General features: G+C 44.6%; 1 protein-coding gene and 1 non-coding gene across 5 annotated transcripts; one reads left to right on the forward strand and one right to left on the reverse strand.

Moving 5' to 3' along the window:
* Positions 1 to 39,758: 39,758 nt before the first annotated feature.
* Positions 39,759 to 479,103, reverse strand: TLN2 (talin 2). Of its 4 annotated transcripts, XM_030318032.1 has the most exons (60): positions 479,030 to 479,103; positions 406,334 to 406,423; positions 299,900 to 299,977; positions 258,867 to 259,167; positions 241,060 to 241,231; positions 238,847 to 238,944; positions 237,262 to 237,391; positions 236,043 to 236,195; positions 234,180 to 234,322; positions 232,331 to 232,458; positions 213,485 to 213,548; positions 212,345 to 212,449; positions 204,862 to 205,017; positions 200,607 to 200,708; positions 199,596 to 199,672; positions 196,610 to 196,790; positions 195,383 to 195,496; positions 192,972 to 193,080; positions 192,061 to 192,269; positions 191,407 to 191,505; positions 187,543 to 187,710; positions 186,030 to 186,324; positions 183,305 to 183,471; positions 179,334 to 179,462; positions 177,543 to 177,656; positions 175,301 to 175,414; positions 171,933 to 172,067; positions 169,866 to 169,994; positions 167,345 to 167,447; positions 157,280 to 157,488; positions 156,083 to 156,202; positions 154,869 to 155,066; positions 153,673 to 153,812; positions 146,420 to 146,513; positions 144,437 to 144,526; positions 142,781 to 142,903; positions 141,160 to 141,303; positions 139,159 to 139,320; positions 132,958 to 133,098; positions 132,318 to 132,499; positions 130,806 to 130,938; positions 123,218 to 123,319; positions 116,760 to 116,930; positions 106,270 to 106,416; positions 102,110 to 102,211; positions 99,409 to 99,528; positions 92,342 to 92,488; positions 85,511 to 85,677; positions 84,474 to 84,657; positions 81,089 to 81,214; positions 80,765 to 80,881; positions 78,289 to 78,474; positions 74,545 to 74,652; positions 63,660 to 63,765; positions 62,650 to 62,774; positions 50,955 to 51,080; positions 48,827 to 48,889; positions 48,508 to 48,735; positions 45,343 to 45,468; positions 39,759 to 43,832 (listed from the first exon to the last, which is right to left on the reverse strand). In XM_030318032.1, the coding sequence occupies exons 5-60, from the start codon at positions 241,193 to 241,195 to the stop codon at positions 43,704 to 43,706; spliced, it is 7,674 nt and encodes a 2,557-aa protein (XP_030173892.1). In that variant the 5' UTR covers positions 241,196 to 241,231; positions 258,867 to 259,167; positions 299,900 to 299,977; positions 406,334 to 406,423; positions 479,030 to 479,103; the 3' UTR covers positions 39,759 to 43,703. The 4 variants fall into 4 exon arrangements, with proteins under 4 accessions (XP_030173892.1, XP_030173894.1, XP_030173891.1 ...); XM_030318034.1 differs by lacking the exon at positions 258,867 to 259,167 and having other exon boundaries at positions 48,553 to 48,735; XM_030318031.1 differs by lacking the exon at positions 258,867 to 259,167.
* Positions 342,575 to 342,678, forward strand: LOC115517537. The gene has a single exon (XR_003969977.1). It is a non-coding gene; the product is annotated as a small nucleolar RNA U13 (small nucleolar RNA).
* Positions 479,104 to 576,716: the final 97,613 nt, after the last annotated feature.

Raw genomic sequence — 576,716 nt, forward strand, 5'->3', positions numbered from 1 at the left:
TGGATGTTACGCCCTTGTCCCTACATCGAATCAGTTCACCTTGTTTTTTGTGATGATCCAGAGACTTTGGGTAGTTTTGTTGCTACCACCATTGTTGTTAGAAATAGTTACAGCTTCTAATTATTGAGTGATTACTGGCTGCCAGATGCTATGCGTAGGTACCATTGCCTCACTCAACGCACACGACAGCAAATGAGGTAAATAGAGTTATCCCATTTTTCAGATGAAGAAAGTGGAGCTTAAAGCAGGTGAGTGACTCGTCCAGGGTCACAGAACTAATAAATGGAAATTTAAATTTCAGCCTGTCCTATTCCCAAGTTCATGGTCTTAACCCTATGCTAATTAAAGGCTTTTTTTTCCATACCCATAAAGAAGAGAGGGGTGTAAAAGAATGGCTAAGTTTCCCTAGGTCTAAAGTTGCGTTGTTGTTGTTGTTGTTATTGTGTGCGTGCATCCTAAACAGAGACTACCGTCATGTGGACACCCTGGCGGGCTAGGCTGTCGTCTTTTATAAACGGGCCCAACCGTGTGTGCGAGAGCGTGTGCGTCCAGATACGGAGAGGAGGCAGTTCAGAGGTAGCGGGCTGTCCGGTGAGAGACCTCGACTCTGGCCTTCAGCACACGTGGGTTCACCCCAGCTCTGACACTCATCTATTCCCTTGAGCAACCCACCTACCCCCTCTGGGCTGCAGGGTCTTCATCTTCAAGACTGGGCGACAACAAAGCACAGGTCGCCAGCACATTGAGATCCCGAGTGGAAAGTGCCCAGCCCTGTGCCTCACCAAAGCAGTTACTGGAAAACAAAAGTGCTCTCCCCATTATTCCCAGCGGCTGATGGGAGTTCCCAGCAGGACCAGGAAGGAGGGAACCTGTTGCTGGGGGACAGGGGAACAGCGGCCAGCTGGCATTGGGCCTGCACACACCCCTGAAGCTCAGCTTCTCTTGCAGAAAATGGCGGTCCTAGCTCCCCTGTGGCTCCGGGGCCTCCCCAGCCCCTTGTTGGTCCACTCAGCCCTCACCCGCCTCCCTTTGCCTTCTCCACCCCCACCCCCAGTTCAGCCACGCAGAAGTTCCAGGCTAGTCCTCCCTGCTTTCCCTGCCCACAGCCACTGGCTGGGCTGCAGGTGGTCCGCACATCCCGAGGTGGCTTCCCGGCTGAGAAGTTGGGCCACCTGTCCTGTGAACCACGTTGCTTAGAAAACTAACACTTGATTTGATGTGTCCCTGACCCCTTCTCTGTGCCACGGACACACACGCAGACACACACGCATGGACACCACGAAGATATGCTGACACAGACACAGACATACAGAGATACAGACGTACAGACACAGAGACATGCAGACACACATACGGCCTGCCTGGGAGTCATCAGCCTTAGAGACGCACAGACACAGGCACACAGACACACGGACGATGGCACTGGCTGCCTCCCAACCCTTGGGCCCAGCCTTCTGCCCAGGGGCCCCCACTCCTGAGTTCTGCTTCTTTGGTCTAATAAGGGTAGGTGAGAAAGGGTCGTGAAATTCCAGAGATACTTCCCGGTGCCTCCTCCTAAGACTCTTCCAGTAGAATGTTCTCTGGGCAAGTATCCAGGGCTGGCAGCCCCTGGCTGAGTCATACAGATGAGGGTTTTGGGGGCCCCAAGTCGCACTTCTGGCCACGTCCAGATCCCAACTTTTCAAAAACTCACAGGCAGCCTTCAGAATCAGTGAAGGTTCCCACAAAACTCCATTTGGTGTGGATTTAATCACAGGGTGTTTTTAAAGCTTCATCTGGAGGTAATTTGGAATTTAAATTACTAGGATAGAGGATATTTTTACCAGAAGAAGGGCTTGGAATAGTTATATCCTGTCAATTATCGATCAACCATTTCCAAAGGATTAAAAAAAGTAAGACCTGTTCTACCAAATACGTTAGAAAAATTTCCTTCAGGATTTGGTCATTATTAGCGTAACTGATAAAAATTGTTCCACGACACTTGCGAATGCGTTCCATGACACATTTCACGAATTTTCTAAATTAAATGAAGTCATGTTAAGACCCCACCTATGAGGATCTCAGAAAATTCAATCCCAGACACTTTTCAGGGCCTTCACTCTCCTGTTATGTGGAACCCTGAGAACTTCAGGATTCCAGAAGCTTGAGGAAGGGCATCAGGTTCATTCTGGTCAATGCTGACTTTCCCAATGTCCAAGTCCTGGGGGACCAGCTAAACCCTGATGCTGCTCCCAGCATCCCCCCAAATCAAAGGCCATAGGGGTTGTTCAGTCCCTAACCATCTTCCTCCCCCATCTTAGTCACTAACCAAAAACCCTGCCACCTCCAGGGTGCCCCATGGAGGCCCAGCACTCAAATGTCCTGCCAGCCCTCAATGACTTCTGAGGGCTGGCCCTTCCCCAACCTTCTGCATCTCTATGAATTAGTGTTAAGTCTCCAGACCCTTAGAAAATCTAAGAAAGGCCTCTAACTTGCTCCTGGGGCAAGAGAAGCCCAGCCCTACAAAACACCAGGGCCTCTGGAGAGGAAGAGGGGAAAATACCTCACATTCTTTTCCAGTGAGCCTGCAGAAGAAAAACAGACATGGTTAATTTCTCAATCACAGTAGCCCCTGCCTTAGTCAATAATTACCTGATTTACTTAGAAATCCATACTCTTTGGAGAGTAGATAGAGTTGTGGGCCAAAACAAACAAAAATAAAAACAAAAACAAAAGTCCTTCTTGGAATAAAGGTTAACAAATCTCTTGGCTTCTGTAATTTTCAGTCTCTCCAGAATATTCCCATTTGGACAGAGATGGGTTCAAACCCACACAGAGACCATTTAGTAGCCTGGTTGTGTCATTGTTCCTCTTTGTGGAAAAGTTGTACCCCATGTGAGGACTGATGAGATTGCAGCAAATGGCACTGAAACTCAAGTAGATGTGAGCTAGCCTCGGGGCACACCCAGGGCCACATCAGGGGACAGAGCTTATGGTTAAGAGAAATGGCTATGGAATCAAACAGACTAGAGTCTGCGCTCTGGCTCCATGCCTTTTTAGCTGTATGACTTCAGGCAAGTTATTTCACCTTTCGGAGTCTCAATTTCCCCATTTCTGAAACAGAGATAGTAAAGTGCCTCACAGGATGGTGTGAAAGTCAAATGACAGACAGCCAAGATGGTGGCTCTCCTGTGAGGAATACCCTCTGCCCCAAACACACACCAATGATCCATGATACAGAGAGAGAAAGTGAAAATGACACAGCCGCATTCAAAAAACATTATTAACACCTCTGTGGGCAAGCCTTGAGATGTATTCTGAATACCTCGTCCCACGGTCCCAAGTGGGATGGGGTCCCATTTGCCTGTGGTGGTGATTAGCTTTCTCTTCATTTTTGTTTTTTCCTTCCCAGACACCTCCTCTGTTCTTATTCCTTGAATCATTTCCTAAAATAAACAAGCTGCAGAGAGGCCCTTATCTCAGACTCTGCTTTGGGGCGGGGGGGACGTCTAGGTTAAGACAACTGGAAGGAGACAAAAAAAAAAAATGAAGCAAAAAAAGGGGTGGTAAATAGAAAACACGATATGGCAGAAATGAGTTAAAATATATTAGTTGTTGTAATAAATGTAAACAGATTACCCATCAAAAGACTATTAGGTTATACAAATGAACAAATTTATGTGGTATACCTAAAGCAAAACCACAGAGAAGATTGAAAATAAATGTTGGAAAAAGATATACCCATCCAGTGGAAGCCAGAAATATTGTTATGGGTTGAGTTGTGTGCCCCCAGATAATATGTTTAAGTCCTAACCGTCACTACCTCAGAATGTGACCTTATTTGGAGAGAGTCATTGCAGATGTAATTAGCGAAGATGAGGTCAGACTGGAGTAGGGTGGACCCTTAATCCAATGTGACTGGTGTCCTTATAACAAGGGAAGAGACACACAGACACATGGGAAGATAGCCACATGGCAGTGGAGGCAGAGACTGGAGTTACAGCGCCGGCCAAAGAATGCTGAGAACTACCAGAAGCTGGAAGAGACAAGGAAGGATTCTTGCTTACAGGATTTGGAGGGACCACAGACCTCTCAACACCTTGATTTCCGACATTTTGTCCCCAGACCTGTGAGAGAGTTAATTTCTGCTGGTTTAAGCCACCTAGTTTGTGGAATTTGTTATGGCGGCTCCAGGAAACCAATATACGTGTCTAGCAATATTTATATGAGACCAAATAAAATGTAAGAGCAAAGCATTATTAGGAATATACAAAGATAATACATAATTATAAAAGCTACATCCCATTAGGAATATATAACAAGTGTGAATTTGTATGCACTTAACATGAGTAAATTACAAAGAGAAGTTGATTAATTCATATTTATAGTAAAGTATTTTTGATATACTTTTATCAGGACTTGATAGATCAAGCAACCAAAAAAGATGTAAGATATGAAGAGCTAATTTAGTAAACTTGACCCAGTATAAATGTATGGAAGCCTTCATTTGAATAGAGAACACATACCCTTTTCAAGCAAGTTGACTATTTTAGCAAAGGAAGACTCAACAAATTTTAAATAATTTATAGTGTACAAATTATAATTTCTATCCACAATGCTAGTAAGTTAGAAACAACATACCCCTAAATGTATTTTGGATTAAAGAGAAAGTCTTAATAAAAGTTATGAAATACTTAGACATGGAAGGACTAAATAACAAGACTTGTGAGGTACAGATAAAACAGCACCTAGAGGTAAATGTATAGCCTTAAAACACCTTACTGGAAAAACAAGAATGAAAATAAATAAATTAACATTTCAATGTAAGATGCTAGAAAAAGAAAATAAACAAGATACTGCATTTAAGATTCTTTGCATAATGTATGCCACACAAATAAGTACTCAATAGAAGAAGGTACTTGATAAAGAGAAATTGTACTTGTTATTATTGTACCCATAACCTTCTAATTAAGAGAGCGTTTCTTTCCAGGATTATGTAAAAATTCTGTAAGTAATATGTGCTATTGTGATTTATAATAAGAAACATATATTTGGTCTTCATGCCTGTTCCTGGCACAGAGCTCCTAAAACCCTTGGGATTTCCTGTGATGAGAGCCAGAAAGGTGTCTTTTGTTATGCTAATGAGAGACTTTTGGAAAGTCTCTAAATATTCTAAGGATGGGGGCTGGTTGCCTGGGTAACCAAGCCTGTGATTGGAGAGTTAGAACTTTCAGTCCCACCCCTGACCTTGGGAGGAAAGAGAGGCTGGAGATTGAGTTCAATCGCCCCAATTGCCAATGATTTAATGAACCATGCCTATGTACTGACGTTTCCATAAAAACCCAAAAGGATGGAGTTCTGAGAGCTTCAGGGTTGATGAACACATGGAGATTTAGAACAGTGGCATGCTCAGACAGCCCAGAAGCTGATCTTCCTACCCTGTACCTTGTCCTGTGTATTTCTTCCATCTGGCTGTTTCTGAATTATATTCTTAAAAAAAATTTTTTTTAATGTTTTGTTTATTTTTGAGAGAAAGTGTGAGCGGGGAAGGGACAGAGAGAGAAGGGAACAGAAGATCTGAAGCAGGCTATGCACTGAGCAGCAAGCCTGATATGGGGCTCGAACTCACAAACTGCAAGATCATGACTTGAGCCAAAGTCGGGACACTCAGCCTACTGAGCCACAGAGGTGCCCCCTGAATTGTATTCTTTCATAATAAACTGGGAAACTAGTAAGTGAAATGTTCCTCTGAGTTCTGTGAGCCACTCTAGCAAATTAAATGAACCCAAAGAGGGGGTCATGGGAACCTCTGAGCTATAGCCAATCAGAGGCACAGGTGATAATCTGGATTTGCAATTGGTGTCTGAAGTCGAGGAGGGGCCGGTCTTGTAGGACTGAACCCCTACCTCACTTGTGGCGTCTGATGCTATTTCCCAGTAGATGGAGTCAGCATTGAGTTGAATTGTAGGACACCTGGCTGGTGTCACAGAATTGGTTGGTGGGGTGGGGGGGGGGGGGAAGCCCACATCCGAGTTGTTGTCAGAATCTTAAAACTATGGCATGCCAAGCAGAGATATTTCTGTGCCTGGAACTTCAGAAACTGATTCTTATACAGTTTTGCATCGTCCAATAATATTGCAGAAAGATAAATTCTCCAGCTCAGGTGGGTCTCGTTTGCCTCTGTTAAATAGAAACACATTCTTTAGCCATTGAATGGGCTAGAGACTGAACTGAGGATCTCAGCAGTGACAGAATATGTATCAGTCAAGAAGTTAGGTACCCTGGGAAGCTGCCCTCTGAAAGACCTTAATGGCATCCAGGGAATTCTAGCATCAATCCTCCTGGAAGGAAATAGTAATTAGACAGTATCACTTTTTCCAAAGGTACTGTTGATATACCACTTCCCTAAAATTATCCTTCAGAAAAGAGTGAGTGGCCTTAGATAAGCTCTCAGTTACAGGGTTTTCTCTTGATGACTGTATTTTTGAATAACAAAATACTATCTGGAGAATATATACAAAGTCCTCAAAGGAACTTAGTCAATGTTATTTTTAGATTGGTAAGGATTCACAGACAGAATTTGGTTAAAGAGGAAGCAAAGAAATGAATAGAAAAGTACTAATTCCCCCTGGGGCAAGGACTTCACAGATTGGAGCCCTGGGTATCCGTGCAAACTTTTTAAAGATCATTGATCACAATGGGACTGTGAGTGGTTTTGTTATAGAGATCGTATATATACTCGTACTGGAAGCTTAGAAAGTTTGTTTTACACTGGGTTGTGTAAGTGGGTACTCATGACTCAGAGTAAATTTCCAGTGACAAGAAACATGAATTCACAAAGTGCTTTCTCTCTTTTTTTTTTTTAAGGTTTATTTACTTTTGAGAGAGAGAGAGAGTGGGAGAAAGGGGGCTCTGTGCTGACAGCAGAGAGCCCGATGTGCGGCTCGAACTCATGACCCGTGAGAACCAAGAGTTGGACACCCAACCGACTAAGCCACTCAGGTGCCCCCAAAGTGCCTGATTTCAAACAATGTAGCGAGTAAAGGTGATGGGCTCTTGGAAACCGTGGTAAGGACTCAGAAAGTAGCTCTAGCGTTGAAGACATGATGCTGAAGATGAGCCTGCGGAGTTAAAACAAAACTGTTTCATGAAATCCAAGAGAGGAAAAAAGCAATTTGTTATTTTATGTGACCTGTGGTTTTAAAATTTGTTGTACCTAAGTTAAACATCATCAGTAGTACTTGACTTATCCATCTGTAGTCTTAAGTCTGTATATTCAAGTTGGCCCCCAAGTTTTTCTTGTTCAGTCTTTCATTTAGAAAAAGAAAAAACAATGAAGCCTAGTATTCAGAGTTGACTTCCCTTTTACTCAGGCATATGGATTAATCTGGAAAAGGTAAGAGGGTGAAGAAGGTCCTTGACCTTCCTGGACAGACAAGCCAGCTCACCCGTGCAGAAACTAACAGACTACACTTAGCGTCTTTGGATGGGCCTGCTCTTAGGTCCCAGGAGCCTGAGTACATTAGGGCCATGAGGCAGTTTAGGACCCATTGCCTTCACTGACCAGTGAGCAGTTAATTACCTCCTTCTTTTCAAGAAGGGTTTCTAAGGTCTACAGACTGAATGTGTCCCCTCCCCCATCTCCATTCAGTCGGTGAAGCCCTACCCCCCAGTGTGATGGTAGGAGGTGGGGGTCTTCAGGAGGTAATTTGGTTCAGGTGATGTCATGAGGGTGAGCTTTGCCATGATGAGGTCAGTGCCCTTAGAAGAAGAGGAAGAGGGACGCCTGGGTGGCTCAGTCGGTTGAGTGTCCGACATCAGCTCAGGTCACGATCTCATGGTTCATGAGTTCGAACCTCACATTGGGCTCTGTGCTAATAGCTCAGAGCCCGGAGCCTGCTTCGGCTTCTGTGTCTCCCTCTCTGTCTGCCTCTCCCCCACTTCCACTCTCTCTCAAAAATAAACATTAAGAAAAATTAAAGAAAAAAACAAACAAAAACATTATAAAAAAGAAGAGGAAGAGACCAGAGCCCTTTCTCTTTCTGCCATGTGAGGCTACGATGAAAATGTGGCAATCCGCAGGAAGAGAGCTGTCACAAGGAAGCAGACCTGGCAGCACCTTGATCTTGGATTTCTGAGCCTTCGGAACTGGGAGAAATAAATGACTATTGTTGAAGCCACCTAGGTTATGGCAGTTTGTTATAGCAGCCCAGCCCACGCACAGGATGCCAGGCAGCTCTCAGGCACTGGTTCTTGGGAGGGGCTGGCCTGTCATCAGAGTGAAGTCAGCCCGTGTGACATCTTGTCTTTGCCATTTATCTCCCCGCGCCTTTTGGGGTAGGCAGTGTATGTTCTGCTGCCCCCTTTAGATGAGCAGGGAAACGATACAGCCCCAAGTTATGGCAGGAAACGAGATCTTGCTCACTGATGAGGGAGGGAAACTAATGGGAGGGGATGCATGGTTCTCCGGGCCTCACTGCCCCCTCTCTCCGTAAACCTGCTTCTCTGTCGGGTAAAGGAACGAAATTCGGCACAATCCACCCTCCTGCCTGATACGCAATGGCAACTGCACCCTTTTGGCAGCCAGGTCACCAACCTCATTGCACAGAGCATCCATCCACACCACACATATTCCTTGAGCGCCCTCTACGAACTAGGTGCTATGCTCGCTGCCAGGGATGCCCTGAAGAACGAGACAGATGCAAGTCGTTGCTGAAAGTCAGGATTGAGCCTGCCCTTGTCACTGGACCCACTTTGCTGTGGAGAATGGGCCGGGTATGCAGTGAAGAATGAAATGAACTTTCCTGTCTGGCTTCCCCTGCAGAGCAGGAACAGCACTGATTTCCTCTGTCAGCGGCTTCGGAAGACGAAGCCTAGCAGGGCAGAGAACCATCCCTAAAACCATGGGTTGGAAAGGTGCACAGTGCCACCGGCAGCATGTGATTTCCCTCCCTCCTCCCTCTCCATTCAGGCACCAAGGAGGCAAGGAGTGGGGGACCCCAAATGTCACTCTCCTTTACGGCCTGTGAGGAAGTCGGTCATCTGCAAAGGGCCCCTTGAGGGCCCCCAGGACCAGTCTTCCCACTCCCTACCCGCTTCTGGCAGCCAGCTCTGAACTGTATCCGAAGCAGCCACGTGTAACTAAACCGAGGTAGTATAAAATATCCAAGTTGTTTCCAATTAGTTGTTTTTTTTAAGCCTTCCTACAGTGGAGGCCAGTTTTTTAAAGGGCAGCTTTGCGCATTAGGTAATCATCACTTTCAGCCTCGGAGCTGAATGCCCAGAGCGTGTTCTCTTTGGCCCCGGCAGGGGAAGTCAGAAGCCTCTATGCCAGGGTGACCCAGAACCATTATCCTCTCCTGTTAATTTCGCTGATAACAGTTGTGCAGCAGCATCAGGGGCTAACTCCACGTGAGAGCCGACTCTTCTTTTATGATGTGTCCTAAAAAAGAGACTTTATAAACCCCGGCGAATGCAAAGCAAGCGCTTCCGGTGAAATGCCTGTCCTGTTGGCAGCTCCGTCTCCAAGAGCAGTACCCCACATGCACGTGCGTGCAGAGGCTCGACGAGGGTGATGACCTCGGTCGGTTGGTCGGTTTCCGGGCGGGGGAAGGCTGCCTCGGCTGAGTTCTTCAGCGATCATTAGGGTATCAGTGAGGCCCGTTAAAAAAAATGCCCTGATGAGCAGGAGTGAACCATCATGGTTAAAACTTTAGCCTACACGTTTGCATAGCATAATGTAGAAAATGTCACATCACTAGGTTGGGCTGCTGAAACTCATGTGACATTGTGTGGGTCCACTACACTAAATAAACAGTGTTGTAAAGGAAAGACAAAAAATAAACCCCCACCCCCCCCCCCCCAAACCTGTTTGTATTAATAAGGAAATCACATAACAAAACCCCCTTCTCTCAATGTGGAACTCAGGTACACCCAGGTGGAAGTCTTCTGAGTTGCCACAAACCCTGGGTGTGTTTCTGGAAGCTGTAGATGAACAGCTGTAGATGAAGGTCAGAAAAGCCAAGCAGGATGAAGTTTTCGATACTAGAACAATGCCTTCGTGCTCCAGATCACCTCCACGCCTCCGCTCAAGCTGTTCCCGTCTTCTGGGACACTGCACTTGTCCTCTTCCCACTTGGCTAACACCCAGTTGTTCTCAAGGGCTACTCGTGCCCCACAACGTAATCTTGGGATCCGTGTTGGAAAGGATTCATGTCACCGGGTTCTAGGGTTTACTCCCTTCTAAAACTTCAAGCCAGAGTTTGAACACCATTGGTGATGGGAGACTCACTGCCTCCCTGGGATAACCCACTTTAGCTCCATATAGCTTTATTTTTATTAATAATTATGCGATTTATCTAGGGCCCGCTTATTCCTGACAACTGTCATATCGTGCAATTCTCACAACAACCCTAGGAGGGGAATGTTTTTATTATCTTCTTACCCCATTTTACAAAAGAGGAGATCAAGTATGAGGGAGACTTTCTGTTTCCCTTTAGGAATTCGGTATAGGCAGCCCTGAGCCCATGCCAATGGCTGGGCACACCCTCCGATGGACTGATTGGCGGTGGAGAGAATAACAGACCAATAGTCAGGAGGCCCGGGTGCTGGTTCCAGCTCTGCCACTTACCAGACCAGTCCTGTCCCCACTCTCTGGCCTGTCTCCCCGTGTGAACTAAATGGTGTGTGCGATGACCACCCTGTGATTCTGGCCAGCTAAGTGCCAGAGCTCTACCAGGTCACAGGAGTGATGGGGAAGGCCGGGAAGAGGAAGTCCATTACTCAGCCCCGAGGCACCCACCCAGCAAGCAGCGAAGGTCCCCCAGAATGCTGTAGGACAGGAGCTAGAAATGACCCGTGGGGCATAACTTCTGTAGGCATCCCTGGTCTCTTCATCCCTGATGTTCCCGAGTCTGGCAGTAAGCAGAAATTCTGCACCATTCCTAGTCTTCCAGCCTCTAACCTTTCAGGACCTCTCTCAATGTTTATAGCAAAGGGTTTCACCCAACACTGCTGAGAATCTCCAGAGATTTCCCTGGGAAACTGGCCAGCTCACCAAGGAAGTTAGGAACCTGGTCTGGGTTCAGCCTTCACCACTGTCTTGGGCAATTTTTTATTCATTTATCTCACACGCATTTTGTGTGTGTGTGTGTGTGTGTGTGTGTGTGTGTGGCACTGGGGGGCGGTGGGGCCATGTCCTGGGCACTGTGCTGGACATCATTTCCAATGATGAACAAACTGGACACAGTTTCTGTCCATAGGGGCCTACCATCTTGCTGAAGAGGGGATGATTAAGCAGATAATCACACAAAACTCTGATTAAAAATTGTGATAAGTGCCATAAAGAAAAAGTGCACACAGAGTGCTAACAGGGAAAACTAACTTTAATGTGAGGGTGACTTTCAATCAGGGAGGGCTTCCCGGAGGAAGTGGCATTTAAACTAAGACCTGAGGGGAGCCTGGGTGGCTCAGTCGGTTAAACGTCCGACTTCAGCTCAGGTCACAATCTCGCGGTCCGTGGGTTCGAGCCCCGCGTCGGGCTCTGGGCTGGTGGCTCAGAGCCTGGAGCCTGTTTCCGATTCTGTGTCTCCCTCTCTCTCTGCCCCTCCGCCGTTCATGCTCTGTCTCTGTCTCAAAAATAAATAAAACGTTAAAAAAAAAATTAAACTAAGACCTGAGACATTCAGGAAAGGGGACTAGGAGACCCTGCTCCAAGCAGGGGTAACGTTCGGCCTGATTTTTATATGCTGCGTTTGGTAGGGTAGGGATCAGCTTCTCGGCCCCAGCTCTGGCTCCCTCTGAAACTTGGTATGTGTCACCTACCTTCTCTGGGTCTCAGGGTTTTGTTCTTTGTTTTGTTTTTCCTCCATCTGAAAATGGAGATCTGCTACTTCGTGCAAACGTCATGATGCTCAAATGAAAGCAATGGCTAAGGTATCACCCTGAAAAGTCTAATTCCACACAAGTAAATGTAAGGGATCTTACTATGGGCCCTTCCCCTTGGATTCATTGCATCTGTGAAAGTGGGATTGTCTGCGGGAGAACTTCACTTGACATTTAGAAAAATGACAGTCAACTGGGTTTTCCTTTTGTGGATCCCCCACTTTATGCACAATATACCCAGATTATGTACTGGCGTATGAAGGGGGGTGCACAGGGGTTGAAGACCTGGTCCCAGGCGACCTTGACAGGGAAAAGCCAACAGACGTGTGATGGAGGAAAGGGGCTTATTCAACAACCCGCACCGACAGCCCTTCTCCCTTCTTTTCCAGATGCGCCTCAAAACGCTTTGCCAAGAATTCTAATGAGAAACAGACTGTCTCGCTCCGTCCTTCACCTGCAGATTTCTGAGCAGAGATATTGCGGCCGCTTCGGCTAAGAGTCCAAGCGTGCTTTGTTTTCAATCCTCCCCTTGTAGGAATCGGGCCTTTGAGAATCGGAGAAAGCATTTCAGATTTTTCCTTCCTTTCTTCTTCAGCCAAAAAGCACAGGGTCAAAATATGAAAGAGAGAAAACCCAGGACATTTGGTGGAAACGCTGGGGCTAATCACCTACCGGAAACCCTGGTAGTTAATTAGCAAAACGCTTACGTTGAAAGAAAACAGAGGGATCCCAGTTTGCCTAGATTGCGGTTTATTCTGTCCTGTGAATGCCCATGTTTGCAGTCCCCCCTCCCCCCACACACTCACAGACACAGAGTGGGTCAGTGAATCTATTGTGAAGTAAAGAAAAAGGCAAGACCTTAGCCAGAAAAATGCAAAGGTGGGGTTTGTCCTTTTAACCTGGAACAGAGGTTATAAAAGAGATTTGCTAACTCCTACCATCTTGGATCGGGAATCTTCATAACTGCTTAGGATTCTAAAGCAAACATGGTCTTCGCTCCTGCCTTTTTGGCCTGAAATCCAAGCCTGCCTCTTCTCCACAGCCGGCCCTGCTCTCCCTGGGGCCTGTTTCTCCCTGTCTTGTTTGTTTGCTCTGCTTCCCACAGCCTTGGCCTGCTGCAGCCTGCAGAGCAAGCAAGGGGGCTCTCCAAGGCACTTCCTCCAAGAAGCCAGCACAGACCTTGGCTCCCTCCTTCTGGGTCTGCCTGTTAACTCTGGAACCATCATTCTTTTTTTATTTCCCATGTCATCCTGTCTCTTAAAAAAATAAAATCCTTACTTTGTAAAAGCTTCCATTCTCATGGGCAATCAGGATAGTGGTTTGCTAAAAAAAAAAATGATTTGAGCTGCAATCAGTCTAAGTGATGGGAAAACCCAGTTCTTTACTTCCTGTTGGCTCTGGCCTCCCAAAATTCACTCCCAAGCACCCCACTCCTGTCTATGACAGCGATGTGCTCTTTGAACTGAGTTTCATCCACAGCCAGGTTTGCCAAGACAAATCGTCACCTGGGAGGAACTTCCTTCAGAGCCTGTACTAATAGTGTGCCATCCATCAAATGAATGCTCTAAGGATAAAAACTATCGGGAAAACCATTTCTATGCTAAAGGTACACACACACACACACACACACACACACACACAAAGCCACAAGCAAAACTGAGTTTTTCATGTGTTTTCAAAAGTACGGACCCAAACATCACATCAAAGATAAAAATGCTTGCTTAAAAAAAAGGAAGATGGGGGGGGGGGGACATTCCAGAATGTGTATGGTTTTGAGGGTGAGAAGGAGCTTTCTGGCAAGGCGACCTGCCTCCCTGTGGGAGCCTGAGCAACCCACTGAGTATCCAAGAGCCTCAGTGGTCTTATCTGAAGATCGCAACAAGGCTCGTCCCCGCCAAGGGTTCTTATGAGGACTCAATGGGACGATGCTTGTGGAAGTTCCAGTGCAGTACTGGTTTTGTAAGTGTTCCTCAGCCTCTTGTTGGTTACTGTTCTGCATTGTCTAAATTTTCCATGATGTGCATTTTACCCCGAGCATGGGAAAAAATAAGTTTAAAATAATAACAACAAAAATATGATCCATGTTATAGGAACATTTCAAACAAGGCAATGTTACCCAGATTAGATGCCATATCTGGGGTGGAAAAAACTTCCAAAGGCATCCTAAAGCTTTAGTAATAGCTGGCCTAAAAATTATTTTGTCCTGCCAATAACTCAGCCTCAGACTCAATCTGCCATGTTAGAGAGAAGGTTCCATTTCTTGACTGTGGCTACTCTAGGCAGCACACTTGAAGGATGCTGTTGCCTCCCACAGTGACAGGAGGAGTTTTACTGTTTGTTTTGAAAGATGCCCCAGCAGGCCTAATCTGTCTGAGAAAAGAGGGTGCCCCCCACATCCTCTGAACCAGAATGGCAAAGATCCTCTCATTAAACTGTTTCATTAGCATCCTTTTGTAACCCATTAAGTCCTTAACAACGGCTTTGGGGAGTCCCACCTGGTTTCCATCAAGATTTCAACTGTAAGCCAGCACAAACATGTGTGATAAGTTGATGCTAAAATACCATGACATACTCCTTGGATTTACTAGCATTTAATAAAGGAAGGAGAAAGCTTTGCCTTTTATAGCCCTGAGCCTCCCGGGCCCAAAGCAGACATAGAAGTTACCTCCTGCTAAGCATTCATTACCCACTGCTTCCGGATCCAGAGACTAAGCACCTCGGGCCACTGTGCTATTGAGGACAGGAGGACCTCTCTCTTTGGGAGTGGCAGGTCCAGTGTTCTCAGCCCTGACTGGAGCTCAGCATCAACTGGGGGTGTTTTGAAAAAGTGCCCAGGCCCAGGCCCTGGCCCCAGAGATTCAGATTTAGTTGGTCTGGGGGCACCCAGGGAGCCACAATATTTAACAGCTCCCCAAAGGCCTGTCATGTGTAGACAAGATTGAGATGTCCTCGAAATGATTCGGACCGTGAGCAGTGTATTGTAGTGGGAAGAACATGGACTTTGGAGGGAGGGAGCAATAGATTTGAATTCACCATTTGAAAAGGATTGTTATCTTAGTTTCTTAAATCCTTTGAGCATCAGTTTCTTCATTTCCAAAGTAGGGTTAATAATATCGATCTCATAAGGCTGATGTCAGGATCAAGTAAAATAATACACTTAAACTTCAGAGTACTGGGTCTTAGGGCAGGTGATCAAGAGGTGTTAAGTATTGTTATTAATGAGCTAAATGTGAACAGCTATTTCCTTACATTCCAGTTTCTTCAGGAGAATGTAGTAATTCAGCCGTCATCTTGTGGGGCTAACAAAGCCTTTTTCCTTCCATCAAAGTGCCTATCACAAGAGAGGCAAGCTTAACATTGTGTTAGAAATTCTAGCCAATGTAATAGTGCAAGCAGAAGAAATGAAATGTAGAGATTGCAAAAGAAAATATTTGCAGATGGCATAAATGTCTACGTAGAAAATCCCAAGCACTGGTAAAGAATACAGTTAGAACTAGTAAGTTTAGCAGGGTTGGAGGACACAAGGTCAATAGACAAAACGAGTTGTATTTCTATAGGCTAGCAAATGAACCACTGAAAACTTAAATTAAAAAAAAAAAAAAAAAGAAACAGTATCACTTGTAGCACCAAAGCAACGAAATCCATGAAATACTTAGGTGTAAATTTTACAAAATATAGGCAGGATTTGTATGCTGAAAACTACAAACCACTAATGAAAGAAACCAAAGAAAACCTAAATGAAGGAAGTCATATGCAGGCTGGAGGACTAACTATCTTTAAGATAGCAATTCTCCCTGGAGTGCCTGGGTGGTTCAGCGGGTTAAGCCTCTGACTTCAGCTAAGGCCATGATCTCACAGTTTGTGGATTCGAGCTCTGTGCTGAGAGTTCGGAGCCTGGAGCCAACTTCAAATTCTGTCTCCATCTCTCTCTGTCCCTCCCCTCCTCGTGCTCTCTCTCTCTCTCTCTCTCTCTCTCACAAAAAAAAAAAAAGAAAAAAAAATAAGATAGGAATTCTCCCCAAATTGACTGATAGATTTCATGTAATCCTAATTAAAATCCCAAAAGACTTTTTGTAGAAATCAACAAACTGATTCTAAAATGTGTATGGCAAGCCCCAGGATCTAGAGTGGTCAAAACAACTGAAAAAGAAAAATGAAGTTAGAGAATTCATACTATCTTCTTTCAGTACTTACTATGGAACTAGAATAATCAAGATCAAGTACTATCGGCAAAAAGAACAAAGAAAAGAATCTAGAAAGAGCCCCAAATGCATATGGTCAACTGATTTTTGATAAAATTACCAAAGCAATTCATGGAAAAAGAACGCTTTTTTTTTTTTTTATAAATACATTGTGCTGAAACAATTGGATATCCATTTAGAAAAAAGAAAAGAAACTCAATCCTTGATCCATATTCCATACCTTACACAAAAATTAACTCAAAATGCATCAAAGACTTAAATGTCAAACCTACTACTATAAAATTTGTAGCAGAAAATACAGAGAAAAGTCTTTGTAACATGGAGTTAGACAAAAATTTCTTAGATATGGCACCAAAAGCACAATCCATAAAAGAAAATGGATAAATCAGACCTCATCAAAATAAAAACTTCTGCTCTGCAAAACAAAACAAAACAAAACAAAACAAAACAAAACAAAACAAAACACCGCTAAGAAAATAAAAAGACAAGCCACAGTCTAGGAGAACATTATTGCAAAACACATCTGACAAAGGACTTGTTGTATTCAGAATACATAAAGGACTCTCAAAACTCAATAAGAAAACAAACAACCCATTTAAAAATATGCAAAAGATCTGAACAGGCAGCTCACCCAAGAGCATATAAGAAGACAAATAAGCATATGTAAACATGCTCAGCATTGTTAGTTTTTAGGGAAATTCACATTAAAACTGCATACCTGTAAGAACGACTAAAATTTTGGGGCGCCTGGGTGGCTCAGTCGGTTAAGCCTCTGACTTCAGCTCGGGTCATGATCTCGCAGTTCGTGAGTTTGAGCCCCACATTGGGCTCTGGGCTGACAGCTCGGAGCCTGGAGCCTGCTTCGGATTCTGTGTCTCCCTCTCTCTCTGCCCCTCCCCCACTTATGCTCTGTCTCTCTGTCTCTCAAACGTGAATAAATGTAAAAAAAAAAAAAAAAAGAAAACGACTAAAATTTTTTTGTAAATTGACCATAGCAGGTCCTAGTGAGGCCAAGAAGGAGCTACAATCCCATACATCACTGGTGGGGATGCAAAAATGGAGTAAACACTTTGGAAAACAATTTGGTGGCTTCTTATAAAGTTGCAGAAGCGCTTATCCTTTGCCCCAGCAATCCCACCTTTAGGTGTTTGTCCAAGAGAAATGGAAACTTACTTTCACATGAAAACCTGTACTGAGAAAAGTCTCAAGTTCTTTTGCTTTGGGCTGTGATTCTCTTTTTCTGCTGACCATACCCAATTCATAGAGCATTTTAAAAGTCAACATGTAGCTTAGTGGACAAAAGTCCTTCAAAAGAGGCCCATGGGGGACAAATTATAAAATGGGTTTTTGGTGGTGAAAAACTTGCGAATGTCCAGACTTAGCCACACATGTGAGGGAGATGAAAGAATGTGATCTTTTGGGAGGGTCTGAAAACGCAAATAAGCTTTTACTTGCCCAGGATAGCTTAGTGTCATTCCCTGAGTAAAGGCAGGGAACCCTTCCCACCCCCACCCCAGATGTCCTCAGATCTGTGGGAACTCCAGATCAGACCTGTGTGTAAGCTGGAGACTGGCAAAAACACAATCCCCTGGGTTCTGGTACCCCGGGGATATCAGCCCCCTGTCTAGAGCACCTTCTCTCTCTGCGTGGGAGATGCCTAAGGAAAAGAAGTACATTTCCAGGGCCAAACTTGAACTCCTTTGTTCACAACCAATCCATCCTAACAAGTAAGTTTAGGGTTTTGCACGGACCAACACTAGGACCAGTGACAGGGAGCCCTGGCCGAGGTGGGAAAATGTGGGAGATTCTAACAGCAACATTAGACCCACCGATACTCGGGCCAGCCAACGTGCCCTCCCCTGCTCAGTTTGCTCACAGCTCAGAGGAGCTTAACAGGATTAGGAGTAAATACCTTGTTGTTATTTTTAACATAGCTCAACTCTCTAGTAAGTCTCTCTATTGTCCCTGCCAGTAACCTTCATAAAGGGAGGCATCCACCCTTAGAGACGAAACAGGCAAGACTGGGCCAATGATTTGTCTGAGATCTCACCCAGTGGCCCAGGGAGTTCAGTACCTAAAAAAGAGACTCGTCATCTTCAACATTTGTGCCTTTTATGGCATGGTAGAAGGTTTATGGGCTTCGAAGCCAGAGAGGGCTGGATTTGAATAATGATTCTGCTACTTAGGAGCCTTGTCTTTGAATCTCAGTTTTCTTTTTTTTCCTATAATTAAAAAAAAAAAGTTTATTTTTCAGAGAGAGAGAGACAGAGCATGAGCAGGGGAGGAGCAGAGAGAGAGGGAGACACAGAACCCAAAACAGGCCCCAGCTTCTGAACTGTCAGCACAGAGTCCAACATGGGACTCAAACTCATGAACTGTGAGTGAGATCATGACCTGAGCCGAAGTCGGACACTTAACCAACTGAGCCACCCAGGCACCCCTGAATCTCAGTTTTCTTTAAAATGAGGATAATATTCCTTCCCTCACAAAACTACAATAGAGATTGATTAGAGATAATGGAGAGTCCTTGACATGGGATTTATCACTTACTAGATGCTCAATAAATTTTAGACACACACACACACACACACACACGCACACACCCATACATATATTTACAATTTAATTAATAAATAATTAGCAGAAAAACAAGATGTATACTTTCCCTTTTGAATGCTTCTGGGATTGGCTTGTATCTTTTAATTGCTCTCAGCCGAAATTTGCTAGTAGCAACCATAGGAATGAGTCGTGACATGCTTGTCATCGAGGGACTGTGCAAACTTAGCCAGTCTGAGTAGATCACGGAACCGAGCGCCATGAGAGGCTGCTGTGTCTAATTGGTGCCTTGTGGAAGATTGTCACTAGACGTTACGCACCCATCTGTCAAAAGTGTCTGGCTGACTTTCAAATTTCCAGTGATATGTAATTCAATTACAGAGAAAATGAATCCATGAGTTTAACCAAATAGGAAATGCACATAAAATGTGGCATATTAACTGTCTTTATTAAGTATACTCAGGATGTCCATTCGTGGGAAGAGACTTCATACATCCACACTTCTTTTACAGTGTTTGCCTCAACTGGGAGGAAACTAGATCCTGAATGCGAAGATTGATTCTAGATGGTGATATTAAAAAGGAAGATGGTGTGTGATTGTGTTGATAAATATGTACACTGTTATTAGTTTTTAAAAATGGTATGATTTGGTTTGACAGTTCTTTTTTTCTAAAAATCTATATGAAATTGATGATGCATCTTATAACTGATGGCATCTTATAACATTAAATATGATAATACTAAGCCACCTCTCCCAGTCCTAGCTGGTACCACACATGCTCTTATTTTCTGTGACAGAGGCTGATAAGGCTGATTCAAAATTAGCAGTGGAAGGCCAAATATATGGCCAATGAACACATCCAATGTCATTAACAATCAGGAAAACACAGAGATCACTATGAGATACCATTTTATAGCCACTAATTTGGGCAAAAAAAAGTCTTGGGTGGCTCAGTTGGTTAAGTGTCTGACATCAGCTCGGGTCATGATCTCAAGGTTTGTGAATTTAAGCCCCACGTCGGGCCATCTGCTGTCAGCACAGAGTCTGCTTGGGATCCTCTCTCTCCCTCTCTCTCTGCCCCTCTCCTGCTCAAGCTCTCTCTCTCAAAAATAAATAGACATTAAAAAAAATTAAAAAAATATAAATGTCAGACAATACTAAGTGTTGGAATGTGGATTCACAAGATTTCATATACATTCCTTATGCTTTAGAATACAGTTTGGTATTTTCTTATCAAGTTGAACATGCACATGTGCTATGACCCAGCAATTGCATTCCTGGTGCCAGAGTGTCTTGTGTACGGACATCAAGAATCACACACAAGAAAGCGGCTAGTTTAGCTTGCAACTCAAACAATCACACGGATGGCTTTTCTCTACATCATCGTATTTCACCATGCAGAAGGGCTTTACGTGTGCTTCTTATCTTGTGACACAGAATATTAGAGACCTACACTCAGGGATTAAGGTTTAACAGAATTCATCATTTCTACTGTTTCATCAAGATATAGTCTTTAGTGAAACTGCCAAATTTTTCTGAGAATGTATGATAAGGAGAAAGACAGTGACTACCTAGTCCAGTTGAGCGTCACTGCCTTGATGTGTGCTAAGTCTCCTGCAGTTTTACCCATATCTGCTCCTGCACCATCAGTGCAAATGTAAATAAAGTACAAATGTCAATAAAGGCAAATAACGTCTTAGGGTTATTATGAAAATAGTTTTGACCTTGCAGATTTCCTGAAAGGATCTTAGGCACCTACAGGGGCAGACCACCCCCTAAGAATGCTGCTGCATGGTGTTCCACTATATGAATATACCACAATTCATTTATTCTAATGTTGGTGAACATTGGGGTAGTTTCCAGTTTGAGGCTATTACAAATAGTGTGTAGCAAGCTTTTTAAATAAATTTTTCTCCCTGCTATATAAACAAATGTACTTAATCCAGAGCCTGACATACTAGACATTTAATATACTCTGATCATTGCAAGTATTTTACAGAGATGTCCTCATTATTTTCTGTTTAGGATTCCCCTCCCCTATTCCATATAAGTCACAGTGGGCTCTCTATGCCTACAGATGATCATGACATTTTTTCAAAAAGCCATAGAAAGAAATGAAGTAGTAACATTAGAAAAGATAGAAACTAGGAGTGCCTGGGTGGCTCCATCGGTTAAACGTCCAACTCTGTCTGCTCAGGTCATGGTTTGTGAGTTTGAGCCCCAAGAGCCGGGGATTCCGTCTATCTCTCTCTCTCTCTGCGCCTTCCCCACTCTCTCTCTGTCTCTCAAAACAAATAAAATCTTTAAAAAAACACAGATAGAAAACAGGAAATTAACCTCTTTCTTTCCTTCATCCTGATCCCCCAGGACATTGCTAAACTTTTCCCTAGCTTAGGAGCAGGGATAAAACACCTAGAAAAACTGCTACCCATTCCCCACAGGAAGCAGCTCTCAGCCAAGACTCTGGGAGAACGGCCGAGATCTGTCCCTTGAGGACTCTGAGTCTCCCTTCCCCAGACTGTGGGAGTGAGAGGGTCCTGCTCTTTGCCCCCTGGCAGTCAGAATGTGGAGATGGGATCCGAGTCTCTACCATTTGGGACCTAGACCTGGGAAGGAAAGATGCCAAGATACAGGGACAGTTGGGAGATCATTCCTGGCATGTTTCCATGACATGCCCTTCATCTGTTGGCTGCCGCCCTGCCTTTCTTGGTTCTTATCTATTTTCCAAGCCTGCTTTCTCCAGATTTCCGGCTAATTTTGTGAGCACCCCAGGGGTCTCCCTATAGAGCTCTTCTTTGCTCAAGTCAGCCTACGAGTTTCTGTTACTTGCACCTGATGACCCTGAGCCACTCCACACCTTCCGCGGAAGCCTATTCTCAATATCCTCTCTCGGGAGCAGGTAGGGGCCAGGCCTGCCACCCAGAGGCAGTCTTAGGGGCCACCAACATGTTGGGGTCAGCTCTTTCACTCCTCACTTCCAGCCCCATTAACTGCTCCAGGCCTTGCCTGGGCACATCATCTGCCTCTTACCTGGGCCGCACCCCGCTGCAGACTAACAGGCCATTATGTCCGCTGAGCCTCCTTTGCGCCCACAGGCATTAGTCATGACCACCTTCACTCTCTTGGCACTTGTGCTCGCCTCCAACAGTGGCTGAATCACATTCTCATGCACGTGTTTGTTTACCCATTTGCTGTCCCACTGCCTCTGCTCTCCTCGGGGCCGTGGGCTACTAGTGACTGATTCATGGGTGGTGACCCAGGAAACAGTTTACACCTTAGCTGACGCCAGCACAAAAACGCCCAGGACTGAAGGACAAATGTGGTCTTCTCGCACTCCCACGCTTCCCACGGGGCCGAAGAACATAATTCTACGAAGAGGGGTCACTTTAGAAGAGAAGGTTGGCTTTCCCGGAATAAAGCCGGGTTTGCTTGGGAGAAGGTATTTCCTTAGATTCTCAGAGATATTTCCTAGCAGCACAGCTGGGAGGCTGGAATCAGCCACCAACTCTATGTTCAGCATAAGAGAGTGGCTCCAGGAGACCCTCCCTGGAAACTCAGGACCCAGGAAGCATCTGGGTGGAGTGAAACATATTCTCCTAGAGGTAAAAAGCTCATGTGACTGCCCACCCACGTGAGTGCATTTCCATGCCTAAGTCTACCCCAGAGTCCTGTACCTGCTGGAGAAAGCCAGCAAGCTCAGTGAGGAGTGACAGTGATATTGTTTTGAGGCTTCTCTCTGCTCTCAGGTAAAGCTTGCTTTACCTGCCTGTGATCCGTCGGAGTGAAGCATTCGAGATGGCAATGTCAGCGTCACACCTGGGCCCCCTCCTCTGGAGGCATCCTTGGCCCCTGGGGCTGTCTGGCCTGCTGGGAGCCTTACTTGCCTTCGACCAGCTGAAGCGCCCATTCACTGTAAAGGTTCAGGATGGTCCCGGGCTGGCCTCCTCCCATCGCTGCACAATTAGAGAGGCCCCCAAAGGTCATCCAGGCCTACGCCTCACAGGACTCCCCAAAGTTCTCCCATCCCTGGTCTGGGCAGAGAGCTGTTTCCCAGAGGCGGCTTTACCAGGGAGAGCAGTCCCTTTGGGCTCCCAACATGCGGTTAGCTCCCTTTCTGGCTGTAACCAGATCCCAGGAAGACGCAGGGGTTATCACACCGTGGCCGAAAGGTCAGAAGGTCTCCTTCCCACAGGGCACGTTATTAAATAACCCACTGAGTGGCCATGATCACATCACAGGAAGAATATCAAAGTCTAGTCTTGCCCACCGAGGCTCTTCAGATTACCAAGGGCAGCCTCCTCACTCCCAGAAACCAGAGGGCAGAAGGCCCAGGAGAATCACTTAAATGGGGGGGGGGGTGCTCTTTAGGAGAGAGAATTCAAATCCAACAGACTGCTCAGCTGATTAAAACTTGGAACTGGTACCATTCTAACCTCAAAGAATGATTCTCCCAGGACTCCAGGCAGATGGGCCACCAGAGATCAAACGAAGGTGAGGAAGGGGCCCTCAGGTCCCCACGGCTGTGGGCTCCAGTGCCCTGTATCTCTCCCGCTCCCCCCCCCAAAAAAAACAGCACACCGTGCAGAAGAGAGAACCCTGGGCTGACATGGAGAGATCTGGAGCCGGGGTCACTCTCCCTGGGGTGACCTTGAACACTCTCACTCACCCACCAAGCCTCAGCTCCCTCTTCTCAGGAGGCTGGCAGCTGTGTGTGTGGTCAGGTGTGAAGTCTAAAGTGAAGCACAGCGTTAGTTACTGTGTTATTTTTGCTTGCTGAGTGTGGCCATCCCTGGGAGGCCACATGTGAGGCCTTGGGAAGTGGCATGTAGACGATGCCAGGCTGGCAGGGAATGTGGGCCACAGGGGACCTGGCAGGGCCTGTGATCCCAGACAGTGTGGCCAGGAGCTAAGTGCCCGAGTAGGGGAATGTGGGCAAGCCTGAAGGTGTGGACGTCCTCTCCTTTGAAGGCTCTGAGTGGATCGCTAAGGGCACCCCCAATTTCAGGACTGGATGTGCCCCGAGCCCACAAGCCCACGTAGGAGCTGGGAAGCAGGAGGGGGCGGGGCCCAGAGTCCGAGGTGGGGGTGGGGCTGCCAGGGCCACCGTGGTGCCTTGAGCACCGGCCGGGATGGTGCTGGCTACAGCCATACCCACTCGGTACTGCTGACTTGCTGGGTCACAATGAGCTCCTGTGCCTTTAAAACCTTTTGACATCTCTGCGATTGGAAACAGAGCTCTCCAGCGGAAGGCCGGCAGTAGCTCTGGAATGCTGTTCTAATATAAAACTCTCGCTCTCAGTGGGTTTCAGTGATACTCCCAATGTCAGGCTTTGGAACAAAATCACCTATTATGGTCCTGGAAGAGGCCCCAGATTCTCTGGGCTGATCCTTCACCCGTGTGGGTTAGCCAGAACAGAGCTATTTTCCTCTCAGGCTGTGCAGACCATCTTCCACCCTCGGCTGAGAGTGGCCCCGAGATTTCCACTGGGATCCAGGATAAGGGCATCAGGGCTGGGGAGGGAGTCGCAGCAATATTGCTCAAAGGCCTCATCCAGCCCCGCCCCTCCAGGCACACCTCGCCCAGCCCCCCCACCATCCGCTGGCAAAGCCTGGCCGGGCAGCCAGGTCTCCCTCCCCTCACCCATTCCTTCCACCACCTCCGGTCGCCTCCCTCCCCAGGCCAGACGGTCAGAGGTTTGTGCCCAGGTTGCATGCGCACGAAGTGGGGTTCAGCCTGGACACCCCAGCTCCTCGTGGCCAGTCAGCTCCGTGATGGGAAGGTCCATTCTTCCCACCTCATTACCACCTGAGGACTCTCCAGGTGCTCCCCTCCTCCGGCTCCAGAGTCTGAGAGAGCGGGGTTAAATCCTGGCCTGCTGTTTGAGGGCTGTGGTCACCTGGGGCAAGCTGTTAGGCTTTTCAAGTCCTCACTTTCCTCCTGTGGAAAATGGGAATAGTAATCCTATACATTTCAGAGATTTAAATGAACGAATTGAAATATAGCAGCCCAGCTCAGGAGCTCTCAACGCATGGTCCAGGGGCCTTAGAGAGTCCCCCCAAACCCTTGGACGGCTGTGAGGTCAAAACTATTTTCATGAAAATTCTGAGCTATCGGGGCACCCAGCTGGCTCAGTCGGAAGAACATGTGGCTCCTGATCGTGAGGTAGTGAATTTGAATTTTGATGGATGTAGAGTTTACTTTAAAAAAAAAAAAAAGAGTGGCACCTGGGTGGCTCCGTTGGTTAAGCATCCAACTCTTTTTTTTTTTTTTTTTAATTTTTTTTTTTAACATTTATTTATTTTTGAGACAGAGAGAGGCAGAGCATGAACAGGGGAGGGTCAGAGAGAGAGGGAGACACAGAATCTGAAACAGGCTCCAGGCTCTGAGCTGTCAGCCCAGAGCCCGATGCGGGGCTCGAACTCACGGACCGCGAGATCATGACCTGAGCCGAAGTCGGACGCCCAACCGACTGAGCCACCCAGGCACCCCAAGCATCCAACTCTTGATATGGGCTCAGGTCATGATCTCACAGTTCATGAGTTCAAGCCCTGTGTCGGGGTCCTCATTGACAGCGTGGAACCTGCTCGGGATTCTCTCTCTTCTTCTCTCTCTGCCCCTCCCCTGCTCGTGCTCACTCTCTCTCTCTCCCTCAAAATAAATAAACTAAAAAAAAAGTTTTTTAAAAAAGAAGAAAATTCTAAGATATTATTTGCTTTTTTTCACCCTCACAAGGGTACAGTAGAGTTTTCCAAAGGCTACTGGCTCTGGCAGCTAGGAGAATGTGTGCTGGGTTTTCTTGTTTTTGAATTGTTCTCAGTTTTGATTTATAAAGTGGTAAATGTCAATAGATGGGAACCCACCCATACAAAAGCTCTGGGGGCATCAATAATTTTTAAGAGTGTAAAGGGGTCCCGAGACCAAACGTTTGAGAACCTCTAGCCTGGCGTGGCACCAGGTGCACAGGAGATCTTCCATTTATTGCCCCTGGGTCATCGTCCTCACCTTGTGTCCCCATTTCTTGATTCATTCAGTGGGTTCCATCTCTGTACCATCAAGGATGCGTTCTCTTATTTATTTCTTCCCAGCCCCAACCTGAGCCTTCCCATGTTGAAATATTCTAACTACTCAGCCCGATGCCTTGGTAATGGTTCCTTTTCTGCAGGTCAGCCTATTTTTTCTGTCATTCGTAAGTGGATGGCCTGAGCCTCACATGCTCACCAAGGACAGAGGTATTAACATGGTTGTAAGTTACAAAGTCTATTTGTGCAGCTCTAAATGTTTTCTCTCTTTTTTAAACTAATTAACTTTTTGAGAGAAAGAGAGCATGTAAGCAGGGGAGGGGAAGAGAGAGATAGGGGGACAGAGGATCTGAGGTGGGTTCTACACCGACAGCAGAGAACCCCACGGGGGGCTCGAACTCATGAACTGTGAGATCGTGACCTGAGCCGAAGTTGGATGCTTAACTGACTGAGCCACCCAGGGATCCCTAAAATGTTTTCTTTCTTTATAAACTGACCTTCAGAGTTTTTGTTGTCTCTTCTGTTGTCTCTATTGATGTTCTGAGCTGATAACTTCCTGGAAGGCACCTAAAAGGACTTAAAACTTGGCTGACAGCATTCCAGTGATCGCACCATGACAGGCATTATCGTGTCCAGTCGACTGACACAGGCCCTGCAGGGCCCTGCTTCCTGGCCGGGCTCAGGGCTGCTGGTACCTCCCATGAGAGCACAGGGCAGGATCTTCATGTGGGCAACCAAGAGCCTCGACAGAGAGATCTTCCATCATCTTAGCTCCCAGATGATGCTGTCACCTTCACTTACCTTTCATCAGCTGAACAGGGAGGCATATTTGGAGACTGGAGTTAAGTGGCTCCGTCTTTCTGAATTAGTTCAGTGATATTTTGGTGCCTTTATTGGTTGGCAACCTGGACAGCTGGCCTGGTACTTAATTTGGTTCTGTTAAGAATAAAAGCTATGATGTCTGTTAGGTTTTTCTGAAATGCTGACAGTGGCTTGTGGACATCCCTTCTCTTCCATTATTCCCCAGTGGGGAACACCTCCGTACCAGCTTCTCCATAATATAGACCTTCTTTCAGGAAAGTTGAGGCTTCAGTAGGGATCAGAGGTGATACTCCATAGCACTGAGATACTCCATAGCAATTTCTGAAAGCCTTTCTGGTCCCATCATGCAGAGCAGAACATGGTAGAAATTAGAGATAATTTGGATCCATTAAAAAAATTCCAGGGCCCCCACAGCAAGTTGGGTCCAATGGAGTAGAATCCAGGTGTAGAGGAAGGAGGGAGGGGTTATAGATAAGGTGTAAAAAAGTCAGCAGAGATCAAAGAAGTACTTAGGGTGCTTGTGTTAGCTTTCTAGGGCTGCTGTGAAAAACTACCAGAGATTGGGTGACTTAACAAAGAAATGTATTTTCTCATGGTTCTGGAGGCCAGAAGTGCAAGATCAAAGTGTGGGTAGGGTTGGTTGCTTCTGAGGGGTGTGAGGGAAAGATCTGTGCCAGACCCCTCTCCTTGGCTTGGAGACGGCCATCTTCTTCCCGTGCTTCCTCATATAATCTTCCCTCTACCCGTGACTCTGTGTCCACATTTCCCCTGTGTAATCATAACACCAGTCATCCCGGATTAGGGCCCACCCAAATGACTTCATGTTAATTTGATTACCTCTGGAAGTACCCTATTTCCAAATAAAGTCATATTCTGAGGTACTGGGGGTTAGGACTTTAACATAGAAATGTCGGTGGCGGGGGGGAGGGGACACAATTCAACCCGTAATAGTGCTTATGATAAAGAAAAAATGCAGCTCTGTCATGATCTCATTATGTAAGTACTAGGCATCTGCATAAACACGGACCCAGCACATGTAGGAAAAGTTGGTCGGCCAGATGTTCATATCTGGGTGGTGGAATTTAAGTTGACTTTTATTAGTGTGCTTTCTTCTAGTTTAACATTTTTTACCTTGAATATAGATTAGCCATATAGTCTGGTAAATATCCTGATAAATAAAGAGTTATCAGAAAAAAAAGAGTAAAGGTTGCAGAGTCAGACTGCCCGGACTCAAATCCTGCCCCTGCCCCTTTGTATCTCTGTACCTTTGGGTAATGTACTGAACCTCCCTGTGCTTCAGTCTCCTCATTTGGAAAATGGGAATGGTAAGTTGTACCTCGCACGGTTGTATGAGGGTTGTGTACATGAATATATGCAAAGTGCTCACTGCAGACATGACAAAAACCTGAGCTGTTGTTCATTTATTGCAGCGATATTTCTGAGTACTACATCTACAACTGTAGACAGACATATGTGCACTATACCATAGTATAATAACGGTTAGCTCATAGCAAGCCCTTTCGACGGGCCAGGTAATAGTCTAGGCCTTTCATGTACACCTGTGCATTCAAATCTCACCAACACTCCCGGACATAGGTACTAGTTCTATTTCTCTTTTGCAAGTGGGGAAACCAAGCCACGAAGGCTATTAAGGGGTAGAGAAGGGTTGGAACATGTTGCTCCCGCCCCCAAATACATGCAGAAAGGGCCGTAGCAGGGCTAGGAGGATCAGAGTTTGCCAGGGGCATAAGCAGTCATGGCAACCCCATTAAGGAAGAAAAGATAACATAGCGCTTCAGATAGGGGCGCACCTGCAGCCAGGACTTTACCAGGTGGTGTCTCAGCTGAGCCCAGAAGTGCGGATCTGCAGTTTAGAGTTAGTTGGCTTCAAATGAATTCTTCCACCTTGATTTTCCTTTTATAATGACATTGGCATTCGTGTGTCCAGTCTCGTGTCCACCATCTGTTTCGTTCTCAAAAGGAGCCCATGACTCACGAGAATGAGGCTCACTGGGGCTTAGAAGCCCGGCCAAATCGCAGAGAGGAAGGGAGAGAGCCAAGACCGGACTGGAAGTCAGGACTCCTGACTCCTGGCCCACAGCTACTCTTTCACAGGGCCCTGGAGCCCTGAAGGCACGTGCCCTCTGTTTTAGGCAAGTGTGGGCCTGGAGGGTTTCCCCTGGAAGGAAGAGCACCCCCCCCCCCCCCCACACACACCGCCCCCACGGTCATGGAACCTCTCCGCTGGCCTGCCACTCTGCCTGCACATGCTTGGAGCTCAGGGTCCCCAGCTCTGTGCTGGCTCAGCAGCGAATACAGTGCCTGGCACACATCTCCCCAGGTGGACAGGGAGGCAGGGACCTGGAGACTGCCTGGTGTTTAAACCCTCCTGAAGCAGAATCCTTTTCCAAGTGGAATTAACACACGGAGTCCCTATACAAATAGCAGACACAAGCCGCTCTTCCGAAGCAGGTGTGGGGTCCTGACCTTCTGCTTCCCCTTCACGTACCGCTGCCCATGGGGCCTTCTGAAAACCTTGGCCTCCAAGAGAATTCAGGGTGAGAACTGCCAATCTGGTCCAAATCCCCCGTCTTACAGCTGGGAAGGCTGAGCCTCAGAGAAGACACCGCAAGGGTGTCAGAGCCAAGGTCAGGAACACAGGTCCTTGGACTCTGAGTCGCTGCTCTTGGCAATGCAGTATTTATTTGCTCTTTTCAGCAAGCATTTGTTAAATGACGACATAAACCTTCCTGGAAAGCCTTCCATGATTTTCCCCGTCCCGACCGAACTCCCTTCACCTTGAGAGGCTTCCTGATTGCTGGCGTGGTTGGTGCCAAGCACCTGGCACACACCTGGTCAAGAGCAGTCGCTGCTGTCTCTCATATCACCATGGCCTGTTTGTCGGGCCCACTGGTACCCCAACCATGAGCTGGACTCACTGGAAAGACTGCAGCGGAGCTATGACACGGTTACATCACAGGGCGTCAGGGCTATGGGCCACCTTAGAAGCCCCCTCCACTGGTCAATTTGGCCAACCTTCACAACCGCCTACCCCACTGAAGGAGTGCACAGACTCCGGGCAGACGGACGAAGTCAGTGTTAACAACCACAAACACTGAGAACTATCGGAGACTTACCACTCACAAGGCGAGGCGCTGCGGTAAGCACTGTGCTAGCTTCGCTCCTCAGGTCTCATTTGGTGGCAAAGCAACAGAGGCTCAACTCAGATCAACATGAGCGTTCGGGCCAGAGTCTTGATCTGAAGTTTCATTTAAAAACAAAACAAGGGGTGCCTGGGTGGCGCAGTCGGTTAAGCGTCCGACTTCAGCCAGGTCACGATCTCACGGTCCGTGAGTTCGAGCCCCGCGTCAGGCTCTGGGCTGATGGCTCAGAGCCTGGAGCCTGTTTCCGATTCTGTGTCTCCCTCTCTCTCTGCCCCTCCCCCGTTCATGCTCTGTCTCTCTCTGTCCCAAAAATAAATAAACGTTGAAAAAAAAATTTTTTTAAATAAAAAAAAAATAAAAACAAAACAAAACAAAACATCCTTCCAGATTCACAGGGTGTGGGTGAGGGGGTTTTGTGCCTTGGGAGAGCATCCGCTGATCAGGAGATCGTGAGAGGCAAGGACATCTATGTCCCTTCTGGTCACTGTGCAATGCAGGCAGTGAAGCATGAGACTCGGCCAGCAGAGGACAGTGCCAGGGATCAGTGGGAAGTCTGGACGCGTCTAAACCATACGCACTCCTTTTTGTAGCCTCCCTGGGTTTGGGTGAGCATCTGACTGACTCAGACCAGCGAGGGCTTCCTCTTACTTGGGGGAAGCCGGCCACACTGGTGTTCCTTGTGTGTGCGACCCAGCTCCTCTCAAAGTACAAAAGGAGTACAGGGTTAGTGGAAATGAAGAGTCCGTTTTCACACAGTACAAACTCCATCTGTGGGAATTTAGGAACTGTCACTAAAGAAACAGTAGCTCAAGTTACAGACATAATTAAGAAAACCAACTATGCCAAAATCCAAATTTGCAAACCACATTATTCTCTTTGCAGAAGAATTCTGCTGTTTACGAAAACCCCTAGGGGTGCCTGGGTGGCTCAGTGGGTTAAGCATCTGACTCTTGGTTTCAGCTCAAGTCATGATCTCACGGTTAGTGAGTTCAAGCCCCATGTCGGGCTCTGCAGTCAGCTGGAGATTCTATCTCTCCCTGTCTCTCTGCCCCACCCCCACTCGCTCTGTCTCTCTCAAAACAAAACAAAAACTTAAAAAAAAACCCAGAAAACCTCAACACATGCATACAGACATACATGTACACACACACACACACGCACACAAATTTCTTTTAAATGATGCTAAATCATGTAATGATTTTTTTTTTTATCCAATCTTTTCAGGAACAAATGGAGGATAAAGCAGAGAATTAGTGACAGCCTGGGTATTTCCAGCTCAGAAATGCCCCAGGTCTGAATCCCCAGGATGGATACAGGAATTTGTTCCTTAATAAGAGTTAATCATTAGCCTCTGAGATTAAAAACAAAAAATCCCCTTGGAAATACTTAGCATAAATGTTTCACTGTTCTGATCTTATGGCCATAAGAAAATGCCATAAAGGGGTGTTGGTAAGAGTACAGGACTGCAGTCACAGGAGAGACCAGCCTTATGGAGACTCACTGTACTTCTCTCTCTCTATCAATATTATTGATGAACGCTGTGGCCGAGCCAGCTGGGTGACCTCTCTGAGCCTCAGTCTTTATGTCTGTAAACAGGGCCAGGCCTAATGCACATGGCAGACAACAGGTCTTGGTGTCTTGGGCACAAGTTTCACCCTGAGTGGACTGGGGAAACGGCTTTGCCTTGAAGGACGCCAGGCTGAGCTGGGCACAGGGACGGGGGCCAGGAGGCCACCAGAAGCATCGTGCCGTCTGCATGGGCAACGGCTGTCAGACCACGAGGAGCGGGACACTCCTCTGGGGGCTTAGTGACCTTGGCTGCAGGTCAGATTCACAGAGTCGTTGGGGTGTGTCTAGTAGCCCTGCCTCATGGCAGGACATTGTTGTGGAACTTTTGTCGTCATGGAGCATGGACCGCTTTAGGGTCCTCTGCCCAGGGCAGACCCAGCTATTTCAGGGCTCAAGCAATAGCTGATGTGCCTCAGGCCACATCCCGTTCACATACCGGGACCTCTACATTTTATTTTAGCTTCATAAACCCTCTTTTGTGCTTGGCAAGGTAGTAGATAAGCAGCAGGTATTTCCTGAAAGAATTTCATCAGTGAGGACACCGAGGCTCAGAGGGATAGGAAGCTTGCCTGGGCGCACACAGCTGGAAAATGAAGAAAGCATGATTCAGGGCCAGTTCTCTGGACTCCAAAGCCATTCACATCTGGGCCCGGTAATCTCCGACCCGTGGGCCACATTCAGCTTGTACAGCCAGGAAATCGAGAATAGCTTTTACATTTTAAAGAGGTTGTAAAAGAAAAGAAAAAAGCTGTAAAACACAAAAACAAAAATAAAAACAAAACTCTGCAACAGACGCTGTATGTGGCCTGCCAGGCCTAAAATACCTACCATCTGGGGGAAGGGGTTTGCCAGACCGCAGTTAAGGCTGACATATGTCTAGTGCCGAGCTCACCCTGGGGTGGTCGGCGAAACGACTCAGGGTCATTGTGTCTCTCCAAAGCTGCATTGTCAAAAGGACCCTTCCAGCAGCTCTGAACCCTGAAAACGACCCTAGGTCTCTGGAGTCTTTCGCAATACTTGTTTTTCTGGCTCCGTGTGCAGGTGGCACATACTCGTTTGGGTGCACCTGTGTTTGCTGGAGCATCACAGGGAACTAGGGGCTTAGCAATTTATCCTGCCATGTTCAAAGTCCTCCAACAAGGACCTCCCGTGACGGCCAGGGGCTGGTTTCCCTTAAATCAGAAGCCAGAGCAAGAGCTGACCCAGTCCTGCTATATTCACTCTTACTTGATCGTCCCCCAAATTCTGTGAGGTCGAAGAGAAAGTATGGTTATCCTCATTAAAAAAAGAATCTTTTTAGATGACTAAACTACGGCTCAGAGTATAGAGGTTTGCTCATGCACACAAAACGGCAGGGCCTCGATTTGAACTTGGGCGTCTCCTGATTCTAAACACCATGCTTTACGACATCGTGCTACAGCTTTGGGTGGTCATCAGCTCACTGCCCTGTGTTTAGACTAAGGATCCAAAACTTGGAGTTAGGCAAAAGAACGACTGGATGGGGTGTGTTCTAACAGAGTCATTTAAATCTTATCTAGCTCTCTGGGGATCTATTCCTTTTTCACTCGCAAATGGGACACTGTATTATGTGAAATTGCATGAGACCAATAGTCACACGTGATTCCTGTCTTCTAGAGGCACCATGATTTTGGCTGGTAAAATAGGTTACAACCCAAAGGCTACATTTTTGTTGCCTTATAGGGTAATTAATCTTGTAAGCAATTTAGTAAACTTACCCCAGCATTCTTTCAGGGATGATTAATGGTTTTCTATATTTTTTGAATGAACCTTGCCATTCTACTGGTTCCTTCTTTCATAAGTTAAATAAATCTTTGACACATGTTCACTATTTGTAGGAGTCATGGATTTGACCTTATCGCACATCATATTTGGACATCCTTATCATGGTTACAAATGGGACTTCCGAGATCAGACCCAGCCAGCTGCTGGGGTTGCCCCGAGAGTCTGAAGTATCTTCTCTCTGTATAGGTCTGTTGAGAAGTGGTCCACAGTGGTAGAAAAACGTTGAACAACACATCCAGGTTTGGCTCTAAAGCCTGTGGACAAATTGTATGGCTTCTCTCACTCTGAGTTTCATTGTCCTTAGAGATTATACCATTTTATTTAACAAAAAATGAATCATGAATAACAACAGAGCACAGTGGTTGAAGATACAATTCCGAGCCAGGAAGCCTTGGGTTCACTGCTTGAATCTGCTCTTTTTTAAGCTGTATAAACTTGGAGAAAGTAATTATGCCTCAATTTCCTCATCTGTAAAATGGGGTTGGTATCTACTTTGTAGGTTTGTAATGAGGATGTAATGAAGCAATGGAAATAAAGTTCTGAGACCTGTGACTGGCACATTGCAAGCACATAGTGAGTGTTAGCTCCAGCAAAGAAAATGACGGTACTTACGAAGTACCTAGAGGAGCTCCTAGTATATGATTAATACTCAAAAATATTGGTAGCTGTCAAACATCAGGGGTGCCCTTCATCCAGGCTCAGCTGGAGTCACGGCAGAAGACAGACGGCCCGTTCACTGATGAAAAAGACGTTCCATGGAGTGAAGAAACGTGCCCAAGATCGCCCAGCCAAAACTAGAACCCGGGTCTCATGACTCCCGGCCGGATTTGGTCCCCTGTACAAAACTAAGGAGCTAGACACTGAAGGTGAAGTACACTGATCCGTGTCATTCAATGGTAGCTCAGCCTCCTCCCTGCCTTATTCTCCCCTGTGGCTTTCAGTTATTCTCCTCCCCGGGGAAATGCCTTCCCCTCCTGCCACAGCTACTTCTGTTTCACTTTGACTTCTCCTGGGGTGCCTGGGGTGCTGGCTGGGGGATGCCAAGTTGAGGATGGTACTGTGCAGTCCTGGGAGCAGGAGAAGAGGGAAAACTATCCTACCTACCCGTCCCTACTTCCTACTCCCTGGGTCCTCAGCTCCACGCTAATGCCTCCAGACAAAATAGTGAAGGATTTCCTTGCCAAGTGATGAACAGAAAAAACAAACCTACACCATATTGCATACCCTGCATACCAGACATTCCTCAGATGGTTTGCTTGGTAGGTGATTGGCCAGACTTCTGAGCTCACCAGTGGCAGATGTCTATCTGAAAGGGAGGGAGGGAGCCTGGGGGTGGAGGAAGTGGGGGGCGTGGGGGAGGGGAGAGCCGTGTTCCGGTTGATCATCCCAGAGTCCAAAAACAGGACTCAGACCTCTGCAACAAATTTGTCTGTTATCTTTTCCACCCCGATCACGCACGCCATGAGCTGAAATCCAGACATTACTGACATCATACTCCAGAGGAGTGTCATGGGTTAAGAGTCATTCAAATACTTAACTGAAGACCCACTATGAGTCTGGCACCACGTTAGGCCCGTGGGAGAACACTTGAGCTGCTTCTTGAAAGTGGAAGAAATGGGGTTTTCTTTGGCCACATTTCAAGATCACTTTTACGTAGGTGTGAGGGAAAGGGGAAGCAAAAGGTTGCCGAGCGCCTAATACGCGGCCAAATGCTTGTGGCTCTTTTCCACCATGACTGCTGGCCGGGGTCAGTCATAGTGTGCTGGGAGCAAGTCAGACCGAGCAGGCTTCGACGTGGTAGGGACGTACTGGTTAGGGATTGGGAATTCTGGAAGAATTAGAGTTAGACAAGTTGGCCGACCACGTCACCAAAGACACAGATTCTTTGTCTTCACTGTGCATCCTTGGGATGGGCTCTATCCCGAGGCTGGCTCAGCTGTGCTCAGAAGCAGCCTCTCTTTTCACTATTGATGTGGGGGAGAGAGAGGCTAACGCCTTCAGCAGACATTGCCTCCCAGCTGATTGGCCCGATCAGGTTTTTCCAGAACCAATCACCAACCTTGGAGTGGTGTCCTTGGACCAGTCATGCCCAACCCTGACTAGGGTCCACTGGCCCCAAATGTTGCTGTAGCCCCATTGGGGGAAAACAAATGCTGGGGAGAGAAAGGGCAAGGTCCATCCAATGTATATCCCCGTGGGCTTGGAAGCAACATGATGTGCTTAAAACTAGGTCAACCTATAGTCCAGAGCCCCCGTGTGTGTTCTTTTCACTTCACTGTGCTGCCTTCTGTGGCAAAAAAAAAAAAAAAAAAAAAGGATGGATTGGGGAATTGAATTTCAGGTGCCCTTTTGAGGCAATGGAGCTGCTGGAGAAAACTTAAGAAACCCCTTCCTCCCACCCCAGCTTTTCCCCTTTCTTCCAGATGGCCTCTGCATTGCACTGGGATTTGGGCCATGGGCACCATTTTGTAGGGATCAACTCACAGCATCCGAAGTCCTTTCAATGTTTCATTAACAACCCCCTCCGGCCTGAGACCATCCTCTGGATTTTGCCACATGTTGGGGGAGCATTACCAGGAGGTTTCAGGATATTTAGGGTCAAGATGTTTCCATGCAGCTGTGTTAGGAAGGGAACCCTAGGAGAGCAATTTTCAGAGAAACCGTTTTAACCATAATGCTGCCCTGTGGCACGGTGGGGCCCTGGGAGGCAGTGGGGAAAGGAAGGGGGTGGCTATCATGTGTAGGCACCGTTTGGGAACAAATTTTTTTTTCTTTGGCCTATTTGAGTTCAAATCAGCCAGAGTCCAAAACAGCTGATCCCCAGGTCGTAAACACTGGTGCAAACAACATGGTCTCAAGTTTATCACCCGGGTCATCAGTCTTTAGGAAATATCTCACATATCCACAGCTCGGTTTTAGGAGCCGGGGCAGCTACGTGCCAAGATGTGATCCCCGCCTAGGACCTACATGAGGTTGCTGCACAGACGAAATATTACCTAGTAATGTTAGACAGGGTGTGCCACATGTGACAAGTGAGGAGGGGGGGCAGTCATTCCCCACGGATCCTTGAGCAGAGCGTCCCTAGCTATGCTGCATGGGACATTTGTCCCTCCAAGTGCACTGGAATGAAAAGAAAAGTGCCTTAAGGCCAAATGTATCATACGCTCCTTTGGAGATACCCAGCGTCCCCGAGTATCTCGCAGGCCTGAAGACATCTCACAGAGGCTTCTTAAGGCACTCGCTTGTTTAATACTCTGTTTCTTAAAAGTATTTGCCGGAGGAAAGCCCCTTTTCCCTCAGGGAAAACAAGAATGCCTGGTTGGTGTCCCGTGGAACCACACTGCCCCCTGGGGTCAACACCAGCCAGGATGCACAATAAACTAGGGCCGTAAGGGTGCAGAGGGCCTTCCTCCCTGTAACCTGGGAACAGCCTGTGAGGGGCAGAAGCGTGCCACACCGAGGCCTCTGCCTCTACTTACCCTGCAGTGTTGGGCCTCTTCAGGGTCCACCCTCTCCTCCCGTCTCCCTCCCTCGTCTGCAGGCTTAGGCCCCCCAATGTTCTGCCTACTCCTCCCACTTGCCCAGCCTAATGGCTTCCTGGCCCCTCCAGAACCCAGTCCCTGCACCCTCCCAGCCTTCGGCCCAAGGGCTAGCAACGTGTGTCGTCCTCACCTCCCTGGAAGGAGACTGCCTTCTCCCGGCAGGTCTGACATCTGTGGAGGGAAGGACTGTGCCTTTATTCTCTTTCTACCTTTCCTCATGCCCAGAACCCATCTGCCTCTCCCTCCCTGATCCCTCTGAACGTCCTATTTCAGGGTGCCAAGAATACAGTCGGAACCCCTTCTCACTCTGGGGTGCCCCGAGACCTAGGCTGTTTGCCCTCTGGTGAGCACAGAAAGCATGTCTCAACATTCGGTTCTGGGCTTCACAGAATCAAACTTCTCTTTCTAAAAATAAGACATAGAGCGAAGAGAAGCCCAAGCAGACAGGAAGCTCTTCTTGTGGCCCCAAGTGCTGGGGCCCCATTACTGTCCCTCTCAGGTGCCAGCCCCACAGGGCATTTCTGTTCCCGTTTCCAGGCCAGCCAGTACGGAGGACCCGGGGCTGGGCTTCTCATTCGGGAGGTTCAGTTAGCGAAACTGCTGCAATCACACCCTGTGATTGCAGACAATGTTCAAATAAAAACCCACAGTTGCATTGCTCTCCACCATGAGACATTCTTGAGCACTGGAGATTTAAACTAATTTTATTTTTTTAATGTTTATTTTTGAGAGAGAGAGAGAGAGAGAGTGAGCACACGCAGGGGAGGGACAGAGAGAGAGAGGAGGACACAGAATTGGAAGCAGGTTCCAGGCTCCGAGCTGTCAGCACAGAGCCTGATGTGGGGCTTGAACTCATGAACTGTGAGATCATGACCTGAGCCAAAGGTGGGATGCTTAACCGACTGAACCACCCAGGTGCCCCTATTTAAACGATTTTTTAAAACTTGAGAGATAGCAAGCGGGGAAGGAGTCAAGAAAGGGAGAGAGAGAGAATCCCAAGCGGATTCTGTGCTGTCAGCGCAGAGCCTGACTCGGGGCTTGATCCCACGGACTGTGAGATCATGACCTGAGCCAGTATCAAGAACCGGATGCTTCACCGACTGAGCCACACAGGTGCCCCAGCATGGGGCTTTAGACTCAGAAAAGAGCTGTGGTCTGAGAGAGAGAGACCCCAGACCAGGATTTTGGAGATGCCAGGTGGGAGTAAAGCCAAGGCTGGCTCTCGGGAACCTGCACCTTAAAGAACAAGCTCCTTAGGCACTCAGTGACTCCTGGGATGCCCCCTGCCTCCACACACTTGAGGACTTGCCATCCTCTCCTGTCCTGAATTGCCCAGCAGCCCCTCCAGCATGTCTCTGGCTCTGCCACATGCATACGGGGTTCTCTCTGCCCTTGAGGTTCCTTCCCCCTGCCTCTGCCTAATTTCTACCCAGCCTGCCAGGTCCTCCATATACTGTTGGTCACAAGCATGAGCTTTGGAAACAAACGAGTGTGAGTGTCTGCTTTGCCACTCACAAGCTGCGTGATCTGAGCACAGCGGTTGGGAGATCCCAGTTCTGCCAGCTGTGTGGCCTCGGCTATGTGACCTAACCTCTCTGTGCCTCAGCCCTATCATCTCTAAAATAATAAAGGAGTGCCTCTGTGTCGTGCTCTGTGTGGATGTGGTAGGGATTCCAGAGGGTAATAAGTTTCATTCCCGGCATGTGCTAAGTGTACAATAAAGTAGCTATCTAGACATGAGCGTTCTATCCGCTTCCCTCTAAGTCAGTCCCTCCTGTTGTGGTATCTCCTGCCGGAGAGGCTCTCGGCTCACACCCTCTTTCCTTGCTCTCAAGTTTTCTGGCACAACAGCCTGGGCCCCGACGCACTCCTGAGCGGCTGACCTCTGTCAGTACATCTCCACGCTTCGATCACGAGTTCTCTGAGCTTCCTGCAGAGGGATTCATCTGATAACAATCCCAGTGCCCCAGCCAGATGCAGCGGCCCTTGTGCGGTGTTCCTGGCCGCCCTCCTCTCTGGGCCGTACGCCCCAAGCCCCGACTTCCTCCTTGTTCCCCTAAGCGATCCATCCTTCAGAAACCAGGCCTCTGCATGGGGTGGTCCCTAGTGCGTGGAATGCTAACCCCTGCCTCTTCTCTACCAGGAAAACTCCTATCCGTTAGGAGTCAGGCCGAATGCCCTCTTCGTGAGGCTTTTCTCAACTCCAGGGCTCTGCCCTCTTTGCTCAGGGCCCTGGCTCAAGTGTTGGTGACCTTCTCTACGGTCTCCAGTGTCCTTCCCAGAGCGGGCGATGGGGCACTCAGGTCTTTGTGGGCCAGCCTGATTTAGCTGCACAGAGGATGTGAATTCCTATAGCCGGCCTCCAACCCCTCGCCTCCCAATGCTGTGCCCCTCCGCCAAACGGCCACAGCACCTTCCCCACTGCTATGGAGGCAGGAAACGTAGGGGGCCACAGGAACACTGGCTCCCCTCGCTCCCTCCTGGACTGCACCTCAGGCCATCTGCAGTCTGAGCCCCATTTCCGTCAAGTCAAAGATAGAAACAACTCACCAGTTTGCCTAGAGATCCTCCATCACCATTTCAGGGAGGGAAATAATCCTCTTAGTTGTGAGACATAGCGGGCACACTCTCCGTTGCCGTGGTGATTCTCTGACATCGCCCTCTTGCAGAGTAGAAATGCCTCACAGTTTTCGGAGTGCGGCTTCCCCCCACAAGGATGCTGCCAAGCCATCTGCACTCCCCCCGCCCCCCAACACAGAGGAGAAGGTGCAATCCCTGTGGGTTGCATTTCAGCCTCAGCTGTCAGAGGGGAAGCTCATCTTCCTGGGTCAGGTGCCCCTCAGGGTCGGAGAGTAACGCAGGGTCAGCTGGGTACCACACCATGGTCACTGAGCTCCGAGCTGCTTGTCCACGGGGCCTGCTTCTTTCAGAGGAAAATAATCATCTTCCTACTTACGGTCTATTTCTCTGAATTTCCTCCAGAGCCAGCAAAGCTACATAGACAGTGGTCCCTGTGGCTTTGCCTCTGTCACACACACACACACACACACACACACACACACACACACACACGAACTTCGTTCCTGTCACACACACACGCCTGGTTAACTGCGGGGTTGTACTCAAGGTAGAATTTCTCGCCCATAAAAAAAGGACACATCCTCCTCCCTCTCCCCCACCTTCCTTCCGTTTCCCAGGACATTTTCACACAGGCTCATTCCTTTAAAAGTTTATTTCTGGTGAATTAAAAAAAAAATAATTTATGCGACCAGATCAATAAAGACATTATGACATAGGGCAGAGCTTAATTTTCCTGTTTGCTCCTAGATTTTGCAGCCAGGTGGGAAGGTGGTGGAGGGAGACCCACACTCATGCACTGTGGAACAAGGAGAGGCCGACGCTTACGGGAAGGCCGAGCGGGGCCCAGAGGAAGGCCAAATCCCAACCTCTTGTACAGAAATGTCCCTTCACTGTGTTTTTTTAGAGTCACCAGAAGCTCTATCACATGCCTGTTCCTAATGACCATAAACATACCAAGTAGACGCTCAGAAAGACGGAGTTGTCATCTCAGGGACTTTTAAAGGTGGCAGAACCTTGCTTGTGGACAAAGACACCTTTCTCCTGAGGCCCCCTACTGGGGAGGCCAGCACCTGGAAGAGACCTTGGGGAGTTGGAACCCGAACCCCTAGCACAGCTGTTAGGATCTTTGGGTTTCTGAATTCTATTTGCCTCTTAGCCTGAAGGGGACATATGCCCCCAACTCCTTGGGTTCCCCTAAGGGTCTCAGAGGTGGCTACTCCCTTGGTCAGCAGCGGGGACACTTCCTCCATGAGTCTGAAAACTGAACATGCTCATAGTCTGTCCTGGGGTCTCAAAGCCAGAATCCCTTGAGGCTCTGCCATGACCCAGAACCTCAGAGCTTGGGAAGATGTGAGGGTTCAATGCTGAGGAGGAGGAGGAGGTGGCCTATCAGTGGGAGGTCCTCAAGTCCCCGGGGAGTGGAGACCACAGCTTGCTTACCACCATCGTCCTGCAGCCTGGTTCCTGCATGAGGTTTCGGCCTTGGGATTACTTTGGTGGTGGGGTTCATTGTCTTGGGGGATGGTGAAATTTGGTACTAATACATTGATAAACTTAGAATAGGCTTTGGTTACTAGAAACTCACAGCCTGATGAAACACCCAGAAAACACACAGGGCAAGCCTCTGAGAAGCCCTAAGGGTATTTGTGATAAAGCATTTGCAGTGGTTCAGGTGGCTCATCCTTCAAGACCACGTGGCTCCTCAGTAGGTGGCCTGGGGTCCCCATGACACCTGACTGCACAACCGCCCAGGACTCAAGGTTCTGCTCACACTGACCTGCTGGGGCACCGCCAGTCTAAATAAGGGCTGGCTGCTTAACTGAATGTGGCTTTAAGCATCCTTACACTCCAAGACTTTTGAAAGGCAGAATCAAACAAAATCCGAACTCCCAAATCAACGAGCAGTTCTTAAGTCCAGTTCAGGTTCCTTTTTTGACCTTCTGAAATAGAAATTTTGGGGCACAAAGATCAGCTGAAAGCTTCGAAGCCCAGTGCCAGTTCCCCTCATGGGGCACACACCTGCTTTCCCTTCACAGGGACAGAAGCATTTCTATGCTCCAGGCCTGGGACCATTTTTACCCTGAAACCATCTTCTTGTTAGAGGCTCCTCAATGAAGGCTCACACCCCAAACACAAGTCATATCTGCCTTAGCTCCTTTTGAAGAAGAACCAGAAGCCCCCTCAATGCCATTTGGGGTCATGTGCTGTAGAGCCTACTAAATAACTCCTGAAGCACAGTCTTTCAACCATTTGATGAAATGGGAAGAGATGAAGGCAGCCACGAGGTCATGCACACACACACGTCTGCAGTGTGGACGAGGAAGGGACAGGTGAAAAACCAGCACCACGCCCGGTGATAATGATAACTGGGAACCAACTTCCCCAAAGCTCCTAGCAGCAGAACACTTGAGACAAGAGTGTATTTCTATAGGTCATACAAGAACAAGCTTGGTTTCATGCCTGTTCTCTCTAGTTGTAAAGGACAGGCCTCTTCGCTGCCTCTCTCTGAAGGGTTTTCTGTATCGAACGCAATAGAGGTTTTCAATGACTGAGGCAGGGACAGAGAACTCCCTGTCTGCCCTTGCCTCACTCCTGGGACGCCAGGATGTGACAGAGGACAGGTGGGAAGAGGAGAGGGAACCAAACAGCCTGGAAGAAAATATGGGGAGGGTGGGCCATGGAGGGGCTCCCTGGGTCCTGCTACATGAGGCCATTAACACACCTTGACTCTGAGCCTTTGGGTCTGATTAAGAGTCTCAGAAAGCACCCTGTGCCTGTCCAGGGAACATCTCTCGGGGAGAACCCTCACCCCTGCCAAGTCCAGGGGGCCCTCAGTTTTCATCCTGAGGTCTGAGAGGGTACAGCCCAGGGCAGGGAGGAAGAGCTGTACTAGCTACACTCAGGGAGAACCAAGAGTGTGTGAGCTTCTTCCTGAGAGGCCAGGGCTCTGTTGCTCCCTCCTCTTCAGAGCTGGTACCCACATCCCCCCAGTGCCCTACACTCTCTCCGCTTTTAATTTGTACTGTATTTCCTCTAACTTTCCACTTGTCTGGAAACAAATTTGATGTATAGCGCTTACAAGCCTCTAATAAATATGGGCAACGGTCAGAGGTTTAATTAAATTTTAAAATTATGCCACAGGCTAGAGTCTATTAAAGCAGGACCAGGGGGCAAGGTCTAAAAGTGATGCCTTTTGAGGACCCAAGCGTCCAGTTATCAGCTTTGAAACCCATGGACGTCCGTTACCATCGTCTTCCCCTCATGAATTCTCTCACGGACGCTTGCTACCTGGCGTTCGGATCTATTCCATGAGTCATTCGTCCTTCATGTACTGTTCTGATTAAAGACTCAGATTAAAGGTAAATTCAAGGCCTTAAAATGCCCTTTTAAAGAAAGGGATCTGAAAGGAGAGCAAAAAAAGAGAGAAGGGAAAATAATACGACATTTGGGAGGTGCAGCATCAGGAAGATGGACTCTGGATGTACCATATACCTTCCCTTGAAAGATGCGAGAGTGAGCAAGTCTACTTGTTAAAGGTTCACACTGATTTTAGTTTGCATCTAGATTGTAAGAATATTAAGACACAGAACAAATTTGCACCTTGGGATGGAGGGCAGGGGACAGAGTTTGAAACAGATGCCTTGCAGTTCTGAAATCTAACCATTTTGAGAGCAGAGGACCCCGGGTAGGACCTGGCAGTCACCAAGGGAGTGCTTTATTCTAGCTGAATCCCCACCTCGGACGCTCCGGAGGGGGTGTTGAGCGGACTGTCATCGGAGGACATGGGTTTGTCATCAGAGGCCATGGGACTTGTATGAACTGAAAAAGTCTCTGCAGAGTAAGGAGCCCACACATTTTATTCCAGCCTCTGCTCACCGAGCCCTGACAGTCCCCCATACTTCTGCCCTTTGGATTACGGAGGAAAAAAATAATCGTTCAGTTTTTTTGGGCCACAGAATACAAGACGGGTCTAGATTGTACAAGGAGCTTACACACTGAGGCAAGAAAGCGTGCAAATGGGAGCAGGAATTCTCCATCCTCTGGGTGAGCCAGTGCTTGAGATACAGAAGGACGGCAGTGGCCCTCCTGGAGTCCACACTGGTTTACGTTTCTAGCTTTTATTAGCCATGTCCAACTCCAACCTCCATCTTCTCCTGAGAGGGAGAATAATCTCTAGGATATCAATGCTTTCCCCCAAGCCATTATTTTTGTTTCCTCTTAAGATTTCACAGAAGGCCCAGGAGCAGGCCTAGAGAAGGACCAACAAAAGCAAAAGTGTCTGAGAACGACATAATACTGACTTCTCTTTTTTTTGGTAACAGTTCACGAAACGTGCGCCCCTCTCTCCTGAGATACGGTGAGGCATGAGGGGAGGTGGCGAAGGAGCTGTGGGTGGGACACTGTACCGTGTGACATCACGATCATGCAGCCGGTGCCCGACAGGACAGAGACGTGAGAATGAGCACTCAGGGCTCTGCGTTGGCCCCAGGGGAGGCAGGCAGTTTCCAGGTAAGTCCCAGCTTCTCAGGAACACTATTTGTTGCAAAGTCGTTCCCTGGGGCACGCCATCTTGGCTCTGGCCTTAGCCTTCATCCTCCCGCAGCTCAGTGGGTAGGAATTTATACTGCTGTTGGCGGATCTGGGCCAGTTTTTTCCTCGCTTCTTCCAGTTCTCGTTCTTTTTTCAACATCTCTTCCTGGGCGGCAATGATCTAGAAGGAAAAATGACAAGCTGGATGGATCTAGACCTCTCCAGGAAACTGCCCTCCCAACTCTACTGCTTGTCTCATAAGTTCCCATAGCTTCTGCTGCACACAGCCATACAATGGTACTAAGTATCTTAGTGCTGGAGACCAGCCTATGGGCCACAGTTCGGTTTTTGAGATCCAAATGACCCAAGAAAATTAAGTGGCTTCTGGCCAATGATTTAACAGCAAACATCTACTGCATCCCTACTATGCACCAGATGCTGTGTAAACACTTTGCATGGAGCATCCCATCATCCTCGTGACAACACGGTGAAGTCCTTATTGAATGTCCCATTTTTCCAATGAGTAACTAGAAACTGAGAGATGTGGGTCTACCTTCCTTAACACCCAGCTAGTGGAGCAGGACTTGGCCAAGTGATGCTGAAGCTAAAGCTGGAGTCCTTAACCAATTGACAGCTTTCATATATTTGTTTCATATTTCTAAGATATGATCTGAGGAGTATCACTTAATAGATAACAGGTGAAAAAGGTAAGTAAGTGTTCAAGAAAGCCAAACAGCGTACTTTCCTGTGGGCCCTTTCAGAGCCTCTACTAACCATCAATGTGCTAGTCCAAGGTGGAGGTATAGAGGGCAGTCTTTCCCACCTTATCTGATCAGTCACTTTTCCTCATGGAACTTCTCATGGAACTAGCGCATCAAGAAATCGATGCTGATAAAAATGCACCCAGTGTATGTCTACTGGGAGTGGTTTGGGAAGAGCTGAGGAAGGCATGGGGATGAGTAACTTCTGGGCATTGATAAGAAAACCGATCATGTATAATGGATTTGTATTAGCACATATCCTAAACGGCAGGCCTGATTTCCTGAAGTTTGCTCCTCACTACCATGCACAAGAATGCAATCCTGTGTGAGTCTGAAGCCTAGCTGCTCTTATAAAAGTTGTGGGAAGGGGTTATCGTTCATTCTCTCTGTAGGGCCAAATATGTGAAGTGGGTAGTATCTCCAAATTCGTCATTTTATTTAAATGATAATACTACTGCCTTTCACTCTCTCTTCTTCCCCCTTTCTGTAACAGAATCCCTGATTTTTACCTAGCCACAGGGGTACTCAGAAAAGAATACTACATTTTCCAGAATCCTTTGCACCGGGTTGGTTGGCCATGTGACTAAAGGCTGACCAATGGTATGTGAGCGGGAGCAAGGGACGCAACTTCAGGGTCCTGTGGTCCCTTCTTTCTCCCTTTCTGATGGCTGGGGGCGAGGGTGGTTACTGACCCATTTTGGAGCAAATGGCCAAGGCAACATCTCAGGGAAGGTGGGGGGAATAAGGTAGATGGATCCTGGGGATGACACACAAAGGAACCAGCACACCATCCACAGATTGCCTACACCCACAATTGTTTCCCAAAGGAGAAATACACTTCCATCCTGTTGAAGTCATTGTTACTTTGAGTCTCTGTAATAACAAAAGGCCCATCTCGGGAGTAAACACTGTCTAGATTTAATCACAAACCTGAGCAATGCCCCCTACAAACTTTGTTTTCACTACAACATCGTCATCGTCAGCTTTGCCAAATGCTGCCTTCTGGGCTGCACGAACAAGATTATCTGAGGCTCTTTTCACAGCATTTCCTGCTGCCTGGAGAGGGGGGAAAAGCACACATTATATCATTAGAAACAGCCAATTTGGATTCACCAAGAATAGACATGAGAGTACAATTCATGGGATTATGAATGGCTTATCATCCAATTATAACACAGAATTTCTCTTTAGCAAGTATCCATCTGTCTGTCCAGCTGTCCAACGATTCTACCAATGCTGGCACCTACCTAACCTTCGCTCATTCACAGATAAATGAGATATAGTTCCTGGCTCCCGAAGAACACATACTTTTTTTTATCTTTTACTATTAAAAAAAATTTTTTTTAATGTTTATTTATTTTTGAGAGAGACAGAGACAGAATGCAAGTGGGTTAGGGGCTGAGAGAGAGGGAGACACAGAACCTGAAGCAGGCTCCAGGCTCCGAGCCGTCAGCACAGAGCCCGACACGGGGCTCGAACTCATGAGCTGTGAGATCATGACCTGAGCCAAAGTTGGCCGCTCAACCGACTGAGCCACCCGGGTGCCCCAGAACACATACTTTTGAGGGAGAATTAAAATTATGTACACAAATGATGGTAGCAATGTGAAACGTGTTAATAGAAGCATGCCCAGTGGTCATCTCCTTGGTCTAGAAAACTATCTCCCGCTGCCCCATCCAATTTAAAAAACTCAAAGATGTGGTTCAGATAGCACTCTTCCCATCTGCCTTGGCCTTACCAACACCTACTCACAGTGCTCCCTGCGTGCTCTGCACTCGCTTCTTTGTGGCCATTTCCACACTTGGGGTTGCCTCTCCCTTCCTGGACAGTGAGTCACTTGGGGGCAGGGGCTGTGACAGTTCTCTCTGCATCCCTAGTACTTGGCACACTGGATGCCCAGGGGTGGCACTCGCTGAATGCTTCTTGAGGGAATGATGGGCTAGGAAAGCACAACCTATCCCTGCATGGGAAGGCTGGGAGCCCCACAGTAACTAGGGCCTCAACAGGTATATTTTCCGAGTCACAGCTGGGCTTTATGCCAAGTGCTCAAGGATGGGGCAATTGCTAGAGACAGGTAAAGAAAAGCTTTTTGATGTGAAGTCATACTGGCTTACTCTTAATGCTCATGAAGCATGGCCCTGGGGACTTGCCCTCTGCCCCCTGAGGTTTGGAATTTTCTTCGAAGGGTGGTCAAAGCTGCATTAAGACTCCCATATTCCTTGCCCAGGCCGCCTCTGAGTCAAGGGCTTGTGTGTGGGGATTAGCCATCAGAAAGTTGAGTTTTTCTCAAAGCGAATTAGCTCATCTGGCTGGTGATCTCAAGTCACCAACAGGGACTACGAGGGCTTTTGCACAAGAAGAGAAGGGGAAGCCAATTAATATATATGACAAACCTGGTCTCAAAATAGCTTTCTGAGTTTAGAGGTCATCAGTGCACTTTTCTGAGGCAGGAAATGGGGTCGAGTAACTTACCTCAGACCCTGCAGCTAGTATGTTACAGAGATGGGATTTGACTACAGATCAGTCTAGCCCCACGGGACCTCTGGGTCACTGCAAGGGACTCAGATAGGACACTGCAGCATCCAGTTAAATCAGCAATGATGACAAAGAGAGTGATGCTGTGCTCTGTCTGTGTAAGTCCTTGGGGGTTGGAAAAGCACATTCACATCTCTTGACCTTCCTAAGAGCCAGTGAGGTATCTCTATCCACATTTTATAGCTGAGGCAAACCAAGGCCTGAAAGGTTTTGAGTCATCTGTGTTAAGATCACATACTTCATACATGGCAGAGGCAGGACTTGAACCCAGGTCTCTCTTAACTCAGGATGTTTTCCCCAGAAGTGTCCCCCAAACCCACAAACCACATGTTCATCAACATGACGCTCCCCATTTCCCCCCCTGGGTTTAGCCCAGGGGTCAGATGAAGGTAAGGGGAGGTGGGTGAGAGAGAGACTCAGGAGAACCCAACAACAGAAATACATGTTAGGACTTGCAAAATAAAATTAAAGTTCTGGGTTTTGGTGAAATTGTTCTCATACTTCTGCCATTTATGAGTTTATTCACGACGTGTAAACATTTTTTTTCAGCAACAGAAATAGTCTATATTCTAAATACCTGGAAAATCTAGGAAACTGGAAACAAAACGTCCAAGGCATAAGGAAATTCTGGCATAATCAGTTGATGTAATATCATGCAATCATTAAAAATGAGACTCATGAAGAATGGACCAGTTAGCTTTGCATAGAGAAATTATGACGCCTTGTCTTCAAAAAGACACGTATGATAAAATGTTACGTGAAAAAAAGCAGAATGTCTCTTGCTATGATTACAAGTAGACACAACTATTTTGTATAGACATAAAACAGGAAGAGAAAAAAATGATAACATTTGACATGGGAAGATGTCGAGGCTATGTGATTTTTTTCATTCAACCATTTCCTTCGCTGTGTTTAAAACACTTCTGTAATTAAAACAATCAGGAAAACGTATATGCACTGGGAGAGACTGGATTATAACCTACATAATAACCATGTTCTTTGGGCTCTGGGAAACCTTAGCCACAGTCTCATATAAATGCCTCAGTCCTTTCTCTGCTTTCTTTTGCCAACGGTGGAGGAGGGCCCCCTCTTGAATAGGCACCATCTCGGGTGTGACAGATGCAATGATAAAGATGTGGTGCCTGTGCCTAAGGAGTTCACAGCCTCCCGAAAGACAGATATAAAAATAAATACGGTGGTATCAGGTGACAGGAACCCCAAGAGTGGTCTGGCCAGGGGCTCTGGCAGGATAGAGGAGGGAATGACTGCCTGACATGCAGGAGGTCAGGGAGGGCTTTCTAGAAGAGGGGACTCTAGTGAGGAGTCATGAAGAACAAGCAGGTTGGGCTGGTGGGGAGGGGCCGGGACATTCTGGGTGAGAGAGGGCCCCAACTCATGAGACCAGAAGGCACACATGGACAATGTCAGTCTGCTGGGGCAGCAGCTGTAGGATGCATGGCCGTACGTGGTAAAAATGACAAAAGTAGGACAGCGTTAGCTGATGGAAGGCCTGGTGGGTCATGCCAAGGAAGTGAGACTGTCCCCGTTGGCGACACTTACCCGCTCCAACAGGAGTATTTTCCCACCAGCATCAGTGACCATTACCTGTAGCCGCCTCATGGCCTCTGAATCCTGGTCGGCCTTCACCTTGCAGGCCACGAGCAGCTGAGCTGTGGAAGCAGCGACCTGCTTGGCGGATGAGATGAGCTTCTCTTCACTGGCATGTCCCTGAACAGAGGCATTGGCCGCCTCACAGAGACTGCTGGTTGCAGCTGCCACCATCCGGGCCTGGGGACAGTTGACAGAGAAGTGACCCAAGGCCCAAAACTCCCTCAGGGGACCCAAAAAGCAAATGGGAAGGAAGGAGAAGGTGACTCACGGCAGAAATCAGCCCCTGCGACCACTGTCCGTCATCCGCAGCATTGGCGGGGATAGAGCCCACCTAGAGAGCGTAGAAATCCGTAATGAGAGCCGGAAGGTGCAGGGTCATCTGCAGCCCCTCAGACTCTACCCTGCTCTGGAACTGGAGAGAAGGATATCTCCTCAGACACACAGCACCACCGGCGTGAGAAGGGAACACCCTTTCTCATGTGGGATTCTGCCATTCTGAGACTGCCTGCGGTCCACGGCGCCACAGTGACTTAATCTGAAATGCTCAGAAGGGTCTCCTTTTAGTTTCTGGGAAAACTGCTCAGGATTGATGGACTGGGGCTGTCCTTACATGCTTATTTCCTCTGCTGACCTTTCTCCATTTCAAACATGGGAGCCACTGAGCCCTCTTCTTTCAAGGGCCAAGGCAAACTTACATCTCTCCTGATCATTGACCCTCAGGCCATGCTGTGACTTTCTGGCAGATGATGGGGGGGAAAAATAGTGCCTTTCCTTTAGTATGGTGGAGTGCAGACCTTGGTCTTAAGGAAATACAGACTATTTTGTCAGGGGTGGGGAGAGAAGTAGGAAGCTAGATGTAAGATGATCTCTGCTTTGATTTAGAAATTATACGAAGAAGTGAAACATTTTCTGTCCAGATGTAGAGGGAATGGCTATGGGAGGAGACCTTTACATACCTTTACATGGCGGGAGGTGCCTGGAGAGGTCAGAGAGGAGTTCTCAAACCTCAATTTGAATACGAAATTAGGGATCTGCCAGCGATTATTAGGCACCATACCAGGGCTTGGTGAACATCAGATAAAACCCCAAGGTCCTGTCTGTAAGCCTATAGTTTACTCAAGTCCAGGGGTGCCTCCTTTACCAACTTTCTCAATGTGTCAACAAGTTAGGTTCTCTTAGTACCTAGCAATCTGGTGCACGGTCAGCCCTTTATCAAGAGACTGAAATTTGTAGGTAAGATATTCCTAAAATCTTAAAATTGATCCGTTTTTAGTCTTTACATATTGATGGGTCAACAAGTACTTGATTAAATAAGGTCAACACTCTGCTATATCTACAGAGCATAAGGGAAAAGCACAAAGGGACAGACCACATGCTGGCTGGAGAGAAATACATATGTCAATAATGAGCAATAGAACACACGATGGTTTAGAAAGAGGAGCCGAAGTCTGTGGTCTGGACTACGACAAGGCTTAGCTCACAAGACACTTCGTGGAGGAAGACAGATGGCCACTCGTTGGACCTAACTTCCTGTCTATATTACAAGTTTTCTCAGGTCAAGGTGCAATCGTATCCATCTACCTATACACTGATGGCAAAGGCCTTTTAATATCAGGCAGAAATAATTGAAAACGATGGTGACCAAATTTCCCAAACCCACAACCTGACAGGATTTCTGTAGTGCCTCTATATTTGAGAGGCTCTCTGCAAGGTGCGATTTGGATAGAGTCATTCCATGTTGTATGGGAACAACACCAGGAGTATTCTAAACTGTAAGACCCTCTTATATCCAGGAGTACTCTAATATACTAATAATCCTTTGGGTCACTGAAACAGAACTATGCTTTCATGTTAATGCGGATAGAATGGGTTACTAGGGATGAAGCAGATAAAAGGAATCTCAGATTTGAAACCAGACTGGCCTTTTTGATCAATGGGCTCAGGAAAATGCTAACTGCAGAGTTGGACGGCATTTAGCTCAGCAGTCCTCCAAGATGGATTGAGACGTTGGAGGTGGAAACTGTATTATAGAAAGTCCCCGACCACGGTGCTCCTCCAGCCATCCGCTAGGAAAATATGACAGTTCACATCTCTAAATAGCTTAATCTACAGTGGGAATATAAACGTCTTGTTCAGGCCCTGATCACTGTCTGGAATGGGACGCTTTCCTTAACGAGAAGCAGATGAGAGGCCCAGCAGCCAAACCCGTCCTTCTGGAGGTCAGGCTTAAGCGAACAGAGTTTTCAGTCAGATGGGGCAAAGACGAGCCGTTCGGTGAGGGAGGGCGCAGCACTGGTTTCCTCAGTGCGGGCCACGAGCGTTCACATCTTTCCCTCAGCCCTCAGAGGCTCTTGCTGTGGCAATGTTCCAGCACGTGGCCAGAGGGGTTTACCCACCTTTCCTTGGGCCACCAGCTCCCTCTGGGCTGCCGAGGCCGATTTGACCAGGGCACTCGTGGCAGCGGCAATGGATTTAGCAGCTTCCAAAATCTGTTCTTCAAAATCCAGGGTCTCATCTGCTTGCTATAACAAAAGAAAATGGCGTCACATGCCATTCACATCCACAAAGGGCGCTTTTTTGCCCAACTACTTACTGCTCCATCACCTGGCTCTTCATCCATTTATGTCTTTTGGCTGACAAACCACACCCAGGGCAGGTAGGCCTAAGCTGCCCCAAATCTCCATCTGCTGCCTCCCCCCTTCCCCGAATCTAAAAGGTACAAGCTGCTAGCATGGACATTCTACACAAATTTCAAATCAGGAAATTCTAAGACTATTTTTCCAGACCAGAATCTTTAACAGGATGTAAATTCACTGTGAGTAAACTACGCTCAAATTGCTCCATTAGCATCAACAACCGAAATTTAAATAACCGGTAATCAATTCTCAAGAGTGGGTGGTGGAATCCTCTTCCAGACCTTAGGGCTCAAAAACGGGTTGAAACAATGATGAGGTGGCTAGGAGTTGTGAAAAGCCTTATTTTTCTTGGGTAAAAACAAAAGCAAAACCGTATTTGCATCTCCTGCGGCTGAGCAGAAGGAGTTACTTACTAGCCACAGCTCACCAAAGGGGGGAAAGAAATCCAGGTGACATGACACCGAGGTGGAGCTTGTTCAGCTCCCCGGGAATGTGAGGCCCGGCTCCACCTGGGGAAGACCTCCGGCCATGACCGTGCAGGTGTTATGAAGCTAGGAGGGCCCTGCTCTAAGTTCACCAGCACCAGGCCAGCACAGCCCCGGTAGCCGAAGAGAAGCTCTGGTAAGTGGGGCAAGCATAAGGACCTTGATCCCAGGCTGGCTGGGATGCAGTCTCACAATTTGGGGTGGTCACGCTGGATGCCCTCCGTGGTCCGCTCACCACTAATGTTCTGTGCACCTGAGTACGGTTAAGCCCCCCTTTGGTTAAGGAAAGTTAAAGGTGTGGCTGGTACCTTTCAGGCACTGCAGTGAGGGTCAGGTATAGCAATAGTTTTCTTTGTGTGTTAAAATATACATGCCATTCACCCTCTGAACCAATTTTAAGTGTGCAATGCAGCATCATCAGGTGTATCTGCAATGCTGTGCAACAGCAAAACGTCTTTAAGAGTGCCTACCATGTGGCAAATGTTTTGTTAGGCATTTCCACTTCCAATGCTTGTTTAATTCTGAGAAAGAGGAAAACAAATCTTACACTGTAGTTATATTCATTCTCATATTCACAGTGAGAAAGCAGACTCAGGGAGCTAGAGTGTTGGGATGAGGTCATAGGGCTGCAATTAAGATTCTCCATCTCTCGGACTCCATGAGGATCTGTTCTTACTAGCCTGGTCACCCCTCTGGGCATCAGTGATGACTAACTTCGTGCCAGAGGCTCAAAGTTGGTCGCTAATGGTCCCATATGGAACATCAGACAGGATGGATACATAGGTATAATTTTTTTCCGTTCCCCATTCTTTATGACCACATCTTGAACTATGAGAGATTCCAAGCTCATTTTTATTTTTTACAAGTCATGTTATCAAAATAACATTTCAGTGCACGTCTGGTGAATCCAGAGAACGACGCCAGCATTTTAGAAGTTCTGAGAAGCCATACATTCTTTCTTATCTGACCAAGTCTTGCTCTAGGAGCATTCAGGACAGAAGTGGGTTCAGTTGCAGTGGATTCATTTTGGAGTAAGGGAGTAATGGTGGAGTATAACATTTATTTACTGAAACAGAAAAACAACTCATCGTAAGACACTGGCATAAAAGGTACTATCATACGTAGGCCCCAAAGAAATTGCATTAGGCTCTGATATCAGTAGTTATCTAGTCAGTGACCTCGAATTAAGAACTTTTTTGGAGATTCATTCTACAAAAGAAACTCAAGTATCTAACAGATTAAAGCACCAGGGAAATCACATAATTCTTGAGCCCCAAGGGAGCCCCCTCCACTGTGGCAGGGGAAACAGAAGCCCATGGTGGCTTCTGCATGGGTCCCAGATCCTGATCTTAGGCGGCCTCCAAGGTGAGTCCATGCACAGTGTGAAGTACCCCATCCGATTTCTGCTTTCTCAAATTTTGGGATCCACAAAAATGGAGTTTTCTTCCAATTAAGTGCTAACTCTAAGCCGTGGCTAGATCTTACAGAATCATCCTATTAAAACTAATTTTAAAGGCCTCTACCACGTCTCCTGCTGCCGTGAAGTTTTTTTGTAGAACACATGCTTGAAATAGATATTCAGCTTGGAAATATTTTTGACACCCACAGATTTTTCTTGCAGTGGCAACTGGTATAATGCCTGCTGATGAATTTTTGTTTTTCTTTCCGTAACATCTTGATGTTTTCAAACGAACATGGCAGAGAGCCTCCTGTCTGGGAGACACTTGCTCTGACTAAAAAGTACTAGTTTCCCAAGAAAGGCTTAATAAAGCCGAACGCAATGACAACAGGGACAGAGGGCTAACGTCTAGACATTGTAGGCCAGCTTTATCCCTAAGACTAAATGCCCATCTTTTCTCTCCTGCTGGACATAAACATCAACACCGGGCACTTCTTCATACCACACACAACTTCTAGCCTACAAGGTGGGATTCTCCCCAAGCCAAGGACACTCGGAAATGCCTAAGTGTCCCTGTCCATGCTGCCGTCTGCTTGGCTCTCACCAGCACCTGTGACGGCATCTGGGGGAAGGGCGGTGAGAGCTACAAGAGGAGGAGGGCGCATGCTCAAGCGTGTTTGCCGAAAAGGAAAGAAACAAAGTGGCTTGGTCTTCAGAGGATCTTCCTACATAAAAGGATCACAACGAAATTGCAGGATTTGTCAACAGAACAAATCCCGCTGTAGCTGGGGGATGGCGGGCAATGAGGACAGTCACGTGAAGCCGCTACAAGGAGAGCCTGAAGAACCCCGAGACCCAGGGCACAGGGAACTTAAGAAAAGGCTTTCATTAAACAGGCTAATAAACGGGCAGCCCTTGCTCAGAATCACCTGATGATCTGGTTCAAGATGCAGATTGTGTTTCAATAGGTCTCATTTCTAATGGAAGTGGGCTACTCCACGGGAAATGCTAGCCTGGGCTACGGGAAACAGACCCCAGTTAACTGAAGCCTACCCGCCTGACATTTCCTCCAGGACACGGACTGTGTTTTATTTCACTAATGTGGTCTCTCGAGTATACAATCAGGCAGCGTAGACTACATGATAAATGTTTGCTGAATGAATGTATCCATTCAAAACGAGTCTTCCAAGTTCTAGAGTTCAGCCAGAGGGCAATTTACATGGTTGGGGAAGGAGAAATGCATGGAGTAAGCGTCTACATCAGTAACTGTCCGGTCTGGGTTCCTCCGGGAGGAAGAAACACACATCTATACACTGGCTCCTGCCCCGTTCAAGGCCATGGGTTGTTATTTGTGTGCTCTGCCTTCACCCCTCAACCTGCATCCGTAGTTTGGTGTGACATCTACTCATGCACATACGGATGCAAATGGCATTTCCAGCATTTTGCAAAGAGGCTCTTAGCAACGCAGTGCTGGTGAAAAGAGCACCAGATGTGCCAACAGAGAATCTGCTCTGCTTAAATGATTGCTGAATCTGTCTTCTCATCCTCTGTACAGTGTGCCCTTTTCCCTGCTCCCCTTCACTGTAAAGAAAGCACTGGCCAGCTCACCGCCAGCCCTCAGGAGCTGTCCCTCCTGGACTGTCCACTAAGCCCTAGCAGAGGATAGACCTATCCTCCTCTTGACTTTCTGGTAGCTTTGGGAAAGGCCCAAGCACACTTTTGCTGGTATTTTTCCTGTTTGGTGATCTCCTGCAGAGCTTCTCTTTTAAACAGTTGGAGGTCTGGGGAAGTGCCTCTGGGGAAAGGCCACGTTTTGGGCTGGCTCTCTTGATGCCTGCTTCCTGTGCTCAGAAGAACATGTGAGGCTCTTGTCTTGTTCTGATTGATCTAATGTGTCTCAGGAGCTTGAGGTTCTACTGGGGTACGAAGGGGGAGAAGAGAAGGGAAGGGAAAGGGGAGGTTTTTACTCAGTTTGTATTTTGCCTTTTGGCCTTTCAGGCATTCTGAGGACATAACCTTTGGAGCAATTCGTTTTCTGAACCTGCCTTCCCTCCTACCTCATAGGGTTGTTATAAGTACATTATAAATACATGTAGAGCACAACTGACTCATAGCAAATGCTCAACAATTCCTAACAATTAATTTCATGGTGACTTCTCTTACTACCTTCGTGTTCTGTGGTTTTAAAAACTGTTCTTTTTAGACTTGGTGCTAAGCTAGTCTGTTTTCCCTCTCTGAACCATTTTCCACTCATCATTTGGAGAAAGGGTCTAACTGCCACTTCTGATGACAGCCTAAAATAACTATAAATAAAACCCATAATACACCAATGATGAATGAAGTTTCAAGTAACACATGATACCGACTGGCATTGCTTCCAGCTTCTGCCTCAACCCCCCCAAAGGAGATGGGCAATCTGGGGTTCTGGTCAGTGCCCTGCACTTTCTGACCACAGAGAATTTGCTGCCTTTCTCCAGGTATCAATCAGTTTTCTATTCGTTACTTACGGAGGAACCTCAGCTCTCTTGGTCCTGTAGCCTAGACGTGCTACAGTTCCAAATTAAACATTTCTTAAGAAGGTGCTGACTTTCTCTCTTCCTTATTCTCTTAGTCTCCTCCATGGAGAAACCCTGCCTCCCTCATGCCGCATCTTGGCCAACCTTCTCTCTGACGGGTTGTGGGGCACATGGTGCCCAGAGAAAAAATGTTTTGGTCTGTCGTCCTTTTACTTGCCATTTGTGAATTACATCCCTGCAGCCCTATGGCCCCTTCCCCCATGAGCTTGAAGGTGAGGTAGCTGAGGGTATCCATAGGAGATGGTCCAAAGGTCCCTGCCCTGGTGTCCGCCTCCCTCTGTGTAAACCTCCTTTAAGGGACTGCCTTGCTAAGAGCTGATAAACACAGGGGTCACCTTTCCCACAACTGGCTACAAAAACCAGATCACAACTCATGGTGCCATTTTTCCATTTAGAAATTGTGCTTTGTTCTGTGTTACCCAAAGTCCTGCCGAATGCTTGCTGTTAAAAACAAGGTCGTATCGCATCAGACACTTAAAAAAAAAAAAAAACAACTTTGGAAATATTTTTTAAAGGAGTGGACATTTTGCATATAATTTAAATATACTTGAGGGAAAAAAGGAGGCCAACACCAAGAACACACACAACACCAGGGAAGCATTTTCTTGCCAATTGGAAGCCTGAGTGGAATAGTTTGGCTGCTACCAGTTTGCTTCTGGTATTGAACTGAGAAGTGCCTTGGGGGAGACCTTAGCCTGTACCCAAACACTCAACTGTATAAGAGCCAAATCAGCTTTTCTTTTAGAGGCCACATGGCTGGGTTGTCTTTAGGACCACCACTGTTACTATAAATGAGAATTTATAAATGGGAAGATTCTTAGAATAACTAGACCTGCCAAGATCCCAAACCTGGACAGCTGGCCTCGTTCCCCTGAAAGCCCTAGGCAAACAGTAAACAGTCAAAATGGATGATGGAGAGAAAGGAGTGCCAAATGGTTTTGCCTCCAACTTGGGGAGGGACCACTCTTTGTACCCAGGTAATAACTGCATGTTCATGCAGCATCCATTAGAAAGGGCCCGAGCTTGCACGATTCGTATCTTAGGAGTGGTTTTCCCACGGTAGCTGTTGTTTTATTTGTTTTATTTTATCTTTTTCCTGATAAAAAGGACCACCACTGAAACGATCTTTTAATTGCTACTTCTGTTTGATGGAAAAATTATTAAAGATGATCGTGCTTTCAAAACAAGTCATGTGACTGTTTACTTAGGAAGCACAGACAAAAAAGATAATGGAATGCTTTCAAATACCTCGATCAGATACATTCACTGCTGTGATAGGAATCCTCTATGTAACTGACGAGAGTGTGACAAGACCTCCTGTTCTACACGGTCGGGAGTCACCTGGGAACACGGGCTGGTTGAGTTCCCCGCACACCTTTGCTTTTCACTCTTTACGTCTCCGGGACTGGCAGCCACTAGTGGCAAATGAGCTCAAAGCCCCCACTTCAGCCTTACAGAAAATGTCCTATCTGTTCCTACTGCTCCCTGAACACCTGGCTGCCCCTTCCCATCCACTCAGCTAATCAGTACAGCATGCTGGCCAACAGCAAGATTACAGAAAGAATTAAGAAAATCCCATCAGTGTTAACAAATGGGTTTCCCCGCAAGGCCCTTTTAAACTGGGTTTTTCTTTTTCGTTATTTATAATAACTTGTCATCTCTTTCCCATGACAGTTTGTCATTTTGGTCCAATAACTTTAACTGCAGTCAAAACCCAAACACTGTCCTCTAGCTGCGTGAAGGTGGCAGCATCTTGCACACCCTCCAAACTGATCTGTTCTCAGTGGACAAGGGTCCCAGGGACAGGTTCCACGTTATAACTCTGGAAGCTGGGACTCCAACACTGTGTTTCCCTCTCCTGTGTCATCACTTTGCTGCTGTCACTACACATTCACTGCAAGCAACTTGGAGATGGCTTCTAGACATAACAGGGGAAACTTTCCTGACCAACCTGTTCAAACCACTGGCTTGCCGCCTGTGTGGGGCATTGCTTACACACATACTCAAATGTGCTCTTAAAAGAGCACTTCTCTGCTCCAAAAGACTGAGCTGTTGGCACAATGGTTCTCTTTCCAGAAAGCAGTGCTCAGTCTTCTGTTGAGACAGATCAGAATGAACTCACAAACTTCACAGGCGTTTCCATGAGGAGGAGGTCAAAGCCAACCAAAGGCGGCTTGCTGCGTGCCAGAAAAAATGTTTCATAATCCCAAACTTCCTGTTGCACCCAATTAGGCCATGGAATTACTTTCTGATTGTCAGCTTATTCTAAATATTATCAACTTCGACTGACCAGTTAACCTATTACAGGAAATGTGACAGACAGGGTGCACACTATCTTTGTTAGATACATTTAGTCCTGAGGTTTTTATAAACCCAGTGACTCACCATCCCTACAGTTAGTATGGCTGATTTGGTTTATATGTTTTGATACTATGGGCAGAAGGGAAATTTACAGAGAGTTGATCTGTGTTTAAATATTTGCTAGAAATTAGATTATGAAAATTACTAATTTCTAAATTGAAGATCAGGATGAAATGTAAATCTACGTGTGTGGGGGTTATAATGCTTTTCGCCCAGGTCACAAACATGGCCTGGAACCTTCCATTTTTTTTCCACTGAGCATATCCCTCAAGGATTCATTACTGACAAAACTAAGCTATACATATCTCAAGCTCTTACAAAAACATCCACAATTATGATTTGTTTCTACAACAAACAAGAGAATCTAGCGACACTGATACAGGTCTTAAACGCTACAAGAAAAAACGGAAATATAACATTATGAAATGGAATGAGCACCCCGTCTTCTAAATCTGCTTGTGAGTTTAACATATGCTTTCCTGTTGCCTTATAAACTATATTAGGAACCCCCGGAGACAGGGCAAGACACTGTAGGAATATGTTTGATATATAGTTGGATTAAATAACAACCTAATATATCAAACATATCACACAGAGGCCTGCAGAAAAGGCATCCAGGTTTGACTGAGCTCGAGAAAAGGCAGAGTACTGCAGGCTACGGCTGCAGGGGGTGGTCACCACTGCCGCAAGTCCATTACCTCTCTGTGGAGCACAGTCTGTCTGTAAGTGTGGAAACGACACCATTAGCAACATTGTAGGTACACGCACCAGCCTTAATACCATCCGACCTTCTCTCCTTTTGCTTTGATACCATCTTCCCAAGAAAACAGTGGATCCAACAGTGCCAATTGGTTATTTGTGTTTGGCAGATCCCAGGCAAAAAGAGGTGCTGAGATTTTAAGGGCCTGAGGGGGGAAAAGGTGCCAGGAATCATCTTCATAAACCATGGAGCATTCTACTTTTAAAACAGGCGACCTGAGAATGCGGTGAGCAAAACAATTCAAACAGACAAAAAAAATAAAACATTGCCCATCCCCGATACTATTCCTCTAAGCAGTGTAAATGCTCTCCCGTTACGAAAGGAAAGCGTTATCTGCTCTCTACTAAGGGCTTGTGTGTTCGTGTGTAGTTACAAGATGGGAATGCGAGAGCAAATACTTATTCACAGTATCTTGGGGATTACTTATTTTTTTTCAGTTATGGAAGGGGATGGAGAGAACCAATGAACCACAAAAGACTGGCTGCTTTTGGTGTCAGACTGGGAATTAAAAAAAAAAAATGTTTATTTTGACAGAGTGTGTGTGAGTGCAGGGAGGGGCAGAGAGACAAGGAGAGAGAGAACCCCAAGCAGATTTCCCACTGACAGGGCAGAGCCCGATGCGGGGCTCAATCTCACCAACCACGAGATCATGATGACCTGGGCCGAAATCAGGAGTCGGATGCTTCACTGACTGATAAACTGGGGAAATGCATTCCTCTATAAAGGTAAGGAAGATATCTGATTTTATGCAGTTATTACCACATAGCAGATGGTTTTGTTCCTAGACAGGCACAAAAACCCTGGTTTGGGTTGAAGATTTCTTTAAAAGAATTTTATCGATAATATAATCCACGTGTCAGGAGCCTCTGGCCAATGGGTGGTGTAAGACTTCACATCATTGTAAGGGTGTAAGCTCAGAGGGTACTCAGAAAGCACTCAGAAAGTACTGAGCACCCTTCCTTATAGGAATTGGGGAGCGGCCTAAAGTAGGCGTCCCCAGGGAAGAGACGCAGATCAACAGTTATGTCCACTTTGACCTTGACCGAAGGATTCCTTGGCTCTCCATAAAGAGCCACACTGTAAATACAAAAGCTAGGTGACCCCAGGGCAGTGCAGGGAGCACCCACGCATCCACCTCTGCAGCCATCACTTATTTTTTAAGTGCTCTTATTTTTAAAACACTGTTTTACAAAATTTTAAAACCCAGGCACTCCCTGAATTCCACTGTGATTTTGTACATTCCCCGCCTGTCTCCTTTGTATGTAAGTGTTGTTTACAGAGTTATACCGAGCACATAATTCTGCATCCTGTTTTTTTGTTCTGTTTTGTTTTTTTTACTTTACGTTTATGCCATGAGCAGAATCCTTTGCACACTGAACAGTCCTACCAACATTATTCTCAACAGCTGTGTACTTTTTCTTCAAGGAGACACTCAGGTCACGTCTAACTTCTTCCTACTACAAACAAGGCTACAGGCAACAGCCCCGACCCCTTCCCCTCCCCCAGGTTTCTTTCTCTCTGGATTTCCTCCTTTGCACAGGAAGTGGCAGTAACAGCTCAGAGGGTACAGGCAAACCAAAAAGCTTCCCTGTGGAGCTGCCCCAGCTTCTGACATTGGCTAAACCCAGAAAACTGGTATGAACTGACTGTGTCATCCATAGCGCACATACAATGCTTCCAGATCAGTCGAGGCCACCTGACTCTGGCAAGGTATTTTGCCTCTGATTCTGCATGGACAGGCGTTGCTTTGTGGGCACGTTGCAAGGACCCGACGAGCCAACGCCTGTAAAGCACTGCTTAGCACATACTTGGTACTCAATCAGTGTGAGTCTTTTATTTTCTTTTTGCTAAGGCCATCAGCTCATGGGTGTATGGAAAAATTATTCTTTCAGGCATTCTCCTAGGAAGTAGTAGATAAAAGTCTCTGAAGCATCTTTTTGGTTACTGCTTATTCAGTTAGGCACTGTATTCTTAAATTATCTCATTTAACTGTTATAACAACAATGCTATGGGGTAGGACCTCTAATTGCTGGGGTTTTTTCAGATCAAGAATCACGAGGTATATCAATGGCTGGACAGAGGGCAATTAGGACTCAGAGACAGAGCACAGAGGGACCTTACAAAAGGACAAAAGGAGAGGGATTAAAACAGGAGCTCTCAGAATCTGGGGAAGTGCTAATGTTACATGAGCACCAGGCTAATTCTCCAGAACAGTGTCAATTGACATGACTTCAGCAATAGCAGACGCAAGCTCTCCAGGAGAGGCTACTTGTGCTAAATCAGATGAGGCAAAGGGAAGACAAATTACACACAAAGCCTCCAAATCTTAGTCAACAGTTGCTTGCTTCTTAGTTGAATGCACATTTTCCATTTGCAATTAACCTGATTTATCAAGCAGAAATAAAGACAAAGCCAGAAAGTGGGAGTTGCCCCTACATACACATCCAGTTCTTAAACTTGTTGAGAACACCTAGGACAATCTCAGACCTCTTAAGACCCTCAGGTTAGAGGCTAGTAGAGAGAACCCTGGTAACCCCCCAAATCAGAAAGCCATAACTCCTAAATTATATCTTGATGAGAGATTTACAGAAATGCCTTCACCAACTATCAGCAACTATCGGGAGACTGGTTCTAAGAATTTAATGGCTTTAAGAAGGTTCCCAAGCTCAATACGTTCACTTACATGCTCACGTCTGTTTTACATGCAGCATTAACCTGGGTGCTGCTTTTGAGTGGTTTGGTGTATTTCAGTGCTCAGACTCCATATTTTGGTTTTATAAAAATGGTAGAGTTTTAGGCATACCTAATCTGGGGGATCCAGCTTTTTCTGAGGGGAAAAACCATATTTTACCTCCTAATGTTTTTGGGTCCTTGGAAGAGAAGTGAGGTGATAGGTACCAGCAGGGACTTGCTTGAATACAAAGAAAAAGAGGCCTCCTCTGATTCCACCGTCTTCTGGGGAGAAGACAGCCGTGGGAGGTAGAGTGAAAGGTAACTGCTTCTGGACAGGACTAGGCTTTGCCCCTGGACAGCACTAGCTCACCATCCTTTTATGTATAATTGTCCTTCCTATGGCCCCATCTTAGAGTAAGTCCTTAAATGGCTGTTTCTCTTTAACATCTTAAGTTTTACATTTTTAAAAATTTATTTATTTTTTACAGAGAGACTGAGCATGAACGGGCAAGGGGCAGAGAGAGAGGGAAACACAGAATCCAGAGCAGGCTCCAGGCTCTGAGCTGTCAGCACAGGGCCCAATGCGGGACTCGAACCCACAAACCGTGAGATCATGACCTGAGGCGAAGTCAGATGCTTAACCAACCGAGCCACCCAGGCTCCCCTTAACGACTTAAGTTTTAAACATTTATCTAGAAGACCAACACAGATGGAGAAAACATACCAGCCCACCAGTCTCCAGCATATACTGAGGAAGTCTGTTACTAGGTCCACTTTGAGGTCCACATTACCCTTTACTGATTTGAAGAAAAGGAGAGACCCCGCATTGCTATTTGCACTGCATTATGGAAACCAGAAAATTTGAGGGTGACAACGTCCCCTTCAGTAACAGGGACTTTCCATAGTAAGCATGTAACACCTGCTTTCTATATAGTGGAACTAAATTCAGATCCTAAGTGCCCTGGATTCTTCCTTTGGATACCCAAAGGTATTTTTCTGGGTGGTTAACCTGAAGGATCAACCCATGGGTTTTTTTCCATGCCCTGTAAAAAGGTGCTGGGCAGGTAGAGCAGGTCTGCCACTTGCCAGTCTAACCACGGGGAAGGGGACAGGCTCCCTGTGGGCACACCTAGCTTCACTTCACAGCCATCCACAGGAAGACCTATTGACATCGGACAAGCAGCCACACATGGACACTCACTTTCGGTTTGGCTCTTGGCTTCAGTTGCTCTAACTTCTTAGCAGCAGCCTCAATGGATGCCGCAGCCCCCAGTAATTCTGTTTCCGCGATGACAGTTGGGTCTTCTGGATCCACCCACTCTGTTCCTAAAATCAGTCCAAAGAGGGTCATTCTTGGTAGCTATGACCGCAGGGCTCTGGCTTCATTACCAACCATATCTGGATTTACGTGCAAGGAGGCTCCGTCAGCCTACTAGTTGCACCGTCCTAAGGGATCTTCTCTCCAGCTCTCACCGAGACCAGCTGGGCGAAGGGGAGCTCCTATCTGATCCTGTCGCTTGTGTAAGTCAGTTGTGTATACAGCCCTACCGCAGGAGCACTCATCGATGCAGTGTCAAAAATCAAGATCTCATGGTTCAAGGCCAGCTCGAGCCTTACTCTGACCTCTTTCTTAAAGCTCATGACCGCAAGTAACCATTTTCAAGACACTTGAGACTATGCGGACCACACAGATTTGTCATCCTCTTCTCTTGGGGACTCATGGAGAACCACCATTCACCTCAACTCAGACAAAGGGAACCTGGTAAGAAAACCTTGCTCTGGTGAGGTGACTGCTTCTAATGTGACCACAAGGGGGTGTGCAAACAATGTACGCAGATGGTATCATTTCCTAGACATGGACTGTATGATTTGAATGAGGATATTCTGATGAAGGCAAATGCAGATAAAAATAAAGGGCGATACCCTTAAGACAAGTGAGCTGCTCTAGGTGGATTATACCATTTAAGTGGAAGTACTTAATCAAAGGACTGGAAACGAGCCTTGCTTGAGGAGGATATTACTTTGAAATTCTAACTCTATTCTCATTTGCTAAAAAAACAAACCAAAAAACCCAACAGAAAAAAAACCCCTACTGTATTCCTTCTGACTGCGTTCACCAAGAAAGGGCCTGTGTTGGCTGCGGGGTTTCTTTGCTCAGTTCATGGCCAGTGAGTGGTGTCCCACGAGATGACACGAGAGAATCCAGCCTACCTTTCATGGCTTCTGCTGCCTGGATGAGCTCAGTCACGGCACCAGCGACGCGCTTGGAGAAAGCAGCCAGCTGGTGCTTGAGTTCCGGGCTGGGTTTCTGAAGAATCTGAGGATGAAGAATAAGTCAAATGCATAAGAAAGATGGTAGCCGTTGTGACAGAAAGCACACTCTTACTGGTGAACCGAGTTGGACGACCTGGTTTGAAGTTGCAACTCTGCCACCCAAGTGACTTCAGAAACTTGGGGGAAAACACTTAAGGCTCACTGGCCTTCAGTTTCCTGTGAGAAATGAAAAGTTGGGAATTACGAGTTTTTCTAAGGTCCCTCTGGACACATTTCTGTAAGATCGTAAGTGAGATGAAGTCCTTATGTGTCCTTTATGTGCCCTTTCTTTTGCACATAAACCAAACATATGCACACGAAAATTACGCACAGTTTAGGAACATTCCGAGTGAACGCGAAAGCCTGAGGTTACAGGTCAGATGGTACTTGTGACAAAACAAATGTGGCACCAGAAGAAATATGTGACTCTTGTGGGGTCTCAGAGACAGAGTCCCAAGAAAGCACAACCTTCTGATCAGAGGGCAAGCTCTCCTGAGAGAGATTCTGAGGATTTTCCTTTTTTTTTTTTTTTGAACTAGCTCAAAGGTTTTTTTAAGTTTCCTTTTTTGCCTTTTGGTTTTTGATGGTGTTAAAAAAGATATTGGCTATCCAACACCCAATCCAATTTATAGGATATCCTGTGTGAGGATTTCTTCTCCAATTCACTCAAGAATGGGATGAGATCTTCCCCATAAATTTACATTCTGACTTAAATCACCTTGCTCCTGCCTAACTCTGAAATTCCTCTTCCAACATTCTTTTTCTGCATTTCTTTCTCATGCTTCCCAGTGCTACTCTTCAGATTGAGAAATGCTCAAACCTTCAGGAGCAAAGCACAACGGCTGCCTCTCTCTGGATAATTCTGAAGCCTCGAGCCAGGGATAAACATCGCTTTGGAACTGGACAAACTTGTGTTCACACACCTGGCTTCCTTTGCGCCTGGTTTTGGACGCTGGGCAGGTTAATGAACCCCTCAGAACCTGTTTTCTCCTCTGTAAAGCTGGGATAATGCCTATTCCTCAGGATTGGCATAAAGATCAAAAGGAGTAACACATAAGAAACACCCTGCACAATGCCTCCAACACGGCAGGTGTTCGTTAAATGTTAATTCCCTTCTTGGTGTCCCATACTCATTCTTAGGAGTCTGGAAAAGAAGTCTTTTGGACCCCAGAGATAAAAGAAAACTGTAAGTCTGGTTAAAAAAAAATCTGGGTTTGGGGGAGTTAGTGGGATTATACTTTGACCAGCACTGGCCGCACCAGTGTGTAGAAGACATTGTATTATATGCCTGAACTGATTAGTCAAAGGTCTTTGAGCATCACTTTACATGCATCCATCACCATCCTCCTTCCTTTGGCAATCTTTAAAATTTATTTTCTATTTGCTACTGTTCCATGAATTCAGTTATTCTGCTCTTATTTTCTCACCCTAGGACTTATACATATCACTATGCAGATACTAAGAACTCAGTACAGGGGCATCTGGCTGGCTCAGTTGGTAAAGCATGTGACTCTTGATTTGGGAGTTGTGGGTTCAAGCCCTATGTTGGGTGTAGAGATTACCTGAAGAAAATTTTTAGGAAAAGAAAAGAACTCAGTACAATTCTGAGAATGAGTGAACAAATGAATGGATGGGTGAAAACAGAGCAACATACCATTGGGACAAGTCCTAATATGATAGCTTCAGGGACCAGTTCTAAAACACTAGAACCATGGAGAGGTGGGGGGAGGAAGTTAAGTGTCTTTTATTTTCTAATACAGCCAGGGGTAGGCAGTTTAGTTAAGTATAGGTTCTAGAGTCAATTTACCTATGTAACCCTGGTCTAGTTACTTTTCTTCTAAGCCTCAGTGTAAGTAAATTGCCTAGTAAAGAGGCATAGCAACCGTCCTTTTATGACCGACTTGTGGTAAGACTGCGTAAATTAATATGTAATTTGATACAATATATATTCCCATCAGGGCTATTGATAGAATTGGACTGAAGTACAGCTTGGGCACCAGGGTTTTTAAAAGTCCCCCATGTGATTCTCATATATAACCAAAGTTGTGAACCACTGCCCTAGACTCAAATGGTACCATTTGGCACCACTTAATCAAAGGCCTGTACTATTTTTTTCCCCCCTGAAACAATACATGTTGTAAGTTCACCAGGTGAATAATGGTTATGGCTCAGGGTTTGAAAAGCTAAGTGGTCCATAGCCTTGTTCGTTGGTTAGTTGGTTTATCCATGGTGGTCAACACAACAAGAATAGGCAAAGAATTAAAAGTATGATGGGGAGATTCACAGTAAATGATGAAAGACCGAACATTCCTACCTAAGATCAAGAATATGGTAAGGATGTTTGATCTCACACCCTTATCAGTATTGTACTAACATTCCTGGACAGTGCAATAAGGCAAGAAAAATAAGTAAATGGTACAGAGATGGAAAAGAAGAAGTAAAAGAATCTTTCTTTATAAATAATGTGAATGTCTATATAGAAAATTCTGAGGCATATGTAAACAAAAGCTTCTAGAATAAGTGAGTATAGCAAGGTGACAGGCTATAAGGTCAATACACTAGTATCAATTATATTTTTAGGTTCAACAGCAATAAAAAAATAAGAATTTTAAAAAAGCAGTATCGTTTATAACACCATAAAAATTATGAAACACCTAGTGCTAAATGCGACAACACATGTGCAAGACCTGAATCCTAAAAATTATAAACACTGTTGAAATTATTAAAGGAGACCTAAACAAATGGAGATATATGCCATGTTTACGGATTAGAACACTCTTAAAATGTCAATTACCCTCAAATCTCCCCCACAATCCCAGTCAAAATCCCCAAAGCTTTTTTTTTTTTTAGATATTTACATGATGATATGAAATGCAAAGCACATAGGAGAGCTAAAACTATTTTGAAAAAGAACCAAGTTGAAAGTCTTCAACTACCAGATTTTAACATTCATATAAAGTAGTAGTAATCAAGACATCATGATATTGGTACTTGGACTTATAGATCAATGGAGCAGAAAAGAGTCCAGAACTAGATTTCACATATATAGTCAACTGATTGTCATTAAATGTGCTCAGATGCCTTTAATTCAATGGGGACAGAATCATTCTTTTCAACAAATGATGATGGAACAACTGGATAGCCATACGTAGGAGTATGAACCCTGGCCCTTTCCCCACATCTAAACCTAAATATAAGAATTAAAACTATACAGAAGCAAACCAAAGAAAATCATCTTAGTGATCTCAGATTTGGTAAGGATTCTCTGGGGACAAAATATAAACTAGGCTTGAAAACTTTAAAAATCATGAACTTGGAAGTTTATGTTTTATAACTTTAAAAACATTATGCTAATTTAAAGAAGCAGTCACATATACTGTGGGATTCCATTTATATGAGAAGTCCAGAATAGGCAAATATACAGAGGCAGAAAGAGATTAGTGTTTGTCTCGGTCTTAGAATTGGAGCGAGGGCAATGAACGACTGCTTAAGGGTATGAGGTTTCTTTTTTGGGGTGATGCAAATATTCTAATATTTTGTGATAGGTGCACAGCTCTGTAAAGACAGGAAAAAACAATTAATTTAATGCCTGAAATGGGAAAATTCTGTCATACGCCAATTATACCTCAATAAGGCTGCTCAAAAGAGAATCAATCGGGCATGCAAATAAAAGAACAGGAAGCTGGTGAGAGGTAGCAGAGCATGGCACCCCGAAATAACCTCTTTGGTATACGGATTGTTTTGGGCTAATTATTGTGAGAAATAGACATGGGAGAAGCTCTGAAAACAGAGTAGAAGTTACTCTTTTGAAAGAGAAATTTACAGTGACAAAGCAAATCTTCCTCTGTTTAGAGTGTCTCCCTCTCCCTGCCTGAAGAGAAGGTTGACTCTTTATCATGAGAGAATTTATCAGAGGAGAAGGCATGGATTTCAATCTGCATAATCTCCTGGCAACCTCCAGGAGGTTTTTCCTGGCAACCTCCCATCACCTGTCCCAAACCAATTACACACCTTTTTTTTCACTGAACTGAAGATGGTCTTTAAGCCAGTGGTTTAGGCCACCTATGTAGTTACTCATTTTTCCCCTGGATCTCTGCTATGCATCCATGAGGTACACAATGTATTTGTTTTTCTCTTGTTAATCTGCCTCACTACACAGGGTCTCAGGCAAGAACTCTGAAGTGTAGAGAGAAAATTATTTTTTCTTCCCTTATACCGGGATATAATCCTAAAAATAATTTGCAAACATAACTGATGCAAACAAACATTCAATTCATCTTATGTGTTTAATTATTTGAGATACAAGATCTATTTTGGCTTTACTTTTCTATTTTTTCAAGTTTTATCTGAGCTTTTTGTTTCCTTAACTCTCTGCAGCATTGTTATTTTCTTTTTTAATAACACACATTTCCATCTCTCTCCAGACGTTGTTATGAAAACGACAAGGCAAACCACACCCTAAGAGAAAGGATTAAAAAAAATTTCACAATTTGTATCTAGAAAATGTAAAAAATTCTCAAAATTCCATAATAAGACAAACCCAATGAAAAGCAGCCAAAAACATCTGAATAGGGACTTCACCAAAAAAGACATACAGAGGGCAAACAGGGGCATTAAAAAAGATACTCAACCACGTACATTAAAACCACAGGGAGACACCACTGCACACCCACTGGAAGGACTAAAATTGAAAAGACAGACCATTTCAAGTGTTGACAAGGGTGTGGAGCAACCGGAACTCTCCTACCCTGCTGGAGGAAATGTAAAATAGTATAACTACTATAAAAAAGCTTCCCAAGAAAGGAAAAAAAAAGTGCATACCCTATTTTATAAGTATTCCACATCCAGGCATTTATCTGAGAGAAATGAACAAATTCAGGCTCAGAGATTTATACAGAGAATGGTCTTGGCAGTTTTATTAGTAATCAGAAGCTGGAAACAACTTAAATATTTGTCTCTTCACCTAATGATGGACAAGTATGGCAGAACCATTTGATGGAATACTACTTAGCAATAAAAGGGGACAAATTATTGTCACACATAACAACATGGATAGAATTGAAAATATTGATGCTGAGTGAAAGAACCAAAACAAAGAAAAGTATGTGCTATGTATCCCGTTTACATAAAAGTCTAGAAAGTATAAACAGATCTATAATAACAAAAAGACCAGCAGTGGCCTAGACATTCTGAGGAGTAATGGATACATTCGTTATTTTGATTGTGGTGATGCTTTCAAGGATATATTCACATATGAGTACTCAAAATGCACACTTTAAATATCTGTTTATTGTATGTTAGTTATGGTTCAATAAAGCTGGAAAAAAAGTTAGGGGTGTGGTGGGCACATTCACTTACATCATCAAAGTGGAGTGATTAAAGACTTCTGTCTTTAAAAAGAAGAGCCTGGAGGGTGAGAGAGAGAGAGCCACTCCTTCATATACTCTGGCTCTGAGAAATTACAAGTCCTATGGTAAAGTATCCTATTCAGACAAGGCAGGAGGAAAGGAGTTCTATTTTTATTCTGCCATTAAGTCAACATGATTTCTAATAGCAGACAAGAGACGGAACCAAATTAAAGCTCTGCTAGTGGAAGCGAGGGTAATTTTAAGGCTGTCAAAGATCTCACATTGTGGTTTAGCAGCAATATTAAACTGTGGTTGCTACAGAGGCAATGTGGCTGCCTCTTGCAGTACAAACCTACTATGACAAACCAGCAGAGAGCAAATGCAGGAGGCCAACAGCGCTCACATGGGCATGTCTAAAGCTTCACAGAGCAGCTCCCTGGACAGCAGGGACAGGGCTCTGCCTAAACTGGATCCCATTATTTGTTAATTGCTAACTAGATTCTCCAAAGGAAAGGATTCCCCAAGCAGGGGTTCTTGATTTGGAGTTTCTAAATTCCCAAAGAATCCAGCTGGGCATTTGGGTCTGGGGACCCTCTTAACAGTTTAAGGAACAATTTTGTGCGTGTAATGTGCTGCGGTTTCTCTGATGCTGGTAGTGGGAGGCAGGAGATGGACTTTCAGCTCCGAGGGGTCTAAGAATGCTAAAATCATGATAGTTATTTGTGCCTAGAGAAAAACGGAGAATGGGATTGATAACGGAGAATGGGATTGATAACGGATAAAAAATTATTGATATATATTTTTTAAAGTAGGGATCTGAACCAAATAGGACAAAGCATTAACAAAGTTAGTTAATTATACAGGGTGGGCACATGGATGTTGATATGGTTTTCTGTATTTTTAAGCCCTTTCAAAAGTAAAAACCGAAATATACAAACCAGCCATTAAAGTTAAGAATCCTTGGCCCTAACGTATTTAAATCGAACAAGACTGAAGCAGCCTAACTTTCCCCACATTTTGATGTGCCTTAATTTAAGAAAAGCAGCAGCTCACTAAAGAAGCTCCCTGACCAGCTGAAAGTGACCTCAGTTTATTTCTGTAAATCGCTGGACACTGTCTCCAAACCTTAATTTCTACTTCTTTCTCTTTTTGTAAAAATTAGACAATTATCTGGCCTTTCTTCAGCTTTCAGGAATCTTACTAGTTCTCTTTCAACAATTAAAACAAGACGTCAACTTTACAAGACATCCAAGGGGATATCTCAAGATCTGTTACAGTTTTTAAAATTTATTTGTATTTTTTAAATTGTTTTTAAGTTTAATTATTTTGAGAGAGACAGAGCACAAGCAGGGGAGGAGCAGAGATGGACAGAGAAGAATCCGAAGCAGGCACCGTGCTGTCAGCACAGAGTCTGAGGTGGGGCTTGATCCCACAAACCATGAGATCGTGACCTGAGCCAAAATCGAGAGTTGGACGCTTAAGTGACTGAGCCATCCAGGCGCCCCATCTCCTGTTATAGTTTTAAGTTAACTTTCTTTTCAGAATGGAGATGCTGTAGCCATCCCATGAAGACCAGAAACGAAGAGGAGAACAGAATGCTGTGTGTTCATGTGAAAATCTCTAGTTTTTTAACTGTTTCTTTATTCATCACCCTCAAGGAGCCAGTTTAGTATCTGACATGAATGCTAACTTCCCTGTTTGTGTGTCTCCATTTTCCTTATTCCTTGCTGGGTTCTCCACCGGCACTGGCCTCAGTCTTGTGGCTCCTGGGCCTCTCACTGGTGTATAATCTTCCACACTTGGGCCTCGTGTTAATCCAGATTTCTTCTCAGTCTGCTTTGGAGGAAGAATTAGGGCTAACGATACGAGAGATGAACTTATTCTCAGCTGCAGGCCCAAGAAAACTACAAATGTCCACAGCAGACGTGAAAGAACGCTGTCATAGGACTTCCACAATTTTCAGTTATGAACTGCTATTTTTCCTATGTTTATGATAATCCCCAGGGAAGGCTTGCTCTCTTGCTATGTTTTTATTAGAAAATAACCTTCAAAGATGATGTCCAGCTTTCCAAAGAGACAAACATAAATATATGAACAAATAAAGGTATGATGCTAATTCATTCACATTTCCCTCAAGTCGGAACCATCAGTACCTGTCATGAGGAGGCAGAAACATCCTTGCAAAAGATGAGACAAGTTCTGCATGTTTTATACCATTTTTAACGCCATTCGGGCTTTCTTTCTATTAATGATTTCTTTTTAGCACTAGCTACCTTCACAAAATATACCTCAAAACAGCTCTGGGGAAACAAGACGTTTCTACTTCCACCATGATTCTCGGTCACAATGATGAAGACCCAGATGAAGTATAGAAAGTATGAAAGATGAAGAGAAACTCAGATGGCAGGCTTTTAACAGTCACCTCGACCATCCAACTTGACAACACATAAGGCTTAAGAGTCTCGTTTCTCTAATAAATACAAGGAAGAACTCACACCAGAAAACCCATCAACTAATATGGCAGCAACAAGAGAAGCACATCTACTGCAAAGTGCAATCGCTCTTGCCTGGGCCCAGAAAAAGAAGGGAGTGGATGCTCCCGTTCTTGCTAAGCTCTGTCCTCCATAGTTAATCTCCCAACTCACACATGATGTGGGGTTTCCATGCACCAAGTGCCCTTCTTCCTCTTCCAGAAAAACCTGATGATTATCATTAGGCCCGATGCCTGATACAGTAATTAAGCGGCCATAAAACTGGGGTCTCTGACTGTGTGGACTGGGAATGGCTACTACAGCTTCCCTACCTAATGTTCATGGAGGCATTGGACCTCTTGGCCTTTTCTCGGGCAAAGAGGCCAATCATCCACCCACCCCCTAGAGGCCTTGTCTTCTTTTGCTCACCCAAACAAGATGCACACGGAGAGAAGAGGTCAGAGACAGGGGGGTGGGTATCCCTTTGGTAGATGCGACATCTGGCTCCCAGATATTGGCAAAGGGTCTAAAGTTGGCTTGAGGTGGGAGGGGACCCTCTGAGGGTTCCATTTTTCTTCCCCCCTTGGGAAAATTTCTCAAGTGCTGGCCCCTGCCCCTCCTCATGAAGGCAAAACTCCTCTCCCAGGTATAAGCTGTCTTGTTGCTGCAGAGCACGACAGGAGACCTTCAGTCCATTAAACACCTTAAAGGCTGTTGCCTCCTTTTTATCCAGGGTGTGGCTTTGTCAGAGACACAGCTGGAGGTAGATGCCTCTGCAGTGACATTCCTGGTACGTGGCTCACCACGAGCAAAGCCGGAAAGCACCAGCCTGAGGGCAGTGTGCCTGAGGCCTGGACCTACAGGCGTGAGGTAAATGATCAGCCCTGCACAGATACAGGCACAGGTGCTACAAGACATAGGGTTTGCTCAATAAATGGAGCTAGAGAGGGGTGCCTGGGTGGCTCAGTCGGTTGGGCATCTGACTTTGGCTTGGGTCACAATTTCACGGTTCATGGATTTGAGCCCTGCGTCGGGCTCTGTGCTGACAACTCAGAGCCTAGAGCCTGCTTTGGATTCTGTGTCTCCCTGTCTCTCTGCCCTTCCCGTGCTCATGCTCTGTCTCTGCCTCAAAAATAACCAAACATTAAAAAAAAAAAAAAAAAAAAGAGAAAAAAAGAAATGGAGCGGGGGGAAAAGGGGCAAAATGAGGATCCCTCATTTAAATGAATACGAAAATCCCAGTATTTTCTTCCCTTCCAATAAATGATTAAGAGGAAAAAAAAAAAAGTCTGAGACAGAAAGCAATATGGGAAATGGGCACCCTGTGAGTGGAAAGCACACGTGAGCTGAGCCCCGAAGCCCGATCTTCCTGACATTCTCACGGATTCCTGACACTGTTTACCATCTGAGGAAACTCAAGTCGGGACAAAGCAGCAGTCATGCAGCTATTTATGTGGCACAGCTGGGAATCGAATGCAAAGATTCTAAACCTAAGCCTAACACTGCTTCTGCTGCAACTCCTAATTTTCTGATAGAACAAGGTTCTACGTGACTAAGACTATATGATTCCACCGAGAAAAAAATGCCTTTTGGAAGCCTTGCTGGCTTCATTCTGAATACCCTGAATTTCCTGCTAATACGCATGCTCCGGACTGAACACTTTAACTCTGTTCTAACGCAGAAAGTTAGTTTGGCGGCAGAGGCTCGTGCCTTGTGAACAAGGACTGGCCAACGCGTTTTCTTGGCCCACATGCGATGATACACTGTTTTCTAGTCACCGGAGTTCAGGGCTTTTGGAACACAATGTTACCCTGGGTGAAGAATCAAAGTAATGCTCCCTCCCTAAGAGACCTAACATGTTTAACATGGGGAGGTAATTTAATTTCAGGTGGCAGTGAAGTGCTGGAATGAGCACGGGCCTGGAAGTAGTAAGAATTGGGATTCGGTTCCAGGACTGTCCTAGTAGCTAGGCGACCTCAAGCAAGGGGCCGAACTTTTCGGGATCCTTCCTTTGCCTTAGCCTCATATATGTCCTTGCTCATATATTAGCGCAAGGACAAAACGAAAAATCTCAGGGCTCCACAAATGAAAGGTTTACGGTTGTCTGTGGCCTGGTGGTGATCTTTTTTTGTTTTTGTTTTGTTTGTTTTGTTTTTAAGGTTTGGGAAGGAGCAGTCAGGGAATGTGGGGCATAGTCAATTCTCTTCGGAGGCTGTGTCTGACTCCTGGACAAATTCTCTCAGGGCCTGCCCCAGACCTCCCCATGGCGGGTTTTGGCAGAGAGAGACACATAGCAAATACATTTCTCGGTTGCTCAGAGTTTGGCCCTAAGGATCTGTGGGGAACCTAAGTCGGTATAAGCCCGAGGCTCCCATGTGGACAGTCCCTATAAGCCATGACCACTGTCCCCACCTCCCCTTCTGGCATTTTCCCTACCAGCCTTCTGTCTCAGCTCCAGGTGGGCACTCTAGGCTGACAGGAAGGTCATCAGAGGAAGGGAGGCATCATTCCCAGTGTGGTCTGAGTACTCATTCAAGGATAAGAGGCTGGTAGGTCACCTGCAGCACGGGTGAAATTTCTCCTTAACTCGTCATGGAGGCCAGGGTGGCTCTTTCTGGAGCTTTCCCTGTCCTCGCAGGATGGACTGGGGTCTTCCTAACGGGACCTCCCAACGTTGTTTCAGTGGTGGCTTTGCCTGTCCCACCCTCTGGCATGCTATTCTTGCCTCTTTGGTGCCAAGAGCGAGCCTGGCTCTCCTGGATGCTAACTGCAGCTTCTTCTAGAGCCTTCATTCATCTCCATGTGCTGAAGTAGTGTGATGCTGGGCACTTTCTAGCTCCATCCACCCCCAGTCTCCCAAGTGGAGCCCGCACAGCGCTCTACGAGGTACTTTCCTGAGGAAAGGATGGCCTGCATCTGAACAAGCTCTTCCCCAGTCCTGGCCCGGCCCACGCCCCTCCTCACCACCAAGACGTGCTCGAGAAGGTCCAGGTAGCCGAGGGTGCACTCCGTCCCGTATCGCAATGCTCTCGTGCGCACCTCCTCGCTGACATCAGGGTGAAAGGATGCTTGCTGGGGAGAGAAAGGAATGTGGACATCTTAAACAGGAAGAGCCAGCTGGGGAGTGGACCAAGGAGTAAGGGGGGAGGGGAAGGCACCTGCCTAGCAGTGCTGACCAGCCCTGCACCCCAGAGGGAGGAGACCTTGATTCTGGAATTCTCTCTGCCTTGCCCTCAGCGACCTCCCTGAGAAGCCTTCCGTGACTCCCTGGATAGAGAAGGTGGCCTGCCTCCGTGTTCTCCTGTTAACCTCACACCTGTGTCCACGGCAGGTTCTCTCACCACATTTTGTGTCTTGCCTTTTTTAGTGCCCTGGAGCCAGACGGAAGCACCTGAGTCCTGTCCCTCCTCCCATCCTTTCTCCCTGTCCCCTTCTATTGCACTGTAAGAAATTCCACATGCACTAAGAAGCCCAGGAAAGGGTCATGATTAGGGCTTACAGCAGGACATGTGCTGGCTGTCCCAGGGTGTGCCTGCCTTTCTCCAGCAGCATGGCGGGGGGGCGGTTCCTGAAGCCCCTCTCTGTTCACAGGCTGATCACACTCAGGCCCTCACTCCGTGGCCTGACCATGCTGCACTCACAATGTCTCCTCTGGCTCTTGGGAAACTTCAGACGGTAAGCCCCCCGCTACCCTCAGAGGGGCCGTAAATAACTCATCTCACATTATGCGCGGTGAGATAAGCAAACAAGGACGTATGGTTAATACAGCACCCTGTGCTTTTTTTCTTGCACTTGTGACCTGTTGGCTTCATTCAATCCTGATATAACAGATGACACACCCATTCACAGGGTTACCAGGTTAATCACAGTTAACTGTATTTTTGAAGAAACAATAAAACAATTTTTAATGTTAATTTGAGAAACGCCATTTTTTATTTGCTAAATCTGGCAACCCTGCCCAGCCTTTCTTCCTTCCAAAGCCTTACCCTGGAAAGAACTTGGGGCTTATAAGAACACATTCAAAACTGCAAATACATCGCAAACCAGGACACGTTATGAATCACACATTAGGATAAAAAGTCAAAGTGGTGGGGGATAGTGACTAGCCTTCACGTTTGTTCCGCTCAAGCCTTTCCGTCTAGGATTGGGGGATGCTGGTGGGAACACCTGTGGGTGCTCCCCTCACCTGCTCCCCCAATACACCCCAGAAAGAGTGGGGATAATCTGAGTGGCCAGGATCTATCATTACTGAGCTCAGTTTTGCCCACCTGAGGACTAACGGGCCGTGCCTTTAACCACTGCCCTGTGTCTCCAAGTGTGAGAATGGAGCCCATGTCTCAGGGAGGACACAGGCTATGATGCTACCTCTGGTATGGAGTGTGTCAGACCCCAATTTAGAGTTGTACGGGGACTGAGGGTGGGTGCTCTTGTCCACTGCTGGTGGCTCTAACCAGGCAGAACTCTTTGGGAGAGCAATCTGGCACGAATTAAAATGCCAGACCATCTGACTAATTCCACTCCTGGGAGACGTGCCTAAGGAAATTATTCAAAGCATGGAAAAAACAGGTATGCCCAAAGATGTTCCTGGCGGTACGGTTTATGCATTATTTAAAAATGCAGACAACTGAAATTTCTGGTAACAGGGTAAAATTATATTCATTGACAGAGTATTTGTGGTCATTAAAGAGTCAGTTATAAGGACTCAGAGCACCAGAGACCAGAGCCATACGACATTAGCTGTAATAGTTGATTGTATTGTATATAATGCAGACATATGCACATGTAAGTAAGACGAGAAACAGACACAAGAATTAACTCAGGGCGTGGGGCAGCCCTTGTCGCCACCTGAGCATTTAGTGTAATCCTCCTTTTCTGATAAAATGAGCCAGGATGTAACTTCCTGCGCTTCCCTTTTTGCCCCAGCCACCCTGCTCGGCCCCAAAGGCAGTGCTCCAACATGCCAAGTTGGCCTTCTGGCTTGATCTTCTTGATCCACTGCTTGGTCTCCCTGATTTTCCATATACTCCTTATTGCACGTCCTTTCTGGCAAGGTGCCTCATTTCCTTGCTGCACTAAGTCTGCTAAATAAGTGCTCTCCTAACAGAAGTCTCAGAGCTCAGCACTGACACTTGTCATCCAAGTCTGGCTTTGAGGTATGAAGCTCCGGCTGTTATTTTGTCCTGCAAAGTCAGGGTGGCCTGATCCGGGGGCAGGAAGACAGAGAGGAGCAGAGGCTGTGCAAATGGCACCTGTCCTTATCCTCCTCCCCTGAGAACAGGGGTATGTGTGTCAGAAAGAGACTTGAAAATCGAGCCGCCTTCCCTTTCCCCCTTAATCTATTTCCCCTTTTCATTTCAGGTCTGTAACACGGAGACAAAGCACTTGTCACTCATCAACCTCAGCGTCGTTAAGAGAGGAAATAGCTGTGTGACCTTGGTCATTCCCCTTAAACTCCCCAAGCCTGTTTAATCATCCATCAACTTGGGGTGATCCCTGGTGCCCTTCCCCTCCAGGATCCAATGACAGAATATGCATGCCAGCCTTCCCTGCATGTCATGGTGGCATTCAGACCTTACCTTGCTAGAAAAGTACTATTTTCTGATTGAGGCCGTAACCCCTCTGGAAAGTTGTCACTTCTGACAGGGCAGATTCCATTAAGTACATCATAACTGCAAACACTTACGGCTTTAGGAGAGTCTAAATCCCTGGCACAGCACACATGGTCCCCCATGAAAGTGGCCCTTCCACCTTCTACTGTCTTCTCCTCCCCCAACCCCCCCACACCGTCTCCCGTGCCTGGTCCTCACACACCCATTCCTTCAGGCTGGCTGCCTCACGGTCCCTCTCCCCAGTCACCTCTCACCCATCCTACCTGCTCATTGGACCTGGCGCCAGCTTTCCCACAACTGACTTCCCCACAAAGAACGGCCCTGTCTCCTCAGACCCCAAGCTGCAACAGCTGCTTTTTCAACTTCTGTGACTCATCCCCAACCCGCTCACCATGGCGGGGGGTTATCAATCAATCTGAGCAGAAGCCAGAGTCTCTGGGACCCAGCTGTCCCCAGAAGGGTGAAGGTCTGGTGTGGGGTGCTCAAGGGGGGTGCTGGGAGGGCTCTTATGACTCACTTTCTTAATAGATTAAAAAAAAATAAAGTAAAGCTTGTAATGGTCAGGTCCCACCAGCGCCCTCACCAAGGATGGGCTCAGGGCAGCTACCCTGCTTGTCTAGCCAAGGATCACGAGAGTTTCTGCAAGATGTCTGGCACAGATAGCGAAAAGGGCTGTTCCCCAACATTCTGTCTTGTTCCTCTGACTCACTTCCTCCCCCAGTCATGGCAGAACCTCTCCTGGCCCAGAACGCTGACCTGCAGAGGCTGGAAAGGGGGGCAGGTACAAGTGGGATGTGTTTTTTGTTCAGAGGGCCAGAAGCCTCTTCACCTCTGTCAGAGCAGGCATCCTGCCTACTTGGCAAGAACGGAGAGGAAAAGTGGGAGGGTGAGCTAGCAGGCTGACTCCATCCCCTCTCAAACACAAAACTACCCTGGAGAGTCATTTCCCGTGGGCTCTTCGGCACGCATTTCGTCACCGAGTTTGAGGTACTGAGCTGCTCCCTTCTGCACACGGCGGGCCCCTCCCTGGCTCCAGACTAAACCAAATAGTCGTGACAGGGCATCATCCGGCCACCCAAAACAACGCCAAGGCCTTTACCTTACAAGCCGTCAGCATATCTGACACGGCTTTACGGCTCAGGTTGGCGGTGGCAATCACATCCTCCTGTCTGCATGAGTTCCCAGCGGCCACGGCTTTGGCTGTCGCCATGGTGATGCCTTTCGTCATCCTTATCGATTCTTCAGGTGATGATGTCTTTTCAGGCACCTCTTTTGACTGGAACACCTGGAAGTTGGAAATACAACAGGTGGAGAAAAAAATGAAAGAAAAAAGACAAAGACAAAAATAATTGGTTCTTCTCTGACCGGGATGCTGCTCACGGTCTGAAAACTGAGCCAGCAACAGGAAGAAACCGTCAAATGGCAGGAAATTAGAAATTTGAGTAATACTATTCTTGCTTTCAGGATGCTAGCACGGATAAGTCTTGCACACCTGTACTCGGCCTTCAAGGGAACCATATGGTGAGGGAGACAGGTCTACAGCATTAACCTGTTCGCCTGCGGAAACAGACCCTCGGTATTTGTAAACTCTCCGGGGGAAGGTGGTGGTGTGGCTTCCCAGTTCTTGCCCCCCTCCCTGCTGGGGCTTCGGCAGCTCCCGGAAATTCTGCAGTTCTGATGCTGGTTCCTGGGCAGGACGGACCTGGACGCATCCCTGTGAACTCCCCTTTCTTTCTTTAAGAGGGCGTGGGGTTGGGGGAAATGAAGCATTCAGTTTCTTCTATTCTTAGCTTGTCTTACAAATATAACTGCATAATTGTGTGGAGGCGTTCGTGTCGAGGGCGCCACAGTGACACTGTGAATTATTTAAAACCACACACGCATGCACACACACACACACACACACACACACACACACACACACACACCACTCTTTAGAGAAGCTGAAATAATTAACCGTGCTGAGTGAATATCCCACTTTAAAATTCCACCTGTCAGTCAAGCCAGCCATTTCTGCTTCAAGCCCATCTGTCTTGTCTCTCTAACATGAGTGATTGGTGCCAGGGGCTGTATGTTGCATGTGCATCTGTCCCTGCACATGAGTACTCCTAAACCAGTTGGGGTTGCTCTGTCCTCAGCCCCAGGCAACCACCTTTCAGCCAGGTAGTTTTCCCTGAGGCAAAGGGGAGAACCCAGCCAGCATCCTTGCAGCCTGTTAACCAGCACCAAACATCACCAGCCCCCTAAAAATGGGCAGGTGCAATTAAGCTACCCAGGACCATGCCTGAACGCTCAAGGGGAACGAATACCACATGTATGGAACCCTTTGCATTAATGTGGCCCTTTGGCACATGCTCCTTTGGAAACTTCCCACGTCCGCGGAGACACACAACCTCTGTCAATTCCAAACCACGTTGGCAGACTTCGGTTGACCGTGGGTAATGTCCCAGGAAAGCTCCCAGTTTCAAATCCCTTCCATTGCCACCATTAGCCCCACCCACACCTATCAGAATACAGACCCGGACTTTTGATAGGAAACATACAGCCCACAGAGGCAGGTGAGCGTCAGGAGGCAGTGGTTAACGACACCACCTGCAATTTTCAGTTTTTTCTTTGTGCAAGAACCGGGTTTAACACCAAGCAAGACCGGCTTAATTAAAAACAGGACAAGAGAACGCAAGGCTCAATCACCAGCAAAACCCAACAGAATTGCTGCTTTATACTGCTGATCCGCAGGGGCCTTTGGCCTTCCCAGGTGACTCTAAAGACGCAGAGTAGCTGGAAGCAAAAACAGGTCCCCTGCTCCCCGCAAAGAGAAACCGAATCTGTGATCAGACCTCCAGTTAGAAAGAAATCTGTTTGAAACCCTCATTTTCAGCACATTTCTATTTCTAGGGATTAGGGTGAGTCAATCCACAGCCATCACAGGATCAAAAGAACAGGAGAGAATAACCATATCACAGGAACACCGGGACACCCTCACTATACAATGCGGGAACACGGCAAGAAAGAACACGTGGTCAATTTCTTGGAGATCAGAGGGACCACGCACAGAAAGATGCTGAATTTTACAGGCCAGTATCTCAGGTAAAGGCATTTGTGTTTTTCTAACAGGGCACCTCACCCTCTAAAATCCGTATGTGGGCAGCCGTGTGAGCTGATGCTAACGGCACTGGGAATCAAGAGGCGCTGGGTGGGCCTACACGCCATACACATCATTTAAGCTCAAGGTGACAGCCAACACCCGTAATGAGTTTTCCCTTTGCCGGCAATCTTCTGTAATGCTTTAGTTTCAGTTCCAGTTTTAGTGGAACTAAACCTGAACAGTCCTAAGTGACACATTTTAATTGATTTCTTAATTACAAATTGATTGTAGACAAACGCTGACGAGGTCGGTTACACCCGGGGCCTCAATTATGCAAAGCTGCCTGCAGGCAGGTGAGTTGGCCTCCCGGGCTCAGGTGCCCCAGGTAAAACCTCTTTATGCTACAAATCACTGAGATGTCTGGGGGGGGGGGGGGGGGTGTCAGCTCTTGCACGTGGATGCCCGAGGGAGGTGACTGCTGGCTCCTTACCGTGAGCTCCTGTTTCATGTATTCGATTGTGGCCTCGAGCGCCCGTGTGCCCCGGGTGGCCTCGTCCTCCACTGCCTTTACAGTCTTGAGGAGGGAGGTGACATTGGTCACCATCACCTGCACAGGAAGGAGAGGCCGAGAGAAAATGAGGAGCACCCTGAGGTCTACTCCCCGCTCCTTTTAGTTCTGGCTCTGATGCCAGGAGGACAAAACGCTGCTGAGCAAGGAAGGCGCCCAGATGCATATGTTCCCATTATTCTTGGGTGTGCTTCTCTCATTCTGCACCGCCCGCCACGCCTGTCCCTGCTTGGCACCCCGCTCTACCTTGGCGGCCCCCTTGAGCTGGTACATGGAGGGGTCATCGGCAGGCTTGCTGGCGGCCCCCTTGGTAGCACCTATCAGATCTGAAAGGGCCTTGGCCACGTCTTTGATGGCATTGATCAACACCACCTGAAAGAAAGCAGACAGCCCAGGTGAGCAGCCCCAGCGGTCCCCTGTGGGCAAGACCAAGAGCACACGGCCCGAGGGCCGGGTGCGGGCATCCGGGAGGCTAGTCTCTATCTCGGCAGCTCCACAGCCTACAGCAAGGCAGACTCCCCAGGAGCCACCCCAGAAAATGCTGACGCAGGATCCCCGAGGGAGGCTGACGCTGAGCCGGAAGACAGACCCCACACACACCCAGCACGTTCGGACACCTCCCAGCCGGCGGTTGTGACGACAAGTTGCCTAGGAAAGGAGGCGACCAGCTAAGCAGACGCCTGAGAGGCAACGCTACTCACCCGGACCCTGAACTGGTAACCCCAAACGTGGAGAACAAAACGCAAGCCTCATACCCTGGCCTCCAAGGCGTCCGTGGCATCCTGCCTGCGTCCCCAGCTTTGGTTCGTAGGATTCTGTGACTCACTCAACATGCTACGGGCATACGGGTCTATCTTCCCCAGGACAGATCCCCCTCGTTCCTCCTTCAGGGCCTCTGCTCTTGCTCTCCTCATTACTCACGTCTCAGCTCACACGTCGGGCCCTTCGAGACCTTTCCTGACCACTCCCCATCCCCCACCCCCCACCTGAAATTCCATCAGCGCGTCCTTATTTACAGCATGTATCAGTACGTGGAATTGTTGTCTTCTCCCCCCACTTGTATGTGAGCTCCAGGCGGGCCAGCCTGGACTTGTGTGTGTTGTGTTTTGCGCTCGGAACGGGGCCTGGCCTGTAGCAGGCACTCAGTAAATACTCATGGAGTGACTGCATGGATAGGTGTGCACCCTAATTACACCGGACAGCATGTGGTATCTTCCCTCTCGTGACTCAACAGAGAACACAGGCCACCTTTACAGTGTGTGTGTTGGACCTGGGGTCTGAAGCACCAGCCATACTTAGGAAAGACATGACACTGAATGCATAACACGAGTCTTCTTAGCTCCTGCTGCTGTAATCGCACCAACTTCCCTTTACTTGAGGGCAGTGTTCCAAGCGCTGAGCCATGTGCGCTACCCATGCCCTCACTTAATCCTCACCCCTGCTGTTTCAAGTGGGAGCTACGGTGCTCCTGTCCACACTGTCTCAGGGCCTGGGAGCGGCAGGGCTGGGATTCAGACTCTAGTCAGCATGATCCCAAGGGTTATGGTCTTAACCTTCACACTTGGATTATGCTCTAGGGCTTTGGCTCCTCACGTACAAATGGCATTGGCAGTGCCACTGTATCTCACTGCACGGCTGTGAGGGTGGCTGCGTAACATACATGAGAACACATCAGAAACTCTAGTGTCCCAGATGGCTGGGGAGCACAGTGACACTGTGCCTCTTCCCCTCCCACCTTTCAGGCTCCATCCCGTGCCTTCTTACCCTCAGGGTACATGGAGCCTCTGGCAACCTCTGAAACCAAGGGGCAGAAGGGGATCAGCTCCCGAGGAAGGGCTGACGGGTGTGGACCTCACTCACACTGATTCTGGTCACCACAGCGGGGAGGGGCAGCCAGGGAAGAACAAGGGACAGCGAGCAAAGTTTGCTGTTAACACCCAGCATGCACCGTCCCATCCCTGGTCACTGGGCATCTGACTGGTGAGTAGGCACATTTTTCTGAAAGGATATTTTCCACTAGAGATCTCATTAGCAGTTGGGGCTCTAGGACATCTACTAGACCATTTGGGAGTGAAGGCTAAATAATTCGATACATTTCCGTGTGTTCAAAGACTTAAATGCTCCCCAGCCTGTTCACTCTTCCTAAGGCTGAGCCAGGCTCGGAGAGTGTGGATTCCAACCTCACTGAGCGTTTTCAAGCTTTTCCTTCCTCCACTGGGTAAGAACAATACCACAGGTAGGCATTTCTGTGAATGCTTCAAATTCCAAGGGGCAGCCAATCGGAGCTCAGATGTTATCAGAGAGAAATCCAGCAGGAGGAGCGAAATGGCCACACGTGGAACGTTTCCTCATGGAGCTCTGCTCCACTGGAGGATGTCGGGCAGGGAAGGGTCATGGTCACATGCGAGCAAAGCTGACGGCCTTGTGTTAACCACAACAGTAGCTGTCGTCAACAGGGGCACTGGATGGTAGGCGGCTTCCAATCCAGTTTTGTCCACGTGGACCAAATAGACGAGCTAACTGAGAGTGGTTTAAGCAGTGAACACGGAGGTGTTTGCCATCTGATGGTGCTGGGATGGAGCAGAGGGGTTTTCGGTTCTGCCCTTGGGAACGGGTAGAGTCCATTACTGGTGGCCCTGGTTGCCTACTGGTTCCGTAACAGCTAAGGAGACATTTGCTGAGTATCCACCTTGCGCTGGAGCGGTGGTGGGTACTTGGCTCTCCGAGGTTAGCGAACTGTGGGTGCTGTCCCTCACCTGGACCACCAGGCTGAGGACGAAGGGGCGCTAAATCAAAGCGTGGTTGCAGGAGCAGAGAGCCCTTCCCAGCCCAGAGCTCGTCCCTCCCCGTCCCTCCAGAGCCAGACTTCTCAAGGGGTGTCCATACATGCTGGCTTCCTTCCTTTCCCTCACCGGGCCACTCCACACAAATGGCCCTCCGTGGCACGAGGGCCAGGGGCCAGCTCTCAGACCCTCACCTTCTCGACAACTCAGCCGTGCCTCCGGTGGAATGAAACACGCCCGCTCTTAGCATCAGGACCCCTGGCTTTCCTCCTAGCAGCAGCTGCTGCTCCTCAATCTCTCTGGGCATCCCTTTCTCCTTACCACGGTCTTAAATGGTGGCTTCCTCAGCTCTGCCTTGAACCCCCCTTTTTCTCTCGCCCCATGCTCTTCCTCTCCTATGGCTGTAGTCATTGTCTGTATGGCAACACCCCTGAATCCACATGCCCTTAACTCTGCAGGCTTATGCCCCCTCTCTAGTTCCACCTGCACGTGTGTCTAGCACGGTCCCACGCCGAACCCGCCTTTGTCTCCCCGTCCATGCCGGCTGTCTCTCCAGGGAGCCACCATCCACTCACTCATCCCGCCCTTTCCCTCTCCCATATACCCAAGGGGTCACTGTGCTCAATCCCTCACCAGTCATCTCTACCCTCGTGGCTGCCATCACAGTCTGTGCCACCGTCCTGCCAGGATAAATGCCTCCTAGCAGACCCCAAAGCAACAGACATACTCGCGCACCTACTGGTTACTGCAGAAGTTCCTATTTCACCCTGGGCCTCTTCCGCGGTCTGCGGCGCAGTGTTTATGGGAACATGAGGGTGACTGACCCGCCCCCCGAGGCCCACCCATACCTGCGTCTCAGGGTCATTAGAGCCGAGGCTGGCGGCCCCCAGCTTGACCACTTCAGCGAGCTGGGTGATGGTGGCTGCCGACGACTGGGCTGCCTGGGCCAGCTTGTCCGGGGTGGACGCAGCCCCTGACACCAGCAGTTTCGTGTCCTCCACCAAGGCCTTGGCTGTCTTCAGAATGTTCTCCCTGAGAAAGGGGGGAGGGCAGAGGAGACGGGGACAGACAAAGGGCAAAGTTTGGCTACCAGCAATTAGGAAGCAAAGAAACCCTTCATACGGGGCTTTTTGTTACAGGGCTTTGGAAAAGAGAGGTGATGTGTTTCCCCTCCCTTATCAGGGGTACTCATTTTCTGTGTAGGAAAATTGGGAGAGGAGAGCAAAGTCAGCCTAGTATCCACCTAGTCGATTAATAGTAAACTTCCACGAAAGACTCAGGCCCGCCAGTTTGGCCCCCAACCCTGTAGCTCAGTGAGAGGTCAGCTGGGTCCTGGAATGGGTGACAGCATTGGCAATCTCCTCCCTAGCCCAGCCCTGGGACTGAAGAGAGAGGAAGAAAGGTGACAGACGTGTGGCAAGGCTACTGGGGAGGGGGGTGGTTCTCTAAGAGCAAGTGGAGACCCCCGCACCAGCCTCCAGGAGCAGGGCCTAAAGAGCCAGTCTGGGAGAGACAGGAGGCTCAGAGCCCCACTCCCCATTTATGTAAGAGCTAAATGTGGCTGTCCTGGCCACTCCCATGGGGGGTGGGAGCAAATGAGAGGCACATCTTTTCAGCTTGGCAAGTAGAAGATCAAAAAGCTGTCCTCTGCCAGAGCAGGCTGGGTTCAGGCTGTGAAAGGCACAAAGCTGGAACATGGCTACACGTTTACAGTTGGCAGGAAGGGCTTGTTTTGATTATGTGGTTCACTTTCTCCCCTTGAGCACCTTATTGAAATCAACATGGATAACCGCATTTCTGGCTTCTGAGCAGTCTCTAACATCCATCAGGCCAGCCTGAACCTCTCCAGATCCAGAAGCCCCCGGGACGACCTCCCCTCCCATACCTGTGGTCTGCAAAGGTCTCGTTGTTCTCTGCATTCAGGGTCCCTGCAGTCGCAAACATGATGGTGGTGTCCAGGTCGGCGATAATCCCAGACACGGCAGTGGCAGCGGTGATACATGCCTGGGTCCCCTTGTTCCCAGCCTGGAGAGCTGACAACACCAAGGACACCTGTAGGTACAGAGAGAATGCCAGGGGGAACAGGGAAATAAAAAAGATGTAACCCAAAGATTTTCAGACTCAAACATCACTGAAAAAAAAAAAAAAAAACAACTCAAAAAACAGAAAAGGAGGGAATTCTTCCAAACTCGTTTTATAAAGCCAAAATTACCCTGATACCAAAGCCAGACAAGGATGCCACAAGAAAAGAAAATTGCAGGCCAATATGCCTGATGAACATAGATGCAAAACTCCTCAACAAAATATAGTGAACTGAATTCAAAACGTTAAAAGGATCATACACCATGATCAAGTGGGATTTACTCCAGGGAGGCAAGGATGATTCAACATCCACAAATCGGTCCATGTGGTACCCCAACAAAGGATGAAAACCTTTTGATCATCTCAATAGATATAAAAAAAGCATCGGACAAAATTCAACACCCCTTGATAATAAAAACTCTCAACAAAGTAGGTATAGAGGGTATGTACCTGAACATAATAAAGCTCACATGATAATCCCACAGCTAACATCATTCTCAATAGTGAAAAGCTCAGAGCTTCTCTTCTAAGATTAGGAACAAGATAAAGATCCCCACACTTGCCATTTTTATTCAATGGAATATTGGAAGCCCTAGCCAAAGCAATCAGGCAATTAAGAGAAATAAAAGGAATCCAAACTGGAAAGGAAAAAGTCAAACCGTCACTATGTGCAGATGACATATTGTATAAAGAAAACCCTCAAGACTCCATCTAAAACTGTCAGAAGTCATCAATGAATTCAGTAAAGTTGCAGGATACAAAAACAATACAGAAAAATCTGTTATATTTCCCTAATACGGAACCATCAGAGAGAAATTAAGAAAACAATCCCATTTATACAACCGCATTGAAAAGAATACAAGACCTAGGAATACATTTAACCAAGGAGGTCAGACACCTGTATACAGAAAAACTACAAGACGTTAAAGAAAGAAGTTGAAGAAGACATTAAAGAAAGAAGTTGAAGAAGGCACAAATAAATGGAAAGATTCTCCATGTTCACAGATTGGAATAATCAATGTTAAAATGTCCATACTAGTCAAAGCTATCTACAGATTCAACACAATCCCTATTCAAATTCCAATGGCATTTTTCACAGAAATACAACAAACAATCCTAAAATTTCTACAGAGCCACAAATGACCCTGAATGGACAAAGCAATCTTGAGAAAGAAGAACAAAGTTGGAAGTATCATACTCCCTGATTTAAAACTATACTTCAAAGTTACAGTAGTCAAAACATTATGGTACTGGCATAAAAACAGACACATGGATCAAAGGAACAGGCAGTCAAAGAATAAACCCAAGCATACAGTCAATTAATTTACGACAAAGGAGCCAAGAACATACAATGGAGAACAAACAGTCTCTTGAATAAATGATGTTGGGAAAGTTGGACAGCTACATGCAAAAAATTTAAATTGGACCACTGTCATACAGCATACACAAAAATTAAAAAGGATTAAATACTTGAATGTAAGAAAGAAAACCATGAAACGCCTAAAGAAAACATAGGCAGTAAGCTTCTTGACATAAGTCCTGGTGATGAACTTTAGAATCTGACATCAAAAATGAAACAACAAAAGCAAAAATGAACAAGTGAGACTACAGAAAACTAAAAAGCTTCTGCACAGCAAAGAAACCATCAGCAAAATAAAAAGCAGCCTACTGAATAAAGCATTTGCAAATCACATATGTGATAAGGGTTTAATACCTAAGATATGTAAATAAAACATACAACTCAATAGCAGAAGAACAATCTAATAATAAAAATGAGCTAAAGATCTGAATGGACATTTTCCCAAAGAAGACAAACAGATGGGCCACAGGTACATGACAAGATGCTCAAAGTCATTACCTATCAGGAAAATCAAAACCACTCACTATGAGATACCATCTCGCACCTGCTGGCATGGCTATTATCAAAAAGACAAGAAAGAACAAGTGTTGGTGAGAATGTTGAGAAAAGGGGGCCCTCTTGCAGTACTGGTGGGAATGTAAATTGGTGTAGCCACTAGGGCAAACAGCAGGGAGTTTCCTCAAAATATTACAAATAGAACTATCACATAATCCAGCAATTTCACTTCTGGGTATGTATCTGAAGAAAACAAAAATTCTAACTCAAAAAGATATGTACCTCCAGGTTCACTGCAGCATTATTTACAGTAGCCAAGCATTGGAAACAACCTAAATATCCACTGACGGACAAATGGATAAAGAAAATATGGGACCTATCATCCAGTGGGATGTTATTCAGCCAGAAAAAGAATAAAATCTTGCCATTTGCGACAACATGGATAGAGCTCGAAGGTCTAAGTGAAATAAGTCTGAGAAAGAAATGCCATTTGATCTCTCATATGTGGAACCTAAAATAGAATTTAAAAAGCCAAGGGGTGCCTGGGTGGCTCATTTGGTTAAATGTCTGACTTTCGCTCAGGGCATGATCTCACGGTCCGGTCTGTTGGTTCAAGCCCCGTGTTGGACTCTCTGCTGACAGCTCAGAGCCTGGAGCCTGTTTCAGATTTTGTGTCTCCCTCTCTCTCACTTTGCCCCTCCCTCCCTCCCTCCCTCTCTCTCAAAAATAAAAAAAACATTAAAAAAAAAAAGGCAAGCTCGCAGAGACAGAGAACAGATTGGTAGTTGCCAGAGGCAGGGGATGGGAGTTAGGAGAAATGGGTGAAGTTTTTTGTTTGTTTGCACGCATTGAATAAAAATTAAAACAAAACAAAACCCAACCAACCAACCTCACAGAAAAAGGGATCAGATTCCTGGTGGGAATGAAGTTGTGTTTTGAACAAAGGTGGTTAAAAGGCATAAACTTCCAGTTACAAAATAAGTCCTAGGGATGTAGGGTTCATCCATCTTATACAGCAGGGTTAAGAGTAAATCTTAAGAGATCTTACCACCAGGAAATATATATATACATTTCTTATCTACATGAGATGGTGTACTGTAACTAAACTTCTTGTGGTAATCATTTTATAATACACAAGACAGATAAATCATCATCCGGTACAGCCTAAACTTAGTGCCTTTGTCAATTGCATCTCAAAACCAGGGGGAGAAAAGTACAATACAAAAACACTTAATTTCCTCTCTGGGACTCAATGCAGCTGATGGGTTAACAACACAGTTTTGGTGTCAACATCACAGGCTGAATACCAGTGAATATCATTCACTGGCTAAACAACTTTTTTTTTTTTTTAATGTTTATTTTTGAGACAGAGAGAGACAGAGCATGAACGGGGGAGGGTCAGAGAGAGAGGGAGACACAGAATCCGAAACAGGCTCCAGGCTCTGAGCTGTCAGCACAGAGCCCGACGCGGGGCTCGAACTCACGGACCGTGAGATCATGACCTGAGCTGAAGTCGGACGCTTAACCGACTGAGCCACCCAGGTGCCCCACAACTTTTTTTTTTTAAATGTTTCTTTATTTTTGACAGAGAGAGAGAGAGAGAGACAGAGACAGAGCATGAGTGGGGGAGGGGCAGAGAGAGAGAGGGAGACACAGAATCCGAAGCAGGCTCCAGGCTCTGAGCTGTCAGCACAGAGCCCAACGTGGGGCTTGAACTCACAGACCTTGAGATCATGACCTGATCCAAAGTTGGACGCTCAACTGACGGAGCCACCCAGGTACCCCGGCTGGCTAAACAACTTTGGGCAAGCTGTTTGACCTTGGTTTCCTCATCTGTAAAATGGGGATATTATTTCTTGCCTATAAGGCTTGTTGGGAGGAATAAGGAGGGAGGACGTATGTAAACTGTCTAGCATGACACATGATCACATACTAGGTGATCAGCAGGGAGATACTTTTAATAGGATTACGTTTGTGGAACCAGAAAGAAGTTTAGGCTCCTGTGAAAGGTGTGATCATTTGTGCCCTGCTCTGATAAGGTGTTCTGTAGAACAGCCTTCTGCTAACACTCAGTATTCCTTCCTCTGGCTGCCTATCGATGAGAAATTCTTCATGGTCGACTCCACTGAGGCTAGAGCCCAGAGCAGACCTGCGTGCGTCACCTCTCCACCCCAACACTCCCTTGAGCTATCACCTGTCACTAAATAATAATTCCAGTGACCTGAGAGTCCAGCAAGTTGGCTGTGTTCCCTCCAGTGCCTTTCAAGTCAGAAACCCTTCACTGCCACCTGCCACCCATCACCCCTTCTAGAAAACCCTCGCTATTCCTAGACACGCTTTCCTATAACACAAAGCTAACCCCACGCCCTTGCGTACAATTCTCCCCTGCTGTCAAGGGAAGCTGAGTTCCTCCCACGACCAGACCAGTTCCACTTCTGTGGCTTCCTGCCACATTCTTGCCACGTCGGCCAGCTCCTCACTTCCCCCGCCTCTCATGCAGTGGGTCTGCCCCCTGCCTCCTGTGCCTCCCCTCCCCATTCTCCAGCCACTAACTTGCTCATCCTGCAGAAGCCAGCTCAAAGTCTCAGCTGTCCTCGTCCAGAGACACGAGCATGCTGTCCCTGGCCTCGGGGCAGCTCATTCAGCACAGGTTAAAACAGCACGCGTCCAGTGACCGGAGGCTCTGAGTTGAGAGACAGTCTGGAGCTGTCGTATTAATCTCTCTGTGCCCACACATGCACCACCCTTGACTATGGTTGGCTCATAGAAGAGTCTGCAAAGTTTCGTGAATGCATTTTCTAAAAATACAATGGCCGGGACAGAGGAGTTATAGCAACACTGAGAGGCACAGAGCTCGTATGCTCTCTTCCTTCTGCACTGCTCACATCTTAGGAGAGGTGTTGGACACAACCCAGCATGCGGGGCAGAGGGCCCACTTCCTGAGCACCGGCCACATCCCAAGACTCGCCCACAAGGAAAAGCTTCTCTTCCTCTTTTGCCTGATTCTCCTTCCTGGAGTTAAATGCCACTATGACCCACCAGGAAGAGAGATGGCCTGAGAATCAAGCATCTAGTTTCCAGAAAGAACTCTCTGAGGACAGGTGACAAAGGCCAAGACGAGTGATCATGAGAACGAGAGGGACGTTCTCAGCCAGATTTAAAGAGTCTGGAAACAGTGTCCCACCTGCTACAAAAGCTGTGTGAGTTTATTGAGCAGCTACTAGTTCCTAGGGGACAAGGACATGAAGATGAGCAAGTGACGCCTCTTGCGGCTGGTGGGAAGTTACAGACACAACCAGGACATATGAGAAAGACACACCAGGTGGAGATGGGGGGCCAGAGTACATAGCAAGAAAGCACCAAAAAGGCTGGTTTAGTCTGAACAGCTGATCCTCTGACTCTGAGCCTCCTCCGGGCAGGAGGTGGCAGGGACCCTCTGCTGGGAGAAGCAGTAAGACAGAGAACAGCTCAGGAAGATCATGTTGCTTGGACCTCTGCCTCTCGGCCTTCATGTGCCAGTTCCAAGGTCTTCAACAAGGGAACCCGGCCAGAGTAACTTCGACAACAAGGCAGGGCTTTGAAAGGAGGGAGAATGCCTTCCTCCGGCTGAGAGATTTATTTCCTCATCCTGTGGAGTCCGAGGAGGCCTGGGTAGTCCTGTGGGCTGCAGGAGACGGCCAGGCGTTGCTTGGCTTCGGCTGGCAGCCCTGTACAGAAAAGCATCTGTACCGGCAGCTGCCAGGTGAGGGGTCCCCCACCCGGCCCTTGGGTCCTGTGGCCAGGCTGCTCAACAGTGCAGAGCTCTGTGTCCTGGGGACCCAAGAGAAGGAGAGGGAGAAGCCAGCAAAGTACAGATGCTTCGGCCTGCAAAACAGCTGTCCTGAAAAAGGACTCTTAAGAAATGAGCAAAGCAGAAGAGGAGTGTACTTTGGGGCCATCAAGGAGCCACGGGAACGAAGGGATGCAGAGAACCGGCTTTGTCGAGCAGGGTAAATTTCGTGGGAGGAGGGTGCCGGAAGGCAGCTTACAGAGGACAGCAAGTATCTGTGACACGTTGGGTTGTGTGTCTGGCGCGATGCCAAGCAAGCACCTTCACGCTCATCACCGCATTTCATTTTCACAACCCTATGGGCCAGGAAATGTATTTCTCTGTGCTCATTCTGCAGGTGAGGGTACAGAGGCTCAGAAAGGTGAGATAACTTAGCTGAGACCCTGGAGCCCCACTCGCTACACCATGGGGTTCTCTCCACAAACAGCCGCTGCTAGACTCTAAAAAGATCATGCAGGATCCTGCTCTTTCAACCAAGGTGCAGTGCGACTTTGGGTGCGGTGCTCAACCCTTGCACACCTCGGTCTCTTCTGGGAGGAAGGAGGTAACCCGAAGAGAGCTTCAGGCCCTTCTTACTGAGTCCCCAGCACCTGGGAGCCTCCCTGAGAAGGAAGCCCAGGGGACGAGTGTCAAGAGGAGGCTCCTGGTACTCACGTGACTGTGATGTGGTCTGTCCAGTCTACCTACAAGAAAACCCATCAAGGAGGTGCACTGCTGGGGCCCTGACTTTCATGGGACAGTACGTCCCATGTTCGGAATTTCTCAGGGCTATGGATTACCCTGGCCCCCTTATGTGCCCCATCCCTGGGGAATCCCTGCATGAGGGGGAAGACCAGACCTGACAGGATCCTTTTTGGCATAGCATCCCGCTTATGTCACTGGTCACAGTGGGCCATCGAGGGCGGGTGTGGGTGACCGTGGCCGTGTCTGACCTGAGGGCTGCTCCTTACCTTCTCTGTGACTGCACGGGCACACTCGATGAGCTCCCTCTTGGTGTAGCTGTCCGTGGGGCACACCTGGAGGGCCCCCGCCTTCTGCACCAGGAAGATGCAGCCGTGGCCCAGGTCCTGCACACGTGTGCGAATCTGGAAGCCGATCTGCGGAGGCAAGCCAGGGGTGGGGAAAGAGAAGCATGAGGGATTCTGCCATCGAGGTCTCCCCTACGTGGAAAATTTCTCCTACATCCTATGGGAGCCTGGCTAGGAAAATTCCATTGCCGTTAGGAGTCTGTGCTTGGTGGAGTATGGAATTTCATTGATTTTACTTCCCCTTTTAGAGACTGTAAAATGCCCACGGTCCCCAGGAAGCAGGCCTACACCTCATCCTGCTAGCTTAATGGCTTTCTGATATTTGTTACCTTTTCCAGTGAACTGCCAACTTATATCTGAGCCACCTGATATGGATGTTCATTAGATGAACTCTGTGGGGGTAATTATTAGCCATTCAAGCACTTATTGAGCCCCTACTGTGTGTCAGGGCCTCTTCTAAGCAGGTATTGCATTTGCTTTCATTTATTCCACACAACAGTCCTAAAAAATAATTAGAAGTTCAAAATATACAGCTTTAATAAGAAGCATAAAGCTTGCAGATTCTTGCAACATCGGGATGTTTCCAATCAGAACACCCCCTTCCTCAGCTATATCCACACTGGGCCCAGGCTGCCTATCAGGCAAGGTGGTTGAGGTTTCCTTAAAAAGGTATATTTTCAGAGCTAAAGGCTCAGCAGGCACGCATTCTTTTAGTGACCTCTGGGTCATGTGATTATAAAAGGTACTTGGCCTAAAAGAACCCAAACGAGCTCCACTATGGATAAGCTGCCAGCTGTCTCTTTATAGGGTAATAAATTCCACCACCCAAAGTGTGCATTCCTCTGGCGATTTCACATCAATTTTCATTTGGGTCTGATCAATACAGCTGCCATAAATAATCTGCCCTCCAGCCGAAGTAAGCAACTAAAAACAAAAAACCGTAAGCTCTCGTGAACAAGCATTATTTCCAAGACTCCACGATAGCAACAAGCCGTGGCTTCCCCTTCCAGCTATTCTACCAAGAATAGCTACTAAGACCTCTGGTGTCTCGAGTAAAAGCTGGGAGATCTGGACCACCTGGGTGCTATCTTCCAGCATCGTCCTATTAGGAAGGGGGGCTTTGGGCAGTCAAGGGGGGCTGCAAATGTTAACTCTGTTATTGAAACACATAATGCTTTTGGGAAGATAGGTAATTCCCTTAACCTTTTAAGGCTGAAAGCATGTTTAAATCCATTTAATAGAAAATTGTCCTGATCCAGAAAGTGGTACTTCGGCTCTTTTGGGGATGCTGCGAAAGCTTCACGATCAGGCAGGCCGGGTTTCTTTTGGACCATCTCCAGTCCGATTCAACCCACTCAGCAGAAATACCCCTGAAATGTAGCTGTTTGCTGTTGGTTTAAACATGAAGCCCAGCTGAAGTAGGAAGATGCCCCATGAAAGCTGAAAACTCAGCCTGGCTCTCGAGGCTTTTTCAGATCCGTGTACTTTAACCAGAAACACTTGAGGCTCAGCACTAATCCATAGGCAAGAGCTCTGTGTCAAGGATGCCTACAGAGCTCTAAATGACAGGTGCTGCTGGAAAGCACAAATGGAGGAAGAAACATATGATTTCAAAATAAAAACGACTTCACTAGTCAGACCTCAATGACAGATGAAGAGACTGTGCAGACTGTGAAGAGAAGTGATCAGAGCCACCCTCTGCCCCCTACCCCCCACCCAAACCTCTCATGGAAAGTCAACATGTAAAATTGATATCATCTGTTATTAACTATACCTTTCCTATAGGAGTCAAAACTTCTATCTCTGACTCAATAAAAAGTCAACAATAAGGCTAAATGAGCCAAAGTTTAAATGTCAGACTCTGAAGGCCAGATATAGATAGCCTTGGCCACCAACTCATTTCTGTATTTTGATTTGGCTGCAGTGTTGAGAAAATCCTGTTTTGTGCATAAGGCAAACAGGAGCGATTTTCCCCGTATTCCCCTAAACCATAGCAGGCAGAGACTTGCCTCAGCCTGACATCTGCACAAGCCACCCAGCAGCCCACGGTAAGGCGCTGGTGGCCCCCAATGGGTTACCATTTGGCCCAGAGTATGTTCAAAAATACACACGGATTTTCCCAATAGTTTTAAAAATAGCTGAGTTATGTTTAAAAAGTGAGCCTTGAGTCAAACATGCAGGACTTTCAAAGCGCCTCCCGGGGTCAGAGCTCTTAAGAGTGAGGTGGGTGACCTCGGTGCTAGGAAGGACCAGGCCCAGAGAGAACATTCTCCGTGCTCTGCTCCTACTCTCTCCTTGGAACCACGCCTGAGCTTCCGGTCTGCACAGTGGTGGGCACCAGGACCAGCAGAGGTCTCTTAAATCACTCTCAAATCACCCTCGGGGTATGAGGGAGAAGGGACCTGCTCCCGCACTGTGTCGAGCCTGAAACCTATGGGCGGGCAGGACACTCGCATGCTCCCTCTGCACCCCTGCAAGAGGCCATGCTATGAAAAGCATCCCAACGTCCCGACGCTCAGCCTCTTCCTTGGAGGGGACATCGTGCACGTAGCAAAGGATCCTGTAAAGACGACTGTGGAGCTGGAACACTGATCATTAGCGATGAGATTCCAGTTAGGAAGCCCCGATGAAGACCAGCACCAGAAAGCAAAAGGATGCACCTAAAATAAGGCCACAGGTGTACAAGCCCGTGGGGTTCCTGGCCAATCCAGCCCTCAGTCTGGGTATCACGTCTGTGCCAGGTCACATGACTGCCTTCTTGGTTGCCATGCAATCCTCCTATGTACTTGGCCGCACGGCCCTATGTGGACAGCATGCAGGAGGACGGAGGGTCACAAAGGACATGCTGAAATAGGGTTTGCGCACGTCCACAGGCCGAGGGCTGAACGCTACAAGAAAGGGAGGCGTCCCAGGATGCCAGCCCCACTCCTGGCCCTTGGCCCATGAGGGCAGCATGGGCAGCAGAAAGGCCCATGGACCCTGCTTCTGGCCGGCCCTCTCATGGACATCAACTCCCTGGGCAAGCCAGCTAACCTCCCAGGCCTCTGGTCCCTCACCTGTGAAATGGGACAGAAGCTGCCCTACTTCCCGGGGCTGACACGCCACCAAGTCAAAGATATGTGTGTGAAAACATCTCCAAGTAGAAAGTGCCACGTGAATGTTCACTGTTGTGATAAGAGGAAGCTCGGTGAGGGGCAAAGAGCAAAGGCTGTGATGTCCTGGGTTTGAATCCCGGCATTTCCATGCATTATGTACTTACTTGAAACTTCACTTATTCCAAAAAGTTATTTCAAGTGGCTTCCACACTAACTCCTGTAGCTATGTGGTCTTGGACAATGTGAGCTCCCTGAACGTCAGCTAACCTGTGAAATGGGGAAGAACAAAGGACTGTGCAGTTGTGACGGTAAATGAGGCCGCAGCTGTCATGGGTGTGACGTGTGGTATGGACCTGATGAACGCCTCTCATCGTATTCTTTTCCACGTGGGACGGTCAGAGCAGGCGTTTACGTAAAAGGGGATGACAGAAGCAACATACTCTACTGCAGTGTCCCAGAACATCCTCTACTGCTGGAGGAACATCCGAGAAAGGGAATGTGTTTTGAAGACTGTATTCAAAAAGATAAGGGATTTAAAAACGCTAACTTGTCAAGGCAACACTGCAATTCTCAGCAAACAGGACCAGTCCCCAGGGTGATCCGCCTTATCACCAGGGTGTGTTATCAAGGAATATTGCTCAGAGACATCCAACCTGGGGTTTTAAGTTGGCAACTTTAGTCAAAGCATTACTCGAACGGCAAGAAAAGCCTTCAATTCCCTTCTTGCCCAAATAAAATGGGCATCGTCTCCTGGTTTTATGCCTTGGGGGAAATTGGAAGTCTGGCCTTTATGAAATTTTGGATCAAATTTCAAGTGGAGGAGGGTCTCAGAAATACTGATCATCTTCTTTACTACATAAAACTAAACAAAACGTACAGATTTTTCTCAGGCTTCCAAAACCATCACATCTGAAATCAGGCCACATAACTGCCTGGGAGAGCTTGGGAACACTGAAGAGGCAACAAATGGCTATCATGACAGGCTTTACAAATTTCTCCTTAAAAGGAGAAATCAAAAGTGTACAACAGAAGCAAAGAATCACTTCCCACCTATAGAAACCGTGTCCTGGAGTGGAAAGTTTTAGAGAATTCTAGAGCAGACACTCGTCTCATTTTTTGGGAAAAGGCTGTGGTTCTTGCCACAGGCTCTTGACGAACGTTCCCGCCGGCTTTGGAGACAGGCAGTATTACAGATGGTCCCAGCAGAGTTTTCTCCAGAGACAAAGCTGTAGTCACTAGAGCCTTCCCCCGGCATTTATATTCAGGACTTGGGGCTCACAGGATCTACATTTCCTTTTTTAAGGAGAGCAGTGATCTCAGATCGTGAAGTTGCCTGAGGGTTTTAGTTTTTCTGAAGAAAGTAGTTTTCACGGCGGCAGCAGATAAAGCTCCTGCTGGATGTTCAGAGGGCAGAATTGGGACCTGTCCGCGAACGGTCACATTCCGGGAAAGCCCAAAGCGCTGACTCGGCACAGCCTACAGGACTGCGGCCGGGGGACTGGCTTCGCATTTGCCCTGGGTATAAATACTTTCACATGCTGTGATGTGGGGCCCTCTTGGATATAAAACTAATTCCACAGTCTTGGAAAAAAAAAAACAAAACTACATTGCTTTAGGGATCTCCCAACCTTCTCAGTTTTCCCCTAAATATCTGTCTGGCAAATGCACACAAAGAATTTTCCTGAGCAAGCCACTGGTAATTTTATATTCTCTCTGCCCCCTTTTGCTTCAGGTCACACTGCTCTTGTGTCTGGAATGTAAAATATAACTCAAGATGCAATGGTGAAAAGGGAGAACGTTAATGAAAACGTCAGCTGCTACAAACGCAGGGCCAGGAACTAAAGTCATTCTGTGTTGTGCTTTTAACGATACCTTTTCTTTCCCAGCTGCTCTGGCATTATTTTGTATTTTGCTTCATGCTCTGGGTTGCAGTAAGAAAACCTGCTTGTTTCACACATGGGCCGGGTAGCTGCGAAGAACTCAGATGTGGAAAGGTCTCCACAGATCATGGGCTCTTCACTCAGTAACTCAGGCAGGTCAACATCTGAACCAACCAGACAAATGTAGATTCCGTCTTTAAAGATTTCTGCAAACAGAGATCCGAACCTTCCCCACAGCCTGCTAGTGTTTCAGTCCTACAAAGCCTAACATTGCTTCCTTCTGTCCAAACTGTTCCTTTCTGTAACCCAAGTTCCCTTACATTTATTCAGGAAATTCAAAAGCACGAGTAAAATCAAACGAGTTATAGGAGTCCAGATGATCTTACTAACACAGGGAGCCTATTTAAAAAAAAAAAAAAAAAAAGATTGGGCAGGGGCCACCTGTGTGGCTCAGTCGGTTAAGCATCGACTTCAGGTCATGATCTCACTGTTCGTGGGCTTCAGCCCTGTGTCGGGCTCTGTGCTGACAGCTCAGAGCCTGGAGCTGGCTTCAGATTCTGGGTCTCCCCCTCTCTCTGATTCTCCCTTGCCTGTGCTGTCTCTCAAAAAATAAACATTAAAAAAGAATTAAAAAAAATAACAAGACTGTGTAAAGAATCAACAGAATCCTGACTGGGGTCAAGGTGGGGAGGTCTGATGATTTTTCTTTCTTGGTAGTAACTTAACAGACTCATTACAAACAGAATTATTCATGCTGCAGCCTTAATACTCAACCATACTAAAATCTCAAAATGCAGGCACTGTTAGAAACTTACATCATCCCATGCTAGATATATATGTATGCAAGTACATACATATGATATTCCTATTTACATGCGTTGTTACAACATATGTTAGCAAGTGATTTTGTTTTGGGTCATTCCTGTATTATCTCTGGGAGTCTTTGTAAAGACATACTTAGAAGGGACTCCTAGAAGAAATGACACCAAGTAACCTGGGGACACGGGCTGTCACCACAAAGAGAAAGGTAGATCAGTCACAGCCTTCCATCCTGACAGCACGCTTCATTTAGGAATATCATATACAGGATCTGTGCTTCATAAATGGCTATGCTAACTCCCACAGTATGTAGTTACCTTCATCTTCCCAGTGTCCCTATAATCGACTCCACTATTCTTTATTCCCGACTGAGCTTTCAGTCTCTAAGGAGCCGGGCGGTCGCTCGGGGAGGGGCACCCTCTGTGTGCTAACACTGGTATGGGTGCAGCATTCAGGCATGTGAAGCCCCCACCGGCTTGTTTGTTTCCCAGAGGACCACCCGATTACTTGGGGTATCAGAGATGAAAGCAGGTTCTTAAAAAGTGGCCCTTGGGACCAACCTCTCACCAAATTCAGAATCTTACAGGTGCAGGCATTCTAAGGCAAAGTCTGTGTTTGGCCACTAAGGAAAGTGCGTTTAGGGAAGGCAGGTAGGTAATACAGAGGGGTCCAAAGGAGATAATGGGGGGTAGATCTTAGAAAGCCACCAACCATATTTGGACAAGACTTTGTTACACAAAAGCAGGCTACCCAGCCCTTAATCAGAGGCAGTTAACTCCCATACTTGGTTCTTCCAACATCTCTGTGAGCCTTTAGAAACAGGAAAATAATTGCAGGGGATGTGCTAAGCACGGGGATGATGGCAGCATGTGTTCTGCCCTGGGAGCCAGGTGATGGGCTGGAAGGGAGGTGAGCTGGCCGAACACTCTCAGCAGAGGCCGTCTGTCTGAGAACCCGCATCCCCAGATGGACCCAGCTCTCAGCCTGTTGGCATCAGAAAGGACAGTGAGCTCTGAGCACAGCCCGGGGCTACTGGATCTGGACCTGGAGGGCCGGCAGGAGAGTAGTGCAAACTAAGCCTGGTTTCGGCTATCAGGCTGGAATCTTCTAGGGTGGAGCTACGCTATAGAGCATCCCCCGGGCGTGGGTACCAGTGTGCATGTGCTTCTTAAAACAGGGGCTTATGATGGCAGACCTCCTCTGGTTCCGCCGTGGCTGCTGCCATCTGGCCCTGGAGAGCCAGGTGCCCATAGTCACTGGTCATTTGTGAAGCCAGTCCTCCCAACTCCTCCGGGTTAGTAACCGACTTAGTCATCTGGAAAAAGAAAACAAGCAAGACACAAACACACATACACATACAGAGAAAAGCATGAGAACCACGTGTTAATATCACTGGAAGCCAAAGGGGTTCGTTCACTTTTAAGCTCTTAACTTGCGTGGGGGGCTGGGCACCGGAGAGGGCAATTCAAGCGAAGCCCATGCTGCGACGTGCACAACAGGCCAGGGCCCCTCTCAGGCCAGCAGGCCCTGGCCAGGCCAGTGGGCGACATGCTAGGCCCCGGCTGTGCAGCGTGGAGGCCAGGCCCTCACGGGCGTCCACTCCGGGAGGTGAGCGTGGCAGCCCCTGGCCCGGCCGGCCCTGCAGGTCGGCAGGAGAGTTCCCCAGGGAAACACGGGGGGCACGGGCCCCATGCAGTGCACATCCCTGGTCACGTGCTTCTGCAGAGAGCTGACCTGGTCTCTGGGAACCCAGAAGCAGGTCCCATACGGGCAAGAGGGCATGAGGACAGGGCTGTTAAGGAAATCATGACTGAGGAGGGATGGGCGAGCCGGATGTCTGGGAGGACGATATTCAAAGAGAATATAGCTTTGTAGTAAATTTGTGCCAAAGAATAAGGTTTCAGCCATAAATTTAGTTAAGAGTACACTCTAGAGCACCTGGGTGGCTCAGCCAGTTAAGCGTCTGACTCTTGGTTTCGGCTCAGGTCACGTCTCTTGGTTTTTGTGAGTTCAAGCCCCGCACTGGGCAGAGTCTGCTTGGGATTCTCTCGCTCTCTGCCCCTCCCCCACTTGTGCTGTCTCTCAAAAATAAATAAACTTAAAAAAGAGTATAGTGTAGCTTAAACGGTCGAGCTCTGCCTTTTCATTATCGGGATATTCAGTATTTTCCTCCTGCTTCATAGAAAAACTTACTTAAGTGTACCCTACAAGGCTAACACAGTGGTTTCTAGCTTTTCCTTTTCCTCCAACAAAATGCCTGTTGGTTGTCACAACAGCAGTTTTAACTGCCACCCGGGAAGATATCCTCATTCTCTTAAGAGGCTTTGCTCCTGCCCTACCCTCTCCTCTCTCTTGGTGGCATTAGAAGACCTTGGCTTCAAAGGGCTTTAAAAAATGTTTTAAATGGCTCCATGTTCACGGAGGCTGGATGGGAACATGTAGCCATCTAACGCAGGTGTACCAGGAAACATCACAGGCTTTCTGGCATAGGTGTGGGCTCCCAAGGAACACACACGCTAAACACCCTGCGAGAGGGAGGGTGCTTTGTGTGAGCCCTGGATCCCGGGCAACCTGGCATGACGAAGCGGACCCTTGCCAACTCAGGGTCCAGGCCAGCCAGCCTAGGAGCAGACATGCCATCCCAGGCGGGGCTCCTCAAGAGCATGCACATCAAGGATCAGGATGGGCCTGCTGAGAACCTAACCTGCGAGAGGTTCCAGAAAACACCACGAGGCCACTCAAAATACCTTCATCTCTTGCTGCGCTGTGCTCTCTGCTCAGAGAACTTGGCACAGGAGGGCCGCCCGATGCGACCTGTGCCCCGCCCTGGAGCGCCCTGAGCAGAACCAGCATGGGCCTGACTCCAGCTCTTTTAGTCGCCGAGACAGGCACTGCTCCTGTTCCCCCTCCCATCCCAAATCCTTTTAAGTACCAATGAGCTTGGCACAATCACAGTGTTTCTAAGAAGGAGTAGCAGCAGCCGGGGAAGCCTTTGTGGTCCAAGCTCAACCTCTAGTGGACGTAAGACTACATGACAAAACCATCCAGAGGTGCTGGGTCTGGTGGGGCAGGAGCCAGGCCCAGACTCAGTCCCTCGAGCTGGGAAGCCACCCCCTCTCTCAACTCAGGCTCATGTGGCAGCAGCAGAGAGGCGTCTTCCAAAATTTTATTCTGTGACCTCTGAGCCTTCAGAGGTTAAGAGGAGCTTTCTTACTACGTACTATGTATTTTTGAGGACACCATTTGTCATCTTTTGTATTATTTTTTAGCATACCAAGATAGCATTCACTGTCTCTCAATGCCATTTTTATCTAAAGATGCATCTAATACAATTCTGATGGCAATACATTCTAAGAAAAAAGAAAAATTGAAAATTACCTCCAAAGGTTACATGCCTTCTGTTGTCTGGGAAATTGATTTTACAGACCCATGCTGTTTCATTGTGCCTGACAGACTAGCATATCTTATTGTCCACATACTGTAGCTTGATTCCATTAGACAATCTGCACTACCCCCATGTGTCTTCTCTTATACTGTAACTTGATAAAACACGTCCAGTCCTTGGCGAGGAGGATAGGATTTCTTTCTTTCCCCTTACCTCCAACTTCCTTCTCATTTTCTCTCCTTCCTTTGCTCCCCTGTCCTCATGCCCAAGTCTCAATCATCTGTAATTCCCTCTTGCAGCTTTTCCATGAAATCAGAGCTCCCGCAGACTGGGGCGTCTAGACCATAGGCAGCCGGAGAGATCACAGATAAAGCACAGAGCTGGGGCCCATAAGGAACGAGAAACACGGAGTCATCTCTCTCCAACACAGACCCTGATTTGATGACTCAGTGGTGGTAGTGGAGGACAACAGGGCAACCAACGGTGGGTGGGGCAGCTCTTTTCCTCTTACCATTTCCTGAGCTGTTACCGCAATGGCTTTGGAGTATTTAACCACAGTCGTCTGATAGTCGACAAATGTTCCCTTTGGTTCTGGAGGAGTGCCTTCATCCAGCTACAGAGGAGAGAAATAAGCACCCACATGTCAGGAGAGGACAGTTGAAGGGTGGACTGTATTTTATTAGAATCAGAACTTTGAAAATGGAGACGCCCACAGAATTTCTTTGGCTTAGAGTCAACAGCATCCCTCAGCTTTGGCAATAAGGGCTTTAACAGAAGTGCCAAGATGGCACTTGGGGTACACAGGCAAGGAGGTCCCAAGCCTTGTCTGAGAGGAGAGGGAGGGCACTCCAGAGGAAGGACATTTCTGCCAACTGTTAACAGGGTAGGAGTCTGCCACACACAAAAGGTGGGGAAGATGTTCCAAGAAGCAGGGTTAGAGTTCAAGCATATGGCAGTGGGCATGAGACAGACACTTCTAGGGAAGCACAGAATGACAGAAGATGACTCAGGAGAGGAGGCAGAATCTACGTCCTGAATGGCTTCCCTAGGACTGGTGTAGCCCACAGAGTGTACACCCTCGAACTCTCACTTCTGATCTAGGTTGGGGAAGACCAGGAATTGGAACCATTAGGAACAACTTGCTGCTCATCTGACTGAAAGCAACAGGAATTGACAAATGGCAGACATCACTGTGGGGGGAAGAGGTGGAACAAGTGGGACAGTGACTCTGTCCCTTGAAGGGTTGGGGGCATACTGGTTCAGAAGCCCTGGTTCCAGGGCTTGTGAGGGGGCCTCAAGCTGGTCGCTTATACTCTGAGTCTCAGGTCCTTCAGTGGAGACTTCCTAGCGCCAGGCTGTTGTAGGGCACATCAAGTGAGATGAAGGAAGAGATGATGACCAGGATAATGAAGAAGATGATGATGATGTCAATGAGCACTATGACGATGAGAAAGGCAACCCATGTCTGCCACCATCATCATCGATACTGTCGCCACTGACTGCAGAATGGTATTCCAGGTAAGGACGTAGAGGAAAGAGAAACGAATACAGGTAGAGGGAGTATAGTGAACAGAAGAGGGGCTGTTGAGAGCATGGGGATGAAGCTGGTCTGTCTGATGAAGAACCTTGAAATCATGGGGAAAACGTGGGGTCTGGGGTAGGCAATGACAGACAGTCTGAAGTCTGGGCAGAGACTAGGGGGCGTATCACTACAGCCTATGTGTGATGTGGCCGCACAGTTCGGGAATATAATTGCCATCAAAGCCTCAGCACAAACCCCAGGGTGGATTTGTCTAGGCTTCCTTGCCAAGGATAGAGCTGCTGTCTAAGTCTCCAATGCACTATGGGGACCCTGTTGGTCAAATGAGGACTGAGTCGTGGATTCCTTCTCTCTGTAGAGACTGACTGGGCATCTTCTAAGTGTCCAGCAATGTGCTGGAAGACTTCATACGAAATGTGGCCTAACTACAAACACATCAGGATGCTGGAGCTGGAGGGCAGCTGGGAACACAGGGGCTTCAGGCTACCGTGGCAAACTTACCAATCTGAGGACAGTGACACAGTTAAGATCAAAGGGGCAGAATTTTTGGATTCCAGATTTCTTTAGTTTAAAGAACTTTCCTTTACTCTGAGATTTTAATTATAGCCTTCCTACTTTTTTTGAGGGGGATGTTAACATGACCTTTCTTGCAGGAAACAGTAGTGATGCAGAGAGCAGGTTTTTTTGTTTTCATCTCCATCCCTGATCAAAAAGAATAAACCACCACCACCACCACCATCTAATAACCCAAACAAAAACTCAAACAAAGAAAAGGCAGTGGGTGACAAGAGTCCCAAGGCCGAGGGCCACTAACCTCATTGAATGAGGAAATGGAGGTTCAGAGGGCTTGAGTTCTTTATCCGAGGTAGACCAGAAAGTTGATTACTTCATATTAACCCAAACCTTCTGGTGCTTAGACATGGAGAGATAATTCCAAAAAGAACCTCCACAGCAGAAGCACCAAAAGTGGTGTAAACTGTGTCCACGTTAGAATCAACTTTGGGCGCACATTGATTTTTTCCGCCAGTCACTCAAAGGCTTTAAGAAGTTCAGACAATGATGCTAACAGTGTATCAATAACGTAACCAAATAACCAGAACTAAGAACGTGTGCCAATCCTAATACTTCAATGCTTAGGGGTTCAAAGGCTCTGGAATATCACTTAGCCCAAACTGTGCAGCGATGGGCAGTTTGGGGTGAGCTGATCGAAAGGAGAATGGGGAAGAGGCACTAGGTGGTTCACTGGGCTTTGGCTGGCAGGTCTGGGTAGGTCCAAGTGTAGGGGTACCAATAAAACCCTACTTGTATACCCTGTGGAACTGAGGAAAAAAACCCCTTTGTTCCCGGCCTCTGTGGGTCGTGTCATTAGCAGTTTCTAATTATTGCTATCAGTTCACGCCGGACTTCTCTCCCCAGTCCTTCAGAGAGAATCAAGTGTGCCCTGGGCTGAGTGAGAGAGCAGCTGTCAAACGACTGACAGCAGCCAGTACAAGAGCTGCTTTCTTTGCTGAAAAGCCGTCACAATATGGTAAGGCTCAAAGGCTATCAAAAAAAAAGACTTCAAGAATCTGACTTCCATTTTCCAGGGATTGGTGGAATACTTCCCCATCATTGAGGTGATTCTGAAAAATGCCTTCTCCTAGGAAGAAAAAGGTTATCATTGAATTTCTAATTTGTATTGAGAAGACCTGAGCTCCATTATTTAATAACCTTGGTAGGCACATGGCTTACTTTCAAAGTTCTGGTGTTCTGACTCCTGGAAGCCAAACAAACCCATGGAGACTTACCCAAAGGCCTTTAGAAAGAGGGGAACTTCACTCATTTTATGCCAAACTGTCTATATTTGAGGCACGAGAAGCCCACAGCAGAAATTACTGGAGGGCTCTGACAAGGCACGCCTGAGGTCTCTGAAGGAGCCCCAGCATCTCAGCCTGGATTGTGATGTTTAAGGAGAATTATCCTAATTACAGCTTCGGGCTATCACCTCTTTATGGAGATATGAACCAACCAATCATCTCTAAATTAGCAATTAAAGACCACTTATTATCCTGAAAAACTGTAATAATGTACTCACAGTCTGACAATGGACATTTCAAAACACAGACAAAATCTCAAGTTCTTGGCTGTGCTATCCCAGAATGGCAAATAGATGTTGGCGAACAATTGTTAATTTTAATGACTATCAAACTGCTAAGACGAGTGAAGGATTCCTTGGGGAAAGAGCAGGAGACACTCTCCAGTCTTACTTCTCTACTGATCCAAGTCAATGGAGGGGTCACTGCAGGAGAAATAATTCTCACATTATCTCCTATGCCTGTTGCCCACAAGAGTTCACTACAGGCTTTCACACATACTACTTCAGTGGTTTCTGCATTTGTAGATACCAAAACCATGGGGAGATTTAAAAAATACAGAGATTCTGGGGCACCTGGGTGGCTCAGTCAGTTAAGCGCCAGACTTCAAATCAGGTCATGATCTCATGGTTTGTGGGTTTAAGCCCCACATCGGGATCCGTGCTGACAACTCAGAGCCTGGAGCCTATTTCAGATTCTGTGTCTCCCTCTCTCTCTGCCCCTCCCCTGCTCATGCTCTGTCTCTCTCTCAAAATTAAATAAACATTAAAAAATATATAGAGAGAGATTCCTAGGCTCAACCCCACAAAGATTCCAACTGATTATGGCTAGGGTAGGGTCTTGGAACGTGCTCCCTGTGATTCCTAAGTAGCCATTCCAAAGACTAGCGCTTGGGAATCACTTCACTATTTCACTTTGCTCTTTGTTCCCCACGACATCTCTGTGAGGTCAACAGGGGAGGTAAATAATTATTTCCATTTTATAAGTGAAGGAGCCAGTGATACCTTCTCCATCTCCATTTTCTTTCCCCTGCATAAAACTGAAAGACAGGGTGAGAGTGGCTTAAAAAAGTAATGAAGGAGTAATAAGGGATGAATACTATGGTGGACAGAGGATAGAAAATGTATACATTTATCAGAACCCTCAAGAGAAGACTCACTGATATCCACTTTGACCGACCACTCCTTAGAGAAAAGCACTTGGGGATCACGTCTGAGGGAAACTGAGGAGGAGATGGGGTCAAGGGGTGAAGGTGAACACGTGGATGCCCAGGCCTACCTTGCTCATGGCCTCTGCAATGGCATCGACCATGCCTCCCACCAGCCCCACTTCGCTAGCTGCTTCATTCAGTGTCACCATGATGTCATCAACAGCCTCCTTCATGAGCTGGGCGGCCTCTGTGATGGCGTCGTGGGTGTGCTGGGCCTGAGAAAGCAAAGGGGAAAGAGGATTGTAGGAAATTTCCATAAACAGAAGAAAATGGTGCTCAGTTTCCTCAGAATCACTTCACTGCTTTTAAGTATAACCTTCAAAAGACACAATACAAAACTGTATCTCCATTATGGAGCACAATAATGTATTCTGGGTTTTTCCTTTTATTATGTGGGTACGTTTGTGTGCGAAATCATTAAAAATCAGAAGGGAAAATAGAAAAAGATCTCTTTTTACAATTTAAAAGGAAAAATTGCAAGATATGAAACAGCATCTTACGACAGGACCAGTTTTAAGTTAGTGCGTTCAGGGTAGCAGAAAGAGAATGCCACAGATTCCCAAATATATAAGCTGATGGGCTTAATTAAAAAAAAAAAAAACAACTAACATGGGGTGCCTGTATGGCTCAGTCAGTTAAGTGTCCGACTCTGGCTCAGGTCATGATCTCATGGTTCATGGGTTTGAGCCCCGCGTCAGGCTCTGTTCTGACAGTTCATAGTCTGGAGTCTGCTTCGGATTCTGTGTCTCCCTGCCTCTCTGCCCCTCCCCTACTCAAACTCTGTCTCAGAGATCAATAAAATGTGAGTTCTTTATAAAGAACTCGCCAAACTCCACACCCGAAAAACAACCCAGTGAAGAAATGGGCAGAAAACATGAATAGACACTTCTCCAAAGAAGACATCCAGATGGCAAACAGAAACACGAAAAGATGATCAATGTCACTCATCATCAGAGAAATACAAATCAAAGCCACAATGAGATACGACCTCACGCTGCTCAGAGTGGGTAAAATGAACAAATCAGGAGACTACAGATGCTGACGAGGATGTGGAGAAACGGGAACCCTCTTAAACTGTTGGTGGGAATGCAAACTGGTGCAGCCGCTCTGGAAAACAGTGTGGAGGTTCCTCAAAAAATTAAAAATAGATCTACCTACGACCCAGAAATAGCATTGCTAGGAATTTACCCAAGGGGTACAGGAGTGCTGATGCATAGGGGCATTTGTACCCCAATGTTTATAGCAGCACTTTCATAGCCAAATTATGGAAAGAGCCTAAATGGCCATCAACTGACGAATGGATAAAGAAGATGTGATTTATATATTTAATGGAATACTACTTGGCAATGAGGAAGAATGAAATCTGACCATTTGCAGCAATGTGGATGGAATTGGAGGATATTATGCTAAGTGAAATAAGTCAGGCAGAGAAAGACAGAAACCGTATGTTTTCACTAATGTGGAGAAACTTAACAGAAGACCATGGGGGAGGGGAAGGGGGAAAAAAGTTACAGAGAGGGAGGGAGGCAAACCATAAGAAACTCTTAAATACTGAGAACAAATTGAAGATTGATGGAGGTGAGGGAGAGGGGAAAGTGGGTGATGAGCATTGAGGAGGGCACCTGTTGGGATGAGCACTGGCTGTGTATGGAAACCAATTTGACAATAAATTATATTTAAAAAGTAAACAAAATGTTAAGAAAATAATAAAAAAAACTAACATAAAGGAAAAAAGTGTTTACAACAAATGCACTTCTGTTCAAAGCTGCCCGATACCCTACCATTCCTTAAGACTGGATCACGTAAATTTAAGTATATGGCGAACAAACAAATCTGCAGAAAGGTGAACAGGTTTTGGAATTATGTCACAAATTACACTGTCATGAGGTTGGAGGGATGAGTGAGCCAAGTTCTCCAGGGACAGATGTTCATTCTGCAGGCAGACTCGCGAGCGCTCATGAGTTCCCCCCTGACCCACACTTGGAGAGGCTCTAATGACCACAGGCTTGCTACATGCAGGACAAGCACAGAGTAGGCGCTGGTTGAATACATGAATGAAAAGATGAACCAATGGTAATGGCAGGCTCCCTGAAAAACACCTCCAGTGGAAGCAAGATGCAGGACAAAGAACCAAGGTCCTGGCATCAGAAAAGCTGGGTTCTAGCTCCAGATCCACTTCTAACTAGCTAAGTGGTCCTGGCCTTTGCTTCCTCAGCACAATGGGAATAATGGTAACAATGCTCTGCCGAATTCTGGTGAGATAATATGGCTGCATCACCGTATATTTATAATAAGAGGAGTCTAGTAGGTGCCTGAGCCTAGGGAAGCTTGACCTAATGTCAGGTAGTCAGTGTGAGAATGGTGAGGTTCCAGGCGCTGGGGCCACCCATGCAATGGCCGTGGCTGCCCTGACGTATTTCAGGAGCGAAGACCTTTCCAAAGGCCCAAGAGATCGCACCTTCACTTGGGTGGATGAGAAGGCAAGGAAGCTACTGAGCGAGGGTCAACGGTAACTCTTGACCGATTAACTGAAGAGAAGAATTTTTAGAAGAGGCTGTGTAAGCCATGGGAACTGGCTCTGTGTGGAACTGAAAGCGTGCCAAACGAGAGGAGGCCTTCCACAATGACATCTGCTGGGAGGTGAAACACGCACCTCACGGATGGTTACCTTGAGGCGACTGTCAGGAGGCAAACGCGAATCATTGACCATTGTGGCTTGCCCAGACTAGTGGCCATCTTCTCTACTTCACAGGCCTTCCATGGGGGCAGCCAGGCAGCCTCCCTCTTGGGACTTCTTCCCCCTGACCTGCTTCCCTGGTATGGTCCTGGAGGCCATCTGGAAGCCTCCTCACAGCTGCACCCTCTCACCTGAGGCCTGTAGCAGCTGGTTCTATTGAGTTTGCCTCTTTTCTTCCCTCCATGCAAATCCCAGCCCTCTTTCAAGGCCCAGCCTAAATACCACCTAATCCAGCAGCCTTCTTGTCGTCCTCCCGTCAGCTTTCTCTGGGATTTCTGTAGCCCTGACAAGCAACTCTGGAGTCAAATAGTCATCAAGAGACAAAGAAAGGCCTCAGAGAAAAGAACATTGGGAAAAGAGGCTCAGTAATGAAAAACAATACAAGTACTGCCCTGCTCTCTCAGGAGATGTTCCTGTGAGGTCCTCGGCCACTGGGTAAGGCCAGCTATCTTGAGGCTGTATGCCGGCCACACAGAGCGAGAAAGGGCTGCCCACGGAGCCCCAGCCCCCTCAACATCTGATTTCAGCTCAAGCGCCGGGGAGTGATGGAGCGTCCAGTCATTTAAGCCCCAGCCACCATCTGACTTCAATGGCAGGAGGGACTGAATGAGAACTACCTTGCTGAGCTCAGTCCACCTGCAGATCCACCAGAGAGCATACTAAAATGGTGTGTCTGAAGTCACTAAGTTTTAGGATGGCTGGTTTGGAGCAGCAGTGAACTGCTACAGCCCCTAAGGAGCGCTCCTAATGCAACCTTGGGGCCAGACAAGACTTCTCATAGGTGGTGTTCATGTTGAAGCAGAGACCTGGATGAACAATCCAGAGTCTAGCAGAGTTGACGGGGTGAGGATGGGAGAAAAGGGAGAGGCTTCCAGGCAGAGGACACAGCCTGTACCAAGGTCCAGAGGCAGGAGGGAACGTGGACTGCGAAGATGAGCCCAAACACTGTGTGCGAAGGGTCTGACACGGTGCCTGATGCACAGCTCCTGCCCCTTCTCCAACTAGACCGTGTGCTCCTTGCCAACAGTGGGCTCTGCTTCCTTCTAGAAGCACGGTATTCAGAGGAAATGAAGGGTCCGACAAGTCACCAGGTGGGGCTGATGTAAAGGGTGACACATTAATTTTTTACTTTCACTCATAATTTTTTTAAAAGGATAACCTTCACAGGTTGTTGGTGCCAATTTCCCCTCTGGAGAGGCTTGTTTAGAAATTAATGGAACCATCTGTTTTCATGCCGCTGAACAGGCACGGATGGCAGAGCTGACGGTGGGGACGGGGCTTTGTGGGGAGTCAGAACGGGACCTGGCCCTTCCTTCCTACCTTGAACCATCAACTGGGCTCCCTCGGGCTGCAGTGACCTGCTCCAGCTCTTCTGACTGGGCCAAGAATACCCAACGATGTTCCTGGGGATGCGAGCAAGATGCCAAGGGCTGGTGTGTACTTTACACAATGTAGGAGCCAGCCTGTGGACCCGATGTGACTTTCCAACTAGTTTCATAACCCGTGTTCTTACATCTCGGGTCAGGTATTTTTGCATTTGACAGTCACTGCTTCGTTCTAGGTGACAGGCAGGGGACCAGGAGTAACAGTAAATGTCAAAGCACGTGACAGCAGGAACAGCAGGCAGCTGCTAACATTCCCTAGGGACTCCTCTGTGCCAGGCACTGTGCTCACCACTGTGATTCAGGTCCCGTTCATCCTCACGGCCCACTAGAAGGGGAGGGTTGGACCATGTCCCTGCCAGGGACCCCCTCTGACAGTCACAGTCTGAAAATGGGAGCTTAAGTACTAAAGCTTCCGGATCTGGTGGATGACAAATGCCACCCACCAGCGGGCCATCTGCTGAAACGATACCACTGGTCACGAGGAAAATGAGCAGATGGTCAGATCAGGTCAAATTTATCAGCGCTACTAGGAAAAAAACCACTAATGTAGGGAATTTGCCATCTACAAAGGGAAGTTTCCGCCTTTCCCCCCAAACGGGTGGCTTTTAAATTAAGGTAAAGCCTCACAAGTATCATGTGGCAAAGGCAAGGGGCCTCAGGACTTGCTACTGTTCCCCGAGTTGGCTGGGTCCCCATCATTCAGTGCCTTCTTCTGCATTTCAGCAACAGCCCGGCCTCTAGTCTCTCAGCTCTATCTGTCATCGTGGGCTCCACTCTTGCCCATGAATGTGCTGCCAGTCACAGTTCCCCAATCTGCCCCCTGGAGCTCCCCAGGGCCCAGCTTGTGTATACCTTCCAACACCTGGTAGCTTTTGCCACCAGCTGAGCCCGACCCTGGAACCTCACCCAGTGTGAAGCAGTAAAATATCTGGCTGATCGGGGCGCCTGGGTGGCTCAGTCGGTTAAGTGGCCGACTTCAGCTCAGGTCATGATCTCGCGGTCCGTGAGTTCGAGCCCCACGTCGGGCTCTGTGCTGACAGCTCAGAGCCTGGAGCCTGTTTCAGATTCTGTGTCTCCCTCTCTCTGACCCTCCCCCGTTCATGCTCTGTCTCAAAAATAAATAAACGTTAAAAAAAAAAAAATATCTGGCTGATCTGTGCTCTAGGTTCCTGGGAGGGAGACTTAGCCTTTCCAAGATCAAGGACTGCCTATTATTCCCGGTGGGCCCCCTGGACTACACATTAGTTTATGCTAAGGAGGTGACTCATGGCGGCCAGTGGGCAATTTCAGGATGGGGGGCTGGTGGTGCTGGAAAGACCAACCATGTGATTAGAGGGCTGTGGCTTTGAGCAACATAATGCCAGCCTGACCTCTACGGACATGAGGGGGCTGGAGACTGAATCACGGGTCATATGACTAAAACCAATCAATCAAGCCTACATACTGAAATCCAGCGAAGCTGGAGTGAGCCCTCTCTGGTTGGTGATGCATGTCAATAAGCTGGGAGGGTGACACCTCCTTGGGACATGTTCGGGCACCCCCCAGACCTCACCTCTGGGTCTCTTCTTTTCGCTGGTTTGTATTCCTTTATAACAAAACTGTAACAGTAAGTAGAGAAATCCCCTGAGTTCTCTGAGTCATTCTAGCAAATTATTGAACCTGAAGGGTACTGAGAATCCCTTGAATTTGTAACCATCAGGTCACAGTGAGGATGGCCCGGGAACCCTGGAACTTAGGTCGGGTGCCTGAATTGAGGACAATGCTCTTAAACTGAGAAATCGGAACTGATGCCAGCAAGTTATTTCTAGAATTGCACTGCTCCAGGCATTGAGGTCACCCAGGCAGTGGCCATGGCTGCCCTGACATACCTCAGGGGGAGACGACCCTTCCAAAGGTCCAAGAAATGACATTTTCACTTTGGTGGATGAGAAGGTAAATAGGCCAGTAAGAGAAGGTAAATGGTAACTTTTTTCTTATTTTAATATTTTTATTTATTTTTGAGAAAGAGAGAGAGAGAGGGAGGGAGGGAGAACGCATGCATGTCAGTGGGGAGGGGCAGAGAGAGAAGGGACAGAGGATAGGAAGCAGGCTTCATGCTTATAGCAGTGAACCTGACGCGGGGCTCAAAATCACGAACCCCGAAATCATGACCTGAGACGAAGTAGGATGCTCAACCAACTAAGCCACCCAGGTGCCCCTAAATCTAACTCTCTTGACTAACTGAAAGAGAAGAATTCTAAGAGGTGGCTGTGTGAGCCACAGGAACTGGCTAAGTCTGCAGAATTGAAAAGTCTCAAGAATCAAGAAGAGGTCTGAACGGTCAGATCACAGGTGGTTGTCTTGAGGCAAACGTGTCAGGATGCAAAACTCTATCAGGGATGTGATGGAGGAAACTGGTAATTTAGGTTGATCGCTGATTTCCTGGTTACAGAGAAGGTAAAACACAACATGTGCAGATTGCTTTATTTTGATGACAGAAGCCTGAAAGGTGACATTTCTTGCATGTTACCCTCTAGAGAGAGCCCCTATACAAAGACGTTCTCATTGATAAAAGAAGGCAAAATTGAACGGTGTGTATTCTCTAAATCTCACTTCAGATGAGACGATCACTGGTGGCACAAAAGTGTCAGTGATTCTGCACCCCCACATTAAAGTCGAGTGCGTGTTTCCAGGAAGTGAGCATTGCCCGCCAAGCGTGTGCCTTCCCATGTGGGCTGAGGAAGGTACGAGAAGCAAGTTTTGGGGGCGGCAGCAGTAAATCACAGAACTGCTCTCTAAACTCCGAAAACGTAAACAACGCTTTCTCCTCCACACTGGGGCATCCAAACCCACAAAAACACGCCCTTGCTCTTGGCTGCCTGAGAAACGATCACCTTCTCATCTGCTTGCACGAGAAGCTCGCCAGGCCCGCTCCCCTTCACTCTGCACGCGTTAAGTCCCAGACCCTTAAACGGTCAGCTGAGAGTCTGTGAAGCCTCCTCCAGTTACCCCAAGCCTCTCCCAGGGCTGCTTCCTGTGCCTCCAACGACAAACCTCATCCCTGCCACACGGCCACGTCCCTATCATCCCGCAGGCCACCTGTGCACACCAGTGTCAGGAATGCAAAGACACAGTAGGCGCTCAACGAGGGCATACTTAAGTCCAACAGCAATCTGGGAAGTGGAGTCAGAAGGCTCAACAAAGACCCTTCATTATTTTAGATTCCGGAGGGGCTCCTTGTTACTGTTCCTCACAGCACAACACGGGAGAAACATCAGACTCGGTTCTTTTTTGGAAACACGTCTGAAGTCTACTTCCAAGGGAGTCTGATTTCTGTATGACAGTGCTTCAACTACAAAGCCCAGTAAAGCGGGCACAGACATCACAGGAATTTGGAAAATGGGAGAAGGCTACAGGGGGTTGGGAGACAGATGTCAATGTTAGCAGAAGGGAAAAAACCCACTAATAATTAAAAATGCCCCACAGTGCGCAGGGCTGTGGATACGCTGGAGGGTCTCAGGCAGAAGAAGCAGGAGGGGCCCTTCAAGGAGGATGTAGGAGGGAACTGGGTGGGGTAGGGGTGAGTACAGAAGGGAGAACTTGGGGGTAGAGAATGACCGCAGGAGGGGACTCCGCGGGGCAAGGGGGAGGCTACCCAGCAAATTCCTTGTAATCATATGACTCATTAACAGCAGGGTCTGGGGAGGTCACTTTTTTTTTTCTTGGAATACCTACTGCGTCAGGCACATTATCTCAGTCAATCTCTACAACTCTCCCTGAGAGGTATTCATTATCAACCCCACTGTCTAGATGAGGAAGCAAAGAAATGAATTCAATTATGTTGGACCCAAAGCTTATCCTCTTTGTCACTGCATCAAAGCCACTGATCATCATTTAACCGTATTTCCTCGGCAAGCAACGACCCACAACATCTAACACACACATGCATCACTGAAGACTTAGCAAGTAACACCTAGGGAATATTCGCCCAAAGAATAGCGCCCAAAGTGATTAAGTCCACGCATCAGGCTTCTTAGGAAAGGACCTAAAAGCCAACTTGCAGTATCTTAGGCATCCTCTGTGACAAGCCTGTCAGGGTCTATAGACAGAGCATGGGCCGAAGGATGCCAGTCAGTGGAGACACACATGTAGCCACCTTGCTCCCGCCAACCATGTCTCAGCTTGTGGCCAATGCTTCAGGTCATTCGCTGAAAACTGTTCCACTCTCATGTCCAGCCACCATTTTCAAGCAGGTGATGTCATTATAAAGCTTACAGTGCTCACTACACACACTCCCAACCGTGAGTTTCTTGGTATAGAACAGAATTCCACATGGAGCTCTGAACTTGTAGTCCAAGCAGATGGGCTAATATCTTAAAAACCCAGAAAACGTGGAGCACCTGGGTGGCTCAGCTGGTTAAGCGTCCAACTCTTGGTTTTGGCTCGGGTCATGATCTCTGAGTTCATGAGATTGAGCCCCACGCCGGGCTCTGTGCTGATAGCCACCTGGTGGAGCCTGCTTGGGATTCTTTCTCCCCCTCTCTCTCTCTGCCTCTCTCTCAAAATAAAAAAAAAAAAAACGTTAAAAGAGCCCCCAGAAAATTCCTAATTCCAATCACTCTGCTGGGAATAAAAGCCTCTCAGGTCAGGGGGGAGACATGTAGCACTCAGCCCTGGAGAAAAGACAACCCAGAACTGGGTCTGGAAGGCAAATCCTGGCTTCTCCACTTTGGGGCAGGTGCAAAAGGGGCTGGCCCAACTCAGAGGCAACTATCATTCATCCATCAGTCAAAAGCGTGTTCTTGTTCTTGTGGTTCGATCTCGCCATTTCAGCAACGAGACTTATTTTTTGTCCAGAACACTGGGAACAACTTGAGGGCAATGGCTGGCTCTCAGTATTTTTAGCATCCCAAGAATTAGGCTCTTAATAGTTGCCAGATACATGACGGGTAAAAGCGCACACAGAAAACCCAAGTCTAAGATAGTATGCATGGTGCTACGGGAGCAGTGTTTCTGAACTCTGGTGGGGTTGTCATCCCCACGACTCACAACAAAGCCCAACCTCTGTACAGTGTGAGGAGACCAGTCACAACACGGCCCAGTCTATCCTCCCACCCTGATGGCCCCACTTTCAGCACATTCCATATACACCAGACCGCATGCTATTTTCTAAAGGTATCACAATCCTTTTATAACCCCACGTACACCTTTGCATATGCTCTTCCTTCTTCCTGGCACGCCCCTGACCGCCCTTATGTACCAGGTAATTTCTTTTTGTGAGACCAACTTGTCACATGTCGCCTCTCTCCTGCAACTTTCCTCGACCTCTCTCCAGCCTTTGCTTTGGGCAGTCGGCCTGTGCTTTCACAGGGTGCAGGCTCCGTCCTGACTCCACGTCCACCTCTTCTGTGACGTGGGACAACTCACCTAACCAGTCTCAGTTTCCACATCTGTCCAGAGGGAACCTTCTCACACCACGGGATTTTTATGATGATCAAATATCAAGAGGATATGAGGTGTAAGGGGTGACACAGAGTCAGCGCTCAGTAACTGTGAGCTCTGAGAGGACCCATTTGTGATTCTGCCTCTTAATCTAGAGTCGTCCCTGCTGTACCATGTTGTCCATGTAAAGACCTTAGAAATGCAACAAAGCACACTAAAAAGAATAGATACATAATATGGATTTCTATAGCCTATAGGCAAGTATCCCATACAAATCTCTCCAGTCAGTAATCCCACAACTTAGTCTGCTTAAGTGAGGACCCGTTAAGTTCAGATGGACCGTGTGGAGGCAGTTGCTAGAAGGTACCAAGAGCAGGAGGAGCCTCCGACCTTCTCACAATGTACGTGATGGTTTCACAAGTAAAATAATCACCCTGACACAAGTATCAACCCTGAAAGATGGCATGCTGTCACCATCTCTGGTCGCTTAGTAGCTGGGTGATACCTCTGGCTGTGGAAACATTCTACCTGCAAACTGGTAAGGGAGATTTCCATATTAAATGACTGTCCCCAAGGCAACAGAAGCACATGCCGTGGGTGACCTTGCATCACATTTTGCTTTGAACTTGAGAACCGGGAATGGAAATAACATTCACTGGAAAACAACAGAGCTTTGCTTTGCGCAAGGTGGTGTAACCACCGAGCAGGGGCCGGGCAGTATTAGTTTTTATTCCTGCAAACACCACACGATGTTTTTCTTTCCCAAGGACGCTTGCCTGCACCTTCTGTCATGGAAAATGCAACTTCTCAATAAGGCTTCATTATGTAGATCTCTTGGTTTTCCTCTTAAAGGTCCCTGGGAAGGCCAATCGAAGATTATTTCCCATCTTTGCGTGGGAAATCACATACAATCAACCGAGAACTGGAGGAGTTTTCCTTGGAGGAACACAACAAGGAGGAATGTGTCATGGCTTCTCAGTGGCCCTAGGTGAGTCCCTGGAATCCTGAACTGTACCTTGGGGTTTCCTCCACCTTCTTTGGCTGCATACAGCATCTGGAGGGCAGATTCTGCGAGCGTCTTGGTCTGGTCCAGCACAGTCATCTGCTGCTGATGGTCCAGAATCTTGGAGGCGACACCAACTGCGGCCAAGATCAGGGGCTCGAAGTAGCTTGCCAGCTGTGTCACCTTTTAAGACAAAAAAAAAACAAAAAACGCCACAGATACATCATGCAATCACATGTGTCTCCTTTAGGAGTCGCACTGGTGGGGAGGGGACTGGGATGATACACAGGGAGAGACAGACGTGCTGAAATTTGCTTTTTACACAGGCTGAGACTTACTTTTTGTTTTTTTCTATTATTTAATATAATTCACTATCATGAATTACAGTCATCATGTTACACATTAGACCCTCAGACCTTATTCATCACTCAATTTTACTTTTAGAAGCACTTGCTCATTAATGAACTCTTGCTTGGATGTTACTTCCTCTGGGGAGCTCTTCATCTCATCTCTCATCAAGGCCCAAGTGTTAAGGAATTTGTTTCGTGATCCTGAGTTGGGCGTGAGCATTTTACAAATCTCACAAACTGTCAAGCTTTCAAAAGAACCAAAGAGGAGCATCTTAGGAACTCAGAAGAAAGGGGGACAGGAGCGGAGCAAGGGACCAAGGACCGCTGAGAAAAGAAGCCTGAGAGCAAAGGCTTTCGAGGAAGCCAATCCAACTGCTTTCTACCTGGAGCATTGTTGGCCTAACCATAGATTTGGAATAAAAGCAAAAATGATTTCACATTGCCCTAGATGTTCTGTTTGTGATTAGTCCAGTCCAGGAGAAGAAAAAAGCCTAGCCAGATGGCTAACCACCATTCCTGCTTAGGCCTCTCCGGTAGGTAACGTCATGTTGCTTCTGTGCTCACGAGAACCCACCCACTGGGTGCCGCAGAGCCATATTTATTTATTTTTACTTACTTTTTTAATTAATTTATTTTATCTTTTATTAATCTTTAATGTTTTATTTTTTTGAGAGACAGGGAGTGAGAGTGTGTGAGTGGGGAGGCAAGGGAGGGGCAGAGAGAAAGGGAGTCACAGAATCCAAAGCAGGCTCCAGGCTCCGAGCTGTCAGCACAGAGTTTGATGCAGGGCTAAAACCTACACACAAGAGACCATGACCTGAGCCAAAGTCGGACGCTCAACTTACTGGGCCACCAGACGCCCCTCACAGGCATTTCTGGGAACATCCCACATGCGAGGCTTTCTACTAACAGCTCACCAAGCTTCATCTAATCCCCACAACAATCCTACCAGGTAGATACAAATGAAGAAACCAAGGCTTAGGTGGGTGGAGTAACTTGTTTGACCTCAAGCAGCTAAGACAAGGAGCTGTGAAAGGAATCCCATGTCCCAGACCACAGTCCAGATTCCCACCTTATGCTCTACTGTTGGCTACTTCTCTTTTTTAGTTCAGCTCTGCTATGGTTGTAATATTGGATTTTTGAAGTTTATTGTTGGGGCACCTGGGTGGCTCAGTCGGTTGAGCGACTGACTTCAACTCAGGTCATGATCTCACGGTTTGTGAGTTCGAGCCCCGCGTCGGGCTCTGTGCTGACAGCTCAGAGCCTGGAGCCTGCTTCTGATTCTGGGTCTCCCTCTCTCTGCCCCTCCCCCACTCATGCTCTGTCTCTCTCTGTCTCAGAAATAAACATTAAAAAAAAAAAGAACTTAAAATCTCAACACCCCCCAAACTGAATAATCCAATTAAAAAATGGGCAGAAGGTACAAATAGATATTAAAAAAAAAAAAAGTTTATTGTTTGTTTTTTAATGTTTATTTATTTTTGAGACAGACAGAGACAGAGCATGAGCGGGGAAGGGGCAGAGAGAGAGGGAGACACAGAATCCAAAGCAGGCTCTAGGCTCCGAGCTGTCAGCACAGAGCCCAAAGCGGGGCTTGAACTCGTCAACCGTGAGATCATGACTTGAGCCGAAGTCGGACGCTCGATGGACTAAGCCACCCAGGCGCCCCATATTGTTTGTTTTTTTAAAAAATAGTTTGAGAGAGGGAGAGAGAAAGCGAGCGCACACACATGTGAGTTTAAGAGGGGCAGAGAGAAAGGGAGAGAGAGAAGCCCAAGCAGGCTCCCTGATGTCAGCGTGGAGACAGACATGGGGCTTGATCTCACAAACCTGGGAGATCATGACCAAAGCCGAAATTAAGAGTCAGACGCTTTAACAACTGAACCACCCAGGCGCCCCAGAAGTTTCTTGTTTGGTATTTGCTGCTCTGTAAGGCATTTAAAATAAAGTTCCAGAATAATACAGTAATACCCACTTGCCTAGCATCCAGAATGCCAGAGTTGAACATTTCACCGTACTTGCTTCAGATACCACCATCTATTTCCACTCGGAAAAAACACAATGGCACTGACCACACTTTTCTCTTCCACTCCTCATTGTGCATGCCAATTACTAACTGATAAGTTAGCTCCATCAAGTGTATGTGAGCTCAGACATCTAGCCAGCAATTTCCCTTAATGCTTCTTCCCATTATGTGGAGGAATAATGAGTGTGAGGAGGACAGAGGAAAGAAGGCCACTCCTGAGCTGTGCAGTCACTGGGTCAGAAATGAAGCAGGGGGCAGGGGTTCATGCAGTTGGTGGTGGCTGGGCCAAGGTGGGAGTCCAAAATATTAAAGGTCATTAGAGCTCACAGTGAGACGGACCATCAGCCAGCAGTAAACGTACATTTGCTCTTTGTACTCTCGATTACAGTTCTCTTTAATCAGATGGTTTCAAAGCGCTTCCGCAGGGCTGCTGCTGGCCTTTGTGATGCTTTGGATGAATTTTAAAGGGGCTCCCTATCTGTGGGTCAGACATGATTGATTCCAAGGCACATGACTCGACTAGATTTTGGCCCCACTCTCTGCTTGGCCCGAACACCTTTGTGTAAGACCCAGCTTGCACAACTCCAGGTATCAGCCCTACACATTTGCATTGGATTTCACCCTCATCCCCTAGTAGGGTACTGGGGTCACCACCAAGGTGAACCACAGTGCACTAATGGGTCATCAGGGGGCAGGACTCAGGATGGGTCCTGTATGTACTAGAGGAATCAAGATGTTTAGTGCATTAGAATCTAACATGTTTTCTAGATTCTATTTATTTATTATTTATTTTCATTTGTTAATTTGATTCTTTTGTTTTTAATTTAAGTTTATTTATTTATTTGGAAAAGAGGGAGAGAGAGAATCCCAAGCAGGCTTCACCCTGTCAGCATAGAGCCCAATGTGGGGCGTGATCTCACGAACCACGAGATCACGGCCCGAGTCGAAATCAAGAATCAGATGCTTAACTGACTGAGCCACCCAGGAGCCTCTGTTTTTTTAATTTTAAAAGTACATTTCATCACTGTAACTGTAAAATGTCAAGGGCTGCTGTGTGTGGAGAGTAATTCAATACAACTGAGCTGGTGCCCTCACGCAGGCACTATGGCTGGGTGATGGAGAAGGCTCCAGTTTCAGAAGCCGCTGGATCTGAATCCTGTCAATTCCTTGAACGAGAAATCTTGGGCAATCTGCTTCCTATTACCAAACTTCTGTTTCCTCCTCTATAAAACGGGGATAATAATAGCACTAACCTCCAAATGATTGTTAGAGGGATTAAATTAGCATACATAACAGTACGCAGCACAATGCCTGCCATGGAGTAGGCACTTGATAAATGCCACATGTCCTTATTCTCCATGTATTGTGGACAAAGGTTTTTGAAAGGATGTGCTTTTCCCTGTATTTAGGGAGCTTAGCAAAGACTCTAACACCTTCTGTTCTCGAGACAGGGCAGAGGAAATATCCTTACCTGGGGTAGCACCGAAATTAAAATAACACAGAATTTTGAGTATTTGTTACATGACGTGGATTGCTTAGGCCTAGGGTGGCAGAGTGGGTTGAGCGGTGGCCCAAAATAGATATGACCATGTCCAAATCCCTGGAACCTGTGAGTGCGATCTTACTGGGGGAAAAAAAGGTCTCTGCAGATGTATCTAAGGATCTTAAGATGAGGTCATCCTAGCTTGCTTGGGTGGGTCCTAAATCTACTAAAAAATATTCTAATAAGAGCCAGAAGAAGGGAAGACAAAGAAAAGAGCAGGAGACAATGTGACCAGAGAGGCAGACACTGGCAGGATATGGTCAAAGAACACGAAGAGTCACCAACAGTCAGAAGAGCAACGAAGTGGGGCGCCTGGGTGGCTCAGTCAGTTAAGCGTCTGACTCTTGGTTTTGGCTCAGGCATGATCTCATGGTTTCCTGAGTTTGAGCCTTACATTGAGCTCTGTGCTGATGGTGCACAGCCTTCTTGGGGTTCTCTCTCCCTCTCTCTCTCTCTGTCCCTCCCCTACTGGTGTTGTGTCAGTCTCTCTCAAAATAAATAAACTTAAAAAGAAAAGGTAAAATAAATAAATAAATAACAAGAAGAGTAAAGAATGGATTCTCCCCTAGAGCCTCCAGAAAGAGTCTGGCCCTGCTGAGACCTTGAATTTAGACTTCTGCGAGAGATTCAACTTCTGTTGGTGTAAGTCACCCAGTTCTTAGGAATTTGTTATAGCAGCTCCAGGGAACTAATACGCGTGGGTTCTGAGAGCTTGCGTTTATCACTCCCAAGTGAAGCTGACCCGGGAACTCCACCAGGGTGTCTCAACGAAGAACTAGAACCATGTAGGTATCAACTCTCAGTCCAAGACTCTTGTGGAAGGAGGGCCGAGGCTTCCTTTGTCCAGAACTGTCTTTTGGCAAGTGAGACTGGGTTAGCCCAAGGAGCGAGAGTAAATTTGCCACTCAAGTGACACAATATATTACCTTTCTTTTGATATCACCCACAGACACAGGAATTAATCTTCCAGACTAACAACAATACCTGCAGGGACAAGATTTGTTGTCCTCCAAGTCTAGATAGATTCTCTTTTCTTTTTTAAAACATTTTTTTCATGTTTATTTTTGAGACAGAGAGAGAGAGAGCAAGCGCGTAAACAGGGGATGGGCAGAGAGAGAGGGAGACACAGAATCCGAGGCAGGCTCCAGGCTCTGAGCTGTCACCACAGAGCCCCATGCGGGGCTCAAAGTGGGGAATGGTGAGATCATGACCTAGGCTGAAGTTGGATGCTTAACTGACTGAGCCACCCAGGCACCCCTAGAAAAATTTTCTTACAAAGTTCTGACCGGAATCAGGGGCGCCTGGGTGGCTCAGTCGGTTAAGCGTCCGACTTCAGCTCAGGTCACGATCTCACGGTCCGTGAGTTCGAGCCCCGCGTCAGGCTCTGGGTTGATGATGGCCCAGAGCCTGGAGCCTGCTTCCGATTCTGTGTTTCCCTCTCTCTCTGACCCTCCCCCGTTCATGCTCTGCCTCTCTCTGTCTCAAAAATAAATAAACGTTAAAAAAAAATTAAAAAAAAAAACAAAGTTCTGACCGGAATCAAAAGTCACCGCTGAAGTGAAGTCTGGTTTCTGTGCCAAACTCAGTTCCCCGTGGCCGGCACCATTCAAGCAGTGGCTCCAGTCCCCCGGCTGGCAGAGCTCCGGCCTCCAGACCAGCCTCCCCTCCCGGCTCCTCCAGGCTCCTCTCCTGTGTGAAGAGGTTCACACAGGTGGACAAGCCCTCTTCTCATTATAAAGGAACTCAGCTGAGAAATGAAATTTGCCACATTTGAAAGCGTAGAGGGACCCTGGTCATTTTTAAATCTCAAAAACCTGCCCTTAGAACCAGCAGGAAGCTAAGTAGCCCTTCCCCTGTTTCATGATGTGAAAAAGCAACAATATTGATTTTCTAAAATCAATACCTGCTGACAAGATTTTGGCTACCGAGTTCTCTTGATAGGCACATCGATACTGACGGTCACACTGATAAACGCTCGGAAACCCTGGAGGCGGTTCCAAATCCAATTTTTGCCCTCTCTCTGCTGAGGAAGCCCTCTCTCTGTCCAGCAGGCTGCTGGACAAGGCACCTATCCTTCAAAGATTTGCAAAATGAGTCCCAAACAGGCAAAATATCATTCAGCCTTTAGACAACGCGGGAATGAGCTCTCAGTTGAAGGGCTCCTTTGGAGTGGCTGTCCAGCGAGGCCTGGCTGTTCAAGATGAAGTTTGCAAGGTTGCTTTGCTCCCTCATGTGTGAAAACAGGCACTCTATTAGAAGCCATGGGAGAACAATGTACCCCTATACACATGAGAATGAGGCCAGCCAGCCAGGGACAAATGGTGGCAGAGAGCAGACTAGGGACATCAACTTTAGTCTCTGGCTTATCCAGGGGAGGTCAAGCGCAACATGGGACTGTCATGTCTTGTTGGCTGGCAAGTCTGACCATAACCAGAAAGACTTCACTCTAGTTTCCGTCTGGATTCAAGCGGAAAACAGACCCCGGAACGGTCAGTGATCAATGACTGCCCCACACCCATCTCTCACGCACACCCCCAGCAGGGTCCATTACCTTGTGTCCTAGCTGCGCTGCTTCCCCCCGAGCTGCTGTGGCAATGGGATCGATGAGGTGCCCGATTTCCTGGACCACTGAAGTCAGCTGCTCTTGTAGGGCCTGATAAGGAGAGAGGGCTGTCAAATTCCCCCTATGGCAGTTTACCACGTAGCCACACGGATTTATAAAGGCCCGTATGAAAGACATGGGAGGCCACGAGAAACAGATATCAAAATATCCACTGTATCTGTTGTAGATAAAAGCTCACTTGGGTGAGCCACACAGCCACCAGTCCAACCTGCCCTGCCCAGGGACCCTCAGCTCCCCTGGGCCACAGCCGCCCACGCTTCTATCCAGGGATGACACGAGGCGGGCCCCAAGGATACTTTTTCTACCGGCTCTTCCTCACTCAAACCAACCACAGTGTTGAGTGTTGTTGCCAGTATCTTTACTTTGGGTTATTCAGCACAATTACTGGAAATAAAAAACACTTCCCTTCCAGGAAGGAAGACAATTTTATCCAAATGGGGAGAGCTACTGCCGGAGCCTCGGGGAAACCTCCAGGTGGCTGAGTCCTCAAAACTAGGAACTCCTTAAGGAAGGGGCGGGGGGCAAGAAGGGTGATGTGAAAATGAGATCAGCTCTCAGAAAGCAGGACCATTTCCTAGACAGGACACGGTGAAAATGCCAGATGAGTAAACTGCTGAGCTCAGCTCAGGCTCTCAGGGCATTGTTTTTGGTGATGTGGATGCCAATGTTAAAAATGGCTTTTGAGAGAAGAATTGGACTCATGCTGTCAAGAGATGGGGCAAAGTATCTGGATGATGAGGCCACATGACAGAGATGGGGAATTCCAAGCTGGTCACTGGAAGCTAGTGGCAGGAAAGGTCAGATTTGTAGGATTCTTCCTAGGAGCTTCACTTGGTAAGACTCAGCATTAATATATCAGGACACTGGACATCTTAGGTCAGCACATGCCGGCATGGAATAGGGTACTTCCCGGCAAAGTGACGATGTCCTGCTTGTTGGAAAAGAAAGTCTGGCCCAGGCAGCTTCCCCTCTGAACAATGCTGCATACTGCCTTGGGGCCTTTGAGCAGGGGTTACTCAATGAGAAGAGCAGTGTAGTATGCTAAAGTGAAAAGAGAATCCTGGAGGGAAAAATGGAAAAACAGGGGGAGACGTGCAAAGAAACCTTCAAACTTCCAAGGGTCTTATGTAGCTCGTTATCATCTTTCTGCTCATAATGTGATTATAGTCAAGAATGCAGGAACATTCCAGCAATGTTATCTTATTACAGATGGCTTCTTAAAATAAACATGATATAAGTATGGAGCACACATAGTTCAAAGGGAGGGATTTTCTTCCTAGGGAGGAAGTGAAGACAGAGGACAAGCTTTGGGATGGGTGGTGCAAGGCAGGGCCAGGGTGGGGGTTCCAAGGTGCTGGTCATCTTTGATACTTGATCTCGGTGCTAAGGGCTATACTCAGTTGGTGATAATTCATTAAGCCACACACTTATGTGCACACTTTTCTGTATGCATATCCCCCCTTTAAGTAACAGGTTGGCAGTAATTCTAACATTCTGCACAGGGTAAGAATATTTCTTCTTTCTTTTCTTGGCATTGAGGGAGGAGGGTAAAGCTGAAGTACAATCGACAGCTCTAGTAAAAAAAAAAATGAGCAAGACCAACTCTGGGCCCACTACTTAGAGACAGCAGGCAAAGTTCATTGTTGATGAATTTGGTGGCAGTGAGGGACACATCAGTAAACAGACCATCCATATTTTATTAAGCACCTCCTGAGTGTTGGCAGTTTTGACACAGAGAGAAGGAAGTATAAATCAAGGGTCTTTGAGCAGGTTAACAGAAAAAAAAAATCACAGAAGCCAAGTAGGAAAATACCATTCTCAACTTTGGAAAAATTGGCAAAAGCAGGCCAAATGGCTCTATGAACATCAGAGAAGGGAAGGAAAAATAAGATAAAAACCGAGACGGAGGAAAATCATAAGAAACTCTTAAATACAGAGACAAACAGGGTTGCTGTAGGGGAGGCAGGTGGGGGGTGGGTTAAATGGGTGACGGGCATTAAGAAGGACACTTGTTGGGATGAGCACTGGGTGCCCTAGGTAAGACATCAATCACTGGGTTCTGATTTTTTTTTTAATATGAAATTTACTGTCAAGTTGGTTTCCATACAACACCCAGTGCTCATCCCAACAGGTGTCCTCCTCAATGCTCATCACCCACTTTCCCCACCCTCCCACCCCCATCAACCCTCAGTTTATTCTCAGTTTTTAAGAGTCTCTTATGGTTTGGCTCCCTCCCTCTCTAACTTTTTTTTTTCCTTCCCCTCCCCCATGATCTTCTGTTAAGTTTCTCAGGATCCACATAAGAATGAAAACATACAGTATCTGTCTTTCTCTGTACGACCTATTTCACTTAGCCTAACACTCTCCATTTCCATCCACGTTGCTACAAAAGGCCATATTTCATCCCTTCTCACTGCCATTCCATTGTGTATATAAACCACAATTTCTTTATCCATTCATCAGTTAATATAGCATCAGCTGATGGACATTTAGGCTCTTTCCATAATTTGGCTATTGTTGAAAGCGCTACTATAAACTTTGGGGTACAAGTGCCCCTGTGCATCAGCACTCCTGTATCCCTTGGGTAAATTCCTAGCAGTGCTATTGCCGGGTCATAGGGTAGATCTATTTTTAATTTTTTGAGAAACCTCCACACTGTTTTCCAGAGCAGCTGCACCAGTTTGCACTCCCACCAACAGTGCAAGAGGGTTTCCGTTTCTCCAAATCCTCGTCAGCATCTATAGTCTCCTGATTTGTTCATCTTGGCCACTCTGACTGGAGTGAGGTGGCATCTCAGTGTGGTTTTGATTTGTATTTCCCTGATGAGGAGCGACGTTGAGCATCTTTTCATGTGCCTGTTGGCCATCTGGATGTCTTCTTTAGAGAAGTGTCTATTTATGTCTTTTGCCTATTTCTTCACTGGATTATTTGTTTTTCGAGTGTGGAGTTTGGTGAGTTCTTTATAGATTTTGGATAATAGCCCTTTGTCTGATATGTCATTTGCAAATATCTTTTCCCTATCCATTGGTTGACCTTTAGTTTTGGTGATTGTTTCTTTGCGGTGCAGAAGCTTTTTATCTTCATGAGGTCCCAATAGTTCGCTTGTGCTTTTAATTCCCTTGCCTTTGGAGATGTGTCAAGTAAGAAATTGCTGCGGTTGAGGTCAGAGAGGTTTTTTCCTGCTTTCTCCTCTAGGGTTTTGATGGTTTCCTGTCTCACATTCAGGTCCTTCATCCATTTTGAGTTTATTTTTGTGAACGGTATAAGTAAGTGGTCTAGTTTCATTCTTCTGCATGTTGATAATCCAGTTCTCCCAGCACCATTTGTTAAAGAGACTGTCTTCTTTCCATTGGATATCCTTTCCTGCTTTGTCAAAGATTAGTTGGCCATACTTTTGTGGGTCCAATTCTGGAGTCTCTATTCTATTCCATTAGTCTGTGTGTCTGTTTTTGTGCCAATACCATGCTGTCTTGATGATGACAGCTTTGTAGTAGAGGCTAAAGTCTGGGATTGTGATGCCTCCTGTTTTGGTCTTCTTCTTCAATATTACTTTGGCTATTCAGGGTCTTTTGTGGTTCCATACAAATTTTCGGATTGTTTGTTCTAGCTTCGAGAAGAATGCTGGTGCAATTTTGATTGGGATTGCATTGAATGTGTAGATAGCTTTGGGTAGTATTGAGATTTTAACAATATTTATTCTTCCAATCCATGAGCACGGAATGCTTTTCCATTTCTTTGTATCTTCTTCAATTTCCTTCATAAGCTTTCTATAGTTTTCAGCATACAGATCTTTTACATCTTTGGTTAGGTTTATTCCTAGGTATTTTATGATTCTTGGTCCAATTGTGAATGGGATCAGTTTCTTTGTCTTTCTGTTGCTTCATTATTAGTGTATAAGAATGCAACTGATTTCTGTACATTGATTTTGTATCTTGAAACTTTGCTGAATTCATGTATCAGGTCTAGCAGACTTTTGGTGGAGTCTATCGGATTTTCCATGTATAATATCATGTCATCTGCAAAAAGTGAAAGCTTGACTTCATCTTTGCCAATTTTGATGCTTTGATTTCCTTTTGTTGTCTGATTGCTGATGCCAGCACTTCCAACAGTATGCTAAACAACAGCGGTGAGAGTGGACATCCCTGTCATGTTCCTGATCTCAGGGGGAAAGCTCTCAGTTTTTACCTGTTGAGGATGATGTTAGTTGTGGGCTTTTCATAAATGGCTTTTATGATGTTTAAGTATGTTCCTTCTATCCCCACTTTTTTGAGGGTTTTTATTAAGAAAGGATGCTGAATTTTGTCAAATGCTTTTTCTGCATTGACAGGATCATATGGCTCTTATCTTTTCTTTTATTAATGTGATGTATCACACTAATTGATTTGCAAATGCTGAACCAGCCCTGCAGCCCAGGAATGAATCCCACTTGACCATGGTGAATAATTTTTTTTATATGCTGTCAAATTTGATTTGCTAGTATCTTGTTGAGAATTTTTGCATCCATATTCATCAGGGATATTGGCCTATAGTTCTCTTTTTTTGCCAGGTCTCTGTCTGGCTTAGGAATCAAAGTAATGTTGGCTTCATAGAATGAGTCTGGAAGTTTTCCTTCCCTTTCTACTTTTTGGAACACCTTGAGAAGGATAGGTATTATCTCTGCTTTCAACGTCTGGTAGAACTCCCCTGGGAAGCATTCTGGTCCTGGACTCTTATTTGCTGGGGATTTTTGATAACTGATTCAGTTTCTTTGCTTGTTATGAATCTGTTCAAGTTTTCTATTTCTTCCTGTTTGAGTTCGGGAGTGTGTGGGTGTTTAGGAATTGGTCCATTTCTTCCAGGTTGTCCAGTTTGTTGGCATATAATTTTTAATAGTATTCCCTGATAATTGCTTGTATTTCTGAGGGATTGGTTCTAATAATTCCATTTTCATTCATGATTTTATCTATTTGGGTCATCTCCCTTTTCTTTTTGAGAAGCCTGGCTAAAGGTTTATCAATTTTGTTTATTTTTTCAAAAAACCAACTCTTGGTTTCATTGATATGCTCTACTGTTTTTTTAGATTCTACAGTGTTTATTTCTGCTCTGATCTTTATTATTTCTCTTCTTCTGCTGGGTTTGGGGTGTCTTTGCCATTCTGCTTCTATTTCCTTTAGGTGTGCTGTTAGATTTTGTATTTGGGATTTTTCTTGTTTCTTGAGATAGGCCTGGATTGCAATGTATTTTCCTCTCAGGACTGCCTTTGCTGCATCCGAAGAGTTTGGACTGTTGTATTTTCATTTTCATTTGTTTCCATATATTTTTTGATTTCTTCTCTAATTGCCTGGTTGACCCATTCATTCTATAGTAGGGTGTTCTTTAACCTCCATGCTTTTGAAGATTTTCTAGACTTTTTCCTGTGGTTGATTTCAAGCTTTATAGCATTGTGGTCTGAAAGTAGGCATGGTATGATCTCAATTTTTGTATACTTATGAAGGGCTGTTTTGTGACCCAGTATGTGATCTATCTTGGAGAATGTTCCATGTGCACTCGAGAAGAAAGTACCTTCTGTTGCTTTGGGATGCAGAGCTCTAAATATATCTGTCAAGTCCATCTGAACCAATGTATCATTCAGGGCCCTTGTTTCTTTATCGATCCTGTGTCTAGATGATCTATCCATTGTTGTAAGTAGGGTATTAAAGTCCCCTGCAATTACCACATTCTTATCAATAAGCTTGTTTATGTTTGTGATTGTTTTATATATTTGGGGGCTCCTGTATTTGGCACATAGACATTTATAATTGTTAGCTCTTCCTGATGGAGAGACCCTATAATTATTATATAATGCCCTTCTTCATCTCTTGTAACAGCCTTTAATTTAAAGTCTAGTTTGTCTGATAGAAGTATGGCTACTCCAGCTTTCTTTTGACTTTCAGTAGCATGATAGATAGTTCTCCATTCCCTCACTTTCAATCTGAAGGTGTCCTCTGGTCTAAAATGAGTCTCTTGTAGACAGCAAATAGATGGGTCTTGTTTTTTTAATCCATTCTGATACCCTATGTCTTGTGGTTGGAGCATTTAGTCCATTTACATTCAGCGTTATTATAGAAAGATATGCGTTTAGAGTCACTGTGATGTGTGTAGGTTTCATGCTCATAGTGATGTCTCTGGTACTTGGTGGTCCTTGCAACATTTCACTCACAGAATTCCCCCTTAGGATCTCTTGTAGGGCTGGTTTAGTGTGATGAATTCCTTCAGTTTTTGTTTGTTTGGGAAAGCCTTCATCTCTCCCTCTATTCTGAATGACAGACTTGCTGGATAAAGGATTCTTGCCTGCATATTTTTTTTTTTTTTTTTTGTTCATCACATTGAAGATTTCCTGCCATTTCTTTCTGGCCTTCCAAGTTACAGGAGGCAGGTCTGCTACTATTCTTACGTGTCTACCTTTGTAAGTTAGAGCCTGTTTATCCCTAGCTGCATTCAGAATTTTCTCTTAATCCTTGTATTTTGCCAGTTTCACGATGATGTGTAGTGCAGAAGATCGATTCAAGTTATGTCTGAAGGGAGTTCTCTGTGCCTCTTGGATTTCAATGCCTTTTTCCTTCCCCAAATCAGGGAAGTTCTCAGCTATGATTTGTTCAAGTACACCTTCAGCCCCTTTCTCTCTCTCTTCTTCTTCTGGAATTCCTATGATACAGATATTGTTCCATTTGATTGCATCACTTAGTTCTCTAATTCTCCCCTCATACTCCTTTTTTATGTCTCTTTTTCTCAGCTTCCTCTTTTCCCATCATTTTATCTTCTAATTCACCTATTCTCTCCTCTGCCTCTTCAATCCGTGCTATGGCCACCTTCATTTTATTTTGCCCCTCATTTATAGCATTTTTTAGCTCCTCATGACTATTTCTTAGTCCCTTGATCTCTGTAGCAATAGATTCTCTGCTGTCCTCTATGCCTTTTTCAAGCCCAGCGATCAATCACCGGGTTCTATTCCCGAAGCCAAGACTACACTGTATGTTAACCAACTTGAATTTAAATTAAAAAAAAAAAATTGATTGCAGGCATAAAGGAAATAATAGAAACGAGCACAAAAGCTATACACACACAAAAAAGGCAGAAGGATCCCAACAATGGGATAATGGGTAACTGAGGGCAGAATCCTTGATCTCTAAAAGGACCACATGTGTAGAGTTTAATGCTAAATATGCCTGGTAGTCAAGAAGTACATTGATAACACAGGACAGGGAAACATCCAAATTTACCTACTTTGGCCTGCTCTACTGATGCGTTAAACCGAATATGGTCACCTCACCTTACTGATATACTCTTATCCGACATTAATCATTTTCCCCCAAGTTTCAGCCCTATTTGTAATTTCCACTCCAGCAGTACATGTGTTCCTTCACCAAACCATCCAAAAACTTCCTAGGTTCGTTCCAGGGGAAGGTGCTTCAGTGATGAAATGCCAGCATCAAAAATGCGTTTGGTCCCACTCCCCATCCCCAGAGGCCTCGGATCCAGCCACAGAGCCCCGGCCTACCTCCACGGAGATGTCATCCCTTGTGGCCAAGCTCTGGCTGACAGCTGCCAGAGAGGCCTGCTCAATGTCACGGATGCACCGGTTGATGCCATCGATGGAGTAGTCACACTCTCTCTGTCCAGGGGCCTTGTCCCTGGAAGAGACAGGGCAAGTCCAATAGTTCCTTGGGGTTCAAGTCCCACAAGTTGCAGCAACACTGCTGGGGCAGGAGCCCAGTCTACCTTCTACCACATTTGATTGCTTTATTTAAGGAGTGAATCCTTAGGGCACCTGGGTGGCTCAGTCAGTTAAGCGTTGACTTCGGCTCAGGTCATGATCTCTCGGTATGTGAGTTCAAGCCCCACGTTGGGCTCTGCGCTGACAGCTAGGAGCCTGGAGCCTGCCTCAGAGTCTCTGTCTTCCTCTCTCTACCCCTCCCCTACTCAAGCCCTGTCTGTCTCCTGTCTCTCAAAAATAAACATTAAAAAATTAAAAAAAAAAAAGGAGTGAATCCTTGACTCTTGCTTGGGAAGGCCTCTCTGCATAGCCCATGCATTTCTTAATTTAACACTTGTGCTAACTCTGTTTCTAGTGAGAAGGATAGGATGCTGTTCTTCATTTCAGGCTGGTGACAGACAACTGCTAATCCAACAATTTGGACTTCACTGGCTTACGTGAATATTTATAAATTAATACTATAAATAATATTATAAATAAAAACCTTTGTATTATAAAAAGGTCAGTGTGATTTCCACTGTAAACATACTATACTCTCTATGTTGTATACTATTTACAAAGTCCTGTGGTAGGAGTTCAAATATTTAGTGGATTGTACTTTGTGAGGCATTAAGAGAACCATGGTGCTGAATTTCAAAAGCAATCGAAAAACGAAGTATAACCAAAGGAAAAGGATGCATTCCATGCTATGGGGTATGTGGCCAACTTAGAGATGTTATATTGACTCTGGGGATTTTTCAGGTTCATTCTATTGCCAAGGAGTTCAGAGATGGCCAGAGTTACTGTGGGACCTGGAATATTCTTTTTGCCTCTTTAGCCAAATAAGGTAACCTCAAATCCTGCTAAATACATAGTGGTGTTCTCTGCCTAAGCTCCTAGGTATAGACAATGTAGTACAATGGCTAGCCCTGGGACTAGAACCATCAGGCCTGGGGGTGACTGTGAAAATACTCCCTAAGTCCTTTCTGCCTGAATTCTCTCATCAGTAAAATGTGGACAATGGCAGTGTTTAGCTTTCAAGGTTATGATGACGAAACACGGTAATACAGGTAAAATGTTCAGAACAAGGTTATGATGATGAAATACGGTAATACAGGTAAAATGTTCAGATCTGACATACAATAAGTGTTTAAGTTAGCTATTGTGCCCAGTGCTACCACTGGTCCCAAAGAGATACACGAAAAGATGATGATAATGATCAGGTACATTGCTATGAAACCCAAGTCCCATTGGATTTATCTACTTTCTGCCCTGTTCAGATGCAGGCCCCTAGCAATTTCTAGAGTAGAAACTAACCTGATAGATGTGATGAGACTCTTGATAGAGTCAGACACGGTGTGGGAATGTCCGGCTAGCACAGACCAGGTAGGCGGGTCTTTGGGGTTGATGGCCAGTGAGCGTGCAGTGCGAATGAGGTATGATGAGCTCTCCAGCATGGTCTTGGCTGAGACCAGGATCGGTTCCTGTGCCTGGGAGCCCTGAGAGCAAACAGCAGAAGGGTCAGAGGGCAGGGTGCACAGATTAAGTGAACAAGTTGGGTCCTGGAAGGTCCCTTCTTTCCCAAGTCACTACCTGGGTTCTTCAGAAAGTGACACAGAGGTTAGGAAACCATGAAGACTGGTTCACATAGAGCCTGAATGGTGTGGACTTGGGTCCATGTTTGCCCTTAAATATCACTTTTGAGGGTGGCACATACCAAGAAAGAATCAGCCCTAAACTTAGGCACAGAGATTTTTCTCAATACATAAAATTAAGGCATTACCACTTAAGATGTGCATACCTTGAGTTTCATGAACTCTGGGCATGTATCATCATTGACAACAACAACAATGTCCTACAAGACAGGGCTTTTGGAGCTCTTAACTGTTCATGCTCATTCAGTGCCACATAAACTAGCCACAGACTGAAATATTACCTTTGCTGCTAAGATCCCTACCTCGGAGCTGATCTGGGCGGGAATGCTGACAAACTCAGGGTTGGATGCGAAAGCTGTCAGGTTCTCCACAGCTTCGATCAAGGGTGCGGTGGCAATGCGACACTTATTGCGGTTGTCTTCAGAGAAATCCCCATCCAGGGCCTGATGGGAGAAAACACAGAGACATTAGCCCATTGAAATGCACAACCCGCTTGTGGCCACTGTAATCATCTCCTGTTGGAAGAATGTGGTCTAGTGGGAATACTGAAAATGTTAGGGGAATTCCTAAATAAGTAATTGGAGAGATCACGCCATCAAGCAGAGGGACTCAATTAGCAATTATAAGAAATAAAGTTTAGTATGTAGCTCAGAAGGCACCTGACCTCAAAGTCCATCAATTTCCCACGCATATGACCTTCAAGCTGAACCATTTTCTTCCCCACTTTTCAGACTATAACCCTTGGGCTCTTTCCCTCCATTTTCACTCTAAGTCTATTCCCTCCCAAGTTATAAAAACACTTTACGTTGTATAGCACTTTCAACTTTTTCTAACTTTTACCTGAATATCCCTGAGAGAATGATGGAGGTAGGGGTTCTATATCCGCCAGTTTGAAATGAGCAAAATGGAATCCAATGAGAAGGAATGGACCAGAACTACCTCCAACGACATCGGCAAATCTCACTAACGTATATTTACAGAGGCCAGTTGCAAAAATGTACTTACTGTATGATTCCATTTGTGCAAGCGCAAAAGAGGTTAAACTAATGTAAGGTGTTAGCAATCAAGTGACCCTTCACAGCAGGTGAGACTAAGGAGCACAAAGAGGGCTTCTGCGGGCTGGCCACGTTCTATGTCTTGATCTGGCTATAGCTCCCTATGTGTATTCAACTTAAGTTCACTGAACTCTGTACCTATGATATGTGTTTTCTTTCTATCCATCTTATGCTTCAAGAGCTTTTTTAAAAAAATAGTAGCAGGTAACACAGTGGCAGTGACTCATCAGTCACACGGCTGATTAATGGTCCAGATGAGAAGAATTCAGGAATGTAGTTTGTGATCCGTGACAGGCTGCCTGACAAAGGGTTAACACTTGGATTTGAGGTTCTCCAAACCCAGACCCTACCTCCTGAAGAACAAGACTGTTAGAAAGCCTGTGATCCAGTGAGAGTATCCCTTCTTCTAGGCAAAGGGTTACTTTTGAAAAGGCAGTTATACTTGTAGAAGAACGTAAATTTCTCCATTAGATGGCCAATTAAACTTTTAATTCAACTGTGATGAGCAATATATAAAAGCCAATTTGGACAATTAGTGCACAAAAAAACAGAGGCACCAGCATTATGAAACAAACCAGATCTGAGATGAGAGCGTTTCTATTTTTCAGGAAGGCAAGAGTAGACAGGCACATACGCAATAAAGGCTATTTCTGAATAACAGCTACATTCCAATCAAGCCCTGGCTGCTGGGGACAATAATTACACATCCACCATGCTAACATTTTCAGAGGAATTCCCGTGAGCCCTGCTAATTTGCCATCATTACTAATACCATGCATGCCTTGCCTCTGCTCATCCATAGGCAATGACCCCTATTCTAACCTCACCAATTCTGCCAATCTTCCAGACCCAAGAGCAACCCTATGTGCTTGCTCACATCTCTGGCTCACATATATGGCCTCTGTTCCAACTGCCACTCGTGTGCTCAGTCATTGTGGAGTTAGCACCGGTGACCTGCATGGTGTCTTGTTACTCTCGTCTTGTTACACTATCAACACCAATGACACCTTGAGTCAGGCCCTGCCAGCCTTCAGAGCAATCTGAGGATACGCTGGGAGGCAGGGCGGGTATTACGCAGCAGGAGCCGGGCAGGAGTGGCCCCAGCATAGGCAAGCCGGCGTAACAGGCAGACGGCAGAAGTGGTCTTCGGTGTCAAAGGAACTCAAATCCCAGCCACACCAGTGGCCAAGGCCACCGCCTCCAGCTGGGATGATGTGGCTTCTAGCTCAATGGAAGATGACAAGCCTCCCGTCAGTGATGCTCATGCGTCCTGTTCTTACCTCCCCACACTTTTCCCCACCCCTTTTCCACCTCCCACAATCTTCTCAGCCTATTAGGAAGGCAGACATCTGATCAAGCCAGCAACCTTTCTTTACTTGAACTTGTTATTCAAAATGCAAAGATGATTAGCCGAGGTAAATCCCAAGAAGCATTTTTCTAATTGTGCAGTTTCATAAACTGTACCAAGAGGTGAAGAAAGGACATATATTTTTTGAGCCTGGGCACTAAAATCACACATCACGCAGCCCACTGCTATTCATGGGACAGGACCTTGAATAATGTGGAACGGTGGGCCAAGCTACGTCAACCACTTTTTTTTTTTTCATTTTCGAAAAGGAAAAGCTAGGGGCATCTCAGTGGCTCAGTTGGTTGAGCGTCTGACTTCGGCTCAGGTCATGATCTAGTGGTTCATGAGTTGGAGCCCCACACTGGGCTCGCAGCTGTCAGCGCTGAGCAGGCTTCTTCAGATGCTCTGTCCTCCTTGCTCTCCCTCTGCCCCTCCCCCACTCGGACTCTCTCAAAATAAATAAAACATTAAAAAAAAAAAAAGGAAAAGCTATTTCCGCTGGAGGTAGCACTTAGCATCAGAGAGGATGGTTTACACAGATACTACATCATCTCTGAATGCCTCTTCCACTCTGGGGATGGCTGAGCCACGCAAGTAACCTGAATATGCAAATCTGCTCACTGGTGAAATTTTAAGCAGACGTGACAGTTTTCGTGTAGACATCCCATGTCACAGAATGTCTAGTACCCCAAAGACAACAATGAAAGGGGTGAAGTCACCGAGCCAAATGCCTAGGCCCCATCAGGACAAGGACATTCTTGACCCCTGGGCCAGCTCCTCTGAATGTTCCCTTAGCAAAATCTCACAGGAGTCTGGGAGACCTAATTTCTGCACGTGTACCAGAATCAAACATTCACGGACTTTAAGGGGTTGGGAGGGACCTTAAGACCTTAAAGATTTGGGACCTTAATCACAAATCCCTAACGTTCTAGATGATAAAACCAACACCCAGAGACTGGCACGCTATCCAGGCTCAGGCCTCAAATGACAGCCTGTGACCCCTGCCTCCCTTCTCTCCTGACCTTGGACAAAGGCAATAAGGAGGAAGAGAAACCCGCGAAGTTTTTCCCTTTTTCTTCCGAAAACAAAACGAAACGAAACACAACGTAACCTACTTTACCAATCCAAACATAAAGATGAGCAACAACATCAACATCGATTAATGAGAGCTTGATCGGGCATCTTTGGTACATTCTGGAAATGCTTCATTGCAAAACTTGATCTTCAACTCCGCTGTCAGACTCAAGGCCACGCTTTCACTTCTCAGAAGAGTAAAAGCTGTCGTACAACTTCTACCTGGCACTGAAACCTGAGCAACTGCACATTTAAAACAGCATTCCATTCCACGTCTGTGATTTAAGACTAGGTAATGAGCTGAATGAAGAAAGAAAAGCAGCTGACCTCTGTGGGGTGACCAGTGGAAAGACAGCGACCGTGGGGAGGGGGTCTGTGTGCTTCTAACGTGTCTGGCATTTAGAGCAACCTGCCAGGGAGGAGGGTGCGGATAATTTATTCTTGCTGAGCCAAGCTCTGGGATTTTAAAGAACGCCCTTGGTAGCAGTTTAAGGTTCCCGGAGGCACACATTCTTAGGGTGCTGACAACCCATCACAAAGGTCTGTTCCCTGGTCTTCAGTGTCTCTCTGGCTGGGTCCCCCTCCTTTCTTTGTGCCTATAGAGGTGCGGCAACTGGGATTTAGGGTTGGCCACATTGTCATGGTGAGAAGAAAAAAGAGAAGCACTAGGAGGCCTAAAACAGAGCAAAATGCAGCTACCAGGGCAGCTGTTTTAAACTTTTAGGGAATTAAATATTCATTTTTTTTGCCGCCTGACAGGATTCTTAACCCTTCCTTAAAATAGGAAATCCACATTCAGTATATAGTGTGGTGAGCTGCAGTGAAATGACCATGACCATTTTCCTCTGAGTAAATTAAAAACAAGGCTCATTGTCCCTGGCCAATCCTGCCCCGTCCCCCCAGGGGGAATTGCAAAACCAAGCACATTTCAGCCAGTTGAGGGGCATTAGGTTCATTTCTGTTCCTTGTGCACTGCTACTGGATCCCAGGGAGCTCACAGAGGCGAGGCCTTCGTCTTCCCCACCTAACGATCCCACCATACCCTCCTCTGATGTTCCTGCACAGGCCTGTCTTTCAGGCCATCACAAGAGCTCATTTGCCGCCGGGAATTGCAAAGAGGGTTGGACACCGTGAGGGGAATCTGAAAAGAACAGGAGGTCTTAGCAGAGATGCTTTATACAGAGATAGGTCAGGACTTAATACCAGGAGGAGACAGAAAAGAAAGGTTCCCGGGAATTTCTATAGGACAGTTTCCTTCCTTTTTTCCCCTCCCGTGGTCCGTCTAAATATAGTCTGTTTTCTAATGATCAGAAGATGGCCAAGCTTAACTGAAGTCAGTTAATCATACAGCAACCACCGATGATGTCACTCCCTTCAACTCTACTGCTGTCTTTCATCCTGCCACCCCCAATTTGCACATAAGGAGTGTAAACACACCAAGGTGTTTCTTCCCAGGTTAGGCTGGATTTGAACAGGATGCTGGGGTGAGAGCAGGATCGAGAGCGGAAAGAGCAGGGGCTCCGGGTCTGGACTGCAGTTCCCATCTGCCACTTACTGGCTGGGTCACCTTGGGTAAGTCACTGAACCTGCTAGCTCCTAGTGTCCTGACTGTAAAATGGGGGTGACAAGCACAGGGGATTTGTATGAATTGATGAGTAATACACACAAAACACTTGAAACAGGCTTTGTACAAAGCAAGCAGCTAAAAATGTAAGCTTTCTTAGTTTCTATGGACTATGATGGTAATTAAGGTAAGCTGCCGCCCGGATCCCAGGGGCACCTGGTCATGGCTTTAATTTGTTTCCAACCTATCTCATTATTGTCTTCAAATAGGCAGGCTTTCCTTTGACGCAGGCTCTTTGTTTAGACAGCTAAGAAACTGCTGACAGGGCTAAGTGCCCCCTGCTCTCCCCCGCCAGCTTGCTGTGTGTTCTCCCCTTTGCTTCTGGCTGGCTCAGCTTGTGGATGGACTTCTCCACGTTATTAAAGTGGCTCTGCGTAGTGCTAGGAAAATGAGGGGTGTGGTACCCTATCCTCTGGAGAGGACAGGGGAAAGTCCCATTACTCCCGGGCTTGCCCGACAACAAAGCAGGTGACCCTCCCTCAATGAATGTGACAATCTTTAAGTAAATATTAAGCCTCCAGTGGCTTCCCCAACCTCCTATGGGGGTTGCTTACCTTCCACAACAGCCATCTTTGGAGGTTTGGATCTAGGGGGCGAGGTGCTGGGCTCTTTGCCTGTGGTCTGCGGTTGAGCTGTGGTTCTTTTCCCCACAAGGTCAGCTGCTAGCTGCAGCTTGGTCCCCGCTCGGGGCAGACAGGATTTGTGACTTTATCACCCACCTATAAATACTATAGGCCAGCCGCTGCAATTCCTTCCTCACAAGGGCCCCTACCCCTGCTCCTCCCCCAACCAGTCCATGGCCTTTAACACAAAGATGAACTTGATAGAAACATGGGACGTTCTATTTTAAAAATCAAGTACTCCATTTCAAGCATTTAAACAACTTTAAACAGAATAGGGATCAAAGGATAGATTAAACTGAATTTTTAAAGTGACTTCCCACAATCTCCCATTCCCTTCTCCCCTCCACCTTCTCTCTAGGTCCCAATAGATGTACCAAAAATGGCAGACCCTGTACCAGAAATTCCCTGCAGCAAATGAGCTCAAAACCACCCTACATTAGCTTACTGTTTGAGTAAACCCAAGGTATTTGCTACCCAAGCATAGTGCCAACAAATGCCTCACGGCCAACCTCTTCCCGATTTCTGCCCCTAAGCTTCCCGTGTACAGAATTTGGAGACGCCCTCCACCATTATCCAAGAAGGTTAGTTGAGACCAAGGCTGTTGGTTTTTCATGATAAGTATCTCCATTAGTAAAGGACTCCTCCTTAGTGATTTGAATCAGGAGTGAAGCTTCACTAGACACAAGCCTTAGGGGACAAAGAGCTTAAATCCTGCAAAGATCTTTTCCGTCGGCAACAGGTGACACAGGGGTCACGACGGTCTCAGCTCCAAAACCTACCTTGATGGTCTTCACCAGGTTGGCAGTGCTGTTGGCGACTTCCTTGGCTGACTGGACAAAGTGCCTCTTGGCCACTGGGTTGGCTGTCTTGGATGAGGCGATACGACAGGCGTTGCACAGGGCCGAGGTGTGCTTGGCGACAATTGTGGCCGCGGACAGAACCTGCAAAGTGTGGAGCTGGGTTGGGGCATCCCATGCTCAGTGCCAAGGAGTCCACCCTGGTCTGGAGCCCTGGATTCCTCTTCAGCTCCCATATCTGTCTAGGGCCTGTGTAACTCCAACATGTGTATCTAGCTCCACTGCCCCAAAGTCACTCCAGGAAAGCAGGGGACAAGAATTACTAAGCAAGAGAGAACGAACAAAAAAGGAAAGGAAGTGATGCTTCCTTACTGGGAGAGGGCTGGACTCCAGAGAGTCTTAAAGGAGATGCAGGCAGCTATGATTCATGACCCTTGGCCAGCCAAGAGGCAAATGGTCCAGGATCTAGGCCAGTGCTGCCCAACACGAGTAGAGTGTGAACGACACGTGAAATTTTAAATTTTCTAGTAGCCTCATTAAAATAAGCAAAAGGGTGCCTGGGTGGCTCAGTTGGTTGAGTGCTGACTACGGCTCAGGTCATGATCTCAAAGTTCACGAGTTCGAGTCCCGATTCGGGCTCTGTGCTAATGGCTCAGAGCCTGGAGCCTGCTTCAGATTCTGTGTCTCCCTCTCTCTCTGCCCCTCCCCCACTCACACTCTGTCTCTCTCAAAAATAAACATAAAAAATTTAAAATAAGTAGAGAAAACCAAGAGAAATTTATTTCGGTCGCTTATTTAACTTGATAGAGGCACAATATTTCATTTCACCAGGTAATCGATTTAAGAATTTGAGATTTTACAATCTTGTCATACCAAGTTTCAAGCTCCAGTGTGTATTTTACACTTACAGCCCATCACAACTTGGACTGGCCACGTTGCGAGTGCTTAATGGCCACAAGCAGCGTGTGGCCACCACACTGGAGCCCAGGTCTAGAGGAGGAAAATAAACATCAAGGTGTAATAGCTCCTTCTTCATGCACAGGTGGACTGTGGGCACCTGATTAAGGGGTCTGGGCCGGGCATCTTCCAGGCTCCACCCCCAACCCCAATGGCTCTTGTGAGTCACCCGATCCACTTGGCTGAGTTTGGTAACACATCTTTGACCTTTATCGGACAGGTTGGGAGGTTAGGTGCCTTGATGCGTTCCACGCCAGCTCTCAGGCCTGCTATAGGTCAGAAGACCCCTCTATTGCCTCCTGAATGTAGGTCCTTCTCCAGCCTCAACTAGGCCTGTCTCAGGGTTCACAGTGGCTGTGGGACTCTCAGGCTGGCTCGGGGGGCCCTACAGGCCAGGCCTTGTTTCTTCAGCACACGCAGCTTGAGTAAGTGAACAGGACTCCATGACACTTGAGTAAGGAGTGTTGCACGTATGGTCTAGTCCTAAAATGCCTCTGTGGGTCCTTAGTGTACTTTGGATTTGGATTCTGGCTCAGTACCACCGTCTCTGTGAAGTGAACCTTGACAGCCCCTCCGAGTTCATCCCCTGTTCCCCCGTGCATCCCTGGTGCTGTCATCACACCCCAACCATCCCATCTTCCAAACTTTATCCAGAAGAGTGGGTGCCAGGGCAGAGGGGATCAGGTCCTCGTGTTGACCCCTAGTGCTGAGCACAGAACGAGCACTCCACCTACGTCCTCTGACCGGAATGAAATCATGAGACTCCTGATGACTCTCTCAGTGATTACTTCACTCCTCCTGCCTCCAGTACCTCATTTCAAAGCACTGACAGACTGGCACACTCACCACATTTTGCAATATCCCCCTACCCCCTCACGCTCCTGAGTTGTTATCGGCAGTGCTGAGTTTACCTGACTTTGCGAGCTCCGAGAGAACAGTATTCTTTACTCGTTTCTCACAGTCTCCTACCCACCACCTAGGACAGCTTAAGGACTCACAGACCTCACACCCACGCCCCATGGTTACCTGTGACGGGCTGCTGCCGGGGTCCACCAGGTTCTGGCATGCCATCTGGATGGCCTGGTTGGCCCTGGCAAACTGGATGGGGTCCACAAGGCCCTGGTGGCCCGCCTGGCTGTTTGGATCAGAGATGCCCACCAGGTATGCAGCCTGGAAACGGAGGAGGAAACCACAGCTCAGACTGTCTGTGCTCCTACATGAGCCTGTAGGGGACGACGGCCTGGCAATGCAAATGTAGCATTCTCAGGGGCTCCTTAGTGCACGGTGGTGAGGGTAATCTCATCAGTGAGGGTTTAAGGATACATGGGCCGATGGTGGCAGGAGTCTTCTGTAGGCTTCTAGGAACGAAACCTCTCTGCGCCTAAGAAAGCCTAAAGAAGCTTTTCTATGGGTCATGAACAAGGATGAAGGCAGCCCTGTGTGCTGCTGGTAGCCATCTTATGAGCCTAAGGGCACCCAGTCTGTGTTGTGTGAAGCTGACTCTTTGACTGGAAGATGGGAGAAGCACAAGAAAGTGGGTGTAGACCAAAGGCATGAAGCTGCTAGGTCACTCAACCCTGGAGCCTGTCCTGCACGGAAGTTTCTGGTCTCACAGCCTAATGCATCCTTAGTGTTTAGGCCCGTATTTCCAATAGTAAGTAAGGAGAATGCGCAGGATGGCTCAGGAGGGCAAAAAAAACCCAAAACCAAACAAACAAATAAAGGCAGTATTTGCTCTCTAAGAGGACAAGAGGCTCTAAGAGAAGGTCTTCTCTTTAAAACCCTTTGGATGGGTTAGTCAAATCACAGGCAGACAATGAATCTGTGAGCGGGAATTTTAACCTTAAGTCATTTCCTGTGAGATTTGAGGGGCAAGATAATTTCATCCCCCAAACTAGGGAATGTTTCCCTTTGGTTCAGTAAAATCTTTCAGGCTCAAGGTAATTGTCAAGTGACAAATCCTTCAAGGTAAGTGCTGACAATTTTTGAAGCTTCAGTCACATGAGCCCAATAATTATCAGAGATGCACAGGACAGTTGAACAAAAGCAAGGAACATGCCCGATCACATCTTGGCAGGATGGTATCTAATTTTTTTCTCCTTCTGATCCTAAAAAGAGCATGACTGAGATTTTTGCATTTTTAAAGCTTCAGAGAGAATGTGAATTATGTAATACCCATTTGTTTTCTCCTCATAACAACTCATCTGTAAAAATGGTCTTAAACACACACACACACACACACACACACACACACACACACACACACACATCTGGCCTCTGAACCCTTATGCTGGGTCTGCGGTGTTCAGGGTCTCACTGTCCTTGCCAGGCTGCTCTGCTCCTGGGGGGGGTAACTGGCTGATGTTTTGTCTAAATGCCCCAGGCATCACAGGAACCTCCGCCTTTACCATGGTTTCTATGATGGTGGTTGGAGAAGGAGCTGTGGCTGGAGCTCCCCCCATGCCCCACTCTCCACAGGGATCTGGTACTCCCCTGCAGCTGGAGCTCCCCCATTCCCACCCCCCCACCCCCCACCCCAGACATCTGATATTCCCGGTATCCACAATCTACCATGGGACACAAGCAAAGGACATAGGCCTTAAGGCTAGAAGGCCTGCATCATAGGGCCTGGGGGCCAGTCCCTTACCTGGGCTGCAGCCTCTGTCAACCCACAAAGGGCCTTGGATGCAATCCCCACACACTCCCCAAAGGCAGGGAGGTCCCCGGTCTTGGCGTTCTGTGAAATCCCTGCCATCGACTCGCCCAGAACCTACAAAACAACCAACCAGTGATACTCTCTGAGCTTAACATTCAAGGCCACTTCATTGACAGTATTTGCCATTATTTTTCTTTATTCACATTAAGAGGAGATTTAAGAGAATTCTATCATTTCTGTTCCATACAGAGAAGTGAATAATGAAAGTATGAACCTTTCATCTAAAAGTTACCTACATCTCAAAGAGACATAGTTAGTATACACGAATCAATCAAGTAAAATCTATATAGGGCATGCCACAAGTTAGTGGTCTAAACTGAGAACTGTTAGCTCCCAGAATATAAAAATCAGATACGTAAACTGTAGGTAGTCACACCCAGGAAGCAGAAGACATACTCTAGGTAATATTATTTACTTACTCATTGACAGCAAAATTTAAATATGTTTTTGTTAAAAAGTACACACATACACACACACACAGATGGGTGATCTGAACACTAAGACTATTTCCTAATTTTTTAAGTATTTCCCCTTATTCTGAAAATCATTGATGTATTTTTTTCCCAGAGGTCTTTAAAATAACAGATAAAAGGGAGTTTAATATTTAAAATCTAACCCAGAAAGGTCAAGGATCCTACAGAAAGTCACATAGAAGGCACATGGGCAGAGGCAGGACACCTGCCCCATATCTAGTCTCAGCCCAATGCACAGCAAGCCAGTCCTGACATCACAACACAGATGTGCCCCCATGTCCCCAGAGCTAACGTAAGAGTGATGTAGACAAACACACACTTGTGCTCCAAGCACGAACTTGGCATTGCCCGCTGCTCATTATCTGTTTCTCTCACTTGTATTTCACTGCAATGTGGATTTGAAGCATTCTTAACAACTCCGGTATTACCATCACAAGTTAGTGTTTCTCAACCTTTTAAGCCATCATTATTGGTCCACTGAGAAGTCTATTTAGCCTCCCCACCCGCAACTGCCACCCATATCCAAGTAAATACTAAGAAATAAGATTCTGTTGAGCAAGGTTAAGGTTTAGCAGGGGGTGGGGACACAAACGACTTATTATTTAGATTTTCCATTCCTCCTACCTCCCCCACAAAACTCCGAGTTTTTCAGTCCCCTCAAGAATGCATGCCATCAACGGAAGGCAAAAAGAACACACAAGAGGGTCTCATAAAAGCCAGGGTTAACTGACAGGCTTTCCCCTGCAAGTTGGTCCCAAATGAAAGAAATCTATGATTCGACTCACCGTAAGACTCATCCATGATATGGTCTAACCATTGTATCTCAAAGTGTTATTTCTGGACCGCATTGGCAGGGACCTGGGGACTCGTCAGAAATGCACAATCTCAGCCCCACCTCAGATCTCCTGAATCAGAAACTCAGGGGTAAGGTCCAGTAATCTGTGTTTAACAAGACCCCTAGGTGATTCCGAGGCGCAGCCAAGCTTAAGAAGCATTTGAGCAAAGGGCTTCATGATGATGTAGTCACACAGAGTGGCTGCAGGCAGATACATACAAAACCATCTAGATTTTTCCCCAGAATGAGGAGGAATGTTAACAGCACAGACAGCCTTACCTTGGAGTTTTCCATCACACTCTCAATGCAGTCAAAGTAAGAGAGGTCACTAACAGGTTCATTAGGATTGTCCAACATCCCCTTGACAGTCTACAGAAGGAAAACACAACTTCAAAAGCAAGCCAGTGTTACAGAATAAGAGAAATCCAACGTCATATGAACTAACAACTTCCCCTCCCTACAGAGAATTCTGGTCATGATCACTCATGTCTCCAGATTCTTGAAAGGAATTTAAAGGGTTTTATCTGTGACTTCAGATCTTCCGCTGGCAACAAAAACATAGACAGCAAGGAGGAGGATGTCTCAGGTTAGCTTCAACAGAGAGGAGAGTCTCCTGTTCACACATTTGGAGGAGAAGCATGGTATCCACAAAAGGGAGAGATTTTTTTCTTAAGAAAATCTAAAAGCTAATGCCCGACAATAGTCAATTAGCACAATTTCTCTGCTGAATAACTCCAAGGAGTTTATATTTCAAGGACACGTTAACTCATTTCTACTTCATGAGGAGAACCCTTAGTTTTCAGTTCTGGAAGCTTTTCATGAGTAGGCATGAAAGAAGGTAACCCTTCCAAACTGTCCACTGAGATGGTTCATTTATTTTTAATTCACAAAATATAGAAAATATTCACTCCCGTTGAGGTACCCATCAAGGAGCCGGGTATGGGGCTTGCTCCTTTGTCTCCAGTCCACTGAAAATCTTCACTAGCTCTCAGATTGTAATTATCCCCGACAGTCACATACGAGGGAATTTTCCAGGGGAGGCGAGTCCGGGGATGTAGCCATCCAGCCTCCTCTCCAGTGAGGGAGAATGTACATTAGAACCCAGCAGCCTTTGGGGGCACAGCCAACAAAGACACCGTCGTTGAGGTACCAAGGACTGGAGACGTCATGGTGGAAACTGAGTTACTAAGTTAAAGATCTCAGGAAAGAGGGCAGCATAAAGAAGTTCATTTCATTCAAGATCCTCCTCCCACTCTTCACACAATAAAAACTGTTTTAGTCACAGCAACCCTGAAAGAGTCCTAATTTTGGCAACCAAGGATACAGTGAAAGGACAGAGTATTTGCATCTGTGCCCACAGATCTTAGACCCAGCTCACATATCCTATTTGTGGATGTGAACAGACCAGGATAGGGCAGTAATCTACCCAATGTAGGGAACAGCTTCCACTGTTTTCAGAATGTTTTAGGCCAGTGGTAACAAGCCTCTTCTCACCTCCAGCTTTGCACCCTGGCCTATAGTCCCCAGCAGACTGGGCCTCAATCAAACCATGCAGAAGCATGGTGGGTGTTCCCATGCTAATCATCCAGAAAACTAAAGGTACATGGGGTACAACCAACCCCTATCTATTGAGTTATCTCTTTGGCTGTTTCAATATAACGTGTACTGCTTAGGACTGCTTTACATACAAGTAGGCACGTTGATTTTCCATTTACCCACATACATGCTAGAGGCAGACATGAATTCTCCATTATAAATAAACCCTGAGCCTGAATATAAATTGAAGAGCACCCACACTGTGTTTTGGGCCACTAGGGGTCCCACCATCGCCTTGATCCTGTAATAGGTGTTACTTCTGGGTTTCCACTCATGTGCCCCCTACAGTGACTAACATAAAATGAATGGGAAAGTCATTTTTACTCAAAAAGAACATCTATCCAAGTTTCTCCCACCTGCCCCAGCGTAACAACTCCAAAACTTTTTAGGTGGAAAGTGCCCATCTTCAGCCTGCACCCAGGCCTCTTCCTATTTGAAATAGAGAATCCTTGAACAAATTAACCCTCATCCTAGTGGAAAAAGGGGAAGCAGAAATGATACTCCTACCAAATCTAACTTTGATTCCTTCCCACTCGGACTGAAACTCTGGCCCCAATAGTCTTATAAGAAGGATATAAGGCAAGAACAGAGAAGAAACTGACCCTTTCCAGAAAGGACAGAGAGCCACACCCTCTTAAATCCCCAGCAGCCTTCACAGGGACTTACCTCGAGCTCCCGCAGGGCATTATCACATTCTTTCTGGCCAGGAGCTTGCTGGGTGCACAGAGTGATCAACTGATTGATGCTCTCTGTCACAGCTCTGGGACAGAAACAGATAAAGGGTTTTGTTTTGTTCTGTGAATACCAACATTTCCCCAACAGTGTTTTCTGGTTCACCAAAAATACAAGTAAATCACTGTCAAGGATGGGGTCCCAGGAGCCTCGGTGGCTCAGTCAGTTAAGCGTCTGACTTCGGCTCAGGTAGTGATCTCTCGTGGTTTATGGTTTCGAGCCCTGCGTCAGGCTCTGTGCTGACAGCTCAGAGCCTGGAGCCTGCTTTGGATTCCGTGTCTCTCTTTCTGCCCCTTAACTGCTCAGGCTCTCTCTCTCTCCCAAAAATCAGTCAACATTCAAAAAAATTAAAGGATGGGGTCCCCATGCGGGCTCTTCCACAAGGCTCTGAATGACCAAAATAAACCACAACCAGGGAAGATAGAATGAGTGCCCCCACTCTGCCTGTAATTATTCATTTGATTTCCCTTTAAAGGGTACTAATAGTTATTTTAAGAAAGCAGGACTATCTTTTAGCATATTCACAGGAAAGAATTTACAACCAAGTTGCAAATAGCAAAGAAATCATATTAACACTGTTTTAAAATATCCTTCATTAGCAGCCCATAAGGAATAAGACGATCTGAGCTAGGCTATTTGGGATAGTCTTTGTATCATTTGGAAGGTTTTATGTATCTTAAAACGTAGCGGGCATATAGTAAACTGTGCTTATAATTTTAAAATCTCTTCTTTCCATGAAATTCTACATGATTTGCCACTTCCTAGAAGCTGTCCCCAAATTATTGTTTAAAATAGCTCTTTTCTTTAACATTAACAGGAATTAAAGACTCGTGTGATTTTACACGTGTTTCTATTCTTCTTAGAACTTGAGAGGCAGCTCAGAGTTTTTTCTATATTGGAAAGGATTCCACCTCTCCCGGGCAGCCTATGCTTACCTCCTGCCTAGGTTAGGCCATGGATCATTTACAAAGTCACGGTCCATTTTAATTTTTTAATGAGGTGTGAAATATGGGTCCAGGTTCTTTTTCCGTGAGGGTGAGGGTGGCTTATGCAAGTCGAATTATTTCAGCACCCTTCACTGAAAACAGCTGTTCTTTCTGCATGGCCTTGCTTTTCTAATTTTGTGGACAATCCCTGGGCCTTATTTATGTGAGTCTACCTCTGGACCCTATTTCATTGACCTATGTGTCTAACCCTTTGCCAATAGCACACTGTTTTTCTCCTAAGTAAGTCTTAAAATTGAATAGCCTGTGTTTTAGACACGAAAAAAACAGAGATGGGAGAGACTTCACTAGGGGGATGCTACAAGTAAGGAGCAAAAACACTCAAACCCATGCCTATCTGCCTCCAAAGCCAGATCCACAACCATTTTTTCCATAGGATCATCACTGGTCTACACTCCGGCAGGCCCTCAATTCTCTTCATAGTTACTAACCGCTGCAGCTAACTGGCAACTTAAAACAAACAAAAACAAAACAGCACACTCGCTGTTCATCATTAACGCGGCCTAATATAAAAGATGCCTCATTTTATTAAATTGGCTTTGCAGCTTCCCACAGAATAACACATTTGATGGAAGATGATGTTGCCAATGCACAAAGGCAATCAGCTTAATTATTTGATGAGGAGATACTGCTTTGAATTTTAAATTTAGCTAGGGTGGATGGGAAGAGGAAAAAAACATTCCTGAACTCACGAAGGAATCCCAAAATAGTCTTTGTACGATGAACTCCAGCAATTCATTTATGTGGGGGGCAAGGTGTTTAATTAAGGTGTTGTAAGGAAGCAACTGTGTTCTCCATGGTGCAAAGCCAACACAGAAACAACTGGGAGCAGGACAATCTAATTCTGGGCATCTTGGAGGGTGTGGTCCATGATGCCTTCTCTAGATGGGTCTCTCAGGGATCCAACGCCATGTTCCATGTGGCAGGCTTCAAGACATACTTCTGAGTGGACAGGTCGGCATGCAGGAGCATAACAAAGGGTGCAGAATGCCCTTGACTGTGATGACATGATCATGTGGAGGATATTTCTATGTATCACACAAGCTTTCCATTTAGCTTATTTCTTTCCCTGTTTCCTGTTTATCTGGCTTTTTTTTTTTTTAACCTAGTCTTCACATAAAGATTTTTTCCATTAAAAACTGTTGACGATTGATGAACCCAAAGAATACAGAGCTGTTTATTGTCCTATTGTTTTGACTATTTTTCAGATGTGAAAAATTTTCAAGTAAAAACTTGGGGTCAAAAAACACCAAGAGACCAAAGGTTTGTGGTTGGATAATCCATACAAGTGCAGCACAGCATTGAGGTCTGAATGGTCGATGGCTAAGAGGCATGGTTTAGGTATTGTTTTTCCCAATTTTAGTCTGGATTAAAGAGCCCAATAATAAAATGAGTGGCCCGGAGGCAAACGGTTACACAGATCTGACAGTGATAAATAGTATTTGTAGGTTTCAAACCATAGCAGTGACTTATAAGATCAAAGAATTGGAGGCACCCCAAATGTGCAATGATAAAGGACTGACTCAATAAATGTCGAGTCTACAAGAGAATTCTGGGTTCCCATTAAAGGTCATAATGCACAGGCCTAAACTGTACTTTTTGTAATCTTTTTATACAATTGAAAAAATGATTAAAGCTACACAAGTTTTTTTTTTTTAAATACAAAAAAGTTAAATAGCCACAATTCCACCATCTAGAAGTAGTGAGTGTTTCCTTGTATTTTGTTCTTTATCTAGGCATATCTAGCCATTCTCAGTTTTAGAAAAAAACTGAAATCCATAACCTCAGATGTTAAAACATGACTCTCTAACCTACACGTTGTTTAGTGTTTAGAGATACTGAATTGATTCAACTAGTTTGGGAGCTCTGGAGGGAAATTTTATTATTACTTTTTTCATGTTTATTTTAGTTTTGATAGAGAAAGAGAGCAAGAGCGTGAGTGGGGGAGGGGCAGAGAGAGAGGGAGACACAGAATCCGAAGCAGGCTCCAGGCTCGGAGGTGTCAGCACAGAGCCCGATGCGGGGCTCGAACCCATGAACCATGAGATCATGACCTGAGCCGAAGTCGCAGGCTCAAACGACTGAGCCACCCAGGCAGCCCGGAAATTTTAAACAGATATGGAGATGTGCCAGCAGTAAGAAAGACAATCGACCAATTTGTGCTTTTGATGATCTGTTAAGCACAAATCATCTAATAAGGAGCTCGGCTGGGAAAACAGCAACATCAGACATTTCCCTTCCTTAAGCAACAGTGTCCTTAAGAAGGTGAGAAAGAGCCCCCAAATTCCACCTGTGCATATTCCCTGGTCCTGCTCTGCATAAGGCATGAGAATTAAAAAAAATAACAATATAGTTTGTCTCTCTAGGAAAGCAAGGTGATTGCAATCCGGTTGGAGAGGCAGGATAATGAACAGATAAGGCACAAAGAAGGCGAGCCAAAGGAAGCAGGGATGGGGGTAGCACGTCAGACAGGATCCTGAACCTCCCAGAGGCCAGATACACTCTGGGCTCGCAGGCAGCACTGACGGAGGACACAGGTTCTTCATGGAAGGGAGAGCTCCAGGGAGGCCACAGCAATCAGAGAAGTCAGGCCTGAGCGAGATCCAGATTTGGAAAAAGGAAACAGAATATTCTGGAGGAGACCAACACACGGCCTAGTTTATATTTTCCTATTTCATAGTGTGGAAGTGCTGCTTGCTGGGTGATCCTTTTTCACTGTGTCTGGAGACAGGAGGAAGCCTGCCTGGCAGGAACCTCAAAACAAAGGGCAGCCCAGGAAGAGGAATCACTCACAAAGTTCTAAGAAACCCTCACGGGACAGGAAAGCAGCTGAAAGACTGGCTGGGTCCCAAAGCTGGCAGTGGTGGGCATAAAGTCTTCTCAGCTGGGAGTTGTCCTAGCCAGGGTGACTGTGGTGTGAGCAGTGGTAGAGGGGAGGTGCTTAGAGGTACGATGTTCCCCCCACCTTTTGCAACTGCAACCTGGTTTTCCCTTTCTTTGGCTAAGTTCAGGGAGCATCAGACCAGCCCCTGGTCAGGGAAAAAGCTGATGAATGATTGACAAAGGGTTTCCAGCTCTATCCAATTCATCAGAGGAGAGTCTGAGCTCACCAACCATACAGGAAGATAAACAAACTGGGCACTGAACAGAAAAGGACTTCATCCCCACTAAGCATCAAAAACCAAAGGACTGGGCTCCTCAAATGCACCTGGGCTCTGATGCAGAATGGAGAACAAAGGAAAAGGTCATACTCAACTGCTCTTCCAGAGAAGAAAGAGTCTGGAGACCATAACGAATAAAGGATTCAAGGTTGCTGACCCGGGAGCAGGACAGGGCTGAGTTGGTCCAGGTCTGGGTCTTCACAATGGCATCCTTGGGGCTACTGTGTCATCCACATGACACACAGGCAGGGCTTGGTGTCTCAAGAGTAGGGAGGGCAGTGGCAATAAGATACCTGGTTCTTAACTCCAAGGGCACTTACATGCAGGGTTGTTGCCAAGTCCAGATGGAAGGGGGTGAGCATGCTGTGTGTGTGTGCCTTATGCCCTAACTCTACCAGGGCCATCCCGGTTGTATTCACGGTGTGAGCCCAGCATCCAAGGCTGGACCTAGCCCATAGCAGGCATCTGGGAAAAATCTGCTAGCTGAATGAATGAATGCAAGCATGCACCCCAGCTGTGCAGAGCTTTACCTCCAAAAGGGAGCTTGCCTAACTCGGGAGATCTGGCAGGAAGTTTCTACTGGGAAACCTCCTCAAGGAGCACAGCTTCCCAACATATGCCACAAAGCCAAGGACAATGTGCCAGCACAATGATTTCATGTGATGGTTTTAAAGCACGTACTTGGCTATGAAACCATCAGGCTGGGAACTTCCTGTCAACGCTGAAAGCCAGGACAGAGGCAAGGAAAGCTTTATCACCTGGTCTCTGGGGCCCTTCCTCAATGTCACCACCAGGGGGCCTTCAGACACCCACAGAGCCAGGACAGCAGCAATATTCCTTGAGGGCCTGGGTTTCCTTCCTTTTCTGGCTTTCAATTTACACTCTCCCCTTCTTCCCATAATTTAGGAAAGTGAACAGCGCGTTCTAAGTTGGAAACTATAATTTTGAAACGACGCAAAAAATCGAAGATAATGAAAAACGTCTGAGTTCGGATACCTGGAAACATCAGTTGCCTTATCCAAAGGGTCTTTGTAGGAAAAAGAGGAATCAAGAGAGGGTTTTATATGAGAAACAGCTGCTCAACAGAGGAGACATCACTCCTTCCTTTCTCATCCCCTGCCCCTTGGAGGGCACTCACTCACTGGCACAGTCACAAAGCCTAAGATGGAAGTGGGGAGAGGGGAGGGTTTTTTTCCACTTCTAGTGGCTCTGACTATTGTTTGAAGCTAAAGTATATACACCTAAGGATAACTGTTTTCAAGGGAAATTCTCTAAAATTATCTAATTGCCTCACCATCCGCCAAAAAAAAAAAAAAAAAAAAAAAAGCACTATATGTCAAGAGAGGACGAGACAGGTTTTAACCATTATCACCAAGATACCTTAATACTGAGAATGGACAAGAACCTAAGGATGATGTAGCACATACCCCCATTTTGCAGATGGGAAAGTTTAGGCAGGTTGAGCACTCCAGCCAATGTAACCAAGCGTGCCAAACATTCGAGCCTGGACTAGAATTCAGCTCTGACTCTGAACTTAGCTTGAAGAGACAGGCACTGAGCACCCAGGAGAAAGACATGAAAAAAAACCAATAAGCAAGCAAGCAAAGTCAAGTTTAAAAAGAAAAACTGAGAAGTAGAATTCAAGCTATGCATTTTTTTTTTTTAAACGTTTATTTATTTTTGAGACAGAGAGAGACAGAGCATGAACGGGGAAGGGGCAGAGAGAGAGGGAGACACAGAATCGGAAGCAGGCTCCAGGCTCTGAGCCATCAGCCCAGAGCCCGACGCGGGGCTCGAACTCACGGACCGCGAGATCGTGACCTGGCTGAAGTCGGACGCTTAACCGACTGCGCCACCCAGGCGCCCCCAAGCTATGCATTTTAAGAATCACTAATCTTCGGGGCGCCTGGGTGGCTCAGTCGGTTAAGCGTCTGACTTTGGCTCAGGTCATGATCTCGCGGTTCATGAGTTCAAGCCCCGCGTCCGGCTCTGTGCTGACAGCTCAGAGCCTGGAGCCTGTTTCAGATTCTGTGTCTCCCTCTCTCTCTCTGACCCTCCCCTGTTCATGCTCTGTCTCTGTCTCAAAAATAAACATTTAAAAAAAAAAAAAGAAAAGAATCACTAATCTTCACATTTTGAAAAGGCTTCCAATTATACTATATATTCTAGTTGCCCACATCTCATCTGTTAGTGCTGTTAGCTTTCCTATGTATCAAGTTATGTCAAGGAATGCTACGAAAACATGCATGCCTACAGGACCAGAGAAACATGCAACACCCTACTCTCTTGGTTCAGGAAAATGAGTGTGGGTTTGCTTACACAAAATCTGCCTGGGCTGTCTCTGCACTTTCTCCACGTACCAGCATTCAATCACCCGTTAGTGAGCCACAGTGGCCGTAGAACAGATGTTGTATTGTATTAACCGCTTCCTCGGGTGAAAACAACGGGAAAGCAGGACACGGACAACATCCAGAACTCAGGCTCACGTTTTAATATTTCTCCCCAAACAATTTACTCCCACCCCTACCCCATTCATCCTAAACTGGAGCCCTTCTGCAAGTGACAAACAGATTATGTTTAAATCCATCTAATTAACATCAATGCCAGGCACATAGTAAGCGCTCAAGAAAGGTTGAAGGCGTCGTTGGGTGTTGTGGGCTTTTTGTACTTTGCACTATTTTCTCATTTTTTTTTCCAGTGGGCATATATTACATTCATAATCCCAAAGATACGACACTACTTTAAAAAAGTCTATTTAAGCCATCATGTTTATAAATCAATGGGGGCCTTAAGCCTAAGCAAGCTGAAAGGCTGTAGAAGACAGAAGACCTCTTTAGTGGGGAAAGCACATGAAAATAAGCCAGTTTAATCAAATGCCAGAGTCACGACTCTACCTCTGACAACAGAGAAACAGCACCTCGTCTGTGTTCAGCGACAGAAGCGCAGCAGGATGTCAGGCACGGCTCTACAACAGTGACATTATTTAAGCACACACGAAAGCACATTCTGTTTCCCTTCTTACCTTGCGGCAGCAGCCAGGAGATTTTTTGCATTGGGGGCTCCTGGATCTACAGAGAGAGATTTGGCAGCTAACAACAGCTTGCTGGATGCCATAGAGATATTCTTGAGGTTTCCAATCACTTGGATCTGGTCTTCTTTTGTCTGGAAAGTCAAAAGGAGGCAGAGTAATTAGGGACTGTCCATTTCTTCTGGGAGGCATTCAGAGAGCCAGGAGTACCATGTTCGAATGGAAGCAAGTTATGGAGACCGCATGTAGCCCGGTGAGTCTGCAGAGGCCTGAATGGTCGAGACGGTGCCCAGTGTCTACTCTCCCCCAAACAGATACCCTGACCAAGATGCACGCAACAGGACAGAAATCCAGCCCCAACTGGGTCAGCAGAGAGCTGTGCTGTCTCACAAGGGCAGGCATTAGAAGCGGGGGAGGGAAGGAGAGAGAGGGAGAGAGAGCACATGCACACCAGTGCACAGACCAGGCCAGGATTCCAGCATCCCGCTCAACAATGCTGGAGTTGTCGAGCAGCTCGTACATCTCGGCCTGGCACAAACGACTGCCACTGTCTAGATATTCAGAGCTGACCGCAGCCTAGAAGTTCCTGATTTGAGAGAAGTCTCATTTCTCACCTGGCTTACTTACCACCTGAGAAATAACCATTTGTAGATAACACAGCAAGCAACACCCCTGGGTGTCTCCTCTAGGCAGTTCACAGGAGCTCAAGAAAAAACAGCTTTGCAAGCTGACACCAGACCAGTCATGTCCCCTTGTTCTGAACAAGGGTTTTATCTGTTCATCTCAAGGAGGTAATTTTTAATCATTCGACACTTAGCATCAGACACAATCTCCTCAAATGGGCCCAGCGAACCTCAAACACAAGATTTCTCACCATATTATACGACCTATGAAGCACAGGACACAGAGCTGCCCTCCCTGCAAAAAGCAGAAATAAACCATGAATGCTGCTGCATGATCGTGGGAAAAGTTATCCGTCATCTCTAAGAAGCATTTCACACATAAGCTAATAGCATCTTTAGGAATGCCAGGCCTGTGAGGTCACAGAGTTTCCTAAGCAGCAGAGAAAACGCATCGGTGTGGTCTGCCGACAGGTTCCCTATTCCTGTTTGTCCAGCGGGCCCTCAAGGGTGAACAGTCCATCAGAGGATAGGCGAGGGTCAACCCCAGTCAGCCACCGCCACACTCACCTGAGCCTGCCCTGCCATCTCAATGCCAGCATCCAGGAATTCATCGAAATCATCACTGAACTTCCCAGAGGCTGCGGCCAGCTCTCCGCTCTGGCCCCGGGTGGCATGGACCACTTCCCCAGCAGACTGGTTCAGATCAGCCGCAGCTTGGTTCAGTTCACTCTGGGCCTCCTGGAAAGGCTTCGTGCTTGGAGGTAACTGCAGGGGGAAGAAAGGCATGCTCCATAAGAAGTTTTACTTTGCGTGGTGGAAATAAGGAAGGCGCCATGGAGGGAAGGAGGGCTCTCCAGGGATGCATTTCTGAGTCACCTAAACGAAAAGTCTCTGGTCTGAACCCACCTATGTGAAGTATGACCTGTAACATACCAACGTTATTTCATTCACTGAAATTTACTTGAACACCTCGTCAATGCTAGACACAGTGGATTCGAATATGGTCTATCCTCAGGGGCTGTGGTCTCCTGAGTAGCAGAGCCAGGACTGACACGTGGGCAATCTGACTCCAGGATCCATGCTCTGAACCATCACTCTATTTCGGATGGAGCCTCTCAAAGCTTTAGCTTTCTAGAACACAAAAGCAGATGCTGTATTAAACCTCAAATCCTATTCTTCCAAACTAATAGCCACCAATCAGTAACCTTTGCTAACACAGCTTTTACGTGGACCAGAAGCATCACTGGCGGAACTGCCCTAAGTTCCAGAGAGGTTAGGGCTAGGCTCTATTAGTCACATTGCATACGCGGCTTGCATAGCTGGTATGTGCCAGGCACCCGGCAGAGAAGGGATGGATGAACCAAAGGCCCCCACTGAAAGGGGTGCCCAAAACAGCAAACAGGCTCCAAGATGCAGTTCCTTAGACAACTTGCTTTCTCAGTGAGTTCTGGACACACATGTCCCTCCACCACCTGCCTGTGACTGCCTGTGATGTCCTGATAACAAGTCAGATGATCACATACCCACCTTTCCTGTTTTCACCGGGAGGATACAAGAGCAAACAGCAACAAGGACTCAAAGCAAAAGTCAACTTGAAAAGCTCCGCCTGGGAACTTTGCTCATGGAAAAGCAAAACAAGGAAAGGCAAATTGAGAGGAAAAACAGGACTCCTAAAATGGAGGTTAGCTGCTCTGAGACCCCATGGAAAGGAGAAGACTCCTCTCACACCTACGGCGAGCCCAGTCCCCCAGGTGCCCCTTCTCAATGCAAAAACCTCTCACCGAGTCCACAAGCAGCTTCTTGCTGGACTCGCCAATGCTCTTCAAGGCCACGTCCACATCCTTCTGGCCAGGGAGACAATTCACGCAGTTATTCAAGGAGTGCGAGACGGCTTTGGCCACCTGAATACATGGAGGGAGAAAAGGTCTGTAAGAGAGTAGTTTCAGTGCAAACACTTGTGCAGATGTGCTGGGAACCAGCAGTGACAGTGCGCAGAGCTGAAAAGGATCGGGAAATTATCTGCCAGCATCCAGCTGACACTGTTTACCATTAAATCACCTCTTCTAGGCCTCTCACTGGGGTTAACATCCTGTCTTGGCAAAGGGTCTGACACGCTGATAAAGTACATCTCGTGCGCACCCCATCACCAAACACAATGACTCAAACACAGAACTCTCTAATATTACATCAGGTTCTACCACAAAGATATCCACTACCAAAAGAAACACAAAGAGCCCCCTTCCTGAGAGCCCTGTGGAGGCCACCAAAGTGGAAGGAGGCCTTGAATTCTTTGGGTCGCAGGCAGGCCTGTGGCTGATTTCTCTCTGTGACACACAGGTGCCATCACCCCCACACCTCACCCTGCTCAAGGGCAGGCGGGATGCTCTTAGCACTTCAGACTTGAACTTGGAGCTGTCCTCATGCTGCCTCTTTAGGATGTCCAAGGACTTGCTGTATGTACTGTTCTGTATCCTTAGGCAAAGGGTAAGGTTTTTGGAAGTGGGTTGTGTCGTGTCTTTTAACCTAAACCATCTTCCCAGTTTCCTGTCTAGAACTTTGCCTAGATGGTCTCTAGCCCACAGGTTTCATTAGGCAGGCAAAGACTCATCCGAAGAGGCAATAAAGGGAGTATAAAACTTTGAGCGGACCCACTAAGTGGACCTACCTAACCTCCCAGACTAGGAAGAAGAATGTATTTAAGCACACCTGGGCCCCAAGCAAACAAGCCGAGCGTCCTGGCTCCCGAAGTTCCAAGGACAGATTTCAATAAAGGCCCCCATGCTCTCTGTTAACTCAGTTGAGCAGATCTCATATGACGGGGGCTACCAGGCCAAAGTTAAAAAGTGGGTATCGCATAAGGCCAGCATGGTTATACTACTTGGGAAGGTCTTGAAAACACCCATCGTTGAGCAATGTTCACACCCGGAAAAGAGTGACCACCTTAGCGATGACCGCAATTGCCAATTCTGGGGCCTCACCTGGGCTAGTCTCTGCTGACTCTCAGCATCCCCAGGTGCAATCAGGGCCTGCTTGGCTTCCTGGATGAGCATGGCTGAGCCCTCCATCACGTCGCGGGCTGAATCTAACATGGCATGCGTAGCTGCGGGGTCGCTGGTGGATGCGGCCACTCCACGGGCAGCCTGGGCCAGCGTTTTCAGAGCTTGGGCTGTCTCTCTTGCAGCCACCCCTAGGGATAAAATGCCACCAGACTTTCTGTTAGACTCCATCTAAAAGCCATACTTTATTTGAAAGTCAGCCTCTAGACCACAGCTTCCTAGAAAGGAGAAGACCCTCTGACAGTGTGTGGTCCAGGTGGGCTCCAAATCACTTTTTATGAAATGTGAGTTGCTATGCTTCTCGAAGGAGCAGCCCATACCACCGGCTCTGGGCCAATGCAAGAGACATGTTGTAATAAGTGGCAGGCTAACAGCGATTTCTCTCTGGTTCCCGTCACACACTCTGCTGTGCGTGTCCACGGACCTGTAACGCCAAGTGCGTGGGATCAAGTACACAGATGGACCACTCAGACGCACTTTTCTTCCCAATTGTTTTTTATCAGGGCATGACTTAGATACAATCAAGCGAGCACTCCACATGTGCAGCTCAGTGAATTTTTACGTATGTTTACAGCTACGTAGCCACAATGCAGATGGAGACAGAGCATTTCCATCACCTGTCCCCTTCCTTGGTCAATAACCTCTCACACTAGAAATGATCACTCTTCTAGTTAGCCTAGTTTTATCTGTTCTTCAATCCCCTGTTGATGGAACCACCAGTATGCTGTGTCTGGTTTATTTCTCTGCCAGAATGCTAGGAGTTTCATCCATGCTGTTATATTCATTCCTCTGACTTGATATGTAGTATTTCATTGTACCAATTCACCATTTGTTTATCCTCTCTTCTGTGGGTGGACATTTGGACTGGTGTTTAGGGATAGTATGAATTAAGCTACCAAGAAAGTTCTTGTAACTTTCCTGCATTTGTTTCATGTATGTAAGTGGACATAGGGAATCATTTCTCTTGGATATAACCTTGGAGCGGAATTACTGTGTCTTAGAGGAAGTTTAGCTTTAGAGGATGCTACAAAACCTTTTCAGAATGGTTTTACTATGACGCGCTCCACCAGCAACGTATCAGAGTTCCAGTTGCCCTACATCCTAGCCAAAACTTGCTATTGTCAGATTTTTTTATTTTAGCCATTCTGGTGGGCATATGATCGTAGCTCACTGCGGTTTAACTTTTATATCCCTAAGGAGTAATGATGTTGAGTACCTTTTCATACACTCAGTGGCCATCTGTACATCTTCCTTTGGAAAGTGCCTGTTCGTCTTTATTTATTTTTTACTAATTTTTATTTTTCATTAATTTTTTATTTTTTAAATGTTTATTTAAATAACGAGAGAGAGAGAGAGAGAGAGAGAGAGAGAGAGACAGAGAGACAGAGAGACAGAGAGTGAGCAGGGAAGGGGAAAAGAGAGAAGGAGACACAGAATTCGAAGCAGGCTCGAGGCTCTGAGCTTTGAGCTATCAGCACAGAGCCTGATGCGGGTCTCGAGCTTATAAGCTGTGAGATCATAACCTGAGCCGAAGTTGGACGCTTAACTGACTGAACCAACCAGGCACCCCCTGCCTGTTAATCTTTAAACTCGCTTCTAAGGATGATGGGATGTGGAGATCAACTATGAATACAAACTAGTTGTTAAAAATTATAGTACCATCTGCCATAAAATGGACACGAACGTTCCTACGTGGCACTGAGGGCCTGGCATAGCCAAGCAGAAGATGAAGGCTAAAGTGCCAGAGCACATAACAAGAGAACCTGGACACCCTGAGAAATGCAGAAGAACCCACCTTAAAGCAGATCTCACCCAACTCCTTCATAGAGGAGGTCTAGCACTGAGGGGTATCTTGTCTGTGACACACTTTCAGAGGCAGTGCCGGGGCTAGATCTGAGGATTCTTAAGCTTCTGGGTCAGACTCTCTGCACAGTGCTCTTTGGGGTAGAGAACTAGGAGGGATTCCTGCTGGAACATACACCATCTGCGTGAAACTGACATACATCAGTTTCTCTTGCGCTCAGCTTCGAGGTGACGATTGTCTAAAGCTTCAGCGGGACGGTCTCTGGGCGCCTCTGAAGGGGGCCTTTACCAGCCGTGGCTTCTGCTGCATCAGCAGAAGCAGCAGGTGGTCGTCTCCTTATGGAGGATGAGGCGCCATAATACAGTAATGTGCGAGGCCCTGCATCCATAAAACAAGGCAACTTTGCAGCGCGGCAGACTTGCGAATCTGTAAATATTTAGTAAGTCACACAGCTGGGACATAACTCTACAATCTAATCAGGGCAAATTACAAAGCTGCCAATCCACCGTTCATCACCCGGCACTTCTGAATGCAACGTGCGGTATGAAAGAATTTTAAACAAAGCGTTTTTTTTTTTTTTTTTTTTTTTATGGCAAAGGGGTAGCCCAGAAGAGAAAACACAAAGATAAATAAAGCGAATGTGAAGGAGAGAAACAAGCGGAGTCGAACAGTCAATTCCTTTTTATGTTTAAGCTTCTGGCACAGGGTTGAAGGATGCCCTTGCTCAGAAAGGCACCAGATGTGGTTAAGGCCTCATCCACCTCTGGCTCTGTAGCTGATTAGCTGTGTGGCCTAGACTGCTGCCTTTTCCCTCAGGGCCTTGGTTTCCCACCAGTTTTAGGAGGCTGAGATCACTGCTCTGTTGAAAATTCCAGGCTGTGATTTCTCGACATCTCCCCTTGTCTTCCCATTTATTATATAGTCTCCTGAGTCCATGTCTATTTGAGCTCTATACGACTTTGAGAGAATGAAACATTTATCACGTACAATTAGAAAAGTCACATTTATGCAAAAATCATTTACTGAAAAACCTTTTACAGACCCAGACATTTTTTTTTAAAAAGGCAGAAACCAGAGGAGCTGAATGCCAAGAGCTTAGGCTAGTCTATCCCATGTGTTTTCTGCTGAGGAATCACTATGAAATCTCAAGGCACCTCAGGGATCCTCTTAGGAGGAATCAGGTTTCCAAGGAAGAGGAAGCTACACCATCAAAGGAATGGAACAAGAGGCCAGGAGCCTGATGAACATCTATGGCTACATACGGCTTAGTTCACAGCAACATTCTCGATGGTAATGATGACATTCATCAGGGTCAGGTCTGCAGGCAAATACCACCCTCCGAACAAAAATGTTCGTATAGTCCAGGGTACATTACACAGCCAGAATTGCCAGTGGGCAACACAAAAGCAGACTGCAGTCTCAACGACCACAATGCTTTGAAGACACCAATTGTTTTCACGGTATTCTTGCTATCTGGATCTTAAATTACGTTCAGGAACAAGCATTAAGAAGATTCCTCAGCGATCAGCGATGCAGTGAAATTCTCTGTAATGGCAGCCACCGCTGATTAGAATTCACGTAGGTTGTGTGTAGACAGCAGTAGATGACATAGCAAGCTCACAGGGTAAAAACCTGGTATGCCACAGGTTTTTAATCTGTCATACAGGATCTGAAAAGAGGTCTATATGCCACCATATTCAGCCAAGCAGAAATGTGGTTTGGATACATTTGGATAGCAGCCCAACAAAAACACATCTGTGTTAGAATCTAGCCCAGCAGTGGCTGAGACCCAGGGAGACGCGGTCCACACGTACGTTCTCTCTCCTTCCTTACCAGCCATTTTCGAACTTACGAGGACTTGCCTCCAACAAGAAGAGTGACCCTGTTTTTCCCAGAGCCAATGGATGCTTCCCCTAAGCCTCTCTCTCAGGCAACTTTCTGGGTAGCAACTACCTCTCTGGCTCTAGACACCTCCCTTTCTCCAGGTTTTCTTGCTCTTTCCAAGGCTGCACATTCTCACTTCTTTCAAACATCTCCTTTGCTGCTTAGCCTTCTTCTTGTTAAATATTTGCGTTATCCAGAGTTACTTGTGATAATTTTTCTTGCTCTACCACTCCCTCTCAGCAAACTTGTTCATACTTCTTCAGTTTCAATTGTTATCATTGTATTCAACAGTTAAGGAACATCGTCTCCAGTCGAAACTTCTCTACTGAGTTTCAAAGGCAAATATCTAGCTGCCTAATGGGCACCTTGACCTGGAGATGCTTCAAACTGAATACATCTATAGTTGAATGTGGAATCCCTGAACTCCAGCCCACCATGCCTGCCCATAACCCTGTGCTTCATTCAGCTCTCAGGCCAAACACTTGAGTGTCCATGTTGTTTTCCTTACTTCCATCCCTGCCAGTCCCTGACCAGTCAACCAACAGCTGTCAGGTCTCTTTTTCTTTAATTCATCTGTTCATTTCTTCTGCAGGCCACTCCCATCTCTCAGGTGGATGAATGCAGCAGCATTCACCCTCGTCTTCCTGCCTCCAACCTTGTTTCCCTCACTTTATCTGCATAGGAGAGGAAGGGCAACCTATTTAAAAGGCAATCTAAACTGTGTCCATGGATGAAAACTCTTCACTGTCTTCACATGCTCTTAAGTTTTAAATTATTTAAGGTGGCTTACGAGGCTCTTTAGGAGCTGACCCAGTCTCCCTTTCCATCCTTAAGTTTTTACTCCTCTCCTGCTTGCCTTTTGCCTGAACCCTCCTCAAGGTCACTTGGTCAGTCTTTTCTCTTCCCTTTGGGACTTGATACACACTGTTCCCATCCCCCCAACCACCCATTCAGCGCCTGCCAAAACTAAATGGTGCTACTTCCAGGCTATTTTCACACACAGACTAGACAGTCTGTCATCCTAGATGTTATCAGTATCAAATGATGGAACCTATAAAGGAGTCTTCCCTCCATTAAAGAGGCATTTCATCAGCTGTCCAAGCTTGGCAAGATTCCAGAAAGGTGTAGAATTTCTTGAAGCTTGCATCTCCCATGTACCCTATGCCTTGTAAGAATTTATAAATACTTTTCCTTCTCCTTGAACACTAAATGAATGCTAAGCAATCCTTAAAACCCTGATCAGGTGGCCAGTTCTCTTTGACAGCTTCTCTTACTCTCCCGTTAGGACAAAATTCTTATTATTGCAGGTACTGTATTATACTATGGAGAACTCTTTTTGCACTCCTATTGTGCTCTGTTTTTAAAGTAATAGATACACAGAGTGTTAAAAAAATCAAAGAAAACCTTGGTTATCATAATGGCAGAATAACTTATTGCAGATAAGTTCCCCCTCATTGGAAAAATCATACAAAACATCTATTTGATGGCAGTGGAGAGAGACCAAGGCACTAAGAGGAATAAGATTTTATTTTATTTTAATTTCATTTTTTAAAAGATTATTTTGAGAGAGAGAGAGAGAGAGAGAGAGAGAGAGAAAGAAAGAGAATGAGGAAGGGGCATAGAGAGAGAGGGAGAGAAAGAATCCCAAGCAGGCTTTGCACTGTCAGTGTGGAGCCTGATGTGGGGCTCAAACTCACGAACCTTCAGATCATGACCTGAGCTGAAATCAAGAGTCTAGTGCTTAACTGCCTGAGCCACCCAGGCATCCCAAGAGGGACAAGATTTTAAAGAGAACAAAAGCACAGAGAGGGAGGTACAGTGCCACTTTTCCCTTCAAGGCATTCCTTAATTTGTAAACTGTTGCCCAGGAGCTGAGCAAAACTTCCTGCAATCTCATGGGGCTGGGAGAATTAAAAAGGACAGTTGTGAGCCCATGAAAGGCAATGTCCTTGGTAAACATCACAGATGCTTTGATGGGATGCACAAAGGGCTATCCCATAAAAAACAAACTGGAAATAGACCACACAGTTTCCAATCAGCTCCGTCCCTACCCATATTACAGTCATCTGCTTAGATGTTCACTACATGCCAGAAACAAAGAATAATCCTCTGTAGTGAAAAAAACACAATTCAGAGCCTCAGACCATCTCTTCAATTTAAAGTACCCATGTCTAGCATTAGATTAAAAAATATCAGCAACAGCAGGAGGTAAGACCAACGGCTGAAAACGGAGAAAAATGACAATGAATACAGGCCCACAGGTGATCCAGATATTGGAATTACTGGACCAGGACTTTCAATAACTTGTGATAACTATGTTGAAGAAATTAGATGGCAAGATAGAAAATTTCAGCATCCAAAGTTTGGAAAGTGCAAGAAAACTATCAAGAGGGTTTTATCAAACTGAAAAATAGGACATTTCAAATTAAAAACTCAGAAGAGGCTAAAAGCAGAGTAGACACAGCTAAGGAGAGGAACAGTGAGCTGCAGACTCATCAAAGGAGAATGCTGAGAAAAACACATGGGGAAGAAAAATCACAGCAAACATGGGAAAGAAGAAGAGGTAGGCTAAAGAGTGGAAATGCCCCATAGAGACAGTAACTGGAATCTTCAGAGAAGACAGAAAAAATGGGGCAGAATCACTACGTGAAAATACAGTGCTTGAGAGATTTCCAAAACTGATGTAAGATAACAAATCCCATTCTCAAACAGTACTAAAACCCAAGGCAGGATAAACACACGATAAAACTTCTTTCATTCAAAAAGCTAGTAGAGGGGCAAAAGAAAACCATATTACCTTTACAAAAGGACACTGACAGCTGACTTCACAACAGAAATCAAGAAAGCCAGACAACAATGGGATAACATCTTCAAAGGGCTGGCATAAAATAACTGCCAACTTAAAATTTTATAAATGAAATTACCCACCAAAAATAAAGGCACGACAAAGGTGGATGCAGACAAAAATGGACAGAATTTGTTACCAGTTGACTCGTACTAAGGCAAATGAAGGGACTTCTTCAGGCAGAAAGGAAATAATCCCAAGTGGTGGCACATGGGAGAAGCAGGAAGGAACAAAGAGCAATGGGAGGGGTAAATATGGAGGTGACTCTAAATGGATACTGACCAAATGAAACAATATGGAGACTGTATTGAGAAGACTGATATATCTGTGTAATTAAAACACACAAAAATGGCAATAATGAATGAGAGGGAAGAAAGGTGAAGGGAGTTCAAGTGTTCCAAGATTCTTGTACTGTCCAGGAAGAGGTGAACATACTAACTCATGTTAGACTTTTAAAATCATAGGATAGCCAATGAATATACAACTAACAAGCTCGTCAAGGGCAGACAGAAAGTAACAGATACATATGAATGTGAAGAAAGGCAAGAAAGGAATCCAGAACAGGTAAGACATTCAGAAAACAAATAGTAAAAGGCTAGATTAAAATCCCAATATATCAGTCATTACGTTATAGGTAAATGGAACAAATAGTCCAGCTGAAAAAAAAGATTGTTGCATCAACAACCCCTCTCTCTGCAAAACAACAAATACATGATGCTTATAACATACCAGTTAAACAAAAGCATATAGCAAAGTTGACAATGGGACAAAATAGATCATGCACACGCTAATGAAAACAAACGCACAAAACTATTTACATAGGGCTATAAAACAGTATTAAAAAGAAAATCTAAGTGCAAGGACAAGACATATTCACAGATTAGAAACCTCACTAATATAAAAAGGTTCCTTATCCCCAAATTGATTCAATGTAACTCCAATTTAGAAAAAGGAAAAAATAAGCAGGTCTTTTTGGGGAGTGGAAACTGACAGGCTGATGGTAGAATTTGTTTGGAAAGGCAAAGGGTTAAGAATAGTCAGCACTTAAAGTCAGAGGACTTAAATAATCAGATATTAATACTTAGTATAAAACCGCACTAAGTAGCAAAGTGTGGTACTAAGGTAGGGAGAGGCAATTAAGTCATTGGAAAAGAATCTAAAGATCAGAAACTGATTCTCATAAAAGTTCCCTTAACTAATGACAGAGAAAACTGAAGACTTCTGGGGATATGATGGTTGCTTCAACAAGTGGTGTGGGATACACCACTTGTTGTGTTTGCTCACATACAAAACTCAATTTTAGATGGATCGTACTTCTAAGTATAGAAAGTAAAACAACAAAGCTTCTAGACAGCGACAGAAAAGAGTACTTAATGATTCTGGAGGTAAAATTTTTGCAAAGGACACAGTGACTAACCTTAAGGGAAAGAGCTGTAAATTGAACTACATTAAAATTGTAAAAAAATCTATTCACCAAGGAACAACTTTGAGAGCGAAAGGTAAGCTCCAAGATAAAAGATACATGGAAATGAAAAGGGCTTCCTACAACAAATACAAAGATAAACAAACGTTAAAAATGAAAGTTTGAGTTATTTTTGAGAGAGAGAGAGAGAGAGAGAGAGAGAGAGAGAGAGAGAGAGAAAGGGAGGGAGGGAGGGAGAGGGAGAGAAAATGAGCCAGGGAGGGGAGAGAGAGAGGGAGACACAGAATCTGAAGCAGGCTCCAGTCTCTGAACTGTCAGCACAGAGCCTGACGCAGGGCTGGAACTCAGGAACCATGAGATCGTGACCTGAGCCAATGTCGGATGCTTAACGGACTCAGCCACCAAGGTGCCCCTCAAAGTTTTTTTTTTTTTTTAAAGAGCAAAAGACATGAACAGGCACTTCACAAGATATCCAGATGGCCAACTAGTATATGAAAAAATCCTCAACTGCACTGCTTTTCAGGGAAATAAAAATCAGAACCATAATAGGATACTACACCCACTCAGCAGAATGACAATGGCTGACAACAGAAAGTGGAGACAAGGATGTGAACAGCTGGAACTTTCATACACCAGCGCCCGAAGGAAGGGAGCTAGAGCCAAGCACAGCCTGGCACCCAGCAATTCCATTTCTAGGTATCTATTAAGAAAATGCTTATTTATGCCCACTAAACAGCATGTCCTAGAACTGTCTACAGCTTTACCCATCAAAGGGATCAAGTCTCAAATAGATATGGTCATCCAATAAAATATTACAGGAAGCAACAGAAATGTAAGAACTGCTGCCTACATCACATGAATCTCACAACGTAATGCCTGAAAAGACAGCGAAGACACAAGGACACATCTGCATGATTTCCTTCATAGTTACAAATAAGCAAATCAACTAATGCTGTTACAAGTCATGGGTGTTTACCTCTGGGAGACAGGAGGGAATATAATGAGGGGCAGGGAGCAGAGGGCACATGTGGGTGTTGAAAATGTCCCATTACTTGATCATGGTGGTGATGTTTTGGGTGCGTTCCATTTGTGATAACTCATGAAGGTCTACATTTAGGACTTAACGCTCTCTTCTAGATGTATGTTATACCTCACTAACAGTGTGTGTGTGTGTGTGTGTGTGTGTGTGTGTGTGTGTGTGTGTGTTCCAAAGGCAAGCAGTACTACTGTGTAACAAAACCAACTATTTATAACTACTCCTCCCCATCCCAGAGTTCCCCATTCCTCTCCTAGAACCACTTCAGCTCTTTGAGCTTTCTTCTGACACATTTCCTCTTTCCAATAATGGGCTTATAATAAAACTTCTTGAAGTTTCCATTTGAGGTAGCTATAGACTTCCTATTAGGTCTTCTTCCTACTAGGGAGATGTTTCCTTATATCCTGGTGTTTTTCCTAGAGCTGATAATTACACAAGCTGTTTCTTGTACAGACTCCTGTTTAAGGGTGTCTCCTGCCTTTGGGGGTAACTGGTGTCTCCAATAATCAAACCTTCCCAGGGTTTTGCAGTACAAATCAGCTTGTTTGTTGTTGGCTGCCCTATCCTGGGAGGCCTTTAGTTCACTGGCTCTGTCTGCTACCACTCATCTGCCTCCTTCCATGTTTGAAAATTTCACTCAAATCTTATTGTCATCTTCTTTTCCTCTTTTTTTTTATTCCTTTACTTTACTGGGATTTCAAGAGTCCCACATAGATAGTTCCAGAAGTTTATAATTACTGTTTGCTTATAGGCTAGTAGGGGTGATCCACAAATAGTTTGGAGTGATCATATTGGATTCGTCTTATATGAAGCCTATTAACAGTATGAAGCCTAGTAACAAGCAAATAGGAAGTGCTTGAAAAATCTGTAAATCGCTGTTGAAAAACAAAGTCAGGTTCATGGTCAAGTCCATGAACATCAGCTGCCGAACCCCTCAGCCCACATCCAGGAGCCTGCACCTGGCCACAGGGAATCACAAAAAGAGTGAGTCTCACCTGTGTAGTGCTCATTGCCTTGCGCAGCACAGGTTAGGAGCTGAGCCATGGAGGAGCCCACTGCCTTGGATGTACTTCCCAGGTCTTGAGCACATTTTTCCAGCTATAAGAATATCCAAAGGGGAAGACAGCTTAGAAGAAAAGAAACATACACTGAAGTCTTAGCATAAAAACAATGCACATCAAACGTGGGCCTTAGCTTTTTCCCCCCTAATACCAGTAATGCTGAGTAGGGTCAAAGAGGGGAAAAAGCCCATGTTTCAGAACAAATTTGGGTTCATGCTCCTGCCCTCTACTTCCTTCCCGCACATGCTAACTGTGAGAGATTGGGCAGGTTACTGAACCTCGCCATGCCTTGGTTTCCTAAGGAGATCCTAATGCCTAAGCTCAGAAAGTTCTCAGAATCAATGTAGGTACTCAACAAATGGTAGCTATTAGCATTATGCCTTTTGAAGCTAATTTAGAAAGTCTGCAACAAATCCTTAGCGAGAATTAATTATGCCTTGGCAGGAAGTGGGCAGTCATCCAGTGGTACCACCTTCCTGGTGTGTGGGACCATTAACATTGTTAATTTCAATCTTTATACTTTGAGGACTTCTAACCAGAAGGAAATGCAATAGAAAGAGAGGTTTGCCGTGGTAAATGAGATTATGAAAATGGGCGAAGTGCTTGCTTCCCGTGAATAGCACATCATGTTGCTTTGTAAAATGAATAAATAATTCAGAGGACAAAGTTACTGAAGGTCCAGGGTATGGATAATTATTTGATTACTAGATGAGGACAGCATTTTGGAACAGAACCTCCAGGCACACCGCAAGAGTGCAGAAAGGCATCAGAGAGCATGTGCATTTTTTAATTCCACAACATGCTTCCCGAGAGGCAGTGCCTTCAAATAAAAAAGAGCCTGGTCCATTGCAGCCAACAATGTGTTATAATGCTGCACACACATTCCTTTGGGGCAAACAATTTTCTTAAAAATTACATCGTGTTTGTTGCATTCTAACTGACCAGTTGATTTACATAAAAGGCAGGATTCCTGTCATGTCAGCCTCTCTTGGGCTCCCTGGAGCAAGAGTTTGTAAAGGGTCATGTGGACCACATTACAAAGCTGCTGGCCCTACAGCCAGTCCTGATTCATCATTAGCTAAGCGACCTTAGGTGACTTAACTTCTCTGAGCCTGAGTTTCCTCGTCTTTACTACTTCACAGTAGCTTGATTTCACACTTATTTTCTGAGGGCTTCGTATGTACCAGGCATTGTTGCATGGTGAATTTGGTGCTTTTTAAGTCTCCTTCTAAGATTCCACAAGTTTTCAGTTCACCCAAAGAGCAGCAGTAGTCAAGAGTAGAAGCTCTCAACATGAGCGATCAAAAGCATGGGTTTTTGAGTCCTGTAAGTCTGCATTCAAACCCTGGCTCTACCACTAGCTGGTAGATAACCACACAGAACAGTGACAACCTACCTCCACACCTCTGGTTTCTTAGCTATAAGATGGGATTAACAGAACTCGCTCATTAAGGTTACAACTAGATTGATTTTGTGTGTATACAGTGCTTACGAGGTACTTAATAAATGGTGGTATTTATTAGCAATGTTCAGTAATGTGGAAAAGGAGGTACGTACAAACGAGAAGACCTGGTAAAATCTTAGCCAAGAAAGCCCTGACAGGCCTCAGGAGGTACCATAACATCATCAAATTAGATCTCTGTTGCCATCATTCCACTGACTGTTGTGACTGTACTGTATTAAAGTTCTTTGTCATTGTCCATCCTAGTGACTTGCACTAAGGAAATGTTTTTTCAAATGACTATTCAAAGTATTTTCTGTGTCAACCTTAATGACATCATTGCCATCCATTTCATAGATGAAATATCTGAGACACAGAGGAGATCCAAGATTTATCTAGAGCTAGTAGAGGATATAAGCTGGAGCTAGATTCTAGAACTCCTACTTTTTTTTAATTTATTTTATAAGTGTTTATTTATTTTGAGAGAGTGCAAATGAGTGTGAGCAGGTGAGGGACAGAGGAAAGAATCCCAAGCAGGCTCTAAGCTGTCAGCACAGAGCCTGATGTGGGGCACAACTCACAAAACCTGAGATCATAACCTGAGCTGAGCTAAGAGTCAGGACCCTTAACTGACTGACCCGCCCAGGCGCCCCTACAACTCCTAAATTTTAAAATCTAGCTCCTCTAGCTGCAATGGACATTCTTCTTAAAAAATGCTGTGGGTTCACAACATGGGACTAAAACACTAGGATGTGTCTTGTTTATGAAAAGAGTAATGATCATTAACAGACACTTGTTCATCCTCAGCCAAACCCCAAGCCACACAACCATTACCAGAGGCCCCTTCAGGGCCATCTTTTACTCAACCCAGTGCTTAAATATGGGGCTATTTTAAGGCTTTGCCTTCACAATGTCAGAAATTCAAGCACACCAACTCCAGCTTCTAAAAATGCCTCACCATGATCGTACCATAAGGCAGAGTCCCACCCCCAGTGGGCTCCAGAATTTCCTTACCGTTTCCCCTGGAAGTGGTTTCAGTTGACTTTCCACAGCAGCCATCTTGGCATCCTGCAGTTCATTCTTAAGTGTCTGCACGGTGCTCAGAGCTGAGTCAATTTCCATCGGACCACAGGCTTCATGGGCCTGTCAACAGAGTTGGGAATATGTGTACCAAGGCTGCCTAGGAAAAGCGTCCCTAGTACTTTGCAAAGTACAAAATGCCTTTCTGGATGTACCCAGAGACTCTCCAACACTGGCAACAGGAAGCAAGTGGAGTAAGCGTTTCCTGATAGCACTTCCAGCCTCACTCAGGATCACAGTCCTAACGTCCCGAAATAATCAATTATGTATGCTTCAAAAGTGGATATACTTAAAGTCTCCTGGAAGCTATTTTGATCTGAAATGCATTTGCTGCTCAAACTAAGAGGATCCTTCTTCACTGTGTCCGGGTTCTGGAGACACAGCACCACGCACAGTATGTGTCCACAAAGAGACTTGAGAAGCATGTGGCAAGTGAATGAAGAAGGAATGAGTGAATGAACCCAGGACTATCGAGACAAGGCTTTTTCCACCTTATTGAATCTCTACAAATTTCTAGACTATAAACCATTACTTTTCCACAGTGAAGATTACTAAAGATTTTTTTTCCTTAGTAATTGTTTTAAGAAAACTATTTCATTCTCTTGATCATTTAAAATATTGGTCTTCAAATACTTTGATCAAGCCCCCCCCCCACGTTAATAAATTATATGTGTATAATTATTGCTCAGTATGTCAAATACTTAAGAGAATACTTAAGAGAAATCTTAATTTCTTTTTCTTTTTAGATAATAGTGACAACAACAGCAGTAAATAGTCACTGATTGATTGCTATGTGCCAGTATTACAAGGTGGGGAAACTGAGGCACAGAGAGGTTAACTTGCTGAGGTCACCAAAAATTAGTTGATGGCAAGGCCAGAATTTGAATGCAGGTAGTTGGATTCCAGAGCCTATACTCCTAACCCTTACACTATATAAAACAACGTATTTAAAAGCTCTCAGTATCTTCCTCCCCAGTGGACAGTCTCGCTTGAGCCCCACTTTGAGGCTCATTGCTCCAGAGCAGTTGAGGTATGGATGACTCTAAGGCTCACTGAAGAAACTTGTAAAATGTACAAATTCAGGCTCTCTGTCCAGGCACTCTTATTCAGTTGCTCAGAGGTGAGGCCCAGGAACCTGCATTCTGAATGCTCCCAGGTGACTTTAGCACAGATGGTCCTCGGACCTCTCTGGCTGAGAAACACAGCTCAAGATTTTTTTTTTTTTTTTTTTTTAACTGAGTATTATCCTAAAGCTCTGGAAATTTTTCTTTGGTGATAAGGCACACTGTTCATATCAAGAATTCAAATCAGCTTCTAACCTTCTTCCCTTTCTCATGTATGACGCCTCTTGTTTCTATAAAGGGATTGCTACAGTGAGGAAAAATGAATTCATGCCAGAATTTCATGCTAATAACACATCAAACAGTACAGTACTGAGGTCTATCGGTAAGTAAGTCCTAGAGACAGAAACTTATTAATCCCTAACTCTGTTCTGTTGAGGACCTTGTTAAGGTGAATGCTCCCATGTAAGATGTAAAAAGATTTCAGGGCAAAAAAGATACTATAAATGACCCCCCTGCCCTGCTCCCTGGAATAATTTTGCTGCCTGAATAGTTGAAGTTCACAAAATAATACCTGCAAGATGAAATCACTTATTGTGGCCTAGAATTTACCTGGCACCAAGAAACTGATGACTCCCTGTCGCCCTTAAGGTTGTGAAACAGGGACCATTGCTTGTCCCAGGGCATGGGAGCAGGGAGCATGTAACCTACAATAGTTTGACGCAAGTCATGTGTAACTGGAAAGTGATAAACTAAGTCTAGGCGACAGTAGCTAAAAACCGTAAAAGCGAATCCCCATCAAGCAAATGGAACGGACGCCTCTGCCAGGAAACATGCCCAGCCGTGTTCAGGTCCTGGGTCATCCACAGGTCACACCCAGAAGTAAGGCATCTAAAGCTCCATTCCGAATGAGCTAACTGCTGGGACAGGGTCCACTTGCCTTCTGCGCGGCGGTACGTAGCTCTGCCAAGCTGGTGGCAAGGTTCTTGGCACATTGGCTCAGCTGCATGGCTGCAGCCTGGTCGCTCACAGTGGGCACCGCGGCTTTGGCGGAGGCCACCATCTTGCTTCCAGGCTGTAAAGGGAGGAGCAGAAAGTAAGACGACACCTGAGCAGCAAGAGTCTGAGAGCACAGACCAAACAACAAAGCCAGAACTTACTTTCCTCTATGACAAGGAAGAGTAAAATCATGTAGACTATCCCTGAAAATTGCCACCCCAATTCTAGGGTCAGGACATTCTAAGAATGTTAAAGAAAAAAAAAAAGAAAAGGAAGAAAAAGACAGAGAAGGAAAGAGAAAGAGAAAGAAAAGAGAAGGAAAGAAAACAAGGAAAAGAAAGAAAAAGACAAAGACAAAGAAAGAAAAAGAAAAAAGAAAGAAAACAAAGAAAGAAAAAGAAAGAAAAGAAAAAAGAAAGAAAAGAAAGAAGGAAAGAAAAGGAAAGAAAGGAAAGAGAAGAAAAGAAAAGAGAAAAGAAAAATGAAAAGAAAAGAAAAGAAAAGAAAAGAAAAGAAAAGAAAGAAAGAAGAAAGAAAGAAAGAAAGAAGAAAGAAAGAAAAGAAAGAAAGAAGAAGAAAAAGAAAAAAGTATGTGTCATTGAGAGGGGGAAAAATTAGGATACTGGCTTGAAGTTTCCATTAAAACAGATTTCAGACAGAGTTTATTAAATACATTTCTTTGTGTTTCTTAGAATAGCTCTTTAATCTGTGTCTGAAATATACCTAACAGACTACTTTAACAGATACGGGCAGACAAAATAAAACAAAATGACCTGTCACATCACATCTCACTACCTAGGATATAATTTCACTATGCATGGATGTCTGTGTGCATGCATATATATCTTCAAAAATAAGATCATCCTCTTTATTCTATTTTTCAAATTTTTGTTTCACATGTTCTATATTTTTAATAGCTGTATAGTATTTCAATGTATGCATCTATTAATATTTCTCAATCCTGTGTTGTTGGGCATGTGTCCATTTTTTCCAGGGTATGATAAACGGCTTTGTAGCTAAAATTTTTCACACGTTCATAATTTTCTTTGTATAGAACTTTAAAAGTACAATCTCTGGACCGAAGAATATACACACTTTTAGGGGTTTTAATATAGATGTTATAAGAATTTCTCTTAATAAAGCTGAAACAATTTAAGTGTCAGAAAATAAACATTAATGGCAGAAGTTAATACTTTTAATATTTAATTAACTCATGACAATTCATTAAAAAAAAACAGCCTGTGGGGTGTCTGGGGGGCTCAGTCAGTTAAGTGTCCAACTTCAGCTCAGTCATGATCTCACAGTTTGTGGGTTCAAGCCCTGCGACAGGCTCTGGGCTGACAGCTCAGAGCCTGGAGCCTGCTTCAGATCCTGTGTCACCCTCTCTCCCTGTCCCTTCCCTGCTTGCGCTGTCTCTCAAAAATAAATAAATGTTAAAAAAAAAAAAAAAAACAACTTAAAAAAAACCCCCAGCCTGAGATGTGAGTAGATAACTTCACATAGTAACAACAACTGGAACATGAAATATTTAGCATTGTGACTATCAAGGAAATGCAAAAATCAGACGGTAAGAACTTCACTGAGAAATTGTCAACGAAGTATTTTTTAAATGCTTGAATTCCCAACTTGGAAAAGATGTATTGGAAAATGTGCTCCACGTACTGCTACATGGAAATTTAGATGCATTCAGCCTTCCAGAAGGACAATTTTACAACACGTGTGAATGAACTTGAAAAAGTAGCAACTTTCTGGTCAATTCCATTTCTACTTCTTTCTTTCTTTTTTTTTTTAATTTTTAATGTTTACTTATTTCTGAGAGAGAGAGAAACAGACAGACAGAGTGCGAGCAGGGTAGGGGCACAGAGAGAGGGAGACACAGAATCTGAAGCAGGCTCCGGGTTCTGAGCTGTCAGCACAGAGCCTGACACAGGGCTCGAACTCACAGACGGCAAGATCATGACCTGAGCAGAAGTCAGACACTTAACCAACAGAGCCACCTAGGTGCCCCCATTTCTACTTATTTCTAACTCTGCCTTATTTTTGTAACTATGTGATGTGTCTATGATAGCAAAATTCAAAGAACGAAAGAAAAAGGAAATCTAAGAGCGGCGATAGAGTGGACCCTGGAACATGTCTACATGGCTCTATCATACTACCCTAGAAGCCTTCCCGCAGCGGGGACAATACAACTGGCTCCAGGCCCTCCAACCATCTGAATGAAAAGGTAAGCACCTGTCCAAGTCACAATTCTCAATGTCCCAAAGATAAAAATAAGCCATTGGCAATCCTACTTCTAGGAATTTATCCTTAGGAAATAATTCAACAGGGGTACAAAGGTAGAGCGCAGATAAAGACCTTTATCCCATCATTGGTTGTTTATGATGGCAAATAATTGAAAACAACCTGTATGCCTAGGGGTGATAAAATAGCTAAACAAAGGACAGCCATAGCTGTATGCTAAATGCTCATAATATAAATGTTAACATAAAAATCAAAGAGTCTATACACAATAAATCCCAATTAAAAAATGTATACATAAAATACGTATGTCTGCATGTAGGTATAACGTGAGGAAATAACATTAAAACTTTCGCGTTCTGTCTCTGCATGTTGGAGTCATGACACTTGAAAAATTAACCCAACAGATGTATCACTGGGTCCTGTAGTGACAGGTTCAACTAGAAAGGGACAGGGAAGAACATCGCCTGATCACTGGAACTGTTCAAGAGATACAAGCAGACAGAAGTGCTGAGGGATTTGAAGACAAGAAGTAGGTAAAGAGGGAGTTTTCCCACCACTTTTCTCATTTTGTTTTCTTTAAAATGAATCTACCCCTTGGCCCACAAAGACTGCCGACACTTAACTAATTGTACAATCGGCATACGAAAAGATCACAACTTCAGAGAAGATGCACTCAACACTTCTTTTTTCCTTGTACATGGATAATAGCATTAGACTCTCTGGAAACCGGCAAACTTCGAGCTATATCTAGTACCAGGCTGTTCAACAACACTTGCAACTTATTACATGTTTTCCCTCACAGAGGAGAAATAAAGATGAGCCTCCCAAGAAAAATGGATTATGGGCTATCTCCCAGGGCAATTTCCCTGCATATTAGCATTTTGCTTTGCCAAGCTAAATCCACCTCTCCTGAAAATGGAAATTCAAAGGAAAGGCCTTCCAAGGTCTGCTTACTGCAAAAACTTCTCTGTGGCTGTGACACTGGGTAATTCTTCTCCTTAAGGATTAAGGGCACCTCCTACCTCCATAGGGGACTCTGAGTGTGACCAAGGCGAATGCTCCTGTTACCTGGAGGAAGTTCTGGCTGGAGATGATGAGAGCCAGCTGGGCACTAAGGTCTTCAGCTTGGGCTTGGCTTCCTCTCACCCCCTGGACCAGCTGAGGGATGTGATCAGCCACTGCCTATAGGAAGCAAGGAAAATTAAAACAGAGCACACTCGGCACAGTGAATTACCAAAAAAGGGTGGAAAATGACACCAGTGATGGATGTTTTGGGGATGCGCTATTCCATGTGAGCAATGCTTATCACAAGCCTTGGATTTACCTAGCACTTTTAAGCTAGCTGGGTCCTTACCAACAATGAATCCTAACCCAGTGCCTCTGGGTAGCTGTTTCCCACACACGCTCGACTCTCAGCTCCTCATACCTTTAGGCACGGTACGAATCTCTATAAGGTGGTCTTAAAAGCATTTGCCCACTTGCAACTAATACCAATGTGGCTAATGACCACTTATAAAGCTTAACAGCCAAGGATCAAAAAGTCTCTACAATTCACAGGCAGAGAAACCCAAGTCACAATGCCCAACGAGAAGAAACTAAGAGAACTACTCAAGTGCCAGCATAGGTCAGTGCTTTGATTCCTCACTTAGCAGGGATACATTCTGTCCATCACCTTTCATTGCCACCATGGGTCTTCTTTGATTAAGTAGCCCTCTCAATTCTCAAACTGGAAACCCCATAGCCCAGGGTGGAGGAAGAAGCAGCAGTTTCTGAGGTGAGACCACTTCAAGAAACAATTTCCCACAATGCCCTAGGAGACCAGCCTACTACCTTTTCTGGGTTTTCTCCTCAGTGAGCACTCCTCATCTGACCGACCAGGTCCTCAAAGGCCATAGCACACAGTGGCCACTACTGCTGAAGAAGGTCCCAAGTGTACCCCAGTCTGGCGACCTGTTTTTTTTTTTTTTTTGAACCCATTCCAGCAAAGGTTAAAACAAATATTTCCCAGAGATTTTCCTCAGATCCTCTTGAGGATCGCTGGCTCCCGTAGTCTGGTCCACTCTCCCCTCTGCACTGCAAGCTGATCAACAGTGATTTCCTTCCTGACAGTGATAGACAGACACTGAGTATCTTCAGTCTCTGCAAAAAGGGGCGGGGGGTGTTTCATCCTGTAGTATTTTCCTGGACATGAGGAGCAAGCGCTCGTGAAGAAGGGTTTTCTCACCCACGCTGGCGGCTGAATTGAGGCTCTAACAGAAAACACCCTCTCCTCCTCTGTGGGGGCCTGGCTCACAGAAAAACCCCATCTTTCTGCATACAGTCCCGAGGACAGGGCCTTACTCCAGTGCTGAGACTTCTCTGCCAGAGTACATTCGCTTCTTGGTGAGGGGCTGGCCTCAGAGAACCTAGACTCAGGACGTGGAGGCCTCTGGGTGGTTCTCAGAAGCAAAGGCATTTCTGAGGTGGAAATGGCGACACCACTCACAGGTGAACCATTTCACAGAGGAGATGTGAAAAAGCAGACAGAGCTCAGTCAACTCCCAGAACCTTAACACAAGTACACCTGCCCACCCAGCCCCCACTGCTCACCGCAAAGACCTTTGGGAGACTCTGGTCAGACATACTGCCAACACAAGGGCAGTAGCTACGCAATTCCAAGTCGTGTCTGGCACCTTTCAGGGGTCTCCTGGGAGAGCAGACCCCCTGGGCCCTCAGAAGTGGCAACAAAGGTATATCACTGTACCCTTTGCAGTACGTTGGAGTCAACATGCCATCAAGGCCCGGGTCTCAGAAAAAAACATGCAACAACAGAAAGCCCCGAAGCACATCATCACTGAGGCCAGACAGGGTAACATCAATCCTTAGGGTGCCATCGGTGCAAAGCAGGCAATCAACTCTCCTCCCAGCAAGCACTGAAGCTGAAGGCCCACCTCTCACGGGGAAAGAGGCACTCTGGAAATTCAATGCTTCATTACTATTGCAGAGCCCTAAAATGGCCTGCTCATTGATCCTCCTTGATTCGGTCTCTTGAAAAGAAAGAAAATCTAGGCAAAGGAAAGACAATGCTGGAAAAAGCATCATACTCTCCTTCCAAACAGAGGGCATCCACTTATGAGACAAAAACCAGATGTGTGTGTGTGTGTGTGTGTGTGTGTGTGTGCATGTGCGTGTACCTGGAACACAGGGGCTGGAGCAAACTGCATTAGGGGCCCAGATGATTAGTCTTAACTGAATTATCTGGGCGCGTGGCCTTGTAATGCTATCAGGGGGGTCTCCAGCAGATCTGGTGCTCGGGCGGCTGCAACCTCACCTTGCAGCTCTGAACCAGCTGTTGCTGGGCGGCGGGGTTCTTGTTGGACACGGCCGCGTTCTGGGAGGCGGCGATGGTCTGTGTGGCGGCGGCTGCGGCCTGCTTAGCTGCCACCTGGAGGACAGAGCGACGGTAGGTGAGCGGGGCCATCGCACACACACGCACATTTATATCTGCCCTACCATTAAGAGGCTGGCACAGAACAGCTGCACGCGTAGAAGAAAGAGGACTCCAGGCCCAGACTCTGCCTCCTGAATGCCACTGACGAGCCTCGTCTAACAACTGCCCTGTTATCTCCATTGGTTTACATTCCCTGGGACCAGAGAGAAAGACAGTCACACTTGATAGCTCAAGTTCCGGTGTTCATTTGTCTTTCTCAAAAAGAGAAGGGACCATTAATTCCATGACCACGATGGCACTGATAAGCGGCATCCAGTCTAAATGTTTTGGGGAAACATTTTCTTCCCCGCAAGCAGCAGAAACGCTGGTGTGCTCATGGCTTTCCTCTTGCCACCCGTGTGAAGCCTTCCTTCAGAAAGGCCTGGGCTTCCCCACCAGAGTACTTAAGTGGGTTTGCTCGCTCCCATCCCCCTGGAAGGAGGCTGGTTTTGTTTCTGGATCCACCAGACCATACGGAGGAATTCCTCAGACAGGCAGGTTCTTGGCCTCCAACCTCCCAAATTTTGGTGTAAGAGTCTCCTGTATGCCTTTGTGAGAGAAACTTGTTTTCTTACAGAGTTTGCACCTAGTGCTATTTCCTACCCCCCTCACCTCCCCCACCAAACAGATGTTCTGAAAATGACAAAATATTTCTTATTGCTCCATCCACACCTCTCCACCGAAGCCGGATCCCCATTCTTCACTCTTTCCAAGGTTCTATTTTCTACTGGAAGTCCTGAAAGAGTCACTGTCTCTGACAAAATATGTATGGAATTTTTAGCTAAAGGTCCTTTCTGAATATGGGCAACCCTTAACGCCAGGGGAAAAAAGTTCCTATTTCCTGCTGCAAAAAAAAAAAAAAAAAATTGAAATCTATTCAAGAATGCTAAATGCAGGGGCCCCTGGTTGGCTCAGTTGGTTAAGCATCCAGCTTCGGCTCAGGTCTTGATCTCACCGTTTTTGAGTTTGAGCCCCACGTTGGGCTCTGTGACGACAGCTCAGAGCCTGGAGCCTGCTTTGGATTCTGTGTCTCCTTCTCTCCTTCTGCCCCTCCCTGGCTCATGCTCTGTCTCTCTCTCAAAAAATAAATAAACATTAAAAAAAAAAAAAGAAGGCTCAACTCAGAAAAGGCTTTGCTTACTGAGAACATGAGCTGAAGTTGTTTTTCGAATATACCGTTAGTGTGCCATTGAACCTAAATGTACCAGGTGCCTAAACCAACATTTCACATTGTTTCTAAGTCCCTTAACCAATAAACTAGATCGTCAATCTTGATTTAGCCTCCTTTATATGGGCAATGCCTTATTAATTTGGTTATTCTTTCTTTAAAAATTTTTTTAAATGTTCATTTTTGAGAGAGAGAGAGAGAGAGAGAGAGAGTGCGCGAGAGAGCGTGAGCAAGCTGGGGAGGGGCAGAGAGAGAGGGAGACACAGAACCCGAAGCAGGCTCCAGGCTCCGAGCTGTCAGCACAGAGCCCTACGCAGGGCTCAAACTCACAAACTGTGAGATGATGACCCACTATGGAGTCAGATACTCAACCGACTGAGCCACCCAGGCGCCCCATGTTATTCTTTCAGATAACTCTTGGCAATCTAAAATAGACATTCTAAGAAACCAGCCTCTTTACCCACCTCCAATCTGTTGACAATTTTTTTCTTGATAGCATTCTGGGCAGCGGCGTTGGTTGCCACACGGAGACCTTCCGCAGCTTCTCTCAGTCTCTGCTGCTGGTCTTCATTCTCAGGATTGGCCGCAGCCCCCTGAGAAGGAGAAAACAGAGATTCTGAGAGGTCCAGAGGACAGCACGCCACAGATGCTGAACTCATGCCTTGAATTTTACTTTTTCCCAGTAACACAAAAGATCTGGAAGAGAAAGCAAATGCTTCGAGCAGTATCTTTACAATAAAGATGTTCATCTCCTAACGACAAAAAAATCTACTGGGGATGTTTCAAAGCTGTACCAGTAAACAGTAGAAATCCAATGGTAAAAATTAAACACTTGAGATCATAGCCTTGGCCATCCACGTAAATTGACTTGTGGTCAGCTATCCATGGTTTAAAAGGTGTTAACATAAATCTCCCCCATGCCCCAATCTCTCGGGGAGAATTTTATATTAACTGGCAGGACAGACGCTTGTCACTATGGAAAGATTTTCCTGTCTTGTGGCACTGGGTTTATGTGAACAGGCTGAGAATATACACACAGGGGAAGGGGGAGAGGGACCAGGGGGACTGGGAATGCCATCCCCAATACTATAAGGAAATGTTGTTCAGGAAAGACCATGCCTAGAAAGACTGAGTTGGAAAGTATAGCAAAGGAGAAATGGTACTCAACTATACTTAAGTAATGATCATGGCAGGGCAAGAGAAAGGCACCATGCACAGCCCATGGCCACCCTGTGTTGCTGTAGGTTCAAGTGTCTGAGGAATGCAAATGGATTTTATTTATTTTTAAAGTTTATTTATTTTGAAGGAAGGAGGGGCAGAGAGACAGAGGGAGAGAGACTCCCAAGCAGGCCCAGTGCTCAGCATTGCACCCAACGTGGGGCTTGATCCCATGAACAGTGAGATCGTGACCTGAGATCGGGAGTCAGACACTTAACTGACTGAGCCACTCAGGCCCCTCAAAATGGATTTTATTTAGATGGGTGGGATTCTGAAGTAGGGAAAAGACTAAAGGTAACGTAGGAAGAGGATATAACTTCACTGCATACTAATTCAACCAAGACTTAAGCACATCCAACCTTCCTCTCCCACCTGCAAGAGAAGCAGCAATCAAGATTTTTCTCAGAGTCTGGATGTTCTGTGGCCGGTTCTAAATGTATAGGGATGAATGAGTTTCTTTTCATCAACACTTTAGGGTGATAATATTTGCTCATAAGGCAGAGACAAAAACAGAAAGAAACTCACCAATCATTGAAAATCAATTTTCAAATGTCTCCATTTTTCAAATGGCCAACTTGCCAAACTGACCATTTACAAGAACCCGTTTGTTTGTTTGTTTGTTTTTAACTATTTATAAAAGGGGTAGGGATTCATCCTGGCTGCAAAAGTTTTAACATCTGTGACAGAAGTGTTCTGGCAATCCTTCAAAGGGAATCTTCCACTCTTTCAAACTGTAACCACTTTAAGTAGCCTTGATTTTGTGTTTCAGTAACTAAAAAAACCTCTACTTTTGCATCTCACATGTGAAAGATTGTTTCAGCTACTTTTGTCTTCTTTTGCGAGTTTAGGAAAATCATTTTATTCTTTTGGTCATCAGGTGTTTAGACCACTCCTATGCGAGCCTTCCTTTGGTATTTTGAGCAGCAGGAGACCATTTCTGCACTTGACTCTCAAGTGGGCATCTGGATCCTTCCTTAGCAACGTCTCTTTCATGAGGAATGTACATTAGATATGCGGTACTAATCTTGGTCTGGAATCTTAGTTACTGATTATGAAATGTATTTTTTTTCTACACATTAAATATATTTCTTGGAGCTCTAACTATAACAGGTTCTTCAGCTTTGAACAAAATCCAGCAAATGAAAATAGTGTCGTGAAGACAAAGTCACCACACTTAACTACAAGAATTTATGAAACCACTTAACATTGTCCCATCTGATATAAATCATTAAAAATAAATACCTAAAAGAAACAAATTTCTGGTAACTTGGTGCATTAAGGTCTGGTGAGCGTTGTGCATCTAGAAACTAATGTGCACACTGACCCTGGCTCAATCTTGACTATGTGATGGTAGGCAAAATCTCTTTGAGTTTTAATTTTCTCCTTTGTAAAACAAGGGTTGATTAGATTTTACACTAAGGTTCTTTTCAGTCTATCATTTTTTGTGAACGTGAAGGTTTGCTTAAAATAGCTATGTTTAAGGGCACCTGGATGGCTCAGTTAAGGGTCCGACTCTTGATTTCAGCCTAGATCATGATCCTGATCTTGAGATCAAGCTCTGCATCCACGATGAGCAAGGAGCCTACTTGGGATTTTCTCTTTCTCCCTCTGCTCCACTCCCCTAGTTGCTTGCGTGCTTGCATTCTTGCTTTCTCTCTCTCTCTCTCTCTCTCTCTCTCTCTCTCTCTCTCAAAATAAACAAATAAATAAACTTTAAAACAGCTATGTGTAGGGGTTCCTGGGTGGCTCAGATGGTTAAGTGTCTGACTTTGGCTCAGGTCATGATGTCGTGGTTCACAAGTTCAAGCCTGGTGTCGGACTCTGTATTGACAGCTTGGAGTCTGGAGCCTGCTTCAAATTCTGTGTCTCCCCCTCTCTCTGCCCCTCCCCCGATTATACTCTGCCTCTCTCTCAAAAATAAACAAACATTAACAAAATTAAAAAAAAAAAAAGAAGAGCTATGTTTAGACTTAGAAATACAAGGGGCAGAACTTGAAAAACCATAAAGAAATTAACCACTGTACAAAACCGTCATATATATTTTTGGCTAAAAGGGATGGTTAATGGCCTAACTTCTCAGCTGAAACAGGGCTCAGGGGACAGAGGAAGCAAGTTCAGACGCTGCCTCTCCTTGGGTTACTCTTCATCCTATTTGTGTTACCTCCAAGAAATCACAGTCCCTCAGGAACTACAAGGGTGAGTCAGTCGAGGAAGGTCTACGTAATTCACTGTGTGTCATAACATATTAAGAATTCACATACAAGGTATTCTATTGGAGGCTGGGGAGATAGGATAAGATGTGGAGACTTTCAATGAATCTTACATGCATAGAAACACATTAAACGTGTTATCTGAGAGTATGAAACTGAAGATGCTTTTTATTTTATTTATATTTATATGCATTTTCTATCATTTCCACCAAAAACGTATGCTGGCTGCCTAATAACCAAAAGAGGAACATAGAAAAATACAGCCTTATCCATTTAATACAGTTCTCACCTAGAGGGAGGCATCAGAATCCCTTGTGGAACATACTTGCACAGTCCCACCAGTGACCTTGTGAATCAGGAGGGGTGGAATGGAGACACGTTCCATTGTAATGTTTCATGGGCAGGGCGGAGCGGGGAAGGGGGGAGGGGGCTCTGAAACAGAGCCCTGGGATAAGAATCACTGGCTTTTAGAAGCATCATGCTAATGCATTACCGTCAAAAAGCAGAAAAGCTGACTCTTAACTCTTCATTCAAGCTGTTATATAACATTCAAGACTGCTACTGGCATTTGAAGAACAGTGAGGCAGGAAGCACTCTACTATGTAAAATCTTGACAGTTTAGTTGAGAAGTCAAATGGAGGGCAAAGTAATACTAAGGTTGCGGGCAAAAAACAGGCCTAAGTGAATCTGTTGTTCAAGATCTCAAGTTTAAATTCACCACCATTTGCAATAAGCCGATGGCGATAACCCAATGGCGAGAGAGTGCGCATTAAGCAGGAACTGTGTTGGCTACAGCTGAGTCAGCCCTGCTCCCCTTAAAGACTGTTATTCTCATGTCCCATGCCCTTCTCCTTTCCCACTGGAAGAAGGTTAAATGTTACAAAACCATATAGGTTTTAAACAACAAAAATGCACACTCAGCTGACCATTCTTTATCTTCAGGGCACCTTCCAAATCCTAACTCTTAATAATGTTCACTTTTCAATAGAACAGATCCAACATGATACCTTTGCAGCTTCCACCATGCGAGCAGTGGAATCAGCCAAGAGTTTTGCTGCTGCCAGGAGCTTCTTTGAATTCTCCATGTCGATTTCAGCTTCCGCATCTGACCTCATGGCGTTGACAAGGTCTGAGGTGGCTTGGGCCAGGACCCGGGCCTGGCGCACCATTTCACCTACGGGATGGGATTGAGGAGGCCATCTGTTTTGTCTGCTTTCTAAAGCTCAAAAGCAGCACACAGTCCAGTCTCCACTCCTCTAGCAAGAGGGACAGAAAGAAGGGAGACCACGAGTTCCTGTCCTAAGCAAGGCTTATGTCCTTAGACCCAGGACTGAAAATACTCCCTATGGCTACTAGGATCTTATACCCCAAACCCATCCAAGTTCCATCTTGAACAGAGAGGGGTAAATAGGATGCAACTAAGCAAAGGGGAACTCTTTACAAACAGAAGGCAGGGAACAAAATTACGTGGATTTGCTACGTGATTTAATAAATATTTATCTAGTGAATATCATTTAGCTCAAGAATCACTGACCCAAAACTCCTTAAATTCTGCATAATGGCAAAAAATTATCTTTAAACTTTGAAAGAATTTGTATGTTACCTAACTCCAGATGAATAGTATCACAAGATCCCCTGTATCTGTGTCATTTGGCTCTCACTAATAAGAAGCACAGACCCCAGATTCATGCTCAATTGCTAAGATTTGTCTTGGCTGAGTTTTCCCTATCAATTTTCTGTTTGCTCACTCTTTTCTTCCAGGCACCAGTTTTGATCTTGTTATTAGTAGTTGTTTGGTTTTACTGTACCGTGATTTTACTGAAATCTACTTTAGAAGTAGGAAGGAGGTAAGAGTAAACGTTTAAAATAAAACTACTCAAATGTAAGGGAATTTTTCCTCTCGCAAAGGTCATTTGAGAAGGATGCCGCACCACTGTAACATTAAGGGGGAAACAAAGCTTTCATAAAAAATCAAAATGTGCTACATTCAAGGTATCGTGGATTGGATCCTGGGACAATAAAAGGGCATGAGTGGAAAAACTGGTGAAATCTGAATAATGTCCGTAGTGAACAGTTATGCACCAAAGCTAATCTAATTCGGACAATATGCCATGGGTGCCATGGGAAGATGCTAAAAATGAGGGCAATTGGGAAGGGTATATAAGAACTTTCTGTATTACCTCTACTTTTTTCCTGTAGATGTGAAAATATTCCAAAATAAAACATCTATTAAAAAAGAAAGACAACAACAACAAAAAAATCCAAATCGTGTAGAGTACTCCTATTTTCTTAAATCACATAAGGAAGATACAGAAAAGTTCAAGTTTTTGTTTGTTTCTCATACTTGCTATAAAATATGGCTCTGTGCTGACAAGGAAGTAGGGAAACAAACATCTTACAAACTACCGGTAGGGTCACAAAGTGTAGAACCTTTCTGGAAAGCAAGTCCATATGTAGGAAAAAAATCGTACGTATATATTGGCCCAGAAGTTCCACTAATTACATAGATCCCCAAAAGTAAACCAAGATACTTTTATAAAAATAGTTATTGTAATAATATTTTTGTTAAAGCAAAACTAAGAAGCAAACCAAAAAACTTGGAAACCACCTAGATGTGCTTCAAGATCATGAGTTAAGTAAATTATCCTAGAATTCCATTCAGTAGAATATTATGCTGCCATTAAAAAGATGAGTGTATAGCTCAACATGAAAAAGATCTGTAAGACACATTAAAAGAAAAAGTTTAAGAGTATAAATAATGCAATTTCATTTATGTGAAAACAAAGCGCTACGTGCACATGCGTGCAAACACACACAAACATGTGACTGTAGGAAGATTGAAAATTTCTGGAAACGTAAAACAGAAATCAGTGAGTTGCCAAATCTGGAGATTTAGATGGGATAGGGACGGGCTGGATCTCAGGAGACTTACCTTTCAACTAATAGACTGAAAGCTACATATTTTTAAATTTTTTGTACATCCTGACATTTGACATCTTAAAGAAACCTTGCTGGCTAGAGACACTGCCCTTCTGAAGGCTAGCCAGTTCTTAGAGATAGCAAAAGTCCAGCCAGGAGCACGCCTTTGATATGCAAACTGACCTCGGCTTAGAACCACATCGCCTCTATCTGGCCAGTACCCTCCTGGAGGCAATATCCCTGGCCTCAATCATCCTATGGTCCGATGCCAGGCAACTGAGGATCGCCTGTATAGCACAGAGCCTGCTGAAGATTTTCAAACTAAGCAGCCCCAAGCGGTTTCCCCTGCCCTGCCTTCCCAATGAAAATCCCAAAAAAGAATAGAGCTTAAGCCCCTCCCCTCACTCCTGTCTTCTGCAACCTAACCAAACCCTTGTGACCAAACCCCTGTGACCCTGCAGGCATGTGGTAGCTTTCTCTTTGGGACTTGTGAGCAGAATACATTTTTCCTTCCAAGCTTCAGGCTTATCTCCTCCTGTGGCTACCTTGACTTTACCAGGCCAAATCCAACATGGAGGTTTTTGAACAAAAGGAATTTGCTAAGAATTTGCTAAAAAGCCTAATTAACTCTCTAAGGGCTGCTATGGATGGGCAAACCGGGAGACTTCCATCTTTCTCCCAGGCTCAGGGACGAAGTCTCCGACAGAAGCTCATGACACCTTGCCCTTGCCAGGTGACCGTCACCTTTCTTGTTACAATGATGACCATCGGGGAACCCCAAGCTGACCCGTCCACCCAAGCATCGCCCCTCACCAGCATCTCCCATGGAGCTGAAGATGCTCTCGGTGACACACATGATGGTGTCGGTGGCCTGGTCGTAGCGGCCGATGGGCTCGCCTCGGCTGGCAAACTGTCGCACGTGCTGCAGGAGATCGTGCAGGGCCTGGCTGACCACGCTGGCCGCTGCGCTGACCTGCTTCAGGAGCTCGCTGTCGTCGGTGGCCGCCTGGCAGGCACGGACACAGTTCTCCACCGAGCGGTCCACAAGCTTCCCTGCTTCGATCAGCTGCTCCTGGCACACGGGGGAGCTGATGGTGGGGCTCACCACCTAGAGGGAGATAGGAGCAGGTCCTGGGCACCGAGGGTCAGCTCTCAGTCCCCACCCCGCACTAGCATTTCCACCGAGGCCCTTCCTGCTCGGGGCCTTGGGTCCTCACTCAGAGCACCAGGGTTTAAAGTGTACCATCACTGAGATTTCTTCTACCTCACAATTTCACCCTATGTTGGTGGTTTTTGATGCCCGACAATTGTTATCTTCACTGGTGATATGTAACTATAGTACGAACTACTTCCACAGAGAGAAATTTCTGGTGTTTATGTCAGAGCTTCTCCATTTAGGAACCCCTAGGTTGAGTCCTCTGACTTAGGATAACAAGACTAACAGGATTGTATTTCTTTTCCAGAGGTACTTGGAACTCTGTACCTCGCGGTACTTTAAAGAACAGGGGGTTCTGTCCGTTTTTCTGTGGGTACTTTAACAGTGTACAAGGGAGGTAGGAGCGATACCATCAACACATCTGCCTGACACTGCAAATCCCACCAGAGGATAGGAAATGGCGGGCTAAGCCAGTCACGGATCTATAGAATACGATAGATCATCAAGTTGAGAAATGGACACATCCCGTCTTCTGACGCATCAACACGCAACGGTGCCGAAAGGATACGTGAAACCAGACAGGCCTGAGATAACCCCAGTTCTGCCACTTAATGATTTCTGTGGCTGCAAGCTACTTACAAAGCCTTAGAGGCCTCAGTTTCCCTTCTGTAAACTGGGGATGATATGCTGAACAAGGTGAAGTTTAACACCCGGAGTGTGCACATCGTGAGTGACAACAATGAACTCAATCCTGATTACCGTCACTCTTGCACTGTGCAGTGCAAAAGGGCTCCCCCAGATGTGCACGTTATTTACAAACCCATTCTGACAGTGTACTGCCTTCTTGTACAAAGCAAGAACCCTTGGTGTGCAGGTGTAAACAGGACACACTGAGAATTTCAAGGGGGACACATGACAGTTTTCAAGTAGAAATGGCAATGAGACACTGAGACGTCCCAGTGCCTGAGGACTTGGGGAAAGAACTTGGGATGAAAGCACAAGTGGGCAGTTATTGCCAAAATCCTGTCGTGTCACCTTGGAGACAACACCTAAGCGAGCTCTAAGCCTCAGACAGTTTAAACAAATTCTGCCTGTTTTCCCCCAGTGACTGGGGGCAAACAAGAGCACATGACACTTTGAAGAAAAGGCCAGGGGTGCCAGTTGGCTTACCTTGGCGCACGCCACCAGCTGAGAGGTAGAAAGGGCACACTGGGTGGCAGCGGCAATCACCCTGTTCTGTAGGACCGTGTCTTCAGCTACTTGGGCGACATTCTTCGCCTTTAATACCAACATGGCGGCAGCATTGGCTACAGCTTTGGCCAAACTCATTAAAACGTCCTATTTAGAAAGAGAATTAAAAAAACAAAAAAACAGGCATTTACTATTTTTTTTTATCACCCTTCACAGCCTAGAAATAAAATGCGGTGTCTGATGAAACATTTTATTGACATTCCATTTGAACTTTTTTTTTTCCAGTACTTCATGAGAATATTCTTTCCATTTATTTTTCTGAAATGTCAACTTACCTTAGATGTAATTCAAGAAAGAGACTTGCATCCTAGCTACATAGTCTCCTATGCATTAAGGAACAAAGATTTAAATCTAGAATAGGTTGATTTGAGGGGAGAGTTTGTATTTTAACCACTGATTCACATTCATGTACTTCAACACCGAAAGTCTTAAGTCTCTTGAATATGTGATTGATGCAGTAGGTCAGGAAAAGCTGGAAATCTATCCAGACGCCATAAATACAACATACTGTAGGAAGGATAGAATTCATGGCCTCCAAGTCATCATGCCCTGCTGTCATGCAAAAATTTATCATTTGGATTTCCATTTTGCACAAAGATCCAAGCTACTATCAAAAATTCAGCCACATCTCTGCCTCCAGAGGGCAATGTTGGACATGCACAGACATTACCTACAGCTCAAGAGCCAAGGAGTGCTCTGAACGTAAATTATTCTCAGGGTTCCGTAGTCTTCTGGACAGGGATTAAATTATTATGAAAAGTGGAAAGGGAGCCTACATAAATAAACTAGCTATAAGCTACGACCTCACTGAAGATGCAAGGAGCTTTGAGCCTTTCTGTATCAGATCATGCTTCAACTCAACAAAAAGGCACTCTGTCTGCAGGGTGGAGAATCCTTTGATTCAGCCCACCAGATTTGTCACCCATCTGTGTGGCCTGAAGAATAATCACTGTTACATTTAATTTGCTTCCTTTCTTTGAATAGTGAAGGTAGTTTATTTGGTTTGGAAATGCCTTCCCAAACATATCCCAAATATATGAGCCATTTTTATTTTGAACGAACATGTCCAGGCTTTCTCCCAGAGGAAATGTGGTCAGTAGTCTTTATTAATTCATCAGATAATGAAAAGCACTTTTGATTCTGAATGCAAAGGGCACCCAAAGAGTCTTTACAAGAAGACATTTTATAGGAAGATATACTGAAAGGGGTGTTCACCCTGTACAATTTTACACAGAGCAAAAACTACATGCTATCCAGGCAAATCAGAAACCCATAAAATGACCACATACGCAGATTTTTAAATGGACAAAAACAAACAGTCTTAAAGGAACAGTTTAGTTCAGTCTTTATCTTTCTTTTTTTAAAAGGTTTATTGAATGTCCAAGGAAAAAGCAAGGCCTGAGGTGCCAAAAAGTGAAGATGCTTTTGGGATCTGACTGGCACTTGTTGGCCACATAACTTTTGGAAATTGCTCCCAACATGGCCTAAGTTACAGTTCTTGAACACCTATTTCAATGTTCAGTGCACACTCAACTTGAATGTCACAAATTATTCACAAGATTAAAAAAAAAAAAAATCTTTCCAAAGTAGGTCACAGTATTCTTTCGCTTGATATGAATTCGTCTTTTCACACAGGGACCAAGATTTGGTCGTGTAGGCTCACGATTGTTCTAAAGGGCTTTGTTAGACTCATTTAAAGAAATCCTTTTCTTCCTATTAATTTTGTCCAAAAAAAATACAGTTAGAAAAAGAACGTGATACTACAGCTACAGTTGCTGACAAGGCCTTTGTCAAACCTTTCAACAAGACCCCTATTATGTAGCCCGTGTAAAATAAATCTTTGTTAACTCTGGGAACATGCAGTACATTGAGAACCCAAGAAAAGCTCTGAGATAAGATCTCAAGAATCAGAAAAATAGTGCATAAGAAATCCAATGTCAGAAAGCCAGGGGCTACTCATAACTCCAAGAGGTTACAGGATCACCTTACTACACTGATGTTTGCCTAGAGACCTTACAGAAACGGAAAGCAGTCAAGTAAGGCCTTTCACTGCTAAGAAAGTCTGCAGGACCTTACTGTGAACGTGAACCTGCTTTCCTAGCACCTCTAAATAGAAACAAACGACAGGGAGCAGAGTTGGCATTTATACGTGACAGTGTAACAGTCTGTCAAAGAGAGAAAGAAAAGAGAGAAAGCCTTCAACAATACAAGGATGCATGAAAGATCTCAGGAAGAACTGTGACTTGCTTCTCCACCTTGCCAAACACTCTGGGGAAAGCAGTAATATTTTTGAGGAAAGAAAGTTGACCACCTCAAGATAATTAAGCCTAGTACACCAACAGCTGAATCTCCTACTTACCCAATTCCTAAGTAGGTCCCTGCCTACCAAGAATTACCTGCGCTAATAAAACAATCAATGCCCAAGACAAGCGCAGTTGGGGGGTTTAGCCAAGGCCAAGGCAGAATAGGGTGTTTGCTTGAATTTAGTGGGATATATTTATGTGGTCTGGAGTAAATTCTCTTTCAAGTTAAGTCGTTACTGGCCATCCCAGCCTAGAAATGGCTTCCAAGAATACTGCTACCACCCATTATGGGTCTCACCCTCCAGCATGACTTCAGTGTTTAAGCATTGGCTGTCTTATTGCACTGTAGATAGAACATGAATGAGTCCTATGGTCCCAGCATTGCAACTATGTGCAAAGTAGGAGACAGCTACATCTACGGATGCAGGTACACGTTCCATGTATCCCAACATGTACAACCCTGTCTTAGTGTAACTGATGCATCTTGTGTAGATGCAGTGTGGTAGTTCCGGATGAAATGGCAAGCTGAATCGGCACTCGTGAATTAAGAAACTTGAACGCTACTGTAAAGCTGAATGATCTTTTTCCTCTGAATGCTGTGTAATTCCCTGACAGTAAACCTGACATGGGATTTGGAATAGGGCCTCTTCCAGAGAACCTGGGCTCGAACCATTAGGTTTCAACAGAATGGAGTTATGTACTACTCAAAATGAGGACGTCAGAGAAGGAGAAAGGCATGGAGGGCATGTGCCCACGAGTATGTGAGAAGCCCAGCTCATCGTAGCCCGAAGCTCCCCTCATCTGTGGTGGCTGGAAACAGAGGCAGACAAGCTGAGCTCCAGTCTGAGCTGGCAGCACATCAAGCCAGCTGCCAACAGCGGCTACAGCTGTGCACCAGAGGACAAACAGCACATATCCTTGGTATTGAACAAGAGTGACAAAAAAAAAAAAAAAAAAAAAAAGGCTTTCCCGTCATGCTGGTTTGGGCTATGACACAGACAACACATCCACCTCTGGATACAAAGGGGGGGGGGGCACCAAAGCTACCTGTGAATGCAGTGTATGGGAGTCCACACTCTCTCTCCCATGGGGACTCTGGGCTCATTTACTTAAAAACCGCTCCCAGAAGATGAAACAAGCCTGGCCATGAGTCGATGATTACAGAGGTTGGATGGTAGACACAAGGGAGTTCAGGACATTATTCCCTCCACTTTTGTGTTTAATGAACGCCCGGCATCCAGACTAGCAAGAATAGCTAAGTAAACGCTTTACAGTGATGATGCGGGATACGTAAGTGAAAGGAGTTTATTAGTTAAAAATTTCTTTAAAAAAAGTAACAGTGACCTCATCCCCAACGTAAGCCATCTCAATCTTATTCTTGACAGCCCACTGAAGATCTGGTTTTTCACACATTCTCCCCATTTGGGTCTAGACCATCGCTTAGACTCCTTTCCAAAATTATGGGTTGCAGATATCTTACTTGGAATCGCTCATCAGTCTCATTCTCTCCAATCTGTCTCAGAAGATCCCCACTGGCTTGTCCGATGCTTCCAGCAGCAGTCAAAACTGTCTGTCGAGGCTACAACAAAGAGCACACACTGGTTGGAACGAAAATGCAGTTCCTCCAAAGTGCCATCAGACAGCTAACCCCTCAGGATTGGCTCACCTACAAGAGAGTCTCAGACCGTCCGCCAGATGGGAGACCTAAATACCCTGGTACAATCTGTGCAAGGAAGGGCCTGATGTCTTATAAACCAGCAACAGGTAGATAGACTTGCAATGTTCAATCAATGAGTTTTGCTCGGCGGGTAGGGAGGTGATAGGCACTTTATGGAAATTAGGGCACAAACTTGTATCCCCTTTAAATGTGTATTGACCATATGTGTTAGCTTCTGAAGTTGTATCTGATCAAGTACCCCGGGGTGAGGGGAAAGGGAAATTTCCTACTAAGAGCTCAACCGATCCCAAAAGTTGAACTACAGATTCCGTACCCAGTTCACCAACTCTATGCCCCACAGTTTGGTAACATGCCCCATCAAGATGGAAGGAACAGCTCAGGGAGCAACAGCCCTGTGGCACTCAAGGTGGCACCTGCCACCCAGAACCTGGGTGACCGTGTGCCCCAGGAGCTCACCTCTCCAGAAGTAGGCTGCACAGCTTTCAGCAAGTCCGACACTGCCCCCGCGAGGGTCCTCGCGGCTCTGAGCAAGTCCTCCCCACTGCCCACTTCGTCGTCCATCAAGGCTGCCAAAAGCTTCACGCCCTTGGACATCTCCGTCAGGTTGGAAGAAATGGTGGTGATTGCACATCCCACTGCTGTGTAGTCGGTGTCTGCAGGGTCACCTGGGACAGAGAAGGGAGGGTGGTGAAGGGTGAGGAGAGCCCAGATGGGCGATGGCATCAGCCCTCACTGTGCAGGAGTCGGACACAAAGCTGGATGCAAACAGGAAGACACATGTCTCCGAGGTGCTGCCCCTCCCAAATCTTTTGCCCCAAGGCCTCCTAAGCTGAAATACTGAGCACGAGCACTGGCATAGTCCCCAGGTCTTGGCGTCCCATGGCCCTTTCCGTTAGGTCCGTGTCAGCAGCTTAGGCCGGTCAGTTCTGTTCCTGAAGCACTGAAATGCTGCATCATGAGGCCAAGACATTTCTGGGCTCTCACCTGACAGCGCAAGGTGGAGTCACGCTGTGCCACAAGACAGAAGGAGGCACACGTGATGGGTCTATTCATCCAAAGCCAGTTTTAGACTGTAAGCCCCAGAAGGGAGACACGAGTCTCCATACACTTTGAGGCACGTCCATCATGCTGATGAACAAGGAGGAGAGCTACGTAAGTGCTTTTCGAAGGATGCATGATATCTATGGAAAGGAATGAGATGTTCCCCACCTTTCTCCTGGGTCAGTGCGAAAAACTGCCTGAAGTACTCAGTGTGCCTAAAAATAGACCAGCCTCTCATTATATGAAAATCTGTTGTTTCAATCAAAGAAGAGTCCTTTTTTTTAAGAAGCAAACCACAACACATCACAAAGCCCTCAGAGACTTACCGGCAGTGAGGTTAACTACTGAAGCTGTTCCAGCTGTGATCGCATCGACCTGGGAGTGGATTTCGTGTTTGGATTCATCGACTTTATTCTGAACCCATACCCGGGACGCCTGCAAAAGCAGACAAGTACATGACACAGTCACTACAGGCATGGGATTGCCCAGGACACCAGAGAGGTCACGCTATAAAACAATACCAAGATTTTGTCTATACTCTGGTCACTGGGCCGGCACCAAAGAGGCCCTGAAGTCAGCCATGCCCTTCACAGGCCTCTTGCTCATTCATTGATGCTGGATGGCATGGGAGTTCTCCAGGTTTCTTCCACTGCTTTCTCTTTAGCTTTTAGGATCTTAGAAAAATTCTACATGGTTTTATTTAGGTAAATTCAGTAAAAAATAAGAATAATTAATGTCTCGTGATAATATTGCATATCAGCACGAACAATTGTTGATAATTTCCACCTACACTTTTAGCGAGCAGGGTGAGAATTAGGGTATTTCAGCTCATGGGTGTTCTCTGTCATCAGAAAATTTGTCTTTTATTAACAACATGAACGGGGTGTAGATGCAACACCTGTCCTGGAAGGACCTGGGGGTGGGTGGGTTAAGACCTCTCTTCTAGACCCAGTTCTAACACTAACAAGAGACATGACCTTGGGCAAATAGCATCTATGTCCTGTGCCTCCTGTTTCTTCTACTGTAGGAATTCAATGGTCTTTAAAAACCTTTCCAGATCTTCGACTTTATGTTCACTGGAAGCTATAAATAGCAAATTCTCTATTTCCTGGCATTTCTGGGGTTAGCCAATAAATGATCGTTTACATTCATAAGGATGACCCTGTGGTAACATCAGATGCTGACTTGCTTCCCAAAACATCCCCAAAATATTCATCGAGATTTAGGATATGTCTAGCACTAATATTTTTTTGTATACTAGTTCTTTAAAAATTGGTAAAGCAACGATGTTAAGTCCAAATATTTTATATTTAAAAAAAAATTGTGTTGTTTTGAGAGAGTGTCAGCATGGGAGGGGCAGAGAGCGAGGGAGACAGGATCCAAAGCACGAACCGTGAGATCATGACCCGCACCAAAGTCAGAGGCTTAAGAGACAGAACCACCCAGGTGCCCCAAGTCCAAATATTTTAAAACTATCTCACAATAGTGCTGGATATGGCAGGGTGTCTGCCTTATGTATTTTTACTCTGGAGTTTCCCCTTGCAAAATGTTTAATGATTTCAGGTACTTGGGAGACAAAACACTGAGTACAATTGCACCTGCAGGTATACAAGTATGCAAGTGAGAAAACACAGTGCGCAGGAAGGACTTAGAGGGCAGTTATGCTTGGTGGCCAACGTGAGGCTACATACTGCACTTGGCTCTGGGCTATGAAGGCCCTGTCAGTCCTAACTCGGTGGTTTTCAGTCATGACTGCCCATTAGAACCACCTGGGGAGATGAAAAAAGCAGGCCCTGCCCTCAATGACATGGATTGATGTGGGCCTCAGCCTTTAGCCTCAAAGCTAAAGTTTGAACCAACTTTAAGCTCCTACAGATAACTGGAATATGCAAAGCAGGGCAGAGAATGGCAGTGCCAGTCCTTCAGCAACTTTCATGTGCACATCAAACAGCTGGGACCTCCACTAACATGAGTTTCCTGATTCAGAGGGTTGGGATAAGGCCCCAGATTCCACACCTCTCAAGAGATCTTACGTACTGCCAAAGCCACTGGTCCACAGGCCACCATTTGAGTAGGGACAGGCCAGAGAATTTCGTGCAGCAGCACCTACAGAAAGGCAGCTATTTACCCCGCCCTACTGAAAAGCTGAACACTAAGGCAGTGGTTCTGGAAGCACAGTACTCAGATAACAGCAGAGCACCTGAGGACTTGTTGCAAATGCAAAGCCTCAGGCCCTTCCCCAGACCTACTGAGTGAGAAAAGAAAGACATGGAGCTCAGCAATGTGTTTTAACAAGCCTTTCCAGGTGACTGATGCAGGCTAACGTCTGAGAAGCACTGACCTAACAGCTAATACTTGTTGAGCTCGGTGTGTTAGGTAGTGTGCTAAGAATGCCACACACGACGGGATTACCACGTCTTCACAAGGACCCCGTGCATGTATGACAAAACGGAGGCTTAGAGAGACTTAGTTGCCTGGATTCACATAGACACTAGCAGTGGAGCTGGGATTTGAGCCCAGATCACTTGATTCCAGAGTTCAAGTTCTTGGCCCCACGATTCTCTTCCTGTGGGTACCACCCCACTACAAAGCCTCAATATAGTGAAAACAAAAAAGCAAAAAAAACAAACCCTAGGTTTCCACTTCCCCTTATTGGAGGTGAATGCAGACAGAATGCAACACCCAGCTTTTTTGCCAGGGCAGAGACACGGAACTGACAACCATGAATAATACTTACCATATCCTGGCCTAGGGGTGGCAGTGAATCCAGCTCGCTGAGGTCATCCTGGGCCTGCTGGACAGCGTGCATGCTTGTGTTGATGGTCCCCATGAGAGCCTGCTGGGCCGAGGTCTGCAAAGGCAGATGACCATAGGGCAGTCATACCTTGGCTGCTGGAACTGACACTACCCTTTATACAAAACAAGGCCAAAGTGAACTCTGGGCTCAAGAGAGAGTGGCTCACGGTGGGTCTCCACAACCCCAACCACGTCCCATTTCAAGCAAGGGGCTGATTGTATCAACAGAATGCTTGATATGGGTGTTTGCAATAGAGAGGTTATGATCAGGAGCGTGTGGAGCTTAATTAGGTGACAAAAAGCCCAGAAAGAATTCTTGCAGGGAAGCTACCCTACTCTGAGTACTGAGGACAAAAGATCTCAAACATAGGAAACACACGTTAAACACAGAACTATTCTTAGTAAATAAGGACAGATTCCACCCAAAACCCATAGTCAATGTGCTTCTTCAGAGTCAAATTTCTTCTGAGCTTATAGGCTTTTCAGCTCTTAAAAAGTTCTTCCCCAGAAGCACATGATTCCTTGAGAAGGCAGACCAGACCAGCAGCAGGAGAAGAAGCAACAATTCACTCAGGGCAAAGTGTGGATCACTACAGACCTGGTCTATTTCTAAGACCTTCTACGGGGTACCTGGGCTAGTTAGCAGCTTGATGCTGTGAAGGCAGGGAACCAGGGTTCTATAGCTCTGAATCACCAGTCATGTGGAGAGGTCATGGCTGTTCTCCAGCCCCAGAGGACACCTGTGATCGGGGAGTTACTAACCCACCTCCTTCCCTCCTTCCCTCCTATTTATTTGAGAGAGAGAGAGAGAGAGAGAGAGAGAGAGAGAGAGAGAGAGATGGAGAGAGAGAGAATCCCAAGCAGGCTCCAGGCCATCAGTGCACAGCCCCATGCCAGTCCATCTCACGAACCATGACATCATGACCTGAGCTGAAATCAAGAGTTGGATGCTTCACCGGCTGAGCCCCCCCAGGTGCCCCGAAGCATCTGGTTTAACAGGAGCACCGGGGAGTCAGGCGTCAGGATGGCACAGCTGAAGAGCCATGGCTCAGATGGGAGTTAGTGAGAACACCATGACACACACAAGCTATCGCCAGGGCTGGTGTCCCTCCACCGCACATCAGAGGTGGCGCACTGACGCGCAGGGCAAGCGTGGGGGAAGTCTCACCAGTGGGGGCATGTGGCCTCGGTGCATCTGCCCAACCATGACCTGCTGTTGCGGGGAGGGCATGGTGCCGACGTTGAAGGTCTCGGGCCCACTGGAGCCTGAGCGCATCACGGCGGGCAGTGCCACGGAGCTGTGTTCCACCTTTCCAGTCCGATTGAACTGCTGCTGCAAGATTGTAGACCTGCAGGGGACAAGGGTCTGGTCACTGGGAGGTGGCCGCTTGCAGGGAGTGTAATGACAAGATAGCATAAGTGCCACAGCAGTTTGCTGCGTTACGCTTTGGAGGTCAATTCAAAAGAGACATGCACAGACAGGACTGTGAATGAAGTGATACTCAAATACCCTGAAGAACCCGGAATCTTTTTTTTTTTTTTTTAAGTTTATTTATTTATTTTGAGAGTGGGCAGGAGGGAGGGGGGGGAGAGGGGGAGAGAGAGAGAGAGAGAGAGAGAGAGAGATTGATTGATTGAGAGAGAATGATATTCCCAGGCAGGCTCTATACCATCAGCATGGAGCCTGATGTGGAGCTCGAAGTCACAAACCGTGACATCATCAACTGAGCTGAAACCAAGAGACAGACGCTTAACCCACTGAGCCACCCAGGCTCCCCAAACCCTGCATCTTTTTATAATTATTACTATAAATAACCATTCCCAACGGATTCATGATATAATGCAACTAGTCCTTCTTAAAGAATTCCATGCCCCTCCCCGCCCCCCTCCCCGGCCGCCCAAACCAACACATAGATATTCCTCTAACAACGATATTCCAGGTCTAAGAAAAAGTTTAGGATACAGCGATCTATTAGTTGGTAAATCCTACCTGAAAGAGCATTCATTCAACAAATATCTACCATGGGCCAGGTTCTATTCTAAGTACTGGAGACACAGGTCATTTAGTCTTCTTGGTTGAAGGGGGAAGTGTAGAAAGGAACTAAAAGAAAATCTCCCACAGCTTACTCTCCTTCCCCAGGTCCAAGGCCACTGACCACAGAAGGTGTTTAAACACCTTTGGAGCCTTGATGATATGACAGACTTTGGCACCTCCTCCAGAGGACTTCAACTAAAGTCTGGGAAGGTTCCTAGGATATCTAGTTTAAAAAAAAATTAACTTTTTACTTGTTGCTATTTACTTAGAACGAGAAGTAAAGGACTTTGAGCATATGAAGGTGGTGGATCTGCCACAGCACCCCAGAGGGCACACCTGCAAAGGAGAGTCTGGGGGAGTGTGTGTGTGTGGGGGGGGGGGTTGTAGGGGGCAGATTGGGTGAGCAGCTGCACTAAGAAGTCAGGCCTCTGTTCTAGGGTTTTCCCACCATCACAGATCATTCCTTATTGCTCAGGGCAAAATTCATGAGCCATGCTAGGATATCAGACAGCAGGCATCCATGGAGGGACAGTGGAAGGGTTGGCACCAAGGGGGGTAGATATAGGGGTTCCACTAGGAAGTCATCTGCAGTCTGTGATCTCAGCTGAAGTCTGATGCAGGGAAAAGTGGCAGTTCTTTTGATGGGGACCACTCTGGACCATTCCTCCTCTTTGCTGTGACCAAATCTCACCGTGATGCCCTAGGCAGTGGGAAGGGGCTACAGGAATCCCAGGCAGAAGAGGCCCCAGTCCTCTAGGCTCATACAGTTACTCAGCTGCTCTTAGAAGTCCAAGTCCAACACAGCCCTCTGAGGGAACAACTCACCCTGGCAAAAAGCACTAGCTTACTGATTTCCATCTACAGTCATTAGTAATTCCAAGGACTTAAGATGTTCTTCAAGAGGGGAGCAAGTATGTGAAATGCATCACATCACGTTTGGTTCCAAACTGTGTACTAAAATAGGGGACACAAGGAAAATCACCTTCAAGGTAATTATGAAGCAAATTGGGATAAAGTGACGGAGTGTGGAAATGTTAGAGATGCAATTATTATGACTTAGCAAGTTCGATATGCTTGAATATGCTAGAACTTTCTGGCAGTGTCCTAGAAGAAACATCACAAGATCCGAACTGACTCCTGACTCTGCCACATGTATGCATCTCAAGTAACTTCTGCGAGCTTTGGTTTCTTTAGTCACGAACTGGCAATGATATCTGGTCTACCTCTTACATCGGGGGGTTGTTATTGGGATCAAAGGAGACAGCATGCTAGATACACAGAGTGTAGACAAGATGACTTATTATCATAATGCTCTACGTAATGTAACAGGAGCAAGTGCTCAGACTTCCTCAAAGTATCGCTAATTAGATGTTATTTAATTTTAATACATCTCAGGTTCTTCACCTATAAAATGAAGTTAAATTGAGACTATTCTGAATTGAAAATGATGATAAGAGCAGGAAATATTTATGATATGCCAGGCATCATTTTACATGCTTTATTAACAACTGAATCATCAAAATAAGACTTACAAGGTGGTACTATCCTTATTCTCATTTTACAGTTGAGATGAAGGGGCAGAAGAAATTTGTAATGTCCCCAAGGCCACACATGAAAAAAAGAGACCTGAGATTTGAACCCACTTAAATCTGGCTCCAGAGTCCATGTTTTTAACCATTTGTGCTGCTTCATGACACATGCGGCACGTAGTAAGAGTTCTATAAACAGTAACTCCTCCATCGGCTAGACCCCTGCCCCATGGGCACAGAACTAAACAGAGGCCCACTCTCCAGCCTTTGATGAAAATGACGCAGGTTATCAGATTTCACTGAGCTATTGCAGAACAGGATTCACGAATACTCACTGTGTCCAAAGATGGGAGTTAAAGACCACATCTTGCTCAGTGTCTCCCTGAAATCCATAGCCGCCTCCTCCCACAAGACATACTCAACACTGAAAATGATGGTCTGGGGACCACACTTCCAGAAGACTCCTCTATTTCATCCACTGTCATCTCCGCCATGTTTCGGACTTCAGGGTAACTGAGCCCCGAGGTGGCACGAAGAAACCTGCCCATTTAGGGAGAAGGGGGTTCTCCAGCATTCTTAATAATACTTACTTCTTCGGGGAAACAGATTCTTCCAGCATAGTCGACTCCTCATCCCCCTCTAATCCAAATCTATCTTTGCTTTGTTTCTGAGGTAGAACGAGACCAAAAACAAGAACAAGAACCCACAAAGTCAGCAGGTTTTGACACCAGAACCTCTGAAGATACCTTTTAGAAGGAGCTACACACAAGCAACAATATTGAGGTTTACCCAAAATTCCTTTATTGGACGAAGGGATAGGTGAACAAAAACAAAAGCGATACGAAATACATTATTTAACGTAATATAGAGATGTTCTAGTAGATATACTGATGTTCTGGTAGAACTTGGTTATCTCAGTGGGCTGTATCTTGAAGTCGTGGTCAATCATAGCATGCCGCTATGGCATATAACCCCGTTAAAATTGGTAAAAAAAATTTTCAGGAAAAATACCAAGAACATTTTCAGACCCTCAACCTGGGCTTCTATTTTTTTTTTCTTAAATTTTTTTTTTTATACTTATTTACTTCTGACACAGAGAGAGACAGAGCATGAGAGGGGGAGGGGCAGAGAGAGAGGGAGACCCAGAATCAGAAGCAGGCTCCAGGCTCCGAGCTGTCAGCACAGAGCCTGACGCTGGGCTCGAACTCACAAACTGTGAGATCATGACCTGAGCCGAAGTCGGTCACTCAACTGACTGAGCCACCCAGGCGCCCCTCAACCTGGGTTTCTAAAGAGGCTAGAAGGCATAACCTAACTACCTAGAGAGGAAGCTGCTGAGGGGTTAGCTAGTCTCATTCAACAGCTAAGTGAGGCACTACTGTTCACTACCTGGCAGTAATAACATAAATATGAACTGCAGCTAAAATGCAAGTTCTCGTAGGATCTTGAGACGAAGGACTGCACACTCAAGTGATCTGAACACTAATATTAAATTCGTGAATCAAGTAATTCAAATTAGGTTCCACTCTCCCCACCCAGGGAGCAACATCATTCAGTGTTCTAAAACAGCAGCTTTTCCAACGTGCATCAGTATGAAATACCTTTTTGAGGATGATGTCGATGTAGCCTGCAATCAGCTGGGATATTTGCTCTCCCTCAGTGGTTTGTACTGAATAGTAGCTTTCTTGATACTCCCCAAAATCCTGAAAAGACAGCATTAGAAGAAATAGAACTATGTTATATTTCCGCAGTTTTAAAGGTAAACAGGTCCAGTCTGGGAGCAAGATGACATAGACTCGCTTTTCCTTTCTCTTTGCTTCTAAACACAAATGAACACCCTATAATTTGTTCAACAAGTAGTAAAAGGGCTCTGAAAGCTGGAAAGGTAGACTGGCTAGAAACCACAGTATTTGAGAAACCACTGTCTGGGGAGTTCTTGGGTTTTCTTTTATAATCTATTAGCCTCAAGGATGGGTGCCTGAAACCCAGAACCTCCAACAGGCAGGATTTCAAAAATCTGTTCTTTCCCGCCAAAGGACCAGGAGAGGAAAAGCCCAAAAGAGATCTGAGAGTCTCAACCCAGCTTCAAAACCTGGACTGGTGTTCGGCAGCTGCTGAGCAGGAGAAGCCCAGCATCCCAGTCCCTGCTCCACGACCCAGACAGGCAGGTGGTCTGGCCCTTTTGCAGCAGCAGTCACAGTGAGGCCTTCTGTCTTCCTGCCCCCCACCCACTGGGAGACACAGAGACAGGCCTGTGGCTTCTGCCTACCCCAACAAAGGCCACACAGCAACAGCGGGTGCTCCAAGGAAGTACTTTCCCAAACAGCACCATCAGGGTTTGAGCAGGAACCCCAGTAGCGTCACAACAAAGCAATCCAGAATAGCACTGCCAGGGCTCAGAAAATAAGCTGTCAATGTAAGCAAAGCCCACAAAAGGAGGCCACAACACTACACACTAAATCTAAACAAGGTGATTGTCAGATACAACAAAAATGAAGATGAAGAGTCTAACTTAATAACCAACATGTCCAGCTATAATTAAAAAAAATCACTACTCATATCAAGAACCAAAGCAACTATGATATGAGTAAGAAAAGATCATCAATGGATGCCAATACTGAGCTGAATCAGATATTAAAATTACCTGATAAAGATTTTAAAGCAACCGTCATAAAAAATGTTTCGATGATCAATTACAAATTCTCCTGATACAAAAAGGAGGTTTCAAGAAAGAAACAAGTGAGAAGAACCATATAAAAATTATGAAAGTGAAAAAAATGTAATAACCAAAACAGAAAAACTCACGTGATAAGGTAAACACTGTGGAGATGACAGAGCATATAGTCAGTAAACTTGACAAAAAGATTAATAAAATTTAGTCACTTTGAACAGTAAAAAGAATAGAGACTAAACAAAAGCCAACAAACAAACAAACAACTTACAAACCAGACCTTCAGGGATCTGGGAGGGCAATAACAAAAGATGTAACACTCATATCATCAGAATCCCACAGTGAGAGAATGTGGGACAAAAAAAAGCATTACAAGAAATAATGGCTGAAAAATTTCCCAAATTAAAGAGATACAGCTACAAACTCAAGAAGCTGATCACAATCCAAATAGAACAACTCCTAATAAATCCATACCAACAACTTAAGGAAGCGACACATTATCTACTAATGAACACCAACTTGAATGACCACTTCTACTCTGAAAGCAAGGAGGCCAAAAAGAAGCAGCACGTTTTTCAAGGGCTAAAAGAACTGTCAATATTAAATAACATAGCTGTCAAAATTATCCTTTATGAATCAAAGGGAAATAAGGACATTCTCAGATGAAGGAAAAGTAAGAGAATCTGTTGTGAGTAAATCTACTTGTCTTTAAAAAATGACTAAAGGAAGCTCTTCAAACAAAGAAACTGGTAACAGAAGAAGGCTGGGAAGTTTCCAAAGAAAACAACAGTGGGATAGATAAAAATAGAAGTAAATGTAGTAACCTCTCCTTCACCTCATGAGTTTTCTTTAATTGTATTCTATGGTTGAAGCGAAGGTCTAATACCATCTCACGTGGTGTTCAATGGATACAGAAGTATTTCTTTGAAGAGTTATATTCAAAAAGTGAAGAGTGTAAAGAGACCAAAATAGAAGTTTCTAGACTTTTCCTAAAGTGTAAGTATCCACACCTGTAGGCTTTGATTTTCTTGTGTATATGGTAATATCTAGATCACTAAGAACACTAAGCAAAGATATAGGTTTGAAACATTATTAAGAAATAAAAATGGAGCTCTCAAAAATGTTTATGTAACCTAAAAGAAGGAAAACAGAGGAAAAATAAGCAGAGGGAGCATAAAGAGAAAAGTACTATAAAATGGTAGCGTTAAGCCCTAACATATCAATAACTAGACTGAAATAAAAATGGTTTAAATAGGCCAATTAAAATAGACTGACAAAGTGGATTAAAAGAAAGCACAATCCAACTTTATGCACTCTACAAAAAACTTATCTCAAGTACAATATAGGTAGGTTGAAAGTAAAAGGATGAAACGATATATCATGCAAACATTAATTTTAAAAAGCATGAATGGCTCTATCAAGACAAAGCAGACTTCAGAGCAAAAAATGTATTAGGAACAGAAGAATATAATGATAAAACAATCTCTCCATGAACATGACAGAGGGATCTTAAATGTGCAGGCACCAAGAGAGCTTCAAAACACATGAAGTAAGTGATAAAGATGAAAAAAGAAATAGAAAAATCTGTAATTCTTATTGGGATACTGAAGACTCGAACAACACCATCAACTAACAAGGTTTCACTGACATTTACAGAAGATTCCTGTCAAGTATTCAGGGAACATCTCCTAGAAGGACCATATCCTGGGATGGAAAACAAATCTTAAAATTCTAAGACTTGACATTATACAAAGTATGTCCTTCAACCAAAACAGAATCAAACTAAAAATCATTAACAGGAAGACAACAGGAGAATCTCCAACATTTGGAAGTTAAATTAAGGCTCGGAGTGGAAAGAAATATCACCTGTGACAAACTTTAATTCACCTTTAATAAACGGCATTGATGATATTCTTTCTCTCTTGTGCTTGAGGTAGTTACTGCAACTCATCACTATTATCTTCAGAGTAACTTTTTGTTTTCAACAAAGTGGGAATTGGACCTAGTTTTAAAGGACCAATAGCACTAAAAGGTATATAATAAAACACAGTGGGCCCCTGCCCTAGCCATTCCCATCTTTACTCTCCACCCCTCCCATTCCCACAGGCAACTACCTTGAACCCCTTCAGCAGTTTCTCATAAATAACATGGTTATATAGATTTTTTGATTTTTCTGTTTCACAAGTTATTCACAATTCCTGTCACGTAAGACAAGGATACAGTTCTCTAAGTAGGAATACCCCTTTGTAAAGGCCATGTACCGACAGCTGTTACTGACTACAGGATAGAAGAAGGTATATTTTCTGAAGATTCCTTCCAAGTGGCAAGAGTCTATGAACCACTGATCAAACTAGATAACTAAAGACTCCCTGTAAAACCCCTTCCTTATACCTTTTTCTTTTTTGATGGCCTATTGGGAGATCTTACCTAGATACAAGCTGATATTTCAAGCTGATATTTCACTAGAGCTGGAGGATAGTACACTTCAGGAGCGCTAAGGAGATGGACAAATTTCAACACTGATGTCTCTTATTACTCAACTAGCCCCACAAAATAACAGCCCTATCAATTCTCACATGTCAACGTAGCAATAGTTAAGGTAACAACACAACTATACTCTGCTAACAACTATTAAGGTCCGAAGGCCTGGGACGACTACATTCTCCCTACTTTCCACATATTTCACACTGAGAATTTTATCATCATCATCTTGTTTGATCTTAGCAACTCTGTCAAACACGTATTATGATCCCCATGTTAAAGCTAATGACATTAAGTCTCAGAGTGGACAGGCGACTCGGGCGAGGGTACAGAACTGGGAAATGACCAGCTGCTTTCGAATACTACCCCAAAGTCTGTGCCATTGCCACTATACAGCATGCTGTTTCTAGGCAGGTTGGGAAAACACACCTCAGTGAGATGTCACAATGCTCAGGAACTTCCAAAACGACTAGATAAAGAGGGAACCTTGGATCAGCCTCTGAGCATTAGAAAGTTTCCTTTTAGGGCATGCTTAGACACAACATCGGGAACCTAGAAGACTGGACCAGTCCCTGCTGTCTCTGAATTTCCACCTCTGTCTCTCTCCACACTGCTCCCTGAGAAACTCAAGGGGCTTGCATCCCCTCTCCTGCCCCACAGAACCACCCAAGGCCATGTTAGTCCTCCCTGTTGCCAGTCTGTACCAGCGTGAAGCTCTTGGGTGAGGCTGCCCAGCGCTTGACGGTGGTGAGCGGCCACTCCTGTAGCACTTCCTTGGTCTTCTCATCCACGCGCATCACCGAGTCCTTAGTGATGCCCAGCAAGCGAGGCACAAGCTTGTTCTTGCCTTTCATCTTTTCCTGAAACAGGAAATACCAAGCATAGCTACAGTTTAGCACAGTGAAAAACTAGAAACAACTAAAAATTTCAACAACAGCGGATTTCTTAAGTAAATCAGGGTATACATGGTCAAGTAGCCAAGTATTCTACAACCATTAACAATCCTATGATTGGAGGGGTTCCTGGGAGTCTCAGTTGGTCGAATGTCTGACGCTTGATTTTGACTCAGGTCATGATCCCAGGGTCGTGGGATTGAGTCTTAAGTTGGGCTCCATACTGAGTCTGGAGCCTGGATTCTCTCTCTATCTCTCCCTCTCCACCCCCCTTTGCCCCTCTCCCCCACTTGCACACTCTAAGAAATAAACATAAAATTGTTTAAAAAAATATGATTGGAAAACATTTGGATTCACGGCAATAAATTTGCAAGAGAGTATAAAGTAAAAACCGTTTGTATAGCATGATCTTACATAAAATTTTAAAAACAAATTTTTAAAATAAAATTCAAAAAAAATTTAAAAATAAAAATTTCATTACATGATAAAATGGTCACGATGATCATCTCAAATGATTTGTATTAATTTTCTTGTGCTTTTTTCCTTATTCTTCAAATTTCATTTAATCAATTCACTTAAAACTTCCCTTAAGAAATAATTTCACATTTATTTCTATTGTTATCAGGGAAAAAAAAAACAACTTCCCAAATATTTGCTGAAACCTAGCAACGCCTAAATCATTATTCTTGGAGGAATACACTTACAAATCAGCACACACCAATTCTGTATGCATACAAAGGGATAGGCAATTTTAAAATAATAGACATGTGCTAGGTAGTTAATATTATCCATTAATTTTCAGGGCAACCCTCAAACGTTGGGATCATCCTCCTCATTTTGCAAATGAAGAGACCAGCCACTTGTCCAAGGCAAATAGTAGTGAGCAGTAAAGCCATGATTTGAACACAAATTTGAGTAGCTCAAAACTGTCTCTGACTTCCAAAGTGGTCTGTCTACAACAGTGTACTGTATTCTGGTGAAATCAGAGAAAAGACAAAAATCCACCCCCCACCCCTCCCGACTGCAGCCCCCACTGGTAGTTCATAAGCCACCTGACAGTGAAGGTCAATGCACAGCTACAGCTTACTCCAAGGAGGAGGAGAGAATAAGATTGGGAATCTGTGTGGGTGTCTGAGAAAGGGAATAAGGCAAGGGAAGAAGCCCTCGGTGCTTAAGAAATGAACCCTGAGAAGAGTCAGATTCTTTGTAAGGAGAGGCTGGTTCCCAAAGGGGTGAAATCCATGCAGGGTGGGTGATGCCAGCTAGTCTAATCTGGCTTCAGGAGCCACATTGAGATTTAGGTGAAGAAGTTCTAGGCAGTGAGTCACATAGGGTTGGCACGAGCCCAGCCGCTGGGACCAGGAAGAGGAGATGAAATAAAATATGGTTTGCAGCTGTTGCTTTCAGCCTTTTCCATCTGCACCTCCCCGCGAGGGGCTCTGGGGTGAGGGAATACAGAATTGTGACAGATTACCCTGACCCTTGAGGAGCTCACTCTGGACAGGAGAGGAAATCATAGTGAACAAGAAAACAACATAGAGTGGACATTCCGTCAGAAGATCATGATTAGGGGGAAGGGGATAGAAGAAACTCAGAAAATGCTCAAACCCAGCACCAGAGACCACTGTCAAGGATAAAATTGCTTCAGGGCCTGCCCACAAAATGCACAGCAGCTGGAGAAAGTTAAAATCAAGAAGCACTCAGCTCCGAGCTACCCACGTTGGTTCTTCTATGAAGTCCTGCCTTAGACCCACAGCGGTAGAGCCTCCAGGTTAGGAGAGGCGCCTTCTTCCTCCCTGTATCTCCCAATCTCAGCCCACCCTACACCTGGCCTTTCCAACCTTCGGCTACACAGACCAGCATCCTTTCATCTCCAGAAGCAAACAGGCCGGGCAGGCCGCAGTAAAGACCGGTCTCTCATGCACAGACACACACAGGGACTGTAGCTGCACTTCTGTAGAAACTTCTCTCCAGGTGGTCCTCATTAGGTTGATTTTGTTTTGAGGATGTCTTGCGCTTGCATAACTTAGAGGCAGGAGAAAGTCCGCATTCTACCAAGAAGGGGCAGGATTCCTTAACAAGCCCCACCCCTCCTCTTTCTGGCGCATCTCAACCATGACTGTGGCCTCAGCCCTGGGGGCTGGTTGTGGTCAAGCCTGCTCTTCTGACTCTTCCCACTGGTGTGGCGATTGGCTGATTCTCACATCACCTGTGCTTTACATGGGAGATTCAGAAATGTGTGAGGGGATCCAAGAGGGTTAAGCTTTTGACATGCATTGGCTCTAGGCCCCTGATTTGGATGTGGCCTAAACCTGGGATCCAACTGTGCTCACGAAAATTCTACCTTGGCTTGGTTCCAAAGTGCTGGCTTATATGCTCTGCTCTGTTATCAGCACACATATTTCTTTTAGGGGCATAGAAGAAAGGGATGGCTGTTCAAAAGCAAAACAGTGTTAAAGATCCTGTTCACTGGCCATTTTTCTCTAGCAGCTGGCAATCTATCTCGACTTAATTCATGATCCTGAGAGGCTCCGAATGCCCCTCTGTGATGTTTTTACAGTTAAGGGGAGAAGAGGGTCAGTCCCCAGGTATCTCACCTCAAGGCTCTGGTTGGGGCCACAGGGAAAATTCAAGACAAATTTATAAATGAGACAGGTTTCCACAGTAATTTCTTGGAATAAAACAAGATCCTTTGCAGTTCATGGGAAATGCCTTATCCTTGCTCATGGGGTTTTGATTAGCAGATCAAGATAAAATGCAAAAGGAGCCAATGAAAGAGGAAGCCTGTAGACACTTAGAGCTTCCGTTCATGGAAATCTCATTTTTTTTATATTATCTCATTTAAACTTCATAAAATGTCACAATTTTACAAGTAAGCCAACAGGCGTAGAGATAGAAGGTAAAGTAACTTACCTAAGGTAAAACTAAGTGGCAAAACCAGAATCCAAATCTAGATCTTTCTTTTCAAAGCATATGTTCTTAGCCACTGAGAATACTGCCACATAAAGCTGTTCCCTATGGACTCATTATATGGATTATGGACATTCTCTACATCAGAGTCAGCAAACTCAGCCAGCGCTAACACCCGCTTTTTGCCTGCTTTTTTATGACCTAAGAGCTAAGAGTGAATTTTCCATTTTTAAGCAGTTGAAAAAAAAAATCACAAGAGGAACAATACTATATGACATGTAAAAATTATATGAAATTCAAATTTCAGAGCCCATAAGTAAAGCTTTACAGGCATCTAACCAAGTTCATTCATTTAGGTATTGTCTATGGCTGCTTTCAGGCCACATGGGCACAGATGAATAGTATGGCCTGCAAAGCCTGAGATGAACTATTTGGCCCTTTACTGGAAAACTTCAACTCTTGCTCTACATCATGGATGCTAAAAGCCCGTTAGAAGTTGAAAGATTCAGGAGCCAGGGATAAGGAAGATGTGGACAGAGTTAAGGGGCTGGGATAATCTAAAAGTTATCAAATATCCTTACTTTCCAGGCACTACACTCTACAAGCCATGAACACAAGTTTTCAGATGAAAGAAATTGAGGCTGAGGGGGCTTATGGAGGGCTCTCAAAGTCATACGAGTTTCTGCTGTTTCCCACATAGATGTATGCTGCTTTCCTGGACTCCAGGCCAATCTTCCTGACTCCCAACACCCAGGCACTTTCTTTTATAACAACAAAATATAATGCTCTGAATATTAGGACATGTTTATGGATATGGACGAAAACATGATAGAAGCACCTATAAACGTATCTAACCACTCTGAGAATATCTATGATTAATCTTAAGGTTATGATTGTGTTCACTATCAATATTAAAATGTTTCGTAAGTTGTTATTTCATTGACTTATTTACATTTCTAATAGCCTATATAAATAAGGATTGAGAAGCTGTTCACTCATTTTTAACTTCCTAAATTATGCCAATGCAACTCTTTCATAATTAATAGCATGTTTAGGTTGGGGTTCTAAAGAAATCTGTTATTTATACTTTTAAAAAACTTACTATCCCTTAGCCGTACAATGTGTGTGCGTGTGTGCGTGCACGCACGCACTATTCTATGTGGGACCTCTTTTCATCCAATGTCTTAAATGATTATGCTTATCTATACACACGCACATATGAATTCATTACATTGACATACGTTTGTACATTTACTTGACCAACTTACTGATTTTAAAAATAACTCTAAAAGTTAAAATAACTGTGTATATTGTTATAACATGTACACAAACCTGTAGGCTGAAATTATGCTAAGTGAATAGTTGATTTAATAATATTAACTGTTCTAGGGGCGCCTGGGTGGCTTAGTCGATGAAGCATCTGACTTCGGCTCAGGTCATGATCTCTTGGTTTGTGAGTTTGAGCCCTGCTTCAGGCTCTGTGCTGACAGCTCAGAGCCTGGAGCCTGCTTTGGATTTTGTGTCTCCCTCTCTCTGTCCCTCCCATGCTCATGCTCTGTCTCTGTCTCTCAATAGTAAATAAATGTTTAAAACAATAATAATATTAACTGTTCTAATCCATGAACCTGGGACATCTTTCCATTTATTTGTGTCATTTTCAAATTTCTTTTACCGGTGCCTTAAAGTTTTCAGTGTGTATATCTTTGACTTTCTTGACTAAATCTATTCCTAAGTAATTTATTGTTTCTGATGCTATTGTAAATGGGACTGTTTTCTGTATTTCTTTTGTAGATATTTCACTGTATATGAGGCCATCTGATTTGACCTATTGATCTAAGGTTCATAATTCATAATATGAAATTACTCCTCAGCTGTACTAATTTTAAAATAGGGCAAACTGAGGTCATGCAAACTATTTATTAGGATCAATTTTAGGGGCACCTGTGGGACTCAGCTGATTAAGCATCTGACTCTTGGTTTTGGCTCACGTCAAGATCTCACAGTTTCTGAGATCAAGCCCTGCATCCAGCTCGATGCTGACAGAGTGTGGAGCCTACTTGGGATTCCCTATCTTTCTCTCTCTCTCTGTTCCTACCTTGCTCAGGCTTGCTCACTTTGTCAAAATAAATAAACATTTATAAAAAGAAATACTATGACAACATTTTAAAATGTGTACAAATAGGACCACTGGGCAAAAAATTAAAGTGGGCAGGTTGCTCACTTTGATAAAGTCACAAAAATTAAAACTAAAGAAAACCAAAATTTGAATACCTAACATGCATATGAAAATTGATCCTGGCTTTTCTTCAAAGGGATGTTAATTTAAAAAAAAATAACAAAGACAAGAAAGGAAGAAGAAAAGGAGGAGAGAGAGAGGGAGAAAGGCAATTTCCGTTATTTTCTTATTTTGCCTTAAAAGCTTTTGTAAAAGAAGTTTTTCTTTGTGTAAATCTGCAAGACCTTGCAATAACAAGATCTGTGCTCAGTCTCTAATTATTCTACTACCATAAGCATATTTTTCTCAGGCCCTAAATTATCCTTGGGGAACATTTTATTTTTTCTGGAACTGCTGCTCTAGTGCCCTTCCTAATTATTACGTGTAGTTTGCTGTGTGCTACGTATTTTCCTAAATTTCCTGAGCTACATGCACATCACTGGAACTGACTGTATCAAGTGTGATGGTATTAATGGAAAACGATACGAACGCAAGAGGTGAATTTTACACATAAAGGACTACAGAAAAACTCAAGAACATGGAAACCGACGCCAAAGCATCAGACATGCTGAGAACCTGTTTAACCTCTTAGGTACTGGGACTCAGCTGTCATCTACTGTTCTTCAGAATCATCCATGAAAAGCAGCTTTTTCTTCTATAACAAGAAGACCTTGCCATCTGTTCATGGTGATGATGTAAGAGCTAGGGTGATGAGAGCAGGTGACTACAGTTCCAACAAGCTCACCTCAGCCAAGCAGCAGAGGGCAAAGGCAGGGAATAAGGTCTTTGAAATCAGAGATACCTCATTTCAAGTCCTGCCTCCTTCAGGTATTAGCCTTGGGCCCCAGCTAACTCATTTGATCTTTCGGGGCCTCTTTTTCTCATTTGTAAAAAGAAAGTTACAGTAGTTCTTCCAGGGGGCTGCTGACAGGTTTGAGTAAGATATCCTTGGCATGTAACTGTTTACTCTATGTTCCTGTTGCTGTCTTGTGGGATGGAGTCATTTTTACCGACAAGGTATCAGCCCCATTCAAAACTTCATGGATAGTTACAAACTCACACTAAATATAAAAAATTCAGCTTCTAAATTGTTTTTCTGAAAAACACAGTGATTCACCTTTGCATTCATCATTTGCAAAGGCTCTGGCATTTTCGGGTGTAAAACCGAGAGCTGTTCAGTTTAAGGAACTCCTCAGCATGAAGCAGATCACTTTCTTTTCAGTGTAACATCTCTGTTTCTTCTCAGCCCAAATGAGGCAGCTTCCTCCAGTGGGGAGTTGAGTCAAGAAAAACATCTCTCTCCCCAAACATCCTAGAGGACAGTATAACTTTCTTCTTCTCCAGTTCTCTTGAGCTGTGGGGAGAGCAACCTCCTTAAATCACTCTGACTCTGGCCTTGGGACTTCTGTCCCTGAAAGCAGCTGCAGCTCAGTGGGTAATACTCCCCTCTGTGTAAAGCAACATGAGAAACCCCACCACAGGGTGGAGTTTTCTCCAGGGCCAAGGGCAAAAGGCAGGAAGCCAAGAATCGCAGCAAAACAAGTGGAAATCAATGAAACCTATTAGTGAGATGACTAAAATAGAGTATGTGAGGTCAGGATGGACCAAGGGGGAAAGAAGCTAATGAGAGTACTTTCCAGTCCACCTACGAACACACCCATCAAGGGCCTTAGTCTTGAATTTCAAAGACCCACCTTTTTCCTTCTAGTAGGAAGGCACACAATTCCCATGAAAAGAGATCTGACGGCCACAAAAAATCGCCCAGCTCAGGTCAATACAAAGTAAGTGCTGCGTTCACCACATCAATTCGGTATGCAGTGATCAACAGCCTGCACATAGTCCAGGGCGTTCTTGGTAATCTTAAAGTCAAACACTTCCAGAGGAGAGTGTTCACAAGCAGACATAAACGTGCCCCTTCGGTGACGTTGTACCATCAACAGTGTGCCAAGGCAAGACACAAGTGCCCGGAGGCCTGTGGGCGGCCAGGCTCCCTCACCAGCCTTAGAGCTCACACACCTCATGTCTGTCCCATGGCTAAACTGGTCACCACTGGCCAGCTGCTTCATCCGCAAATACTAGGGGTCTAAGGACAACAAACCCAGCCTGATAGCAGATACTTTAATAGCGGAGGTGGTAGAGGCAAACCCCCTCTGCACCCTGCCCACTTACCTTCACCAGGAAAAAGGACACACCGTACGTCCGGAGGGATCGGGCGAGTTTCACATACTTGACCTTGGCTTCTATTTCGCTCATCTCTCCACAGTTCTTATGCTCCTACAAGTGACAGCAGCAAGGATCAGTTATTGGAGCTCTGCCAGCAGGTGGACTTGGGAGAGGTGGTTAAGATATATGCCACGTACAGTTGCTGGGAATGATCAGTCATCGAGTTTTGTGTTGCAGACCTCTCCGTGACCCATGTACCGGCTGACCAAGGACCGGAGCACAGAGAAAGCTCGAATGCAGGGCTTGTTAACTAGAACTGGACCCCAAACTCCCTAGAGATGTTGTAACTATACACAGCAGTTCCCACAGTGCAGCATGGCAGACGAGGGTCCCTGAGTGTCATCAACTTCTTGGAGAACTCCATATCCCAATAGGTTCAGAAGCAATGCTTTCAATGAGAGCTACAACAATGTTCTCCAGGAGAGGTATAATTCTAACATGCATGCAAAATATGCAGTTTCCCAAAGACCCAGATATATAAATACCTGCATATTAGAGGGCTTGGAAACAAGACAGGGTAAAAAATATGTTTTATACACAGGAAATTTCTATTTCAACTTATATTTACATTTCAGTACCAAAAGCGACTGATATTCTGGATTCACTGGTGCGATTGTTGCATGGCAAAGCTGATAATAGGGCTTTTTTTTTTTTTTACTCTTGCCCTAGAACAGACAACTCTCTTTTAGGGGGAAAAAACCAGATTTTAAAAAGATACAAATTTTCAAATTCTAAGCTTCAAAGGACAAATATCAGGACAAAGAAGCTACTTGTAGCTTCTTCCTCAGTGCATTTTAATAGCAAATCACCTTGTTTCCATGCTACCAAGATAATGCCTTTAAAATTAAATGTATGCACATTTTTCTCAGAAGGACTAAGTAACCTTTAGCAAGAAGGTACGGATTAAGATAATAAATCTGCCCAGAGTAGAACTGTCAGCTTCTTTACTCTTGAGCCACTAATCATTTATGATATAAGTGGAGTACATGCACGGAGTACGAAACTATTAGGTGCAGAGGCCCCTCTCATACTAATAGATGAGATAGGGAGTGAGAGGAATAATAAAGTTCTGTATATTTCCAATACCTGAAATATTCTCTTTTCAGCTCCTCTCTGCTTGATGTATTCTTTGGGCAGGAATTCCTTTAGACTGAGAGAGAATACAAAAAAAAAAAAAAAAAAAAAAAAAAGTAAGGCATTTGTTCTATGATGTGAAGCAAAGAAAACAAACTTTTTGTACAACTCAGTTCACTAACTCTCCCGGTATTTGATGGTACAAATTAAGAATGGACTATCACATCCCACAACGCACTTCAATAGGACACAAATATAAAACCAGTCTGATATAAAGAACAAACTAACATTAAGAAGAAAGAAATTCCAGGGGCACCTGGGTGGCTCAGTCGGTTAAGCATCTGACTTCGGCTCAGGTCATGATCTCACGGTTCTTGGGTTTGAGCCCTGCAATGGGCTCTGTGCTGACAGCTCAGAGCCTGAAGCCTGCTTCTGATTCTGTGTCTCCCTCTCTCTCTGTTCCTCCCCCACTCACTTTCTGTCTCTCTCTCTGTCTCTCTCAAAAATAAATAAACATTAAAAAAATTTTAAATAAAAAAAAAGAAGAAAGAAATTCCATGATACATCATGAAATGACAAAGCAAAGGGTACAAAAGTGTCTTTGTGATAAAGGAAACAAAGCATTTTTCATTTTGTATCGCTAATGTGTATTTTTAAAACAATACAAGGATACACCTAGTACTAACTAAAATGATTCTCTATGGAAACAAGGGAAAAACGGTGCAAAGGGAACACCGTTCAAAGTGCACCGTTCATCCGTGCAAAGGATGGAAAAAAAAACCTCTGGATATTCCTTGTTTTACAGTTATCACTTTAGAACCACCTAGAATCACAAACTGGAGGGAAAAAATTCAACACCTAAAAATCCAAAGCAAACTGAAAAAAATCAACCTAGCAGTTTATCAAGTTGACAGTCTAACTACAGGGAGAAAAATGACTTTAAATAACATTGGAAAAAACTCTTTTAAGTATACATCCTTCGTGAGATAGGTCTTAAAGTTAAAATGAACTACAGAAGACATACTAAATATTGATAGCTTTATTTTAAAACTACTACCCTTTCTCTGCTAAACACACAAATATACCACACACTACAAAATTAGGTTATACTGCATGATATATAATTAAGATAAAGTAAATGGTAATTACGTTAGTTGTAAGAAACCAAACTTGTTAGCAGATCAAAATAAAGCAAAAAAAACCCCCAAAAAACAAAAAAGCTAACTGAAAATCTTGCAATCTTTCATTCAAATTGGACATACTGGTCTGAATGTCTGATTCATTCTTTTTTCTGAAGAACCTGTTTTAGTATGTCCACAGAGGGAGCTAAAGGCAAGGTGGCAATGAGTACCCCCCAAGGCCTCAACCAGGTGGCCTCCAAATACCATTTCTTGCTAAAAGGAATCAAGAATCCCTGGAGAAGTGACTGATTCTAACTCCGGGGTAGGAAATATATCAAATATTCTTGGGGCTTCTTAGGCCTGAGATCAAAGAAGCTATCAAAAGGACACTGGACTGACATCAAGGGGTAACCATTGGCCAATAAGAGGATGATGTGTAAAACCTTCTACAAAAGAAGAGAGATGATGAATCCACCATGGAGCTTCAAAAATTTTAATTCACGGCCATTCCTGACTTCACCTATTCCCTCCCCAGGATTATTTTCAAGCAAATGCCACACATCATATAGCTAATTTCATGCTATGGGGCAATCAGAATGTCATAAAAATTGATGACCACAATGGGTAAAAACAAAGATCTATGAAATCCCATAAAGATCCTTTAAAATAATCAGTGGTCACCTTAATAGGTGGCTAGGGCATCAACTCTTACTGAAAACTAATTTAGGGCAAGAAACAAAGCTAACCAACAGAGAAGTAGAAAAGGAGTCCAAAATCATCATTTTATAGCTTCTAATGAAATAAGCAATAGATCAAAACAAGGCTGAGTGGCTGCTAAAATCAGTAAGTGACAAGTTAATGGAGAGCTTTATAGTAGATGGTTCAGTCTGATTCAAACCCACTTAATCGATTTTGTTATCAATCAAAGTAGGATAACCAGACAGCACATGTCTCCTAACTGATGTAACAGGAAATATACAGCCCCACCCAGGAAGTATTCTTGGCAATAAAGAGCAAGTAAAAATGTAATTTAACCTGAATTTAATTAAGATGTTAAATCTAAATATTGGTTTACAAAAAGAGAGAAGAACATGGTAAGTGATACCACCAGGGTACAATAAGCCCAAGTCTAAGTTAGGCAATTCTATAAAAAGAACCCAGGTTCCTCACAAATAAACAGCTTGGTGGTAGATATGAAAACGAGGACATAGTAACCTATTAAAAGAGTTTCAAAAAACATATTTACCACAATGCTACAGTAATAAAAACAGTGGAGTACTGACCTAAGAATAGACAGGTCAATGGAATAGAATCAAGAGTCGAGAAATTAACCTTTACCTTTATAGCTGGTTAAGTTACCGCAAAGGAGTCGTTTTTCACTGGGAACAGAATCGTCTTTTTAACAAATGGTGTTGAGACAACTGGATATCCATAAGTAAAACTATGAAGTTGACCCTCTACTTCACACCAAACACAAAAAGTAACCCCAAATGGATCAGAGACCTACATCTAAGCTAAAACTGTAAAACTCTTAGAATATAGGGATAAAACAGAATATAGGAATAAAACCTTATGACCCTGAGTTAGACCAAGACTTAAGATACAGTAACAAAAGCACACTCAGTAAAAGAAAAAGTATGACTACATCAAAATAAAAAATCCCTAAGTCCAAGTGATATCATCAAGAAAGTGAGGAAGTATCCCGCAAAATGGGAGACAACATTGCAAATTAAGTACCTGATAAGGGACTTATATCCTGAATAAGTAAGAAATCTTACAACCTAACAATGAAAAGACAACCCAATCAAAAAATGGGAAGGGGATCCGTAAAAACATTTTTTCTGAAGATACACAATTGGCCAAAGGCACATGAAATATACCTAATATCAGTAGCCACCAGGGACATTAAAAGAAAATTACAGTATGATACCACATATCCACTAAGAGGGCTACAATAACAAAATGGACAATAAATGTTGGCAACGATATGGAGAAATTGGCATCATGCATTGCTGGTGGGAATGTAAAATGGTGCAGCTGCTGTGGAAAACAACTTGGTAGTCTCTCAAAATATTAGACAGCAATTCTAATCCTAGGCATGTATCCAGGAAAAATGCAAACATGTTGATACAAACATCTGTATATGAACGTTCCTAGTATTTGTTATAGCCAAAAGGTAGAAGCAACTCAATGTCTATCAACTGATGAAGGGATAAACAAAATGTGGTTGATCCATATGATGGAACATTATTCAGCAATAAAAAGCAATTAAGTGTGATACAACAGCCAACATGGAAACACTGTGCTAAGTGGAAGAAGTCCATTACAAGAGGCCACATATGATGTGGTATCATGTATAGGAAATTTCTGGAATAGGCAAATCTATAGATAGGATCAGTGCTTGCAGAGGCTGGGGGTGGGGATGGGGATTTGAGGAGTGGCTGCGAATAGACAAATGGTTTATATCAGGAGGGACAAGTGTTCTAAAATTAGATTGGGTGATGGTTGCACAATCTTGTGAATACACTAAAAACACCATACATTATAAATGGGCAAATTATATTGTATGTAAACTGCATCTCCATAAAGCTTTTTTTAAAAAAAAAAAATAGAAAACACAAAAACCCATATCAACCAAATAGAATTTGTAGGATGTGTCTGAATCCTGATATGAAGTAAAATGTTATTTGTGAGACACTGGAGGGAAATTTAACAGTGTCAGGGTATTAGATGATATTATGGGATTATTTTTTTAAGTTTGTTTTTAGAGAGTAGAGAGCACATGTGTGCAAGCAGGGGAAGGGCAGAGAGAGAGAGGGAGACAGAGAATCCTAAGCAGGCTCTGTGTTGTCAGCACAGAGCCCAACGAAGGGCTCCACCCCGTGAACCATGAGATCATGACCTGAGCTGAAATCAAGAGTGGAGGCTTAACTGAGCCACCCCAGACATCCCAGAATTATTTTTAATTGTGTTAGGTGTTAGGATAGATTTCTGGTTATATGTGTTTAAATTTTTTTTTTTATTTGTCAGAAAAACATACTGAAGTACTTAGAGATGAAATAATACGCTGCCTGGAATTTGCTCTAAAATACTCCAGCAAGGGGGGGCACCTGGGTGGCTCAGTCAGCTGAGCCTCTGACTCTTGATGTCTGCCCAGGTCATGATCTCATGGTTCATGAGTTCAAGCCCTGCATCGGGCTCTCTGCTGTCAGCTCACAGTCCACTTTGGATCCTCTGTCCCTCTCTCTCTGCCCCTCCCCTGCTTGTGCACCTGCTCTCTCTCTGTCTCAGAAGTAAACAAATGTTTTGAAACAATACTCCAGCAAAAACATAGAGGGGAGGTACGGTGAGGCCAGATTCTGACTATACTAACACTTGAATAATGAAGCCTGGTCAATCTGCAAACCATTTCCATTGGCAAAAGTTTTAAGTACGTTTTCTGGAATTTCAGGGATCTAGTGGCAGAGCAATCTGGATTTCTTCAGAGCCCAAGTCAGTCAGCAGGGGCAGGGTCTAAGAACGATCTAAGCAGCAGCACCTTGGACGTTATGACTATCATTAAGCAACTTCATGGACAAAAATGTGATTGAGAACTGGAATGCACCAAGATATGGCGCTCTCTCTCTCTCTCTCTCTCTCTCTCTCTCTCTCTCTCTCACACACACACACACACACACACACACACACACACACACACACACACACACAAAAGACTGAGTTACAGAGAAGTCAAGTAACTTAGCTGAGGTCACAGGACTGGTTAGGACTGGGAGCTTCTGACTTCCCAGAGCAAGAGCGGATCTACCCAACAACACAGTTTTCCTCAGAAGCACGCTGAAAATAACAGTGAAAAACCATCACGAGTGGACCACTAGACAGCAGCTGTTGTGCTACCAACAAAGGGAGGCTTGGCTATGGTAACCCAAAGCATCCCAAAAGGGACCCGAGCCAACCCCTCACAACAATGGCTTTTACTAGAAGAATGCCAGATGGCAGTGTCCAGTGGCCAGGCAGGGGTAGAACACGTCGGGCATTAATGTCAGCAAAGTTCTGTGTGGCAACAAGATGCCTCTGTTCAAACTCTGCAAACTGACATTCCCATCCTTCAGTCGGTACAGAAAACAACTTCCAGAAGCTTGCACTAGAGGTTCAGCCTTGATGTCACAGGAGTTGACTTGGGAGTTTATTGTAAGGTATTTGAAAATATGAAGTGTGTGTGTGCCCATGTGTGGCACGTGTTTTTCTCCAGTAAATCAGCAAAGTTCACGGTGTCAGAGTGAAGCTAGGGGGAGCAGGCAGCCTGTCACCCCTGCCTGCCAGCCAGCAATGCAGCAGTTCCAGCCCAGTTGCTATTGTGATTACCAAACCCGAGCTTGGAAAGCTCCTAAGCATCTGGGACATGCATGCAAGTGAAATCTGTCAGCCTTCTTTGAGAAAATGGGTCAGATTGTCAAACCTGATTGGACATTTTTCTCTTAATTAAGCAGGCTCTGGCCAAGCAAAGTCCCTCCTACTGCGTCCTTCAATATTCCCTTCTTAAAAGAGTAGCAGTCTCCTCCTCCAAACCTTACCCCGAGCCTTTTATTTATTTATTTATTTTTTAATATATGAAATTTATTGTCAAATTGGTTTCCATACAACACCCAGGGCTCATCCCGAAAGGTGCCCTCCTCAATACTCATCACCCACCCTCCCCTCCCTCCCACCCCCCATCAACCCTCAGTTTGTTCTCAGTTTTTAACAGTCTCTTATGTTTTGGCTCTCTCCCACTCTAACCTCTTTTTTTTTTTTTCCTTCCCTTCTACCATGGGTTTCTGTTACCCCGAGCCTTTTAAAGAACACCTTTTTCTGGGTGCACTTATAACATCCTTCATTTCCCTAGGATGGCGGGCTAATTTGAGCTCTTCTTCTTACACGCTCAAGATCAATGGGAAATTGAAAGTCTGTAGCCAGTGGCCAACTCAGCTGTGTTTTTTGTCCACCCTTGCTGCTGACCATGCATCACATGATAATGTAATAAGCCAGCACCGCCCAGAAACTGCTAACCTGGTACAAAAAGAAAGCTACTGAATGCTTAAGAAAGGTAAACATTTTTAAAAAGTTACTAGATGTGTGACAACTGTAAAATACTGAAAAGAGGAAACCACAAAAATCTAAAAATAGCTCATCTTCGGATTGCTTCAGGATTGTCTTTCAATTCTGTCCTAGGTGACGGGGTTCATCCAAAGAAAACAACAAAAGAACCCTAACCAAGGGGATCCGCAACAAGAAAAAACTTTGGTCTTTCATCAAAAGACGAGCAAGTGAACGCAGAAGTTGCAAGTTTAATTGTAGGGTTTCAGAGATGTAGATATCCTATATTCTGTACTTTAAATGTCTTTTTGAATTATCAACAGCCTAAAACTATGTTGATAGAGGATTTCTGTTAATAGCTGCTGTTTATTAAAGTCAAACGCTGTTTCAGGTGCTTTACATATATAAGTAGATTAATTAAATTCTGACAAAAGCCCTTGGAAGAAAATATCCTATTTTGTACATGAAAAATGAGGTTCAGTGATGCTATATTGTTCTTAACCACAACCAATAACTTAAGCCTCTTCTAAGGTCTCCAGACACCACACTCCTAGCCACTCAACACTCTGATCCTTCCAAGTTATCCTTTAATCAACAAATCTACCATGTGATCAGTATTTCAGAACCTTGACACAAAGAATAAAAGACGAGAAACACAAATCATGTAATGATGAAAATTACCATAGCAGTAGCAATTTTTAGAAATGTCCAGAAGCCACTGAACAAGGGGAATTTAATCAACACATTTGGGGGAGCAGGGTCTAGACTCAAATCTAGATATTCACTTTTTTTAATATAAAATTAAAGCTGCTTCTTCAAGAAATTCCAAAAGAGGGATCTTAAAGATATTCTATGGTCTGGCAAGACGTATACAAGTATATGAGTCAGCTTTGATTTTGAGAAATGTGGACCTGCTTCTCACTGGTCCCAGAGCTGCCCCAAGTGCATGAGCACAGCCAAGTCACCATTCTCTAAGCTGGCGCGATCATCTGCAAAGTAGATAGATTCCTTCCTAGGAGTGTTATTTCTCAGAAAGGAACACACAAAGCAGTCAGGTGTTTACCCAGCAAAGGGTGGAGACTTAGAGGGGAGGGAAAGCAGAAGGGTATAAGCAGGGGGCAGTGTCACCCACAGGACACTGTAACACCCAGGTTTACTAACTGCAACCTTCACGGTAAATCACCAAACGGCCAGCAACAACATTTCAAATTTGGTAGCACCTAAAGTTCTCAAAGCCTGGTCCCAGGACCATCAGCATCAGCACTATCTGGAAATGGCTCAGAAGGGACAAATTTCAGGATCCATCCTGGACCTGCCGAAGGAGGGGCTCTGGAAGCAAAGCCCTGCACTGTGAGTTTTAACGAGCCCTCCACACAATTGTGATGTATGCTGAATTTGGAGAACCACTAACACTGTGGGCTGAAAGCTCAAGTGATGGAATCAGACACACTAGAATTTGAAGCCAGAGTCAAAGACGAATATATCTGTGCAATTGAGGGTACTGGTTAAATCCTGGCTAACTGTGGTGATGACAGGGGAGGAAGGAAACATCTTTTGAGCTGGGAAACACTTAAAGTGGTAAGAAGTGTAGAGTGGACATGGCATGGAAGCAGCTCGGGAAAGGGTTTGAGGACCTAACCTCAGCCACACAGCAGTTCCAAGCTCCCGAACCAATCGCTATGCCCTTTCGTCTAAGGACTGGAACCTGTCTGGGGGCTCAGAGGCAACTTGGGGCAGACAGCAACTGGTTTGAAAGTCCTGGAGTCTGAAAGTAGTTAGGGAGGTAGGCACCAGCTTTAGGAGGCTGCTGCTAAAGGGGAACATGAAGGCACCACTGGACAGTCATGGCCTTCTCAAAGCAATAGGAGAGTCCTAGGCTGTCAGGCACATAATGGCAGAGGCAAACACTAAAGAAACTACGGGCTGGTAATGGTAAGGAACAGGAGGTAAGACAGAACGGATGAAAAACACAAGCTGCGGGGCCCCTGGGTGGCTCAATGGGTTAAGCATCCGACTCTGGCTCAGGTCATGATCTCACGGTTCATGAGTTCAAGCCCCACATGGGGCTCTGTGCAGATAGCTCAGAGCCTGGAGGCTGCTTCAGTTTCTGTGTCTCTCCCTTTCTCTGCCCCTCCCCCACTCGTGCTCTGTCTCAAAAATAAATGTTAAAAAAAAATTTAAAAAAAAACACAAACTGAAATGCCTCCTTCACCGTTAGTTTGAAAACACAATCCACAGCCAAATTATTCCAAAGACCAAGTCCAAAGAAGGAATAGGAGTTTGAACAAACGCCAAGAGAAAAATTGACTCGAGGCCTCCTACTGTGTCAAAAGCTTTGCTTGTTGACAAGAGAATTATGTTGAGTTTGTGGTGAAAAACTTCCAAGTCCACTCTGATTTCTTCAACAGAGATTCAGAGCCTGAGTCGCTTTGTTTTCTCAATAGAACACATCCAAGGCACATGCCCACAAGACAAAGGGCTATGGTCCTCAGGGCTGAGAGGGGTCCTCACTTGTTACCCACCTTCCCATGCCCAACCACTGGCTATTTCCCCCTGCAGCACACAGCACCGTGGAACCTTGTGTGAACTCCAAGGCCTGTTAATTTTGCCTTCACCAGATGTTATATGTTCAACCTCAGTGAATCCAAGCTTTTGTTACCTCACAGACTATTTGCATTTTTCTTTTTTAAAGAACTGTTAATTGCAGAAACATTGGGAATATACCAATCATGTGGTCATATTTGCTTTCTGATTGCTACCTGTTTTTAAAGAGAAATTATAGATTTATCTGAAGTCCCAAACCATCCTTCTTTCTCTCCCTAACTATATTCACTTCCTTATAGTTCCCATGCATATTTGATTATGTTTCTTCACCTCCTTGTATCTATAAACAACATATTCTGTTTCTCTTTGTGTGTATTTTTAAATTCAACAGGTTCATTTTCTGAAATGTCTTGTTTCCTCTGTAAAGCACTTTGATGTTTTCATACATTTAAATTTGTGCCCCATCTAATGGACACGAAATGCTATACCCTTATTGATTTTGCATTTGGTTTACTTACGAGACTGAATATTTTTCCCTATCTTTATAAGTCAGTCGAGTTTCCTCTTTTCTCAAGTACCTATTGCTATCCAGGGTGGTCATTTCCTTAGTTTTTTCTTTTCTTAATGATTTCTGGATATTAATGTGTTGTTTGTAGTGTGCTTTGCAAATATGCAAATTTCCTCTTCCACACTGTGGAGCTTCACTCTTATTTTGGTAATAGGTTTCGCCCAATATTTTAATTTCAATAAATATAGGTTTATCAACCTGTAGAACTCTTATCACCCAGCATCAGTAATAGAGTATTTTGATTACTATAGCTTTGTAAGAAATTGGGTATTTATGTGAGTCCTTCAATTAGCCTTCGTCATTCTTCAGGCTTGACTGGTACATGTTACTTTTTGATGGTTATATTGACAAATACATATAATCTTATAAGTTTTTTTTTTTTTACTCACATATGATTAACATACAATATCCTGTTAGTTTCAGATGTACATCATAGTGATTCAGTATTTTTACAAATTACAAAATGAACCCCACCGTAAGACCATCTGTCACCATATAAAATTATTACAATATTATTGACCATATTCCCTATACTATGTTTTACATCCCATGACCTATTTACTTGATAACTGAAAGCCTGTATCTCAATCTCCTTCACCAATCCAATTCAACGATTCCACTTCTGGGTATTTAATGGAAGAAAACAAAAATACCAATTCAATGAGATGTAGGCATCCCTATGTTCACTGCAGCATTATTTATAATAGCCAAGATATGGAAGTGACCCAAGTGTCCATCGATGGATGAATGGATCAAGAAGATGTGGTGTATATGTACACAATGGAATATTATTCAACCAAACACAAAAAAGAATGAAATCTTACTATTTGCAACAACATGGATAGATCTAGAAGATATTATCACTAAGTCAGAGAAAGACAAATACGATTTCACTTACAAATGGAATCTAAACAATGAATGCACACACAAGACAAACTCACAGACACAGGAAACAAACTGTGGATTACCAGAGATGGGAGGGGTTGGAGGGTAGGCAAAACAGGTAGGAAGGGGTTAAGAGGTTCATATACATTTTAAAATTAGGTTTTCTCATTACTTGGTATGTGGGATTTGGATTAAAAGTGAACTGTATTTTATAGATGAAAATGAATTGCTATTATGACATTTAGTTTTCCTACACATTAATCTAACAAACCACTCCATTTATTCAGATCTTGACTTAGCTCTTCAATGAACTTTTATCTTTTATCATTTTATTGGTTAGATCTTGGAGCTTTTTAGATACCTCTATTCATAGGTAAATCATACTTTTTGTTCTAAAAGTTTTTTTTGTTTTTTGTTTGTTTTTTTGTTTTTTTTTTTTTGTTTTTGTTTTTGAGAGAGAGAGAGAGGTCAAGTGGGAAAGGGGAAGAGGGAGAGGCAGGGAGAGAACCTCAAGATGTCTCCACACTCACTGTGAAGTCAGAGGCAGGGCTCAATCCCATGACTGTGAGACCATGTCCCAAACCAAAATCAAGAGTCATACGCTCAAATGACCAAGCTACTCAAGCATCCCAAAGGTCTCTCCTTTTAAAAATTACATTTTCTTTTTGTTATGTATGGGAATACTATTTGCCATATACAAATAAATAGCATTTTGTTTTCCAGCCCTGCAGGTGAGTATGAATACTATTGTTTGGACCTAGGTGGTGATGAGCCATTATATGTTTATCTTTTTTCTAGGAACCCTGATAATATTAACTCTAAGAAGTTTCTCTGCAGACCAAGTGGATTATATATGCAGATAATTGTATCACCTGCCCAGAGTGATAGTTCCATTTTTTTAGTCTTGCGTTTTCATCTTTTTCTCTTATTTTGTATTTTACTTATTATCTGCCCCTCTGCACTAGAATGTAAGTTCCATGAGGGCAGAAATGTTTGTGTTTTTTACATGGCTCTATCCCCAGTGCCTAGAAGGCTTGCCATAAATTGCTGAATAAATGTTCCATTCCTACAAGAAACTAGTCATAACTGGCAGTTACATCAAAATACATGTCACGTTGCACTCTATTTGATTCTGCTAGTTCCAAATTAAGGTGAGAAGGTTTTTAAAATTTTCTTTATTTTTGTTCCCTAAAATAGCCTGATCCTAGATTAGAGCAGAAATTAATGCTATCAAAACCAAAAAAACATTACAACAGATCAATGAAACCAGAAGCTGGTTCTTTGAAAGAATTAACAAAATTGATAAACCACTAGCCACTTTGATCAAAAAGAAAAAGGAAAGGACCCAAATAAATAAAATCAAAAACGAAAGAGGGGAGATCACAACCAACCCAGCAGTAATAAAAATAATAAGGGAAGATTATGAGCAATTATATGCCAATAAAATGGGCAATCTGGGAGAAATGGACCAATTCCTAGAAACATATACACTACCAAAACTGAAACAGGAAGAAAAAGAAAATTTGAACAGACCCATAACCAATAAAGAAATCGACTTAGTAATCAAAACTCTCCCAAAAAATAAGAGTAGAGGGCCAGATGGCTTTCCAGGCGATTTCTACTAAACATGTAAGGAAGAGTTAACACTTATTCTCTTGAAGCTGTTCCAAAAAATAGAAATGGAAGGAAAACTTCCAAACTCTTCCTATGAAGCCAGCATTACCTTGATTCTAAAACCAGACAGAGACCTCACTAAAAAGGAGGTAAATAGACCAATTTCCCTGATGAACACGGATGCAAAAATCCTCAACAAGATATTGACCAACCGGATCCAACAATACATTAAAAAAATTATTCACCACAACCAAGTGGGATTTATACCTGGGATGCAGGGCTGGTTCAATATCCGCAAAACAATCAATGTGATTCATCACATTAATAAAAGAAAGGACAAGAACCATATGATCCTCTCAATAGATGCAGAGAAAGCATTTGATAAAAGACCGTGTCCTTGCTTGATAAAAACCCTCAAGTAAGTAGGGATAGAAGAAGCATACTTCAAGATCATAAAAACCATATATGAAACACCAACGTTAATATCATCCTCAATGGGGAAAAACTGAGAGCTTTCCCCCTACCGTCAGGAACAAGACAGGGATGTCCACTCTCGCCAGTGTTATTCAACATAATATTGGAAGTCTTAGCCTCAGTAATCAGACAACACAGAGGAATAAAAGGCATCCAAATCGGCTAGGAGGAGGTCAAACTTCCACTCTTCGCAGATGACATGATAATCTCTATGGAAAACCCAAAAGATTCCACCAACAAACTGCTAGAACTGATCCATGAATTCAGCAAAGTTGTGGGATATAAAATCAATGCACAGAAATTGGTTACATTCCTATACACCAACAATTAAGCAACAGAAAGATAAATAAAGGAATCTATCCCATTTACAATTGCACCAAAAACCATAAAGTACCTACGAACAAATCTAACCAAAGATGTGAAAAATCTATACACTGAAAACTATAGAAACCTTATGAAAGAAATTGACACAAAAAAATGGAAAAAGATTCCATGCTTCTGGATAGGAAGAATATTGTTAAAATGTCTATACTAACCAAAGCAATCTACATATTCAGTACAATCCCTAACAAAATAATACCAGCATTCTTCACAGAGCTAGAACAAACAATCCTAAAATTTGTATGGAACCAGAAAAGACCCTGAATAGCGAAAGCAATCTTGAAAAAGAAAACCAAAGAGGAGGCATCACAATCCCGGACCTCAAGCTGTACTACAAAGCTGTACTCATACAGACAGTATGGTACTGGCGTAAAAACAGACATTTAGATCAGTGGAACAGAATAGACAACCCAGAAATGGACCCACAAACATATGGCCAACTAATCTTTGACAAAGCAGGAAAGAATATCCAATAGAATGAAGACAGTCTCTTCAGCAAGTGGTGCTGGGAAAACTGGGCCGCGACATGCAGAAGAATGAACCTGGACCACTTTCTTACACCATACACAAAAATAAACTCAAAATGGATGAAAGACCTCAATGTAAGACAGGAAGCCATCAAAATCCTTGAGGAGAAAGCAGGCAAAAACCTCTTTGATCTTGGCCACAGCAACTTCTTACTCAACACGTCTACGGAGGCTAGGGAAACAAAGGCAAACATGAACTACTGGGACCTCAACAAAATAAAAAGCTTCTGCACAGCAAAGGAAACAATCAGCAAAACTAAAAGGCAACTGACAGAATGGGAGAAGATATTTGCAAACATCATATCAGATAAAGGGTTAGTATCCAAAATCTATAAAGAACTTATCAAACTCAACACCCAAAAAACAAATAATTCAGTGAAGGAATGGGCAAAAGACATGAATAGACACTTCTCCAAAGAAGACCTCCAGATGGCCAACTGACATACGAAAAAATGCTCCACATCACTCACCATCAGGGAAATACAAATCAAAACTACAATGAGATACCACCTAACACCTGTCAGAATGGCTAACATTAACAGCTCGGGCAACAATTGATGTTGGCGAGGATGCGGAGAAAGAGGATGTCTTTTGCATTGTTGGTGGGAATGCAAGCTGGTGCAGCCATTCTGGAAAACAGTATGGAGGTTCCTCAAAAAAAAAATAGAACTACCCTACGACCCGGCAACTGCACTACTGGGTATTCATCCAAGGGATACAGATACGCTGTTTTGAAGGGGCACATGCATCCCAATGTTTATAGCAGCACTATTAACAATAGCCAAAGTATGGAAAGAGCCCAAACATCCATCGATGGATGAATGGATAAAGAAGATGTGATATGTATGTATGTATGTACACACACACACACACACACACACACATGCACACACACACAATGGAGTATTACTCAGCTATCAAAAAGACTGAAATCTTGCCATTTGCAACTACGTGGATGGAACTAGAGGGTATCAGGCTAAGTGAAATTAGTCAGAGAAAGACAAATATCATATGACTTCACTCATATGAGGACTTTAAGACACACAGCAGATGAACATAAGAGAAGGGAAACAAAATTAATGTAAAATAGCCTCGATCCTAGTTTTCATTTTGTTGTTTTGTGTGGTTTATTTTCAACGGGTAAGGCAATTTCTTTCAAGTTTAGTGATCTCAGATTTTCTCAGAATCCTTTCTGTGTCTATTTTCAATTTATCTTTTATTTTTTTGGTTTCAAGCTTTCATTTCATTCTCTTAGGATTTTTAAAACGAGTTTATCTGAAGTTCTGCCTCATTTTCATTACCAATAATTTTTTTTGCCTTTTTCTACTTTTCTTTTTTCTTGATCAAACTTACCAGAGATTAACATATTAATTTTTCCAAAGCAGCAGCTTTGGGTTGTGTTGATTCTATGATTTCTATTTCATTACTTTCTCTTGACTAAAATCTTTTATTCTCATCTTGTTTTACTTTTCACTCTCTGAGTAAAGCACACTAAATTGTTCCACTAATAATGTATATCTGAAATTCTCCTTCTAATACTGTCTTTTTCCTTTAATTATTTTAAACTAATGTCAGGTGCACACAGGTTTCACAACTTATCATCCTGGTGAATTGGTCCTTCTATCTTTATAATGGCTTTCTCTGTCTCTACTTCAGTTTTTTTGGTCTTAAGTCCTATTTTGTGTGACATTAAATACAGCTTCTCTAGCTTTAACTAGTTTCCTAGGGCATTATTTTCTATATGCCTTTAAACTTTCCTCTGTCCTTAAAGTGTGTGTCTTTTAGAAGTAGTACAGAGCTATATAATATGAGAGCCTCTATTAATAGTTTGATTTACTTTTTCTTGCTAGGATGTCCAATATTTAGAAGTATTTCCCTTAATTTGTACATCTTATATACCATAGGGTGTGTTTCCATAATCCATCTGGCTCAACTACTCTTGCATTGGTCAAGTTGTTTGTATCTCCTCTCTGCTCTTCCTCCTTGGCACTGGTTTGGAAGTTATGCCATCTACTCCTATTCTTTGAAGCTGTAAATCTTTCCCCAACGTTTTATTATGAAAAATCTCCAACACAGAAAATGTTGAAAGAATTATACAGTGAACACTCTATACCCATCACCTGGAACTGCCCTCAGTTTTATCACACGCACTTGATTCAAGGTCTAAAGTTTATCAGTGCATCTTACCTTCTTTGATAACAGTAAGATCCATAGAAGGCTTTGACTCTGATCACTTTTTCGAGTTTTCCACCATGTTTTTAAGGGGCCTGCAGTTCATCATTATTACACTGGTTTTGGTGTTACTGCTGTTTTGAGCTAATTGTTCTTTACATTTGCCTTGTATTCTGCTAAATTCTTTCATCAACATTGCTTCTGGCACCATACCGTTGCCACCTTTCTTGAAATAATTCACAGCAGTCTCTATAGCCTGCACTGCAACTTTTGAAATCCTAAATAGACCACACTGCATTCAAAACATAGTCAAAATCAGAGCCAAGTTTCACCTCTCCATAGTAACAATTTCATGTTGATTTGCCAAGGAGACTATAGCCTCAAAAAAGGCAAGGAATTAGCATATATTTTCCTATCTGCCCTATACCCAGCACAATAGAACACACATCCTAAGTCCTCCTATATCTGGCACAATAGAACACACATATGAAGTCCTCATGGAGTGAAAGAATACCAGATGGCATGCTCTCTGCAAGCATTTTCTTACCACAGAAGAGCATCAAGTATGCATATGATTATTGGATTGTGCTGGGTCTATTTCACGCTCTGATAAAATATCCCTTTCTGGGGCTCTTTGCAGAGGACCTGAAGCAAAGGGTCATGGAGATAAAGCACATCGGACTCGATCTGGGACAACTGGCTGTTTTCTGGATTCTAGCTCTCCATGGCTCTGTGTCTTATTTCTGTCTCTGTCTCTCTTGCATCTATTTCCCCCATACGCAGAGCAGACAGGAGCCATTTAATAATCCTTAAATCTCTGAAAACTGAAAATCTTCCAGAGTCTCCGATTTCCGTTGTTCTAAATAAATACCTTCACCAAGCTGGTACTGAGTCCAGAAGCCATTAAAGGATCTGAAGAAAGGTGTGGCAGACCTCACAGAAAGGTCCAGAGTAGGCAGACTTTGAGCAAAAGTGCTGTACAAATTTTTTAAACAGTGAAAGAAATATACTCACTAATGTACCTTATTGAGAAGGTATGTGGCTGATATTTTGGCCTGGCTGGACCTTTAACCTGGCTCTGTGACATGTCTAACCTCTTCACCTTTTTTTTTTTTTAAACTCTGAATTCGTTCAAGCGCATAGTACATAGGAGAGCCAGGTAGAAAAAAACAAAGGCTGGCAAAAATGGCCCAGCCAGTCACCAGGGACAGCTCAGACTTATTATCCCTGAAAACATTCTGAATTTCCAACACACAGTCAGGGAAATGTGACCCCATTGTTTTGTTTTAATTAAAAGGAGACGACTATCCTCAGGAAGTTTTACCTGAAGAGTATATGCAATAATGTATACAATTAAACATCTACATAAAATGAAAATGCCTCACTACCTAGACTAGATTTGGTCTAATTAAAAAGTAAATCAAATTCATAAGGAAAAATAATTGCCACTAGGCATAATAAGCTTGTTTTAATTTGGAATCTGAGTAAGGATACACATACCACTACAGGCATGAGCTTCTTACTATAATCTCAGAAAAACGAAACAGACTGAATACGATTGCTTAACCTTCGTTACCACAGAGTAAGACAAGGGGCATCTTTTACTGGAGTGTAAGTATGAGGTTTTCCAGAGGCCTCCAAACTGCAGGAGACACTGTAAGAGCAATACCAATGCTCTGATACCATTTGGAATCCCAACACAAGTAAGGCATCTGGGGTGTCACAGAACAGAGAAAGGCAAAACTTCCCATGGTTCCTGCAGGAAGGAAGCCAGACCGACTGGGTAGTAACGGGCCCTTGGGAACACTCGACTATAGGACTTGTTTGGAAAATAGAGAACAAAGTCAGTGCCACGACATGTGTAGGGGCCATTCTCAGACTCAAGGTCACTCAAGGCCTATATTGTAGGCCAAAGAAGCATATTGGATAGGTTCCTTGGGATTCATTAACATAAGGGGAGAGGGTGTTTTCTTTTGTTTTATTTTGGATAACAACTCAGTTTAGCACAAACACTATGTTGTCCAAGCACCTCTGTCACCTCTGTCAAAGAAGTCAGGTTTTCTTCTTACTCTAGGACATATGCTGGTCCCAGCTACTTCCCACCAAAGTTAAAGTGGGATCAAGGGCCAAGTTGGCATTTATGTTATCCTTTCTCCTCAATGTACTTGAACACAATGCAGTTGATGCCCTACTCAACACATCTCATTTTGGCATATCCTACAGACAAGTGACGTCTGCCCCCAGCTGGCATTCAGCTCAGGTCCCACTACCAAAGCCTCTACAAGCTGCATTCTAGATGACAGCAGGATATTGATGTCAAGACACTCTGGATATTGGGGAAGGGGTTACTCAGCCAAATGTTTCAACTGTGCTAAGAGGAAGCAGAAGAGGTGGGGGGGGGGAATAGGTAAAGAAATATTACCAGAGGAAGAAATACACAAAACCCTTGGAGAAGATGATCAAAACATAAGGCAAGATCACTTCGAACTAAAGCAGCCTAAGTATGGCTGGGTCTGTCCTGTTGGGCATTTCTAGGAAATTCAACCCTAAGGCCCAAGTTCTGTGGGGCCATAATGTATCTGTAAAGGTGCTTTCTCTTAAATCTCCAAGTACTGAGCCCTCCCCCCAAACACCCCATCATTTTATACAAGACAGCCAAAGACCAGATGTGTGGAAGAGTGAAGGATTTAAAATTTTTTTAAATGCTTGTTTATATTTTTTTGAGAGAGAGAGAAAGAGAGGGAAGGAAGGAAGGAAGGAAGGAAGGAAGGAAGGAAGGAAGGAAGGAAGGAAGGAAGGTAGGTGGGAGGGAGTAAGCAGGGGAGGGTCAGACAGAGAGGGAGATACAGAATCTGAAGCAGGCTCCAGACTCTGAGCTGTCAGGACAGGGCCAGACACAGGGTTCGAACCCAGGAACCATGAGATCATGACCTGAGCCAAAGTCGGACGCCCAACCTACTGAGCCACCCAGGCGCCCTGAAGAGTGAAGTATTTAATGTGTATCCCACACTTTCAGAGCTACGGAGATTTCCTCATACTGTAATAAACAATGTGAAGCTCTTTTATGCTCTGTTGTTCTAATATAGGAGAGCCTTGCAAAGAAATTCAAGAGGACAAAATCTGGCCCAGTGTGAAAAAGGGATGTTCTGATGGGAGAGGTTTCAGAAGCTGGAGGGCCTGAGCTCGCTGGGGAACTCCCGAGATATCCTAGGACAGACTAGACAATATCTAAGCAGAGCACTACAGATTCTATGGTCTCCATAGAAGCTCCACGCCCCAACTTGGAGCAGTAGCCTCCATAGTCATCCCAGCACTGAATTTCCAGGCCTCCTGCTTTTCCCAAAAACCACAGATTTGATCCTATACTCAACTGAGGAAAAGCTAACAACCTCACAATTGACTGAAACTAGGGTATGTATTTTATGTATATGGCTCAAAAACACTGAAAAGAAGAGCAGAGAACAAGAAAAACAAAGAAAAAAAACAAAAGGTTATTTACTCTAAGAATCCGGGCTTGTGTTTATGTTCCACATGAGGTCCAAATTGTATCTGGGCTTGAAACCCTCCAAACTCACAAGCTTTCTCAAAGGAGACAGGGTGGGAGCCGTTCAGGATATCATCCCGAGCCTGAAACAGAAGAGGAAGCGAAAAGCATCAGGAGCTTGGGGGAACAAGGCAAACTCTCCAGGGACACAATTCTTCATCTGAGCACACCCCCCCTGTGGAGCAAGGGGAAAGTGCCAGCCAAATGGGACGCACTCAGGACTCTGCAGGTGACTGTAGCACAACAGGATTAAAACAAAAGGAGGGGCGCCTGGGTGGCGCAGTCGGTTAAGCGTCCGACTTCAGCCAGGTCACGATCTCGCGGTCCGTGAGTTCGAGCCCCGCGTCAGGCTCTGGGCTGATGGCTCGGAGCCTGGAGCCTGTTTCCGATTCTGTGTCTCCCTCTCTCTCTTCCCCTTCCCCGTTCATGCTCTGTCTCTCTCTGTCCCAAAAATAAAAATAAACGTTGAAAAAAAAATTAAAAAAAAAAAAAACAAAAGGAAAACAAGTCCTTACCCCAAATTGCCTATAGATAGAATGCATCAGCAGTACGCGGTTTATTAAAACTAAAGCTTCAGAAGTGAGTATGAAAAATAAAGAGGCAAGAGAAAAATTAACTAGAGGCAAAATCAACCCAATTCCCATCCCCAGAAAAAGGCCAATGTAATACACGTTGTTGGCAGGGGGAGAGAGAACTCCAATGACAGTAACTCAATACTACAGACATTTAAGGGAAATAAGCAAATTGCACAGTCCTAGAATCAGGAACTTACTATGTCCGAAGTCTTTCTCCCGGTTCCTGACCCATCACTGCTATTTATTCTTCTGTCTTTTCTTTCTCTAGTTAGGTGACCCCCAGACCACTCTCCAACAGGTGCTCTAAGCTATGGCTCTGAGCCTTTAACCAACAAGCATTTTCTTATCGCCTTGCCATCTTCTTTCTTTCTAGCCTCCCACCCCTCCTCCCTCCATGCCATTCCTGCACCCACCAACTCAAGGGTCAGCAAACTTTTCCCGTCAAAAGGCCAGACAGTAAACATATTAGACCTTGCAGGTCATGTGGTCTCTGTAACAACTATTGAATTCTGCCACTGAAACATGAGAATAGCTGCAGAAAATATGTAAAAGTGACGAGATACTAAAGGGGTTCATCAGTGTGTAACACAAACAAATGAGCTGTATTCCAATAAAACTTTATTTACAAACATAGCCAATGCTATGGCGGCATTTTGCTGATCCCTGCGTTATTTCTAAGGGCAGATAAGTAGATAAATGGAAGGAGAGGAAAGGGAAGGAGGGAAGGAAAGAATCTAAGAAGAAGGAGGGAGGTTTTCCTTGAGCCAAAGAAAGACTGGAGACCATCTGGTGCGAAGCCAACGTCTTCCATGTTAGCAAAGTGCGAGCTCTGAAAAGTTCAATGACTTGTCTGAGTTTCGACAATAGGTTAACGGTAACGACATAAAAGGTTATGAAGAGAGTATCTTTCAATAATGAGAAATATGGATTTTTTTGGCCAACATTCACATGTATTTCAAGACACTAGCAAAGAAAGCTCTAGTTCAACAGTGAGCGAGTTAAGTGTCTCAAAGTCAGAAAAAGAGACAGAGAGATAGTACCAGCCACCGGGTCCCAATCTGAGATGCCAAAGAAAGGCACCACAACCAAACATGTGAGGAATCCCTCAACAGTGCCCAATGGAAACCACGTGCCACAAACACCATGGAGGCCACAGCTGAGTGTCTCTTCACCACAAGCCAGTAGCTTCTTGAAGTCTCCCCACCTTCAGTGAGTATTAAATGCTGTACCTGAACATAAAGCAAGTTCAGCTGCACAGGGTCTCTCGAGTCCACATTCTGATCGGAGTAGAAGAACTTCCTTCTAAGCAGCAACGTTTCATGTTCATCTACCCCTTGTTCTCTGAATGTTCGGCTGTGATCCAGCCAATTTACTGCAACACAACAAGACAGATCTAAGAACTGGGTTTATTCTTCCTCTTAGTTTGAAGGGATTTATCAAAAGAGAAGCGGATTTCTGGAATACCGATATTCAGTTATAAGTACTTCTATTAGAACTGTGCTTTTTAACTTTGCAAAATAATTTCACATACGCCATAATGTACCATGTGACACACCAAACACCAAAGGAGAGCCAATTCCCAGCCATTCCTCAAGTTCGTTAAAGCCCCACAGTCCTAAGAAAATCAATGCTTTATGCCAAGACAGCCAAGTTAGCATTTTCCTTTAAGTCAATACTGGATACTTCAGTCTCATTATGTGAAATAATTTATAAACTGAGTATCAGGAGTTACCTCCACCCTTAGGCAGAAAAGAGGAGGAAAATAAAAGTCATGGGGAGGGAAGGGGGAGGGAAGGGCAGGACACTGAGGGATCAGGGATGGTGGAACCCTGCCTGTGGCCCAGTTTGAATCTTATCCCAGAACATGCTCACCTGTTATCTGGGTGCACAGGAATGGATCACCCCTCTATATTTTCTACAGCTCTCACTCCCAAAAGCCTCCCTGGGCTTAGCACACAACTTGTGAATAAGAAAGCATTACAAGCCTCACTGGGTTACAACCAACTTCAGCACAGGGAATGTGCGGGAGTGATCTCATCTCCTGCAGAACCTGAGAGAGTATCATGCACATTATAAAAATCCTCAGGATTTGTCTACCATCATCTCACTTGGAAAGAAATATGCAACTGGAAATCAAATGAGGTGAAAAAAAAAAAAAAGAATGGAGAAAGGGTCAGAGGAAATGAAAGCCCCACTGAAGATCAATAAACGTAATGACAACGATGTCATCTTCCCAATGCAGCAGCAAGGACAATGAAAGAAGGAGCCTGGAAAGGTCTATGTGAACTGTGCATGATCCTCGGTGGGGTGGGGAATGTCCTGCAACCAGGTGCACGTAGCATAGGCTTTGGGGACACATGGGGTGTACATATTGGCTTTTCCAAATATTAACTGTGTGGCCACAGAGGACAACTTTCCTATGATATAATTACCATTTTGTAACCTCTAAGAAATAATGGATGTCAGCAATGGTCACCAATGGCTATTAACATCACAAAAAAAGGACAAAAACCAGATACAACCCTCTGCTGGACGTACACTACACCACAGAAGGAGTCTTTACTTTAAATGTATACACACATACACACACATGCACGCGCACACACACACACACGAATCTGATCAAGTCTCCAGATCCCAGGGGTTACAAGAGACAGAAGTACATGTTAGCTGATACCACAACCAATAAAATCCAGATTGTAGAAAACTCTATACAAATAACTATCTGGTTTTTTTCTTTCCAGAAACTGCAAGGAAAAAAAAAAGAAAGAGAGAGAGAGAGAGGTGGAGGCAAAGTTGGAGACTAAAAGAGGTGTCACATCATCCAACCTTGTTTGGACCCCAGTTCAAACAAATAGTAAGCTTCTTTAGAAAACAGTGTGAACATAATTTGTTTATGAGATTACTTTTTTAGATGTGAAATGGCACCAGAGTCATTTTTTCCCCTTCTTTAAGGTCTTTTAGTGCCACAGACCAAGATATTTATAGAGGGAATGAATCAATAGAAAACTCCTGCCCTGGGTCCCACAGGTGAAGGGAGGGAGGTGAGGCCCCTCGTGCGCCCGGCCCACATTTCCTTCTCAGACACTCACGGTCATCATCCGTGTGGAGTTTTGCCTTCAGCTTCTCCATCTTCCTCTCGTCTCGCAACAGTGTCCTGTCTTTTTTTAGCGTACCCGTCCCTTCCTCTTTCTTTTCCTCAATCGTTTCTTGGATTAAAGAATATTCTTCATAGTTCGTTATTCCTAAAAATAGAAATGAGGTTACAATTACCAGGGATTATGAACCTGTCACTCCTTCCAGCCGGGCACCCTGTGGTACTCAGAGCCGCCCCTTGTAGCAAAGGGTCAGGGAGCCACCCATGGAACACACATCGAGAAACTGGCCGAAAGGGTGGCTTTTCAGCTAATGAAGCCATGTTTAAAAGGTCACATTCGATTCTCCTAGTTTTCGACAAACAAGTATGGAGTAGAGATCATGCAGAACAAGGCAAGGCAATGTCAACCAAGCAGTGGCTGAAAGAGCAGGTCTTCCTTTGCATGGAGAGAAGACTAAGACAGGCCAGTCTACTTTCTCCAAACATCTGAAGGGCTTCATGCAAAAAGCAGACACACTTGTTCTCTGAGGGCATTAAGAGAAGCTACAAGAAGAAAAGTTGTGTAGCAATCAATTGTATGGGCTGTCCCTATCAGTCTTCAAGGAAATACTGGATGTCAGTAATGCTTATACAGAAGCTCAGCCATGGGCAGGAAACTAAATTATAGGATTTAAAACATACTATCTTCAATTAAAAGGTTCCTTTTGAATAGTTACAGAGAGGGAGGGAGGCAAACCTTGAGAGACTCCTAAATACAGAGAACAAACTGAGGGTTGATGGGAGGGGGTGGGGGAGGGGAAAATGGGTGACGGGCACCGAGGGGGCACTTGTTGGGATGAGCACTGGGTGTTGTATGTAAGCAATGAATCACGGGAATCTACTCCCAAAACCCAAGAGCACACGGTGTGCACTGTATGTTAGCCAACTTGACAGTAAATTTTATCTTAAAAAAAGATACTGATAATAAAGGGATATATTTCTGCTCAAAAAGAAAAAAGTTCCTTTTGTTTTTGAAAGGGAAATAAAATCTCTGTTTTGACTCAGTGAGACATTCATGTGTTTACAATAACAGTTAGTGGGTTTACATATTTAGAGAACAGTGTCTCAGGAATGGGAGGAAATCAGTGGGTAAGACACCAAATGGGGATGAAAAAGGAACAGGCATGTAATTAATGGCCAAACAAAAACTGGAACCCAGGCACGCCAATACTCGCCGATCCTGCTGCAAATGGTAACCAGGAGCTCCCCAACGGTCTTAGAGTCATCCACCATCACCGTTTTCACGGATCCATCCAGCATCCGGATTTTCTGAGGTCTCTGTTTCTTTTTATATTCCAAAATATCCTAGGGCAGAACCACACCAGCTTTTCACACTACATGGGAAATTAGGTCATCAACTTGGACCCTCTTCTGTAAAAAAAATTTAATTTTTCCTAGCACTCTGATTTCCTCCTGCTAAGTTTTCATGAGATTTTTGCCACTAATACAGAAACTCCCATGCTAACAATTAACTGCTTCCATAAAGGTTTCTTAAAAATCTGATAGTGAAACTGTGCCCGGAGAAGTACTTTTTCTAGCTTACGGTTCTTGAAAACTAACCTCTGTTAATTTAAAGTAGCTGATGTCTCCCTGAAAGACTGTGGATGATCTGCTTTGAAGAGAATTAGCAGAGGCAAATTCCTACTTGTCATTGAAAAAGACAGTGGTGTGCTTCTCCAATTATCTTACAGTTACAGGCAGTTTCTAATACATATGTCACAAAGGAATAAATAATGCCCCCATGTTTCTTTACAGTGGTGGCATCAGACCCCAGAGAAGTGATTTGCACCATAATGCCAAGATCAAACAGGGGTAGTGGGCCTGGAAGTCACTTTTAAATGAGAGACCTTTTTTTAAACTTTATTTCTTTTTTTTTTTTTTAATTTTTTTTTAACGTTTATTTATTTTTGAGACAGAGAGAGACACAGCATGAACGGGGGAGGGGCAGAGAGACAGGGAGACACAGACTCGGAAGCAAGCTCCAGGCTCTGAGCCATCAGCCCAGACCCCGACGCGGGGCTCGAACTCGTGGACCGCGAGATCGTGACCTGAGCTGAAGTCGGACGCTTAACCGACTGAGCCACCCAGGCGCCCCTTAACTTTATTTCTTAACGATAGAATTATGCAACGGAAAATTACCTGGTACTTTATGGAATACTCAACAGTCTGATATCTGCATTCCATACGCTAAAACCCATTCTCTCAGATGTTAAACTGAGCAGACTATACAACACTTTTTACTCATTACCTCTCTGTACTTCCCAACAAAATCATTTTTTGTTACTGTTACTGATTGTTATTAAGCTTACCTCTAATATGAATTTTCTTAAAAAAAAAACCAGAATTCTGATTAATATTCAGTATCTGACTACCTTTAGGATTTTCTTTTTTCACCACTAATTTACCCTTACTTTTTATCATCAGTCACTGGGATACTTCCTATACAGAAAGATGCTGTGTCTTATTTCGTAACTACCAAGTCCAACCATGGCATGTACCAACAGCTGTAAGCACTAACCCCAAGCTGCTTTAATTACTCTGTGGAGTTTCAAGAATCTGGACTGCTGATATTTTCTATCACTACCTGTACAACCCTTACAGAGTACATTACATCAAAACAATGAATAAGTTGCCCTTGAAGCAAAACAGATTGCTGGGTCTCCCTTTTGCTTTGAGGCATACTAATATATTGGCTTCTATGGAAAGCCGAGACAAAGTGACCAAAAACACACACAAAAAAACATGACATCTCCAGCATACCCCATTTCGCAACATGTAGTAATCCAGTGTTCTGCCTGCTTCCAGCCAAATTCCTTTCCTGGGGTCTTCATCTGAGAGAAACAGCCCATAATCAGAAGCTGGAAGATAAGGAGAAGAGGGAAAAATAAAAGACAGAATGACAATGTAACCATCATGGACTTCCAAGCCCGGAGTCTGCTGATTTGGCAGGATGTGGGTACCCTCCTTTTACCAGACAGGTTTCGTTTTGACAATGCGAGCAAGCCAATGGGCTAAAGCAGATGAGGAAGAATGAGACGTGAGCTGTAAAATCAACACCCACAGAGAAGGTTCATGTTTTTTAAAAAGAGGGGGCAGCAGCAATGTCTACAGTTTAGGCAAACATCAAGAAGAGAGCAGTCCAAATTTCTATTTTATGCACTGGGCTTTGTTCCCTATCACTTGCTATATAAAAACCAGGCAGAGAACAAATGAAGAATGAGAAGATAGCCATGGAGAAACTAAGGAAGTGACCACTTAAGCCCAAGGCCACTGAGGCAGAGAGAGGCCAATAGAGCCTTTTACACTTCAAATAATCCCTCCATCACCCCAACAAAGCATTATAAAAGTCAAGCAAGAGTGGCCAGGGAGAGGAAGACTCTGCCCCCCATTCCACTAAATTATGAATACAGTTGGAAAACAGCTCTGTGTTCTCCACAGAAATCCCATAAGATGATCAGGAAGTATAAGAACGTGGCGGCAGGAGGAAAGCAGTATCATTTCCTGTCTAAAGACTTCTGTCTCGGGGCACCTCGCTGGCTCAGTTAGGAGAGCATGCAAATCTTGATCTCAGGGTCAGGAGTGCGAGGCCCACTTTGGGTACAGAGATTACATACATACACACACACACACACACACACACACACACACACACACACAGATCTTTAAAAATAAATAAGTGTAATAAAGACTTCTGTTTTCTTGAATGTAATTCAAGGTAACCTCAGACACCCAAATGAGGGTCCTAGATCCTAATGTTTCTTAGAAAGACAACTCCAAGATCTATATAGGGCTTCATCTTCACCAGAGCTAAACAGCAATCCAGCCCAAAGAAATTTTTTTTAATCTGGGAGAAAAAGAGTAAAAGAAAAGACACGAGAAATGATTGGACAACCAAAATTTGGAGTAAGTTTGGGGATGGGGTATTTTTATTTTTGGGCAATCTAGAAATAACAGTGTTTTAAGTAATATAAATAATGCTTTTGGACCAAAAGTTTGGCAGTTTTAGGACATCTTTTTGAGAAAATCAATGCCTACATTTAATCATCTTTGAATATTTGATTTTCATGCTTCCAATTTTTTAATAAATTTTTAAAGTTTGTTTATGTATTACTTATTTTGTGCATGTGAGACAGAAATGCATAGAGATAGAGGGAGGATCCCAGGCAGGCTCTTCACTGTCAGTGCAGAGTCCGACACAGGGCTTGAACTCACAAACTGTGAGATCATGACCTGAGTGGAAATCAAGAGTCAGATGCTTAACCGACTAAGACACCCAGGCGCCCCTCATGTTTCTAATTTTTAAGTTTTATCCTGTTTTCACAGTAAAGGCTTATTAACTTGGGAATAATCCCAATTTCCCAAATGCCAATCAAACAAAAATAAAAGAAGGAAATGTAGAGAGTAGAGAAAGGGAAATGGAAAATAAAAACCGTATGAATGGCCGTTGTTTAAACTTGGATTAATAGTGGTTAGCAGTTCAAACTAACAGGAAACAAAACACACATTCATAGAGGCTCCCCACTCCCTTTAATGTTGGAGATAAAGTTTACAGAGCCCCTTCAAAGTACTTGAAATGTAAGGCTTGTTGTGTGTTCTGATGGTAGTTCCAGCCTCCTCCAGGAAAAGAGGGCTCCGGTTATACATATGCAGTAACTGCTGGAAGAGGTACATTTGTACTTTGTGGGGTAAATGAGATCAAGTATCAAAAGGTGACTTGTAAACCAGAGAAAGCGATGCTCATGTATGGAAGGGTCATGATGATGGGTGTGACAATGACAATTCAATGGCAGTTTTGGCCACTGTCATCACAAAAGTCAGTTGGGAGGCAAGTAGTGTCTAGGCTAAGAAGACATTTCATTTGAAGCATACAGACTAGGTGGTTTGGGTACCACTCAGAGCATCTGTTTCTTTAGCCATTAGGTAAAGAACATACAAACACATTTCAGGAAGCTGGTGAATAACCAGTGGCTTACCTTGGCCAGTTTGCGCCTCAGGTACCCGTTCCCGAATGACTCGACATGCATCGTACACGGCTGTAGATGGTTCAAACTGCATGGTCTTTACCACATTGCAGTGGCGGACACAAATCTTTAAGGACAGGGCCACCATTTTCCTAGATGATGTCAAGATTCTCACTTAGAATGTCTGGAAAACACAGAGAGACAAACCCTGATGGTCATAATCATCTTGAAAAAACTGCTAGACTCTAGATCAGTTTTAAATAATTGCAGGAATAAAACAGCAATTAAAGAGAACACTTTGGATAAAAACACAAAAGATTTTGAAAATTTCCAAATAAGACAACAGCTTGTAGTTCCAGGGTTATCGTTATCAGAGAGTGGCAAGTCGAGGCTCTAGGGAAGAGGATCCGTGGATTTTCACCAAGACTCCTTCTCAATGATGCTCCCTACTTGGAGTTTCCAACAGGGAGTCCTCAGTGTGAGAAGCAGAGAGCCTTGGGCACCCACAGCTATCTCCTGAAGATGCTTCTGTTAGCAGCCTCAGTGCCCCAGCTCTCTCCCCACAGCTCCTGGGGAGAGAGAACAAATACCAATGCTCTCCTGGGTGTTCCTCAGGGCAAAAAAGTTCCACGACACCATGTACCAGAAGACTTGGCGTCTAGGCCCAACTCCAATACCAGCATCCTGTGTAAATGCAAGCAAGGCCCTTTGGCCACTCTACTTTAATTTCCCCACAAGTAAAGAAGCCACAATGTTAACAGCCCTGCCTAACTCATAAAAGAACCAAACCCTGAGGAGTTCTCAATGGGAACCCAATGCCCAGCCACCATCAGTAATGAGGCCAGAGTGGTTGATTTGAAACAGCCAGTGTGCTATATACATACTCTTCTGGGGTCTCTAAGGGAAGGAAATGCCACTTCAGTTGTTATTTTGTTCAGATAAACTATTGGGATATTTCGCTTCTTGTCCAGTTTTATGGTTTTAGAAAGCATACAGGTTTAGCCTAGGTTTTATTTCATAAGTAACTTCTTTTTTAAACCTAAGTCCAACAATTTAGTTCCTCTTGTGTGAGTTGGTGGCTTATGGCTTATTTTGACAATGTGCTATATTCTGTGGCCAGAAACTTACCCTCAACCCAAGCCAGCCTGAATCAAATGTACCTTCCTCAGGCACAAGAGGGAGGATTCTATCCTGCACCTGAAACACTGACACAGACTTACTTGGCTGTCATCCTGGCCAACAAAATAACACACTTCAGAGTTAGTAGTTAGAATCCTAGCACCGGATACAGAACATAAATCCACAGCAATTTCAAGTTCTCATCCTTTCCTATCTTTTCTTAGAGAACCTACAGGGAGTGAACCTGAACCCCCACTGCCTTTATGCCCTCTTTCCACTTAAGAACGCAAACGCTAAGAAGCAATTGAGGTAGTTGACACACAGAAAGGGAAACAGGCTGACCAGGCCCAGGGAGTGGGTGCCTCTAGGGCATCACTTCCTAGCATGCTTGATTGATTGCCAGCTTCCTAACAACAGGTACCTGGGTCAACTGGACACAGGACATTTTTAAACAGATGTTCTGGTGTTCATGGGCAGGGTATTCCTAAAGCCTCATGAATCGTTGCATGAACCAACCATTTAGGCCATCCAACTATAAAGTCACTTCACATCTACTTATGTTCTGAATGAACTGTCTGTAAAAATATTTCTTGAAGAATGTCAAGACACAGTTCTCAATCAACAACAGCAGCGTTCACTGGGAATCCTCCCCAACTGAATCAATTTACTACAGCCCGGGCAGTGGCTACATCGCTAACATGGCAGAAGAGTTCAAGTTCAAAATATTCAGTGATTTTCCACCCACAATATCAAGGACTTTACAATATCATGCCATATATAAAAGGATAGATCCAACTCTGTTTTTATAGGCATATTTGTCTAAACAACTCCCCAATTTGGGAAAAGAAAATTTAAACTCTAGACCTAAATTGACAAATTTACGGCAATGTAGAGATCACTGCATGAACAGTTTTCCCCCTGGGGCTGGTAACAATTGTGAGGTTTCCCAAACCATTGAGATCCCTGAGCATGGCTGGTGGTAACAGTCAGTGGTAAAGGCTATGGGGGTCCTTGCTGTCATGGGTGCCATTTATGAAATGTACCAGGGAGGATGGGATGGTTAATCGCTTCCATTCTCTGGGAATAGCAAGTATTGGAAGTGTCCCTGCATGAAGGCTGCTCTTCCCAGGCTCATAATTAGGCTTTCTGCAGAGCAAATTAATGGTCTTTCTAGCCAAGCCAGGAGGGATTCAATCAAAGGAAAATACAGAGCCATGACATGGGGCTGAAAGAAGAATAGAACAGCAAGAGAATAAACACTGGCACTCAGAAGGAAACAGAAGATACATAGGGGAGCGAGGGGAAAGGGGCAGATGGAGAAGCAGGAAGCAGACACCAGCAAGAAGCCTGCTGGATAGAACCTAGGGCTGTGGGTCAACAAGGAACACAGGAGAGCAGCCCAGAGATTTGGAAGCAGGAGGAGAGAAGCAGAATGTACACAGCAGTGAGGGAAAATCTCTATCCAAAATACATGCAAAAATGAAAAAGCCACTGACTGAGGTTGGGGGAAGCTGCTGGAGGCACAGGTTTGGGTGAAAAATCCGTAATGAGTTTTTTCAGGATATATTCGGTAGAGAGGTGGAACAGGGTCAAATACAAAGCAGGACACATAATGGTAGGGGGAAGGGGAGCTTATCATATTTAAATGCTCGGAATGAGAAAGATCACATAGGGAAGTGAGCAAGAGAGAGACCTGAAGACTGTGTCCTGGAGCCAGGTTCTAAAATTAGGGCAAGAAGGGACCAGCAAGGGGGCCCGGTGGTGGGTGAGGGAGGAGAACCAGGAAAGGGTGGGCCCAGAAGAAAGTGCGCCAAGCAGGAGGGAGAGAGCACCTGTGCTAAGGGCAGATCACAGTTGAGGGAGGATGAGGATACAACTGAATCTGGCCGGCAGGTGTCTGACAACTGAGGTAAGAAGAGATTAGCAGAGAGGTGAAGCTACAACAGCAGGTTTGGAGGAGAAGGGGAGAGGGGCTGGCACAGCAAGTGCAGACTTGTCTCCTCATCTCTTAGGGCTGTCTACTGAAAGGGATGGAGGAATAGGCAGTGTTTCTCATTTATGCCCTTCAGGCTTATTTATCCAGGAAATACGTATCGTGTAATTGCCACCAAGTCCGTATCTACGTAGCATCTGTACAAACATGGTTTCCACCTGATGATGGCCTGAGGGGCAGTCTCAAGACACCTAAGTGCCCTTCCTGGAGGCAGGTGCTTCAGTGTGCATGATCTCCATTCTGGACCTGCAAGAGAGGAGAGGTGTAGCCAAGTCTTGGTTCAAGGGCAGGGTGTTAGACTAGAAGGGAGTCTGGGCTCCAGGTTCACTCCCAGGTCTGATGACACCTGGGACCTTTGGGCCTGTTAGTTTTCCTCTTTCTGCTCTTTGGATAGCAGTGGGCAAGTGCCTCCCAAGAAAGGAGTTTCCCAGCGACACTGGATGCTTGGCCAACTATTCCCACAGGATCCCCGGGTCTTCTCATCCTAATATCTCAAAAGTGAAGCCACAGACTGGAGACAACTGTCCTTAGTTCAAGGGAGACTTTCGACACCAGAGATTCATTACGGGATTCACGTTCTCAACTTTTCTACCACTTTCAATGTTTCAACATGGGTACACATTACACAGCAAAACCAAAAAACGAAAACCAGTCACTCTCAGAGCATTGCTCGGTGGTCAAAACTCAAAGGCCCCAGTTTCTTCTTACTCCTGGCTCTCGGTTTTATTATGACTTAGTGTTCCCAACATGAAGCATGAAACAAGACCCATGATTTCCTTCATGGCAACGTCATAAACATGCAAATTCTGTACATAAAAATGCCTTATAAACTATAAGGTTGGATTTTTTTTTTTTATCATGCAAGAAGATCATCCACACAGGCAAATCTCAAGGAGGTCTGCAACCAAAGTACACGGTCATTTAATCACCACTCCCAGGGAACATGGCACCGAGCCGTTTCTAGTTCCACCTATGACACAGTGAGATACTTGCACAACAGACACGTTGTGACATTAAGGGTCCTGACCTATGGCAAAAGATCATCAGATCAAAGCATGTAAGAACCCAGATGTCAAGTACATTATGAGTATGTGTTTTCAACACTTAGGCGAAGTCTCACTATGTATCCCTTCAAGCCCTGAGAAAATCTCGTAGCTCAGACAAGATGCCATGATCCAGACGAATGCTCGTTCTCCAGTGAGACGTTCTCAGGGCAGCACAGCAGCCATGTGGCCTGCAGCTGACTCTCACCTCCACTCCCCTGTATCCTAACCCCTCTGGCTAATTCCTGCCTCTCCCGGCAGGGAGCCTGAGACAGCAGACCAGGTTTCCTTTTTGGATTTGGCTGCAAAGAAGGTTCAGAGCCAACTGTGTTATAGTCTAACCTCTATCTCTATTTTATGCTGCTATCTTTTTCTTTTACCCCAATTTGAATGTATCCTATCTTGCTTGATCTTAAGTAGTTTTTTTGTTGTAGTTTTGATTTCTTGCTAAAGGACAGGGTATAGAATTCATAGAACATAGGTTATTTTCCTTTCCATAATTTCTTCTCATTCTGACCATTTTTTGCCCTGATTTATGTGTGAAGGTCACCTGGGGCCAACACAAAACCTTCCTGTGCCATCCATTGTGGCCGATGAGCCAATGGAACCAGGGGTGAGACTCTGACACTCTCCTTTTAAAGTAAACACTGTTTGGTCCCAGGGAGTTGTAAACAGCTCAGAAAGGTGGTGGCGGTACAGACTGCCAGGCTCAGGCCAGTCCACCCTCGAGTAAACAAGCCCAGCCCAGCCAAGAAATGTCCACCGTTGCTCAAGATGAGCACCCACCCCTCAGGGATCTCCGCTCTGTCAAGTGAGGCTGTGAGGTGCTCCAACCTTCCCAGTTCATGACCCTGAGCTGGTTACTTCACTGCGGTCTGCTTCCATTTCTTCCATAAAATGGGGGACAAGAACCTGCAAGTTGCTACAGGAATAAATGGACACATGTCAAAGACACAAAGAAAGTGCCAGATAAGGGTTTCTTATTACTCGTCTTAGCCACAGTGGTTGGAGAAACACTGGAAGCAGCTTATTCTATTTAGCCACTGTCTGAGCTGCGCAATTCAATTTATTGTTTATTTTACATCTATTATGTAGTAGACATGATCATGGGCGTTAGAGAGCAAAGACAATCAAGATTCCTGTCTAGATAGCACTCCCCTTCTAGTAACCCTGTTCACTGTACAGTTCCTGTGTTCATCTTTATTCAAGCCATTCAACATGCTTTTTGAACATGCAGAATTACCCAAGGATGAGCCGGGAAGCCGAGTGTGCTTGTGGAACAAGGAACTCCTCAGGCTGTTATCTTGGATGTCAGTCAGACTCCCCCAATCCAAGAGCCTAAAGGAGCAAAACTTCACCCTACGGTATGGGTCAGGGCTGGCATTAAAGCAAACCCCTGCCCTGGGGCTTGTCAATGAGTTCTGTCCAGGGGCAACGTAGGAGAGGGGCCACAGGGTTTTGCACACTCCTCTATGGAGCACAAGTGTCATACACAGCTGACAGGACAACAGGGCCAGGCTACCATGCCTCAGTAGGACCCTGGATCCTGAATAAAGTAAGAGCTGCCACCATCCCTCTCCTCTCTCCACCTCCAGCCACTGACTCCATTCTGACCCACTGGAAGACCACTGTACCCAATTATGATGGCTGTCTCTGAACCTCTTCTTTAGGTCTGCTTCCCCCTCCAGCAAGCAAAATACAGCCCTGTCTGTTAACAGCATGCATTGCATAACCAAAAGTCAGCATAAAATGTGGGGCTATCATTCACCTCAATCTCCAGTGAGCAAATCTGCTCTCTTGATACACCCAGGAAGGATATTCCCTTCTCTCCATTCTTTAACTGATCTTCCCCAAGGAAGGAAGGGGAACAGCTCAGCTGACAAGTAAAAACCCACCACCTGATGGGGTCACAGTTCCCAAGAGGTGCTTCAAAAGCAAAAACCAGGGTCTCGCCCTCTATCTTGCTTTCTTGTGCCCTCTATCTGTGCTCAGCTCAAACATTCACAACTTTCAGTACAGGATACTGAGCCCACCAGGCACATCCAGGTGCCTATGTGTCACCATCTAGAAGGGTGAGTCAAATCCACTGTTCACGGGGAGCCAGCTGGTTGTCATCCAGGGATGGGTGAGGAGGAGAAAAGGCAGAGTGTCCCATGTTGGTCTCACAGTCAGCTTTACCAGGGAGCCAGAGGCCTTCCTTAATAACCTGGCCTTCCCCCATCGGGCCCCTCAACCTCCCTCTTCCCAACTAGTGAGAGCGCAGACGGCAGAGTCTGAGTAGAGAGGCTCCTCTAGCCCCCCACATTCACAATTCGGGAGAGAAACTCCAGCTAACCCTAAGCTTGGGGAAAACAGCACAAGAACATGGCTGATGGGATTTCCTCACATGGTAACAGCCCACACAGAAAAATACCAGAATCATCAAGCTCCCCCTTTGCAGCCAGAGCAGGGAGACCAGAAAAGCAAGGAGAATATTCACATGAGGATCTCCTCTCTAGTCCTCCTTCATGGAAGCATGGGAACCACGACTGTTTGACTTTGCATACCTCAACTAGAAATAGCCCTTAAAAGGTCAAGTGATAATGGAACAGAGGGGAAATGATTAACCACCCACGCAGGTGTGAACTCAGCAGCAGGTCGGGCAAGTCAATAAAAATTCCAGCCAAGCGTTTGGCACCCAGAGCTGCTTTGCAAACCCTCCATATGCCTCTTCACCCACAGAGCTATCACTGTGTTCCCGCCTGTCCCGAGTACACCTGCACTACGACACATACACAACATGGTCTCAAGAATACATTTTCTGGGAGAGGTCTTCCTCCCTCACTGTTTTCCCACAGCAAGGACTGTATTATCACAACCACCTATGAATCTCAAGGCCCTAGCGCAAGGCCCACCGCACCGGAGATGCTCAGTAAATGTGGAATTTCTATGTCCTGCAGGCAAAGATTTAAACAGATGTTTTACTAAGTTAGTCATTAGGAATTATCCACACAAACACCATGACTAAAGTATGATTGGAGGGCAAACACCAAGTGGGCCCTATTTCTACTCATTGGCAACTTATCCCATGGACCACAGAAGCTTAACCTCATGGCTTACAAGATGAAGTTCTCCAGCCTGGCAAAGGAGAAACTCAAGAAAAGGACCAAGGCCATAGCAGTCAGGAACACTTGGGAGGCTCCCTGAGGGCAGGGACCATGTACATTGCTCACTGTAAAGTACCTGCGCAGAGAAGGGCTCAAGGTGTATTTAATCCATGGAGGGCAGGGCAAGTTAGCAGTACTACCTCCAAGACGAAAGTCGAAGAATGTGCTCCCAGTATGGAGTACACAATGATGGGGAAAAGAGCTTTGATCCTATTTTCCATTTTCAAATGAAGAAACTAGGATCTTGAGATTAAGCGACCTCCCCAAGGTCATACTGCTAGAAAACCACAACCAGACCTTGCCATCCTGCCACGAGGATCTGCTTTGTATGTGGTGTGACGAGAGCCAACCAAGGATCCCTCTAACTTACCTTCCCATCTCCACTCACCTCTTGGCACTGCCATATGAAATTCCATCATTAATTATATCACTGGTCACAAAGATGTGCCCCCGGTTAAACTTGCTATGCAAGTGGATATCTGCATGTATCACTTATCACTGTCTTAGAATGTTGTGTTTCAGACACTTTCAGACAAATTGAGAGCTGCCCTTTATTAAAGATGATGCCTAATTCCCAGGAAATTCTAAGGAGGTAGGAGGGTTACCGCAGACCAGTCCAGAGCTCTGGCAGAGCTAATAAAGGGCAGTGAGCAGAGAAGTGGGAAGAAAGCGTGCTAAAAGGAAGAGGAGCAGACACTTATGGGCTCACAGTGTTTTAACCTGTGCTTAGAAAGGATTTGAATGTGCACACCGCTTTGAAATGTACGGGTAATCAGGTTCAACCTGCTTAGCGTCAGGGTGGTCGAGACCTCCCATCCACCCACTTGCCCTCTCCCATTTATGCTCTAAGAACTTTCCATTTTAGCAAAACAATGTCTTTTCAAATCCTGCACAACTGCCTTGGTTATTTTAGTTCTTGCGGGGTACCTCTATCTGGAATGCGTCATGCATCCCGTTCTTCCTGGTTACTCACCCTATAAGCCCAAGCCCAGCATCAAGCTTGGCTTTCCTCGTCTTCCCGACCACCGCCGATGGAGAATTCCTCTCCTCTCCTAAGCTCGTGGGGCACTCACCTGTAACCCCTGCTCTAGCACCAGCCCTCTCGGGCTCCAGTCCCGACTCCAACAACAGGACATGCTACATCTAGTGTTTATCTGGCCCTGGAGAATTCCACAGCACTTCCACATGTCTTCTCCCTTGATGTGCCTAAGAGTTTACAAAGTACAACAGATTTTTTAAATTTTATTTATTATTTTTTTTTTTTTACATCTCCATTTCACAGATGGACAATGTGGTAGGATACAGTACTCCTATGGAATATACCTTCGTTTCCCTCAGACCACTGAGAAAGCTGTGGTGGCTTTCCAGCAATATCAGTGGTCCCCTGTGGTTGCTGAGACAGCAGAATAAATCATCTACACAGCTTAGTCCTCCTGTAGTCCACCTTGAAGCCTTGTTATTTGTTTCCCCTTACAAGTTAAAGAGGGAAGAAGGTTCCAAATTGAACTCTAATTTGAATTCTTGTACCCCAACTCAAATGATTTGAAGCTATTTACAAAAATACATAGGCTAGAGAAAAAAAAAAAGCTCACGTCCAACGAAAAGCAGAAGAAAAACAAAAGTGACGGTTGAGACCAGGAGAACTGTGAATTATTTACTACTTGTTTGGATCACTGGTAATAAACTCATCCCATTATTCGTTTTTTTCTGACCCTTGGTGACAAGCCTGTTAAATCCCAGGAAAGCAGATTCCCTAGGCTACTGACGATGCTGATAAACATAAGGTTGGTCACTAAGGCACACACCATGGGGATGGGTACACATGGACTGGGTTTTACCTGGACAAAATAGAGAGCTTTGTTCTATGAATCTGGAAAAAAATATTCACCGTGTTGCACACCAAACCTGGTAGAATGAGAGCAAAGAACGTCAAGTTTCTTCTCAGGTCACATTCCTCATGCTTGTGCTTATTTAATGCTAAAAAAGTATACACTGGGTTGTAGAGTATCTGCCAAAGCAGTGTAGGCTTGGTATTTAGCAATAGGGCACACCATCAAGTTTGATTTAAGAAACGAACAAATCTCCTACTTCCTATCTCCAAATCCCTTTCACTACAAAGGTTTTTCAGCACTGATCTCTGACCGGTGAATTCACAACTGCAAACCCACAGCATCATACATCAGTCAAAAAGGCAATAGTGCATGGTTTTGGCAAGGACAGATGCTAAAGAAAAAATAGAATACTAAAAACATATTCTTGAGGCTTATCTCTATTAATCCATTAACCATAAATCAGAAGGGCATTTCTGTTACAGCAGACAGAACAATAAGGCATTTGTGAGAAGAACTGAAACCAATCAGGGAATTTGATGCAATTTACATTTCTGGAGATTCCAAGCCCATCACAGTAGCACTTCAGCATTCACACACGAGATTAGATTTTCCAAAGCATCCTCATTTTCTGTGGCCATTCATTCTGAGATCACCCCCCATTTTATATCTGAAAATTGGAACGATTCAGTTAAATTACCTCTAGCCTGTGGCATCCCCAAACTCAGCCATGAAAGTCATCAAGTCCACCTGCCTGCCTGCAGGGTAGGTAAATCCTTACTCTAGCTTTCTTTCCCTTCTCCTCCATGTAGGAACTAAAGCTTGTATTTTTAAATTTCTTAATCCACAGCAGCCAACATAGATAAATAATTACGTGCCTTCATGAATTCTAAACCCTTTCTGTATGTCAAGTCCCTGAATCTTTAACATTACCCTTTGCTAAGGAGTTTAGACTCCACCCAGGTAAGGCAACCAGGACAACCGAGGTTATGGGGCTTGACAGAGGCCACTGCACTGTGGGCCCTGCCTCCTCCCGTGTGCTGTTTGAAACCACAAGAAACGTGGAAAACTCTGTTAGGAGAGTGGCCAAATGGGTTAAGGTTTTTGTTAATACTTGAATTTTCATGGGTTGTGTTACTAGAAATCACTCCACAATTCAGAGAGGTCTTACCTGCCCTGGATCATCAGGCTTAGGAGGTTATGTCTCTTAAGTAACAGGCACTCACAGTTGAAGGGAGAGATTTAAACCCAAGTCCTTCAGAATCCAGATTTCCTTGAATAGTCCCACCCACACATAAGCAATGCTAACATCTTGACTCATCTTCCACTGTTTATGCAGGATTTTAGGTGGTTGAGATCACACACTCCATGTCATTCTGTATTCTCATGTTTACCCCATTGTAATTATACAATAATCATTTTCCATGGGATTGTACATTTTTTAGAAACTTTTATTTTTTATTGTTTTTTTTAATTTACATCCAAATTAGTTAGCATATAGTGCAACAATGATTTCAGGAGTAGATTCCTTAGTGCCCCTTACCCATTTATTCCACCCCCCCTCCCACAACCCCTGCAGTAACCCTCAGTTTGTTCTCCATATTTATGAGTCTCTTCTGTTTTGTCCCCCTCCCTGTTTTTATATTATTTTTGTTTCCCTTCCCTTATGTTCATCTGTTTTGTCTCTTAAAGTCCTCATATGAGTGAAGTCATATGGTTTTTGTCTTTCTCTAATTTCACTTAGCATAATAACCTCCAGTTCCATCCACGTAGTTGCAAATGGCAAGATTGCATTCTTTTTGATTGCCGAGTAATACTCCATTGTGTGTGTGTGTGTGTGTGTGTGTGTGTGTGTGTGTGTGTGTGTCTGTGTGTGTATATACATACCGCATCTTCTTTATCCATTCATCCATTGATGGACATTTGGGCTCTTTCCATACTTTGGCTATTGTTGATAGTGCTGCTATAAACATGGGGGTGCATGTGTCCCTTCGAAACAGCACACCTGTATCCCATGGATAAATGCCTAGTAGTGCAATTGCTGGGTTGTAGGGTTCTATTTTTAGTTTTTTGAGGAACCTCCATACTGTTTTCCAGAGTGGCTGCATCAGCTTGCATTCCCATAGAAACTATTAAAAATAGGTATATAATATTGCAATGCAAGTCATAATTTACTCAGTTGTATCTTTGCCTTTATATAGGCCCAGCTGCTTGTGAGTTTTCACTATTATAAAATAAGGCTGCAATAGGATTTTGTTTAAAAACTTTTGTTTTTTTATTTCAGATTTTCTTAAGGTAGACTTGTTTTTAAGGATTCATCATTATATTTAAGGAGCAACCCAGAAGATATTAAAGACCAAAAAAATCTGAATCTACAGGTATTAGCAGTTTGATTTATGGGTTAGCTAAACGAATATGCATTAACAACCAAGAAAGCCAATAATCAATCTAGATTTTATAGTTCAATCTAGCCCGGAGAATGATCCTGCTAGCAAGGGCTCAGGCTGGCAAGGACCATATCAAAAGATAGCATTGACAAAGGCGTGAACAGGGGAAAAACATCTGGTATGGGCAATAAACCAGATTTACAGAAAAGAGACTGAAGAAAGATGCTTAACATAAATTTTAAAATATATTGCTAATAGCAGAAGTGACAGAAGAAAAATTGGAATAGACTCTACTAAAGCAAATAGTGGACATACACAGTAAATATCAATGCTTTGATTTCTGTAAGCTCAAGTTTCTAGAACTGCCTGGTGGATCAAACCATAATTACAAAGTTGAAGTACTTGGACAGAGTATCATTTTCTTGTACTTACTAAAGCCAAATTGCAAGTCTTGCGAATTCTACCAGTGCATTATAGATAAGATTTACATTTCCAAATAATAAAACCAAAACAAATTTCAGTCTGTATACATAAATATCACCCCATCAGGAGCACAGCGAAGAAACAAACATGTCCTCATGGGAGATGACATCAAATAATGAACTCCTGACAGCACAGTTGAGTATAGCACAACATCTTAAAGTACTCTTTTAAGGTAGTTTCCTTACATATTATGTGTCTCTACAACCTGGACTAATTCTTGAAAAACAATCTTCAAAACATATAAAACTTAAGATGGGGCATGTGGGTGGCTCAGTCGGTTGAGAGACCAACTTTGGCTCAGGTCATGAACTCATGGTTCCTGAGTTTGAGCCCCACATCGGGCTCACTGCTATCAGCCTGTTAGCACAGAACCCATCTCAGATCCCTTATACCCCTTCCCTGCTTGCGCTCTCCCAAAAATAAATATATTAATAGATATATTCATAAATATATTAAGATAAAGCTGGAAAAATAAAAGAGATGCAGAGACCAACAGAGAGCGAGAAACAAAGGATAAGTATCCTTAAGGAAATAGCACGACTGAAGAATTTCCTGGCTTCGAAAGTGTCAGGGCCTCATCTACAGGACTACACTACACTATGTTGTCATCTCTCAGTGCTGGCTTCTTATATGGACACGTATTATCAAATTCAACACCTAACACAGCATTATTGGTGGCAATGTTTCCTCTCCCCGACATTCATATGTTGAAGTCCTAAGCCCCAGAACCTCAGAATGGGACCCTGCTTGCAGAGAGGGTATTTACGGGGATAATCAGGGTAAAATGAGGTCATGAAGGTGGGCCCTAATCCGAAATGACTGGTGTCCTTATAAAAAGGGGAAACGTGGATACAGAGACACACATAGAGGGAAGGCAATGTGAGGAGACCCAGGTAGGAGATGGCCATCAAGCCAAGGAGAGGGGCCCACAACAGACTGTTCTCTCACAGCCCTCAGAAAGACACTCTGACCTGAGCCTTCCAGCCTCCAGAACTGTGAGACAATACATTTCCGTTGGTTATGCCACCAGTTTGCAGTTCTTTGTTACGGCTGCCTCAGTAAACTAATGCACTTAGCCAGGCTAATTATGGTTCAATTCAGATTTTAATTAGTATAATTTTCCTAAATATAGGAAATTAGTACAATTTTGACACAAACTGACAAACAATATAGTCAAATCTATGTAATTATCTGCAGGGAAATTACATATACGCTGTGTTTATTAACATGTAAATGTAGGCATAGATGCAGATATTGGGGTAGGCAAATGCACAGGCATATGGACATGGATATCTTCTGCCCACAGTCACATCAGTAGTAAGCTCTGGCAGGGAGGGGGAGGGCTCTAACCTGGGTGTATCTACCTCTGGGGTCCACAGCTTGCTTCAATCCCACCGAACAAAACTAGACTGTAATGGAGAGAATGCCTGTCCTCATAGGATGGTGTGGTAGGAGATGTGCAGAACTTAGGATCCTTATAGGCAAGCATGGAAGAGACTATGAAAGTGGTTTATGGGCAAAGTAAAACTATGTTTTTTGAGTTTCGTTGATTTGGGCTTTAGTCATAATACACACTTTCCTCCAGGAATTAAATAAATTCAATTACAACACAAGACAACTTTCAACTGCTCTAATTCTGATGAAACTGAATGGTTCTCTTCCTTGTGAGATCATCCCTTCCCTTGGATAAAGAAACAGGATGTTTCCCTGCCTTTTTATGCCAGGCAACCCCATAATATATTCCATTCCTAACCTGAGTCATTTTAATGACCTTCTGTGGAGTCTTCTCTCACATTCAACACAAACACCCTAAGTTGGAGACCTAACTATCTAGGGCACGAGTATCTCATGGACACAGCAAGAATTGAGACTCATATCCCAGGGCTATAAGGAAAGGCAGAGAGGGGACTGATAACTAGTCAATCAGGAACTATTTACCAATCACTTATAATGTACAAGCCACTGTGTTGAGTCCTTCAGGGAATACAGCAGATGGAATGAGACTGGTGCATTGCATTCGACGGGCTTCAACTCTCAGAGCACACATACAACCCACACCCACAGAGAAGACCCACTTAAGAGGTAATAAAGAAGTTCTTAAAAAGAAGAAGAAGAAGAAGAAGAAGAAGAAGAAGAAGAAGAAGAAGAAGAAGAAGAGTGACTCAATCAGAAGAGCATGTGACTCTTGATCTCAGGGTCGTGAGTTTGAGTCCCATGTTGGGTATAGAGGTTACTAGGAAAAAAAAAAAAAAGTAGACACGTGGCAGAGGACCAGAAACACCAAAGGGATGAAAGTAAAACTTTGGGTAGAGTCATGGAAGAATAACATCAGGCAGAGGGCAAGATACAAGCTCATACACGATGGACAGAATTGGGTAGATAAGGGAGAAGGTTCATGTTCCAGATGGCATTAGGAAAAGTCACCCTTCCACCCTGGGGAAGTTCTACTCTTTGTTCACGACTCAGTTGGTCACATTCCCTACTCCCCTCTCCAACAGTACTCACCACCCAGGACTTAGTGACTCCAGGGCCTAGTACAGAGCCTGGCAGATGTGTAGGTATGCCATGAAAACTGAACACTGAGTAACTTTTTCTCAGTCTACTTTCCATATGTAATGGTAAGCTTCTTGAGGGCCCACAATGATTTCTTACTGTTCTCAATGTTGGACAGATTTTCAGTAAGTAATTGATAAACAGGTGGATGCAATTCCTCCATCTGATTTCTTTCCTTTTTTTTTTTTTTTAACATTTATTTATTTTTGAGACAGAAAGAGACAGAGCATGAATGGGGGAGGGTCAGAGACAGAGGGAGACACAGAATCTGAAACAGGCTCCAGGCTCTCAGTGGTCAGCACAGAGCCCGATGCGGGTCTCAAACTCAGGACCGCGAGATCATGACGTGAGTTGAAGTCGGACGCTTAACCGACTGAGCCACCCAGGCGCCCCTGATTTCTTTCCTTTTAATTACACAATAACAAGTATCTAAAAGAAATGATGGCTCTGTTAAAAAAAAAATAGGCCAGTTCCTTCAGATTTGAGAAGATTTATTCTCATCTTAATACTACCACAACCTGTCAGCCAATTTGAAGCATACCCTTTCCATTGCCTTGACTAATAGTGAGATAAGCCATGTTATGGAGAAAACATATTTAGATTGGGAGTCAAAACACAGATTTGGATTGGGAGTCCACTGTCTGAGCAGTAACATGACTTAGGGTCTGTGTGACCTCCTAATTCCATGGTTATGCACATACTACATCTCAGTTCATGCAAAACTCACTTAACATATAGCAAGGATCTTACCACTGGAAGAGCCAAACCACAGTATTTGCTGCTACTATTATTACTAATGCCTAATATGCTATTTGGATAAAAACAAAAAATACAGAATTCTAAAAGGTTTTTTCTTTGCCCCAAGAAGATACAAAATCAGATAACTGACAGTAGTCAAGCCAGCAGAGGGAAGAGGTAGGGTAATAGCTCTTCACTGAAAACCAGCTTAACATATCCTGTGTCTGCCATTATTTTTTTGTCTTTCTTGCCTAAAAGAAGGTCAGTGGGACAATTTATGACTCAGGTTTTAGATGCAGAAAAACTTTAAACCAGAGAGATACTGTGGGTACTCTAGTTCTAAAGTCTTCTGTAGAACCGATTAAAAAACCAGACAATAAGTTTCAGCCCTGACTGCTTCTCAGGATGGCAGGAAGCCAACTACTTCAACTGGAACAGTGTACAAAATGCGTATTTCTTAAAGAATGCAGTCATCCTTTTATTCACCAACCTATACTCGTTGAGTACCATTCATTAGACCAGATGCTGCTCCTTGTACACAGAGGACCCCAACAAGTAATACAGAGAGATGTGTCTGGAATAAAGGCCAAAGGCACTCTGATCATCAAAGTCTTTCCAGCAGCTTAATGATTCCAGGATGAAGTCAGGACTCTAAGAATTTGGGTGGCTTGGAATCCCTGAGGCTCCTGAAGGGCTCCATGATTAGTCTAGATCTTTCTGGATATTCCCAGGCAACATCTAAATGGGTGACAGTCAGTCAGAATAAGAACAGACCACAGCACAGGCAAGAGCCATCCAACCTTAGTGCCACCCCACATGGTGGCACAAATCCTGTGTATGACACTGCTGTGTCCTCTGTAAATTACTTGCCTATAACACTTGAAGGCCTCAAAAGAGCTGCTTGGGTTGTCCTGAAAGCTGAGAATAAATTTAAATTTGTGTGCAAGAAGGAGAAGAAAGTACAAATAACTTCCAACCATGACTTGCGAGGACTTTGTGGCCACTCTACTGTACCAGCGGTCAATGGCAGCACCCGATGTAATCCTGTGGGTTCTCACATTATCAAAGCTACCAGTGACACTGGAGTAGACAGATTTTAACATTACCACTATATATGCATATATATACACACACACATATGTACATATATTTGACTATTGAAAAAGATACCTCACTATAAAACTGTCAACTTGAAAACACGACAGATCATTATTTGTGCTACAGAAGGCTTAAATAAGACTTAATAAGAATTCATTGAGGAAGCCCTCTTAAAAATTCACAGGTTGAATCCCACTGTATGCCATAAGCTCGTCAGAGGATCACTACCTTGAACTCTGAGTCCCCTACATCAAAGACTGTCATGAGAGCCCCAAACAGATGAGTGCTCAGTTTACACCATTATTTGAGTGGATGTCCACTTTCTCAGGGTTGGTCTTCATTTTAAAATATCATGGCTCCACACTGTAAAAAGATTTACCCTATCCCCCCGACTTTATACATTTGTAATCATCAACTTTCTAGTTTCCGGTCACCGAAGACCTATCCCTGATCAAAAGGTACGATCACCTTCTGTATACCAGGTTGCAGTAATTCCAGCCAAGTCAAAAAGCACAGCTTTCCCTCTGCCTGCCTGCCTGCCAGATTGCTGAAATGCAGAGAGCATGTTCACGGAGCTTCCAAGGAAGGAAGCACTGCTTTGCTTCCAGGCTCCCTGACCAGGCCTCCACCCTCCCTAGGAAAGGCAGGTGAGCACTTACTGGGGCTGGGCTTTAGGCTGCCCAGAGGGTCTCTATCCATTACTGTGTCTGACAAAGGGGAAATGTGGGAGGCAATGACTCAGGCAGACAGGACTGAAGCCAAGACTGGGCGAAAGGAGGGATAAGGGAAGCAGGAGAGACCAGGTGCAGAGAGAGCAGGGAAGCTGGATGGAAATTAAGCTGTGGGACACACAGGAAGCTGTAAGCCAAACTCATCTATTTGGATTTTGGGGAGCATTCAGTTACACATTCATGTTTCCCCTGTTACTATCCTGGATGAGAAAAGGATTGCTAAATATTTCAATGCTCCATTAGAAAAAAATATTATAATGAAAAATCCTTTTGAGTTTTCTGTTTACCTTTGAAAGACACATATAAATAAATTTATGGATAAAAAAAGTTTCTTTATTCTCTTTCCTCCCCAGTGGTGAATCTCTCCATGAGTCAGTCTAAATGTCAAAAGAAAAAGGCATCATCTCAGGAATATATAAATATTTATAGACAACATTACTCTATCACCCCTGAAATGTTAAACAGAGCTATTTTTCCTTTCTCTTCTTTATTGATTCTGTTATATGGTACATAAAAATCAGAAAGCAAAAAAAGGTTAATGGTATAACTCAAGTCACCAGGTCATACATCAATTAAATGCAGACCCCTTGAAATATTAAGTCTCTTTGTGACATATCTGCAGAGAGCATTAACAGAAACAAGCAATCCATGTCAAAACAAACCTAGCCTCAGACCATTAAAGAGTGGCTGTTCAAGTACCTCCATCTGTTATGAACGCCTCCGAGTCTGTGCAGTTCTTCCTCTGAGATGCTCTTAAGGCTAAGTTCTACCAATCTGACTGGGCTGGTAGGAAAGAGTGAACATCTGATGAGATGATTATAAAAACAAAATCCAGGGAGGGCGCTGTTAAGTCCTCACTCAGCTCTCAAAATGTTTGTGTGGCCCTCCTCAACTTTCTTGCCTTCCATGAGACCTCAGGTCACATTTATGGATACCTCTTCTGGTACCTCAAGTCTGGCTCCACCTGCATAGACTTCCCTCTACCCTAATGATAGACAACCTGGAAAGAAGCAAGAACTAAGATTAGTGCCATATTTGCACAAATACTCCTATAATTATGAGAAAGGTCCCATTGCATTATTAACTAGTTCTAGCAGTTTTTTTTTTTTCAAAAATCAATTATTGTAATCTATCACATCAACAGACTAAAAAAGCAAAATCATTTGATCATGCTAACACATGCAGAAAAAGCATCTGACAAACTCCAATACCCATTCATGATAGAAACTGTCAGTAAACCAGTAATAGAGGGGGAACTTTCTCCACTTGGTAAAGATTATTTACAAAAAAAAACCTACAGCTAACATCACACTTAACATGATAAAGCTTGAAGCTATCCCACTAAGATCATGTAAGAAACAAGGATGCCTCCTTTGACCATTCCTTTTCAACAATGTACTAGAAGTCCTTGCAAATGCAATAAGGCATGAGATGAAAATAGAAAATACACAGACTGGGAAAGAAGAAATAAAACTTTGTTTGCAGGTGACATGATCCTCTATGTAGAAAATCTGGAAGAGTTGACAAACTGGAATCATTATAGTAAAACTATAGGACATAATGTTAATATAAAAAGTCAACTGCTTACCTATATACCAACAATGAACAAGTAGAAATTGATACTAAAAACACAGTACTAATGACATTAGCACTTCCCCCAAAATGAAATACTTAGGTATAAATCTAACAAAGATCTGTATGAGAAAAACTATAAAACTCGGATGAAGGAAATCAAAGCAGTAAATAAATGGAGGCATATTCAATGTTCATGGATAGGAAGACTCAATATTATCAAGATGTCAGTTCTTGCCCATTTGACATATAGATTCAATGCAGTCTCTGTCAAAACCCCAGCAAGTTATTTTAAGGATATCAACAAAGTGATTCTAAAGTTATGTGGAGTGGCAAAAAACCCATAATAGCCAATATGATACTGAAGAACAAAGTTGATGCTACCTGACTTCAAGACTTACTATAGCACTCCCATGTTCATCACAACATTATCCACAATAGCCAACGTATGGAAACAACCCCAGTGTCAGTAAATGATAAATAAATAAAGAAAATGTGGTACATATGATATAAATACACAATGGATTATTTGGCCTTCAAAAAGAAAGAAATTCTGTCATTTGCAACAGTATGGATTAATTTGATGAACATTATGATAAGTGAAATAAGCCAGATAAAGACAATTATCACATGATCTGACTTACAAATTGAATCAAAGAAAAAAAAAACGTCAAATTCATAAAAACAGTAGCAAAGTGGGTGCTAGGGGCTGGTGATAGGGGAAATAAGGAGAGTTGGTAAAAAGGGTGTAAACTTTCAGTTGTAAGATAAATAAAGTCCAAGGCTCTAACAGTAGTTAACATTGATAACACTGTATTACATAATTGAATTTGTTCAAAGAGTAGAACTTAAATGTTCTTACCAAAGAAAAGGTAAATATGTGAAGTGATGGAGGTGTTAATTCAATGAGGGGATCCTTTCACAATTTATACATATATAAATCAGTGAGCAGAAAGAGACCCAAATAGAAGCGCATGGATATAATCAAATGATCTTTGGACAAAGGACCAAAGGCAATATAATGGAGTAGATAATTTCTTAATAAATGGTGTTGGCACAAGATAACCATATAAAAAATAATCTAAAGACATACAATACACCCTTCATAAAACGTAACTCAAGATAGACCTAAATGTAAAGTAAAAACAAAAAAACAACCTTCTCGATCATAGGAGAAAACCTAGAAGACCTTGAGTATGGTAATGCCTTTTTTAGGTACAACATCAAAGACATGATATATGACAAAGTTCACTGATAAACTAGGCTTCATAAAAATTACTAACTTCTGCTCCGTGAAACACATTACCAAGAGAATAAGGAGACTAGCCAAAGACTGGGAGAAAATATTTCCAAAGACCCATGTAATAGACTATTACCCAAAATACACAAATAACTCTTAAAATTCAGTAACAAACATCTTGATTAAAAAATGAATCCAAGACCTTAACAGACACTTCACCAAAGAAGATCTAAAGTGCAAATAAGCACATAAAAAGATGTTCCACAGTATATGTCATCAGGGACGTCTAGGTTAGAACAATATACACACCTACACACTCATTAGGTTAGCCAAAATCCAGAACACTGACAACACCAAATGTTGGTGAGCAGAGCATGAGGAAAACTAACAACTCATCTATTGCTGGTGGGAATGTAAAATTGTATAGCCACTTTGCAAGACACTTTGGCAGTTTCTTAGAAAATTAAATCTACTCTAGGGGCACCTGGGTGGCTCAGTTGGTTAAGCGTCTGACTCTTGATATCTGCTCAGGTCATGATCTCATGGTTCATGGGATTGAATCCTACATCACGGTCTATGCTGACAGCATGGAGCCTGTTTGGGATTCTCTCTCCCTGTCTCTGCCCCACCCTTGCTTGTGTACACATGCTCACACTCTCTCTTTCTCTATCTCTCTCTCTCAAAACAATTTTAAAAAAGAAAGAAAATTAAATATACTTTTCTAGCAATCACAATCCTTGGTATTTTACCCAAAGGAGTTGAAAACTTATGTCCACATAAAAACCTGCAAATAGATATTGATAAAAGCTTTATTCATAACTGCCAAAATTTGCAAGCAACCAAGATGTGCCTTCCATAGGTGAATGGGTCAATAAACTGTGGTACATCCAGATAATGGATCATCTAGCACTAAAAAGAAATAAGTTATCAAGCCATGAAAAGACATGCAAGAGCCTTAAATGCTTATTACCAAGTGAAAGACCATCTGAAAATACTACATACTGTAGGATTCCAACTATATGACATTCTCAAAAATGTAAAACCACCGATACAATAAAAAGATCAGTGATCTAAAGGGGGAGGGTGGAGTTAAATAGGTAGACCACAGAATTTTTAGGGCAGTAAAACTATTCTGTATATTATAATGATGGGTATATGTCAATATACATTTATCTAAATTGATTTTATTAAAAAAATTTTTTTTAACATGTATACATTTCTGAGAGAGAGAGAGGCAGAGGGTGAGCAGGGGAGGGGCAGAGAGAGGGAGACACAGAATCAGAAGCAGGCTCCGGGCTCTGAGCTGTCAACACAGACCCTGACAGGGGACGGGAACCCATGAACCGTGAGATTGTGACCTGAGTCAAAGTCAAACGCTTAACCGACTGAGCCACCCAGGCGCCCCTAAAATGATTTAATGTGCCCCAAGAGTGAATCTTTAAACTATGGATTTGGGGTGATTATTATGGGTATAGGTTTATCCTTCGTAAAGAAAAAATATATACATATGCCATTTTGTTGAGTGATGTTGTTAAGTGGGGTATGTGTGTGAGTGTGTGTGAACAGGGGATATATGGAATGTCTCTGTACCTTCCTCTCAACCTTATTGCACATCTAAATTTTCTCTAAGAAATTAAGTCTTTAAAAAAATTTGTTTCAGGAGATACAATTCTCAAAGTTCTCTTCTTTGGGGTATACAGCTAGGAGTGTAATTCCTGGGTCATATGGTAATTCTTTGTTTAATCTTTTCAGAAACTGCGTCTTTTTTTAAAGCAGCTGCACCACTTACATTCCCACCAGACATCTATAGGATTCCAGTGTCTCCAAATTCTTTCCAACACTTCTTCTCATCTGTCGTTTTTATTACAGTATCTTATGGTTTGATTGGCATTTCCCCAATGACCAGTGATGCTGAGCATCTTTTTACGTGCTTATTGACCATGTGAGTATCTTCTTTGGGAAAACAGCTATTCTAATCCCTTGCTAATTTTAAAGATTACTTTCCTTTTTATTGTTAGATTATCAGAGTTCCTTCTATATTCCTGAGACTAGAGCCTTATCAGCTACATAATTTGCAAACGTTTTCTCCCATTCTACACACTGTCTCTTCTCTTACTTGACAGTGTCCTTTCAACGCCCCCATGTTTTTAGTTTTGATCAAGTCCAATTTATTTTTTTCTTACATTGCTTATTCTTTTGGTGTCTTATTTAAGAAACCATTGCCTGATTCAAGGTTGATGAAGATTTACAGCTATGTTTTATTCTAAGTTTTGCAGTCTTATAGCTCCTACATTTAAAATCTTTGATCCTTTTATTTTTTATTTTTTTGGAGAGAGAGAGAGAGGGGGAGGGAGGGAGGGAGAGAGAGAATCTTAAGCAGGCTCCACACTCAGCACAGAGCCTGACACAGGGCTCAATCCCACGACCCTGGGATCATTACCTGAGCCAAAATCAAGAGCCAGACAGTCAACAGAGCCACCCAGGCACCCTAAATCTTTGATCCTTTTTGAATTATTTTTTTAATATACAGTCTGAGGTAAGGGTCCAAGATTATTCTTTATCAGTTTTATTATTTGTGTATTCATTTATTTTAGTAGGTTCTACTCCCAACAGGGGGATGGCTGAAACAGCCAGGTACCCTGCTTTTCATCAGCTTTTAAAACTAAAAATAGCTTTCTCCCCACTACCACTGCATGGTGGAGATGGGGAGAAAGGCCAAAGAATTCCAAACCTAAGATTCATTTATAAACGAGGACAGAAGATAGCAACCGAACTTTCCCTGATGAGTCTGAAATCCCCTTTGGTAATTACAGAAGTTCGGTGTTCTGAGCACTGGGACAGAATTCATCACTCTGATTTTCAAATGATAGCCAAGTAGAGGGAAGAGTTCAGTTATTAAGGGATATTGCCTGAAAACTAACAAGATCAATCAAATAAACCATTACTGAATACCAGTGATCTTAGCCTTTATCTGTTAGCCCCCAATCTATAATATAAATATAGCTAAGACACAGTCCCTCACCCTAAGGATTAATCTACCAACTTGGAAATAAGGATGGTTTCCCAGCAAGTGGTTCAACCTCTAAGAGTGAAGTAGTTCAATTACGTAAGCCTTAAAAAAAAAAAAAAAAAAAAGTCTAATATGCTGGAGCCAACAGAGCTAATACAATATCCCAATAGAGGCACAATCTTCTGTGACACCAGATTTGATTTTATAGTGTTAATGACCATTCTGACAAATCTTTACGTGTGTCATACAATGGACCACCACCTCACCAAACAAACAAAAAAGACAGTTTCCCCAAAGACACAGCCGAAGAGTTTCTCTGAATTAGGAATAAAAAGGTGTTAAAGTGGTCTATGCATCCTCAATTATTTTTAGAATGTTATGTGCTTTCTAAGGAATTTTTCAAGGTGTAAATGGATTAGAAGTCTCCATTTTAATGGCTACCGAGGTCTTGATTTTTTAATAGCCTAATGTTTCCCGTTTATCATGTGCTTCAAACACTGCCAAAGTAAAGAAAAGCATAACGCACCCAAAAACATATTTGGAAAGATGTGGGAAGATGAGAACAAATATGCACCAATCAATATATCCCTTATTCTCAAGGGAACAAACACTTCATTAAGACCTGCACTGAGCACAACCTTGCAATCCAGATAAAACCGCGAACCTCAGTTCTTGGGCTAGCCTCACGAGGACCGATCTCAGAATTCCAGGAAAACTTTGGAAAACACCTCATTTGGGGAAACTAGAACCCCCACAAAACAACAGATATCAGTGTAGGAAGGCAGGCCAAAAATATGAAGCTTTAAAAACCAAAGTCACTACCAGTAATGTTGAGACCCGTCCTGAAGCTCAGCTCAAGGTTCTTCTCTTAGGAGAAGGATCCCCTTGAAAAGAGTATGATCTCACAAAATGTCTCATGTGACTGAGGTGGAAGCTCCAACTCACAGAGAGATGTGAACACTATTTAGTGCTCATCCATTTTATCTCATTTACGCCATCTAGGGACCACATGAAGTTCCTGACACCAAGGAAGTAGAGGAGTCTAGTGAACTCTACCTAAATTTTGGCCCACCACCTCAATTTCTGATATGAAACATGGAAAACGGAAGGTTACGCACCACCAGAGAGGTCAGTCACCAGGACTGACTGGGGAGACCCTGCAGGTCACCAGGACAGGGAATTCCAAAGAAAAGATGGGGCCTTGGAATATGGCTATTTTATGACCAATTCTCCTAAGGCCACTTAGGATTCTGCTCTGATTCTACAAGTAATAAGCAAACTCTGCTCTCGTGTTTGGTCTTACCCACTGACTGGATCTCCAAGAGGCTTCCCAATAAAAATTCCTCTGAAGAGCTCTCTGTAAGATACCAGACCCCTCCTCTACCCCAGTCCCTTAATATCTGCTTAGCTACAATGAACCAGGGTTTATGCGTGGAAGATCCATTTCCCACTTACACTGGCTGTCAGACTTTCTTTCCCCATACTTGGCACACAGAAACATCCAACTCTTCTTCTGATACTGGATTCTCAGCTACAGTAATCAGTTAGCAAGACTTGACTTAATATCCAGACCTTCCTTTGAAAAGTCTTTTAGACTTAGGGAAAGCAAATGGCCTCTACATATTCATCCATACTTACAGGAATTCCATTTAATTTAACAAGTACTTATTGAAAGTCTACCATATACAATGTCCTAAGTATTAACAGTATTTCAATATTTGTTCCTGTTTCAATAGCATTGTCTACTTGTGATTTTACCTAGAGCAGCCACTCCAGGATGACAATGCAGTAAAAGCCTGAATGTGTTGTTTTAACAGGTCAAGGATGCCTCAGTAGGTAGGTGAGCAGTTTGAGAACTACAGTCATTTTAGTCTTGCCCTGAAGTATACAGTGAATTATCAGTAAAAAAGAGAACTGTAGTCCTCATCTTGTTACCAAGACTAAGCAAGTGCAATATGAGATTTAAACAGAGCAATGACTGTCAATTACCATCACTGTTAATCTTCCCTTTCTCAGTGGAAAGAGACTTCCTATGCTGGAACAATTATGAAATGCTTATTTCTACCTCAGGACTACAGAAAAAAAGAATGTTCACTTTCCACGTTGTTATTGATTTCACCCTTTTGGTAATTTGCTCTAGTGAAAACTAAAGCCCTAGCACAGTCAGAGCCTTAATGAATTAAACCCAGTGCCAAATACTTCAAAGCTTCACTGGGCACAAGGCAGAGGAGACCATACCATCTCCACCTGGAAAGAATTGAGAGGGGCAAAAAAGCAAGCTGAAAATTGACTAATAAAAATCATTCATTCTGGGAAGTTTTAACATGACGCTTTCTTAAAAAAAAAATGAAAACTTGGAGAAATTGGAAATGGGAAAAAAATAATAATAACGCACTTGATACCATAATGGCAAAATAACCCCAATTTTTAAAATTCAAATAGAGGTAATTCTAGTATAGATAAGAGACAAAATCCTTTGCATGCATTCAGTATGGCTCTATTTTTAAAATGATGTCGCTGATGCACAGCAGTTCAATTTCTGTGTTAGCCTCTAAAAAGCAGAAATCAATGTTTTACAATATGATTCTGTGTGTGGCAAGCCTCTTCACTTATCTCAAGGATAATTGCAACTATTAAACATTACTATTCTATGAATACAAGGTGAAAGCAAAAATAAAGACTTTGCTTACGTAATTCCCTGCTTGGCTGGCTCCCAAAATTCACCAACTCCCTCCATGATGAGGGACAAAGGGAAATCAAGACAGAAATGGCATATGTATAAATTCACCTCTTGATGAGACCAACCGAATTATTTGGCATACAACTCCATCCTACCAAAGGGCAGAATGATATAGTAAGTTGAACATCTAACCTTTCTTCCTGTACAATCCATGCAGACAATGGATCATCCCCTTAAGAATTCTCTTTTGCCAAGAAACAAAATGGTCTAACTACTAGAAGTGCATTAGCCTTGGGGGATAATGCAATTTTAAAAGGCATGCGTATTGAAGGCGTGGCCAGCATAAGCATCTCCTACAGTGAGATGTTCCTTGTTTCTTTTTTGTTTGTTTGTTTGTTTTTCCACCAGCACTCACCTTAGTCCTTCCTTTCAACCCTCAAAATAAGCCCACAATCTTATTTTAGTAGGGCAGAGTTTAAAATACTTTTAATAAAACTGAGCATCTGCCAAGAAGAAAAACATTGGCTTAGTCCTTCCTTTCAACCCTCAAAATAAGCCCACAATCTTATTTTAGTAGGGCAGAGTTTAAAATACTTTTAATAAAACTGAGCATCTGCCAAGAAGAAAAACATTGGTATTCGTCCTTGTGCTGAAACTAATCCCACACTCCTGAAGCCCTTCCCCTCTATGTCCACCTGCCAGTATCAGACACAATTCATGACATCTTTAATTCCATCTGTATGCCAACTTTACACCAGCAGCCACAGATACCTGATCCAACTAAAAGCTCTCATTTAACTTCCCACGTAGCAATGCATGGACCTCTAAGAGCTCTGGGTCCCTGGACGAGACACTGATCATCTGAGTCTCCCTCTCCTCCTGTGTGAGGGCAAGGTGATCTCAGAATGGCCTCCCAGCATCCAATGCCTTCCATGTGGCTGCATATCCTTGCCGTCAGCTCGCCAGTATCAGGGAGAAAGGGAACTTCAGCCTCGGGTTCTGGTGTTGTCTCAAGGGATTCAGAACTTGAGGATTAGGGAAGAAAACGATCAAGGGTGATAGTGAGTATGTCCATTTAGTTCCCACAGTCCAGTCAATAGTGCTTTGGCCTGCCTGGGCCTCTGACTGCTAACTTCTAAGAGGTGACAGACCCATCTTAGCAGATGTCAAACTACATTGTCATTCCTGGAAAGTGGAATTTAAACACCTGTTTTTTACTGTTTGTTCAAATAGATGAAAAGTAACAAAAAAAGAACTTTTGTAAGCCACAAAGAACACAATTCTATCAGATATTAGACTGAATTGTTGCTCTGAAAAATTATGTGTATCAAATAATTGGCACAAATACACGACCGGCTCCTGTTAAAATGTCTTTTATGTGCTAATGCCTCATATGTACGCTTATATAAAAATCATCTCAAATGCTTGAAAACCATGAGAATGAATGATTTGAAGGAAAGGGCTAGAGGAAGACATGCGTTCTCAAACTCACCCTCCGGCATGTGTGAGGACGTGGTATCTGCCCACATTGAACAACATATCTGTGTTGTTCAACACAGAATGCAAATGGATTTCATAGAGAACTCAGGTCTACCCCACCCCACCCCCTCCCACCCCTGCCATAGCCTCCAGGTTCCTGGCCGCCCTCTATTGCACATCAACACATGAGCAGCCTGCCATCTTTTCTCCACCATCCATTCCCATCTGCCCACACTTGGATCTCTGCAGTCTCCAGCAACATGACATCAGCAGAGCACAGTCTAAAAGCCAGGCTGGAGACACAAAAACCCAGATTGGCTAGATTTCAAACAGTCCTAAACTTTGAAAAGACAGGTGGCTGTATTTGAGAGTCCTCCCTGCCCATCAGCTTCAGCCCATGCTCCCTCCGCCACCTACCCCAAAACATATGCTATGGGAGTTCCTGTCCTCTCCCTGCCCTTGCCAGGGCACGGTGGCCTAGCTGCTCCCAGCAGCTGCTGGCTTCCTCCAGACTCTCACACTGCACTCTAATGGAATGGCCACTGAAACCTCTAAGATCAGCTCATGGCCAAAGGCATTTCCTCCCAGTCCTTGTCCTAACCACAGCCTATGCCCTCTTCACCTTTAATTCAATTACACGGATGAATAATGCATAGTTAGGTCTCTGAAAGTGAAAAATCCTCAGCTTCTAGTGCGGCCACCAAGGCCTGACCGTACCCCAGTGTAAGGGGAGCCACCACAGGCCAGCACTTTGAAGAGTTCCAGTTGTGATCAGGGTAACTCCAACTTGGAAGAGCTCTCTCCTAACACGTTCATTTAGGCATGAGTAACCAGAAAAGTAGGTCAGAGGCTTGAGTCGGTCTGAAGGCCGACATGCACGTCAGTTAAGACCCACAGGTTTTGTGTGGTTTCCAAGATTCAAACAATGACATTTACAGGTGGGTCCTGCTGATATGGCCCCCACCGGTACCCCCACATCAGCCTCGATGACAATACACCCTCCTGCATTTTCCAGTGATCCCCTAAACCCGACAATAGTTCCCCTGGGGCAGCCAGAAAGAAAAAGAAAAGCCATCTAGGGTGTTACTGATACAAGCAGCTTTCAGGTCACTGTGCTCCAGCAGTTCAAGGCAATAGCCTCTGATTAAGATAAGCTTAATCTTTCTTAGCTGCATTGGTTTTTGAGTGGTTTTTCCCCCCCATTTGGTCAGTAAATGTCCTATTAATGTGCTGTTTTTAGTCTTTAACTTTTTATTTTTAAGGTCAATCCTCTCCTAGCGTTTACTCCCATCTTGTGCTTATGTATATAGCTACCCACCCCCACACACTTTTGACATTACACGCCGGACTGCCGAGGAACTGTCAGCACTCTGGTGCTTTAAGACAGCTTGACAAAGCAGCAGCAGCAAACTGTCAAAGCTTGCCCATTTCTTCCATCTCTGTTCTTCCCTCTTAACTGTACGATTTTACCTCCTCTCCTCACCCCAGCCCCGCAAAGAGAAAATCCTATGCCTTTCATCTGGCCCGTTTCTGAGACAAAGCCCCAGAACGACGCACTCACATATCCTATCTTGAGATCTCCCTACTCCCAATCCTTCCTAGGCCAAACCATCCCACCCTTCGGTGGAGACCCAGAAAAGAGGATTCACCAAGGATAGAGGTGGCTTCCTCGATGAGGTGAGAAGCAACAAACTTGCGGCTGGATCACAGTCACTTTTAAACCCACCAGAAAAGTAATACTGCAAGCCATCGAAGACCACATTTTTTCATAACTGGGAACAAACATGGAAATACAGGACCATTTGCGAAGAGTAGACAAAGTTTCAGGTCAAACAGTGTGAACCTTCCTGGATCAAATGAAGGTTACAGTTAAACTGGCCGTTTAAAAACAACACCAATATATTATTTCTGAGTGGAATACAAAATTCTCAGGCAGCTCCATTATAAAACCATGGGTTAGGGCCCTTAAAATACACCCTCAGGCCCCCAGTGAGGTATCAAATACCTCATTCCCTTCTGTGGTTAGAGTAACAGTGGAAATCCAGGAGGATCTCAGCCATCATACGGCTGACAGGAAAATTACAATAATATCCCCAACAAATACCAATTAAGGGCAGATCTAAGATGAGCAATGAGCTTACGGGCCACTCTTTGAGGGAATGACAAATCAACAGTTCTTCCAATAATCAAAGTCCATATGCCCTTCCCTCATATTTTACTCTCCTACCAGGTATCTTCTCACCCCTAAATGAAATATCTGAACTCAAAAGATAAAGCAAAAACCAAAGGTTCTACATCTAATGAGAAGCAGCCTAATGATAGACAGCTAACTTGCTAAGAAACAGAGGACTAGAAAAAAATGTGTATTCTGTATTTTTGTCCACATTAGTATTAGAAGTAACCTTAGAGCTGACAGTCTACACCAATTGGTGTTGGTGTCGATCAGTTATGATTTACACTTACGATACATTTACATTCCACATCTAATACTTCATGTATGAACCACAGAGTGAACTCACAACCATTATCTTAGCAACGTAGCCAACAAAACCTCATTTACAAATTTCTACCCAGTTTTTACCAATATGGAACCATTACTCAGTCACTGGGTGAACTGTGTAAGAGATGGTAATGTTTCTTTTGATTTACAAGCTATGAGATTTTCCATGAAAACAAATGCTTTTCCCCATGTGTTCAAGCCAATAGTCCCCTTCATCCTTAGTAATGAAAAATCATCTGGAAAACATTCTAGAGTGCTATAGTATTTACCTACACTCACCTGATTTGGGATACCGTGTCTCCAAGAGCTGTGCTTCCACTGGTATGGTAATGTTTAATCCTTTTCCACTCTGGCATGGGTTTTCAGCAGAGGGCTCAGTTAAAATCTCCACCGCTCATTCAAACAGTCACTCCATATGGATATTAAGTAAAGCAAATCCACTTAGTGATTGTGCCATGAGGAGGGGAGGCCATATTGATCATCCTGATTAGCCCTGTCAGCTGGAGAAAGACTTGCTGGCACTTAGGGCCAGCTGGGCAGGGTACACAGAGGCACTGGGCAATATCGAAGGCCTTCCAGCAATTGGTCTGGGCAGTGATGGATGCTATGTGGACAGCTTCTGGGGTTATTAAGGATATAGAACTGGCCCAAGAGAAACCCAAACTACATCTCATTTTATTAAGATAAAGTTAGATTACTCATAATACAGTGCAGGACTAAGGAAGCTTTTGTCTTCTTTATCACTGACATGGGCAAAAAAAAAAAATCAATTTATATATTAAGTAAGACAACTGAGTGTACGTGTAAGATGAAGATTACAAAACCCAACTTGTCTGCCCTTTAAGAACAGGATACATAAAACGGTTGAGTAAACAAGTTATTTAACTTTACACTATTTACTCTGTATTATTAATTGTATTGTTGAAAAGAAGAAAGGAGTCTCAGCTTTCTCTGTACTCCCTTTGTGCACATGAAGGGACACCTATTTAATAGATAAGGAAAAGACCTATCAGTCTTCAGCCCTCATCCTAACAGGCCAGCTTGAACGGAGACTGCATGCTGGGTACCCCCCCCCACCCCCGCCCAATCCCTCTGGACCTGAAATAGTCCTCTCAACATCGCAAACGGTTGAAGTCAGAAATCACCAGAAAAGCATTCCCCTAAGTTTATAGACACATACAGACAATCGTTCACTCGTACTCTTTTCCATTTCTTCCCTTCCATGGCCCGTAAGAAATCCAACTAACCTAGGGGCGCCTGGGTGGCGCAGTCGGTTAAGCATCCGACTTCAGCCAGGTCACAATCTCGCGGTCCGTGAGTTCGAGCCACACGTCAGGCTCTGGGCTGATGGCTCAGAGCCTGGAGCCTGTTTCCGATTCTGTGTCTCCCTCTCTCTCTGCCCCTCCCCCGTTCATGCTCTGTCTCTCTATGTCCCAAAAATAAATAAAAAACGTTGAAAAAAAAAATTAAAAAAAAAAAAAAGAAATCCAACTAACCTTAACTGTATAACCTGGAGTAAATTATTTTAACTTTCTGATTCTCCATTTCCAAATTAAGACTAATTATCATTTCCACATTAACAATACCAATGTGTCCAAATCACAGGAACACCCCAAACGCTGGAGTAAATCAAATCAGTAATGCCTGGTAGAGTTCACTTTCAAAAGATGCGGGGAGCAGAGGGAAGGGCAGTAACCCACTCCAGTGCTCATCCCGGTCAGAGCAAGAAAGACTGGCTCACGTGTGGTGCCTCCTAGGAAGGGTGACAGAAGAGATTTTCTTCTGGATAACATCAAGGCTTTCCTGAATGTGCATACATGTTATCTAAAGCGATCAAAGCGATTCTCCATTCCAAAATGACTTTATGTCCTGGCTCTCATCTGTTCAGAGTCTCCCATATAGAATTAGCTAGAAATCTGGGGTGGCAAAATCTCCAAGAGCTGTACTTCCACTGGTATGGTAATGTTTAATCCTTTTCCACTCTGGCATGGGTTTTCAGCAGAGGGCTCAGTTAAAATCTCCACCGCTCATTCAAACAGTCACTCCATATGGATATTAAGTAAAGCAAATCCACTTAGTGATTGTGCCATGAGGAGAGCACCTCTAGATGTGGTCATTCCTTCTCAACGCCTAGTAATGGAAACACGAGGTTCTGTTCTATTGGGCCAATTGTTCTAGGGTCAAGGTGATCTTCACAGCAAATAAGAGGGCTCCTGTCCTAAGAAATACAGCCAAAGTATCTCATGGTAAAGTGCAAAACTACATCATCTCGGTAACACTTCACAGTCATTTAAATACCTCCACAATCCCTTCAGGTGAACATATATATAGCAAATGCATAACTGAGTTTCACAGCAGGAGAACTTGAGCCTCCAATATATACTACAAATTTTTTTTTAATGTTTATTTTTGAGAGAGAGAGAGAGAGAGAGAACGTGAACAGTGGAGAGGCAGACAGAGGGGGAGACACAAAATCCCAGGCAGGTTTCAGGGTCTGAGCTGTCAGCACAGAGCCTGACATGGGCCTCAAACACACAAACTGCAAGATCGTGACCTGAGCCAAAGTTGGACGCTTAACCACCTGAGCCACCCAGGTGCCCCCCCAATACAGATTTTAGAATATGGGGCTGGGGGCACACAGGGTGGTTGAGTCAATGTCCCCAAGATACTGCAGTTTTATTTCTCTTGACCAGCTGAGTCCTTTCTTCTTTTAAGGACACGGTTCCTCTCGTTCTCAGTCACTGCATCCCGTGTTTCTCCGCGTCCTAGGAGTGTGGGACAGCCTAACGTACCCCAAACGTTGTCTTTCCCACTGAGGATTCAAAAGGACACTGCCACACAGCATTATCCTGCACCTTCCGCAGGGTTTCCAATTTGTTTGTTGACACTCTAACCTCAGGCCTTGACCAATGACAATGTGAACGAGTAAGTACTTAAGAGACCCCATCAATCCCTTAAGTCCCAAGGTGCTACATGAGGCAGATTTATGGAATCTGCAAATTCACTTCGATGGAGCAACAACGGCAAGAGATATCTCTCCCCACAGACAGCTTCCAAAGGTTGTGATTAATGAGGCCACAGAAGCTCCTTCAACTGGGATTCCAGTAAATTGCCTTTCACCATGTGTTGACCAAATTAAAATAGAAGGTGCACCAGACACCAGAGCTTCTTGCACATGGAAAATTTTACTGCCTTGATTATAAACACTCTAGTTTATAATCTTGCTAATAAACCTTGCTAAGCTCAGGGCACCTGAAGCTGAAGGTCAATAAGCGGTCAAACTTCAATCTCTGCCATGCTGTATTGGTTGTGGTATTCGTTCCCTAGAGCTGCGCTAAAAACTACCACTCACTGTTTATCTTAAAACAAAAGGAATTTCTTCTTCCATAGCTATAGAAGCCCAAAATCTGAAATCAAGAGTTGCTGGTGGGCCATACTCTCCCCGAAGTCTCTAAGGAAGAAGCATTCCGTGTCTCTTTGAGCTGTCTTCACACGGCGTTCTTCTGTGTCCTCTCCTCTTCTTATAAGGACACCAGTCATTGGAGTCATCTAGTATGACCTCATCTCCGTTTAAGTAACTGTGTCTAGAAAGGCTGTTTCCCAGTAAGGTCACATTCTGTGGTTTCAGGTAGACATGTATTTGGAGGGTCAACTACTCAACCCACTGCCATTATTAATGAAAAGGCAAGTCGAAGTGTTAGGACAAGAATTACCTTGATATAAAAAGATTTTTTGTAGAGCTACGAAAATACAAAATATTATATACATGCCAATCATGAATGAATAATGAGACATGGGAGTGACCTCATCTAAGGAGACAAACCAAAGATGAGCTAAGAAAAGCCACAACTATGATTAAGCCAACACCAATAGCTTCCCCGCTTCTCTTTCACCCCTCTCCAAAGGAATAGAGGTGTGTTGTCAGAGCCAAACATGGAAATTAAAAGCCATTTTTCAGGAAAAATACACAGCACCAAGTCCCTCTTCGCACCTTTAAAACCCAAGGAAGATTCATAGACAATACATACCACACGTTTACCCACATTAATTGCTGTGCTCAGTTAAAAAAAAAAAAAAATCAAACACTTCAGCATTTCGGGCAAACTAACAATCCAGACTGAAAACAGAAAACAGGTCATAATATAAGCCACAGCTAGAAATGCTCATTTGCTTTTCCCAGTTACTCTGCAAAAAAATTCAAAGTGCAAACTGTTTAATTCTCTTCACTACTTTATACGCTGTGTGTTTAACTTGTAGAGTTAATAACAACTCCAGGAGAGCCATTTTAATGCACACTTTCTAACTAAACCTTTCTTTTCTACACCTAAAGCTGGGAAAGGTTTTCAACATCTGCAGCACAACGTTTCACTCTGAAAACTAAACACATCAGGAGAAAAGTGACCAGAAAGCTTCAGAAAACCCTTTCCCATGTGCACTTGTCTAGGCTGAAGAACCACCACCTTCATCATTATGTACAGTGTTTGCAAGAAGGGAACTGCTGAATGTCTCACTCACCCAGCTCACTGCACGCTGCCGTTCCTCCTCCAGTGGCAGGTGGAGACTCATGTCCCCTCAACACATTAATCAGGACAAGCAGCACCAGCACCCTGGGCTTCAGGGCAAGTCTGTGACTCCATGACAACCCTGCGCCCCCAGTAGGCATACAGAGCGCACCTTGCATACAGAGCGTACCTTGCAACCAGCTCACAATGGTCACATCAAGCCCTCTGACCAGGAGGCTCCTAATGAGTCCTCTGTCAGCATTAGGGATCCATGGTCTCAGTCATCACCTCACAGTAAAATGCACCTGTGTCCAAGGGCCTGCCTTCCTGCCACAGGGGTAGTGGAGAAGGCTGGGGGGTAGTGGAGAAGTCCTTTTCAGAAAGGACTTTTCATCTCCAAGACTACCAACTCTGTTCCCAGTGCCATCCTCGAATGCTATAGAATAGGTTTCCCCTAAACAGAAGGTATAAAGTCCTTCCTTTACATCTTCGGCACTAAAATCTATTCCTCTCTCCCCTAGTGCATTTGATTTCCAAGTTCCAGGGAAGGAAAATGAAAGGAAATCCCGATGGAGAGCCACTCAGTGTGACAGGCCCTTCACACAGGCAGGAAGTTCAGCAGTCAGAGGAGCCATGTGGCAGCAGGGGCTGTGGCTATGTCAGGCAGCCCCTCTGATCCAGGTGTGACAGCCCACACAGCGCTGCTCACAGAGGCATGACAAAGGGGAGAGAAGCCAAGGCACCCCCTGCTTGGGGTAGAGTCCATTTCTTCTTTCTTCAAGCCTTCTGTTACTTCTCTATAAACACGCAGCGGATGAAGAACGGGTACCTCTGCACGTTCGATCAGGGAGATGAAATGTCCACGTCACTTAGCCCGGTGGAGAGGGCAGACTGAGAAACCAAAACCTGGAAGTGATCACCTAAAGGTATTCAAGGGATGGTTCCAGAAGGACAACGTGCCAAGGACAAGCTTCAAGTCACTGTGGTCACCTTCCGCCAGATCCTCTGACCTCACTGGTAACACAGAGGTGGCAAACTGACTTGGCCTGGCCAACTTCTGCTTTCCGCTCTGACACATCTCAGCTGCTATACAATTTTCTCCAAATGCATAAAGCTGACAGGCTGAAAAGAAAGCGGCTGACCCCACCCCTGATAACGCCAGTGCAGTGTGATTTATCAATTGCCAGTCTAGATAATCAGAGCTTCAGGAAGCCCTACGTTCAACTTCACACCCCAATAGAGACATTTTACAGGCACATAGTGCCGCACAGTCATGTCTCCTTTTCTGAGCAGTTAGAAATCCCACGTGAAGACGCACACTCAAGTGACACTTCTACTCTGCCGCAGTCAGTCCAGATGGCTGACCACACAGGCCACAGCAACATGCAACCTCGGTTCTGCTCTTCTAAGTAATTATTATTCATCAAGTGCCTTCTAAGAAAGTAAGATTAATGAGGGAACTCAGACTACACCAAAAAGCAACAGCAAAAAGCATCTTCTTTAGTAAAGGTTGAGCGTTAAAAGTGTTAGGAACATAAGAGACAGATGTTTAGGTGAGAGATGGCAAAGGTCCTCGAACTCTCCTGAGATTCCCAGGGAGTGAAATTACCCAGGGAGACACCTGCAAACCACTAGAAGGCTGGGCTACGACCCACCTGAACAAACTATACTGAAAATAGCAAAGAAAAAGTTGCAAAAAATGGAACCCGGCTCACAATAACAATAAAACTAAAATGATTACATCCTCAAATAAAATAATAAAATTATTACATCCTCATGCTGCTAGGAGACAAACAGATCCATGAAATGACACCACATCTAGAACAGACACAACGTTCATACATGAAAGAAGCTTCATTAAAGCTATCTACCAGGAGGAGCACCTGAGTGGCCTGAGTCGGTTAAGCCCCTGACTCTTGATTTTGACTCAGGTCACGATCTCACAGTTCAGGGGTTCGATTCATGGGTTCGAGCCCTGGGTCAGGCTCTGCACACAGAGCCTACTTGGGATTCTCTCTCCCCCTCTGTCTGGCCCTCCTCCGCTCATGCTGGCGCCTGCTCTCAAAATAAACATTAAAACAAACAAACAAACAAACAAACTACCAGGAAATGAAAGCATTTTCAAAAAGTGGTGCTAGGCAAACTTATCTGAAAAAAAAAAATTAAGTTAAATCATATTTCATACTGTATACCACAGTAAAATTTACATGAAATTGAAAACACTATTTTCACAATAAAAGCATATGACAGTTAAGATTTATGCAATTTACCGGAGTCAGACTGGGAAAGGCCTAAGTAAGAACAATGCAAGAGAAGGTATCACAATAACATTTTACAATATAAAAAGTAAAAATATTGTTAAGTCACAAGATAGGCAATGAACTTTGAAAACTTATCTGCAGCATTACAAAAAGCTACTATCTACCAGAGAGATACTAGCTGGAGCTTAAAAAATAAATCCAGATAATAAAATATCCTAATACAAAATGGTTAAAGCAGAGTGGCAGCTTTTTCACAGAACACAAATGTCAAGGAAATAAAAAGGTCCTCACTAACACCTTCAAAATACACACCCAAAAAAGATACTCTCTATCATGTTAGCAGGGAGATGAACACCCACCATTTTGGCCAGAAACGTGATGAAATACACATTTCTTTCCATAGGAGGGATAGCTTTTTGGGGCAGTCAATATGGTAATATTCTTTACGGGTCTTAAATACGGTCACACTTTTGAGACTGGTATTTTCAATTCTCAGAGTCTACTGAAAAGAAATAATTAGAGATAAGCGCAAGTGTATTTATTTTTGAGCACATTCATCACTGCTTTATTTCAGGGGAATACAAAATAATGAAAGCTACAAACAAACACGCATATACACATACAAGACTGAAAAACATCCACCAAAATGTTAGTGAATTTCATTGTCCTTCAATTCTGGCCAAGTGATATCTAGATTGCTGTGTTTCAATATCTTACAATGGGTATATACAATGGACCGTCTTATAGCCAATTTAACCAACTTGCTAAATTGAAGTAGCTCTCCCGGGGGTATGCTACACCTATTATTGACTGGTAAGCCTACACAGAATGTTCTTAAATTTGTTTAAGCGGTTTTGTTTATTTATTTACTTTTGAGAGAGAGACAGAGACAGAGATTGAGCAGGGGAGGGGCTAAGAGAAAGGGAGAGAGAGGATCCCAAGGAGGCTCTGCGTCATCAGCACAGCGCCTGGCATGTGGTTCCAACTCACAAACCATGAGATTATGACCTGAGCTTAAATCGAGAGTCGGACAATCAACTGAGCCACCCTAGCACCCCGTAAGTCCACGTTAACCTTAAGTCCAAATTTAAGTTCGCATGTTTTAGGTTGAGCATGTTGTAGGATTTTACGATCCTCATTTTTAACTGACTTTTGATAAAAACGAACTGTTATCCTCATTAAACTAATTTTGACAAACTGAACTTATTAAGTCTGATCACAACAAAAAGGTGGCTTCCTTCACATCCCTTTTTACAGTGGAGGAGGAAATGCTCTTTACAGCAGCAAGGTGGAAGGGTGGTGAGGTGGAGAGAAGGAAAGGGAATACAGACAAAATCAGAAAGAGAGCCTATTTTAGAATCCTAAGCAGCAAAATCAAGCCTGCAGAAAAGTTTAGAACATTTAGATGCTGTAATGGCTAATTAGAAGGACAGTGCAGTAATGCACATGCTACTATCTGTCACAGAGGATTTGATCAAAACTCATAAAAGTGGGCACAGTGTTCGAAAAATTCTAATAAGGCACTATAAATTCCAAGGGAAAACTAAACAGCTTATAAACAATTGAGCAAATGTTTTTTAAGCTAGCTGATGAATGTCATACCATTGCAAAACAAATGTTTTTAAAAATTGGGCCCATGGTATGCAGTAACTAATATATTTTTATTAAAGCCTTATTGAAAATAAAATACACATATTTAAAGGATATGAATTTTTACATATACCTGTGAGATGATCAGGACTATCAAGCTAAAGAACATACCCATTATTCCCCCAAAGTTTTCCTGTACCCCCTGGAAAGCCCTCACTGCGAAATGTCACTTTCCACAGTCCTCAGGCAACCAGGGATCTGTTTCCCGTCACCATACATTAGTTTGTGGTTTCTAGACTCTTACGTGAAAGGAATCATGTAGCATGTACTTTTTTGGTCTGGCTTCATTCAAGTGGCATTATTTTGAGAGCCACCCATGTTGCTACACACACCAATAGTTCGTTTCTTTTTACCGTGAAGTCGTATTCTCTTGAATGGACATAGCACACTTTACTGATCCTCAAATGGACACCTCAGGTTTCCAATTTGGGACTATTATCAATAAAGCTCATAGTAACAGGTGCATGTGTCCACTGTCCTGCCTCTGGCGTCCACATACAAGTCATTTTAAGGACATAGCTTACATTTCTCTTGGGTAAATACCAAAGGGTAGAAGGTCTGTGACACAGGATAGGTGGTAGGTTTATTCAAAAAGTGGTACTGGGCAAATTGTTTATCCGGAAAAAAAAAAAAAAGTTCTATCATACCTCATACCATCAAATCTATGACGACATTTTTTCAATTAAGAGAGTTTGATTTTTAAAAAAATTTTTTTAATGTTTGTTTATTTTTTGAGAGAGAGATTTATGGGGTATGAGCAGGGGAAGGGCAGAGAGAGAGAGAGAAGAAGACACAGAATCTGGAGCAGGCTCCAGGCTCTGAGCTGTCAGCACAGAGCCCGACGCGGGGCTCAAACCCATGAACCGTGAGATCATGACCTAAGCTCAAGTCAGATGCTCAACCGACTGAGCCACCCAGGCGCTCCAAGAGAGTTCGATTTTTTAATTAAAGCATAGGTAGGACACAAATAACTGAAGAAAACGTCCAACCATTTTCCAAAAGTATTGTACCATTTTACATTCTTGCCAGCCATGTCTGAGCTCCATTTGCTCCACGTCAACTACAAGTAGCTTTGTAGGACACAGGACCACTTGTCCATGCCACACTTTGCATATATAGCTTTGCTTACTTTAAAGAAACCAGAGTGTAAGTTGACCATTATATTTATTGAAGGTGGAATGTTAATTTCTGCCCTTATCGTGTAGCACAACTTATATGGAAAGGCACCAAAGTATGTTCATAAGAACAATGATATACATTCACTGACTTATGCTTATATGGCCTACCATATTCTTAATGTTATGTATTCCCTCTTATATATATCTTACAACAACCCTGTGAAGGTAAGTACTAAAATAAAACCATTAAATGCACTTTATATGTGAATAAACTGAGGGAAAGAGACAACAAAGTATGACCCATGGTCATGGAACTAATGAGTGACAGACAGAGCCAGGACGTGAACTCCAAAGCCTGAGCCCTGAGCTTTGGTTCTTTACTATTACTTACAGCCCCTGCGACCATCTACACATTTCTGAATGCTGGTCATTTTTCTCCCAAAGCAGCACACTTCTTTCCAGTTCTACCTCAGGCAAATGATTTCAAATCTTCAAGAAGGAGATTGGGTAATAAGCCTAGAATATCATTTTGAGCTAAGGAGTTAAACCCAATGCTGGATCCTCATAACACGAACATTTCCATGTAATAGAAAATCGTCCCAGCATGACAGAAGAGATATTGATAAAAAAAAAAAAATCAACCCAGTAGATAGCACCTATTAAGTGTGTAAGTCAGTCCAAAAGAGTGAGAAGACATTTCAAAGAGCATGCTTATTTTTAATAAAGTGCTCTTCCATTGGAAGATGAGGGAAAAAAGTCTCACGGGCAGGCAGACTCATTTCCATTGCAGGTCAGGCTGCCGCGGTTTTCCAAAACCCAAACCAGTTGCTCAAAGTCCTTCCCATGAAGATCCAGGGCTGGAAGATAAAACACCCTGATGACCTGGCTAAGAACTTCTTGGCATTTGTTGCCGTCATGCTCAAGGGTAAAAACAGACGGCAATTATGCAGCCACTTCTTCGTTTAAAGAGAGCCTGAGAGTCCACCGGGGACCAAGGGCAGCACTTATGTCAGGGAGAAAACCGGGGAAAGAACACTTCCTAGCAGCAGCAGACCATGGCATCGACCACATCATAGAGAGTATTGATTCATCATCATAAAAAGAAGGAAGGTTGGAAAAAATAACCAGCATCTCCCAGCTCTCTGATAAAAGGGAAGCAAATTACTCTACTAGCAAGACGAGGCCGGGTAGAGAGGTGTGCGCATGAAGGAGGACTGTTCAATGATCAATCAAAAGACAGCTACTGTCTACCAGGTGCAGAACATCGCGGCACATGAGAGGGGGTAGGTGCATGGCACGGCTGTGGTCAGATACCCGCACTACGCAGGAGAACAGACCTCTACTACAATTCTGAGCTCATCAAGTGAGAGGAAGGGTCTACACTGTGAAAAAGATGACCTACCCCAGTGACAGATCAATAATGATCCACCACCGACATCTTTGCCAACACTGACTAAGTACAGCCATGGTGCCAAATCCTTCCAAAACACTGCCTCATTTAATCCTCCCCAAAATCATGTGAGGCAGTCATTGCTCATCTCCATTTCACTGATTAGTAAATTGATTGGGGTAAGGCCCACGACTCACTCCTGACCACACAGCCAGTAAGTGATACAACTGGAAATCCAAAGCTTCTTTCTTCAACTCCAAAGCGGACGCTAGGCACGAAGTTACACAAACTCTCCCAAGCCATCAGACGATCATTCAAGAATGTTCCCTCTGGTTTGAGAGAGCATAGAAGGGTCCCACAGGGAGTAAGGGGATGAGCTTCCTGAGAAACTCAAGGGAAAGAGTCAAGAAAATTACGAGACAAGGAAAGGCTTTGAAAGGCTGGGCAACCGCTTGGCGAGATGCGGTCAAACAATGTCACCAATGCGCACCATTTGCTTCATACTGCGAAGCTTTAGTGATACAGTAACGAGCAACTAATGCAGTCCCCACCCTCCAGGGACTCTGTTCGTGGATGGAGGCAGAGATCTCCAAGTGTCTTGACAGAGTGAGCCTACAAGGCAGGATGTATTCCTGGGGCTCCGGCATGACCTACGATCGGTGGGTGTTTCTCTTCACCAAGGGGCATGGTGCCGCCCTAAGTCAATAGTATCAAGTCACTTTTCAATTCCAGCACCACTCATCAGCTTTAAAAGGGTTGGGTTTTTTTTTCTTCCTCAAATTTTTGATGATCCTTGGATTATATCTAATTATGAGATGAAAAGGAGGCTTCATCAATATTTTAATATCTGCCTATCTTAAATTGGCATATAGAATATGAATGAGATAATAATATATAATTACCTCCATTCCCTTCCTTGTCCCCCCCCCACCAAGCTTTCCCCTCCAGAAGAAATCAGCTTTCAAGTCATTATGTGGGAAAGAGGTGTCAAGCAAGGTGTGTGTGTGGGGGGGGGGGGTGCCATGGTGGCCTAGAACAGAGAAAAACTACAAGAGACTCCATGGTGTTACACTGGAATTTAAAATACTGGTGTGAATTCATGGTTTTCAAGACAGGTAGATGAAAAGAACCACCTGCACACACGCAGAGATACACAGAAAACAGCTGTGTGGGCTTAGCAGTGATGTGTGCACGCAAAGACAGATACACAGTTAATCCCCACTATTCGCAGATTCTGTATTTGCAAATTCACCTCCCTGCTAAAATTTATTGGTAATCCCAACAGCACTTTCCTCGATATTTGTGGACACAAGCCAAGTGGCAAAATGGAGTCATCTAACGTACACACTCCAGCTGAGGTCCAACAAGAGGATGTTCTGCCTTTTGGTTTCAGCGCTCAGACTAAACAAGCATCATTTTTCTGGTTGATAAAGGGTCATGATATTTGCATTTGCATGTTTTTGTTGATGATTTAGCTGTTTAAATTGGCCCAAGTGTGGTGGAACACGGTCGAGTGTTCCTAGGCCCAGGAAGGCTGCGATGTGCCTTACGGAGGGAATGAGTAGGTTGGATAAACTGCAATCGGGCTTGAGGGCTGTTGGCCACTGAGTTCAATGTGAGTGATTCAACATATATTAAATATGGCTTATTTAAATAGAAACACACATAAAACAAGGTAATGTACTGATCAGCTAAAAATGTTGTGACCAGAGGCTGGCAAGAACCTGACCCTGTATTTCCCCAAGGAGCAATGGTTCAACGTTCACTAATTCAGTATTTCCTCAGACAATGTAGACTGTAACTGCTGTGAATAACAAGAATCTAATGTATTCCCTAGCTCTGTCCACTGAGAAGGCCTGGGACAGAGGATAGCCCAATATCAAAGAACACACAGGAGCCCAGATCTTGGCTTCAAATTACCTCTCTCTAATGCAAGCTTACCAGGGATCCACAGAGAAAGAACTGATTATAGGGATGAGCTAAGGGAAGTTTTAAGATAAACACTGCACATCTTATTAAGTAAAGAATTGCTCAAAGAATGAAGGAGATGTGTCAAAAGGACACAGAAACCAGTTTGAAAGGGCTCCCACTGGCCGAATCAAGAACAATTTAAACACCAAACTGATAGTAACAGACCTACCTTAAGAAATGCAATATGAAAACGTGAGTCCATACCAACATCAATCAATGAATCAATAAAAATTTGAGGAGAAATGAGATAGCTCCCGAGTAAGCTCCAAAGTACTTCCCTACAAAATAGTTATTCTTAAGAACAAGGGGAGAAAACCTTTTCAGAGGCAAAACCTGGCCAACAGCACATCAAACGTGGGATGACAGGAGCATCATCAATACTGAGACACATCTGGATTGTGCACCACAGGACAGGATGCAAAAACCACAGAGCATCATTTCTGTGATATTCATGCCCAAGATGCAACACATGAATTTAACCATGAGGCAAGACACAACCTAAATGGAGGGATACACTACAAAATACCTGGCCTTTATCTTCAAAAGGGTCTCAATCATCAAAGTCCAGCAAAGATTCACAGACTGTCCTGACTAATGAAGACAAAAGATATGTGACAAGTAACTGCCACAAATGATTCTGAACATGATCCTCCTGCTTTAAAGGATGTGCAAGGGACATGTGACACAATAGCATCTGAGGATTACGTGGTAGCAGTTTAGACGATTGCACTGTGGCTAGGTTCAAGGAGGTCCTTTTACAGTAAAAGTAATTGGAGGTGATCATGCATTAGGGCATCAGATGGTTCAAGGAATCATTCTTTGGGCTGTACTTCCAGCATTTCTGGAACTGTGTGAGTCTTTAAACATTTTTCTGAGTATTGGCGGGGGGGGGGGGAGATGTGTAACAGAGCAATAAGCACGGCAAGAATGAAGGACACAAGGGGGCATCCCTCTATACTAAACTCTTCATCTGCCCCTAGAGCAGGTGCCATCACCACAAGCCCACAAACCCTGCAGACTTACTGCACCAGCCCAGCCTATCCCACATAGCCACCGTTCCTGCAAGAGTGCTCTCCACGGACAGACCTTGAATACTCACCCTATTCCTCATCTGGCTTCTGTTGAGCACTGCCAAGGGTATTCAGGCACTCCCTCTCCGTCCTTACCTGTGTGGACAGCAGTGGACAACAGCAGCCACTCCAGCAGATTCTCCCATTCTGTCTGACCTACTCCTGTTCAGTCTCCCCCATAATCTCTCTTCCTCGCTTAAACCTCATGGTCCAAAAGTTCTTTCCCAGCCCCTCTTCTGTACACCCTTGTGTGGTGGACCTCATCTGCTCTCACGACTTGCATCCATCAGCTCTGCAGATCTGTCCTCTGCCCTCCTTATCCAAGTCTAGTTGTATCTTCAAGCCCTTTCATAAGCTTATCACCTTCTTTGAAAATAAACTCATCACTTCTTCCCTGCTACCATTGCTCTGAAACTAGCTCCCCTCCCTCCTGCATTCCTGATTTCAGGGGAACCGGCATCCACCCAACGGCCAAAGCCAGAAAAGAGGCACTTAGCCTTGACCTGAGCCTCTCCTGCGCTCTCACATCCAACCACCCAAGTCTTGACTACGACCTCCTAAGACTCTCTCAAATTGGTTTTCTCGTAGGATGCCATCATTCCTGCCCAAATTACAACAGCTTCCCACTGAGCTCCCCACTTGTACTCTTACTACCCTTGAATACACACTCCACATCTCACTCAGTGGCCTCCCTAAAGTTTTCAGACTAGATCCTCCTCAGCCTTAACCATTTAAAGGATTCTGACTGCTCTTAGGAAAAAGTCTACACTAGATATCTACACTACATATTACAAGACCTACTTTCAACTCTATCTTAAACCCTCTGTACCAACTAAACTATAGTATTTCCCATCTCTATCTTGCTAGCAACAATGCCCTAAGATCCAGCAGAACGCCTGGCATTTTGTAGATGTTCAATAAATGTTTGATGAAGGAATCTATTAGATAGGGAGGGAGGACAGGCCAACCTAATTTTTAACACAAATACCAACCTTCAAATATATACAAGTATTAAACAGATCACTCAAATCCTGGGCAAGCGTTTAACAAAAATGTCACATAGGGTTTGCACAAAATTATAAGCAGGTCAAGGTCCTTGAGGTTAGACGTTAAAGAGCAAGAAGACAGACATACTTCCTCACAGTCATTCAGGGAGGGATTCTTGGTGTGATGTGTCACACCAGGACCCGATTCCACTTTACTCAATTCCACACAGTAAATGTGAGGCCCACTGTCTATGGGGTGCTGACAGTAAACTCAGAAAGAGTGGAGCAGTGGGCCTACCCAGGGACAGGGAGACACATATGCACACACAAGCACACATGTGTGCACAGGGCCCAGAGAGAGTCAGGATGGCTTCACCAAGGGGTCAAATAAAGCCAAAGGAAAGAAGACCAAATTACAGATAAAAATCAAATGAAAAACGCTATGGAAACTCACTTGGCACATGACAGTGTGGAAGGCTGTTTCTGAACCTTTTATTATTCCTTATATTTTCCTAAAACTCTACTAAGCTATGGCCATTCTGGAGGCTTGTTGAAGAAGAGAGGCCTATATGCTCCCAACTACTGCAACTGGCTTCACATTAGGGACTGCGGGGGAGTCCAAGGAGAGATGGAGTGAAGAAAAAAACATGCAGAGGCAACGGAATTAAGGCCACTTTAGTGTAAAACCATCACTGAAATGGCATCAGTAATCTAATTAAGAAGGAGGAGTCACGCAGGCAGGCCACCATCAACCTTTCAAATCTCAGGAGGAGCTCCAGATGTCTGAATGACAAATAAAAAGCTACCGTGACTTCTGTGACCCCATGATGGCTCTGATGCCTATTAAGCACTAAGAGAGATCTTTTCCACGTAGGAAAGAGTCTTGAGAGAAATCCAAGGGTGCTTGAAGGGCAAGAAAAAGCCTTCGAATACAAAAAAGAAAAGCAACGTCCGCAACATCCAAGGGACCCATGACCAAGGATGAGCAAATTACTACTGTGCAGACACAGCAGCAGCATAACCACATGGAAAATTCATCAGGAGATAAGAAAAAGGCAGAGGGCAGTCCAATCAGTGACAGGGATGCCTCCACACCGACAGCCACAGCCCAGCATGAACATGGGCCATGGCAGGCTTGTGCTGAACATTATTAATTCCATTCTCAACAGAAGACATAGGTACAGAAAACTAAGTTTTGCCAGTATTTTTAATTCTAGTAGGTGGTGGAATTAAGATTTGTACCCAGGTCTGCCCAACTTCAAAATCAATGACCTCCTGTTTGAAGTACTCCATCTACTCATTCCCTTGGGCATGACTATTCCTAACCAGATGAAAAAGGGGGTGCCCAAGTAAACACTCATAGAAGAATGTGATAGTGAGGAAGTTAGACGGCAACACCGTGGTGAACAAAAGCCTTACCATTGTCCTTCCACTTGGGTTAGCACAATGAATGCTCAAGTAATGAATGATCAACACGGTATTTTGACCTACCATCCTTCGTGGAGAAAATAGGTTCTCTAGGCCTGGATTCCACCATCCCTGAAGTTTTTACTATTAATCTACAGGAGTTCCTTTCCTAGTATTCCAATAATTCCAACCCCAAAAAAGATTTTCTTGAAATGGTAAATGTTTCCTTACTGAGTTCTCTATGCTATCAGTAACACTATTAACTAATACAGGTTAACTAACCACACAAGTGGCAAGGTGACACATTACACCATTTATTAGCCTCATTTGTAAGTCTATCAAAACGTATCCTGTGTGTCCAAGGAAGGGAGATTCTGACATACCATCCCTCAAAGGCCTACCTGTGGCAGCATGCATCTCTCAAGCAGCATTTCCTGAAAATGAAGACTGAGGCAATTCAGGGGATTGGCTCACTCAAAGCAGGGAGAGGCTGGACAGCCCAACACTGCATATTGCCCAGCTTCCTTTGCAGCTCTGGAGTCCAATGTGACAGACTCTCTCCACGAATGAGATGGGCTCACAGGCAACTTTGGTTTGGAACTGAGGCTTGGGGAAAGAGGCAGGGTGTTAGGGCATTCACAAAACGCAAGGTCTCTTGGCAGAGAAGGCATAGGGAAGGAGCCAGCATCCCAAATACTGGGTTCCTAATTCGACAGCTTCCCACAGCCTTGGCAGTTTTCCTAGTTCTGGTAGGAGAAAATGGTTCTGGGGGTGTGGGGGTATCCTAGAGGCTTCACCTAGAGCCAATTCCACCTCCACACCTTCCAAGGATTCTGGAAGCACTCATCCTCTGCATTCAATCTACTTTAGCTTTAACTCCCTCAAGTAGATTTTGTGTCTAGTACAGGATATGTGAGCAGTAACAAGAAGCTCATCACTTTCTCTAGTTTATTAAATTCATAAAATATTAGGTATAAAATACTGAGCCACAAAGGATCAAGAAACAAACTCAATTTATTTTAATTATACTTTGCCATAATATCATTTGGGCTAGGGTAATTCCTATAAACCATAGTATCACACAATTTTATAAACCTAAACCCACACTGTAATTCACCTCATTCATAAACATGAGGTAACTTGACCTACTTTCTAATATATTCAGCTCCTACTTGTCTGCATTAATCTGCAGTGACATTTTAAAAGTTGCTCTAATAATTTCCATTATATGAAAATGCATTTTTTCATTTATATCGTCTTTGATTTTCCTCCCACAAACAAAATGCTGTTTTCTCAACAGTCAGCTGCAAATGTCGCAGGAAAATGAGAGGTACAAGGCAGCTGACACAACAGGATCACTGGTGAATGGGCTCAGTATTGGGTTTCTTGATGGGGTGAGGGTGGGAAATAGAGGCAGGAATGAGATGACTCTGCCCTCACCCTCACACAATGTGCAATGAGGATTATGGCTCTCTCTTTGTATATAACCGATGGAAGATTAAAGAGTACCAATTTTATACATAAAGCAAATTCCCTATCAAACAATATAATGAGGTCCATGCTTCTCAATAATTCTCCCATCTCAGGTAATACAAAAAGAAGAAATCCATTCCCTCTCCCACTGACACCTTCCAATTATATCCACATGGAGACCATCAACAGCCAGCCTCCTGAACAGCCTGGGCTCCTCCCCTCTGATGGAGTCCTCTTTGATCCAATGTCCATAATCCTTTTGAGGAGGTCCTTCCTGGGCTCAAGAACTTTCTACGGCTCCCAAATGCCCAGATCAGAGGTTGGCAAACTATGGGCAACAAGCCAAGAATGACTCTTGCATTTTTAAATGGTTGGGGGAGAAAAATCCAAAAGAATCCTATTTCATAATACATGATAACTGTATGAAATCCAAAGTTCAGCGCCCAACTCTACTTTGATTGGAACACAGCCACGCTTATTTATTTATGAATTATCTATGGCTGCTTTTTGTACTCCGACACCGACTTTAGAAGCTGCAACAGAGATGGTAGCTCAAAATATTTACAGCCTGGGTTTTCTGCCGGAAAAGATTGCCAACTCCTGCCCTGAAGTGTAACGCTGAATGACTTTGGCCAGGCAACACTGGTGGTGAAAACCTGGATTCCACCAGGCTTCCTAAGCCTGATTTCTTCTACTTGAAGACAGAATGTCTATTCCACCCAAAAGCGTGTCTCTATTTCTCCCAGACCTAACTTCCCTTTTTCGTTCCAGAGTTTGCTTCATCCCACCAGCTTGCAGACATCCTTCTCTCTCTTCATAAAAGGAGTCACATTATATACACAGTTAACTTCCATAAAGTTAGAAAAGAAAAATAATTTTAAGGGTGCCCGAGGCTATTCCACACAGCACTATTCATAATAGTGAAAGATGAAAAACCACACACACCCACCAACAGGGCAGGCTGAGAAAGTAAGAGCAAACTCACACAGTGCAGGACTGGGCAGCTGTACAAATGTGTGTGGATTATCTCTGTGCACTACTCTGGCCAAGAGCCAGGATAAATTAAGTGAAAAAGGTAGGTAAAATATGTACAGTATACTATTGTGTACTGAAAAAGGGAGGGATATGTAAATATGAAAGCACACACATAATTGCTAGTATAAAAAAAATTGCGCGGGGGCGCTGGGTGGCTCAGTTGGCTAAGCGTCCAACTTCAGCTCAGGTCATGATGTTGCAGTTGGCGAGTTCAAGCCCCAGACTGGGTTCCATGCTGACAGCGTGGAGCCTGCTCGAGGTTCTCTCCCTCTCTCTCTGCCCATCCTGTCCTCTCTTTCTCCAAATAAATTTAAATAAAGAAGAAGATAGCGCAAAGACAAACCGTATTTTTTTCAAATGGCACATATGGGGAGGGAGGAAACAGGACGGCAAGGCAAAAAGGGTAAAACCAAACCCCTCTGAATATTCCTCACGTTGTAGATGAGACTTGGAAACCATGACAATATTGCACAAAATTCAGTTGAAAAGGGAATCTCCCAAAACCAGAAATGAAATCAAACAATGAACTTAACTATATATACAGCTGGTGGCACAATCACACAGGTAAGAACTATTCCAAACATCTTTACAACTAAGTCTGTTGTGTATGACATATCATGAGATACAGCAAATGAAAAAATATGGGATCACTGAGACCTGGGTGAGGGTGGGGGGGTGGTGGTGAAGAAAGAACATAGATATAAAAGTGATCAAGTAGAACCCTCTATACCTCAATTTTACTTAGAAGTATCTATACGAATAATTGGTTTTACGTTTATATATAAGATACACAAACACAAATACACATATATACACGTATTCCCTAGTTTGGTCCACTGAAAAGATTCAGAAACAACGATGAATCCAATGAGAGTAAACATTCTTAGTTTCTACACTGTGCCTTTTAAATACTCAACGGAACCAGAGTTCCTTGGAAAAGTGGCAGATCTAACTCGGGAGTAGGAACCAGGTAAGACAAGCCTGTGACACTGTGTCACACCAGAAAGGATACTAAAGAAGAAGAAAAAAACCTCAAATCTTGTCCAAAAGGATTTGGCAGCCAACTTGAGTTAGTTTCTGCTGGCCAGAATTGGCACAATTTGAATGTCAGTAAGGAGATTACATTGAAATGCATCAATTATATTTACACCAAAAACAACAACAACAACAACAACAACAACAACAACAACAAAACAAAAAATAAAACTTCAGGGATCACTTTTGGAGGATGCCACCAGGGAACCCAGTGTATTTGAAAATATAGGGAATATCAAGCTTTGATCCTTGCTTCTATGAACCTCAAGGTAAACACACAATTGCCATGAAACTTCTCCTTAACTATTCTCATATATAAATAAGGAAGGAATGATAGAACTGACAATCACTATTTCACAATCACTAATGAACGAAAAGATACAGGCAATGATCAACGACCGCCAACATCACAAAAGAGTGAGACCATTCGTGACTATGAATTTAATGAAAATACACAGCCTACGTTTGATGTAGGCTTGACAAGACGGAAACAAATATCTGGATCTCAATGTGACCAAAACCTAAGCTTTAACAAATCATAAAAAACACAAGGAACAGACCAACAGTTTAAACAGCACCAGAGAGAAGAAATCATTAAAATCCACAGTATGGGAAATTCCACAGCCTAGTTTCTCCACCTCAGCACTACTGACATTTTAGGCCAGATAATCCTTTGCTGTGGAGGGCTGTCCTGTGTGCCATAGTATTTTAGCAACATCCTAAGCCTCTACCCACTAGATGCCAGTAAGCCTCCCTACAATGTGACGAGTAAAAATATCCCTCAACACTGTCATATGTCTGTCGATAGGGGAGGGAGATCATTCTCAGGCTTTCTACTCTAAAGGACAAACAATCCAGTTTCTTCAACAAACAAATCACAGGGGGGTGGGGGAGATGGGTCTCTAATCTTCTTCTGATCTGGACTGACCCCATCAGTCAATTGCCACATGGAAGCCTCGTTTGGATCCTAATTCAAATAAACAAACAAACAAAAAGGATGTGGGACAACTGAGAAAAGTCAAACATTAATTTGATATTTATTGACATTAAGGAAATATTGGTAATTTTTACATTTTTAGTGTGATATGGTCTAAGTCTTACCTTGGAGAGACATATACTGAAATACTGATAGAATAAAATAGCAAAGAGGTGTTTCAAAATCGGGAGTGGGAAGAAAGAAGGGTACAGATGAAACAAGACTAGGATTAATCCTTGCTGAACCAGGATGGTGGACATATAGTTCACTATAAAATTCTCTTCGCTTTTGCATGGGTTTCAAAGCCTCCATAAGAAAAGGTATAAATAATCAACCCGGCAGGCAATTCCACTCCCACTCAGAGAGCAAGCAAGTCCTAGAAAGACCACGGAAGGGACATAAGAACTTTCAGACACTGAGCAAAACCCAGGGAACTAGGTTTCTCTTGGGGTCCTACCTGGATGCCCAAGCCGCTCTACCGTTTACAACATGGGCCTTAAACCAAAGCACCAATGACTTAGCAGCAAGCTCTTCCAGAGCTCGGAGAAAAGCCTGCTCTGTTGGACTGACCAGGAGAGACAATACCAGCCCCTCATGGGGCATCTTCCCATGGGATGTTCAGGAGCAATTTTGTCTCCGAGGGTTTTTTGCTTTAAGTGCTGGTTTTAAAAGTTTATCCCCAGGTGACTGGGTGGTTCAATCAGTTAAGCATCCGACTTCGGCTCAGGTCATGACCTCGCAGTCTGGGAGTTCGAGCCCCACGTTGGGCTCTGTGCTGACAGTTCCGAGCCTGGAGCCTGCTTCAGATTCTGTGTCTCCCTCCCTCTCTGCCCCTCCCCCGTTCACACTCTGTCTCTGCCTCTCAAAAATAAGTAAACATTGAAAAAGATTTTTTAAAAATAAAAGTTTACCTCACTTTTCATACCCTCAAAAAAAATTTTAAGAAGTTTACCTCCAAGTAAGATGTGAAATTTTACTTACCCTGCAAGGAGCCCACGCCCCTGCCAGCCCTAAGTAGCCCATCTCGGGACTTCATTCCAAGTGAGAAAACATCACCTTCTCTCTTGCTTAACCCACTGTGGCTTATAGTCTGTTCTGCTGGAAGGAGCAAAACTGAAACCAATTCACTCAGAAATAAATGCTGCTTTCTTTTGGAAACCTACTCTACCCCTTTAGATATAGCTCCTTCCTCCAAACTTCCTCTCCTCCTGCTCATTGGTCAGATGCCTCTGCACCTGTGGAGCGTGGAGACCCAAGAGAACAAGGCCCACGTCGTTATACTGTGCGGTGTTGATCTGTATTTGTCCTTCCTAGTTCAGAAAACTGAATATGCTTCCTCTGAATCCAAACGTCTGAGAACAGTGGCCAACCAAAGAGACGAGGCCTCACTTTCACACAGGTCATGTCCCGGGGCCTGCATCAAACTTTCCAAAGCGCTGGCAAAATGAACCACGCATCCTGCATGACCCCGATGCCTGGAGCCAAATGGTTTCCTACAGGGGAGATGGAATCGTTTTCACTACTTAGAGGTAAATAAATGGAAGAATATGTAACTAATTTGGGGACTATTTAGCACCAGGTAATACAAAGGTAATACAAAACCCTTCTTCCCTTCTCTTGCTAAAGGGTTGGGTTCAGTCCCACTCTTCTAGAAGCTCCATTTCCAAACATGGGATAAAATTTTGATCAAGATTTAAACTGTCCAAGTAAGTCACTTTTACACAAAGGTCAAGTCACCTATATAACTGTGAGGATTAGTGATCTTTGTAGAATGGAACCAAAAAGGTCTCACCCAGATTATAACCCTACCTGCTTAGCACCCTATCCTCTCCTTACAGTCAGTCAGTAAATATAAAAATTAAAAATAGTCAGCCGGAATTGGATCATTAGAAGTTCTTACTAGGGTCACCTTGGACTGCGTATCACTACTAAGTCTCAAAGCAGGAGAGATTACTTCTGTAACCATTGCAACAAGGTAAATATTGACCCCTATCTGTGCATTAAGACTGGACGTCATTAAGGCTAAACACCTCTCCCATATGTAAATGAGGTGCAGCTCAACCGACTTCCCTTTCATTCACTACTTACTTGAGAGCACAAACTGAGTAGGTCTAGAGGTTTGGAAAGTAAGCACTGTTAGCACTTCGACAGAAGACGTTAATGCTACTACTGCCTTCACTGAGCAGAGTGACAAAGAGTAACGCCAACCACTCGTCCATGAGCTATTTGCCTAGAAAGCAGACGACCAACTCAAGACAGGCTTGAGGAGAGACTGCTCGTTCCACCTTACCCGGGTCTGCATCATGAGGAGAGCAAGCAGCTGGAGAAGAGGAAGCCCAACGCCGTGTAAGGGAGCCGCCTGCTTTGGGCACCTGCCATCCACCTGGTCAGGACCATAAGCGTAATCCACCAAACACAGGTAAACGGAAAGATTTACCCAGACCGCCACATTCATAAGAAAATAAAGTGTTAAACGTAAATGTGATGGTCTTCCCAAACTCTCTTCTAAAAGAGCCACCAAAACACAATATACATTAAGAGGATCAAATGTACCAGACTCCCACACATATACTCCAGGCTCTAAAAAACCCTCTAAACCCACCAACACCATTGACAAAGCACCTTTTCCCTATTTACCAGCAGGGTTGAGTAGGAAGCCCCTGTCTCGCTTCAAGTTCACAAAGGGAACACTGAGTAGGTAAGGAGAGTGCCATTTCTAGTCACAGACTTCTGCATAATGAATTCTTGGCCACACAGCATACCCACAACAAGGATGAGGGTGGAATTAAGCAGGGCTGGTTTTCCTTAGAACAGCAGCCATTTGCTCAGGGTGGGGGGAGGGTCCGTTGAAAAAAGTGTCCATGACATGGCAGGTAAGTCTTTTCTCACCTAGGAAACCACAGCTGACACCATGCCCCCCCACCCAGCCCAGGATCTAAGAAGGACTTCCCAGGGGAGGCCTTGGATCAGTCTCTGATCTAGATCTCAACTTCTTCATGGAAGCAGTGTCCATGGTAATTTTTCTGTTCCAAAGGGCTGGTGTGAGCATTTCTGCAAACACCAGGCCTCAAATGCCTAGGTGCCTCACACACCAGATCCTCAATAAATGAAGGCTAATTTTAAAGACCAAGGTGATTACCTCTTCTGAGACACCAGAGCCTGAAGCCATTTTTCCAACAGTATTAACACTGATTAGCTTTTCCAGGCCATCAGCACTGGCTTAGGGGTAGGCAGCATACCCTGAGAATTTAGACGGTTCTGGGTTGAAGGTGGAGGGTGGGGGGCAACGGGACTAAGACCTCCAAACCGAAAGCTGGTTCCTCGGAAGGACGGGAAGACTGAGAAGCTAGGAAAACTTGAGGCCGTGCCCAAGATGGCTGTTACCACCTAAAAGGGAGAATCCATTCAAACATGCTCCACGGAGGTGCCAAGGTATGGGGACAGCAGGCCCAGAGAGGAAGGACTATAATCTCACCACGTAACTGGGCTGTGATGGGAACAGCTGCTACCCTCATCCCAACAGAGTAAATGCCGCTTCTTGCATTTAACATTCAGAATCAAGTCACAGGTAAATCATGGAAGCCCGTACTAAACGAGAGAATATAAATATCACCAACGTGGAGCATTAGAAAATCAAAGGTACAGCTGCCCCAAATGGAGAGGTAGATGATGGTGGGGGGAGGGGGTCAACAAGAAACAGCCTATGGAGGAGACAGAACAAGGATGGAGGAGGTTGCTGAGGGGGCAGGGAGGAGACAGCTATGGGACTGAAAATGTTAATCAGCTGCAGGGAGGAAGGAGAAGGGGGATGGTCAGAGTGAGCTCATCAGCAATCACAACAAGACACCATCAACAGCTCTTAAAACTGATCAAGTGAGAAAAGGTGCTGTTAGCATAGTATTTATACATGTCCAAGCCACAAAAGTAAAAATGATCTGCAGGGGGAAAAAAAAAAAAAAAGGTGGTTGCTTCTGAGAAAAGCAAGACTAAGTGAAGGAAGAGGTAAAGTAAAACCCTATTGCTTTCATTACAAGCCGTTCTGGAATGTTTTCCACTGTTAGCCATTTGCATGCATTACTTCGACTAACATTATATGACAGGCAAGATCCTCTAGAAGACTAATGTTTAGATCACAGCTGTAGGTTTTTTCTCAACTTACAGCAGGCTTCACGGTGCTGTGTTGAGTACTTGCAGCACGCTTAAGCTGGCCTGCAGCATGCTTAAAGTCATGTTTAAACTCTGCGAGTAGACTAGTTATTTTCTGGTCTGAAAAGCTGTCCAATTCCGATTTGTTAGAAACAGAAAGGCTTTGTTGATCATTTTAGGTCTTCAGAATATGGGACTTCATAGCTAAACTATGGGAGTTTTAAAGGTTTGTGTTCTATAGGAGACTATTTCAACGCAGACACAAATATTCCAGAGCCGTCAAGTTCGGGAATGACGATCAATTCTTAGAAAAGGCTCAAATCTTGAGCTCTCCACAGGGCTAACCTTGAAAGAGATTAAGTGATGAGCCTCATTAGTCAAAAGGCATACAGAAACAGCACATTCTATTATACCCGTGAATTCCTAAGTTTAATGAAACACAATCTGGAAATTGTTGTTGTTCTGAAACATTTACTAAGCACAGACAGCAGAGTGAGGAGCCTCGCACATGACAGGGAACCCTGATCAAGGATGTGATGCTAATTAGGATGATGCTAATTAGGACTCCCAGCCACTCAGGCAGCCCACAGGGGGGTAAGCAAGTGGCAGTGCCTCCGGTCAACCAGCAGAGTAATCTAAAGAATCCAGCTAATAATGGAGGATGGCAGGAAGACAAAAGTGCCTAACAGATTACATTTTTAATGAGGAAAAATAAGCATCGGAACTCACCTTCCTGACGTCAGAGCTTTTAAGGGACTGATAATGACAAACAGCTATGTAGATCCTGCTTTGAATTTTACCGATTCAAGACCTCCCCTAAACAGCACTGGGAATTAACGATTCCCAGAGAGTCAGAAACAGTGTTTTTCATTTAAAATTGGTTTTTAAATATTTTTCTTACAAGCCTGCAGGGAAAATGGAGATAAGTTCAGAATATTACATCTATTCTTAAATCCAGAATACATCACGAGTCATTAAGTAAAACGTTAAACAAGTCATTTGTCATATGTGCCCCCCCAAACACTTTATCAATTTCTCTCCTCTCTCATGCACATAACCCGTTAAGAGCACACGTTTATTCCCGTGAAGCATGGCTATCTCCAATTCTCAACGTTCACCCCTACAAGATCTCGCCCAGCAGTGCTTGGCCTTCTGAAATACTCAGAACATGATTGATTGATTTTATTTTTCATTCATTAAATTGTATTCAGCCTCAGCCTGGCCCACATCCCTTAAAGCAATTCTCCCCTCTCTGGTTTATGTCAAAATAAAAGTTTCTGCTAGCATTTCTTCATGACTTTAGACACTTTCAGCAGTGTCAAGATTTCAGATAATTTCTCGTATTCGTATACATTTAAGACAAATGTTGCTGTTGTTTGATATAGCTTTTTCCTAAAAAGGATAGTGAAATAAATATCCTCAGAAAGCAAGCCAAATGAAACATACGAATCAGGCAGTAAACCAAGAGAAGGGTTGACGGAAGGGAAAACAACGAGGTAAGTCTGTCAAATTTCATTTAAGTTGCCAGAAAATAGGAATGTTAAAGGAATCACCAGGGGAGGAATTCCAAAGGACTGAACCACTGTGTTCCTATCAATGTTGGCCACAGTATGATTTCACAGAGCTTTCAAAAGCAGCCAGGATTATGTAGGCATCTTGAAATAGGTGTTATTACTGCTCCTTCCCCACAGTATTTTCCTCTCCTAGTGATTCAGTCCATTATTGCCCCTGTTCTCCACCCACCCTGCCCCCAGTCACAGCCATACACCCCAAGGAGAAGTAAATGAAAAGCCCAGTTTTCCCTTCTGTACAGGCCATGGCCTAAGAAAGCACTTGGCTCACTGCTCTCGGATCTGGAACCCAGGAAAAGGCTTATGTCTGAGGTGCTTCCTGCCCTCTGGGCCCAAGCCCCTTAACCAAAGAGGACCTGTAGGTCCTCCAAGGACCACATGCAACACCAGGACAACCAAATGGTTCCTGAGCAGGAGAGCTCCCTTACCCTTTCCTAACCCCTATACACGTGATCCCACTGCCCTCAGCGCAGAACTCTGGGCCGTGCCCTCCACCCCTCCCCAGTCCTCCGCTCCTCACACAGACTGTAAGCACTGGTCTCCCTGCAGGCTGGCATTCAGCCCACTGCACTCCTGCCTCTCAGCGTCCCCACACTGGAGGGGCACACTCATCTGTCAGATACTACCTGGCCGGGGGGCTGCCCACCATGGTGAGAAAGGAGGATTCTGTATCCTTTTATCCAACAACTTAAGATCCCGTCAAATTTATGTTTACATTGACTGCAAGATAGCTCACGGCTCAATTGCATGTTCATGTGAATCAGCCTTTTTTATTTGGGTTTCCCAAGAGAATGGTCCCTTCTCTTCTGTTTGACCTCACCTCTCAATTCAACTAGGCTAACTGTCACGGCATTTTCTCGCAAGAGCTATTGTGGACTACGGTACAGTTCTATCCTGCTTCAAAGGAATGAGACAGTTTTAGAGGCAGAACAGCCCTTAGCCATCAGTCAGGCATGCCAAAATTTCTCAAATGCCAGTCTTCAGCCAAGTGCTGGCTAGTTCATGGCTAACAGTCGCAGGTCAGCAGGGAAATGACAAAGAGGTGTAAGCAGAAGAGAATTTTCATGTATGAAAATGCTAAGCGCATGCCATCTAAAGACAAACGTAGGACATTCCTACTTTTTCAGTATTAAAGTATCTGTTTTTTCATGAGATGTTAGATGCGAAGTTTTTTTTTTTTTTTCAAATCTTTAATGATGAAAAATTCTGAAGCAAAATAGTATAGGATATAAGCATAGTGAAGACTCACACACTCATCCAGCTTTAATAATGATCAACTTTATATATACATAGCCAAAAACATATACTAGAAATTGGTCATGAAGTTTTTTTTTTTCCTGTTCCACAAAATCTCAAAGTGTGGGAACGACTAATTGGGGCCAGCCTACACGTTTTACAGATGAAGATACGAAAATTGGCAAAGATCAGCTTGTCCCCAGTTGTGCAGCTGGTCAGAAACAGAACCAGTAAGCCTCGTGTGCCACAATACGGTTTTTGAGAAGAGGGGCACAGCCAATCCTTCTTAACCTGTCAAATGTCAATCCAAGGACAGCAAGGACCTGCCTTTTGTCCCTGCCGAGGGAACTTGGGACTGTGCAGCCCCATCTGGGACAATCAGAGTGCAAAACCCATAATCTATAACCCAAGTTCATTTCATGTTAGAGCAATAGTGTTCCATCCCTGGAAGGCTCCAAGAGCCACCAAGCAGTTTCACAGTGCAATGACTACTAGAATTTTCTACATTCCTTATCAAACACTTCAAAAATCAAACGTTTATAAAGCAAACAAGTGTGAATAAATGAGAATTCATGCTGTAAGGTTAAAAAACAGCTACTTATCCATTCTTGCAGACTCCCATTCTCACCCCACCCAACTACGAGGTGCAAAAAACAAACAGCAATGTAAGTAGTAAGACCAGACAGCTAGCTACACAGGCCTGCCTCAGAAAATATCAAATGAGACAGGCTAAGTGACAATGTTTCCACACTAAGTTTTATCAATGCAGGGAGTGGCTAATTGGTAAGAAGATACATCTTTTTTTAATCTTTTTTTTTAAATGTTTAATTTTGAGAGAGAGAGAGAACACGCGCACACCGAGGAGGTGCAGAAAGAGAGGAAAACAGAGAATCTGAAGCAGGCTCTGTCAGCACAGAGTCCGACGCAGGGCTCAAACCCATGAACCGTGAGATCATGACCTGAGCTTAAGTCGGATCCTTAACCAAATGAGCCACCCAAGGGTCCCAATAAGAGGATACATTTTTTAGGGATCACGGGGTGGCTCAGTCAGCTCAATGTCCAACTCCCAATTTCGGCTCAAGTCATGATCCCATGGTTCAGGAGATCGAGCCCCTTATCAGGCTCAGCGCTGAGCCTCTCTCTCTCTCTCTCTCTGAAAAGTAATTAAGCACCTAAATTTTTTTTTTTTAATGTTTATTTGTGAGAGAGAGACCGAGTATAAGCGGGAGAGGGGCAGAGGGAGAGGCAAAGAATCCAAAGCAGGCTCCAGGCTCTGAGCTGTCAGCACGGAGCCGGAGGCAGGGCTTGAACCCGAGAACCATGAGATCATGACCTGAGCTGAAGTTGGACTCCCAACCAACTGAGCCACCCAGGTGCCCCAACATTTGTTTTTTAAAGAAGATATATATTTTTAAAGGACTCACCGAAATTCTCAGTTTATGTAAAGAGTTGATTTCCCTGAAGATATCCTAAAGCATCGGAGAAGCCTTCATCAGCAATACCTAAAACAGTAGAAATCATCAGAATCAAGTGATATTATAGATGTCAGTTTGGGGGGGGGGGACAATTCTCCATCTATACATTTGGTCATTTCCCCCCATACTAAGCATGAAAGGAAATAACTCAGGAAACAATGAATTTCCGCTCCAACACATGGGCTGGGAATTTTCTTTACCAACAGGGAATTGAGGTCCCAAGACAGTTATTTCAAAGACCAAAATTATGTTACTGTTGGCAAAGAGGCAAAAACTCATTCCTCCCCTTCCCTGTGGTAAAAGTCCTTAATGGTTTTGAATTTAAACAAAGACCAAATGTATACATCTCCCCACCCACTTGCCCCCACCAGTGTTTAGAACAAAAATCAGGCACTTTTCTCCTTTTTAAAAATTAGCTTACAGGAGCCTTTCTGGTCTCATTCACCCTTTTCGTACTCAGCTCCTCGAACGTGTCTATCAGGTGGTCCCTTCTTGCTTCAACTGTTCCCATCTTATTCCCGGTTCTCGGAGCCATTCACAACTGACCATTTAGCATCCCAGTCCCTGGGAACCCAGTCTGAAGCAGAGAAGCACCATCATCGACTGTCCAAATCAAAATGGCTCATAGCCACAGTTAACAAACAGGTATCTGAGTAAGAACATATATGCGAATCCTTGAAACAGGATAAACATTCAACTAAAGAACCAAGTACTTGTATGAAATAGACCCAGGTACATGTAATCATACCTGGGTAGTTATGTAAGACTAGTTAATAAAAGGTGTTGGTTAGCTATTTGGGAGAAAGAAAAAATCTAGATCTCTACCTCTCTGCTTATAAAAAAACCAAACTCCAGGTAGAATCATGAGTCCTAGAAGAATATATAAACAAATAATTTTATACCACGGGGACAGAAAAGCTTTTAAAAAAATTTTTTTTAATGTTCATATATTATTGAGAGAGAGACAGACACACACACACACACACATACACATGACATGTGAGCAGGGAAGGGTTAGAGAGAGAGGGAGACACACAATCTGAAGCAGGCTCTGAACTGTCAGCACAGAGTCTGACATGGGGTTCGAACTCACAAAGCCTGACCCAGGGCAGGGCTCAAACTCACCAACTGTGAGATAATGACCTGAGCCCAAGTCAGATGCTTAACTGACCGAGCCACCCAGAAAAGCTTTTTCTAAACAGGACATCAAAAACTGAAACTATAAAGGAGTGAGACATCTGGCTGGGTGAGTTTTTTAAAATTTCAAATTTGTGAATGGCAAAAATGTGTCAAAAATAAAAACAAAGAACAAAAGGTGGTATTTTCATCAAAAAGTAAAGTAAGAAACTAGGTACAATATTTATACAGCAGACATATAAAGGCTACTTTTCTTATTAAGCAAAAAAATGAAGCAGTAAGAAAATAGTCCCATCAAAATGGACAAAGACGATTAATAAGCTTTCATTAAGAGAAGAATCCTAATACAGGGCGCCTAGGTGGCTCAGTTGGTTAAGTAGACAATTAACTCTTGATTTCCGCTCAAGTCATGATCTCACAGTTCGTGAGATCTATCCCCATGTCAGGCTTCCTGCAACAGCACATGCGCTCTCAAAATAAGCATTTTCAAAAAGGAATCATAATAGCAATAAACATATGAGAAGATAATCAACTACAGTAACAATGAAAACATACAGCTTTAGAAAATGGAGGATTTTTTAACCTATCAAATTGATAGAGATGTTAAAGACTGACCACAGCCAATGTTATAGACATAGTTCACGATGTAGTCCACCACTTACATAATTTTGTCCACATGTAAAATGACATATTCTTTGATCCAGCAATGCTACCCCTAAGAATTTACGGGTAGTTAATTGTGTAAGCAGAAAGATGGATATATATAGCACTGTAATTAACAGAGAAAACAAGTCAGTGCCCTAAAGGTTCACAAATAGGAGGCAGGTTATATAAACCATACAGACACTGAAAATAACGATTGAGGTTTGTATATATTGATATCAAAAGATATCCACGTGAAACAGGTGAACAACCCTGCATAGTATGATTCCATTTGTGTGTGTGTGTGTGTGTGTGTGTGTGTGTGTTCCTAGATGTCCTAAGACTCATCCAGAAGGATGTTTACCAAAATAGTTAGGATCACCACTGATTATCAGGATTTTAGAGCATTTTTTCTTCTTATACTGTATGAATTTCTTATGAGCAGGATTTTTCCAAAGAATACAATGAAGCCTTATTATACTCCAGGCTCCAGTGTAAAGTGTTACACTACATAGATTTCTACGTGCCTTCGATCAGCTTTCCTCTGAATTTACTGACATTTGTATCACACACGGCTTGTAATGAACATCGGTACGAGTTCCCTTCCTCATCTCCAGCTCCTGTCCCTTCCCCAGGGCCACTCTGTCCTTGCGTTTGGGTTTCTAAAGACACACCTGTATCCTTATTCTAAAACCCCCCTTTTTTACTTAACCTAGCTCAATTCAGTTTGTTACTTGTGACCAAAGGAGTACCACATAATACAGTGCTGCTTTTTATTTTCCATCTTCTCCATCATCCCATTCCATTTGAAAATAGAACAGTAAACCCTGCAATCACATCAGTGAAGATTTAGGACATATAATGTCTTGTAATGGTTATGACTACAGCCAAAGTAACTGAAGCAGGAGAATCAAAGCTAGTGTAACAAAGGCAAAAGTATTTCAAGAGACAGGTAGATTCATTCCTGACTAGTAAGAGAGCTGATGAAAAGACTACCTGAATAAGAATAAAAACAAATGGGACATACTTGTCCAGATGGGCCATTTCTACGGTTAAAATATTCTCCACTCTCATGTTTTAACCACTTCACTGATTTATTTTTATTGGATTATGTTTATCTATGAAAAGCCTTTTTTTTTCTATTTAGACTATAACATAATGTTTTCCCATAATGGGACCATTATGTTCAATTTATTTCTAGCAAACAAATTTATTCTTCTCATTGCCCTATTTTTAAAGGTTGAGAAGTTCCATATAATGCATGAATCCTCCTAATACCATAATTATAAACCTGGTTAAAAAGCTATAATCCCTTGTAGACATACAAATCCCTTTACAGGTGTGTTGGATGTAAAGTACAAATCTAATTAATCCTTCCCTCCATCTCCTGGAGGCTCCCTCTCAAAAAAAAAAAAAAAAAAAAAAAAAAGTCCCTAGAAAGTAGACAGAGGACAAGAACCACTATCCAATTTCAGTAATGAGTAATCATGAGACCTAACCAAGTATGTGTGTCTCCAGGGCCTAAGTCAGACAAACACACAGGGCCATGCACCAGCCTCTCTCTTCTCACCCCTCCCCAGTAGAAGGGCATCTTTCTAAATGGATGGTTGGGGGCAGGTGGACAGGGAGCCAAGCAAGTCCGCATCTGAGGCTGAGACACATCAGGCAGGATTTGAGACACAACACAATACACTTAGGGGAGACAACAGCAGGGTGGTGCAAAGTATAGACTGACCCTAGATCACTTACTAGTCATTTGGCCTCGATGTGCCTTAACCTCTGTGTGCTTCAGTTTCCTCCTCTGTAATAATGTCCATCACAAGAGCTGTTTTGAGGATTAAAGAAGATAGTGTATCTAAAGCAACAAACAATGCTCAAGAGTCTAACATGGTCTTACTTGAGCTCAGTTTGGTGGGAGCAGCCTTGAGCAGAAACTCATTGTTTATTGCCTACTCATAGGAAGTAAGGTTCCTAAAAGAACTCTGGAATAGTATATATCTATGCATGACACTTACCTATCAAAAGTGCTTCCTCTTTAACATGGATAAGACCTTTACAAATGAATAGAAACTAATTTTAGAGGTGCCAGAAGCACATTAAAGAACTCTGCCTTAAAATGGACTTCTTTGGGTCATCATCGGATACATCATTTGGCAGCTCCCTTTTTTGAGTAATTTGAGTACCACGCGGTACCTTTTCTGAGTAATTTGAGACAGGCGTAGGTAGAGGTGACCAAAAGATAGCAAACGCTATGGACTTGTCACCACCCTCGGCACTTTAGGGCTGGACTTAACTGCTTTTGTATCCCGGGCCATTTGCTACTGAGAATGTATAGATGCAGTTCTTAACTCAGTGCCTAAAGCAAAGTGCCCCCAAATGGTACATCCACTACTGATTATCATCTTCACAGCATTAAAGAAACAAAACACATATTCAGTAATCTGATTGAGACCATACAAAGTACTTTTTCACCATGAGGGTTTGACGGACATTTGTTTCCAACATTTTACTTGGCAGCATTTGCACAAGAATGTGGGGCCAAGGTGAAGAGGATCTGAGGAGGCAAGGACGTCTCAAGCCACAAAGGGCCTTCACAAGGTATGTGACTGACATCTCATGACATGGTACAGATCCGAAGCGGCTAACAACACCTCTGTCCTAACATTTCATTAAAAGACAAGGAATAGTGTGGAGCGCCTGGGTGGCTCAGTCGGTTGAGTGTCCGACTTCAGCTTAGGTCATGATCTCGCGGTTTTTGAGTTCGAACCCCCATTGGGCTCTGTGCGGACAGCTCAGGGCCAGGAGCCTGCTTCTGATTCTGTGTCTCCCTCCCTCTCTGCCCCTCCCCCACTCATGCTCTGTCTCTCTGTCAAAAATAAACATTTAAAATAAATAAATAAATGAATGAATGAATGAATGAATGACAGGGAATAGTGTAATAACACACTCAGGCTTTGTCCTAACACCATCAATATGAGCATAAAAATCAGGAGAGGGGCCCATATCAACATATCTTCAATATTTTTGCTGCCCAACATTATTTAGAACATAACACCAAGCAAAGCAGAGAAAATCTAAATTGAGCTGATGAGAAAAGTATACAGTTGGCCCTTGAACAACAGGGGTTTGAACTATGTGGGTCCACATGTATGTGGATTTTTTTTTTTTTTTTTTTTTACAGAAACAGCACTGTAAGTGTATTTGCTCTTAGGATATTAACATTTTCTCTAGCTTACTTTAAGTAAAGAGTATGTAATACATACAACATACAAACTACGTACTCATTGACTATGTTATCAATGCAACTTGGTGGAATGGAGAGTCAAAAGTTACATGCCCATTTCTGGCTGAGGGCAGGAGTGGCAGCCCATGTTATCCACGTTATCCTGGAGTCCAGTGTACTACTTTTAGCTTGTATTTATCACTAACATTGGACACATTTACTCCTAATTCCTCAGGAGCAAAATCCAAGAAGCAAATAAATCAGATAGTTCTTCAGAGCCCTAAAATGCAGACTGGAAGAGACAGAGTAAAGACAAATTCTGAAAACAAAAATTCTCCCCATTGCCTAACACACCTACCACTTGCCAAGGATCTGTCTTGCTTTTTTCTGAAACCACGAGAACTTTTTCTGTCTATGTACAGCTCCGTGTTTACAGTCCAGCTCCACTGTCAGAAGGTATCCGACTCCAAAGTGAAATGTCTAGTTCTGTTTTCATGGCCCCCTCCCTGCTGACTTCCCAGCGAGAGGCTGGGTGCTGGGGTCAAAAGAAACCCAACAAAGCCCAAGCTCAAAGCATCAATGCCCAAGGTTTCCAGAGAGGAGAAATGATAAGCTACCTTGCTCTGTGCAGGGCAAAGAAAAAAGCTCCAGCAATCTCTTTGTATTCCTCTCAAACCAGAATTCCAGCAAACTAGGAAGTCAGGGATGTCATAAGCAAAAAAAAAAAAAAAAAAAAAAAAAAAAAAAAGATTCTCCATAAATGTGTAAAAGGCTGGTTTCAACAACCCGAGTTTCTCCAATGCAGGACATTTTAGACACTTTAATGTACAAATATTCATAGTGAATGAGTAGCTCCAACCTTATTTGTACACAGATTCCCTTACTCCCGTGGTCTGGGTCCCAGGACAAGGGCCTCACACAACAGTTTGGAAAATGTTATAATGAGATTTTTATGCAAATGTTTATTGAAGGCTTACTCTGCTCTACTACATTCACAATTGCATGACTAAGCACAATGCCCTGAAAAGATCAATTAATGGGGCAAAGAATGTTAATGCAAAGGACTGGGAAGCTCGTGTTCGCTATGAGGGCCAGAGAAGTGCTACAATTATACACAGTGACCTCACTCAGACTATAGGTTTATCGCAACCAGAAAAATTTGACTGATGCCATGAATTCCTTCTTGTTATATAATTCACCGTTCCTCTTTTCAAAACCTTAAAGGCACAGAGAATCACACTAAATTAGTAACATGAGCAACTGGAATGCAGGCTTCATAGGAAGAGGGACTCTACTAGGTTCAGGGCTATACCCTGGCCCTTTAATAGGATGGGTGCAAAGACGCCCCACCAATACAGGACTATTTGAAGACAAGAATAAGTAAGCAATCTTATGTAAGTGTATCATTAACTCACTATTCACTGGCCAAAACATGCATTGTACATGTATTTTTCCTTATGACTTTTGGGTTAGAAGGAAATTTTTGTCTCTTGACTACCACATTCAGTATATTGTTATAGGCAATTATTTTCAATATGAGCCCAATTAACTAACATTCAAATGACTAGGACTTCCAATTAATCAGAGCTATGAAGAGAGTCTCCCTTGGGGAAAGGAAGAACAAACACATTCATCTTTTAGAAGTCTGCAACCACACACCAAAAAGCTTTCATCACCAATTTGCTGATAAAAGCAAGTGAGCATGGAATACAGACATCAAGAAATATCCTATGTTATTAATTTCAAGATTCTGAACGTAATGTTTAACATAAGCCTGAGATGTTACACTACCTTCAAGTGAACAAATCAAAACTTCAATGTTTTTGCCAAACTCAATTCACTATGACAAAATTGGGCTATTTATTTTGAGAAAGAGAGTGCAAGCGGGGGAGGAGCAGAGAGCCAGAGGGAGAGAGAGAATCTCATGCAGGCTCTGCATTGTCAGCACTGTGGAGCCCAACATGGGCCTGGAACTCAAACTGCAAGATCGTGACCGGTGCCCAAGTCAAGAGTCGGACAATATAACTGACCGAGCCACCTAGGTGGCCCCGGGGAAGGCATTTTAGAAAAATTTCTAACAACTGTGTTTTTTCTTTAAGAAACAGAGAAGAAAAGAACAGGGAAATACTGCTCTAGTTCCCCCTTGGTCTTTCCAAAAATTAAATTGATTAGACCCTTCCCTACTCCCATTTTTGCTACCAAGCGGTTCGTGGCCAGGACGTTCCTGTTGGCAGTTTCCAGTCTTGGCTCGAGTATGTTCCCATCTATTGCAGCAGTCCTGCCCGGTGGCCCCTGCATGCCAGTTCTTCCCCACCCCCAGAGTAAACCCCCAGAATCCAAGACTGCGAGAAGCATTTGAGTTGTGTCTTCAGCTCCCAGGCTAGAGGGACCGCCAGGGCCTGCTTCCTCCCTTCCCACCTCAACTGTCCTGGCAGTCAGCGCTCCTTCTTGAACCCTGCACCCTCTGAGCTGCTTCCACTGTGGTGGCCTTCGACCTCCAGTCTCCATGCTTAAAATGGCCCCCCCACCCTCCTACTCATCCAGCTGCCCATCAAGTTCCACCTACTCTGGGGAGACTTCATCAACCACATCTCTCTCTGCACTTCCCATAATATGTTGCAATCATCTATTTTAGTGTATATATTCCCCACTAGACTGTGAGCTCTTAGAGGCAATAACTGTGGCTTCCCCCCTAGTCCTTGCCTCAGCTGGAACACAGTTCCTAACACACACTAAGTACTGAAATATCTGAATTAACAAATGTATCTTGTATGATTAGTAACTCTAAGACACTGAAAAAAAAATTAACTGTAAGACACTACAGTAAGGGGCTTCAAGAGGCTGGAGTACAGCAACGGAGTCAGAATGGGGTCAGGGGTATGAGCGTGTATATGCCTGTGCGTGTATGTGTGTATGTGTGCGGACATACCTGCACAAAAAAAAAAAGGGGGCTGCCTTGTTCTATGATCACTCTCCAACCCTGGACCTCAAAGTCAAGGTCCCAGTTAAAGCCCCCTTTTCCATTCTTAGTCCTAGGGATTGGCTGTTAACTTAGTTTTCTGCCACAGACCTTTCAGTAAACTTCTCTGCTGTTTGACCTGGTGTCAATCAGGGAACTACACAGTTGAGTACTCATTCCTTCTTTCCCATCCCGAAAGCAAACAAAGGCTTTATGAGGTTTAGAGATCAGAGAATGGGACGAAAAGATACCCCTCTACAAGCTATCATCCCATCCCTAACCCCTAAAGCAAATCTGTTTTCTCCCTCACTCCACCTTGGATGCTAGGAGGAAGCACAAAGCAACACAGAAGACCAACAGTGGACCCAGATATACAAGAATAGGCAAATGTTAGCATCAACTATCTAAGCATTTCTTAGAAAGGTGGGGTAAAAAGCTGTAGTGAAGACACCAAGAAGGTACAACCAATCCAGGGGAATATTCATTAGCACTAAAAAGAAATGAGTGTTCAAGCCACGAAAAAGACTTGCAAGAATCTTAAACGTATATTACTAAGTGGAAAGCTAATGTGAAAAGACTTCATCCTATGTAATTCCAACGACCGGACACTCCAGAAAAGGTGAAACTATGGAAACAGCAAAAAGATCAGTGGTTGCTAGAGACTGGGGAGAGGGAGGGATGAGCAGGCAGAGCACAGACTTTGTAGGGCAGTGAAACTATGCCGTATGATACCGGAATAGTGGGTACATGTCATTATGCATTTGTCAGAGCTCACAGAACGTACAGCATGTGTTCACTGTGCAACAGTGAACCCTAATGTGAAGTATGGATTTGGGGTGATTATGATGTGGCAGCGTAGGTTCATTGATTCTAACAAATGTACTGGTGAGGAATGCTGGTAGTTGGAGAGGCTGCGTATGTGTGTGGAGAGTGGGGATATGGAAATTCCGCATCCTTTCTGCTCAATCTTGCTGTGAACTTAGTGCTCTAAAAAATGAAGTCCATGAAAAAAGAAATTAAAATTTAAAAAAATTTTTTAAAAACAAAGGAAAGTGAGATACTGGTTCTCCATATGCCCCCCTCCCCCCCTTCTACCAGGCACCAAAGCCAGGGAAAACCCTACAGGGGTCCTCACCACTAGTGGCAAGAGCCCAGGGACAGATCTGGGTTTAGACAAGGGGGGATTGGACCTTAATCACATTCTTAGTAACAGTGATAGAGAATCTGGCGTCCACCTATACATCACTTGTAGGTATCAGGAGTAGTGAGGTTGAACATGGCTGCCCATGCAGTGTTGGAACCTGCAAGAATAGGCCCCAAGAGGTGGGATCCTCCCTACTGTTATTCCCAGTGCCACCTCAACCTGTAATTTGAGGGCGATTACTCCCTAATAGCACCTTAAGAACTGCCTCTGTAGAACAACTCAACTAAAGGACACAAAGGGAAAATGTGACTTCCTCCAGAGGTAAGCCATCTGGTTTTCCTCAACAGTGAAAACCCATCAACTGTAATAGAATATCCCAAGGTTACAGCAAGAAGGAGGACAGGCTCAACTCCCATGAACAAGCAAAACGGCTCATTCCTCCAGCTCTCAAAGCCCGGATGTTTTGGGTGCTGTGAGCCAACATACAACATAAAAGCAACAGCAAGAATCAAGGTGCACTGTGAAATTTCATCAGCCTCCAGGCAACATAAAGGATCACAAATAAGAACATAGGGTCATTTGGAAGGACAGTTTAGCTAATCAAGAACAAATTAGCTACTCAGGTATACACAATGCGAAAATCAGGGACGCTTATTTTTTTATAAATAAGAATCTATCATCACTTGGCTCTGATTAGTAGCTATTGTATCCCTCAAACTTCATCTTTCAAAAGCAATTTTGCTGCCCTAACCTCTCTTACTATGTGCACTTGGGTCTTCATAAATTGTCACCTGATGTATTTTTCAACTAAATCCCTCTTATCTTTTTTCATCTAGCCAATGATTCTTTATATACTCGTTACGGTACATTTCGTTCAAAACCAAAACACCCCCCCCACCCCCCGCTTCCCCAAGCAAATCGTTTTGTCATTTAAACTTCCTCCTCTTCTCAGCACATATCCAAAACTAATTCTCCGTAGCCATGTCTCCTTCCTGTCCCAGATCTGTCATTCCAAAGGGCCTTGCTTCCCCCTGGAGATGCCCCTACTCTTGCCGTACTCTCGATTTCCAGGGATCTCGTAGATTTCTCTGTGTAATTTGGCAATTCACTATATCATGTTCTAGTCAGTATAATACAGGTTCTGTAGGGTTCTAGGACTATGAAAGGTAAGGTATACTCCAGAGCTCAGTGCATAGCCTGGTGCCGGGTCACCCAGGGCCAGAGGCATCTTGGTTCCTTTACACTCATGCTGAGTGAAGAAGGGCAGTGTGGGTCTCCCGGGCCTCACTTCATTGCCATTCAAAAAGCAGAGAGAAGAGCCTCCCTCATAAGCCAACCCAAGGACTACATGGGCCAAAGGCTGGGGTAAACACGCCTGCAATCAACTGACTTTCTTCTCCTTCCCATGTATGACCTCCTGGCTCTCTAACTGGCATAATATCTCTAAGAACGAGAATTAACACTCAAAGCGCACCTGGCTGTCTCAGTCCAAGAAGCATGTGACTCTTGACCTCAGAGTTTTAAGTTCAAGCCCCACACTGGGTGCAGAGATTACTTAAAAATAAAATCTTTCAAGGGTGCCTGGGTGGCTCAGTTGGTTAGGCATTCGACTTAGGCTCAGGTCATGATATTGCAGTCTGTGAGTTCGAGCCTGGTGTCAGGTTCTGTGCTGACAGCTCAGAGCCTGGACCCTGCTTCGGATTCTGTGTCTTCCTCTCTCTCTGCCCCTCTGCAGCTCGCACTCGGCCTCTCTCAAAAAAATAAACAGGGGCACATAGATGCCTCCGTTGGTTAAGTGTCTGACTTCGGCTCAGATCAAGATCTTGTGGCCCATGAGCTACAGCTCCAACTCGGGCTCTGTGATGACAGCTCAGAGCCTGGAGCCTGCTTTGGATTCTCTCATTCTCTCTCTCTCTCTCTGTCTCTCTCTGGACCTCCCCTGCGCTTGCTTGCTCGCTCTCAAAAATAAACATTAAAAAAAATTTTTTTAATAAATAAATAAATAAATAAATAAATAAATGGAAAATGAGAATTCACACCTTTCCTTTACCCTTCAGGGCATTTTTACCACTCAGAATTATCATATATGGTTTTAAAATATGTCTTCAAATTAAAGGCCGTTATTTTTGAGGGATAGAATTTCAGGACTTTTCTTTACCACTTCATGTACCATATAAATACTTAAAACTTCCTGCTAAAAAGTTCAATCACCCATGAAATAACGAGAACATTATAATGAATCCCTAAGTATCCATCACTCTGATTCCACAGCTACCAACTCCCAGCCGGGCACTCATCTCACCCAGACCCTTTCCTTCCTGTGTCAATCGCCCCCTCACTGGACATTCTTTTGAAGCAAATACCAAATAGCATACCATTTCAACTTAATGGTTTTATAAAACTAGTATTTTTAAGCAGAAAATGAATAAAGCTGTTGTCACCTGGAAAAAATGAAAATTAAAATTTATGCCTATCAAAGTTACGGCCACCTCGTTCCCTGTTGCACACAGATGACCCAATACAGATTCAGCAGGCCTGAGTTAGGATTCCTAGCAGCACGGGAGGTGACTGGGTGACTGTGGGCAGGACACCCAGCCCCTCTCTGCCCAAAGATCTCTGCTTCCAAGGAGGAAACCAGGATGTGAGGGCTCTGAGGCTCCCAAATCATCTGCTGGGGCACAACTAGGACTTTCTACTTGTATGTTTTGCTGTCACTCCTGGCACCGGCTTGGCTAACCAGAGTAACTTAGTCTTTACTTAATTCTTTGTGAAAAAGGATTAATACATATTCTAGTAGCAAAGTCCTCTCTAGAAACCAGTTTCTTCCATATTACCCTTATACTTAAAAAACAAAAAACAAAAAATCCTTCCATTCTTTTTCTTCCCCAATCTCTCAAAATAAGAAGAAATACAAAGTAGAATCCTGCTTGAGTCTCTTGTCTCTGTTCTTACGGAATCAGTAAGAAATCTCATGCTCTGCCTCCACCCTTGGGCAAGATAACCTATAGAATTGACATGCTAAAAGTCACTGATGCAGGTGGCCAGAGGCCTCTGGGGATGGGATGACTCCCCCAAGGGTCCCATGATGTCCCCTACAAGGCAACCGAAATCCTTTAAAAATTTTTTTGGACCAACTTGTAATTCAAATAGAAAACTACTCAGGGCATTGTCCAAGTCATCTGCCTCACCATGGACTTTGATTCTCTGTATCCGTACTGCCCCTATCATAGCTAGTGGCCACACACGGCTGGAGAGCGGTTGAAATGTACCTAATGCCTATCGCTGCATGCCATGAATGCTAACTCCATAGATTTTGAAGACTTAGCACAAGTAAGTAAAATACTTCATTAATAAGTCTTATATATTTTGAAATGTTAACACTTCCAATGTACTGGATTAAATATTACATTTAATTTCACCTTTTAAAAATGTGGCTATTCAAGAGTTTAAAATTTTAAGTCTCCTTTCTAGTACAGTGCTTCTCTGGTTTCTAAGTCCTTTTCACGACATCACAAATATGTTTCATGTTAACGCAGCATAACTAGGGTTATTTGAATACAACCCTAAAACTAAACTTAATTCACTTGGACTTATTTTTTAATTATCTTGTATACTTCCCCTAACAGTTCCTGTGAATTCCCATGAAGATCTGAATATTTAAGTGTTCCAGTAAGACCATTACAGTTACCTTGAGCATAAAATACCACACAATCATCCTAGAGACCCCTTCAGACTGAGAATCAAAACATTTAAAAAGCAATTCCAAGTCCCTATTTTTTATCTCATAATCAGAATATGGTAACATTTCTCCTGGCTGTTATGACCTTGGGTATTAGATTTTCACTCTATGCAGCTGACAAAATATACAAACCCACATATCTACTCTAAGGCGGGGTGGAGATGTATTGGCATTCTCCATAAACCAGGAGGAAAGCCACTCACCTGCTTTCTGTTGGTTTCCAGGGCATGCAATCATAAACATCTGATTGAACCAAAGATTGAACACTGATTTTTTTTTCTTTAAAGGAAAAGTCAAACACCATGCCTGACCTCTGACCTGACCTCCTGACCTGAAGGACAGTGGTCTTTAGGGTGTTTCCCACTATGTTTTCCTTGTGGTCAGCAGAGATCAGAGTAAGTTGGATCTCTCTTCTTTTTTCCATGACTCCATGGAAATAGATGAACTAAGTAAAACTTCCATTATCTAGCCCAGTGGTACCCAAAGGGTGGTCTGCCCACCACCAGTGTGTGGCTGGTCTGTAGTAAGTACAGAAATGAAGAGTAAACATTTGGAAACTCTTATAGCAATTTAACAATTTATGTTGGCTGAATGTAATAAAAAGTGCTTATATTTCATAGGTTTTTCCAAATATTTCATTTTTATTGAGTTTTACTGAAGTAGCCCAGCCCAAAACAACAATTATAAATAGAGTAACTAATCCTTCCTTTCAGAAACACTAAACCAACTCATCAGAATTCCCAATTTTCTAGTCACCTCATTCTACATGTGTAAGAGTAGGGGATAAGGTAACAAACACATGGGGAAAAGGGAGAAAAACTACCACTTAGGAGACATTCAGTGAAACAGAACAATTTCCATGACATAGTTAAGGATGGGGATTTGTAACACGGTCATATTTGTACATTTACCATTACGACGCCCTCTTTCTTCTTTACACACACACACACACACACACACACACACACACACACACACACACACGCATATATAACGCTATGGATTATAAACCACAATGTGCTATAATTCAGTGGTGATGGGTCCCGACTTCAGAAATAACATATACAAACTCAAGTTCATATGTGGAATGATTACACATCAACTAAGCACAAATGTCAAGTGTTCATTACCCACAGATGGAAATTCAAGTGTTTTTTAAAAGCCAAATTGAGGTTAAAAGCTAAACATTTCTAAGTAAGGAGCCAATCAGTAAGCACTGAGGAACAGAAAAATGGAGAGGCAGCCCCTGAAGAAGTCACTATGAAGCCCGGAAGACAGATGGCCCCCAAAGTATCAGGAGGCCAAGCAGCTCAAGTGTGAAATGACTCTCACGCCCGCGGTCACTTCAGTTATATTTGGTCTCAACACTGGCTTCTTAGCCCCAGCTGCAGCCAACAGAGGGGATCCTGACAAGGCTGTGTCCCTCTCTTGTTCCTCTCACCCGAGGCTGGAGGACCCAAGCAGGGAGTCAGGCAGCGGCTGGCACTCACCAGTGGTTCGGGAATCTAGCCAGCTACTTCCTCAAAGCCTCAGGGTCCTCATGTGGACAGAGCGCTAACAACAAAGACCTCTCAGGGTGAAGGGAGAGTGGGTTTTGTGAGAAGACTTGCAAATTCCAGCAAGCTGGAGACCGAAGGGAAGAAGAAACCACAGCCCAGAAGAGGAGGGGGGATTCCTGGAGAAAGGGGACGTTCCAGGAGGTGGACAGGGGAAGATGTTCCCAACCAAGAGCACTTCCCCCAGCCTGGACAATGGCAGCAACAGAGGAGGGAAGCTGGACAGTTGGCATCTCAGGGACCTGTATTTTCCAGGACAGATGGGAGGAGCATACCCTATTGAAAAAAAAGGGGGGGGGGTGCTGAGGAAGGGGCAGCATAAAGGGACTTAAAGCAAGGTGACAAATCTGCATACTTCCTAGAGGAACCAGAGCATGTGTGGCCCAGGGGCCCCACTAAGGGCACCACGTGGGAAGAGAGCTGAGCAGAGGCAGTGGTTATTATGTGTGTGATTACCAGTCTCGGATGGGTCCCCAAATGTGGCCATGGAACCTTCGTTCTCCCTGGCTCAGGGCGAGGGCATCAGGGAGCTGGAGTCCCTCAGAAGAGGTCTAGCTAAAGGACCAAGTGAAAGCAGGGAGACAGGCAGAGCAGGAAGACAAGGAGGAGTTGAGATAGGGAGGTTTCAGTGAGGTCAAAGATCAGGTGAGAGACAGGTCAACAGGGTGCCATCAGGGTGAGAAGATCAAGGGGCACAATTTCTAGACAAACCACACCTCATTCAGGGTGTGACAATGAAAACTGGAAGGTAAGGCCTCAACAGCAGGCCAAAGCTCAGTTTAGGAGCTGGGTGGTTAAAGGGTTCACGGACAGGGGCACTCCACCTTGGGTATTTGGGGACATCTTTCCTCAGCTGTAGGATTCTTTTCCACGGCTGTGATTTTGCCCTCGAGGGGGGGGGGCTAAACTCTTTGCTGTCCCAGAGAGTAAATCTGTCCAGCACCAAGGCATGGAACCCTGTGCCTCCCCACGGCTGGGCTCAGTGTGGACGCCTTGGAGCCTCAAGCTTTCCGATGCTTCCAGAAGGAGATATCCAAGAAAGACATCCCAAGTGCAACTGGCCTGACACCCATCCCTAGGGAGGCACTGTGAACCTGAGCCAAAGGGCTGGTGGGCGAAGAATGTCTGATGTACAGTGGAATCTCATAGAGAATAACTAATAGCTTTGAGGGAAAATGAAGAGCCTGGGGAGTGCACACAGCAGCTTCCTGGTGAGGCCAGGGCTGGACGTGAGAGAGGCACATGGCTAAGGAACAGCCCCTGGGCGAAGATGGAGAAAGGTGCAGCAGGAGGAGGGGCAGGACACACAAGGAGGGCAAGCGCGAGGTGGCAGCGGGGAGTTGGGTGGCCCGCCAGGGCAGCAGAGGCAGGGGGCCGCGAAAATAGCCTGGAATGAAAGCATTGGGAAGCAGCATGCTGGGCGCACTTTTGTCCCCAGTAGAATGTGCAGTCATCAGATACTCGATTTTCAGGTACTTCCAGACCTCTGGCTGGTACCACATAGACTTGGCATGAACAGTCTAGCATAGAGTGGATAAAACGGGTTTTGGGGGTCAGAGGGCGCTGTCAGCAGCCCACCTTAGGGCATGCATGTGGGGCCGAGCTTCCAGGCAACAGAAGGCACCATCTCCTTCGAGAAAGAGGCTGTGCCTCGGGTCCAGCTAGAGAACCCAGAAGGAGGAACCTGACTTGTATTCCTTCACAGTGCCAGGCAACACGTACGGCATCTCCATACGTCAATACATGAGACACAGAGAGAATGAAAGGCAGTCTGGCACCTGTCCCGCCCTGGAACGTGGTGATTAAATGGAGAGTACAGAATAGACTAAAAGACCAAAGAGACTCATCAACCAGATGAAATATTTAGTATTAAATATTTTTAGGTTTCATACTGGTTCACATGTTTTTAGGCATGGTAATTACATTTAGGAAAAGAACTTCAACCTTTTAGAGTTGCACATTGAACTATATACACATGCACACACACGGATGAAATGCCATGTTGAGGATTTATCTCAAAATAAGCCAGCCAGGGGAAAACTCCTTCCTCTTTTGTTCTTGATGAAACAAAATGGATCGTGTATGAGCCATGGGAGCTGGGTGATGGGGGCTTGCACTGGTCTTCCTCCTTCTGCAGATGTTTGCAATTTCCTATTAAAGAACAACATGGAGGCAGCATTGTTTTTAACTAATTGTGTTAGTATGATGACATTTCTGCAATGAACTCCGAACGCTGAAAGTATGATGAGAATGCTTTCAAGGCAGTCCCTTTAACAGTTCCATAGGAATAGAGTATTTCAAGTTTTCCAAAGAAGCAAGACTGCCTGGCTTCAAGTACAGGCAGTCACGCTTGACAAGGTCCGGGGACAACATCTGCCCCAGCAGTGTGTCACCGTGACATCAAAATTTGGCACCTTCCCCTCTGAAGCCGTGAGCTAAGTTTGACTGATTCACAGGCATGATGGGCAAGAGACTCCTGTCAGGCTTTGTTGCCCAGTTGAGAAATCAAGCAATGGAAAGGTGCCAACTATAGGGCCCATCTCTCAAGCACTATCACTGTGACTGGTATCCCCATTTCGAAACCACCAGCAATATGGCAATAATCCAGGGGGGAAACTAGGTAATTTCTGCCCTAAAAGTTAACAGCACATAATGTTTATCTCACTTCTTTGAGACCCACATCATGACCACATAGAGGACAGCTGGGTTGAAAGGTCAATCTCAGGAATTAACAGTCAACAGACCCAACCACCACCACGACCAGAAACACACACCCCCTTCTATCACCAAACTCAGGGCATCTTATGTACTACCACTCTGGAGAACATGGTCTTAAACCAGTGGTTCTCAGCCCTGAGTGATTTTGCCCTGGGGAAATGCTAGCATCATTTGGAAAAATTTTGGTTGTCACAAGGAGGGATGGATGCTACTGGCATCTGATGGTTAGAGACCAAGGACACTGTTCAACACACTCCAACGTACTAAAGAGCCCCATATAAAGAATTATCTGGCCTAAAAACAATGTCAGGAAGTTAAAGTTGACAAGACCTGACTTAGGCAAGTAGAATTAAGTGTTAAAAGAATATTCAAACTTTTTCAGAGAGGGAGGGGAGGGGACAAAGAAAAAGACACAAAGAGATAAGGAGAGAAAAAGAATTGACACGGTCTTTTAGAAGTCCTTTAAAGATTTCTACCAATATTCTTTAACCAGATGTGATATCTGATACCATATTCTCCAGTTTAACTCTCTTTTGTCTGCTAACACAAGGGGCCAAACACTTGAGAGACTACAACTGCCAAGACCAATATTTGCTTTTTTCCAACGGCCATGTTTACCCAAGATTATTCTGCTCTTGGTGAACTAGAAACCAACTGGCTGTTGACACACTTGGAAAAGAGCCAAGGAACAGTCTGGCACCCTTCCCCAGGAGAGGCAAAGGGGGAGTGTGGTCCAAGAAGACCAATCTGTAAAAACCACCTAACCACTTTGAAATCACTTTGGAAACAACTTCCCATCAACAGGGCAATCCTGTTAACATTTTCACTAGCACTGGAGTCTTGAGAAGAGGAAAGAGAATGGGGAGACCACAGGAAGAAGGAAGACTGGGAAGAAGGAAGAAAGAGAACAAGTATCACCAAAGAACTTAACAGTACTTAGGGCACCCGGGTGGCTCAGTCACTTATGGTGCCGGCTCAGAGCCCAGAGCCTGCTTCGGATTCTGTGTCTCCCTCTCTCTCTGCCCCTCCCCAGTTCACATTCTGTCTCTCTCAAAAAATATACAAACAAGGGCACATAGATGGCTCGGTTAAGCGTCCAACTTTGGCTCAGGTCATCATCTTGTGGTTCGTGGGTTCAAGCCCCGTGTCGGGTTCTGTGCTGACAGCTCTGAGCCTGGAGCCTGCTTCTGATTCTGTGTCTCCTTCTCTCTCTGCCCCTCCCCCACTGCCCCTCTGTCTCTCCTTCAAAAATAAAAATTAAAAAAAAAAAAAAAGAATTTAACAGTACTTTGACCTGAAAAAAGCAGAAAGGAAAACCAATTCACACATTATTATTCTATCAACTGTAGCTTTAAAGCTAAGAGGGAGTATCTTTAGCTTGATTGTTAACTCTGAAATGTAAGCCATGACTGACCTCCACAATGACCAGTAATAGCTTCTCATTTGAATTCTACTGTTTGTATTTACATAAGTGGTGTGTTTACATAAGGAATTCTGGTATCAGAAATTCAGCTGCACTTAACGCTCACAATTACCAGACTTCTCACATGCCAAGAGCCATTTCACAGCCCTTTCCCTTTACCACAAAAATTCAGCTGTAGCTATAAAAACCATCACCAAGTTCACCTGCTTACATAAGACCCAAGGATTTCTGACTGGAGACTCTACCAGCCTCACATGGTAACTCCAGATGCTACCCATTCAAGAGAGTCTGGGCACCACAGTGTGTCTGAGCTGGCAATCCTGGTTTCCAAATGCCTGGGCTAATGTTTCTGCCTCTGGAGGAAACTTTCTCATCTCCTGGCTTCTTCTTGAAAGGAGTGGAGACAATAGACCTGTAGAAAGGTCAGGCCAATAGCGGCCCCCAAAAAAGATACGGTCATGTCTTAATCCCTGAAACCTGTGCACATGACCAGACTTGGGAAAGGTTGTAGATTTACCTTCTGATATTGAAGATACCGAGAAGAGATCATCCTGGATTACCTGAGTAGGTCTTAAATCCAAAGAGAAGTGCCCTACTAAGAGCCAGAAGACAAGGAGAAGGTAAGTCCATATGAAGACAGGTGTATGTTTGGAGTGACGTGGCCACAAGAAGTTGGCAGAGGTCAGGAATGATTCTCCACTAGAGCCTTTGGAGAGAGCATGGCTCTGACAATGCCCCGGTTTTGCACTTCTGATCCCTGGAGCAATGGGAAATTAAGCTTCTGCTGTTGTGAATAAAACGTAGCAAAATACGCCACCCCCAATTATGCTGCTCTGGTACACTCGAGCTGTAGGCAAGTGCAAAACAGTGAATTCAAGGAGAGATTTTCTGTCACCTTCCCTTATCTACCAAAAAAAAAAAAAATCCTAAAGAAATTCAATTGTGTAAATCCCCTCCCCAGGAGTTTTATCAACCAGGGAAGACGGACTCATTCAGGAGAGGAGACTAGAAGTCAAGCCCACAACCAAACTGTAACACAGGATGCCATGTATCTATCCTTCAAAGGGCCCATTCATCTTCCGTAAAAATCATTTAGTCTTTCCTAAGAGGCCTACATCCCCCTCCGTTTTCCCTATTAGTATGCTTAAGCCTGAATTCTAAGCTACCTCTTAGGAGTTACTCATTTTTACCCCACGTATAACTCCCATGTATACACGAGGTATACAGATTAAAACTTCTGTTTTTCTCTTTTTCATCTTTTATTATAGGCAGTATCAGGTAACAACCCACAAGGGTAAAGGAAAAAAGTACCCTCCACACACATAAGCTACCCAGATTGTGGTAACTTGTGAAGGCAGCTGTCCCACCCCAGTATCTCAAAATGGCCAGGTCAAAGACACCCCTCCAGGGGCTCCTTCCCACATCCCTGAATTGCTGAGGAAGAGAGCTGGGGACAGGTGTTCAGCCTTTAAGGCCAAGGATCTTTTCCAGAGAACTAGCTCTGGGGCAGGGTGTAGAGAGTGTTGTCTGTCCTAGGGCGGAACATCACCCAAAGCAACAACTCTTCCCCAAGGGTCTCTCAGAACAACCCCAACACCCTGTGGGCTCTCTGTTGTCAACCATTTTTGCTACGTGTACTGAGGATTTCCCATGGGCCACACATTCTATACTTTCAAAAACGTTAAGAAGTAACTGCTTAGTCGGAGTTTTTATTCCATCATTCTCTGCCTTTTCTTTAAATTGCCACCTCTTACACGGATGGGCCTAAAAACACTTGCTTAGGGTAGCACCTAAGAGGAGGCACGCCCTGATTTGTATGGCTCCTGAGGAAACTGAGGCATAACTGTGGCTTGGGCAGTTTGCCCCAGGTTACGTGGCCAGTCAGTGGAAAAGCCAGTACCACAACCAAGAGCCACCTTCGGGGCCTGTGTCTTCAACCCTGTGCCCACATACTACGCTGCTTCCCTACAGGCCATCAGGTCTGCTCTTCCCCTCCAACACACTGCCTACCACCACCCAGCCCTACCAGGCCTGCCCTGCTTCAGCCCCGCTATAGCAAAAGCCCTGTATGTCACCCCAGCCTCAGTCACTGCCCGGCCCCCTTTCCCTTGGCCCCTATACCTTATGGAGTTAGACGCTAACTAGGTGTATAAAAGTGCCCCTGCCGTCGCTCGAAGACCTCAATTCAATAGACAACAGTGACATTTGAGCAGTTACATCGAAGAACCATAGGGGACAAAAGAAGAGGGAGTTCCAGAGGTCTTAAACCAAATGCGTCATCTGCAGCTACAAACCAGCTCAGACTCTTCTCAGACTTGATGATCCCCTATAAAGGCCAGCAGCATTCAAGCAAGGTCTTGCCACCCTTTGTCAGAAAAACTATCACCCCAGGGGAGGTATTATCTGCTAACCACTCTGATCCTACCTCTTTCTTCTCCATCCAAATCCTCCCCCTCCCCACCCACAGTCCTACTGAATCTCTGGGACACAAAGGTTTACCACCTTGTCTGCAGGTGCTACCTTTAAGGGGCTTCTTTTAAATAACGTGTCTCAAACATCCTTAAAATGCCAAGTCTCTTGAACCAATAATCAGTGGCAGAGACCGGTCTTCACAGAATACTCTTAGATGCAAAAATGATTTCATAGATCAAGATGCTAAATATTCATTCTTTATGCTAAGAGGAACTTGGAAACAACTTAATGATCCAAAAAAGGTGATAAGTTAATGGTGTTTTATTTTCTCGACTGGTTATTATGGCCAGAAAAATGCTGCTTAAGAGAACTTGAGAAACTTCTTACTCCATAGTGAGTAGAGCAAACAAAAACTTCTAGCATGATCACAATTACATCAACCCAAGGAATAAACAAACCAACCAATCCCATCAGGGAAAACAGGACAGAAAGTTAGTCAAAATACATTCTTGAGTGGTGGGGCTAAGGGCTTTTCTTTCTCTTTTACGTTTTACCTTTTTCATGTTGTTTTTTTTTTATAATGAATATGCATCACAGAGTTGAGAATAAATGAACTTCACATTAAAAATACTACTTCCATGGCTGCTGAGTTTTCCAGAGTGATTAACATAAGGCCCTTCACAAACATGCACTTACTTCCCTCAGCTTCTACGGGTACTTCCCCATCACCCATGCACTCGCCCTTCCGGCCACACTTAATTCCTTCCTGTTCCCAGCATCCGCCTTCCAACCTCCACTCCAGCCCCCTCAATGCTTCTACATGCACTGGGGCACGCTCGCCTTCTACGTGCCGTCTTGGAACCCCTCCTGGATTTCGCACCTTACAGGTTTTCTTACAAATTCTACTTCTGGGTGGTTTTCCCTGAGCACGTTAATTTTGTCATGGCGTGTAAGATAACGCATGCTTCCCGTTGATACATCTCTGTTCTCAGAGATGCTTCTAGATCTCCCTTTGTTGCCCGCACATAGCCCTAAGGAGTAGAGGTGCATATGGGATCCGCTAACGTGTGCGTGTGTACTTGTTAGACGGTGACAGCAATTCCAGAGCGGCTGTCACTGAGAGCTGAAACCCCACAGGTCTGCGTGCTGCGTAATGTCCCAGTTCACACTCAGGGCATGAACTTTCCCCTGACTGGCCTGGGCGAACAAAGTTCACAGACAATTGGAGAAGCATTAACAATATTCATTTGGTACACCAAAGATTTCATTAGTTTAGAATGGAAAGTTACCTAATTTAGAGAATTCTAGGCAACATTTGAAAACATAAGAGCACTTACATAATAAATTGCGCTAGGTGACAGATGATGTGCCTAAAAGAGCTTTTTGAAATACGATCTGTGACACAAAGTTGACATTATTGCCCAATAGAGAGTTTTTAGGGGATCTATGCTAATGGATATTTAAGAGCAACAATTAACATACCACTTCTTAATTAAGTGCTTCTGATGGATGGCTTGGGGGGTGGGGCACTGTCTGGCAGCAGTTGGACCCTTAAATTCCTTACAGTGCCACGTGTTAATCTGAATGAACTTGAACTTATTTCGATTACCCTGGTTTTCCCTGGTAGCCCATTTCAATGTTCCATTTGTGTAGGTCTAGGGTTATCTCACATAATGAATCAGTCCACACTAAAACCGCCTCGTAGCTCAAATCTGCAAGCAGTGGAACGTCTGCTATGTGCCGCGGTATTGGCCAGCTTTCAAAGAACAGCAACCTGTATTTCCTACCCACAAGAAGTTTACAACCCAATGCAGAGGACAGGCCAACTCGCTTTTGGTCCCCAGCAGAGCACTGCCAAGTCCCGGGCTTTGCAGTCAGATAGCCCTGCTGTTTTCTGCCTGGGGAGTCGTGTGTTACTTCATATATTTAAGCCTCATTTTCATTTGTAAAATGAGAATGACGACCACAGCCACCTCTTCAGGTCCTTGTGAGGGAAGGGGAGGCGACACACATAAACTCCCAGGTGTAAGTGTTCACTGTGTACCTGGTATGGCTGCTGTTGCTAACGTTGTGAAGACGTAACTAAGAGCACGGTAAATGTTTTATGTGGTAATTGCTTATACGGTAAAGTGTTTGCAGAACTTCCTTATCCCTGTCTATAACCTTGGTAGTTTCTAGATTGACATGAGCATGACCACTACCCGTGGGAAAAGGACAACTCAGCCCTTCCCAGGGAAGATTCTGAGGGTCCCTCCTGTTACCTCTGAGACCAGCCTCTCAACCCCACGTGGAAACCAGAAACCTGGGCCGAGCCCTCTCAGCATACGCCTCTCACCGTGTTTACAGAGATTCACCTTATACACGGAAAACCCCAGACAAGGCTCCTGAAGGACCAAGTCTGTCCTCATACAAGTCTTGCCTCATACAAGACCTATGGCTACAGTTTCTGAGCCTCTTAGTCTCCAACCCTCGTCTGTAAAATAGGACGCGTGCTGTTTCTAGCCCCAACCTTGGACAATGTTGGGACACGTGCACTCATTTTAAAAGTTAAACCACCACGACTTAGGAGACACACGCTCTTTGTTCTGTTTTTAATTAGAAGCCCCTCAGGGACTCATTGACCGGCTCACCAAGTAGGAATTACATGTGTGGCACTAAGCTAGGCACTGGGAAATAGAGACACGCGTAAGGGCAGGGCTCCGCTGTAGAACGAGTCGCCCCATGATGCACGAGGGGAGACCGACAAACAAATGAATGCAATAAAATGGGATGCACAAGGGGGTGTCCACCCAAAGTGTTCCACCAGGGGGACAGTGGTCAGGACACTGGTGGGGGACCCTGAAGGAACCACGGAAGGCTTCCCACAGGAGGCCAGGTGGAACGGACTCTGCATGGACAACAAGAAGCGTGGCTAACGCATGAGAGGAACCATGATAACCAGGCATCACGTCCTCCAAGAAGTGGCACGAGGGTGCCGTCAGGGTGGCACACAGGGGCAGGGACCACCACCTGCGTTAAGTGCAGGTCACCATCTGCTGTGACCCTAAGGAACCCCAAAGGCAAAAAGGAGAACGACAACCTAGACCCAGAGTCAGGCCACCATCCCAGCTGGGCCTTGCAGGAGAATTACTCTGCTCCCAGCATGAAGTTAACCATTAACCAGGTCAGGACGCAAGACACACGGGTAAGAGCAAACCCAAACGGTTTAGAGGAAAACAGTTTAAGACGCTAAGCAGACAAGCCTGTAATGGCCACATAGTTACCTGACACAGAGCCTATACTGGCTCTAGATAAAAATGAAATTAGAACACATAATCAGTTTCAGAGAAGACAACTTTTAACCATCCAGGTGTACCTACCAGGCGCCACGTATCAAGAGTTTGAGGAGGAGTAAGGCACAGTCCTTAGCCTCTAGGAGGCTGTAAATTAAAAAGGAGAAGAAGTAAAGCCTTCATCTAAAGGTGGTGAGAGCTATAAAAGGAAACCCAGGCTGCTCTGGGGCACCTAACAGCCTGGGGTTCAGGACAGGAGGCACACGTCAGGGGAGCTTTGTCAAGGCAAAGAGTGTTTCACTCTCAAGATTGAGAAGCAACAGAAAAGGGGGAAGGGCCACCAAGGAGAACAAGGAGCACAGAGTTCCTGAAGGAACTGGAACCTCACACTTGAGGGAAGTCTCAAGAGGTTCACAAAGGCTGAGCCCAGAGGGTCAGGACTATTCCCGAAGATGGGTCAAGAGTGATGATCTGAAGGCTGAGGACAGCAGGAGACCTCTAGACACGGTGACACAAAATGGTACCTGCTTTTGCAAGAAAAGACTTTTTATCCCAACATTTTCCTCTACCCCGTATCAAGTGCCTGGCTCATTAGTGCCTGGAAATGTTGGCAATTGTTCCTGGAATGTCAGAGCCCAGTATGTACTTTGTGTTCAGCAATGCGGGAGAAGAGTGGAGAATTTAGCCACAGGACTCCCTAAAGGACTTTAACATAAGGCGAACTCACCTGTAAAATGGTCCCGTGGCAGAGACCCTAATGAAGGCATCCTAATTATTCCACAGGAGGCTCTGGGCACCTCTGGTGAAAGCATTAACTATTAAGGAGAGCATTGAGGAAATGTGGACACACCCGCTGAGGAGGGGCCTCCGTGGGGTGTGTTAAATTCCTTTGAAAACAGGGCCCCTGCTATAATTTGTGTAATCAGACCAGAGATTGGACTGCTGAACTGCTTCCCATTTATTACAATATCGCACTCCTGCCCAGGAAACCCCACCCAAGCTTTTGTTTGGAATTCTTTTCCTTGATTAGGTGTAAGCCCTATTATTCCCGCCACTCAAAAATAACACATGGGTCTGATGCAGCGTGGGGCGCAGTAAGAAATGGTTCTGGGAATCAGGCTGGCGAGCTCTTCTCTTCTCTCATTTTTGAATGAGGATTTCTTTTTCACTTCTGGCTCTGTAGAAGAGGGGAAAGCAGGGACATTTTGTACAAAATGGAAAAGCAAATACTATTTACTCTCTGGAAAGAACCCCCGTGGCGGGGAGCAGGAGGGGGAGGAGGGCAGGACACTCCCTGGGTTGTACACACAGCAGCTCTGGGTCCTCCAGGCCCTGAGGTCTGGGCTGCAGCTCCGCCCACTCAGCAGGAAAGGGTGAAGGAGGCCTCCAAGTCTTGGAATCTTTGAAAAGGCTGCTCCTGGGGAAGTTTCTCCTCACTCTCACTGGGGCTCCCTCCCCTCCAGGCAGGAATGGCCAGGCTGTGATGCTCTCTGGCCTTTGTGATGCAATCTACTTGGGATCCAACCCCAAAGAAGGCCGAGGAGTAGGGCAGGGGTCATTGTCCCAACAGCTGGGAAACAGAATCCAGAGTGGTTCGTTCACACAAAGAGAGACAGGTTGGTTACTAGGAAAACTTCATTTCCAAGCAGTGACATTAGAAATGGGAAAAAGGATCCACCACTTATTTATAGCAAGTGCCTGAGCAATGGAGAAGTCTGTGCAGCCTTAAGGGACAGCCGTGGGTACCATGGGACCTGCCTCTCCTCTCCCTCCACCAAAGTTGTCAGGGCAGGGCTAGAGCCCTGGCCCTGATAGAACCAACTCCCTTGTCAGGCCAGGGACCTCATGCTCTTGTGGCCTCAATTCAAAGGAGCCAATTTTGGCCACTAAGATCCTCCCCAGTAACTCCGAGCCACTCTATTTGGGGGAATTCTAGCTGAGAGGTCAGAAAATTAGGAGGTCAGAAAAACCAGGGCTGGGTAGCCATAGGGGGATACAGCCAAGTTACCAACAATCATACCTTGCCAATTCATTTGGGTACCAAGGGGCTATAGGATACCCCAAGAGGGGTGCCTGGGTGGCTTAGTCGGTGGAGTATCTGTCTTCAGCTCAGGTCATGATCTCGCGGTTCGTGGGTTTGTGTCTGTCATCGGACTCTCTGGTGTCAGCACAGAGCCTGATTCAGATCCTCTGTCCTCCTCTCTCACTGCCCCTCCCCTGCTTGTGCTCTCTCAAAAGTAAACCTTTTTTAAAAAAAATCTCTATGAAAAAAATAAGGGATACCCCGGGAGCAGAACCAGGAACCCGAGAGCCCAGGAGAGCACCAGGAGGGTCTCCGTCCAATTCCCGTGAGTCCAAAGGCTCTTCAATTTTCCATCCTGGGAGATCTTCAAGACACGCAGGAACCCTCCCTGTTTACCAAACTGGTGAGTGGGTTTCTATCACAACCCAACATCCTTGTCTAATATAAGCACTCAACCTATGTCGGGGGCTGTGACAATAGTACTATCTCAGAGGTGGTAAAGCAGATCATCTTCCTTACCAGGTAATAGGAAAATATTGGCAGCCTGGCTGCTCATGATATAATATCCACAGGCTGGCTAAAGAATCAACAGCAAACCTCCCTTTGGACCAGATTGGCCAGAGAGAGCCCCTTAGAGGAGAAGAGACTGCTATTTGCCCATGAGGTGTAGGAAGGGTCTAGGTCAACAGTGAGGACAACATTAATAATTCCTCTGTGAAGCCAGGCTTCATTACCACAACTCCTCTGGGCTTGGTCCACATCCGCTGGCCTCAGTTACTTACACTGAGCCCACGCACAACTGGGAGAGGCTCTGTTGGCAAGAGAGCCTGCCTCGATTCTTGGTGATCCTAGGCAAATGCAGCAATCCCCAGAGGAGGCTACTTAGAGCTCTCTTAACTCGCCTGAACTCTGTAAGGCAAGAGCCAAGTCAGGCTGCGGGAAAAGTCCTGCCTCTGAGCTTCCCCTGGCGCATGAGGAAGGGGACAGCCATCCACATCAGTCTGCATGGAATCAGCAAGTACATCCTGAACCTGTGTGATAGGTGTTCAGGGGTGGGGGTGGGGCCGGAGTGGAGGAGATGGAAAACAAAAATACAACACAAGCAAGTCCTTAAGAAGCTTACCGTTATCAGAGGAATTAGGACAGGTACACAACCGGCCCCATTACATGCCTCAACACCCTAACCACTAGAAAGTCTATGTAAAAAGAAATCATTTCTAAAGTGTGTATGCAAGGAAATTTTCCTTGAGAAAGGCAGTTGGAACATAAAATGCCGATAGTTACATAGGCAAGATCAGTTTTAGGACACAAACCTGATTTTAACTACTAAAATGAATTATAATGATGGCTTTGAATTTTTTTTTTTAAAGCAGTAAAGTGTTGTCTTCTAATGTTATTTTACTCAGCAGCCTGATAAGCAATGTCCATTCATGAAAGCAGAGGTGCTCTGGTTGAAATGGGGGGGGGGGGTGGGGAATGGGAGTCCCAGGGTCTCACAGGAGCTTGGGAAGAATACACAGAGCTCCAGCGATCACAGTTGGAAAACCCTTCCTTTAAATGTATTCAGGACTTATGGCTTTCAGGCACACATGGTGGTTAAAAATTCACCTAATGAAGGTGTGTTTACAGGTAGAATCTACTAACAAGAAAGGGCTTGAGCTTACATTAGGAGCCTGTGGCTTTAACTCGGCCAGCCCACCTTCTGGCAACACAGATATGGACCGCCCCTGCCCCGCCCCTCCAACCACATGAAAGTGCCAGAACATCTCAAGTCTTGAATGCTATTCTCCTCTTTTACATCTGGTTCTTTACATCTCTCAATTCCCTGCCCCTTGCAGTCCCAAAAGCCCCTTTGCATCTCACTGCTAGGTAAGGGTTTTCTGAATGTCAACCCTACCAGTGTATTATCAGCACACATCTCTAGAACTTGACTCCATCTGCTTAAGGAAAACAAGACTTCCAGAGCCCAAGACTCCACCCTAGCCTGGGTTACTGCCACTGCCTAGACTGCAGTATTCCACCCACAGTCTCCTTCAGAAAAATCGGGCAAACAGGTTCATTTAAATCAGTCTAGCCCGAAGGGTGCTCCTAAGATTCTTGGAGAGGTTCTGTGGTCTACGAAGTCCTCTGATGCCTCAACACGCTCCTATACATCAGTGACTTCTTTAAGGAAAAACCGAATAGAACCACCTTAATGAAACATGAACTCTTTTCTGTGTGTGTGTGACATATCCCACATCACTGCCAAGTCCTTTGGGAGGCAACCAGTGACATAAACGTCCCCCCACCCCGTGATGATACTTAATTTGATCCTTTCTTATACATAGCAAATAGTTTCTTACATGGAAAAGAAAATCAGAAATATATGGAAATGAGCAAATAAATGGTGAATTTTAAGTCCCATTAAAATTAGGTTGGTGACAAGGATGCGTGTGATTACTGTTTAACATTTTACTTCATCCTCTAACCAGAGAAATAAAACATTAGGAAAAGGCAGTCAATTGTCCTCCCCTCCCCCGCAACAAATGAAATGTCTATTTGCCTAAAATGTAAGTGGATTAGAGATGATTAGAAAAGAGGAGCTTCTTAAAAAATGTCTAAAAAAGAAAAAAAAATTCCAGGGGTGCCTGGCAGGCTCAGTCAGAAGAGCATGTGACTCTTGATCTTCGGGTTGTGAGTTCAAGACCCACGTTAGGTATAGAGATCCCATAAAAATAAAATCTTAAAAAAAATTCCACTTTTGTCAAGAAGAAATAATAACAAAGTAGAGAGTAGAGAAAAAAAAGTAAGTACCTACAAATAAAACTATCCATAAATATGCTACATCAGTCTTGTTTTAAGTTTTACTGAAGAACACCTAAGACAACACAAATAACAGAACCACCATTTCCCAGATGAGAAGACCCAATATTGTAAGATGGCAATTCTCCTTCCATCAGCTTATAAGGTCAACACAATGCAACCCACATTGCAACAAGATGTGCTGTAGAATTTATAAAGCAGAGTCTAAAGTTGAGCTGGAATAGAGAAAGCTTCAGCATGACTACAAATGCTTTTTCAAAAAAAGTACCATGAAGAGAAACGTATCCTACCTAACAAGGCTAAATATACTGCACAAGTACGGTGACTAAACTGGCATGGCGGCAGCAATAGATCATTTGACAGGATAGAGAGCATAGTAAGCAAATATATAGATATTTAGGATACAATGAATTTGTCATTTACAAGAAATACTGAAGAGCACACTATTTGATTGTATTTTATTTATTTTTTTATTTTTTATTTTATTTTATTTTTTTAAAATTTTTTTTCAACGTTTATTTATTTTTGGGACAGAGAGAGACAGAGCATGAACGGGGGAGGGGCAGAGAGAGAGGGAGACACAGAATCGGAAACAGACTCCAGGCTCCGAGCCATCAGCCCAGAGCCCGACGCGGGGCTCGAACTCACGGACCGCGAGATCGTGACCTGGCTGAAGTCGGACGCCTAACCGACTGCGCCACCCAGGCGCCCCATATTCGATTGTATTTTAAATCAGCACTGAAAGAGCCAACTATTAGATACATTGTAATAGGACAAGTCAATACCCACAAAAGTAAATATCCACAAAAACAAAAACTAAGTTATAGATTTACCACTAGGAAACACACAAAATGCCAGGTAGATAAGAGATTATGTATGTATGTGTGTGTGTGTGTGTGTGTGTGTGTGTGTGTGTGTGTTTGTGTATATATATATAAAGAAAAGAGGAAAAAAAAGAAAAAGCAACCTATTCAACTAGAAAATATGAAGAATAGAGTTTGTATTTACAAAGCCAAGAAGACAAAAGTTCACAGATGTAGCAACACAATAGTTAAACCTCCTCCACTATAAAAACACAAAGACAGGGAACAAAAAGACACTATTACGAAGGATTTTTTGAGTTAGGAAATCAATTAACTTAGTCAATTACTTTTTTACTCTAAAGCTTTCTATTATTTAAATTTGCCTTAACAAGTTATTTAAAATATTGTTAATGACATCTTTTTTATACAACTTTACCCCAATAAAGGTTAACTTAAAGGAATACTTTCACTAAGTTCTTTCATAAATATTCACATTAAAAATAAAGTTTGCTCGCTATTTTTCAGAAATAAAAGTGAAAGGAATGTGGATAATTATCTGAAATATTTTACTTGAAACCTTCTCTTTGGTGCCCTCCCATAGATGTTCTGAAAGAGAAACTATGCAGTTCAAAGGGGTGTGCCCCTAGGTTTTTGATGATTATCTGAATGCCTGCAATTGTCAACAAAAAATATCATCCTAAGGGTAAACTAAGAATCTCACAAAGAAGAGACCTCATAATTCCTAATCTATGGGAAAGGTGTTCTCCCTCTCCCTCTCTCTCTCCCCCCTCCCTCTCTCTCTCTCTCTCTCTCTCTCTCTCTCTCTCTGTGTGTGTGTGTGTGTGTGTGTGTGTGTGTGTGTGTGGTTAAATGGGACAGCATTTTAAATTCCGTCACTTTTTCACAGCTAAGGCTTTTTCAGAGTTTAAAAAAAATCCCCATCTCTGCCAAACCCTGAAGTTGCCTCAACACTTTCAAGAAGACCCATTGTGGTCTTGCTGGAGTGTGGAATTCAGGATCGAGATGCAAAATTATCATGTAAGTGACACTCCCTTACCGGAAAACAGAATCCCTATGGACCTTAACCTTCTAAGCCTGTCTCACTCTTAGGTTAAGAAATTGACACTCAGACATAATCCACACCTTTTCCATTCTTTCCAGAAAACAGTCTTTCCTGGCCTTAGTACAGTCCTACTGCTCATTTTACCTTTTTCTGAGTAATTAACAGATAACCCTAAAGCTGTACCTTTTCTCTTGGTCCAGCATCCTGGAAACAGAATATGCCTCGTATTTCAAAGGTCTGCAATTTTCCTGAGTTTTTCCATCAGTCAGAGCTACTAATGTTTTACTCTTTCTTTTCTAGGAGCATTTTTACTCTCTCTCTCTAACCCATCCTTAGTGAAAACTATGGCTTTCCAATATAAGTAGGGTTTGAAAATGCAATCAAATATCTAGTATCAACAGCTGGCACAGAAGATCTCACTTCCTCATCCTACATCAAGGGAATCTCACCTACAGGACTTGTGGTCACTCCAACGGGTCCCTGTGTTCAGGACACACAAATGATGAACAGCCATCCCTCACATGTCCTCTCTTCTCCAGCCTTGGTGAGGGCAAGGCTTCCAGATTCACTTTATCACGAATGTGTTCCTCAATTGTCATCATTCCAGGAACATCTGTTGTAGCAATTTATATTAAGCATCTTGACTGATTCTGGATAATGTTTACCCGTTTGCATCCATTTACTAACTACTTTTCTATCAGGAAATTGAATTCTTTGAAATCCTCAGGCAAGCCACGTGAGAAAAAAATAAAATTGCATGACAGAATCTATGTGGTTTCTATCACTTAGGTGACTGGCAAAAATCAAAGTTACATTCAAAGGTCTTTATCACAAGCTAATAATCACCTAGCACCAGAATTAAACAATAGCTATTAAACAGAAGCATCATTTATATAGTTTTTCCTGGAAACTCAAGTATATTGTCAATAACGAGGCAGCACTTTTGCACCTCAATTATATGAAGTCACCAAAGCATAATACAAAGGGCATGCAGTGAGCAAATACCTAGTCCCTCCCATATTAAATTATGGGTATAAAAATCACTTATTTTTATGTGCATTTTCTCAAAGGCTTGAAAGGACCTATTCCAAATTCTTACCATTCTTGAGGAAAAAGTGGGAAAAGGTAAAAATGAGACTGTTACATTCTATTTTTAAAGGATCTATAGGTTTGTTTTTGTTTTTTTTTAACAATCTTGTCATTTTAAAAATAAGATAGATGCAAAACGCTGGCAAAGATGCAATGACAAGGACATCCAATGGAAAAGTCAATTGCTTGTGGCACCATAAATCAGTACAACCTTTTTCCACGAGGTGTGCAAGAGCTTTAAAAATATTTATATCCATTGACTCACCAATTATTTATTCTGTAAGTTTTCCATAATGTGGCTATGTCATTTTTTTTTTAATTATTTTTTTCAACGTTTTTTATTTATTTTTGGGACAGAGAGAGACAGAGCATGAACGGGGGAGGGGCAGAGAGAGAGGGAGACACAGAATCGGAAACAGGCTCCAGGCTCTGAGCCATCAGCCCAGAGCCCGACGCGGGGCTCGAACTCAAGGACCGCGAGATCGTGACCTGGCTGAAGTCGGACGCTTAACCGACTGCGCCACCCAGGCGCCCCTATGTCATTTTTTACAAGAACAGCAATCCAGCTTAATACGTTTACCGTATTACATCTTTAAAAGGCAGGCTCTGGAAATGTAGGCGAAACAACAGTACAGTTGATTCCCATTAGTTGCAGTAGTTACGTTCTTACAAAGTCACCACTAACCCTGAACTGGCCAATACTGGACCATTCCTCCCAGGCAAAATACGGGCCTTTAGATTCCTGGGAGCCTCCGGTCACCACATTTTCATCAACTGATCAAACCATAGCCTGGTTTTATCTGTGTCTCTTTTTAAAGACCTCTAGATTTATCATTAATACTGTAACTCCCACCTGAAGGAAGCTCATCTAACACATGTATTTTCTCTATAAAGCATGGAACAGCCGTATTGCACTTAGGAACACTAGACAACACTACACTAAACTTGGGGGCCGTTTCTAAATCAAAATCACCAATAAAAAAAAAAAAACACAAAAATCTGAAAAATGTGGCACTCAATAGGCCCTGAAAAGGACACTTGTTTACAGTCAGAGAGCTGAAAAAAGCATCACCTTGTTTGACCTCAGCCGGGAACAGATGCAGGAGGTGACTCCAACTTTTTGCCTCTCTGCACACGTGGGTGTCCAAGACTGACCGTCAAAGTGCCTAGAGTCATGACTTTCGGCTTGCCAATCAAGTTTAGCAAGTAGGCAAACCTGCAAATATGGGATCTGCCTGTAATTATTGTCAACTATATGGCTTTTTAAAGGTTACGACAAAATTCTCAAAAAATAGATGGATAGCAGAGTAAAGACATATCCAGAAAAACCTTTTTGTCTGTTAACTCAGTGGTTCTTAACCAGGGGTGATTTAGCAATATCTGCAGACAAATGCTGACTGTCACAATTGGGTCTAGTGGGTAGAGGCCAGGGACACTGCCAAAATGAATGATCCCAAAGAATGATCTAGTCCAAAATGTCAATACTGCCAGTAGTGAGAAGTCCTGGGAGGACCTACTGTCCATATACACATTTTTACATGTAACTTACTGCACCTTCTATCAATGTACACTTTCATGCCTAACATAAATAATCGTCAAGGATGGAACAGCTCATACTTTATTTTTGGTGGCCCTTGATGTTCAAATTTAACTAATGAAATCTTATCAAACCCCAATGGAGATGCAAAGCAGTTCTGTTACACTGAGAAGTGGGACTTCTACAGTCATTCCCACGGAGCTTGGAATGGTAACTGGGTTAACTCCAACAATAATGTACAACAGAGAGCCAGTCTGAAATCTATTTTCTGTTTTAAGAACAAGTAAAAAGCCATGTATAGCCAACTGCCCAAGGCTAAGCCAGAAACCGGTGAGGGTTTGAGAGTTACCTTGTTTGAGGAAGACAATTAAAATGTCTTACTAGGTCTGGGGGCGCCTGGGTGGCCCAGTCAGTTAGGTGTCCAACTTCAGCTCTGGTCATGATCTCGCAGTTTTTTCATTCCTGAGTTCGAGCCCCTCGTCGGGCTGTGTGTTGACAGCTCAAAGCCTGGAGCCTGCTTCAGATCCTGTGTCCCTCTGACTCTGCCCCTCCCCTACTCACAGTCTCTCTTTCTCTCTCTCGAAAATAAACATTAAAAAAAATTTTTTAAGTGTCTAAGTCTTAATGATTCTATGAAAAAGAGACCCACCCACCATATATGGTCTGCAAACACCCTTAACTGGATAAATGCTGCACACCTCCCTCACGGCCTCCCCCATGTGGATTCAATATTATACATTTATTCAGTCTTGAATCAATCCTGTTTTTAAATAATAAATCAAGTAATTTGTAGAGTGGCCTCCAAGGTTACTCAAGAGCATTACAAAATCACTGTGCTGACATAATAAGGGTAAGTAATTCCCAACTGGGAGACAGGCTAGCAGACCAAGAACTGCACTTTAAGTTTGGAACCTGAATTCTCAGCAGCATGAGTTTAGAGCCAAGTGATTCCTTCACCAGTCTTTAATTCTGCAAAGATGTTTTAGCTCAATTGTGCATAAATAAGCCTAAGGTATTATTTCCTGCTCTAAATATCCTCTGCTGCCAAAGGCCTTCAACTTCCTCCAGGATCCTACGGAACACGCAGATCCAAAAATTCTCCTCCACCCTTCTGCAACCCTTCTGGCCACTCCAGCTCCTGCTATCCCCCCTTTCCAGCCTACGTCTGTGGCCCTGCGCCTGCACAAAGCCCTCTAAACCAGTACTCTTCAGACCACCAGGATCAGAACCACCCAAGGAGCTGGAGATGAAAATGGTATTCCCAGACCACTCTCCTGACCTGCAGATTAGAATCTTGGATGGAAGAATTGGGAGGCTGCATTTCCATTCCACCTCCTGGGTTTTTTGGGTTGTTGTTGTTGTTTTTTGGTTTTTTTTTTTGGTTTTTGTTTGTTTGTTTCAAGAATTATAGCCCCGGCCAGTTGTTAGGACAAGCACTGGGTTTTGTAAATGATAAATCACACTCAATTCTACTCCTGAAACCATTATTACACTGTATGTTAACTAACTAGAATTTAACTAACATGGGGGGTAGGGGGGATTCCAGCTCCAGCCACAGAGGAACACCCATGACTTTCTGACAATACCACCCTTGTAGCTTTTATTTATCACAATTCCCTCTGTTCTAAGCACCTATTAATTGCCTAACCTTAACCTCTAAACCGGTTTTAAGCATCCTCCTTAAGCTTAATCCTCCAGTTGAGAGACAAACTGTTTCTCTAAACTTCCATAGCGTACTGCATAGGACATGCACCACATAAAAATAGAACTGTGGATTTCCTGGCTTCCCCAACCAGACTGGGAGCTCAAGGGTAGGGACTGTGCGCTAGACCCGGGTTCATCCCTAGTGGCCAGCATAGCTCCTGGCACATTCCAAGTCTACCCATTTATTGTATAAACGGATGGATGGATGGATGGATGGCCTGCGTCTGAATGGCACTAGCGAACTTCAGCAATTCTACCTAATTTGTGATTAGTGTTAACGTGAACAGATAGATTCAACTGGATAACTTCCAACAGAGCAATCTTAAATGAGCGGGGTATCTCTCTCAGGGAGCCCTACAGGAAAGAGAGGTAGTTCTGCAGAGACACTGGAGTTTGGCACTCTGTACAGTCTCAAACAAGCCAGCTCGGTGAGCATGCACACTCCTTGTGAGGAGCAAAAAGAGATGATGGGGGCAAGAAGGAAGACTGGTCACCAGATAAGTTCTTCTGGGCATGAGCAGATGATAATTAAACATTCTTCTCATCAAAAGCCAAGACAAATGTTGTCATCAGGCCAAGAGGATCTGCCTATAAAGTCTAGATTCAACTCAAGATCATTTACCCTACAAATCAGAGCTGCCCCAATTTAAAGATGGAATTGACGTTTTTTTCATTGTCAACCTATCCTCTGACCTTTCTAGTTTTATAGATTTTCCTTTGGGAAATCACTATACCGCAGCCACAGGACTTTGGAGTCATGGGTCCCAAACTGTGCTCCAGAGGTTGACCCTTACTGGCATAAACCCATCAGTACAACCTCATCTCTATTTCAATTGTGGGACATGCAGAAACCCAGGCCTAAGCACATGGCATTCCCCTGCCTGCCATGATGGTTAAGACTGGACCAGCGAGAGCAAAGCTCAGGTCCTTTATTATACATGTGAACAGAAAAGCATGTAGCCTCGGTTGCTGCTGGCAGCCATCTTATCAATATGAAGACATCTAGGGAGAGAAAAGCATACCTTGGAGAAGCATGCCTGCAACCTGAAAAGAGAGCCTTTTCTCTGTTTCTAAGCCAATATGTTATCTCAACGGGTTAAGCTAAATTGGGTTTTCTACTGGCCCAAGTAGCAGGATACATGTCCACTCCTATCATTCAACCTGATCTTTCACTTTTCTCTTAACACATAAATCCACCATTCCAAGACTCTGTACACAGTCCCAAACATTCTCACCCATTCCCACCTCCACACTCATGTGTGGCCTTACCCTAAAAGTTTCTTCCCTTGTTCTCAGTTATTCTTATCCTGTCTGTTCTTCTTGACTCAGGTTGGAATCCTACGCTCTCAGAGGGCAGACATCCAGGACCCCAATTTCCTGGTCACTTCTGCATTGCCACCTAGAGTACAGCACCCTTACTAGTTGTCATCCACGTTCTACCTTATACTTTTAAGTACCCTTTCACAAACACAGTCTTGCACTGAAATGTAAGCTCTCTATACCCTTGCAACCCCTTGTAAGGGCCCCCTTGCCCAATGTCTCGTGATTAGGAGAAAACCAATAAATCCTCTTTAGGCAAATTCAAAATGTGATTTAAGCCTCCTGATCACTGCAAGTCATAACCTCTTAATTCACATAGCAATGTAGAGGATAGAAAGGAATTTCAGATGGAACATATTTCAACATTACACAGTTGGCCATGGTCCTGTCACATTTCACAACCAGAGTGGCAGTAACAGCTGAATGAACATCAGAAATTTATCAGGCTGCCTTCCCATCGACAGATCACTGAAGACCTTCCAAAGAAGATGCAGACTAACTCTGGGTTCTAAAAAGTATAGTCTCATACCTTTCAAACATATGTATAAAATCATGGTAGGGAAAGACCAGAATAGATTAGATTGAGAAACATGTAGGCACAGTCCCAGGCATCCAAACAATAGGCTGTGATCACCTCTCCAAGATTTTTATATCCACTTTCACAGTTGTAACCCCAGATCCCTTTAGAGGGCCTGGGGATAGGTCAGTAAGATTTACATGAGGGGCATGAAATAAACACATTAAGACTTATCACCATTACAAAAATGATTAGGAGATAATGAATAAACTGAGAAACGATGTCAGGGCCAAATACCATTCTCATTGAGGATGACAACAGGAATATGAGAAAAGGTCGATTAAGTGTGGTTTTGGCATTGGTGTGTGTGTGCAGGTGTGTGCACACACACACACAAGCAACAAAGATGTCGATATAGCCAGAGAAGGGTTATTACCCTGGCCCACTCAAGGTCCAACCCTTCTATGTGTGGAGTGACAGATGTACCTGCACGTGGATTTTGATGTCCCACTTGGGAGTTATTTTTAATAGCACGTCAACATGTTTTTCAACAGGTTATAGAAATGGAAGGGCTACCTGACGAAATTTAAACCACTATAAATGATCTGTAAAGCCATACCTTAAAGATACACTTATCTATAATGATTGAGAGTTAATTAACAGGTAATGGTCCCCTCAATGACCAATGGTTTCTGTGACAAATGGCCAGAGCTACCATTTCAATACTGTTTCTTCATTCTCTCTCTTCCCTGAGTAACAACTGTCCTCTTCCTAAGCCCTAACTAGATTCTGAGGATTCTAGTTAGTCTGCAGGGACTGGTAAAGGAACTATGACATAAGAGATCAAAAGTCTGTGGACTGAAGCATAGTTCCTCTCACATTCTCTGCATATCACATTACCACAAGGCATTTAGTTCTAGATGCTCAGGTCTGTAAACGCTCTAAAAATTGCACTTTATCGTTACTCACGTGGTTATGAGAGATGGTGCCCAAAGCACCCCCTGCTCTTAGGGACTTTGACTTGACCCTGTGGAATGACCAGTCTGTTTTCACTCCTCCATCCACATTGTCCATGGTACCAAAATGGCTTCACAAACCATCAATGGCTCAGACTCTCACTGGCTCTGGGTGCTAAGGGGCCCTCTATCCTGTCCTGGCACCTGGACAGAAAGAACAAACCTTAGGACAAAGTGACGTCAGAAAGATGGTCTCCTGGGATGCCTGGGTAGCTCAGTCAAGTGTCTGACTTCAGCTCAAGTCATGATCTTGCAGTTCGTGAGTCTGAGCCCCGCATTCAGCTCTCTGCCGTCACCACAGAGACTGCTTCGGATCCTCTCTCCCCATCTCCCTCTGCCCCTCTGCCACTTGTTCTCTCTCTATCTCCGTCTCTTTTTCGCAAAATAAATAAACTTTAAAAAAAAGGAAAAAAGAAAGACTATCTCATGACAGAACAGTCCAAACTCCACCTTCCTCTCTGCTTCTCTTTTGTAAAACATCTCCCCGGCTCACTCACATCTGTGGGGCAAGAAATGAAAGAACCAAAATTAATATGACAAAAGCAGAGGGTCAAACTAAAATAGGTGCTATTCTATCAAGGGAAAACCAAATCAACTGCCCCAAAAATCTATCCACATTTTGAAATCTATTCCACGAATCCAACACAGAGGTAGATCAGCCATGCCTCACCTCAACTGTGTGGTTTTGTCTTGAAGGCTAAGTCCCCAGCAAGAATCTATTTCCATGAAGCCACGTGGTTTGCAGCAACTGCTTCTCTTGGTCACCAACAGGTCAGAAAAGAACTCCCTTCAGAGTCCATGAGGACTGAAGTCAGTCCCTACCTGCCTCCTTACATTGTCTGCCAGTCAAGCAGCCACACCTCATATCACAGGACTTGCTCTTCCCCCAGAAGAAGCAACAGCTGTTCCCCCTTCATCAAGTTTCCAGTTTTCCAGAATGTTCCAGCCCCACCCAATGTCCTGCCTGTCTGGCTCTACTATTTGACAGAATCAGCACATACAGAAAGGAAACAAAATCCCAAGACCTGGGATTCACCGGGATAGCCATGTCCTCCCAGGGTGTTGTTTTCAAAGCACACTGAAAGAACTACAAGATCCATCTAGGACACAAACACCCTTAGCTTACAGTTGACATTCTGATTATGTCTTAAACAAGTAAGAGTGCCTAGTCACAACAAGGCACTGTTAATACACCAAAGCAGGTTAGGTTGCTTGAGGCCTCTTGGATGATTCTCTTTCCCCTGTGCACAAGGCAACGTGGATTTCATGAAGGCCTCTATCTGGCAACAGGGCACAACTGTTCCTGAGTTGCTTGAACACAAAAAAAGGATGTGCCAATTTGCCAAAAATATTTGCAGCCTCTGCTATGCCTGGAAGTCTGCCAGCAAAGTCAAGCAAGAACACATCTACACACACACACACACACACACACACACACACACACAACATACTGTGCAAATATGGGGTTACAAAGAGGTTGCCTCACTAGAGATGTTTCCAGCCCTATTTATCTGTCTTTCCCCCCACTCTTTCCCTCTTTCCTCCTCTACAGAAGAATGCGGACTCCCCCAGTATCTTAATCATTATTTCAACAAGCACCATGTGGAAGAAAGAGCAAAGAAGTGTATTATACTGTCCCTCACCCCGTAACTTTCCTATACACATCAGCCAATACAAGAAAAGCCCTAACATCCAGTGAGCTGCTCCCTGAGGCCACCTCTAAATCTCCACGGAGATTTTGTTTGTTTTGGTAACTATACTCAAACTTCCTTTATAAAGGCGCTTTTCCCAAAAAAATTTATGATCAGAGGGTAGAAGGTTAACTTAGGAATGGATGCTCAAAGAAATGACATATGTCACAAAGCAGATCAGAGCCTGGAAGAGTTGCAAGGCTATGGAACGGAGGTTTGTCCTTTTCAGGAAAACATGACCCTTTGTGTCTATGCTGTGCAGGGTTTTCTTCTGGGTGTTTGTGGGGAGAAGCTGTTCTAGGAATACATGGTAAACCGGAGGTCTTCCTTCCTGGTTCTCATTGCTTAGAGTATTTGTCAAGATTCATGAAAAGATGCTAGAGACAGAGATGTCCCAGAAAGCACCAGCACTGTGAGTTCAGAAAAGAGGTGCTGTGAGCTCCAGGACAGAATGGGGACTAGCGAAGAGCCACCAAGCTGGGCTGGGACCATCCAATACACACCTGGTACAGGGCAGAGCTTTCCACTTTCTAGAACATTTTCATATTTTTAGAAGGCCTATAAAAGCAAGGAACATATTTTTTTGAAATTTCATTGTAACACAGTGTTAACTCTCATCACCATGCTGTACATTAAATGCCCCAAACTCATTCCTCTTATAACTGAATGTTTGTACCCTTTGACCAACATCTCCCCATTTCTTCCATGTTCCAGCACCTGGCAACCACCATTCTAGTCTGTTTCTAGGAGTTGAGCTTTAATAGATTCTGAACATAAGTGAGATTGGATAGTATTTGTCTGGACTTGTCTCACTTAGCATAATGCCCTTAAGGTCCATCCATGTTGGTACAAAGAGCAGGATTTCCTTCTTGTGGGTAAATGATATTCCATTGTATCCATATATACCACACCTTCTTTATCCAGTCTTCAATGAACATTTTTAAGGAATTTACATCCTGGAGTATTTAACATTAAGAAGAACAGGTTCAGGTAGGGAGTAACCAATTCTAACAACTACCGAGATCACTACAGGTAACTTTCCTCATTATTTTCTTTTTTTTTAGAGAGAAGGAGCATAAAGGAGCCAGATATGACTCCTCATTAAATCCGGGAATGTTAGGGCTGGAAGGACATCAGCTTCCAATAGGGTAGACACTCAAAAAGCCCACAGTGCCCTTCACACCATCCCCAGGCTTTGCACGTGGACATTCCCAAGACCCCATCCTGAGTTCTCTTCTCATTCCTTGCAATCCTCCCTCTCAAGGCTCCCCACAGGAGTACTGAACACAGCATAAAATCATGCATGTGTGTAGTTAATCGTTGAATGAAAACTATTTGCCAAGGGCCAGGCATGTATCAGACGTTCCATCTTACACCATTTAATTAATGCCTGTCCCTCCCACTCGTCAATAAACCCCTTAACAGCAGAGACCATGTCTACATTAGATACAATGATAACTACAGTCCCCAACATAGAACCTGGCATAACTGGTATTCAGTAAATATAGGATGAATTAATAGAGCCCAACCACCTTATTGCAGAGTTGAGCATATGGAGTTCTTCAACACTTAGATGATGTGGACAAAGTCGTGCTCCTAGACAGCAACGAGCAAAAGACCAAGACCCAAGGCTTCCTTAAGAACACTGAGCATGAAGGTTATCAAATAGTGCTTTGGAGAAACCAACTTTAAAGGAGGTATCAGATAGATTAAAAGGCTCTGAAATTGGATAGAGAGCACTGCATGCAAACCCCAGGCCAGTCCCTGGAGTGGACACCTGTGAGCGGCCTCCATAGTACTCATTTCCTCTTAACACTCTCTGCTTGCATTTGCACTTCTGCAGAGACTGCCTACATTTCTCAGCTTTGGGGTGCAAATCCTAGGGTCTAGCCCAGTGGTGGCATCCATTCCCCTGGGCACAAGGAATGGTAGAAGGCAGACACACAACCTCAACCTCCAGCTTTAGTCCATGTCAAGACTTCCACTTCCCCTGTTTCAAAGTTGGTGGGCTCTTCCAGGGGTGATGTAAGCACTCATTCCTAAGACCTAGACCTCCTGAGGTTATTTGTGCTTCAGTGAGTTGTAGACAGCTTGTGTGTGGCAGAGGCCAACATACAGAGGAAAGTAGAGCCAAGAGAATCCTAGAGGCATGGACTAGATCCCCAATAGAAGCATGCATCTCTGGAACAAATCATACCTGAAGTCCATCCCATGGCTGGATTTTTCAGTCAAAAGAACCACTCAATTCCCTTTATGGTTTAAACCAGTTCAGGGTCAGTTTTCTTTTGTTGGCAAAAGAATCCTAGAATAATATTTGGTGTGTGACAATGGTTAAGTAAAAGGGAGATACCACTTACTTCAAAAGGACATCTTACCGATAAACAAGTGAGAAAAGCCTCCCACCACGACTGCACTTCCCAAGTCATAAATATTCTATGCATTTTTGTATTTTAAATTTACTTCTTTTTTATAGTCATCTCTACACCCAACATGGGGCCCGAACTCACAATCCCGAGATCAAGAGTCAAAATGCTGTTCTGACTGTGCCAGCCAGCCAGTCTGGTATTCTGTGCTTCTTATGGAAGGATTCATCACCAAGTTCTTCTCAATAATCTTTTCACCTAGTATATTATACAAATGGTTTCTAAATAATGTGCAACTTGGCAAAGCAGCTAGAGCAGCCAGAAGGTTAAAAAGGTTGAAAGTCACTGATAATGGCTCAATACAAAATGGAAACAAGCATCCCTGACGTTGTATTAAGTATATAAATAATCACGTCCACAGGCACAGAGTCATAGAGTTTATACTTATGTGTAAAGAATAGGACACTACAGATCCTTTCGTAGTTCCCAAGCGTGATGACTGGGTATTCACGCCGTTGTGTGACATGTGCCTCCCTAAAACCTTGTTACGACATTGGGATGTTACCCATCTGACATTCAGGAAAAAAAAAAAATCACAGTACACGAAGACACCCACTGTATAAAGGGAGATATTATCTACTGTGGCCTCTTTGGCTCATTGTCTCCCCATCAACACCCCTCTCCGCCTCCCCACCCCCCACGCACGTTATACACAAGGAGGTATCTGGGCACATGAAGTACCAGTCAAGCATGTTGACCCCTGGGTGGTCACCCTAGGAGTGGTCGTCAGTAGAGATGGTTCCCTGCACAAGATCAGCCAGAGAAGAAGAGAGACAGGCATGCCCTTGCGAGAACTATACAGGGACAAAACCAGAAAAGTCCGACTGTCTGAAATCCACGGGGCAAATTCCAAGGACAGAAATGAGAGAGAGGGCCAAGAAAGTCAAGGAAGTCAAGAGCATGAAGGAAGAGTGGGGAAGGAAAAGAGGAATTTGGCCAGGAGTGGACAGTAATAGCAATGGTCAACACACAGCAAGCACAGCACTGCGCAAGATCTTCACCTGCATCAGTTCTCACTGAATTCTCACACAAACCCACGAAGGTATTATTCTTATTTTGATCAATTATGGAAAATTTTAAACATACACAGAAGTATGGAGAACAGTCATTACGAAACATCACTGTAACACAGCTGCAGAAGTCCCCCATGCGGGTGGATTCTTAATGGATCTGGACTCCTCCTACCTTCTCACCGGTGGCCCTGGCCCCCAGAACCAAAAATGCATCAGCAAATCAGGTCAACAAGCTCGGACAAAAATGGGAGTCAACCTCCTAATTCTGACTTTATAAGCTTATGGCCTGGTTCCTGAAACCTGCCAATCTTCCCTCACCTGAGGAAGAACAGCATCTGTGTCTGTTCTGTCCTCCACAAGAACCATAGCAAACATCCACGGGACAGCAGGACAGAGTTTCCACATCTCGAAGTTCAGGGAATGATCTCTGAATCCCTCCCCTTCTCCATACATCCCATTAGGGACATACCAATGAATCTTTGCACTGAACTCATTGGCCACTTTACCCAGGAATATGTTAATTTTGTCTTTTCAACTAGATCACGCACTGTGCCCCTGTGAATCCGCTGCCTAAACCCCTTCAAGATCAAATCCAAACTACCGCCGCCAGGCAGAAAGGCCGGCCACATCCTGGCTTCCACTTACCTCTCCAGTTTGTCACCATCCTAATACCCTATCAACATGGAACATCTTGGGACTTCCACAGTGAGCTCCCAGCCTGCAACTGTTTTCCCACCTCCTCTGCATTGACTGAGAGGCCTTCCCTCCTTACCACCACCTGCCAACATTCCCAACCAGCCTGGCTCTGGCTAACATTCCTTTCTTTCCCTCCCTCTGGAAGCCCTTTGTGATAAGCTATCCCACCCTAAGAACCGGATGGGTACCATGCCTCTGCAATCCTGTAATACCTTGTACATGTCTCTCTCTGCACACGTACCACATTTTATAGGGGTTGGGTCTTAGGTTCTCCCACCCCCACCGTTACAGAGTGCTTCTTGAGAAGCATTTACTCATTTTTTAAATTTTTTTGCTGTTAAGTTTAATGGAAACCCAGGACACAATGAGTTCATTTGGACTGAGTTTAAGTATGACTATTTATACATACCTGCACAGTCAACAGCTGGAGGTCTAGTAGTTAAGTACAAATATTTACTTTTGCTCACCTTTTTAGTGTCCTGTGCCTAACAACAGACCTGACACATAGCTCTTCAGATGATGTTTATTGGAAGAAACAAGCCAAAGGGGGAGATGATGACCAGATGGACAGCAGGAAGCATACTTTCAACTTTTAAAAATCTCTCCAAAGAGCTTCATGGCTAGTGGGTGTTTAGATGTCCGACTGACCCTTTGAGGGAACGAACACCTGAGTTAATGACCCATCATCCACTGGTACTCCTTCCTTCCAGTTCCACAGGGGGCTAGTAATCCTAGGGTTCAGGTTTTTGACAGACAGGTTTGGGCTCACCCTGCTCCCACCCTCCATGGTGACGCTGACTTTAATCACACCCTCTGTGAGACCCTTGTCTGAAACCAAGTACTGACTTCTTAACCCTCCCCACTAAAGGTACACTATCACCCCCAACATGGACACAATGCTTTTCCAGATCTGGGCCTACTCAGTGGTGCATGTGTTAGAAATGCCACAGTCACCGCCCCCGAAGACTAAGCAAAGTGCACTGGTCCAGGTACAAATCCCACCCACCACCCATTCTTGGCACATAGAGAACAGGACAACTCTCTCCACATCCAAAACACGATACGTGTATAACATGAAAATGCTTCTGAAAGAGCACGTTTATCAGTCCTGCCTTGGAACTGGTCTACTCAAAATTTGACTAAGGTTGGGCGGGGTGGGTGGTGGGAAAGCACCAGGAAGAGCAAATCATCAATTCTTTCCCCCAAAGCAAGCTATGGTTTCTACTCTGAGGTTAGCCTTAAAATTTAGTTTCCACTGGTATGCTCTTTACAAATCACAACTGAACCATCCTTAATTCCCCACCAGAGGCAAGTGACAGGATACTGTACTTTAAGGTCTATTGTCATTTTACGTTTCCCTGAAAAATAAAGATGTTTTATTATGGTAATCAGCAGGTTATAAAGCACCCACCCTCTCTCCAGAGTAAATCAAATCACATAGATCTTCTCTCATATTTTTTTAAGGCATTCCATTTGTTCTCAGAAGCTTCAACAATTTCTCAGAATGACAGTCCTACGTTTATTGATTCACAAATGGCCTCAGTCTGTCACGTAGGGATATTTTACTTCCCATACAAAGGGGTCAGAAGGTAGAATTTAATCTTTTAATTTACAGGTAAAACTTCACTCTTTTTGTCTCTTTGGAAGTGTACATGGAACCATGTGAATGTAGGAATCCAAGTAAGACCCCAAATGTAAAACCAAGGAGGAAGGATATGCTCAAGGCCCCTCTAGCCACAGAAGACAGAATCTGCTTCTGTAAGTACATCTTCCTGAAAAGACTTCCCAGTTCCAAAATTTGCCACCAGTTTATTCATCTGACACAGGTGAGTTCCAATCTCACACTTATGAAGCTTTGGACAAACTGTTACATGTAACACAAAACACTTTGTAACAAGACTTTGCAGGGAGAGAACCTGGAGGAATGAGAGCTAGTGGAGTAGAAACGCTTCTAGGTGCTCAATACCACACCGCCATTAATGACTGTCTCCTTAAACTGTCGGTACAAGAACAGAGGTAATGTTCCAAGGGTAACAACCAAGACAGGCTGGTGTTTAAGGCCTGGGAAAAGCAGAGTTGCTGGACAGATAGAAAGTGAAGACATTTAGCAGCTTCCCGAATACCATACAAAGAAAAGGGTGCCCTCAATCAATGTCTGAAGTGGGCTCTTAAGACCCAAAAAATCCCCTCAAGACAGGAGCCGAGCCATCAGTCAGGCTTGACGTTGATAGAATCACCCCTTTAAAACTACCCTTTGTACCCTTATTATCCATCATCTAGCCTTCTGCATGAGCCCAACCACAGGGTAAGCCATCCAGGACAGTGGGCTAGGAGTAAGGCCCAGCTGAGGGACTGAGCAAATAAATCACTTCTCCCCTTGAGGCTCAGTTGCCTTATCCATGAAATGGTTAAGTTCTAAGCTTCCAGTGAGACAATCTTCCTTTATTAACTTTATATAGTGCATGGTCTGACTTCACCTTCCAGGAACTAAGGCCCTCCGTGTAAACTGGTTCAGCCTGTGGATTAAAAAAGCACCATGGGAAGACTAGCCCCGACCCCTGAAAATCAAGGTGCTGTTAGTCCTAGAGATCAAGGGACTACTTATTTATACTATTTATTTAGAAAATGCTTTTTAATATTTATTTTGAAAGAGAGATAGAGAGTAAGCAGGGGAGGAGCAAAGAGAGAGGGAGACAGAGAATCCCAAGCAGGCTCCGTGCTGTCAATGCAAAGGGCTCGAACCCACAAACTTTGAGGTCATAACCTGAGCCGAAATCAAGAGTTGGACGCTTAACCAAATGAGCCACCCAGGCGCTCATTTTAGAAAGACATGTTTTAAAAGAAAGAATGTTTTAAAAGAAAACATCTTTTAAAAACAACATCACAGCATCAACAGATTGGTCAGGAAAGCATTCCATGAACTTGATAAAGCCCTAGCCAGAGAGCATCCGTGCATCACTTTCCTCTCTCCCACAACAAAAGCACAGCTGAGCCTGGACAGCAGTGAGCTGACCTCCCTCCGACCACTACACACACATCCACATGATTACGAAACTCCACACACGGTCCAAAGAGGCACGACAACAGATATACTGTGCCAATCAACAGTATTTCACAAGGAGGCAAAAATAAAAAATGCATTTCTCTTCAACTATCCTCAATCATCAGGAAGTCATTTTCCTTGAATCCTTTTCAAAAATGCACCCAGATTCGTGTCACAGAAGGAAAAAAAAAAAAAAGGAAGAAGAATATCAGAAGCACTTTGGGCTGAGAAAAGGGATACGGACCTTTACCGGAACCCGTGACCTAGGACTCACAGGCATTTTAAGGGACTATCAAGGGTTCCTGAGTGGCTTAGTCAGATGAGCATCCAACTTCGGCTCAGGTCACGATCTGGCAGTTCACACGTGCGAGCCCGGCATTGGGCTCTGTGCTGACAGCTCAGAACCTGGAGCTTGCTTTGGATTCAGTGTCTCCCTCTCTCTCAGCCCCTCTCCTGCTTGTCCGCTCACACACACTCTCTGTCTCTCAGAAATAAACATAAAAAAAAAAAAAATAATAAGGGACAATCATAGAGAAATGGTTCCAAGCCTGGCTGTCCCTTAGTAACACCTGGGCAGCCTTAAAAAAAAGCCCATGCCAGGGTCCCATCACTAGTTTAACTAGTCTGGACTGGGCCCTGCCCATTTGTAGTTATAAATGCTTCCCAACTCTGCACACCACTAATTAAGAGGCTCTTCAAACTACAAAGCAAGTTAGCGTTAGGCAACTGTTTTGCAGCACTAATTTCAGGATATGGGATTTCCGACAGAAACGTCAATCGACAACAAAACAGGAACAGTAATGACAGAAATCAAGTGAAGGTCATGTGTTTCCATGTGTCATTTTAAGGAAGAAAACTCCACAAGCACGTTAATGAAAACCAAATGCTAGGAATGGAGGGTGGTGGTGATTTCACAACTTTATGCGTTTGTCAGAAACCCATACACATACACACAACGGACTTATTGCATGGAAATTAAAAATAAATTTAAAACATACTCAGAAAAAAAAAAGTGATACATTCATTTATTCTAGGAATTCTCAATCTCCACTAAATGCTAGAATTACCCAGGGAGTCTTTAAAAATCTGGCTGTCCCAGCTGCACCCCAGATCAAGGACATCAGAACCTCTGGTGGGCATCTATAGTTTTTAAAGCTCCACGGGTGATTCCAATGGGCAACCCTGTCTCCCAACTTCCAGAACAGTAAGAAAAATCAGGCCCAATGGATGTTAACACATATCCATAAAAACATGGCTTCCAACAAGAGTCATCACTTCTTCTACCTTCCACCCATTCAGGGAAGTTCACTAAAACCTACTTTTTTTGTCTATCAACTTTTGTTTGGTTTCAGAATATCCTCGTGACCCACAAGCCAAACAAAAGAGGTGCCGTGATACCCACCAGCAGCCTACACCATCGCCTGCAAAAGTGCTGAAAGGTTTTAAAGCACAGCAGTAGTTCTGAAACATCAACAACTCCTGGATGGGTGGTTCCGAGACACTGACTGCTGACCCCACCCTGGAGTTTTCTGATTCAGTAGGTCTCTGGGGTGAGGCCACAGAATCTGCATTTCTGTTTGTTTCATATATGTATATGTGTATATATATATATACATATACACACACACACATAATACATGAGTTCATTCATTTAGTCTGCAAGAGCCCACGCACAAGCCTACACGGGAGGGGGAGAGGGGGGAGAGGGGGGAGAGGGGAGAGGGGAGATGGGGAGAGGTGGAGAGGGGTAGATGGGGATTTTGCGTGGATGTTTCTCTTTACTCTCTTTTCTCGTCTTTCTCTCTTCTCTTCCTTTCCTCTTTCTCTCCTCCCCCCTAGCTTCTCTCCACTGTTCCATTCTGGGCTTGAACTCATGAATCATAAGATCATGACCTGAACCAAAGTTGGAAGCTTAAGTGACTAAGCTACCCAAGTGCCCCACTCCCCCTTCCCCCCTCCCAGAATTTGCATTTCTAACAAATTCCCAGGGGCTGCTGCTTGGAGACCATGTTCTAAAGCAAAGTGAACTAAATAGAGACTTGAAAGCCAGTGCTGAAGCTAAACCAGACAGTTTTTCGGTCACGACAGCCACAGCGCAGAGACTACTGGTCAGTTTCAGTGAACAAATTGTATTTACAAACTGACCTTCAGCAAGACATTACAAAGACCTGCAGGTAAGTAAAGCAGAATAGATTATCTCTCATCTAAAGGCAACGTGCTACTCAAAGGGTGATGCACAAACCTAGGCATCACCTAGAACGGGTTACAAATGCAGCATCTCAGGCCTTACTCCAAACCTTACTGGGTCAGAAAGTATCTGAATAGGATCCCTGGAATATGAAATGCACATTAAATCAGCCTTGACCAGTTCCCTCACTCACACCACCATTACTGAGCACCTACTCTGCATAAACCCTAGCAGTCAATTGCGCAGACAACCCTTACACTCCTGGAGCTTCCATGGGGCAAAGGATAAAACTCAAGCCCAGAGCTGTTGGACTAGGCAAGGTCACAGAGCCAGCCAGTGGTAGAGACAGGTTTAGAACCCATGTCTCTTAAACCCTGTACAGTAGAAATTATACAGGCCACTGCCTCTATCAATATCACAAACATAATTCCAAGCCAAGAGGATACCAAAAAATAAATTACAAGTCAGGGGCACCTGGGGAGCTCAGTCAGTTGAGCGTCAGACTCCTGATTTCGGCTCAGGTCATGATCTCACGGTTCATGGGTTCAAGCCCCATATGGGTCTCCATGCTTAGCAAGAAGCCTGCTTGAGATTCTCTCTCCCTCTACCCCTCCCCTCCACCTGTGCACTCCAATAAATCAAAAAATAAAGTCAGTTTCTACACATCATATTAGGAGACCTAATTTTTCTAATCTTCATTAATGTCTACTCTGACCAAACATTGCTAGATTATATTGGCCAATGCAGGGTGTTTAGGTAGATAGGTTTTTCTCAGATCTAAGAACCGAATGAATAAACAAGTGTTAGGTAGAAAAAACATTTTGACCACAGGCATTACCTACTATTCAAGATCTTCCCTTTGGTAATTAAAATGGGACCCAGGCCCCATTAATCAAAACCAACAGCAAACATTTTGGTTCACATCACAGGCACACAGTCAATCACCTAAACCTCAAAGCCACCAGAATGGGGATCTTGTCACATCACTAACTCCTAGTAATTCACAGGGTTCACTGCATGGGGTTGTCCTGAACAGCTGCCCACAGACTGCAGGACATAAAGACCAACTTCCCTGCCTGGGCAGAGTGCCAGGATGGCGGGTAGGCCTGGTGCTAATATCAGCAAACACCCATAAAGACATAAATATTGTCATGATTTAAATCCTCTAAGCATTGCCCACAGGAGGCAAACTTTCTTGTTCAATAATTAATGAGGTGAGGAAGAAGAATATTCTCAAAACAAAAATCAGCTAATTATCTTAGTCTCTCTAAATGCATGTGTAAAATAATCCTTACCATCTAAAAATTTGAATTAGAGCTCGTAACTAAATGAAAATTGGACCCAAATGGATCACTGTCAGAAGGGGAGGGGAGGGGAGGGGAGGGAAGGCAAGGGAAAGCAGACAGACCCCAAGCAACACAGCCCCACCAGCTTTCCCTGACTCGCCCACCTCAAAGCTGCACAACGTGAGAATCACAGACCATCTGCTTCACAATCTTGTCAACGTTCAAAACACATGGTCCTGGGCCCAAGAGGTCACACAGTTAACGAACCTCTCTGAATGGATCCCTGCGCACCTAAAATTTTGAGGCCGAGTACCCACCTGACCTAGGTACAGTTGAAGGAGAACCGTCAGACTCATTACTTCATCTTACCTTCACAACTGTGCAGCATCGATATATCTCATTTTCTGAGGAAGATCCAATCAAGGAAGCTGAGTGCTTTGCCCAAGATCATACAGCAGGTAAGCAACCATGGCTAAGACCCCACATTCAAGGTTTGTCAGCTCAAATCAAGGCATCCAATCCACATAAATCAAAGAACAAGCAAGCATGGTCCTGTTGCCCAATCAGTATTTACCATGTGAAGAGCAATGTTCTTAAAAGAAAAAAAAAAAAGAAAAGCAGAGATTTGGTCCCTTTTTTGTAGGGTATTTCAGGGGCTGTTCTAGGCCCTACTTACCAGATAGGGCCATGACTGCCAAGAGGGTCAATCACACATGCTGCAAGGGGCTGTGCTGAGCAGCTGGCTTTGTATGAGCACCACCTATCATGCCAATGGCCTGATGAAAGTTCACGTAGCTTCCAACTATTCCCAGTGAATACTATTCCAAGAAGCTTAGACTCTTCTTTCCATTAAGTAAACCTGGGTCATTCATCACCTGGGAGACAGCCACACTCTCTCTCAGATGATTCCTAAATGGACTGGCTTCAGGAGACTCACCTGAGGCCCCATCTAAGCTACAGATCCCTGAATCCCTTTCAGCTTGGAGATAATGATTCAGAAACGAATAGCAAATCCATTTTAGCACTGGGGGAGAGGAGACGGAAGTCTCCGGTTTCCACGTTGAGTGGGGAAGGCCCAAGTAGAACACAGAAACTGTAAGCCATGTAAGGAAAGATGGATAAATTCAACTCCATCTCCTTTTTAAAAATGTACATGGCAGGGACGCCTCAGTGGCTCAGTCGGTTGGGCATCCAACTTCAGCTAATGTCATGATCTCATGGCTCATGAGTTCGAGCCCCACATCAGGCTCTGTGCTGACAGATCAGAGCCTGGAGCCTGCTTCGGATTCTGGGTCTCCCTCTCTGTCCCTCCCCACTTCTCTCTCTCTCTCTCTCTCTCTCTCTCTCTCTCTCTCTCTCACACACACACACACACACACACACACACACACACACAGTAAACAAACATTAAAAAAATCTCTTTAAATATTCAATGCAATACACACTATATATTAGTTCAATGACAAATGATCAACTAGGAAAAATTACTTGCAACTCTCACAATAAAGAACCTTCTTAAGACTTCTAACAAATGAACAAGAAATAGACCAATAACCTAACAACAACAATGGCACCAAAGTATGACCATGCAACAAGGAAAGTCAGGAAAGGAGTTCTGTGAGAAGATGTTCAACCCCACTGGTAAGAAAAACATGTATTAAAACTACGGCAGGACACTTTTTCATCTGTTGGAAAGACAAAGATCAAAAAGTCTAACAGTATGGATACAGGATTGGAGAAAGGAGAATTCCTTTACATCTTTCCTTGAAGGAGAAAAATTTGGTATTGTCCATCAAGCTGTAAAATCTATAGTTCTACTTTTAGGATTTTACTTTATAGACAAATTCATGTATACACCGTATACCATTTATTCATGGATGTTAAGAACCCACCAAATATCAGAGACCAAAAAAATATCTATCAATAGAGAAGAAGGGAAGTTATGATGCATCCACATGACAGAGGACTAAGCAGCCATTAGGGGAGCCTGGGGAACTCAGCTGGTTGAGCATCCGACTCTTGATTTCAACTCAAGTCATGATTCCAGGGTTATGGGATCTAGCCCTATGTAAGACTCTGTGCTGGGCACTGGAAACTGCTTAAGATTCTTTCACTCTCCTCCCTCTGCACTCTCCCCCACTCATGCACACACACTCTAAACTGAAAATAAATTTTAAAAAAATAGGCAGTTCTCTAAGTACTGATATGCAAAGACCCATGAAATATAGAGCAAAACACTCGGAAGTAAACAGTATGTGATCACTTGTGCTTTAAAATATAGTTGTGGGGCACCTGGGTGGCTCAGTTGGTTAAGCGTCCAACTTCGGCTCAGGTCATGATCTCGCAGTTCTTGGGTTCGCACCCTGCATCGGGCTCTGTGCTGACAGCTCAGAGCCTGGAGCCTGCCTCGGATTCTGTGTCTCCCTTTCTGCCCCTTCCCTTCTCGTGCTCTCTCTCTCAAAAATAAACATTAAAATTTTTTTCAAAATATAGTTGTATAAATAATATACACATACATGCACATTTGTCTACCCCTAGTTTATCTCTGGACAGACACATAAAACATAGGAGAAGCTGCCTGAGAGAAGGTACGTGACAGATGCAGGAAGGAGAATTACTGCCACCACATATCTACCCTCCATTTGTGCTCTGCTTATTCAGGAAAAAATAAAAATAAAAATAACTAAGAGAGGCAGAGATTGGAGATGGGGTGGTGTGAAAGAAACCAACTAGGTGTTAAGTTGTAGCCCATTCTCCCCTACATCTCTCTTCAGGTAAGTAATCTGACAGTACTTGTTAAAAACCCTGAAAATATTCCTTCAGCCCATGTAATTCCACTTCTAGCAATCTGTCCCAGAATGCTGAAAAAGCTTTTAATACGAAGATGGCTGTTGAAGTATTACCTCTCATCATGAAACAATGCGAACAAGTACAATGGGTGTTGGCCATGCCTTTCAATAATACTCAGTTCTGCTACAGAGAAGAAGAGAATGAATGGATGAAACTTACAGGATAGGTGACTTACAGAGGGTAAACAAGCACACAGATTGCGTGACGTGGTAGCTACAAAGAAGTAGAACACATGTGCACTGAACATAGATAGGAAGGGACAGAATGACCAAGTGGTCACCCAGTATTCTTGAGCAAACACCCAAATATGGTCACCCATTGGTGACACCCATTCTGGCCCAGTTGGTGTATTATGGGAGAAGAAAAGCTCTTGATGTTCAACAGGAGCTTTGATAAGAGACACATGTGGCCAGGAATGCTTCCTCCTGAATTCCTGCAACAGACCAAGTGTATGGGGTCCAGGAATCTTCTGTTTTCTGAGCCCTCTGGCTCATTCTCAGTTCTGTCCTTGTAATTACATCATCAGCAGGGAAGGGCATGGTGGCTAATAGACAGGATATACGAATACTACCCAAGCCAGCACACAAGTACTGTGGTCCACCTATCCTGCCGGACCTACATGCCTTAACCTAATCTCTCTCCTTGCTTCTTACTGTGTATTGAGATTGACACAAACTGAATTAATTTCAACACTTTAGTTTGGTCTGGGGACCCAATTTTGACTCCTTGGATAATGTCTTCAGAGCCTACCATACCATCAGGATAATTTTCCACCACTACAAATATAGCAAATGATCAGGTTAATTGATATAGCCACTTAAGTGGCTATATCAGTTTAAACCACGTTTACACAATTTGAAATAACATAAGCATTGTCAATATGAATTGGAAAATAATATAAATATAAACTATATTAAAAATTTCCTAATTTTATTCCAAGTATGCAAACATCTACTAAAAAAACTTTAAGGAGGGGGTGGTGCCTAGCTGGCTCAGTCAGAAGGGCATGCAATTCTTGATCTCAGGCCCATGAGTTTGAACCTGAGAGAACTTAAATAAAACTTAATAAAAGTAAAAAACAACAACAACAACAACAAAAAACAACTCTAGGAAAAGCAGTAAAATATTAACAACTGTCTCCAAGGTAAATACCTGCATGTTGTGTTTAAAGTATTTGTTATATTTTACACGTTATTTTTATAATCTGGAAAAATAAGTTTTTAAATGTTGGGGTGCCTGGGTGGCTCAGTTGGTTGGGCGTCTGACTTAAGCTCAGGTCATCATCTTATGGTTCGTGGGTTGGAGCCCTGCATCGGACTCTGTGCTGACAGCTCAGAGCCTGGAGCCTGCTTCGGATTCTGTGTTCCCCTCTCTCTACCCCTCTCCTGCTCGCACTTTATCTCTCTCTCAAAAATAATTTTTTTTAAGTTTTTAAATATGCACCGAAAGAGACTAGAAGGAAATCTATCACAATGACAAGTTGCTGTGGGTTTTGGAGTAACTATTTTATTCTTCCACTTTTGTATGAGTTCAGTAATGATCGCCTTATACTTCTACAAAGATAAACAAAAAACACATTTTTCTCTTTGAGAAAAAGAGGCGGGCAGTGGTTAAAACCCACAAGATAAAAGCCGGCCCATGAAGCAAGAGTTAAAGCCTTACTATACTCAGCTATAAATCTCCGTGAACTCCAGGTTGAAATAAAATCTGTCAGAATCTTGGGGCGCCTGGGTGGCGCAGTCGGTTAAGCGTCCGACTTCAGCCAGGTCACGATCTTGCGGTGCGTGAGTTCGAGCCCCGCATCAGGCTCTGGGCTGATGGCTCAGAGCCTGGAGCCTGTTTCCAATTCTGTGTCTCCCTCTCTCTCTGCCCCTCCCCCATTCATGCTCTGTCTCTCTCTGTCCCAAAAATAAATGAACGTTGAAAAAAAAAATTTTAAAAAAATAAAAAATAAAAAATAAAAAAAATCTGTCAGAATCTTCCTATCTCAACTGTGGGAACAAGACGGAAGTTTTCTGCAAGGTTCCCAAGGCAGGAGCTCGTCTTTGGGACGGACTCACTACTATTTCCCCAAGGATGTGAGGTCACTTCTGTCCCTGAGAGATATCAGAGTGCAGTGACCCTCCTGCTGTGCTCAAACACCTGTACACAGTAACAAGTGATAAGCCAGGTGGATTCTTCCTTAAGTAAGGTTTGTCTTAAGGCCACCTGGGTGACTCAATAGATCAAGCATCTGACTTAAGTTCAGCAACCGACTTAACTCACAGTTGGTGAGTTCAAGCACTGTGTCAGGCTCTGTGCTGACAGCTCAGAGTCTGGAACCTGCACTTCGGATTCTGTGTCTCCCTCTCTCTATGCTCCTCTCCTGCTTACACTCTGTCTCTCTCTCAAAAAATAAACATTCAAAAAAAGTTTTTAAAGAAATTTCTTTTAAGAAAAGAAATTAAGAAAAAAAAAACAATACAGGCCAGTGGTTTCTTGAGGCAGAAGCATGAGAATTTTATCCCCATCCCCAGCAGTACAAGGCCAAAGGTCCCAGTTCAACTCGTCGGAACACTCAGCGTCCCTCCCAGAAGAGACCATATCTTGCCATATAGTCAACATCACCTAAAATGCTCTCTGCAGAATCCAAAGAAAACTCCAGATTCTAGCGCCCAACACTTCACAGCCTCCCCAGTTGTACCAGCTGTAGGATGCGCTCCTCACCAAGGGTCCAAAATCCATCCCACATTCCCAACACCCATGTCCCTAGAACTCTCCCTTGAAGCCTTCCCAAGAATCAAAAAGAAGCTCACGGCTCGGGGTCTCTTTGGTACCATAAGGGCATGGGTGCACGTGCCTGCATATGTACACAAGTCTATACACCGGAGATGCACATATAGGGTGTAATGGACTCTGCACAGGCCATCTGTTGCTGTACGTCACGCGTACTGCAATACCCACACATATACTTAAGTCTAGTTAACACCACGGTCCAAGTCTTCCGTTACTCATCGCTTCATCTGCACACATACAGGAGAAGCTCCCTGACGACCGGAGCCAGCGTCTGTAACCCTTCCATCACCTGCCACACAGAAACACGACTATCAAACAGGCCAAGAGAACCAGAAATCACATGGGACGGAGTCTGTCAGAGATTCATTTGGACCAGCATCCTAGTGGATGGAGACCTGAGGTTTTAAGTGTTTACTTCCCTTCGGAGGCAGGATACCTTTAAGATCTGAGGGACCCTACCCAGCAGATGAAGTCCATTAAACTACTGTAGGAAGATTCTCTGAGACCACTGTAATGAGCCAGGCCACCCCACAGCAGGGGCCACTCCTGGGTCCTGGTGTTGGCTTCCCTGGGCCTTGAAGGGGACCCTGAGGAGACGCAGTAGCATAGCCCGAGGAACGCATGCGCGCAGACCAGCAGCCAGAGTACCCAAGAACGATGGTTACACATGTACATGCGTCCGTGTCTCAAGACAATGCACCAGTGTTTTCATACTCATTAGAAAAACAGATATGGATTTTCCCCCTTGTTTTGTTTATTCCATTTGTTGAGTATCGACAGAAGAGAAAATAATAAATGCACAGTCTACCTGACCAAGCCCATCACTGCCACTCTTGACCACCCTTCGTGCCCAATTCTGGCATTAATGCAGAACTAAAGCCTTGAGGGGCACCTGGGTGGCGCAGTCGGTTAGGTGTCCGACTTCGGCTCAGGTCATGATCTCGCGGTCCGTGAGTTCGAGCCCCGCGTCGGGCTCTGCGCTGACAGCTCAGAGGCTGGAGCCCGTTTCCGATTCTGTCTCTCCCTCTCTTTCTGCCCCTCCCCTGCACACGCTGTCTCCCTCTCCCTTCCTCCCTCTCTCATAAACATTTAACCACTTTTTTTAAAAAGAAAAAAAAAAGAACGAAAGCCTTTACAATGCTCCTCTCCCAACTGCTCTTCCAGCAACTCCCGCTGGCAGCACAGGTACTGGCCCAACACCACACCACAGAGAGTCTTGAGGACACAGAGGATCAGCAAGCCTCGGCAGGATGGCAAGGCCACGATGTAGACAGAGAAGGCAGCGGTGCTGAGTGCTGAGAGAGGAGGGTGACATCCGGGAGGCCTCAGCTCTGCTGAACACCAACAGCACCTGGGGAGATACCACCCCCCTGGGGCTCAGTCAGTACATCCCTTCAACCACCCCAGGGGTCTCTTTGGGCAAAACAGCCCACAAATGTAGCTAAGCCCGGGTCCCATTTCCCGCAAGGCACAAGGGATACGCTATTACGAAAGGGGCAATAAAAAAACCAAGTACAGGAAGTCAAAACAGGCAAGAAAAAGCAGACTGAGCCAATTCTCACCCATTTCTCATACCTGAGAAGATCCGACCGAACTCAGACATCACCACAGAAAAGAAATGGTCCTAACCTCAAGCACGGTTCTGCCAATGGCCCGAGAAAATATGTCCAGACAAAGAGGGTGGGGAGGTCCCTGAGGATCTGGCAAATGACCCCATTTCCAAAGTGAACACGGGGATATATTCAATCAGTGCTAGAGGAACCGAGTCACAAACTCGTAAGCACAGGTTACTCACATGGTGCTTTTAAATCATCTCTAAAAGATGGGTATACATTCCAGGGAGTTCTGAGAACGTTGTACATATCCCCCTCATTTTGTACGAGAAGATGTGTCACCTAAGGACACATGGCTGGCTTTAGCAACTTAGTTGTAAGAAGCAGATCGAACATAGCCAAGAGGCAGGGCAGGGTTCTAGATAAAAAAGATTTATAGCCAGACAGAATAGGACAAGAGTCATGGGACCTTGAGCACGTGCCTTCCATTCCCCAAGACCCAGCCTCCTTACATGTCAAACTGGAACAGCGACAGCATTCTTGTAAAGAAGCTCTAACATGAACTAATGCACACAAACACCACGGTGGCAGCTAGAGTGAGGACTACAACATTGTTACTCTCATCCCTTCCAGCTAACTTATGACTTGACATCAGTCATTTGCGTTGAGGGTCTCTTTTCCCCCTTGAGTACAAAATGAAGGCAGATACTTTCTGACGTGAAATCCTTTGGATTCTAAGCTCTTCTCTATTCACCTGATTAGGAGACCCATCATGGGCAACAGAAACAGACTGGAACTTCCAGATCTTACCAAAGTTTTTCAAACATCTGTAAAAATCCATGAAGAAAAACAAACAGGGGCATCTGGGTGGCTCAGGTGGTTAAGTGTCTGACTTCGGCACAGGTCATGATCTCATGGTTCATGGGTTCAAGCCCCATGTCAGGCACTGTGCTGACAGCTCAGAGCCTGCAGCCTGCTTCATGCTCTGTGTCTTCCCGTCTCTCTCTCTCTCTCTCTGCCCCTCCCCTGCTCACGCTCTTTCTCAAAAATAAACATCAACAAAAATTAACAAAGAGAAGCAAACGTATAATACACATATGAACACAACCCAACTGATGGCAAATTCTAAAGCCAGATGTCCGAATGAAGGTGTCGACAACCATGACGTCAACTGACATCAGACTGGCATCCGATGACAGGCACAAGGCTGTCTAAGTTACATGATTTTATCTATTCCTTAGGAGTTTAAAGCCAAGGTGTGTGTCAAGTCGTATCTGAGGCTCAGAGAAAAGCAACTGGTTTTTGTCCCAGGAGAAGAGTTCCCCCAGGTGCTCAAGCCTGGGTTCTCTCTCCAGGCCACTCTGCCTCAGCACCACTGAGCTCCCGTGAGGAAGCCAAAATCGCTTCCTACCACACACCCCTGTGAGGATGGCAAGTATTCCATTAGAACAATCACTTGGAATATAAAATCCCTCCATTTACAGAGCTCCTATTCACAGTCTTTAAAAGGCAATGATTTTAATTTATGTACCAACAAGACAGTTTAATTCCCCTGCATAGAAAAGGCTATGTTATCAGAGCACAGGAATGCTGGAAGGGCCCAGAATTCCCATAAACAAGGAGTCCCAGGTGGTTTTAAGGGCTCTCCCTCCTAAGAGACTATCAGGGTAGGGATTTGTATTTACAAAATGCCTAACCGGGAAGCAGAGAGTAGTGTATGTCAAATAACCCTACACCCTCAGCCCCTCAAAAGCAAATAGAAGCAGCACCGGGTTGGGGGGGGGGGAGGAGGAGGGAGGGGAGAGGGGGTGTGGCGGACTCGCTTCCCTACTGCTTTTGCCTCCAGGTCCCCAGCAAGACTGTGAGCTCTTCCCTGAGGTCTGTATGCTCAATATGGCTAAAGAATCCACAGTTACCTCACCATCAGAGAACTGGGCAATTCAACTTGCCTTTAGTCTTTAATTTCTAACTGCCCCTTCCCCACCCTTTTTTTTTTTTTTAAGTAATCCATACAGTACTTACTCTTTAAAATTTATTGAAAGGTACCCACGGCCACTTTCCAGGTGTGCTCTTCGTGTCAAGTATGTGCCAGTTACTGGACTGCCGTTCCATGCATTTCCACTAAATTAAGTTGCTACATCTTACTCTTGTTTGCTTGATATTTCGATTACTAACAATGGCATGTTCAATTCTCCCACTATGCCATGGCATTGTCAATTTCTCCCTGTGGCATTCAGTTACATTCTCTGTATATGAGAAACTACGTATTAAGGGCTAACAAGTGTTAGAATTTTTACATGTACCCCATATACATTGTTGCCAATTTTATTTTACAAGCAGCTTCAGAAACCGGGCAGACTTGGGTGTGAGATCCCAACTCCATCACCTGCTCTAAGACCCTGTTTTCTCATCCCTAAAAAGTAATGTATACCTCACTGAACATCACAGTTCCTCAGAGGCTGAACTAATATAATTCATCTAATACACATAGCATAGTGCCCCTCTCTCAGAATGCTAGCTGCTAATAAAATGGTCTAGAACCTAAGATCAGCCAGCTATTTATCAATATGGAAGTGGAACTCTGTGACCTATCAGGTGTTAGGATGGGGTATGGGAGGAAACAGATGTTTTATCCACAGTGTTTATTTCAGGGCTTAACAGATGATGACAACTACCTCGTCCATACCTCACCAAGAATGGTTACTCACATGACAGCTCAAAACTCCATGTCCCCAACTTTATTGCAATTGCCCAGTCTACCTTGTCCTCTCTGGGATAGATTTCCTCTAGTTGTTGGCTTGAGGACTGTGTTGAAACAGTTGCACAATGATACACTTTATATACTTCTGGTTCTGAGAAACACCTGGCTTATTTTTTTTTTTTTAATTTTTTTTTTCAACGTTTATTTATTTTTGGGACAGAGAGAGACAGAGCATGAACGGGGGAGGGGCAGAGAGAGAGGGAGACACAGAATCGGAAACAGGCTCCAGGCTCCGAGCCATCAGCCCAGAGCCTGACGCGGGGCTCAAACTCCCGGACCGCGAGATCGTGACCTGGCTGAAGTCGGACGCTTAACCGACTGCGCCACCCAGGCGCCCCTCACCTGGCTTATTTAAAGCAGTTAAGAGTTACCTTCCTCAACTGTAGGTAACTTGGGAAGGCTTATCCCTGACCCTGGAACCCATGGGATTGTGTGTATGTTTGTGTTTTGGAGGCGGGGCAGGGAGGGGGGTGGGATGTGTGTGTGAAAGCAATTTCAAGGCAGACCATTCATTTTGTTAACAGTTTCCAAATCCTCTATAACATTCTCCCACATCCCAGCGGGGAGAGCGAAATCTTTGTCAAAGTCAAAGTTAATTGCACATCAGAGGGAGAAGATGCAATTTTCCTCTCTGGCTTTTGAACTCTGAAATTGACGCTTGGGAGTCATTCTGTCCTGAAAATGTCAGCTGCAGGAAAATACAACAAAAAAAAGCAGAATAAACTAGCAAGGAAACCTGCCAAACAGAAGAACATTTTTAGAAAGCCTCAGGGGTTACCAAGTCACTCATTTGCTTTAAAATAAAAAAAAGTAATAATTTTAGGAAAGAAAAACAAAATAACCACCGCTGCTTAAAAAAAAAAAAAATCCTGCAGAAAGGTTTTCGGCCCCAAATACACCGCCAACAGCTAACAGCAAGACCACAGGGTGTGCAGGAGGGTGCTGTGTTTGGCTGCCAGGATCTGGTACAGACCTGCCCACACCACTGGCTAGGCAGCACCATGTTAAGCTGACCCGCATTTCATTCATGAGAACTTGCTAAGCAGCCTCAAATCTTACTTGGAAACCAATCCCTTGATGAACTCTAGAAACCAACCAACTCTATAGCTGGCATCCCCCACCAAAAACATTTCCCCAGCATTTACTGACACAGGTTCTTTTTTATTTTTTTAAGTTAATTTATTTTCAGAGAGAGAGAGACAGAGGGAGACAGAGGGAGAGAGGGAGAGAAAGAGAGAGAGAGAGAGAAAGAGAAAGAAAGAGAGGGAGAAAGAGGGAGAGAGAAAGAGGGAGAGAGAGAGAGGGAGAGAGAGAGAGGGAGAGAGAGAGAGGGAGAGAGAGAGAGGGAGAGAGAGAGAGGGAGAGAGAGAGGGAGAGAAAGGGAGAGAAAGGGAGAGAAAGAGAGGGAGAGAAAGAGAGGGAGAGAGAGAGATAAAGAAAGAGAGAGAGAGGGAGGGAGGAGAGAGGGAGGGAGAGAGGGAGGAGAGAGAAAGAGGAGAGAGAAAGAGGGAGAGAGAAAGAGGGAGAGAGAAAGAGGGAGGAGAGAAAGAGGGAGAAGAGAAAGAGAGGGAGAGAAAGAGAGGGATGAGAAGAGAGGGAGAGAAAGAAAGAGAAAGAGAGAAAGAGAGAGAGGGAAGGAGGGAGAGAGAGGGAGGGAGGGAGAGAGAGGGAGGGAGGGAGAGAGAGGGAGGGAGGGAAGGAGGGGGAGGGAAGGAGGGGGAGGGAAGGAGGGGGAGGGAAGGAGGGGGAGGGAAGGAGGGGGAGGGAAGGAGGGGGAGAGAAGGAGGGGGAGAGAAGGAGGGGGAGGGAGGGAGGGGGAGGGACGGAGGGGGAGAGACGGAGGGGGAGAGGGAGAGAGACAGAGGGAGAGAGAGAAAGAGGGAGAAAGAGGGAGAGAGAGAAAGAGGGAGAGAGAGAAAGAGGGAGAGAAAAAAAGAGAGACAGAAAGATAGAAAGAGAGAGAGAGAAAGAGAGAGAGAGAGAGAAAGAAAGAGAGCATACACAAGTGGGTAAGGAGGAGAGAGAGAATCCCAAGCAGGCTCCACAGTGTAGACCCAGAAGTGGGTCTCCAACCCAGGCTCCGAGACCATGACCTGAGTCAGATGCTTAACTGACTGAGCCGCCCATGTGCCCCGACATAGATTCTGTATTCCTTATTATCTTTCCTCTTATATAAAAGGGAGATGTCAGCCACTCAGACACCCCGGTTTCTTTATTCCTTAAGGGTCTCACCATATGTCACTGATCCCAATGCAAGCACTTGAGTAATGTGTTCATAATGGGCCACATTGACCTCACTCCAGGGCCCTCATTCTTTGCTCTCCTCAAACACCACCACACAGACACGAATAAGTATGAGAAACCATTTATGGTCACCTCTCCCTTCAAGTTTCAGGTGTTTCAATACCTTTGGCCCAGAATTCAAATCACTGTCAACCTGTGTGAGGGACTAAAATAATGACAGCAGAAAGAAGGTGTTGGCTTCAAGAGGCAACACGCTCTCCTTCCTCCCAAACAAGCCACCAGGGCAAGTGGTAATTTAACCCTACACCCTGGTGAGGACAAAGTAGGCCAAGAAATTAACATACACAGTCATCTCAAAAACTAAATTCCATAGAAAATTAACATGTCCTATCCTAGCAAAATTAAAACCGCTTAAAAGCATAAAGTTGAACAAAAAATCAAAACGGCTGCACTCATTCTTTAAGGAAGCTCTATTTTAAACTAAGTAACCTTGGGGCACCTGGTTGGCTCAGTCAGTTAAGCATCTGACTTCAGCTCAGGTCATGATCTCACGGTTTGTGGGTTCAAACCCTGTGTTGGGCTCTGTGTTGACAGCTCAGAGCCTGGAGCCTGCTTCAGATTCTGTGTCTCCCTCTCTCTGCCCCTCCCCCATTCGCGCTATCTCAAAAATAAAAAATAAACATTAAAAATTTTTTAAATTAGTAACCTTTCCCCTCTCTTCTGCAAACCTCCTCTCCTCCCTTCTTAGCCTTTTTTCAGGAACTCTGTACACCCTGAAAACATGACAAACAAGGCTAACAGCTCACACACAATACCTGTTGAAGCCAACCAGATCTCTATTTCCTTAGAACCCCCCCGGCTAGTCCCGTCCTCTAGGGGGCAGGGGTGGCAATCCTGAAGGCCTTAGGCTGCTGCAGCCTCCTCTGTCCAGTAAAACAGTAAAACCCTGGTTGTTTTGCATCCCAGACTCTGTCTTCGCATTACCAGTTCCAGCTCTGGAGCACAGAGGTCAACATTCGACAACAAGTTCACCCAGTAGGAGTGAAAAGAAAGTCATCAAAGAGATTAGATTACTTGATGAAGCATCCTATCTCAGTCATATTTTAATCCTTCTGATTTTCCAGCTAATTAAGGTTTAATAGGCTGGTGGAACCAATTCAAACCCATTTCCATTCCCGGGACCCACCTCCAAAGTAACTCCAGTAAACTATTTGGCCAACAGGACTTCAAGCATTTTCCACGCACGTGGCAACTACCATTCAGCGAACACCTGTGATATGTCAAGTCCAAGTGTACAAACTCTTCACCTGTATCAATCCAGCTGCTGCTTTACACCTTCTCTAGGAGGTGGGTATTTCTAACGCACTTCCTGAGCAAAGACAGGTTCAGAATGGCAGGCTATTCATCCAAGTCCATCCCCCCACCCCACTATTAAGTAGAAGGTCTACAATAAATGGGACTTTTAAATCAACTACCAACCGAACACTGAACCTCTTAAATGCACAATTTGACGCTCCTTTTCCCACTTAACGTTTATGGTCACCTTTCCATCCACCTCCTTGATCCCTGCACTGTGACTACAATTCATGTTTTGAAGAAAGATTTGATTTATTGTCCCACTGCCAACAGAGTGGTAGAAATAAAAGCTATATACAATTCTCTGTCTTCCTCCATACATGACAGAAGCTTTCAGGGTCATTTTTCTTTTTTTTTTTTAGCCACTTCAGAAAGTTTCTGTGAGTGTTGTATACAAACATTTATGTGTGCACATGTAACTTGCTCAGCCCTCGTACCTTCAACAAACTTCGGAAAGAAATTTCAGATTCTTCCGAAAAGCAGGGAGGTAGACAAGGGCCATTCCTTTTCAGAAGGGACAATTAAGGAACACAACTTTGGGAGATATGTAATTCTACCAAAGTCGATACTTGAGATTCTCCCAAAAAAGATGGCATGTATTCCTTAGTTCTTGGCTCAACATTTTCTTTCTCCTTTTTTAAATAGTGACTGAAAGATTTTTAAAACTTGAGGAACATTTTCTTGGAAATAGTATTTCAACTTCACATATGCACAATACACTCCTTCCAGAAATGATACCTTATTAAACATCATGTAGCCAATGTTACAGCTTTCAGCCATCAAACAGAAACTAGCTGCAACAAATTACAGGCTGTGCCCCTGCCACTTTCCTGTTTTCCCCCCATCACTTTTGCTTCCCAGACTGATCCTAGCAACTGGCCTACCCTTCACGAATCAGCCTATCAAGACACAAGGATACTGGAGTCCTCAATTTTCAATTCTCTATTTTGCAGAGAGGCAGAGCTTCCAAGGTTAAACTTATTTAATATGCTATCTTCATCTCCTGCTAATCATTTAAATTGAAAAGGAACAGGAAGCCAATTCCCTCACTGTCTCGTGCGACGAGGCACTAGGGAAGCAGCTTCAAATGAGGGCGTGAGCAGTAACAGAAAAAGCAACCTGGCCCAGGCCAAGACTCCCTTCACTTGGCTCCTATGAATCCTTATGAGATATTTATAAACGTAAGTGAGAAATACCTCCCCCCCCCGCCCCACCCAAGGGTGCTAGGCCAACCAACTCAGTGTGGCAGTGAGGTGTTTTTTATACAAAAAGCCAAGTCAGGACAAGAGGGTTTAACAGGGCTCATCAGGCCCACGTAGCAGGTTTAACAGGCACAGTTGTGGTCATTACGGTATGTTCTGGAGCCTGCAGGCTGAGCTCACCCAGCTCGCCAGGTACAGCTCTAGGACCTTCACCAAGTTGCTTCATCATTTAATGCCTCAGTTTATCCCTAAGATGGGAATAATATTAACTACCTCTGACAATGTTTATGAGGCTTAATACTACTAACCCCACTTAGAACTTTGGGTGGCACAAGTGCCCAATAAATCTTAATTTTTTTTTTTAAGTTTATTTTTGAGAGAGACAGAACGTGAGCAGAAGAGGGGCAGAGAGCGCGGGAGACAGAATCCGAAGCAGGCTGCAGGATCTGAGCTGTCAGCACAGAGCCCGACGCAGGGCCTGAACTCACAAACCATGAGATCAGGACCTGAGCCGGAGTCCAACGCTTAACTGACTGAGGCACCACATCGTGTTTCAGCATTACACTCTATCCCGCACTAAAAAGACAACACCAACAGTGGCTCTCTACTGTGTGCCATGCTTTCGCATGCATTATCCCAATTGGTCCTCCCAACACTCTGATGAGGCAGACAGGAACGTAATAACGTCATTTACAAACCTGGGGCTCAACCAAGTTTCAGCTCTTACCCAGTATCCTATGCTAGTGACCTGAAATCTGAACCGAAGACCTTGGCCTCCAAAAGCCATGCTCCTACCAACCCAAGCCCTATATGCCTTCCTGCCTTAGACATAAGCAACTCAAAGGAGGACATTTAATGAGTCTTCACGATGTGCTAGGCCAATGTCAGGGCTCACAGCAACGTGATGGATAGGAAAAACCATCACTCCCATTTTCCAGACAAGAAAACAGAGGTTTCAATAGCTCAAGGACTATGTGCAGGAAAATTGAACTATGAACTTAGGTAAGCCAGGAGAAGGCTACGGGGCCACTCATCATTGCTTCAGCAACAAGAGAAAAAGAGGATCCATTTGCTCAACAAACGGTGCAAAGTAAACCTTTGTACCATCAAATCACTGTGTTCCAAAGAAGAGTGAACATGTTTGTTTGTTTTTCACAGTGGGAAATTTGCTAAGACAGGAAGCTCCTAGTTTTCTCATAATAACACGAGCTGTATGTTTGACTTTTTAACAAAATTAGAACCTAAGTAGAATCTCCAAACAACCTCCAGGCCAAAGTTATTTTTGCTAAAAAGTAAATAGGCACAAAATTAAAATGCTGGAGAGAGGAATAATTAGATTCATTACAAAACAGCAATCACCACTTCATTTTTCTCCACTGCCCTACAAAAGGGGGTGGGGAAAACAACCACAACCCCTAACAAATTGAAAAAGGAGAAGAACAACATTTTTGCTTGGGGCATCTTTGTTTCTAGATGAATTCAATAGTCTTTTTTCCAAACAAAAACATGAAACCTCCCATTTTATTCCAAACTGAAAACTTCGAACTTTACTTTGATTTCCCCGGAGAGCAGTTTACGTGTTTTAAAACAGACAACAACAAAAACAAAACACCAACAAAACAACACCAACAAAAAAAAAAATTAAAACACACAGGGGCACCTAGGTGGCTCAGTTGGATGGGCGTCCAACTTTGTTTGGCTCAGGTCATGATCTCACGGTTCATGGGTTCGAGCCCCATGTCGGGCTCTGTGGTGGCAGCTCAGAGCCTGGATCCTGCTTCCAATTTTGTGTATTCCTCTCTCTCTCTGCCCCTCTCCCGCTAGTACTCGGTCTCTCTCAAAAATAAATAAACATTAAAAACACTAAAACACACACACACACACACACACACACGACAAAGTGGAGGGCTTAGCCTTCAAGAGCAGTAAGGCTGGACCAACCAGAAGAGGTAAGGCACAGATGCAGCAATGGGGGTGGAGGATAGGGAACACTGAAGGGATAAAATGGGAGGAATGAGGTCATTATACCCCAAATTAGTAACAATCTCTGTTGCTGTCCTTGGCTGCAAAAACGTGTACCTCCATCATTAACCCTCCCCCCAAAATCTGACTAGCTCAATCACCCGTCTTCACTGATCTCTGATCTCTAGTGAAACAGTACCAGTGAGGAGTTGCCCACCTGGTGTATTGGGGGAGGGGGGCAGTCCACACTATCTTCCAAGCTCCAGCATCAGAGCAATACCATTACTTGATGGTCCACATGAAACCCAAGTTTCCTCCTCTTTCCACATCTCTACAGAAAAACTCAGGACCAGGTTTCTCAATACACAATTGTTCCTCCTTATCACTTAATTGATTACTTCACCTCCAACCTGAAACTCCACACAAAAAGCTCAAAAACTTACCGCTACCAAAATGATGCTAGGCACAGCTAGTCAAAATGAACGCATAATGTAAGGCAAAGGAGCAGTAGGAGGGTTGATCATCCGCCTGCCAGAACCCCTGTCCAATTAAGCCAGGAAAGCAGAGACTGATGGCATGGGAGGCAGAAGGACATCAGGCCTTCAACCAGGGGAAGAAATAGGAGGCTGGAAGAGAAATCCATACGGTAGCAGCTGTCTCCAAGCAAGCATGCATCCCAAGGGTAAATCAAAGAAACGGAAATAACTGGAGGTCAGTAACAACTCCATAAAGTCAATGTCTTCCCTCCTGTGACAGGTAAATTGTATCTTATTGGTAGTCAAAGCCAATCTTGAGTGAGACTGAGAATTTCAGGCAGAGCAGCACAGCTCCTAATTAGATGTTCACAGAATAGGAATAGGACCAAAATAAACGCACATCCCACGTGACAACACTCAGGACACAAAGCCAGGAGGGCAGGATTCTGTGTGTCATTTGCCTAGAGGAGAGAATGGGAAGATCACACATTATGCTGAACCCGATTTAAAAGCTCTCATTTCGTTACAGATAGCCAACAGACACTTGAAAAGATGCTTGGTATCACTCATCATCAGGGAAATGCAAATCAAAACCACGATGAGCTATCACCTCACACCTGTCAGAATGGCTAAAATCAACACCAGAAACAAGTGTCGATGAGAGAAAGGAACCCTCCTGCACCATTGGTGGGAATGCAAACTGGTGCAGCCACTCTAGAAAGTAGTATGGAGATTCCTCAAAAAGTTAAAAATGGAACTAACCTATGATCCAGTAATCATGCTACTGGGGATTTACTCAAGCAATACAAGAATACTAATTTCAAGGGATACATGCACCCATATGTTTATTGCAGCATTATCCCCAAACTATGGAAGAAGCCCAAGTATCCACTGACTGATGAATGGATAAAGAAGATGTGGTAGATACATACAATGGAATGTTACTCAGTTATAAAAAAGAATGAAATCTTGTCATTTCCAAATGACATGGATGGAACTATACAGTATAATGCTAAGCAAAACAAGTCAGTCAGACGAAGACAAATATGGTATGATTTCACACATTTGCAAAATTTAAGAAACAAAACAAAGGAGCCCAAGGCAACAAAGAGCGAGAGAAAGACCAACCAAGAAACAGACTCCTCACTCTAGAGAACTGTTACCAGAGGAGAGGTGGGTGGGGGGTGGGTGAAATAGGTGAAGGGGATTAAGAGTACACTTATCATTCTCACAGTTCACGAGTTCAAGCCCCGCTGGCAGCTTGAAGCCTGGAGCCTGCTTCAGATTCTGTGTCTCCTTCGCTCTCTACCCCTCCCCCACTCATGCTCTCTCTCAAAAATAAAAACATTAAAAAAAAATTAAAAAAAAAAAAAAGAATACACTTAACATGATAAGCCTGAGTCACATACGGGACTGTGGAATCCCTACACTGTACACCTGAAACTAACACTGTATGTTAACTCTACTGGAATTAAAATGAACAAGTTAATTAAACAGAATAGATTTTACAGCAGGAAAAAAAATGAAAACATAAGCTCTTATTTCTCAACACCATACATCAATTGTGAGCACCCCCATTTTTTCAGCCCTCTTTGAATACTGCCTTACCCTGTCAGTCAGTAAGAGAAGTCAAGCTGCAACCAGAACCGAGGAAGACATGGTCCTACTTAGACAAGTCATTTTACTTCTCTAAAACCTGTGTCTCCATCTGCAAAATGAGATGGCTGGACGAGATAACCAAGAAGGCACAGTGGAATTCTCTTGTCTTCAGTTTGGGGATTCTTCTGTCCCACTGTTGGTGACCTCTGGGCCATGGTTCTGTCATAGCAGAGCTTCCTTCCCCCCTACTCAGGACATAGTTGAAAAGGGAGCTGACAAGCATGGGTTTCAGTATGGCACTGCATGGGAGGGACATGTTACAAGTGTAGCTGGTGTAAGGCAAAACCAAGATGTATGAAGAAAAGGCAAACAGTGCCTAAAGGAGGCATGTCAGGTATGTTGTAGATTTCCTTTTTTTCTTTTAATTTTTTTTAATGTTTTTTTTTTTTCTAATTTTTTCCAACGTTTTTTATTTATTTTGGGACAGAGAGAGACAGAGCATGAACGGGGGAGGGGCAGAGAGAGAGAGGGAGACACAGAATCGGAAACAGGCTCCAGGCTCCGAGCCATCAGCCCAGAGCCCGACGCGGGGCTCGAACTCCCGGACCGTGAGATCGTGACCTGGCTGAAGTCGGACGCTTAACCGACTGCGCCACCCAGGCGCCCCTTTAATGTTTATTTTTGAGAGAGACAGAGCTTGAGTGGGGGACGGACAGAGAGGGGGAGACACAGAATCCAAGGCAGACTTGAGGCTCTGAGCTGTCAGCACAGAGCCCGACGTGGGGCTCAAACTCGTGAGCCACGAGATCATGACCTGAACTGAAGTTGGATGCTCAAATGAGCCATGCAGGAGACCCAGTGCTGGAGTTACTTCTATTTTACGATCTATCCACCACCAAAAAAAAAAAAAAAAAAATTCACAGGAGTCTGACGTAAGAACACAAACATGTATACAGGGCAGTTACAATGAAGATAAAATTAAAAAGCATATGGGTGTTTTCTCTGTAATCAGTCATCGGTAGCATGTTCTACACAGTTAAGCCTAAGGATAACTTCTTCGTAATTAACAACCTTGCAAACCTCTCACATCCCTTCCTTAAGTGAAACTAATCATCAGAAAGCTTACTAAATTGGACAAGTAAGACCTGAAGTATTTCTCTCTTAAAGAAAAGGGGAAAAAACAAATTCAGCAGCAAGACTACATATCACTGTTTCTTCAGCATCGTCAAAATCTGGAAACTACAACCATTTCTACTGGCAGTAAAATGGATCAATCACAATATATTCACACAGTAGGTTACTCTCCTGTAATAAAGACGAACCAACTGTTGATAGTAACAGAGACATAGATGAATCTCATAGACAGCACTGAACTCAAATCAGCAACAGGTAACTAATTGCTTTTACCAGCAATTAAATTTCCTTTTATCAGGAAATCTATCAATTTCCTTTTATCAGGAATTAAAATTACATTGGTCGGGGGCAGAAGGCTAGGGACAGCCGTCTACCACATGGATGTAAGCACAAGATGAAAAAAATCAGAGAACTTGGATAAAAATCTTGGCCTTAGAATGGGCCTCAGACCCTGCGCTCTGCAGCTATCCTTTGACAAAGGACGCAGCAAGTGGGTGGGGAGTTCAAAGTCACATGTGCTCTTACATGGCAGATCTGAACGTTAGCACCACACCAGCTCCTCCCTGCACAGTGTTCCCAACTTACCTTTCCGCTCTCCTTGGTGTAAATGTCGCATGTAAGAAAAATACATGCTGCTGGTTCACTTTCTTTAGGTGAAGTTTGTGCCTCGTGGGTTTAGTAATTCCGCTCAGGATAGAGATGCAACTGACTAACACTCCCCAGTAGCTCTGCCAGTTACTTAGTGACGATACCCGTTGAATACTCACTCTAATGGCTGCTGAGAGATTAAATGCAATGTATAACTCTCCACGCTTTTAACACTTCAATTATGATCACAACACGACACAGAATTTATTTCCCTGATTTGAGATAATACATCCAACCCGTACAATTGGTCATCTTCTGCCAAATGTGGTACCCAGGAACTGCTATAACCTCTTCAACAGTACGTGAACATCAGGCTGCATTTACATGCTAGCGACTACTCAATGAGTTACCACTCTTTTTTTTTTTCAATTCTTTTTTTAACGTTTATTTGTGTTTAAGAGACAGAGATAGACTTGAGCTGGGGAGGGGCAGAAAGGAAGACACAGATTCCCAAGCAGGCTCCAGGCTCTGAGCTGTCAGCACGGAGCTCGACGCGGGGCTCAAACCCATGAACCGTGAGATCACAACCTGAGCCAAAGTTGGACGCCTACCCAACTGAGCCACCCAGGCGCCCCTGAATGAGCTACCATTCTTAAAGAACTTCGTCTAATACAAGTTCTGAAAGATCTTCGAGGCAAACAGAGGTCACATTAAAACTTTGTTCCCAACATATCATACATACTTTTCAAGGGAGACCCCTGGGGAGCTTTCTGGAAGGTGTCACACATTTGACCTTATTTAACAGAATTAGATTTCACTGACACAATGCATGAGGTTTTAGTTATTTATTTTTTTTCATAACACTACCAACATAATGCAATCAGGCAAAACCTCATTCATCGTCTATTCAAAACTTTGGCTCTCAAAAAGAGCCTCTGGGAAATGAACTACTGAGAAGAACAGAGAAACAGTTGGCGCTATGTGCCTATTAGGCTAATAGCCTTCAGGAGTTTTGTGACAAGAGGAAAAGGGGCAAGTCATTGCGTGTGCTGTGCATATAGACTCAACAAAAAAGTGGAAAGGTATGCGCTCCAAATTACAGGAACGTTGAAATGGGAATTTCTGCCCACTCCTTAAGAAGGAGTTGTCTGTCAGTTTTTCTTTTACCTCAGTTGTGGGGGGAGTCAGTAAGAGATCTGGACCATTCCCTGCTCTTAGTAAAGACAAAAATCCATGAACTAGAGCCAGTCAGAGGTAGCGTCAACAGCCTGGGCTACAGGCTTCTACACCACTCTCATCTCTAACTGCACAGTACCATCCAGGCTCCAGGAGGGTTTGCTAGTCCGTATTTACTGAGCGCCTATCTCACAGAGCTTCTTGCACACCCTACTGAGACTGGGCACTAAGCAAAGAACCAGCATTTATCATGTGCTTCCCATGTTACCAACACTCCACCGGGCCCCTTACGTGTCTTATGATCCCCCTGTAAGGCAAGAGCAATGGGCCATTTCACTGACGGGGAACTGGAATGCTGACGGACTTGCCCAAGGGCAGAGCTCAGGGTTGGGAGAAGTAAATCCAGGTCTCTGTGACTACCGGATGCCCTCGCTCCCCGGAGATAAAGCAGATCCACCACTTGGAACAGAGCATAGAGCTCTGTGACCAAGCAAAAAGACACCAGCACTGTGGTGACAGAACAAGTCATAGAAGCTCAAGCAAGGAAGATACAATTGCCTACCTGAAATGCAGGTACTAGGTGGACCAGAACACTCTCCTCAAAGGAAGAATCATAGAAGCTGGGCTTTGAGGGACAAAGTACACACTTATACCTAGTAATAGGTGGACAAGCACAGCAGGCAAAGGGAAAACCTGGCAAAGGACCAAGGTCTATGGAGTAGAAGGGAAATTTGGCTGGACTGCACAGGGGGTGGTACAGGGAAAGGGGGCAGGAATAGGAGGTCATTCTTGTGGACAAGGACTCTGGAGGCCAACAGGCTTTAGATGTCATCCCTTTGGGAACCAAGAGTCTCAGAGGCCATCTTACTCAACTTGAGCTACTAATTCTGGGGCACCTGGGGGCTCCGTTGGTTAAGCAACCAACTTGAGCTCAGGTCCTGATCTCACAGTCCCTGAGTTCAAGCCTCACAGCAGGCTCTGTGCTGACAGCTCAGGGCCTGGAGCCTGCTTCGGATTCTATGTCTCCCTCTCTCTATGCCCCTCCCCAGCTCATATTGTCTCTGTCTCAAAAATAAACGTTAAAATTTTTAAAACAAAATACACTGGGTGGCATATAAGTCCACAGAAATTTATCTCAGTTCTAGAGGCTGGTGGTCCAAGACCAAAGTACCAGCTGACTTGGGGTCTGGTTCATCTACCTGATTCATAGATAATGGTCTTCCTGCTGTGTCCTCAACACGGCTGAAGGGTGAGGCAATTTTCTCAGACTTTTCTAAGTGCCTTTATTAGGCACTAATCCCATTCCTGAGGGCTCCACCCTCATGACCTAATCACATCCCAAAGGCCTCACCTCCTAATACCATCACACTGGGGTTAAGGGTTTCAAAATATGTATGAGAGTGGGGGAGCACATAAATATTCCGTCCATAATAAAGGGCCTCAAAATGAGGAAGAGGAAGGTTTAAGAAAGACCAAGTGTTCAATTCTGCAGATTAGATGCACAAAACAGATGTTACCAATCCATACCGAAGAGAACAGCAATACAGATCTTCAAATGTCCAAAGAGCACCTTTTCCTAAACACGCTGACCCAAACCTAAAATGCAGTACAGAAGATTTCGGCAGGATGGGGTCTCCTTCCGAGAAATTGAGCTACTGTGGACAAATTACACATCAACCAATAGCCCCCAATTTTATTTACCTTCATGCAAGTGCCCAATGCAAATAGGGCCCAGAAGTGCTGTGTGAAACTGGTGCTCAGTAAATATGGGGTAACAAACCCTCCTAGAATTACCAAACCCAAGAATTAGCAATAGTTGGTTCTACGTCTACCAAGCTAATACAATTACAGAACTTCGAAAGTCACCCTTTAGAAGAAAAAGGCAGTCGTGTCTCTGAGCAATTACCCTCTATATCTAAATGTATCAATAAACATCTTCACCGGAAAGGCAGAGGACTCAATTTAGGCCTGACAAGCCTCGACAGCAATCTAGGTTTCTATGACACTTTCTAGCTTTCTAGAAAAAGTAACCATGCTACTAAGGATCAGTATGTCAAAAATAAAGCAAAGGTTAAACATAGAACAGTATTTTTTCAACCAAGAGCCTTTTCTGAACCAAGAGATGCCCAGATAATGATCCGCGCAAAGAAAAGAGAACATACTCAGCCAGAGGGCCCTACAAGTTCTTTCAAAGAAATCTGTTTGACCATTGAAAGGCTAAGACTGATCACTGCCATGACAGACACAAACCATCCAGAGACCTCGAGGAACCATATGGGTGTGTCATGCATGAAATGGGTACTAACCACGTACTTCTCAGCCTCCAGTTGTGAGCCACGACAGACGCTTCCTTCAGGCATCAGCTGAGACCAGCTGAAGGGAAGTCAGGGGAAGTCAGCTGAAGGGAAGGGAAGTCAGAGCCCCTCACAGATGGTGCAAAACCAACCAGGGTCACTGTGGTTTTAAGACGGTGGCTTCACAGGGGGCACCTGGGTGGCTCAGTCAGTTATGTTTCCAACTTGGGGTGAGGTCATGATCTCATGGCTCATGAATTTGAGCCCCACGGTGGGGTCTGTGCTGATAGCTCAGAGCCTGGAGCCTGCTTCAGATTCTGTGTCTGTCTGTCTCTCTCTCTCTCTCAAAAATAAACATTTAAAAAAAATTTTTAAATACATATTCTTTGGAGGGGTGCCTGGGTGGCTCAGTCAGTTAGGCCATTGAGTTCAGCTCAGGTCATGAACTCACGGTTTATGACTTTGAGCCCTGCATTGGGCTCTGCTTCAGATTCCGTGTCTCCCTCTCTCTCTCTCTGCCCCTACCCTGCTCATGATCTCACTCGCTCTCAAAAATAAACAAACATTAAGAAAATTTAAAAAGAAATGGTGGCTTCTCAGAAAGATATCCCAAAAGAGACCATCTCAAGATCTATTTTCTTGTTTTCACTCAAGAAATATAGGAAAATAGCGTTGCTTATTCCACCCTAGCTCCAAAGACCAGTTTGAAGACAAATTGCCTCATCCTCAGTTGGTTACATTAATCTCTAGAAATTCCATAATGGTCCATCCATCAGTGAAACTGGGGTTAATCCTTTACGTTCAGGGGTGAACTCCACCAAATATGGCTACATCCTCCCACAAAACCTCCTGTCAGTGGCAGACAAGAGTGGGAGGTGTTCCCACAGGGGTGCATAGAGGTGCGCAGCAGGTAAGGGAGTTACAAGATCAGTGTGACATCCTCTTCATGTCAAGTCCATCCTCTTAAAATATTTGAGAAGACTATCATTTTCACAGTAAAACAGAATGCACTATGGGATGGAATGTGAAACCCAAGCATTGGTAACAAAAAAAAAAGGGGGGGGTGGGGGAGAAAAAGAATTCCAGGAAATTTTCACAAGCCTCCAGCAGGCAGTTTGGAGCCACGGCCCAACTCTTTTGGGGTACAGTGTTGGATTTTTTTTGTGACAAAATATAGGGTAGTTCCTATATTCTCATCAGCCCTTACCCTTAGAAACATGTGTCAACATGAAACGCTGAGTAAGAGACTCCTCAGGTGCCCGTATTTTTTACCATGTTCACAGACCACTGATACCAAGTGCTGCTTGTAGCTGCCTCATCATGTGATCTAGACACAGCACAATGACAAGGAGGGGGTCAGTGGCTGGACGTCACTCCTAAGTAAGGACAGAAGGAAAAGCCTGGCACTAAGCAGCAAAGACAGCACAAAGTAAGATTTCCACCAATATCGTAGGAAAGGACTGTCCGAGTGCTTCAACAGTGTAATACTATCTGGGGCCAAGGAGCCCTAGGTCAATCTGTGCACTTTAACTTGCACACTTACCTTTTCCAGACTTAAGAAGAGCATATGGTGTCACTTTACGCCATGTACTAGGATTCTCTAGACGTTGTTTTCTTCCGTGCCTATAACACACATTTTATTGATTCTCAGAATTGTTCAAGGGCCTGGAGGCATCCAGTGGGAGAGAGAAAGGGCATTTCTTGGTGACCAGGTGCTCACGGTCTACTTTACCGCAATAAGCAAGACACCCTACCAAACCATCAGCCTGGAGTGAGTCCAACAGCACCAAGCATGGATTAATGGAGCAAAAGGAACACAGTTCCATGTGGAACTCCACATTATAAAGATGACAAGTCACAGCTTAAGTGACAGGCTAAGTCCGGGCCCAGCTCAAAGAACTAGTATCTTATGATGTGTCGGGCAACATCTATCTGTTACCTATGTGTAAACATCACATACCCCTTTCTAGATCATCTCATTACCTCAAAGATCTCACTCTTGCATAAGGAGAGCATTAATATGTCCCTGTTTTACAGCTTGAAAAACAGAAATTCAGACACTGAGTTGCCCAAAGGCCCAAAGCCACTAAGCCAACCCAAGTCTGACTGACCCTGAAGCTGTGTGCCCCATGTGTGCCCAAAGGGTGGGCCACTACCTCTCAGGGCTGGTACTTCTGAACCCACTCCCAGGGCCCTTGAGCAGAGAGCGCGCTCTAGTGGATCCCCAGGGCTGACACTGAAGAGCTGGCAGCACCCATCATGAGCAGGGGCAGTCCCACAGGCCATTTGGGGCACTGGGACCACATCTTACCAGTTCATTTTGGAAACTGCGTAACTAAAGCAGCCAGGGACAACATCAAAAAGACTGATCAAGTACTGACTATTGGGAAGGTTCTAACCTTAAAATTTTTCCTTTCTGTTAAAAAGTTTATTTCACACGCCTTACAAAATTAGATTTTTAAATCCAGCATTAACTTGAAACTAACGTTCCTAACCCAACCCCAGCCTTCAGGTTTCCTTTTTTGATTGGGAAACAACAGGAGTGGAGAAGGCATCCAAAGCCACTGGATTCTCTCTCTCAAGGGAACTCCAAGCAGTGAAGGGCAGAATAGAGGGAGGGCGTCCTAGGCACAGAGGTGGGAGTCAGCTCTGCAAGCCAGGCCCTCACCACCCCCACACACGTCTAGGGTCCTGTTGGGCAATGAGGCACGCAAACGCCTCGATTTTTCAAGAAATTTATTTTCTGGGGCGCCTGGGTGGTGCAGTCCGTTCAGCACCCAGGTCTTGGTTTCAGCTGAGGTCAGGATCTCATGGCTTGTGGGTTTGATCCCTACATCAGCCTCCACACTGACAGCATGGAGCCTGCTTGGGATTCATTCTCTCTCTCTCTCTCCCTCTCTCTCTCGACCCCTCTTTCGCTCTGCCCATCCTCAGCTTGCGCATGCTCTCGTTCTTAAAAATAAACTTAAATTTATTTTTCATATGAAATTATGAATCTGGTTTTCAGGTATGATAACTATGAGATTGGGTTCATTAAACACCTTATCTATCTTCCTTAGAACACAAAAGGGCAAAACTGTGCAAACAACGTGTTAAAGACATCGTGCTTCTCCTGCCTGGTGCAGGCTAAATCCTTAGGAAGACAATTCAATTGCTTACTGAGCATGCCACATTTTATTATGCTTCAATTACACAGTTCCTCTGATCAACCATATTAGCATTTAATTGCCATGCAATTAAGTCGTGGCACTAACTCAAGCTCATGGGCATTTCTGCTTTAGCCACGGCAATCAAAACAGTTGACCCAAAGCCCACCCTCCATTTCCTCACCCGCCCGTGCTCTGGCTCCCAGGCATTTGCCTTTGCTAGGATTATCAAAGCTGCGTACAACACTAATTCTCCAACCTTAGTCATAGCTGGGGAAAGGAGGACCAGATTTGGGGCGGGGGCTCCCAGTGCCAACACCCCTATAAAAAATCTGTTTACCTTACATGTGTGAGTTTATTTCTGGACTTCTCTACCCTGTCCCATGGATCTAATATGGCTGCCCTGACACCAACCCACCCCTACTCGATGGGGATTTGGTAATAAGAGGACAACTTCAAGATCAAATGTTGTTTTCAACTAGGTAAGTGGTTACCAGAGTTTGGTGTTCCATAGCAAAAAATCCCCACTCTTTTCCAAACTAGTTTGACAGGTAACTTGGGCTTTGATGTCCTCCTCTAAGAAAAACACCTTGCAACATCATTTCATTAAAAACAGCCACTTTAGGGGTACCGGGGTGGCTATGCCAGTTCAGAATCCAACTTCAGCTCAGGCGTGATCTCATGGTTCGTGAGTTCGAGGCCCACGTCAGGCTCTGTGCTGACAGCTCAGAGCCTGGAGTCTGCTCCACATTCTATGTCTCCCTCTCCCTCTGCCCCTCCCCCACTCACGATCTTTCTCTCAAAATAAATAAATATAATAAAATAAATAAACAAAACAGCCACTTTAGGGGCATCTGGGTGGCTCAGTTAAGCAGATGACTCGATTTCAGCTCAGGTCATGATTTCAGTTTATAGGATCGAGTCCCACCTCAGTCTATACACAGACAACACAGAGGCTGCTTGGGATTCTCTCTGTACCTCTTTCTGCCCCTCTCCCACTCCTGCTCTTTCTGTCCAAAATTAAGTTTAAAAAAAAAAAATAGCCATTTAAAAACCTAAAAAGAAGGATAAGATCTTTCAAATAAAAGGCAGATCTTTGAACTGATTTATTTTAATGAAAAATATATTTTTTCTCCTGTTGACTTTTAAACCAATCCATGCATCAGTCTTTGGGAAACACTGGGTTTTAAGTTCCCTGCCAACCCTTAAGTCACTTACACACAGCTCAGCAAGTGTTTTTAAGCTAAAAAGAAGTGACAACATTTAATAATTTGTCATCATTAAGTACAAAAAATAATCTGTAGTTCATTCATCTTACATACACGCTGAAATGACAAATGTATACAGAAGCCAACAGTTGGGGGAGGCTTAAGAAGAAGCATTCTGCTTCCCTGGTATAATGTCTAAGAAGATTAATACCCTTTCTGAATGCCGTTCTACTCACACATGACTTTCAAATGATGTTTTTCTGCTCAACAATGGGAATGGAATTGGCCATTGTCACCTGGGGCTCTAGGGTGTCACTCTAAACCATAAAGATATTTAGAACTACAAAGTAAGGCCCATTTCTACCATATGAAAGCATCCAAGACCCCAGAGAGAACTCAGGAGACAATGTGACCGGTTTCAAACACATTGCCAATTTAAGACTCCCCCAACCTGCAGGAGAGCTTGCTTATTAAGAACACTCCAGAAAGTAATCAAAGCACCTCCTGGCAGGAGGACTCTCATCTTACCTAGGGTTAGCACACATCCGAGGAATTCAAAATGTTATTCTGAAGAGCTGGGTACCAGTGGGATGTTTGTAGAAGGATCCATGTGATTATCCCAAGCAGACATCCATTTGCTCAAGACATATTTGCTGACCATTTCCTACTTACAAGGCACTCCTGGGGAGACTGGTCATTCTTCTGTCACCACTCTTAGAAAAGGTGTGACATGTCCAGTTTCCTTGAGTGTAGCCTAAGCCCTTTCGCAAACTGCCACTAGATGATATGCTTTAACAACTGTCATACTCTTAGAAGCTGCGACACACACAAATGATCTCAGAAAACAGAGAGATCCTTTCCTCCCAGAGATATCACAGTTGGCTGGAATTAAGGTTAGTGTTCCAAACGAGACAAATGAGGGAAGTACCAGGAAGCCTTTACTCCTGGAACATGGCCTCCACAACGGCCAGATCTTCACGGGTCTCGTTCCAGATAGTTTTCCCCCACATCTAGAACAATGCCTGCCAAAAAGCAAATGCTCTCTGTATATGTGTTCAATAGAAAATAAAGATTAAAAAAAATAACGATACTAGGTCTGTCACTGACTTAGCCCTCATGTAATCGGCTTCAAGGTATTCAATGACCTTTGGTTAACCTCAGAACCAAGTTCAGACTACCCAAAGCACACGCTCTTCCCTGGCCCCACAGAGGCAGGCGCCCCACCACCACACATCACAGATTGCATTTGGGGACAACTTCTTTTACCTTCCTCACCCATCAGTTGTGAATTCCGTACTTTGCTCCTTACTGATTCACAAAGCCATCTTTAACCGAGCACGTGGAAGGAAAGACACGGACGTAGAGTTTCAGCTACCATCTATCTACACGGTTTGTACACAAAGACAGAGCCAACACTGTAATGCTGACAAGTCCACCAAGTACTGCAGCCTGCAGCCACCAGACAAACTCAGAGCTAAGACTTGCACACCAGCCATGCTCCCCACACCCCAGTTAGAGGATAGGAGGGCTCCAGTGGGCGCCACCTTAGGACAGAGCCGCCTGAAGAAAACTGGCTGAACAGAAGCATTCTTTGCTTACTAACATGACACCATAGTATTGTTTAAATGGCAGGATTTCCTAGTACATTTTAGTACAAGTTTGTTTAAGATAACTTTTCCTGAGCACTGTGCATAGGCTAAAGACAGATTCACTAACAAAGTAAGATGAAGAGAAGAACAAGTGGGAGAAAGAAAATCTGAAGGTACCACTAAGAAACATGGCTTTCTGGTTTTGTTAGGTTATTACCCAACCAAAAGAGGACCATATTAACAATGGTCAAGCGTGGGGGGGGGGGGGTACCAAGGGAAACACCATTTCCTCCTTTGTTAGCCTCTCCGCACTTAGCATGGTTCCTCCCTTATGCCAATTACAACAGTGTCAAAGAACTATCAGAGTTTTGGGGCACCTGGGTGGCTCAGTCAGTTAAGCGCCTGACTTCAGCTCAAGTCATAATCTCACAGTTTCTGGTTTGAGCCCCAAGTCGGGCTCTGCACTGACAGCTCAGAGCCTGGAGCCTGCTTTGGATTCTGTGTCTCCCTCTCTCTCTCTCTGCCCCTCTGCCTCTCTCTCTCTCTCAAAAATAAACATTAAAAAAGTATATTAAAAAAATAGAACTATCAGAGTTTTTAGGTCTATGATCTGTCTGGGGTTAATTTTTTTCATATCCTGTAACCTAAGGATCTAGGTTCCTTTTTTCCATACAGATACCCCAATTGTTGTAGCCTCACTTGTTGAAAGGATGATTCATTCTCCAATTACTGTGGCCCGTTTGATGAAAATCTGTTCACCTGACATGTGTGGGTCCATTTCTGAACTTCTCTAGCATGTTCAATGGATCTAATATGCTTTGAAATTATACATAATACAATAACACAATAATTAATATAATAACATCATCTGCCCTGACACCAATGCCACACTGTCTTGATTTCTGTTGCTTTATAATGAACCTTGAAATGAGGTAGTAGAAGCCCTAAAGCTAGGTCCTGTTTCTAAAATCGTTTTTGCTACTTGGTGTTCTTTCCATTTCCATGTAAATTTTAGAAGCAACTTGCTGTTTTTTGCTACTTGGTGTTCTTTCCATTTCCACGTAAATTTTAGAAGCAACTTGCTGGTATTTTAGTAAACATTTTCAAATATGCTTTTGAGATTTTGATTTACATTACATTGACCTTTTAGGTCACTTTGGGGGGCATGATATATTAACCATATTAAGTCTTCTAATCCATAAATGTGGTCTCTAACTTTGTTTACCCAAAAGACCTATTAGAGTTAAACATAAACACAAAACCTAGAGCTATGACCCTGTATGCCAAGAAAGGACGAAAAGTTGGTCAACGGAAAATCTATGCTAATTAGTTTACAATTCTATAGTTATTTCATAAGCTTTACATGCAATGGATTCTGCTGATGAATCAAGGTGCAGAATTCAACAGTTCCAGAAATGGGCAAATGTGGCACCCAAACCAGGTATTCTTTGACCCCAGTTTGGACCCTGAATCTTTGATACTATACAGCTTGCTGAAAACCATAAATCAAAGGGAGACTGTCATGACCAAGAACAACAACTGTGAGCCTCACTACAGAAGGACCACCTGCTCCTAGAAACTAAGGCATCCTTATTCTTCCTTGTTCTTGGACAAGCTCACAGGACAAAGAAGCAACAGGTCAAAGGACATGAAAATAAGTTACAAGCAAGAAAAAAAAAAAAACCTTTCTAGAAAAGCCCCAGCTGGAGAAGAGCCAAGAGAGGAAACAGGGCAGGGCATACAGGACAGTTCCACAGAGTACGCACAACCAAGGGTAGGCATACGGCCACCAGGATGGCTGGGAATTTCCAAGAAGAGAAAGGCTAAAGAAGGAGGTGGACACTGTAACTTCCTTTTCGCTCCACAGAAGGAATATCCCTTTCCTAAGGCGCTTTCAAAGGTGGTGACATTTAGTGAATCCACTCTAATCACTCAAGAAGCCTCTCAGTGTATAAAAGCACACTTGGATTAAGTAGAGAAGTGAGTGCTACAAGTTTCAGTAAGTGGAAGATTCACGCTCAGTGTAGAAAAAATATAAACCACACCAAGATAGGTGAGAAGTCCTTGTTGATCCCAAGTATCTGTGGATGGTTAGCTCCAATCTCAGTGCTACAGACCAAACATTCAGGGTCAATTTTGAAGAGGGTCAGCCTGTTTGTTTCACACTCCATGGATGATTCGTATGCTTTTCTTTTTTATGCTTTTCTAAATCTCCGATTATCTTCAGTGAACACCTGTTACTTCTGAAATTAAGTAAACAAGATAAAATGGCTATTGAGGGTGTTCTGCTAACTCAGTTGCAGCAGAGCTCAAAGACAGGCGATGTAAATCCAGGTAGTACGGATCACAGTGGCCAGCTCATCAAGGAGTATTTGCTAACATAGCCAACAGAGCTGTGAAGTCAAAACCTTCTGGGCTTCACACAATGGTTTTCCTCTAGCTCATCTCTGGGATCCACGATAGCTAAAATCAAAGGCTCAGCCTCCATGTTGTTACCAAACACTCAAGCATAAGAAAGGAGACAAAGGTGACATGAAAACCCAAGTCCAAGACTATTTATCACCCAGCCTTTGTATTTCACACTGACTTGCATTTTTCCAAGTGGCTGTTCTCCCAGCACAGCCTGTTCTGCCTGTGTGTTCATGTCTTCAAATTCTGTCTCCAAACCTGGATCCAGAGCCATAGATGATATCCCTCGCTCTCCTCCAGGTGGGCCAGAAACCAAGCAATGTATGATATACAACTTAAGTCTTTATGGATCAATACAGTTGTGATCACTAATTTTCGAGTCCTAACTGCAGTTCATTCCTTTCTAAAATTCAAGGTTTAAGAAAAACCCGCATCTTACGAGGCCTGGGGCCTCTGGCAAAGAACCCGGTGCCCAGAGCAACTTGTCCAAGGTCATCTATCAGTTGGTGGCATAGGCTTGCCATCTTGGCTCACTCCCTACCCTTGGCTTTTCCCGTTATGCCAAAGACAGCTTTCCTCCTCAGAAACTTCAAAGCTTAAAAAAAATAAACTCCATTCATATCCTCTCAAGCGGAAGCGTTTGTTTTGGCAACTCCACGTTTTGAAGGAATTTAAGAAAAGTTGTCCAATTTAGTAAATTCAAGCTAGAATGCCCTTTCCTAGAAAGACAATGCTTATTTTGTCTTAAAAAGAAAGAAGGAAGTAGAAGCCTTGTCAACAGGAATAAGGCCCCTAAATTCCGTAAAGCTTCCTTCAGCTGAAGAAACTTGCAACATTAGACCAGCATATTCTTTAAGACACAGCCACCTGTCACTGGGCCTCCCACCAGGCCCAGCGTAGGCATAGGACAGAACACAGCAATAAAGATCACAAAGCCATGCCACATGCCATGCTGTGTCTCCACTGGCCCAACTATGCCCCAACTACCCTTAGTTGGTTTTCAGCCAGTGTCTTAGTACTTGACCCTCTGCAGAAATAATGCTCAGTCACCAGTCCTCTGAGAAATAATCCTGTCGAAAAATTTTAGTCAAGCCTTTATTAGATTCCTTCAAAACAGATAATCAAAACTGAGTAATATTAAAAGATCATTGAGCCTTCATTAGGTATAGCATAAAATCATTTACTACTGTAAAATCCTGCTGGTGTAACTACATCCAATTAAAGCAACAACCATCTTCCAGAGGCCCACTCCCTTCAGTGTAAATGTATCCCTCTATCTCTGTCTTTTCCTTCCTGGGAATCACTTGAAGTCACTTCAGCCATTCCCATACCACAGTAGGGGCCTTACGATTTAGAATCATGAAAAGCTCTGACCAAGAATTAAGGTTTTTCCGGGACAATATAAGGGCAAGCTTCATCTCTGGAAGAGCCAATCCAACAAATAAAGGTAGTATCCAACACCCTTGTGGGAGGGTGGCCCCTTCAGTAGAGACCTTGCAGGGACAGAATTGATGGACGTTCTCCATGGCCCATCGCGGATGTCCATCCACCCAGCCTTCCCCAAAGGCTTATTTGACAAACCCAGGCCAAGCAAAACATACATGACCTGCTCAGGATGAAAGGAAATAGAAGGGATGAATATAGCCCTGAGGGTGCCCAGGTGGCCCAACCCATTTTCTCTGGCCAAATGAAAGCAAGGAGCAGAGACAAAAGCTCCTCCTTTATTTAAAGCATAGAAGGAAGCTTACCTGTCCCAATCTCTTTCAGCCTTTTGAAAAAGATCCTTTGTCTTGTGCTCACTGGAATGATCTGTACCATGCCCCCTAGCAAACTGCCATTGCACCTTTAAGCAGTCTCTTTGTAAACTCCAAACTTGCACGAAATGCCTTTTTCAGTGGCACTGTTCACGAGCAACAGAAGCGCTGTGGCAAGCTGGCAAGCCCCCTCAAGTTACCAAAAATCTCAACATCAAAATCATGTTGACATATGGACTGTGGCAGGGCCTCCAAGTTCAGAAAAGATGGCCAAGAGGGGCCTGTGAGAACGGTTTTTAAACAATGCTATCTTTCTTCTGCATCTTTAACTGCTCAAGAAGAACATGCATATTAAATAGCAGGGGAAAGGTATCCAATTGACGCAAAAATTCCTTTCCCCACAGCCCTCCCTCAAGAAGGAATGTCACATTGTGCCTCAACTCAAGTCAGTGCTGACAGGGCTTTAGATTGCCACAGTAGATACCCCTGGTCTTTCTCGGCCATTTTAAGGGCATTTTAGTCCACAAAACCCTTTTTCCTCTTGCCTCGCTTTAGGTTTACCTACCGTGAGCCTGCCTGTTCAGAAAGTACCAGGTCACCGCAAGTCACACTGCCCTTGCCCAAAGGGACCCCTGTTTGATCCATGGCGATGCAGTCCTCTTGTCTTGTGGTATGGATGCCAGCCACAATGCCTATTTAATTGAGCACAGTGGACACAATGAGTACTTGTTCCCCTATGTGTTCTATGAGCCATTTTGGCCAGGAAAACCCTTTTCCATTCATTTTAGACACACACACACAAAAATCAAATGGCCACCATCCATTTTGGATATTCGTCCCTCTTATTCTCACAGGAATGGTTGTTTGCAAAGAATTTGAGAAAGAACGTGTAAGGAATGGCAAATTTTGGCCCACTACACTTAGTTGGCACTTCCGTACCACCTTCTCCATTTCAAAATGTTTGCTTAAAGGAAGCCTGGTTTCAAGTCCTATCCAGGCCATTTCCCTATTCTTTTTTTTTTTTTTTTTTTTTTTTCAGTAAGTCAAATAATGTCCCAGGGAGCATCATGACAGATTGCAAATATAGATGTAAGCCCAGAAAAAAATATCTGTCGCGTTATTCCTAGACTCCCTCATGAAGTCAGCACAGCATGTCTAACTCTGTCTGAAAGCCACTAGTAGCTAAGATCAAATCCTGTCTTCCACTGGTCATTTCATCATGAATGGTTTCAGACTCCCCTATATACCAGGAACAGATCTCTGTTCTGCTTAACAATAACCTTTAGGCGGCTCTCCTGAGCGTATCCATTCCTTTTAAAGCTGTGCCGAATTTTTTAAAGGTTTAATTTTTTTTTTAAGTTTACTTTTGAGCGAGAGAGAAAGCACATGCATGGGGGGGGGGGGGCGGGGATGGCACAGACAGAGGATCTGAAGCAGACTCTGCACTGGCAGCAGAGAGCCCCATGTGGGGCTCCAACCTATGAGTCAGATCATGACCTGAGCCCATGTCTGAGGCTCAGGTGTTTCACACTGAAACACTGACTGAGCCCCCCAGCCACACCAGCCCCTCTTTTAATAATATTTCATGCCTTCCATGCCTTAAATACACTTCCCACCCCCCGACGCCCTTCCTAAAATGTAATGGATTAGTGAGTAATACTTATCCGTAAGAAGAACTCATCTTTAAGGGAAAACATTCTACTAGTAATAAGCCAGTTTTGTGGAAAACATTCTACCAGGTTGCGGGAGTCACGTGGCACCCGAATTACCTCACACTCCAGTGACGGATATTCGGATACAGGTTAGACTCCTGGCTATCCCAGCTCTCCAAGACAAAGCCACCGACCCCAAACCTGATCTTAAAAATTTCTTCTGGCACATCGAGAGATTGCCTCACAGCCCCCGCGCTTTCTGGTGAAAACCAGTCCACTCTTGGCTGAACTCGTAACCTTTGATCATTCCGTGTCCTTAATTCCCCATAAACTTGCCAAGTGCATTTTTGCCAGGGAGCCACTAAGGAGACAAGAAAGGACAGAGGAGCTGACTGTGGGAGAACCTACCACTGACCATAAGGGCGCTTAAAAAAACTCCAAGAGGGACACCCTGGTGGCTCGGTTGTTTAAAGTGTCTGACTCTTGGTTTCAGCTCAGGCCATGATCTCACCGTTTGTGAGTTCAAGCCCCACATCAGGCTCCATGCTGGCAGCGTGGAGCCTGCTTGGGATCCTCTCTCTCCCTCTCTCCCTGCCCCTCCCCTGCTCGTGCTTGCTGTCTCTCAAAATAAATAATAATGCTAGAAAAAAAAAAAAAGAGAGAAGAAAAAAAAAAAAAAGGAGCTCCAAGAGTCAGCCCTAAAACTGCCCAAGAGGCTCGGGGCCATGCTTCGTGGGATCGACAGTTTTACCCCCACTCACTTGGTACACCACAACAGCATTACATGATGACGAATCAGAATCGTCAGGACAAACCTTGTTCTAGAACACTTTTTCAAAGAAGAATCAAAGCAGGATTTCTAAAGCACTTAAATGAAACCAGTTTGAGAGCTTGCAAGATCAAGAACCTGTTATCTAGCAAGTTCACGCCACGTTAAACACCTCACTCCACCAGGACGCTGGCATGGAGATGGCTTTGTGGTTTCACCTAGAATCTTTATTTTATTTGCTAGCACTGCTTCACATTATCCAAGCTCCTTAGAAAGCCACAGATAGCTTTCAGTCACTTCCAACACACAGGGTTTGTCCGCCAGCTTGTGTGTTATTTCAAATAGTGACTCCAAGTATAAACATCAATAGCTTATGAGCCTTTGAATGACTTTCAAGACACCAAGTCTGAGCATAACCTCACAGACTGGGTTACTGGGTGATGCCCACTGTGTAGGAAAAAATGCCAACACGTCCTAAACCTACCAAGAAATACTTAGAAAAGCACTTTTGTGTTAGACTCAAGTACCAGAACATTTAATTGGAAAAAAAAAATCTCATTCTTATTTGTGATTGGTATATAATTCTAGACTGTGACTTCTCAAGACGGAAAGCTTGAGCTTATTTCTTTAGTTCTCAACCACCAAGTAGAAGACCTTCAGTGCTCAGGCATCAGCACTGAGGAGCCAGAATGCACCTCAATACAGATAATACCTACATTCCTATCACTAAGGAAAGAACATAGGCACTGGAATGCACCCCACCCCCACTTTTTTTTTTTTTTTAACTTTCAGTAAATACATGTTTTCAATTATCAATTGCTTCAAGTTATATTGGCAGAGTGGAGTCTCTCTCAGCATAAACTCCCACCCAGGGAAAAAACATCATCATCATATGAGACCCTTGTTACCCTCGAGCGACCCACGGCGAGTTGAGTTCTGAGGGATGGCAACATCAGGACAGAACTCAGAGGAATGCTTTTCAAATGTCATCAACCAGAGAAACTGCTGGCCCTGGAAACAGCTTCTCATCTAAGAAGCAAGGACCCTGCCTCCCTAAGATGGCAAGTTCCAGAAGTAGTGGAGAAAAATACAAATTAGCATGCAGTTCACCCAAAGAGGTCCTGAAGAGCCATTCTACCAATCTGGCAGAAGGTCCACCTCATTAGCTTAATTTTGTTTCACCTCCATAGATTTCAACTTCTTCAATCAAGTCTCTCATTTCCAATAGAAAATTAAGGAACCCTCACTCTCCTCCCCCAGATTTAACTATTAATGCCACTCATTGATTTCCCCAGGAAACATTCATGGAATCCCTACTATGCTTCAAGTCTGCCCTAGTAACAAGGGATGCAGCTGTGAATAAAGAAGGGCCTCATCTCCATGGACATCAGAAATGTCAACAAGAATTTCAACATACTGTGGTAAATGCAGTGATAGTCACTCGTTAAGGGGACTCATAACCCAGAAAAGGAGCAAATCATCATCTGGGGGGAGGGAGACACAGCCCAAGGCTCTTGGCAAAGAGACAGAGATCATGAATATAGAGCACAAACCATCCTCCCTATTTGGTTCCAGAACACAGTTTGTTTTACAGCTTAAGAATATTTAACTGAAACAGAGAATGTGTGTGTGGACAATAGAAGGCAAATCAACTAAGAATAAAAGTCATAACCCAGAGAGAGGATTCATATATCCTCATTTTTTTAAACTGATTTATGTAAATCATAGCCAAATCCTTAGGAAGAAAAGCACTGACAGTAGATGAAAATGCAGGGGCGCCTGGCTGGCTGGGTCAGTAGAGCGCTCAACTCTTAATCTAGGGTCAGGAGTTCAAGCCCCATGTTGGGCATGGAGCCTACTTAAGAAGAAAATGCATTCAGTCAATATTACACTTCCAGGAACAATCAAGCACTAATCCTACCACAATACCATATGGGAGCAGTGGTTCTCAAACCCGAACATGCACACACATCCCCTGCCGACCTGTTCAACAGCAGGTCCTCATGTGCAAAGCCTGAGTGGAGCCAGAGCGCCTGCATTTTGAATAAGCTAACAGGTAACACAGATGCTGCTGGACCCACGGGCCCACACACTGAACGGGGAAGGTCAGGAGAGCCAATGGTCCTCAGTCCTGAATGAGTCCCTTCGTCACACACGGGGCTCTGTAATGACACCAATTCCCATCTTCAACTGAAACCTAGGGAGCCCGAATCTTAGAATATGGGGTCGCCTGACATCTCATCTCAGCTGTATAGGTGGTTGTGAGGTATAACCAAGCTCCATGAGCCATAGCCGAGTGGGCATTCTGAGAATTCGGTCACCCAGCTCATCTCTGAGCCCAACCAATGAGCCCGTCCTCTCTATAGACAGACAAAGCCAGCAGCTGTGGAAGATATATGGGAGAAACGAGTCAGGAATAAGACACCCAGCCAAGCTGGCCACACTGCTCAACTCAGTCATGGTGATGCCTGGACACAGCTTCCACAGGCTGACAACTGTAGGCGAATCCATCCTGACCCTTTTTATCCATTTAACTGCCTCCCAAACCCAGTGCTTAGATTGTTATCACTGTCTGTTTAGCTTCATAAAACATCAAGAAGAAAAGTAGATTTTTTTTTTTTTTTTGGCCTAGAAATTACAGATAAGGGGTCATCCATGATGAAAGACTGGAAAGCCAAAAAGCAAACATGCAATTAACCAGCCCGAAGCCTCCAGGCTCCAATCTTGAAAGGGCTCCCCAGCCACACCCCACCTTGCTGCAAAGTACAATTTTGTTAATAAAAGGGATCAAGTGGAATGCGGTCCTTCAGGGCTTTCTCACATGAAGTTGCTTCTGCAAACTGAAGAGTCATCATAGTTTAGCCTCTCCAGGTAGAGTAAGGTGATAAAGCTGAGCCCATTTGAAACACCATCATTATATCCACTCTCCATTTAACAAGGCACTTCAGATTCTGTTCCGTGTATTCAGCCTCTTGCTCTCAATTTCTACTCATCTCATTAAAAGTTATATACCCTGATCCCCCTCTCTTTCTTGTTTATCCTGGCAGAGGGCAGGAAAATTTTCAACAGGGAGATCTCACTTTATCCCTCAACTTGGAAATACCTTTTCCCGTAAGAAGCTTTCCTAAGACTGGTCTCAAAAGTGCTACATGCAAGGTCAACAGGCAGGGCCCTGTTCTGCTCCTTTTTCATGAATTTTCTGGGGACAAAGATCCAAAGCTTTTTTTAATTTTAAAGAGAGAGAACACACAGGCAGGGGAGAGGGAGAATCCCAAGCAGTCTCGAGCTGCACAAGGGGCTCGATCTCCCGACCCTAGAATCATGACCGGAGCCAAAATCAAGAGTTGGATGCTCAACTGACTGAGCCGCTCAGGCAACCCTCCAAAGCTTTCCTAACTACGTATGTGCATTCCAGGAGGAAAAAAAAAAAAAAAAAGGCAGGAGCAGCTTGTAATTCCTACCACGTGCCACAACGTATCACATTCATCTCTATTCTTAGGGTCCTAGGAGGGTAATTGTATAAAGAAATTAAAGACTAGATAAATGACTGGAAATAACAGGATGAACAACATCCTGTCTTCCAGGAGTTCAGTTGTCTAGCTGGGAGACTGAGAAGGCAGCACACATTACAATCGGAAGTGCAATGAAAAACATCCAGGCTCAGAAGCCCAGTTGCACAGCTGGGAGGTGGTGAAATCGGCCTTTGGACTCCAGTCTTCTTGGTTCACATCAGCACCATCTCCCTTACTCCACTGACTTCTCGGTATTAGATGTGAACAGCTTACGGGAACAGACAGGGAGGAGGGCTAAGCTGGGGGCAGGGTGCCCTGGAACAGCGTCAGGAGGGGGCAGCATCTGAGCCACGTTTGGAGGACGAGCTGAAATGACAGGCTCTCGGGGCCCCACATCACTTGTTCAGCTGTCGGAGAGCATCTGCTCACAAGCGACTCCCCACTTACCAGTAATGAACAAGCATGGGGGTGGGGAGGGGGGTACCAAGCAGGACCTTTTCAAAGGATTGTCTTCTTTCCTTCTTTCTTTTACAACAATATCCTTAACTGCTAAGCCTGGGAAGGAAGAGACAAAAGCCTAAGCTATACAAGAAACACGCATAGTTTTCTTTTTTCCAACTTAAAGAGTATGCAGTGGGGATAAGCAGAAGTTACTGATAATTTTATCATGTCTATGGAAACAAGATTCTTGAAATGAAGAATCATCCAGAAAATCCCCCATGGGGCCTGAACTTCTGCCATGTAATGATTTTTTCCTTCTTTAGGGAATAAACATTAACAAAGTGTAGCCTTTTTTCTAAATAAGGTCACACAGTCCTTTCCCGGTCAGATATCTGCTCTGCGAATTAACATGTACAAATCCCCTGCTTGAATGGACATCTACCTAATCTACTTCTGGAGAGGCCCATGCTTTTGTTTAAAACCCCCCAAGACCTGCCGGCTGAGATCCAGCCTGAAGCAGACATGGTAATTAATTTTCTCCAAGGGCCCACGTACAACCTCGGCCCTGGGCAAAGTCAGCCCTGAGCAAAGGACTATGGGGCCAGGGTGCCCCCTTGGCTGTGCTCCCCCCACCAAAACTGCAAGGGAACATACCAGCTCAGGGGTCTTGGAAGTCTTGGGATAATTCAAGATGCTAAAAGCAGGAGGAGGAAACTGCACATGACACCCTCTTGGCATTTCTCCTGTCCTTTGGCCCCAATTTTGGTTCTTGGAAATAAAGGAATCCCAGCATCATCCAGAGAGTAGAGAGGGTGCATCCCTGATTTAGATATAAGAACAACCTTCTTCACCGGGATCCTCCCTTCTTTTAGACATGGACATCCAGTGTCTACCTTACATTAGACTTTGCCAGTCCTGTGTTGGACCAGATTATGTGGAGAATAAAAGGGGCAGTGGTCACACGGATCTGGGTTACCTTTTTGTAAGGCATGCCCAGAACAGAGTCACTCCTGACAATAACCTGCTCAAACCCTGCTACAGTCATAAAAATCATAGAAAGGCAGGATACGGGAGAGGAAGATAGTAACTTACTGCCTGAGTATTAAGAGCCAGGCACGGTGCTGGGGCCTTCACGTGTATTATCTCCTTCAATGCCCTTCTCACAGCAATCCAGTAAGATGGGTAGGTTATTAGCATTTCCCAACTGAGCAAACAAGTTCAAGAGTTTTGTCACTGGCCTGTATTCGCAAAGCCATTAGATGGTACAGGCAAGATTTGAACCCAGATCCGTATGACAACTGTCTGGCCGCATGGCTTCTGATACAATTAAACATTCTGAGATGAAAGCTTACTGTTTTGGTGAGTTACCAATGCAGCAGCTGGCCGACAGCTGTTCAGGGACCATACTTCCCAGATCATGATTTATGTCCATTATCTGGCTTTTCAACTATGAACTACAAACATCCTACTCCATGTCCCCAAGAAGGCAGAAGGGAGCCCAAATCCAATGCTAGTAAGTTATTTCCACATTTCCAGTCCTTCAACCCCTTACAAGAAAGCCACATAAACACCCCAAATTCTCCAGCATAATACACTGGGAAGGTCGCCAGAACATCGTCCCGGGCTCTTACACTCTTTCCAGAGCACCCCCTCAAAGTGAGGTCATTCGAGCTGTCAGAATTTATAAAGTTACCAGATTACAAGAATCCCACCCTAAAAGAAGGCAATTATTTGAATTAAGGAAAAATATATGTACATTTTCATTTATGAATTTCATTATTTGGAAAGCATCTAGCTACGGCGGGGGGGTGGAGGGGGAAATGCTCTTTAAAGAAGAATCATAAAAAGCTACTTATATATTGAAAAAAATTTTTTTCAAACAGAAGATACCTCCCAATGGCAGGATTATAAGGTAATTTTTATTTTCTTTTGCCAATGTCAATTTTCTATTCCATCTGTAATACCATGTATTACTCACACAGTAAACCAAAATTGTCTGATACCTTTGAATAACTTAGCCTGCTCATAAAATGACTGCTAGACATTTGGTACATTATTGAAATCTATACATAATGAAAAGGAAATGAGAGGAAAACCAATTCCCTAGCAGCCCAGCCTTCTCCTTTCCCTAGTCCTCAAAGGCTAGTTATTTGCTTACTTTTCCTTAATGAAATGAGGCTTCATCCAGCTTCAGGTACATTCCTCAATAAGGCAAAGAACAGAGGAAATGCCCTTCACTGACGAGGACACCTCTACCAGAACGTTGTAGTGACGTGTGGTTCCCACTGTCCTTAAGCCACAGAGTTAGAGCAGAGGATGGTAATGACCCCAAAGAAGTCTGAAAAGAATCTGCACGTTGGACAATCAGCAACTTCAACCCATCCATTATGGGGCCACTGTTCTTCCTGCTTTATCTCAGACTCTGGATTGGTCAGTGTGGCATCCATTCATCACAGAACCAATTATATTAACTCTACTTTCTATATCCTTGATACCCTGGCACTTGAAAGCCTTATAGACCTGGAGAGAGACTACCCCTCCCAGGGCTAGCTAATTCTTAGAGACAGCAAAGGTCTCAGCCAGGACAATGCCTTTCATATACAACACAACCAATCTAGAGTCTATACCCACCCACCCCCAGCAGCCTCTTTTTTTTTTTTTTTTCAACGTTTATTTATTTTTGGGACAGAGAGAGACAGAGCATGAACGGGGGAGGGGCAGAGAGAGAGGGAGACACAGAATCGGAAACAGGCTCCAGGCTCTGAGCCATCAGCCCAGAGCCCGACGCGGGGCTCGAACTCACGGACCGCGAGATCGTGACCTGGCTGAAGTCGGACGCTTAACCGACTGCGCCACCCAGGCGCCCCGAGCCTCTTTATCCAACTGTCAAGCACCAAGCCTCACTTCCCCTGCCCTAAGTCATGCCAGGGCCAGGCACCACAGACATCATCTCTATGGTCCAAAGCCCACTGGGATTATCCCAACCAGCCAGTCCTCAACTCTTGGCCCCGACCTTGCCTTTCCTGTGGAAGCCCCAATAAAAGTGCTGCCCAAGGCTTTCTCCTCACTCCTATCTTCTACCTCCTGGCTATCCTGATGCTTCCTAAGCAGTGTGCTCGCCCCCATCCCAACCCCACCTTGGGAAACAGAAGCAATAAAAACCATACTTCAATGGCATGGGCCTCTCCCTATTGCCTATTTTCTGTAGTTTATGTCCTGGGCACCTAACAGCCACCAACCCTGAGCAACCAGAGAACACTTTCAAGCACTAAGCCAACGCCCATCACCAGGCCCATGTGCATGAAGTCACAGGAGGGCTATCTCTCTGAGGCCAAAATCAACTTGATTATTGGATATATCCCGGAAATTTTATATCCTGCCTGAAGCCCCAGTACTATCTCAACGGCACAATTACAGGGATTCCAGCCAGAGGCAGACTCAGAGATGGTCAAATGAGATGGGACATGTCAGAGGGCAACAACCCGGGTCTCCTGACAAACAGCTACTACTGGGACCCAGCAGAGAATTTGGAGTCACAAGGAAAAGGCCAATGATATTATCTCCTACTTCTTCAAGTATCAGAGCACATAAATATACTTCAGACATTTCCAAGAAAAACAGTTTTGCCTGTTATGGCAAGGGGGTTGGGGGCAGGGGTGGGGCAGGGGAAAGAGACTTCAATCATTTGGAACATTTGCTCATTCTCAATTCCGTCTTCCTGTAAGACACCAAAATAAAAGGGGCACCACTGCATTGTCATCAGGTTACTTTCCATTTAGCCTAGATCTTCTCAATGCCTTTTTTTTTTTTTTTTCATTTCCTGAACATCTTACTCCTATTCCATCAACCTCAGCTTCCCTTCCCACACCTTCCCCAACACCCACTCCCCACCCAGGACCAGCACCAAGGGCATACCTACTTAGTCTTTCTGTATTAGGCACAGAAGACTGGACATTAAAAAAAAAAAAAAAAAAAAAAAAAAAAAAGGGTGGCAAGCACTTGACCTAAGTCCCCTCTTCATGCATAACTCTCAAAGTAGAAAAGCAAATGACATACCCGTGTCTTTAAAAATTAAGAACACGCACAGCCCTGAGAAGCACTTTGTGATGCCAAAGCACAGGATAAGGAACTAAATTATTAACTTCCTTTTGTGGAAGATAGAGTGTCTCTACATCTAGTTTTCCTAAGGCTGCCTACAATTTTTACTCTAATTCAGGCTCAAGCACCACCTCTGGGAATCTATGCCCAGGCATATTTAATTTTCCAAGCAGCTGTCTTCGGTATGTGCTAAAGGTCCACTGTCACTGCTGATTCTTCTGAGGACATGGGCAAACGTGTCCCAAGTCACGCAGAGATAACCCCCGCAAATAAGCACAGGCGTTACAACTTCCCAGGTCTATAAAAAAAAAAAAAATTGAGAAATCAATCCATAAATCAAGCCATAATAACCACCCCTTTCATTTAAAACCCCCACCTCAAGGATACTACCCAAGTCCTACTCCTTTATGTGCTCCCACTTTTTTTTTTTTTTTTTTTTTTTTTTAGCAGTGTACTAAGATAGTCGGGATATACTGTTGCTCAGGAGTATTTTTGATCATTTATATTGATCTATTAGATTTGATCTACTAGATTTATAGAAAGTACCATTTTCCCCATTAATCCTCAAGTGGATTGCATGCAGTCATTTTGTTTGTTTCTGTAGTAACCAGAGGGAACAACAGATGGAGAGAGGTCAACCAGGTCAAACGTGCAACAGATGATGGTCCAACATAACAACAGTTGAACTGGAACAAGTTTGCGAAGCACTAATCCAGGGTGAGACTGGTCAAAATCAAAGTGGAAGTTTCCAGAGCTCTGAGAAGCACATACTTTCCACGTGGGCAGCCTCCAGCGTCTTGAAAATCGCATTTATAAGGAATCCCATCATCAGTGGAAGGGCAACAACCATCATGGGTCTTACCAGCCTGAAATGCCAGCAACATACAAGCTGACCCAGCCTCATCAGGCCAACCTGGAGTCCATGTCTCACGACAAGAGAGCCACAGGAAAGAAACGCAGTGGCTGCTGCATCTGGACCGTCACCATTAGCATTTGCAGACCGGTCAAGCGTGCGAAAGGAAGAGAGCCCGTGTCCTCATCTCTCTTCCACTCCTAGGTAATCCAGAGGCAGCCAGCACAATCAGATGCAGTCAAAGGGAACGCACTGTTCACACCTCTGCGATGGTGCTTACCCTTGGCACAAGAGCAGAGGTCATGTCGTTTCAACCCCAGGCAAGTTCTTCCTCACAATGAGCTGCAGGCTCAGAAGACATCAGCCTTTCTAACTATATTCAAGAGCACACCTTGCAGGGAACAAGAGTGTCCACTTCAGGAAAATCCCTTGTGCCAAAAGCACTTGCAAAGTAGACACAATTTTAAAGAAGGTCCCCTTTAAATGCCCAGCCTCAAACACTCAGCTCCTCTAGAACCCACAGATCCAATACACGAGATCACCACCATATTAACCACGGGAACAAAGCTAACATGGTCGTCTCGGGACAAAATGACATCGCGTGCCTCCCAACGTGATACACTAAGAGGCAAAGCCTCATTTACATAGCATTCCTGACAAAAATACATTTAACCATGAGAAATCAAATGAGGAATTCTACAAACTCAAACTGCTAAAAAATAATTGGCCCACAATATTTAAAAATGTCCTTATCGTATAAGGAAGAAAAAAAAGGGCAGAGCAACTGTTCCCAACAACAAAACTAAAGAGACATTAAACTGCACACAGTTTGCAGAATCCTGGGTTGAACCCTAGGTTGGGCGCAAGAATTTCTATGAAGGACATTACTGTGACAAGTGGCAAAATTTGAAATCAACTATATATTCAGTAATAGTAGACCAATGTTCTAGGTCTGGTTTTTACAAATTGAATGTGTTATAAAAAGAAAGGCTCTGGGATGCCTGGGTGGCTCAGTTGATTGAGCATCCGACTCTTGATTTTGGCTCAGGCCAGGATCTCAGGATTGTGAGATAGAGCCCGCATGAGGCTGCACGCTGAGCATGCCCCGCCTCTGTCCCTCCCCCACTCAGCACGCTCTCTCTCTTGCTCTCTAACATAGTCTTTCAGTAAAGAAAGGTTCTTGTTACTAGGGAAAACATTTAGAAGTGACGCGTTAGGATGTAATTTTCAAATGGCTCAGAAAACACAAGTGATGGGGCGCCTGGGTGGCGCAGTCGGTTAAGCGTCCGACTTCAGCCAGGTCACGATCTCGCGGTCCGTGAGTTCGAGCCCCGCGTCAGGCTCTGGGCTGATGGCTCAGAGCCTGGAGCCTGTTTCTGATTCTGTGTCTCCCTCTCTCTCTGCCCCTCCCCCGTTCATGCTCTGTCTCTCTCTGTCCCAAAAATAAATAAACGTTGAAAAAAAAAAATTTAAAAAAAAGAAAACACAAGTGATGAAGAGAATGATCAAGCAAGGGTTGTAAGATATTTGTACCTGATCACTTACATTTTGGCTCTGTGGGAGTTCTTTGTATTGCTCGTGCAACTTTTCTCTAAGTTTGAAGTTATTTCAAAATACAGTCTTTCAACACAACACAAATTCAAGTGCAAAACGTTTCCACAGTAACGTCAGTCAAATAAGGCAAGGCCCCCTCCCCATACTAAACTTCTCTGTCACCATCTACTCACCCAGCAGAACCAAGGGACTATGCCCTTCCTCCATCTCCAAGCCAACGGACACTTGGCTCAAGCTCAGCCATTTACATTGGTCTCCTAGCAATTAGAAATTGAGATACAAGGACTGAGCCAGGAAGCTGTGAGGTAGTGAGCAAAACAGAGAGAGCTTCAAGTGTGTTGTCTCCATAGGAAGTGTAGGCAGGAGAGCTGATCTGGTTTTGTTAAGCAGAGAAGGGCTGGAACCATACGGAAATACCTGAGAGCTGCTCCCCAGAGAGCAAGGACAATTAAATATACATGGGCAGGCGGAGGGGGGGTCCCCAGTGTGCTCTTCCCAAGTACATAGCAAATGCTCAAAAAAGTTTAGCTTCAATACATACCTTCTGGACACCACTTCATTCAAGCTAGCTCACTTGTGTCTGTGCCTTGGCACAAGAAGCTTTGACAACAGACCCCCATCGGTGCAATGGCATCAGAGTCCCCCCTCAACTACTCTACCACAGGGCAGAACTCAGACTGCAGCCACTCACCCCAATCCCATGCTTCTGCCCCCCTCTCCCCATGGGAAAGGAGGGCTCTTTTTATTTTCCTCTGGCCCACAGCCTCTTATCCTGGGACAAACAGGCTGTAACAAAGGGTACAGCCTGAGACAGAAACCATTCCACCTCCACAGGGTATCACACAGGACAGCCAACAACAGGAAGGACAAGACTAGGGCCCTGATCAGTCACAACACATAGATCCTTCAACCTGTTTCAGCAACTAGCCTCCCCACAAGCCTAGGAACCAACACATAACCTCACCTGCAGGGCCTGTGACAATGTTACATGCCATGGCAAAATGGACTTTGCAGATATGCTTAAGGACCTGGAGATTTTCCTGGAGTATCCAGGTGGTCTCAAGGGAATGCAGAAGGTCCTCAAAAGCTGAGAATGTTTCCCAGCTGTGGCCCCAGGGAGACACAACGGAGCTCGATGTGAAAATGGAACAATAGGGTCACCAGCCAAGGCAAGCAGTTGTCCTTTAGAAGCTAGAAGAGGCAAAGAAATGGCTTCTCCCCTACAGCCGCTAGAAGGACAACAGCCTTTCCCATACCTTAACATTAGCCCAGTGAGATACCCCTAATTCTACAGATTAGAAATCTAATACATCTGTGGTCATCTGTGATAGCAGCAGTAGAAAACGGATATAGACCTTATTCCGTCACCTGGACCTGAATGAATCAGTTTTCATCCTTTCTGAGAATTGGGAGTAATGAAACCTAGAGACCACCTCTTAACTTCCCAGAACCACCTGGGGCACCCCCAGAAAAAAACCTGGCACTTCAACCCAACTGTCTCTAAAGGTAATTCACAAAACGAAGTATCAGACTGAACTTACTCTGTATCATCTGCCACTATATTGTACAATGTTTTGCCACCAGAGTTCTTTTTTCAGTAATAAAAATAAATTATGTCCCAAGTTGCTAACTGGCAGATCCCAGTGGCCTAGGGCGCCTGCATCCAAGTTGCTCCACACTTCATCAGAAAACTCTCCCCACCGCCCGCCCCCCACCCCCACTCCCACCCTGGAGGGCTTGGGCGCTGTCTCTGATCCCAAAGTGAAATCACCGTGGACTCCTTCCAGATTTCTGAGTCATCCTCGCCATTACAGGTCCAAGCAGCAGCAGCTGGACTGCAAACTCAAAACAGCCAAGCCCAAACTCAGCCCTGGAAATTCAGCTCCTGCACCAAGGTCATGGTCCCTCCTTCCTCCCACCTCATTACTTTCCCTAGCATCTTCTCCATTCAACTGCCCTTTGGTCTCATGGGAGCCACACAGCTGGTCGCACGAAACGCTGCCAAATGGAATCCCTGGAGGCAGCGATGCACTCAGGCTCTATTTAAGTGACTGCCTCCGCTCACAGAAGGGCGTTCGAGGGCATGGTTCTATCACTGAAATATTTCTATTGAAGAAAACATCTGGGGGAGACAGCTACTGTCCTGACGACTACGTGATCTCATTAAGAAGACTGGTGCCAAGCCTTGTGGCCATGGTCAAGATGGTTTTCTTAGAGGGGCGCCCGAGTGGCTCAGTCAGTTAAGCATCCAACTTTGGCTCAGGTCATGATTTCACAGTTCGTGGGTTCGAGTCCCTCGTCCGGCTCTGTGCTGACAGCTCAGAGCCCGGGGCCTGCTTCAGATTCTGCGTGTCCCTCTCTCTCTGCTCCTCCCCTGCTTGCGCTGTCTCTTTCTCTCTCAAAAATAAACATAAAAAAAATAAAAATAAACTTTTAAAAAAAGACGATTTTCTTAGAGCTGAGACTGGTTGGGCTTCCACTTTGTCATTCAATCATCAACTGTGTGGAGAGTATGCCCCCAACCAGAGCCGCTCCTGCAGAAGGAGGTCAAGGCAGACCCAGGAGCAAAGAGCTTTAATTACTTTTGATGCTCTTCGCTTCATCTACTCAAAACCGAAGCCGACCAGGTCATGTGCCCAGGAGATCCACCCAGAGACAGAGAACAACACTTTTAAAGGGAAGAGCCTAGGGGCACCTGGGTGGCTCAGTGAGTTGAGCATCCCGCTTCGGCTCAGGTCATGATCTCACAGTTGGTGAGTTCGAGCCCCACGTCGAGCCCTGTGCTGACAGCTCAGAGCCTGGAGCCTGCTGTGGATTCTGTGTCTCTCTCTCTGTCCCTCCCCTGCTGGTGCTCTTCCCTATCTCTCAAAAGTAAATAAACATTAAAAAAAAAAAATTTAAAGGGAAGAGCCTATATACAACAGCAAAGGCTTGCCCTAGAAGTGGTTCTGGCCCCAAAGACATCTGTTGGAAGCACCCAGTACGGCCGCTGTACAAACAGCCTGTTTTAGGGTGGGCAGGCCAGCAAAACTCACCCCACGGGGAATTTTATCAGCCTTTTATCATCCTGTCATCATCCACCGCTGTTCAACAGGAGATCTGACTCAGATGCCTGCTGACTTGCAGAGAGAGACCATGACTCGGCCCTGGAGAAATGTGCTTCTGACAAGTGTCAGTAATTCTAGGTGCCTGGGAGACCCCAGCCAGAGACAGCTCAGCACAGACCCAGCAAGCTTGTCAACGAACTTCCCTCTGAGCAACAACAGAGGCAGAGGAATTGGACAAGGGAGAGAGGCCAAGGCTGCCACAGGCAGCAAGGAGCGACCTCCAGCCGGACCCACATCTTTCCTCCCTGACCCGGACATGAAAAACCACTCAACACCAACGGGTATGAACGAGAAGCGGTGGGATGCAGAGAAAAGGAGCCATCAGGGAGGCCCGCCAAGTTCAGGGGGCCTGTGTGATGAGGTCTTCAACTGCAAAACCAGCGACGACATCTTGGCAAGCCGCCCTGGTTCGAGACTCGGAAGCGCTATGAGCTCCCAGATCTGGCACAGTCATGGTTTGTTTGTCGGGTTGGTTTTTTGGAAGGCTTGTTGTAGGTTTTTGGCTTTTAACAGCACAACAACTTTTCAAGATGAACTTTCTATGGTGGTGAGGGCCTTCACACAGTTGTTAGGGATATAAATTAAATCCTCTTTTGAAAGGTGAACTTTTAAAAGGTCTCTGTCTTTTGACTTGGAAATCCTACAGAAATGCCCCTCTGGTCTCCAAGTATGTGTTACAAAAATGTTGGTTGCAATATTACCGAGTAAATAAATGGGGAGAGGGAAGGCAAGAAGCCGAGCCAGCAGCAGGAGAACGAAACGTCACGGAACACCTTTTCATGTAAAAAAATCTTTAACAATTAACAGATTTACATTAACAGGCCATCAAGGTCTATGACACATCAATTCTTAAAATATGTTATGCAAAACATTATACTGTGTTTTTTGGCTTAAAAAATGCTTTCTCACAAAGGGCCATGAGGACTTCATGTGCAGTCCTGATGCCACCTGGAAAATTTTTTTCCTTCTCTCAAAAAGCAGCGAGTTAATACCATTTGTTGTTTTTGAAACCAGCAAGAGCTCTGCCTGCAAGGAGGGAGAGGTAAAAACTGGATGAGTCTTTATGTTAATTAGAAACCATTGCTTTTTTAGGCCTTTTTCAATAGGGAGAAACATGCATTGGAGGGTCCCAAATGAGAACAAGAATGGTGACCAGATATCACCATGGACCCACGATTTCAGACAAGGTAATAAAATGGTACTAAAAGCAAACCTCTGTTTGCTGGAATGGGGGTACCCATCGGCACTCAGCCATGGAAGGCAGGCAAATATCATTCTGCACCCCCTCCCAACCCCAAATGCCCTTTAAGCAATGCTGGTTGTAGGGTTGGGACGGTGTCATGATTGACATGGACAGAATCTAGTCTTGAAGCAGAGGCAGGAAGTATATTAGTATCTGAGTACTATTTAGCACTACATTTGGATTGGGGGGGGGGGGGAAGCCTGTATCTCTGTCCCCTAAAAAAGGGGGGGGGGGCGCCTGGGTGGTTCAGTTGGTTAGGTGTCCAACTTCAGCTCAGGTCATGATTTCACGGTTCATGGGTTCGAGCCCTGTGTTGGGCTCTGTGATGACAGCCTGGAGCCTGCTTTGGGGATTCTGTGTCTCCCTCTCTCTCTGCCCCTCCCCCGCTCGTTCTCTCTCAAAAATAAATAAACATTAAAAAAAAAAAAAAAGTACAGCCTGGTACTAATAAGGTGATAGGTCCCAAGTCCGGCATCAACACAGGCCCAAAAGGCTACAATACTTCACACAAGTTACCAATATGAGGAATATCAATATGAAGGATCAGTAGGTCCCTTAGACAGCTTTCCTTTCCTTCTTTTAAAACAACAGGTTGTCTGGGGCGCCTGGGTGGCGCAGTCGGTTAAGCATCCGACTTCAGCCAGGTCATGATCTCGCGGTCTGGGAGTTCGAGCCCCGCGTCAGGCTCTGGGCTGATGGCTCAGAGCCTGGAGCCTGTTTCCGATTCTGTGTCTCCCTCCCTCTCTGTCCCTCCCCCGTTCACGCTCTGTCTCTCTCTGTCCCAAAAATAAATAAACGTTGAAAAAAAAAAAATTTAAAATAACAGGTTGTCCTGGGCACCCCGGTAGCTCAGTCAGTTAAGCGTCCAATTTCAACTCAGGTCATGATCTCCTAAGTTCGAGGGTTCGAGCCCCTCATTGGACTCTGTGCTAACAGCTCAGAGCCTGGAGCCTGCTTCGGATTCTGGGTCTCCCTCTCTCTCTGCCCCTCCCCTGTGCATGCACATTCGCTTGCTCTCTCTCTCTCACTGTAAACTAAATGATTAAAATTTTTTAGATAATAAAATAAGTTGTAAATTACTTTCATAACTCTGTAAAGTAAAAGGAAATTAAAAAAAATATACAGGGGCGCCTGGGTGGCTCAGTCGGTTGAGTGTCCGACTTCGGCTCAATGATGATCTCACAGTTGGTGAGTTTGAGCCCCGCGTCAGGCTTTGTGCTGACAGCTCAGAGCCTGGAGCTGCTTTGGATTCTGTGTCTCCCTCTCTCTCTGTCCCTCCCCAATTCGTGCTCTGTCTCTGTCTCTGTCAAAAATAAACATTAAAAATTTTTTAACAAAATACAGACCCATTAGAGGGAACGATGTTGGAAATACTCATCCAACATCTTCCACCCATTTTGCTCTCTCCCATTACCACGAACACTTGAAGACCCCAGAGTGTACTTGAGTCCCAAGTACACAAAAGGCAAGGAAACACCTACCGTTGTGTGGACTTGTGAAAGCTTATAATTAGCAGAGACCAATGTGACCACTGTTCCCACTCCAGTGTTTCCTGGGGGATTCATCAGCAGCGCTGATTAATTCACTGCTCTTCACATAGGTTACTTTAGATAAGCAAATGGAAGAAGGAAATTACTTTGTTGGGTTCATTTAAGAAATGTTTTTGGAGCTCAAGGCTCAGTGCTGAGCCCTGGGACCCAAGGATGGATGAAGCATAATCCCTGTTCTCAAAGGGTTCATTTCTACCAAGCAACTGGCCTCCAACACAAGAGCTTAGCTGGAGGAAATGCAGCCAGACACAGGTGGAAAAGGACACGTCAGCCAGCCCTTGAGTGAGCAACCGTGATATGTGGACAGTACTCTAAGTGCATCATGTCTCTAACAACTCTGTCAGGTCAAAGTCCTCTCCATCCTTCTGCTGTTGAGGAAACAGACCCAGAAAACAGGAGCTACTTGCTCATCATTGGTGCCTGCATGAGAATCCACGGCCCAGGCAAACACACAAGGTCCAAGGTTATCACATTACTGAGCCGGGAGGGGACCCCATCTCCCGGTTGCAGGAGCCCTGACTCCAGGTGGAAAAGCAACCATGATTCCCCAAAACCGGAGAAGCGAGACGGAGCTGTTTTCGAGATCCCCTTCCCTCCCTTCCTGGGTAGGCCCACTCCACACCACAGAGGGCAAGTATTTGTGTGGGTTAAGGAACAGTTTGTAAAACCATCTTAACAGCACCGTTCCCACCACTGTCCAGACCAGAAGTACCCCCTGGCCACAGAAGCCTAGCTCTGTGGGTTCAACTGAATTCTACATTTGATGGGTACACAGGAGTATATACTTGAGGCCAAAGCAGAGGAGACTAACTGAAACCTGAAAACCCATCAAGCACTGCAATTGCATATGAGATCCATGACAGGCCAAATAACCCTCTGCAAAGTAAAGCTCCTTGGAGATTGTCTCTGATGCACAAATGCCACAAAATGGCCAGAAAATGGTCTTGAGAACACATTGAATCAACCTGACCCCTTGCCCTCTGCCTTCCAGCCATGAGCCATGGATGACTAGGAAGTAGCATGGGCTCTGGGGACCCCCGGCAGCCATCAGTCCCCCTGGGTAGCTGGCCCCAAGAAGGCAGGCTGAGGCTGGCAGTCGGGGGGGGGGGAGGGCAAGAAGTGGCGTCGGAAAGTAATACACAACTCGCTCTGCCCTGCCCGTTGCTGCCTCACTTCATTGACCAAGCTCCTACCCTGACTCAAGGGGCTTTGGAGTGCCTACAGAAGCAAAATCTTACCATTGACATGCAGGGAAAGGCCACATCCAGGGGTGTGAGAGGAAGATGGAAGCCAACACAAATCAGCAGCAACCCTACGGTGGTACCAGCCATAAAATCCCATTTTTAGTGGGGATTCAGGTGGCAAAGGCCAGAGGAGGAAGAGCTGAGCATGACGCCTGACAGAGGAGGCTGGACCCCAAATGCACCTGCTGTGTGAGCCAGCGATTTCCTTTATCCCAGGCTCGGTCTTGCCCTCTATAAAATGGTGACTGCCTACCTCATGGGCCGGAGGGAGGGCTGAGACACAAGACGACATGCCAGGCGCTTAGCCAGGCACCCGGTACACCTTGAATACTCCTTAAATGGCTGTTGAAAGTGCTCATCACTCAAGCAGTGTATCAACATGGCTTCTCGGGAAGACGCAACACTACCTGTGAAAATCTTGACTGCAGCGGTGCTGATCCGGCCACGACGCAGCAGGGTCTCACACCAACAACCACGGGGCCAGCCCATTGCCGGGACTCAAGACACCTACTTTGGTAGCAGCGACCTGAACCCCTCCAGCCACCCCGCTCACAGCCTCTTTGCCTGCTTGGAGGTTTCACACAGCTGCCAACACGGTCCCTCTCAACACCCCACTTGGGAACCAGGGTGGTGGCCCTGTCGATATGGCCTCTGCCCTTGAAAAACACCCTCCTGATTTCCAGAAATGCTGACTTACAGAGAGGGCACACTGCACAGAGACCCCACAGGATTTCAATGCACAAATTTGAGAAGCACGGCATTTCGGAGGTCACTGACAAAACCACAAGTTAGGATGACAATGAGACAGGGGCACAAGAACACAGGTGAGGTAAGAGGCTCCCGTACTTTTCAGCCGGGCTCCTGTTTCAGTACACTCAGCCTCACGCAGCTGAGGGAGATAGACTGGCCAGACAAAATTCCATCAGTTCTCTGGGCGCTTGACAGACACACCTCTCGAGGCGTTCCCCAAGAGTCACACTCAAAGCCAAGTGTCCCATGCTTCAAGAACCTTACACTTTACTTCTCCAAGCGTGATCTATACAACAATAGCATTGGCATCATTTGGAACTTGCTAGAAATGCAGAATTTCAGGCCCCACCCAGAACCACCCAGTCAGGAATCTGCATTTTAACTGGATCCCCAGGAGACACGGCTGTATTCAGAACAGAATGATCTATCCACTTAGGGTTGTGACACTGAAGTTTTCACTTTGTCTTTTTCTTCCTTCATAGAAGTGCCAGGACAGCAGACTGTGCCTACCTCAGCCACCAGCACATCCTAGATACTCAAATATTCGTTGCATGAACCAACATATGAACGGGTGGTCTATCAAGTAACTGAAGAGACCAACGCTGTTGTTAAGTGCAAAGAAAAAGGCAGGCAGGCGTCCAAGAGAAAAAGACAAAGAGAATATGGAGGGAGGGGGTCTTTAAGTGAGTCAAATAAGGCCTCTCTTAAAGGCAGGGCGATGTGAGGATCAAACATGACAGAGAAGGGGGGAACATCTGGGCAAAGAGGAGGTCGGCAGAGGGCCACCACCTGCATTTGCCCCCCCTCAAGAATCTGTTCCTGTAGGTAAGTAAAGATGCACTGTCAACATTTGCCCTGGTGGTACAACCAAGAAGCTCCAAGGAGGCAAATACAGAAGGGCCGTGACCTCTACGATGGTTGGGGGCAGAAAGGTCGTGCCTGTGGTCACCCCTGCCATTTCCAAGGCTCCTGGAGTTGAGTGTCAGAAAGCCCGGCAGCCGTGGCTGGAGGTCGTGACTCCTGGCCACCACCCTTTGCCCTCCGAGTCCACGGGCCTCCAGCTACTTGCCAAGTGGAAACACGCAGGTCACTCACAGTTTTCAACAAGTTGCTCCAGGAGTTTGTGGGCAGCGAGACATCCAAGAGCCGGGGAACCCAGTCCAGATGTTACCCTACTGCAGCACGCTGGCAAAGAGGAGACAAAAGACAAAGGTCAGGGCAACGTTCTCCCGACACTGAGTGACATCGATGGGGTTCAGGCTAGAAGAGGGCAGAAAAGGACAACAGGGAAGGCCAGTGGCCTCTGAGCACCATGCAGTTAGACTGCTGGCCTCCCCTCTGCCCTCCGTATCAGGAGAGACACCATCACACCCCGATCCAATCTGCCAATCCCCCAATGTGGAGCCGACAGACAGCTGTCACAAGTCCTAGGAGGCATTGGACCCAACCGGTCTTTACAGAAGAGAACAATCAAGACTCTAACAAGAGCTGCCTTGCCCAAAATTAGGAGCACGTAATGGCCATACTAGGAACGGAATCACAGAAACCACGTCTGGAAAGCTTACACGTACCTGTGAATTACCTTCCTTAATAAAACTCACGTTTCTAAATGTTACTCTTATTCTGTCTGGCTCTTAACCAACAAAACGAGTCAAAACAGCCTGCATTTCCAAATCTTAACCCTTCCCCTAAATTCTCTCTCTGTAATCCCCGAAGACTTTCAACAGCCAAAATGAGACTCCTGGTTTTCTTCAAAAACAAAGTTTAAGAGAAGAAAACCTTTCGCATTTGAGTACAAGGAGTCTAAAACCTTTGGTGGGTGGGTGGGTGGGTGGGTAGGGGGCGGGAAACACTGAACATCTAAAAAGTCTCAGTTTATGAGATGGAAGGAATATAGAACCCAAATGAAAGCTCTGTTCCCACACATCAGGTTTATACACCCCAGAGACCAGAAACCTCCCAGGAAATGCTCAGAGACCCTAAGTAGCAGTACATTTCAAAAATGGGTGGCCTAAGACTGTTGTCAAAGGTCATTTTGTTAAAAAGCAATTGATGATTGAAATCCCAATTCTCTAGGAAATGAGTCTTTTCTGAGTGTATTTTTAAATTAACCTTCATCTAATGATGTATTTAAACCATAATCATCTAAACAGCTCTTTCCCTGGGGTTTTAGTTCCGGCTGACCCCGACATGTCAATATATCCTTGGACACATCACCCCTAACTTTGCAGACATGCAGGCAACTCATCCATAAAAAGAACGTGAATGGGACAAAACTCAGGTGTCCCTCAGCTACAGAACTCAAAACTTCCCTCTCATTGCTGGAACAACGCTTAAGGTACCTCACATTAAGTCAGCTTATACAAAGCATAATTACTCGCCTACTTTGAAGAAGTAAATGTCAGTCATTATGAATTTAAATTGCCCTATCTCTTAAGGAAAGAACTAGGAAGTCGTAATAACAATAGTTGTGTTCTGTTTCTAGGGAGTTAGCTTCAGCAGGGACCAATCTGCCCCCACCCTCACTAAATGGGTATTTGGATCCGTTTCCCCAAAGGTCCAGTATTTATAGGCCAAAGTTACGGTTTCTCCTGCATCAAGTGGAACTTAGGCAGTGAGGTCATTTGTTTTGAAACTACAGCAACCACCCCAATTTCCCCCCACCATTTAGCATTCTAGTTACTCTGGGTCAAAGAAAGGAAATGCAGCTTTGAAAGAAAAGGTAAAGACTGCTAGGCCGCCGGGAACACAGTCAAGAATTCCACCCTGGACAAGTCACGGTATGACTTACTGTTCATTTCCCTTTCAACACTCAGGCACACGCAAATGTCACAAGTCCATGCAGACATACAGTTAGATCAAACCTATTTCAAAGTCTTCAACAGCTCCAGTATTCACCTAGAAAACGGAAAACAGGCCTGGGTGGCTCAGTCAGGTAGGCATCCGACTCTCAGTTTCAGCTCAGGTCATGATCTCATGGTTTGCGGGTTCAAGCCCCGCATCAGGCTCTGCACTGACCAGCACAGAGCCTGCTTGGAACCTCTCTCTCCCTCTTTTTCGAAATAAATAAATTTAAGAAAAAACAAATGGGGGCGGAGTGTGCCTGGGTGGCTCAGTCGGTTAAGCATCAGACTTTGGCTCAGATCATGGACTTACGGTTCGTGAGTTTGAGCCCTGCATCAGACTCTGTGCTGACAGCTCGGAGCCTGGAGCCTGCTTCAGATTCTGTGTCTCCCTCTCTCTCTGGCCCTGCCCCACTTAAACTCTGTCTTTTGCTATCTCAAAAATAAACCTTAAAAAAAAAAAAAATAGGTGGAACAAAAAGTAACAAGAAAGAAACAAAAAACAAAACCTACCATAATGGCAACATTATTCCTTATCCTTATGAAGAGGGAGGGTCCACAAATTCCTCTGAAGTATCAGTGACTCTTTCACCCAAAAGAACACAATGCCTTCAATTTCAAAGGGTTCACAAGCCCCCTGAAGTTTCTCTCTGTGTGTGGCTGAGGACCCCTGCTGAATTAAAATGTTAGAAGGATTCCCCTTTTCTAATTCTCTCCCCCTTGTAAATGGGGGTATCAAGGACAACCTCATTTACAAAGTGATCCACAAGAGCAGGGACCATGGAGAAAACTGGCTTCTGGCGGCATTTATGGTGGAAAAGTCACACTCTGCAGCTAGCGATGCTCACAAGGGTTTGGAGCCCTCTACATCTGTGATCCTTTGCTGAACACTTTAGCAGGAAGCTTCCCAAAGCTACTTGTTTATGCTCGGTACTTGATTTTTCAAAACCAAGAATATAATGCACATCAAGCAACAAACACACTTATCATTAGGAACGCATACACAGGTACTAACAGTAACAAAAGCAGGAGTGATCTAAACAAAAAGTTAAGACACTGATCACCTCTGAGGTGAAAGGACATCTTGTACTATTTTGTCACACTGATTTCTTAACCTGGTTGTTGGCTTCACAGATGTTCATTTTACTCTTCAAAATGTACCTATACGTTTTATATACTCTATGAATAGGTCACAAAGCAATGTGGGTAACTGGGGGTGGGGGGTGGGGGGGGAGGACTGGAGTCAGTCAATGACAGGGACCTCCAGGCATTTTTGTCTCAGCCCTCATTTAAGACAGGCCACTAAGCCTGTGGAATGAGGCCTGTGCTTGTCAAAGGGTGGGGCCCACAAAGGAACAGTTAAAATTCTGGCTCCAGGGGCACCTTCTATAAATACACTTTCATTTTTAAACGTCCACGCCCTGGGACAGTCCTGTGCTCTGGGGCTGAGGCCATGCTGACCTCCAGGGCTGCCTGTCACTCTGGGAAGGGCTGGTGTTGGGTTTCTGCAAACCCAGTGGTCTTTCCTCTTACATGCTCTGCAAGGCTCTTTCCCGCGGCACATTCTGTTACCATGAACAAGCCCGGGAAGCCTTCCTGATCAGCTGAGAAGGCAGTGAAGACCCAGAGGCTTCTCCAAGTTTGGAAGAACCCTTGGCCACTCCGTCCTCAGCTGGACACAAAGGCCAGGGTTCCTTACATATTCTCCTTCGGATGCATCATCAACACTTGACCTTCCTGTGGAGAATTCTGCTCATTCAGTGAGTGATCAACTCAGCTGCTCATGAGAAAAAAAAATGGGTGAAGTGTCTGGAAACTTGAACAGTAGGTCTCAATTCCTCGCCCTTCCCACACACATACCAATATCCTCTTGGCCACATAAGGCAAGCAGGCAATTCAGAGATGACCCCTGTTTTGCAATCTCCCTAGCAGACTCGCCACCATTTTTATTTTCTAGTTACAGTAGACAAACACTGACACCATGACATCCAACATCTCAATGGGTTTGGGACCACTTGGACTGATACCAGAGACACGCGCGCCTAATCAAGCAAGTGCCGCAGCCCGACATCTCCTGCTCAGAGTTTCTTCTCACTCAAGTCTGTGCTTTGAAAAAGCAAAACAGAAGCCAAAGTAAGAGTACAGAACACACTCTTTCATAAGTCACTTTCTTGAAAAAAAAAAAAAAAAAAAAACCATCTCACTGGATTCTGCCATCTTTCGAACTCAAGACAGGCATGGCTTGCTTTCCTGTGTACACACACATGAGAATTTGAGTGTGGGTGTATGTGGGGGTGTATGTGCACGTGCGCGTGGCACACACACACGCACACACACACGCACCCAACATTCTTCTTGATGGATTCCAAACAATAGCTTCCAGGGAAACCATTGCTAGGAGTTCAGGAAAAGTAAAGGTCCTGCCAATTCCAGAAGGACAAAGGGTTTCAGCCACTAACAAGGGAACAAAATGATCTCATTGCCCCTTTCCCACTGAGACTGTAAGTGGGATCCTTCTCAAATTCACAGCGCTCACTTACAGGCACGGTCACTGTTTCCACACAATGGGACCCATGTGGAAGGACAGCCAAACCAGGAAACAGATTCCAGAGTAGCCTTTTGATGTTTAACCCAGACAATCTGCAGACGAGGCTCTACAGCCAAGGGGGGGGGCTGACACTCTCAGTGAGGAGCAAGACCCTGGCAGTCGTCACCACATCTAACAGCTTGTTCCTTTAAACCAAGGCGTGGGCCAGGACTGAACATGGACTCTCCAATGACAGGCATGCATCTCTGGGGCACTAGACTGTGCTCAACTGTAATTCCTTGTGACTCCCGCATGCCTCCAAGAACACAGGTAATAAAAGGTCTCATGGTGCTTTCCCCCCCCACGTGTCGTGGGTCATGGGACAGCACATAGTCCTACAGGGGTGGGGAGGGGTGGATGGGATACATGAAGGTAGCTGTTCGTGTAGCCCTCATGCGTTTGCTGCATTTATTACCCACCCAGAGGACAGGCACCGTGCTGAGTGGTGGGAGGAGATGGTCGTTCCTTTTAAGGTCAAAAAAAATTCTGAAGATTCTTTCCTGCAAATGCCAACACACACACACACACACACACACACACACACACACACACACACACACGTAGCTGTGCTTCTAGTATCCTTGGAGATAGCAGATTAAGACACAAATGCTTTAAAATAAATTTTTAATTAACCCCACTATCTCCTACATACATTTTTAAAATAGCAAAACAAACTCCACGACAGTTTCATTGCGTAGGCAAATACTTCACACACATGAATTAAGGATCCCTTGAGCAACCCCCACAACACAGCAGCATGTGTTCTTTCTGCCCCAAACTAGGGCTGGGGTAGCGGCCGAGGGGTAAAAACGACCTCCATAAGCCCCCCCAAAATATCGGGCATACTTGAAGGCTACACTATTCGAAGAAAACTTTAGGTCCCATGTAAATATAGGAACTATTTTAAGTTATTTATCTTGAGAGCGCAAACGAGTACAAGCAGGGGAGGAGAAGGGAGAGAGGCAAAGAATCCCAGGCAGGATCTACACGGTCAGCGCAGAGCCCGATGAGGGGCTCAAAGTTACAAACCAGGAAAGCATGACTTGAGTCAACATCAAGAGTTGGACTCTTAACTGACTGAGCCACCCAGGAGCCCCAGAGCAAGTATTTTTTTTTAACTAAGCCACAACTTGCATCACCTGTCAGAGCTGCCAGACTTCTCCATCGCCACACCCCACCCAGGACCCCTCACAAACTCTCCTGCGATTCCCGCTGCAGGCTTTGGGAAATCCGCTTCAGCACACTTTTCATACTGTTCTAGAATCCTCTTTTCTCTCCTCTCTCAGCCCAGGGTTCCTGTCCAGCAAGGACTGCCCTTTCCTGGAGGCATCCCTACAGCACCTTACACAGGGTGCACAGTAGGGTTAAAGCAAGTGAAAAATCAAGAGAGGGATTAAGGATTCCTCACAAAGGAGTTTGCAGGCAACTAAGGGGAGGCAGAGTTTGAGGAGGATGAGGAGGATGGCTGGACCTGTTCTGAGTACAGCCTAACTCAGGGATTCCACATCCAGGTTTGAAAACTTACAACTGTAATAAAGATACGAGAAGAAAACAAAACAAACAAACAAAAAAAAAAATCCAACAGTCTTCCCAAAGGCCCAGCCCACATGAGCAGCCTGGCTTCCCCATCCATCAGTCTGACAGCAGGAGAAAGACTCGAATTTAGACTCGAAACTGTTCATTTTCTTCTTTTCTGTGCCTTTCTGTTGCGCTTGTAGTGCTGGCCCCTTCTCCCGCCTTCCTCCCTTCTCCCCTGGGTGTGCCCTCCACCACATTCACAACACAGTTCCAATTACTTACCTTGGGAAAGGGCACCCTGCACAATAAGACCCCTACCAGATGGCTCCCGACTCTGCCCCTTCCCAGAGACTCACACAGACACACCTCCACGAACCACAAACCAGTCCCCAGAGTGTCTGTGGGATTCTCCCCACCCCACCACTTCCTGCCTTCCACTCACCCACTTGGGAGTCTGTGCCCAAGTCATTCCTCCCAGGAAAGCCCAACCAGCATCGCCGGATATAAATCTACCTTCCTCCAAAGTCCGGCTCACACCCCCTCCTCCCCCCCACACCCAGGCCCCCCTAGACAATCCCCCGGATGCTCCCAATCAAAACTAGTCTTTTCCTTCCCCCTACCATGCCCTAGGCTTTTGTCTCACTGTGAGAGACCTTACAGCAGCACGTTAGCTTCTGGGTGCCTTTCACCCCCCTGAAAGACTTCCTGGCGGGCATGGATGCCACCACCTTCACCTTCGTGCCCCATAGAGCATTCAGTATAAACCTTGACAAGCAGTGAGGGCTCAGATACCTAGGATGTGACTATCACTTAGTGTTTCAAGGGTCTTTATGGGTGGCTCCCAGGGTGCCAATTTTACAATCAAGCCAAGCACACTAACAGCCTGACCAAGAAGATGAACATTAAAAAAAATTAAATCTGTTTTTGAGAGAGCGACGGACAGAGAGAGAGGGAGACACAGAATCCGAAGCAGCTCCAGGCTCTGAGCTGTCAGCACAGAGCCCGAAGCACAGCTCGAACTCACGGACCGTGAGGTCATGACCTGAGCTGAAGTTGGATGCTTAACTGACTGAGCCACCCTGGGCCCCGTTAGAGTCCCCCCCTCCCCGCCCCCATACACACTCTAACACAAGTATTCAGTCACATAAGTCCATCCGTCCTGGCTCGATTTCCCAAGGGCCGAACAACCCAACTGCCTCTGCAAACCCAGGGTTTCTCCAGGACCTACTTGGAAAGCATGCGACTTGGGAACGCACAGGTACACTTTTCTTGATACAGGACACAGCTTCCGGATAAGTAGCATTGCTAAAGCAACTCCGTTTGTAAATTCACTCTGAGGCCATGGATTTCTGGAGACAGATTAATCTACACACTTCTTCTAATTCACTGGGTAGGTCACGTGGGTCTAGAATTTAGACTGGTCCCTTGGTCCTCAAATGCAGCTGCTTAGGAACAGACAGAAAAGGCAATGTCGTTAATGCTCCTCCCCGATGAGAAGTCTGTGTACATGCTCCAAGTAAAATAAGGAAGCAATATAGGACCCCAGTCAAGAAGCCTCTGGAATCTTTTTTCCCCCAACACAAATGTTTCTCATTTGGTCCAGGCCCTGTTTCAATTACACGCCAAGGCAAGACAAAGAAAAAGCCCACTACCTACCACCCACTCCTGCTTTCATGAAGACATTATAAATTATCTTTATTACGTCATACAGTAAAGTTGCCTCACATAAGGTAATGTTGACAAATGGTTACAGGAGCCGTTTTCTCAACAACGGCTTTATTCGTAGGTGTTCATTCCTTGGTGTCTGCCAGGCACCCGCCTTAGAGCTCTCCAGAAAACCAGACAGCATCGGGATGTGTGTCCCGTCTGAAGCCTTTGGCGTTAATTTCTAAAGCACGGTCGTGAACATCAACATCAAAACACAGCTCCTGTGTAATATTAAACACTTTTAGAAACAAAAATTGACTGTCTTGCTATTCTAACTTTCCCCAGTCGGTAGTTTTAACTCTCAACATGGACTGCACAGGCCAACCCCAGCGTCACCATTCTGTTAGAGGCATTTCAAATAAATTTTTAACAGCATGCTGCTATCTCCCCTGGCACATTTCATAGATTAGGTCAAGTCTCAGGTAACACGTTTAAATCCTCAGGGTCCCACAACAGCACTAGGCCTGTCCCCTTTTGAGTGTTGGCTATAGGTTCACACTCCAGAAGGCAAGCCAGAAGCTTTCCCATTTAAGCCAGGAAGGAAGGAAGGGCAAACTTTGGAGTATTTCAGATTTGTTGTAATGTTTTGTTTATCTGTGAAACAGAAAGAGACACAGTACAAGCAGGGGACGGGCAAAGAGAGAGGGGCAGAATCTGAAGCAGGCTGTCAGCACAGAGCCAGATGTGGGGGCTCGAACCCACAGACCGTGAGATCCTGACCCGAGCTAAAGTTGGACGCTTAGACAAGTGAGCCACCCAGGTGCTCCTTGAATTTTTTTTTTCCAGTTTATTCATTTTGAGAGCCAGAGAGCCAGCATAAACAGAGGATGGACAAAGAGAGAAGGAAAGAGAATCCCAAGCAGGTTCTGCACTGCCCATGCAGAGACCGACGTGGGGCTCAAACTGACAAACCAGGAGATTATGACGTGAGCCAAAACCAAGAGTTTTGGTGGCTCACCTGAGCCACCCAGGTGCCCTCAGAAGTACCTGAACTCTTAAAGGCTAGAAATCCTTTACTATCGTTGTCTCTGTTGTTGAGTGTGTGAACTTACCCTTGATTCTACACCAAAGATAGATCTTCTTTGCTCCAACCAGAAATTTTAGATGAATAATTTGAGATCCCTGGCCCATGGCTCATCAAACTCTGCCAGAATTCCACCAAAAAGTGGGAGGAGCACCTGGCACTGAGAAGCAATTCACAGCAAGCATGAGATTGCCTTCATTTATCAAGTTCGATGTTCTAGCTTAAATTCAGATCATGCAAATTTTGCACTTATTCAATATGTGCATGCTTGCTTTCATTCAAAAATAACCTTGTTGGGGCGCCTGGGTGGCGCAGTCGGTTAAGCGTCCGACTTCAGCCAGGTCACGATCTCGCGGTCTGTGAGTTCGAGCCCCGCGTCAGGCTCTGGGCTGATGCCTCAGAGCCTGGAGCCTGTTTCCGATTCTGTGTCTCCCTCTCTCTCTGCCCCTCCCCCGTTCATGCTCTGTCTCTCTCTGTCCCAAAAATAAATAAACGTTGAAAAAAAAAAAAATAAAAAAGTAAAGGCAAAAATAACCTTGTGTCTTCCAAATTTACTGAGTAAAATTAAGGCTCCAGTAACAGTCTTAGGTTTCTCCAATGGTCTCCTATACCCAGCTTTACCACCCAGCACTTCCCCGGGAAGCATGATCTTGGCTCTGCCCTTCCTCCTACAGATAAGAAACCTGTCCATATATTTGGTGACTTGACCAAGAGAGTGGAAGGCAGGCTAGGTATAGAAACCAGGTCTCTGGCCTCTCAGGGTTTGGGGGGGGGAAGGGGGGGAGTAGCTACCTACCCCTGTGCATCCATAGATTCACCCCAACTCCTTAATTCATAAAGTCATGGTCTACTTCAAAAGTCTGCTCACACATCTGCTCTGTATTTACATAAGTTTAACTTGTTAAGTGTTCTCTTCCAAGCTTACCCCATTTGCAAAATGTCACCTGTCACCATTTTCCGATTGTCCACCTGTCCAACCTGTCACCGTTTTCCGATTGGCAACATCTCCTTCGCCTTCGGAGGATTTTGACTTCTCCCCTACTCACTACACACATGGTCCTCATCCACAACCATCAGCTAAAATCAAAAGGACAAGCTGCTTAAGAGACAAGACTTCCGTGTGCAAAATCTAAGGAGAAAACCACAATCAACCTACTCAAGGGAGAACAGTCATCCCAAACACAATGCAATTCAGTTCACAACTGTGTTTACCACTTTCCCGTAAAAGCCCTTTGAGCCAGTTTTATCTACTCTAAGAGGTCTAGTAAACATTATTTTAGCTGCGTATTTCACATTTCAAAGCAAAAGAGGAAAGGGTTCATGCTATCTAAGAGTTGTGTTTATGAATTCCCAGGGTCACCATATACAGCTAAAACACTGGTTGGGTTGTGAACTGGGAAGAAAGAATTCTCCCTAAACGGGGCATATTTAGCATTTTTGGCTGTCACAACTGAAGATGGGGTGGCAATATATGTTCCTGGCATCTAGTGGAGAAAGGTCAAGGACGGTGCTTAACATCCTAAGAGGCACAAGGCAGCCTCCACAACACAATGATCCAACCCAATGCATGGCGGTCAGAACCCTTATTAAAAATACAGGAAGCATCGGGGCCCCTGGGTGGCTCTGTCAGTTAAGTGTCTGACTTCAGCTCAGGTCATGATCTTGCAGTTTGTGAGTTCGAGCCCCACGTTGGGCTCTGTGCTGACAGCTCAGAGCCTGGAGCCTCCTTCTCTCTCTCTGCCCCTCCCTTGCTTATGCGGTCTCTTTCGCTCTCTCACTCTCAGAAAGAAACATTAAAACTTTTTAAAAATTAAAAAAATACAGGAAGCTGGGAGAACATTGCGGCCAAGTCCTAAGTCTTCTCCCGATAGGCTGCTTGGTCTGGACGTAGTACCCGAATTCCTAGGTTTCTGGTTGACGATCACTCAACAGAGGTTGGCTTATTTCAGAGATCCTGCTCCTTCTAAATGGGATTTAACTGTTATTTCTCAAAGCCTTCCAGTATGGCAGGTCAAGCCTGAAGCTACAGTCTCTTACTTGAAGACTTCTGTTCAGGGGCATTTCCCTACCTGTCTTCTCTCAGCCCTGTCTCATTTCCATGGAAAGGAGGAACCGTGATGAAAACAGCTTGTTTCTCTGTATCACTACCCACAAAACAAGTCCCTCGTCACATTCCAGTTTACAGAAATGAAAAGCAGACAGTTCCTGGACCTGAGGAGCTCACTCCAATTCTAAAATGATGCTTTGCCATTAGCCAACTCAAGACAAACGTGGAAACTTCATTTCAAATTCTGTCGTCTGCTTTGCAAAAACGTGTAAGCAACCAAGAGACAGCTTAGGGGGTAGACTCAGCATCAAATCATTCTTTTATGGGTAGAGACAACTTGCCACCTCCCAGCCATTCCCCAAGCCTTGCCTATTGGCTCTAGTTGAAAACGAGCCTCCCATGAAAGAAGCCCGATAACCGAGAGGCTGAGCCCCTGCATATGCAACTCACCTCTAGACCCCAAGAACTTCTAGAGTCAGAAGCGGTTTTCCAGGTAAAAGTCTCACTTTCAGAAAAAAAGGAATTTAACTTGTCTCATGTGGGGAAAGGATTAACATCTTTAAGCACCTCCTTAAGTTTGTCATTGTCCATGTGTTTTTCATACGGCCCAGGACAGTGAACCACCCACCCAGCCACGCTGCAAAGGAATCCTAACTGTCCCCATTTTGCACTAGGCCAAGGGTTCTCTGGATCGCAAGCTGGGACAGAGTAGCTGGGCTAACCAGCCAAGTGGGAGAAGACATCCAGAAGGAGAATCAAGAGAGAAGCTGGACTTCTAAGGCAAAAGGCAAAAACCACGTACTCCAGGAGCTCAAGTGTTTAACACATTTCATTTGCCTCCCACAAAAACTAAAACCACTCACCAAATTTCCTAGTACACACGTCACCTATAAGCCAAATGAGAGAGGTCATCCAAAGATTGTGGAGGGGGCAGGGGAGATCAGGGCCAACACCAGATGCCAATAGAGGGTTAATGTCCCAAAGCAAGGCTTCTTCTCAGCAAGCCCAAATCTGAACTCCTAACAAAAATGCCCAAGGATTTAGTCACGAGCCCTCCCCTCAGCCATCAGAAGGAATGGCAAAAATGCTGAGTGAGTGCTGAGCGCCAGAAGGATCTCATTTTCCTCCTAACTGTGCAAAGAATTTGCATTTAAAATGAGCATTTCATCAGACCTTCCAAGAATGCTTGAGATTTGGCTGCTAACAAGAAAACAAGTGATCCTGTACAACACCACGTTTGTAATTATTTACTTGGAGCCAAAGTAGCCGGGTTCCCTAACAGACTGAAGAGTGCTTGCAGCTAAACACATCTCCCAAGTCTGACAGAACTTAAAATACAGCCCAATTGCATTGACAAAAAAAAAAAAAGGGGGGGGGGCAGGGGGAGTGATGCAAAAGGTAAACTCCCTGGTGACCAAACTCTACTTGAATCAATCTTCACTTTCCAGGTAGTATCACACTTACAAAAGAAAGTATTTCAGAAAATGAAGATGCATTCTAAGAACTCAAAAGACAACTATTACAAACGTTGAACACCTTTCTTATTCTGCCACTAAGCGTGGAGTGCCAACCGGGAGAGGCACTGGGTGCCGAGGCACAAGTAACTCGGGGAAACCCAACAGCAGGAAAATCCCTGCCAGGCCCCCCAGCCGGGAGGGCTACAGCCTGTACTCAAGGGACCGGTCACCGAGTAACACCAGTTCTCAGCATCCAGACCCAAAAAACAGAGCTGTAATTTGTTTTGAAGAAGGCAAGGAGGAAGGGAAGAAAGGTTTCAGAGGGGAACACCACCAAGGGCCTCATCACTCCTCAGCCACCAGAAGTGGGGTCACAAAGAGGGGAAGTCAGTGGGTGGCTTTAGCCTTGCTCCAGAAGAGGGACAGTTTTAAGGAGTTTATTAAATTCAGCAGAGACTTTTATCTTTTTTTTTTTTTTTCTCTCACTAGGAACATTGGAGAGTGCAAAGATGCTACAAAAACATCAAAAAAATGTTCAGAAAAGGGTTACCAGAGCCACGGGGCTGGGGGAAAGGCAAGAGGTACCCCTACTCTGTAGAGGAATCAATACTCCAACTAGCCACAGGGCCTGTGGCCACCGCCGACAGCCCAACTGTACAACAGAAAGAAAAATCTTGGGAGCCTCAAGTTGTTTTAGTGTCTCTTTCCACATCCTCCTCCTTGCTACGGGGGTGGCTGTTCTGTGGTCAGGATGGCTTTTCACCAGAGCTGGATTTCCTAACAAGGGCATTTCAATTAAAGATGAGACACAAAGCAATGCAAGAGGGCAAGAGAAGTCAGAGAATACAGTCCAGCCTGCAGCCTCCATCCGTCCTCCATGTGGTTCCCATTCCCACCAAAGCCTCGCACCAAGCTGGCTTTGTGTTTTACGGTCCAGAAGGGAGGCCAAGACCAGCTAACAAGAGCCACACCCACAGCTCAAGGCCATTTCCTCCTGCTCATCTCCCATCATTCAGCACTTACGCCACCCTTCTCCTAAAAACGACATCCCCTCCAATGAAGCAGATTGCCCTGCATCCGTGAGGTATGATACCTCTCCAACACTTGTATCTGCCAACTCCCAGGCTGGGACTCTCCACCCTGAAGGTCCAGGAAGAGCCATCACTGGTTCAGTACGAGGAACCCAACTGGCAATGGCGGATTCCAAACCAGACGCCCCTAACACAGGGTTGCCAACAGCCAACTCCAAGCCTTACCCTAACTGGACCGCCCACAGGTCTTTCGGGAGACTGAAGCCAAGGGAGGATCAGCTGTGCACAGCACAGAGCATCACAGCAGTCCCTGCCACCCGGCCCTCTCCTGGGAGCTTTTGGGAAACCATCGCCTGCAATGCCCTTTCTACGATTTGGTTTTGTTGACAAGACATACCAACCCTCCTTGCGGACCTTCTACCAAAGAAAAATGTCCTAGACCATTACTTCATTAACTCAGGGTCTTGCCCACACTTGGACCCTCCCTTTTCTGTGCTCATCAGGCCGCTCCTGGGCCAGCGGCAATCTCCATCAGAGCTTCTAACTTGCTGAAAGAAAGGCCCCTCCGTTTGAGGCCAATTTCAAAGGATATTCAAGGCTCAAGGAATGGTTGAAAGGTAGAGTTACTAGTTTAAAAAAATACTTCACATTCCTTGAGTAAGATGTGTTGGTGTTTTGTTATTCAATTATTTCTCTGGCCTGTAAGGTAGAAGAGTCAATTGGGGTTTTTTGGTTTGTTTAAGAACCAGACCAGTGCTTTCCAAACGTAGCTGTACCAGGTGACCCTGTGAGTTAGCAGACTCTCTGCATGGTGGTTTAAGCACTTCCATCACGTCCACCGGTCACCAGGGAGCAGGGCGGGACTAGCAAGGGACAAAGAGAACATACCCATGCTGCTGGCTGAGCAGGTCTGGAGGCAGGAGAGAACGTCTCAACCCCGCATCTACCTCCCATCTCTTACTCAGGTAGTATCTTACCCACAGGTAGACATTTCAGAGACACGCCACAAATGGGACGGAAAAACCAGGACCAACCAGACACGTCTCTTTGGATGATCAGCCTGTCACTTCTCATTACACCCAACTCAGACAGAGACATGAGAAGCGCAGAGGGACCCAGGTCCCCAACATGACAGACTGCAAACTTACCATCTCTAATACCCATCTCAAGTCGTCAACGGAGAGGCGGGAGGATGACCCTGCCTGGTCGTCAGCACGCACAGAAACTGGAAAAAGGACTCGGGCACAAAAGCAAGCTTTGTCCCCACTAGCCATCCCTCGGCAAGCCCTTGCTCTGACGACGACGCCAGCACAGCCACAGCAGGGCTGCTCCGGGAGCCGGCAGCCAATAAAGGCTCCATTGTTGCCTCCTAACAATCTCTCCCAATTCCAAGAAGGGGAAGCCAAGGCCCAACAACGGATGGTGAGGAAGAGTGAATCAGACCGGACAGTCCTGACACTATCATTTGAGGAAAACTTTCTCTCCAGCTCTCTGCAAGATATGCTTCCAAACTATGGCTATTTACACCAGGATGGATAGCTCAAGTCACTACAAGCCACACACAAGAAAACCACCACAGAGAAGTTGTCCTGGGTGCTCAAGGCAGGAGACGACCGATGAGAGGCCCACCTAGAACCAAGCAGCAGATGAGGCAAAATAGGACTTGGCCACCCTCCCTCCAACCCTCCCCGGGTTCCTCCACATGGCAGCTGGCCCCCACCAACGTGCAAGCAAGCGCTTGCCCGAGACTCACTGCCACACACCTCCCCTTTGTCAAGGTCCTCTGCTTGTCAGGGCTGCATAAACGCAAACAGCACAGAGCACCAACACGCACCAGCCGGCCTCCTGCCCCTCCACACTCCCATACATCTTGTTCACAGCAGGAACTCTCCCCAGACAGAGCCACTCTCCCAGGGAGGCGGATCCATTTGAAGAGGCTCTTTTGCCAGCGAGGCCTGACCCCTGAGGAAGAGGGGCCCAGCTCCTCTGCGTTAGAAGAATACACAGCTCAAAAATCTCTGGGAAACCCCAAGGAGAGCCCCCTTGACTACATTACAGTGCATGGGCAAACTCCACAGCTTCTCCAACATTCTCAGGTTATAGGACAGTTTAGAAGGCACGACGTCCAGCTGGTTAAGTCCTCTCCCACTCCGAATCCTCCTACCACAGCTTGGTGGCCTAACGCTACCATGTCAAGGAAGGTTAGATGCCCGCTTTCCTGCAGCAGAGCACCAAGAATGGGCAGAGCTAGAGAGAAGCCGGGCAGGGAGGCAATAGCACAGGGGGTACACCAAGCCCCAGAAACACAAAGGGCCACAAATATCTGTACTTCCAGTTTCCCAGAGCGACCAGAGCCTCTGAAAGCATACAGACTTATGTGATAAGCCCTCGTTCCCATCCCCAACCCCTGGGAATCTAAAATTAGCCAGCAAAGTCATGTATTCAGCCCTGTGTCTCCTACACTGCACCTGATAAGCGTCACTACCTCCTCTGGCAGTAACTTGTCTTGGGGAGTGCTATAAATACCACCTAAGCCTACCCGATGTGAATTATGAATACCAAGAATAGTTTCAGGGTTTCCAGGCACTGGCTATGTGACAGGGGTGTCAAATTCAAAGTCGCCAATGCAAGACGCCGACCCAGAGAACACTCAAATCCCTTGGGCCCAGCCCCGCATTCTTAGCCATGGGGAGGATCGACTCAAGAGCACATCTGCCTCCTGTTTGGCTGAGGCCGCTGCTACTGCAACTCTGGAAATCTAGTAAGATGCTTGTCGCCCCTCCTCACATTGCCAGGAAGCATGATGCCGAAGAACATAGTATATTTGAAGTTACCCAAAAGGACAGTAGGGTGTTGGCCTTCCTGGATATAGAGCTCGTTCAGAGCTTTCAAAAGATGAGGCTCTTGAAAACACAAGGCTGGAGGGGAAGCAGGTACTGACTAGATGATCCCAGGCTATTATTTGTCTCCCTTGGAGCGTACCTCCAGGGGGATTTTAATTAGCTATTTGTGGAATCCTCTCCAGTTCTTCACATTTCAGAGGTTCACAAGTGCAGACTCCTATCCTCTCAGGAGCCGGGCTGGCTACACTGGTGTGGATGAGGGTGCTTGCTCAACAGCATACAGCCAACAGGGACACCAGTGGACCTCGGTGTGGGACAAAGCCCTCAGCACAGGGAGCAGGTGAGGGAAGGAAGTGAGCTTGGAGGACAGAAGCCTGGAGAATGTGGATACAAGCCGGAGACAGGAGGGGCGGCCAAGAAGGAAAGGTCCCAGGAGAAGTCAATTCGGGGGAGTAATGTGTTCTAGCAGCAAAAAGGAGAAGGCGTTAAGTGAAAAGGATGATCAACGGCAAAAACATGGAGGACAGCCGGAGATCAAGCTGTAAGAATTGGCCAGTGAAAGCCTGTTGGAGGCCTTCCAGATGGGGTTCTGGTGCAGTGATAACTGCCGAAGTTGAAGGGGAGGGGCAAGAGGCATAGGTTCATCGTTTCTGCAGTTACCAATGTACATCCAACTTGGCACTAGTCAAGTTGTCAAAGTCAAATAACAAATAAATCCCACCCTATCAGTTCACGGCCCCGGTGCTCTGACCACCTTTGTGCTACCCGGTCCTCTCACCGCTGTGCCTCGCCACCTTCTGGTCCTTGTTCCTTCTGTCTCTGCCACCCAGAACGCTCTCAACTGCCTTCTGACATCTGAGACAACTCAAGGCCCAGCCGAAGCCGTACTTCCCTGAGCCCCCCCCCTCCCCGGCGCTCCCCACCCCCCCTTCCCTCCCCCTTCCTGCTGGGGACGTCTTCCCAGACCTGCAAATTGCAGGGATCTGGTCTCCTTATTTCCTCACAGACTCCTGCAGGCAGAGTCAGGGTGTCAACGCTTCCGTAGTTCTCTCAGCAGGTGCCACATCCCTTTGCCCATAACAGACCTTCAAAGAACAGCAAGTACGGCTGTTTTCTTTAAAAACAGTTATTTGTTGGCTCAAATTCCTTGTGCTTAGTAACAGACCTAACTACCGACACGTTACCCCCAATGTCAACGATTTCCCCAGCATGTTGGATGCTGTCAGCCCCTCAGGAAGAGCAGAAGCAGGCAATCAATCCATCTAGAGGGAATGGGAGGCGGAGGCAGGCAGAGGGAGAAAACAAGATGCGAGCATCCAGCTCTCCTGTCCCGGACCCGACTTGCATCCGACGCCGTCAGAGGAAGGCAGGGCCTTGGGAAGCATGCTACACAAGCCACCTCCTCAGAGAGCTATCGTAAGGAGCTCAGTCCTTAGGAGGCTACCCTGGGCCACTCTTCCTCTGAAGCGCTGAATCAAGGAAACCAGCCTTCCAGGGTCTGGGTCAAACTAAGGAGCTGGACCTCAATGCTCCCAACTCCACATCTGCTCATGCCTCTGCCCTGGCCTCCCAGGGTCAAGCTCAAGTTCCGCAGAGGTGACGCATAAGGAGACCAGTGACGGTGGTGCATAGACGCAGCACCCAACTTCTCAAGTCTTCACGTGCCCTACCCTCCAGCCCTAACCACTGGACCTAAGAAAGATCCCACATCCCAGCAAGCATTCCCAGCCAGGTCCCCACATCCTGGCGGGGGCACCTGGCCAGAGAGCAAGCAGCCTTGAAGAGGACAGGCACCGAGGTGCCCTTCAGCACAGCCAACCAGAACATTCCAGTAAACCCAGAAGCCGGCAGCACCGTCCATCAACGTGTCAGGGCCTCCCCAGGACAGGGGAGCAGCAGTTGAAGCCCACTTCGGGGGTCCCAGAGGCTTCCCTTCTTCCTTGTATTTCTGCCTCCCTCTCACACAAATATTTGCTTGAGGACTGCTCTATAAACTGACATCAGTGGAAAGGAAACATCCGGAGTACAATCAGGGTTGAGTCATTAAATATCACGTAGTCCCTTGGGGAAGAAAGAGGCCAAAAGGAGCCACAAACTGCTAGGGCTTCAAAACCCCAAAATAAATTGTGTATGCCTTTGCTGTTAACACAGTATCAGGTACACCAGTGTCCTTGGAGCCTCGGGAGGCCTCTTCTGCAGGCAGCCCCCCTCAGCTCTTCTACAGGCTCCTGGGGACCAGGGCTCCCCATCTGCAGGTGGGCCTGACCTCTGGAAAACAGAGCCAACATTGATTTTCTCCACCTACCCACCAGCAGCTACAGGAAGGGCTCACACTGGTTGCAAATGCTGAAAACTATTATTTTCTCTCCTCCAAAATACTGAGGAAAAAGCCAGCCAGCCCCAGGAACCAAAATCCAAGGGGGAGGGGTAAGTGAAAACAGCCAGGCAGAGAATAGAAGAAATGATTCAGCGTCAGCCTGACTTACTCAAGGCAAACACTCATCATCAGTTGCATTTTTGCGGAATTTACACTGTGAATGCTGATTCCAAGTACCACCAAAAAGAACAAATCCGAGGTCCACTGGTGAACGTGAAGGAACAAGAGAGAAACTTAGCATCGAGTTTCAATTTTTCACACTACATGACATCACCCCTCCACAGCCGGCTCCATCAGTCAACGAGAAACCACGGCCAAGGCAGACACAAAGTTGGCTCTGCGGAACCCCTCCGACACTCCTCCTGGATCCCCACTAGCAGGTATCCCAGCACCCGCACACGAGTCAGTGACCTTAGATTAGGGCTCCTGCTTTGGGGCACCTGCCACATGCAGATCGTAGAACCGACACAAGTCTATGCAATTACTTGAAAACACAATTGGGGGAGGGAAGCACCTTGGTGGCTCAGTTAGTGAAGTGGCCAACTCTTGATTTCAGCTCAGGGTATCATCTCGCAGTTTGTGAGTTCAAGCCCCGTGTCGGGCTCTGCACTGACAGCACAGAGTCTGCTTGGGATTTTCTCTCTCCCTCTCTGTCTGGCCTTCCCCCGCTCTGGCTCTCTCTCTCCCCCCACCAAATAGATCATCTTAAAATACACACACACACACACACACACACACACACACACACCCCTTTTGGGATCCAAGTTTTTTATTTTCTACCCCAAGCCCAATCACCTTCCTCTCTCAACCTGCCATAAACTCCACCCATCTTCTGAGATCTTTGTAGCTAACTACTGGCCTTTTTTTTTTTTTTTTTTAATACATGATGCATTGTTTTGTATTCATTGGGTTGCCCAAGTTTTGGCAAATAAAAATGCAAGATACCTAGTTAAATTTCAACTGCAGAGAGACCACAAGTATCTCCCACATATGACCCCATCCAATATACGGGACACCTACTAAATTTTTTGCTGTTTATCAGAAATTTAAATTCAACTGTAAAGCCTCTATTTTATCTGGCAACCTCAGTTCCACATTCTCAAGAAAACACTAAAGCCTGACAACAGCTGGAAGCAAATTTTGGGAGCCCCCAGCTGTCGGCTCATTCCACACCAAGGATTAGCTAACGCAGAACACTGGCCTGGCCACTCTGGCCAAGGATGAGCAGAAGGAGGGGGAGGGCTGCCTCCACGCAAGAGAAAAGCCCATTCTCCTCTCCTTTACTCAGAAGGCTTACTTACGATCTCGAGAAAAATGTGAACTTAGCACCGGAAGCCAGACACCAAAGGACAGATATTTTCTATTTCCACTTCATGAGGTACAGAATACAGAAACTCACCGCAACAAAAAGTAGAATGATGGTTGCCAGGGGCAGAGAGGTGGGTGCATGAGGACGTACTGTCTACTGGGTATGGACTTTCAGTTTGGGATGATGAACAAGTTCTGGAGACAGAAAGCGGTCATGGTGGCACAACACTGGCAATGTACTCAGGGGCTCAAGCGCTCAATTTTCTGTTATGTGTATTTTACTGCCTTCTTTTCCCCCAACTAGCCAATTCTCTTCCCATTTGCCAGTTAGCTAGGCTTTTCCCTCTCTGAGGTCTAATTCATCTCCAACCTCATGGAGCAGGTATCTGCGGCTAAGGATCGGTTTCCAGGGAAACTCGATCAGCACGATACAAGTGAACAGATGGCCCAGGAAGGAGCACGCTTGTTGCTCAAGGCCACTTCTTCGTGCCCACCTGGTCCCACCCAGCCAGGCCTCGAAACGTCCTGCAGAAGCACCACTCCTTCCCCACTTTCCCCTTTCCCTCTGTGTATTCTAAGGGCCCAGCACCATCCTAGGCCCAAGCTTCAACGGTCTGTAAAACCTTCCAAGAACACAGTCCCCAGCAGCTCATCCCCACAGGCATTAGGGAGGTCCCCAGGGTGGCAGAATCCACGGCTGGCAGCCCCACGCTAGCTCTGTCATTGTAACAAAGCAGCAACCAAACCTTAGGACCCAAAACTGGACTTCAGGCAAATGAACAGGCCCAACCACAGATGAAAGACAATGAAGAGAGAAAAAACAAGTTCCATGCCTGGGACTTGGACATGGAGTTCTTGCCCACTTGCTCACACAGTGGGACACAGCACCATACATCCCGACTCTGGAGAACCCAGGCCAGGGGCCATGTCAAGTAGACATCTGACCCAAAGTTGCAGGTCACCTGCCTCGATATGGAGGGAGCGGTGGGGCAGGGAAGGTGTTTGACCCACAAGAAGATTTAGGAACCTCATATATGGTTCTGGTCTGCACAATTAGAAGTGAAAATACAGGCACAGTCCAGGACTACAAAATACAAACCTTTGAAAGGGTCCCAAGACTGGTTGGAGGCAACAGCACATGTTCCTTGGCTCAGCACTGGTCAATGCCTGGCCCAGCCATCGGGACTGTTGTAGACATGTCCTCTTAAAAAATCCCGATTCTCCTCAGCCCCTACTTGCCCACCCTGTTCCTGGCCTGACCAGACCACTAAATGGGCATAATTACCCCTCAAGGCCAGAAGGGCTGAGGCAGGGCTTGGCGGGGGGGGGGGGGGGGGGGGGGGGGGGGGGGTTGCGGTGTTAGTAGGGGTATTCTGAAGCAGTGATTTTCTAACCTTCGATGCCTCAGAATAATACCAGTGATTCCCATTCCCATCCTGATTCCACTCCTGGCCTGCAATGGGGCTCAGGAATCTTCAGGTTTGTCAAGAACCCAAGGCATTCCGATGTAGAGGAATGCTCACAAAATCATGTTAGGTGGAAACAAAGCTGAATTCCCAACTGTAGATTCTGTAGGGGTCTATCTATGCTGTTTATACACAAATTGAACTTGCTCCCAAGTTCACCAAGGTATCTGCCTTGTATTAACAGTGATTTGGATCAGCTGCTGAACTTACCTGCTCCATCAGCTGTCCCTCTAATACTCTAGCACACCTGAGTGATGCCAATTTCTTGCCTCCACTCCCTCGAAGAGTATGGTCTGGTATTTAAGGGTAGTTGGCAAGGAGTACAAATAACATTCTGGTCAAGGGGACTTTTCCCAGACACACTGGGTGGTCAGCTAGGAAGCTAGCTAGCCAGAGTGGAGATTCTGCAGGACCCAATGAAGACAACAGTGGGAGCAGCGTTCAAGGAAAATAAAGACAGGAAAACATGGAACCACGTATGTTTCATTGTGACTACTCAGCTGTGGAAAATACAGCCACTTTTCAACTTTCTCTTGTCCTTGCTATGCATGGCTTTGGCCAAGGTTCTGTGGTTTTCATTTTTTTTTGTTTGTTTGTTTAACGTTTATTTATTTTTGAGACAGAGAGAGACAGAGCATGAACAGGGGAGGGTCAGAGAGAGGGAGACACAGAATCCGAAACAGGCTCCAGGCTCTGAGCTGTCAGCACAGAGCCCGACGCGGGGCTCCAACTCACGGACAGTGAGATCATGACCTGAGTCGAAGTCGGACGCTTAACCGACCGAGCCACCCAGGCGCCCCTGTGGTTTTCATTTTTAAAGACAACTGGCACTCTGGGACCAGTGGCTCTGACTTTAAACTAGTCCTGATAGACCAAGTGCTGGGATTTCTTAACTCTTCTGCCTTCAGCCAGTGCACCTCCCTTCTGTCTGATCAAGAACCGCCTTCCGCCCCTAGGTTCCTAGCCGGGGAGGGAGGCATGAGAAGGAGGAATGTCGCTATCAGGACCAAACGCTGGCACAAACCATCTGTCAGAAGCAAAGCATTCGGTTACACGCAAGACCTGCTTAGACCCTTTATGAGAAACCACAGCACCAGGCACGCCGGCACTCGTCACCCACCATCCATCTGGGCCCCTCCTTTAAGCAGTGGTCCACCTCTAAGGCTTCTCTTGTTAAGTTAAGCCACTTCATTTCAAGCCTTGAAAACTAATGCTCTGTGACACACTATTTTTCCTACTGCCATACAGTTTAATACCCAGCATTCAGTATTTTATATTAAAATCGGTTATCATTGTTGCTTCACGTCAAAAGCCAATTTCCCCTAAAACCGCGAGAAGCTCAGATACCACCAAGGAATATAAAATAGAGTAAGAAGCCAGTTGCCCTGCAAAACGATATAAATAATGCCCTCTTCCTCCGAAAAGAAAAAAAAAAAAAAAGCAGCCCCCTAGACAAATAAAAGGAATTGTGAGATGGAGCATGCTCTTTCTCATCTGGTAAGAGGATACACTGCATTTTCACACTTTAAACTAGGTCAGTCCTTGGGTTCTGGTGGGGCACTTTTCAAGTATTTTCTTGCTTCCGATTTGGGCTAACAGAGGGGTAAACCTGGAGACCCCTTCCTGAATCATTATTCCCAACACCGAAACCTCATTTCTAGTATTTTCTCTCCATGAAATACCTATGCTGCCCGGTAAAAAGAAGCATCTCTGATTAACATTAATCTGTGCCACGTGACAGAAACATAAATGCCTTTTCCTGCCACTCATTTCAAGTGTTCCAACCCTTCGTCCCAAGTCATCAACCTGTCAGCTCTCTAACGCATTTTCCACACCAGTTTTGTGCGAGAGCTACGTGACGGAGGGCACTGCAAACACACACAGAATAAGCTGAATGCAGAGACCAGGTCCTTCGACCCTCCCCAATGCAAGCCTGATTGTGCCCTCCTCGGATGGCTCGAAGATGGTCCCATATTTCTAGAACCCCATTTGCAACACAGAGATTCAATTCAGTAGTGGCTACCTAATTCTATAAACACTGGAATGTAAGTGTTTGAGAAAAGCTATATGAAATTTGGGCCTAAAAACTGGGTACTCAACAATTTTCACTGCTGTGGGCCTGGAGTCCACAGCACACGGGCCTCCCAAACCTTCTCCAGGTTTAACTCTAGACTCAAGGGGGTCCAGGGGAATCTAATGTAAGTTGAGAGTCTACGCAGGCTCACTGGGCCCAAGCAGAACCATGCTGGTTTAGCTACAAGTTCATGTCCTAAATCCATGGCCTTGGGGATAGTTAAAAACACAGATTCCTGGGCCCCTCTCCAGAGAATTCTGCTTTAGTGGCTCTGGGGAGGGGCAGCCCCAGGTGACTGAGTGCAGTCTGTCCCTGGGCCAACCTTAGCAGCACAGTCCTGTCCCCCTGTGACCAACGAGTAGCCAAGTTCTATTTTGGGGCCATGAGCCCCTCACAGTAGCATGTTAGGAAATGGTGAGGCTAGAAATCCACTCCTTTCTATTGGCTACAGCAGGAGCAAAAATAAAGAAGCACTCTAGCAGAGGTGGTAGGAAGGGAGTTCCCCTAATATCCTGAGGGGATTTGGCACTTGGGAAGGGAGAACTCTGTCAGTGGAACACTTCTGAGAATAGAGACTGATAACACTGTAGGAAGTTAGGGGTCCATGCACTTGTCTGGACAATACCACTGGCTGTTGCCGTATATGCCCACACCCTCTGCAGCTTTGCACATCCAGCCCATGCTCCAGACTCTGCCCAAACCCCTCTGCCTATCCAGATTGAAGCCACCTGTCCCCACTTTAAACTCTTAACACAGTATCATTAATACCAACTTCCCAGGGCACCTGGGTGACTCAGTCGGTTAAACATCCCACTTGGGCTCAAGTCGTGATCTCATGGTTTGGGAGTTTGAACCCCGTGTCGGGCACTGTGCTGACAGTGCAGAGCCTGGAACCTGCTTCTCTGTCTCCCTCTCTCTTTGCCTCTCCCCTGTTGACACTCTCAAAAGTAAACATTAAAAAACTTTTTAAAATACCAACTTCCCAAATTGCATTCCACCGAATTAGTGGTTAGTCTATGATCTTAAAAAAAAAAAAAAAAAATTAAGGGGCTTTTGTACCAAAAACAAGTGTGGGAAACCGCAGATTACACAGATACACATTCATCATAGACATTGAAGGTTCTGAGAAAGTGTTCAATAAATAAACAGATTAGTTTTGTTTGACCCAGTATTTTCTAAACTCAACTGACCTAGGAATTTATTTGTGAAGGAAAGCCAATCTTGCAGAACTGATGATCCACAGAAGAGTTTGGGAAACACTGATCTACCCCATTCATCTAACAATTATTTCATTTCTTTAGCTTGCTCCTGGACTTTAACGGCTCATCTTGCGTTACTTACTTCTGTCATTTGCAAATTATCTCACGTAGAATATCCTTTGAAACTAGCAGGTCTTACATGCCTTTGAATTCTCAGCAGTCCCTAATGCAGTCCCTATATAATCAGTTATTGGAAAGTGTTAGATCTAATGGTATAAGTGACATATCGGTCACTTAGGTAATGTCATGTAAAATTGATGATCCAAGCCACCAATACCGAACCATGACTAGAACCCAGCTCTTCCAAACTCAACTAGTCTTCTCTTTAAGAAAGCCTTCTTTCAAGCTCTAGCTGGCTTTCCAGCAGGTGCAACAACAGGAAGTATTTATGGGATCTGAGTACCAAAGGCAGTAAGACACAATCAAAAGCAAGTACCAAGAAATGCAACACAAGAAGATCCAAAAATACCTGAGCTTGCTCAAGAGGAGGTAAGCACTCTTTGAAGGCTCCCCAGTGCCTATCAGGAGTTTCAGGCTTCACAGCTAAGTATCCAGAACAAGAAAAGACCAAGACACTTGTTTGCAGAGCTAAGACATTTGACTGTCTATTAGACTATCACATTAAGTATTTGAGCACTGACTTCTTAGAGAGCAACATTTATACATGTAAAGCCTGATTATAATCAAACGCTACTTCAGAGTGTGTCTGTATCCCTGTACATGCATGTACATAGGAAAAACTGTTTGCTCCTAAGGAGATCCAGCGATAATACAGTGTAACTTTTTATCTCTCACACTAGCCACCTCAAAGCAACATGGCATCAACCCTAGCATCAACACCAGAATCACCTGGGGTGGGGAGAGAAGAAGTTATCTGCCAATGCAGAATCAAGACCTCCTAAGGTAGAGCCATAGGTCCCTGCACTTTTGCCAAGTCCAGAGGCGTTTTGAACTCACAGTTTAAGGATGAAAACTGCTCTCCGGAGGCCTGGGGTCAGATAGGACTCACTTGATGGACTGCCTCCTGGGCATTTCAACACATCTAGTTCTGCTGTCAGTTTCTTCCACAAGGCCTCCCTGACTTCCCTACACATGGCATTCACTCTCCTGTCCCAAAACTCCTTCAACTGCTGACCTGTACAGCTGACACTGAGCATTCTCCTCTGGACTCTGGCCATGGCCAGGGACACCAGCAACTAGAATTTTGTTCAAACATAAATTGTAGCTCATGGGACTTTGTCGTTCCTCACACAGACCCAGTGTGTTCTCAGGCCACACCCCAACACACATACACACACTGCGGATGCCAGGCAATACCACACAACCCCTTGTCCCCATGCCAGGTTCTGGCACGAAGGGTACCCACAGCAGCAGCTGGCTCTGATTCTACACCTTCTGCCCCACTCAAAGCATATCCAAAGCCATACAAGACAAAGAGAAACTCCTAGCAATTATCCAGCTTCCCATTTTCCAGGTCATCCACAAAGTTTAGTCCCTTAACCACTAATTAGTAGCAAATCTCTTGACAATTGGTGGTGACAAGTTAGTCGGGACACTGCTATTAAGAATCACTGACTTAACTAGTCACGGATAGCCTTGTGCTGGTGTTGGGAATGGACACAAAGTAGAGAGGACTAAGAAACGATGGTGCTTTGCAAGGTAGAAATATCAACAGAATAACAATCTTCAACGTCTGCATTATTGCTTTTTTACGGGGTAAATTATTAAGGGAATACTCAGAAGTTCGAAAATTCACAAAAGCTTCTAGACAGAGGCTTTATACAAGCTGCAACACTACTATTGTTGTGCTTTTATAAAAATATCTCACATTATAGCCATGAACTATACCATCCACAGGGCCAAGACCAACTGAATACTTGGTTCACATGGGATTTTTCAGGTTCAAGGGCACAGCAAGGGAAACAAGGATCTCCTGTCATTCAAAGCAAAGGCCACAAAGACCGCTTCTCAGACCACCTCATCTTGTCCTCTCAGTAGCACCTCCAAGACCTAACCTTGCCCACCTCCTCCATACCCCCACCCTATACCCATCCTCAGCCCTCCCTGGCCACTCCAGCTCTGCCCCCAGGTCACCATTCTCTACCACACCATTCACTGTTAAGGTCCCTCCAAGACTCCCATCAGGAGACTCTCAAAGATTTCTTGAGTGGACGGTTAGCTTTGTTGACCACCTATATAGGTGAACCGCTGGAAACGGATACCCATTTTACCAGCACCCTATCAACTGATTCCCAGACTCTCCAACCAGCACGTGAGACCAGGAAAAATGAGGGCAGTGCAATCAAACCCAAGTGCCTTCTCCTCCCGATGGTCTTTCATGTTGGGGTTTGGGAGTTAGGCGTTTTAGTGGATTTTGATGAGCTCTCTTGAGACAACAGGGAATAAAAACCTAACAGAAAAATAAACCCTCTGTTATAGCTTTAATAAAGGGCTAGTTCACAGCCCAACAGATTTTCCTTTTGCCCAAGTTTTAACATTTTGACAAAGGATGCAATATTTCACCAATAAAGGCACCGTCCAACGCAAATTCTAACAATAAAACTAACTGCAGTTTTATATTAGAACCAGTTAAAGAAGCAGGAAGGGCATTGACCAAAACCAAACACTGCAAGCAGAAGAAATACTAGAAGATACTTATTAAGGTGGCTTTTCAGAGAATGTAAGAAACATCTGTTATTCAAGTAATTAACCATGTTAGGCCATCTGCCCCCCAAAGATGTCCACCACTCCATGGAACCTGTGCTTATGTTGCCTTACATGGCAAAAGGGGCTCTGCAGAGTTGATTAAGGGCCTTCAAAGAAGGGTCAAGGTCAGAAGGAAGTGGATGCAACAATGTAAGCAGAGGTCAGAGACCAAGTCTTGAAAATGCTATGCTGCTAGTTTCGAAGGTAAGGGATGACCCAAGGGCTGCGGGTGTCCTCTGGAAGCCAGGTAAGGTGAGGAAACAGAGTCTCTCTTTGAGGCTCCAGAGGTGGCACAGCGATGTGAACACCTTGATTTGGGAACCTCAGACCTCCATAATCAGTAAGTGTTGGGGTGCCTGGGGGACTCTGTTGGTTAGTGTCCAACTTCGGCTCAGCTCATGGTCTCATAGTTGCTGAATTTGAGCCCCCATCAGGCTCTGTGCTGACAGCTCAGAGCCTGGAGCCTGCTTGAGATTCTGTCTCCCTCTGTCTTTGCCCCTTCCCTACTCACTCACTCACTCTCTCTCTCTCTCCCTCCCTCTCTCTCATTCTCAAGAATAAATAAAAACACTTAAAAATTAAAAAGAAATTAAATGTGTTGCTTTAACCTACTTACAGTTCATGGTGATGTTTTAGTAGCAAAAGGTTCTATTTTGGTATCAAAGCTTAAGTACATATTCTTGAAACACTTCAGCTCGTTTTCAGTGAGAAACACTTTGCTTCTACGAAGTAGGAAAGAGCATAGCCATTTTTCAGAAGAACAGAAGTACCCAAGTAACAACAATTCTACCTCGTCAGCCTTTCAGGCAAACAGTGGTTTCGAGATTTCTAACGCCACTCATGTTCCCAGCGTGCATCATCTCTTCACCACTGGCCCAAGGAGCAGACAAAATTAAGCTCCAAGTCAGGTCCTCACTGTGGGCAAGTTTGCAAAGTTCGATGGTCAAAGAGCTCTCACCACAGCCAATTCAAGACACCAAAATAATGGCACTAAATACCAACTTTACAATAGACACAGCCAGCTCCCATGAGCTGGTACGAGCCAGCCAGGAAGTTAATTCCCTAATTTTCTGATTCACAGAGTACTTAATATATGCCTCGTTCTGAGAAATAATGGAGCACTAGGAGATTCTTTTGCAAAAAAGTATTCTATAAATACACGTTTAGCAACAGTACTACATCCCTCGGACAAGCTCTGCACTTGCCATTGTGAAAAACCTAATTAGAACTTAGCTCAGTGTTTTATACTTGTATTCAGGAAGGGGTCCACTTGAAACTCCCCCCCCCATTAGAGAACGCCCCTCTATGCAAGACAAACTTAGGAGGTCACTGGGAACAGACTCCTTAAGACTTCCTAGCTCATGACCAATCCACCCCTGGTTGGATTCGAATCCTTTGGCACTTACCAACATGCAACACATCACTAGTTGAACAGAGCACACACCAGGAAATGCTGTCATGGAGCATTTGGAATAGGAAGCGGGCAGGACACAGACCACGTGTTTGGACAAGTTATCTATCATACACCAACATGACTACATCCAGAACCTGGCTTTGTTTCATGGGCCATTTTCCCCAATAAGAGAAATAGCTTGGTTTCATAGACTGCTTCCTTCAGCAAAGTCTTTGCTGTAAGAGTCATTCATGTGTGTTTTCAGCATTTGCTGAGCACCACATGGGGAGGATCCAAAAAGGATTTAAACAGCCTCAAGAAGCTCAACTAGTGAAGGGCTATGACATGGGTACAGATATCACACGTTGCTTTGCAGGGCAACTCTTTTTTAGAAAGACCCATCAGAAGGAAACGCCAAGTGGTCAATAATTCCTGTTACGTGGATTCAAGGGGCCATAGCCAAGGGCAAGATGGGGGTGGGGAGCATAGGACAGAATAGAGGTTGCCATGGAAACACTCCCCAGAGAAGGGCAGCCAGCACAGTCCTCCCCAACCTTGGGCACAAGGGCCACTCTACTACACCTTAGGCTAGGCGTCTACAGAAAAAATGCTCTGCCAGTTTTATTTATGGATTCGCAGCCACAACCGTGCTCTCGTCAAGTTCAAGATGCACCTCACCCAAGGAGGACAATCTACCCATATGCTTAGGTCTGTGAGAAGCCAGAAGGGAAGACATTGAAGTATCAGGGACAATTTGGTCTCTATCTCAAGTTTAATTACAAGGTGTACCATAAATTTCTTGTTTTGTTTTTTTTTTTTTCAGCATTAGATGCCAAAACCTAAGGCGTAGGCTACCTCTCACAGGTGGAAAGAATCAACTTCATCAGGGACTCAAATGGAGACTTGTAGGACAGAAAAGCACCAGAGATGGAGGAGAAAGGTGAGCAAGGACATCAAATTGAGAATGAACCTGGCAGATAGCACACTGTCTGGCACACAGTGGGTTCTTTACGATTTTCTGTTGGGTGAATCAACATGAACTTGTCAGAACTAAGTGAATGAAGAGACCAGGAAGGTTATCCTGCCTAGATTTCAAACCCAGAAATCCTCCACCTCGACTTCTTCCTTGCATGGTATCAAAGCTCCTGTCACAGCACAACGAGTTGCTGTCCCTAGATGAGCCTTGGTCATGGTTAACCCTGAGAGAGCTAGAAGAGAAAGACACAAAACACCTGACTGTCTGTCCCATAACTAATGGCTTCTGACTTCATCCCAAAGCAACCTTTCAGTTGGAATCCAGGCCAAAAATCTCTGTATTCCCACAGGACAACTCCCTCCCAAAGAGGCAAAGACCATTAGGAGTAAAGTGGCTTTTCACAGTGAGGGTCTTTGGCCATTCACCAGAAACATACATTTGTTCCCACTGAGGCTTCCCAAGGCTGGTGGCATGCTCATCCAGCCGGCAAAAACTGGGTAACATAGATCAAGTATCCTGTGTCTCAGCATCAGTCTGGGCCCAGGATAAAAGAGGTTTCTGTCACACATGGTAACTGCCATTGATGAGCCGTGGCTGCCTCTCCTACGAACAGCAGCAAAGTGACCTCATCCCGTAGCTATTGCTGGGTGCAGCGCACGACAAAGTGATGGCACATGGGCAGGGTACTGACGATCCCTAATCCTAATTAGGTAGCATATTATAAATCTATGAATATACATGCATAACACTTACCACATGTACAACTACATCTAAATTGCAACCATGCTGCTTTAAGTTCTCTTGAGTACAGAAGGAAAATTTAAAGTAGGAAGCAGGACTTCAACTGCATCCACCATGTGCTGGCACAGCTGTTGGGACAACTCGACTGTTCAGGCCTGGCCAGCCAGGGGAGCCTCCCTTCCCAGAAGGGATGTCCCATTATGGAGGCAAGATTTTCGATGGAGGCTCTTTCTTTTTGAAGCTCTTGGGATCACCCCAGTCCCTTTTTCGGGTCATAGGTTTCACAGGGGAACTCAGCAGGGAGAGGACCATGGACCCTGTGGAGCCTCTAGTTACTGCTCAAGGCACTATTTTTGTGGTTGTGTAAAAGCCTCATGAGCCTTATAATCATAATCATCCCCATTCCCAGGCTCCAAACAGCAGAAGGTGAAAGCCGGATCCACCTAAGTCCCAACTTCGCTCTTGTTCCCACTGTACTATCAACCAAGGGCTGAATAATTATTTCCCAAACTGTATGGAGCAAATAATAAACCCAAGGGCCCAGAGGTGAGGAGACCACCAATTCCTTAAGGTTTAAGAATATGTTAGGAGTTTGAAGCACAACTTTAGCACATAAAGTTGTGCTTCCATCTATAGAGAAGAGTAAGGCCAAAAGAAGTTTCCGTAAGCCAAGACCCTTTAGCTAGACGTTGCTTTACAGACAAGGTGGTCCTTAACCTCCAAGAACATACACATTTCCACAGGGTCAAGTGGAATAACCTTCATTTAAACATCCTGCTAAATGCACAAAAACCAAGGAGGTCTGGTTGCTCCCCAGTGCCCCCTTTTTTTCCATGAAATAACCACTACTGGATTAAGTCATGCAGTTGACTATTTCTGAAGTAGCAAACAATGGCTCACTGCCAACATACCGGAACTAAGTTTGACTGTCTGACCAAGGCTTGCGATGGTTCTCCGAATACTTTTTGGCCCTGAGCTCATCCTACTAGATCCTAATACCCGCCTTGCCCATGGGCTATTGGCACCCAGGCAGCAACCGCCAGAAGTGGAGGAGGGAAGGGGGAGGAAAGACAGAGCTCTGGTGCTCCTCCTACACCCACACACCTCTAAGTCCATGTGTGCACGGCCAGTCACAGCAGCAATGATTCAGTTTTGTTTATCAACACGTCTCTGTGGATGCTATGAACTTGGATCATTTCAAGGAGAAATTATCGCTTAGGATGAGGAGACCGCTGTGCCAAGCTGGTGAACAGAAGCACACATCCATGCACTTTCTCAAAACATGGAGTTATATCGGGGGAAAAAGTGAACCTGATCTAAAAACAGACCCATTAGTATCCCCAAGCAGGAACTGGGGTGTAAGGCACACATCAATAAGGAGATGGCTCCCATGCCCCCAACCAACAAAGCTAGGTCTGTGACCCTCACCCCAAGGGACCTGTACCCATATACACCTAGAAGCAAGACAGAGGGCACCTTTTTTATGTTTGTTAACATTTGCTTAGGTATTTACCATTTGGGATCCTCCATTCTCTTTTGAGGATCTACGTATCCATCTGTTTATTTAGAGAGAGAGAGCACAGAGGAGGGGTACAGAGAGGGGGAGACAGAATCCCAAGCAGGCCCCGCGCTGTCAGTGCAGAACCCGATGAGGGGCTCGAACCCACAAACTGTGAGATCATGACCTCAGCCGAAACCAAGAGTTGATGCTTAACAGACTGAGCCAGCTTTCTTCATGATGTTCCAGGTCAGAACCAGCAGCAGCCTGACAAGAACCTCCCTGCCTATGGCTGTGGCAGCCATTACAGATCATCAGTGTAGCCCCGAACCTGGAAACCCACTTGGGATTTGGCCTCCATCTCACAACTCTGTCCTCTCAGCAACCACTCGAATAGCCACGTGGTCAAACACAAGATGAAGCACATTTGAGCATTAGCTTAACTCCTAACGCTGCTGTTGTTCAATGCACTCACCAGAAACATTCCTAAATCTGAGTGAAGATGTTCTTTTAAGAAATCATGATGGTAGGTTTCTTAAAGCAGTTTATCATCAATAAGAGATGAAACAGAAGCATGCAAACATCAAAGATTCAACTTGATAAAAGTTCATTGAACAAATGTGAGGGTTTTTACTGAAATGCTAACGAAAATACATGAAAGAGACTTCACAGAAACTAAGAATTGTGGAGCAAATGACCAAATTCATACACAACCCACAATACCCTCCCCCCAAATAACCTGGCTCCTTCAAGCCTCTTAAGCCTCCTCCAGGGGGCCTGCTCCTGCAACACTGACCTTTGCTGGTTTCTCTAACACTGTCAGCTCCTTTCCCAACTCATCGTCTATCCCAGGGCCTTACCTAGCAGCTTCCTGGAAGTGGAAAGAACTCTGATTCCTCTTTATTGACAGCCTGATACCTACTCAGCTGTCAGCACAGAGCCTGATGTGGGGCTCAAACTCACCAACTGTGAGGTCATGACCTGAGCCAAAGTCGGACACTCAACCAACTAAGCCACCTAGGCACACCATAGGTTTACCACTTAGAGGTCTTCACTCAAGGAAGCCTTCCCTGGTCATGTTTATGATCACCTCATCCCCCAAATAGGACTCCCCCCTTTTCCAATGACTTGGAATGAAATCCCACATCCTCATTTTGCTTTCAGGCAAGTGATATGCAACACACAGCACAGTGCCTGGAATCTGTAGGAAACACTGATTCAATGAATTCAACAACTGCTTATTCATTAATCCATTGTTAAGGCAGACGATTTTTTTAGAATTGAAGGTCAAAGAGGAGTTTGACAAATTTGTGATGCAAAGCATGCTGGGCAGTCAGAAGAGATGGGTCTATGACCGAAGTTGAAATAATCAGGCACAAGCAACATCCTTGTAGAGTGGAGAAGACAAAAAACAATACCATGGAATAGGATACAAAACCCACAAGCCATAAAATAAATGTGGCTCCATACAAAAATTAAGTTTTCTTCAGGGAAAAGGCGAACAGTCAAATGGGCAAAGTATTTACAACACAAAGCAGAACGCTCATTTCCCCACTACATAAAAAGCAAACAGAAACCTGTAAGCAATACCCAACAACACTAACAAATGAGCAAATGACCAAGAGATCATCAGGAAAAAAATGTAAGGGACTTTCATCATGTGAAACTATGTTGAACCACACACACAGTAACCCGAGATAGCACTTTTATCTAGCAGACTGGCCATGAATAAGCATGCTAATTAATGCTGTAAGTGTGCTTACCACTGTGTTGGTAAGAGATCAGAAAAAAAATCAGTCCTCTCATACCTTGTTGATTAGACAATTGATTCTTCTTTGGAGGACAGTTTGGCACTACAAAATTAAGGAGGAACATACCCTCTGACTTCCAGGAATTTATCCCACAGATGTATTCACACTTACTACAGTTATGCGTGTTTCTGTCAACAGCAATGTGTAAAATAGTGAGACAAGGAGCACCTGGGTGGCTCAATCGGTTAAGCGTCTGACTCTAATTTCGGCCTAGGTCACCATCTCATAGTTGTGAGGTCAAGCCCCAAGTCAGCTTCAGGCTGGGTGTGGAGCTTGCTTAAAATTCTTGGGGCGCCTGGGTGGCTTGTTCAGTTAAGCGTCCGACTTCGGCTCAGGTCATGATCTCATGGTCCGTGAGTTCAAGCCCCGCATCGGGCTCTGTGCTGACAGCTCAGAGCCTGGAGCCTGTTTCAGATTCTGTGTCTCCCTCTCTCTTTGCCCCTCCCCTGTTCGTGCTCTGTCTCTGTCTCAAAAATAAATAAACGTTAAAAAAAAAAATTTTTTTAATTCTCTTTCCCTGTCCTTCTGCCCCCACGCCCCCCCCATCTGTTGCACGTGCATGCTCTCCCCAACAGCAACAACAAAAAAAGACGACTCAAATATAAAGGGCAGGTGATAGGAAGCTAATTAAGAAATCAATGGAATGGAACACTGCTGTTTGAGAATGAGAATGATCTATACAAACAAGTAAAAAAATTTAGAAGTTTAATACAAGTTTATTTGAGTCAATAAAGCACTTCAGTCATGTTGAGGATGGAAAAAGGCAGCTAAGGGAAAGGAGAGGGATTATTAGTAATAGACGCAGGCATGCACAGACTATTCCTGAACTAATATCCAAGATACTGCTAACACAGATGGTCCTTAAGAAGAGACCTTAGTTTCCAGGAGGCAGAGGGTGGACTGAGACTTTCCACTGCCTATCCCTTCCTACTGTTTCAAGTTTTTACCCCATGTACAATTTACCTTCGCAAAAATTAAAGTTTTACACAGAACAGGGAAGGAAGACAGGTGAACGCTAAGTACAAGTTTTTGAGGAAGGGAGAAAAACTAAACAGGAGACCAGAATCACTCAAGCTTCAAGAAACCACGACTAGAACTAGGAGTAGGAGGAAAGAAGATCCCACATACAACAGGGGTCCTCGTTGAGGAGAGACCTTGGTGGTAATCCTGACTCAAAAACAGAACACACAAACCCCGCCCCCCCCCCACCACACACACACAAGTAGACCCTAAGCAAGCAGGTAACATGGAGCCTATAAGCAAGGGGACTTGAGCATAAATTCTTATCATCCAGATTTGTCATTATTGAGACTAGAAGTGGAGGTTGTGCCCCAGGGAACTGCACTGGTGACAGTTACCAGTACAAGCCATTCGTCCTCTGGTTTTCCGGCCGTTTCAAGTTCTACACCTTTAAGGAGTCAGTCTTCCTGGAGCAGAGAGAATGATCCATCCAGAGAGTTACTACAGTCTTGGAGTCCACTTAATAAAGCTTTAACAAGAAGTTACAAAGCAAAAAGCCTCAGGCTTCTTTCTGTGTCCAGATGATCCCCTGGGTCCCCGGGGCCGACAGCTACAGGTGACAGACTGAATGAACCGCCCAGGCCACAGCCTCATCAGGGCTGCAGCCTTTCCAAAACCACCACTCTTGATCCCACAAGTTTAAACCCACAGTACCAGGTGGGGACACTAAGTTCAACAGCTCACCACTTCAGCCCCCCTGTTTGGGGCCTGTTTCCCAAAGCCTCTTTCGACAGAACTATCTGAAAATAGAAACCAAGTGACATAAGCTGTGGTCTATTTCAGCAATTATGTCACACACATCTGGAGGAGAACTCCCAAATGTCTGCCCAGCAAAGGCTTCTCCTTGGTGCTGAGTAAAACAGAGTCCAGACGCTTCCCTCCCCGAGCCAGTTGTGTGAGTGATTCCTGGAGTCAGCAAGTCTCCCAAGGAGTCCAAGAGTTCTAGATACACATTCTAGTAGGCAAGCCAAAGGAATTTAGTCATTTAATTGCATTAGCCAAGTACTAGTTTTAAATATTGACTATTTAAAGGCACCAAACTATTTCTAGTAAGTTGCCAGCAACATGGTAAAAGCTTGATAACACCTCCTGCACTGTCCCAGCCTCTTAGAACTTTAGCCACAGGATATTTAAAGGTAAAACACACACCCATAACATACAGAAGCCTGTTTTCAAAGGGCTCTCACACATGTAGATATGGTATACGTATGGAGGATGCAGACTTCCAGCCCAACAAAAGTGTGGCTGAAGCATGGCACATCATAGGTACCCGGTAAATGGTCAATGAAGCAATCGAACCAGTGTAGCTTTACCGAAAATCCAAGTTTTCTGGAAATACGAGGAGACCCAAGACAAGCAGCTCACTCCCATTTTCATGCAGGATGCCTGGATTATAAAAGGTACTCAGTTTCAGAATGGATCCCAGCTCTCCATGGCTCTCAGGATTCCTTTGAATCCTTGGAAACGAATTAGTGTTTTTCCCCCCTTCCTATCACACTAACTCATTCTCTTCAGCTGGAGGATTAACTTCCCCATCATGCTGATTATGCTTTTCCAAATATGGTCTTATGGGAAGTCTAATGAAAAGAATATTAAAAAATATTTTAGTTAAACACACCCATCAACATTGAACGCACAGAGCACAGCTGGTACATCAGAGTTGAGGCCTGCCAGGATTCATCATCAACAAGTTGAGGGGATTATCGCGTCCCCTCCTGAGAGTGCTTATGTGTCCCCCCACAGCAAGAGATGGGTCTGGTACCACACCCAAGGCCCAGTAAACTTGACCTACCGTGCGCTCTTATCTCTGACATTTTGCTCAGTAGGGATGAAACCCAGTGAACAGTAACAACAAAACTGGCAGGGGGCACAGAACTGAATACACTTAAGCTTCAGCTCTTCCAGTTCGGATAATTTAAGGACCAGCTGATGCAACTTTCCTTTTCTCCCTTTGGAACACTGTTCCAAACAGGGAAAGCTTTAAAAAGCTGCATCCATCTGTATTTGCTGAGTTCTATACACTCCTTCAGCAATCAACCTTAAACCAAACTCAAGCCACTTGTTAGTGAATGGTTTCACAATTCCAGAGCCTGGGACCACACGGGGTCCTTCTGGGCACAAACCCTAAGAAGCCCAACATAAGCAGCAAAGTCAGAGTTGTGGTTACTCAACCCCGGAGGCATCATTCTGTATCCTGGGGATAAGTCACATGTTTCAATTGTCTAATTATGTAATTATCTAGCTTCGGGTTTAGTATGTCATCAGTATGCAGTCAAATTAGATCCACAAATATGTTGAGGAGAGTGTTGGGCTTAATTAGGTGCTTACCCCTAGGGCTGTGCTGTTCTCATCGCAGATGCAAACCCTAATCCTGTTGAACTAGGTCTTTCATGTATACACATACACATAAACCGACTTCTCCTCCAAGGAGGAAGGCAGCACACACACTGCCCTATGCCCCCCCAAGCTCAGGAGGAGGGCTCCCAGGAGACTCTGGGTAGACACCATCCTTAATCCCACAGAATCCCACAGAGACATCTACCTCTTGAAGGAATTTCCTCCCCCACCCCCCAGGCCTCATTCCAGAGGCCCCTTAAGGCCATTACTTCTCAACAATAACCTACAGGAAGGTATCTAATCTCTTAGCTCCTCCCCAAATCACCACCATCATCTTGGTAAAAAAAAAAATTTTGTTCCCCACTTTACAACTTCTCTCCAGGAAGTCTTGGAGACTTCTAGACCAAACTGAGCTCTGCAATGTCTAACATGCATTACCAGTCAGTAACTGTCCCAAGCAACTTACGCTGAATTATTCATACTTGTACATTATCTCAAAATGGTTCCACCAGTCTCACTGGTTGACTTTAAATATTGAGCCACCTTTTATATTTTGTTCATGATCCCCATGGGATTAAGTAAAATGTAGGGCACGAAGAGATGCTCAATAAATACTTACTAGTTTGGTTGACTGAGTCTCAAACAATGGAGATGGGTTCTCTTTCGTGTGTGTGTGTGTGTGTGTGTGTGTGCACGTGTAATATATATTCGATATATATATCGAAACTCCTGCAGCAATAAAGCCATCAGGTCCAAAAATGTGGGTGTAAATCATTAAGTCAAAAAAGGGCTAAACTTCCCAACACAAACTACTACTCCCAAGTAATCCAGATTAAGTGTCATTTAAAAGACAAACATAGCAAAGAAGTAACAACTCAAGTACTATATTGGGGCTAACATCCTTTAAGCAGGGAGAGCTTGCACAGGAAGTAGCAGTTACGGACTTGTCTTTGCTAGTCACTTTCTAGGCTTTAAATTCAAGCATGAATGGCCCAATAAAACAGATATACTGTTTTCAAACTCTTACCAATTTGCTTGTTTAACCTTTTGAGACACAGAAGAGTTGTTTAACCTGTGAGACAGTGTTACCTTCCAAGGTCAGACTGTAACAGGATTTTTCTCTTTGAGACACCAATAGTATAAGTCATTGCTTAGGGGCACAAGGTGTTGAAGGTTTACTGATGAATCACTGAAATCTCCTAAAACCATCATTACACTCTATGTTAACTTGGATTTAAATAAAATTTGAAACATCATTGTTTACACTAGAAGTCTAATCAAAGTGTTCAGAACATATAATCATAGTCACCAAGACCTGCTTTTTAACCTGTAGACCTCCAGAAAGCTCAAAGTCCACTAGAGTAAATTGGCTTTTTAGAATCTTTAAATTTGAATAATCCTAAAGTCAAAACCTGTTTTTCTCAACAGTTGGTACCAGGTTTCAGGAAATCTCTGCCCATGTGTTAATTTTGTAAATATCCTAACCAGTAGTCTTAAATGAGTCACTTATAAAACAAATTATGATATTTCTCAGGAAAATGAGAATTATGGGCCCGAATCATCCTTGACAAGAAAGCTGAACAGAGGTGAAAATACTCTAACATTTAGTTATGTGTGCATCTAGAGGGTTTCTGTATTTCTGATATTACTGTGCAGAATAATTTAGAAATTCACAATGAAGATACAAATCAAGCTTCTTTCTCTAGCTTCTCTGAAAAATGCCTGTAAAGACACTAACCAGAGAGCAGGTCCCCAATGAACTCTCAATCTGTCATAGCTAAAAAATTCAAAGTTAACTCACCACTAGACAGTCTAGATAGTTCTAGAATATGACGGGGAGTGGGAGCATTCTTAATCAGGTCACACTTGCCAGAAACCAAACCACAGCAGTTAACTATAAGCTATCATAACACATGGGGTTGTTATAAACTGTAAGACTTGAGAGCTTTCAAGCACCTCAAGGGAAGCGTTCAGGCATTTTCACGAGCCAGTTCATTAGCTGGGCTTCCTAACTTCCTGGCACGGCCAATTCAGATACGCCACGTGAGACAATCAGGCTCATACAGCCCTCCCCTGCTTTCGACTACCAGGCACCTTCTCCACCTCCCCCCTGGGACAGTCCCATCACAGAGCACCGCCAGCAGGGATGCTGAGGGCTCACCCTAAACCCCAGCCAGAATATCAAGGGCAAGCTGACCAGCTGTCAAAATTAACAAGCTATCCCAGAGCCATTAAGACACAAGTCTCTCCTGAGAGGTTTTAACAAAACAAAACAAAAAAAAAAGGGGGGGGGAAGGGTGGAGGGAGGAAAGGGGCCTTTCCGAGAAGGGATAAAGAAAATATGATCATATACACAGGAGTATTATTCAGCCATTAAAAAGGAAACCTTGCCATTTTTCACAGCACACACTGACCCTTGAGGGCATTATGCAAAGTGAACCAAGTCATAGAACAACATAGATTATATAATCTCACTTCTATGGGGCATCTTGAACACACACAACACCCCCATACAACTCAGATATAGAAAACAGGTTTTTGTTGCCAGAGGCAGAGGTGTAGAGGGGGTGGCCGAAATGGGTCAAAAGGTACAAACCTCCAGCTATAACTTAAGTCCTGAGGATGAAACATACAGCATGGGGACTCTAGTTGATAATCCTGTGTTGTATATTTGACAGTTTCTAAGAGGAGATCTTAAAAGTTCTCATTAGAAGAACAACAAACCGTGGTGCTAGATGTTAACTACTTTTTGGGATCGTGTCACGGTATAAATATCCAATCATTATGCTGTATACCTGAAACTAGTCAGGTTTTATCAGTTATACTTCAAGATAGGAAAAAAAAAAAAAAAAAGACTGGCATCCAAGTTCAAATTATTTAGGAATCATGCTGGGGAGTCTCAAGTATCCCAGTCAGTGTTTGCCGGGGAAAAATAAAGGCAAAACATTTAGAAGGTTAAAAATTAAAAAACAGGGTTCCAGATCACACACCAGAAGACTTGGGTTCAGTGAATCCAGGTGGATTTCCCAAGTCTGCATTTTCAAAGCTGAGGTGATTCTTGAAGATTAGCCAGGACCAGGAATCCATGCATAGGAAATTCCTAGGACTAATAGCTCAAAGGACACATTATAACCTTACCTCCAGGACATATTTGCACTCTTAGAATTCCCACACTTGCAACTTAACACAGGACACCCGGCACATTCATCAACAAATCCTGACCTTTTCCAGAAGTACTTGCCAGCTTCCAAATGCCATCCTTTTAGAAAAAGCACAAATGATTTACTTTAATGTTTATTTTTGAGAGCGAGAGACAGACAGACAGAGGTAAAGGGGAGAATGGGAGAGAGCAAGACAGAATCTGAAGCAGGCTCCAGGTCCTGAGCTGTCGACACAGAGCCTGACACGAGGCTTGAACTCACAAGCCCCAAGATCATGACCTGAGCCTAAGTCTGATGCTTAACCAACTGAGCCACCCTGATGCCCAAGTTTTTTTTTTTTTTTTTTAAAGAGCTTTTATGGGGTGCCTGAGTGGCTCAGCCAGTTAAGTGTCCTACTCTTGGTTTTGGCTCAGGTCATGATCTCAAGGCTTGGGGGTTCAAGCCCCGCATCGGGCTCTGTGCTGACAGCGCAGAGCCTGCTTGGGATTCCCTCTCCCTCTCTCTGCACCTCCCCTGTTTGCTCACTTTCTCTCTCAAAATAAAAACTTAAAAAATTTTTTCAATTAGAACATAAAAAGCTTTTATTCTTCTCTAAAGTATTCCCCATGTTTAGAAGTGGGAGAGAACCTAGAGATTTTCCTGTGAATATGGAAACCCAATGGTAACCCACTCACTCTGGACACAGAGGGCAAAGGGGGAAAGTGTCCTTGAAATGGTCAGTGGTCAAGGAAGGCTGGCATCCTGTGCGATCTTCCTTGAGGCATGGTTACAATCCTGCCCCTCCTGCTGTTCCAATTCTCAAGCACAAACGTTCAGTCTATACCAAACACAGACCACAGAAACCAAGTAAAGAAGGAAATGACTTTGCCTCCATGAAGACACCCAACAAAAGGCATTTTCTGGCTATAACCCTTCACTGTTCCCATTAACTAGACTTGACTTGCAAATGGTTTTGAGTGAAAGCCATCGGGACCACATGACACTCATCCATCTTCCAATCACTCCCCAACCTAATTCCTGAAATCTTCTGTAAAAATGCCTGCCCATCTACCCAGGAAGGGTCAAGTTTATGAATCAGACTTAGTCTTCTAGGCAATGTACGTCCCACCCTTTCTGGGAAACAGGCTGTGAAAATGATCAATCTTAAACCAGAGACCATCAGAAAAGGACTTGCAGAAAGGGGAGGGGATGAACATTCCAGACAAGCAGACTGAGGGTCCTTACAGCTCCCCCGCTTCTGCACCCCATGGGTCCATCTCTCTTCCAAAAGGCAAGCTCATCTTAAGTCAGTCGTCTACAGAAGTTTATTGGTGCCTTCCAAGTATCCAGCATAGAGTGACACTCTAAGAACACCATCAGCAAGCTTCCTGGTAGGGAACTGCCAATTTTAATCATTTGAAGGGCAATGAATGCTGAGGGTGGGCAACATTACAGAAAGCCAAGGAGACTTCCCAATGAGGAAGCCCCAAAGCCAAGATCTCATCTACGTGGTTGCTGGCCAGTTCCAGCGGGCAGGAGAAGTTTCCGGAGTGTGGGCACAGAGGCAGGGCAGGGCTCACCAGGGATCCGGATCCGAAGGGTGTTGTCAGGAAGCAAAGGAAAGGCATCTCGAAGGGCCAGTCTGACTTGATCTTCACGTCAGACCCAGTCCTCCTGACCTTGGCCTGGGAGAAGATAGCAGGGCACCTGGGCGGAGGCAGCAGGGCTTTCGGGGTACAGGAGCGCTGTGCCAACGGCACACTGATGGAGGGTCTCTACTGGAAAAGAGCCCCGAAAGCTTGGTACAGACTTATAATTTGGCCACATTACAGAAAAGGGAAAGAATATAGGACATCAAATCGAGGAAGGGAAGGAAGCGAGACAAGTTCTTTAGATATAGCAGGATGCTGCTCTCTGAAAAGTTAGCACAGACTGAATAACAAAGAAAACTGAAGCTCAACACCACTGCCATGAATAGGATTCCAGGACGGGGAGCAGAGCCAGCAACCGCAGAAAGACCCACACCCATTATACCCAGACTCCCCACACCATTAGGTCTCTCGTGGAAGTCCACACTTCACCATCCTGACAAGGTCTCTGCAAACCAGACTTGCAGTTCCCACTAGACAGTCAGCAGGGCTGGGTTTGTTCCCAGGGCTCAGAGTAGAAGAACAGTCGTTGTTGGCTAAATTGAAGGTTCTCCACAGAGGTGATTTTGCTCCCCCATGGAGCAAAGCCCAGGCACATCCGAATGCCTCTTATGGGGGAGGAGGATGCTACTGCCTACTTGAGAGTGGAGGCCACAGATGCTGTTCAATATCCTACAAGGCACAGAATGGACTCTCCCCCCAGATGGAATTTATCAGCACAAAATGTCAATTGCACCGATGCTGAGAAACCCCGGGTCAGGTCAGTTAACTCGATTTACTAACAGTGGCAGCAGCTGTTTCAGAGCTAGCAGTGGGACAGCCATCTCTGGACAACCCAGAAACACAGGCTTGGCAACCAGAAGGCTGGGCCTACTGCAGACGGGAAGGAGGCAAGAACACCAGGCCGACCGCACCTACCTGCACCCCAGCCACGTGGCCAATTTCTACCCAACTCTGACCCCGACTTTCCACTCTGCTACCTTTTCCTGCCACCTTCAACTCCCACTTGAGAATCTCACCCCAAGTCATTAAGTGCAATCTCAGAATGGTAAACTACAGCAAAGCCAAGGTAACAAGCTTGGCCAAGGAAGATGAAAGGAAGGGAACCTCATACGGACAGACTTCTTCACGGCCCTGGTCATGAACCTGAGCAGGGTCTACAAATCACCAACCCCCCACCCCACCCGCCCCGTTCCAGGGAGACACCACCCCACCCTGCCTCTGCAGACCTGTAATTCCTAACACCTGTGGACTACAGCAGATTATCACACTCAGACCCCAAGATCAACGTGCACCGGCCTCTTCCCTCTCCTCCCAGATTCCACCCCGGGCAGCATCCAAACCTCCAGCTGTGGGCCCTCAACACCTCCCATCAGTCGAGTGCTCTTGGCCCTACCCCATAAAAAGCCCTCCCAACTAGTTCCCACCCCCCACACCTGCCTCTAGCCTCTTTCCATCATTCATGGCAGTCTCTATCATTTCTCACCCATGTGGCAGCAAAACCTCCAGAGCAAAGCTTTTCAAATGTTCACAAGAAGCTATGAAAGGGGGAGGGGGGGGTTGCCTGGGTGGCTCCTTCGGTTAAGCATCTGACGTCGGCTCAGATCATGATCTCAAGGTTCCCAAGTTCAAGCCCCACATAGGGCTCCGTGCTGAGGGCTCAGAGCCTGGAGCCTGCTTAGGATTCTGTGTCTCCCTCTCTCTCTGCCCCTCCTCTACTCACACTCTGTCTCTCTCTCTCTCCCTCAAAAATATTAAAAATTTAGGGGCTACCTGGGTGGCTCAGTCGGTTAAGGGTCTGACTTCGGTTCAGGTCATCATCTCGCAATCCATGAGTTTGAGCCCCCACATCAGGCTCTGTGCTGACAGCTCAACCTGGAGCCTGCTTTGGATTCTGTATCCCCCACCCCCGGCTGGCGCCACACCGGCCTCTCTGTCCCTCCCCACCTCGTGCTCTGTCTCGCTCTGTCTCTCAAAAGTGTTAAAATTGTTTTATTAAAAAAAAAATTTCAGATACTTTGGGGCAGCCGGTTGGCTCAATTGGTTAAGCGTCCAACTTGGGCTCAGATCCAGATCTGGTTTTTGAGATTGAGCCCCACATTGGGCTTTGTGCTAACAGCTCAGAGCCTGGAGCCTGCTTCAGATTCTGTGTCTCCCATTCTCTCTACCCCTCCCCCACTTGCACTATCCCTCTCAAAAATAAACATTAAAAAAATTTTTTAAAGGTGGTGCGAGGGAGGCTTGTTGCAAACACAGATTTAGTGGCTTAAAGCGGGGGCAAGAGAATCTGTTACTTTGCCAGGGACACAAAGTGGTTCTGACCCAGATGCTCCCAGACCCCACTGGGCCCTGCAATGTTTGGAACGTCAGCCCCTAAAGAGTTGGCATGGGGGTCCGTTCTTTGTCCCCAAACCCCCATTACAAGGCAGGGCTTTCCACAACAGCGTTTGCTACAGGGAGGGGGGCTAGGGGAAAAAGCCAACAACACACACCAACGTGAAGCTGCAAACCAACAGGAAATCACAGAAGAAGGAACTTAATGCCAGTATGCCTCTGGCAGCTGCCACCCAGTGACGCCAGTGACCTCACTACGGTGACTTGAGGCAGATTTCTACTCCTGAGGCTTAGTCCCCATCATACAATTCTCCAGCCAGGCTGAGGTGTATCCAGATCTGGCTATCGGCATTGCCTCTTCTCACCCCAATGCTGGCCTAGCCAGTGTCCCTCTCTCCCCACAGCCCGACCCACCTCCCCTTCCAATCAGAACCAAGGTACTGACTTACGTGCCCAGCTCCCAGGCTAGCTCCGAGGCACCAGAAAGGCAGCAACAGCTTCATTCCTCTGTACCTCCCAAGGTATTTGCCGCGGTGCCTAACAAGGGTTTGCTAAAAAGTAAATGAAACCCAGGCTGGGAGGAAGGACAGGTGAGCCATTTCAGGTTGTGCCTTGGCCCCCCATGAAGCCATCATGCGGCCATGGGGCAACACCACATAAAAGCAAAGACCGAGCATGCGAGTGACAGCAGGGGTCACCCGACAAACCCCACAGCAGTGTCTCCAATGCCTTCACCAGGCAGGATCCTACAACCAACGCTGCCCCATAATCGTATCTGGCCGGAGGTTTTCAGAAAAGCTTTTCATGTGCTGGAGAAAGCCAATCCCCCTGACAAACTGTCCCCACCCTCCCCCCGTAAGGAGGTAGTTAACTGGTCGAGACACCTGAGAGGGAAAGTGAGGACCCAAAAGGCAGGGGGGGTGTTGAGGCCACCCCATTGTTCTAACACCAGGGGGGCTGAAGGCTCTCTACGAACGCCGCTTTAGCAGCTGTGGGGCAATGCAGAGGTTCTCCCCCAACAGTGAGGCCAGTTTAACTGCAGAAACTGTTACCAGCAACGATGCAAAAGCTACCCAGCGAGGGAGTTCAGCCGAAGGAAGGCTGGCCGAGCACCCAACCCCACTGTGTGCCGCGCTTTAGCGAGGCTTCGTTAAACACAAGACATGGACGCAAAAATTCCCACCACTTTCACAACGAAGCATGCATATGATGTCTTATCCGTGGAGGGAGACAAATGTCGAAGTTGGAAGCTTTTCTCCCTAAACCACAATGCCAACAGGTTGAGAGTCCTGTGCGCTGGTCTCCCCAAGTCCTCTTGGGGAACACCCCTTGTGAAATCCACCCCTTTCCGAGGAACATCCACCCAGTCCCCAGGATGCGAAGAGGGGTTTGTCTTGAGACCCAATTAAAAGGATCTGACTAAAGTCAATGCCCTTTACCTGTGCTGTGAGGTGGCTCCAAGGGTCCCCACCGTGGAAGGGGACTTACCAGCTCCCCGGCAAACATATCCCAACCACAGGCTAAGAGCACACACAGCTGCCGGCAATCTCAGCATATGTTCTGCCCTACGGGTACTTACCCCTGCCTGCACATCAGAATAACCTGGGGATCTTTCAAGATAAAAGGGAAGGCCTGGGCTGCAGGAGTTACTGATTAAACTGGCCTCGGGCGGGCAGGGCGGGTACTGACGTGGTTTAGAAGCTCCCAGGTGAGCCTAATGGGCAGTGACAAGGTAGACTCATGGGCTGGTCCCCAGGAGGAAGCACAGAACAGACCACGACCGACCTCTAGCGCGTCTGGTCTGGGGGCAGCTCCCCTGCCACCTGCTGCCAGCATCAGAGCTCACCCCACCCGCCCCTGCAGACCTCAATCTAAGAGGACAGGACCAAGCCCCTCTGAATCCTCACCCCCAGCTGCTCATCCATATCCCCTTCCAGGCCATCAACAGGGAGGTGCAAGGCCCCACATTGGGTCTGTGCTAACAGCTCAGAACCTGCATCCTGCTTCAGATTGCGTCTCCCTCTCTCTCTGACCCTCCCCTGCTCGCATTCTCTCTCTCTCTCTCTCTCTCTCTCTCTCTCTCTCTCTCTCTCTAAAAAACATTAAAAAAATATATATCCAAATGCTCACAGTAAGTAGTATCAGTAGAATCAGGATTCAAATCTAGCTGGTAGCGTTCTAAGCCTTTGCTTCTAACCATTCTAAGATAACATCTTGTTATAATTATCAAATTCAGCTGTGGTGGAGAGGAAACCATCGAGGGAAAGCAGAGTTCATTAAAGCCCTGAATTTGAGGTCTTAAAAAACAAAAAAATCAAGTTCATCAGTATAGATGGAGAAAACCTGATTTTTTTACTGACTGTTCCTGTGGAAAAGATTTGCGGTTTCAGAGACCATCTATTTATTCATATGCATCCGTAGGGCATCTAGTACAGGTCAGGAACGGGGCTGGGGGCTGGTGACAAGGAGATACAGGCCATACCCTCTGGGTGACTTTCTAAGAGCTAATATCCTGGGCTTCCTTAGTACACCTCCTCCTCGTGAGACTGGCCCAGGCCACCCTGCCCTGCGCTGCACACAAGAGGGGGGAGACTTCAGAGAGCAGCTGACTGTGGGCTTGTCTAACTGGCAGGGTGGTGATTTGATACTGGTTTTAAAGAATGGTGCCCACACTCCACTCTGGACCCTCTCAATCAGTCTCTAGGAGTGGGTCCAGGCCCTGGCAGCTTACACGTTTCTACAGCTGAGTTGACAACTTGTTGTTCAGCCAGGATTGAGAACCAGTGGCCAAGAGACGGAAAAGGAGAAAAATCCAGCAACCACATGCATAAGTTGTTGAAGACGGCTGAATAAAAGCAACTCCCTGTAGCCTGGACGAAAGATGGCATGAAGGACCGGAGTGGGACATGGGGGCTTCCCTGTGGAAGGCATTCCCATATTGCTGTGGGGTGCCAGGGACAGGATTGCTGAGAGCCGACAATAGGAAGAGGCTACAGCAACCCTCAGGAGAAGGGATTCCTGGTACCTTCAATTTGGAGACCTCCCCCTAACCCTGGTTATCATGCTCTGAAAGCTGCAGAGCAATGACCTCCTGCTCAGATCATTCAAGAGTATAATCACCATGATACAGTAAAAAACTCTTTTAAATTAAAAGCAACTAATTGCTTTTCAATCTTCTGGTCTAGAAACCATGTGAAGCCATGCACCCATGAGAGTGTACATTTGGGGAGTGGCGAGTTAAACTTCACATCCCTGGGGCTCACCTTCACCTCAGACATCTACACTTTAAACCATCCTCTCTGATGCAGGTGACCCCTGGGAGCTGTGTCTGATGCAAAGAACGAGTCCCTAAAACCTTCCCCGATCAGCAATCCCCCCTCCTCCTAAACCTTTAAAATGAGTAACATTCACTGTTAAGTTCCAAATGTCAGCTTCTGTTGTTTTCCTCCATATGCAGATACAGGTATAGGTGTAACTAAGCCCCGGCCCCAACCAGCAAATGGTACTTCACACAGCTCTCTGTCCCCGCACAGGGTGCTCAAAGGATGCTGTCTGAATGATAATCTTTAAAAATCAAAACTGGTCCACTCTCTGCCCTTCCCCCACTCATGCTCTGTCTCTCTTTGTCTCTTGGGGAAAAAAAAATTAAAAAAAAAAATTTAATCGACTCAGACTTCAATACCTTCTAAAATAAGTACTTAAAAATCTTTTAAATGTAATTCAACTAGCTGCCAAGTGACCTCCCCTGGCCCACGACTGACTTCACTGTGCACGGGTCTAACCCTGGACCACATGGCTTTGAGCATGTGGGCCGTAAAGCAAGTCAGCATTTGGATTTCCCACTTTCATCCAGCTCATTTGTTTTAGGGTTCTTCAGCTGGGGACCTAACACACAATATCAAAATGAAGCAGAGTCGGGTCAACAGAGGACCTCGAAGGGCCCGGGTGGAGGCCCGTCTTTTGGGAAAGGGGCCTGATACAGATGAGGAGTCCCAGGGAGTGTGCGGAAATAAGGAATTCAGGCTCCCTCCTGGAACAAAGCAACCTTCACAGAAAAGAAGGTTCTCTTCACCTTGCCCCCAGGAGGGCACAGTGTTAATTAACATGGGGAGGGTGCTCCAAAGGTCTGTTGTTTGTACGTGCTCAGCTCTGTTCCTTCTGTAAGCGGGCCACGAGGAAGGCTCCAGAAAGCAGCACACTCCCCAGGAACTTCAGGCACACAGCAGCTTCCTTGGGGCCTTCAAGCCAGTTTTAGATCTGCTAAAACCTAAGGCAGCACCATCCAATACAAGTATAACAGGAACCACATACATGATTTAAAAAGATCTTGTAGCCACGTTTTTTGACTTTTTAGTTAAAAAAAAAAAAAAACTTGGTTTTTAGAAATATATTTTATTTAATCCAATATATCCAAAATATTGCCATTTCAGCTGAAATTTAATCAACATAAAAATCATTAATGAGTTATTTCACATTCTTCTTATGCCAAGGCTTTGAAATCTGGTATGCATTTTACATTTAACAGCACACATCTCAATTTAGATGTTCAATCTTCATTGGAAATGCTTGAGCTATATTTCGACTTCATAACATTTACAGCTGAAAAAGCTGATTCACATGTCCAGGTTATTCCAAAGGCGCTTAAGTTTCCCAAAAACCGAACTGAGAACCTGGTTTTAAATTTAAATTTAAATGAATTAAATAAAATCAGAGCTTGAGTTCCTTAGTCCTACTAGCCACATTTCAAGTGTTCAACACCTTGTGGTCAGTGGCTACCAGAATCAGACAGGATTAAGGTGCCTTCTCTCCAAATTCTGTCACACCAAAAGCTTTTTCTTAATCATCAGGAGGTATGAGGGCTCTCACTGGACAAAAGCATGAGTGATTTGTTGTTGCTGTTGTTTTGTGAATGGATGAAGGGCTTTCTGATTCTAGAACAGCATTATCACTGTAATGTCCTTTCTCAAGGATGTGGGAGAGACTGCCAAGTACGACCAGGACAGGGGAGGGCTCTCCGAGATAAAGGGCATAGGAGCAGATTCCCAGAGTGTCTACTATGGGCCAAACACTGCATTGAACATAGAACAGTCACTGTCCTATTCGGTCCCCACCATCTTGTGGGTGACCTATTCATTCAGTGGATTTAAAAAATAGGGATGCCTGGGTGGCTCAGTTAAGTATCTGACTTCAGCTCAGGTCACTATCTTGCGGTTTTTGAGTTCGAGGCCCGCATCGGGCTCTGTGCCAACAGCTCAGAGCCTGGATCCTGCTTCAGATTCTGTGTCTCTCCCTCTCTCCATGCCCCTCCCCCACTCACACTCTCTCTCTCTCTCTCTCCCTCACTCTCTCTCAAAAATAAACATTTAAAAAAATATTTTTTTAAATAAAGAATCCAAGATTGGCCACAATGGGGAACTTGCCTCAGACCCCACAACTTCCCAGGGCCACCCTTCATTTTTCACCAGGCCACATTAAGATCCAAGGAAAAGGGATTGAGGGGAAGGCATGCTATGTCCTCCCTACGCTGAATACCAGGTAGAATCCAAGACAAGCCAGAATGTAGATAACCTGAGAGGACAAAACCAAGGCACTTGGACAACCCACACTGGTCTGAAAATGCAAGTAGATGGAAAAGTGGACCAAAAACTAAAAGGGAGGGGAAGGCCTGATAATCCCAGTGTTTATATTCTTGTCCTACTAAACGGTGATGCCGCCTCACTGCCCCCTGGGCCACTGGCACGGGTATGGCCAGAGTCAAGTGTTCAGTTTCTACTGCCAAGGCAAAAGCTTTCCTTAGCTCTAAATTCACACATGTTCACCCAGACTGGATTCAGTTCTTCCACAACCCAGATGCTAAGTCTGAGGTTCCCACAGGAGGTTTGCATAAGCAGGGAAAACCATTTTCTGATCCAGAAATTGAAGGGTGATCAAGTAATTGAAACAACATCCAAGAGGAAATTTCTATACATGAATATTGTCATTTAACTCAAAGCTTCTTGGCGAGCCCTTAATAAAGCCATGGTAAAGCAATTTTCTTAGCTTCTTCAGGCATTAGGGGAAGCGTAACATGCCTGGTCTGCAAGGCATAGAAAGCTTTGCCACTTCCTCTACAGAAATCCCAGAAACTAAACTGATGAGGAAACAAATATTCTTTCTGATTCTCATTGGAGGGAAAAGGTGTGGAAGGAAGCGAGTCGGGCAAAGTAATGAGTTTAAGCAATTTACAGAGGCAGGGTGAGCCCGATACAAAGAGGGAGAATCAGATATCAACTGTCCAATGCAGAATCATCCTGAAACCTTCCTGTCTTGGAGAAGAAGCAGGTGGCTGTGCCAAGACGCACTCCTAGAACCGACGCCATCTCTGATGTATTCTCCACCTTGAGCTCCAAAAGTGATTTTGTAACTTGATGATCAGCATATAGAAAGACTGGTTAGACCTCTGAGCCAGGCTGCAAACTGCTGCCTGGCCAGGGTGCTCGGGGTATGGGGAGAAAGGAAATGGTAGCTTGGGGAAATGGGAAGGGAGGCAGAGCCCCCACGTCATTGAATCAGAGAACTCTAGACCAACTTCTATTTTCATATGAGGATCTTGCAGCCTGAGGGGGGCACTAATCACCTATGGCACTGTCTACAATCAAAGCCAAGAGCCTTTACCAGCTAAGGTCAAGCTCTGATTCCAGGATACTTAAGCCACTCTCACCAGGGCAAAGGAGCAGGGCTATAGCTGGAAAGTCAAATGCAAATCAAATAAGCCTCTTTCACCACTTCCTAAGAAGCACCTCTTTGAAATGCAATCATCAAGGAAGATAAGGCTCTATTTCCCAGTTTCTGGGAGGGTGAGGACCTAGCTTCAGTGGTCACCCTACTCCAAATTGAAAGTTCTACCTCCAGTTAGTAAAAACATAAATTTAGCAATTTTATCTTGAAGACATGAATATAATGCATTGTATCCACTGAGCTATATACAAAAATGAGATTTCTTTCCATCTTTGCAATCTCTAGCTTTGCAATCCTTGCAGTGGGCTCCCTGTGATGTTCATCACATTCTGGTTTCATGCTTATCCAATAATAAATTGTTTTCTTTCTCTTTTACCTTTGTGGAGAGGTGTTCTGGATTGAGAAAAGATTTTGCTTTTAATTTTATTTCCCTAATACTCCTCACAGCATCACCTCCACCCAGACCTGACCTCCCTAAAGTTATTTTTAAGGCGTTTTCAACTAAAAGGGATACAATTATGCTCTTATGATGTGATTTACCCCATAGACAGGGGAGGGGTTCCCCACAACCCACTCAGATACTGAGCAAAAAGATGGAACCGGGTCCTCTGAACATAGTTTGGGAACAGTCTCTTAGATCAGCCTCCATATACCCCAAGTGCCACGGATTTCCAGGGAAACGCTCCCAGCAGGTCACAGAGTCCCTTAGCTGGCTGGCTCCCGCCCTTAGCACCTGCTGCGCCCTCTGCCAGGAAAGCCTTGCAGCCACCCCTTCCTCTCCCTCTGGGTGACCCCCATCAGAGCAGGCATCCTGTCTTACTCTGCTGGGTACGTTCCCTAGCACAGAGCAAGGCGTGAATGAATGGAAACCTTTAACTGTCCTTTTCTCCTTCAAAGTCAATACTATCTGACCATTCAGTTTGTTTCAGTTGGAACCATTTGCTCCATGAGGAAATGTTTCTCAGAGAGCTGTGTTTCAAATGGTAGAATGAAAAAGTCCTTTCAAGAGAAGAGGGCTCATCAAACTTTTTTTTTTTTTTTTTTTTTTTTTTGTGATCACACAGCCAGCAGACACACAGGCAAAAAACATCTGGGCCTTAGTCTTGCCACTTTGCTTTATTTCCTCCACAGAAACCTGTCTCTCTGTGAGGGCCTCAGCCAGTTTGGGCATGTCTCCCACTCCTCCTTGAGATCTGTCCATCTCTGCCTATCTTGGATAAGAAAGTGACTGTCAAAGGTATCCTGGAGGGATAATTTTTTGTGTGGGGTTTTTTGGGGGGGGGAGTGGGGGGGAAGAAAATGTTCTTCAATTGACTATTTCTCAAGTCACAATCAGAGAGTGCTTTTTGCAGAACCCAGACTGAAGTGAGCTGGACTGTCCTAGCCATCCAGACTGCAGGGCTGGTTATCGTTAATTATTACTGAGCACTAATGGAAATCTAACTTTATTTGCCCCATCCACTTGGCCTGGGTTGCCAGAACCAGAAGCCAACCCAATGTGAAATGCTTCGGGAAACGACCCACCAGAATGCACACCCAAATAGCTTTTGCTGCCTATGAACTGTACAGGAGTGGCTCACAAACCTTGGGGTGCATTAGAATACCCTGCAGAACTTGACCAAATCTGTACTCTTGGGCCCCAGCCCCAGGGTTATGATTCAGTGTGGGGGCGGGGGGCAGGATGGTGGATGGGGCTGCCTTTCTTTTACATTCCCAGATGACGCTAAGGCTGCTGGTCCCAAGATCACACTTTGAGTAACCTGATGAACAGAGCACCTCAGCCACCAGTTGAATGACAGAGCCAGACCCTGGCTTCTCATCAGATGGACTGTGGTTAAGACCGAGCCCAATGGTTCTCAAACCCAATTCCCCTGAACACTGCCATTCTATCACTGAAATCAAAGCATGGGATTTCCCTCCGGTTTTCAAAGCAAATTAAACCACGGATACCACTGACTACTTGGTTTATTATGATCTAAAAGGATTTAATTTCTCAATAAATTACAAGTCTCTTGTTAAGACTTCACGGATTTCAACCAACACAACTTATTAGCGAGAAGCAGTTGTAATGGCGTGGCTGACACAGCCAACAGAACATGGAAGAACACCGAAATTCAGAGCACTTGGCCTCTAGCTCAAGTCCGACCTTCCCTAGGCACCTCCTTTGACCACTACAGCCGGATGGCCTACTCATTTAACAACATGCCCCTGGGCTGCTGGACAAAAGAATGGCTTCGCTGCCCTCAGAATTCAATCTACTGGACAAAATTAAACGGGCACACACATTAAACTATTTCAGACCACGGCAATGTGTCATCTATTGCTAAACCGTGTGGCATAAATGATTGCAGGCTTCTGATTTTCCACACAAGCAATTAGGCATCACAGAAATCGCTACATCCTCCCCATGCCTCTGCACTGAAGCCCTTCAGGATCCGTACTCAAGCCAAAAAGTCTTTGTAATGTTTCAGCCTTCCCACAATTTAATTTTAAAAACTTAATATGCATCTGTCCCTGTGGACCTTGGCAAGAGTGTATAAATCCATGCCTTCACTTCGAACACACACATTCTGCCCGTGTCCACCGCAGAGGTCTCCCCTGTCCTGGGTGCTATAAATCCTCTGAGCTGGTGCCTCTTGCCAAGAGAAGCAGCCTGGTGCAGCATCCCCAACAACGGAGCTATTTACTAGCTTGTGATTTGTCTTTCCTGACCTTTATGTGTAAGGTGGGCTAGCAAATGAAACCAGCAGATTAAAATAGTCTATTCCATTAAAAAAGAAAAAATACTGTTTTAAATGGAGGTGGGTAGGGCCAGCACATCTGGATCCAATCCCCATAAAGTTTCACAGTCTTATCATCTTCCCTCCCAGAGGGAAAGCAGCAGAGAGCACGGGGACAGAGCAGAGGACAAGCCAAGATCCCTGGATCCTGACCCAGGCTTTGCCACTAGCCCAACGTGTGACCTTGCATAGAGTTTCTGACCTCTCCGGGGCTCAGTTTCCTAAACAGTCTTCCAGGCCACAACACAAGTACTAACTAGTAATATGATTCAAGTGTGGGTGAATTCATTAATGACCTTTACTCTTCCGCTTGATTGTGTTTGCAAGGATTCCAATGCTCCTGGGAGGAGACACAGCCATTGTTCTTTTCTCTGTGGGGCACTTCGTTCCCCTTTTTTGCCTCCTCCCTTGTCTTCCACTCTCCCAAACCTGGCGGCCTGTCCACTTCCCAAGTTCAGCTTCTCAAAGCAGGGCTGGGATGAGAAAGAGCCCCCAGGAGAGTTTCCTGAACTGGCACTGTGCTCTGACTATAATGTCTAGCACAGCAGGTCTTGACTTCCTCAAATAAGCTTCTAATTGTCTTTTCGGAAATGTGTGTGGACGCTTATTTCAAACCATTTGGCAAGTGCCTCAGAGGGTATTTTCTCTGACATTGTGGTTGGAGGGGGGATTTAAGAGTCTGGAGGAGCATTAGAAAAACTGCACTCCAGCTGATCCTGTCCTTGGATGGAGATAAAACAACTTTTTCGGGCACCCACCACTGGTATGATGCAAACCCCCAGAGGTCTCCAAAAATTACAATCACAGACTTTTACATTTGGACCTCGGTCTTCTCCCGGGAGCAGTAAAAAGGTGTCCTGACTGGGTTCGTGGACGCCAAGGGTTATGACACACTTTGGTGGTCCCAGTGGTGCTCTCCTGTCCCCAGGCATCATTCTTCCCAGATGCAGTATTAACAGGACAGTGAGGGGGCTCCTGACAGCAGGCTGGAGACAGGCCCTGAGTTAGTAGGAACTGAGTCCAGAAGATGTGCCATGAGCATTCAGTCTGCATTCAGAAAACGGAGTTCAAATCCCTGGCTTATCACCACATCCTGGTTCAAAATGTTGACCGGTGTCCCTGCCCTCTAGGCAAGCCCTAATTTTCCCCAGATTTATTGTGTGTGCACATTCACCTTAGGGTCTTATTAATATGCTGACTCTGAGTCAGCAGGTCTGGGTTGAGCCTGAGAGTATCAACAAGTTCCCAGGGGGAGAGGATGTTGCTGGTCTGTGGACCAACTTGAAATAGCAAGGACAAGGAGATTTATGATCTAAGCCAGTGTTTCCCAAACATCCCTGCTAAGAATCACATGGGTAACTATTAAATACACAGATTCCAGAGCCCCAATCCAGATGGGCACAGGCCTGGTGAACTGGACATTTAACACACACTCAGGTGACTCTTAATATCAGAGAAGTCTGGGGAAGCCTGGTCTAGCTCATCTGCATCTCTCATTTTTAAAAAAAAATTTTTAATGTTTATTTTTGAGACCGAGACAGAGCCTGAGTGGAGGAGGGGCAGAGAGAGAGAGGGACACAGAATCCGAAGCAGGCTCCAGGCCTCTGAGCTGTCAGCACAGAGCCCGATGCAGGGCTCGAACTCATGGACCTTGAGATCATGACCTGAGCTGAAGTCAGGCACCTGCATCTCTCATTTTAAGAAAGCTCTCACAGCCTGTGGGAGCCCTTGCTTCTTTTTTGTTGTTCTCTTCAGGTAAGGTTACTTAAAAATCTAATCTAGCTCCTGCTTCTGGGAGTCCTGTAGAGACATGTAGAGGGATGACAGCTCTCCCAAGTCCTGGAACACTTGGAAAAGGACCGTCTTTGTAGAGCCTGAGCTCGGGAATCCCCCAAGGGACTGAGGGCATCACTAACTGGGTCAACACACCTCTAAATCATCACTCAGCTCCCCAGCTAGAAAGCTCTGCTCCCACCTCAACCGTATCAGTCAAGGACAAAAACCAAGCAGCACAGCCCTCCGGTACAACTTCCCATTGCTGTGAAGATGATCCAAAAGAGAGAAAAATCGACACCTCAAACTCCTGTCCTGAGGTTGTCTATAAGAACCAGTGCAGCTCAGAGGTGAAAAACACATTTGTCCATTGACTCACCCTCTTTAACAAGTGACAGATAATTACCCAGAAGCACACACAGTCTGCTTTACGGTTCATTATGTCACTGAATCTTTGCAACACATCCTTGATTTGTCTGTTTTACCGAGGACACTAAGGTTTACGGAGGTCAGGTGACTCACCCAAGGTCACACGATCGTTGGCGACCACTGTGTAACAGGCTCTCACATGTTACCCTTTGCAACAGTCATCCCTGTTCTGGTTTGTTTTAATGCCTCCTGCTGACATATACCCTTCATGATCCTGCTTTCCATGAGGGCAGGGCCTAGGTCTGTTTTGTTCTGGGCTGTATCAACCATGCACCCTGTGGACACTCAGAAAAAAGGCTTGCCAAGTTGATGAATGTCTTCAAAGCCAAGGCTTATCCATGATAACAGGCTGCCTCTAAAACCACAACAAACAAACAGGCCTACCCTCATTTCAAAGACTCTCAGCTGAAAAAATAGGAATTTCTAAGACCTAAGTTGGAGAAAGGATGGCGAAAGGGAGTCAGAAGGCCGGGAGGATTCTTCTCCCGCTTCTGCCAGCTTGTCCTCACATCTGGACAAGTCACTTGACCTCTCCACACCTCAGGTTCTCTATGGGCATGGTGGTTTAATTCATCCCCCAAACCTCTGTGAACTCCCACCCTGTACTGGATCTGGAGCTAAGAAGAAAATGACCTGGAAGAATGAATGAGAGGCCACATCCACTCCTCAGCGGCTCTTGCCAACTCCACTCCTCCCTCCCCACCGAACACCAACAGAGGTAAAGCACACAGAAGGGCTTTCAAAGAAGTATGGTGCAAAGAGGGTTATGGGGGATCGTTTGCATCACAGAGGAATCTTTACTTGTCAAACTAATTCACTAAAAGGATGGCTGTCATGACCGGTTCCCCTGATATATTTTTTGAGTCAGGTTACTTAAGTATTATTACATACAATAAGTGTCCTCCTTTTTAGGTGTGTAGTTCGATTGATTTTAACAGACACATGAAGCTCCTGCTGTGGTTTTTAACAGTTTATTTCTAACTTTTCCAGAATATGTTATATAAAGGGACGTGGTGCGTATGGTCCAATGAAACAAAATTAATTTTAGCTCCTCTTTCTAAAAGTGAAGGTCCCCATTCTGCCAGAAGGAAGAACACAGAACTGAAAAACCTGTCTTGAGGGGCGGGGAGTGGGGGGATCAATTTGCAGAAACATCTGCCGGGCATGGAGCATAGAGAACCGTGATCTGTTACTCCATGCAACTGAATCCCCTTTACTAATAGAAGAGTCTATCCTCCAGCCCCCACTTCTCATTTACCCAGTTTTTAAATATGTACCCAGAGCCCAAGAACATAAACATATTTCTACCAAAGGTCATCCTTAACTGTGCAGTTTAAAACCACAGAGCCTCCTTGAATGAACTCCAAAAATCTGTAATAAATTTCACATCCTATCATTGTTTCAAGGTAATTTTACCTGGACAAAGAACATAACTTTTGTTTAAAGACTTAACTTAAAATGAACTGCATGAGCTCATGTAAAAAAGGGAGAGAGGATTATTCAAATAGAACTCTAACAATCTATTCAAATTATGTCTTCTCTGCGGAATTAGGTCCTGGTAACTTGAGACCAAGACAACAGCATTCCCAGCCAGAAAATGGGAACAATGCAATCAATCTAACAGTGTTTATAACTTTATTATGGGGCCAGTAAAAAAACAGAACTGATTTCCAAGCCTTAGCTCAGTGGCACTCAATACTTCAGTGTACCTAAGAATCTCCCGATAATGGAAACTCCACTTTCTTGGACCCCACACAGACCTGCCGAATTAGAATCTCTGGGGATTGGGCAGCTACAGTGTTTAACCTTAGTCCCATGTAATTGTGATGGTGGTGGCTAAGGACCACACCCTAAGAGATACAGCCCAAGCTAAGGGAGAATGAACTAAAACAAAGATGGTGAAGTAACTTGGACATTGATACTAAGTATAGGTTATAATCTTCAGGCTAATGGCCAAGGCTTAGAAAGGTTTTCGCTATGCATATCAGCAGATAAAACCGCACAGTGACAATCTTTCATTAATGTGCGGTTGCCTGCTCTAGGTGTGGTTCCCAGACCAACAGCTTGGCATTAGAAAGAAATTTCTGGAGCTGGGGGCCCAGGAATCCATGTTTTAACGTTTCTCCAGGAGATTCTTCCATACTGTGCATGCCTGTTCCCGCACATTTTAGTTAATGCAAATATTTTATAATGATAAATACTTAATCACAATTTTTTTTTTTTTTTTGCCTTGTCCTCCTGCTGGTTTTATTTTTGCTTTGATAAAGTGATGTTAGTTAGCAGACCCTCTCAACTTCTCTCCCACCCCTTCCCCACTGTGGTGCAAAGTGCATATATGTGGCACAAAAAGTTCAAGCTAGACTTTCCACTAGCTGAGGGACAATTAGTATGTCCTGAACAGCCAAAGAGCTCCAACCAAACCCGTAAATATGGTGGCAGGGGTGATTATGAAAGGAGATCCCCTCGGGCTCTCAGTGGCCCCTGGTTCCAGCAAGTACCTTTCCATGATGCCTCCTAGGGTCTGCCATAAAAGCCAAAAACATCAAATAGGAACTTAGTGGTGTTGGTGGTTTATTTCCTTCCCTCCCCCTCCCAGTCACCATCTAAAATATTACATCTATAGTAGAGTGTACTTGTTCTTACATTTTGGAGTACATCAGAATCTCCAGGGGGAAACTTAATTAAAAATACAGATTCCTTGGTTACAACCTCAGCTTCTGATTCAGGAGTATTCCAGAGGGTCTCCTCAATCTGTATTGGAGCAAGCTTCCCAGAAAATTCTTATGCATACCAAGGTATGAGAATCACTGGTGTTATGGGAGAAACCTGGGATAAGAGTAGAAAATCTGAGCTTAAGTCAAACTTCCCCAGAATTTGGTGTATAAACCTCGGAACACCTCAGCTTCCTCAGCGTAGAAACGGCCTGCCTTCTGGGGCTATTATGGTGGCAACACACGTACAAGGCCTCAGTGAAATACAAAGTGCCAAAAACGGGCTAAAACTGGTGGGTGCAGAATCCCACCACGATTACCAACTTAGCCTAAAAAGGTAGCATCAATAAGAAGCCTTCTACATCAGATTCAAATTCTGAGAAACAGGTCAGTGACAATCTGTGAAATGTCCTGACTCCTGTCCCCGCAAAAATGGTATGCCTGTGGCCCCTGAGTGGCTCACTCAGTTAAGCATCTGACTTCGGCTCAGGTCATTGTCTTACAGTTCTTGAGTTCGAGCCCCGCATCGGGTTCTGTGCTGACAGCTCAGAGCCTGGAGCCTGCTTCAGATTCTGCGTCTCCCTCTCTCTCTGCCCCTCCCCACCAACTCTCAAAAATAAACAAACATTAAAAAATAATGGTATGTTGGAGCCATAACTCCCCAGCATCTCCGAATGTGACCTTATTTAGAAATAAGACCTTTACAGAGGTAATCAAGTTAAAATGAAGATCCTGGGGGGGGGGCCTACTCCATTATGACTGATGTCCTTCTAAGGAAGAGAAACATGGACACAGAATCAGACACACACAAGAAGACTGCCATCCACGAGCCAAGGAGAGGGGCCCGGCACAGATATGCTCCCCTCACGGCCCTCGGAAGGGAAGCACACAGATCTCGGACTTCCAGCTTCCAGAACAGAGACAATAAATTTCTGTTGTGTAAGCTGTGGATCTGTGGGGCTGTGTTACAGCAGCCCTAACGAAGGCAAACAATCTGACACCTCACAATTCAAGTAGAAATGCCCTTCTGCTGTTCCTTCTGTGGAGGACACTTGGGCCCCCAGTTGCGTCTCAGATTCCCCAGGGCTTGTTCTAATATCGTCACCATGTACATTCATAAAGCTCTGTGTGAACCACTTGTCGGGTTAGAGGGAGAGCCAGCTTTGACAGGGGGTGGTCCCAACGCTTCACTGCAGGCTGTGCTGTGGACTCTTGGTCTATGGCAACTGTCACAAAACCAGAGCTCTGAAACATCTGCAAGTTCACCAGCAAGTGATTTACCATCCTCATAAAGCTGTCCAAACCCAGCCCTGCACAGCCAACTCACACTCCCTTTTTCCTTCCATCAGAGTGGCACCCACAGTCCGTGTCAAGCACCAGCTGGTCTGAGAGCTGTGAACCATCCTCGGTACTCAGGGGCCTGGGGATCTGAATCAAGAGGATCCTAAAGGCCTTCAAAGAGAGGATTTGCTCAAACTGAATGCACCTTTCTTTCTCCCCATTAGTAGGACAAGACACATGGTGGAAATATCACCCTCAAAAAGGTCCTTTCTATTGAAGACAGAACCCTAGAGGGTCTTACCTAGTAACCAGAGCGGGGGTGGGAGAGCAAGCAGCAGACTGGTTCCATCGGGATGGTTGTCCTACACCAGAAAGGAGCTGTTTCTGTCCCATGTGCAAGGCCTATAGGGTGACTTTACCCCCTACATGCCCTTCTTGGGCAACCTCTCCTAGGGTAATTTAAACACACACACACACACACACACACACACACACACACACGTGCCCAGGTCACGCTCTCAGGGATTCCAATTAAGTGTGTCAGGTGGGGTTTGGGAACAGCATTTTTCATTTAATTCCAGTATAATTAACACACGATGTTAAATTAGTTTCAGGTGTACAATATAGTGATTCCACAATTCTATACATCACTCAGTGGTCATCAAGATAAGTGTACTCTTAATCCCCTTCACCTATTTCACCCCTACCCACTCCCTCACACACACACACCAAGTTCCCCTCTGATAATCACCAGCTGTCCATATTTAAGAGTCTGGGTTTTTGTTTGCCTCTTCATTTTGTTTCTTAAATTCCACATATGAGGGAAATCATATGGTGTTTGTCTCTCTCTGAATGACTTATTTCACTTAGCATTATACCCTCTAAGGAACAGGGCACATTCAGGGCAGAGAACCACAGCCATGAATTAAAGTCCGGGTCCAGCCAGACATCCCAAGGAGAAAGCATCTATGGTAGTCAGGAAAGTGGGATTCCACTTTGAGTTTTGCCAAGTGGCCCCGGTAAGTCTCATCCTTCCAAGCTTCAGTTCTTTGTCAAAGGAAGAGAATGATCTAGAACTATTCAGGCCGCCCATTTTTAAAAAAGTAGCTTCCTGGGGTGCCTGGGTGGCTCAGTCGGTTAAGTATCCCACTTCAGTTCAGGTCATTATCTCACGGTTTGGTTCTTGAGTTCAGGCCCCGTGTCAGGCTCTGTGCTGACAGCTCAGAGCCTGGAGCCTGTTTCACATTCTGTGTCTCTTTCTACCCTTTCCGTACTTGTGCTCTGTCTCTCTCTCAAAAAATAAATACACATTGAAAAATTTTTTTAAGTAACTTCCCTGGAATCGCTCTCAGATGTCCCATAAAGACATGTGCCCTTTCTTCTTGGATGTACTAAACCCAACTGCTTTATGCCTGCACCTCAGGCTGCCTTTGGCTGCTGCCTTAGCCTTTAACCCTGCCAGCGAGGGCCCAGGAGTGACAGGTGCTGAGCCCAATAGAAAGCCCTTCAAGGAGAAAATTAAGCCTCTTAAAGTGCCCTTGATGTAATCTCTCAAACCCAGGAATAATCCACACTCCTCTGGGAAGATTTGCCATGCATGACCTCGGGCCACACAGGAAATATCTTCACTTACATCAAACTTGGTCCTAGCCCCGAATGCCAAGTAATTATGGGTGGTCTTGCAGCAATGCAAATAGAGAAGACAGGGGTTGTCCTTTAAACACAGGAAGCTTTGGGACTCTCTAAGCTGGGTGCTTGAGACAGCAGCACTGAGAAAACCATCGCCACCCGTCTGCAGGAATGTACTCTGCCACGGGCTCAAATGCAGGAGAGAAAAGAGACCTCTCTCCATGCAGTCGAGTGGACTCTGGGGACGAGTGAGACACCAGAACATCGAGGTCAATGATAGGTACTTCAGACAAGGGCATTTACTGTCTTCAACCCAGTGACAAAAGTTACCAAGCAGACCACTTAAGTGCCCCTCCTTCAGAGATAAAAACAAGAGGGGCAACCATGTGTCCACAGCGACCTAGCCTCCACAAGTGCCTTCTATCACTCAACAAGTAATTAGCAAGGAATGGGCTTCATTCATTCATTACTTGAGTCTTTAACTCTTAACACTTGACCTAAAAAAATAGTGCTCCCATGAGACACCGCTTTTCCACTTATTACTCACTTCCTTAGCTCAAATCTGACAAAGATTTTTTTTTCCTTATCTAAGGCTAACCTGTCACCAGCCAAGTTTTCTACATCAATTACTCATTAAAATTGTTACCCACTATGTGCTAAGCATTGTTTTAGACACTTGGGGACACAGCACCAGATAGTTTCTCTCCCAGAGTTTATATTCTAGTGCCATGGGGCAGACAATAAATGAATCATGCATATAATATCTGGGAATGATAAATGATAGGAAAACAAAAGGGGCAGTGGTTTGAGAGCAGGGGCTACAGGGTGCCAGGGAGACCTCTGCGGAGGTGCTAAGGGAGCTGGCTGGTAAGTGAAACGAAGTGTGAGAGAGCGCCCCCAACCTGCAGGGGCCAGGATGAGGAGATCCAGCAGGAGGGCTGGAGGTGGTGCAGCCAGGACACAGGAGAACGGGGTGAGGACGGTGGCATGGAAGCCTACTGAAGAAAGTGTCCCAGAGAGCGATCAGCTGGCTAACGGCTGCTGAGAGGCTGCAGAAAGGGACAAGGAAGAGCCGGCCCCCAGATATCACGGGTGCCTGAGGAAGTGTAGCTTCGGTAAAGGGGGGAGGGCAAATTGGGGTGGGTCCAAGACAGACTAAGAGGGGAGGAGGTGGAGCAGAATGTATGCCAATTGTTTCCAAAAGGGTCACTATTAGAGAGGGTAGAGGAATGGATAAACCGCTGACGGGGGGATGGGGTCATGAGTGTGCCGTTGGGGCTGCTTTTTCCCTTAAGAAGAGGCATCTCTCGGGTGGGGGATTATCCATCGGACAGGGAAAAGTGATCACGCAGAGGAGAAACGTGACACATGCATGAGGACAGAGCACAGGCCCCCAGGCACACGTGGCTATAATGCTCTGCGGTTACAAGGCCGTGTGGCTACAGGGCTGTGTGGCTACGGTTGTAGACAGACTAGCAGATTTCGCATGGGAAGATGAGGACACCCGTTCCTAATTGCTTCCTTTTTCTCACTGAAATAAGCCGGTCATCAGCTCAAAGTGGGCGGGGGACAGAGACATAGGGCACCCCACTGTGCCAAGAATCCCCCTTGGGGTCTCTGGTCATAAATCAAGAGACCATACAGATACCTGAGTGTTTTCTCCAGCGCGTTCCTCAGCCTCAGGCAGGAGCACAGGAGGTAGAGGGTGGGGTTTTCCCAAGGGAGTTAGATGAAGGGGAAAAGGGTCAATCAAGGGAGTTGGTGTATGCAAGCACCTGTGCTGGGGCAGGGGAGGTCAGAGGAGAAGAGAGGGATGACGGTCAATGGAATCTGGAAGGGTCACCAGGTTAGAGGCCCTGGTAGGGGGGAAGGCTGGGTGGGACTGGATACTAAAAGGAATAAGATGAAAGAGAAAAGGTTGAGGGTCGGACTGGAATGCTTGTCAAGATATTTGCTGGAGGTCCACTTAATGATCATGAAAAGGTCTATAACCCTGTTCTTCAAATGAAGGACTAGTGGGTCGTAAAATCAATGTAGTGGGTCATGACGAGCATTTTTTTGAATTGAGCAAAATAAAAAGTCTAAGAGTACAGTATATGTAGTAAGGTTGAATGTTCGAGGAGACCTGTTCCAGTTGTGTGTATATGCTTGTATCAGGTCATTACATAAAACCTCTCTCCCTTGTGGACTGGTGTTAAAAATCAATCAATCCGTCAATCAATCAATAAAACACTGAAGCAAGGTTTCTCAACGCTGGCATGACTGACATTCCAGGCCACATAAGTCTTTGTTGTGGGGGCTGCCCTGTGCACCGTAAGATGTTTAACAGCACCCCTGGCCTCTACCCATTAAATACCAGCAGTACCCCTTCCTCCCTTCAGGCTATGACACACAAAAAATGTCCCTAGATGATACCAAATACCCTCTGTCTAGAGACACCATGGGAGGGATGGCTCAAGTAGGGTAGAGGAAAAGATAACAAAGAGATGTGGCTGGGGCACTGAGTTGGGCAGGCAATCTATATAGATTTCAAGTCACCAAAACTGTTGATGGCACCACACAACTCGCTGTTCAAAAATTCTGATTATCAGGAACCCTAATAAAACATAATTAGGCAGGAAAAATGGTTTTAAATGTTTACAAAATTCAATTCTAAGACTTCCTGTAAATTAATGTATATAATATAGAACTGTAAAATAATAAGCCAAACCTATAACCCCAAGATATTTTAGCAAACAAAAGTGAACTAAGGATCACAGAAGGGAAAGTGTATTGAATGTATTGCCGTATATAGGAAGATGTTACTGTTTTGATATTTTATCATAGGGAAATCTAGATTCCTGTATCTATCTGATACACCAGCCACTGGTAAGATTTTTATTAACATGTTTTCTGATTATAAGAGAAATATACCCTAAATATAGGGAAAATTTGGAAAATACGAGAAAGTATTTTTAAAAAATTTAAACATCTATAATCTCAACCACCCAGAAAAAGCCATTCGGTTTGCTCCATTCGCACAAAATGTCAAAAAAACAAAACCAAAAACAAAAAAAAAAGGTTGAAGGAAGGCCCGATAAACAAAATCTTCGAAAAATGCGGCGGCAGAGAACTGTAGGTGGAGACTCTCTACCTTGGCTGCATATTAGAATTACCTGGAGAACTTCCCCACTAATGCCACGGCTCCACCCAAACGAACACATCAGAATCCCGAGGTGATTCCAGTGCATAGCTGGAGTGGAGAGCCCTACAAAAGAGACCCATCCTACAAGTTTAAGCAGGATCTCCTTCATGAAAATTTCCCTCCTGTTTCACTTTTTTCCATACACCCTGCTACCATTACCAGTTTTGCTTTGCTCATAACTCACATGTGAAACCATTAGAAAATAAAAGGCACGAAAATTAAGTAGCTAAAAATAGCACAAGTGTTTAATCTGCTAAAGAATTTTAGAATTACGTGATCAGTAGGGAGGGAAGGCTTTCAAAAGGGAAACTTCTTCTTGAGCTTTGGGTCTGCCAAGCCACTAAGGACTTACAGACAAGTAAGGGACCCTGAGGACAGCCAAGCATGTATGTGCCACTGATAAGCACTGTTAGAAATGTGTCCCCTCTGGCAACAGTGAAATAAACACTTGTTGAAATTAATGGCTACTGCACTTAATTTCCTCCCCAAAAATGCACTAATGATCAGATTACAATGCAATTTAAGCAACATTTATCATCCGGTCACCATTTTCTTCACAATGCCCTTTACATGTAGCCAACTTTTAATTAAAAGAAATCAACGACTTCAAATCTTGAATATGCATGTATGTTGGAAAAACAAACCACACAATCTCTAACAGTCTTCTCCACTCTCTCATGAGAATCCATTACAGAATATTTAAAACCATACTCATGAACTCTGACTTTCACTGTGGAGTAGACAGATATCCATCTATTCATCAGTAAATCCCCAAACATGTGCAATGGATGCAGGCAAGAGTTAATTACCACAACCCAAAATTTATTTCTCCATGCTTGGTAAAACTGATAAAATTGAGTGAATTTGCCTTGACTGGCATTCTAATTTCGATCCATGACAGGGCAGAGCCCTGGCTGAACAAGAACACAAGATCTGCAAAACAGGAAGCTGGTTTCTCTAAACCAGCAGTTTGAAAAGTATGGTCCATGACCAGCAAGATCAGTATCACCTGGGAACTTATTAAAAATGCAAATTGTCAAACCCCACCCAAGACTTAGTCTGAAACCCTGGCCAAACGACGTGGCTTTTAGCAAGCCCTCTGGGTGATTCTGATGCATTCCAGCTGGGGAACCGCTGGTGGTATCTAAACCATGGTTTTCAAATGGTGCAGCAGAGCCTGGGTCCCAGTGGATTGAGACTCAGTCTCCCACCAGGACTCGCAGGGTCACCTAGGATGGACTTCTTCAAATGGGGATGGAGTTTCCACTGCTTTTCCACAGCTTTTTGGGGGATAACTGCCAAGAACTCGTAAATTCTATCAAGTTTCAAAAATCACACTAAGGCAAAATTACAAATGGTTCACATGAAGCAGTCAGCAAGCTAGGGATCGTGTGGAAGGGGACCTGAGTTCAAATGCCAGCACAGTCATTAGATAGCACCTCTCTGAGGCTCAGACAGGAAAACCAAGCCTAAGGACATGTTGCTGCTATCTGAGAAGACTCTGCAATTGGCCAGACCTTCCCTCAGTTGGGATCAGACAAAGTCAAGGAAAAGGAGAACACTAAGAGCTTTCTTGATCTCTTATTGTCACTACTCCCCTGGGAGAGAGAGGTAAATAGCATTTCCTGAAGCCACCCTTTACGACCAAGGCAGAAGGCACGGACTCAAAAGTGGGAAATTTCAGGATGTTAGAAGCTAATTAACTACAAGTTTCCCAAGAGATAAAAGATTACTGCAGAAAACATAAGAGAAAGCAGGTGTAATATTGCTCACCTTTTGTTTCCAAAATGGTCCCAAACAAGTTTCGTATTCATGAACCAAATACCATTTTAAAGTGTTTCCCTATAGAAAAGCTTTTGTTTGAGCAAGTAAACCAATCAAGGTGTATATGGAGCAAGTTAGTCACCTCCCCTTCCCACTCCCAATTTTAAACAATCTCAAGTTGTGTGTGTCCTTCACATCTCTCTCCAAGGTTATATACCTAGAGCTTCTTTTTTTAAATCAGAAATAGGATCATACTAAATTTGATACTCTGTAACTTGATTTCATTTACATTTCATATGTCCTGGACATCACTTGCAAAATAATCCAAAATTATTATTCATCCTGATGGACATTTCATGTTGCTTCCCATTTTTTTACGACTACACTATTGTAGTATTTTTGTAATACTACCTTAAACATCATCACACATAGATCCTTGCATGCTGATGTTTTTATTTCTGTAAGACAAGACTCCAAATATGTGATTACTGTGGCACATGGAGGCAAGTTCCAAACTTAGAAATTGCTTTCCCTAATCTTCCAGCAATTCATACACCCAAGAGACTGTAAGTTGCACCCCCCCCATACATCTAAAAGAGAAGATGTTACCAGTTTTTTTTTTTTCAATGTGTATTTATTTTTGAGAGACAGGGAGAGACAGAGTGTGAGCAGAGGAGGGGCAGAGAGAGAAGGAGACACAGAATCCGAAGCAGCCTCCAGACTCTGAGCTGTCAGCACAGAGCCCGACACGGGCTCAAACCCATGAACCATGAGACCTGAGTTGAAGTCAGCATTCAACTGACTGAGCCACCCAGCCACCCTACCAGTTTTGTTTTTAAGTGGGTCAGTTGGATGGACAGAAAACAAATACTTGTTTTAAATTTGCATTTCCCTGACCATCATGGAGGCTGAGAATCTTTTCACATGTTCATTGGCCATTTACATCTCTTCTTGTGGGAAGTGACTATTCATATCCTCTGTTCATCTATTATGTTGGCCTACAAATACAACTTAATCACACACTCATTTCTCCCCCCACCATCTACTAGATATGTAAAGTACAAATAAGTATCATCTCCTAGGAACTCGGTGTGTGAGATTAGGACAGGATGTCTTCTGAGCATGAAGCACATGGTAAGCCCTCAAAACAACTGGGTAAGTGAATAGCAGACTTAAGAGAATTTTGTTAAGACTGCAGCTAGAAGAGTAAAAAGGAAATACAAATATTCACTACTTTTCTAGATATTCAGAACAGCGTCACTTTGGCTGAAATTAAATGGTTGGTTAAAGGAAAAACAAAACCATGCTTTTGGCACTGACTCTGAAAATCCACTGTGAAAAATGGGTGACAAATGAGCACAGTTTTAATTCATAGTTGCAGGTGATGCGTAAAGAAAAGGCTGTGACAACCAAACCATTTTGTACCGGCCTTGTCTACCAGGTGTCATTCAAATGTCACCTGACACTGAACCAAAGGTTGTCAGGATGGTGATGGACAGGAGATGCCTACCTTGGAGTGCCTGGGTGGCTCAGCTGGTTAAGTGTCCAACTCTTGATTTCAGCTCAGGTCATGATCTCACAGTTTGTGGGATGGAGCCCCACACTGTGCTCTTTGCTAACAGGGAACATGCTTGGGATTCTCTCCCTCCCTCTCTCTGCCCCTCCCCAACTCGTGCACACGCAGGCATTCTCTCTCTCTCTCAAAATAAATAAAAATTTAAAAAAGGAGAAGCCTACCTTAAGGATTTCGTTTCTTTTTTTGTGTTTTGTCTCCACCCCCTCCAACATTTTTTGCCGTTCATAAGCTGCTTATTGAGGAAGGGGGCCGTGGAGAGGGCCTGCAGGCGGAGTTTGACAGAATGCAGATTCCTTAACTCTTAACTTTAGGCAAAACATCTGGTTAAACCTAGCATTTATCCCCATTATTTGTAATAGTTCTGTGTGGCTTATGTTTTAACTAGTCTCCTTATTAAATATAAAAGTAATAGGATTAAGAAGTTCTGGGAGGAAGTACTGTAATTAAAAAGGCACCAGTTGGGTATGTTAAGCTGTAATTCTGGTCCTGCTTATTAAGTTTTCCTTCTTGCCTTTAAAATTTTGTGTACCCAATAAAAATGACTGAATTATTTAACTCTTTTTTAGTACTTCCTGTATTGGCCAAACACCACCCAAAATCTCCAGGAAAACATTATGACTCAAAAGTTCTGAATCCATAATGTCACAGATCACAAGTTTCAGACACTGTCCCAAGAGTCTGGGGCATGCCACACACACATCACACAGCCAGGTAAAGTGACAGGCAACTGTCCAAAATGCACTGGCGTTTTCTAACCTTTTGAAGTTATAAAATCTTTTTAACAACAACAACAAAAATGCAGGAACTTTGAGCAACCCATGAAGTTATAATATGAATCAGGGGAGAAGCAACAAAGCATAATTTGTAACACTGTTAACAGTGGCATAAGAAATTGATAAATATTAAGGTAGTAAACTTGGGAATGAAGATGGAAGGGTTTGCAACTTCTCCTTTTTAATTTTTTATTTCAGCTTTATTAAGAAAACTATTTTAGATACAGAGCACAAGTGCAGGAGCAAGAGAGAGGGGGAGAGGAGGGTGGGGGGAGAATCTTAAGCACGCTCAATGCTCAGCACAGAGTCCAACTCGGGGCTTGATCACATGACCCCGGGATCATGACCTGAGCTGAAACCAAGAGTTGGAGGCTCAAGCCACTGAGCCACCCAGGCGCCCCAAGAAAACTCGTATTTCTAAAATTTTTTATTATATAACATTTAGCACAAGCACACAATAAGTGACATATGTAGTCACAAGCATAAGGCTAAAATGAATAATACATTTTTAGATGTATAGTTTTATTTTTCTGAGCATAGTTGGTAAAAATTTAGATTGTTCACCATCTGTAACCACCCTTAACTGCTCTTGGGAACTAATGATCTGCTGGAAATGAGGGGTGGAGGAGAAGGGGAATCAGTATAATTTTAAGTTACAAAAGACAGAAACTGGACTAGAAATCTCCATCTCCCCCCATCACTCACTTATACCCCACTTTGTAAAACCTGACTTCACTTAAAAATACTCTAGGAAAGGGGCAAAACCTGATTTCACTTAAAAATATGCTAGGAAAGGGGCACCTGGGTGGCTCAGTTGGTTAAGCATCTGACTTTGGCTCAGGTCATGATGTCCCAGTCTGTGAGTTCAAGCCCTGCAACATGGTTCTGTGCTGACAGCTCACAGCCTGCAGCCTGCTTTCGATTCCATATTTCTCTCTCTCTCTCTCTCTCTCTCTGCCTTTCCCCTGCTTGCTCTCTCTCTCAAAAATAAAACATTAAAAAAAGGTTTTTAAATAAAAAAAAAATACTCCAGGAAAGAGTGTTTGGTTTGAAAAACCCTAAACAAGGGGTGCCTGGGGGGCTCAGTCGGTTAAGCGTCTGACTTCAGTTCAGGTCACGATCTCACGGTTCATGAGTTAGAGCCCCCATTGAGCTCTGTGCTGACAGCTGGGAGCCTGGCGCCTGCTTCAAATTCTGTGTCTCCCTCTCTCTCTCTGCCCTTCCCCTGCTCTCACGTTGTCTCTTTCTCCCTCTCAAAAAATAAATAAGCATTAAAAAAAAAAAAAAGAAAAGAAAAGCCCTAAACAAGTAGGGTTAGCAGGTGAATTCAAGACACAACTATAAGCCTAAGCTGATAAAAACTATCCCCAGTAACTTATTTAACAAATTTAAGTTTAAAATTTTTGCTTTCCCTTTGGAGGCAGAAGTACAACATCACTGTCAAAAACAGACACCTTTTTAAAAAGTAAAAAAAAAAAAAAAATGCATAAGAGTTTAATTAAAAAGTGTATCTCCTTGATAACCTAAGTGGGTACAAAGGCAGAGAAAAATCAGTGACTTCCTCAATCTGAAGAGCCCTGTGTTTCTGTGATTCAAGGCACCATCACTAAGACTGGGAGCTTTACGAAATAGATGGCTTTCTGCAATTGATTTGAGTCTCTTCTAAATTAGTTATGCTAATTTTGGATATAAATGTATCTTGGGCTCTGGGTGTTTTCCACAATTCCAGGGTTCAATGAAAAAAAAAAATAGCATTCATGCAGGTGTCCCTCAAGGCCACGTGTCACATCCACCACCCCTCCACAGTTTTTGTATAGATGTCCGAAAATCAGTCAAGGAAGACAAAAATCTTGGAAACGCAATGGCTGACATCCACACTGGAGGCACTTAATGAAGTGAACCAGCGAAGCAGCAGCCTAATCCCTGTCATCAGATGAAAGCTTCACATCCCCCCTTTTGTGTGATCCCTTGAAACCTCTCCAAAGATGAAGCCCCAAAGTGCTGACATGACCTCAATACTATGGCATCATTTCAATAAGACGCCAAGGAGAAAGGCTTGCGTGTTTCTGCACTCAGCTGATTGTAGGTCAGCAAACACGCCCTTCCTCTGCCCCTACACAAAGCAGAGATCACAATCTGCTGTATTTCAAAAGAAAAGAATGCCCACAGCCCCACTCCTGAGAAGTCGCCAACTTCGCGCTCTGGAGAAGGGAGGAGGATAATGTGCAACCTGACGAATGCCACAAGTCAGCACACCCAGGTAGTATTAAAGGCAAATACGTGGTACTTTTTTTGTCATTTATGTACATTTGGGGGCCCGTTTCTCCGGGGCATCATCCCTACCCTCCTCTTTGTGCCTTGGACCACGCCAAATACTTCGGCTCATTCTCTCGTCTTCTGGAAATAATCGGAGGTTAGTCTTCACCACGAGACACAGGGATTCTGAAACAGCCTCCTTTCCCCTATTCACCTCGACTCTTCACGGGCGGCCCAATTCCAAGTTTCCCCACGCGTCACCTGAAGCCCCAACTTCTGGAAACGCCCCCCTTACCTAGCCTCCAAGAGCTGGCATCGCGGCGAGAGCCGAGCACGCAGCCACGGGCGCTGCCGCTGTCGCCGCCGCAGCCAAGGAGGCGAGGCGAGGGGAGGGCCGCTCTCCGGCCCCGGGGACGACCGCGAGCAAGGCCCTCGGCCCCGACCGCTAGCCGGCTCGCCTCCTCTCCCTCAGGGAGCGAGGTCCCGCGCCGCGCGCAGCGCCCAAGCGAAGCCGGGCGCCGGGAGCACGCTCTGCACCGGGCGCCCGGCCGGGGGACGCCGCCAAGCGCACGGCTCCGGCGGAGCGCCCGGGCAGCCGCGGCGGCTGGGGAGAGGGGCGTGTTCCCTGCGACTCGGAGCCTGCAAGCCGCGTCTCGGCGGGACAGTGAGCGGAGGTGAGCCGGACGCGCAGCCCCTGACGGCGGCTCTCGGCCCTACACCCGGGCCGGGCGGGCCTGGCGACGCGTCGCAGCCCGCGCGCCCCTGCGGGAACAACCTCCGTGCGCTCCCTACGCGGCCGCCTCCGCTCCTGTCTCGGCGCGCAAACTTTCCCGGCCAGAACCCCTCCTGCCTCTCCTGCGGGGGCGCCGCGCTATCCCCCGGGCCCCAGAAACCGTACGCCCCCTCCCTCCGCAGCCAAGACCCACTGAAAATATGGCGCCCTCGAACGTCGTTCCTCGGTCCCCTCAGGGAATCCCGAATTGCCAGTCCCCAGGACCCCCGGCTCCCAGTGGGCGCGAGATTGCAGCTTGCCGGGCCGAGGGAGGAGAGGGCGCCGCTAGTCCAGTGCGAGGCCAGCGGCAGCAAATCCAAATCCTGTCCTCGCTCTCGGGCGGGCGCTGCCCAGGTCCCTCAGCGGCCAGCAGTTTTGCTGGTGGCGAGATTGCCAAGGGGAGTCGTGGAATAGGCAGGTCTGAGAATCTGGGACTGGAGGAGCTCCGCACCGGCGGGCTGTCTTTGCCTCCAGCCTCGACCGGAGACTTGTTTGCAAAGTGGCGCTGGAGTCCGGGCGGCCAGTGCTGGAATGAAGCCGCTCCGCCCGCGCCAACTCTCCTGGCGCGGGGGCCCGGCCGGGGCCGAGGGGACACTCCATGCAGGCGGGGCCGCTTTTCAAAGCCCAGTTACCGGAAACCCAGCGGGAGCCCCGGAGGGGACTGGCTGCCCGCGGCCAGGAATCCGTTCTCAGGCGCCGGCTGCCAGCCTGTTTGCAAACCGCTGCGCCCAGGTCGAGTGCAGTGAAAACATACATGTGCAATAGACAGGTGCATAAATTTTATTTTATTTTTATTTTTTTTGCAGAAAGCCCTCCTAGGACATCAAATCTGGGAGCTTTGCGGGGTTTTTTCTGCATTGGCATCACTCACGAGATGCAAAAGGGAGGAAAAAACCACCCACATTTTCCTCTGTAGAGGGGAGGGAAAAGACACGAGAAATTCATGCAACGTGCATGCAGCTGGAGGAAGAGGAAAACCCGAGTGAGCCGTGCGCCTTACCGGGGGATGCATTTACTGTCTCATTGCAGAGCGCCTGCCCCGGAGTGCAGCCGGCGTCCCCCCGCGCGCCCGGCGACCGCTCCGCTCCCGCAGCCGCTTCAGCCGCTGCCGCCGCCGCTGGCTCCGGGCGCGGAACAAGAGCCGAGGGCGAGCGCGAGCGCACGGCCCGCGAGCGCCGGGAGGGCAGGAAGCGCGTCATCACTCGGGGACGGCGCGTCCCCGCGCGGCTCCGGTCCAGCAGCGGCGCCGTGCGGCACCCGGGCTGGGCCGGCACGGTCACCTCCTGGGTCTCTGCCGGGCGGCTTGGGGCTGGGAGGATCCGCGTGGGGAGGCAACGTGCCGGCCGAGTTGCCGTGGGGAGAAGGGGTCGCAGAATGACCCTGGCTTTCCGAACTCGGGCTCCGCTGTGAGGGAGATAGGAGAGGAGGGGAAGCGGCGTCTTATGGAATGGGGCCCCTGGGACGGCAGAGCGCTTCCCGCGGACCACTGGCCACCCTTGAGCCAGGGGCGTGGTTCCCACGAGAGTCCAGTGGCGCGCTCTGGGGTCCTGCTGCGGCGCTGCTGACCGGAGCCGGCAGCTGGCTGTCCCTTTCTGCACGTGTTGCACACGCGACACAAATTGGTGGTCAGAGGTCACTTAGGGTTTTTGAGAAAGGCTCTCGGGACGGGGGGAAGAGGGGCGGGGAGCACTCTCTTAAATTCATAAGAAAAAATGTTCTCCTGCCTGCTATGCCTTTGAGTAAGGGCAATTATATACCTGTTACATTTACACAGTCATTAGGAAACGTAGGATGACATGAAACAACGGGAAGGTTATTAAGGGGACAAGGAGACAAATCAGAAAATACTGTGTACCATAAGATCTCATTTTCTTAAATTACGATAAATGGAGAGAGGTAGAATAAACTGAACAGATAAACACTGGACAGAGGTTAACTAGAACCCTCAGTGATTGGTGGAAGTGTGGGTGATTTCTCTATTCCTGCTTAGTTCTCTACTTTCTGATTTTTCTGTCAGGAACACATTACTTTTATAGTTAAAAAAAATTTTTTTTTAATATACCTTGCATTTTTTTTCCCAGCCCAACACAAAATGAGTAGGATAGACCTCTCTTCCAAAGAAATAAGTAGCAAATCTCTCCAGTTACTCATAAATGAAACTATGGCAACTTTTAAGTGTTTTTTCAGAGCATGAAACTGCCGTTGCTATGAACTGGAGAGTGGGTTGATTTTGTAAACTGAAACTATCGTGTAGAAGTCTATTGGGACGTTGGATAAGGCTGGACATTCTGTAAGAACAATGGCATGTTCTTGTCTGGGCTGATGAACTTGATTTTATTATGGCCACAGAGAGTAATACATAATACATTTATGATGTATTATAAGAGTACAGCTTTGTAACTTACGGAGAACAAACTTTAACATCACAAAGCACAATCAGAACTAATGAATTGGCAACTTGAGAAAGTCCTAGAAGTTACAGGACCGAGACTTGCTAATTACACAGGTAAAATGTTTCTGTTCATACCTTTCTTTAAATTTTTTTAATGTTTTATTTATATTTAAGAGAGAGAGACAGAATGTGAGTAGGCAAGGGGCAGAGAAAGATGGAGACAGAATCTGAAGCAAGCTCCAGGCTCTGAGCTGTCAACACAGAATCCGACTCAGGGTTCCTTCGAACCCACAAACCGTGACATCATGACCTGAGGCGAAGTCAGACGCTTAACCGACTGAGCCACCCAGGTACCCCCTGTTCACACCTTTTTAAACAGTCACCAGTCTAACAGAGTAACTGGTGGTGATGGCAAATCACCTAAGGGGATGGTTAAAAAGTAAATGTTTATTGAAAAGTAAATTATTCCCGTGAGAGATTAGTAATAAGCTCATTGAATTAAGGCCACTTAAATTGTCCCTTGATTCACTGACAAAGAGCAACCAGGGTTTTATAGTTCAAATGCCAGGTTTACATAAGAAGCTCATCAAAACTGAGAGAAGAATTGGTTGCAACTAAAGTAGTTTTCTCTTCTACCTTAGTCCTTGGTTCATAGGGCTCGCTGGCTTCCCATCATACATCTCAAGATCAGTTTTGTTCCCCCAATCTAGACTTAAATTTTTTTCCATGACTTAATTTACCCTTAAAGTCTCCCTGTGCTCTTCCTCTGCCTGCCAGTGAAATGCTGTTTAATCTTAGAAGGTAAGCTCCATCAGAGCAAGGATCTTACCTGCATCTCTGTGCCTAAACGCGGGTCTGGCACATAGTGGGGGCTCGATAAATATTTATTTCATGATAATAGCATGTTTGTTCACTGTCTACTTGGCTAGTTCCTAAGATGTTTAAAAATTCCTCTCTGCTATTAGACCATCAGCATAATCCTAGGATGGTAAGGGTTTGTAGAATTATAACCCTGGTTTAATGCAATAATCTCACTCTTCAAAATAACAGCCAAATCCTAAGATGTTTCAAGCAGTGGGATGCAGGTATCTGAATATCTCATTATCAATCCAATTAGTCCTATTCTGTGGCTCTCCGAGATCAATCAAATCCCTTTCCCCAGTGAGAAAGAACATCAGTCCTAGAATTCTTTGCTTTAGTCCTGACTTCTAACCAACTGACTTTTGCACCCTTCACTTATTTTTATATTTTCTCTAACCTCTCTATGACCTCAAAGCCATTTTCTATTTCTTTAGAAAAAAACAACTCTAACCATTCTATTGCCTAGCATTATGTGTTTCAACAAGTTCCCCAAGAGAAGTAAAATTGATTTTACCAGTAACTTATGGTGAGTGCTTTGAAATTAAGATTCCTGCCCTAGACCTGAAAAGATACTTATTTCTAAATTTAGAGTCAGCTACTAGTAGTTTCTCTCTGTACTAGTCACAGTGATCATAGTTCAGTAGAGACCAAACAAAAAACTTCTTTTAACAAGTTTGCCTGCTTGGACTTTGTCTCCACCCAGCAGAGGGAAACGTGCTGGCAGTTTTCTTAGAGTATCTAGGACCGGAGATCAAACTCATCCCATCGACACAATTTACCAAGGCTTCATATTGTCTCACTTCCTGCCAAGCAGATAATTAGAAACTGAAAACGTACTCATTTTCTGTGAATAAAGAGTACAGCATTTGGGGAAGTAAATCAAAGAGATAGCTTCCAAGTGACTTATAAATGCATCTGGAACTACAATCCATTTTTTCCGCAAGCTAGAGCTGTAAATACCAAATAAGACATTGCTTGGTGTTAGAGCCAAATGCTACGACATTACTCCCCTCCTGTCATTGTACTATTCGCCTTAACCTCCTGACAACCTGTCTGCGTGTGTGTATACCTGAGCAAACCCAGCTGTGTCATACTGAAGGGCCAGAAGAAAGTTCGGTAAATATTGCTTCCCACTTTTGTTTATAAGGTCATAATTGGTGCTATGTGAAGATATCTTCTAGGGGGCATCCTTGACATACACGTCAACAGTTCATGACATTTTCCCCCTTTTCAAAATTGTAGTATCCGTTCTCAGGAGCAAGGTAGATGTGGGAACCACGTTTTCTAAAAAGTGCCTGTTACTCAGAACCAGAAATGAAAACAAGATGCTCAGGCTTCTATTTTCATTTAACCTCTTTAGGTTTATAGAAATCTCTCCATCTCTTTTCTTGTTATAAGTTCTAGGAGAGAATATTACCCGATAATCATAGAGGGAATATTACCTGAGTTTCAATACAGCATATAGTCAATAAGTTACTTTCATTTTATTTCAAAGGCAGATGATTGACACTTTGCAAGAATTAATGTTTTAGTTTTATGGGGCCCCACCTCATTCCTCAATATTTGGGATGGAGTGATAGATGCAGATTCAGATTTCTTTCTTTTCTTTTTTTTTTTTTAAGAGCAAATTGCTTACATAGACTCAGGAAACTATTGTTATTATTCTACCCATCACAGGACATACTTGATGATGATTTTTCTTTTCCTACGGTATATAGAACACACTATGGAATGTTCTTTAAATGCCCCTGAAGAAACATGCTACCTAGAAAAATATTTATTATGCTAAATTGGAATTCATATTTAAATAAAATAATTCATATTTAAATAAAATGTGAGGCAGGTTGTTTCTCTTTTGCTTGCTTGCTCATAGACTGGAGAAAACATGTTTGGGGTTACACAGTGGTTAACAATATTTTTATAGTATTCTTCTTGTGGATCATCAAAACTGTTTAAATTATACATGTAACTTTTAAGTCTCTGGTCACGTGGGGTTTTTTTAATGTTATGTAAATATGTTTTCATGAAACGTTCTACAATGCAAAGGTACTATAGAAAGACTACAATTTAAAAAAAATGTTTGTTTTAATCTGTGATCATAGCCAATTGCTTCTCTATCACGAAAACAAGTTGGATAAAACTGGTTTCCTTGTCTGTGGAGATGGGTTTGTTTAACTCTTGTGAAAATACTTTGTTTAGGTATCAGACCAACTTTAATTTAAAAATAATATATTGATGGGGCACCGGGGTGGTCATTGGGTTAAGTGTCCGACTTCGGCTTAGGTGGTGATCTCAAGGTTTGTGGGATTGAGTCCCACATGGGCTCTGTGCTGACAGCTCAGAGCCTGGAGCCTGCTTTGGATTCTATGTCTCACTCTCTCTTTGCCCCTCCCCCTTCCTCTCTCTTTCTCACAAATGAATAAACATTAAAAAAAATCTTGAAAAATAATATACTGGGGCACCTGACTGGCTCAGTTGGCAGAGCATGTGACTCTTGATCTCGGGGTGGTGAGTTGAAGCCCCGCATTGGGTGCAGAGTTTACTTTAACAAATTAAAAAAATAAAAATAGCATATTCATTATCATGTAGGAAATATCATACGAAATCTACCTCAAATGAAATAAATTCTAAACAAGATGATTAAATTTTGTCCAAGTCATTGTTTTTTTATGACAGAATTAAAAGTGAAATGCAATATAGAAAATGTACATAGAAATTAGATAATTTTAATGTAACTTTAGAGAGATAAGTGATGACTCTGTGTCTACATCAAAGATAAATATAGTGGCCCCTGGGTGGCTCAGTCACTTAAGTGTCTGACTCTTGATTTCTGCTCAGGTCATGATCTCACTGTTCGTGAGGCCGAGCCCCACATGGGGCTCTGTGCTGGCAGTGCAGAGCCTGCTTGGAATTCTGTCTCCCTCTCTTTTCTGCACTTCCCCACTCATTTTCCCTCTCTCTCTCTATCTCTGTCTCTCAAAAACAAATAAACATTTAAAGAAAGATAAATATATCCAGCACAATTGTTACTTGCCTGTTTCTTTAAATCAAACTAACAAATATTTATTAAATTAGTGCCAGGACCCATTATGACCAAAACACTCCTCTTCCCAGGTGGGCAGAATACACCTGAATAAAATACAACCCTTGCCTTTCAGGAGAGATGGAAAGATGAAAGAAGACACACCAGATATTCAAACTGATTTTGTTCATAAGAGATCTTGAATGGTCTTTCTCCCTGAGGAAAGTGACCAGAGGAAAGTTCCACAGATTTAGAATAAACACACACACACACACACACACACACACACACACACACACACACACACACACAGATGTTTCTTCCTGACAGGACCAGTCCTTGATACAGAGGAATAGCTGTGGTCCTGTAGTCCCATGTTCCTGTGGCCCAGAGTAGCCCAAAGCCTCTGTCTTAGGATGTCAACTTGGTATCATCTAGTACCCACTTAAACCTTTAAGGTCAAGTACAAAGCAGGAGTTCTGATGGACTGGCTCATACATTATTTGTCTCCCTATTTTGAATATTTTATTCAAATCTTCACTTTTTCTTCCTGTTCCATCTCCTGGATCTATCTTCTCCAGGTTAGGAAGTCTGATTGTCCTCACGTTGCCTCAAAAGGTGATTCCATTGACATTTGTCAGACTTTTGGCATTATCACGTTACTGTATTTTTTATATTGCTACACTCAGATTTTTTTCAGTATAATCAGAACCACATTTGCAAAAACTGTAGTAAAGTTGGCATGGTACAGAGACGTGTAAAAGGTAAGTTGGGAGAGAACTGGAAGAGATGGAAAAAGAAGGAAATATTCACTCAGATGATTTGTAATGCATCAGCACTTAACACTATCCTTTAAATATTTCCCCCAATGCAATTTGAATAAAATTAAAACAAAACAACCACCCCAGCACCAAACCAACTATCTCAATTTTTTTTTATCCAAAGATAAATAGAAATAAGGGACCAACATCCTCCCTAACATCAGAAAGATTATTTGCAAAACTAATGGTCTCCTATGAAATTAAAGGGTTTTTATCTTTTTTAATGTATTCATATGTAGCTCAGAACCACCAAGGCTACTATGGAAAAAATGAGGCTCTTTATGTAATCAGTGGGATAAAGCGGTATTTTAATATCACTTAACTTTCTAATTCCACTCCACGACATTCTAACTTTTGTTTAATGACCCTTATTACAATAGCACCTAAGTACAGAGTACCCAACACATCAACTTTCTACGTTCACTGGGTTTCAGTCACACTACTAACTGACGAAAATCTTTCTTCATTATCCTTAGAACTTGGCACAGCTAAATAGATTTCTTAATGAGTCAGAAAGAAGACTGTCAAAATAAGAGAAGGGCCACCCTGAGGTTCCTTCTATATATGCCAAGAATAAAAAGGCATTAGTGAATTGGTGTTAAACCCCATCATTTTGATGATAAGTGACTCATCTTTTTGTTCTCTAAGACCTAGCACCCATAGCAGCAGGCACTGAATACATGTTTATTAAAGAAATTTCTCTGTCATTTACATAAACCTTTTCAGTTCAATATAGCTCACAAACTGTAAATGCCCAGTTTACAACCGGTAGATGACCAGGGCATTAGGAGGAATAAAACCAAACTTACAAGGGCCAAGTTCGCAGAACCAATTGTTCTCCTTATGTAATGTCTCTATCCTCTTTTCAAAAAATTATTTGAGTAGTCTCCTTTCCATCCCTGTCCCCGGTCACCCGGTTCCTCTCTCCAGAGGCAATCACTTTTGCCAGTTTCTTGGGTATCCTTTCAAGATATTCTATGTCTATACAAGCACAAACGTGTGTTCACTTTTTTCCATAAAGGGTGACACGCTAGTCTATTGTTTGCTTTCTTGGTTATTCTTTGTTAGGTAGATTTTTTAAATTTTAATATGCAATTATGAAAATACTAAAACGTGGCAAAAGTAGAGAGAATCGTACAACGAACCCGATGTATCCCCATTACCCAATTTCAACAATCTCAATACATTACCACTTACTTCATCTATCTTTTGTGTATGCATCTTTTATTTTTTTTATTTTATTTATTCATTTTGAGAGAGACGGAGAGAGTGCAAGCATGAGCAAGGGAGGGGCAGAGCGAGAGGTAGAGAAAGCAGGCTCCACGCTGTCAGCATATAGCCCTACATGGGGCTTGAATTCCCCAACCATGAGATCATAACCTGAGCTGAAATCAAGAGTCAGATGCTTAACCAACCAGCCACCCAGGCTCCCCTTTTTGTGTATGCTTATTTTAGAACAAATCTCAGACATCATGTCACTTCACCCCATCCACTAAAAACATTCTATCTGCTCTTTAAATCATATAGATGTTTTCTTATATAAGCACATTAGCATTATCACACCTAATAAAATTAATAATAATTCCATGGTATCATCTTGTGCTCACTCTATATTCAGATTTCCCTAATCGACTTAAAAATGCCAAACATCAGATTTTTTTCTTGTGTTTCTTTTCATGTAGAGTTTTCTAGAGTTGCCTATCATTATGTTTTCTATGGTACTGACTTCAAGAAAACTGCTCAACTATCCTGTGGAATATTTATTCTATACTCCAGATCTATCTGTTGCTCCCTTGCAGCATTATTTAACTTGGTCCTCTATCCCCTATTTCTTGTAAACTGGGAAGATGTCTCTTGGAAGTTGTTTCTGTCAACTAAATTAGGCTCCAGTTTAACTTTTGGAGAAGCACACTTCATAGCTGGTGCTGTGTGTCTCTTACTGCATTATATCCGGGGGCACATAATGTCAGCTTGTCCACATATCAGTGAAGCTGAAATCGCCCAGTGGGGTCAGGGCCTACCATCCTGATCCCAACATTGTAAAGTTCCCATCAGGTTTTTATCAAGTGGTTTCCTTTACTGATGACTGTTGCCTGAATTAATGACTCTTTAAGGACTACAAAATGGAGATCATTCTAGTTCTAGCATTAGTGTGTGAAAGAATATATTTGGTGAGAAATACCTTCTTTCCCTGAAAAAGTTCATGAGACCTTAGAATTCATTGAACTGGAATATTTACAACAAAGCTCATGGAATTAACATCATCACAGAACGTTAGCATTAAGAAGGCCCCAAATCACTCTAACTTCCATTCAAATGAAAATTGAAAGCCTGTAGTTTCAAAGGTTTTGTTTGTTTGTTTTTAGAGATTGAAAAAGTCTAGGTCCAAGGTGACTGAGTGGCTCAATGGGTTGAGCATCCAACTCTTGATTTCAGCTCAGGTCATGATTTCAGGGTTTGCGAGATTGAGCCCCATGTCAGGCTCTGCGCTGAGTGTGGAGTCTGCTTGGTGGGATTCTCCCCCTCTCTGCCCCTTCCCTGCTCAAACTCTCTCTCTCAAAATAAATAAATAAAAATTTAATTAAGTAATTAATTAATAGTCTAGGTCCATTTAGGAGCAGCTAATATTGTCCCTTGGAGGAAGGAGGTTCTACAGTTATAAAATGTCCTAAATATAATCTATTGGGAATTTTTCCCATTTGCATGATAGGCCCATTCATAGTTCAGGAAGAAACATTCTCACTCAATCTGAAATTAAATATAGAATTATTCCATTTATAGAATGTTACAAAGATGGAAACAATACCCTCTGGAGATGAAATCTCCAGGGAGATGAATATTCTCAGAATTGCAGATGAGATCAAGCAGAGAACCAGTGTGTGGTCGGGAGGCTTTCTAAGCATTGGGCATTTCTCTAAAAGGAGGTGAGCCTCTCTTTAAGCAGAGGCTCTCAAACTTGGACTCACTAGGCTGCTCTTTCAAATGCCTAGGCCTTGCTCCATGAGAGCCAGATACACTAAGTCTCTTCCTTAAAAAGCATCCTAGGTAATAATGATGCAGTTAGTTGGGAGACAGCATTTGGGAAAACCCTATCCTAAGTACCGGGAGGGTTCTGAGTTTCACACCCATGCTGGTTGAACATGGCCAAACAGAGTTGCTTCATTATAACACTATTTGTCCATGAAGTGCTTCCTTAACAACTACAGTCCATGACATTACACTGTGAAGATGTATGCATTTTATCATACCTTGCTTGCAAATCAAAAGGAGGGCCCTCCTGCCAATGAACATCCGTGCACCTTACAGCAGGGGCTGGTCCATGTCAAACAGCCCTCTACTGGCCCTTGGGTCACGTGTGTCCTTCAACAACCGCCTTATACTCCACCATGTACTGCTTCCTGCCATTCTTTTGTGTTCTGAAGAAGTTTTGACCCATGATGGCTGGCAAAATGCACCAGTGGTAGTGAGACCCATCATACAGGAACAAAGGCAGAGCCAACGTGGGAGTGAGAACACATGCTGTATAGGGCTGAAGGCCTTCCAGGAAGTCACTGATGAAAAGAAGGGTAAGGAGCCGTGGGCCAGAACAGATTGGGGGAGAGAGACTTTCCAGAGGATGAGGGGTATTGTGGGATGTAGCAGCAGGGTGGATGGCCCAACAAGAAACTAGGAAGGGAGGCTGAGACTTCAGAAGAGACTAGAAGGGAAGTGAGGAGGGCCCACCAGTGCATGCAGTTGGGAACACCTACCTCCGCGGGCACTGCTTCATAACAACTGCAGGCAGCACTGTGTCAGGGAGGCAACCTCACCCCAGTTCACCCCCATTTCCTCACAAAATCGCTTACTCCTGCATTGGTCTTTAGGCTGGATAATGAACCACATATGAAGGAAAAAGCTCCAAAGTGTCAAAGGTGAGTTTGTGCGTGTGCCCAGGCATACTATACTTCCAAGCTCTCCAGGAAGACCAGGAAACAGGCAGAGACACTGATGCGGTGTGGACCAGCAGTTTCCCCTAGGATGGGCTAGAGTAAACGAATTTGTGACTAAGTCCTCGAGGAGGGCTAGAGGGAAAATGTCCAGGATGGAATAGTTTTGCTTGTTTCCAGGCTGTATTGAGGAACTCCTATTCTAGGGAAATAAGATAAGACTACAATACTAGAATGACTCAGTAGCAAAAAACTGGGAACATGTCCCAAGTCAGAAGAGTCAAGAATAGGGGCGCCTGGGTGGCTCACTTGGCTGAGAGTCTGACTCTAGATTTCAGCTCAGGTTATGATCTCATGGTTCATGAGTTCAAGCCCCACATCGGGCTCGCTGCTGTCAGCTCGGAGCCTACTTCAGATCCTCTGTCCCCCCTCTCTCTTTGCCCCTCCCCTGCTTGTGCACTCACTCTAAAAAATTAATAAATATTAAAAAAAAGAGTCAAGGACAGGTGAGATGTGGGAGCATGAGATGCAGGGACTGGGATCAGGGAGAAGCCAAGCTTTGATCTCCTGAATGAGACTTGATCTAGAATGGATGGGACACTTGGGTTCCCTCTACATGTGTGTGCTTCAGAAACAAAGCAAGACCAAACAGAAGTTTTAGTTCATTAAAACTCTTGACTCTTGAGAACTTCCTAACAAACGGTGCTGGGTCATTCTATTAGGTATATTTCTAGTATCTAGCACTGTGCTAGGTACATGGAAAGTTCCCAGTAAATTTCCAGGATGAATAAACAAATAATGGGTGGAGCTCAAGCCAAATGATGTGTTCTGCTGAGCAAAATAAACGGCTGGAACTCTTCGTACCACAGACACCTCTAGCACCATCCCACTCCTGATACTTCCACTATGTTTTTAATCATAGCACTTATACTTGATTCATATTCATATATCTGTCTTGTCCCTGAGATCAAGCTTCCTGATGGCTGGGTTCCTGCGGGGTCATGTCTTACTTAACTTGCAGTCCTCAGTTCTTACGATAATACTTAGTATAAGTGGGTGCTGAGCAAATAGCTGTTGAAGGAATGAACAACTGGCAACTTGTCGAAGGACTCAGATCTTTAATACTAACCCAGCTCAGTGTTCTCTGAGCTGCCCTTTATGTCCCCTCCACCCCACAGTTCACCCTACATGTCAGAAGAAATAACTTATATGAAGAGGAAAAAAATGAGCTGGATGGTTCTAGAATAAAAGGAGACCCTTAGCAGATCATGCTATCTTTTGGAAAACAGTGAGCACTATAATAGGCTGCAGTTATGGTTTACCAAACAACCCTAACAGAAGCTGAATATCACCAGTGTGGTCTGGTGTTGACTCTGGTGGTTTTCTACCCACATGCTCTTTGGTGTTTTTTGGGAAAAGACTCAGAAACCATTTCTCATTTTCACAAATGAGCATAGCTGGGGCTGGCCAGTCCTTCAGAAGAGATGGTGGCCTCCCACATTGCCACAAATGGATGGAAAAGTTACAAAATATGAAATTGCTCATAAGCTGAGGGGAATCTTTCTAGGCCCATGTCTTGACTGACTGTTTTGATTTTTTTCTTTTTTATCTTTTTGGATTTTGTTTGGTTGTTTTTGAGAGAGAGAAAATACGAACAAGGGGAGGGAAAGAGAGAGAGGAAGAGAGACAATCCCAAGCAGGCTCCATGCTATCAGCACAGAACCTGATGCGGGGCTCAATCTCACAACCATGAGATCATGACCCTCTGACCCAAAATCAAGAGTTGGACACTTAACTGGCTGAGCTACCCAGGCACCCATTGACTGACAGTTTTTAAGATCAAAGATACTTGTTTGAATTTAATTCTTCTGCGACTGAGGACCTATTTCAGGGATTCTGTTTTCTACTTTACCTGATTCTGCTCAAGATTACGCATATCAGTTCTGTGAAAAGTAATCCCTTTCAAAGGGAACTGTGTACTGAGGAGCAGAATAAGGATTGAAATGGGAATCAGGAAATCCAGGTGACTTCACAGTAGATATGTGACCTTGGACATGTCCCTTGACTTTTAACATCAGAGTACTCTCATTTGCAAATTGACCCTTTCAGTCAAATGATCCATAATTCCACTCCTAGCTTTCTACCATTTTTCTATGCATCTATCATCAGTGCTACACATCTGACACCTAAAATCCACTGCTTCATGCTGTAGTGAAAGCACATATCTTGTTCCCTCAACTAGAGTGTATGCTTCTTAATGGCTGAAATGCATCTTGTACTTTGTGGTGATTTCTGTGGTGCATCCACGGAGGCACTCCCCTCAGGTGTGGGAAGTGTTGGTGGCTGATGCCTCTCATCTGAGTCTCTGGGGACAGTCTTCCCCTGGACTGAGGGAAGTGTGCAACTCAAGGGGACAGACACAGCGAGTGTCTGATGACTAGATGGTTGATGGTGGTGGTAGTGGGTGTGATAAAGGGATCCCTGAGGTTCTTTTGTGACTACATCGCAGTCCAACCTCTTCCTCTGTTTATCCTGCTTTCCTCGCTCTTTTATTCTCCAGGACCTCCTACATGCAAATCTCAGACTCTGAGTCTTTCTGGGGGTCATAATTATGTTCCCCACTACTTTCGCCTCTTACCTCATGTACCCATCATACCCCCGTGCAAGATGAGTTAAAATGAACTGAAGTCCACAGCAAGGTGGGAGAGAAGCCCATGCTGGGAGACACCCTGTTCTTTGTCTCCACAAATACCGAACCTGACAGTGTTTCTCCTGGGGCCCAAACCTCTCACTTGGCAACGCCGGGAGCAGAGACAATGTTCTCCATCGGTCAGGCAAGGGGAGTGTTTGTTACCGCTCGTCTCTTTTCATGAGAATGCCTAATTCCTGGAAGCAGCCAGAGTGGAGGGGACTGGGCCCCTACATAACTTGACTAAGACCAACAGAATATTTAAAAGTTGGCTGGTCTCCTGGTGCTTCTAAAGCCAGAGAAAGACCTTGGTTTTCAAACTGTTTCCTCTTTCAAATGAAAACCAGGAGGAAAGTGGTCACACAGTGATGGTCTGGGATCCATCAGCATAGATGGTGTCAAGGTGCTCAGTAAAGCTTGCTGTTCCCTTCCATAATAAAGGGGAAAATCGCTTTAGGCAACTGCTGGCTCCCCACGTGTTCTAATACATTTACTTTGTTCTTGCTCTTATGAGCGTGTTGCATCATTTTAACCAGATTAATTTAGACTCTACACGCACAGCCACACACACATCTTTACCTTTGGAGCCGACTGACCGCATTAAATCATCTTGTATTCACATAAACCTTTCAAACGAATACTTGCTTTTGTTACGCAATATCATTTCCTTTCTGCTGTACAGTTTCCTTGGATAGCCAGGAATATCTGTCCCTCATTTTTTTCCCCTCGTTTTTTTTTCTTTTTGGTTAGAATCTCAGACATTCGATATGATTTATGGAAGCCTAGCCCTTTGAAATGATAAGACAATGAACTGCAGACTTGGGGCATATTTAAATAATTCAAACATTGTCTGATACTGTGCGGTTCCAAGAGGAAAGAGGAACAGCCGACACCAGAAAATTTCCTGCTGGAATTCTGCCAAGGCATAGCTGGCCGTCTTGGGGAGGTCCATCATTATGGGACTTTGCTGTTTGTAAATTTAATAAACGGCTCACATCTGCTTATAATATTATGGAAGTCTGTGCTAGAAGTATTATGTAAAGCACATGGTTTATTTTACAAATCAATCAGTGCTTTCTGTTTGCAGGGTTTGTCAGGGCGCACAGGAAAACACTACACCTGCATTTACAAGAGAGTCTAGGCCATGGCATCGGTGTCCTGCCGTGTGCTTTGAACCATAGTGTGATAGGGTTGAAACCTTAGTAGTCATCTAGTCCTTGCACAGCATGGCACAGCAGAGGCCCAGAAGAGGCGGGGGGCTTGAGGGCAGTTCACTCAGAGTTACTGACGGAGTCAGGGCTCAGAGGGTGTCACAGCCCCGTCTCCTTAGCTCCCTCCCTTCCTCCACTTCCTTCTTCCACTTCCGTCGTCTTTCTTTCTTTCTTTCTTCTTTCTTTCTTTTTCTTTCTTTCTTCTTTCTTTTCTTTTGTTTTTTACTGTTGTTTTTTAAGTTTCTATTTAAATTCAAGTTAGTTAACATACAGTATAATATTAGTCTCAGGTGTAGAATTCAGTGATTCATCATCCTTCCTTCTTGCTTGCTTCTCTCTGCATGACCTTAGTTTGTGGCACATTAGCAGCATTGTGGGTCTGGGCATGGTCCCTCTCACAGTTGACCCCATGGACTACTTGCTTCCTGCCCTTTAGGCAGCCATTCTGATGTGTTTAATGTGCTTTGTTTCCATTTTTATGAATCTCAAAAATACATATTTCCCCCTCCCCATCTTGATGCTATGCTTGGAGACCCTCCCATGTTGATACATGTATGTAACTCTGCCACTACAGAGCTCCCCCAGGCCACAGATTGTCACCCTAGGGATTATCTCTGTATCCCTTCATCCCACAGTGGTCCGCGACAGCCAGTGTTGAGTTGCTTGTTCTCTCTCAAGCAAAAACCACATTTCCCCCCTTATTAAACTTATAAGGCAGAAAAAGCCTAAGGAATATAAGCAATTTAACAGTGGCTTCAGTAACTGTTTACCTCTAGATAAATTACTGGTATGATTTAATACATTACAAACAGAAAGTGTTCAAAACTGTTTTTATTCCATCACAGTGGGCTGAGTGCCTTAAAAATGTTTTGCCATCACAAATTTTGATTCTTAAGAGATGTACCTTTATTGTTAGAGTTAATAACCTATTCTTCTCAAACTATTCCAAAATACAGAAAAGGAAGGAAACCTTCCAAATTCATTCTATGAGGCCAGCATTTCCCTAATACCAAAACCAGATAAAGACACTACAAAAGAGAGGAGGGGGGGGGGGGAGAGAGAGAGAGAGAGAGAGAGAGGGAATTACAAGTCAATATCTCTGATGAACGTAGATGCAAAAATCCCCAACAAAATATTAGCAAACTGAATCCAACAATACATTAAAAAATCATTCACCACAATCAACTAGGATTTATTCCTGGGCTGCAAGGTGGTTCAATATTTGCAAATCAATCAACATGATACATCACATCAGTAAGAGAAAAGATAAAAACCATGCCATCATTTCAATAGATGCATAAAAAGCATTTGACAAAGTACAACATGCATTCATGATAAAAAAAAAAAAGTAGGTGTAGAGGGAACATACCTCAACATAATAAAGTCCATATATGAAAAACCCACAGTGAACATCATACTGTATTGTGAAAAATTGAGGGCTTTTCCCCTAAGGTGAGGAACAGATGTCCACTCTGACCACTTCTATTCAACATAGTACTGGAAGTTCTGGCCACAGCAATCATACAACAAAAAGAAATAAAAGTTATCCAGATTGAGAAGGAAGAAGTAAAACTTTCACTCTTTGCAGACGGCATGATACTCTATGTAGATAACCTGAAAGGCTCCACCCCAAAACTGCCAGAACTGATCAATGAATTCAGTAAACTCACAAGATATAAAATCAATGTACAGAAATCCATTGCAATTCTATACATTAACAATGAAGCAGCAAAAAGAGAAATTAAAAAACAATCCCATTTACAATTTGCACCAAGAATAAAATACCTAGGATAAACTTAACCGAAGAGGTGAAGACCTGTACTCTGCAAACTAAAATACCAATAAAAGAAATTGAAGAGGACACAAAGAAATGGAAAGGACATTCCATACTCATGGAATGGAAGAACAAATGTCAAAATGTCTATACTATTCAAAAACAATCTATAGATTTAAAATGCAATCGCTATCAAAATACCAACATTTTTCACAGAACTAGAACAAACATCCTAAAATTGGTAGAGAACCACAAAGACCCCAAATAGCCAAAGCGATCTTAAAAAAGAAAAACAGGGCACTTGGGTGGCTCAGTCAGTTAAGTATTTGACCTCTTGATTTCAGCTCAGGCCACGATCTCGTGGTTTGTGAGATCAAGCCCCATGTCTGACTCTGTGCTGACAGTGCGGAACCTGCTTGGGATTCTATCTCCTCTCTTTCTGCCCCTCCCCCTGCTCACATGGACTCTCTCTCCCTTTTTCAAAATAAATAAACACTTTAAAAAAAACCTAAAAGAAAAACAAAGATGGAGTTATGACAATTCCAGGTTTCTACTTATATTACAAAGCTATAGGAATCAAAACAGGATGGTACTGGCACAAAAATAGACATCTGGATCAATGAAAACAAATAGAAAGCCCAAAAACAAACCCATGATGATATGGTTAATTAATCTTCGACAAAACAGGCAAGAATATGCAATGGGAAAAAGATAGTCTCTTCAACAAATGGTGTTAGGAAAACTGGACAGCTACACACAAAAGAATGAAATTGTGCCATTTTCTTGCACCATACACAAAAGTAAACTCAAAATGGAGTAAGGACTAGATGTGAGGTCTGAAACCATAAAAACTCTAGAAGAGAGCACAGGCAGTAATTTCCCTGACATCAGCCATAGCAACATTTTCTAGATATGTCTCTGAGGCAAGGGAAACATAAGCAAAAATAATCTATTGAGGCTACATCAAAATAAAAAGCTTCTACACAGCAAATGAAACAATCAACAAAATTAAAAGGCAATCTGCTGAATGGGGGAAGATATTTGCAAATGACATATCTGATAAAGGGTTAGTCTCCAAAATACATAAAGAACTTATAAGCTCAACACCTGAAAAACAAATAATCCAATTTGAAAGATGGGCAGAGGACATGAACAGGCATTTCTGTAAGGAAGACATACAGGTGACCAACAGAACCTGAAAAGATGCTCAGTATTACTCATCATCAAGGAAATGCAAATCAAAACCACAGTGAGGTATCACCTCACACCTGTCAGAATGGCTAATATCAAAACCACAAGAAATAACAAGTGTTGGCTGAGGATGTGGAGAAAAAGGAACCTGCATTCACTGTTGGTAGGAATACAAACTGATGCAGCCACTGTGGAAAACAGTATGGAGGTTTCTTTAAAAATTAAAAAAAGAACCACCCTGTGATGCAGTAATTACACTACTGGGTATTTACCCAAAGAATACAAAAACACTAACTCGAAGGGATACATGCACCCCTATGTTTGTTGCAGCATTATTTACAATAGTCAAATTATGGAAGCAACATAAGTGTCCATACAATAGATGAATGGATAAAGAAGATGTGAGATATATATATATATATGTATATATATATACATATATATATATCGAATATTATTCAGCCATAAAAAATAATGAAATCTTGCCATTCACAACATGGATGAATCTAGAGAGTATATAATGCTAAGCAAAATAAGCCAATTAGAGAAAGACAAATACCATCACTAAAATGGGGGATTTAAAAAACAAAACAAATGAATAAAGGAAAAATAAAGAGACAAACCAAAACCCAGACTCATAACTATAGAAAACAAACTGATGGTTCCCATAGGGGAGGTGGGTGGGGGGATGAGTAAAATAGGTGAAGGGTATTAAGAGTACACTTAGCCTCACAAGCACTGAGTAATGGATAGAATTTTTGTACACCTGAAACTAATATAACACTATAGTTAACTATACTGGAATTAAATTTTTTTTAGGGGTGCCTGGGTGACTCATCAGTTAAGCGTCAGACTTCAGCTCAGGTCATGATCTCACAGTTCGTGGGTTCGAGCCCCACATCGGGCTCTGTGATGACAGTTCAGAGCCTGGGCCCTGCTTCGAATTCTGTGCCCTCTCTCTCTTCTGCCCCTCCCCTACTCACACTCTGTCTCTCACTCTCAAAAAATGAATAAAACATTTTTTAAAAATTTAAAAAAAATGTTTTCATGCATGAAATAGAAAAAAGTCTTCATTGTTAAAAAAAGAAAAGAAAGTTGGCAAGAGGATGGAGGAATGACCCATTTTTCTGAAAGGCAGTTTGGTAATATGTATCCAAAGCTCTTGATCTGGTAATTCGGCCTCTGGAAATTCGTCACAAGGCAATAGTAGAGGGAGATGCAAAGATGCACGCAAAGACGTTCACGTGCAGTGGCATTTCTTGCAATTGTGAAAAAAGCTGGACTCAGTCTCATTGTGCCACATAAAGGAGAACTCTATTTTACTAATTAATTTATTCAACACATATTTATCGAGTTCCTGCTTGTGTGCCAGGCAGCGGGTAAAGGCTTGGGGTATAAAACAGAATCATAATAGATGAGGTCTCATTCCGGAAACTAATGAGCCATTAGACCTGATGCATTGGGAACACTCATGATAAATAAATGATAAAAAAAAAAAAAGTTAAAAGAAAGAGTATTATAATTACAAAGTGCAATGTTTGGTTTTTAGATTTATAATCATAGACAGTCATTCAAAAAAAAAAAAAAGCAAAGGTGTTCCTGTAAGTACAACATAATAGATATGATTTAAAAAAAAAAAATTACTCCAGGCAGCAGCCTGTCAGCAGAGCAACGGGCACACCCTCTAAGGCAATAATGATGCCCAGAGGCTGCCTACTTGGGTAGGTGAGAGCCAACTCCATCATTATAAACCAAGTAGTTCTTGGGCCACTGAGCTGGGAGCTGGGAGGTCTGAGTTCCTGCTAAGACATCATGAGGTCAAAGACAAGCTTCCATCTGTTCATGACTCCACTTCCCACCGTAAAATGAAGGTGCTGGACTTGGGGCTCTCAAGCCGATGATAGGGTCCCCTGTGATTTCCTTCAGTCCTAAAGTTATTCCTTTTCTTGTGATCGGGTTCCCAGCTGTCATTTTTCTATTTTTTTTTGGCTGTGTTGTGACATGTTTGTGTTTTTAAACTCTCTGAATGACTGAATTGGGTCCTGCTCCACAAATCCAATTGTCAGTGTGTCCACCTGTGGAAATGACTGGAATACTTGAGTGCCCATGCTGAGAACAGTGAAGCTGTGCTGTCCCCGTATGTCCTTAGGGGTTTTCTTCTCCGAACCTGCATGTGTTACTAATAAATAGTAAAGCTGATTCTGCCAATCACACACAAAACAGTCGGGGTTTTTAATTAATATCCCACATCCTCTTCCTATTAAAAATGTTCCTATATATAGTTAATTTTCTACTTAAAGTAGATTTCAAATTTTCTCCGCTTTTTATTTTAGAATTAGCAAGTCAAATGTTATTTCAAAATAAGAGCGTATTATTCCATCAAAACCCATGGAAGCATTTCTTATTAACTTCCTTTACAATAAATGTATTTGTTTAATGTTTATTTTTGAGACAGAGACAGAGACAGAACATGAGGGGGAGGGGCAGAGAGAGATACAGAATCTGAAGCAGGCCCCAGGCTCTGAGCTGTCAGCAAAGAGCCTGGTTCAGGGGCTCAAATCCACGAACCATGAGATCAGGACCTGGCGCTGAAGTCAGATGCTTAACCGCTGAACCACCCAGGCGCCCCTACAAAAAATACCCTTTCTGGTTGCCACTGTACAATGACTGGACTTTGAGTTATGTAAAAATCCAACTGGTTCCATTTTAGGAGATGGACAGTGCCTATATGTTTAGAACACTGAAATATTTGGCTGGAAATATCTGACGGGCACTTGTCTGTATGACATCTCACTTGCTTGTATGCTGTCCAACCCTTGCCTAGTATTTCTGGACTTTTTTTACCTTTCACAATTTTAATCGATACAGTATTTGATCACGGCATCTTATGTATATTAACTAAGTTTTTCTAAAGGTGTAATCTGCACACCTTTGACTGGACAAACAACTTACTATGCTCATTAAAATCAGAGATTCCTGGACTCAGTCTTAGACCCTACTAAATTAGAATCTCTGGGGTTGAGGATTTGCGATCTGAATTTGTGGACAACCCCCTCCAGCCTCTCACCAAGTGATTCTTACAAGCACTTAAACTTGAGAATCCCTAAACTTTATATTTTATAATTAAATTTAGCCACTCTCAAGTGTTTTATCTGCTCACTTGCAATTCCATTTTCCTTTTGTCCAATATGTCATAATTCCCAGGACTGATCCTTGAAATAGTCTCCACAATTAACCTTTCCTCCTGGAAAATTGGCTATTAATTTCCTGAGTGTGTTTGTGTGTGTGTCTAGTTTTATCCAGAAAGGTCCCATGGCAGGATCTCATTTCTTCACCACTGTTATTATTTGGACCTTTTTTTTGTTTTTTTTTTTTAAGACACTAAGGTCCTTATGAAGACAAAGCTGATTTTATTCTTTGGTGGGTTCTGGAATTAGAAAGTCTTTTTTTTTTTTTTTTTTAAAGAGCAAAAGAAAGAAAATGACTGCTCATCATTCCCACTCAAGTACTTCTCCACTGATACTTGAGCAGCTTTAGATGTGGGTGGGGCACGCCCCCACCCAACATCAGCCTGCTTAGATCCTGCTCATGGAAAGAAAGGAGAAGAGAGAAAAGACTAACAGCACCTAAAGTCAAAGAACATATTTTAAAAAGCAGATCATTGATGTAAAATATACTGGTCTTTCCCTTTCTCGCTGCAACCTCCCATCTCTCCCCTCTGAGAGTGAGTCCAGTCACTGGAATCTAGTGGTTAATTTTCTGACCAAATCTATCATATCATGAGTCACGTATTCAGGTGACTTTCGGCTTAAGCAGTAAATATTTATTATCCCACAGTTTCTGTGGAGTCAGGATTCCAGAGCAGCTTAGCTGGGTGGTGTGGTTCAAGGCTTTCATGAGGTTGTAGTCAAGATGTCTGCCAGAGTTGCAGGCTTCTGACAGCTTGCTGCAGCCAAAGGGCTTCCCTTCATGTGCCTGGCAGGTTAACACTGGTTGTTGGCCCTCACATCCTTCCCAGGTGGACCTCTCCACAGGCTGCTTGCGGGTCCTCACAACATGGCAGCTGGCTTCCCCCAGAGGGAGTGATACAAGAGAGCAAGACGGAAGCCACAGTGCCTTTTAGCAGCTCACGTCTGAAGCAGACTCCAATATTTCTGCAATTCCCTATTCAGTGTGGGAAGGATACGAATGCCAGAAATAAAAGAATCAGAAGGGAAAATCTCCTTTGTGTGGGGTTAGTTCTGGGACAGGCAACAACGGAAGGCCCGTTCAGAGAGGCACCGAGGGAGCTTAGGGACATGGAGCAGCTTTGGGAGTTTTTCTCAGACTCTTAAACTCTCCATTTCTGGGTCTGAGGTCATTTATGGTGGTTTTTGAGAGCTTTTACCAAAAATCACATTAGAAAAATGGTTGGGATATTGAAAAAAAATGTTTTGGTTTTCGTGGCAAAAGACTGATGGTGAAGGAGGAAACTAAAAATTTTGAATTCTCCAAAGATATACAGATTACAAGTAAAATTGTAATATGCTATATCTGGATTTGGATTAATAATCTCCTAGGCTTGCCTAAATGTTTTGAGGTCAAAGATGGGCTAGTTGTGAGACCACGTTTCCTTGAGTCTTTAGGAATTTGAGGCACAAGAAGTAGGGATTATCTGTTGGAAATATATTTTGAAATGGATCAGAAGTATATTTGTAAGTCTTCCTCAACCCTGGGCATCTAGGCTTTTAATCAACTATTTATTTTTGCTGACATAGGAGGAAACAAAAGCCAGAACCAGCACTCTAGAGGCTGGAGGCCTAATCTGACCTGGCCTCTGACATTATATATGATGCCTTGAGCCACATTCTCCATAGGAATACATGGTTGATTATGTTTGTCTTCTTCTGTGTCAAGTAAGAGTCAAAATATCAAAGGTCCCATTATTCCTGAACAGCTTACCTAAAGACTAAAGAATGGGCCTGTTTAAGGCCCTGGAGTTAATCAGTAGATAAAGAGAAGGAGGTGGTAGGAAGGAAAGGAAGAGAAGATTTTAGAAACAGTTCAGCCACCAGCTCTGCGGAAGCAGCTAACTCTGGGAGGTGAGAATATGGAAGGAGTCAAGAAAGGAATCTTTCCTCTCTGCAGCATAGTGATGACCACGCATCAAGAGGGGACAATCAAAAGGAACAGTGCACAAAGCAATTACAACTCCCTTTGGAAGCCTGTATTTCTTCACCCAGGTCTGTGGTCCAGGTAAGGTTTGTCACATACTTTTACTAAGAGTTGGTCAGTAAAGTATCCAGTATAGTTTATTTTCTTCCCACAGGATAATTTTTTTTTAAGTTTTTATTTATTTATTTTGAGAGAGGGAGAAAGCACGAGCAGGGGAGGGGCAGAGAGAAAGGAGAGAGCAAGACTCCCAAGCAGGCTCTGCATTGCCAGCGCAGGGCCTAATACAGGGCCTGAACTCACGAACTTGAGATCATGACCTTAGCCGAAGTCAGACGCTTAACAGTTTGAGCCACCCAGGAGCCCCAAAGGAGAATTTAATAAAATTTTAGGAATAGTATGCAAAGCGCAGGCATTCATATACAGTCATCTTTAGTTGAATCCATTCCTAGGACAGATTTCTAACATATAAAAACTATCTTTCATTTGATAGCTACTTGTCTGGGACCTTTGTGATAGAGTCTGCCTTTGAATTTTATTTATCTGTACATTTCTTTTTTTAATCACTAAGCAGCTATGGGCATATCTCGATGAAAAGCATTGAACTTTTAACACATGGTCCTTTTGTGTATATCTGATACAAATCATCAGAGAAATCGAAAGTGTTATATGATGGACAAACAGAAGCCTAACTCTGCTCTTAAACTCAAGTGTAGTGAAACTGCCCTCAACCTGGCTTCAGGAGATCTTGGCTGGAAAGCCCTCTCTGCCACCTTGAACCAGTCACTTAACCTTTTCAAACTTCAGCTCCTCAAGTGAAAAATGGCATTATATCTACCTAATGGAGATGTTGTGGGAATTAAATACAATGACATATGGGATGATGCTTGGCATATTCCCATTACATGGTTGTTGGCTTAATCCATGGTCATTGAATCAGCTTCTCTATTTATTTATAGGGTTCCCCCCAAATTTTTAATTCTCTACAAGTAGTTATTTAGAATGGACCATGAGCCAAGCATGTGCTCTGTGGTGAGATAAAATAGCGAATAAGATGGCTAATGTCCTTGCTCTCATGAAGTTGACAGCCTACAGAGGAGTAAATAGGTCATTATAATAAAGGACGCCAAGTACTCTGGTGTGAGAATTCTTTTAATGCTCATATTATGTTCATCCCAAACCTGCAGCCATGTAGCTTTCAGAGCCTGTAAACCCGGGAATGGAAGTGCTGGGCAATCTCAAAGGCAGCATGGTGCTACCTGACAGAGCCATTACTGGGCTCAAAATAACAGTTGGTGCCCTCCATGACAAAACCCGGGAATGTAGGAGGGGCCATCCCTCATTTACCTGAGCAGCTGATGCAAGATTTTCTTTCCTCATGAGATTTTTAGAGGTTAGTTTTTGTACCTTCAAGACCACAGGTTAGCGTCAGCCCTTGCTTTATCTGTTTATTTTATTTATTTTTTTATTTTTAAATTTTTTTTAATGGTTATGTATCTTTGAGACGGGGGGAGGGGCAGAGAGAGAGAGGGAGGCACAGAATCCAAAGCATCTCCAGGTTCTGAGCTGTCGGAACAGAGCCTGATGCGGAGCTCGAACTCATGAACGGTGAGATCTGAGCTGAAGTGAGATGCTTAACTGACTGAGCTACCCAGCTGCCACCACTGCTTTTTTTTTTTTTTTAAGAATTTAATGAAGTAAACTTAACACGCCATAAAATTCAATCTTTTTAAGTGTACAATTCAATGATTTTTAGTACATTCATAGCCGTGCAACCATCACCACAATCTAGTTTGAGTACATTTCCCATTCACCCCCCAAAAGCAACCTCATGCCCATTTGCAGCCATTCCCTGTTTGCACCCCAACCCCCAGACAACAACTAATCTATTTTCCATCTTGACAGATTTGCCTCTTTTGGACATTTCATGTAAATGGAATCAAACGATATGTGGTGGTTTATGTCTGACTTCCTTCACTTGGCATAATGTCGACAACGTTGCAATATTCCATTGTGTGGGTATTCCTCAAGTTACCCATTCACCAGCTGATGGACATTTGAATTGTTTCCACTTTTTGGCTACTATCCTTGATTTCTCTTAGCCCTTCTGTGGATGGGTCTCATTTTCGACAGAATTGTCCTTGGTTTTGCCCCCAATTTAAAAACACAATGGCTTTAAAGGCTTGAAGCAGTATCCTCAACTGGATTTCATTCTGTTTTTTCCTCGGGTCATCTTTCTCTGAGCCATCTCTAGCCTTCTCCTGCCTTTCCCTGCCACTTCTCCCTTTTTCCCTTGCCACACTGTCACCCTCTCTTAACTGGTCATGACGCCTACAGCATGGTTTGCTGGCTAGAGCCTTCAGTGACAAGCCAGAACACCTGCTTGTAAGTCTGGGTTTAAGTCTCCTGTCAGCTAGACCCTCTGTGAGCCTGGGTGACTTCATTCTGAGAGAGACCGGCTAGAACAATTTTATTTTCTTCTGTTAGCAGTATCATTTTCTTAACATAAAATCTTAGTAGAATCCTAATGCATAACGGATTAAATCGGTAAACAGTTTGAAGTGAGGGGTGGAGTTTGGGATTCTGTTGACTCTGACTTGTGGGGTGTTCTGTGGACCTCAGAGCTCTAGAACACACGGTTTGAAATGCCCCAGGCTATTTCCATCCTAAGAGTCTACAAAAGTGTTTTTTAAAAACTCTGATGATCCTCGCCCTTTCCTAGTATATTTATATGGAAGGCACCAGCAGTAGCGGCAAAAGTAGTGGACATAAGAATCAGAAGACTTGGCTCTGACACTTGACCTGGGTAACCTTGGGCAAATTACTTGACCTGAATCTTAGTTTCCTCACCTGTAAGTTGGAAATGGTAATAGATACAGTGATGTCACAGCATATGCACATTTAACAAACAGGAATTCAAGGCTACAATTGGCCCAAAGAGAAATTCAGTTATTATGCCGGCCCTGATTCTGTTTGCCCTCAGTTCCATTTCTCACCCTCTACCTGCTCTGTGTCTTGGGCAGCGGAGCCCAGCCCCACAGCCTGCGTCTTCCAACTGTCTTCCACCAATGGGAGGTGCTAGTGGGACACTGGAGGGCAGGAAAAACAGGCTAGGGTCTTTCTCCCTCTCCTTTTTTTCTTGGGTGGCATCTTTTTGGCTCTACTTCCTGATGAGTTGGCTTTCCTTGTTCCGGTGGAACTCCAGTGATCTTAGCCCCTAGGTTCTGGTTACACCTCCTCTTTCAGTTCTCCTTCAGCCAAGGGGTGGAAGAGGTTTCCAGAAGTCGGGAACTGCTAGGTTGCTTCACTCTCTTTTGTTTGGCCTCTCAGCTCTCTTCTTCTGAACCCTTCTACCACCTATGTAACCAATCCCCTGTACCTAGTGTGGTTTCTGTTTTCCTGTCTGGACCCTGCTTGATGTAACAAACACTTGGTGAAACTGAGAGGGAGAGAATAAGAATCTAAACAGGTTGGACAACTCTGCTAGCTATTCCTCTTGATGAGTCCATGGACCCAAGCAGTGGGAGACATGAGACCCCCCAGGCAGCCTCAGATCCTAGTGTCCCTCATTGGGCTTAAATTCGGGGAGAGTTTTGTTACATCTAGTTCTCTAAAGGCAAGTTAACTTATTTACCTGGACACCAAACCATGGGTTCTGTATTTTGTGGTCAGGAAATATCAGGTCAGGAATTTGACCTTTTCTGGGGACTACACAACTCAACCCCCCCAGAGAAGACCAAACTCTTTTGAGAATCATAGGACAGTATGAGAATCAGACAAAACAGTATAACTGAAAGCACATTATAAAGTGTAAAGTTTCAAACCAATATAGGGCATTACTATTACTTATATTCCAAAGCCAGGTCTTCCAGGAACAATGTGACTTAATATTATCTTTTTATGGGATTTAAGAAGTAACTTGAGGGGCACCTGGGTGGCTCAGTTGGTTAGGTGACCAACTTCAGCTCAGGTCATGATCTCACAGTTTGTGAGTTCGAGGCCCACGTCAGGCTCTGTGCTGACAGCTCAGAGCCTGGAGCCCGCTTTGGATTCTGTGTCTCCCCCCCCTCTGTCCCCTCCCCTGCTCACATTCTGTGCCTGCCTCTCTGTCTCTCAATAATAAATAAACGTTAAAAAAAAATTTAAAAAAAAAAGAAGTAACCTGAAGACTTTTCTAGGGTTTTCCATGGCTTTATACAAATGTTCCATAAAGGGGACAAGGAGAAGTCATTTAACCAGAGCAGTTTGGTTCTTTTACTAGAGAGACAAAAAAAAAAAAAAAAAAAAAAAAAAAAAACCAACCCAAAAGTAATGTTCTTTTTCTGTACAATTCATTGGAATTTACAGAATCATAAAAAGGCCACATCTCTCATTGTCTTGGAGATGAAATTGGTTTGGGGAAAATATGAAGTTTTTGGCTTTACTTGCTAAGCACACAATGCCAAGTGAATGTGTCTTAGTATTTCCCTACATCTTCCTTCTCAAATTAACCCTAAGCTTAAATTAGAAAAGGAAAAAAAAAATTCCATTTGTTTTTCTTTTCCAAGGCATAAAAGTGATTTTTGACAACCACAAGATTTTCACACGGCTGGCTAAACCACAAATTCTATCAATGTGAACTAACCCCCCACAAATTTCTTCCTTTCAAAATATGTATCTCATGAACATCTATTTTGAACAAGCAAATGTCTCAAGTCTTTGTTCAAATCTTTAATCAAATTGCTTTCCTGGCCTGTCTTTTAGCACCAAGAACTGAACATTCTATTTGAATCAAATCAAATCAAATCAAATTAGTTTTTTTTTTTTACCTTTTAAGAGGTAAGAAAAGCTAATGAAGCTAATGGGACACCAACGCAAGCTGGCCTGTTCAGTTTCTCATTTTCATTTAATAAAATGATGATGATGATGATGATGATGATGATGACGACAACGAGCCCCATAAGATTCCCGTCTTGGCTTTCTTAAACTAGAATTAAGAGTTGCTAGCCAAACTTTGTAAGATGTGCTCCCTGGTTGCTGTGTTTGATGACTTTGCCTGGAGACACGTAGCCTGCTAGCCCCACAGAGTGATGACGTACCCCTTTTCTTGCCTGATCTTTGTACCGGCTGCTAACTCAGCAATAGATCTGAATTTCTGTGTAGGTGTTCAGGTTTTAGATCTTTCCAATGCCTCAAGAAATGTAATAAAGAGCCCCAAATCAATTTTTTGAATAGTTTGAAATGCAGTCTTTTCTACTGAGACAAGCATTGACGGATGTTGCTAGACGCCTGCCCCCTGTGGGGGGCAGGGAGGATGGGATGGGGAGAGACGGAGAAGGATGGGGAGGGACAAGCAAGGTCTGTTCTGTTTCACACAGGGCCAGAATCTTGTAGCACATGCCATGTAACCAGGCTAAGGACAAATAATCCCCATGAATACATTTACAGTGAATTGACCTACATTTCACATTAGATAAAGCACACTTAAGTCATTAAATGAATTTCTCCCTCTGGTTCATTAGTTCTCAGCATGCTCTGATCTTTTACCCATTTGTCATATAGCTCATGAAAGCTGAATATGGGGAAAAGAAACTAAATCATCACATGCATCCCTTTACCAGGTCAGGACATGTTCTCCATAGAGGAATTATTACAATGTTGGAGATTGACTGGGTCTCTTCTTGTTCTTGGCTAAAAGAGAAGCTACATTCGATGAATTGGCCTTATGGCATTCTGCCAAGCACTGTGCACATTAGCAATGATGTGCCCATGCTCACATTTACCCAGGAGCCTCTAGTGCTAAGAGCTTAGACTCAGCATTGTGAGAGCCCTCGAGAATGGATCTAGTGACAGTTGAGGATTAAAGAGGTTGGCCTTTTTAAAATTCTCACTTGCAACTCAAACCCACTCTCTTTCTGCTCTGAAGATACTCATTGGGTGAAGACGGTGTTCCATCTGAACCCACTGTGAGTCAGCCTCAGGTAGTATTTGCCACAACCAAGTGGATGTATTTTTAAACTGCATTATCCTTGGTGTGGAACTCATGGGGTTTCATGAAGTTGTTGGTCCGCCTTTGGAAAGTTTGAGAAACAAACCAACATTATAACAATAGCAGTTGAATGTAGTATTTGAATAAATCAGATCAGACACACAGGAGTGGTCTAAGGTACAGACAGGAGCTCTGCAAAGGAGGAAAAAAAAAGAAAGCCTCATAAACAAGACTCATTATGTGTCATCAATGGCTGCCCCTAAAACTTAGGGAAGCTAGGCTGTCATTACTAAAGGTATAAGCAATGAAATAAAGGAGGTGCACTAGGAAGACCGAAGCTACGATATTTAAGAATTTTGGCCAGTACCGTAAAAGGAACACAGGCAAAGTGGAGCATGTTCAGAAGTCAGTAATATAAAAGATGCCATATAAAAAAACTGATTCTATTTAAATAACATAGCTGAGCTCAGGGCTAGAGATACAGAGATAAATATGAAACGCTCCCTACCCTCAAGGAGGTCACAGCTAGTAATGGCTAAAACACCTGACAATTTGTCATCAGGTAAAAAGAAGACCGTAGATGCTCAAATACTTGAAACACCATATAAAAAGGGGAATTAGTTCCATTCTATGTGGTGCTAAGGGTAGAATTAAATCCCGGGGTAGAAGCCACAAAGATTCATTTTAGCTCAACATGAACAAATAAGGTTGAAATTTTCAACCGTGAGAGCTGTCTAACTGTATAATGAACAGCTTGAAGAAATTGTGAGGTCCAGGTACTTAGTACTTGGGAAGGTTTGTGAACCTCTTGGCAGAAACGGGGTGGGGGGTGATGGAGGTGGTGATGGGGATGTCTACTCACCTACTCATTCACTATTTACCTACTATGTACTACTATGCCAGGTACACTACTGTGTCCTAAATTTTATGGATATTCTGGTGAGCAAAACCCAAAACGCTTCTCTTAAGGTTGCTTAAGCCTAGAGGGAAGAGACAAATGGGAATCAAATAATCGCAGAAATGTACGGAAAACTGCAACTGGGAAGTGTTTGGATAGAAAGGCACGTGGTATTTACAAGAGCAGACAGCAGGGCTTTTGACCTGGTTGGGAAGGTCAGGGAAGATTTTAACGAGGAACTTTCAACTGAACTCAGATCCAAAGCGTGAGTGGGGGTAGAAAGAGTCATTCCACGCAGAAGGACAGACAGTGTGCAAGGTCCTATGAAGACACATCTCAGATAATGGTGTCTTGATGACTTTTCACATTCTTTTCTTTTTTACATCATTTTCTTGTTGAATGGGTAATACATAAATGGAACAAAATTAAAAGCTAGGGAAGGGCCTGGAGTGCAAATAATTCTCCATTTTTTTTTTCTGCTCTAGCTTTCCAGAGACAGTGGCTGTCACCAGGTTTTTCTGATCCTTCCGGAGGTATTAGATGCATCAACCAATATTCCTTTATCTTGCCTCCATGGACTTGCAGCATGCTCTACACCATTCCACATCTTGCTTTATTCTCCAGATGGTGGATCTTGAGGCTGTTATGGTACATTACAGCTACCTTGCAGGTTTTTCTGGAAGCCACACAGCAATCCATTGAAGGAGGCCCCATAGTTTATTTAGCTTCTCCTTTGGGAGGATTGTAGGCAAAGCAGCCATTAATATCTTTGTATGTACATAATTTTGCACATTTTTATTGTATCTATAATGAAAAATTTTGGCTTTTTTCTTTAAAAATATTTCATACCATTTCTGATTATAAAAGTGATACATGCTTCAGGAGAATATTTGAACATCGCAGAAATACATCACGCAGAATGTGAAAACACCCAAGAATCCTGCCCTCCATAAATAACCACCATAATTATCACTTTGCCTAGATGATTTGTAATCTAGAATAATTGAAATAGAAGGCACATGTGGCATAGAAAGCAGCTAGCAGATTCCAGAATATCTGTCTCTATGGTTTGGGGCTCCCACGGGAAAGAAGCTGGCAGAAAGTACAGATGCATTCCTCTGCCACATAAAGGGTTTTTAACTTGGGTTCCATGGATGGCTTTGAGATGTAGATGAGTTTATCAGCATATGTTTATTTTTTAAGGAAGGGGTCTATAGCTTTCATCAGATTCTGAAAGGGATGTAAGACGCCGCCTAAAAGTTAAGAGCACCCACCAATAGAGAAAGGCCATCAAGTAGGTTTCGTTTTGTTTCAAAGTGATGCTAATCTTGGCAGAGGACTCTTCCAAGGGTTCCTAAATTGTTGTAGAATTTGAACAAGTTATTTAGCCTCATCTGTAAAATAGGGATAATATTAACAAATTATACGGTGGTTGTGAGGATTGATTAAGTTAATATTTACAAGCACTTAGAAAAGTTTCTACCAAATAACAAGGCTTACGTACGTATTTATAAAATAACCCTAGTGCATATGTCCCCCGCCTGCCCCAACCCCGATGAGAAAGCCAAACTCTGTAAGTCAAGAACAGCAGACTCTTGCCAAGTGGCCCCGACCTCCTGAATAATTTCTAATACAGAATCTACCCCAGGGCAGCATGCTATCCCTATCCAGGGATCAAAATGTATCTAGGTCATTTGAGGAAGTAGCTAGGCAAGAGGATGTTGAAGCCCTGCAATAAAGCTCAAGGTTAATTTTGCAGCTAGTAAGGAGAGTCTCTCATAATAAAAACGCAAATTACACGAGATAGATACATACATGCATGCATGCAGATGTAATACATATATATGTCATATTTTGATATGAAATTATTTAACTTTCAACTGAGTTTTTTTTTTTTTTTCCCCAACAGCAAGAGAAAGAACTGTGCCTCTACACTAAACTGGCTGAAAACTCGGGATACATAACCAGCAAGAATTAGGATTGCTTTACTTTTTTCTCCCCACTAACCCCTTCCGAGATACACACACACTTCATGCACACAGACATATATGCATTATTTTACTTATAGAAGAATGCAATTGAACGGTGTTCTCTAAAAGGCACTTGAAATATTTCAGAGACCTGAGTACTGATGGAAAGCCCCTGCACACTTTAATCCCAGGTTCTGTATTTTTCTCTTTCCATCTCACGATGCAGTTCAGTGGTGTCCCTGCCCTGCACTGGCTACATTTTAGGCAGAGAATGAATTCAGTTGTGTCTGACAAGTACTTACGGATCACCTAGTCTGTGCCAGGAGTCTTGCACAAAGCAGAGACATCAGATGGAATCTTAGCTTGTCTGTAAAATCAGTTGCTTGAATTAGATGGTTAATCCATATTTTTTTTCCGGCTCTGAGTTCTGTGATTCCTGTGATGCTGAAGTAAAACCAAGCAATTATTTGCAACCAAAAATTCTTTAGAGATACTTGTCAGTAGGCTTCCTGATGACGGGATGGCTACATAAATCCCATCCCCTCAAAGATGCTCCCTCCCCTACTTGAATCGTTAACAATGTATCACTGAGACTAACAGGGTATCCTTAATAATGATGGGCTACTTGCACAGTGCTCCATAAGACAAGAAGTGTTCACAATAACAGCGGGTCCAAGAACACTGCTAGTCGCACCTCTGTTTTCACAGGTGAGGAAGCTGAGGCTGAGAAAAGTTAAGAGTGGAAGAATAGGGATTGGAACCAGGTGTGACTTCAGGTGGGGACTCTGTCTGCTCACACCACTACTGCCCTTAGGAAATGCTATCGGGCATTGTCCCTGGCACGTGTCCGAACCTTTCCTCCCTCCCTCATGGGCAGGATCAGTCCTTTGTGTCTCCAACATCCTGTCCACTTTCAACAGACACCTGCTTCCCTCGGGACAGGCCATGTCCTGCATGTGATTGGCTGGCCTGCGAGGCTGCTCTTGGACGTATCAGGGCTCTGTGGACAGGCATCAGAGTAGGCAGTTAAAAAAACACTCTTGCTCGCCTGTTCCCTAGGGCCCCAGGCACTTGCACTGATGGCTCTGTTCCCCAGGCCGGAAACGGAACCCCAACTTCTTTGTCCATCTTATCCCGGCATCAGCAGGCCCTGAATTGTTCATTTGAAACTCCCTGAAGGAAGCCTGTTATCAGCTGAACTTGTTCTTTTTAAGGTTTTGATCTCAGCAGAGATGAATGGGTCATTTTAAGTGCTTCTGTGTGTGGCTCCGAGAGACACGCAGTGGGGGCTACAGGGCCAGTCTGTCACATCAGTTGTCCAGGCCGAGCTCCCTACTGACCCAGCTGAGGCCAGTCCCCACGGGGACATTTCCAATGGTAATCATAAGACAACGTGCTTGTTTTATGTATTCTAGCAAGGCAGTGGGCATATTCTCCAAAGCACAGCCACCCTCACACAAACAGGTTGGGGCAGGCATGACTGACCCTCCTTTACGGCTGAGAAAAGGGAGGAGGGTCAGGGATGGGAGCTCATTTCTCGGAGCTATTAAGTTGCAAAGTTGAGACAAGAATGCAGATCCCCCGACACCAGGCCCTGTGATCTCTGCGTTCTGTCAGTCTTGGACCACCCTGTAGAGTTGGCCGGGTTTATCGCTGAGACTCTCTTCTCCCCTCTGGTGGTCCAGTGCACTTCATCAGCCAGCCAGGAATCCCCTGCCTTGGCATCAAGCTAAGACCCGGCTTTCCTTGCTGAAAGGCACAAGTTCTGAAACTGCCTTCTGTTCCATCCTCCCCATCAAGTCCCTCCCTGTCTTTCAAAACAGACCACAGCTCAGAGGGGAAAGTGACAGGATCAAATGCATCTGCAGATAGGTGTGAGTTAATAAATAATTATTTAATGTACATGTCAGGGATACTTTGGAATCCCCAAAGATAGGCATCTCGAAGGGTGGAATTTCAAGACCCATTTCTGGGCACACAAAATACATTGTACGGTGTCTGCTTACTTCTTAAACTCCATTCTAGATGCATCACCACATAGATGCCTGGTTGGGCCTGGAAAGAAGAGGCTCTCCGGCCCAGGACATCATTTAAATTCTGAGCCCATGAGCAATGACAACACTAATAGTAGGCAGATAGGATGCAAAAGATCTGTGGCCAATTCAAGTGCGGACAATGAATTAACCTGCAGACACAGCTGCTGAGAACAAAGTCAGGTACATGCTACTGGGTCCCATTGCTAGGTCTAAGGCTCTGCACATGTCTGAGTCATCTTAGAACCATTCAACCCTGTTCCCAGCACCAGGCCAACCAAGATGGTACGGCTCAGCTCCTGTCCTCTACTGCCCTCGCTCTCTAGCCTGTTTGTTCTGGAAGCCCGGTAATACTTCCGCATCAAGGGAGCATTAATTAGGGAATCCACTCTGAGACTCTGGGGCTCATGCCAGGCTTCTCACTTGTCAGCAGGAATCTTGGAGCTCATTGGTTCACATATTCCCCCAAGCACAAAACTCAGAATCCCCAGACCCCCTTTCCTCTCCACCAACCACTATTACGTGTCTTTCCAGACCCTCTCTGAGCCTTATGCTTCCTTTCCTCTTACGATTGAGGTGTACCCTTCAGAAACAGACTCTTCTTCTTTCCTGTCTGCTCTGGACTTTGAGCCTCGCCTAGCAGTGCTTTCCCAATGCCCAGGTACTCTCTTCCATGCCAGGAGACCTTCCACTAATGTGCCATCAGAAGCCTCATTGTCAATGGGAATATGCTGCTAACCTTAGCTGGGCGCTGACCACAGCTCAGGCACCATGCTAAGCACTTGGCTTGTATTATCTCATTTAATCCTCCTGACAAACTAATGGTATAAGTACTAATAGTACCAATTATACAAGTGAAGAAACATGCACAGGTTAAGGTTAAGTAATTTGCCCCAAATCACATAGTTGGAAAGTGGAGGGAATGGGGTATTCCTGTGAATATAAACAATGCTCCAGGGCATAGCCTTATGTCTCTATTTTTCCCAGCTGTTGAATACATTCTTTGAAGTAGAATGATGGGGTCAAACAGAAAGCGCATTAAACATTTTAATAACTCCTTCCAAACCGCACACGAAAATGATTGCACAAATTATACCCCCATCAATAATGTATGAGAGCAGCTGTTGACCAATGTTCTTGCCAATAGTGAGTATTTTTTAATCTAGTCTCTTTGTCAGTTGGATAGGTAAATGATCTCGTTTTAACTTTTGGTCTTTGGTTAAGAGTGAGTTTGAGCATAACTGCGTGTTTATTGGCCAGCTATAGTTTTCTGTGCAGATACAAACATCAATTGTGCAACACACTTGATTTCTCCCACAAAGTCTGCATTTCCTTTATCGCCTATTGGTTGCTGGCCTGAGCACCCACCAGTTACTCAAGAGGTTAACCCAGGAATAGACTTGGGTTCTTCCCTTTCCTCTGCAGCTGGTCAAACAAGCCACATGGGTTCTGCCTTATAAATGCCTCCTCTGGGATGGACTCCTCCTTGTCGTCCCTGGGGGCACCCCCGGGATGCTGCAATCCCTCATCACCATGTGTAGAACAGTCTCTGGGCACCGCCACTGAGGCCACTACTGCACGCGCTTTGTCCCATGTCTTCTGCCTCACAGGCGGTGCCGTTATTGCAACTGTACCTGATTCCCCCAGCTCGCACTTCACCATGAGAGAGCCCCTGAGGGCCCCCTCTTCTTGCCTTCTCTTTCCTTCATTCCAAAGGCCTTCCTACCTCCCCCACCTCCTGTGGAAGACTGCCTCACCACAGGCCCACTTCAAACCCCTGGGACCCAAGGAAGCCCCTGCACGGTCAGCGAGCTCAGGGCAAGGCCACACTGACTGGGAGTTCACGTCGTGATCCATGGTCTCTCTGGGACTCTGACCACCTTTCTTTCTCTTTCTTTCTTCTTCTTTTTTCTTTTATTTCCTTTTAATGTTTTATTTTATTTTATTTTATTTTATTTTTGAGAGAGAGACACACACAGTGTGAACATGGGAGGGGCAGAGAGAGACACACACAGAATCCAGAACAGGCTCCAGGCTCTGAGCTGTCAGCACAGGACACAGGGCTCGAACTCATGAACGGCGAGATCGTGGCCTGAGCCGAAGTCAGATGCTTAACCGACTGAGCCACCCAGGCAACCCTTTTAAAAATCTTTTTTTGGGGGGCGCCTGGGTGGCTCAGTCAGTTGAGCGTCCGACTTCAGCTCAGGTCATGATCTCACACCTCGTGAGTTCAAGCCCCATGTCGGGCTCTGTGCTGACAGCTCAGAGCCTGGAGCCTGCTTCAGATTCTGTCTCCCTCTCTCTCTCTCTCTCTCTCCCCCTTCCCTCCCCCACTCACACTCTGTTTGTCTCTCTCTCTCTCAAAATAAATCAACATTAAAAAAAATTTGTAACCTTTTTTTTAAGTTTATTTATTTGGAGAGAGAGAGAGCACGCACAAGCAGGGGAGGGGCAGAGAGGGAGGGAAGGGAGAGGGAGAGAATCCCAACAGGCTCCTCACTGTCTGTGCAGAGCCCCATGCAGGCCTCAAACCCAGGAATCGTGAGACTGTGACCTGAGCCGAAGTCAAGAGTCAGACGCTTAACCTCCTGAGCCACCCAGGCACCCCTCTTTCCCTTTCCAACCCTGACTAGCCTCCTCTCTTTTTCTTTCTTTGGTATGTGTTTGCCTTTCCCTTTCTCTGAGCTCCCCTCCCCCACTTCTCTTATTTTCTGGCATCTTTGCTTTACAGTCTTTCTTCCTCCATGTTTTCCCATTCGTGTCTCTGTTCCTCTTCTCTAGTGCATTTGAGTGCCTTCTGGCTTCCTCCCAAAGAGAAGAGGATCTCGGGGTCCCAGGTGGGAGGCAGGAGGGGACGGGCACCACCTGATTCTCCACTGCATGTAGACAACAAACAGCTACTTTCCCTTGTCTCTCGGGATAAGCAAGCAAACCTCCCCCAGAGCTGTGCTCCCCGGTCCCGAGGCTCACCACCATCTCTCACCCCCAGGAGTCCTCCTTCTCACCCCACACTGCCATGGCCTGTATCCCTGTACTCACCGTTTCCCTGAGACAGCTCATGCCCTGTTCCAGAAACCAGCCAGCAGGACCTTTGCCCCCGAGCATCCCCCCTTTGGGGACCCTCTGCCACCATACCCATTTTTCTATCCCCACACTGTCCCCAAGAAAGGTTAGGACTGCCCCAGACCTCTCTACCCATTTTCACCCGGATGCCAGCTGGAGTGGCATCTTTTTCGGGAACTCAGTTGACACAGCACCCTGGAGGCTGGCCTTACCAGGTAAGAAACCTCAGAGATTAGTCACACAAATCTTGATAAAGCCAGGTATATCTCATCTTCCTCAGAGAGAAGCTGAGTTTCCTTACGCTGCTCACTTTTTTAAATGTTTTGTCTTAAAACACCTCTACACAGGGGCGCCTGGGTGGCGCAGTCGGTTAAGCGTCCGACTTCAGCAAGGTCACGATCTTGCGGTCCGTGAGTTCGAGCCCCGCGTCAGGCTCTGGGCTGATGGCTCAGAGGCTGGAGCCTGTTTCCGATTCTGTGTCTCCCTCTCTCTCTGCCCCTCCCCCGTTCATGCTCTGTCTCTCTCTGTCCCAAAAATAAATAAAAGTTGAAAAAAAAAAAAAAACACCTCTACACATAAGAGGTAAAGAATAGGCGGTCGGAGATGATGCTGAGAAATGAGGCTGATGGGCGAGAGCAAAACAGGATTCTCCCAGCCAGACCCGGGGCGCATGCTGTAGGGGCAAGGGGCTGTTTCTGAGGAAGGCGAGGAATCAGATGGAACCCAGTGAACCGCGATCTGCGGCTCAGAACCCTTGGTGACCCTTACAGTTCCAGGCCTGCATTAGCGAGCACATCTGGAGCCAGATGGGCTGGGGTAGAGAAACCCCAAGTCCTCGCCGCGGGGGGGTGAAGAGGCTGCCTGCGCTCAGGTTTACTCCCCACCTGCAGTGGCTGGGCTGTCAGGGCCCTCCCCATGCCCTCGCCCCCCCACCCCCAGCCCCCTCTCCCCTGCACATAGGACAGTTGACATCCTCAGAGCTTCAGGGCATCCAGGGCGGGGAATGAATAGCCCCTCTTCCTGCCCAAACAGCTGTCCCATTGGCCTCCTTGTTCCCTCCTCTGGTGCATCAGCCTGTTTAGATCAGGTTGCCTTTCTATTAGAAACACTTTTATCTCAGCTTTGTTGAATTTAACTGAGGTTTGGATGTTTAAAAACAAAGTCAACATCTGTTTTGTGATTCTCCTGAAGCTCGTTCACAGTGTAGGTCTCTGCAGCTGGCTCCCATTTGTGCCACGGTTATAGGGTCTCCACCACCCCAGTGTTTTCTAGAAGGGCTGCTTCGTAAACTTGGGCATGCACCAGAATCACCTGGGGTATTTGTTGAACATGCAAATACCTGGGCTGCTCCCCACACCTACTAAACCAAAATCTCAGGGTAGGGGTTACATTTTTTAACAAGCTGCCCACGGGGGTTCTGTTGTACAACAAGCTCAAAACGATGATCTATAAGGGGAGAGAATGTGGCCTCTGGGTGGGAGGCCTGGGCTATGAGCCTGACTTTGCTCAGTGACCTTGGAAAAGTTACTTAACCACTCTGTGCCCCAGTTTTCTCATCTTAACTTGGGGCTGATAGAACCTCCCCAAGGGGATTGTTATAAGGAATGAACAAGGAAATGTGTGCAAATCTCTCCTAAAACACTGCCTTCATGCAACAAATGCTTAATAGACTAATTCTCAAGTCCCCAGCTTGTGGAGTGGAGCTCCCAGCGTCCTGTGTGCTATGATTGGGGCTGAGCCGGCTGAACACAGGAGGTGGCAAAATCCTGCTTTACCCATATCTCTAAGTTTTCAAAACTGTGTATTTTTTTCTTCCCACAAACAGGCAGCCGCTCTGGGACGGTCTTGCTCTGCTCCTCTCCAGCCCCCGGACCCCTAGCAGAGGGCACAGGATGGAGAGGGAACACAAGAAAGCTAGTTCCATGACCCTGGCCTTCTCCCAGCCAGCTCAGGCCAAAGCATTTCTCCCCTGGAATTTGAATGTTTCCTGAAATAGCAACGCCATCCCCAAGGCTCCTGTGCTCCTGCCCCTCCTGTTAGAGACACTGCGTGTGCTTCTTCCCACAGTAAAGTCCCTGGACCTGTACAGGAAAACCTTGGTTTGCGAGCATAATTTGTTCCGGAAACATATTTGTAAAACAAAGCACTCGTATATCAAGGCGAATTTCAAGAACCTTGGCTCAGGTGTGATCATGTGACATTCAGCATCACGTCCCGCTTGTATCGCCAAGACATCGCTCATGTATCAAGTTAAAATTTATAGAAATGTTTGCTCATCTTGCGGAACACTCCCAGAACAAGCTGCTCGCCATCCAAGGTTTTACCGTATTTGACAATCCGGGGACTCTGTGCCTGCACAGGCTAAGCACTTCACATACCACCTTCCCAGCAACTCCACGAAACGGGTAATGTCATTATGCCTGTGTTTCCGTCAAAGGAACTAAGGTTCAGGCATGTCCTGTCCCTTGCCTGAGTCCACACAGCTCATAGATGGTGCGGAAGGATTTGAACCCAGGTCTCTGACTCTAGAGTCCACTCTGACCCGCGACAGTCCTCCTGGCAGGCGCCTGCCTCTGTGTCCCTTTGCAGCATTTGGCCAAAGAATGATGCTGCAGGATGCTCCCTGATTGTACTTTTCATCCTTTCCAGTCACCCCATGCAGGCACCGCAGGCTTGTCAGTGACACACAGCCCTGGGCTTTGACAAAGCCTCTGAGTGAGGCTGAATCTCCTGCTAGCTGTGTGATCTCGGACGAGTTGGTTGGCCTCTCTGGGCCTCCATTTCCTCATCTATCCAATCTGACTCACGATGTGGTCTGCTCAAGGGGCTATTGTGAGGCTTATGGACCGGGCTTGGCTCAGTGCCCACACCAGTCCTCTGTGATACCATTTCCATGCGTCACCTACGGACTCACTTGTGGTTACCCTACATCCTCATCTTTTGAGGCAGAGGTTGACAAACCTGGGTTCACTGGGCTCAGTCAGACCCATCATATTTTTATATGTCACAGGAACATTTTTTTCACATTTTTAAACGGTTGAAAAACAATCAAAGGAATAATAATCTTTCATGGCATGTGACAATTATATGTGACTTAAATTTCCATGTCCAAAAATAAAGTCTTACTGACATATAGCATGCCCACTCATTTACGCATTGCCTGTGGTTACTTTCACTCTACAGTGCAGGGCTGAGTAGTTGTAATAGACACTCTATCGCCAGCAAAGCCAAAAATATTTACTGTCTGATCCTTTACAGAAAATATTTGCCAATCCCTCTTCAAGGGCATAAGGGGCTCATGCTAAAAGCTTCTACACAGCCCTGTCCTGGGCTGTGAATAAGAAGGACCCTCTGGACTTGAGCCCCTGGCAGTAACTGAAGACCAACACGGCTTCCATGTAGGTTGAGATCACGTTGGAAGGAGTGGATTATGGAGTATTGTCACAGTATAGGTTCTGGACACACTGAGGCAGCAGACAAAGGGAGTCAGAGAAAACAAAAAGAAGAGAAAGTCATTACCTGGGACTCAAAGAGACCCACAATTCTCTCCCAGCAAACACACTTCATCATCTGGTTTCCACAACATCCCAGCCTGCCTTGCATTGAATGGGACCATGTGATTAAGTCCTGGACGAGGACCTATAAGCAAAAGAGCAGGGCCAGCTTCCAGAACACTTCCTTAAAGATAACCAGCGTGTATTCTTCACCCCACCTTGGCTCTCTACCTTACCCTGTACCTAGAAGATGGCTGGAGTTCTAGCATCCATTTTGGACCATGAAGATATGAACCACTTCTTTTTTCTTTTTTTTTAATGTTTTTTTTTAATTTTTTTAATATGAAACTTGTTGTCAAATTGGTTTCCATAGAACACCCACTGCTCATCCCAACAGGTGCCCTCCTCAATACCCATCACCTGTCCTCCCCTCCCTCCCACCCCCCATCAACCCTCAGTTTGTTCTCAGTTTTTAAGGGTCTCTTATAGTTTGGCTCCCTCCTCTCTAACCTTTTTTATCCTTTCCTTCCCCCATGGTCTTCTGTTAAGTTTCTCAGGATCCACATAAGAGTGAAAACATATGGTATCTGTCTTTCTCTGTATGACTTATTTCACTTAGCCTAACACTCTCCGGTTCCATCCACATTGCTACAAAAGGACAGATTTCATTCTTTCTCATTGCCACGTAGTATTCCATTGTGTATATAAACCACAAAGTCTTTATCCATTCATCAGTTGATGGACATTTAGGCTCTTTCCATAATTTGGCTGTTGTTGAAAGTGCTGCTATACACATTGGGGTACAAGTGCCCCTATGCGTCAGCACTCCTGTATCCCTTGGGTAAATTCCTAGCAGTACTATTGCTGGGTCATAGGGCAGATCTATTTTTAATTTTTTGAGGAACCTCCACACTGTTTTCCAGAGTGGCTGCACCAGTTTGCATTCCCACCAACAGTGCAAGAGGGTTTCCTTTTCTCCACATCCTCGCCAGCATCTATAGTCTCCTGATTTGTTCATTTTAGCCATTCTGACTGGCGTGAGGTGGTATCTGAGTGTGGTTTTGATTTGTATTTCCCTGATGAGGAGCGACATTGAGCATCTTTTCATGTGCCTGTTGGCCATCTGGATGTCTTCTTTAGAGAGGTGTCTATTCATGTTTTCTGCCCATTTCTTCACTGGATTATTTGCTTCTCGGGTGTGGAGTTTGGTGAGTTTTTTATAGATTTTGGATACTAGCCCTTTGTCCGATATGTCATTTGCAAATATCTTTTCCCATTCTGTCGGTTGCCTTTTAGTTTTGTTGATTGTTTCCTTTGCTGTGCAGAAGCTTTTTATCTTCATGAGGCCCCACTAGGTCCCACTGCTTTTAATTCCCTTGCCTTTGGAGATGTGTCAAGTAAGAAATTGCTGTAGCTGAGGTCAGAGAGGTTTTTTCCTGCTTCTCCTCTAGGGTTTTGATGGTTTCCTGTCTCACATTCAGGTCCTTTATCCATTTTGAGTTTATTTGTGTGAATGGTCTGTCTCTCTCAAAAAGGAATAAACATTTAAATAAATAAATAAATAAATAAATAAATAAATAAATAAATAAATAAACAAATAAATATGAACCACTTCTTACAGATGGCACAACGGTGATCTGGAAGTAGGCTGAATCCCTAAGACTTTGAGAAACAGAGCCACCACTCTAAGCCTGAAGTGCTTACCTACAGACATTCACATGAGGAAGAAAAAGCAAAACAAAACAAACAAAAATACGTTTCTGTCTGTTGAGACCACTCTTATTTTGGAATTGTTATTCTAAGTCAAACTTAATCCTAACGGTTATACTTCTCATGATGTCTTTTGGTGATAACTTCCTGTTTTTTTTCCCTTTCCAGTTGTCCTTGACTTTTACATTAACAGATTTTTCCCTGTATCAGAGTATGGGGGAAGCTGTGTGCTGAGGGGACAGGCATCCTTGGGGATGGCAGGGGTGGTGCAGGAGGGCAGTGAGGTGCATGGGCTTGCGATTTCTGTGCTTTGGCCGCTTTCTGTACTTGCGTCCCTCAGCCCAGCAAAGGAGAACGGTGGCAGTCCCTTCCTTCATTCAGCTCAGCACTGAGCTGGGCACATCCAAAGAGGTTTCACTTTATTTTCATTTTTTTATTTCTTAAGCTAGCTCTTTGCGTAATTATCATTGTTTAGCCTATGATAGTTACCCAAATACTGAAGGCAAGCATTGTCTTTATAAAATTTACAAAACTGACACCTGGTCATTCCCCCCAGAGCTCCAAAACTTTGGTTAACCAACATCTCAGATTGCCCGGAAAGCCAATGTCCATGTCCTTAGTCCAGCCACAGACCCCTTGGCAGTGCAGCTGAAGCCAACCTCTTCATTTCATCTCCTACCTCTCTCAGAAAACCAAAGTGTAGCCATGGCAATACCTCCAAAAGTCAGCCTTCCAGTGCCATCCTGTTTGCATAGGGTATTGCATTGGTAGGTCATTAAAGGAACCCTTCTCAAAGTCAAAAACTGGAATGGGGGTGGGATAGGGGCTTAAAGGCTTGATTACCAGCTTCCTCACTCAAGAGCAGGTGGTAGGAGATGCTGACCTGGACAGGGGCCTTGGGTGTTTATTCAGGCAGCTTGGATCAGGCCTCCGGAGGCAGGAGGAGAGTAGGGGTGAAAATGGGAGAGAGAGCACTGGAAGATCTGGTCCAGACCTCCCTTGCTCTCCTGATACTCTCCGTACAAAGTCAGGGACTGAATAGGATTACCTTTTGCGTTGGGCTCAAATTCTTGTCTTTCCTAACTCAGGAACACAGGAAATAAATAGATCTTGATACCATAGCATGCCTCTCCATCTAAACTCACTCCCAAACTCAGGAATCAAATGGATTGGATTGTGGGGGATATTTACACTTTACATTTTAGGAGGAGAAAATACGTTGAGCTGTAAGATAATAAAATATTTTTCTATCTAGTACCTAATGATTCAGTATTTTATAAAGATATGATTCTTAGGCTTATAGAACTAAATTTAGTACTTTAGAGTCACGTTTATTGAAACATTGCATCTTTTAGGCTGCTTATGTTTTATTCTATGGAACCAGAATGAAGAAGACATGATTTATAATCACTGTTGTTTTCATGACCACATTTTAGCTACTACAGAATCAAGTTCAATTTCCTCAAACTGATGTTCAAGATCCTCGGTAATATTACTTTTATTTTCCACTGCAGCTAAGATATCTCACCGCCCTGCCCACCCACCACAAGTGCCTGATCTGTTCTTCCATTCTCCGTGCTGTGCGAGGAGCTCACCTCTTCCTCTCCCGGGCCTTCCAAATACAATCCCTTCTTTAGAGAGAAACTTTCCTGAACTGGAATCCTCAGAGTGCGGGACACAGACTTTCACACAGTAGAATATACTCCATCTCTTTGTTTTCTGAAGTTGCATGTTTCAAAAGCCTCATTTTTAAGCAAAACTGTAAGGAACCTAAAAACGAGGTCATTCTTTTTCTTTTCTTTCTTTTTTTTTTTTTAATTCCTTTTTCTTTAATTCTTTATTCAGTGTCAGGCCAGTAGCAGACTTTCAGTAAATATCTCTGAATCACTGCTAAATTTGCCACTTGTTCAAAGGCAGACATTTGACTTAGAAGTGCAGCAGGAGCAAATGGGAACCAGAGATAATAAAACGCTGTGAAATGCAATTTCCTGTTTTATGTAATGCCAGAGTCAAATATTTCTACCATATCTCCTAGGAAATATAGAATGAAATTGAAAAAAAAAATGTAAGGAAGCCACACTGAGTGGCTGCTAAGGAAGCAAAACGAAAGCACGAGCTTTCCTAACTGTGGACACCCACAGGTGACAAGTCTCAGAGTAAAGATCAGCCTCCCCATGTGCAGAGCACCGATGAGCCCAGAGCCTGCCCACACCTGTGCAGTTGTGGCTTCTCCTTCTATCTTTTCCTTTGGCTTCTGTTAACATTTAAACCCTCTGCAGGTGACAGACTGCCTGACTGTTCTCCTAGCAGCCCAGGCAAAACGCCAGGGACCAGATGGCAGGACCTATGTCTGAAAGGGTGCAGTGCTTTCAGCTTTCAGTGAGTGGGGGCTTTCAGCTCCAGTCCTGCCCTTCCTTGGGTCTCCAGCCCGGCAGAGGTAGGGGCAGCGCCAGTGTGTGGGGAGGAAGCATCCAGACTACATTCCCCAGATCTCCTGCCAGCTGCTTTTGGTGGGAGTCCGCCACTGAGGGGCATCAGCAGAGCCAAAGAGAAGAAAGCAGCTTACGCTGTCTCCTCCCTGCCGTGGGGCCTCTGACAGTGACAGCAGCCACAGGAATGTAGGCTCCATGGCCAGCAGCCCTATCAGGGGTAGCGGTGAAGCTTCCAGCAGCCCAGCAGCCAGGGCCTATGGGCACCAGCGTTCTGATGTCTGAGCCACCCCCTTTCCCCTATGCTCCCCCATGCCCTTCAATATCTTCGCAATCAGATCACTATGCAACATCCCTCTCTGCACAAAATATGTAGAGCAGGTGCTGATTTCTTGACCAGACCTGACTAATATAGGTGCCAAGTTAAACTGTCCCAAACCTGGGTCCTGTGGACAGGACCAGGGGCCCAGTTATAGAATCAATCTGGTCAGCAAAGTGAAGATGTGCAGGGTGGAAACAATATCAGACCAGGAGGACAACCACCTGCAGGAAGCTTTCTCTGCTGTTGACAGACATGAGTGAGGGCCCAAGGGCCAGCAAGGGGCCCAGCTGGGTGTTAGGTCAGTCCCAGTGCAAACTTGGGGCCTATCTCCAGAAGGGTTTCAGAAGGAGAAGGGAGGAATGGGGAGGGCACAGAGGCAGTGACAGAAAAGAGAGGACTGCCAAGAGGAAAAGTGGTGGCCAGATTACCAAAGACACACTTTGCTATTTCACTGCATGACTTAGGACTAGCCTTGTAGCGTAGAGTACTGAGAAAATTGGATTTCATGCTATAACTTAAGAACACACATTGGAGTTCAGGTGGATTTGAGAATGCATTCTAACTTGGTAATATCTTAGGGTTAAGATGAATTTGAGGAGTTCAAGAAATTCAAATTCTGTTTGGGCTGTAAGTTTGGTGTTCTCCAAATAGAAGTTTCCTTTTTTCTTTCTAAGCATTTCTCCATCTCAAGCCTGCGCTTGATTCTACAAAATAACATAATGTAAAGGTGGGATGTGTCTTCCAAGAGTAGGTCAGAAAGGCTGTGACTTCCATCTTGCTAGTGCCCTCTCTATCTGGCTCATCTCATTTGCTGGCTTTGATGACACCAGCTACCATTTGTGAGCTGCCCTGCGGAGAGGGTTGTGTGGTAGGAAACTAAAGATGGCTATCGGCCAACAGCCCACGAGTAACCGAATCTTGCCAACAGCCTTATTATGAGTGGGCTTGGGAGCAGATACTTTCCCAGCTGGGTCTTGAGATGTCTGCAGCTCTGGTTGGCGCCTTGATTACAGAGGACCCAGCTAAGGCACACTCAAATTCCTGATGTATAGAAACTATGAAATAATGAATGTTGTAGGTCTCTGAGTTTGGGGGTAATTTGTTACATAGCATAGACAACTAATACAGATACTCTACCTTGAGTCCAACCATGATGGGGGCTTCTCTCCCCTTCTACTCTGCCTGCAGGTCCAGAGCATGGGCTCCATTCAGCAGTGGATGGACACAGATAAATGACAAATAACCCGTCCAGAGATTGACCCCAAGGAGAAGCAGGATCCTTTGAAAGAAGGAGGAGTACAGGAGATAAATGAACCAAGAGGGAGCAGTAGGGGAGTGGTTCCAAGAGGAAAGGTCCTTGAGAGCAGAGAGCTTGGCCCACACCTGGTAGAGGGGCTGGGTAGGGAGTTTCATTATTCATCAGGCCTGAATCTTAGCCACAGACTCAGGCATAGGAGAAATACTACAATGCTTTGTTTTTCTTAAACAAACTTATTTCTACCTAAAAGTCCACTTCCTGCTGGGCAGTCATCCTAGCGCTGTGCCACTTTTCCAGGGTAGAACAAAGGCTCTGGGTCTTTCTTGGGGTGAGGTCACCCCCCGCCCCCCAGGTTATCGCTCAGCAGACCCCTGCTGCCCTAGTCTGTGTCTTGTCTTCAGGTCTGCCTGTTCTGCTGGTCCCTCCCCCACTTGGAGCTGGGGAATCTTTGACAAGCCTTTGGCCCAGGCCTAGGAGTCAGCCTACCTGGGCACGATGCAGTGCTTCCCTCTTTGATGCTGCCATGTTCTTGGTTCTTCCAGGGAGCAGGACACTGGTCCTCTCTCTTACTGGGAGTCCCAAACCACTGTCTCCTGAGATTTCTGTACGTCTAAGACAATTCCTTCTATTTATCCTGCCCCTTCCTTCAACTCCTCCTGTTTCTTCCCAATAAGCACATGCTTTTGGAAATAAAAGCCAGGAAGACATGCCTAGAGATAACTACCTCTTCCTACCTTGCCCTGTATCTCCACTGAGATAAGGATCAGAGTCTTCTATCTGCTCAAATGGGGGAAGGGGAACTATAGGAAGAAAAATATAATTTCTCCAAAACTTCTCCTGTCAGGGTTGAAGATGTTGAGAAGCTATATCCCTTCTGGAAAATTCGTGCCAATTTGCCCTAAGCTGAATCTAACCGTGAAGAATCAGGCAAACACAAATTGAGGAACAGTCTACAAAACAACTGCCTGTGCTCTTCAAAAAAAATGTTGCTGTCATAAAAAAAAAAAAAAAAAAAAGACCAGGAACCACTCCAGAATACAGAAGACTCAGACAGGCATGACCTATAAAGGTGATGGAGATCTTGAACTGGAACAAACCAGGAGCAGGAAAAAATACTACAGAGGACATTATTGAGACAATCATTAACATTTGAATATCCTCTATATGGTATTTATGGTATTATATTGATATTAAATTTCCTCCATTTGTTAATTATATTGTGCTTACATAAGAAAACATCCTTGTTGTTAAGATATTCACGGGATGTATTCCCAAGTAAAGATGTAAGATGTCTTCAACGGACTCTCAAGTGGTTCAGCAAAGAGTTCATATGTATATAGAAAGCAAAATGAGGCAAAATGTTAGCAATTGGTGACTGTAGGCAAAGGGTATATCAGGAGGTTGGATTACCCTTAGAGGTGGAGGCAGATCCATGGGCAAGGTGGTAGGAGGACCAAAATGGACAAAAGCTACAGAGGCAGCCACTTTGAGGTGCTGAGAGGAGAGACAGAGCAGGTGATGGGGTGCACATTAGATGCTCCCAGGAAAGAAAAGCTTCTGTGGAGGATGCAGAGTTGGCAAGGGGAATGGCTGAGGAAGTGGCAGGAGTTAGATTCAATTACGGAAAATTTACAGAGATGGAACGCATCGGAGGACTCTGGAAAATTCACAGGATTCTGCTGAGCGATGCGTGAGTTCATTGACCTAGTGTGTATCTGGGGGTGGCTTTGGATAGGATGTTTGGGAAGATAAAGAGCAAAGAAGTGTCCCCAGTTCTCGACCAATGGGTAAGTAGTAGGTGCAGCAATTTCTACTTATTTAATGTGATTCGACCAAGCAGGGCAAGGGACAAGGGGGGCTGGGGGTAGAAACTGGTGGTCTAGATAGTGTTGTCAGGAGGCCTGTACAGGTAGTGCAGCTGCCTCCCCTCCAATGGAATCCTCCCCAGCAAGGCAGCTAGCTACGATGGAAGATTGATACAAGGCAGTCTGGCTGCTCTTTGACCTGGGATCACCTATCAAAAGCCAATCAGAAGAGGCTGTAATCAAAGCATTGTCCATGTACTAAGGCAGCAGGGACTATGAAGATCAGGCCAAACTCACAGGCTGCTCTAACCTTCTGCATGGATGGGGGCAGGATGGGCAGGTGATGGCCCATGGTTGCCTTAGTGGTGCTAGGGGGGATGCAGGTATGCAGGGGACTGATGGGGAAAGGGTCTGGGGTCCATGGGCGTCATGAGGTTCAAACTCTGAAGGCTCCAGGCTCTCACTGCAGCCAACCATGCATGGTACCCACATGTTAGCTCATCACTGTGTCTGGTAGGCCAAGGGCACTTCTGGTGACATTCATAGTCTGAGTCAGGCATGCTGGTGCAGTTGGCTCTGGGAGGCTAAGACAGGCAGCTTTGGACCTCCACAAACCATCTCCCTGGTAGGGAGGTGTCAGAGAATTGGGTCTACACAGCTTAAAATTCAGAGCTCCTCAAGAGCCTGTGGAGTGGAGGGAACATTGAAAAGGGTAGCAGTAAAGGAGATGTGAGTCATGAGGTGACATCAGGTGAGTATTTCACTCAACAAATTCAATCCCCATGCTAGAGGCTACAGTAGAGGGCCGAGGGACAAAGAGGAGGAGAAAGGAAGGAGAATGAGAGCAAGAGGCAGCATGAGAGAAAAAGAAAAAGAAAATAAAGCAACCCCCCAACCCCTGTATCTTTCTCTCAGCACCATTTATTCACCTTTGGCATGTGCCTTTTCTTCTGCTCCAGGACATTGACCTAGAAAAAGGTGAGGCTTACTGGGAGCATATGTGACACTAGCACCCAATGCATTTAGAAGAAAATATTAGCCCCAAACTTCCTACCTGGGACTATGCAGACAAATGAACCTGTACACTTAGTGAAAATTGACTTTTATTAGTAGAACAGGAAAGCCAATACCTGGCCCCACACTGGTGACCGATCCCTTTACTCCCAGTGTCCGGGCATGGCCCACTGGCCACACGTGTGCGGTGAGTGCGTGTGGGTACAGAGTCTCCTAGGTTTATGGGTTCCCTGCTCACATCCAGGACTAGTCACACATAGTTGTAGTTGCTGCATATGTGCTTAAAGCCCAGCTCATGACTACAGACTAAACAAACTCCCTCCCACAACACTAGCCACAGAGCCCTAAGTTTACAGGCACATCTGTATATACATAGGGAAAACTCTAAAGGAGTAACGATGGTTACCTCTGGCCTATGGAATTAGAGAGGACCTTTTTCTTTCTACTTTGTATATTTCCTTTTTTAAATTAATTAGTTAATTAATTTGTATTTATTTTTTTAAGTATAATTTGTCATCAAATTGGCTAACATACAGTGTGTAAAGTGTGCTCTTGGATTTTGGGGTAGATTCCCATGGTTCATCACTTACGTACAACATCCAGTGCTCATCCCAACAAGTGCCCCCCTCAATGCCCATCACCTATTTTCCCCTTTCCCCCACTCCCCACCCACCCTCAGTTTGTTCTCTGTATTTAAGAGTCTCCCATTGTTGGCCTCCCTCCCTCTCTGTAACTATTTTTCCCCTTCCCTTCTATTTCCATTTTGGTTAATACTTTAAAAAATTCTTACACTATTTTCATAACGAAAAATACGATAGTACTGAGTACTGTAGAACCACCTTATACATTTTGAGTTGGATTGCATTAAATGTCTACATTAATGTGATAAAGAGTTGTCATCTCTAGAATAATTTATCTCCTCTTCCTGTACATGGAATGCTTCATTTACTCAATGTTAACTTTTGTATTTTCCAATAGCATTTGGTTATCCTGAGTGTGTGTGTGTGTGTGTGTGTGTGTGTGTGTGTGTGTGTGTTAGGAACAGAATAAAATATATCAAGTGACTTCTCTGTTTGTCCATAGGCCTCACTTGTAATACCATGAGCAAGGTACTTACACGTGAGGACACAGGCTCCATACTTGCTGGGGGAGTGGAACGGGGCTCCCAGTCCAGATCCAGATGATAGGAAGCTTGAACTGTACCAGGTCCCCCACATTCTAAAGAATGTAAACGGGGTGTGGACTGGATAAGCTGCGTGATACCCAATACATATTTCCATGAAGATTTTCCCCTTTAGACAACTAATTACAACCTGAAATATACCACAGATACATACATTCATGTGAAGTTATGAATTGCCCCTTAAAATACTGAAATTTAACTTCAATCTAATGACTGTACTAGCCTAGATGAAGTACTCTTATTTCAAGGATCCAGGACTTTAATTAGCATTAAAAGCAATCACCCTCAGGCACTTTTGGAATGTGTCATGAATTTTTCCATTTCACATGCCAGTGGTCATTTTGTCTTTAAAGTTATTTATTTTTAATGGTATAAAGACATTTTTTATTTTTTGAAATAGGAGTTCTTAAAGAAAATTCGGGCCAGATGAGTCTCTTTTCTCTCTGAGGCTCTAAGCCGGCTACCAAGCAGCATTTAGGTAGGGGAGAGTGAGCCCTCTGGAGTCAGATGGAGTTAGGTTTGAACCCCAGCCCTGCCACTTCTGCTGTGTGTTGTTGAGTAATTATTTAATTTCTTTGTTGGGGAAGTGGAAACCCACTGGCTATTTTACCCGGGAGAATTTATCCCAGGGAATTGGCTGCATACCATGGTGTTGGAGGATTGTAAAAGCTAGGACTGTAAGAGCCAGGGGAACCCAGAGAAGAAGCTATAGTTCTCAGAATCTAGAAGCTGGGAGGGCGGGGCGGGGGGGGGGGGGCTTGTGAAGCAGGAGCCCAGATTCCTGAAGTGAAGGACCATTGCTGGGAGGATGCTGATGGCACAGGAGGCAAAGGAAGGGGTGAGTGCCTTCTCCCTCTTCCTGGCACCCCAGTGGCAGAGCCTGCTGGAGCAAAGCAGAAATGAACTTTGCAGGGTCCCAGCCCGAGTCACAGTGCAGTGTAGAGAGTGGGCATGTGGCCTCAAAAGCTTGTTACGAGGACAAAGTGAGATAATTACTCCAAACTCTCCATTTTGGGTGGCTTACTGTTAATAAATCACATTAAGGTCAAGACATAAGCCAGTGAAATCAGTGTCAAAGAATAACTAAGAGACATTTACCTTGCATGCAGAATGTTTACTCACATGTGGTGGGGAGCTAGTAGTCAGCCAGTAGGAAGAGAGGTGAGGCGAGGGTAGAGGAGGCGGGGAGAAATTGCCAAAGTCTGGAAGCAGTGGTTCTTTCCTGAGGGCACATTTTGGGTACACTGATGACCTGGCGGCTAGCAGAGGCCAAGCTGGGTGTTCTTCTTTAACTAGGCAGATTAGGAGTATCAGTTTATGGATTCTCCAGAATACCCTGAAAGCTTGGCTGTGGGCACACCTGGCAGACTGGAGTGCCAGTGTCCTTCAGGCTGGGTCTCGCCCAGCGCTTCTCAGCCTGGGCTGACCTTGGAATTGCCTGGGGAGCTTTGAAAAACGGATGTGCCCAGCCTAGCTCCATCCCCAGAGATTCTGAGGAATTGAAAGGGGGTGGGCAGTGGGCAGGGCTGGGCATCAGGATTTCCAAAAGCTCCCCAGGTAATTCTGAGGGGCAACCAGATCTGAGAACCACTGGTCTAAACCAACAAATCAGTGTGAATGGGTGTTGTCTGAGTGAATACATCAATTACAAAAATGTTCAGTTTAATAAAGGAATAATTGATAGTGGGTCAATTTTTTTAACTTAAGAAAAAGAAAGAACAATTAAAGAAAAAGCATGAAACACTTTACTAAAGCAGTTCAAAGTAAGAAGCAAGTAAATACTACATGGTCTTTCCCAGATCTATTGCACTAGAATCCAGGAGATATGGCTGGATATCTGGAGTTTTAGAAACCACCCCAGGTGATTCTGATGGTCAGCCAGGGTGGAAAACCCCCAAGTAAAGTACAGTTCATTAACTTTTCAAACATTCCTCTTGATATTAATATCAATCTTGGCCTACCTGGCCCTGGTGTTGCATCTGGGCTTAATTCGAATACATCTTCCCAACACCCCGTGCATCTTTGCAGCACATCATTCCTGGGCTTGGAAGGTCCCTCTGGCTTCAAAATCCCTGCAACTTTTTTGTAGTTGCAGGCTGTGCATCATTCACTGAAGGAAACAGTTCTGTGGTGGCCTTTTCCCATAACCTGAGGTTGAAAGAGAGAAGATTTCAGTCCCTCTGGGATCCAATTTCTCCCCGACCACAAGTGCCAAGGGTTAGCAGTGTCTGACAGCTTGAACAATCAACAGTGCAGTCCTGGGGAGGTTAAGCGACTGACTCTTGATTTTGGCTCAGGTCATGGTCTCACAGTTCTTGAGATCAAGCCCCGAACTGGGCTCTGGGCTGATAGTGAGGAGCCTGTTTGGGATTCTCTCTCTCTCTCCCTCTCTCTCTCTCTCTCTCTCTCTCTCTCTCTCCCCCTCTCTCTCCCCCCCCCCCCCATGTGCACACGCATCTGCTCCCTCTCTCTCTCCCTCTAAATAAATAAATAAATAAACATTTAAAAAATGGTGCAGTCCTAGAAAATGACCCTGTCTGGGGACAGCCAGGGAGGTGGGGCTGAGGTGGGGAAAGATGAGGTAACCCTAGCCCTTTGATTCTGAGTCCAAAAGGCCAACATGCCACGTGTCTTTATTCATTACTGAGGAATGGTACAAAAGGCATTGTTTCTGGAATGGATCAGGTAAACTACACCAAGGCCAATTCCAGGCCCAAAAGCTGCTGCAGATCCATCAGATGGCCCAGGGGCCCAGGTGAAGGCCCATCTGTAGTGTCCAGATCACCTCTAGGGCCAGACATGTCTACATAGGGTATTTAGAATAGAGCAATCTCATAGAGGGATCCCTCATTCATGGTCACAGAGGAGGCTCCTTGGCAATTTTGAAAGCCAACGTATACGAACACACTTAGCTAAATGTAGAGCAATTTGGGGGTGAAGTGTGATTGGCATGTGTTATCAGAACCATTTCAACGCCCACTTCAGTCAGAATAGAGTTATTTTCTTCTCATCTTATGGAGCAGTGTTGTGGGAAAAGCAAAGAGTGGGAAAGAATGAATTAGAAAATAGTGCAAACTATAAGTTTCAGCTGTGTAGAAAAGTATTTTTATGACTAGAAAAAGACTGGAGGGATAGATTAATGAAATGCTAATAGTAATTATCCTTGAGGGTGAGGCTTATGAATAATTTAAAATTTCCTCTTTGTTAATCTACATTTTCTAAAATTTCTACCAAATATATTTAATTGTCAAATTAAAACTCAAAAGTATAAGGACTGTCTTAGTCCTGTTCATGTGCTATAACAGAAAACTCCAGATGGGGTAGCTTATTAACAACAAATTATTTATTGCTTGCATGTCTGGAAGCTAGGAAATCCAAAATCAAGGTGGTCACGGTGTCTTGTGAGAGCCAGCTTCCTGGTTTGCAGATGGATGTCTTCTCACTGTGGAAGGGGCAAGGGAACTCTCTTGAGTGTGTTTTATGGGGACACTTCCTTTATGAGGGCTCTGCCTTCTTGACTTCATCCAAGTCCCACCTCCTAATACCATCACCTTTGGGAACTAGATTTTGATGTATGAATTTTGGGGGACAGACATTTATCCTATAGCAATGAACTTTCTCTTTTTTTAAAAAAAAGATTTATTTATTTTGAGAGTGGGGAGGGGCAGAGAGAGAGGGAGAGAGAGAATCCAGGCAGGCTCCGTGCTGTCAGTGCAAAGCCCGACACGGGGCTCCATCCCAGGAACCATGAGGTCGTGACCTGAGCCAACACCAAGAGTCACATGCTTAACTGACTGAACCACACAGGCAGCCCAGCAATGACCTTTCTTAAAAGGAAGGAAAAGCTGTGGAGAAGCAGAGTCTCATGTGGGGTGGGGACAAGGTCATTGGCAAGCCAAGTGCCCAAGCCTCTGTGCCTTTGCACAGACATATGGTAAACTTGCACAATTTATCAATATCTGTATGTTGGTTGACTTGTTCACATCCACAAGGAAAAAATCAAATGAGGAATGTCTGAGGGGGAACATAAGGAAACCATCCTTGAGCCTTTGCCTTCATTTTTCACTGCGGAGTACCTCATAGGTCTCTGCAGAGAGTCTTAGATAAACACCTTTTTGATGTATTTATCTAATGAGGGAAAGAGAAAAATTTTAAGTGGTAGCCCTACAAAGAGAAGGCTAATAAAATACAGTACAAGTTAAATATTTGCATCCTGGCAGGAGCTTTTATTTTCTGACAGAAAAGAAGGAAGAGCAGAGCAAACCCTGTTCACTGTGACACTCCCCAAATGAATTTTGACCTTCATTCCTCCAAAGAGAAAATTTCCACAGTTTAGTTCTCTCTCCATTACATTTTGAGGGCCTTTGATCTCCTCAAATCCATCCTTTAGGAATAGCCAACTAATTAATCTTCTCCCAGAAGCAGATGCTTCAGAAAAATGATAATTAGGAGGTGAGCAAAAAAAGCTTTCATCTCAAATATTTACTAATGAGTAAGATGTTCATCTTACCTCAAAGACCTCAAAGGCCCCAGAAGACCACAGAGTTCTGTCCACCCAAAGTCTGATTTCACAATACTCTTATTTATTTTTTTCTTTTTCATCTCAGTTTCTCATATGGCACCATGTTTTGGTAAGCAGTGGAGTTTTGAGGTGGTCTTTGTTTTGATTCATGGTTTGTGATCTTCATTGTAGCAATCAAGCCAGACAAGGATCACATCTTCTACTATACCTAATTAGGTGCCATCTGCTAACCAGTTGGGTAGCTATAGGAGGAGCCCCCAGCCCCCAAGGTGCAAAGATGGGATGGGGGTGGGGTGGGGTTGCACTGGAGTGGGAGCATAGAAAATGATGTAAGCCATATGTGTAGGAACTCCCCTTCCAACCTTCTGAACATTTTTGAAATTAATTATTTTCTTAATAGATAACATATGTTCAAGGCACAACATTCAAAAGGTGCAAAAGTGTATACAGTGGTGCTTAGTGTATTTCATGTAGGCACATTGCATATGGCCAGGCAGGTAATATCTCCAGGAACCCCATTCCCATGGTTTAAAATTTTTATGTATTTATATTTTCAAGATAAACTTTTTTCTTATTATATAAATGATATATCTTCTTAGGGGGAATGTAGAAAACACTGAAAAGTCCAAAGCACATAAAAATAAACTGTAGTCCCAGCCAACTAGCGATAACATCTGCCTACATTTGGACGTAGTTAGTGCCTTTCAGTTCTTTTAAAAACACATATATTTGCTAAGTGCATTAAATAACACAATTGCATTAACTAATTGCATTTCTACTTCCATCTGCTAGACCCTTCGGCCTCCTCCTCCCAAAGCCCAGTGGTAGCCAGGCTGCAGAGATGGCTTTGTTTCCTGCAAATAAAACACCATTTGCATTGGGGATGCCTGGGGTGGTGAATCCAACCTTTCCCTTGTCATATCCAATTACAGCTTCTCAGGGAACATTCCAATAGGCCAGGGAGTGGAGGCAGGGCTCTGGGTTTGGTCAGCAAACCTCAGGACTTTCTGGCAACTTAAAGCAACTTCCAGACAAACCCTATTCCCTTAGCCTTCTGGGGTTTTAAAAGAGAGTGGTTACCAAACAGCACAGGTCCAGGAAGAGGTTTTATCTATTCATATTGAGGTTAAAAAAAAAAAAAGCAATGCAATATTTGCAAAGAGTTAAATTTATTCAATATAAAAGGATTGTCTTTCATAATGTCCTACTTTATGGTGTTAATATAGGTTTTTCTTTTAGGAAACTAAAAAAACAAATTTTTTTAAAAATAGAAAAAAAAAAAGAGGTGGCAACCCTTTATCAATGCCCTAAGTTATTTTTGAAATTTTAATGATCTGTGAAATCCAGAAGTCTCAAAATCATTGAACTCAATAGGAACATCTTATTGGATAAAACCATCCCAGGGAAGACTGTTACTCATTCATTTGACTGGCTCACCCAAGGTGCTCAATATATGTTTCTTACGCTACCATTCACAAAGCTGGGGTGGGGGGTGGGGCAATTGGTTAGGAGTGTAGGGGTGTGCAGGTGGGTAGAGTTGAGGTGGGGGCTTGATTGGGCTGAGAATCTCTGGAACACTAGATCTGAGAAAGGTATTCACATTGGCTGCATTGCCGTTATTGCCTACCTGAAAGGAGGTGCTTTTAAGTCTTCTTGATATCTCTGAACTACTCACAAAGATTTTAAAAGTATCTGTGTTCTCATTTTATGGAAGAGGAAATGAAGACTCTCAGAGATTAAATTGCCTAAAACCACACAGTGGGTAAACTGCAGAATCTAGAATAGAACCCAGGCTAGTTGAATGCTAGTGACCCGATGTCTCCCAAAACACCACACCCAGATCACAGACCACCAGCTGAGGACCCCTGATCGGAGGTTTGAAAATGTCTTTATCCACCTCACTCTTCCCAAAAAACAAGACAAATATTAAAGGAGAGGAAGGAGAGGTATCTACTCAATTCTCAGTACACTTTTGTGGATGAGTCTGAGCTCCTTAGACCAGAGTCTTAATGGCTCCATTTAAAAATCAAATTGAAGAAAAATCATAAAGAGCTAATCCAATTCTGCATAGAAGTAGCAGATGAATTATCTCTGCTTACCCTCAGGTTCTCTTTTTGCATTTCCCCCTCTTTAAATTTACTGGCTTGCACCCTAACCAAGCTCAATTTGATTTAACAGAATCCCTTAAGGCTGAGTAATGAATATTTATTCACAATTGTATGTGCAGAGCACACAGATCCAGGCTTCTTGAACTTTAAGGTGCAAACAAATCTCCCATGAATCTGGTGAAAGTGCAGAGTCTGAGACAGTAGGTCTGGGATGGGGCCTGACAATTTCGCATTTCTCACAAGCTCCCAGTAGAAGCTGGTGCTGTTGGTTCTTGGCTGACCGTATTGAGCAGTGAGTTTAGGTAAATACTGTGTTAATTCTTCTGAGCTAGATCCCACAACTAAACCTTCCTTCAGGGAAGATTGTCTCACAGACACTTCACCATACCGTGAGCTCCATCCTGAGCTCTGTGAAAGGAGTTTGAAGCCTCAGCAAACAATTGTGCAGTAGCTCTTTATTTTATGAAAGGAGATCTTCCCGATTTTCGAAGTCAGAAGAAAGGGCTTGGGAAGGAAAATTGGCTTATGATAGAAGCCACTTCCAAACACTTTTTAGCTCTCAGACTGTTTCTATCAGTTACACAAATAAGTGCCTAGTGTATACAAAATAAACACCATGCCTGCCTGCCTTCTTTCTTCCTCCTTTCCCATCTACCCATCCACCCATCTATCTCTCAGAAATGGGGAATTGTCTGGAAATATAGATGTGCTGGGAAGCAAACATTAGCTTATATAACTTGCATGGAGCTATAATTTAGAGAATTAGAATTTAACAAAACACACTTAAAAGCTTTTCCCACAGTATGGCCCATTGAACACAGCTTTCAGAGATGAGGCTGGGAAAACCAACCAAAGGATATGTGTGCCCTCTTATTTAATTGGGGGGATGCCCTAAATGTTGATTTGGAATCTACCTCTTAGAGATTTACAATGCCTGCTTGTATATTAAAAAGTCTGAGAAGTACTTCAGTAGCAAAAAACATTCAAGTTTTGTTTAAACTTTGAATAAGATCTCCAGAGTTGGTCAGCTGAATGTTTGAGTTGTTTTTTTTTTTGTTTGTTTGTTTTTTTAATTTTTTTTTCCAACGTTTTTATTTATTTTTGGGACAGAGAGAGACAGAGCATGTACGGGGGAGGGGCAGAGAGAGAGGTAGACACAGAATCAGAAACAGGCTCCAGGCTCTGAGCCATCAGCCCAGAGCCCGACGCGGGGCTCGAACTCACGGACCGCGAGATCGTGACCTGGCTGAAGTCGGACGCTTAACCGACTGCGCCACCCAGGCGCCCCAAATTTGAGTTGTTTTTTTATTGGTCTGTGATAACTACTGAAATGAACCGAGTAAGCGTTTAGAAACTTTCGAGACGTTTGACAGAATAATTTAATGTTTGTTGACCCTAATAATAAAACAATCGAGCATCTTTTTATGTGCCTTTTTATGTCATTTACTTGGTAATTTGTTTTTCTTATATTTTAAAAAAAAAAAAAAAAAAAATGGCCTGAGACAAATTGGAAACCAAAGAAAAAATGGTCCTTCGTCACAGAGAGTTTGAAAGGCATTGGCTTAAATCAGTTTTTCCAGAGGTATCTGACCAAAGAAACATTATTATAGCCACCCTGTTAACAGCTTAAAGGATTAGAGTTTCGCACACGGTATTTTGAGAAATGTCATGCAAAAATTTAACCAGGCATAATTCAATCTTTCTTTAATAATTTCAAAAGCACTTCAGGATTTTGAGTGTCTCAAATTCCTCCTCCAGAGCAACAATTCTGACTGTGCTGTATACAGCTGGGTTGTAACCTCACTTCCTAAACACATACACCACACGGCCCACCTGAGTATAGCGTTTGCTGCGTTTAAAGTCAGCCTATGGTCCATACTAAGGTTACAGTTTTTGACAGCCTGAGCAAAGGAGGAAATTTGTAAAACAAAACAAAACACACACACACACACAAGACAGAGAGAGAGGGAGAGAAACGCGAAGTACTTAGTGCCAATTAAAATTTCATGCTTAGTCAAATCAAGTGCTCATATTTTAAAGAAATTTAAGACTGCAATATAAGTTATGAAAATTTTATTTTGTTTTATCATTCCTTCAAATCTGAGTTGAAAGGATTTTCTTTTTAAAAACCGTCCTTATTTCCCCCATGTTACCTTCCTTTAGTGCTAGTTTCATCTCTTCATTATTAATTCAAATTTGCAAAGTTAAAAGAAACCGGTTTCTCTGTTGATTATGAGAAGAGAAAGGAACGGCTTTATTTTACAATATACCCACAGGATTGCTTTTTAAATGTCTCTGTCAATACGCTGGTCATTTGTGTTTTGGGAACTTCATTTCCCAAACGTTCGATCCTGCCGGGTTCTGTGCTAAGGAGAGGCCGGGAGGCCAGAGGGCGAGAGGAGTCCCCCCACCCTCAACCCCCGTTTCTGGTTTCTGGGGGCCTGGCTCCCACGGTGGAGGGGGGGGGCGCAGCCTCTTGCTCAGCTGGCTACCCGCCACCTCCTGCAAGCATCTGCCCAGGGATCCCTGGCAGTTCCCCGATGGCTGGAGCCCCTCCCTGGAGGTCCCTTTGCTCCCCGGCAAACCCCCACCTCCTCCCAGCACAGTGGGGAGTGTGCGCGGGTAATTCTTCCTCTGGCTTTGATTGCCCTGCACCCTTGATCGCATTTTCTCAGATTCCTAACACTTGCCTTCTGTCATCATCCCCTTTCCTTCTTTCAGCCCTTTCAATCCTTCAGAAACCAGTTTTCCTGTATTACATCTTCTCTGAACTGTCTAGCAAGGTGCTCATCAGAAAACCACTCTGGAGAAAAACAGATATTGGCACCCTATTTAAATACAGGTATATAGAGGCGCCTGGGTGGCACAGTCGGTTAAGCATCCGACTTCAGCCAGGTCACGATCTCGCGGTCCGTGAGTTCGAGCCCCGCGTCAGGCTCTGGGCTGATGGCTCAGAGCCTGGAGCCTGTTTCCGATTCTGTGTCTCCCTCTCTCTCTGCCCCTCCCCCGTTCATGCTCTGTCTCTCTCTGTCCCAAAAATAAATAAACGTTGAAAAAAAAATTAAAAAATAAATAAATAAATAAATAAATAAATAAATAAATAAATAAATAAATACAGGTATATATGTGTTTGTGTGTGCATATAAATAATGCATATGCATATGTATAATAATTATACAACATAATGCATTATATATATACATATACATTATGTATTTTATTATCCAATAAAGACTATCCTTGAAAAAACATTTTAAAATCCCTCTACCAAAAATTGTACAAAAAAATCAGTTGATAATAAACTAATGAAATAAGCAGGTAAAATAAAGATAGCTAACGATGAATGGGAGTGAAAATCTGTAGTTTTGTAAAATGTATAGGAACAGATACTGACTTTTAAAATATTACTGGGGCACCTGGGTGGCTTGGGAGGTTAAGCGGTGGATTCTTGATTTCGGCTCAGGTCATGATCTCACCATTGGTGGGTTCGAGCCCCATGTCAGGCTCTGGGCAGACAGTGTGGAGCCTGCTTGGGATTCTCTCTCTCTGTCTCTCTCTCTGTCTCTCTCTCTGTCTCTCTCTCACTGCCCCTCTCCCACGTATGTGCACACACCCACTCTCTCTCTCAAAATAAATAACCCTACAAAAATAAAATGTATTGCTTAATGTATTTTCCTACAGTTTCACTTCTAAGTGGGTTGGATAATAGTTTCCCAAAGTGTGTTCCACAGAACAGTTGATCTATACATCGAAAAAAAGGCATTCCCTGTTCATGTAAGTCTGGCACTGAAAGCATGTTAAACTACTCTTTTCCAAGATGCACAATGTGTATTAGTGCCTTAACCTGTTTGGGATGCTATAACAAAAAAATCACAGATTGGCTAGCTATAAAAAACAGAAGTTTATTTTTTCCCAGTTGTGGAGGCTGAAGTCCAGTGTCAAGGTGTCAGCACGATTGGGTCCCAGATAAGCCCCCCTTCTGTGTTGCACACTGGCAACTTCTCAATGTGTCCTCACTTGGCAGAAGGGGCTAGGGAGCTCCGTGGGCCCTCTTCTGAAAGAAGACTAACCCCATTCATGAGGGCTTCACCCTCATGACCCAAACACCTTCCAAAGACCCCACCTCCTAACATTACCACTTTGGGCATTAGGATTCCAACATGTGAATTGGAGGAGGATACAGACATCTGGACCATAGCAATTCATGCATAAATGGCTCTGAGGCATCCTGCAATAAAGATACCTGCTTAATTTTGTTTAAATCAAATTTTCCAAAATTTAATTGATCACGGAGGGTTTTTTTTTTTCTATTTATCAATAGTAAACTATTGTATGTTAGAGTTTACTACGGACCAGGCATTTTGCAAGAATTATTTTCTTTAATAGTTCTTCCACTGCTGCGCGCGTGCACACACACACACACACACACACGTGTATATTATGCAATTTAAAAAATGGATATAATTGAAAGATAGCATTGTGTAAGCTTAAGGTGTATAACATGATGATTTGATACATACATATATTGAGAAATAATTACCACAGTGAGCTCAGTTAATGCCTCCACCACCACATGTAATTGCCTTTTTTCTCTTTTTGTAGTGAGAACATTTAAGCTTTACTCTCTTAGCCACTTTCAAGTATATAATGTGGTATTCTTAACTATAATCACCATACTGTACATTAGATCCCCGGAACTTACTCATCTCTAAAAGTTTATACACTTTGACCAACATCTCCCCAGATCCCCACTCCCAGTCCCTGTCAACCACCATTCTGGTGCCTATTTCTATGATTTCATTTTTTTAGACTTCACATACAAATGAGATCATACAGTATTTGTCTTTCTCTGCCTGACTTACTTCACTTAGCATAATGTTCATGTGTGTTGTTGCAAACGGCAGCATTTACTTCTTTCTCATGGCCAAGTAATATTCCATTGTGTATATATATTACATTTTCTTTATCCATTCATCCACTGACGGACACTTAAATTGTTCTTGGCTGTTGTGAACAATGCTGCATTGAACATGGGAGGGCAGATAGCTCTTTGAGACAGTGATTTCATTTCCTTTGGATAAATATCCAGAAGTGGTATTGCTGGATCAGATCACATGGTAGTTCTATTTTTGTTTTTTGGGGAAACTCCCATCGTTTTCCACATTGGTTGCACTAACTTACATTCCCACCAACAGTGCACAGGGTTCCGTTTTCTCCACATCTTCCACAACTAGTTACGTCTTGTCTTTTTGGTAATAGTCATTCTAACAGGTGTGAGGTGATATCTCATCGTGGTTTTGATTTGTATTTCTCTAATGATGAATGTATCTTTTTGTCTACCTGCTGGCCATTTGGATGTCTTCTATGGAAAATGTCCATTTAGGTCTTCTGACCATTTTCTGATCAGATTATTGCTATTTTTGTTGTCGTTGTTACTGAGTCATATGAGCTCCTTGTATATAGGATAGATGATTTGCAAATATTTTCTCCCACTCTGTAGGTTGCCTTCTCATTTTGTTGATTGCTTCTTTTGCTGTGCAAAAGCCTTTCAGTTTGATGTAGTCCCACTTGGGTATTTTTGCTTTTCTTGCTCGTGCTGTGGTGTCAGATTTAAAAAAAATCATTGTCAAGATCCACGTCACGGAGGTTTACCCCAATGTTTTCTTCTTCCTAAACAGTTTCAGGTCTTATCTTTAAGTCTTTAACCAATTTTGAGTTCATTTTTGTGAGTAGTGTTAAGGTAGGGATCTAACTTCATTCTTTTACAGGTGATTATCCAGTTTTCCTGATATTATTTATTGACAAGACTATCATTTCTCTATTGAGTATTCTTGGCTCCCTGGTCAAATGTTAGCTGACTGTATATGTGCACACACATACAATTTCATCACTATCCCCAAACAGCCGTTGCTGGGTTTTTCTGAATCAAAGGAAATGTTAGGTAAAAAGATAAATTCTTCATCATATGTTATGCTTCTCTCCTTACACATTTCACTCCGTAGCATATTTGACCTCTTGGTATTTTAGTTATAAACATTTCCTTGTTCAATCTAAATTGCATAGATAGCAAATATATGGTTTTCTTTAGCCAATGCTGGCAACACAGTGTGATTGACAGCATTTACCCCAGAAACTACTTTTCTTCACAAGATTGTCCTGGGATTTAATCACAGAAAGATGTAGGCGTAAAGAATTCTTTGGTGCTTTCCACGTTTGTATTTAAATACAATACTCATCTTAAAGAGATAAATAAAAATAACTGAAGTCCTCAAGGAAATAAGAGAAAAGCCCAGCTTAATGTCTTTGTGCTTTAAGCTGCAGGGTAATAATTGGAGCAATACAATATCCCACATGCCAAATGGCCTCCTGAGTATGGAGCAAATCTGAGCCAGATTCCATTCAGATCGCAGGCACCCTGTAATGTTTCGAGTTCAAGGTAGAGAACCACAGCACCATCATAAGAAAGGCTGCTCTCTTCTGCTCTTTATGTTAAAGTAAATCAGCTGTTGGAAAGAAGGTTTTTAAAATTTGTTCATGTGCGAACAAGCTTCAATACATCCTGCAGCCGGAGATGTAAGCACAACTTGGAATTTGAATCCCGGTGCTTCCCAATAGGAGCCACAATTTGGATTTGGCCGAAAATCCTCAATCTGATTTTCCGGGACAGGCTGATGACAGCTGCTGGCCAGCGCTCAGGCCTGGCCTGGCAGAGCCTACTTCTCTCCCCTTCTGTTTCCTTCCCTCTGCTTAGGCCTCTGAACTGCCCACGAGCTAACAGTTGCTGGAGGCGGGCAGAAAGGCCTGGCGGGGACAGGTGGCCCCACCTGTGTTTCTCTCAGTGGTGTCAGCTCCAACAACTGGTCACCAGGCTGGGAGATGGGCCGTGGGGCAGAGAGTCAAAAACAGGGATGAGGAGAAGGGGGGCCAAAGAGCTGGAGGGGGAGTTAGAGCCTGGGAGGGCAGGCAAGCCTGCTCAGCTGCTTTCGTGTCAGGGCTTCAGCTCCTCTGAGGGATCTGCTGCCATCACTTAGCACCGGTGAATCAACAATAGTTCTTTTACAAACATGGCCACAAGGTAGTTTTCTTCTTTCTTTTTTTAATTTTTTTAAATGTTTATGTATTTTTGAGAGAAAGAGAGAGAGCAGAGGAGGAGCAGAGAGAGAGAGAGACAGAGAGAGAGAGAATGTGAAACAGGCTCCAGGCTCTGAGCTGTCAGCCCAGAGCCGGACACGGGACTGGAACTCACGAACCATGAGATCATGACCTGAGCCCAAGTCAGTTGCTTAACCGACTGAGCCACCCAGGAGTCCCCAGGTAGTTGTTTTAAATCCTGTGATCCTGCAATCCCAAGAAGAGTTTGAAACCTGCTAACCTTTACTGACTCCACCAGAGGCAAACAGACCACACACACTCCCAGCTCTGAGGTGAGTTCCCTCTGAGAGCACCATTCAGAAGGGCAAACCCCAGAAGCTTCAGAGAGCCATGCCAGAAGGCTCCAGGGGGAAGCCAGAGAGCCAGGGGTAGCAAAAGTGAGGGACAGTCTGAGCAGACTCCAGCCCTTCAGAGTCCTGGCCAGTTAACCCGAACATCAGCACGTGCTCATCACCTAGAATTCTCACATGTCTTCTTTTCAGGTAAGACCCTGAAGGGCTCTGTGTGCTCACTTTTATGTAACCAGCCCAGCTCTGGTGTGCTGGGACTTCAGGTACCCGTGACTCCTCTTTGGAGGACTGCCCTGGGCTCCTGGATACATTTGGCCACCTGCACAGAGAGCCCGGAAGGCCTGGAAGGTTCTGCCTGTGCCCTCACTCAACGACTCTGAAACCCAATTTTCTTACCTCACGTCAGTACGGACTCCGAGGCACATACAACTTGCCCTCCAGAGCTCCCCTGCAATATCAGACTGAAGCTATCTCCTGTAGGATTTTGTCTCACATCACTCCTATAGCGGAGAAAACATAATTTCCCCTCTATCTTTCTAGATTCTTGGCTGGGACCCCCTGTAATAAAAGACAGATTGACAAGAGAAAAACAATTTTAATTATGTATGTGCGTATATACTTATGGGAGTCCCAAGGATGTGAAACTCAAAATAGTGTCCAGAGCAGGGCACTTTTATACCTTTTAGACAGTGAAGCAATATATTTGTGAACAATTGACAAGACAAAGGGACTTGGGCTAGGGTTAGTGATAGGGTGAAGAAGGAACAAGATTTGTTTATATAGCCTTCTTGGCCCTAAATTTCCTGTCTCTGGTATTAAGGGTGTCTCCTTCCTCTTGGCACAGGGAGGGTGCCTTTCACATGGGAGATCTGTCTTCTGCTTTTAGGGAGGAAGGGCGAGGGTGGAGCCACCTTCCTGCTTCTGCCCGTTTCTCGAACTCCTTCTGCTGAAGATCTGCAATATGCCAAGGTGCCATATTTGGGGGTAGCACGTTCTGAACTCCATCACACCTTTCCCTGCCTGCTTCCCCATCTCCTTCCCAGCTTTCCCAGGAAGCACTTTGTTAATAATTCATTTGCACCTCATCTCTCGTCTCAGTGTCTGCTTCTGGGAAAACCAACTTAAAACAGGCAGTGTTTTAAAATCCAGGTGTTCCTGAGAAGAGTAGTGCCTTGAGGCATAGTGGTTTAAGACGTGAATGGACCCGGCTGGCTCTGATTATTCAGTAAAAGCCGCCCTTGGCAAGACTGAGCTTAATACAGGTGAGTTTCAGTTTTCTTTCACCCTCTGGAGAAATTCTTGTTGGGGTGTGGCATGAACCCAGGAACAGCCAAACGTTCTCATGGGTTTGTGGATTGAAGGGCAAAAGGAGAGCTTTGCCTGGGGCTGCCTCTGCCCAGGGGTGTTAAACACAGGGCACGGGCTCAGTCAGTGATGTGGGGACCACTAGGCTGGCCAGGCAGGCTTCTAGGCTTGGATTTCAAAGCGTAAGAGCTACCTACATTTCTGGCAACTTTTTATCACTACTCCCACTCTACATAAAGAGAATGCAGGTTGGGGGAAGTTTGAGGCTGTGCTGTTTTAATGATTTTAGCAATGTTTTCCACTATCTTAGAAGCATAGCCGATAGCAGTAATGAAAAAATCCTTTCAATGGTCTTTCCCTCTAGGCACACAGGTATTTTGTTCTTAACTGTATATGGCTCTGTTACATATTTTAAAAAGTTATGTGTGAACAAGGCACCGTTTACTGAATATAGAGACGAACAATTTGATTGAGCAGGACAGGAAATGTAAACAATGTGTACCTTCAGGCATGAGTGAGAAAGTATGGTAGAAATAGGAAAGTCTAAATATATGAAATCAACTCACATTTATGTTAAATAGTCTGGGACCACAGTGCAAAGAATTTGGCATTAATTTAACTTAGTACTTAGGGCTGAAAACATAGGGTTTTGTTTTTAAAATGTGAGGAAATCTAGTCTCTGTTTACCTTAAAGTCCTAGATGTCTATGATTACTCATACTTTTTTGCTCAATTTGAAGCTAGGAAAAGGTATGGGTGTTAATAGTACATGAAAGCTTTTAAAAACTGATTCTAAACTTGTGGTTGTGAAGTATATTACGGCAGAGAATACATAAAGCATGTGTACAGTTTGAGGAATTAATGACACCTACCCTTCAGCATTAGCAATTGAGTGTACTAATACTTTGAAACACTCTGTGAATCCTCCCCTCTCCCTGACTACATCCTTTCTTTTAAGACGTAATAGTTATCTGAGGGTTGATGGGGGGTGGGAGGGAGGGGAAAGTGGGTGATGGGCATTGAGGAGGGCACCTGTTGGGATGAGCCCTGGGTGTTGTATGGAAACCAAGGTGACAATAAATTTCATGTTAAAAAAAAGACATAATAGTTATCCTAAAATTGGTATCAGTCATTCCTTTGCTTTCCTTCACAGCTTCGCACATGGGGGTATGGAGACTTGTATTGTTAAGCTTTGCATGTGGTAAAACTTTATTATAAATGGAATCACATTGCACGTGTTTTTCTGTTACCAGCTTTTATTTTTCTTTCCACATTGCTTTCGAGGTTTGTTAGCTGCCGTCCATTCATTTTCAGTGGCACTGCATTACTCCATTCTAATTACACCATCAATTTTAACTCATTCTTCTCTTGACAGGATTTAGGTTGTTTCTGATTTTGTGAAATTACAAAATGACTTTTATGAATTTTCCTGGTGCACATTTTTTAGCTTCTCTAGGGTATACCTAGGAGTAGAAATACTGGGTCTTAGGTATGTGCGTCTTTAACTTTACATGAGTTAATGTTATATGGGCGGTTCCCAGCCAGCTTTTTGAGAGTGAAACCGACAGTGTGAGCCCCAGGCATGTGGCACTGCTAGTAATGGCCTTCAGAGGCAAGCCTCTGACTGGTGGTGGATGAAGCCCATGGATAAATGTCTCCCCCTTTCTTTTCACTATGTATAATCAAAGATGCGTTTTATGCAGTTTCTCTCTCTCTCTTTTTTTTTAATGTTTATTTTTGAGAGAGAATGCAAGCAGGAGAGAGGCGGAGAGAGAGGGCGAGAGGGAGAATCTCAAGCAGGCTCTGCACTAACAGCAGAGAGCCCAATGCCAGGCTTAAACTCAGAAACCGTGAGCTCATGACCTGAGCCGAACTCAGACGCTTAACTGACTGAGCCACCCAGGCGCACCCCCCCCCATGCAGTTTCTCCAATGAGGAGCCAGAGCCTCTCCACTAGCAGCACAAAATGCATCCTTACCCCACTCTCACTCCTTTCCTGCTTCCATTTCCCCTTCTTTTCCCCCTCCAACACCCTCTCCAATTGAATGCTTTAAGTGGGTTGTACTTTCTAGGAAACTCAGGCTAAGATACTTCTATTCTATTATACACTTTTACAGCTTTAAATTTTCTTCTGCGTATGCTCATTAGTTGTATCTCAGCACGTTACGATGTGCAGATCTTTTAGGGGAACGAGTGAATTCTAAGACTTTCCCAATTTTCACTATTATTTCATCATTGACCTGTTATTTATATGTGTGTCTTTATATTTTCAATTGCATGGATTTTAAAAGTTACATTTTTGTTATTAATCTCTATCTTAGGCACATTGTGATTGATTAGAGAATGTGTTCTGTTAGACACTGGTTCTTCGAAACTTATTGAGACTTGCTTTATGGCTTACAACAAAGTTGATTTCTTTTTTAAATTTTTTTTTCAATGTTTTTTATTTATTTTTGGGACAGAGAGAGACAGAGCATGAACGGGGGAGGGGCAGAGAGAGAGGGAGACACAGAATCAGAAACAGGCTCCAGGCTCTGAGCCATCAGCCCAGAGCCTGACGCGGGGCTCAAACTCACGGACCGCGAGATCGTGACCTGGCTGAAGTCGGACACTTAACCGACTGCGCCACCCAGGCGCCCCAACAAAGTTGATTTCTATAAGTGTTTCTTTTGTGCTTTTAAAAAAAGCCATTTCTTTGGTTTTGTTGCTACAGTATTCTATATTATTGTTCTCTTCAAATCCTCTGTATACTTACTGATTGCTGTTCTGTATGTCTAATCTGTCAATGATGGAGAGAGGGATGTTAATATCTCCTACTATGATGCTAAGTTTGTTACTTTCTCTTGGGCAGCCAATGTTTGCTGTATGAATTTTTGCTTTATCTAGTCACAAAAGGTTAGTCAGGCCTAAAGAATGGAGTGGAGGACAAGAACATGATTGCTTCAGCATTTCAAATTCTCCTAGGCTGTTTGGAAAGGAAAGACATGGGTAAGCCTTGGCTGGGTTAGTTCTTTTTTAAACTAAGTAATGGGTACCCAGGTAAGAAAAACCACATTTGTCTGTAGTAAGTTATTCTATATGAATACATGGATTTTCCACAGAGCTGAAGTTCAGGCCGATTAGATATCTAAACCTTTTGAAAAATTAACTGTTTTCCCTCCCCATCCTTCTATCTTGAAAAACTTCAACTCTGTCTAAATTTGAAACCTGTACAATGAAAGCACACACATTCTTCTTCTAAATTCACCAATTGTTAATGTTTTGTCATATCTGCCTCCCCCTCCCCCTGCATATGTTTGAGTTGAGCCATTAGAAATTAAATTGCAGGGGCACCTGCGTGGCTCAGTCGGTTAAGTGTCCAACTTCCGCTCAGCTCTGCCCCTCCCCCACTCATGCTATGCCTGTCTCTCAAAAAAAATAAACATTAAACAAAATTTAAAAAGAGAAATTAGGGGCGCCTGGGTGGCGCAGTCGGTTGGGTGTCCGACTTCGGCCAGGTCACGATCTCGCGGTCCGGGAGTTCGAGCCCCGCGTCAGGCTCTGGGCTGATGGCTCAGAGCCTGGAGCCTGTTTCCGATTCTGTGTCTCCCTCTCTCTCTGCTCCTCCCCCGTTCATGCTCTGTCTCTCTCTGTCCCAAAAATAAATAAACGTTGAAAAAAAAAAAAAAAAGAGAAATTAAATTGCAAGCCTCCTAGCTCTTCACTTCTATGTATCTCCCAAGAACAAAGATATTCTCCTAAAAAACCACAATACCATTATGACATCTAAAATTTTAATATAGTCAATAAGATAATCAATAGAATCATCTGAGATATAGTCATATTCACATTTCTCAAATCAAACTCCAAAATGTCATTTGCACTTGGTTTTTATTTTTTAAAACCTGAGTATTCAGTTAAAGTCCCCATTGTATTTGGTGGTCATGTTTTCTTGGTCTCTTATTCAGATGGCTCCCTTCTCCAAACCTGTTTTTGGTCTTTCAAGACATCAATATTTTAGGAGTCTTATAGAATGTCCGATTGGCTGGATTTGTCAGATAGTTTCCCTACGCCGAAGATAGGGTATTTTTAGCAAGAATACTGCAGAGCTGATCCTTCCCATACCTGATATCTGGAAGCAATGATGTCTTAGGTTGCCATTATTGGTGATGCTAATTCTTTGATTAAGCTTATTAAAGTAAATTAACACAAAACGTAGTCTTTTTGGTGTCTATACTTCCATGAGTTCTGGATAAATATATAGGTACATACCCACCATTTCAATCTAGATATGGAGCATTTCCATCATCCTCAAAAGTTGCCTTATTCCTTTCTGTCTTCCATCCCTTCCCCCACCCCCAAATCCTGGCAGCCACAGATCTGATTTCTGTCACTCTATTTTTGCCTTTTCATGAATGTAAAATAAATGGAATCATACATTGTATAGCCTTTTGTGTTTGGCCTCATTCATTTAGCATAATGCTTTAGGGATTTATCCCTATTGCTGCATGTATCAATAGTTCATTTCTTTTTTTTTATTTTTATTTTTTAATGTTTAGTTTTGAGAGAGAAAAGACAGAGCACAAGCAGGGGAGGGGCAGAGACAAAGGGAGACACAGAATCTGAAGCAGGCTCCAGGCTCTGATCTGTCAGCACAGAGCCTGATGCAGGGCTTGAACTCACAAACGGCAAGATCATGACCTGAGCCCAAGTTGGACACTCAACTGACTGAGCCACCCAGGCACCCCCACTAGTTCGTTTCTTTTTATTGTTGATGAGCATTTCATTGTACGGATATAACACAAGTTGTTATTCCTTAGCCAGTTGATGGATAATGAGTTATTTCTAGCTTTTAGCTATTATGAATAAAGCTGCTGCGAACATTCATGTGGAGTTGTTTATAATTCTCTAGAGTAAAGACCCAGGAATAGGGCTGTTAGGTTGCATGGTTAAATATATGCTTAACTTTGTACAAATCTCTCAAACGGGTTTCCAGAGTGGCTGTACCATTTTGCACACTGCCAGCAATGTATAAGAATTTTAGCTGCATTGTATCCTGGGTAGCACTTGGTATTGTCAGTCCTTTTCATTTTAGCTATTCTGGTTGATGTGTAGTAGAATCTCAAGACAGGGTGATGCTAAATTTACTTATGTGGTAAAGCAGTGCCCGTCACATCTGTCCATTGTAAATACTCCTTTGTCATTAATATGCAATTTTTAGGTGATACTTCGAGATCTTGCATGTATTTTCTTTCATTCAATTGTTTGGGCATCTATTAATGAAATTTTCCCGAGTCAATTTTATGATGGTGATTGCAAAATAGTGATTTAAGAAAATTTTTTATTATTTTTCTGCATTAATTGAAGCTCTTTGGAAGAAGGAGTTTCTCTCCCTTCCCTCTCACCCCTTCGGATTCAGTGTCTATACAAATAGATTCTTTGTTATATTGTCCATCATAAGCCATTACTGCCACCATTAGTTTTGTTGCCCAGATTGTCCTGGATTTGACCATGGGACCTATTCAAGCTGGCTCCGGTGTCCTTTTGACATGTCTCCATCAGTCTTTGAGCATGCCCTTCCTTTCTAGAACAATAAGCTTTTCCAGACTCATCTTATACTTTCCTGGCACTAGTTATTTCTCTAAGGAGCCTGCTTTCTTTTATTGAGGAATGCTATTTAAAAAAATTTTTTTTAACATTTATTTATTTTTGAGAGAGAGAGAGAGAGAGCATGAATAGGGGAGGGTCAGAGAAAGAGGGAGACACAGAATCCGAAACAGGCTCCAGGCTCTGAGCTGTCAGCCCAGAGCCCGATGCGGGGCTCGAACCCATGGACCATGAGATCATGACCTGAGTGAAGTCGGACGCTTAACCGACTGAGCCACCCAGGCGCCCCGAGGAGTGCTATTTAAACAGCAAATTCTGAACGTCCTTGTTATGGAAGTATCATTGTCTCTAAGTCTGTGCAGTGGGCAGACCTGGAACACATACTATATTTTAAAAAATAATATTGAGTGTTATTAATACCTCCAATTCAAATCCTATACCGTACGGATCTTTTTCATCTTCTCATATTTCACATTCTCCCACAGTGAGAATCTTGGTTCCCCAAAATATCAATATATTTACTTATTTTTCTACCCTACAATTACACAGAAAATAGTTTCAAAATGTTCACACTGGTTGTTTTTCTAACAACAAACCTATTGAGTACACTCAAGATTTCTTTTGCAATTCTTTTTGCCCTCAGGAGGTTTTCAGCTCAGTCAGATTATATTGTTTTCAAGACTTACTTGGATTATTTTTTCTCGAGTGCTGTGTTTGTTAGCAATTTGATATACAGTTAAATTCATGTGTGCCTGAATTTTAGAGTTTGATTCATTCATCCTTTTAAACTTTATTTTTGAACATAGAAATACATTTTCTTGGTTTAATAATGTAGGCCTTATCTTGTTTTCAACAAGACGGCTGATAAACTTCTCCTGATAACTTCAGAGAAAGTTTTATCTGTACAACCATCCCAACCAAATATTGGAATATGGGTCAATCTAATTTCAGAGGAAGGTTTCAAGTGACAACCATAGGACCCTGTGACACTACAAAAATAGTTATCAGTACCCTTCCCTTAGATGGTAAGCTCCTTTGGAACATGGGCAATGTCTTTGAATCCCCAGAACCTAACAAATCATCAACACATAAAAGTTGTTCAATAACTCTTCATCAAATGAATGGAAGGATAAACAAACAATTGGGCAGAAGGAAAGAATATCTCAACAAACACAAATAATGAGCTTGCACCAACTACTTTAAATTTATTAGGACTGAATGAAGTGTGACACTTACGTTAGAAAAGTAAAAACACTTGGGGCGCCTGGGTGGCACAGTTGGTTAAGTGACCAATTTTGGCTCAGGTCATGATCTCACACTTTGTGAGTTCGAGCCCTGCTTCGGGCTCTGTGATGACGGCTCAGAGCCTGGAGCCTACTTCGATTCTATGTCTCCCCCTCTCTCTACCCCTCCCCTGCTCACGCTCTGTGTCTCTCTGTCTCTCAATAATAAGTAAACATTAAAAAAAATTTTTTTAAAAGAAAGGGAAAAACAACACTTGTACAAATGTATAGAATATGGGATTCCTGGCTTAACAGCAATGTAAACAGACCTGAGAGCTTTTGTTGATGCGTTATTATTGCTTAAAAAACTCAAAACCCTGATACATTTTTAGACCTTGTTAAAATAAATATTTGTTATACTTGTACAATATCCAGATAGTCTCACTGCCCACTGCCCTGGTCAGCTGACCCTTAAGTGCTATATCCAATTCTAAATTACTTACGTTTTAAGCAGGACATTGACATAAACAAAGGGTTTTTAGGAGGGTGACCATGAGCATGGGGGTCTGAAAACCACATCAAGGTAGCAGATGGTGGAAGGTACCAGAGAAGCTTCCCTTGGAGAAGACTTTGAGATGAAATAACAACTCAACAAATTTGTGAAAAACATGGAAGTAAAAGATCAATTCCTCTGTGGAGCTTCAGATTGCAGAACTAAGATCAATTCACATAGGGTCTAGAGGCTCACTTTAGCCCGGTATAAGAAAACAGTTTCTTACAGACTTGAACAGAAAGGGAATGAGTTCCCTCAATTTGGTGAGCTGCAGAGATGGTGAGGTCCATGACGTTGGCCAACACTGACTGTGATCATCTTTTCGGAATGTTAGCGGGGCATGCCCTGCTTTGAATAAAATACCTTTATTCCAAAGGTACTTGAAGGAACTGTCCCACTGAAAGATTCCACATCCTAATCCTTTGAGTCAGTGTCATCGTTAAAGGTCATTGGTGTTAGACATCATTGGTTTGGAGGAATATTTCCAATACGAAAAGATGTGATTTCTGTGTCACTATGTCACTCTGTGGCTCCAAGCTGTTTACTAAATCTAGATCACAAAATACCCATCCTTAAGATGCTTCGTGTAAAAAGGAATACCTGATGACCAAATCCATTTCTAAATTACTGCCTAATACAGTACTCTGAGAAATTCACAATCATTCACAACATATTAGAGGATGTGAGAAGATAGTTGTTGTAACTTGAACTCAGAATTTCCTAAAGTTAATTGCCAGTGGAGCTCTCCATTTTTAACAAAATAAATATCTCTTCTTTAAAGGTTCCTTGAGGGGCGCCTGGGTGGCTCAGTCAGTTAAGCGTCCGACTTTGGCTCAGGTCATGATCTCACGGTCCGTGAGTTCGAGCCCTGCGTCGGGCTCTGTGCTGACAGCTCAGAGCCTGGAGCCCGTTTCAGATTCTGTGTCTCCCTCTCTCTCTGCCCCTCCCCTCTTCATGCTCTGTCTCTCTCTGTCTCAAAAATAAATAAAAGTTAAAAAAGAAAATTTAAAGCTTCCTTGATAATGCTGCCTGCCTCCTTGTTTTTCTGTCTCGTCCTTCTGGGGTCATCCTCAGATGTTTAATGCCGTTTCTGCAAGCCTGAAGCTGCAAGCACAATTATCTAAATCAGCCACAAGGTGGCTCTGCTTGTCTTACAAAAGAAGGCTACAAACACTGCCGCCTCAGGGTTTGAGTCTGTGCTACAGAAGGTGGCAGGAACCCAGAAAACTGGGGTGTTACCTGTGTACACAGGTTAAGTTGGAAATATTGTCATCTGACTCAGATGCGTAGTTTGCAGAAGAATGTTTTAATAACTGGGGTTCTCTGGTCATCTGTCCAAGTTTCTATTTTTTTAGGATAAATTTCCATGAAGTTCTTGAATGTGACTCTTTTCTTCTAGGTGCCTGAACAGCGAAACGCCTGCAATCTGGGAAGAGCCTATTCCTGAGAAAGTAACTCTTTCCAACTAAGCACATTTTCATTTCCTTTTAGATATTTGAGAACAAAGGGATGTTGAAGCAGGAAGCCAGGACTGTTGGCACTGAGCTCTTTTGCATCATAACCTCCGGCTTAACCCTCTGTGCTGATGAATTCATTTTAATTAGCAGCAGCAGGAAGAATTCAATGGTGCTCTGATCCTGATTGCACCCTTTTTGAAGAATTGAATTTTGCAGGTGTATGCATTTGTGATGAATGGGAAAAATAATTGTCCTCAAGGCTAAGAAAAGGATATTTCTGACTGAGTTGAAAGAGCTTCAATGGGCTGTGTTGTGGGTGGGCAAGAAGGGTGAATGATTTCTAAGGGCGCCCAGTATCCTTGTGGTTGATAATCCTAAGGTCTTGTGTTCATGAATGATAACTTCAGATATCTCTAGAAAAATCTATCTTTTTATATCAGTTTTTTTTTTTCTGTGCTGTCCACTCTGTTCTTTCTTTTAAAGTCGTCTCTCAACTTTAGGATTGCATTCATTCATTTATTTGAAAACTTTAGCACTTACTCTTTGTAAAGCACATGTGCTAAGTGCTATAGGGGATTCGGGGATGAATTGACATGAAGGCTGGGAAGTGTGTGATAGACAAATACATAAAAAGTAGCAAGTTAGGAGCCAAAGGTCCAACAGAACAGAAAATGGATGCTGAATATGGAACTTTCAACCTGTAGATTCTAAACTAGAACACCGCATCCTGATGTGAAAGAGATCTCTTTGAAAGCGTCTCCCAGGGGCGCCTGGGTGGCTCAGTTGGTTAAGTGTCCGACTTCAGCTCAGGTCATGATCTTACAGTTCATGAGTTCGAGCCCCACATCAGGCTTTGTGCTGACAGCTCAGAGCCTGGAGCCTGCTTCGGATTCTGTGTCTCCCTCTCTCTCTGCCCCTCCCCTGCTCATGCTCTCTCTCTCTCTCTCTCTCTCTCAAAAAACAAAACAAAACAGAAAGCATCTCCCAGAGGGTTATCTGGGCTCAGTTACCATTTATCCTGTTACATTGTCTACAAGTTGTCAAATAATTAAGGAAAGGAGGATCAGTGCTTTGTCACCTCAGGGTTCCAAGAAGGATATTACTGACAAAAAGGTAATAGTATCTGGAAGACGACTTAGCTGCTATTTTGGTTGACCAAAGACATTTTCTTGATATTTCTGCCCAGCATTGTATGACATTTGATATAGAAATATTTTGTCTTTTTCCAAATGACATTTTCTTTTTTAAAAAATTTTTAATGTTTATTTATTTTTGAGAGAGAGAGAGAGAGAGAGAGAGAGAGCGAGCACAAGCAGGGGATGGGCAGAGGGAGAGGGAGAGACAGAATCCGAAGCAGGCTCCAGGCTCTGAGCTGTCAGCACAGAACCCGACGCGGGGCTCGAACTCATGGACCACGAGACCATGACCTGAGTGGGAGTCATACACTCAACTGACTGAGCCACCCAGGCACCCCCAAATGGCATTTTCATTCCAATTTTTTGTTAGTAAAGATTCTTAAACCTGTAAGAATCGTACAATGAATATGCATTTCCTCAATACCAACATCTAGCTGTTGCTAACATTTTACCAATATTAGCTTTATCTCCGTATATGTTTCCAAAATGTCTTGTTTTTTAAGTTTATTTACCTATTTTTTGAGAGAGAGAGAAAGAGCAGAGGGACAGAGAGAGAGGGAGGAAGAGAATCCCAAGCAGTCACCATCAGCACAGAGCTCAATGTGGAGCTTGAACTCATGAACAGTGAGATCATGACCTGAGCCAAAATCAAGAGTCAGACGCTTAACTGACTGAGCCACCCAGGTGCCCCCCAAAATGTCTTTTAAAGATGCATCCCTTCAAACCAGGATCCAATTAAATCTCATGCATTACATTTGTTTATTATGTCCCTCTAGTGTCTTTTGAGCAAGGAGAGTCTCTCCTCTTTAAAAAAAAAAAACCTACTTTTTGAAGACAACACATCAGTGGTTTTACAGACTAGGAATGTCCCATTTTCTACATCCATCTTGTGCTTTCCTGTTGATGTTTTACGACTTGCTCCACTGTCTTCCTGTATTTCCTAAAAATTGCAAAGTTAGGTCTAAAGATGACCCTGCATGTCATCTCTCTCGCTTACATTTTCTAAAAAATACATCTTTAGTCCTTTCATCTTTTGCCTGGTTAGCACAGGAAATCTGGGATTTTGCTACACCTTAACGACGTTCAGCCAGTGATGGAAAGGACAGCAAATGTTGGCAAGGACATGGAGAAAGGGGAGCCTGATACAATGCTGGGGGGAATGTGAAATGATGCCGCTTTGGAAAACAGTTTGTTTCTATAAAAGTTCAGCACAGGGGCGCCTGGGTGGCTCAGTCGGTTAAGCAGCCGACTTCGGCTCAGGTCTTGATTTCGCGGTCCGTGAGTTCGAGCTCCGCGTCGTGCTGTGTGCTGACAGCTCAGAGCCTGGAGCCTGTTTCAGATTCTGTGTCTCCCTCTCTCTGACCCTCCCTTGTTCATGCTCTGTCTCTCTCTGTCTCAAAAATAAATAAACGTTAAAAAAATTAAAAAAAGAAGTTCAGCACAAATTTACCATATAACCCAGAAATTCCAGTCTTAAGTATCTGCCCAAGAGAAATACAAACATATGTCCACACAAAGACTTGCACGTGAACGTTCACTGCTGTGTTGCACATAATGGCCAAAAAGTAGAAGCAACCCACATGTCCATCTACTGATGAATGGATAAACAAAATTTGGTATGTCCAGACAATGGAATATTATTCAGCAATCAAAAGTTAATGAATTATTGCAGTTCTTAAACAAATAGAACTACTATAATCTAGCAATCCCACTTCTGGGTACATATCCAAAAGAACTGAAAGCAGAATATTAAAGAGATATTTGTACACTCATGTTCATAGCAGCATTATTCACCATGGCTAAAACATGGAAGCTGCCCAAATGTCCATCAAAGGATGAATGAATAAACAAGATGTACGTATACATACACATACATATACATATACACATACATATACATATGTATGTATACACACACATACAATGAAATGTTGTTCAGCTTTATAAAGGAAGAAATGTCACGTGCAGTAACATGGATGAATCTTGAAGGCATTGTTTTAAGTGAAATAAACCAGTCACAGAAAGAAAACTCCTATGTGATTCCGCTTACATGAGGTACGTAAGGTGGTCACATTCATAGAAACAGCAAGTCGATTGATGGTTACATGCCTCCTCAACCTCCAGATTCTAGCTGGGTTCAGCCACTGGGAAGCAGTGGTAGGAGACTGGAGGGCAGCAGGGGAGTGAAGCAGGGTACTGATTACCCCAGGTACTTCTTGAACAGGTTGCTGTAGACTGGTGGCAACCTTCTATCAAGGCCATAGCTGTCAGGTGGCCCTCTCTATAAAGATGCTCTCTCAGGATTCTAAGACCTAGTCCTTTGCCTTGTTCTTTTAAATCCTAGAGTAGTCATTTTCCAGGGCTACTGCATTGTACTTTGCCAATTTCTTTAAACTCTGCAATCGCTCTTGCAAAAATAATTCCTTTATTAAACATACTTAAATTGCCCAGTATGAGTGTGCAATCTGCTTCCTGGCTGGGTCCTGAGTGGTTCATTGGTTTGCACCCACATTTTGGTGGAACGCTACGTAAGTAGCTTCCTATGAAAAAGTAGAAGTATGAGAAAATTTTGTAGATTTTGTGGATACGGTGTTTGGCTAGACAACATCCACTCTACTCTAGATAATTAGTTCAAGGCAATGATGCTAACTCCACCCTTGTATCAGTGACTAGTTCAAAAATGAGCATGGGACCCAACATCCAAAAATGAGATGTAAGAAGTCTTTGGGCAGGGGATTCTGGTGAAAGTTTTCTTGTTTTTAATAGAGAATCACAAGCAGATACATAGTACCAACTTCCTCTTGATACTGATGTGCTTGGAATGCCTGTGTTTATCTTGCTAGATAGATAGAAGATAAAGTAGCTGAAAGATAAAGTCAATAGCAAAGATATGAGTGGAGAGATGGAAAGATCCCATGTCCCTGATGTCATTGTTGACAGTGAATTCGTGCATTCTGGACCCAACCCTACCTCTACAATTCCTTTCTGCAGAATAATCTTTTTGAAGTTATTTTTTTAATTAAATTTAATTTTTTTAAGGTTTATTTTTGAAGCAGAGAGTGCAAGCAGAAGAGGGGCAGAGAGAGGGGGACAGAGGGTCTGAAGAAGGCTCTGTGCTGACAGCAGTGAGCCCAATACAGGGCTCAAACTCATGAACCACGAGGTCACAACCTGAGCTGAAGTCAGATGCTCAACAGACTGAGCCACCCAGGTGCCCCTATTTTTTAAAATTTACATTCAAGTAGTTAACATACAGTGTAGTCTTGGCTTCAGGAGTAGAACCCAGTGATTCTTCTCTTACATATGACACCCAGTGCTCATCCCGGAAAGTGCCCTTCTTAATGCCCATCACCCATTTAACCCATCCCCCACCCACCCCCCCTTCCATCAATCCTCAGTTTGTTCTCTGTATTCAAGAGTCTCTTATGACTTGCCTCCCTTTCTGTTTTTATCTTATTTTTCCTTCCCTTCCCTTACGTTCATCTGTTGAGTTCTCAAATCCCACATATGAATGAAATCATACAATATCTGTCTTTCTCTGCCTGACTTATTTTGCTTAGCATAATACCCTCTAGCTCCATCTATGTTATTGCAAATGGCAAGATTTCATTCTTTTTCATCACCGAGTAGTATTCCATTGTATAATCTAGCCTGAATCTGTGTTTCTGTAAATGACAGCTGATTTGTTGAATGTCTAAACTTGTCTTTATTTTATCTTCAAACTTTAATGATAGTTTAGTTATAAAATTCTAGACTGAGGGGCGCCTGGGTGGCGCAGTCGGTTAAGCGTCCGACTTCAGCCAGGTCACGATCTCGCGGTCCGTGAGTTCGAGCCCCGCGTCGGGCTCTGGGCTGATGGCTCGGAGCCTGGAGCCTGTTTCTGATTCTGTGTCTCCCTCTCTCTCTGCCCCTCCCCCGTTCATGCTCTGTCTCTCTCTGTCCCAAAAATAAATAAAAACGTTGAAAAAAAAATTTAAAAAAAAATTCTAGACTGAAAATTATTTTCCATCAGTATACTGTAGTAGTTTCAGACAGACTCTGAAGTGGGATTTCCAAGGTTCAGATTCTGGCTCAGTCATTAATTAGCTGTGTCTCTAGACCAGTACCCCATGCATCAAAGATTGCCAGATTTAACAAATAAAAATGCAAGATGCCACATTACACACAAATTATTTCTAATTGCCTATGTAATGTACACAGAGGTAAAAGAAAAGTGTTGCTTGGAGCATGTTGGAACTACAAATTATTTTTTATCTATACCAAATATCTGATGTATCTAAATTATGTGCTTCTTTAATTATATTTCCCTGATGATTTGGCTCTCCACTAATGGATCTTTGTTTTGTAGAATTTGCTTATAAAATTCCTTACAGGCACAGTCTAAGTTCCACTGCTTTGTAAAATAGCTTCTACAGTGGTCACAGCTAACTCCTGATACTCTTTCGTCTACTGAACATTACTGAACATTAATGAGAAAACACACTCAGTATTTGCATGGTGAGTCAGTTTACTGAGCACATACTGGCATGTAGAGTTAATAACTCTGAGAACTGCTCTCCAAATTTGATTTGGTGAAACATACAATACTATCTTTTCTGGTATAATTTGCTTTTCCATTTTTCAGGATTGCATCAGATCTTTTGATGCATGACTTTTAAAAATGCTCACTGACAAAAAAAAAAAAAAAAAGAGTATTGTCATCAAATTTTATTTCATTCTTTAATACTGCACATGAAAATTTTCCTTGCTCCCATGCTGGAAGAGTATTTAGTAACTCTATGAAAAATAATAAAATTCTTCAAGGGATTAAATCATTTTTTTTTAATTTTTTTTCAACATTTATTTATTTTTGGGATAGAGAGAGACAGAGCATGAACGGGGGAGGGGCAGAGAGAGAGGGAGACACAGAATCGGAAACAGGCTCCAGGCTCTGAGCCATCAGCCCAGAGCCCGACGCGGGGCTCGAACTCACGGACCGCGAGATTGTGACCTGGCTGAAGTCGGACGCTTAACCGACTGCGCCACCCAGGCGCCCCAGGGATTAAATCATTTTTAAAAAGAGTCATGGCAAGAAGAAGAATAATTATCCACTTCAAGTAGAAATTTTATATATACTTTTGTTTCTTTTAGGAACAGCATTGACATTTAAATGGATCAATATTTTGCCAATATTTTCTTTAATGTATTTTAAATGCATTCAGCAATGGAGTTCTAAAATAAAGCTGTTCATTCTTCTTTCAGCATGCATAATCCTATTGCTAAAGAGATTGAAAGTTAAAAGCAAGAAATAAATAGGCTTCACACAGTGGATTTTTGGAGCCTTTTCTTTAGCTTTTAACTATTATTTCAGTGCTTGAAATAAACTGGCATTCTCACAACTATATTTGTTAAGAGAGCCAAAGGAGTTTTGAATACTAGAGAATTGAAGAACACTGAATGACAACTGTGTCAGGGGTATGAAAGACCACCCCTACACTCAGAAATTTGCTAATAGAACTTACCAGACACCACATATAGTTGCACTCATTATTACGACTTATTATAGTGACATACTTAAAACCCTGAGATCAAGAGTCGCATGGCCTACTGACTGAGCCAGCCCGGCACACTATAGTGACATACATACTAAGGATACACAGCCAGGTCATACAGGAAAAAGACACCAATGGAGGCTGGAAGAATCCACGCACAGGCGGCCTTATTCTCTCTTCCTCTTATGGGGGCCACACAGAATGCACTCTTCCCCTAGAAGCATATATATAATATTTCTTCCCAGGGAAGGCCATTGGTATCTCAGTGCCCAATGTTTTTTTTTTTTTTTTTTTTTTTTTTTTAACGTTTATTTCTTATTGAGACAGAGAGACAGAGCATGAACGGGGGAGGGTCAGAGAGAGGGAGACACAGAATCTGAAACAGGCTCCAGGCTCTGAGCTGTCAGCACAGAGCCCAACGCGGGGCTCAAACTCACGGACCACGAGATCATGACCTGAGCCGAAGTTGGCTGCTTAACCGACTGAGCCACCTAGGCGCCCCCCAATGGTTTTTTGAAAGTGAATAGTTCCTTTTAGAAAAGTTTCAGATTTACAAAAAAAAAATTTACAAAGATGGTAAAGACTCCTCATTCCCCCATATATCTATTCTCCTCTTTATTAACATCTTACACTGGTATGGTATATTTGTCACCACTAATGAACCGATATTGATACTCTCTTATTCACTGAAACTCATACTTTGTTCAAATTTACCTAAATTTTTTACCTGATGTCCATTTTCTGTTCAAGAATCTGATCCAAGATGCATTATATTTAGTTGTCAAGTCTCTTCAAGCCCTTCTTGACTGAAAGTGTCTCAGACTTTCCTTATGTATTGATCCAATTATTTTTTTTAGTTAGTGGTGATTACTTTCTGGACTTGGGACTTTGGTTAAAGGATAGTTTTTCCAATGAATAAATTATGAGAATAAAAGGCACCACACAGGGAATATAGTCAATGATACTGTCATGCATTCTGTGGTGACAGATGGTGGCTGCACTTGTGGCGAACATAGGACGACGTATACAGAGGTTGAAACACTATGTTGTACACCTGAAACTAATGTAATAACATTGTAAGTCAACTCTACTCAAACATTTTTTTAAATAAAAAGAATAGTTTTTTTTCCCTTTCATGAATATGAAAAATAAGTGCTTTACTTGTTCCCCTCTTTTGGTCTTCCTTTAGCTAAGCCGGTAGGAGAGACCATAAGGAAATGTCCATCTCTTTGTTTGGGGTGAGAGAAGGTATATGATTTTAGTTGGTGTTACCATTTAAGTGATGCACACACCAATAACTGGCAGAAAAGAAAAGCTTTAATTGCTAAAATTTGTAATTTATTGAAAAAAGCTGAATATAAGACATTTAGGATATTCTGACAAGGTCAACTTAGGATCTGACATAAATCATTAAATATAAGGACATATTCTGCATATTCAGGACATCTGGGAACCCTACCTTGGGGTGACCACCTCGGACCTTCCTCTGGCCCAGGTGAGGCTTGCTGCAACCCTAAAGATGGAGACAGCCTGGGTTGCAGGGGATGGGTGGCCAGCCCCGGGGCCTCCAGTGATGCTAGACTTCCTCCTTTCATCTGGATTCTGGCCCTGGTAGGAACCTTGCTGGTACCCATGGGCTCTTAATATTTTCCATTCTGGCTGTTTTACAACAATTCACCTCACCAAGGGGCACGCCTTTCCAGTGAAAGGAACCCAGGGCTGGTGAGTGGAGGTGACCCACTGCATTCTGGGCTCAGGGGAGCCCCAGCCCAGTGCTTTGAGAAAGAGGTGGCAGAAATGTCTTCCCAGCCAAAGGAGACAAGCTCCCTGGCCAGTCTGAGGCCTCATGGTCCCACAGGAAGCCTGGATCCACAGCAAGCAGGGAGACACCTTCTTGGTTCTATGTGGGACTCCAGCCCCATCCCTTCTAGTTGTCTTTACCTTGCTGAGCCCTATTGGCGCCTCTGCACAGTGAGGATGACGACAGTGCCCGTCTTTCAGGGTCCTTGTGAGGCTTGAATGCTGCACATTTGGGTCATGCAGGGAGCTTTAAAACACACCCGGCCCATGCCCATCAGAGATGCTGATTTAAGGATATGGGTGCAGCCTGGACATCAGTATTTTTTAAAAGCTCTCGGTGATTCACTCCAGCCACAGCTGGGAACCACTTGCTTGGATGGGAAAGCACTGTCCTGGGGACTCGTTACAGGTACAACTGCTACTTTGATGAGCAAGGGCACCACACCGCCCATTTTCTCGAACGTGCAATCGCATGGATGCCTGAAATCCCCTGACAGAGTAAAGGGAAAAGCACTTTGAAAAGGCAGGTGAGGGGTCCTGCAGGTTTGCTCTGTGCCTTTCCAAGTCCACCCTGCCCACAGACAGATGCCTCTGAGCCACCAGCCCGGTCTCACGCTGGAGCCCCACAGACCTGCCCCAGTGACCGCTCTGCTGGGTGGGCCAGGTCCACCCCAGAGGGACTCAGGCCTGTGGCTCCCTCCCAGACACAGGCCCTGAACCCAAGAGTGGGACCGTGAGGTGGAGGTGACCCCGCTCCCGTCACCCCTGACTGCATGTTGGGGTAAAGGGCAGCTGTCACTACAGAATTAACTGGGAGAGAGGCAGTGCCCCAGACTGGGGAGGAGAGGATGTTCAGGGGCCCGGTGGGGAGAGTGACATCTGCTTTCTTCACCCGCAGAAGGTTCCACAGCCCAGAGGAAGAAAACAGCTGGAGAGCTGGGCCCCTCAGGGAAAGCAAGCAGGGAGCAGCACATCTCACGGTGACCCGCCCCCCAGGCCACCCCTTAGCGGCATATCCCAGAGTTAGTCTGGTCTTGGACACAGGAGGAAAGAACAGGTTCTCCCCAGGGGAGCAGCACAGCCCCTGCCTGAGGAGCTTCAGCCAAAGTCCAGGCCCCCAGCAGAGGCCAGAGCCCACAGCCTAGCTAGGCCTGAGGTTCTACAACAGGGCAGTGAACAGGCCTGGGCCTGGGGGCTGGGGTCCCCAAGGGAGACTTCACCAGGGGAGGTGGCTGGTTTTCCTCAGGCACTCGCTGGAAAACGGTTCTTCTGAGGTTTACTTGCTGTCCTGTGCCCCCGGCTCCTGGCCAGGGGAGGGAAGGAGAGGGAGGGAGAGGAAGGGGGTGCTGTGTGGGGGCTTCATACCCTTATGAGGGTGACTTGTAGTTATGAATTCGCAAAGGAGATTTTATTTCCCCTTGAAAGTAGCAATTTAAGGTAGGTACTTTTCTTTGCAGTCTGTTGGGAAGTAACGGTGCCTTTTATGCCATTTGTCTATTTACTGAGGGTATAGTCCTTTTAGGTCCCAATCTTTTGGGGAGGGGGGGATAGGGTTTTGTTAGATCTTCCACCTTGAGTGTCCTGGTTTCTCTCCTATCACCTCACCTCCATGAGGCTGTGAAAACTGAAGTTCAAGTTCACTTTCAAGGTTGGGAGGTGTATCACCGATTGGGTGACTTTACAAAAGTCCTTATGATAAAAGCTAGTTTTGAGGCTTAGATTATCTCTCCAGATTCTTGGGTTTGGGGCCTGAGTAGTTCTTATTTTCTTCCCAGCTCATCAGTGTATTTAAGAAAACTAAAAAAAAATTCAGAATTTGTTTTCAGGAGGAAGCTTATTCAGGGTACTTAGTCTAGTTTACCACCAAAAATGGAAGTATTCCCAGTTTCTTAATCTAGAAGTTGGGATAGCTGGACTGGAAAAGAAGGTCCTAACATTTTGGGGACAGAGTCTTGAAGACTTGAAAGAAGATAGGGTCTGGGGACTGACTCTCTTTCCAGGAAAATGTATATGCACATACACACAATGTGTGCACGTGTGTTCCCTTGAAGGTGTTCATGGGCTCAGGGTTAAGAACTCACAAGCCAACTGTTCTCTTGAGATCCCTGCCGGGACCGACTTTCCATAGCCTTGCAGTGTTCTCTGTGGGGTTGAGGGCAGAGACTTTCCATGTCTCTTCCTGATAGGTCTGAAGAGCCAGACTTTTGTTTCTGGCTCAGAGTTTCCAGCACCTTCAGGACCTGCTGGGGAAGGAATCTGCAGGCTAAAGGCTCACGCAGAGCTGGAGCAAAACAGAGCTTGTCATTCATTCCCAAAAGATTTACTGAACTTGTTCTAATGACCTATTGCTGTAAAACAAACCGCCCCCAAACTTAATGAGTTGAACGAGAACAATTATTTTTACCTTTCACGGTTCTGTTGGTGGCAGGGCTCAGCTAGATGGTTTTCACCTAGGATTTTTCATGTGGTTGCAGTCGCACAGTGGCTCGTCTCGAAGACTTAGCGTGACGGCTAGACATTGATATCGTCGGCTAGAATCTCAGCTGGAGCTGTTAGTTGGAGCCCCTCATGTGGCCCAGGATTCCCCACAGCAGGGTGGCTGGGTGAAGAGGGTAAGTATCCCAAGAAATAGAAAGCTGGGTAGAAGTTCTATTACACTTTAGGACCTAGCCTTGGCAGATGCAGGACACTTCTTGATGGCAGAAAAATTAAAGAATATGCAGACATGTTTTAAAACTACCATCTACCCCTTCAGCACTAGACAGACACTGGACAGGGCACTCAGAACAGAGTGGCGAGTCATAGAAACCCTGCCCTGATGGTACATATGGTCTAAAGGTGAAAATAAATGCTAACAGATTATTACAAATAAGCACACAATTGTAAACATTGACGAACACAGGGAGCCATGAGAAATTATATCACACATTTGTATGATCTGAGCCAGAGACCCAAAGGAGAATTTCCTCAAAAAGAGACACAAACTGCCAGCAATTATTGTTTAGTTCTTAAAGTCTATCTCAAATCTGTCCACTCCTCTCCAATTCCACTGTCACAAAGCCACCAGCATCCCTCACGCAGACGATCACCCCAGGCTCCTGAGAACTCCCTGTTTCTATTCCTATCCCCAAAAGTCCCTTCTCATGGCAGTCAGAATGTGTTAAAAAACACCCCAAGTTAGATCAGGTTGCATTTTTGTATGTCTTTATTGAGTTATAGTTGATGTACAATAAATCACGCATTTTTAAGTGTAAGATTTGATGAGTATTAACATATGTACACACTCATGAAGCCATCACTACAATAAAGATAATGAACATACCCCCCAAATTACTCATGACCCTGTGCAATCTAAACCTCCCTCATCTCTAATCTCTAGGCAATCCCTAATCTTCCGTCACTACAGGCTTGTTTGCATTTTCTAGAATTTTATATAAGTAGAATCGTAGAGTATGTACTCTTTGGTATGGTTTAACGATTTCATTCTATTATCAACAGTTGTTCCTTTTTATTGCTGACTAGTGTTCCTTTATATAGACCACACTGTGTTTCTTCATCTACTTTTGGTAGACATTTGGGTTATTTCCAGTTTTTAGCTGTTACAAATAAAACCGCTGTAGCATTCACATAGAAGACTTGTGTGGACATACGCCTTTCTTTTGGGCAAATACTGGACAGTGGAATGGCAGGGTCATATGGTTGGTGTCATGTTTAGCTTTTTAAGGAATTGACACAATATCTCCCAAAATAGTTGTACTATTTTACCCTCCTACCTGAAGTGTCTGAGCTTTGCGATCGCCCTGCAGGCTCTCCAGCAGTGGAAACAGTCGGTCTTTTGCCTACTAGACTTTCTAATATAGGGGGGTAGCAGTGTCTCACTCTGGTTTTAATTTGCATTCCCCTGATAACTAATGACATCGAGCATCTTTTCATGTGCTTTTTGTCAAGCTCACACGCAGGTGACAAAGCCAGGACTGGATGATTCAGCTTACAACGATACGAGCCACTCCTCAATTTAGATCATTACTTACATAGACAGTGAATAGAAGAGTGAGCCAAAGATGTCAGCTCCCCATGGGTCATGCCCCACACACCAGAAAGGAGGACATGGAGACAAAAGGTGCCAGATGGCTGCAATGTGACATGTGGGAATCCCTGTTGCTGAGGAGCCATTTCTGGACGACAGCTAAGAGGCTTTATATTCTGCAGCTCTATTCTGGGGGTGAGTTGGGGGGGCAGAAAGTCAGATCAGAACCCAGGAGGAGAGGAGAAGCAGTCTCATGAAAGCTTCTCAGGGGAGACTGCCTTGAGCCCCTCACAAGCCTCCCATCCTCTTCTGTTATGGGAGGATCACGAGGCATTATGTCAAGATTCAGGCTGTGGTTCAAGCCTCTGTCTGTGGGGTCCACAGGGTCATGGCAAAGCTGTTCCCCAATGCTTATTTACCATTCATAGATCTTCTTTGATGAAGTGTCTGTTCACATCCTTTGCCCACTTTTATTTTTAAATTATTTTTAAAGCTTTAATTCTGGTTAGTTAACATACAGTGTTATACTGGTTTCAGGTATGCAATATTGTGATTCAACACTTCCATACATCACTATCTCTTGCACACTTTTACAACTGGGTTGTTTGTCTTGGGGCACCTGGGTGGTTCATTCGGTTAAATGCCCGACTCTTGATCTCGGCTCAGGTCGTGATCTCACAGTTTGTGTCTGCACTGACAGTGTGGATCCTGCTTGGGATTCTCTCTCCTTCTCTCTCTGACCCTCCGCTACTTGAGCTCTCTCTCAAAATAGATATTTAAAATCAAATAAAATCAAATAAAATCAAATAAAATCAAATAAAATAAAATTAAAATAAAATAAAATAAAATAAAATAAAATAAAATAAAATAAAATAAAATAAAATTGGGTTGTTTGTCTTATTATTGAGTCGCAAAAGTACTTTAGTATTCTATATACAAGTCCTCAATTGGATGTTATATTTTGCAAATAATATTTCCCAGTAGGTGGCTTACATTTCTTGGCTTTCTTAGTGGTGTCTTTTGGAAAGTTCAGGTTTTACTTTTTGATGAAGTCTGGTTTATCAAACATTTTCTTTTATTGCTTGTGTTCTTTGTGGCATAGCTAAGGAATCTGTGCCTGGCCCAAGGCCACAAAAGCTTTCTCCTGTGTTTTATTGTAGGTTCTAGAAATATTATGGTTTCAGTTCTGACATACAAGCTTGTGATACATTTTGAATTAATTTTTGTGTGTGATTTGAAATAAGAGGTTCATTATTTCCCCACATAGATATCTGGTTGTTCAGTGCCATTTCGGGAGACGGTTTCCCTTTCCCTATTAGATTACCTTGGGAAATTTGTTGAACATCAATTAACCACATACACATGGAACCACGTCTATACTCTTTTCCATTCCATTGATCTGTATGATTATCTTTATGCCAGTACCACACTGTCTTGATCACTGTGGCTTTATGCTAAATCTTGGAATCAGGCAGGGTAAAGTCCTCCAATTTTAGCCTTCATTTGAAAAACAATTTTGGCCATCCTGGATTGTCTGTCATTAATATGCTTTTTTTCAAAAAATACTTGGTGGCTTTTCTTCTTTTTCTAAGTTGCCTGTCTATGCAGCAGTTTTCTACAGTTTGAGCAGAAGTCCTCCATGAAACTTTCTAGGCCCGATGCATTTTTGAAGGATAAGTAGTTGCTGTCTGACAATTTCCCAAAAAAGTATCGATTTTCAAGTATGTTTACCTAGAGGTGAGAAAAAGAATCCCTTGTAATTCTAGTTATCATTTTTTCCCATTGGTGGTTAATTGTCTTATTTGGGGAAGTATTTGTGCCCCTCTTTTTCCTTGACTAGGTTATATAATTTATTTTTCAGAGTTAATGTGCTTTAAAGTGTCATTTTTTAAAGAACTGACTTTTAGATTTATCCTTTTCCTGTTTTATGTAATATAATGCTTTTCCATTTTATTTTTTTTATGTATTTATTTTTTTTAGCAGGCTCTATGCCCAACATGGGGCTCAAACTCATAACCCCAAAATCAAGAGTCTCATGCTTCATTGACTGAGCCAGCCAGGTGCCCCAATGCTTTTCCATTTTAACCTTTATTAATGAATTACTTCTTTCTGCTTTCCAGATTTTTGAGCTGAATGCATTAGATCATTTTAATTATTTTTTACTTAATAAAAGAATTCACGGCCATGCATTTTATTCTGAGAAAGGTTTTTCCTGAATCCCATAGGTTATGATACTTAATGTTTTCATTGTTATTATTTTATGGATATTCTACAATTTTAGTATTCATTTCCTGTTGTACTCAAGAGGTAAGAAAGGTCTTTTACCTTTAATAAAGTGATCCTTTAAGAAATACTTTGGGTTCCCCGGGTGGCTCAGTCAATTAAGCGTCAGACTTCACCTCAGGTCATGATCCCCCAGTTTGTGGATTCAAGCCCCGGGTCCGGCCCTGTGCTGACAGCCTGAAGCCTGCTTCAGATTCTGTGTCTCCCCTTCTTTCTGCCCCTTCCCTGCTCACACTCTGTGTCTCTCTGTTTCTCAATAATAAATAAACGTTTTTTTAAAAATTAAAAAAAAAAGAAATACTTTAAGATACTTTTAAAAAGTGATAGTTTTTTCTATCTCTTTTAGTTTTGTTGATTATATCCAGAGAATATTGTCTATAATATTTTCAGTACAATATTTCTACTTTGGGAAATCTACTGAGATTTTCTCTGTGGTATGAGCAATGGTCAATCTTATTAATGTTTCAAGGACCTTTAAAAAGGTGTAGTCTCTCTTTTTTCAATGAGCAGAGTATACCATCTATTAAGATTTACCTATCTTTAAGTTTAAAAACCAAGAAGGTATTTTTATGTTTAGTGGTAATATACTAGACCTTTGCCTCACAGCCCCTTAGAAATCATGAAGTCTTACCTATTTTTCCCTCACTTGCCTGTTTGCCTCTCTCTTTCTCTCCTATCTATTCTAAGTGAAATAAGCAAATTAGTTTGATTTTTAAAATTAGTTATTTTAATAACGGAAAATAACAAAAGTTCCGTGTTCTTAATTCAAAAGGCATGTGTGGAGTAGAATGGTTTTAGACTTCTTCCATTATAAAGAAAAGGTGTATATTGAGCAGTTAGTTTAAATTCACATAGCTTTCCACTCCTTTTTAAGAGATAGTGGACTTGCACATGTGTAAAAAAATAGACCATCTAGGAGGAGGGTCATTGGGGTGATTGTAATAGGGTGACAACCTAACAAATCATCAATATGTTTCTGGAATAGTATGCATCGGTCAAGAAAGAAGAAGAAAGACTCACCTATATGAACATGCGATCATCCCAAAACTCTGAGTGAAAGATGGAGTATATGTGTCCATGCATGTTTGTATAGACAGAAAAAGTGACAGATGAGCAAGAGGTTTTGGCAATCGCTACTTCAGAAGGGTAGGGGGGCAATAAATTGTACGCTTTGCCTTTTATGCTAAATTCTTCCTAATTTCTTGATGTTTATATGAGACCGCACAAGTACAGTGTTTTATTATTTTAAAAAAATGTCCAGGCCTTCAAAAGTAGAGGATAAAAGTGCTCGTATCGGGGCGCCTGGGTGGCGCAGTCGGTTGAGCGTCCGACTTCAGCCAGGTCACGATCTCGCGGTCCGTGAGTTCGAGCCCCGCGTCGGGCTCTGGGCTGATGGCTCAGAGCCTGTAGCCTGTTTCCGATTCTGTGTCTCCCTCTCTCTCTGCCCCTCCCCCGTTCATGCTCTGTCTCTCTCTGTCCCACAAATAAACAAACGTTGAAAAAAAAATTAAAAAAAAAAAAAGTGCTCGTATCTCTTATCTAGGTGTAGCAAGTATGGCAGTACTATGGAGTAGACATTTTCCTTTCTCCACTCTTCAAAAGACCTCTCGATTCTTTTTTCATACCCCCTTTCAGAAGAGTTATGGCAAACCCACTACTCCTCTCAACTATCTTTGGCTTCCAGATATCATCGACCTTGACGTCAGTCCTTAGTGAGGGTAATGGGCAATGTGTAGGTCCACCCCTACCCTTTTCCCCTAAAAAATCTATGTCTCATTAAGTGAATATGGGTAGTAATATAGTAATATATACAAAAGGCTACCTTGAAGCTTTTCAGAAGCAGTAATCATGCATGAATATTTTATAAAAAGGTAAATAATGAAATACGCTAGGTAACTCTTAGAAAAGACAACGGACCCAACTCAGTACGAATGACCATTTCTCAAAGGTTTCTGCGTCCCTTTGACACCAGCCTGGGGATCTGGGGTGCATGGCAGATCCTGCCACATGGGATCTGAAGTACAAAGGCTATGTTGGGTAGCCTGCTGATTGTGCAAGTCTGAAGACACAAGCAGGCACGCCTTGCGGTTTAGACGCCGTTTGGATGGTGATGTGCGAGATGAGTCTGGCGGGTAAGGCCATGCCCTGTAGAGACGTAGTCCTGATAACTTGGTCGTGGACCTTGGAATGGGGGGCAGTCCAGCTGGTTTATCAGTTTCTTGGAGCAATTCTTCCATTTCCTTCACCTTGGAAGTTTCTGAGCAGCAGGCTTACTCTCAGAACATTTTCAGGGATGAAGTCCCTAGAATCTAGACATCTTAGGCAGAAAGCAGCTTTTCATCCCAATTCTTTTTCATTTACTATAAGGATCTAGGTTCGCTTTTACCCTGCTTCCTAAGAGAACTATATCATGTGAGAGTCACTGAGGGACTCTGGGAAACCACAGTTCATCTTCTTATTTTACAGATGAGGTCACTGAAGGTCAGGGAGGGGAAGGGGCTTGCTCAGTGTCAAACGGCTGACAGTAACACAACGTACGCAGACTTGCTGCTTTGTCTTCCAGCTTGCAGGCAATCAGATCGTTTATGCCAGTGAGCACATCACTGATTTTCCCTAATAGTTTCATTTTCAAATACTCTACCTCACCCTCAGACAACACTGTTAAATTTGCTAGAACCTTAGACCTACTGGATGAGGCTGATGATGAAATCAAGGGTTTAACTCTCAAATTCCAAATCCGAAACGTTTTTAGATGTTGGAATCTTGTGGGGAATTTGAATAAAAAACCTATAAATCTCCTCCCCAGCAAAGTCCTACTCACGTATGCAAATACATGTCTGCATACAATTTTCAGAGTTTTATAAGCCAACGTCTACAAAGCATAGGTTCAGAGTGCCTGGGCCCCAAGTAGACGTTTGATGGAGGAGAATGGAAGCACCACGGTAGACAAGACTGTGCAAAGGGGAGCCCGCAGCACTCGCACCATAAGTACTACAATGAAAAGTGACATTCCCTGCTTCACACCCCACAAAGAGCCTTTCAACTTTTACCCTCCCTCCCCTGTGTGGTCAGTAGTAGCATACCAATTTTGTCCATGCAGCAAGAGAGGATCAAAAAGCTCGGGGGACTACTCCCTTTTGCTGGAAAGTGGCAGAACCAGAACTAAAACAGAATTTTTTTCCGATCTAGCGTCTCCTCAGCTCTATGCTACTTGCCGCTGTGTCTCAGGATCCTTCCTGAACAACTAAATGCCAGCCTCTTTTTTAACTACAGATCTTTTTGAGATCTTGTTTAAAAAACCCTTGGAAGAGCAATATCAGAAAAAGGTTTATAAAATAACCCCGGAGAATATAACCCTGTAAGCGATCCTCTGGGCTATCTTTCTCTAAGACCCTGGGGCAGGTCCCAGAAGAGACTGGCTGTGACTCAGGATGAGTTCTCATGATCACCAGGGCACATTCTGCCAAGGAAAGGGATTTAGGATCCTCCTCATAACTGTGCTTTCTCAAGAGTTATCCTAAGCAATGGTGCCTGACATGCCATCATTACAACTTTATTAGCATAGTTCAAAGCACGGCCATTGTTTTGAAAGAAAAAAAGAACTTCTCTAGCATATTCTCGATTACCTCGTTCTTTTTCCCCCAAAGGAAAATTGAGAGATGGGCTTCCACGTGGAGGAGGCAGAACACCTGTCACAATCTTAGAGAAGGTGAGGTAGGAGAGCAAGAAAAGAAATTTTAATTATTTCCCAAGCGAAAAAGGAGTCTAAAACAGGATGGTGGGACAACACAGAAGTCAACGTGTAAGTCAGAGATTGCAAAAGTGGTACCAGTGACCTCTTCTATAATACTGCTCACCCACCCCAAGCAAGTGGGAACAGTTCAAGTCCTGTATAAAGTTCAAGGCTCACTACTTATGATCACTGGGCCCAACACTTGTACATAACTTGAAGAGACCAAATGGGGAGCTATATGCCTTTTTCACGGTGGTGTGAATTATTCTGGCCTTATGCCAAAGGACAGATGAGGGTTTTATCCGGAAGAAGTCAGCAGACTAAAATACTGTAAAGCTCTTGTTAGAGGAGAATGGAAAGCAGAGCTTTATGGGGAGGTAGAAGACACAAAGCTTCCTCATTTTGGAAAGAGATCAAGGGCAGTCCCTGAATAAAGCTTCTGTGCAAACCTAGAGATTCCTCTCTTCCTGCACAGGGTGGCAGGTCCCAAAGCAGAGAGGTGAGGGCCCAGAAGGTCTACTGAGAGTGAGCAATTTCAGAAGTGATACATCACCCGTATCTGGTAAGAGGGTTAGGGTTCAGATTCCTGTATACTTCAGGCTGGATTCTTGGCGATTGGCAACAGCTTGGAAAGGGAGAAAGAACAGGGATGGAGGACTTGGACAGTCTTTTTGCCTTTAGTTATCTGGTCCTTTCTCCAAAAATGGATGAGAAATGGTTTTGAGAGAGGAGTGGGAGACAGACCATGAAAGCTCTAGACACCCAAAAGAGGGCTGTGAAGAGTAGCGCGGCATCAAAACGGGAGGTGGAGTAGCTGGAAAACAGTCAAACGTCCTCAACAGGTCTAAGGCAGGCTGCAGGAAGGCTCCATACAGATTCTAGAAACACCTCTACAGAGAACATGGTATAGCATTAAGCTTGCAGGACAGGGTTCTACAATCCATTTGTAAGTCAGATTATTTCAAAAATGACCCCAATGAACCTCCCCCAGGAGTGGGAGAAAAGTGCAGACCCCCAAGAGCTTCAGGCTACATTCTTGTCGGTCCATCCACCTCTCCCTTGGGAACCAGCTCAACAAATCACAAGCGGTCAGGGAGAGAGCTCTGGTGTTCACCTTAGTGAATTCTCTGGCCTCTTAGAAAAATGACAACTTGGAGTTGATTTTGCACAGGTGGAAGAGAATATCAAGGGAGTGGATGAACATACCTAGGAGGTGACTGGTAAGAAAGTAGAAAGTAGTGTACATGCAGTAGCTGGGAGAGCAAACAGCGAAGTTCCTATATTTCCTAACAAAGTCTAGAGCAAGTCATGGGACGGAAAGATTCCAATGCCCCAGAAATACCTTCCACAGGAGAGGGTGGTATGTTCCAAGGCAGGGCATGAGGAGGACGCAGAACATCAGTCAGTCAGAGGGTTTTGAAGGGGCGTCACCTATCTTGCTCCCAGAAAGGAGAAAGAGTAGATCTGTGTAAGCCATTCATGAATTTCAACCTCTGTTTCTTACGGATTTGCTCAGCAAGAGGCACACAGAGCTGTGTGACACTGAGGTGGCTTCCAAGGAGCCCGAGCTGGATTGGCGGAGTGGATGTCAATCCCAACCCAAAGAGCAAAGAGGATCCAGGGCAAGGTGTTCACTTGGTGCCAGCAAAAGGAGGAAAGAAAGCGTTTCCTGTATTCTGACAGTCCTTCCTATTTTGGGGTGTCAAATGTTTTTTTATAAAATGACCCGATAATGCAAAGCTGCTTTGCTGTCTGAATTTTTGTCACCATGTTCTCGCCGGGCTAGGTAAAAATTGTCGAGCCCACAATAGTTCTTTTCTTGGTTTGTTTACATTTCATTTGTCCATGAACTCTGAGACCAGCTGAGCTAGTCCACGGTATCCTCAGCTGACTTTTAACATCGCCTCAGGAAAAGGGTTGTCGGGAGCAGGGAGCATTTGACAACTTCTCCCATATCAACATGCATCTGCCCTTCCCCTTGTTTTTCTCTTCCGGGAGCAAATGGTTTCTGGACCCAGGATTGGTTTGGAAGCATCTGCAGGTCCTTCAGATCTCTAAGGTGCTACCCAGGTAGGGCTTGTTCCCCTCCGTCACCACAACAAACTCTACCTCATTTCCAAATGACATCACTGCTCTATCTACAGTTAATATGTAGAAAGATGCTGCGTAACATTTTCTTCTCTTTTCACAGGGACAGTGGGATAATTTGGAGATGGAGACAAAAAGAAACAGGAACCAAAGGAAGGAGGAGCACCGACTACCAGCAAGAAGTGTTCCCTGGTACATAATGGAGCCCACTCTGCTCCTGCCCGGACTTGCTCCCAGGGTTTGCAGGGCCGCTCCAGGAAGCCATCTGCTTCCAGCTGTGTTGGGGGTGCAGGCCAGGCTCAGGGCATTAAGGTGCCTTCAAATACTGTCAGCGGGAGCAGCCAACATCAAGAGATTGCTAAGGAAGGAGTTACTGATCTGACCATCTGACGTTACAACTTTGTTTCTCAAAAGTGCCTTCTGAGGCACCCTTCAGTCCCTGACCATGGCCTGTGTCTATGCTTCCGACCAAAATATAACACAAAATTTGAATCTCTCAGAAGACTGACTTGTCTCAACACCCTCTTCACAGAGACCCAACCCATCCATGAAGTTGCATGGATGGTCTACGAGGGAGACTCACAATAGTATCCCCATCCCCCCAAGACCCTTCTCCTGAGGGGCAAAATCAAGGATAACAGCCGACCCACCACACATCTCACCCCACAATCCTATGCGAGACCCTTTGAGAGCAAAGATTCTCGACCAAGGGTCCATCTACTAGGTTAGGGGCCTAGAAATGGGGCTCCAAGTATACATAACACTTTTTTCTTTTTCTCTTTATAGAGTACTTTCTATTACTTTAGGTTAAACTGATCTTTATTCTCTTCTTCTTTTGTGTTCACCAGGTTTCCCACAATTTCCCTACCCTGTTCTCCTTCATTCAGGAAAGACCAGACAGTGGAATGGCCAAAAGAGAAGGGCCCAGAGGAGAGGGAGAGCTTTGTGACATCCCCCCCCCCAACCCCCAGTAGAGGGGGACAGGATCAGAAAAGGAGAAAACATAGTTCTCCTCCCCCTGCTCCCTCTCTGTCTCAGGATATGGAAGTGAGAGCAGGAAACATCCATCACCCTGTCCCCCACACAGGCCCCTACACAAGAGCCCTAAAAGTTACCCCCAATTACCCCCCGGGGAACATGAGCACCTTCGGAGGGCTGACCTTGCAGCTAACACCTATATCACTTGACATCCTGCCCAGACACTTTTATCACCCAAGAAGATAAACACAGACCTCATTCTAGGGTTTGGTAACCAGTAGTCGGTCCTTCTTCCACCTCTGACACACCCATAGAAAAAAAGGCCAGCTTGGAAAAGGCCCCTCCCTCTGCCATAGTTTTATCCTCAATTTAGCCTGAAGCCAAAGATTTCAGAAATAATACATGACCCCTCTCCTGAGATTGGGGGTGGGGTGGGGTGGGGGGGAATCCAGCCACAATATTGGTCAGAAAACAAACAAAAAAATAACACAAGAAGAAGTTGTATTTTTTACTTTTGTAAGAGTTATATGGCTGCATCCCAGAGGACAACCAAGGGCTTGTTTGAATAAGGGGAGAGTGAGAGCACGAAGGCTCTGGACACCTGACAGGAGAGTTCAGTGAGATCAGTTGAGGGGTCGAGGGGTGGGGAAGCCAGAAGACAAACACCTAAACTTCATGGCAGTCTACAGCAGGCCCTGGGAAATGCTCCAGATACAGCTGGTAAGGGTGCCACCTGCCACAGAAGACGGGGGCCAAAGTGGAAAAGATGAGATCCCATAATCCACCCATGAGTCAATGGTTTCAGAAGTGACACCAGTTACTCCTCTCTGAGAAAGGGGGAAATGTGTAGGTAGATCCCCATAAACCTCTGATGACATTCCTAATCCCCAGAGAACTCCTTCCCTAGGAACAGGTTGTGAGCAAAAATGGAAGCCTGGGGGTCTGTCTGACCATAGTGCTAATTATCTGGCCTCTTATTGAAAACAGCTTAAAGCAGATTTTGACAGATTGTTGCTGAGGACACCAAGACACTGGGCATGAGGTAGGAGGCTGCTAAGAAAATGGAAGAGAGAGTGTAATGCCCGAAGTTCCAAAACCTCCCACAAAAGACCACCAGAATCATAAGTCAAAGCCAAGCGGCAAGGGTCGTTTATTGCAGGTTCGAACCTGGACCCCCGCTCACTCATTGCCGGTGACGCTAAGAGGCAAGGCCGACCGATCGAGACCAACATTCTTGAAAAGAGTGTGGCCGACCGATCGGGACCAACACTCCCAACAAGAGTGTGGCCGACCGATCGGGACCAACACTCCTAACAAGAGTGTGGCTCCGAACAGCCGGGGTACAGAGTTTTTAAAGCCGATCACATCGTTTTATCATTATCTGGGAACAGAACAGAGAAACAGTTTCTAGATGAGTTAGAAATAGTTGCCAGATGAGTCAGAAACAGTTATCGAGTGAGGTGATTATTTTAGACTTTCTGCCACTAAGTTGCAACCAGTGGATCTCCTTGACCTTGTCTCTGATGCTCTTTTTTGAGCTTTTGTTTCCTTCATTGGTAAAGCCTGATTCACAAGAGTAAAAGCAAGGTTGTTTTCTTTTGACCTTCAGTGTCAGAACAAAGTTATCTTTCAAACTAAGCGTTAGCCCTACAGTACAATTTAACCCTTACAAGAGGTCAGAGGGGAAGGAGAACGAGAGCAAGAAAACAGCCTTGCACATTTCTGAAAGGAATTTAGGGAAAGTGCTGAGGAAAGATCTAACCATACTCTATGGATACAGTGAGGCCTACCGCAAAGCAGGCATGACAATAACAGTCCATCTGTGTTTCGGAGATTTCAGAAATGCATCTGTCCCCTGTCTCCCTGGAAAGGGAAAATGTGTAGATCCTGGTAAACCCAGGCAACCTTCCTGTTTGCCACTGCAGCCTCTCTTGGGCACTAAGATGAATGTCAAAGGAGGGACTGTGGATCTTCTTCACCTTGGTTTGATGATGTACCTGAGCCCTTGCAAAGGATACCTGGTTTTTGGTTTTGATAAGGGAGGAGACAGAATTTGAAGGCACTTGTTGACCAAAAGGAAGACTTGAAGAATGCTCAGCATTGAAAAGGGACCTGGAAGAACTAAGAAATAACAGCCACACTTTGCAGAAGCTCAAAACAAAAAGACCCCCCTGTAGATATGGCCCAAAGATGCCGCAGCAGGAGGCATGTCCAAACACAGGCAGAACGAGAGCGCTTCATGAACCTGTGGCTCAAAGTGACATCAGCTACCCCTCTGCTGAGAAGGGGAAGCCATGTCCTTGTGAGACCTAGACCTCCGTCTTTGTCCCCATGTCCTCCTTGGGCAGCAGTTTGGAAAGACAGTAAAGGCAAAGGGTTTTTATCTCACTGACTGTGACTTATGTGGGCTCTTGCCAAGGACAGCTGAGAGCTTAGCAGGCAGGAAGGATTACATGAAGATCAAGAAATTGGGCTCCGCAGAGGAGCCTGCCATGTAGAATGCTGACTGTATAACAGAGGCAGAGCGGGAGCTGGATTGCAACACCCAAACCTCATAGACTCCAAAGCCCATCTTGGGAAAAGCTTCATATACAGACCTAGTGATGTTATCCAGAGCAGAGCAGGCAAGCTCCAAAGAACATGGGAGGCAGACCATAGTTTGGTGTTGAAATGTCTTATCATTTATCAAATGACAATGACAGTACACCACAGGTGTGTGTGTGCATGTGAG

This window comes from Lynx canadensis, chromosome B3, assembly GCF_007474595.2.
Source record: "Lynx canadensis isolate LIC74 chromosome B3, mLynCan4.pri.v2, whole genome shotgun sequence".
NCBI lineage: Eukaryota > Metazoa > Chordata > Mammalia > Carnivora > Felidae > Lynx > Lynx canadensis.

What these genes read in the sequence shown, in the direction of transcription:
- TLN2 (XM_030318033.1), bottom strand. Translation starts at nt 241,195, where the DNA reads ATGGTGGCCCTGTCCTTAAAGATTTGTGTCCGCCACTGCAATGTGGTA. An exon ending in TGACAGAGGCTGCAGCCCAG is followed by an intron (nt 141,304 to 142,780) that starts GTAAGGGACTGG and finishes CTCCGTTTCCAG; the next exon opens with GCTGCATACCTGGTGGGCAT. An exon ending in CAGCGCAGCTAGGACACAAG is followed by an intron (nt 116,931 to 123,217) that starts GTAATGGACCCT and finishes TTGTCTTAAAAG; the next exon opens with GTGACACAGCTGGCAAGCTA.